Here is a 576,716-nt window from a genome sequence, read left to right as displayed (position 1 = left end):
ACAGTCAGTATAAATCGTAAGGATACCAGCAACGAGGTTACAGTCGTACAGTCATAAGTGGGAGGAGATGGGTGATAGGAACGATGAGAAGATTGATAGTAATGCAGACTTAATAACTAGTTTGACAGTGTTGAGGGAATTATTTGTTTAGCAGAGTGATGGCATTCAGGAAAAAACTGTTCTTGTGTCTAGTTGTTCTGGTGTGCAGTGCTCTGTAGCGTCATTTTGAGGGTAGGAGTTGAAACAGTTTATGTCCAGGATGCGAGGGGTCTGTAAATATTTTCACAGCCCTCTTTTTGATTCGTGCAATATACAGGTCCTCAATGGAAGGCAGATTGGTAGCAGTTATTTTTTCTGCAATTCTAATTATCCTCTGAAGTCTTGTTCGGTTGCAGAACCAAACCAGACAGTTATAGAGGTGTAGATGACAGACTCAATAATTCCTCTGTAGAACTGGATCAGCAGCTTTTTGGGCAGTTTGAGCTTTCTGAGTTGGTGCAGAAAGAACATTCTTTGTTGTACTTTTTTGATGTTAGGTATCCATTTTAGGTCTTGAGGTATGGTAGAACCTAAAAATGTGAAGGTCTCTACTGTTGATACTGTGTTGTCTAGTATTGTAAGAGGTGGTAGTATGGGTGGGTTTCTCCTAAAGTCCACCACTATTTCTACAGTTTTGAGTGTGTTCAATTCCAGATTGTTCCGGTCGCACCACGAGGCTAGTTGTTCAACCTCCCGTCTGTATGCAGATTCATCAGTGTCTTGAATGAGACCTATCACTGTTGTGTCATCTGCAAACTTCAGTAGTTTAACAGATGGATCGTTAGAGATGCAGTCATTGGTATACAGAGAGAAGAGAAGTGGAGAGAGCACACAGCCTTGAGGGGCCCTTGTGCTAATTCTGTTTAGCTTCACCTGCTGCTTCCTGTCTGTTAGGAAGCTGATGATCCATTTACAAGTGTGTTCAAGTACCGCTAGCTGGTTTAGCTTAGTTAGAATGATGTCTGGAATGATGGTGTTGAATAAAGACTGTTTGCCGGAACTTTGCTGGATATGAATGAGAGGAATTCACATTAGCTTAATAAAAAGAGGTTTTGTTGGGAGAAGGAGTCTGCTCCGTGCTTTTGTGAAGCCTAGGTCAGAACACTGCCCATGGCAGGAGATCCTATACCATTCCGGACAAATGGCTGTCCCAGTGTCTTCTTGAAACCCTCCAGTGATGGAGCAACCACAACTTTCAAAGGCTAGCCATTTCACTGATTAATTGTTCTCAGTCATAGAAATCTTAGAATCATAGGGCTGGAAGGGACCTCTGGGGTCTTCTAGTCCAGCCCCTTACTCAAGGCAGGAGTTTTATATCATCCCAGCCAAATGCTTGTCAGGAAATTTCTAGGTTGGATCTCTTTCTCCATCCATTACTCCTTGTCCTGCCCTCAGCTGTTTTGGAGAATAAGTTGACTCCCTCTTCTCTGCGACAGCCTCCCAAGTATTGGAAGACTACTATCATATCACGTCTAATCCTTCTCTTTGTTACACGTATTTATCCGAAAGATAGTATTTCAAGAGGCAACTGGACTTTCTTGTTTTTCTTTGAAGACATTTTATTTCTCATCCAAGAAGCTTCTTCAGCTTCTTCAAAGCTTTGGGAATCTTGTATTTTGATATAAAGGTAAAGGTTCCCCTCGCACATATGTGCTAGTCATTCCCGTCTCTAGAGGGCAGTGCTCATCTCCATTTCAAAGCTGAAGAGCCAGCACTGTCTGAAGATGTCTCCGTGGTCATGTGGCTGGCATGACTAAATGTCAAAGGCGCATGGAACGCTGTTACCTTCCCACCAAAGATGGTCCCTATTTTTCTACTTGCATTTTTTACATGCTTTCGAACTGCTAGGTTGGCAGAAGCTGGGACAAGTAACGGGAGCTTCCACCATTATGCAGCACTCTGGATTCGAACCACTGAACTGCCGACCTTTTAATCAACAAGGTAGCTTAGTCACTGAGCTACCGTATCCCTGTATTTTGATATAGAGGCATTCTTTTCAGATTCCATCTGGATATACTTATCCAACTGTGCGAGGACCCAATAGCTTTCTGGTCATAGAAGTTGGTTCAATTTCTCTCTCTCTCTCTCTCTCTCCATGACCCACATCACAGGATTATTGTTATCATTGTTATGGGGAAAATAAGAGGAGGAAGGAGGATTAGGTATGTTCACCACCCTTGAATTATTTAAAAATAATAATAAACCTATAATAAATAATAAGACTGCACTGAAATGGACAGGTTAGAGATGAGAATTAAGGACAAAGAGGAATCCAAGTATTATTTTACATGGGACTTATTTTATAAATAATATAAATAATTTATTTTATAAATTATATTTTATAGGGGACACGGTGGCTCAGGGGCTAGGACATTGAGCTTGTCGATCGAAAGGTCGGCAGCTCAGCCGTTCAAATCCCTAGTGCTGCCATGTAACAGGGTGAGCTCCCGTTACTTGTCCCAGCTTCTGCTAACCTAGCAGTTTCGAAAGCACGTAAAAATGTAAGTAGAAAAAATAGGGACCACCTTGGTGGGAAAGTAACAGCGTTCTGTGCGCCTTTGGCATTGAGTCATGCCGGCCACATGACCACGGAGACGTTTTCGGACAGCGCTGGCTCTTCGGCTTTGAAACGGAGATGAGCACCGCCCCCTAGAGTCGGTAACGACTAGCACGTATGTGTGAGGGGAACCTTTACCTTTACTTTATTTTATAAATGGATAGAAAACAGAAGCAGAAGTTAGTAAATTTATAATTAAGAATGATTAATAAAATAGTTAAATGTTTATATAGATATATATATATAAGCATAACATAAACATCATCGTTGTTGTTGTTGTTATTATTATTATTATTATTATTATTATTATTTTATTATTATTAGATTGTTTTGATTACAGATTAAATTGTATAGAACAACTAGGAGTGAAGAGCACGTTGTATATACAATGAAAATAATGGCTATAAGTAAGTTGTTTAATATTATGTGTATCCAAAAGAGATTTGATACAGATGGTACAGTCACTGCAGAAATAGAAATAAAAAAAGAAAATCTATAATAAAAAATAATATAATAAAAAAAATCTGTTTAAAAAAAAAAATAGGGGGAGGGAGGGGGGGAAAAAGGGGGGAAAATGTTTTTGTTTTTTAAAACTCTTTCAATAAAAAAAAAAATAGAAAAACCTTTGTAAGTTTTTTTTTCAACATGGCAGCTGAGATGACTGAGATTTTAAATATACCCAGAGAAAGGGAATTGAGAACTTAATACTATTAAAAAGATCATCCAACGATTTAATAATTTAACCTCAATGTGAAACGGAGACTCAGAAAGATTTTAAGCTTCCCTTATGAAAGGGAGAATATGGGGGACCCTGGGGGCAAGACGCTCCACAGCCCCCCAACCTACAACTTCTTCCGTTGCAGCAGAGAAGACACATGGAAGCCCGGAGCCAAGAAACAAGGACCTCTACAGCCTCTCCGCCATGGTAATTAAGAGGGAGGCAGGAGGCAATTAAAGCAGGATGGAGATACAGGAGCAGTAGAGGGACGGGAGTGCTGTTCACTAAGATGGTCACTCATGTCTCTTCTCTCCTTTGATCTCACAGCAAGCTTCCGCTTGCCATAGACCCACATGTTGAGTCTCGCCTTCTGGAGATCTTTCGGTTCATTTGGTCATCCTCTAAAGAAATAGGAGATAAGAATGTTTCAAAGGTACCAACAACCCAGCAACCTTTCTGGGACTTACTTTTTGGATTTTGCACGGCTGGGAAAACGTTCCAAATGTCATCATCTCTGTCTTTTGTTTCAGGGACAGAAGAAATCGCTGGAGGAAACTTTGGCTTCATGCTCCGAGGCCTTCTTCAGCCGTCTGCAACAATGCAAGCATATGATTTTTATTTTGAAGGTAAGGGTTTCAAAATCCCAGGGGAACTTGAAGGAAAATGGGGCCTGTAGAAACATTCACTGAATCAGGTATTAGAACTCCAGTGAAATGTTCCAATATATGGGAACAATCTAAGTGAGGGATTGTTCTTGAGGACAGGCATCAAGTATCATGGGAATTTGGCAGGTCACAAGAGTTGTCTCCCTTCTTCACAAAGAGGCCTCTTTAACTGTAATGGCCAGAATTGCAGAGAAGAAACCAAAAATGTTGATAGGGCCCTTTCCTTGAAATGCCATCCCAAAGCATCCTCCTTCCAAAGAGTCTGGGATTCAAGAAGCTGGGAGTAGGCATAGAGGGAGAGGGTGGCTCCAGAGGCCTAAAGAACGTACCCTAAATTGCAAATGCGTATTTTGACCATGAGATTCCTGAGAATAGGAAGTTTACAGCAAGCTTGGATCCTTTTTGTTCCGATTCCATAGCGGTTTGAGGAACAGGGCTGGCCATGTTTCCCATCCACCTGGAGCAGGGTGGCATTCACTTACTTTCGCTACTGGTTCGCAGATGGGAGCACACTGGGAATGATCTTGGGGAAGAAGAGGAAGAGATGCTACCTAGGGAATGATCAGAAAAGAGAGGCAGGCGCAGGGAAGAAATCCAGCAGGTGCTGACAGGTTCTGGAGAACCGGTAGTGGAAATTATGAGTGGTTCAGAGAACCGGCAAATACCACCTCTGGCTGGCCCCAGAGTGGGGTGGGAATGGGGATTTTGCAATATCCTTCCCCCAGGAGTGGGGTGGGAATGGAGATTTTGCAATATCCTTCACTCAGAAGTGGGGAGGGAATAGGGATTTTGCAGTATCCTTCCCCTGCCACTCCCAGCAAGCCACTCCCAGCAAAGCTGGCTGAGGAACTCTGGGAGTTGAAGTCCACAAGTCTTAAAGCGACCAAGGTTGGAGACCCCTGGTCTAGTTTACCTGGGCGGCCTGTCACAGTGTCATAGAACCTTACTTCTAGAACATTCTCCCTCCCGAGATCAGGGTGGCCCTTGTTGGATTTTCCGAAGGCCTTGAAGAGCTGGTGATGTGCCTGGGCCTGTGTTCGGTTTTTAATTGGTTTTAGGGTTGTTTGCCACCAAGTCCCCCTTGTTTCACTTTATGACCATGAATTGGCTGCTGATAGTTATCATTGCATTTGAACTATTTTAATTCCTCAAGGTGCTCTGGCACCCGGCCTGATTTGTAACTCCAGTTTGCAAGTATTTCTCATCTAATGAGGGTAATATAAGGGTATAATTAGGAAAGCTTTTTGCAAGCAAAGAAGCTTTTTGTAGATTTGTACAGGTAATCCTTGACTTACAACAGTTACAATGGCACTGAAAAAAGTGACTTATGACCGTTTTTCACACTTACGACCGTTGCAGCAAACTGTCATTAGGGCAAAGAAACGATGTCACATGACCACCTGGCCACGCCCACCCGATCACATGAAGCACCGCAGTTCTGAAATGAGTAACACGGTTGTTAACAATGCTGCAACGGGCATAAATGATGATCAATCATAAGCGCGAGGACCGATCAAAAGTGAGAGGACCTGTCACAAATCCCATTTTTCAGCCCTCTGGGTAGTCCCTATGGGCTTAGGGACTACTCAGAGGGCTGGAAAAGTTATTTTTGACCAGTCCTCACACTTTTGACCAGTCCTCGCACTTACGACTGTCTTCACATTTTACGTTTTGCTCCCTATCTTGTAGCCGTGGTGAAGAGAAGCAATTGTGAAATGAGTGACACGGTTGTTAACAATGCTGCAACGGGCATAAATGTGAGGATGGTCAAAAGTGCGAGGACCAGTCAGAAATGACTTTTTTCAGCCCTCTGAGTAGTCCCTATGCACGTAGCCACGCCCACCCGGTCACATAACCACCAAGCCATGCCCCAAAATAAGCTACGCCCACAAAACCGGTTGTTAAAAAAATTTGAATCCCACCACTGGTACAATCTGTCCCACAATTTTTTTTCTTTCTTGCCTGCATTGCTGTATGAGAAATGATGTCAGAATTGAAAAACCAAGAGAAACAATTTCTTTCTCCCTCTCTCCTTCTTTCCCTGTCATTAAACACAGCTTTGTCTCACAATACTTTGGCATGAAGAAATCGATGTCTGCACATAAGCAGAAATAACGCAGGGAGCTGGCCCTAGGCAGAGGGACGTTGCAACCAAATAAAAAAAGACCAACAACCAGGATGGCAACCAAAGTCTACAAGCAAAGTCTACAATCAAAGACTACAACCAAAGGGCCAAGCCTTCTGTGCCAAAAGATGAGACATAGGCAGCTTTCGTGAGGAGTTAGTAGGTTCCCTTGGGCTGCCATTGGTGTGTCTAGAAAAGGTGGAGAAGGTGAGCTTTGACAGGATCCCAAAGGAGGGATCCTGTCCCAAAGGAGGGATCCTGTCATCTCCTTGGGGATTCTGATGGCTTTGTGATGTCATCCCTACCAGTCAACTGTCAGTTTCTGCCAGTTGTTGGTGACCAGATTGAAGATGGCTCCTAAGATGTAAGTAGGCCTTTTTAAGGGCTGCTGGGGCTCTGGGTAACCTTCCCCATTTTGTAGCCAGAGAATTAGGAGATTCCTGGGAGGAGAGATTTGTTCTCCTTTTAGAAAAGGGGAATGAGGGAGGGGCAAATCTGCTCCAGAGGAATTTTATCTTTAATTTCTTATTGGGGCTAAAAGACTTGGATGATTACTTTCCAATTGGTTGAGATAACTTAGCGACCTGAACCTGGGAATTAGGAAAACCTGTTTAAAATTTAGTGAAGTCAGGTGGTTGAGGAACACATCCAGTCAGGTAAAACCAAGTCCAGGTTAAAAGTGATGGGCTCAAGCCAGGAGTATCATGTTCCCATTCTAATTTCCTGCATCCAAGTCATTATGGAAACCAGGCGTTAGTTGGTCTCTTTCCTTTTTCCATTCCTTTCTCTCTCTTCTAGGGCATTCTTCAGAATTTTCGCCTGTTTCGGAGGAAAAAACAAGAAGACAAAGGACCAACCTCCTGTCAGCAAATCAGAGGGGACAACCAAGGCTCCTGGCCAAATCACATATATTGTGGATGTGGTCCTCCACAAAGTGGAGAGATGTGGTGAGTGGACACTTTGGATTGCGACACTGAGAGGGAAAGGGAAGAATTTCCTTGAGGAGCAGATGACATCTAGATGCAGGGATAGAGCTGAGGTGGCCCAGTGGCTGATTCTGTAAACCGCTTAGAGAGGGACATAAAACCCTATGAAGTGGTATATAAGTCTAAGTGCTACTGCTACACATTTATGCACACACACACAGACACACACACACACACATACAAATATTGACACACATCTGCATCTTTGAAGATGCACAGAGGGAGAGGTCAGAGGCCAAGCTGTTCCTGACCCACCAAGCACCCCTCCTCCTGCGGCTCCAGCATCTATATTGACTCCCGATAAGTTCTCCTGCTTCCATTTGGCTCTTCAGGGAACCTTTAAGTGGGTTCACCTGCACGTATTCATATACACTGGCAAGTGGGGAGGGAGAATCTATAGGACAGGATTTGCCTGAGGCCTCAGTGAGAAGATCTCTCGTGGCCAGGAGAATCCACCAGCTCTCTGAAGCAGGAAAGGATTTTAATAGATGGAATTGGGTCTCGAGGGAAAGAAGGACCTGATTTTGGAGGGTTTTCTTCATCTGGGGGAGACCTAAACCTCTACTGAGCACCTGCCTCTCCTTTTCCAGACTTCTCCACAAGAAACCAAAAGAAGAGACTCTTCATAAAAAGGAACGAGGTATGTAGAAAACTGAGGATAGTGAGCCCCAACCTCCCTCTTGGGAGAAAAGGGCAGGGAGGCAGGGTTTCTTTTTCCTTTTGATCCACTTGATGGTGGACTAGAAAATCCCTGGATAGGATGTCTTCCTGCTAATAGTTGGGTCGATGGGCCAAGGGACGATGGGGAGTCACCCTGCAAGGCAGTGTGCTCACAACAGTACAATGGAATTCTTTTCTGTCTCTTCCAGATTGTCCATCAATCTCCAGTCAAATTTGGGCTGCCTGAAAATCAAGATTTTATTAATGAAGGTAACTTTATCACTGATAAAGTAATAAATGAAAGTATTTATCACTGATCATCACAAGTTAAATTAAAACTGCCGCAGCACTCTGAAGGCCTATGTCATTCACTTAATTAGAGTTAAAAAATCATCTTAAAACTGACCAAAATTCTGAACTCAATTAGTGTTATAATTTGGAGGCGACCATTTTGTGGTTTCCACCAATGTAGCCAAGAGATGAAACTACAACATCTCTGTAGCCTTCAGGTCTTCTCATTGTGTTCATAAGCCTAGGCTTCCTCTCTGCCACCTTCTGTCCTTCATTTGTTTCACCTTTTTTTCCCCATACAGGGGACCTGGTTTTGGAAGAACTTTAATTCCTGTGACGTAATCAACTTTTGCTTTGAAGTTCTTTGTTCTGTTAATATAAAAGTTAATGTAAATTAGTTTAGCCAAGTTCTCCCTTTCCCCTTTATTAATGTACTCTAATGAAATGTTTTTAAATCATTTTCTGACTTGTTTGCTTATTGGAAAAGGTTGTAGAACAAGGAAAAATCTACAGTCAGATATGGCCAAAAGCTTGAGATGGGAAAAAATGGGGAAAAAATGATGCACCATCCAGCCCTCCACCCTCAGGAGTCCTCCACATACAGCGGTTTGTTTAGTGACTGCTTGAAGTTACAACAGCACCAAGAAGAGTGGCTTATGACCGCTTTTCACACTTACGACCATTGCAGCATCTCCATGGTCACGGGATCAAAATTCAGACACTTGACAACTGGCTCAGATTTTTGAGAGTTGCCTTGTCCCAGAGTCATGTGATCACCTTTTGCAACCTTCCCAGCTGGCTTCTTACCAGCAAAATCAGTGGAGGAAGCCAGGTTTGCTTAACAACCACACTATTCACTTAACAACTTCTGACTCACTAAAGAACCACAGCAAACGGGTCATGAAATGGGGCATGACTCATTTAACAACTGTCTTGTTTAGCAGCATTGTGCTCTATTGTTGTAAATCAATGACTATGTTTAAAGCAATTTTTTAATATAGAACAGTGTGTACCTAGGTATCTGGAAGAAGCCAGCCTTGTGTCATAAACACAACATGAATTCTTTGCAGAGGGTTCTCAACTTACGACTGATCCCTTAGCGACCATTCAAAGGTATGATGGATCCCAGAGCTACCTATGACCCAGATTTAAATTCTGATGGTTCCCCTCCCCCCATGGTCACATGACTCCACTTTGGGCCCTGCACAACAGCCCACATTTATGGCCGTTTGCAGCTTCCCATGGTCACATTATAGAGATTAACAACATTTTTTGCTAGAAACAAGAGTTCACTTCCAGTTTCCTGCAAAAAACACCACAAAGCAAAGAATGGATTTTGCTTAATGACTATGAAATTTGCTTTATGACCACCACATTCATTTAATGACCATCACAACAAAAGTTGTAAAATTAATCAAGGTCCATGACAACCCACTTAATGACCGTCAGTATATACTACTGTAATTGCAAGCTCAATAACAGTTGAAAGTGGAGAGCTACCTGCATTGATTCCTTTATTCCACTTCTATCCAGAATTTCTGTCCAGAATTTCAGGCTGGGGTTTGTGACATTCCCTCCCTCATTTTCCCCCCATAGAGCAATTCTGAAAAGTAGACTGGAGTCGACAATTGAATTGGCCCAAAGTCACTTTGGATCATGCCAGACAAATTGCATTCTTGGACACAGTGACTAAGTTAGCCAACCAACGAAATGCTGCAGGCATCATATACTTGGACTTCAGTAAGGCATTTGACAAGGTAGACCACAACCTGCTTCTTGGCAGAACAGACAGTACCACTGCCAGATGGATTCGCAGTCGGCTGACCTACCATACCCAGCATGAAGTCCTCAATGGGAATAGTTACTGGGTCAGAGGTGGCGTTCAACAGGTTCTGAGCAGTTCTGGAGAACCAGTAGTGGAAATTTTTAGTAGTTCGGAGAACCAGTAAATACCACCTCTGACTGGCCCCGCCCCCATATACTCTCTGCCTCCCAAAGCCCAGCTGATTGGGAGGAAATGGGGATTTTGCAGTATCCTTCCCCTGGAGTGGAGATTTTACAGTATGCTTCCCCTGCCCTGCCCACCAAGCCACGCCCACCAAGCCATGCTATGCCCACCAAGCCACACCCACAGAACCGGTAGTAAAAAAATTTGAATCCCACCACTGTACTGGGTTTCTTCAGGGGTATACACATACCAGAGTAGCTATCTACATGTGTCTGAAGGGCTGTGATGTAGAACAGGGGTCTCCAACCTTGGTCCCTTTAAGACTTGTGGACTTCAACTCCCAGAATTCCTCAGCCAGCAAAGCTGGCTGAGGAACTCTGGGAGTTGAAGTCCACAAGTCTTAAAGGGACCAAGGTTGGAGACCCCTGATGTAGAAGATGAGGCAGAATTATTCAAAATTATTCCAGAAGATGGGTCAGACAAGAGGGGATTTAAATCACAAGAAGGTGGGTTATAATTAGACATCAAACAGAATGTCTAATGATGAAATATGTTCAATGGTAGAAAAGAACATATGACAATGGTGGTATCATTCTCACTGGAAGTAGGCTGGAAAACTGTCCATCAGTTATGCTGTGGTGGTAGATTCCTGACTATGAAACAAGATTGGACTAGATGATCTCCAATGTCTCTATCAACCCTTATATTCTATGATTCCCTGAAACTTATATTGGTTTTTATTTTTTTTATTCTCAAATAATCTTAGGAATTGAAGCTTGGGGGTGATGCTAAAACCTATCTTTGGAGACATGTCAATGAAAATTCTCAGTCATCCAGACAGTTGAGTCATGGCAATGGGATGTCTCTTCTGTTTGGTTTGAAACATTTTGAGGTCTACTGAAGAAGCTATGAAATGTTTCAAGCCAAAAAGAAAAGAAATCTCGACTCAACTTTCAGACTATCTTTGAAGACATTGCTTCCAGATTTCCAGGTCTCTTAATTCATTGCTATAAGAGAATCATTATTAAAATGAATTTAAGTCCATGTGGGGTGTGTGTGTGTGTGTGTGTGTGTGTGTGTGTGTGTGGATAGATAGATAGATAGATAGATAGATAGATAGATAGATAGATAGATAGATAGATAGATATAGATATAGATATAGATATAGATATAGATATAGATATAGATATAGATATAGATATAGATATAGATATAGATATAGATATAGTATTAAATGATGTCAACCTGTGGCATGTGGGGGATTTGCCAGAAATGGTGTAGGGTCTCCTGCTTGGGCGGGGGTTGGACTAGATGACCTACAACAGTGGCCTGCAACCTTAAACAGTCAAAGAGGGACCTGTTTCCCACAGAAAAACAACAACACCGGGAGCCACAAAACCTGGGTGGGCGTGGCCAACTGCATGTCACTCACTCCAACCTAGTCACATGACACCCTCCCTCCAGCCACACCTATCCCATTAGGGCAGAGAACCGGTTGTTAAAAAACACCGGAAACCACAAAACCCTTCTCTCTCTCTCTCTCTCTCTCTCTCCCACTCTCTATCTCTCTCTCTCCCCATCTCTGTTTCTCTCCCTCCCCCCTCTATCTTCACCACTTGCCCCCTCTCTCTGTATCTCTTTCTCCCCTCTCCCTCTCTATCTCCCTCTCTGTATCTATGTCTCTCTCTCCCCCTCTCCCTCTTTCCTCCCTTTCTCTGTATCTCTTTCTCCCTCTCCCTATCTCCTCTCTGTATCTATGTCTCTCTCCCCTCTTTCCCCCTCTCTCTGTATCTTTCTCCCGCTCCTTTCTATCTCCCTCTGTATCTATGTCTCTCTCCCCCTCCCTCTTTCCCCCCTCTCTGTATCTCTTTCTCCCTCTCCTCTCTATCTCCCTCTCTGTATCTATGTCTCTCTCTCCCCTCTCCTCTTTCCCCCCTCTCTGTATCTCTTTCTCCCTCTCCTCTCTATCTCCTCTCTGTATCTATGTCTCTCTCTCCCCTCTCCCCTTTCCCCTCTCTCTGTATCTCTTTCTCCTCTTCCTCTCTATCTCCCTCTCTGTATCTATGTCTCTCTCCCCTTCTCCTCTTTCCCCTTTCTCTGTATCTCTTCTCCCTCTCCTCTCTATCTCCCTCTCTGTATCTATGTCTCTCTCCCCTCTTTCCCCTCTCTGTATCTCTTTCTCCCTCTCTATCTCCCTCTCTGTATCTATGTCTCTCTCTCTCCTCCCCTCTTTCCCCTTTCTCTGTATCTCTTTCTCCCTCTCCTCTATTATCTCCCTCTCTGTATCTATGTCTCTCCCCTCTTTCCCCCCCTCTCTCTGTATCTCTTTCTCCCCTCTCCCTCTCTATCTCCCTCTCTGTATCTATGTCTCTCTCTCCCCCTCTCCCTCTTTCCCCCCTTTCTCTGTATCTCTTGGATTTCCAAGGAAAGGCGAGAAGTGACTGGTAGGGGAGGGTGAGGGGTGGGGCCAGCCAGTGTTGGGACTGGGAGCCACAGTAGAGTGCCCAAAGAGCCACATGCACCTCCGGAGTCGCGGGTTGCTGACATCTGACCTACAAGGTCCCTTCCAACTCTGTTAATTAAAAAAAAAAAGAGGCTCAGAGAACAATTCTTACTCCACGTCCCAGATAATCATCCAAGATTTAAGATTCCTACTCAATTTAAGCAGTGACAGCCAATAGGTTTTAGACAACAGAGTCTGTACTTTCCTTTATCTTAAACCGTAGCTGCCTACTCTGAGTTGGGAATTGCAGTTGATTCATGTTTTTGCTTACACTGGGGAGTAATATGCCCTCCCCACCGCCAGACTTCTTATCAGAGTATTAAGAGAGAAAAAGAATCTCTGGAAAAGTAATCTAACTATCTCCTGAGTTCTGACTGAGTTGCTGCAAATGGTAGTAAGTTCTCAACCTCAGAAGTTGAGCGACTGTAAATATCCTGCCTCTCTCATAGCGTTGAAGGAAGAATAAATCCAATCAGTGTGATGACTCACAAGTCATGAATGTCTAAACTCTAATTTGTTGCATCTTATTCTCCCATGGGGTATATTTCAAAGAAGCCGTTCCATCATGTTACTATCGGAATACTTGCTTAAAGGAACATATTTAATAGAGTTGTGAAGGATGGTTTAGAGATCCTGGGTCTTATCAGCTATTTGCAGAAACGTCCCTGAAAGAAAAGCAAGACCCAGAAATTCAAGAATCCCGAGAATTTAGAAGAAAGCTACTAAAAAGCTGAACGTGCTATGTGTATAATCACTACAGTCGCCACCACTAAATCTGATAATTTATCAAACTGCATAATTTGTACCATATACATGATTGTATATGGCTTAGATCAGATGTTTATGAGGAGCAATATTTTTAGTCAGGAATGTCTTTGCATTTTTTGCTTGCTCAAATTCTCCAAGCAGAGGAGATTTCTCCCTTGGCTAGATATTAAGATACACAAGGTCAGACAGCCCTGTTGCTGGAATAGACCATCATTTTTCTGTGCCACTAATTCAGAACCAGAGTATTTTAGCAATTCCTTCTCAGGAATTGAACAGCGGCCTTTGGGAAGCCAAAGTATTTATTGTTATCAAATCTTTTGTGGCTTTAAAAAAAATTATTTTAGTACAAATAATCCATCTTCCATTAAACAGTGTGTCGTCTGGGTACAAATGTTTGTGCAATAACAGTTTAAAATTTACAATCATATTTATTATTTAATCTATTCTTAGCTTAATACCAATACATTAAATATCTGAGACTTTACATTCCCTTCTTACTTTGGTTAACTCTGTTAACTATTTTGTATATTTTACTCATCTACTTTTATTTCTAATTTTTATATTTATTCTCTAACCATCGATAAAATGTTTCCCATATTACTCATCTACTTTTATTTCTAATGTTTATATTTATTCTCTAGCCATCGATAAAATGTTTCCCATATCGCATAATAACCAGTTCTTTCTTTCTCTTTCATTGCCAGTGTTAATCTATTCATTTCTGCGCATTCTAATATTTTCCTTATCGTATTCTCCTCCCTAGGAATCTCTTCACTTTTCCAGTTCTGTGCAAATACAATTCTAGCTGCCGTTATTACATGGCTAATCAAATATACATTTTCTTTACAGTATCTTTTGTGACTTTGAAGATGTTGCCTTTTTTTTCTGCAAGACCTTAGTAGACCATCTTCGAGGAAAATGCATATTGCACATTCACCTACACTTTGCATAATGTAGGTGTTGTCATCACTTAGCCAAATAGGATTGCCTACCTATTGATCCATGACATTATTTCATTCACAGTGTCAACTCTAATTGTGTAATTTCATTATCTCTGATGAAGGTGGGTCATTTGTGACTAATTCTGAATAGTAAAAATGTTGAACCTGGGTGTTGTGGTCCGTCAGCAGCCTATGGAGTTGGCAACAGAGTCAGACAGCGATGAGGCTGAGGTGAGGCCAGGGCCATCAGGAAGTGAGGTGCGGACTCCAGAGCTTCCAGAGACTGATAGTAGTGAGGCAGAGGAACAGGAGGAGCCTGTTCCTAATGCACGCATGAGAAGAGCTGAAGAGAAGGAGAAAGGACAACTCAGGAGTAGGGCCAAGAAATGATTGGCCCCTCCCATAAGGTTTAAAACAGACCAGCATTGGTGTTTCAGCTTGCCAGAAAACAATGTTGTAGCTGCGTCCTCTGCTTTGTTTTTGTGACTTCTGGACATTTATCAGGAAGGGCCTTTGGCAGTTTGCCTAATTGGACTAAGGTTTGTGATAACTGAAGAATTTGTGTTTGGGAGGCATTTGTTTTACTTTAAGTTGAACAATGCTGGGAATGAAGTAATTCCCAGCTGTTCGAATAAAGTTTATTTTATCATGGACTGAGTTTGTTGCTATCTACTTGGGTCTGGGTCACAACACTGAGCTGGAGAGATCCAGGTCAAGAATCTCCCCCCCCCCCGAGCAGTGGTGGGATCTTCCCAGTTTAACAACTGGTTCAGTGATCATGCACGAGTCAGAGCAAACCGGTTCACTCCCAGCTGATCATCAGAGCTACCTGTTTGCCTGTAGAATCCCACCTCTGCCCCAGAGTCAAGAAAACCTGGGAGTAGTCCTACTCTCTCTTTCTCAAGGGGGCTGTTGTGAGGATAAACATGAAATTCTCTACTTAAGTAACTTTAAGTGTCTGAGAAATGGCAGAATGTAAATCTAACAAATATGTTAGAAGAAGGAAACAGCAGCAACCAAAAAAGAAACAGCACCGAAGAAATATTAATAGAAACTCAGAATGATTCAGCTGATAGGCAGGACACATTCTAGAAAGAAAGACTTTCATTTACAAGAAAGTCAACCTAAGAAGATTCGGTTCAGATCTAATGCCTGTTTCCCGTTTCCTAACTAGCAGTCATTAAGAATGGAGCCAATAAAGTCAATCTAGCTTGCAATATATTTGCTTTAAACTGAATTTTAAATCTTTCTGCTTCAAGATTAGAAAGTAGGAGCAAGTAGAAAGGAGAAAGTAGGAAAGTAGGAGCAACCTAAACCAAAAGAGCAAACATATAATTAGCATTATGCATTATCAGCAATAACATTATCTTGCACAGCTGTTATGCTCCAACATCTTCATGGTACTAGTAGAAATTCAGGGCTCACCCCTTACAAGTGTCAGACTTCGTAATGCTGATTTTACTAATTCACCAACATTAACTGGCTCTGCTTTGAGACTGAGTTTCCTTTGTTGATATATCTGTTGTTGTTGTCTTTGATAGATTAGAAAACCAGTGTTTTTCAACCTTGGCAACTTAAAGTTGGGTGGACTTCAACTCCCAGAATTCCCCAGTCATGAGTCTGGTCTTCTGCCCAGCCCTTCTCATAAGACCAGGATTTGACAACAGGAATTGCCTCCAGGGGTGGGTTCCACTTACCTTTACTCCTGTTCTGTCCCCTCCCGGCCTCAGCCACGCGAACTGGCTAAACGAGCCAGTAATTGAGTTCACGGCTCCTATCAGTCCTGGCAGGGAATCTGCAGCTGCCTGCCAAAGTCTCCCTTATCTTGGGGTTGCCAGGAAACCAGGAAGTCAGCAATCCAGGCCGAATGTTCAGCTCAATTCTCCACGAGTCAAAGAGTTCAGCTCAATTTTTGCTCGTCACGGAGCAGAAGAGCAGCCAGGGCTGCTTTTAAACTCTGTGGGGTGTGGCTCCCTGACTCAGCACTCTCTAGGCCTGCCCCACCCTTCCTTTGTTGTAGTCGCCTCTTGTATCTCTGAAACCTGGGATATAGCCAGGCCTGGTTGCCATCAGCCAGGTCTGGAGGTGTGGCCTGGGGGGGGAGGAGAGTCAAGGGACGGAGGCCTCGTTATCTCCTCCACCTGGCCTGCCTCTGGCTCCTGGAGCTGAGCCAGAGGAGCCGGTGCTCCAGAGGTAAGTCCTGATGGCCCTTCCCCCTCACTTTCTGAGTCACTTTCTGGCAGGGGGCCCAGCTCGGGGGGTGCAGACACAACAAATAAATGGGTAAATGGGAGCATGAGCGTGCGCACTTCTACGCAGGCGCAGAAGCTTCTGCGCATGTGCAGATCATCCATTATGACATACAGATGGGTGGGCGGAGCCTCCCACCACCATTACTACCAGTTCGCAAGAACCGGACCGAACCAGGAGCAACCCAGCATTGGTTGCCTCCCTCCTATCCATCTTGGGCCTTGGGTGAAGACATTGCATCTCTGGGACTTCACTATCCATGGACTGTTCTTCTCCTCTTTTACCAGAAGCTAACCACTGCTCTGCACACTCATGTAACTTCACACTTCAGCTTTTCTCTCCAATTCACACAGGTTTTTCTTTCTTCTCCTGCTCCCTGTCTCCAATCAGAAAGCAGCAGGTCCCCCAACAACTAAAAAGGTGGATGTTTCCCCAGGGTTCTAGTCCCCAGCATCTATGATCAGTTTGGACCAATGGGAGTGTTGTTGCTACATCTCCTCACAACAGCCAGGGGTGGGGTTCAGAAATTTTAGCAGCCGGTTCTCTGCCCAGTTACTGGGTGGGCATAGCCTACTTGGCTTCCTGCACCATGGGAGGGGCGTTTTTGCCCTCCCCAGACTCTGGAGGCTTTTCTCGAGCCTCTGGGAGGGCGAAAACTGCCTCCCCCAGGCTCTGGAGGCCCTCCACAGGCTGGAAATGGGCCCATTTTTGGACTTCCAGTACTTCCAGTAGGCCCACTTTTCGGCCTCCCAGAGGCTTGGCGGGGGCCCTGCATTTACTTGGCATCCAGAAGGGGCTGCGTGGAGACTCCTGGGAGGGGAGGGGAGGGATGGGGGGGGTCAGCCAGTCCTTGCAACAGCTGGTTCGGAGAACCAGATTAAAATTAACATCCGGTTTTCCTGAACTGGTCCAAAACAGCTGAATCCCACCCCTGACAACAGCTCTCTTAGTTGGCAGGTCAACTCATCGGTGCTGGCAACAGCCAGAAGGCCAGAATTGAAATTCTTCCTGTTTTTTTTCCTCCATTTGCTAACTCATGCCAACAGAACAGCAGTTAAGCCAGGCCACTAAAAACCATATATGCCGTGGACGTGCCCAGCAGCCAAAAAAAATTGGGCAAATATAAACAAATGGGTAGAAAATATAATAGACCAACCAATTGAAAGAAAGCCAGAAACATTTTTGTTAGGAATATTCACGGAATATACAAATAAAATATCTGATTTTACATATCATAACAGCTGCACGAATAACATATGCAGAAAATTGGAAACAGGAAAGGACACCAACAGATGAAGAAGTGATAGAAAAATTTTTAGAATATGCCGAGATGGACAAATTAATAAAAGAAATTAAAGAAAAAGAAGAGACAGATTATTACATAATTTGGAACAAATGGTATGACTGGCTTGAGAATTGAAAATAAAAAACAATATATACAGGGGAGAATCTAAAATCGTTTTGTTTCAACGAGCAGGGTTGGCCTAAGAGTAATTTTTAATTGAGTGGTTTTATTTCTTGTTATTTTAATATTTGGCCTTATGGTTTCAGATTTTTAAATTTCAAATATTGTGTTTTAATTTTTGTATATGTCTTTTTAACTTGGCTGTAAACCGCCCTAAGTCTTCGGAGAAGGGCGGTATAGAAATGTAAATAATAAATAAATAAATAAATAAAAATGTAAAATATATATATAACAAATATATAGAAATGTATAAAAGTAAGGCTATTAGTGTTAGAAAATACAAAAGGGACAATAAAGAAAATAAAACAGTAAGAGAGATATGGGGGGAAAGGTATAAAATGGAAAGAAGACCACTAAGAAACATTGGTTAAAAAGAGGATATATTTATATGTTGTACATTATGTGTTAGTCATATTGTGTCATAATAAAAAGAATTTTAAAAAAAAAACAAAAACCATATATCCCATACCGCATATGGATGTTTCTCCTGGGAAGTTTTTTCCCCCAACTCCCACACCTCTGACATTAATACAATTGAACGTGTCCAGAAATATTTTACAAGAAGAGTTCTCCGCTCCTCTGAAAACAACAAAATACCTTATACCACCAGACTTGAAATCCTGGGATTAGAAAATTTAGAACTCCGCCGACTCCAACAAGACCTGTGTTTAACACACAGAATCATCTATTGCAATGTCCTTCCTGTTAAAGACTACTTCAGCTTCAATTGCAATAATACAAGAGCAAACAATAGATTCAAACTTAATGTTAACCGCTTCAATCTTGATTGCAGAAAATATGACTTCTGTAACAGAGTTGTTAATGCTTGGAACGCACTTATTTATTTTATTTTATTTTATTTTATTTATTTATTTTATTTTGTCACAACAATATATGTAGGAATCATACAAAAGATTATATTGTATATAAACATATATGAGTAAATATAAGGAGGTATAAACATATATATATAGAAAGAAGAAAAGAAAAACAATAGGACAGGAACGGTAGGCACGTTTGTGCACTTATGCACGCCTCTTATGGTCCTCTTAGGAATGGGGTGAGGTCAATAGTAGAAAGTTTTTGGATAAAACTTTTAGGATTGTGGGAAGAGATTACAGAGTCAGGTAAAGTATTCCAAGCACTGATGATTCTGTTACAGAAGTCATATTTTCTGCAATCTATCTGACTCTGTGGTCTCTTCTCAAAATCCCAAAAACTTCAACCAAAAACTATCTACTATTGACCTCACCCTCTTCCTAAGAGGACTATAAGGGGTGTGCATAAGAGCACAAAAGTGCCTACTATTCCTGTCCTATTGTTTCCTTTCATTATATCAAATTAATATAGTTGTTGCATACTTTTGCTTATATATTATGTTTGTGTATACTGTTGTGACAAAATAAAATAATAATAAAAAAACTCTCCAATCTAGCCCGACACTTTGAGATTTCTCTTGCTGATTTCCCATTCAGGTCACAACCAGCATAAACCATTTTGAGATTAGCCAAGGTCAATTGGATGCCACTATGTAAGGTTACACCAAAAACCTTTTAGTTTATGCTTGGCCAGACCCTGTGAGAAGAACGCTTTCTAAATGAAATCTTTGTCAATAATCTTGTTATGAAATCAGCTGGCTTCAGTAAATCTCTTGCTTCAGTAAATATTTTGACTATCCCCAGGTTGTAATTTTCTGCTTTTAACGTTAGATTCTAGCTGGGTTATCTATCAGAATTCAGGCTGCATTGATTCGGGAACAAGGCAGATGGTTTATTAACTTCTGGCACACTTATTCTCAGATGATGATAAAGCTCAGAAAACAAGAACACAATCCAGCATAATTAAACTCTCTTTGTCATGCACAATATGTCGACTCAGTCTGAGAGGATATTTTTACTTATTTATTTTATTTATTTATTTTATTTGTCACAACAGTATATATAAGCATAAGCATGAAATAATTATACGATATATAAGCATAAATATAATCATAAATATGCAATAACTATATGAAATTGGATACAATCAAAGGGAACATTAGGTAGGCACGTTGGTGCTCTTATGCACGTCCCTTACAGATCTCTTAGGAATGGGGTGAGGTCAATAGTGGATAGTTTTTGGTTAAAGCTTTGGGGATTTTGGGAAGAGACCACAGAGTCTGGTAGTGCATTCTAGGCATTAACAACTCTGTTTCTGAAGTCATATTTTCTGCAATCAAGATTGGAGCGGTTAACATTAAGCTTAAATCTGTTGTGTGCTTGTGTATTATTGTGATTGAAGCTGAAATAGTCTTCAACAGGAAGGAGGTTGTAACAGATGATTACTTGGCATTCAAGAGGATTGCTCACTGACATACCTCTGAAGCACACATCCAGAGCCTATATGGTTACTGTATTAAAAGTATATGACAACATCGATACAAACAAGGAAGATCAGAAGTGTAAATTTTACTGATTGTGGCATTGCTAAAAAAACTTCAGTTTGAAACTCCAAAGATTCTAGCTTAATTGACTGTTATTTATCTCTTGCCTTTCATCTGGGAAATCAAAGACGCATACATAAGCATAATCTCTGGTATTTTTCTCCATAACCACACAGTGGTGGGATTCAAATTTTTTACTATCGGTTCACCAAGCCATGCCCACAGAAGCGGTAGTAAGAAAATTTGGATTTCACCACTGATTTAAACTAAATAGATTTCTTAAGGCACTTCCATGGTCTTGTGGTCTCAGCATTCAAAGCCTTAACAGAGCTTGAGGAACATGCAGTCACAACCACCTGTTTGTTTGTTTGTTTGTTTGTTTGTTTGTTTGTTTGCCCTTCCCTGACATCCATGGTGAAAATCATTTCAATGGGAATATTTGCCCCACAACAATCTAATAGGAAAAAGCAACACTGATATCCAGGGAACTATATTATTATTATTATTATTATTATTATTATTATTATTATTATTATTATTATTGTTGTTGTTGTTGTTGTTGTTGTTGTTATTGTTGTTGTTGTTGTTGTTGTTGTTTACACAAAATGACAGTATACACAGCAAACGAGATAATTATGCTGGATTTCGTATCACAGATCACTAGTCGAACACTTCCCAAGCGTTTAGGACTGCATGATGTATCGGCAAATTATGCAAGCAGATCCCAGTAAGGTGGCCTTCTGCAGCTGACCAATGGTGATCTTGTCAGCGCCAATTGCTTTTAAGTGCTTGCCTAGGTCTTTAGGCACAGCTCCCAGTGTGCCGAGTACCACTGGAACCACCTGCACTGGTTTATGCCAGAGTCTCTGCAATTCGATTCTCAAATCTTGATATCTGGTGACTTTTTCAAGTTGTTTCTCATCAATTCTGCTGTCACCAGGTATAGCAATGTCGACTATCCACACTTTTTTCTTTTCCACAATCGTGATATGCGGGGTATTGTGTTCCAAAACTTTATCAGTCTGTATTCGGAAATCCCACAGTAGTTTTGCATGCTCATTTTCAATCACTTTTTCAGGCTTATGATCCCACCAGTTCTTTGCTACAGGCAATTATTATTATTATTATTATTATTATTATTATTATTATTATTATTATTATTATTATTATTATTATTATTATTGATACTTGGAATATCATACATCTTAAGAAGGTACTTGGTTGATACCTAGGATGCTGGCAGCAACCCGTATCAACCATCAGCACCAGTCAATGGTATTTGTGATGCATTTTTGAATGTTCAGTTGACTGAGTTTCATGTTTAATAATATAATAAAAATTGCACAAACATGACCGAATTGCTAAATTAATCCACTGGTCATTATGTAAAAAATACGGCTGTATCCAAAAAAGTCATGGGAACGTAAAGGGTATGGAAAACATGGAAAAAGTTATCGAAAATGAGAAGGTGAAGATCTTGTGGGACTTTCAAATACAGATGGATCATCACTTGGAACACAACACAACACATATCACAGTTATTGAAAACCGAAACGTACAATTTATTGATATTGCTGTACCAGGAGATGCCAGAGTTGAAGAAAAGGACTGGAAAAAATCACGAAATACTGCGACCTGGCCATTGAAACTACACGATTGAATGAAACATGTAACAGTGATACCCATTGTCATCGGGGCCCTTGGTTCCATGTCCAAGAATGTTACAAAGCACATCAAGAAATTGCGGCTTCCTGCAATAACACCAGTCGAAGTGCAAAAAACTGTGCTACTCAGAACATTGTATATTCTAAGAAGATACTCGGTTGGTACCTAGGCCACTGGCAGCAACCTGTATCAACTATTAGCACCAGACAATGGTATTTATGATGCATTTTTAAATATTCATTTGACTGAGTTTCATGTTTAAAGAATAAAAGAATAATAATAATAATACGTTCTTAATTAGTATTTCACATTCACATTATTATATCAGAAGCCATTGACGTAAATTCATTTATTAGCTCTGGGCAAATTTTTCATTCACACTCAACGATACTTTTGAAAAATGGTACAAGCTATTGGCCTATTTAAAATGCTAGTTAGGAGAACAAATGAGATCTTTTGCTGTTTCATGCAGTACGTAATAAATATGACCGGAGAGAAACAGTAGAATAACATTTCCTCTTGCATAAACAATTTTACTGCTATTTAACTAATGAAGTAGAGTTCCAAGCCTCACAGTTGTTCTAGCTTGATAAAATTGTGTCTAATTATTTGAAGCATAAGGCAATAAATACTTAGTAACTAATTAGTAGTCTGCTGGAATTTATTTTGGAAACTTTCAAGGCTGACTGATACAATATTTTCACTTTTGATTAAAAGCATCTCATTTGGATGCTTTTTTGCCTTCTCTGAAATCTGGCAACAAATCCTTGAGTCAGATTAACTTGTTTAATTCTTTGGTGCAAAAGATGCTTGTATAGTCCTGCCATTTTTTTTTAATCATCTGCAATATCCCCGTGCTGGGAATTTCATGATCAAGTAGCAATAGTTTTCAAGACTAATTTATATGGGCATGGCTTATTATGTGTAAGTAGAAACTAAGAACTATTGGTCTGGGTGTTGTTGTTTTTTGTCTAAATGTTTATAGCACCATTAGTAGTGTTTGCAATCAAAATTAATTATAAGAAGTCAGCCCTGAGTGCTAGCAAGAGCTAATCCTTTTAATGAAGTCGTATCTGTCAGGGTTCCAAATAATACACCCAGCTGTGATCATCAGAACCTTTTTTTTTTTTTACTTTTTAAACCATTTTTTTTACTACCGGTTCACCCAAACCGATAGTTTTTAATTACTACCGGTTTGCCAGAACTGGAGTGAACCAGTAGCATTTCATCCTTGGTTTTTAGCTCCTTTGGCCTACTCAAATAAAATGCTAATCTAATTAAACGTAAGTTATACTATGCAGAATCTGCGGCTGCTGCTGCTGTTGTTTTTACCATCGATGTTCATTTCTGGTTTTTCTATCGAGTTGCACTAGGTTTCCAAGACTGAAACCTGAAAGAAATGTAACCTTAAGAATAGGAAGTATAAGTAAATCACAGGCATTTCGCCTGTAAAATTGGTTTAAGAAGGATAATCAATTCACATGACATCTAGCAAAAAAACTCCAGACGTCGTTGTGCTGTGGTTTGGGGGTAAAATGGAGAAATTGGTATGCATAGAGCAGCTATCTGCATCGCATGATTTTTGATTCCTATTTTGGAGTGTGCATGTTTTGATTTGCAATTTTGTTTGAGCTCCCTTGAATTTATTTTTCTGTACAAACATACGGTACATAAATATAACATGAGCTACATTCTTTTTTTTTTTACAGTAAGGTGGTTTCTATGGTATAGTTCCAACTAGGTGGGGATGGGAAACCCACCTAGAATATATTACTTGATGCAGAGTTGGGGTGTGAGAAGTTTGTTCACTTAGTTGCTTGCTTTTTTTTTAAGATTGTCTTTTTAATATGTTTGAAAAAGCCAGAGCAGCCACTACTGAAATTTCCCAAACCATGCTATGCTGAACAAAATCAAGCCCTTCATGGCTCCAAGCCAGGCCCCAGTACCATAAATTATACAAACTTCTAAAAAAAAAAATGTGTGTCCAAATTAGACCCAAGTGATTCCTGCCTAAGAAGTAGAATATAATCTGGTTATAGCAGCTGTAAAATTTAAAAAAAAAGGAAGTGAATGGGGAATTGATCCATATTTAAAACATTACTCTTAGTTATTTTGTTATTTGTTTTAAAAATAAGTCCAACTAACGTTCTTCAGATAGTTGCAAATTTGTATTGAATATATTGGCGGTGTTTGCATTTGCTTTTTTTCTTTTTCTTTGAGCGATAGGAATAACATCTCATGAAACATCAAGATAGGACGGTTACACCTCAGATGGGAGCAGGTGAAAAACTGCAGGGAATGGTCAAGATCGAAGCCTTGTGTTGTCCGTAAAAAAGAAGGGCGTTTACAGATATTACGGATTAACATTCTAGGTGTGGTCTTGCTAAGGCTTTATAGAGCGGATTTAGTACCTCACTTGATCTTGATTGTATCCCTCAGTTAATGCAATTTAGGATTGCATTGGCTTTTTTGGCTGCCGCCACACACTGTTGGCTCCTATTTAATGTCATATTTAATGTCATAAAGTCATATTTAATGACTTCATGAACAAGGCCACCATGTAGATGTTTTCCCTGAACACAGGTAGTCCTCAACTTACAGCAGTTCGTTTAGTGACCGTCGGAAGTTACAAGGACACTGAAAAAAAAATTGACTTAGGATCATTTTTCACGCTTATGACCCTGCGGAACTGGGCCGCAGAAGTAACAGACATATGCACGCACATCTCCACTTGCACGAATGGTGGGTGAGCATGCGTGCAGCTCCGTTCCTGCAAATGGCGGGCACACGTGCCCACCGCTTGCACAAATGGATCTGCATGAGCACACACACTCTCCTGGAACCATCCCCACTCTTCCCCCACCCTTTGTTGTGTCTCACTCGCCATCTGACCACCAGGTCTAGGAAGTCCGTATCAAGCGTGGCAACGAAGCCTCTGCAACTTGTCAAATTCCTTTGAGGCTTCTCAGGACAGGCAGGAGTCCAAGTTGTGACTTCAGCAAACTAGATGAGACTTTGCTTGATTCAAGGTTGGAATGCCACAAGCAGGTCCTTTATATAGGCTGTGGGGTGTGGCTCCATGACTCAGCATTTATCCAGGCCTGCCCCTCCCTTCCTTCTGCTGGCGTCGCCTCTCAGATCTCCGGAAGTGAGGATCCTCCCACTGTGAATTCTCTTCAGCTGAATCTTCTGTCGGTAATTCCAGCACGTGGCTGGCTCCCTGCTCACACGCTGTAGGAGTGAGGTTTGTTTGTTCATTCCTGACATCCTGTCTGGGCATGGGGCCAGGGCCGGGGGCTGGAGGCATGACAGGCCGTTCATCTTCATTATCAGACTCGGAGTCTGATAACAGGCCCGGGTGTAGATGGGAGGGGCCCAGCTGAGGAGAGAAGGGAGGACGAGGCACAACACCCTTCAATCCGCAAAGCCGGAAAGATTGGGGAATGCTGAACTAGAGTAAATAAAACAAACGTCGCAGGGTTTACAGTTTCTCTTCTTCTCCATCTCTCTTTTAGGATTCTGTTGGCTCAGTGTTTTTCTTCCTTGGCAACTTTAAGATACGTGGATTTCAGCTCTCAGAATTCCCCAGCCAGCTTGGGATAGCCACAGCCAAACTCTGTGTTAGAGCTAAAGGAGTTACGATCAAGCTGTCATTCCTGGCTGCTTTGTACTCCTGTCAACTTTTCTGACAAATCATTCTTGCGCTGAGATGCCTGGCATACAAATGCCGTATTTCAGGGACATCTGTTATCTCTGACTGGATGTGTGACAATTTGCTTTGGGGTAGCCAATTGTCCGTGGCTATTATCAAACACAACAGCTCCTTCTCTGCCTTTTCTGCCGCACATCGGGGAGAGCAATGGGGAGGGAAAAGACCTGTCATACCCTTTTCCTATGGCAGGAAATTATACACTCTCTTGTCTGGAGAAATAAAACCAGTCCCAACTATTCAGATCAGAGCTGGATTCGGTTCTGCAAAAAGAGTCCCGGTATATAATTGCAAGAAAGAAGGCAGGGGATCCGATCACAATAACAGACTCAAGTATCCAATTAAAATTTCCTTCAAACTGAGCTTTGCCTCTCACTGTTCATAATATAGAATAATACAGAATATAGAATAATAGAGCTGGAAGGGACTTGGCAGGTCTTCTAATCCAACCTCCTGCTCAAACAGTCCTGTTTCATTCTGGGCAAATGGCTGTCCATTCCAGAGGTCACCAACCTTTCGGACCTCAGGGACCACTAAATTCATAATTTTAAATCCCGTGGACCACTAATATGATCTGTCTAATGATTGGCTGGGTAGGCGTGGCTAGGTGGTCATGTGACTGGGTGGGCGTGGCCCACTCAATGTCACTCACGTCGAGGGGTGCCTTGCCAGCCTCTACTTGCCCCTCCCCTCCCAGCCACTCCTTGCCTGCCCACCCGGGCTCCTTAGGGCCCCAACAGGAAGCAGTTGTTGGAGCTAAGCAGCCACCATGAGAAAGAGTTCGCAAAACAGCTGGCTCAGTTCAGACTGGATCTGACCGAGAAGGAGGCTCAGCAGAAGCACCTCATTGAGGACTAGGAGCATAGGCTTTCCAAGCAGAGGGAATACCTGTAGGAGTGCAAGGTCAGGTATTGGTGTCTGGAAGCTCAGTGGGCTGAGATGGTCAGCCAGTTCAAGGCCATGATGCAGTCCCACTGGAACAAGGTCCTCTGGCTCTTCGCCACCAGCGGCACTTCCCTCCAGCCTTCGCCCAAAGCCCCACACCAGGAGGCCAAAGTAGACCACAAGTCGGAATTTCTGCCCCGCTCCGACCCACATAAAAAGACCCGGAAAGGGGAGACTCTCTGCAGCAACACAAACATTCATTGCACGTATCTGTCCCAGAGGCCATAGTTTGAGGACTCCTGATTTAGTGCAATATAAAAAATGCAAATTATTTTTCTGCGGACACAAAATCACACAAGGGCTATTAATAGATTTAAACTCAATGTAATTCGCTCTAATCTTAATTGTTGGAAATATGACTTCTGCAATAGAATAGTAAATTTCTGGAACAATCTACCTGATCCTGTTGTTAGTCTCTCTAATCCCCATACCTTTTACCTTAAACTGTCTACCGTGGACCTTTCATGTTTTTTAAGAGGTCCCTAAGGGGGCGTGCATAAGCGCACCAGCGTACCTACCGTCCCTATCCTACTGTTCCCAATTATACGTAATCATTCTATGTGTTTATGGCTATGTTTTGCCAATTTATATACTTTTTTTTGGTGCCAATTTTTTTCCTTGTTCTTTTTAATAAATAAATAAACACCGTAAATAAATAAATAACTCAACTGCAGCAAGTCAGCCACTGTGAATTGGATGCAACAAGTTGTCCCACTCTAAGCCAACTGTTCTGCCGCATAAATGAAGAGACAGTGGGGGGAAATCGGCAGAGGAGAGGCTCCATCAAACACTAGAGCAGTGCCATCTCATCCCTTAGCCACTTTAAGATGTGTGGACTTCAATCCTCATAATTCCCCAAGCAGCAGAATCCTGGGAATTAAAAACCACATATCTTAAAAATTTTCCCAAAGTGGGAAATTCTACTCCTGCAAGAATAATTTATTGAAGAACTGAAGTTGGCTGGCTGCTTGTTTATATATTATTGCTGGTGGCTGTTGTGGTGGAGTAGGGGAAGGAAAAGGGAAGGGTCAGATAAATTTATTTTTTATTTTTATTTTATTTTATTTTATTTGCATTTATACCCCGCCCTTCTCCGAAGATTCAGGGAGGCTTACACTATGTTAAGCAATAGTCTTCATCCTATTTGTATATTATATACAAAGTCAACTTATTGCCCCCAACAATCTGGGTCCTCATTTTACCTACCTTATAAAGGATGGAAGGCTGAGTCAACCTTGGGCCTGGTGGGACTTGAACCTGCAATAATTGCAGGCAGCTGTTGTTAATAACAGACTGTTTAGCAGTCTGCGCCACTCAAGGACCCCTTGACAAAATGACAAAATGGTTTCCATTTCTTCCAAAATTTACTGGAACTAATCGGAAATTGTATTCCACCATAAATTCCTGGCTGAGGCTTTTCTTTAGAACAGAAAATCCGTACCCGAGCAGTTATATTAGGATTTGTAGCAAATCTGAGAGTCAGTCATATGTGGGGGTTTTTTTCAGTAATATTCTTCTTTTGTAAGTTCTCCTTGGCATCAAATAATAGCTAGTGAGAATGAAAACAGTAATTATTATCATCACAAATATTGATGCTGGCGATAATGTGAACCAGGACTGCTCCCAAGATTTAATGTTTTGGTAAATATGTGTAGTAGATGTTTCCTTTTGTGAGAATAAAACAAAAAGAGGGAGGGAGCTGATGGAGGGAAGGGAGGAAAGAAAAGTCCAGAGTGAGGTATAATATAATTTCAAACATTATAGAAAATATATTTTAGAAAAGGTGATTCGGAATATTATGAGGTTTGGGCAAAATGGTATAGGTGGATAGACAAACAAAACAAAAATAGGTAATTTTCATAAGGAAATTGAGGATGTATATATATGTACATAATGTAGATTTTACTTAAACTGTTAATCCAAAGTAAATAAAAATGACACTGTCTGTTTGACTATGTATTAGAGTTATGGAAAAGAAAAACTACAATAAAAATTATTTATGAAAAAAAAAGAAAATATAATTTGAGAATGAAAGAGAAAACATCCATGGCCCATGGGATAGCATGCTTCAGGTATCTTTTGCAAACTTATGATTAGCTGTGTTGCCTTTTGAAAAATCAGATTAGTGATGAACATATTATTGCTAAAGTTGATAAAACGTTACTGAAACTGAATTTGGAAAGTGAACATGTAAAACATTGTATGTAGGCAAGAAACTTTGGATATAATGCGATGCTTGAACAATGGGAAAATATATGGACGAAAGGTTTAAAATTCACACTAAACTATAATTTAAAAGCAAATATTTATAAGATGATGTACCGCTGGTATTTAACACCAGATAAGTTATCTAGAAGGTACAAAGGTATTTCAACTGAATATTGGAAATGTAAATGAGACTTTTTTATCATTTATGGTAGACGGGTGATAAAGCAAAGAAATATTGGAGTAGGATTCATATTTTAATACCAAAAATTCTTAAAGCGAAGATAAAGATGAAACCAGAAACTTTTCTTTTGGGCTTAATGGAAAAAGACTTGGGGGTAGGAAAATTGGAACTTTGATCTTATATATGTTGATGGCAGCAAGACTACTGTACGCACAAAAATGGAAGGACATTTCGATTCCCACCATGGATGAATGGCTACAGAAGCTGATGGAGTTGGCAGAGATGACTAAATTGACAATTTTGATCAAAGAAAAGAATGTAAGTACTTTTGTTTCTACATGGAAACCACTTTTGGACTTTGCCCAGGCAAACGGAGCAGCTAGACCCCTCCCCCTCCTCCACAGCATGTGAGCCTGAGGAAAGTTTACTTCCAACAGCTGATTGGAGTGACCCTCGCATCAGAAGATTGGATAGGCGGAGGCAACAGAAGGAAGGGAGGGGCAGGCCTTAATGAGTGCTGAGTCATGGAGCCACACCCCATGGCCTATATAAAGGATCTGCTTTCTGGCAGTCTCTGAGTCAGGCAAAGTCGAACTTATCTTGCTGAAGTCACTTACTGGTCTCCTGCCTGCTCTGAGGACTTTGCTAGGACTTTGGGCAGAGCTGCAGAGGCAAGCCTGATTCGGATTTCCCTGACCCGGCCGTCAGCGGAGGAGTGGGACACGACAGACTTTGTGCTTGAGGTGAAGTAAAAAATGAAACTTTGATTTTGGGGTTTCCTGATTAGATTGATTTGTGGTTATAGAAACGGTTAATTTATACTATTATGGAAAAGTAAGAAGTTGCGGTTCGATGTTAATGATTTATTCTGCCACAACAAAGGGAGTCGGAAGTCAACGCCTTTTTCTTTTTTCCCTCCCCTCCTCACTTTTTCTTTCCTCTTCCCCTCCCCACTGTGTCCTACTATTTGCTTTTGTATTTTTGTATTTTGTTCTATAATCTAATAAAATGTTATAAAATGTAGAAAAAGGGACACAGTGGTTCTATAGCTAAGAGGCTGAGCTTGTCAATCGAAAGAAATCGTTCAGCAGTTCAAATCCCCAGTGCCGCATAACGGGGTGAGCTCCCGTTACTTGTCCCAGCTTCTGCCAACCTAGCAGTTCGAAAGCACGTAAAAAATGCAAGTAGAAAAATAGGGACCATCTTTGGTGGGAAGGTAACAGCGTTCTGTGCACCTTTGGCGTTGAGACATGCCAGCCACATGACCACGGAGACGTCTTCAGACAGCGCTGGCTCTTTGGCTTGGAAATGGAGATGAGCACCGCCCCCTAGAGTCGGGAACGACTAGCACATATGTGCGAGGGGAACCTTTACCTTTACCTAGAAATCTCCTTTTGGATTTTTTTTTTTTTTTAAAAGTGGACACTCTGATTTGAGATGGCATTATTATTATTATTATTATTCCACTTATGACTGTACGACTGTAACTTTGTTGCTGGTAACCCTTATGATTTATATCGATATATTGACCATCATTTGTGTTGTAAATGTTGTACCTTGATGAACGTATCTTTTCTTTTATGTACACTGAGAGCATATGCACCAAGACAAATTCCTTGTGTGTCCAATCACACTTGGCCAATAAAAAATTCTATTCTATTCCATTATGGCAAAATAGCTAGTAATTGGACCCTGGTTGATTTCCTGAAGATCGGACAAGCAGATGGCATTTTGCTAATAATAATTTAAAAAAACCTTATGCAATTGGTTTTTGGCTACTGGTTCATATTCACCACGGGCTTCCACTCTCCATAGCAAATGACACTGCAGAATGTTACATGTGGATTATGAGAAATGTGGACTCTGTTACACAGTTAAAAAATGCTGTTGGGCATGCTATTATTATTTTATTTCTCAAGGCTAGAATGCGTAGGTAATCCTTTTTCCCCTTGCTCTAAGTAAGCTTTGCCTGTGGATTCATCTGATCTGTCTGTGTGTGGCTAAGTTGTTTCCATGGCAATTCTAATGTTGGATTAGGGAAAGTTGCATTATTCTGGTTATCGGTTCCTTTCTAGAGTTGCCTGAAAAAGCCATGCATGATTTTGTAGGTAGAAATTGGGAAATGGGAAAGAATCGGGAGACAGACAAGGGTGAGCAGAAATGTGAAGCTAAATCACAGTCGCAAATGCTACCTTAGGATGGAATTGTTTAATGGGTTAGTGGTGGTGGTAGTTTTTATCCCATGTGAAAAATATTAGAAAAGTATTGTATAGGGCAGGGGTCAGCAACCTGCAGCTCTGGAGCCGCATGTGTATCTTTCATCCCTCTGCTGTGGCTCCCTGTTGTTGTTTGGCTCCACAACAACTCCTCCCTGTTGTTGTTTGGCTCCCTGTGGCTCCATAGGGCTTTCATTTAGGACAGCTAGAGGAAAAAGGATGCCGTACTAGGAGGAGACTCTATGGTGGCGGAACCGGACTTCCAGTCAGCAGAGGAAAAAGGATGCTGTGCTAGAAGGAGACTCTATGGTGGTGGAACCGGATTTCCAGTCAGCAGAGGAAAATGGATGCTGTGCTAGGAGGAAATTCTATGGTGGCGGAACCAGACTTCCAGTCAGCAGAGGAAAAAGGATGCCATGCTAGGAGGAGACTCTATGGTGGGAAACCGGACTTCTGGTCAGCTCCAGAATTGAATGGGGGCTTCCGGTTAGGACCTTTGTGGCTCTTTGAGTGTTTAAGGTTGCCGACCCCTGGTATAGGGGTCTTAAAACCAAGTACAACAGCACTTACAACAGTTCATTTAGTGATCGTTCAAAGTTACAACAGCACAGAAAAGAGTGACGTATGACCATTTTTCACACATTGCAGCATCCCCATGGTCACATGATCAAAATTCAGATTTTTGGCTACTGGTTCATATTTATGGCGGTTGCCGTGATCCCACTTTTGCGACTTACTGACAAGCAAAGTCAATGAGGAAGCCAGGTTCACTTAATAACCTTGTTACTCGCTTAACAAATGCAATGATTCACTCAACAACGATGGCAAGGAAAGTCATAAAATGGGGCAAAGTCACTTAACAAATGTTAAACTTAGCAACACAAATTTTGGGCTCAATTGTGGTCGTAACAGGAGGACTACCTGTATGACAATGGCTTGTTTTATGGCATATTTAGGAAATATTTAGGAGTGGTGCGGTGGCCTAGAGGTGGAGCTCTCGTCTCACAACCAGAAGGCTGTGAGTTCGATCCTAGGTAGAGGTAGATATTTCTCTCTCTGGGCACATTGGGACTATATCTGCTGAATATTACTCTGCATTGGCAACAGGAAGGGCATCCGGCCAGTAAACACTCAGCTCCATTCAGTTACCCAGACTCCACCCTGCAAGGGATTATGGGGTGATTAAAAGGAGATGGTGATATTTAGGAAATATTTAAAGGTAAAGGTTCCCCTCGCACATATGTGCTAGTCGTTCCCAACTCTAGGGGGCGGTGCTCATCTCCGTTTCACAGCCGAAGAGCCAGCACTGTCCGAAGACATCTCTGTGGTCATGTGGCCGGCATGACTCAACGCCAAAGGCGCATGGAGCACCGTTACCTTCCCACCAAAGGTGGTCCCTATTTTTCTACTTGCATTTTTTACGTGCTTTCGAACTGCTAGGTTGGCAGAAGCTGGGACAAGTAACGGGAGCTCACCCCATTACGCAGCACTAGGGATTTGAACCGCTTAACTGTGGACCTTTCAATCGACAAGCTCAGCGTCTTACCCACTAAGCCACCACGTTCCTATAGGAAATACTTAGGAAATAAGAAAAGTGCAAACAATATCATCATATTTTTTCTATTCATCATAGATTTACCATGTTCAGATGGTGCTCATCCATGGAGCTTTGGCAGCTGACTTAGAATAATGATGAGGTTAAGGAAAAGGAACGGTTCTGAGCTAGGGACGCATTGCAGGTTTGAGAATATGCAGTGGCCGCACTCACAAAATGGTTGCCATTGGGGAGTCTCCCAGAACAGCTGCCATGAAGAATATCTCTTATTACCCAACACCTGAAGATGAACTGTGTCCCCTTTCTGGATGGTCTGTGGTAATATTGCAAATAAGACATGCGAACAGGCAAGAGCAGTGATTAAAGCTCACACATTTAAAAAAAAAAGGAAGGATCGTGTCAGCCATCTTGACATTTTTCACCCCTATTGTAGATAACCCTCTGTTGTGGCCTCTCGGCCACCAGCCCCTCCAGCAGCAGAATCAGAGAAAGAGGAGGCGTGGGAGTCAGGACCAGCATCAAGGCAACCTGAAAGCTCCGAGGGGGAAGAGGGAATGGAGCTGTCAGAGAGAGAGAGAAAGAGGCGGAGCCTGGGCTGTCCATCAGCCCTCAGATGGCGAGTCAACAGCCTCCAGGACTGGAAGTGGCTGATGAGGAAGAGGTGGAAAAGCTGGGTCCAGTGCCTGCCATGCAGATGTGCAGAAGGCAGAGGAGAGGAGAGCAGTGAAAATCTATGGGCTGATCCTTGCAACGGAAGAGCCACCGCTGCTAGCGAAGCCCCACCCTAGCTCTGGGGATAAAAGGCAGGGGCAGAGATGAATAGATGGCAGAGATGAATAGAGAGATGTTACCTCTCGCTTGGTTATTGTAATGCTCTCTACATGGGGCTCCCCTTGAAGTGCACTCGGAGGCTCCAGTTAGTCCAGAATGCAGCTGCGCAGGTGATAGAGGGAGCTACGCGTAGCTCCCACGTAACACCGCTCCTGCGCAGACTGCACTGGCTACCTGTGGCCTTTCGAGTGCACTTTAAGGTGTTGGTTACGACCTTTAAAGTGCTCCATGGCTTAGGGCCTGGGTACTTACGGGACCGCCTGCTGTTACCACATGCCTCCCACCGACCCGTACGCTCTCACAGAGAGGGACTTCTCAGGGTGCCGTCCGCCAAACAATGCCGGCTAGCGGCCCCCAGGGGAAGGGCCTTCTCTGTGGGGGCTCCCACACTCTGGAACGAGCTTCCCCCGAGCTTACGCCAAATACCTGACCTTCGGACATTCCATCGCGAACTGAAGACACACCTTTTTATTCGCGCGGGGCTGGCTTGAATTTGAATTTGAATTTTTAAATTTTGTAAATTTTATTAATTTTAAATGGGGTTTTTAGTTCATGGCATATTTTAATTTTTTCAGGCTAATTTTAAAATAAGTTTTTTAAATTGCATTTTAATTTGTACATTGTATGTTTTATCTTGCCTGTACACCGCCCTGAGTCCTTCGGGAGAAGGGCGGTATAAAAATCAAATAAATAAATAAATAAATAAACTATTCATCTTCCGGCCGGCCGGCCTTGTTAGCCTGCATTGAGAGAGAATTTTTTTGCCAGGGCTCCCAGCCCTCCTAATAAAGGAATCTTTGAGCTAACTTCAGAGGGTTGGTCGTGTTTGGGGAGCTGGGTCAGAACACACTGTTTCTGGTCTTTAAATGAGCGGGAAATATTTCAGGGGATTATAAAATCTCAGTTGTCAGAGGGTGATCTGTATTCAGTGCAAGAGTCAGATATGTTAATGCCTGGAATGCACTACCAGACTCTGTGGTCTCTTCCCAAAATCCCCAAAGCTTTAACCAAAGACTATTTATACTATTGACCTCACCCCATTTCTAAGAGGTCTGTAAGGGCACCAGCGTGCGTACCGTTCCTGTCCTAATGTTCCCTTTGATTGTATTCATTTTGTGTGTTTATTTCATGCTTATACTTATATATACTGTTGTGTTTGACAAATAAATAAATAAAATAAAATAAAATAAAATAAAATATGGAGGGGGACGTCCAATCATACAGTTGAGCCATTTCTTCACTTGAAAATTGTTCGCTTGAAAATTTCTTGCACGGATGTTACGGCTTTGTTTCCGCCTCCAGTTTGGTTCGTGTGCCACTAATTCATTCTTCAGCTTCCAGGAATCTCTCTGCTCTTCACTATTTTAACTGACAAACGGCAATGTCAGGTTTTATAATAAACGTAACAAAACATTAGGTGGATTCTTTTTCAGCCGGCCATGAATATTCAGCAGTGGAACTCATGCAGAAATGTATTTTGAAAGAATCCCAGCAAGCAAAATTTAATAACCACAACCTTATGCGCCCTTTGGTGGCATCGGGAATAACTCAGCTTCACCCACGCACTCGTGACGTCTCGCCTGGATTACTGCAATGCTCTCTACATGGGGCTCCCCTTGAAGGGCATCCGGAGGCTGCAGTTAGTCCAGAATGCGGCTGCGCGGGTGATAGATGGAGCCCCTCGTGGCTCCCGCATGACACCCATCCTGCACAGACTGCACTGGCTACCTGTGGCCTTCCGGGTGCGCTTCAAGGTTTTGGTGACCACCTTTAAAGCGCTTCATGGCATTGGGCCGGGTTATTTACGGGACCGCCTACTGCTACCGAATGCCTCTCACCGACCCGTGCGCTCTCATAGAGAGGGTCTCCTCAGGGTGCCGTCAGCGAGGCAATGTCGCCTGGCGACGCCCAGGGGAAGGGCCTTCTCTGTGGGGGCTCCCATCCTCTGGAACGAACTACCCCCCGGCCTTCGTCAGCTTTCGGACCTTCGGACCTTCCGCCGCGGGCTCAAAACATACCTATTTAATTGTGCAGGACTGAGCTAGATTTTAAATTTATGGGTTTTAACTGGGTTTTATTTTTTATATTTTAAAATACGGGCTTATAGAATAAGTTTTTTAATTGTTTTTATAGTGTATTTATGTATCTATGTGTTTTTTAAGTGCCTGTAAACCGCCCTGAGTCCTTCGGGAGATAGGGCGGTATATAAATATGATTAATAAATAAATAAATAAATAAATATTGCGCTGGGACACCAAGCCAAGACCTGAACATCTGCGTGGTAGCCATTATTATAAACCCCAGCGATTATTGCCTATAAAAGCAAAACTGTTCATCACTCTGTCTTTTTGTGGGGACTAAGATGACCCCAGTAAAAATGTCATGATGCTACTAAAGAGAATTTTAAAAGAAAACAATACTTTTATTATTAAATGAATTTTATTATTGGATGACTTTCTGTCCCGACTCTGGGTGGTCTCCAGTGTAAAACAACACAGAGCCAAAACAAATCCAGAGGAAATATCACTATCAGACATCTCACAAGGGGTCTACCCTGGAGGACGTACAAATCTTTGAGGGCACATTATAATGCTGCAAGAAGAGGAGAGCCACTTCCTGGGTTGCATCAAAGGACATTGTGTAGCCAAAGCTTGCCAAATCTGCCAGATCTTTTGGGACAGGCAGAAATTATAGAAGGCAGGTGGTCCCACATTTGACAAGAGCTGATACTCTGGTTAATTGAATTGTACCCAGACTTTTTAACCAGTGTAACTCAAAAAGAAGTATTTCATGGGCATACAGTGACAAGCCCATAACTGCCATTTTACTACATCCTGGGAAGTACCAAGTGGTCTTAGCAGGGGTGGGCTTCAAAAGTTTTAGCAAGGTGTTCTCTGCACCGATTGCTGGGTGGGCGTGGCCATGGTGGGTGTGGCCTAGTTGGCCTCCTGCACCATGGCGGGGAGCATGTTTTTGCCCTCCCCAGGCTCTGGAGGCTTTTCTTGAGCCTCTGGGAGGGCGAAAACGGCCACCCCAGGTTCTGGAGGCTCTCTAGAGGCTGGAAACCCAAACTTCTGGAAGGCCCATTTTTCGCCCTCCCCAAGCCTCCACGCACACCCCGCGCTTACCTGCATCCAAAACAGGCCATGTGGGGACTTCTGAGAGGGGTGGGGTAAGGTGGGCAGGGCCAGCCAGAAGTGGGATTTGGGGGTTCTCTGAACTGCACAGAATCTTAGCTAGAGGTTCCCCCAAAATTCCCAAGCCAGCACAGCTGGAAGTTGAAGTTCACGCCTCTTCAAGTTTCCAAGGTTGAGAAACACTTCTGTAGTTCATCTAAAGATACCATGGAAGATACAGTACCAAGGTCAATTAATGAACAATTAATGAGTGGAAGAACAATTAATCAATGGAACCACTTGACTCCAGAAGTTGTGAATGCCCCAACACTGGAAGTTTTAAAGAAGAGATTGGATAACCATTTGTCTGAAATGGTATAGGGTTTCCTGCCTAAGCAAGGGGTTAGGGGGTTGGACTAGAAAACCTCCAAAGTCCCTTTTAACTCTGTTATTCTCTTGTATTTTATCAAATAGATCCAAGATTATTCTGGACATTATCCCATCCCAATTTTATCTAAGGTCATTAGGAAGTGCAATCAATGCCATCATGCCATCCACTCCCAGTGAGACCAGGAATGCCATCTTTGGGTGTGTGGGAAAATATTACTAGCCCCTTATCCTGCACACCTTTGAAAAGTTTTCTGTTTACTACTTTATCTGTAGACATTTCTATACAATAAAACATACTTGGTTAATGCCTCTACTCTTTCTAATCTGAGCAATTTAAGGTGCATGAATAAAGCACACATTTAATTCCTGCCAATGAAATGACCTATAGAGTTTCATTGATTTCAAAGCCTCAGTTACTCTGATATTTGGGAAATTAGCTCAGGTAGCTTTCTATAACAATTGCTTGATCTACATAATGGCTTATCTGAAGAAACAGGTTCTAAATTAGATAGCAAGGTTCAGGTAATTGTTATACAAACCAACTGTGTCTGCAGGGCATGGTCAAAAAGGTTATTATGATGGCAAGAACAATGGGATCTAAGTTTTGTTTGACTGGATAAGTGCAGTTTAGCCCATATGTTGTGTTTTAAAAATGTTGTCAAATGTATGGAATGGAATGGAATGGAATGGAATAGAATAGAATAGAATAGAATAGAATAGAATAGAATAGAATAGAATAGAATAGAATAGAATAGAATAGAATAGAATAGAATAAGGGTAGGCTAGGGTAGGGTAGGGTAGGGTAGGGTAGGGTAGGGTAGGGTAGGGTAGAACAGGACTATATATTCTATAGAACAGAATACACTATGTACATTCTATAATGTATACTAATCAGCATACATTAAAATGAAATTTCATTGCATTCAGCTTTCAAAAGATAACCATTATGCATATACCCACATACACACACATCTATGACACAGAGAAACATCACACTTGTTCAAATGTATACATATATATGGCGAGAAAAAAGAATCCTGCAAATTTACAAGACAGATGGCATAAGGAACAAAGCTGTTACAGAATCTGGTAGTCCTACTACAGATATTTCGAAACCTCCTCCCAGAAGGGAGCAACAGAAACAGACCGTAAAGTGGGTGTGTTGGGTCTCTGACAATCTTTCAAGCTCTAGGCACATAGCACTTATAAGCAGTATCCTGAATAATGGGAAGTGAGCTTCCTATAACCTTCTCAGCTGTCCTCACTACTCTCTGTATGGACTTTCTATCTGAGGCACTGCTACTACCAAACCAAACTGTGATGCAGTCTATTAAAACACTCAAATGTGCCTCTGTAAAAAGTGACCAGGACAGAAGGAGAAAGAAATGCTCTCCTCACTCGAGTCAAGAAATGCAGATGCTCGTTTGCACGCTTCACTAAGGATAACGTATGAAGAGACCAAGCCAGATTATTAGTTATCTGCACCCTCAGACACTTAATACTGTTGACCACCTCTAAAGCTGCAGCCTTGATACAAAGTGGAGTAATGACTATGCTGGCTCTTTCTAAAATCAGCAATGATCTCCTTTGTTTTGTTAACCCGACCTTCGGACCTTTCGCCGTGAATTGAAAACGTATCTGTTTATCCAAGCGGGACTGGCTTGATTTTTAAATTTTAAATTTTTGAATTTTTAATAATTTTAATTGGGGTATTTTAGTATGGGTCAATTCAACAGTTTTAATTCTCGGCCACTTATAGAATATGTATTTTAATTGTTGTTTTAATTTGTATATTGAATTGTTTTAATCTGGCTGTACACCGCCCTGAGTCCTTTGGGAGAAGGGCGGTATAAAAATCTAAATAATAAATAAATAAATAAATAATAAAAACATTGAAAACCAGGTTATTTTTATTCCACTAGTCCATCAGAGTCCCTCACCTCCTCCCTATAACAATCTTCATTGTCATCTCGGATGAGACCCATCACTGTCGTGTCATCCACATACTTCATAATATGATTCGTAAAGACTTGGCACAGCAGTCGTGGGTCATCAAGGTGAACAGTAATGGACTCAAGACACAGCCCTGTGGGGAACCCATACTCGAGATAGAATTGGAAACTTTCCTTCCAATTCACAGAAACTGGAGCCTATCAATAAGGAAATTGAGTATCCAGTTACATAAAGAAGTATTCAAACTTAATAGGCCCAGTTTGTTCAGCAAACGCTGAGGAATAGTTATGCTGAACGCCAAACTAAAATCAACAAACAGCACTCACACATGAATATTCTTCTCCTCCAGGTGCGCCAAACTAAGATGAAGCACACAAGAAAGTGCATTGTCTATAGAGCGATTCTTCCGATAAGCAAACTGTAATGAGTCAAATGTAGGGGGAAGATATGAAATAATATAGTCCAGTTAAATTCTGCTAACAGGGCTGAATTACCAACAGCTTATCAAATACTTAGGAGCTGAGTGTTTGGCAGCACAAGGAAACAACAGCCAATCGCCAGCCATCGACATACAAATCAGCCAATAGGAAGGCACCACATAAACACAACTCACATCCCAAAGCCTGTATTCCAGTAGAGATATTCCCTGAAGATGGGCTCCAGCATGAATCTTAAAGCTCGGAAGAGTAAATCTCTGGTCCCAGTGACCCACTCAAATTCTATTTTGCATCAGGGGCTTTAAGATGTGTAGACATCAATTCCTAGAATTCTCCAACCACTATGGCTGGGTGGGAATTTTGGCAGCTGAAATCCACATATCTTAAATTTGCTGAGGTTTGAAACACTGCTCTAACACCATATCTACTTTCAAGACCAGCTTTGCTGCAAACAAGGTCCCTTAGAATGCTACAAACAGTTTAGTTTCCAATAAATGGAGCCTTACTACAATTGTGGCCTTGATTTTGTCTCTTGGCAAGGCCGACATTTTGTAAATGGGCCCACCACTTATTCTCAGACAATTCTATCCCCAAAGGGTTTATTCTCCTGAACATTGTGTGCAATGGAAGCCATCTTTTACAGTTGGGCCTTCAGGCCTGTCACATTTTTCTACAGTGGGAAAATGGGAATGGGTATTGCATGGAATATGGGTGATATGTAGTCAAAATAACATTCCTTTCTCAGAAAGTCAAGGATGCATTGCCCTGGCACTTGGGGTTCGATGACTGGGAGATGTCTCCAGTTTGGATGGTGGATGATTGGGCCATGTGATGAACTTGTGGGTGCTGGGCAGGGACTTGAACTTTCACTTGAGTGGGGAAAACCTGGAAACGTTCAGATTTGGGGTTTCCCAGATGTGCCAATATGACATCTCTAATAAAATGTAACTTTGAGGAAATTTAAGCCTTGGAGTTTTCTTTTGTTGGGGGTGTTACTTGGAACCGTGACACAACGTGTATAAAGAAGAGTGGGTTTCTATAGCTGCCATTTTGACATTTTTGACCACCTTCCCAAATCTAACACACTACCACAGAATGACATTTGCAGTTATTTGGGCTAGGAATGGGCGGTTTCCTTTCTGTGCCTCTGCATCCTGTCTCAGCTTTGCAATTGGAGCAACAGTAGGCCTTTCCTTGTAGCTGAGCCAGAGGGACGGGTGAGGAAAACCCAAGAGTTTCTCATTTTGCTTCTTTGTGAACTGTGCTTTGGTTGCCATAGTGATCAATGAGCAAAAGACAGAGTTACCTGGATACAAAACTGTTTCTAGCCAGAGAAGAAGTTTTCATTTATTTGTTGATTGATTATAGATCAAAGGCAAGGCCTCCCTTCCACTAAACTTAACACAGCTGCTCCTAATGGAGGGCACAAAAAAGGCAATTTCTAGGCTTTGAGAAACGGCAACCCACCTGTATGGCCACCAATGCCAACATTTTTAGCATGGTCAGAGTATTTTAGTGTTGGAGAAGCCAACATCTGGGGACAGGAGCTGGTAGGGAATTCCGATAGCATATAGTCAGCACATGTACAAGACGGCTGCTCTGCCAGATACCCGTTGACCCCCATGGTTGCACTGTTGTGGCACAAAATTCTCCATGATCAGAAGTTAAGCCATCCCCTTGGATGGTTTCTCATGGATTCCTCATTTGCAGCAAAGGTGTTCTTACAAGTAAGTGTGATGGTAGAGGTTAGAACAGTACCTGTCAGATCTGCCATCTTCAGCTTGACACCTCCTACCATCAAAAGCTTGACAACTCCTACCATCAAAATGACGCTATAGAGCACTGCATACCAGAACAACTAGACACAAGAACAGTTTTTCCTCGAAGGCCATCACTCTGCTAAACAAATAATTCCCTCAACACTGTCAAACTATTTACTAAATCTACACTACTATTAATCTTCTCATCGTTTCCATCACCCATCTCTTTCCACTTATGACTGTATGACTGTAACTTTTTGTTGCTATCATTGTTAAATTATAGTCTATGACCATCATTTGTGTTGTAAATGTTGTACCTTGATGAAGGTTTTTTTCTTCTTCTTCTTCTTTTTAATGTACACTGAGAGCATATGCACCAAAACAAATTCCTTGTGTGTTCAATCACACTTGGCCAATAAATTCTATTCTATTCTGGCATTCTCCATCAGTTATAGAGGGGAGGGGGAGAGAAAATAGGTAATTGGCCCCAAAAGGGAGACAGGCTTGATGAAAACCAGAGGTGTGAGAACCAACTTGTTCCAGTCTTCAAGGACGCAGAGCCCGAGAAAAGAATGTGAACTGCACCAAACATCAGAGCTGTTCCTCAAAACACTTATGCAATGTGCCATTCGTTAAAGATAAGCCGGTCAAAAGGGAAGGGCCAGGAGGAAAGGGGAACGTTTATAGCACAGGAACTTTAGTTCTATCCTGATTTTGTCACAACCACTGGTTTTTGTTTTTTTTTAATTTGTCACAACATTATATACAGGAACATATATTGAAAAGAAACAATAGGGCAGGAACGGTAGGCACTTTTTTACACTTATGCACGCCCCTTATAGTCCTCTTAGGAATGGGGTGAGGTCAATGGTAGACAGTTTTTGGTTAAAGCTTTTAGAAGTTGGAGAGGAGACCACTGAGTCAGGTAGTGTATTCCAAGCATTAACAACTCTGTTACTGAAGTCATATTTTCTGCAATCAAGATTGAAGCGGTTGACATTAAGTTTGAATCTGTTGTTTGCTCTTGTATTATTGCTATTGAAGCTGAAGAAGTCTTTAACAGGAAGGACATTGCAATAGATGATTCTGTGTGTTAAACACAGGTCTTGTCGGAGTCGGCGGAGTCCTAAGTTCTCTAATCCTAGGATTTCAAGTCTGGTGGAATAAGGTATTTTGTTGTTTACAGAGGAGCGGAGAACTCTTCTTATAAAATATTTTTGGACTCGTTCAATTGTATTAATGTCAGAGATGTGGTATGGGTTCCAGACAGATGAGCTGTATTCAAGAATGGGTCTGGCAAATGTTTTGAATGCTCTGGTTAGTAGTGTAGAGTTTTTGGAAAAGAAGCTACGCAGAATTAGGTTTACAACTCTTAGAGCCTTTTTTGCTATATAGTTGCAGTGGGCTTTGGCACTTAGATCATTTGATATGAAAACTCCAAGGTCCTTGACAGGGTGCGGGTCATCTGTAAGATAATGTTCATTAAGCTTGTACTTAGTGTTTGGGTTCTTTTTTCCAATATGTAAGACTGAGCATTTGCTGGTTGAGATTTGGAGTTGCCAAGTTTTAGACCAATTGGATACAAAATCAAGGTCTTTTTGAAGGGTATTATTATTGTTGGTGGTGTTAAATAGTTTGACATCATCAGCAAAGAGGACACAATAACTTGAGATATGGTCACAGAGATCATTTATGTATAGAACCTATCACTTCAACCAAATGGAGTCGAGGGTACTCTTTCCTTGGAATCTAGCTGGGGCAAGCCTGACGTTATGTCTCAAATTTGACAACTTTAAGATATGTGAGCGTCAATTCCCACTTCCGTGCTGGCTGAGGAATTCTGGGAGTTGAAGTCCACATGTCTTAAAGTTGCCAAGTTTGAGAAATGCTGGGTTAGACTCTTAACTGGCTAAACAGCTGTGAGTAGCTTCTAAACTAAGCAAAAATCAAATGAAGGTATGCTGGAAGACAACGTTCACCATCTGCAGCCAGGAATAACATAACATAACATAACATAACATAACATAACATAACATAACATAACATAACATAACATAACATAACATAACATAACATAACATAACATAACACAACACAACACAACACAACACAACACAACACAACACAACACAACACAACACAACACAACATAACATAACATAACATAACAACATAATATAACATAACATAACATAACATAACATAACATAACATAACATAACATAACATAACATAACATAACATAACATAACATAACATAACATAACATAACATAACATAACATAAACAGAGTTGGAAGGGACCTTGGAGGTCTTCTAGTCCAACCCCCTGCTCAGGCAGGAAACCCTACACCATTTCAGACAAATGGCTATCCAACATTTTCTTAAAAACCTCCAGTGTTGGAGCATCACAACTTCTGCAGGCAAGTTGTTCCACTTATTGGTTGTTCTAACTGTCAGGAAATTTCTCCTTAGTTCTAAATTGCTTCTCTCCTTGATTAGTTTCCACCCATTGCTTCTTGTTCGACCCTCAGGTGCTTTGGAGAATAGTTGGACTGACTCTTTTTGTGGCAGCCCCTGAGATATTGGAACACTGCTATCATGTCACCCCCTACTCCTTCTTTTCATCAAACTAGACATACCCAGTTCCTGCAACCGTTCTTCATATGTTTTAGCCTCCAGTCCCCTAATCATCTTTGTTGCTCTTCTCTGCACTCTTTCTAGAGTCTCAACATTTTTTTTTACATCATGGTGACCAAAATTAAATGCAATATTCCAAATGTGACCTTACCAAGGCCTTATAAAGTGGTATTAACACTTTGAATATAAATGGTGTTGGGGGGTGGGAAGAGAGGAGGAGATGGTAGCCCCAATGGTGCAGTCAAAGCCATGCCTTCTTGGTTGCACCCTTAAAAAAAGAGGCTGGGCCCCAAGTCTGTGAGCACAGAGAATCTCTTAACTCTTTCAAACCCCCGCTCCCCCCCCAAAAAAAGCTTTTGGCTGCAACTATGATGTTGGAGTTTGCTGGGCCCATCTAGGCAAGTATCAGCTACAAGACAAGCAAACCATGAATGCTGTTGTTGTTGTTTTAGTTGCGAAGTCGTGTCCGACCCATTGTGACCTCATGGACAACATTCCTCTAGGCCTTCCTGTCCTCTACCATCCTCTGGAGTCCATTTAAGCTCATGCCAACTGCTTCAGTGACTCCATCCAGCCACCTCATTCTCTGTCATCCCTTTCTTCTTTTGCCCTCAATCTTTCCCAGCATTCAGCTCTTCTCCAGTGAGTCCTTCCTTCTCATTAGGTAGCCAAAGTATTTGAGTTTCCCCTTTAGGATCTGGCCGTCTAAAGAGCAGTCAGGGTTGATCTCCTTTGGACTGACCGGTTTGATCGCCTTGCAGTCCAAGGGACTTGCAGGAGTCTTCTCCAGCACCAGAGGTGGTATTCAGCAGGTTCTGACCAATTCTGGAGAACCTATAATAGAAATTTTGAGTAATTTAAATTAGAAAATTTAGAACTATGGACTTCCGGGTGGCTCCACCTCTTCGCTGAGCCCTAATTAAAGGGGCTCCGCACTGAACATCGTAAAGCCAGGAAAAGCCGGCTTTAATCTTTTTCCCTGGATGAAAGGGGAAGATAAGAGCAGCAGGAAATGTTGGTAGACCTCCCCAGAGGCTTTGTTTTAATTAAGCAGAGCTTCGAAGGGTCGACGGGTCCCATAAATATTCCTGCCATAAGCTCCGACTTCAGTGTGTTCCTGCAAAAGCAGGAAAAGAAGAAAGTGTCCATCTCTGCTAATTGTCTTATCTTTATGGATCTCTTTAAGCAGACGGAATGAGTGCCAGCGGACAATTATTGGATTGCAAGTATTTTTGATTTCCTGACTTCTACCTTCTAAAAAAGAGAAATTTTTTTTCCTTTGTTTTAATTGACTCTTAAAGATGGCGCCTGAACGGGAGTGAAAGTGACGAATGGAATTTCAAACAGTCTGTGCAACTAAGAAGATAAGAAATGTTATGTGGATTTTAATGAAGTGAACTGAGCTCTCCTATACTTAAAGGGAAAAGAGAAGTTTCTAGACTTATATTTTGTGAATTTTAAAACTGAAATGGCTACTAAACCACCTAAGACTGGGGGCAGAAGGGGTTCTGAACCAGCTTTAGAAGATCTGATTAAAGAGCAAGGGAAAGTGTCTGAAGAAAGGTTTAAGGAGATTATGGATAATAATGAGAAAATAAGAGAAGAAATAAGAGAATAATAAAAAATAAGAGAAGATATCTTGATGGCTTTTCAAGGTTTGGCAAAAGACTGGAGGAGGTGGAGGAGGAGGTGCAAGAAATTGTTCAGTCAAATCAACAAATAGAAAATAGAATGGGGGAATGCAAATCAAATTGGATAAAATGAAGATCAAGTGGTGGTGATGCAGTATAGAATGATGGAAGGAGCTCTGAGAATTAGAGGTTTGAATGAGGAGAAAGGGAAGATTTAAAAAATTTATCAGAAGCTCTGGCTGAATTTATTGAACTTGATCCACAAGAGGTTGCTTATCAAATTGACAAAATTTATAGAGTTAATTCTTGGATTGCTAGGCAAAAGAAACTTCCTAGAGACATTGTGGTTTATTTTTGAAAAGAACAGTGAGGAATCAAATTTTGCAAGTTGCTTTTCAGAAAACTTGAAAATAGGGAACAGGAGTTGAAGGTTTTGAAAGAGATTCCTCCCAAGATGTTAAGGGATAGAAAGGACTTTACATTTTTACACAAGAACTTAAGAAATACCAGATTCAATTTAGATGGGAGGTTCCAGTTGGCTTGACAGTGTATTATCAAGGAAGGAGATATCGATTGACACAGTGCTTAAGGCCAAAGATTTTCTTTCTACAGTGCTGAAATTTGAAATAGAAATAATAGAAAAAGAATTCAAGAGACTCAAATGGGTGTGGAAGCTGAGGTGATTCCAGTGATGTTACCATCAGAGGAACAACCACAAGAACAAAGACTGACGAGGGAGCCCTTAAGCGTAAAGAAAAGGAGCAACAAACTCAAAGTAAAGTTCAGGATTCTGCTACAGAAGCGTGGAGGAGCACGTCAAGATATGGGAGGACGATCTTCAGTTGATTGCCCAAAGGCTCCAGCAGCCCAGTAATGGCAAATAAAATCTTGACTTGGAATGTCAATGGTTTGAACTCAGCTCAGAAGAGAAGAAAATATTTCATTATTTGAAACAATTTAAAATGATGTTATTTGCTTACAAGAAACGATATTAAATTATCAGATCAAAAGTACCTAATAAACTCAAAGTTAGGTAAACATTTTGTTGCTTCAGCTTTGGAGAAAAACATGGCATAGTGGTTTATTTGAGAAAAGATATACCAGCCAAGTTAATAGAGGCAGATATTCACGGAAGATATATTGCTATTGAACTTACAATAGAAACAAAAGGACTCTCTTGCTTGGTATATACGCACCCAATCAGCAACAAGAAAAATTTTATAGAATGTTATATGATAAGTTGATCTATGGGATTATAAATCGTATTATATTGGGAGATTGGAATGGAGTAATAGATACACGAAAGGACAAGAGAATTTCTTCCAAGAAGATACCTGCACATGCAAAGCTGCCTAAATCCTTTTTGATATGATAGAAGATTTTGAGTTAAGAGATGTATGGAGACTGGAATTTGGAGGAAAGAGACTATACTTTTTTCTGATAGGCATCAATCCTTCTCACGTATTGATTTTATTTTAATTTCTAATGATTTGCTTTTTAGGGTGAAGAAAACTAAGATATTTCCAAGATGTTTGTCTGATCATAGTCCTGTTTGGATGGAATTGCAATATGGAAAAGAGGGTAGAAGAACTTGGAGATTAAATGAAAATTTGTTTAGATATCAGGATAATGTAAATCAATGTAAAAAGCAGATGAAAGAATTTTTTGATTATAATTTGAATAATGAAACATCGATAGAAATGGTTTGGGACTGCAGTAAAGCTTTTATGAGAGGTGTATTAATATATCTTAATAATAGACAGGGAAATAAGCAACAAAGACAGCGAGGTATTTAGAAGAGGAAATTTATAAGAAACAACAATTATTAATACATAACCCACATGATCAAAAACTTAAAGATGCAATAAAGTTACTACAGAATCAATTTAATATGATAATGGCTGATCAGGTGGCAACAAATATACAATATGCCAAACATAATACTTTTTGTAACGCAAATAGACCTGGTAGGTGGTTAGCATATACTTTAAGGAAAAGACAAAAACAACGTACTATAGAAAAAATAGAATATAAAGGTAAAGAGAGATATCAACAGGATAAAATTAAAAAAGCTTTTTTAGAATATTATACAAATTTATATCTTAAAGATAATATATTGAATAGGGATATTGATAATTATTTGAAGGAATATAAGGTTAAAAATTTAACTTTAGAACAAACGGATGAACTGAATCGGCCTATAACTTCGGAAGAAATTATTTTGGTAATTAAACAATTAAAAATGGGGAAAACTCCTGGTACGGATGGGCTCACAGTTAGTTATTATAGGAATTTACAGGATGAGATGTTAGGTCCACTTAAGGAATTATTTAATCAGATACAACTAGGAGGGGAATTCTCATGGAGAACCTCTTTATTTCATTGATACCAAAAGAGGAACAGGATTGTTCTAAACCTGGGAATTATAGGCCAATCTCACTTTTAAATAATGATTATAAGATTTTGTTAAAATAATAGCTAATAGATTAATGTTGATTCTGCAGCTAAGAATTCATAATGATCAATCTGGATTTATAAAAGGGAGACAGATGAGGAATAATGTTAGGCAGATTGTTAATTTACTGGAGTACTTAGAAAAGAAAAATTTTATTCCAGCAGCATTTATTTTTCTCGATGCAGAGAAAGCTTTTGATCGATTGCATTGGGATTTTTTATTTAAATTAATAGAAAAGATGCAATTTGGAGATGGTTTTTAAGAATAATTAGGCAATTTATGGAGAGCAAACAGCTCAGATTATAATCAATGGTAGCTTAACAGAACCTTTTAAGATTGCGAAAGGAACAAGACAGGGATGTCCTTTATCACCATTATTGTTTATTTTAACTCTAGAACCATTATTGGATAAAATACGAGAAGTAAAGGAGATAGAGGGAATTAGAGTTAGACAGTATGAATATAAGTTAAGAGCTTTTGCAGATGATTTGGTGATTACTTTAACAAACCCTATAAATTCTAGTAAATCTTTGTTGGAAATAATTGATCAATATGGGAATGTCTCAGGGTTTAAGGTAAATCAGAAAAGACAAAAGTGATAATAAAAATATGGCCAGACAACAGAAAGAAAAACTAGAGGAAGTAACAGGATTTGAAATTGTAAAGAAGGTTAAGTACTTAGGGTTTATATTACGTCATCAAATGTGAAATTGTATAAGAATAACTATGAGGTTTTATGGCAAAAGTTCAGAAGGAGTTGATTGTTTGGAAAAATTGCAATTATCTTTGCTGGGGAGAATGGCTGCTATTAAAATGAATGTTTTACCTAGATTTATATTCCTCTTTCAGATGTTACCAATAATTAAGAAAGATAAGAATCTTGAGGAATGGCAGAAGGGAATTAACAAATTTATATGGGAAGGTAAAAAGCTAGGGTTAAAATGAAAATAATTCAAGATTCTCGGAAAGGGAGGTTTAAAATGCCTAATTTTAAATTATATTATGAAGCAGCTGCTCTCTGCAATAAGTGATTGGTTTAATTTAACAGAGGACAGAATTTTGAATATAGAAGGTTATGATTTGTTATATGGATGGCATGCATATTTAATTTATGACAAAAAAGTGGATAAGGCCTTTAAAAATCATGTGCTAAGAAATGCCCTTCATGTGTTTGGAAAAAATACTCTTATAAACTAAATTATAAGGTTCCTATATGGGCAAGTCCTAGACATACAGTAGAAAATATAAACATAGAACAGAATCAGGAAATGATTACATATAAAGATCTTTTGTATACTGAAAGAGGTAATTTGCAGTTAAAATCTCTGCAAGTATTAAGAGAGGAAGGGAAAAATTATACTTGGTTTCAATATGAGCAACTACGTGCTAGATGGAAGGGAGATCAGAAAATTGGTATAGAGCAGAACGAGGGAAATTTGGTAAAGCAAATTAGAAATCAGTCTCAGGAGCATATAAAGAGATTGTATAATGTGTTACTTGAAATAGATTCTGAAAGGGACTTGGTAAAGGACTGTATGATAAAGTGGGCACAAAATTTTCAGGAGCCAATATTATTGGAAACGTGGGAAAAAATTGGGTTAGAAATGTTAAATTCATGCAGGCACAGAATCTGAGGGAAAAATTTTTATAAAATGTTTTATAGATGGCATCTAGATCCTAAAAAATTATCTATGTATCCAGAAATGCAAGCAAAATGTTGGAGATGTAATTGTGATGACGCTACATATTTTCACATTTGGTGGACTTGTAAGGACATAAAGGCCTTTTGGATAAAAATTTGGTGGATTTTACAAAATGTTCTGAAAAAGAAGATAAAGTTCCTGCCGCAATTTTTCTTGTTGGGAATTATTACGGATTGTACAGTAATTGAGACTAAATTGATTTTAAATCTAATAACTGCAGCAAGATTACTAATAGGACAATATTGGAAGAAAAAGAAGTACCAACAATACAAGAATGGATATTGAAAGTTGCCAATTTGGCTGAGATGGCGAAGATATCAGCCTTTTGAAAGACAATACGCAAGAAAGATACTTAAAGGAATGGAAAAATGGATTGACTATATTCAACGAGATATCAGACTAAGAGTTATCAGACTGTTATGAATGATTATGATGTATTATTTTTGATTGCTTTTGGGGGAAGTTAGGAATTGATGATTGTAGGGGTACAATTAAGTTGGGATGAAAATTTTTTAGCATATGTTTGTTTTATTTTTAACTATACCTTGTGCTCGTTCCGGGAAGTTGGGGGGGGGAGGGGGGTTGCGAAGGGAGGGGGGGGGAGGGGGGGAAAGGGGGGAAAAAATTTTTTGTAAAACTTTTTGAATAAAAAAAAAAAAAGAAAAGAAAATTTAGAACTATGCCGCCTTCGACATGACCTGAGTTTAACTCATAAAATCATCTATTACAATGTCCTTCCTGTCGAAATCTACTTCAGCTTCAATTGCAACAATACATGAGCACACAATAGATTTAAGTTTAATGTTAACTGCTCCAATCTTAATTGCAGAAAATATGACTTCAGTAACAGAGTTGTTAATGCTTGGAATAAACTACCTGACTCTGTGGTCTCTTCCCCAAATCCCCAAAGCTTCAACCAAAAACTGTCTACTATTGACCTCACCCCATTTCTAAGAGGTCTGTAAGGGGCGTGCATAAGAGCACAAGCGTGCCTAACGTTCCTGTCCTATTGTTTCCTTTCATTATAACCAATTAATATAGTTATTACATACGTGCTAGTCATTGCCAACTCTAGGGGGCGGTGCTCATTTCCGTTTCAAAGCCGAAGAGCCAGCGTTGTCTGAAGACATCTCCATGGTCATAGGGCGGCATGACTAAACGCCAAAGGCACACGGAATGCTGTTACCTTCCCACCAAAGGTGGTCCCTATTTTTTCTACTTGCATTTTTACGTGCTTTCGAAATTGCTAGGTTGGCAGAAGCTGGGACAAGTAACAGGAGCTCACCCCGTTACACGGCAGCACTAGGGATTCGAACTGCTGAGCTGCCAACCTTTCAATCGATAAGCTCAACATCATACTTATATATGTGCTTATATATTGTATAGTTATTACATGCTTATGCTTATATTTACTGTGTGACAAAAATAAATAAATAAAAATAAAAATACAGAGAACTTGTAGTAAAAATTCTGACTGGCCCCACCCCCATCTATTCTCTGCCTTCCAAGTCCCAGCTGATTGGGAGGAAATGGGATTTTGCAGTATCCTTACCCTGGATTGGGGAGGGAATGGAGATTTTACAGTATCCTTCCCCTGCCACGCCCACCAAGCGACGCCCACCAAGCCATGCCATGCCATGCCCACCAAGCCACACCCACAGAACCTATAGTAAAAAAATTTGAAACCCACCACTGGCCAGCACCATAGTTCAAGGGCCTCAATTCTTTGGCGCTCAGCCTATTTTATGGTCCAACTTTCACAACCATATATTGCAACTGGGAACCATGAATGCAATCACTATATTTCAGCTACCTCTCTCCCAAATTTGAGGTGCACAAATTTTTAAAAATTTGCATTATAATCTTCTGCAGGATTTCCCAAAGAAATCCTCGGGGAAACTAATCCCCTTTATCCAAGCTGTTTAACATAAGTTTCCCAAAAATAATTACACGTACTCAGAAGATGCCATGCATCAATTATCTTGAGTAGCAGCTGATCCTGACACAATCCAGATACAGGCCAGATGAATGAATTCAGATGCACAATTGCAAACAAAGATAAGGAGAGGGGAAAAAATCCAGGATTGGAAGAGGAATCCTGCATTGTGAAAACTGAGCTCCAATTTCCATTTCTGTTTTGTTTTGGTTTTTTTCTTTTAATACCGTGAAGCTGCTAAGAGTCATGGGAATTGGATGGGCATAAGAAAATAACACAAAATAAAAATAAATTCAGGCTGTGTCCTACTGTCACCAAGCCACAGGAACTGCGCAATGGATTTATTCAATGCTTCAATGGATTTATTTCTAACAAAAAAAGAGAGGAGAGAGAACAAACGGTCAGAAAATGCCTCCAATGGAAGATGTGAGATGTTCTTTGTCCAGATTCTGCTGGAATAGATGCTTGGATGGCCCCCAGGCCTGCTGGTATGTCCAAGCAGAGTGGGAGGAAAATCTGACCATGATCCAGAATGAATTCCAGGCATTTGTTCCTTCTCTGCCTGCAAAGCTAGCTACCAGTTTGTCTAATCCAGGGGTATCCAAACTTGGCAACTTTAAGACTTGTGGACTTCAATTCCCAGAATTCCTCAGCCAGCAAAGCTGGGAGTTGAAGTCCACAAGTCTTAAAGTTGCCAAGTTTGGACACCCCCTGGTCTAATCAAAACAAGGAAAACATTCTCAATGTGGCTAAACAGGGTTCCAAATTTGTATATCCAAGCCAGATGCAGATTCTGAACATTTTTTATTTTTTATTTTTTATTTTGTCAAGCATGTATAAGATAACAGATATAAGTATAAACATGATTATGAATACATGAAACGGATAGGAATAAATGGGGACATTAGGACAGGGACGGTAGACACATTGGTGTGCTTATGCATGCCCCCTTACAGACCTCTTAGGAAAGGGGTGAGGTCAACAGTAGACAGTCTAAGGTTAAAGTTGTGGGGGTTCAGGGAAGAAACCACAGGGTCAGGTAGTGCATTCCAGGCATCGACCACTCTGTTGCTGAAGTCGTATTTTCTGCAATCGAGTTTGGAGCAGTTTACCTTAGGTTTGTATCTATTGTGTGCTCGTGTATTATTGCGGTTGAAGCTGAAGTAGTCATTGACAGGTAGGACGTTGTAGCAGATAATTTTATGTACTACACTTAGGTCAGACCAAAGTCGGCATAGTTCTAAGTTGTTTAAGCCCAAAATTTCAATCCTGGTGGCATAAGGTAATTCTGTTGCGAGCAGAGAAGTAGAGGACTCTTCTCATGAAATATTTCTGGACTCTCTCAATTGTATTAATATCCGATATGCAGTGCGTGTTCCAGACAGGTCAGCCGTATTCGAGAATTGGTCTAGCAAAGGTTTTGTACGCCCTAGTTTGCAATACAATATTACCAGAGAGGAAGCTACACAAGATTAGGTTAACAACTCTTAATGCCTTTTTGGCAATGTTGTTAGGGTGGGCTCTGGTACTTAGATCTGTTCTAAGATCGTGTTCTGTTGTCTGTCTGCAGTTTCTCAAACTTCAACAAAGCCATTTTAACCAGCAATTTTTAAGACCTAAAGAGGCCCTTGGATGGAATGGTAAAAGGCACCTTGAGTTCTAGCCTGCCTTGAGCATAAGACCAACTGGGTGACCTCTCAGACACAAGGAGGCAAGGAGACACCTCTTCCAAAAACCTGTTCCGTTCCTGATTTATAGGCAAAACAGTGGCTGGATAAAGTTAGGCCATGTTGGAATGAAATCGGCCTTATTAGTCACCCGAAAAGCTCAGATCAAGCCATTAAAAATGTCATATTTAATTGGAAAAAGGCTGAGATAAAGTAATGCACAAAAATGAGCATTTCATGAAGTTCAATGAAACTTCCAAACTCAGCTCTTTTTGAGAGACATCTGACCTTGACTTCTTTGATGTCTTCTTAAAAGCTCAGTGAGTGAGACCATTCCTCCACCCTCTCAACCTCCCTCCTTGTAGTACTTCTCCTCAACCTAGATTCCCTGTAACAAAGCAATAGGTTACAAACCTTGGCCAAATGCACATTTCTGGGACAGTGTCCTTCAGATGGCAGGCAAAGAGACTCAGACACAACAGCTGGTCCCAATCTTAACATCCTAGTATCTTGAAAAATTGCATTTTTTTGGTAGGGAAGGCTCTCAGCTTCTGAAACAACAGGAGCACAACACATAAATAATATCTGTAAGCTTAGCTTCGAGAAGCAGAAAGGATTCATGCCAACTGCTGGGAAGTGATAAGGCTGAAGAGCACTTCAATGTCTTCTCCCAAACATGCTTCAGAACATGTGAAGGCGGGCCTCAATAAAGCAGCTGGCCTGGAATACCAGAATAACAGAGTTGGAAGGGACCTCGGAGATCTTCTATTCCAACCCTCTCCTCAGGCAGGAAGCCCTATATCATTTCAGACAAATGGTTGTCCAATCTCTTCTTAAAAATTTCCAGTGTTGGAGCATTCACAACTTCTGCAGGCAAGTTGTTCCAATGATTAATTGTTCTGTCAGGAAATTTCTCCTTAGTTCCAGGTTGCTTCTCTCCTTGATTGGTTTCCACCTGTTGCTTCTTGTCCTGCCTTCAGGTGCTTTGGAGAATAGCTTGACTCCCTCTTCTTTGTGGCAGCCCCTGAGATATTGGAACACTGCTATCATGTCTCCCCTAGTCCTTTTTTTCATTAAACTGGACATACCCAATTCCAGCAATCGTTCTTTATATGTTTTGACCTCCAGATCGGGGGTGCTATTCAGCAGGTTCTGACAGGTTCTGGAGAACCGGGAGTGGAAATTTTGAGTAGTTTGGAGAAGCGGCAAATGCCACCTCTGGCTGGTCCCAGAGTGGGGTGGGAATGGAGATTTTGCAGTATCCTTCCCATGCCACGCCCACCAAGCCACGCCCACAGAACCCATAGTAAATACATTTGAATTCCACCACTGCTCCAGATGTGTGACTGTAACCCTGCAAAGTCCATCCTGGAGGCTGAATCTAAGATGTATCCAGCCCACGAAAGAAAGAAAAGAATGCAGTCACTGGGTCAGAAAGGGCTGTCTCCCAGGACATCAAATGGGTATAGGTAGCTAAAATTAGTCCCCTCTTTAGGGTATTGGAGGGAGCATCAAAAAAAAAGCCAAGATGGCGTCTGTATCCCAGAGAGCAAAGCCCCATCCCTTTTTATGTAAATTGACCAGGTTGGGTTTTGATTGGAGGGGAGTCCTCATAACTCCTCCCCTGCTCTGAATCAATTTACTTGCTTCTTATCTGCCTAAAGGTAAAGGTAAAGGTTTCCCTCGCACATATGTGCTAGTCGTTGCCGACTCTAGGGGGCGGTGCTCATCTCCGTTTCAAAGCTGAAGAGCCAGCGCTGTCCGAAGACGTCTCCGTGGTCATGTGGCCGGCATGACTCAACGCCAAAGGCGCACGGAACGCTGTTACCTTCCCACCAAAGGTGGTCCCTATTTTTTTCTACTTGCATTTTTACGTGCTTTCGAAACTGCTAGGTTGGCAGAAGCTGGGACAAGTAACAGGAGCTCACCCCGTTACACGGCAGCACTAGGGATTCGAACTGCTGAGCTGCTGACCTTTCGATCGACAAGCTCAATGTCCTAGCCCCTGAGCCACCGTGTCCCTTTTTCTGATCTGCCTAAGCACATCCTAACCAAGATTTGTTGAGCTGCGTTCTGTTCAGATGGGGAAAAGGACAAAAACATTTGTGAAGTGCGGGATTTAAAGTCAAACTGCTGTGTTTAAATGACACTTTTATTACCCCACTCTGGACTTAATGGATTTTAGCTAAGCTTCAGCAACTTGCATTAAATCTGATCTCGCCTACCTGTTGTTTTTTTAGATTAAATGGAACAGTTCCGCAATAGCAATCAGTTATCGGCATTTAATTTCCCCAGCCCATTCTTGCAAAGAGTTGTTAATCAGAAATAGTAGGAGTAGCTGTTACCAGGAACATGTACCTTCCCTGTGGCTTAAAATAAAAATTTCAGACGGAAATTAAAGCTTTTAAATGGCATTTTTATGGAGTATGATTGGGGTTGACAAATATTATTTGTCAAAAGGAACAAAACGATTCACGTGGCAATCAAATTAACAAAGTGAAGAAATTAGAAAATCAGTATATGGTGGAGTTTTCTTCTGTTGCATCTCACTGCATCTCACTTTTAACGATGCTAATTTAGTGCTGCAACTAACAATTTCTTCAGATTGGCAGGTCATGACTGCTCCGCGTTGCAAGATGTTCTTAATGGAATGCTCCAAGCAAGCAAGTAGCATCTCTCCTCTTTGCCACAAGAATTCAGAAAGCATTTGGAGGGAAAGATAACGCTAGGAATATTTGGGACTCATAGTTCACCAATTTCCCTTCACCCACGCTATCTGATTTGAGATAAAAGCACGGTTTTAGAAGGGAATTTTGTTTTATTTTAGTTCCAGAAAGAAGAAGAGAACTTATGTCCGTTTCAGTGCCAAGAACATAACAACTGACAACTTGATTACCATATTTTTCAGAGTATAAGGTGCACTGGACTATAAGGCACACCTACCTTTTTTGGTGCGGAAAACAAGAAAAAGAAATCTGCCTCTGCCTCCCAGCAATTTTGCCTTGTTGCAGCAAACAGCAAACAGCCTGCTTTACTTTCATTTTCGTTTTCAGCATAGCTTGATTAGCACAAGAAAAAAAAAATCTGCTCCCAGCAATTTACCTCCTTGCAGCAAGCAGCAGAGGCCCACGCAGCAATAGGCCATGGCAATCCCTGCAGCCTGAAACAGCTGAGAGTCGGAGACAATCAACTTATGTTAATTAGGCTGTGCTGAAGCTGAAATGGGCTGTTTCTTCTTGCTGCTTGCTGCAAGGAGGTAAATTTCTGGAAGATAGAGGCCAAAGGGTGGGGGCCAGTGGGTGGCCGGGGCTACATTAAGTGTATAAGACGCACCCAAATTTTCACCCGCTTTTAGGGGGGTAAAAGGTGCATCTTATGCTCCGAAAAATACGGTAGTTCTATGACTGGTTCTTTCTCTCATGGAGCTTTCTGCTACCATGTTGACCCAGTGCCAGCAAGCCCAAAGGTTAGAAACATGGTTCTCCATCCCAAATCCTTCCAAGAAACAGTACCAGGTCAGAGAACAAGTGCTATTCTGTTTGCAAGCCTCCTGTTTGGATTGGGCCTTCTCACAAAACACCGTTCCATAGCTATTATCAGGGATGGGATTCAGCCGGTTCGGACTGGTTCGGACGAATCAGATGTTAATTTTAATCTGGTTCGCTGAACTGGTTGTTGCAAGGACTGGCTCACCCTGCCCACCCCGCCCCTCCCAGGAGTCTCCACACAGCCTGTTTTGGATGCTAGGTAAGGAGGCTTTGGGAGGGCGAAAAATGGGCCTACCGGAAGTTCCAGAAGTCCGAAAACAGGCCTGTTTTCAGCCTCCAGAGGGCCTCCAGAGCCTCCCAGAGGCTCAAGGAAAACCTCCAGAATCTGGGGAGGACAAACAATGGGCCTACCGGAAGTACCAGAAGTCCAAAAATGGGTGTGATTCCAGCCTCTGGAGGGCCTCTGGAGGCCAGGGGAGGCCATTTTTGCCCTCCTGGAGGCTCAAGGAAAGCTCCCAGAGTCTGGGGAGGGTGAAAACGCCCCCTCCCCATGGTGCAGGAGGCAAATAGGCCATGCCCACCATGGCCATGCCCACCCAGCAACCAGGCAGAGAACCGGTTGCTAAAATTTCTGAATCCCACCCCTGGCTATTACTCATAACAGAACATGAGTGTCATGTTAGCACTAAGAGTCATCAAAACTCAGATCTAGTTTCGATTGACTGAGATGCTATAGAAAAAGAGAACCCTGTCTCTCTCTTTTTTCCCCACTCTCTCCCTCCCTCTCTCCCTCTCCCTCTCCCCCTCTCTTTTGCTCTCCCTCCCTCCCCCCTCTCTCTCATATACACACCTTGCAGAAATCATGAGGCTTTTAGTATTTTACAGTCTTTAACTCCTTTTTTTTTTTACGATCCTGTAATCCCTTAATTGGGGGTAGAGTGGTGACTGGATGGAGTTGAGCATTTAGTGGCCGGATGCTGTTCCTGTTGCCTTTGCAGAGTTATCAGCAGATTATTTTTTTTCTTTGCACCCTAGGAGAAAAAGACCTGCCCTTAGTATCAAATTCTCAACCCATCGAGTGGGAGGTGAGCATCTTTACCAATAGGCCACCATGCTGTTCCTACTAGTCTTTCTATAACAAATCTAAGAAAATGTCCTATGAGTATGGTATAGTACTTGTAGAAGAAACCCAAGTCTCCCATGTCTACCTTTAAGCATGGAAGGTCTCTGGATGCCAGCTTCTACCAGTTGCCAAACCCACAAGTTTCTCAAAAATGGAAGAGGAAAAGCAGTGTCATATGAGCTCTTAAAAAAATATGGTTTTTGTATCTTATCAATAATCAGTAAATCAATCGCAACTTTGAGAAGATTTAATAGAAAGGGTTTGAATGAATGAATATTTTAATTTAATTTTAATTTTAATTTAATTTAGTTTGTTTATTGGAAGGAAGGAGCAGACCTAGAGAGCTCCTTTTTAAGGTCAAACTTATCATAAACAACATGAGTTTTTAAGTGAGTAATGAGATTGAAGAGAGACATAAGATCAGCAGCAGTTCTTTGCTCTCCTGAACATCTAGTCTATCTCATCAGGAATGTTTTCAGGTTGATGCCTATTGTGACCCAGGCCCAGGTAGGTAGTAGGAAACTCAAGTCAGTGAAAAACCAAACAAACTTTATTCGAATAGCTGAGAATTATTTCATTCCCAGCGTAGTTCAACTAAATTAAAGCAAATTCCTCCCAACACAAATTCCTCTGTCCTATCGCAAACCTTGGTCCAGTTAGGAAAACTGACAAAGGCCTTTCTTGGCAAACGTTCAGAAGTCACAGATACAAAAATAAATGCAAGAAGATGAAGCAACCAACCTTGTTTTCTGGCAAAGCCCAGATGACATTGCTGGTCTGTTTTAAGCCTTATGGGATGGGCCAATCATCTCTTGGCCCTACTCCTGAGTCATCCTCTTTGCTTGAGCTGCTCTTATCTTCTGGCAGCTCTTCTCATGCATGCATTAGGAACAGGCTCCTCCTGTTCCTCTGCCTCATTACTATCAGTCTCTGGAGGCTCTGGAGTCCGCACCTGACTTCCCGATGGCCTTGGCCCCATCTCAGCCTTAGCGCTGTCCGACTCTATTGCCAGCTCCGCAGGCTGTTGGCAGACCACAACAATGCCAATGGGAGGAGATTTATCTTCTGGTGTGTATAGAAAACAACTGGAGACCTTTTCAAGAGTTCTGCCAGGAAATATTCCTTCCCCCTTCCTTCACTCCTTATGTCAGAGATATATTATCAGGGAGATAAGGCTGATTTTCAGGTTTTCAGCATGAGTAGGAAAAAATAACAGAATAACAGAGTTGGAAGGGACCTTGGAGATCTTCTAATCCAATCCCCTGCTCAAGAAGGAGACCCTTTACCATTCTAGACAAGTGTCCAGTCTCTTCTTAAAAGCCTCCAGTGATGGAGCACCCATCAAATTCGGAAAGCCAGTTGTTCCATTGATTAATCGTTCTAACTGGCAGGAAATGTCTCCATAGTTTGAGGTTGCTTCCCTCCTTGATTAGTTTCCACCCGTTGCTTCTAGTCTTGCTTTCTGGTGCTTTCGAACACAGGTTGAAAACCCTCTTCTTTGTGGCAGCCCCTCAAAATGATGATGAACTTATCAAATGATTATAGGACCTTCTCTTCCTTCCATACTTAAAGGGAAAATTATCTCAAAAATGGGATGCGATGGCTCAGTTGCTAGGACGCTGAGCTTGTCGATCGAAAGGTCGGCAGTTCAGTGGTTCGAATCCCTAGTGCCACGTAATGGGGTGAGCTCCCGTTACTTGTCTCAGCTTCTGCCAACCTAGCAGTTCGAAAGCATGTAAAAAATGCAAGTAGAAAAATAGGGACCACCTTTGGTGGGAAGGTAACAGCGTTCCGTGCGCCTTTGGAGTTTAGTTATGCCGGCCACATGACCATGGAGACATCTTCGGACAGCGCTGACTCTTTGGCTTTGAAACGGAGATGAGCACCTCCTCCTAGAGTCGGGAACGACTAGCACATATGTGCGAGGGGAACCTTTACCTTTACCTTTATCTCAAAAATATGTTGTAACCTTGGGATTTACACACACACCCTCCTTCCATATTAGGACTGCAGCCTTCAAACTCAATTCTAAAACTCTTTTGGACTAAGAAATGCAATAAATAGCTTTTTCTACTTCCAGAGCAAACATCTTTTTTCTTATCAAAGCTATTTTGTTTTCTTTCTTTTCTTTTCCCTCTTCTCCTCTCTCATTCTCCTGGTTTTTTCATCTGGTTCATTTGGTCTGTCTGATTAGATTTATCCCTGGAGTGTGTTGTGCTTCCTTGGCATTATCTTGATACATTTGAAGTCAAACTTGCACGATGAAGAAAGGGATGCGTTATAGCATCAGGACTCAGGTGGAGGCTCCTGATTGCAAAAACATTGAAGTGCTAACCAAACCTCTACTTGAAAGGGTATTGAAATGATAACAATCTTAACATGAATGGAACTATTGGTGCTTTGTTCCTTTATAGTCAAAACACAGAGTGGGCAATTTATTCCTATCCATTTAAGTCTATTAACACTATTAATACACACAACAGGTAATTTCATAGGAGTTATACAGGTTAATGAATAAAATGCAAAACTTAGCTTGTCAACAGTGCGAATTTGCTTTGACTCCTAACCTCCACGTTTATGCCAGTTACAAAGAGAAGAGAAAATTTGCTGGATTGTTTATATTTTTCTATCAAATCCTTGGTGCTTTGAAAAACTATATGACAAGCAGGAATTCAACAGATGAAGCTTTTTACAGTATGAAATCAGAAATCCTTGCGCCAATGTGCTGGAATCTGGCTGGGGAGGAGAAGGAATTTTATAATAACATGCAAATAATTATAATACAATACGTAATTTTTGTGTCTTGTGAAAATAGGCCACTAGGCACGTGATGGAAGCAAACAAAATCAACACTTTGCCTTCATGTCACGAATAAGATTGCCATTGTGGATATATTAATGGCGGCAAAGTTTGCTGTCGCATATGGATGGAAACAAAACAATGTACCAGGAGAGGAAATAATAATTCAAAAAACTCTACAATGTGCAGAAATGGATAAGATGACGCTGGAAATTAAGGAAAGGGAAGAGTCGGAATACTATAAAGTGTGGAACAAACTATATGACTGGTTAGTAAAAAATCAAAATAATAAATCGGAATGTTAATCTAATTAGGTTAAAACTAGAAAGTGAATATTACTGTATAGTGTTAACCGGATAAGGACGGTTCTGTAAATAAAAACCAATGTAACTATTAGCATGATTGAATAAGAACAGCGAATATATCTCTATGTCAATACAGCAAGCTGTAAAATAATATATGATTAATGTTATGTTTGTTACGTGTTTTTAATGTGTTTTTGTTTTATGTTGCATTTTTCTTTACTTTGTTTTTAAAAGTCAAAAGTTTAATAAAAATTACTCTAAAAAAAAGAGATTGCCATTGTGGAATGAAGCTTCTGATTAAGGCAGGTAAGAGCTGTTTGATACAGTTTAGAATATAAAGAAGATAAGAATAGCCATCCTGAGTTAGGCCATATGATTGGCAAGCAGACCAATACAGGTGACAAGGTTAAATAGAAGCAGGACCATCCAGCCCAGTGGTACTCAACCTGGTCCCTACTGCCCACTAGTGGGCGTTCCAACTTTCATGGTGGGCGGTAGGGGTTTTGTCCGATATTGAAGCACTTTCCTTTTTTTTAACTTAATTGACTTGTTAAAAAAATTTCATAGCATTATTTAAAAACATTTTCATTAGGTTTTCATAAAATTCCCCGTGACAATTTAAATTTCTGAAAATATACTATTTGTATCGCCCGGGCATAAGTTTAGTTCATGTTACGTAAGTGAAACTAAATGGCGCTATAGTGCGACCGCAAGCAAAAGAACCTTGTCCCAGAATAGCTCGTGCATCTCCCCCCACACCACCCAGCTGTAACAGACAAGCAGAGCTGGTAGCCGGCACCCCCCACCCCCACAACCCAATCCACAATCTACTTTACCTGACTCTGTTGTCTCTTCCCACAATCCTAAAAGTTTTATCCAAAAACTTTCTACTATTGACCTCACCCCATTCCTAAGAGGACCATAAGGGGCATGCATAAGCGCACAAATGTGCCTACCGTTCCTGTCCTATTGTTTTTCTTTTCTTCTTTCTATATATTTGCTTATACCTCCTTATATTTACTCATATATGTTTATATACAATATAATCTTTGTATGATTCCTACATATATTGTTGTGACAAAATAAATAAATAAATAAACAATGCCCGAGAGGCATGCACAGATGACGATACACGGCACATTACTGTGGAACCGGTGGGCGGTTAGAAAATTTTACTACTAACAGAGATACAAAAGTGGGCGGTAGGTATAAAAAGGTTAACTACCCCTGATCCAGCCATATCATTAAGGCCCACCCCATATCATTAAGGTCTGTCAGAAGAAACATTTTATTTTATTAAGCTTTCATCTAAACATGCTAACATCTAATTTACACATTTAATTTCATTGAAATTTGAGGCCAAAGGCTTTAACTAAACTATGTTTACCGAAGGTAGAACTTCTGATATTTCATTTTTGCCCTATTTCACAGGGTTGGTATTCTGTGCCACTACCACCCCTCCAAAGGTACCTGTCGTGTCCCCCTCCCCCTCCGACGACCGGAAACAATGAAGGACCAGCCCATGGTGCCTCTGCCAGAGAAAATGAGTTCAGGAGAGCCACGTACAGCCCTCCCGAGCTCCGTTTTCACTGGCAGAGGGTTGCAGGAGGCTGTTGTGGCTGAAAACGGAGCTCATGAGCCTGTTTTTGCTGGCAGAGTGCTCTGGTCACCATAGGTGCCCCAACCAGAGTGATGTCAAGCTAGCCACATACCCCAAGTCCCCCTCAAGGTCAAACGCAACCCTGATGCGGCACTCAGTGAAATTGAGTTTGACACCCCTGCTATAGATCATCTGAAAATATATGTAAATATGTTGACATCTTCAAGTTGACACCTGCAGTCAGGCTTTCAAGCCTTATTTATAGTACCAGAATTTCCTTGAGATCACTTGTCCAATATATATACCATGTGCAACCCTCACTGACTTTGTAAAATCAGCCATGGTTGGCTAGTTGCTACAACCAACTATATAACATAAGCAGAAATGAAGTTTTTCTGGGCAACAATTAAGAAAGGAATTTACCAATGTCGTCTTCCTACTGTACAGCATATAGCAGTGGAATTTTCCTGCCAGGGAAACAAACAGCCAAATCAACTAATTTCTGCCACTTATTTTACCATCTCTCCTAACTAAAATGTTTAAAAATAATGTTACTGGAAAAACAACCTTTTGGTGCCTTGGAGACTCCTGAGACTTTTCAACATTTTCCTTCATGATTTTGGTTCGCAGTTTAATTCATTGGACACTTGTACTATTTGAGGACATCTTCCAGGTCAATGGCTGAAATAACGTTTGATCCTAAAAAATAATCACGACAGCATTTAAGAGAAGAATCGGGACTTGCTAACATCAAAAGTCTGCAAAGAAATGCAGAATTTTCACAAGAACAAAATAAATCACAGAGGTCGTAATGCGCTAAGAGCAAATGTTGTTTATTATTTATTTCAGGAGAATTAAAATAAGTAGGAGGCAGTTTAAAGGCTGGTGAAGGATTGCAAGGCATACAATTCTTTAGCAGGAAAACACTCATGGGACATCCCTAAAGAGTTTACCCTTATCTTTCCCTTACCTCGGTTTACCTTTATCTCAATCGTGAGAAATACATGTCTCACACTAAAATGTACTTCATTTTCGCTGCACTTATGAGATTAAAGGACAGGTGCTAGAGAGAAGTTCCCTGAAGATGGCCTCCAGGACGAGTCCAAAAACTCAGAAGACAATAGCACTGTTTCTTGCAAAAATCAAATCCAGAAGCACACAGAAATAAACGGATTCAGCAGGATTCATTAACTTCTTTATATACATAACACAGATGAAGTAAATTTCACAAAACCAATATAGATTCTTCTTACAAGCAAAACACAAGGCAGGAGAGAACAGTTCGTTTCATTTCAGCAGAGCAGACAAGTTCCCATTGGTTTCAGTCTCGTTTCTCAGCACAGACTCAGAAGCTGCAGACTAAGACACGCCATGGCTCCAGTCTGTCTCAGCTCCCATTGGTTGACTTAGTTGCTATGCCTATTCATTGGCTGATCTTGTTACCACGTCTCTGCCAGTTCATGAATAATCTGACAAGCACTGGTCCCGGTGACCAACCCAGATTGGATCCTTCAATTTTATCCTGAGACACATATATTCACCTTCTTTCATGATTAAAAGACAGCCTGCAGCAGTTTTGTATTACTCATCTCTTTTCTTTTTTGACCTTTTTTAAGCTGTGCAATGAAGCAGCATGGGCCTCTTGAACGGAGGTCAAAAACCTTTAATGCAACAACAATCTTCTCTCAAAATCTTATCACTCAGAACTATACAATATGTCAAGCGAGAGTTCATGTGGGATAATACAATAGATACAAGAAACATAAGGAAATACATCAAACTAAACAGATGAAAATGAAAGAAATAGGATATGTTTTTACTTTGTGCCAAATCAGGTCCCAACACAATATAATTTCGAACATGGAATATCTACACCATACTTCTTCCTTTACCGCAAGATACTATAATGGCATTTGCCATCACAATGCCTTAAGCTATCAGAAAAGCTTCTAGTCCTATAAGAAAAAAGGAGAGACTTAAATGATGGACATACTTCTATTTTTATTGAATTGTAAGCCACCCAGAGTCACTCTGGATAGCAAGATGGCTGCCATATAAATCAAATGAATAAATAAAATCAAAAAAGTATAAAGGAAGTGTAGGACGTTAGCACCCACCCCTCTCCTAGAAGAATGAAATATTCTAGGAAATATTAAAAAGGCAGAATATTATATTTCCCTGGATAAAAAATGGAGAAACATGTTTTTTAGGCAGGAAGCAGATTCACTCTTAATAGCCCCCACCCTCCTCAATAGCCCACAGCAGATGTCAGCACTAGATAGCTAGGTCTATTCATAAGCAAATGCCCTCACCCAACAAAGATAGGATTAGCCTCTACCCATCTAGCAACAGAACTCACCACATGGTACCTGGGGAGACTGCATCACCCAGCAAGGCTCAACCAAGCTCAAATTCAAAGCCCAACAGAGGGTAGAAATCTCTCTCTCTCTTTCTCTCTCTCACCCATGTGCCTTTTTTTGCCGAGGATCTCGAAACCATATGGTCCTCCTGTCCCCCATTAAACCAACTTTTCAAGCAGTCTCCATGTTTCCAGTGTCTTTCTCCCCACTTGGAATTGAACCCAGATGGACGTTTCTTCCCACAGAAGTTATGTCCTTTTCTTTTAATCTCTGTCACATGTTGATTTTTTTTTAATTATACCCTGAGGTATAATTAAAAAGAAAAAGGGGAGGGAATATGTCTCAGGTAATGTTTATCTAGACGCTCCTATTTTTTTTTTTTATTATTATTATTTTATTTACATTTATATCCCGCCCTTCTCTGAAGACTCAGGGCGGCTTACAGTGTATAAGGCAATAGTCTCATTCTATTTGTATATTTACAAAGTCAACTTATTGCCCCCCCAAAAATCTGGGTCCTCATTTTACTTACCTTATAAAGGATGGAAGGCTGAGTCAACCTTGGGCCGGGCTTGAACCTGCAATAATTGCAGGCTGCTGTGTTTTAATAACAGGCTTCTTACAGCCTGAGCTACCACGGCCCTTCATTATAATGCTCCATAGAGCAGACTCGTCTTTGGAGAGATTAAAAAAAGTCCAGAGGGTGACCGTAACAGTGCAGTCAAAGCCCCAACCCTTTTGAATGGACATCCCGTGGGCAACACACACGTAAAAAAAGGAAAGGGGTTTTTATTGCACTGCCCTTTACTTTAATAGATTAACAGATTTAACAGATTTACAGAGTTGGAAGGGACCTAATAGGTCATCTAGTCCAACCCCCTGCTCAAGCAGGAGACCCTACACCATTTCTGACAAATGGCAGTCCAATCTTTTCTTGAAAGTCTCAAGTGATGAAGCTCCCACAACTTCCAAAGGCAACTTCTGTTCCACTGTCAGAAAGTTCCTCCTCATTTCTAGGCTGAATCTCTCCTTGGTCAGTTTCCATCCATTATTCCTTGTCTGGCCTTAGGGTGCTTTGGAAAATAGCTTGACCTCTTCCTCTCAGTGGAAGCCCCTCAAGTATTGGAAGACAGCTATCATGTGTCCCCTGGTCCTTCTCTTCACTAGACTAGCCATGCCCAGTTCATGTAACCGTTCTTCATATGTTTTATTCTCCAGTCCCCTAATCATCCTGGTTGCTCTCCTCTGCACTTTTTCTAGAGTCTCAACATCTTTTTTTATATTCTTTTATATCTTTTTTTTGATTCTGCCTAGAAAAAGCAACTGCTAGAGCACTAAAATCTGTCGAATTGGAGAGTTAGCCACCACATTTCTTGTGATCACGGGTGGCCTTCAAAAATTTTAGCAAGGGCTTCTCTGCCCGGTTGCTGGCTGGGCGTGGCCATGGTGGGCGTGGCCTAGTTGGCCTCCTGCACCATGGTGGGGGTGTGGCGTTTTTGCCCTCCCTGGGCTCCAGAGGCTTTCCTTGAGCCTCCAAGAGGACAAAAATGGCCTCCCCAGGCTCCAGAGATCCTCTGGAGACTGGAAATGGGCCTACTTCCAGCCTTCCTGAGGCCTGTTTTTTGCCCTTCCTGAGCCTCCACTCGTGCCCTGCACTTACTTGCATCCAAAACGGGCCACGTGGGGACTCTTGGGAGTGGAGGGGTGGGCGGGACCAGCCAGAAGAGGGATTTGGGGGTTCTCCAAACTGTTCAGAATCTTAGCTAGAGGTTCTCCCGAACCCCTGCGAACCCCCAGCAGCCCACCCCTGCTTGTGATGTACCTTTAAGGTGATACACATTTTAATTTTTTTACAGAAGAAAAATCCAGCTGGTTTTTCTGAACACAGAGACCACACACTAAGACACAACGTTTACTGCATCTATTGTCTTAAATTCTCTTCTCTTTCCATTTGAACTGAAATAGCACTGGGCATTTATACTCCTTCCTACTGTGATTGAATATTTTAGCATTGTGTACATTTGTTAACACACAAGAAAGAAGTCAAAGATCATGTACAGAGTTTTCCCCCAACCTCCCACTCCCAAGTGGGCAATCTCTTAGTGTCTCAAAATAATCAGATTTTGCTGGCCAAACTGTTCCAAGTGTTCAGAACTATCTTGTACCAAGAGTTTGCAGTTCACGTCTTTACTGTTAGGTCTTCTGCTGCCATCTTGTGGTAAATGCTAGCATATTTTGTAGAGAGAGACACAGAGAGAGAGAGAGAGAGAGAGAGAGAGGCAGGCAGACAGAGACAGACAGACAGACAGAGACAGACAGACACACAGAGAGAGACAGAGAAACAGACAGACAGACAGACACAGACAGACAGACAGAGAGAGAGACAGAGAGAGAGACAGAGAGACACACACAGAGAGAGACAGAGAGAGACAGACAGACAGGCAGACAGAGAGAGAGAGAGAGACAGAGACAGAGAGAGAAACAGACACACAGAGACATAGAGACACAGAGAGAAAGAGAGAGAGAGAGAGAGAGACAGAGAGAGAGACACAGAGAGAGAGACAGACAGACAGACAGACAGAAAGAAAGACAGATAGAGAAAGACAGAGAGAGGGGGGACAGAGAGACACAGAGAGAGAGACAGACAGACAGACAGAGAGACAGAGACAGAGAGAGACAGACAGACAGGCAGACAGAGAGAGAGACAGAGAGAGAGAGAGAGACAGACAGACAGAGAGAGAGAGAGAGAGACAGGGAGAGAGAGAGAGAGAGAGAGACAGAGACACAAACTAGTTACTGGTTTTTCTGTTAATCATCTCAGAAGTGATGGATCTTTGGTGCTCTCTGAGCTTGTTTGTAGGTTTCTAGGTAACATCATCACATTGATTTAAAGTGGTCCACAAGCAGCAAAGGGCCAGAGATACAGGGAAGAAAATAAGTTTTTTAAAAAAATAGTAAAAAGCTATAGAATCTTTTGTATGGTCAATATTGGTTCATCATTCATCACCATTCTCTTAGAACAGAATATCAGATCTGGGCTGTTAAAACCCCAGATGTGGTAAATTAGTTCTGGAAGGCACCACTTCTCCTACAGGCCAGATACGGTGGTCTGGGATAAGGGAAACTCAGTGATAAAGCTCACCTACAACTTGCGGTGAAGTTACAGAATAAAACACGACAACATACATTGGAACTCTTTGGGGGAAAAGGATTGGATAAATGGCATACAAAAATTCAAGAAGGCCATGGAGTGGGCGAGGGCTTCAATCACTTGGTCACATTCAACTTGACCCTTATGAGCCTCCTGTAGATGTCCAGACGGTTGGACTTCAACAACCATTTGCTATCTCAAAACAGTAGGAAAAACAGAAATACAATACCTCCTGTCTTTGGGATTCTTCAGAGCTGATCTGTGTAACCCCAAAAAGAGTATTGTACAGTAGGGGCAGGGAGCCTGGGTCACCATTATTCAAAGAGAACATAAACATTGGTAGGCTTCAAGTTTTGCAGGATGGGCAAAACTTTTTTGCTTTGTCTTGCAAATGGTTGCAGAGAGATGCACATGACCTTTCAAATACAGCAGACGTTTAAATACTTCAAAGACTTCTTTCCCTGGAGGTCCAAGCTCATGAAATATGAAAGGTGCTGTAGGTTAGAGCTACTGGCAGCTGTCAAGTAAATGTCAAGACTGATGAATGAACTACCTTTTCACAGATAAGCAGGGAATGGGAAAGAAAAGGGAAAGGGGAAAATAGAATAGTAACACCCATTAGGAGAGAAATGGATGGTTGTGATATCAACGTACTTGCACTGATTAGTGGGTTCACCTTCATAGCACCTCTATAACTGTCTGGTTTGGTTCTGCAACCCAACAAGACAGACACAGACTTCAGAGGATAATTAGAACTGCAGAAAAAACAATGGCTACCAACCTGCCTTCCATTGAGGACCTGTATACTGCACAAAAAAGGACATGGTGGCTCAGGGGATAGGACGTTGAGCTTGTCGATCGAAAGGTCGGCAGCTCAGCGGTTCGAATCCCTAGTGCTGCCATGTAACAGGGTGAGCTCCCATTACTCGTCCCAGCTTCTGCCAACCTAGCAGTTTCGAAAGCACGTAAAAATGCAAGTAGAAAAAATAGGGGCCACCTTTGGTGGGAAGGTAACAGCGTTCCGTGCGCCACATGACCACGGAGACGTCTTCGGACAGCGCTGCCTCTTCGGCTTTGAAATGGAGATGAGCACCGCCCCCTAGAGTCGGCAACAACTAGCACGTATGTGCGAGGGGAACCTTTACCTTTACCTTTAATCCTTTATGCCCCCTGGCATCTGAATAAATAATACCAAATCATCACAGATATAGGTTGTTAGCAAAAAAAAACAAAAAAAAGATTTCCCATTTTCTTAATCCGCCTAAAGGGCAGCTTAGGGAGGGTCTGTTCAGCAAAGTGACAACAGCAGTTGGACAGAAAAAGGATTTTCTTCTTCTCTCCTAAGGAAGTGAGATTAGAACCATTAGATTTCTCACCCAAAAAATGTCATATTATATATTTTTTGCAGATTACTAGTTGTTCTTTAATTATAACGCTCTGTGAAATAATACCAATTATCTGTGCGGAACTGGAAGTATAATTTTAGCCTTATAATTTTGAACTTGTAAGGGCACCTATAAGACTGCATATTTTAGGCTAAGCTTGCAATTCATCTACAAAAACATGACCCTCTTTTATTTATTTATTTATTTTATTTATTTATTTGTCGAGTACGTATTAGATTTTATATATATATATATATATATATATATATATATATATATATATATATATATATATATATATATATATATATATATATATATATATATATATATATATATATATTAGTATAATAAGTATAAGCATGAATTGAATACATAAAATGAATACAATTAAAGGGAACATTAGGACAGGGACGGTAGGCATGCTGATGCTCTTATGCACGCCCCTTACAGAGCTCTTAGGAATGGGGTGATGTCAACAGTAGACAGTCTAAGGTAAAAATTTTGGAGGTTTGGGGGGGAACCACAGAGTCAGGTAGTGCATTCCAGGCATTGACCACTCTTTTGCTGAAGTCGTATTTTCTGCAATCAAGTTTGGTGTGGTTTACCTTAAGTTTGTATCTATTGCGTGCTCGTGTATTGTTGTGGTTGAAGCTGAAGTAGTCATCGACAGGTAGGGCATTGTAGCAGATGATTTTATGAGCTATACTTAGGTCATACCGAAGGTGGCATAGTTCTAAATTTTCTAAGCCCAAAATTTTAAGCCTGATGGCTTTGTTGCAAGCGGAGGAGTAGAGGACTTCTTGTGAAATATTTCTGGACACGTTCAATTGTATTAATGTCCGATGTGCAATGCGGGTTCCAGACAGACCAGCTGTATTCCAGAATTGATCTAGCAAATGTTTTGTATGCTCTGGTTAGTAGTGTAATATTACCAGAGAAGAAGCTATGTGTCAGCCTCCACTCCAATCCTCACAACCTTTTGTACACTTTATATTCAGTAGTTAGATTGCAATGGGGTTTTATGTGTAATGTAAAATAGCTCATGGACTTAAGATGTATTACTATCCTATTCAGGTTAAGTGGAGAGGGCCCTTTAAGAGTGTCGTCTGACATGAGATCAAGGGGAGGGGAGATTGACGGTTTGTAATCAGCAAGAATGTTAGAGCGCGGGCTTTCCAACGGACACTGTATTGCTGAGATGATTAACAGCCAGAGACCTGCGGAAGAAGATTACCAAAGGGGGCCAAGAAGGAGCTGGCATTGGACCAGACCTGCCTGATCTCTTGGGGGGGGGTGGAGGGACTAACGAGAGGATATGGAATGTTAGCCATATTTTGTCTCAGATCCAACTTTACCCAGCTGTAATCAAGATGTATTTAGTAAAAGTACTTTTCTTCATTTCCAAATGAGGTCAAGGTGTTTTCTTTCCTAAATATAATCAGAGACAGCTTGACATTATGCAAGATTAGGTTTACAACCCTTAATGCCTTTTTGGCAATGTTGTTACAGTGGGCTTTGCCGTTTAGATCATTTAATATGAGTACTCCAAGGTCCTTGACAGAGAAGTAATTGATTAATTATATATATTATTTACACAAAATGACAGTATACACAGCAAACAAGATAACAGATCATTAGTCGAACACTTCCCAAGTGTTTAGGACTGTGTGATGTATCTGCGAATTATGCGAGCAGATCCCAGTAAGGTGGCCTTCTGCAGCTGACCAATGGTGATCTTGTCAGCACCAATTGCTTCTAAGTGCTTGCCTAGGTCTTTAGGCACAGCTCCCAGTGTGCCGAGTACCACTGGAACCATCTGCATTGGTTTATGCCAGAGTCTCTGCAATTTGATTCTCAAATCTTGATATCTGGTGACTTTTTCAAGTTGTTTCTCATCAATTCTGCTGTCACCAGGTATAGCAATGTCGACTATCCACACTTTTTTCTTTTCCACAATCGTGATATCTGGGGTATTGTGTTGTTGTTGTTGTTGTTATTATTATTTAATTAATTATGAATTAAACCTGAGAATTTATGTAGTCCTTAACTTATATCCAGCCTTTATTATGCACAACCCAGGGCAGCATACATAATGCTCCACCCTTCCATTTTACCATTACAACAAAAACAACTTCACAACAACAACCCAACATGATGGCTACGATCAACATTGTTTTTACCATGCTCAGCAAACATCCAGTCCTTGTGCTCCGTACATTTAGAGCTAATCAGGGATATCTTTGGGTGTACTAGTTAGGCATTCTGGGAATTAAAGTCCCAACACATCTGGCCAGCATCAAGGGGTCAGAAGTAAGCTTGATTAGAAGAAGTTTTTTATATGAGGAAAAGAAAAGTGTGGAATGGTGTCCTCAAGTATCTGGTGGAAATAAAACACATTTGAAATCTCAGATCGGAGGAAATTTGCCCTCATGTTGGCATTCAGCCATGCAGCCAATGATGTCACTGAACTTAAAGGCATTCAAAAGGATGGATAAAATGTTACTTGCCTCCAGTTCTCTTTTCCCTGATATTGTTTGACTGTTTGTTTTATTCTGTATTAAGTCCCGTCTTTGGTTGAATGTGACAGGTAAATGCACTCGCCTATCCCTGTAAAGATCACAATGACTTCAAGTTATCAATGTGCACTACCATTTAGGAAAAGTGTTCGATTCCACCCACTCAGCGCAGAGTTTGTCTCCTAGTTGATGTCAGGGTAATTAAAGTCCCCATTTACTGCAGTGGTGTGTTTCCTGCGCACTCCGCTAACTGATTGGTAATATTCATCTATTTCCTCTGGTTGGTTGAGTGCAGTGATAAAATCTGCCGGATCTATCCAGCTGGTGCGAACCGGTATCACCAGCATCAGGAAGCTCCACCCACCCACCAGGACATCATTAGGTCCCATTTTTTACCCTCTGCGCATGCGCAAAAGAGGCTGCGCATAGCACGCATGTGCTCCTATGCACTCCCGCGTGCTCCCGTTCCCAAACCAGTAGCAAAAATAAGTGGATTTCACTGCTGGTTGGGTGGTCTGTATTAACTGTATTAGTTCCCAAATATTTTTCAGAGGCAAGGAAGCTAAGGTAACTTGGAACTAAGGAGAAAATTCCTGACAGTGAGAACCATTAACCAGTGAATGGCTTCCCTCCAGAAGTTGGTGCTCCATCACTGGAGATTTTTAAGATTAGATTGGACAGCCATTTGTCCAGAACGGTATATGGTTTCCCACTTATGTAGGCTGGGGTTGGACTAGAGTTCTCTTCCAACTTGGTTATTCTGTTATTCTGATGTTATAACTTATAACCGAGTGTTTCTACCTTTCCAGCTTGGTGGATTGGCAGCAGGGAGGGAGACAGCTCCATTTGTTCATGCAAGTGTGGATACGCATGTGCTCACCCGCCACTTTCACGGTCTGGTTCCGAACGCCTCAAGGTATGATCATGGGCCACAGCCCAGGTATGGGGACCCCTGGTTTATAGCAAAATCACTTCTTTTCCCTCTAATTACCCAAATACTTCCAAGAAGGCTTTCATCCAATCCAAACAGAATAAATTACTACACTAGAAAGTGATCTTGATGAAATCACAAATCCTGTGAAGTTTTGTGGGTTGTTTTTTTTAACCTCAGATTTAACTGACTTTAATAGGTATTATGGCATGAATATAAGGGGAAAAGCCACATGAAAATTGTAGGCAGACTAGAGATTAACAAGATCTTTACAATAGCCAGACGTTCAAAGTAAAAGAATGACTGATTGCTTAATATGTTATGTGTCTCAGGAAACATGGTCAGACAACTGGAATACCAAAATAAAGAAACTAAATAATAATGATTGAAATAATTGCCTTCATATCAACAGGGAAGAATGGACATTGTATATACCAGTGTTGGCGAACCTTTTCAGCACCAAGTGCCGAAACGGGAGGGCGCGTGCATGTGGGGGAGCACCAGAAACTGGAAGAGCAGTTCCTGAGCTGAGCTTCTGGTTCCCGGCATGTGCATGCGTGCTGGTCACCTGGTCTTCCGGTTTCTGGCACACATGGATGCACAAAGACCAGCTGGCCGACATGCATGAGTGCGCTGGAAACCACAAGCTCAGCCTCCTGGTGCACACATGCATGCCAGGGAGCTGCTTATCCGGTTTCTGGAACTTCTGAGCACGCAAAGACCAGATGGGCGCTGTTCTGTCTCCTTCCCCACTTCAGACCCACGAGCTGGCCTTCAGCCAGTGGATTCATGGCTCTTATCAGTCCTGGCAGAGAAATTGCAGCTGCCTGCCAAAGTTCAAACAAATGACTCACGTAGCAAGACTTTCAGCTCTTTTTGAAACAGATCAGCTAAACTTTGCTTCCTGTGGAGAGAGAGCAGTCCCAAAGCTCCTTATATATCCTGTGGGGTGGGGCTCCTGCCCCACCCTTCCTTTTGATGATGCCACCTCTCTAATCTTCTGAAGCACGGGTCAAGCCAACCTTGATTATTATTATCAGCTGGGTCTGAAGGCATAGCCTGGGGAAGGGAGGAATCAGGGGATGACGGCCTCATTACGTCCTCCGACTGGTCTGGTTCTGGCTCCTGGAGCCGAGCCAAAGGAATCGGTGCTCCCGAGGTAAGCCTTACCGGCCCTTCCCCCTCACTTTCTGAGTCACTGTCGGGCATGGGGCCAGGTTTGGGGGCTGAAGTCACAACAGGCGCCAGAACCCAAAAGAGCAGCAGGTAACAATTGGTGTGCCCAGAGAGATGGCTCTGTGTGCCACTTCTGTCACGCGTGCCATAGATTCGCCATCACGGGTATATACTTGAGAAGACATTTGAGGCAAAAGCAATTTATTCTATTTTGGAATAAATCTCGCATTTCCTCCAGATACCATCATTTACATGGAAGACTGAAAGCACAGAGTTTGTTTTGCATCTCTTGTCAATGGCCAAGTGTTTATCGTATAAACTGTAACATATGCATTACAGACATGTTAGCTCCAGTCTTGAACTAACCGTTGTTGGGATAATGTCTGGCTTTGGGAATGAGGGAAGAAATGAAGAAGTCATTAAGGAGAAACTTTTCATAAAAGATTCTTCTGTTCAAAGAAAGGCAAAATCACGAGAAAAATATTCTAAATAATTCCACCTTAATTCTGGGAGTTGGAGTCTACATGTCTTAAAAGTTGCTAAGGGCCCGAAACCGTGCTCTAAATGGATTTTCACTTTGGCTTTTTGTTAAAAAAAACAACACCTGGTTCAGGCTTCATTCTGGTGTGAATGTGTTTCTTTTTCTCTTTAAATTGTGCATTGCTTTAATAGATACTCATCACCTGTGGCACACAGAGCTGTTTTTAAAACTACAAGCAATGTCCTAGTAATTTTATTCCTTTTTTTCAATCAGACCAGTTCCATCATGTCAAAGCCACCCAGGCCAGTGGTGGGATTCAGCCAGTTCGCACCTATTCAGGAAAAACGGTTGTTGGAAGAAATCTTATTTTCTTTTTTTCCGCTTTACAGGGCTAATCCTGTAAGGAAGGCAGGAAGGAAACATTCTGGTGGTGTTTCTAGCCTCACCTTTATTGCCCTGCTTACAGAAACTGCCTCTCTGGTTAACCCTTATTACATTGTAACAGCTAAGGCGAAGCGCCCATTGACGTGAGTGATGTTGAGTTGAGCACACCCACATAGTCACATGACCACCGAGCCATGCCTACCCAGCTGGTCATTAGGGCAGAGAACTAGTTGTTAAAATATTTGAATCCCACCACTGACCCAGGCCCAGTAAAATTGAAGTTTACAATTGCCCACTTCTGGGCAAATGGTGTAAAAGGACCTAGGCCTCTGCTATGGAAAAGGAAAACCCAAATATTAAACATGAACAGCTGCTCTATTGTTCTCAGATTTGAGGAAACTCTATTAACCTGTTGAACTGCCAGATATTAGCAGGCACCTGTAATAAATCTTTGTTAAAACAGATGGTGGAAACTGAGTCAGTTCTGCTTAGTATTCTGTTATCCAGTGACTAATGCTTTTGTGTCTTAGGCCTAGACACCAAAAAGGAAATGGGTAATGGAGAGGAAAATGAGAGCTTAGGTACACATTTATAAATCCAATTAATTTACATTAAGTCTGTGCCAGACAGATGCAATTTTTCTGACAAGGCCTTCATGTTATTCCCTTCTCAAGGCATTTAAAAACAAAACAAAACTGGGGAATACCTTGCTTCCATCCAATTCCAGCCCTGGAAATTATCCAAAATGCTTTTGAACATAGAGTGAGGTGGAAAATAAAAATGTCAGAATGAAACAAACCTTTAAGGGCATGGGCAGGAAGAAAGTTCAGATGGCAAGCCTGTGTGTACAAAAGTAAGACTAGGGGAGACATGATAGCAGTCTTCCAATATCTCAGGGGCTGCCACAAAGAGTCAAGCTATTCTCCAAAGCACCTGAGGGTAGAACAAGAAGCAACGGGTGGAAACTAATCAAGGAGAGAAGCAACCTAGAACTAAGGAGAAATTTCCTGACAGTAAGAACAATTAATCAGTGGAACAACTTGCCTCTAGAAGTTGTGAATGCTCCAACACTGGAAGTTTTTAAGAAGAGGTTGGATAACCATTTGTCTGAAATGGGAGAGGATTTCCTGCCTGAGAAGAGGGTTGGACTAGAAGACCTCCAAGGTCCCTTGCAACTCTGTTATTCTATTCCAGTGTTGGCGAACCTACGGCACGTGTGCCATAAGTGGCACGCGAAACCGTCCTGTGCCGAATACATGGCCTCCCTGGGTCCTCGTCGCATTCCTGCATGATGATAAATCTTCCATACTTCTTCATAGTACCACATGTGCCGGTCAGCTGGCTGTCGTGTGCGCAGTGCCGATGGACCCTGGAAGTGCGGTGGTCCATCGTGCATGCACGAGCTGGCACCCGGCCTTCCAAGTTGGCGTTGCGCACATGCATGATGGATCGCCGCACTTCCGGGGTTGCTGGTACCACGTGCGCGACAGCCAGTTGACTGATACGCGTTTGAGCACAAGAACACAATGGGAGCCGGCGAGGCCACGCATTCGGCACGGGACGGTTTTGCGTACCACTTCCGGCAGTCAGGCCAGCACGCGAGAACGTCAAAGGTTCACCAACACCTATTCTATTCTATTCTATTCTATTCTATTCTATTCTATTCTATTCTATTCTATTCTATTCTATCTCTACTCTACTCTATTCTACTCTACACTAATCCATGCTCCATCCTCATTTACATCACATATAAAAAAGAAGTGTGGCTTTGACTAAACAATTGTAGCCAATCATCTTGACTTTTTTTTTTTTGTATCCCCCAGTTCCCCTCCAATGGACTCTTTTTCTCAAAGCACGGTTAAAGCAAATCACCCCTAAACTTCTGTAAGTCCAGATTTTTTACCAGTCATGATGATAAATCTTCCATACTTCTTCATAGTACCACATTGGAATTCAAAAGACTCTCCCCACCCAATGTTATTTGAAAAAAAAAAAAAAACCATCATCAGTTGCACACTGTAACCCAAATTCGACCTAGACGGACCTATCTCAATTAAATTGATTTTTAAGAATGTAAATGTAAATATTTGGCCAGGATTTATAGGATAAATTCAGGGGTGAAATGCTACCTAATTGGACCAGATCGGGCGAGTAGATAGTGAAGACTGGGGCTGGTTCGCCGAACCAGGAGAAATTGCTGGCTGGCCACGCCCCCAAACCGATCCACGGCCCGCAGTACTGCCATGCTTGCCTGCCTTCCACGCTGCCTTCTGAGCGTCCCGGTGGCCAGCTTGCGAAGGCAGGCAAGTGGAAGCCCCCATGGAAGGCAGTCAAGCATGGCAGGGCTTCGGGGAAGGGAGTAAGCTGCCCCCCCTCACTTTACCACTCCATCTCTTCCTCCTTGCCAACAGCATCTACTCGGCCAATTTCCCTGCAAACTCGGCCGACGTTTCCACACCTTCGCACGTTTCCTTTCCTTTCCCCCCCCTCCCATGACCTCCCCACACCTGCGCAGCATCTGTTTTTGCAGTAAGGCAGCTTTTTTTTTTATTTACATTTATATCCCGCCCTTCTCCGAAGACTCAGGGCGGCTTACAATGTATAAGGCAATAGTCTCATTCTATTTGTATATTTACAAAGTCAACTTATTGCCCCCCCAACAATCTGGGTCCTCATTTTATCTACCTTATAAAGGATGGAAGGCTGAGTCAACCTCGGGCCGGGCTTGAACCTGCAGTAATTGCAGGCTGCTGTGTTCTAATAACAGGCTTCTTACCAGCCTGAGCTATTAGCTGTGGGAATCACCAACCTATCAGCTGGCACCGGGAACCCAGGAGGGAAAAGTTGCACTTACGAGAAGGGGGACGGTCTTCTCTTCTTTAGGGAACTCGACTTTGCTGGAGTCTTCTCTTCTCAGCCCACTCTTAATGCCGCCAATGCCGATACTGTTGGGAATCCAAATGAGGCTTGCTGTCCTGCCACACTTAATAGAAAGTGCCTAGGATCCAGGCTACGGTCAGGATCGCAATGGCATTAGCCCGGATCCGCCTCATTGCAGGACCTCTGGACTGCCTGAGAGCTCCGAGTCAGCTGAAAAAAGGTTCAATTCTTGGGTAGACACTTTCTTTTCTCATCTCCCCAAGAACTGAACTGAAGAAGGAAGGAAGGAAGGAAGGAAGGAAGGAAGGAAGGAAGGAAGGAAGGAAGGAAGGAAGGAAGAAAGATATGAGTGACATCATGTTGGCCATGCCCACCCAGTCACACACACACACACACACACACACACACACACCAAGCCACGCCCACAGAACAGGTAGCGAAAAATTTTAAATTTCACCCCTGGATAAATTGATTCTAGTCTCACATCACCAAGATCTGTTTTTTAATAGATCTCAGTAAACCAATCCCTGTGGCTGGCTGGGGAATTCTGGGAGTTGCAGTCCACACATCTTCAAGTTGCCAAGATGGAGAGAAACACCGGGTTAGACAATCAGAAGTGGTTGTGTTCACTGCTGTAAAGTTGAAGGCTAACTTGAGAGAACTATCTTAAGAGGAGAAGCAGGAATGCAGAGAATGTAAACATGCAACCATCTGCGACAGATGATATGAGAGGAAAAAAGCCAATCCAGGATTTCTTTTCACAGATGTGAAAGGATATGGAGGAGAACTGGTAGCCGTTTTGTGTTCTCTCTCTTGCCCACCTGTCCGTTATCTGATATGGATGTACTTTCCAGTATATTATTATTATTATTATTTATTATATTTGTATACCGCCCATCTCCCGAAGGACTCAGGGCCATCTCCCGAAGGACTCAAGGCGGTTCACAGCCAATAAAACAACAGAAAACATATAATACATATAAATAGCAAAAAGAATAGACAATTAAATTCAGTTGATGCCTTAAAACTTTTAAATACAAAAAAAAACCCATTTAAACCCCTGATTTAAAAACCCCAATTTAAAACTACGTTCAAGCTAGTCCTGCTCTTCGAAACAGCAACGTCTTCAGCTCGCGGCGAAAGGACCTGAGATCGGGGAGTTGACGAAGCCCCAGAGGGAGCTCGTTCCAGAGGGTAGGGGCCCATATATATATATCATATATATTTATATGATAAAGAAATCTTTTTTGAGCAGTCTTGCCTGCTGGGGAAGGCTGGCAAATGAGGCTTTGTTTGGAAAACAAGATGTTAGGGAGGAAACTCGATTCAGAATGGTCTTCCTGCCGGAATAATGTTTGTACACAATTCAAAATACAGATGTCTGCAAAACATCTGTAGTTTAAACTGTGGCAATGGCAGGTGACCTCAGCTAAAATTTTCCTTGCTATTCAGGTAAGTCCTCAACTTACAACAGTTCATTTACTGGCCGTTCAAACTTACGGCACTGGAAAAAAAAAGACTTATCACCGCGGTAGCGTTCCGGAGGCCGTGTGATCAAAATTCAGCCACTTGGCAATTAGTTCACATTTATTTATTTATTTATTTATTTTTATTTATTATTTAAATTTTTATACCGCCCTTCTCCCGAAGGACTCAGGGCGGTTTACAGCCAGATAAAATAAACATTCCTATTACAAAATAAATACTATTAAAATACCACTAAAAAACTTATTCAATTTGGCCGCAATTAAAATTTAGCAAATAATAAAACCCATTAAAAACCCATCGATAAAACCCAATTAAAAACCCATAAAAAGCTAACCCAGTCCAGCGCAAATAAATAAGTGAGTTTTGAGCTCGCGGCGAAAGGTTCGGAGGTCCGGAAGTTGACGAAGTCCTGGGGGGAGTTCGTTCCAGAGGGCGGGAGCCCCCACAGAGAAGGCCCTTCCCCTGGGTGTCGCCAGACGACACTGTCGCGCCGACGGCACCCGAGAGTCCCTCTCTGTGAGGCGCAGGTCGGTGAGAGGTATTCGGTAGCAGCAGGCGGTCCCGTAAGTAACCCGGCCCTATGCCATGGGCGCTTTAAAGGCGTTCACCAATACCTTGAAGCGCACCGGAAGGCCACAGGTAGCCAGTGCAGCCTGCGCAGGATAGGTGTCACTCGGGAGCCACGAGGGCTCCCTCTATCACCAGCAGCTGCATTCTGGACCAACTGCAGCCTCCGGATGCCCTTCAAGGGAGCCCCATGTAGAGAGCATTGCAGTAGTCCAGACAAGGCGTCACAAGGCGTGGTGACTGTGCACAAGGCATCCCGGTCTAGAAAGGCGCAACTGGCGCACCAAGCGAACCTGGTGGAAAGCTCTCCTGGAGGCGGCCGTCAAATGATCTCCAAAGGCAGCGGTGCACCCAGGAGAACGCCCAAATTGCGCCCCCTCTCCATCGGGGCCAATGACTCGCTCCCGACAGTCAGCCGCGGACTCAGCTGACTGTACCGGGATGCCGGCATCCACAGCCACTCCGTCTTGGAGGGATTGAGCTTGAGCCTGTTTCTCCCCATCCAGACCCGTCGGCTTCTAAACACCGGGACAGCACTTGATAGCTTCATTGGGGTGGCCGGTGTGGAAAAGTACAGCTGGGTGTCATCAGCGTACAGCTGGTACCTCACACGAAGCCACTGATGATCTCACCCAGCGGCTTCATATAGATGTTGAACAGAAGGCGAGAGAATCGGCCCTGCGGCACCCACAAGTGAGGCGCCGGGGTCACCTCTGCCCGTCAACACCGTCTGCGACCGGTCGGAGAGATAGGAGGAGAACCACCGATAAACGGTGCCTCCACTCCCAATCCCTCCAACGGCGCAGCAGGATACCATGGTCGATGGTATCGAAAGCCGCTGAGAGGTCTAATAGGACCAGGGCAGAGGAATAACCCCTATCCTGGCCTCCAGAGATCATCCTGCGACCAAAGCCGTCTCAGTGCTGTAACGGGTCGGAAGCCGGACTGGAGCAGGTCCAGATAGACAGTTTCCTCCAGGTGCAGGGGAAACTGATATGCCACCATACTCTCTACAACCTTCGCATGAGCGGGTTGGAGACGGACGATAGTTACCCAAAACAGCCGGGTCCAGGAAGGCTTCTTGAGGAGGGCCTCACCACCGCCTCTTTCAAGGCGGCGGAAGACTCCCTCCAACAAGGAAGCACTCGTAAGCCCTGGAGCCAGCCTCGTGTCACCTCCTGAGTGGCCAGCACCAGCCAGGAGGGCACGGGTCCAATAAACACGTGGTGGCATTCAATCTAAAACCCATTAAAAACCCATCGATAAAACCCAATTAAAAACCCATAAAAAGCTAACCCAGTCCAGCGCAAATAAATAAGTGAGTTTTAAGCTCGCGAAAGGTTCGGAGGTCCGGAAGTTGGCGAAGTCCTGGGGAGTTCGTTCCAGAGGGTAGGGGCCCATATATATATCATATATATTTATATGATAAAGAAATCTTTTGAGCAGTCTTGCCTGCTGGGGAAGGCTGGCAAACGAGGCTTTGTTTGGAAAACAAGATGTTAGGAGGAAACTCGATTCAGAATGGTCTTCCTGCCGGAATAATGTTTGTACACAATTCAAAATACAGATGTCTGCAAAACATCTGTAGTTTAAACTGTGGCAATGGCAGGTGACCTTAGCTAAAATTTTCCTTGCTATTCAGGTAAGTCCTCAACTTACAACAGTTCATTTACTGGCCGTTCAAACTTACGGCACTGGAAAAAAGACTTATCACCGCGGTAGCGTTCCGGAGGCCGTGTGATCAAAATTCAGCCACTTGGTTAGTTAGTTCACATTTATTTATTTATTTATTTATTTATTTATTATTTAAATTTTATACCGCCCTTCTCCCGAAGGACTCAGGGCGGTTTACAGCCAGATAAAATAAACATTCCTATTACAAAATAAATACTATTAAAATACCACTAAAAACTTATTCAATTTGGCATAATTAAAATTTAGCAAATAATAAAACCCATTAAAACCCATCGATAAAACCCAATTAAAACCCATGCAAATAAATAAGTGAGTTTTAAGCTCGCGAAAGGTTCGGAGGTCCGGAAGTTGGCGAAGTCCTGGGGAGTTCGTTCCAGAGGCGGGAGCCCCACAGAAGGCCCTTCCCTGGGTGTCGCCAGGCGACACTGTCGCGCCCGGCGGCACCTGAGTCCCTCTCTGTGAGGCGCCGCAGGTCGGTGAGAGGTATTCGGTAGCAGCAGGCGGTCCCGTAAGTAACCCGGCCCTATGCCATGGGCGCTTTAAAGGCGTTCACCAATACCTTGAAGCGCACCGGAAGGCCACAGGTAGCCAGTGCAGCCTGCGCAGGATAGGTGTCACTCGGGAGCCACGAGGGCTCCCTCTATCACCAGCAGCTGCATTCTGGACCAACTGCAGCCTCCGGATGCCCTTCAAGGGAGCCCCATGTAGAGCATTGCAGTAGTCAGGCGAGGCGTCACAAGGCGTGGTGACTGTGCACAAGGCATCCCGGTCTAGAAAGGCGCAACTGGCGCACCAAGCGAACCTGGTGGAAAGCTCTCCTGGAGGCGGCCGTCAAATGATCTTCAAAGACAGCCGTGCATCCAGGAGAACGCCCAAATTGCGCACCCTCTCCATCGGGGCCAATGACTCGCTCCCGACAGTCAGCCGCGGACTCAGCTGACTGTGCGGGATGCCGGCATCCACAGCCACTCCGTCTTGGAGGATTGAGCTTGAGCCTGTTTCTCCCCATCCAGACCCGTCGGCTTCTAAACACCGGGACAGCACTTGATAGCTTCATTGGGGTGGCCGGTGTGGAAAAGTACAGCTGGGTGTCATCAGCGTACAGCTGGTACCTCACACGAAGCCACTGATGATCTCACCCAGCGGCTTCATATAGATGTTGAACAGAAGGCGAGAGAATCGGCCCTGCGGCACCCACAAGTGAGGCGCGCGGGTGTGACCTCTGCCCGTCAACACCGTCTGCGACCGGTCGGAGAGATAGGAGGAGAACCACCGATAAGCGGTGCCTCCACTCCCAATCCCTCCAACCGGCGCAGCAGGATACCATGGTCGATGGTATCGAAAGCCGCTGAGAGGTCTAATAGGACCAGGGCAGAGGAATAACCCCTATCCTGGCCTCAGAGATCATCCTGCGACCAAAGCCGTCTCAGTGCTGTAACGGGTCGGAAGCCGGACTGGAGCAGGTCCAGATAGACAGTTTCCTCCAGGTGCAGGGGAAACTGATATGCCACCATACTCTCTACAACCTTCGCATGAGCGGGTTGGAGACGGACGATAGTTACCCAAAACAGCGGGTCAGGAAGGCTTCTTGAGGAGGGCCTCACCACCGCCTCTTTCAAGGCGGCGGAAGACTCCCTCCAACAAGGAAGCACTCGTAAGCCCTGGAGCCAGCCTCGTGTCACCTCCTGAGTGGCCAGCACCAGCCAGGAGGGCACGGGTCCAATAAACACGTGGTGGCATTCAATTTAAAACCCATTTAAAACCCTGATTTAAAAACCCCAATTTAAAACTACGTTCAAGCTAGTCCTGCTCTTCGAAACAGCAACATCTTCAGCTCGCGGCGAAAGGACCTGAGATCGGGGAGTTGACGAAGCCCCAGAGGGAGCTCGTTCCAGAGGGTAGGGGCCCATATATATATATATCATATATATTTATATGATAAAGAAATCTTTTTTGAGCAGTCTTGCCTGCTGGGGAAGGCTGGCAAACGAGGCTTTGTTTGGAAAACAAGATGTTAGGGAGGAAACTCGATTCAGAATGGTCTTCCTGCCGGAATAATGCTTGTACACAATTCAAAATACAGATGTCTGCAAAACATCTGTAGTTTAAACTGTGGCAATGGCAGGTGACCTTAGCTAAAATTTTCCTTGCTATTCAGGTAAGTCCTCAACTTACAACAGTTCATTTACTGGCCGTTCAAAGTTATGGCACTGAAAAAAAAAAGACTTATCACCGCGGTAGCGTTCCGGAGGCCGTGCGATCAAAATTCAGCCACTTGGTTAGTTAGTTCACATTTATGACAGTTGCAGTGTGTCACGTGATCCCCTTTTGCGACCTTCCGACAAACAAAGTGAACGAGGAAGCCAGATTCACTTAACAACTGTGCCACTAGCTTAACAACGGCAGTGATCCACTTAACAACCGATGCAAGAAAAGTCGTAAAATGGGGCAAAATTCACTTAACAAATGTCTCACTTAACAACGGAAATGTTGGGCTCAATTGTGGTCCTAAATCGAAGACTGTCTGTACAGCAGGAATTTTTTTTTAAAAAAAAGAGGGTATGGTTTCAATTATGTAATCACAGCAACAAGTACGCTCTTATAGAGAGGGTCTCCTCAGGGTGCCGTCCCCCTGGCCTACGTCAAGCGCCTGATCTTCGGACCTTCCGTCGTGAGCTAAAAACATACTTATTTATTCAAGCGGGACTGGCATAATAGTTTGAATTTAAACTGGGGTTTTATTAATATTTTAAATATTTTTAAATTTAAATTTTAATTATCAGCCGTTTTTGTAATTTTGCTATGTTTTAATTCGTTTTTAACTGTACATATCTTGTATTTTATTTCTGGCTGTACACCGCCCTGAGTCCTTCGGGAGAAGGGCGGTATAAAAATTTAATAAATAAATAAATAAACAAACAAGTAGTCTAGTGCAAAAAAAGTGACAAAATGGATGCACCCTTCAATTGATGAGTGCGCACACCTCAGTTGTGGTCCGCCAGCAGCCTGCGGAGCTGGCAATGGAGTCAGACAGTAATGAGGCTGAGGAAGGACATGGGCCAGTCCTGGAGGCTGGGGAAGGCCCGGATGAGGGCTCTGCGTCGGAGGCAGAGATGGGGCCAGGGCCATCTGGGAGTGAGGTGCGGACTCCGGAGCTTCCAGAGGCTGACAGTAATGAGCAGAGGAACAGGAGGAGCCTGTTCCTAATGCACGCATGAGAAGAGCTGCCAGAAGGCAAGAGCAGCTAAAGCAAAGAGGACAACTCGAGAGCAGGGCCAAGAGATGATTGGCCTCTCCCATAAGGCTTAAAAGACCAGCAATGGTGTTTGCGCTCTTTGCCGGAAAACAACGTTGATAGCCTTGCTACTTGTCTTGCTGCATTTATTTCTTGTCGGCGTCTTCTGCTTTTGAACTTTTGCCAAGAAAAGCCTCTGGCAGTTTGCCTATTTAGACCAAGGTTGGTGATAAGACTGAAGAGTTGTGTTATGAAGGATTTGGTTTGATTTAGTTTGGATGACGCTGAGAATGAGTTAATTCTCAGCTCTTCTAATAAAATCTGTTTGTTTCTGAACTGTTTGCATTTACTACTACCTATTTGGGCCTGGGTCACAACAGCCTCCTCCAAATTAGGAAATCTCTATCCTAAATCTGTTTATTTATTTATATATTTATTTCTATTTCACACTTAGAAACTGCCCATCTACCTCTTAAAGCTCTCTATGTTCTTAATCTACTCTGTCTTTGGTGCTATTAAAAAAAAACCCAGAGGTATTGGGAGTTTAGCAATACAGTATAGGGAATGGCAAAGACATCAAAACACCATCCTGTATTCAATATAAAACAAGGAAAAGGGGAAATTGAACATCAGGTGGGATGAATTAGGAAAATAGTCCATCTGTACATTTCCCCACAAATTCCAGAGTTTCCTTGGAAACTGGCTACAGGACAGAACTGAGTGTATCAGTTCAAGTAGACCCCTACTGTAATGGGTCACATGGGGCCGAATTGATCATTGACATTGATTTGACTTAGATGAGAAAATAGAAAGGGAGCTCATCAAATTTGCAGATGACACTAATAGAATAGAATAGAATAGAATAGAATTTTATTGGCCAAGTGTGATTGGACACACAAGGAATTTGTCTTGGTGCATATGCTCTCAGTGTACATAAAAGAAAAGATACGTTCATCAAGGTACAACATTTACAACACAATTGATGATCAATAGGCAGGCAGGAATAGCCAATAAGCAGGCAGGAATAGCCAACACCTCAGAAGACAAGCTCAGGATCCAGTAAGATCTTGATAGACTTGAATAATGGGCTCTATCCAGGGGTGGGCTTCAAAAATTTTAGCAAGGTGTTCTCTGCCTGGTTGCTGGGTGGGCATGGCCATGGTGGGCGTGGCCTAGTTGGCCTCCTGCACCATGGCCGGGGGGGTGTTTTTCCCCTCCCCGGGCTCCCACATGCGCGATGGCCAGCTGACCAGTGCACGTGTATGCACAGGAACACGTAAGAGGAGCCAGCGAGGCCGTGCGTTCCATAGGTTCGCCAATACGCATATAGGGTCTCCTGCTTAAACAGGGAGGTTGGACTAGAATACATCCAAAGTCCCTTCCAGCTTTATTCTGATTGGTTGATTGATTGATTGATTGATTGATTGAATGAATCTTTGTCATACAGAGGTTCAGTTTGCACAGCCATTGGGGAAAAACCTCCCTTATAGGCAGTGGTGGGATTCAAATAATTTAACAACCGGTTCTCTACCCTAATGATTTCTTCCAACCACCAGTTCACCAAACTGCTCAGAAAGTTAACAACTGGTTCTCCCAAAGTGGTGCGAACTGGCTGAATCCCACCACTGCTTATAGGTGATCAGATGGTACAATGGCAAGCATGTTGTTTCCTTGATGCCTTTCTTGTTGGTCACAAGAAGCATGGAATGGCCTCTTTTTCAGTTCCCATTGATGTTCAGCTGGCTGCCAAAGCTCTCCATTTCCCACAGTTTGAAAATAGCATGAATGGTTTCTTCCAACACTTGTTTATCTCTTTATAAGCTCCCTGGACAGCTGTTTTCTAGCAACTGTTGGGTCTGTTCTCCTCCCCTCAGGAGGATGAAGGCCTAGGGGAAGGGGGGTAGTGGCTGCCAAGCCTTATTTGTTCATCAGCTTAGCATTCTCTCAGCCAACAATGTTTTTTTTTCTCTCTTGAAGGTGACTTTGAAAGAAGAAATATCTAGGTTCTTAAGACACATATCGCCACTGGGGTATTGAATGCTTAAATATTCCCAGACTCAAACTAAAGCATTTCATGGAGATATGAAAGGCTTCGGTAGGGATTGCTATTGGAAAAGAGATGGCAAGGGATTACATCAGAAAGCGGCAATGGTGTAACAGCAGATTTCAAAAGGCAGGCATTTAAAAGATAGCTACCTCAGGTACAGCTGTCCATACAAAGCCCTTGCAGTAACATTATCTAGACGGAGGAATGTTTTTTTTTCAATCGTATCACAGTCTGCTTTTTTTCCCTTCATGCCTGAACAGACCTTTGGCCCTCTGTGAATGCACGGAAATTGCAAATAGAGCCACGAAAATACATTTTATATCCGTGCTTGTTTGTTTGTTTCCCAAAGGTGGCTACTTTGAGATATGTGGATTTCAACCCCACAGTTCCCCAGTCAGCATCTTAAAGTTGCCACATCTGAAAAACACAGTTTTATGTAATCCTGCTGGGTCCCAATTTAGAAATGAAAAAAAAAGCAAATTTAAGAATGTGCGCAAAAGTTTTTTTTTTTTGATCTGGATACACCAGTGATTCTAAGGTAAGTGGGTAAGACATCTTCCAAAATAAGACCTGATGCTTATTTTGGAGCAGAAAAAATAAATAAAACCTGGTCTTATTTTTGGTGAAACACGGTATTGGTGTCAGACTGATTGATCTGTACGTTCCTGGATCTGTTTCCCCCCACCTTTTTTTTTTTTTTTTTTTGAAGATGGGGACCACATCAGCTCTTTTCCAGTTCTCTGGTAGTTCTCCGGTGCTTCAGGACTTTTGAAAGATGTGGTTTGACATTCCAAGGACTCGTCTGCCAGCTCCTTTAGAACTCTGGGTTAGTGTCCCGGTTATTTGAACTTGTCTAAGGAGGACAGGTGTTCCCTTAGCATTTTCTTGCTTATTTTAATTTGTATTCCTAGTCTGTCTTTTTCAGGTGTATTTTTGGTAGGTTGGGCTGAATTATCTTTTGGCGTGAAGACAGATACAAAGAATGAATTAAGCAGCTCTACTTTCTCTCTACTGCCCATTACTTCCTTGCCATCCTCTCTCATTAGTTGACTGATTGTCTCCTTGACATTTTTCTTGTATTTTATATGCTGAAAGAAACTTTTTTTTAATTATTTTTGACATTTGTTACAAGTCTTGCTTCATTCTGAGCCTTAGCTTTCCTGAATTTATCTTTGCAAGTTCAGACTATTTGTTGGTATTCTGTCTTAGTTATGTGTCCCACTTTCTGTTTTTTATACTTATCGTTTTTGTCTTTCAGTTTATCAAAGACTTCTTTGTGTAACCATGTTGGTTTCTTCTCGGATTTCTTTTTTTATTATTATTGGTATTGAAGTGGACTGGGCTTTTATAATCATATTTTTCAGAATTTTCCAAGCTTCTTGAGTTGATTTTCCGTTTAAGATTTTAATCATAGAATCTTTCCCTTCTCTGAGTTAATAATAATAATAATAATAATAATAATAATAATAATAATAATGATGATGATGATGATGATGATGATGATGATGATGATGATAATGATAATGATAATAATATCTGGTGACATACTGAGCTGTTGTAAGACAATAGCTCAGACCGACTACAAACAACGTCACAACACACTCGCTCAGATGGTCCACTGGAACTTGTGTCACAAATACCATCTGCCTGTAGCAAAGAACTGGTGGGATCATAAGCCTGAAAAAGTGATCGAAAATGAGCATGGAAAACTACTGTGGGATTTCTGAATACAGACTGATAAAGTTTTGGAACACAATACCCCGGATATCACGATTGTGGAAAAGAAAAAAGTGTGGATAGTCGACATTGCTATACCTTGTGACAGCAGAATTGATGAGAAACAACTTGAAAAAGTCACCAGATATCAAGATTTGAGAATCGAATTGCAGGGACTCTGGCATAAACCAGTGCAGGTGGTTCCAGTCGTACTCGGCACACAGGGAGCTGTGCCTAAAGACTTAGGCAAGCACTTAAAAGCAATTGGCGCTGACAATATCACCGTTGGTCAGCTGCAGAAGGCCACCTTCCTGGGATCTGCTCGCATAATTTGCCAATACATCACGCAGTCCTAAACGCTTGGGAAGAGTTTGACTAGTGATCTGTGATATGAAATCCAGCATAATTATCTCGTTTGCTGTGTATACTGTCATTTTGTGGAAATAAAATAATAATAATAATGTTTGTTAATATCAATCACCATTACAATTGAATCCATCCACTTTGCTGCTAGTCCACCATCTTCATTTTCCTTTCACCTTTTCCAGCATTACAACCTTCTTCAGAGAGCTGGTTCTTCATATAATATAGAATAATTGAGAGACTGGTCATTTGTGCCTCAAATGAAAATTATGGATTGATTGTTCAGTGATGCATTAGTTTGCTTTCCTATTCTCCATGGTATTCCCAGGAGTCTTCTCCAACACCAAATATCAAAAGCATCAAATCGCCCACCAAAAATAAATCCTTGGAACTTCAGCCGTTCACCAACACATTGAAAAGGCTAATTCTCTTGAGTCAAACACAACATCTGGTACTTCCTTAGACAGACCCATGCTGTTGTCTTAGCAACAATGTGGAAGGAATTTGCCATGGTTTTCTTCCAGGATTTTGCTGTATTTCCCAGCCTAGATATCTCTAGACTTTCCCAGCAGCTTATGTAGGAAAAACGGGGCTTACTTTGTGCGTTTATCCCAGACTTTCGACAAATTACTTATTATGATCTGTCATACATAGTTTGATTCTATCAATCCAGAGATAATTATGGGGACCATCTGGAAGTTCTGCTCCATCTGCAGAGGCCATAAGGAGATACAAACCACTCTGTAATCCACATTAAGCTATCGGCATGGAAATACAATTTATAGTTTGGAACTGCCAGTCTTTCAAATCCTATAAACTCTTGAATTTAATCCTGGCTCTTTACTGGACTGTATGTTGATAAATCTGAAGCTGCAAAGATAAGAATTACGGTAAAACCATGGGTGGTAAGATGCATGAACACAGGAAAGTTCGACATGGGTAAAGATTAAATGAAATGACTACAAATTGACATTTTAGGCATCTGCAATTTGAGATAGACTGGGATCTGATACTCTCAGTCAGACGATCATAGGACATGAAAATTCAAGAAGAAATGATGTTGCTTTTATAGTTAGAAAAGATGTAGCAAAAACAATACTCGGCTACAATAAGCATATAATATTTATTAGGTTTTGTGTAATCCCTTTAATATGGCTGTTATTCACATTTTTCCTCTAACCACCAACACAAAAGAAGGTGTTGGTGGCTTCTATAGAATAGAATAGAATAGAATAGAATAGAATAGAATAGAATAGAATAGAATAGAATAGAATAGAATTTATTGGCCAAGTGTGATTGGACACACAAGGAATTTGTTTTGGTGCATATGCTCTCAGTGTACATAAAAGAAAAAGAAAAAAAATACCTTCATCAAAGGTACAACATTTAAACACAAATGATGGTCATAGGTTGCAATTTAACCCTTAATGATAGCAACAAAAAGTTACATATAAAACATAAAAGAAAAGATTGTAATTGCAGATTGATAGCTAGATAGATAGAATTCTTTATTGGCCAAGTGTAATTGGACACATAAGGAATTTGTCTTTGGTGCATATGCTTTCAGTGTACATAAAAGAAAAGATACATTCATCAAGAACCATAAGGTACAACACTTAATGACAGTTATAGGGTACAAATAAGCAATCAAATCATACTAGGAAACAATCAATATAAATCATAAAGATACAACAAGTTATAGTCATTCAGTCATAAGTGGGAGGAGATGGGTGATAGGAAAGATGAGAAGATTAATAGTAATAGTAATGCAGACTTAGTGCATAGTTTGACAGTGTTGAGGGAATTATTTGTTTAGCAGAGTGATGGTATTGGGGAAAAAACTGTTCTTGTGTCTAGTTGTTCTGGTATGCAGTGCTCTATAGCGTCTTTTGAGGGTAGGAGTTGAAAAAATTTATGTCCAGGATGTGAGGGGTCTGTAAATACTTTCACAGCCTTCTTTTTGACTCGTGCAGTATACAGGTCCTCAATGGAAGGCAGGTTGGTAGTAATAGTTTTTTCTGCAGTTCTAATTATCCTCTGAAGTCTGTGTCTGTCTTGTTAGGTTGCAGAACCAAACCAGACAGTTATAGAGGTGCAAATGATAGACTCAATAATTCTTCTGTAGAACTGTATCAGCAGCTCCTTGGGCAGTTTGAGCTTCCTGAGTTGAACATTCTTTGTTGTGCTTTTTTGTTGATATTTTATGGAATTCCCAAGTTGGAAACATGAAAGAAAAAAATGTAGTTGGATGGTGTGACTTAGGAAACCAAAATGGATCAGGAGACCAACTTATCAATTTCTTCCACTTCATAACTAATGCTGTCTTCAAGCAGCCAAAACAATGCCTGTATATGGACATGGGCATCACTAGATAGACTATATAGAAATCAGATTGACCATATTATTGTTAAAAGGAGGTGGAAGAGCAAAGATGTAGCATCAAAGACATGGCTAGATGCAGAAAAATGGGGAACGATATGACCCGTTTGAAAGCTTTCTAGAAGCCAACGAACTGCAGGGAGTTCCAGATAACCGCAAAAGGGCTTATTTCTTAAGCCACTGTGGTCCGGAGGTCATCGATATTGTGGAAGCCCTGGCAGAGCCAACGCCGATACAATCGGTATCGTGGCCAACTCTGCAAACCCTACTAAAAAACCACTCGCCCCACACCATCCAAATACGTGCGGCGGTTTGAATTCGGAGAGCGAAGACAGATGGAGGCGAATCCATCGGTGACTACATGGCCGCCCTAAGAAGCGTCCAAGGACTGCGGATACCGAGACCTAGACGAGGTGCTGCTCGAGCAACTCATCCGAGGGGTCAAAGACATCCGTTTGCGGCGCGGCTGCTAGCAAAGAGCAACCTAAGGTGGCCAACGCCTGGACGGCCAGAGCACATGAAATGTCCACCCAAGCGGCGGAGACACTGCAAAGCCTCTCCCACCAAAGGCGAGCACAAAGCCGGCTCCAGTGCACCAGGAGGAGGTTCAGACCGAATCCGGCGGTGAAGATGAGGAAGGGTCTGCCGAACCGAGAAACGCGACAAAGAGGACCGAGGCGAATGCGGAAGCTGCGGAGGTCAACACCAGCGCCAACGCTGCAAGTTTAAGGACGCAACATGTCGGCGGTGTGGAAAGAAGGGCACCTAGCTCAAGTCTGTCGAGCTCCCCAACCTTCCCGCCGAAAATTCAAATCGCCAATCAGAGCGCGGATCGGCAAGGCGACCCGCGATTGGCTCAAACAAAAAGGCGCGGATTCAAACCAAACGACTGTGGTCATAGGCGCGCCTCAACCCGAGTGGAGAAGAAGATCTTCACCAAACCTAAAATAGAGGAGTAAGGTGCCGCTTGAAGTGGACACGGGTCAGCCATCACCATCATGTCCTGGGACACTTTGGTGAAGTCACTGCCATCAGTCGCAAGCGCCACCTGCAATCCCAACGGTTACGGGTCCACGATTACCAGGGAAATCGAATCCCTGTTCGAGGGACCACCTCCGTCCGCGTCGAGTACGGACCTCACAAGAAGACCCTGCCCATCACGATCGTCGAAGGGACCCTGCCCAGTCTGTTGGGACTAGACTGGTTTCGTGCCCTGGGCATGGGAGTGACTGGCATCTACAGAAGTGACTGTAACCTGAAAGACATTCTCTTTAACGAGTTCAAGATGTCTTCAAGGACTGCCTGGGCAAGTACAAGGGGACCCCTATTTCCTTCAACTTAGACCCCAGGTAGCCCCATTAGGCTTAAGGCGAGGAGAGTCCCTTTTGCCCTAAAACCAAAATTGACAAGGAGCTAGATAAGCTCATAAATCAGGGATTTTGGTGCCAGTCGATCACGCAAAGTGGGAGACGCCAATCGTCACCCCATAAAACCAGATGGGTCAATTAGAATTTGCGCTGACTACAAGGCGACGCTAAACAAAGCCTTACAGAAAAGCGCTTACCGGTTCCGTGGTGCAACACTTACTGCACTCTTTGGGGCAAGGGCAAGTCTTTGCAAAGTTAGACTTGGCCCAAGCCTACCAACAACTGCCCGTAGACGCCAACACAGCCAAGCCCAAACGATTGTAACTCACAGGGGGCCTTCAAGTGCACCCGATTGCAATTTGGGGTGAGTGTGGCACCAGGGCTGTTCCAAAACCTAATGGAACGACTTCTGCAAGGGCTCCCAGGGTAGTTCCTACTTGATGATGTCTTGATATCAGCGGAAAACGAGAGGAATTGGGGAGCGTTAAGAAAGGTTCTGGGCATTTTCCGGACAGCGGATTAAAGTCAAGCAAACAAATGCCAGATAGGGGTCGAATCCGTCGATTCTTGGGCTACCGGATAGACAAGAAAGGAATTCACCCACTGAGAGCAAGGTCAAGGCAATTAGAAGGCTCCAGCGCCCAAAAACAAAGCAGAGCTGCAGGCATTCCTGGGGCTAGTGAATTTTACGGTCTTTTAAAAACAAAGCGACCGTTGCTGAACCGCTGCATAGGCTCTTAGGAAAAATACTGTTTGGTCTTGGGGAAAGTCGGAAAATAGGGCTTTGAAGCAGTAAAAACCTGCTCTCAAGTGATAGCCTGCTCATCCAATATCATAACACTTTGCCCCTAGTGCTGGTTTGCGATGCCTCCCCTTATGGGGTGGGGGCTGTGCTCAGCCACAGACTTCCAAATGGCACAGAAGCCCCTATAGCTTTCTACTCTAGAACGATGTCCTCCCCAGAGAGGAACTATAGCCAGTTAGATAAAGAAGCACTAGCCATTGTGTCAGGGTGAAAAATTCCACGAATATGTATTTGGGCGGATTTTGAAATTGTGACTGACCACAGACCGCTGTTAGGAATACTGGCTGGCGACCGCCCAACGCCTGTGGCACTTTCGCCACGATTGACCCGATGGACTATTTTCTTAGCCGCTTATTCGTACAAGCTGCAGCATCGACCAGGAAAAGAAGTGGGGCATGCGGACGCTAAGCAGATGCCCACTACCAGGCGATCAAGACCCCACCCGGGACGCCCATCCTGCTGATTGACTCTTTGGACTCTGGCCCAGTCACATCTAAGGAAGTGGCTCGGGCATCATACCGGGACATTGTGTTAAGGACTGTACTCGGTTGGGTACAAGAGGGTGGCCCGCTGCGCGGCGAAAGGTTTAAGGAATTTGTTAAAAGCGTGATGAGCTCTCGGCTCAAGGGGTGCCTGTTATGGGGTGATCGTGTGGTAATCCCGGATAAATTAAGGGAAAGGTATTGGACCTCCTCCACGAGGGTCACCCAGGGATCAAGGATGAAGGGGCTAGCAAGAAGCTATGTGTGGTGGCCACTCATGGATTCAGAAATTGCTGAGAGGGTAGGGAAATGCCAGGCTTGCCAAGAGTCCAGACCCCTACCACCAACGGCCCCAGTCAGGGAATGGGGAAAACCCCAAGGGCCCTGGTCAAGAATCCACATTGATTTTGCTGGCCTTTCCACGGCCAAACCTTCCTAGTGGTTGTCGACGCATTCTCCAAATGGTTAGAAATCATACTTATGAAATCCACTACGGCCGAGGCAGTAATCGCAGCCCTGCGCCACCTATTCGCAACCCACGGGTTGCCTGACACTCTGGTGTCCGACAACGCCCGCAATTCACGGCAGCCCAGTTTGAAGAATACCTGGCAGAGGAGGGCATCCGACATGCCCTCTCTGCGCCTTTCCACCCTGCGTCGAATGGCCTTGCAGAGCGTTCCGTCCGGAGCGCTAAGGAGGCATTGTCCAGGCACAAGCCAGGTGACTGGCAACAAAAGATAGATTTCTTTCTGGCCGTTCAGCATAGAACCCCAAGCACTGCTACCGGCAGAAGCCCAGCCGAACTATTGATGGGACGGAAACTCCGGTGCCCACTTGACCGTTTGAATCCCCATTACACACCAGAGGGTTACAAGGGGAAATAGAAAACGAGAGGAATGGGTATAGGCGACAGAGTGTGGGCCCGCAACTATGGGGACGGCCCAAGTTGGCTCGCAGGGCAAATCATAAAAGCAACCGTCCAAAGTCATACTTGGTCGAATTACAAGACAACCGAGTATGGAGGCGCCACATAGATCAGATAAGGAAACGAATAACAGAACAACCCGAACCAAATGAGACAGATATGACCAATCCTTATTTGAACCCACAGCTGACCATAACCCGGAGGCGCAAGACTTAGCTGAGGTCCCGGAGGTCCAGCGACGCCATCAGGTTCCCGAGGGAATCGGCAGGGAAAATTACAAAAGTAATCCAAGGCCGGATGGCCAAGAAAAAGAGTCTACAAGTAATCCAGGGCCCGTTGGCCTAGAGAAAGAGCTGGGAGGAGAAAACAGCCCCTCCGACCAGCTCAAAACACCACCCAGAACTGAACCGCGCAGGTCTGAAAGAACTAGGAGACGCCCAGGTTATTTGCGTGACTACGTCGAATAATAACATGTAAATAAAATGTAAATAGAGGCAAAGTGTTTTCTGGGAGGGGAGGAGTGTTATGTATTCATGTTTGTACCTTTAAATATTTGAGCGGGAAATCAGCACGTTGCTGATTGGACGAAGCCTCCAGCAGAACTGTATAAAAGGAGAGGTTTTTCCCCCAGCCTGTTGCTGGGTTCACCATATATTAAAGAGCTGTTGTCACTACCCTGGTCTCCAGCCTCGTTACTTCCAGAACTTAACAATGGTATTGGGGAAAAAACTGTTCTTGTGTCTAGTTGTTCTGGTATGCAGTGCTCTATAGCGTCTTTTGAGGGTAGGAGTTGAAAAAATTTATGTCCAGGATGTGAGGGGTCTGTAAATACTTTCACAGCCTTCTTTTTGACTCGTGCAGTATACAGGTCCTCAATGGAAGGCAGGTTGGTAGTAATAGTTTTTTCTGCAGTTCTAATTATCCTCTGAAGTCTGTGTCTGTCTTGTTAGGTTGCAGAACCAAACCAGACAGTTATAGAGGTGCAAATGATAGACTCAATAATTCTTCTGTAGAACTGTATCAGCAGCTCCTTGGGCAGTTTGAGCTTCCTGAGTTGAACATTCTTTGTTGTGCTTTTTTGTTGATATTTTATGGAATTCCCAAGTTGGAAACATGAAAGAAAAAAATGTAGTTGGATGGTGTGACTTAGGAAACCAAAATGGATCAGGAGACCAACTTATCAATTTCTTCCACTTCATAACTAATGCTGTCTTCAAGCAGCCAAAACAATGCCTGTATATGGACATGGGCATCACTAGATAGACTATATAGAAATCAGATTGACCATATTATTGTTAAAAGGAGGTGGAAGAGCAAAGATGTAGCATCAAAGACATGGCTAGATGCAGAAAAAAGTGAACTGCTCATGTACAAGCTCCATGTTAAGCTAAAGAAGAAAAAAGCCAGTCAGTTTCCACAGTGTAATCTTGAACATGTGTCCACCATTTTCAAGCAGAACATTAGAAAGTCTTGAAACTCATTGATCAAATACCACTCGCTAATAAAGGACTGAGAAACATCTGTGAAGATGCTGGAGATGGAAACAAAATGGAAAAACAAGGAAAATCTTTCAAAAGATCTCAGAACTCAAAAAGAGTTTCCAGCAGAGGTGGTATTCAGCAGGTTCTGACCAGTTCTGGAGAACCAGTAGCGGAAATTTTGAGTGGTTCAGAGAACCAGTAAATACCACCTCTGACTGGCCCTGCCCCCATCTATTCTCTGCCTCCCGAGTCCCAGCTGATTGGGAGGAAATGGGGATTTTGAAGTAACCTTCCCCTGGAGTGGGGAGGGAATGGAGATTTTACAGTATCCTTCCCCTGCGATGCCCACTAAGCCATACCACACCCACCAAGCCATGCCCACAGAACTGATAGTAAAAAATTTTAAATGCCACCACTGGTCTCCAACCTCAAATTGGTAAGCTAAAGGATGCCAATGGATAGTTAATAACCAATTCAAAGGAGAGCAAACTTACTTACAAGAGCCTGGTGGGAAACTTCCAACCAGGCAAGAAGGAGGAGTCAATCAAGAAAATATTTGCAGATCCCTCGCATCCTGGACATAAACTGTTTCAACTCCTACCCTCAAAACGACGCTATAGAGCACTGCACACCAGAACAACTAGACACAAGAACAGTTTTTTCCCAAAGGCCATCACTCTGCTAAACAAATAATTCCCTCAACACTGTCAGACTATTTACTGAATCTGCACTACTATTAATCATTTCATAGTTCCCATCACCAATCTCTTTCCACTTATGACTGTATGACTATAACTTGTTGCTGGCAATCCTTATGATTTATATTGATATATTGATCATCAATTGTGTTGTAAATGTTGTACCTTGATGAACGTATCTTTTCTTTTATGTACACTGAGAGCATATGCACCAAGACAAATTCCTTGTGTGTCCAATCACACTTGGCCAATAAAATTCTATTCTATTCTATTCTATTCTATTCTATTCTATTCTATTCTATTCTATTCTATTCTATTCTATTCTATTCAAGTGGGGATCTAGCTTTGAGTTCTTGCTGAAGCTGCAAGAGGCTTAAGCTTGAGCACATGAAGTTCCATGAATATCTTTTTTCCCCCAAATTTTTTATTTTATAAACAAACATACAATACATAATCAGTTGTTCGGTGTATTATCTAGGTGTTTCTTCAGTGACTTATTATTGTTGTTGTTGTTGTTGTTGTTGTTGTTAGTCCTCCTATCATCATCCTTTCTTGATATTTTCCATTCCTTTATTACCACATTCTCCCCACAATTCATTTATTATAACATTCTCTTATTTATTATTAATTCATTTGTCTATATCTCTTGTCTAACCAATGGTAAAATTGTCCCCATATCTTGAAATATTCCATGTCCTCTTTTTCTTTAATTATCAAAATCAATCTATTCATTTCTGCACAGTCTAATATTTTCTTGACTACTTCCCCTTCTGAAGGGATTTTCTCTGCTTTCCATCTTTGCACAAATACTATCCTCACTGCAGTTATTACATGTATAATCAAATATATATAGTCTTTACTGATTTTCTCTGGAAGGATATCCAATAGGAACAGTTCAGGTTTTAAATCAATATGTTGTTGAACCATTTCTTCTAACCATGTTTTAATTCTACTCCAATAATTTCTGGCTTCTGGACGTGTCCACAACATATGGTAATATGATCCTAGTATCTGATGGCTCCAACATTTAGCTGATGTTTTTGCCAATTTTTCAGGTGGCATATGCCACCTATAAAACATTTTGTATTGATTCCTTTATATGCAGGGGACATTGTTAGTTCCATGAATAACTGCAGAAAAAATAATTGCTACCAACCTGCCTTCCATTGAGGACCTGTATACTGCACGAATCAAGAAGAGGGCCGTGAAAATATTTACAGACCCCTCGCATCCTGGATATAAACTGTTTCAACTCCTACCCTCAAAACGACGCTATAGAGCACTGCACACCAGAACAACTAGACACAAGAACAGTTTTTTCCCGAAGGCCATCACTCTGCTAAACAAATAATTCCATCAACACTGTCAAACTATTTACTGAATCTGCACTACTATTAATCTTCTCATAGTTCCCATCACCAATCTCTTTCCACTTATGACTGTATGACTGTAACTTGTTGCTGGCAATCCTTATGATTTATCTTGATATACTGACCATCAATTGTGTTGTAAATGTTGTACCTTGATGAACGTATCTTTTCTTTTATGTACACTGAGAGCATATGCACCAAGACAAATTCCTTGTGTGTCCAATCACACTTGGCCAATAACATTCTATTCTATTCTATTCTATTCTATTCTATTCTATTCTATTCTATTCTATTCTATCTTGACCTCTTAATATGGTGCATAGTTGTGAAAAAAGACCATTTTAGCTTCTTATTCTTTATAAACATTCTATGAAGAAAAAAAAATCATGAGCCACAATCCCTCTTTTTCAAAACTGCAAGAAATGTAAGGAGAAAACATTCTAAGACGCCAAAGGCTTTTTCTTCCTCAAGAAAAATAACTACTTTTTGTTTATTTTTATTTATCTTCTTGATAGATTCAAAATCCATTTAATGTTGATATATATACATACACATACATACATACCGTAAAGTGTATCCATTTGGTTTAAAAGTCATTTTCTTTACAAATATTGCTGTGAAAAATCTATAATCTACATTCACTAAACAAATAGATCTGTATGACAGGAGAAGTTGAATTTTTTTCCTTCTTTATAAATCAAAATGATAAAGGTTTCTTCACATGACACGTGAAGTACTTCATATTCCTGAGTCTCATTTGTTACTTGAGTTAAATGTTTAACAAGAATTTCTTGAAAGCTCTCATAATTAATAAGTGGAACGACTTGCCTGCAGAAGTTGTGAATGCTCCAACACTGGAAATTTTTAAGAAAATGTTGGATAACCATCTGTCTGAGATGGTGTAGGGTTTCCTGCCTGGGCAGGGGGTTGGACTAGAAGGCCTCCAAGGTCCCTTCCAACTCTGTTGTTGTTGTTGTTGTTGTTGTTGTTGTTGTTGTTGTTATTATTATTATTATTATTATTATTATTATATCCTGGAATTGTATTCATAAGTGTTTTGGAATTTTAGAAGAAGCTCTTTAGTTCCTGACTTGTTCATTTAGTTTCCAGCTTTTTAATCTAGAAGTTCTGCTACAGGACTAGGAAAATCTCCCTCTCAAGAAGTACAGGTAATCTTTGATTTATGACCAGTTGCTTAATGACAGTTCGAAGTTATAGCACTAGCACTTAGATTTATATACCGCTTTACAGTACTTTTACAGGCCTCTCTAAGCGGTTTACAGAGTTAGCCTATTGGCCCCAACAATCTGGGTCCTCATTTTACCCACCTCGGAAGGATGGAAGGTTGAGTCAACCATTAGCTGGTGGGGTTTGAATTGCCAAATTGCAGTCAGCCGGTAGTCAGCAGAAGTAGCTGCAGTACTGCACTCTAACCACTGCGCCACCAATCCTCTTATGATAGACTTCCTTCTCTTAACATTATTGGTAAGAGTACACAAAGGTTTTTTTCTCAGCCAAAAGTATCTCCACACAAAACAGAGAGGGCGGTTTGTATCTAGCTGTCCTAAAATACAGTTGTCGAAAATGTCACATTTTTCTTCTTCTCGAGTATATTTGGAAATGCATCTGATAAAATCTCAGTTAGTCTACCTCACAGCTTTAAAAGAGTTTTACTTCCTTTTACTTCCGATTCAATATTGCTTCTTTTTAAAAAAAAAGTGCATATTGCAAATAAATTGTGTCACAATTTTCTCCATCATGCTATCCAAGAATTTCATTAGTAAACTTCCTAAATTTCCAAGGTTTCATCACTATTCAGGTCAAGGCAGAGGCGGAATTTAGCCGGTTCGGGAAAACCGGTAGTGGCAATGTGAGGGTGGGCCCCTACCCGCCACCCACTCTCCTAGGCGCAATCCCATCCTATATTGCTGTGTTTTTTTATGCCACACACATGTGCGGACGGAGCACCACAAGCCAATTGACATGTTGTTTGGAGTCACACGCATGTGCGGATGGCACACACGAGCAAATTGCCCTGTTATTTGACATTGCACGCATTTGTGGATGGTGCACGTTGAGCGAAGCGAGCATGCGCATGCACACACTCACATTTCCGGTGCTGGGTGAACCAGTTGTAATAGAATGTGAATCCCACCTCTGGGTTGAGGTAAATCTTAAATAAAATTTCCATTTCTCTTTCTAAGTCCTCTTTACCTAAATCCTACTTCTGAACTCTAGGTTGTTTTTACAAAAACTAGAATCGTTCATTTGTCCCGTGGCAGCCTTGAGAGAATCCTATTTTGCTTCTGGATCTTGTTGCATTTGCAGATGTAATTTAGAAAGATTAATAAGGAAAGATAACATTCCTTATGTTGGAGCTCCCTCTTGGGGTTAAAACAAAACCTAAGGGATTTAAAAGGAAGGTAAAAAGAGGGGAAATGGAACCAGTTCAAACCGGTTTGGAACAAGTTGTGTAGCATGCATCTGTCTGAAACCAAAAAGTAATGAAAATATTATCCAGAGACAATTATGTCAAATAAAATAAAATGTCCAAATGAGTAAAGGTTCTTGACGGGACAATTGTATTGGAAAAGAGTTTCATATCAAAACAAATTAATATTTTGCTCAGAAAAGGAAAGAAACATGAAAAAAGACCCCTCGCTTTATCAACCAAATTCATTGTTCTTGTCAATAGTTGAAATGTGCAGTTCTACATTTTATTAAAACGAAGACAATGAGCTGACAAGATGACAATAGTCAGCGTAGAAAATTGATGTGTTAAATAAGAGAAGGAAAAGGAATCTCAACCAGAAAAGTTTCAACAGCGGTTCAGAAACAAACAATTCAAAGGTTGAGAAAGTTGGAGAAATATGATGAAAAGGAGGAGGAGGAGGAAGAAGAGGAGCAGGAGAAGGAGTGGGGAAGAGGAAAGGAGGAGGAGGAGGAGGAAGAGAAATTGTGGGTGCACAGTATAGAAAAATTATCCCTGATGAGTCACCATCTTGTACTCTTTAATAAATACCATTTCATCAGTCCTACATTAAGGTCTTTCTAATGGTTTTTCATTATTTTAGATACTTCAAGGGGCAAAGGAAATGTCACTACTATTTTAACCTAAGCTGATCGTGAAAGACCAGGCAAGGTCGAATTTGCTTAGTGTTTGGATTACTGATTACTGTTATAAAACTCTGAGACTACTAGGTTGTCAAAAAAATTAAAATAAAACAAAAACCATTCTGGAGGAAAAAGCAAAAAACTTCCATTTTTGGACAAAAAACTGCACAGACATGTTTTTGGTGTAACAAGAGTCAAGGTCAGCCAAGGGAGAGTTTAACTTTCTTACCCTTTTTTGTAAAGTCTTTGTTTTTATTTTAGAAACATTTCCAAAGGTCACATACAATTTTGCTGCCAATTCTGTTGCGCTTGGATGAATTGTATTTTTTATTATCACTGATTTTATTATATGTGCTGGCTTTTTAGAATCTCTACTACATGACTGTTTTAATCATTTTTATGCTATTTTATTTTATATCAGCTTTACTGATTTATACATTCTAGGTAACAATAAATGTTGAAAAGTCCAGAAATGAAAAAAAAATTCATCCAGAACTTTTATTTTTAGGGATAAGTACATTATTTGGATCTTTATCGTGGATACACAGATTTCTCTCCATCATGGAATAAGATAAGATTGCGTTATCATTATCTTTTAAACATTAACTCAGACAACATAGCTTGTGGTAAAATAAACCATCAAAAATAAAAATGGGAAGTAAAACTGTGTTTGTCTAATTTATCAAACCCAGCAAGCTGCGAGCAAAACATGAATTTCTGATAAGAATTTGACGGATGCATTAATTATTCTTGTATTACTCTTCTATTAATAGTATTTTTCCCCCACTTTCTACCCTCTTTCCTGTCTCCCTTTGGTCCACAAGCAACAAACTAAACAGCTCAGTCGAGCAGAAACAATATATAATCACCCAACATTTGATCTCTGGGACAGATTTTTAGAAACAGCCATGAGCCACAGAAAAACCTGCTCCTACATGGAAAAGATAATTCTTCTAGAATAAATTAACAGAGTTGGAAGGGACCTTGAAGATCTTCTAGTCCAACCTCCTGCTTTGGCAGGAAACCCTAAACCACTTCAGACAAGTGGCATCCAACTTCTTAAAAACTTCCAGTGTTGGAGCATTCGCAACCTCTGGAGGCAAGTTGTTCCACTGATTAATTGTTCTGTCAGGAAGTTTCTCCTTAGTTCTAAGTTGCTTCTCTCCTTCATTAGTTTCCACCCATTAACCAAGAACACTCCTTTCTATTCTGTTCCTGGAGATTATATAGTGTTTTATTATTATTATTATTATGTTAAAAAATACTGCAATAAACCCCCTCTCTTGGTCATCCTGCCCTTGTTCTTTCTTGCTCACAAGCCGTCCCATGCCCGAGGGACCCCAGACTGCCTCATCCTGGTCCTCCCCACATTCCTCCAGAGCCAACAAGGCCACCCCCTTGACCTCCATTGGCCCCAGCTCTGGCTCATTCTCTTGGACTCAGGCTCTGACGGGGCCATGACAGTAGCCCTCTGACTGGGGTGCTCAAATAAATCAAAATGGCCACTGAGATCACGTTATAGCAGGGGTGAAATGCTCCCGGTACGGACCGGATCGGCTGATCCGGTAGCAATGACGGCGGGTGGTTCGGAGAACCGGTAGCAAAAATCCCTCCCCCCACCCCACATGCCCAGCTGAGCCACGCGATCATCAGAGCCTTTTTTTTTTACTTTTAAAAGCACTTTTTAAACAACCTCTTCAGACAAAGAGGTTGTAAAAAAATGCTTTTAAAGGGTTAAAACAAGGCTCTGACGATCCCAGCTGAGGTGCCTGATCGTCAGAGGCATTTTTTTTTTACTTTTAAAAGCATTTTTAAAAGGTAAAAAAGCTGAAGCCTGCTAGGCAAAAAATGGGGTGAGGGGTTTGTTTGAGAGAGAGACAGAGAGGGAGAGAGAGAGAGAAAGCGAGAGAAAAAGAAAGAAAGAAAGAAAAAGAAAGAAAGAAAGAAAGAAAGAAGAGAGGAGGGAGGAGGAAGAAAGAAAGAAAGAAAGAAAGAAGAGAGAGAGAGGGGGAGGGAGGGAGGAAAGAAAGAAAGAAAGAAAGAAGAGAGAGGAGGGAGGGAGGGAGGAGGAAGAAAGAAAGAAAGAAGAGAGAGAGAGAGAGGGAGGGAGGAGGGAGGAAAGAAAAGAAAGAAAGAAAGAAAGAAAGAAAGAAAGAAAGAAAGAAAGAAAGAAAGAAAGAAAGAGGGAGGGAGGGAGGGAGGGAGGGAGGAAAAAGGAGAGGAAGGACGGACTACAAACCTGGCACTAGACGCAGCTTCAGAGGATAATCCAGAGCTGGAAGGGTGGCTTGGTGGTCATGTGACTGAGTGGGCATGGCCAACTTGAAGTCACTCAGGGCAAGGTGGGGCGGCACCTTGCTGTGAGTGACATGAAGTTGGCCACGCCCACTCAGTCACATGACCAATGCTGCAGAGACAGGGCGATTTCCCCTGAGGGATAGCCAGAGCTTCGCCGCCTCCTCTTTTCCTCAAAGGAGCTGCCTCCAAGTCCTTGCAAAGGGACACACACACAACACAACACAACACAACAGACTCACACACAATGTAAAAGCAGTTGCACTTCACCCAAAATGGCCCCTGCAACAGCAGGAACCTCACACAGCCAGAAAAAGCTCAAAAGCCAACTTTCACATTTTGCACACACACAACAAAACACAACACAACACAACTGATTCACACACAATGTAAAAGCAGCTGCATTTCACCCAAAATGGCCCCTGAACCAGCAGGAACCTCACACAGCTACAAAAAGCTCAAAAACCAACTTTCACACTTTACACACATACAACACAACACAACACAACTGACTCACACACACACACACACACACACACAAAATGCCACATACAGCTTTGTGAGATTCTGTGTGTTTGTGTAGTTAGAGTGAAACACTATAGAAACACACCAAATCTCAGAAAGCTGCATAAATATTTTATTATTTTATTTATATTTTTTAGATCAGGGGTCTTCAACCTCAGTAACTTTAAGGTTTGTGGGCTTCAACTCTCAGAATTCCTCAGCCAGCAAAGGCACTGAGGAGATGGATTGCAGGCAGGCAGGCAGGCAGATTCAGTTGCTAGCTGATGCAACTGATTGCAGAAGCCGAAGGAAAGCAAGCCGAAAGGAGCAGTAATTATGTAATTGAGGAGGGGGGATTGGGTGGGTGAGAGGAAAAAAAGATTTTAAAAAGCTCCTCTGACGATCCCAGCTGAAGTTGCTTAATCGCAACCCAAAACCTCTTAACTCAGCTGGGATCGCCAGAGGAGCCTTTTAAAACTTTTTGTTTTTACAACCTCTTCGGCCTGAAGAGGTTGTTAAAAAAAAAACCACTTTTGAAGGGTTCTGATGATCCCTGCTCAGCCGTGGGATCATCAGAGGGGGTTTTTTTTACTTTTAAAAGGCTTTTTTTGGCTGAAAAAAAGATGCTTTTAAAAGTAAAAAAAAAAAACCTCTGATGATCGGGGAACTGGTTCGGGAGCTTGGCTAGCCAGCCATTACTACTGGTTCTCTGAACGCCAGCAGATTTTTTCTACTGGCTCTCCAGAACCGGAGCAAACCGGGGGCAACCCACCACTGATTTGAAGTTACAATGGTTTCATTCCCCACTTTTTGGGTGCTTGGAAAAGTTAGTTTTTATTCCCATTTTGAGTGTCCTAATCACGTGACCACAATTTGCTATGTTTTTTGCTGGTTTCTGACATTCACTTCCAGTTTCTGGCCAAAAAACACCCATTGGGGAAAATTAATTTCCTTAACAGCCATGGCAATCGCTAAATAACTGCTGTAAAAAACCAGATCTGGTCACGTGATGTCTTAGACTGCAATGACTTATAACTGTAATTCCAGACTCATTTTGGTCATAAGTTGAGGACTACCTGTATAAGTTGATCCCATCGTCTAGGCCAGGGGTCTGCAAACTTGGCTCTTTTAAGACTTGTGGACTTCAATTCCCAGAGTTGGCTGAGGAACTCTGGGAGTTGAAGTCCACAAGTCTTAAAAGAGCCAAGTTTGCAGACCCCTGGCCTAGGCAATATAGGAATCCCTAATTCTTTATTCCACCCATGTTTTAACCTCTGCATATCAGATTGACCTACAAGAGTTCATTTAGTCACTGTTCAAAGTTACAACAGCAGGGAAAAAAGTGACTTATGACCATTTTTCACACTTACAACCATTGCAACATCCCCTTGGTCACGTGATCAAAATTCAGATGCTTGGCAACTGGTTCATATAATGGTTGCTATGTCCCAAGGTCACGTGACCACCTGTTCTGTTTCCCTCCCCCCAATACTCCCAGCAAAGAGTCAGTCAGAGGCCTCCTTTTCTCCTTTTATTTACATAGATAGATGTCCTGGCCACGTCTACCCACGGGCCTGCCAAGTTTCTGGAGATAACGAGGAAATTATAGATAAGGCCAGAATTACTCACGAATATATTCTTCCCTCCATTGATACAGTTTGCCCGCGCAAATTCATTGCTTTGTCCAAGACAAAAAACCAGGAAGTCCCGCCTCCTATTTATAGTCTCTGCAGATGTCACTGCATGACAATTATTACTTGGCTTTATCCCAACGCCGCTTCTGCTGCGCGCGCCGGTCACATCTGCGCAGTCTTGCATCACTCCAAAACTGTTCTTGGGGCGTTGCCAAATCAGAAGAAGGCTCCAGAGAATCAGGCCTTGCCGGCCCCTCCTCCTCCCTTTGAGTGGGTGCCAGGGAGGGAGAGGGCTCAAGAGAAGCAGGGCTTGCCAGGTCTTCTCCCTCACTTTCTGAATCATCCGAGTCCAGGAGTCCGGGTCCAGGAACCTGGGTCACAACATCACCTTTTGCGGCCTTCTCACAAGCAAAGTCAATGGGGAAGCCAGATTCACGTCACAACTGTGTTGCTAACGACTACAGTGACTGATTCACTTAACAACCGTAGCAAGAAAAGTCATAAAATGGGCAAAACTCACTTAACAGATGCTTCACTTAGCAACATCAATTCTGGGCTTAAATTTTGATTGTAAGTTGAGGACTACCTGTACTGACAACAAATACCTTTAAAGATTGTAGTTTTTTTTCCAATAGAACAGAATAGAATTCTTTATTGGCCAAGTGTGATTGGACACACAAGGAATTTGTCTTTGGTGTATATGCTCTCGGTGTACATTCGGAGAATAAAATACATTCGTTGAAAATAAAAAGATGTAACAGTGATAGTCTTTGGATACTAATAAGCAATCAAATCATACTAGGAAACAATAAAACAATATAAATTGTAAAAGGTACAAGCAACAAGGTTATAGTCATAAGTGAGAGGAGAAAGGTAGTAGTAAGGATGAGGAGAAGAAGAATAGTAATAGTTAATAGATAATAGTAGTGCAGACTTAGTGAATAGTTTGACAGTGTTGTGGGAATTACTTGTTTAGCAGAGTGATGGCATTCAGGAAAAAAACTGTCCTTGTGTCTAGTTGTTCTGGTGTGCGGTGCTCTGTAGCATCGTTTTGAGGGTCGGAGTTGAAACAATTTATGTCCAGAATATGAAGGGTCTGTAGGTATTTTCACAGCCCTCTTTTTGACTCGTGCAGTATACAGGTCCTCAATCGAAGGCAGGTTGGTAGCAATTGTTCTTTTCTGCAGTTCTAATGATCCTCTGAAGTCTGTGTCTTTCTTGTTGGGTTGCAAAACCAAACCAGACAGTTATAGAGGTGCAGATGACAGACTCAATAATTCCTCTGTAGAACTGGATCAGCAGCTCCTGAGTTCCTGATTATTTCTAATTATCTGTTGAAGTCTGTGTTGTTTCAGTATCTCAGGTATTTCAAAAGCGGAAAATACTCTTGCTTCAAACAATGCCATTTACAGATGTTGTAGTTGTAAATATTGCCTTTGAGTTACATCTGATAGATATTTATCTCTCGGCACAGCACATGTTAAAAAGCTATGTACATTTTTCTTTCTAATCTGAGGTGATATCAAAAAAGGGTTTAATCTATTTGTCTCTTGCTTTTAAATGTTAATAGCTACTTCAGAACAGGTGAGCCAATTATTGCAGAAGAAACATCCATGTCTATTTGTTTTCATTTATGGAAATGAGAGCTCCGCATGTTAAAAGAGAGTTGTACTCAGTGGGAATAAGGTACATTAGAAATTGCCCCCCTCAAAAAAAAACGAAAAACCCTAAGATGAAGAACACATGGCTAATTTGAATGCAAAAGCGAGTGGCTCAAACAAGAGAGGAGGTTCAGATGGTCTGTCCATATTGGAAGAATAAAAGAAGATCAAACTGCAACATAAGGATACGGAGGAAGAGGAAACGGGCTGAGAGGAAGGGAGGAAAGGAGAAAGAATGTGGCTGGAAATGGTTAGAGTGCCTCAAAGAGACAAAAATGTTGTTGTTTTTTTAAATTGACACATGAAAAGGCCCTGCCTGAAGCAGGGTAGTGGATGAATGGGAGGAAGCAGGGACGATTTGTAAAAATAGTAGTGTATATGTTGTGGGGGTAAGTGAGATGTAGTTTCCTTTCCTTTCCACTTTTCTTCTTCTAATTTCTTTTGCTCAAAACCTCTTTGTTGTTTTGTCCATATTTTGCACAACCCTGGGTACCCCGAAAGGAAAAAGCATGAAACCTCTGTTGAGAATAGGTAGATAACCACTCGCAGAGCCAAAAAAATTTACATTGAATGGCATGATTCTTTAATTAGTAACAGTATATATAGCCTTTTGTTTTATAAACTGGTTTAACTCCTACCCTCAAAACGATGCTATAGAGCACTGCACACCAGAACAACTAGGCACAAGAACAGTTTCTTCCTGAATGCCATCACCCTGCTAAACAAATAATTCCCTCAACACTGTCAAACTATTTACTAAATCTGCACTACTATTAATCTTCTCATTGTTCTCATCACTCATCTCCTCCCACTTATGACTGTATGACTGTAACTTTGTTGCTAGTATCCTTAAGATTTATATAGACTGTTTCCTAATGGATTGCTTATTTGTACCCTATGACCAGTGGTGGGATTCAGCCAGTTCGCACCACTTCGGGAGAACCGGTTGTTAACTTTCTGAGCAGTTTGGTGAACTGGTTGTTGGAAGAAATCATTAGGGCAGAGAACCGGTTGTTAAATTACTTGAATCCCACCACTGCCTATGACTATCATTAAGTGTTGTACCTTATGATTCTTGATGAACGTATCTTTTCTTTTTATGTACACTGAGAGCATATGCACCAAGACAAATTCCTTATGTGTCCAGTCACACTTTGCTAATAAAAAATTCTATTCTGTTCTGTTCTGTTCTGTTCTATTCTGATTGCTTTCGTGATTTTTCTTCCTCATTTGCCTTTTTATCCTCGGCACAATCCTGTACGGGTTTTATTTCCCACTGCAAAGAAATTTTGCCCTTCTCAAATCTCATGTTAGAAGTAGAAATTCATATATTCTTCCCATTTTAATGTGCCTGCAAACATACTTTTTTCTTTCTGTCCTGTAACTACAACTTTCTATCAACTCTACATTAGGGTCATAAAACATCTTGAAAACGGATCACTATTTTGGGATGGGAGGAAAAGAGAAAGGTGCCCCCTAGATGTTGCTGAATTAGCAAACCCAATGTCCCTTCCTACTGTCCAGATCAGAACCAGAAATCTGCAACCAAAACGATCACAAATAGGTGGTCATCCCTCCAAGCCCTAACCAGATCCAACCCTGCTTATCTTTTTGAGGTTAGCCAAGGTTATGCTAAAAGACAATATAAATCAGGAAAGAGCCAAACAGGTGAGAAATGTGATTTTTACAAGATAAAGATGGATCTTGACAGATTTAAAACACTGAGCCCTATCTAACAAAATGAAATTCAACATAGAGAAAAGACAAGACCTAAGTTTAACTCATAGAATCATCTACTGTAACGTCCTTCCTGTTAAAGACTACTGTATTAATTGCAATAATACAAGAGCAACCAATAGATTTAAACTTAATGTCAACCGCTTTAATCTAGATTGCAGAAAATATGACTTCTGTAACAGAATCATCAGTGCTTGGAATACTTTGCCTGACTCTGTTGTCTCTTCCCATAATCCCAAAAGCTTTAACCAAAAACTTTGTATTATTGACCTCATCCCATTCCTAAGAGGACCATAAGGGGCGTGCATGTGTGATGCTTATATATATTGTTATGACAAATAAATAAATAAAAATAAATAAATAAATAAAAGTAAAGTTTTACACGTAGGCAACAAAAACCAAAAGTACATGTACAGATTAGGCCACAACCCTGAAGATGAGCTGCTCAGGGCGCATGCATGCAGCCAAAAATGAACTTCCGGTTTCAGCTACTGAACTTCCGGTTTCAGCCAGCTACTCTTCCGTGTTTCTGGCGAGCGTGCACAAGCGACGATCAGCTGGCCGGTGCGCATGCTCACACAGGAAAATGGAAGACCAACTCTCCTAGTTTCCGGCACTGCTGCATGTGAAAAGGCCAGCCGATCATCACACGCACCTGTGCGCCAGAAACCTGGAAGAGGAACAGGTGATGCTGCACATGCCACTTCAGGCACATATGCCATAGGTTCACCAACACGGCTACAAGTTATATATGAAGAACGGTTGCCAGATTTGAGTTTGGCTAGTCTAGAGAAAAGAAGGACCAGGGGAGACATGATAGCCGTCTTCCAATATTTGAGGGGCTGCCACAGAGAGGAAGGGGGTCAAGCTATTCTCCAAAGCACCTGAAGTCCAGACGAGGAATAATGGATAGAAATTGATCAAGGAAAGATTCAACCTAGAAATAAGGAGACATTTATTTTACTTATTTATTTTTATTTATTTATTTGTCAATCATATATAAGATAACAGGTAAAAGTATAAACATAATTTGGATACATGAAAAGAGTAAGTAAAAAAGGAATATTAGGACAGGGACGGTAGGCATGCAGGTGCACTTATGCACGCCCCCTTACAGATCTCTTAGGAATGGGGAGAGGTTAACAGTAGACAGTTTAAGCTTAAAGTTTTGGGGGTTTGGGGAAGAAACTAGAGTCAGGTAGTGCATTCCAGGCACTGACCACTCTGTTGCTGAAGTTGTATTTTCTGCAATCGAGTTTGGAGCCGTTTACCTTGAGTTTATATCTATTATTTGCTCGTGTATTGTTGTGGTTGAAGCTGAAGTAGTCACTGACAGGTAGGACATTGTGGTAGATAATTTTATGTAACAATCAACGAATGGAACAGCTTTGCCTTCAGAAGCTGTGGGTACCCCAACACCTGAGACTTTCCAGAAGAGACTGGACAGCCATTTGTCGGAAATCTGTCCTGCTTGAACAGGGGGTTGGATTAATCAGGGGTCTCCAACCCTGGCAACTTTAAGCCTGGCAGACTTCAACTCGCAGAATTCTCCAGCAAAGCAAAGCTGGCTGGGGAATTCTGGGAGTTGAAGTCCTCCCAGCTTAAAGTTGCCAAGATTGGAGACCCCTGGACTAGATCAGGGGTCTCCAACCTTGGCAACTTTAAGACTTGTGGACTTCAACTCCCAGAGTTCCTCAGCCAGCAAAGCTGGCTGAGGAATCTGGGAGTTGAAGTCCACAAGTCTTAAAGTTGCCAAGATTGAGACCCTGACTAGATCAGGGTCTCAACCTTGGCACTTTAAGACTTGTGGACTTCAACTCCCAGAGTTCCTCAGCCAGCAAAGCTGGCTGAGGAATTCTGGGAGTTGAAGTCCACAAGTCTTAAAGTTGCCAGGGTTGGAGACCCCTGGACTAGATGACCTCTATGGTCCCTTCCAACTCTGTCAATTCCGTCCGCCTGTCTAGATGGGCTGCTGCAGCAGAAGGCCCCTTCAAACCAAAAGCAGCACTTTTTTCAAAGTCTAACAAACAACCTCTCGGGGGCTCCCAAAGCCCCGTCAGAGTTACAGGACACCCCCTCCCCCAACAGTCTCTTCTCCGGTCAGCCTCAGGCCGGGCGAGAGGGGAGGCGAGAGACAACCCCCCCACACACACACACATACACACCAGCCCCTTCCTACGCTTTTCCCCCAGCCCCTCCCTCGGCCGGCTTTCTGCACCTGCCCAGCCACCCAGAGCAAGGAGTGGCGGAAACCGCCGAGGGCCGATTGGTGACCTTGGGTGAGGGGGGGAGCCCGAAGCGGGGGGGTCCGAGCGCCGCCAGTCGCCTCCTCCCCTTAGCGCGCGTGGATCCCTCCCCGCCCGCGTCCTCCGGACCGGCGCATCTCGGCCGGCAGGAAGGAAGGAAGGAAAGAAGGGAGAAGAGAGCGCGGCCCCGCTGCCCTTTGGCGCTCCGCGGCCGCCCCACCCCCTGGGCAAGCCCCCCCCCCGCGGCCGGAGAGAGAAGGGCGAAGGGGGTGCAAAATGGCAGCGGAAGATAGCCGGGAGGGCAGCGGCGGCGGAGCCCGCTTGCGCAGCGCCTGAGTCCGGTCTCCATCTCCTTCTCCCCCCGCTGCGGCTGCCGTCGCCTCGCCGGGGGAATCCCGCCGGGCTGCAAATGCGGCTGCTCGCCTCGGCGGCCCCCCACCCCACCCCACGGGAAGGAGTCTGTGGGTGCCTCGCCTCGCGCAGGGAGGCCGGCCGGCCGGCCGGCGCGGAGGAGAGCGGGCGACAAGGAGGAGCCCGGAGAAGTCGCCCGCGCACTCGCTGCTGCTGCTGCCGCCGCCGCCGCCCGCGGGAAGCAAGGGGTGGTCGCGGCCGCCCCTCGCCCAAGGTGAGCGGGAGGAGGCTGGAGGTGGTGGTGGGTGAGCGGGGGGGACGGACGGAGGACCCGACGGCCGGGTTTCGAGGAAGGGGGGCGGGTGTCGGCTTCCTTCGGCTGCTTCTCTGCGGGTCTAAGCCGGCTGGTTCCAGCGGTTGCCGGCGATGGAGCGGCGCCTGTTCCCCCGGAGGGCTGCAGCTCGGCTTTAGCTCAACGCGCGGGAGGGGATGCGCTGGGATGGGCCGGCTGGGATTTGGAGGGGAGACCCCGAGGAAATCCCAGGACGGTGGCGCTAGTGCCGGACCAGTGCCGGACGAGGCCCGGACAGTTTCTCCCCCACCCACCCTTTGCTGGTTCAGCTTTTCGAGTCTCGTAGGGTGTGGAGCTGGGCGGCAGCCCCCTTCCCCCCCGCCGGCCTCCTTTGGAGGATCCCGCAGAGATGAGGGTGAGGTTGGGGGGAGAAGGTGGGAGGGGAGCTTTGGCCAGGCTCTGGATGCCTTTCCAGAAAGAGCTTGCCTTCAGAAGTAATAGTAACAGAGCTGGAAGGGACCTTAGAGGTCATCTAGTCCAACCCCCCCTCCTTTGGGGGATCCCCCTGAGGGGAGGGTGAGGGGAAGGTATGAGGGGAGCTTTGGCCAGGCTCTGGATGGCTTTCCAGAAAGAGCTTGCCCTGGAAGAGCTTGCCTTCAGAAGTAATAGTAGCAGAGCTGGAAGGGACCTTAGAGGTCATCTAGTCCACCCCCACCCCCACGCCTTCTTTTGGGGATCCCGCAGAGGGGAGGGTGAGGTAGGGGGAGAAGGTGGGAGGGGAGCTTTGGCCAGGCTCTGGATCCAGAAAGAGCTTGCCTTGGAACAGCTTGCCTTCGGAAGTAACAGTAACAGAGCTGGAAGGGACGTTGGAGATCATCTAGTCCAACCCCCGGCTCACGCAGGACACCTGTGCTAGGGATTCGAACTGCCTGAACTGCAGGTAGTAGGTTGTAGCTACTCCGTCGCTGAAGATTTTAGAGAAGAGAGTGGACAGCCATTTGTCTGAAATGGGAGAGATAGATAGAGTCTCCTGCCTGAGCAATGTTGTGGTCCACCAGCAGCGTGCGGAGCTGGCAACGGAGTCGGACAGCGATGAGGCTGAGGAAGAATATGGGCCAGTCCTGGAGGCTGCGGAAGGCCCGGATGAGGGCTCTGCGTCGGAGGCTGAGGTGGGGGCAGGGCCATCGGGGAGTGAGGTGTGGACTCCAGAGCTTCCAAAGGCTGACAGTAGTGAGGCAGAGGAACAGGAGGAGCCTGTTCCTAATGCACGCATGAGAAAAGCTGCCAGAAGGCAAGAGCAGCTTAAGCAAAGAGGACGACTCGAGAGTAGGGCCAAGAGATGATTGGCTCCTCCCATAAAGCTTAAAACAGACCAGCAACGGTGTTTGGGCTTTGCTGGAAAACGTTGATAATTTCGTCTTCTTGCATTTATTTTTGTATCGGTGTCTTCTGAACGTTTGCCAAGAAAGGCCTTTGGCAGTTTGCCTAATTGAACCAAGGTTGGTGATAGGACTGAGGAATTTGTTTTGGGAGAAATTTGCTTTAATTTAGTTGAACTATGCTGAGAATGAAGTAATTCTCAGCTGCTCTAATAAAGTTTGTTTGTTTTTACACTGACTGAGTTTCCTACTACCTACTTGGGCCTGGGTCACAACAAGCAGCGGCTTGGACTAGGAGACCTCCAAAGGTCCCTTCCAGCTCTCTTCCAGGCGCAGTAGTAAGCGACTGACCTAGGGGTGAAATCTATTCTTTTTTACTACCGGTTCTGTGGGCGTGGCTTGGTGGGCGTGGCAGAGGATGGATACTGCAAAATCTCCATTCCCTCCCCACTCCAGGGGAAGGATATTGCAAAATCCCCATTCCCTCCCCACTCCTGGGGGAAGGATACTGCAAAATCCCCATTCCCTCCCCACTCCTGGGGGAAAGATATTGCAAAATTTCCATTCCCACCCCACTCTGGGGCCAGCCAGAGGTGGTATTTGCTGGTTCTCTGAACTACTCAAAATTTCCGCTACCGGTTCTCCAGAACCTGTCAGAATCTGCTGGATTTTACCCCTGGACTGATCCGTCTGCAACAGGGCAATCCTAAGGAAAGGATGTGGTTGCTTTGAAAAGTCCTGGTGAAGGCTGCTTGGAGTCTTGGCTGCTTGGAGGCTCCTTTGTGAATTGGAACTAGAGCCTTGCAGGGCCAGATTGCTTTGGATTTGGATGGTTTTTGGAGTGGATAAACCTCCTGGAACTAAGCACGTCTAGTTGGAAAGATTATATGGGCATTATTGAGCCCGATGGTAGAGAAGACTTTCTGAACTGACCCCTTTCTCTGCTTTATGTTCTACACTGAATCCTGAATTAACAAGGGAGATGGAAGTGAAGGGTCAGTAAAACTATTCTGACCTAGGCTTCCTTAGAAAGTATACAGCACAATCTTAGTCCTGACAAACCTCTTTTATTCATATGGCTGTGAATTATTGTCATTCCCAGTCCAAAAGGCTTCTCAAGCAGTCTTTCAGGGGAGTGTTTACAAACATACACCTTATCTCCTTTGGAATGCTGCCAGAGAACCAATTGCCACACATAGGGCAAGGCCAAACTTAGCACAGAGTCAAACAGAACTTTTCCAGAGCTTTTACCAACCAGATGAACTAATTGCTTCCTGCGAAAGCTCACGTCCCGTTCGCTCTTATATGTCTTATGGGAGGGGCCAATCATCTCCAAGCCTTACTCCCAAGTCGACCCTGTTTTCTTCATTGTTCCTGTCTTCTAGCAGCTCTGCGCATGTGCATACTGGGAACAGGCTCCCGCTGTTCTGCCTTGCTGATGTCAGACTCCAGAGACTCCGGAGGCAGCAAAGAACTACCAGATGGCCTTGACCCCCTCTCTGCCTCCAACTCAGAACCCTTGTCCGAGCCTTCCCCAGACTCCAGGACTGGCCCACGTTCCTCCCCAACCTCCTCACTGTCCAAATCTGCTGCCAGCTCTGCTGGCAGGCCACAAACAAAACCTTTAGGTTTCAAGTCTACTAAAATCTCTTTCAGCCCAGCCTACCTCACAGGGTTGTTGAGTTGATGACCGAAAGGGAAATCTTCATCTAAGCTTCACTCTTGTTCTGGAGAAAAGAGGTGCTATATATTTAATGTACATATTAAATAGATAATGCAGTGCACTGGGTTTGTAGACTATGGTAAGACATAGAAAGTTCATGCAGGCAGTTTTCAAGCAGGACATGGGGCCTTACGCTGAAGGCCACTGTGAGTTCCTTCAGTTGTGTCTCTCCATTGATCAGGTTGCCAACTCTTGCCTATCCCAGAGCATATACTCTCCTGCAAGGTAGGACAGATGGGGCTAGCTGCATGACCCAAAGGTGCTTTCTCAAGAGGCAACTGGACTCTCTGGGGTGTTTTTTTTCCTTTTTCTTTCACTTCTCATCCAAGAAGCTTCTTCACCTCTGATTCTTTCATTGAAGAGTTGGAGCTAGGCCAGCAGTTTTCAACCTATGGGTCGCGACCCCGTTGGGGGTCGAATGACAATTTGCCAGGGGTCGCCTAAGACCATTGGAAATATGGGAAGTATACTTGCGAGTCGAAGAATCGCGCTCCAATGGTTGACTCCACAAGCCAGCTGCAGGCTCTTCAAATCGCTAGCCGAATTCAGCTTCAGGCGCGATGAATTAAAAAAGAGAGAAATCTTTACTCTGATGTCTCCCTCTCAAGCCAGCTGCAATCACTCCCAATCGCTAGCCTAATCTGGCTTCAGGCGCAATAAACTTAATAGGGGAGGAGTCTCCGCTTTAATGCCTCCGTCCTCAAGGCAATCGCAAGCAGTTCAGATCGCTAGCCAATACGGCTTCAGGCGCGATAAATTCAAAACGAAAATAATTTTATGGTTGGGGGTCGCCACACCGAGGGGAATTGTATTAAAGGGGTCGCAGCACAATAAAGGTTGAGAACCACTGAGCTAGGCTTCATTGCAGGACGTTTTTTGCTCTGTGTCCCTTCATCGTTGAACAAAAGCGCAGGCTGTTGGGGATGAGTCTGTCCTGTCTTCATCTCAAATCGAAGAGCAAATGGTTCCTGTGGTCTGCAATATTTCTGGAAAACCATTCATATTCCCTCACCCATTCAAAGGGTGTTCATCCCAAAGTGTATTGCTAAATGTCTATGGAGATTCTCGGTTATCCTGGGCATGGTTGTCCCAAAGGTGCTTTTTCAAGAGGCAACTGGACTTTCTGGTTTGTTTGGTTTTTTCCCCCCTTTCTTTCAAGGCGTTTCGCTTCTTATTCAAGAAGCTTAGACATCTAGCTGGAAAAGAAACATTTTCATTGTATCTTGCAGGCAAAGGTAAAAAAAGATGAGATTCGAATCAATCTCTGGAGTTAGGGCTAATCTTACAGAGGAAACTTTGGCTGTGATTGTTCCTGTCTATATGGAACTTTTTCAGATCAGGGTGTCTGTTGGCTGATCAAAGAGGTGCAGGGTGCAGGGTAAAATGCTCCCGGTTTGGACCGGATCGCCCGATCCGGTAGCGATGGCAGTGGGTGGTTCAGAGAACTGCTAGCAAAAATCCCTGTCCCCCTCCACCTACATGTGCAGCCGAGCCGTGCGAACATCAGAGATTTTTTATAGGTTTTTTTCTTCGGCTGAAAAAATGCTTTTAAAAGTTAAAAAAAAAAAGCCTCTGATGATCGTGCGGTTCAGCTGGGATTGTCAGAACCCTTTCAAAGCATTTTTTCTACAAGCTCTTCGACCGAAGAGGCTGTTTAAAAAAAAGCTTTTAAAGGGTTCTGGTGATCAGGCAACTCACCTGGGATCGTCAGAATTTCTTTCAAAGCATTTTTTCTACAAGTTCTTCGGCCGAAGAGGCTGTAGAAAAAATGCTTTTAAAAGTTAAAAAAAAAAAAAGTTGGCCATGCCCATCCAGTCACATTAACCCCCCAAGCCATGGCCACAGAACCAGTAGTAAAAATTTTTACATTTCACCCCTGAAGAGGTGGCCACGATTGTGGAAGGCTAGCCCACTCAGCTACCATCCTGATACTTGTTTGCTACCACTTGTTTGCTTGACACTTTCCCTCCCCGCTAATTAAATTGACAATGATTGGCACCAGCCCTCTTATTAAGCCATAATCAATATTTCTTGAGCATGGAATGTATTCTTACTTGCGTAAGGAACCAGTGATAAGACCTCTAAAGAAAACTCAGAAGTTTATTCTAGAATTCTAGAATACAGCTCGCCTGTTTGGAACCCTCACCACATCTCACCCTCACCACATCTCTGACATCAATACAATTGAACGTGTCCAGAAATACTTCACAAGAAGAGTTCTCCATTCCTCTGAAAACAATAAAATACCTTATCCCACCAGACTTGAAATCCTAGGCTTAGAAAACTTGGAACTCCGTCGCCTTCAACAAGACCTAAGTTTAACTCACAGAATCATCTATTGTAATGTCCTTCCTGTCAAAGACTACTTCAGCTTTAATTGCAATAATACTAGAGCAACTAATAGATTTAAACTTAATGTCAACCACTTTAATCTAGATTGCAGAAAATATGACTTCTGTAACAGAATCATCAGTGCTTGGAATACTTTACCTGACTCTGTGGTCTCTTCCCATAATCCTAAAAGCTTTAACCAAAAACTGTCTACTATTGACCTCACCCCATTCCTAAGAGGACCATAAGGGGCGTGCATAAGTGCACAAACGTGCCTACCGTTCCTGTCCTATTGTTTTTCTTTTCTTCTTCCTATATATATATATATGCTTATACCTCCTTATATTTACTCATATATGTGTTTATATATTATATAATATTTTTGTATGATACCTACATATATTGTTGTGACAAAATAAATAAAATAAAATAAAATAAAAAGTTCTTTGTAATTCTAGGTCAAGAAAATTCTATTTTGGGATTTGGGTAATTGAGCAAATGCTGCGCCTTGCAGTTCTAGATTATCTGATTATCTGAGCTCATTCTAATCAGGGTTTCCTCTGAGATATGGTAATTTGGTGACTTGGAGGGATGATCTGTGTTAAAACTGGGTGAGGGAAGCGAAGCCCTACATGTTCTCCAGGATATCTCATCAGCTTTTGCTACCATCAAATATGGTGCAGTTCTGTGAAGACACTGAACAGAACAGAATAACAGAGATGGAAGGAACCTTGGAGGTCTTCTAGTCCAACTTCTTGCTTGAAAAGTTGATACGATGCAACCAATGACAGAGGAATGTGTGTGAGAGAGCAAGAAGGAGAGGGAGAAAGGGAGGGAGGGAGAGAGAGACTGACTGACTGACTGTGTCCAGGGTAAATAACAAAATAAGACACTTGGAAGGGACCTTGAAAGTTTTCTAGTCCAACCCCCTGCTCAGATAGGAAACCCTATACCCAGCGGTAGGATTCAAGTAATTTAACAACCGGTTCTCTCCCCTAATAATTTCTTCCAACAACCACTTTGCCAAACTGCTCAGTAAGTTAACAACCGCTTCTCCCAAAGTGGTGTGAACTGGCTGAATCTCACCACTGCCTATACCATTTCACAAATATTAGGTTGTCTAATCTTTTCTTTAAAACTTCCAGTGTTGAAGCAGTCACAACTTCTGCAGGCAAGTTGTTCCACTGATTAATTGTTCTAACCAGCATGAAATTTCTTCTTAGTTCTAAGTTGCTTCTCTCCTTGAATAATTTCCATTCATTGCTTCTTGTCCTGCCTTCAGGTGTTTCGAAGATGGCAATCTCTGAGATATTGGAATACTGCTATCATGTGACCCCTAGTGGGTTCCCCCCCCATTAAACCAGACAAACGGGCTATAAACATGTATGGGGATAGGAAATAGGAAGGGGGGAATGACTGCTTGACAAAGTTCAGTTTGTGCCCATACTCAAGGCCACGCACCCTGAGAATGGCATGTGGATTGCCCCAAACATCTCAGTGATTCTCAAAACACTTATGCAGCTCTTCATTGGCTGAAGATGAACTGATCATGGGGAGAGGGCTGAGATGAGGAGAAAAATGTGTAATCTTTCCCATGGGAAACTTAGTTCTAGCCTGACTTTACTGCAACCAACAACCTTTAGTAATATAACCTATCACTTCAGTCAAATGGAGTCGAGGGTCTTTCTTTCCTAAGGGATCTGATTGAGGCAAGCCTGACAAAGGGTGCATTTCCCCTTTCTCCTGTTTAGAAAAATGGCAAAAAATACCTCTACCAATGCTTTAACTGTTCATTGATTTCATGAGATTGATTTTAATTTTCTTTATATTTTATCTTGATTGATCAACTTTACTGGTAGATTTGAAGCAGAAGGGCAGGATATATACCCCAATATAAAATAAATAATAAAATAAAAATAAAAGCAGTGGTCTTCTGAGATGTTCTTTTCATGTCCCAAATTTGCTTTTGGCCCCGAGATTTCACAGATTTCTCTTATTCAGGTTCTACCCTGCTGGGTTCTTTTCAAGATCTATAAACATCAACCAGGTAGTCAAGGACTTTAATCAAATTCATGTGCTGTGTACTTTCTCTCACTCTTTTACTCAAGATAAAACATGCCTTACATTTCTGAATTTCTAGAATGAATGTAGGAGAGTGGCAGAAATGCCTCTTCTACTTGAAGTTAACATCTTTATTTTAGGGAAGTGATGGCCCCTTGTACATGGAATTAAGTGCCCCTTGTGCATGGAATCACATAGCATGATTTGAAAGGAGCCTTGGCTTTGACATCTGTTCAGAAAGCCCCAGATGTCAAGGACTCTGTAGCTCCTGAATTTCCGACTAGTGTTCGCATCACGCAGCATTGATTTGCAGTCAACAAGGATCTATGATTAAGCCTTGTGTGGCCTCCTGAGGCTATTCTGTTCCAGTATTTTAGGAAAATACAAAGACCTGAAAAAGTGTTTACTAGAAACATGAGTACACAAAGAGAGAGAGAGAAAAAAAGCAGTCAACCATCGCGGTCTTTTATTATTTGCAAGGCATGAATGGTTCCAAAGAAATTGGAATTCTGTAAGCTACCTGGCTCAGTGGCTTGGGGAAACAGTTTATTTGCCACAGATGGATGAGCAGCAACTCATTTTCAGTGTGCAACTGAAACTACACAGAATTGGCAAATCATGTCTGTGAAGAGAGACTGACCCTTTTGGGTGTTTCCTTGCTCCAGAGAAGCAAAGTAGTTTTCCTCTAGTCAAAATGGACTCCTTGTATTGGTGTTCATGAAGTGTTCTTAGCAGAATACAGAATAACAGAGTTGGAAGGGACCTTGGAGGTCTTCTAGTCCAACCTCCTGCCTAGGAGGAAACCCTACACCACTGCAGACAAATGGTTATCCAATATCTTCTTTAAAATGTCCAGTGTTGGAGCATTCACAACTTCTGCAGGCAAGTTGTTCCACTGATTAATTGTTCTAACTGTCAGGAAATTTCTCCTTAGTTCTAGGTTGCTTCTCTCCTTGATTAGTTTCCACCCATTGCTTCTTGTTCTACCCTCAGGTGCTTTGGAGAATAACTTGACTCCTTCTTCTTTGTGGCAGCCCCTGAGATATTGGATCACTGCTATCATGGTTCCCCTAGACCTTCTTTTCATTAAACTAGACATCCCCAGTTTCTGCAACTGTTCTTTATATGTTTTAGCCTCCAGTCCCCATATCATCTTTGTTGCTCTTCTCTGCACTCTTTCTGGAGTCTCCACATCTTTTTTACATCGTGGAGACCAAAACTGGATGCAGTATTCCAAGTGTGGCCTTACCAAAGCATTATAAAGTGGTATTAACATCTTCGTGATCTTGATTCTATCCCTCTGTTTATGCAGCCTAATTAAGGCAGTTCCTCCCTAGCAATTCTCAAAATACATCTTTAATGATGTAAGTACCGGTAGTCTGCTTTAGTTTGGCAAGATTTCTATCTATAGGTGGGAAACTGTAAAGGAAATTGTTGAAGTAAGCCAGTGTGACTTACTTGGTTGTTGAGGTTTGACATCAACCTATGTGCAAAGCCTTTACAAACCAAATCACTCGTCTCTAAGGATGTAGTTGGTACTACCACACTCTGGCTGGTGTTGTATGCCATGTGAACTACAGCTAATCCAAATCCTTCTTACCTTTATGGTAGTAAACAAGCCCTAATGGTAGAGGAACCTGCAAACCAGGATATAATGAAATACCCTTGGGGACATGCAAATCAGCTAAGGTTTTGTTTTTATTTGAGACCTGTCTCAATCAGACAGATTGTCCAACTTGGCTTTCCAGATGCTCGTTTTGACTTTCCAGCCTACCACACAACTTCCCATTTAAGTACTGCCTTGTTCTGATGTTTGGTGTTAGCTAAATGTTTGCTTCCTGCTGAGAAGCAGGATTCTGGAGCAAGTGGAATGGATAAAAGTAGCTTTTGATTCCTTTGGCATCTTTTTAACTGCTTGTTTTAGCCAAACATTGAAATGCCATGATTGTAGCGTCCTCCCAGAGCAGGGGTCAGCAACCTGCGGGCTCTGGAGCCGCATGTGGCTCTTTTACCCCTCTGCTGCGGCTTCCTGTCACCGGTCAGCTCCACAATTGATAGGGCTTTTGGTTAGGACAGGTAGAGGAAAAAGGACACCTCACTAGGAGAAGACTCTATGGTGGAAGAACTGGACTTCCGGTTGGCAAAAGAAAAAGGATGCCACGCTAGGAGGAGACTCTATGGTGGGGGAACTGGACTTCCAGTCGGCTCCAGAATTGAATGGGAGGCTTCTGGTTAGGACCTTTGTGGCTCTTTGAGTGTTTAAGGTTGCCAACCTCAGTCCCAGAGCAAGGTAGGACTGGGATGGCCAGGTGGATAGTGAAGAGCAAGGGGGTAGATCTTGCAGAAGAACCCCAGGCATTCTTCAGCTGCCGCTTGACCAGCCGCCTTCCTTAATCTCTGGGCCTCTGGTGGCTCAGCAGGCTAAGTCTGTCTGTTATTAACACAGCTGCTTGCAATTACTGCAAGTTCAAGTCCCACCAGGCTCAAGGTTGACTCAGCCTTCCATCCTTTATAAAGTAGGTAAAACGAGGACCCAGATTGTTGGGGGCAATAAAGTTGACTTTGTATATAATATACAAATGGATGAAGACTATTGCTTGACACAGTGTAAGCCGTCCTGAGTCTTCGGAGAAGGGCGGGATATAAATTCAAATTTAAAAAAAAATCTTCTGTTCGGGGCCTCAAGGCCTGAGAAAAGCTGGAGTCAAGCCCTGTGGAAGAAATCCCAGGGCAGATGTGTTGTGTTGCTCCTGTGGTTCCTTGAATGAAAGGAGAAAAAAACCCCAAAACCTTGGATTAGCAAAGGCTGTTTTGGGGACAATTTGGCTGGGTGAGCTTGCTTGCTGTTCTTGAGTGAGAGATAAAGGTGTGGGGGAGATTCTGCCTGATAGGTCCGCTAGGGCTGAGGGTTTCCTGGAAAATAGTGGAAGGCCAGTGTTAGAGTGGAGGTTTGGTGATGTGGAGCAGGGGTCTCCAACCTTGGTCCCTTTAAGACTTGTGGACTTAAACTCCCAGAGTTCCTCAGCCAGCTTTGCTGGTTGAGGGACTCTGGGAGTTGAAGTCCACAAGTCTTAAAGGGACCAAGGTTGGAAACCCCTGATGTGGAGGGCAGAGGTTGCCAGATTGAAGCCCGAAAATAGTCAGACACAGGAAGGGTTTTGTGGCTCCCGATGTTTGCTTTTCTGTGGGAAACGGGTCCAAATGGCTCTTTGAGTGTTTAAGGTTGCCGACCCCTGCTCTAGGGAGACTGGTTCCTGACCCACGTAGAGATGTAGCTGGCTACCATCCAGAGTCTGATGTTGCAAGAGGTTTGTAAAAGGGTTGGGGCTTTAGTCTTGAGGTTGCTGTTGCAACCGTCTTGATTTGGTTTTATTCCTTCTTCCTCTTTTTAGCTCCCACTCCAGCCTGTTGTCAGCCCCCTTGGAAGTTACCCGGTTAAAGTCTTCCTTTAAAACCAATGTCTTCCAACCTCAGCAACTTTTAAGATGGTGGACTTCAACCTCCAGAATTTCTCAACCTGCTTTAAGAAAAAAAAAATGGCTTTCAAAAATGAGGCGTGGAAAAGAAAAATAGCATTAAGGAGAGATGGGAAAGTTTAGCGAAGGAGCCAGGAGAGGACCTCAGCAAAAATGGACCATTGGGGCAGGGGTGAAATCTAAAAATTTTCCCTACCAGTTCTGTGGGCGTGGCTTAATTGGTGGGTGTGGCTTGGTGGTCAGGTGACTGAATGGGCATGGTCAATAATAATAAATAATAAAAATAATAAAGTATACAAAACTTGGCAGGCACCGGTCTACCTTCTTTAAAAATAGAGGGACCGGTCTACTAGCTGCCTACAGCGCTGATCAGCTGTAGTGTGGCCCTTTGAAGCACCGGCATTTGCAGCTATATAACCACTGAGCGCTTCAGGGACAGAGAAGAGGAACAGCGAGGCGTGGGCAGTGGGGGGGGCAGGGATTTTTGCTACTGATTCTCCAAACTACCTGCCCCCATTGCTACCAGATCACGCGATCCGGTCCGAACTGGGAGCATTTCACCCCTGCATTGGGGTGCTGATATTCAATGCAAAATCAATGAGGACCCTAGGGAAAGGTTGAGGTTTCTGTTGTGTGGTTACCATCTTGACTTTTTTTGATGTGTAGGCCTGCAGGTATCCTTGTGTGTTAAAAATATTTGGGGTGATTGGGTGATTAAGGCAGAGATTTCTTTTAAGTTTTGCAGATGTTCAGTGGGTGTTTGTGTTAGAAATTGTTTTGATTCCATTTGAGTCATTGTGTACGTGAAAAATGGTGTGTCATCCAGACTGGAAACGGACACCCACACGTACTTAGAATAAGCACTCTATTTTACTTATCTTGTATATTCAAGCAGAAGTTAATCTGGATATCTTTTGTTTCCTGTTTTAATTTGTCAAAAGTGAGTGGTTTGAAGGGGGGTGGTGTTAATTTATCAAATATGATTTTCTGTGAAAGAAATATGAATGGTGCCCTCTAACTGCTAAGTTAATGAAAAGTATTATTATTCAGTTCTACAAGACTCGGGCCACAATGCAACTGGAGTCAAGTTGTGTACGCTATTGGGAAATCAGATACACAAAAAAGCCTGATCGGTTGGAAAATTTCAGATAGTGCTGTAAACTACATCTGTGACCTTCAGAAGTTAATTCTGCACAGCTGAATAATTTTACTTTTATAAAACATGCACTCTTGTATAAAGGCAGTCAATTTCCATTGTTCCCTCTGGGTTGGTTAAGAATGAAGCAATTGTATTCTGCAGGATCATAAACTCTGATCACAACTGCGGGAAAACTGCCCAGTCTAGTTTTTGCTTCGCAAGATTTGGTCAGACAGAAAAGCTAGAAATAAAACCTCCCCATTTGGAAGCAGAACCTGGCTCCTAATCTTATATTTCTGTGGCAGTGCTATATGACTCAGTAGTACATGATAAACTTCTCCTAAAACTAAAATCCTACGGCATCTCAGGATCCCTCCACAATTGGATAACAGCTTTTCTGTCAAACAGACAACAAGTGGTCAAAATTGGCAATGCTCTATCAAATCCTGTTCCTGTCAAAAGTGGCGTTCCCCAAGGCAGCGTTCTTGGAACACTCTTTATATTATACATTAATGATCTCTGTGACCATATTACAAGTAATTGTGTTCTCTTTGCTGACGATGTCAAACTATTTAACAACACCAACAATACAGCTACCTTTCAAAAAGACCTTGACTTTGTATCCGAATGGTCTAAAACTTGGCAACTCCAAATCTCAACCAGCAAATGCTCAGTCTTACATATTGGAAAAAAGAACCTAAACACTAAGTACAAGCTTGATGGACATTACCTTACAGATGACCCCCACTCTGTTAAAGACCTTGGAGTTTTCATATCAAATGATCTAAGTGCCAAAGCCCACTGCAACTACATCATAAAAAAGGCTTTACGAGTTGTAAACCTAATCTTGCGTAGCTTCTTCTCCAAAAACACTACACTAATAACCAAAGCATATAAAACATTTGCTAGACCAATTCTTGAATATAGCTCGACTGTCTGGAACCCATACCACATTTCTGACATCAATACAATTGAACATGTCCAGAAATATTTTACAAGAAGAGTTCTCCACTCCTCTAAATACAACAAAATACCTTATGCCACCAGACTTGAAATCCTGGGTTTAGAAAATTTAGAACTACGCCGCCTATGACATGACCTGAGTTTAACTCATAGAATCATCTATTACAATGTCCTTCCTGTCAAAAGACTACTTCAGCTAGGACTTCCGGTGGCTCCACCTCTTCGCTGAGCTCCTAATTAAAGGGGCTCCGCACTGAACATCGTAAAGCCAGGAAAAGCCGGCTTTAATCTTTTTCCCTGGATGAAAGGGAAAAGATAAGAGCAGCAGGGAAGTGTTGGTAGACCTCCCCAGAGGCTTTGTTTTAATTAAGCAGAGCCCCGAAGGGTCGACGGGTCCCATAAATATTCCTGCCATGCTCCGACTTCAGTGTGTGCCTGCAAAAGCAGGAAAAGAAGAAAGTGTCCATCTCTGCTAATTGTCTTATCTTCATGGATTTCTTTAAGCAGACGGAATGAGTGCCAGCGGACAATTACTGGATTGCAAGTATTTTTGATCTCCTGACTTCTACCTTTTAAAAAAGAGAAACTTTTTTTCCTTTGTTTTAATTGACTCTTAAAGATGGCGCCTGAACGGGAGTGAAAGTGACGAATGGAATTTCAAACAGTCTGTGCAACTAAGAAGATAAGAAATGTTATGTGTGGATTTTAATGAAGTGAACTGAGCTCTCCTATACTTAAAGGGAAAAGAAGTTTCTAGACTTATATTTTGTGAATTTTAAAACTGAAATGGCTACTAAACCACCTAAGACTGGGGGAAGAAGGGGTTCTGAACCAGTTTTAGAAGACCTGATTAAAGAGCAAGGGAAAGTGTCTGAAGAAAGGTTTAAGGAGATTATGGATAATAATGAGAAAATAAGAGAAGAAAAATTTTGAATATAGAAGGTTATGATTTGCTATATGGATGGCATGCATATTTAATTTATGACAAAAAAGTGGATAAGGCCTTTAAAAATCATGTGCTAAGAAATGCCCTTCATGTGTTTGGAAAAATATTATAAACTAAATTATAAGGTTCCTATATGGGCAAGTCCTAGACATACAATAGAAAATATAAACATAGAACAGAATCAGGAAATGATTACATATAAAGATCTTTTGTATACTGAAAGAGGTAATTTGCAGTTAAAATCTCTGCAAGTATTAAGAGGAAGGAAAAATTATACTTGGTTTCAATATGAGCAACTCGTGCTAGATGGAAGGAGATCAGAAAATTGGTATAGAGCAGAACGAGGGAAATTTGGTAAAGCAAATTAGAAATCAGTCTCAGGAGCATATAAAGAGATTGTATAATGTGTTACTTGAAATAGATTCTGAACCAGCAAATGCTCAGTCTTACATATTGAAAAAAAAACCTAAACACTAAGTACAAGCTTGATGGACATTACCTTACAGATGACCCCCACTCTGTTAAAGACCTTGGAGTTTTCATATCAAATGATCTAAGTGCCAAAGCCCACTGCAACTACATCATAAAAAAGGCTTTACGAGTTGTAAACCTAATGTAGCGTAGCTTCTTCTCCAAAAACACTACACTAATAACCAAAGCATATAAAACATTTGCTAGACCAATTCTTGAATATAGCTCGACTGTCTGGAACCCATACCACATTTCTGACATCAATACAATTGAACGTGTCCAGAAATATTTTACAAGAAGAGTTCTCCACTCCTCTAAATACAACAAAATACCTTATGCCACCAGACTTGAAATCCTGGGTTTAGAAAATTTAGAACTACGCCGCCTATGACATGACCTGAGTTTAACTCATAGAATCATCTATTACAATGTCCTTCCTGTCAAAAGACTACTTCAGCTTCAATTGCAACAATACACGAGCACACAATAGATTTAACCTTAATGTTAACCGCTCCAATCTTGATTGCAGAAAATATGACTTCGGGAACAGAGTTGTTAATGCCTGGAATGCACTACCTGACTCTGTGGTCTCTTTCCAAAATCCCCAAAGCTTCAACCAAAAACTGTCTACTATTGACCTCACCCCATTCCATATATATACCATATATATATGCTCATATATTGTATAGTTATTTCATGCTTATTCTTATATATACTGTGTGACAAAATAAATAAATAAATAAAATAAATAAATGAACATACGTCCTTAAAGCTGCAGTAGAAATGCACTGAAATAGAACAGTCTGAGCTTTGTGCATTTTCAGACAACAGCTCATTAACTGGTATTAGATTGCATTGCATTGTAATTCTGTTGTGATCTTGATAAGCAATCTAAAAATTAAATTCATTGTAGTGCTGTCATTCAAGTCAACAGTTTAGTGGAAACTTCTACCACGGGCTCCCGCGGTGGTTCAAAATAGTCAAGATGGAACTGCATCCATGTAATAAAAGCTCTAGCCTTGGATCACATGGTCAAACATGATTTTTTGACTTTTTCTTGCAAATACCCCGATTCCACGACATTTAAAGAAAAATTTAAGCCTATATGATAGCTTTCTAGTGAGAGATATACAAATGAATCTGGAGGTATTCCTAAATCCCTTAAAATTCAGCACAGGAGCCAATTTTTTTAGCATTTAATTTTGGTTTTTCTTTCACCCTAAGAGAAAGAGCCAAAGAACAATCAAGAAATCTCTACCTGCTAATTTAGCTATTGCAGCCATTTATCTTGAAACGTGACATTCCAACACATTAGAATGTCATTACAGCATATATTATTATAATAAAATTTAATGGTGTTTTTTGAGGGTTCCTCTAATTATCTTTAAAACAGTACGGCATTTAGTATGGTGTGTGTGTGCGTGAGCACAATTCCAGGTGGACCATTCTGAGTTTCAGTGGAATTAAACATTGGCCATTTCAAGTTTGAGATAGATAGATAGATAGATAGATAGATAGATAGATAGATAGATAGATAGATAAGGTAGGTAGGTAGGTAGATGATAGATAGATAAATGGATAGATGATAGATAGATAGACAGACGATAGATAGATAGATAGATAGATAGATAGATAGATAGATAGATAGATAGATAGATAGATAGATAGATAGATAGATAGATAGATGGATGGACGGATAAACTAATCAGCAGTTGTTGCCAATATTAAAACAAACTTCATCATGTACTTTTTGTTGATTAGTTTTTTATGTATTAATTTATATCCCACCTTTATTATTTTTTATAAATAATTCAAGGCAGTGACCAGATCTTCTCCTTCCTTCTCCTATTTTCCCCACAACAACAACCCTATGAGGTGAATTGGGCTGAGAGAGAGTGGCTGGCCCAAAGTCACCCATTCAGCTTTCAAGGCAGTACTAGAATTCACCATTTCCTGGTTTCAAGGCCACCACGTTTACCACTAGACCAGGGGTCTGCAACCTTAAACACTCAAAGAACCCTTTGGACCCATTTCTCACAGAAAAGAAAACACCGGAAGCCACAAAACCCTTCCTGTGCCTGACTGTTTCTTGAGCAGCCACAAAACTAGCATATGTAGTTGAATTAAACGTTCTGAAACTTTTCTTGTCTTGGATTTATCCATGGTTGGCCCACCGGGGGTTGAAAAGTTCAGTAAATCGTGTGCCGGCGGGCGTCACACATTGGCAGTTGTGATGCATATTTTGAGTGTCAGGGAGCCGCAGCAGAAGAGTGAAAGAGCCACATGCGGCTCCAGAGCTGCAAGTTGCTGACCCCTGCGCTAGACCAAACTATGGTATTGAAATGTGTTTGAACATTACTAGCTCGGGTTGGTAGTCAGGCTGTTATTTTGAGCTCCGACCTTGGCAATTTAGTTGCAAACGTTTCGTCACCCTTCGAGGAGACATTGTCAGGGCATTTAGATGAGCACACTTTAAAACGCACTGACAATGTCTCTTCGAATGGTGATGAAATGTTTGCAACCAAATTGCCAAGCTCGTAGCTCAAGCCAACAGCCTGACTATGATATGATGTTCATACTTCTGTTGTAAAATGCATAGATCTTATCACACAGGAGCTCGGCCAGTGAAAGGTTAAAACTTCTGCCTTACAAATCTAGGTACAGGCCTCAGTTTCAAGTCATCATTAAACCTTTGGTTTTTTCTTTCTATCCAGTCATTTTTCATTCTAAGAAAGTGCCTAGACAAGTCCCTGTAATTTTCTTGGCAGGGTATTTCAAAAATGGTTGACCCTTGCCTCCTTCCTAGGGCTGAGAAAAGGTGACTGGCCCAAGATCACCCCACTGGCTTTGTGCCTAAGGTGGGACTAGAACTCATGGTATACAAGTTTCTAGTGTGATGCTTCAATCACTACACCAAACTCTGTCTCTAAACCATAGTTAATAGGATCTTATGAAAAGGGAAATTTTCCTCTGTCAGTCGTCAAGTTTCTGCTTCCTTCTGTTTTTGCTTCTGCATTATAGGGTGGATGGAAACTTTCCAATGATTGGTTATGGTTATTTTCATGGTTATTTTTTTTTCATTATGGAAATGAAGTTTTTCCTACTGTGTCTACTGCTTGTTGACATTCAAATTATTTGTGAATTAAAACCTTCCGTTATGTTTCTTTTGGGAAAAGAGGGGAAAAAACAGGATGATTTGGGGGTTAGAAGAATGGTTTTAGATGTGTAAAGCACAGATCAAACATGTGTAATGAAATCAGGACTTATTTTTTTCCCAGGGGCGTCTTTGGAATTAACCAGATTAGCCCACAAACTCTTGCAAAAATCACTTGTCAAATGCTTGGGTTTAAATCATTGCCCTTTTGTTTTATAGTGCTGTGTTTCATTTTCTCCCTAAAACATGACTGGCTGGGGAATTCTGAGAGTTGAAGTTCACATGTCTTAAAGTTGCCATGGTTGGGAAACCTTGGCGTAGTAGAAGGTCTCTGTTGTTGATCAGTTGGGTGAACTGGTAAAAAGGGAGGATGTGAGAGTTAGATTAGACCCAAGCAAGGAGTGTCAAGAATTGGAGAGGTGATTATCTGTTTTTCTGCTAGAGAAAGCTTGTTTGCTAGGATCATCAACATAAATGTGCTCTCATCCAGATCAGATTAAGCAATAGCAATATCACTTAGATTTATATACCGCTTTACAGTGCTTTACAGCCCTCTCTAAGCAGTTTACAGAATTGGCATACTGCCCCCAACAGTCTGGATCCTCCTTTTTCCAACCTCAGAAGGATGGAAGGCCGAGTCAACCTTGATCCTGTCAGGCTTGAAAGAATCGAACTCCTGGCAGTGAGAGAAGAATTAGCCTGCAATGCTGCATTCTAACCACTGCGCCACCATGGCTCTTCCAATTGAAAGAATTTCATAAAAGATCAAATGAAGTCCAAACTCAACCAAGCCAGCCCAATTACACTTTGGTTCAGCATGACTTGGTTTGACTTACTCCAACACTGAAACTTACTCAGCAAACCATGTTTAAACCTAGGCTAGGGGAAAGTATGAACCTAGCCACTATCGAAATTGATTGGGTCATGGGACCACTATTAGGTAGTTTACTTTGGGATGAGCCTGATAGAAAAGATCAAATGTTTGAGCAGGCAAGAATAGGATTGATTAAAAGTCAGTGGCGAGCTCTCATTGTAGCTAACAAAATATAAAAACCACGTGCAAAAAGTTAAAAATGCAGAGTAAAACTATCTAAAAACCCTATTTTATATGGCTACAAACAGCATCTTAATCTGGATTTGTCCCATTCAGATTAAGGCTTTATGAGTTCTAGAGCATGTAAAATAAAATTTTAAGAAGTTATTTTGAACAAATAAAATAAATAATAATAAATTCTTCTCCCAGTTAGGCTTGTTAAAACCATAGGCTCTTGACAATGACAGTAGGATATTCTTTAATATTTTATTAAATATCGTTACTGCATTGCTGTTACTTGGATTTATATTGTAAATCTCTGTAGACATGTTTGCAATGAGACTGATAGATAGATGTAAACATATACAATGACTCATAGAAAACATGAGAATTTCTCTATAGTGAATCCCTATTTTCCTCCTGGTTTTTAATAGATGCAAATTCCCATTGTGTTCAACTGTTGTGGTGTTTTTTTCCTGACTGTGATTTTGATGACGCAAACAGGGATTCAGTTTTCCAATTCCACTCTAGAGAAGAAAGATTGAAAAGATGTTTAGATTTCCTAAACCTCAAAAAGGTTACCAAATCTTTAAAGTTATCCTAGGAAGACTGTGCCATGATATCACTAAGCAAATCACACCAGCGATGTAGCATCATGACTTCTACCAGATGCTATGGAGATGTAGACTCTTGTGTAGCTTTAGAAAATGGTCCCCAAGAAACATTTTTCTAAGCCAGTAAAACCAAATATCAGAATGCATAATTCTGTTACAGTGGATATAAATATAATATAATATATATAATATAATTTATATCTATAAATATATAGATATAAATATGCTTCATTTTGTTATGAAGTTTTTAATATTTTATATTTATAACAATTCATATATTTTGGATAAATAGAATAGAATAGAATTTTTTATTGGTCAAGTGTGATTGGACACACAAGGAATTTGTTGGAGCATACAATCTTGGAGTACATAAAAGAAAAGATACATTCATCAAGAATCATAAGGTACAACACTTAATGATAGTCATAGGGAAACAGTCAATATAAAACTTAAGGATACCGGCAACAAGGCTACAGTCAAGGGTGGGAGGAGGTGGGTGATAGGAACCGTGAGAAGATTAATAGTAATGCAGATTTAGTGAATAGTTTGACAGTCTTGAGGGAATTATTTGTTTAGCAGAGCGATGACATTCAGGAAAAAAATTTCCTTGTGTCTAGTTGTTCTGGTGTGCAGTGCTCTGTAGCCTTGTTTTGAGGGTAGGAGTTGAAACAGTTTATGTCCAGGATGTGAGGGGTCTGTAAATATTTTCACAGCTCTCTTTGAATCGTGCAGTATACAGGTCCTCAATCGAAGGCAGGTTGGTAGTAATTGGGTTTGTTTTTTTGGTTTTTTTGCAGTTCTAATTATCTTCTGAAGTCTGTGTCTGTCTTGTTGGGTTGCAGAACCAAATCAGACAGTTATAGAAGTTTAAGTGGGAAAAGATTGTAGGCTGGAAGAAAGCACTAGGGCAGTGGATCTCATGAAATAGAAACAAACTTCGTAGTTATATTTTATCTGAATGCAGTCTTTACACTTGAAGCATTTATAATATTTATGAATTCATTCATCCCATTTCTACATGGCCCATCTCACTTAAGTAACTGGGTGTTTTACAATAAAAAATAATATATATAATAATATAACAAGCATACTGGCAAGATCCAAGCTTTGTATTAAGTTATAATGTTGTTTGGTTGTTGTAGTTTTAAAAAAAAATTATGAACTTGGTCCATTAGGGTTTACTCAAACTATTTTTTAGCATGTAGTACAAAGCAGCCGAGTTGGGTTTTACTTCAAAAAAGATAAAATTAACTTGGAAATATTCACAGGAAGATATGTGCATGTCAGAAAATGCAGGTTTAAAAGGGGCAGTTATGGCATTTTGATGCACACATCCCAAACAAACTATGATATAGTTTAATACATGAAATGACAACCTCCATTTTGATATTCAAGGATACTCAAAGGGACAAAGGAAATAAAGGAAAAGGTGCCTCATATTTTTATGGAGATCTTACTATATACCAGTAATTCGTATCCGTGCCAGCAAAACATGAATTCTGATGCATGGAATCTAGCCAGTCTCAAATTTATTTAGAGGGCTGTCCAACTTTCTTATTATGAATTTCCACTACAAAACAGCGTGCTATTTTGGAGCAGATGGTTTACTGTGAAAACTCAATAAGGGAATATGTTGTTTTAAAGGACAGATACTGAGCTACTTCAGCTAGAGATTTGTGAGCTGCAAAGGACGGGCTTGTTTTTAAACCATCTGGCCTTTGTTCCTTTTTGGGAATTTTGGTTTGTAGGTGGAAAGGTGGGTGTAGCTTGGTTTGAAAGGCAGAATTGTGGCTAGAAGGATCTCAGACTGCAACTTATAAACAGGGAATATAAATTAATTTGCCCTCTTGTTTTCAGGCCTGCCAAACAGCTAGGAGCAGCAATGAATGCTAACTGCATGCTGACAGCTAAATTGAACAGTATATTGCATGGCAAACCAGACTAGAAGAATTAGATAAATTCCAGTTCCTCGCCGCCTCTGAGATTTTACCCGATATAAATATACCTCTGACTAAAAGGGATTTTTCTTCCTGATAATTAATGTTTTAAAATTCCATGCAGACTGCTTCAGCTGCATACCGTTTTATTTTAAACATTATATCTTACTTCAGAACAGTGTTTCTCAACCTTGGCAACTCGAAGATGCCCGTACTTCAACTCCCAGAATTCCCCATCCAGCATGATGGCCATCTTATGCTGGGGTTGTCTACCAGTGTGGGGGAGCGAAACAATCAAGAAAACAAAATAGAATGCATGTAAAAGGGGGCAGGGGATTGCAGCCCAAGTTTAAATTTTATTGACCCTCTGCAGACCTTTCTGCTTTCTAGTCACGGTAATCCTAAGAAAACCAATGTAATTTTGCAATAGATTTAAAGCATGGGTGTCAAACTCACAGTGTCATGTTGTCATCACATGATGTATCATGACTATTCCCCCTGTTGTGGTCCGCCAGCAGACTGCGGAGCTGGCAACACAATCGGACAGCGATGAGGCTGAGGAAGAGCGTCAGCCAGTCCTGGAGGCTGGGGAAGGCCCGGATGAGGGCTCTGCGTTGGAGGCTGAGGTGGGGCCAGAGCCATCGGGGAGTGAGGTGCAGACTCTAGAGCCTCCAGAGACTGACAATAGTGAGGCAGAGGAACAGGAGGAGGCTATTTCTAATGCATGCATGAGAAGAACTGCCAGAAGGCAAGAGCAGCTCAAGCAAAGAGGACGACTTGGGAGTAGGGCCAAGAGATGATTGGCTCCTCCCATAAGGCTTAAAACAGACCAGCAATAGTGTTTGGGCTTTGCTGGAAAACAACATTGATAATTTTGTCTTCTTGCATTTATTTTTGTATCGGTGTCTTTTGAATGTTTGCCAAAAAAGGCTTTTGGCAGTTTGCCTAATTGGACCAAGGTTGGTGATAGGACTGAGGAATTGTTTTGGGAGGAATTTGCTTTAATTATTATTATTATTATTATTATTATTATTATTATTATTATTATTATTATTATTATTATTATTATTATTATTATTATTTTATGCCCTTTCTCCGAAGGACTCAGGGCGGTGTACAGCCAGAGTAAAACAAACGGTACAATATACAATTAAAATACAGATTAAAAAACTTATTATATAATTGGCCTAAAAACTTTAAAATGTATAAAACTAAAAAACCCCTTAAAATTAATAATAGAAATTTAAAACCAATAAAATTTAAGCCAGCCCTGCGCGAATAAATAGATGTGTTTTCAATTCGCGGCGGAAGGTCCGAAGGTCAGGTATTTGGCGTAAACTCGGGGGAAGTTTGTTCCAGAGGATGGGAGCCCCCACAGAGAAGGATCTTCCCCTGGGGGCTGCCAGCCGACATTGCTTGGCGGACGGTACCCTGAGAAGTCCCTCTCTGTGAGAGCGTACGGGTCGGTGGGAGGCATGAGGTAACAGCAGGCGGTCCCGTAAGTACCCAGGCCCTAAGCCATGGAGCACTTTAAAGGTAGTGACCAAAACCTTAAAGTGGACCCGAAAGGCCACAGGTAGCCAGTACAGTCTGCGCAGGAGTGGTGTTAAACGGGAGCTAGGTGAAGCTCCCTTTATCACCCGTGCAGCTGCATTCTGGACTAACTGCAGCCTCTGGGTGCACCTCAAGGGGAGCCCCATGTAGAGAGCATTACAATAATCCAAGCGAGAAGTAACGAGTGCATGAGTGACTGTGCACAAGGCATCCCGATCAAGGAAGGGGCACAACTGCCGAACCAGGCGAACCTGGTGGAAGGCCCTCCTGGAGACGGCCGTCAAATGATCTTCAAACGATAGCTGTTCATCCAGGAGAACACCTAAGTTGCGCACCCTATCCTTTGGGGCCAATAACTCGCCTCCAACAGTCAGCTGCGGCTGCAGCTGACTGAATCGGGGTGCCAGCATCCACAGCCACTCCGTCTTGGAGGGATTGAGCTTGAGCCTGTTTCTCCCCATCCAGACCTGTACGGCTTCCAAACACCGGGACAGCACTTCAACAGCTTCATTGGGGTGGCCCGGGGTGGAAAAGTACAGCTGAGTATCATCAGCGTACAGCTGGTATCTCACCCCAAAGCCACTGATGATCTCACCCAACGGCTTCATATAGATGTTGAACAGAAGGGGCGAGAGGATCGACCCCTGCGGCACCCCACAAGTGAGGCACCTCGCGGCCGACCTCTGCCCCCCTGTCAACACCATCTGCGACCGGTCGGAGAGATAGGAGGAGAACCACCGATATACGGTGCCTCCCACTCCCAATCCCCCCAACCAGCACAGCAAGATACCATGGTCGATGGTATCAAAAGCCGCTGAGAGGTCTAATAGGACCAGGGCAGAGGAATAACCCCTGTCCCTGTCCCTCCAGAGATCATCCACCAACGCGACCAAAGCTGTCTCCGTGCTGTATCCGGGTCGGAAGCCGGACTGGAACGGGTCTAGATAGACAGCTTCATCCAGGTATTGGGGTAGCTGCCGTGCCACAGCACTCTCTACAACCTTCGCAACAAAGCGAAGGTTGGAGACTGGACGATAATTACCCAAAATAGCTGGGTCCAGGGAGGGCTTCTTGAGGAGGGGTCTCACCACCGCCTCTTTCAAGGCGGCAGGGAAAACCCCTTCCAACAAAGAAGCGTTGATAATCCCCTGGAGCCAGCCTCAACCAGTTTAGTTGGAGCCAGCCTTCAACCAGTTTAGTTGAACTATGCTGAGAATGAAGTAATTCTCAGCTGCTCAAATAAAGTTTGTTTGTTTTTTCACTGACTTGAGTTTCATACTACCTACTTGGGTCACAACACCCCCCTTTGCTAAACCAGGGATGGGTGTGACCAGCCCGTGATGCATCTAGCCCACAGGCCGCAAGTTTGACACTCATGATTTAAAGTGTGCTGTCCTGCTTCCCCCACACACACATACAGTAAGAGTTCTACTCTTGTTCAAATTCCCCAAACAGGTACTCAGAAAGCACCCCTGTTTCTCTGGTCCAGATTCCAAGCTCAGAATCACTGGGTAACCAAGTCCAATGGGCACACGCAAAGTCCAGGAAAGCAGTCCACAATTCAAACAGGCCAGGATATACGGCATAAGCACACAAGGCACAGAATTGGACACGTTGCTCCAGCAACATTCAAGTCCTCCGGGTGGGATAGCCAATGCCATACAACCCCCATGAGAGGCGAGGTTGCCTCCTCATGAGTAGTCTAGCTGACTGACGTTGTGTCTCTCTCAGAGGTGAAATGCTACCGGTTCAGACTGGTTCTGCTGTCCGGGTAGGGAAAATTTTGACTGGTTCAGAGCAATTGCTGCCTCAGCTGAGCTAAGAAACAGCAAATGAGTCTTAGTCTCATTTGCCCTCAGCTAGAATAATAAAGGGAAACATTCTGCTGCTTTTTTTCCTCCTGCCCCACCCTACCCCCAAGCAGGGAAAGGAATACTAGCTTTAATGAGATGTCTGGGTGTTCAGAGCAATTATCACCTCCTTACAATGTTGTGAAGCTGTAAAATACCTTGTTTGAATTGAGAAACTGCCTCAAAAGAAACTGTCTTTTGCTTCCTCTGGAGCAAAAGCAGAGAGCCTCTTCCAGGGAAGATTTCTCTGTCTTCTATTTTTCTTCCACAGCAGAACAAAAAAGCCTCTTCCTGTGAAGGCTTTTCCAGTTCTTTATTCTGATTTTCTTCTGGAGCAAAAGAAAGCTCTTTCTGGTTAATTGTTCTCACTGTCAGGAAGTTTCTTCTTAGTTTTAGGTTGCTTCTCTGTTTCTTCAGTTTCCATCCATTGCTTCTTGTTTTGTGACTTCTTCCAGTCGCAAAACAGGAAGTAACGACCAGGCGGGTGGGCGGAGCTTCGAGCCATCATCGCTACCAGTTCTCCGAACCACCGGCCGTCATTGCTTCCGACTCGGCCGAACCGGTCCGAACCAGAAGCATTTCACCCCTGTCCCCTCCCATTTTCCCACAGTAGAATTTGTGGCAGGCCTGAAGCCTGAAGGCTCAAAGGTAGAAAGATGGCTTCCAGGTGTGACAACCTTTCCTTCTCAGGATGATGAGAAAAAGATGACACTGTATTTGAGGGTCGCGTCGAAGCAAGGATAAGTCTGACTGGAGACGACTTCCGGTGTCCAGGGGCAACGGGTCGTCTGGAGGCTTCTCTTGCCCCCAGCGCCCGAATCCGGCCGCCGCCGAGGCCCCCAGGGGCCAGGTGTTCGAAAGGACACCTGCCGCACGGACGGCTCGCCAGGGTCTCCCAGCCGACATACAGGACTGGGGGACCGATGCTGGCGCGCCCTAGGCTCGGCGGGTTCGAGGCCACGGGCCACGCCATTACTTTGGTCGCCGCCTGCTGCCAGCCCGTGACACCGGGCTTTGATTTATAACTGCAGCAGCCTGGTGGTGAACAGGAGCGGAGAAGAATTGAGGAATGGAGAAGGGAAGGGGATATCGGTAAACGCGAGTGGAGTGCTCCGGAGTGCGGGGGGGTTTTTCTCCCCTGCGGCTGGAAGGAGCACGAGTCATTCTGGAGAGAGGATAACTTAAAATAAGAAGATTACCGGTTTTGTGGAGCTCTGGAGAGAAGAGGTGATGGAGAAATTTAGGAGGGAGGGTTTGAGGCCCCCCCTCCCTCTGGGGAACAGTGGTGGCGTCCAGCTTCCGCCTTCACTATGAGAATCTTGATGACATCACTTCCCTTCGGCTTCCTGGTTGACTAACTGTACTCTGGACTCGTTGCTCCTGTGAGTGCCCCCTGGTGGATCCGGAGGAAATTACAAGGATACTGTGCTTGCCTGAGGATTTTGAATTTTTTTTTCAAATGGCAAAAGGTCAGAGACCAACTGCTGGAGAGATGGAGAGAATTCTGGAAAAGTTATCCAATATGGACAAGAAACTGGATGATTTGCAAAGAGGCCAAACGGAAATAAGAGCAGAAATTGTGACTATCCAAAAGGATTTAAAGGATACTCAACAAGTCTCAGCAGAAAACAAGCAGAAAGTGGAAGGTCTGGAGGGTGAGATCACGGGCAGTGCAGAAAAGAGAGGAGGCGACAGGCAATGCTGTGCTTGGACTACAGATGGATAAAATGTCTTATTTCCTTAGGTTTCAAAATTTGGAAGAAGTGGACCAAGAAGATTTGAGAGATGTTGTGACTAAATTGTTGGGAGAATTTCTTGGGAGAGGTGTTGATTTCATGAATTGGGATGTGGATCGAGTTTATAGAGTTAATTCACAATATGCACGCACGCATGCAGTTCCCAGAGAGGTTCATGTCAAATTTGTGAGAAGAGGCGAGATGAAATTCTTAGAAAACATAGGAGTGGGGCACTGACTTACAGGGGCAGGAGATAGCCATTCTGAGGCAGATTCCCAGACAGGTGCGTGAAATGAGAAAGAAATATTACTTTTGTCAAGCAAATTGTACCAGAAGGAGTGGGCTTCAGATGGCTGATGCCAGAGGATTGATGATTTTCCGGGAGGGCATTACGAAAAAAATTAGTACAATTGCGGAGGCTACGGCCTACGTGGAGGAACACAAAGCCCTCCTGGAATCAGATGACCCAGGAATTGAAGAAGGGGAGGTTATAGACCATGGGGCGGTGGCGGCTGGCGCTGTTGGGGCCCTGGGGTTGGGTTAGGCTGAACCCAGAGTTCTGAGATCCAAAACTAGGAAGTGATAAAGATATTTGGTATTGTGTTGGTTTTCCTTATTCTCTTTTGTATGATATTCTGTTTATTCTTGACCCTTCTTTATTGCGTATGTAAGATTTGTAAACTTAGCTACTTCGTGTCACCTGCTTGCCATATGGCTGTTGTATGTGTTAAAAAATTTGAGTAAAATTCTTATCTAGGATAAGAAAAATGAAAATTTGCCATACCTGATATGTATTTGTATATACCTTTTTTGACCAATAAAAACTTTTTGAACAAGGATAAGTCTGACTGTTGCTTGCACTTTATTACCAATTCTGGTCTAACATCTGCAGTTGTTTGGTCTGACATCAATTGATGTAACCAAGAGTTAGTTTTCCATTGCTGGCCCGCATTGGACTCTATAACCATAACCGATCTGGGAATGTCTCCCCCCCTACAAGCACCTGCGTTCAGGTGTTATAAGAGGCACTTTGCATTGATGGTATCTGATTTCACTGAGTGACTGTTTAACTGAGTAGCTTTTCCAAAAGCTATTTAAAAAACCACTTTCTTAAAACAGTCAGCATGCTAAATCATCCTCGTTTTTTTCCAGTGACTTTGACCAAAGGCAGTATTGTATTTCGGGAGACCAGTGGGAGGGCTTCACAGCTTTTGTAGCTGTACAGCCTTGGTAATTATTGCCTGTCTCCAGTTCAGAATTTCAGTTCTGAGTCACTCAGACAAGAAGAAGCCTTCAAGTTGAGTTGAACTCCTGAAGTGCTTTCATGGATTTGGTGACAATCCAGAAGTGATTTGTATTTTCTTGTGCTTTTTTTCCAATGTGCATTTTGACTTCCCATGATAACCGTGGCATTTTCTGGTGGGTTTCCATTCTGAAAGCTATCTTCTTGTTCTTTCTCAAGGGCAACCAAAGTCATCCAGTTTTTGCCGCCTGCTGTGACTTCTTGTGATTACATATGTGTGTATCTATGTGTGTGTGTGTGTCTATGTAAAAGTAATGTAGGCGTTGTTGTTAGTTGCAAAGTTGTGTTCGACCCATGGCGACCCCATGGACAATGTTCCTCCAGGCCTTCCTGTCCTCTACCATCCTCTGGAGTCCATTTAAGCTCATGCCGACTGCTTCAGTGACTCCATCCAGCCACCTTGTTCTCTGTCGTCCCATTCTTCTCTTGCCCTCAAACTTTCCCAGCATTAGGCTCTTCTCCAGTGAGTCCTTCCTTCTCATTAGGTGGCCCAGATATTATAATTAGCAAATCTCAACGCCCTTCTCTTGCTAGTACCCTCAAGAATGAAATACTGTCTTAATGGAAAGAAAGGCATCAGTTACATTGCCATTGAAATGCTGATAAGATTTACCAAGAACTAGTCGTCCTTTTTATGTGCCAGTTAGCCCTCATTCCTTCCATGTTTCTATTTTGCTAACACACTCCCACTCATCCAAGAATTTATTTTGCTCGTAGGAGCTCTGCCTGTCAGGTGCAACACATACACCGGTTTAGCTCACGCTGGTAAAAGCCTGTTATTAAGAACACAGTAGCCTGCAATTACTGCAGGTTCGAGCCCGGCCCAAGGTTGACTCAGCCTTCCATCCTTTATAAGGTAGGTAAAATGAGGACCCAGATTGTTGGGGGGGCAATAAGTTGACTTTGTAAAAATATACAAATAGAATGAGACTATTGCCTTATACACTGTAAGCCGCCCTGAGTCTTCGGAGAAGGGCGGGGTATAAATGTAAACAAAAAAAAAAATACACATAAAAAAATTAGCAAGCTTTGATGACAGCAGTGGCAGTGGTGGGTTTCAAATATTTTTACTACTGGTTCTGTGGGCGTGGCTTGGTGGGTGTGGCATGGCTTGGTGAAATAGAAACAAACATGTGAATTAAATAATTAAGAGGAGATGAAATAACAGTGGATAGAATGCTGTACTCTTTGCATATTAAATAAATGAAACTTTAATCCCGAAGATTGCAAGTCCCTTCATGAGATGAAGTCTTGGATTGAAATTCCAGGTTGTTCCAGAGGTGGGCTTCACGTATCTTAACAACTGGTTCACCTAGAATCAAAAATGTGTATGGGCACACCTTGCACACATCAGCGCTGCATCAAAACCACGGCGATTGTATAGGATGGGATAGCTTCGTTTGTGCACGCCCCTTGCACACATGCGCACTGCATCAAAAACATGGCGATTGTATAAGATGGGATAGCACGTGGGTGGGTGGGCGGGCTCAGCCATTGGCCGTAACTACCAGTTTACCAGAACTGGCTGAATCCCACCCCTGATTTGTTCCCAATCAACTTTTTTTCTCTTGCTTTGAAGCAATGCTGAACACCCAGAGATACTTTTTTCAATCATCTTTTTGGGAACATCTTGAAAGCTTTTTATTTTGCAGGCAGCTGCTCTGGTTTATCTTTAGTTTCCACTCCATCTTCCCATTGTTCTCTTTGCCTTGCTCCCTTCTTCAGTTCAGACTCCCTTTGTGGCACACAGTTGTGTGACTCACACCCAGTCTTCCCGCAGAGAAGCCCAAATAGAATTGCTGTCAAGATGACCAGCAAAGCAGCTGAAAGTTTTCGTTGTGTGTGGAAGGAGCTCCCTCTTCAGACGCCCCAGGAAAATCCACTAATATTGAAAAATGGAAGTGCCCCCGCTCCCCAAAGCCCCAAATAAACAGTTTGTGTTCTCTAGAAGGAAAGACTCAGCATTAAGAAAACTAAGATCATGGCATCCGGCTCTCTCAATTCCTGGCAAATAGAAGAAATGAAGGCAGTGACAGATTTTATTTTCTTGGGTTCCAAGACCTCCGCAGATGGGGACTTTAGCCAAGAAATTAAAAGGCGCTTGCTCCTGTGGAGGAAAGCTATGGCAAATCTAGACAGCATACTAAAAAGCAGAGAGATCACCCTGCCAACAAAAGTGTGTATAGTCAAGGCTATGGTTTTCTATGGTTTTCCCAGTTGCAATGTATGGGTGTGAAAGTTGGACCATAAGGAAGTCTGAGCGCCAAAGAATGGAGGCCTTTGAACTCGCTTTGCTCGCATGCAGCGCTTCTGCGCATGCGCAGAACCTTCTGCACATGCACAGAGCATCCATAATGATGTCCAGGTAGGTGGGCGGAGCTTCCCGCCACTGCCACTATCAGTTCGCCTGAACCGGGGTGAACCGGTAGAAACCCACCATTGTAACCCGTGTTTTAAAATGATGCTGTTTGATATATTAAATTTCTTTAATATATACATTTGTTTGATTTTCGTTTACCTTAGTAAAATATAGCTTTGGGGTGGGGGGAGACTGTAACAAAGAAGATTGTAAGAACTGTAAATAGTACCAGAACAGCCAATGTTTACTGTAGACCCAGAATATCCACATAGTGATTCAAAAGCTATATTTAAAGTGTATGTCTGTTTCGTTTTATGTTATTGGGTAATGATAGCTGTTCCATCCCAATCCACATTTTCTCTTTCCAAGTATTCTCAACTCTGTGCCTCCAGTCTTCTAGAAGCGTGTTTTGCATGAGTGTCTATACAAAAATGTGGGTACAGGGACCATTGCAAATGATCTTACAGAGAAAGCTACAAGATTCATTAAGAATATAAAGTAAATATTATAGGAGTTTATGCTCCGAATCAACAACAAGAAAATTTTTTCAAGTTTTTACATAAAAGAATAGTATTTTGGGATTATAAATCATATATATTAATGGGTGATTGGAATGGTGTGTTGGATACTCAAAAAGACAAAAAAAGTTTAAGGAAGATTTCAAGCCGGGCGAAATTACCAAAGGCTTTTTTTGAAATGATGGAGGACTTGGAATTAAGAATATTTGGAGAGAACATAATACAGAAGAGAGGGATTTTACCTTCTTTTCTGACAGGCATCAATCATTTTCGAGGATTGATTTTATTTTGATTTCTAATGATTTGTATTCTAGAGTGAAGAAGACTAAGATTTGTTCAAGAACTCTATCTGATCATAGTCCGGTTTGGATTGAATTTGATTGGGAAAAGGAGGCTAGGAGATCATGGAGGTTGAATGAGAATTTGTTTAAATATGAACAAAATGTAAATGAATGTAAAAAGCAAATGAAAGAATTTTTTATTATGAATATGAAAAAAGAGATATCTAGAGAGATGATTTGGGACGCTAGCAAGGCTTATATGAGAGGAAATGTTATACAAATGAATATTAAATACAAAAATAAATTGCAGAAAAAGAAAAAGGAATTGGGGGAAAAAAAAGAATATAAAGTAAATATTTTAGAATTTTGCACCTTCCTTACCTGGGTGAAACCAGGCTTAATAGCAGTAACTGTGAGAGAGATCTTGGAGTCTTAATGGACAACCAGCTAAATAGGAGCCAGCAGTGTAAGGCGGCAATTCTAAACTGCATTAACAGAGGGATACAATCAAGATCAAGGTAGGTAGTAATACCACTCTATAAAGCCATAGTAAGACCACACCTAGAGTACTGCATACAGTTTTGGTCACCACGCTATAAAAAAGATGTTGAGACTCTAGAAAGAGTGCAGAGAAGAGCAACCAGTATGATTAGGGGACCGGAGACTAAAACATATGAAAAACGGTTGCAGGAACTGGGCCTGGCTAGTTTAGTGAAGAGAAGGACCAGGGGTGACATGATAGCAGTCTTCCAATATTTGAGGGGCTGCCTCTCAAATATTGGAACAGAAGAGGAAGGGATCACACTATTTTCCAAAGCACCAGAAGGCCAGACAAGGAATAATGGATGGAAACTGATCAAGGAGAGAGTCAACCTAGAAATAAGGATAATTTTTCTGATAATGAGAACAATCAACCAATGGAACAGCTTGTCTTTGGAAATTCTGGGAGTTTCATCACTGAAAGCTTTCAAGAAGTGATTGGACTGCCATCTGTCAGAAATGGTGTAGGGTCTCCTGCTTGGATGGGGGATTGGACTAGATGACTTAAAAGGTCCCTTCCAACTCTGTTAATCTAATCTTAACCTTTCCCAAGGAGAAAATAATATAATAAAAAAAAGTTTTAAGAAGCTTTGGGATAAAATACAGGATAGGCTCCTTCCCCACCTCCCATCCCTCTTCAGCACACTCCAGAATTCTTAGAAGCTGAGGCATCCCTGGAGAGAATTTAATTCTGTTTCGTTCATTATGCTTTGGTTAATGCTGGGCTCTAAAAATTGTGTGTCAGTGCAAATGCAAAGTGTTACTTTGTGTGAACTGCATTTAAGTCTCTGAAAGTCTTGATTTCTCTCGTTTCGGAAGCTAAGTAGAATTGGATTGGGCTAGCATTTGAATTAAACTCAGCTGAAAGGAGATTTCATAATTTTATGTAATTTTTTTTTAATCTGCAGAGCTCTTTCTGTAACATCACTTGTGCAGTTTTAATCAACTGCCAGGATCCTCCATTTCTGACTCACAGAAAAGGAAAGAGAGCAGGCATATGAGAGAAAACCCACATTATTTTGCTTACTTCTACTCTACTTCTACTGCACCTCTCAGCAGGTATGTTCCTTGTCAGTGTTCAGAGTGTTGGTGGATGCTTTTCTTTTCTTTGTGTTTTTTTTTAAGTTTTATTGGATTTTTTAAAAACATACATCAATATGAATATATGAACAGGGTATCCTCTGGGTATAATTCATTTTGATACAAACAACAATAATAGTAATAGTTGTTGCATTAATCAAGCTTATGTAATCCTACTATTGATATACATGATTGTTTTCTAGAATAGTTATTCAATATTTCAGTGTTCCCTTTTAATGCCAATGATATTATTAAGCATACAGTAGTGGCCAAAATTGTGGAAACCCTATGACTATCATTAAGTGTTGCAAGTGTTGTACCTTGATGAAGGTATCTTTTCTTTTATGTACACTGAGAGCATATGCACCAAGACAAATTCCTTGGGTGTCCAATCACACTTGGCCAATAAAATTCAATTCTATTCTATTCTATTCTATTCTATTCTATTCTATTCTATTCTATTCTATTCTATTCTATTCTGTTCTATTCTTTTGGGAAAGGGATATTTTTGAGGTTTGATGGCTAATAACACCACTTTTTTTTTTTTTGAGTTTCAAGATAATCATATTCCACTGCTGGAATAGCCTGGGAATAGCCTAGACCTTAACCCAATTGAAAATATATGGAGCCGACTAAAGAAACTTGTTAGTCAGAAGTGACCCAGCAATAAAACCCAGTTAACAGAAGCCATCATTCAATCTTGTTTTCACATTATAACAGCTGCAGAACTAAAAGACTTGGTTCACTCCATGAGAAGATGTTGTAAGGCCGTAATTCATGCTGAAGGTTACCCAACTAAGTATTAACTGACATGGTGATCATTTTTGCATATCTCGTTTTTTCTATGGTGATAATTTTTCTATATCTCATTTTTTTCTACATGTTTCACTTTTCTTCTTTCTGCTGTAACTGCTATTCTAATAGCAAATGCTTCATAAAAGTTATTGCATTATTTTATTTATTTATTTATTTATTTATTTCGATTTTTATACCGCCCTTCTCCCGAGGGATTCAGGGCGGTGTACAGCCAAGTAAAAATACTATATAAACATTAAAAGAAATAAAAAAAACATATTATAATGTGGCCGAAATAATTAAAACAATTTAAAATCTTAAAATATAAATAACCCCAATAAAATTTCAATCCAGTCCCGCTTGAATAAATAGGTGCGTTTTCAGCTCACGGCGAAAAGTCCGAAGATCAGGCACTTGACGTAAACCAGGGGGAAGCATTATATTCTTGATTAAATTATCTTTCTATTGATATATAATTTTTTGATACTACTCCCCCAAAAAAGTGGTGTTACTAGCTAGTTTTAAAAAATACACTTTCCCCAAAAGGTTTCCACAATTTTGGCCACTACTGTACATAGTGATACATTTGGTGGATGCTTTTCCAAGGCCCATCCCTGCCCTCACCCCCCAGAGAAACTAGGACGGTTTGTGCAGCCATTGGAGAAGAAACACAATTCCGTGTCTCTTCCACATCCTTCAGAAAATGAATTTTGATGTGCTACAGATAATCTTCAATTTACGATCACAATTGAGCCCAAAATTTCTGTTGTTAAATTGAGAAATTTGTTGCGTGAATTTTGCCCCATTTTACGAATTTTCTTGCTGCATTTGTTAAGTGAACCACAGCAGCTGTTAATTTAGTACCGCGGTTGTTAAGTGAATCTGGCTTCCCCATTGACTTTGCTTGTCAGAGCACTACAGTTGTCATTTTTTTTATTTTATTTTATTTACATTTATATCCCGCCCTTCTCCGAAGACTCAGGGCGGCTTACAGTGTATAAGGCAATAGTCTCATTCTATTTGTATATTTTACAAAGTCAACTTATTGCCCCCCCCCAACAATCTGGGTCCTCATTTTACCTACCTTATAAAGGATGGAAGGCTGAGTCAACCTTGGGCCGGGCTCGAACCTGCAGTAATTGCAGTAATTGCAGGCTGCTGTGTTCTAATAACAGGCTTCTTACCAATACTTTCATAAATATGAACCAGCTGTCAAGCATCCAAATCGGGTGAAATTCAGCAGACTCTGACAGGTTCTGGAGAACCGGTAGTGGAAATTTTGAGTAGTTCAGAGAACCGGCAAATATCACCTCTGGCTGGTCCCAGAGTGGGATGGGAATGGAGATTTTGCAATAACCTTCCCCCAGGAGTGGGGAGGGAATGGGGATTTCGCAGTATCCTTTCCCTGCCACACGCACCAAGCCACACCATGCCCACCAAGCCACGGCCACAGAACCAGTAGTAAAAAAATTTAGATTTTACTACTGATCCGAATGTAAATCACGTGAACACGTGATGCTGCAAAGGTTTTAAGTGTGGAAAATGGTCGTAAGTCACTTTTTTTTCAGTACCGCTGTATCTTCGAACAGTCACTAAATGAATTGTTGTAAGTTGAGGACTACCTCTACTAGCTGTAACCCTCCCCCCCCCTTTTTTTTTTTCTTTTCCAAATCTTCAGTTTGACTGAAAACAGCTCCTAGCAGAAGGTAGTTCTTCAGGATAAGAAATATATTATAATCTCAGAGACAGACTCTTTGCTTGAAGCAATTGCGTGATTCCTTGTTGATTTGACAAATACAGGATTTTTTTAAAAAATGTCCTATTTTGGTTTCCATATTTATATGGCATTGGTGTGGCCAGAATCTGACTTTGATTAAGGTCCCATTCTTTGCAGGAGGCTTGTTTGGGCGGAGAAATTGGCCTTTTTCGCTTCTGCCATGAAATTATGATTATTTGGATAACAATATCTATTTGCATCATCTATGCTCTTTTCTCCTGTAGGAGACAAGGATGTGAGGGAAATAATCCTCTATTTTTCCTTCCATGTTTTTAAGGAAGACATATGAGCATATCCTTACATATCTTTACATATGAGCATATGTAATCTTTACATATAGAATAGAATAGAATTTTTATTGGCCAAGTGTGATTGGACACACAAGGAATTTGTCTTGGTGCATACGCTCTCAGTGTACATAAAAAGAAAAGATACCTTCATCAAGGTACAACACTTACAACACTTAATGATAGTCATAGGGTACAAATTTAACACTTAATGATACAACACTTAGTGATAGTCATAGGCTACAAATAAGTAATGTTCACTGATGGGATAGTCCGCTGTCCTGTCATGCAGTCAGGTTCTTATCAGTGATAATCCCAAAGTATCCATATTTCTATTATGGATGTCACCAACATCATCTTCTATTTTCTTTAGAATCCTAAAATGGTTTATGTGGAGATCTTTCTGCATGTTATCCCTACCATGACCTTGTGGGGCACGTTGGCTTAATAGTGATGGCCAAAGTCCCCATTTGAGCTTCTGTGGTTGAGGTTAAATGATCTCTTCATAATTGTTGAGCATTCCACTTTAGAAGCTTTGGATACTTAGCGCTCAAGTTGCACTTGAAGTTATATTTTTCACGGAGGAATCATCTGCTCCTCAGACATGTGAATTGATATGACCTCAGAAGACATTTGAGTGCAACTGAAGTTGGGATTTTGCAGGCTTCATAGCCACAGGAAGGATTAATGGCTGCCTGCTTCATCATTTGACTTTTATGTTCAACTAGGCTTTAAGATTTCAGAAATGAATTTTGTAATTCAGAATTTTTATTTCAATAGCAGGTTGTCCACAGAAGGTCAAAAAAGGCAAGAAAGTGGGCAATGACATTGCCATCAAAATTCTACCTTTTTTGTATTAAGGTCCTACGTAACATATTGTTTATTTTATGGTGAAATTTTAACTGCTATTGTCTAGAAATATGCAACTTTGGATACGTGTGACATATTTTTCAGATAAACCTTTTTCTCAGTGGCCTGTGATGATATCATTGGCTACCAGCCAGTAGAGGGAGCCATTTTCAAGGAGTTAAGATGGATATCTGATTACTATTGGTCTTACTAATAACCTAGGGTCAGTGGTGGGATTCAGCCAGTTCGCATCACTTCGGGAGAACCGGTTGTTAACTTTCTGAGCAGTTTGGTGAACTGGTTGTTGGAGGAAATCATTAAGGCGAGAGAACCAGTTGTTAAATTATTTGAATCCCACCACTGCCTAGGTTAATACTCAATGGACTGAGTTTAGGTAACAAATTACATGGGTTTTGGGAGGAAAAGGAATATGATGATTCAGGAAGGGAATGTCCTTTTCAAACTGATTTGCAAGCCTTTGTTTCGCTTTGTATTTCAATGAAGCTGTTGACAGGCATCTGATCTGAGCCATAAAACCACAGGTGAACACCAGAGGGCAGTAACAATTTACTCATCTCAGGTTAAGATGCCCTTTGCTGCCCTCTAATGGTGATGTAGATCTTCCTGCATTTCAGTTAAGACTAGGGGCATAACCAGGCATTGCATTGCATTACATTACATTACATTACATTACATTACACTGAGCCGCGATGGCACAGTGGTTAGAGTGCATTATTGCAGGCTGCTTCTGCTGACTGCCTGAAATTTGGCAGTCCAGATCTCAACAGGCTCAAGGTTGACTCAGCCTTCCATTCTTCCGAGGTGGGTAAAATGAGGACCCATATTGTTGGGGGCAGTAGGATACTGCAAAATCCCCATTTCCTTCCAATCAGCTGGGGGAAGTATATTGCAAAATCTCCATTCCCACCCAACTCTGGGGCCAGCCAGAGGTGGCATTTGCCGGTTCTCCGAACTACTCAAATTTTTCGCTATAGGTTTTCCAGAACCCATCAGAATTTGCTGGATTTTACCCCTGTCCCTTCTGATCTAGGATTCTATGATTTTGGTAGCAAAAATACTCAGTGTGGATTTTAGGCAGAAATGTGAAGTGATCCAGGGCATTAATGCCTCTATTTCTTTTTTAAAAGTGAGGAAGGACATTCTTAAAATATCAATCCTGTCTCTTCCCACCGATCTCATTGTAGAAGCTAAAAACAATGGCCATGCCTCTTCCCCAAAATGTTTGCTATCTCCAATTGGATGAGTAATTTGTCTTCATGCTTTCTTGTTCATACAGATTTGATTTTTAAAAAATAGAGTAAATCTTGTTTCAATCTGATTGCGTAAATTTATTGTTGATGCTTTTAATAACTACAGCAAATATCAGTCAGGTTCCCTCCCCCTCAACTGAATAGTTCTGCTCGCTTTTTCTCAAGAACTTAGTTGTGTCTTTGGTTAAGCACAAGATGTCAGGTTCTAGAATAAGAATAAGAATAAAGCACGCCAGAGCTGACATAAGAATCCTGGTTAGTAGGCTCTTTAAAATTATATAGACAACAACAAATAGATTCAAATCTTTGGTAAGATAAGAAATGTAAAGGGTGGGGTTTAAATTTATTAATTACCAATTAATCCATTGAGCAACAGTTACAGACTATTATTAAAGGTAAAGGTTCCCCTCGCACATATGTGCTAGTTGTTCCCGACTCTTAAGGGGCAGTGCTCATCTCCGTTTCAAAGCCGAAGAGCCAGCGCTGTCCGAAGACGTCTCCGTGGTCATGTGGCCGGCATGACTAAACGCCAAAGGCGCATGGAATGCTGTTACCTTCCCACCAAAGGTGGTCCCTATTTTGCATTTTTTACGTGCTTTCGAAACTGCTAGGTTGGCAGAAACTGGAACAAGTAACAGGAGCTTACTTTGTTACGCGGCACTAGGGATTTGAACCGCTGAACTGCCAACCTTTTGATCAACAAGCTCAGTGTCATAGCCACTGAGCCACTGCGTCCCGTTTTTAGACTATTATTATGTCATTCTTATTTTTTTTTATTTTTTTGTTTTCTTCCATTTACATTTCCTTAATAGTAATTTTTTTTAGGGCTCAAGGTCCTTATTCTATAAAGGAAGTTAGCTTTATTATCAGGCATCTCTTTATTGCTGCAATTATATGTCACCTTTGGTCTTAAGATACAGAACCTTTTGTTATCCTTTTGCCAAGAACCCAGCAAAAGACAGAAAACCAAGAAAAAGAGCATGGTCTCTATTCCTTCGTCCAAATTCAACATTGCCACCACAATGGTCTCTGCCTTTTTTTAAAGATGCATAAATGAACTTGAAAAAAAAATAAAACACTGAGTCATTCCTGGAGGAAAATCTGACTTGCTGGACTTGAAATGAGAAAGTATTTGTTGTGAGATAGATGAACGCTGAATCTCAGTACTGAATGTAGAGCAGAACATTTTCTGAATGAATTTTTCAGTGGCTGGGATGCGTCTTCAGCAAACTCTTTGAGCAGATAAGGGACACAGAATAAAAGGAGAGAGAAAATCCTTGGAAATGCCAGAAAGGAAGTAACCCAGGGATGGGTAGCTGGGGTTTCGCACTGGTTCCGACGATCCTCTAGCTAGGATTCTGCCCAGTTTGGCGAACCCTCAAATCCCACGCCTGGCTGGCCCTGCCCCACCCACCCCTCCCTGCCCCTCCTAGGGGTCTCCATGCAGCCCGTTTTGGATGCCAGGTAAGTATAGGGCTCATGCGGAGATTCTGGGAGGGCAAAAAATGGGCCTCCTGAAAGTTCCAGAAGGCCAGAAATGGGCCGTTTCTGGAGAGCCAAGGGTGGCCATTTTCACCCTCCTGGAGACTCAAAGAAAGCCTCGGGAGCCTGTGGTGGGCAAAATATGGGCCTCCGGAGGGCCGGGTTGGCTGTTTTCGCCCTCCCAGAGGCTCCAGTAAAGCCTCCAGAGTCTGGGGAGGGTGAAAAACGTCCCCCCCTCACCATGGTGCAGGAGGCCAAGTAGGCCGCACCCACCATGCCCATGCCCACCATGGCCACGCCCACCATGGCCACACCCACCCAGCAACAGGGCAGCAAACCCATTGCTGAGATTTTTTTAAGTAGTAAGTAACCAATGCAAATGTGAAACAATTCCCTTTAATGGTGCTCTAGAACAGAGGTCTCCAATCTTGGCCGCTTTAAGACTTGTGGACTTCAACTCCCAGAGTTCCTCAGCCAGTAAAGCTGAGAGTTGAAGTCCACAAGTCTTAAAGTGACCAAGGTTGGAGACCCCTGCTCTAGAACAACCCATAACTGGGTCTTCTCCGTCTGGTTCCCCACCTCTTCTCCTTGTGGTAGATGGTTTTGAAAAGCTGAGCAGGAGATAAGAGCCCAGGAAATCTCCAGATTGTAGGCTAGGAGAAGTGTTTGTCCACCCAATCACCAAACTTCATGCTCAGTTCGGCTTCCTGTACTCTCACTGCTTTCTTTCCAGTGGGAAAATTATATTATCCGATCATTTACTGTATCAATGGGTCAAAGTGAAGGATAGCATCAAAGAGAATTTCCCCGTTTGGGTAGGAGGAGAGTCAAGTTACAACTGTTTTAATATAAGGCATTTGAAGTGGCCCTTCACTTTAAGGAAAGTTTTGATAGTGAAGGAGTTGCCTTAGGACATTTTGGTTGACCAAGAAGATGGTGCTTCTGTGCCATTTCTCCAAAACAAGCACCTCACTTCTCATAAATTCATGGAATGTAACAGTTAGAAGGAACCTCTGAGATTTATTGTTCGTTGTTTGTTTGTTTGATACGCCACCTGATTCCCAATGATTCTGGCTGGCTCGCAGCAATTAAAACAAGGCAAAATATAACTACATTATATTACAGACTTGTAATACAATTACAATATTTAATATATTAAATGAAAGTAACAAATGATGGTAAAAAACAACAAACTGGATAGAAACAAAGCAAAGGGGCTTCACTTACCCTGGCCAAAGGCCTGCCTGAGATCATCTAGTCCAGGGGTCTCCAACCTTGGTCCCTTTAAGACTTGTGGACTTCTACTCCCAGAGTCCCTCAGCCAGCAAAGCTGGCTGAGGAACTCTGGGAGTTGAAGTCCACAAGTCTTAAAGGGACCAAGGTTGGAGACCCCAGATCTAGTCCCGTGATGGTGAACCTATGGGATGTGTGCCAGAGGTGGCACACAGAGCCCTCTCTGTGGGCACGTGCATCGTCACCAGCTTCTGTCTATCGGGTTCTGGCGCGTTCATGCATGCCAGCTAGTTGGTCTTTGCTCAAAGACCAGCTGTCCGGCACGCATGAGTGTGACAGAACCCAGAAGAGAGCAGCTGGCCAGTGCACATGCGCACCGCACCAGCTGTCCAGCATGCATATACGGGATGGAACCCAGAAGAGCAGCTGGCCGCCGTGCACATGCGCACTGGCCAGCTGTTCTCTTCCAGGTTCTGGTGCTCCGGCGCGTGCGTGCTCCAGTTTTACCACTCGGTGCCAAAAACGTTAGCCGTCACTGATCTAGTCTATGATAGCCTATAACAGGGGTGTCAAACTCGCATCGTTACGGCATCGTCACATGATGTATTGTGACTTTTTTTTCCCCTTCGCTAAACCGAGCATGGGTGTGGCCAGCGCGTGATGCATCCAGGCTGCGAGTTTGACGGTCCTGGTCTATAAGCCACAGCAGTTTTGACAAATGGCCAACTGGCCTCTCCAATATTCTGCTTCCGGAAGGAAGACTCTTCTGTTATTGGACAGCTCTTCCAACCAAAAAGTCACAGCTCAGGTTGTGTAAAAAAACAAACAGAGGCCAAGGGCAATTCCCAGCCATTTAACAAACACCATTAGGCTAGTAATGGTATTTGACTAGAGTCAAATAGTGACTAGAGTCCCCAACAACCGGCTCTCCTCTCTTACTAACATGCGGACCCACAAAAGATGTTTGTGTGCTGATCTTCCCACTGGACAAAACAGTAATTTCTGAAGGAATGCAGTCCTTCTGCACTGAAGTAATAGTAGCACCTGGAGCTAGAAAAAGACATGGAATATCCTTCGGATTGTGTGGAAGGTGGGCAGTCTCTGTTATGACCTGCAGAGAACCAGGTCTGCCTCTGAAATTGTGCCAGGGTTTAGGGCAGTGGTTCTCAACCTTTATAGTCTTGCGACCCCTTTAATACAATTCCCCACGATGTGGCGACCGCTTTAATACAATTCCCCATGATGTGGCGACCCCAACCGTAAAATTATCTTTGTTTTGAATTTATCGTGCCTGAAGCCGTATTGGCTAGCGATCTGAACTGCTTGCGATTGCCTTGAGGACGGAGGCATTAAAGCGGAGACTCATCCCCTATTAAGTTTATCGGGCCTGAAGCCAGATTAGGCTACCGATTGGGAGTGATTGCAGCTGGCTTAAGAGGGAGACATCAGAGCAAAGATTTCTCTCTTTTTTAATTCATTGCGCCTGAAGCTGAATTCGGCTAGCGATTTGAAGAGCCTGCAGCTGGCTCGTGGAGTCAACCATTGGAGTGCGATTCTTCGACTCGCAAGTATACTTCCCATATTTCCGATGGTCTTAGGCGACCCCTGGCAAATCGTCATTCGACCCCCAACGGGGTCGCGACCCACAGGTTGAGAACCGCTGGTTTAGGGCTACATCAATATGCACATAGAGATGTGCATATTGGAAGTGTTGGCTGTGTTTTTTTTTCCAGTGTCCACATTTTGTTTGATTCTAAAACTCCTATTGCTTCCTTGTGGTGCCTTATCAAATGACTGCTCGTGTTTGATCATGCTGTCGGTTAAGAACTTTATGTCCATTCTATAGAAACATTATAGAGTAGGCCCTGCATGTTTCTTGGTCCTCTCTGCCTTCCTGTTTACATGAACACGGAAAGTTTCCAGAAACTGGAATTCCTGCTGCATCCTTTATTTCCAGCTTTGCATAACAAAGAAAGTGAATTGCCTAGAAAATTCCTGGACTTCCAAGTCAGATGATAATCATGCGCAGCGCATCCTTTGTGATTTAAATGCTTCCAGCTTGCAAGTGTGACATACTTAGATGTGACCCTTACTATAAATCTGCATCTCAGTTTAGGAAGCCTGGAGGAATGTGAACCATTGTGCCCGTAGGACATCTTTTGAATAGCTTTGCAAAAAATTGAGATCTCTGTCTCTTTAAACAGGTGAGTTAAAATGAGGCTTGTTCACCCTTTCAGCTCAGGCATCTAGCAGCTGAGTTGTTCTTTGCCCCCAATGGAAAAGAGGGGTGTGTTGTAATGTGGCAAAGTTTCAGCGGTTGCGAAACTTTGCTGTGAAATTTCCATACGTCATATTTTGTGGGTAGCTCCCCCCCCTGCGTCCCCCCTCCTCCCCGCAGAGCAGCTCCGTCTCCTGTTACAAAAGGAGGAGGAGGAGCCCATCTGCGCATTCAGTGAAAGAAATGTTTACTATGGCAGGTGGAACATTTGGGCTGAATGAATCTCCATCTGTTGAGGGCCAGGAGAGAGAGAGAGAGAGAGAGAAACGTGGTGAGAGGTTCCTTGGCTGGGACAAGAAAGGCCTGAAAGAAGAAGAAGGAGGAGGAGGAGAAGGAGAAAGCAGCACCAACCAATTGCTTGCTGTGATTAACCGGGCTGTGGAATGTCAGAATTGCTCTGATTAAAAGATTTGCCTTCTTGCTGGCCAAGGACTGTTCCGTAGAGACTGGTTCTCTTTTCTTTGTTTTGTTTTTCTTTCCTGTTGGTTTTCCTTTTTTTTTTTTTTTTAAGTTTCGCTTTTTAAACAGCAGACGGAGAACTTGCCCCCATTGGCTCGGCTGCGTGTGTCTCTGTGTGTGGTAAAGAGGATGGGGTTTCTCTAACCCGCCGGGCACAATTGACCATGAGGACTCTTCGCAGGTTGAAGTTCATGAGTTCGCCCAGCCTCAGCGATCTGGGCAAGAGAGACACAGCTGCCTTGGACGAGCGGGGGACTCAGCAGCAGCGGGCCTGCTCCAATGCCACCTGGAACAGGTAAGGCTTGGCTTCTCCCTTAGTCTTCACCCTTGTCCCTCCCTTCTCCAGGGATTTTCCCAACAGAGCCCTCTCAAGAAACATTTTGCTTTTTTTATTTATTTGTCAATCATATAGAAGATAACAGGTAAAAGTATAAACATAATTTGGATGCATGAAAAGAGTAAGTAAAAAAGGAACATTAGGACAGGGACAGTAGGCACACGGGAGCACTTATGCACGCCCCTTACAGACCTCTTAGGAATGGGGTGAGGTCAACAGTAGGCAGTTTAAGCTTAAAGTTTTGGGGGTTTGGGGAAGAAACTACAGAGTTTTTGCCACCCAATTTGGTGTCTTTTTGCTTCTGGTTGATTGATTCCCCTTCTTTCCCCAAAGCTTGAGTCGAATTTGCCCTTTTGGGGGAGGTTGGGATGGGTTTTTTTTTTTTTTTAAATGCCTGCTAAGATATCTACTCCTTTCTGCATTCCATTGGTCTTGGTGGATATGGGTAAGAAAAAGCTTGCATTTTGGAATGAAGAAGATTGAAAGATTGTTGGGGATTATCGGTGATAGATATTGCCAGGGTGGAACAAATTCAACGTTTTGTGATCTCTCCAAAGTGTTTTGAAGCGCAGAAGTAGCATCTGCCTGCGACAGTTTTTTCCAGAATTGCTTTGTTGTTGTGAGATACCGAGAAGAGGCAGGTTGGCTTTAAGGAATTACAAGCAGGTGCTTTTGTTTGCTGACCTTGGCACTTTGAAGCTCTTTTTGGAGACCGGATCAAAGCGTTGCACAGCACTATTAAATACACGGGTAACTAGAAAGCAAAAGTAGTAGCTGGAAAGAAATTGTATGGAAGGAGTTGTGCTTCCCTTCCCCCCCCCCTTTTCTTTCCTCATGCTGTAATTAAGTCTTGCTTATTGCCAGGGACATCTATGGGGTGGGAGGTCAAAACACTGAAGAAAATAGCATGGCTGTGCAGCTAAAACCTTGGCTCTTTTTATATGCATTGCACGTGGCGCATATTGAAAATGGGCAGAACCTGACTATTATCTTATTTTGATACACAAACACCAGATACCCTTGGTTATTTCTGAGACATCGATGCCTGCTTTGTCTCTTTCTTATCTTACTATCCGTTCTCGTTTTGTTTAGTTAACACATAGTTTTTGACTTTTTAAATTATTATTTCTGAATCGGAGACAGAATCTGTCTTGCATGGACTCTTAGAATGTCAATTGTACACCCAATGGGGATCAAGTTTAATACTTCCAATTTTTAATGATTCTAATGATTATTGATCACTCTTCAGAAGCCAAGCAAGGCTGCAGACTTCTTATCAATAGCTATTAGGAATTGTCTGGTTCCTCCCTTCATGCTGTGTGAATTGTTAGCTGCTCATGGCTTTAGGATTTTCTCACAAGTTTAAAATTTCTTTGTATAGTTAAGTGTATTGCATGCTGGCCTTTTTTGCTGGGTTTGGTCTTGTATCGTAAATCAGTTTTGAAACAGTTGACATTTTAATGTTTTGTTGTTCTCGTTCTTTTTAATATTACCTAATTTTTATGTTTCACCAAGCCTTGTTTTGATTTGATTAATCTGGGTGTAGCATGTTTTGTGAACCAGAACCTGTGGTTTGAATATTGGGACAGACTCTACTGCAATGTTGACGTTTTCTATGAAATGTGGCTAAATGAAGTAAGGCTAAAGGTAGTAGTTCTTTGAGGCATTTATTTTTATGTCTACGGGGCACCCTACCATATCCATGTCTTTGGTTGGTCATAAGGGCAAGTGGCCACAGGGGCACTGCAACATTGTAATTTTGAAACAGGCTTATATATAATTATGGGTTGTCTGTCATAACTTTGAACATTCATTAAGGGACCTGTCATATCTTGTTGACTACCTGTAGTGTTTGTTTTAAAAACCTAGTCAAGTTTCTTTGCTCCATTAAGCATCTACAGAGAACTTAAAATTCTCCTATAGCCAGATTGAAAACATCTCTGAAAATCAGGCCAATCCAGGATCTAATCAAAGATCATAAGTTTCCTCCGGAAAATGAGATTTGCAAATTGTTGGCTGCAAGCTAAGTTATAAGGGATCAGGGAATGATTCTGAAGGAGGCTCTCTTAAAGGAAGGCGCATTAGATTTTATGATTTACCAAGATTAAGGGTAAATCACTTTCTTTTCATCTTCTGAAGACTGAAAGAACTGAAATTCCTTTTAAGGAATCCACAGTGCTCTTGGCCATGCTGCCTGGGAATTCTGGGAGTTGAAGTCCACACATCTTGAGGCTGTTGAGATTCAGAGACACTGCTTTGGAATGTTACTTTTGAACTAAGTTTTTGAAACTAAGCGTTTTGTGGTTTAGGATCACAGTGGGCTTTCAAGAGCTAAGTAAAATCCATTGAAAAGCTCCACTGAATTGTATAGAAAAGATGATGGCTGAGGAATTTTATTCAACCCTCAAGTTGACTTTCTCACAGTCTGTTGCCAGTGTTCTGCAGGATTTTTTTTCAGATGCTGTCCTTCCGAACTATTTTGTGAAAAAATGGAGAGCCAATTTGGCCTAGTGGTTAAAGCACCATAGGCTAGAAAGCGGGAGATTGTGAATTCAAGTTCCATGTTAGTCTTGAAAGCCAGCTGGTGACTTTGAGCCAGTCACTCCCTCTCAGCCCAACTCATCATACAGGGTTGTTGTTGTGATGGTAGTGGTGAAAATAGGAGGAAGAAGATGTGCTGGATATGTTCATCATCTTGAGTTATTTATAAAAGGAAGGAAGGAAGGAAGGAAGGAAGGAAGGAAGGAAGGAAGGAAGGAAGGAAGGAAGGAAGGAAGAACGGACCATGTTAGCCTAGAAATTCCACTTTCCCAGGATCATCAAAGAAAAAAATTCAAGTTACATCATTTTTTCAATAAACATCACCAATATTTGAACGCAACAAAACTATGTGCATTTAGAACTGTTAGTCTTTTTATGAGGTTGAATCACGTAAGTTAAGTCTCTCTTTCATTGTAAATATTGTGCATTTCTTCCAGCAAACATATGTTTGTTTCAGTCAACCTCTTACTTCCATGGACTTGCTTCCATGATGCAAGATCTTAATCTGTATCTAGGTGAACATACATGTTTAGGAAATCTTAACCTTTATCCTGTGCCATTTATCCTTTGTTTTTGACCACTTTCATAAGTAGGTGATAATTCCCTCCATGTTATGACAGTTGTTGTGTAATGGCCACACCCAAAGGTGTAGCTTCAAATCTTCCCCATCATTTTGAGAGAGTAAACTACTCAACCTATGAGTTCATCATACATTGGAAGGCTATAAAAGAAACAATAAACTTTATTGGCTTTTAATGTTAGATTTATAAATGTGAAAGTCCTTCACCACTTAGTACTTAAAGCAAACATATTTCAATCTTGTCATCACAAAACGCATAGATAGCTTTTCTTTTCTTTTCTTTTTTTTTACAATTCTATGAATTGTTGCCAAATTCTTTTTTTGAATATTTGTCCTCTGCAGTTTCATTTGTGCAGTAAAGTGATGTTTCATTTCATCATGTTCAGGTTCACCATAGCATAAGTCATAACATAATAAATCTGTTCATATTCACCGCTCAGTGAAGTAATATATCATTGCTAGTTAGCTCTTCCAAACATTGAATAGAATAGAATAGAATAGAATAGAATAGAATAGAATAGAATAGAATAGAATAGAATAGAATAGAATTTTTTATTGGCCAAGTGTGATTGGACACACAAGGAATTTGTCTTGGTGCATATGCTCTCAGTGTACATAAAAAAGAAAAGATACCTTCGTCAAGGTACAACATTTACAACACAAATGATGGTCAATATATCAATATAAATCATAAGGATTACCAGCAACAAAGTTACAGTTATACAGTCATTAGTGAAAGGAGATGGCTGATGGGAACGATGAGAAGATTAATAGTAGTGCAGATTTAGTAAATAGGTTGACAGTGTTGAAGGAATTATTTGTTTAGCAGAGTGATGGCCTTCGGGGAAAAACTGTTTCTTGTGTCTAGTTGTTCTGGTGTGCAGTGCTCTAAGCATCATTTTGAGGATAGGAGTTGAAACAGTTTATGTCCAGGATGTGAGGGATCTGTAAATATTTTCACGGCCCTCTTCTTGATTGTCCTTCTGTAGTAATATTGGTTATTTTGTAATGAGGTTATGATGGCCTCACATAGGTTGTACGTGATGCTGAATAATAGAAAGCTTATTATTAAATATTAATGTGATTGGGAAACTTACAATCCTCCATAAATCATTATTCTCATTAACATTAAACCAATAAAGGTTATAGTTTCTTTTATATGCCCTCCTTAATATGGTGAATTGTCCATTTATGGGAGACGCAGCCCTGCTTCCTATAAAGAGTTAGGCTACAGTAATTGCTGGGAAAATGATGAAATTATGATTAAGCCAACCAAGAATGAGAACTTGCATTTGCATATATTACACAATTTAAGGCTTTTTTCTTCTTCCTTCCATTGGAGCTTTACCTCAGAAGCAGTTTTGTAAACACCCTTTCCGACTATGACTTTTAATCAAATGTGTTAGATCAGGGGTGTCAAACTCAAGGACCGCGGGCAGGATTTGGCCCAGTGGTGAAATCTAAATTTATTTCCTACCGGTTTTGTGGGTGTGGCTTGGTGGGTGTGGCTTGGTGGTGGTGGTCATGTGACTGGGTGGGCGTGGCTATGTAACCATGTGACTGGGGGATCAAAAGACAGAAACTCACTCACAATGTCCTGCTGGAGCAGGGTTGGACTAGATGACCTCCAGGTCCCTTCCAGCCCTGGATTATCCTCTGAAGCTGCATCTAGTGCCAGGTTTGTAGTCCGTCCTTCCTCTCCTTTTCCCTCCCTCTTCTTTCTTTCTCTCTCTCTCTATCTCTCTCTCCTTTCTCTCTCTCTCTCTCTCTCTCAAACAAACCTCTCCCCATTTTTTTGCCTACATCCCCCATTTTTTTGCCTAGCAGGCTTCAGCTTTTTTACCTTTTAAAAAATGCTTTTAAAAGTAAAAAAAAGAAGATGCCTCTGACAGTCAGGCACCTCAGCTGGGATCATCAGAACCTTGTTTTAACCCTTTAAAAGCATTTTTGTTACAACCTCTTTGGCTGAAGAGGTTGTTCAAGAAAATGCTTTTAAAAGTCAAAAAAAGGCTCTGACAATCGCGTGGCTCAGCTGGGCATGGGGGGAGGCAGGGATTTTTGCTACCGGTTCTCCAAACCACCCGCCGCCATTGCTACCGGATTGACCGAACCGGTAGCATTTCACCCCTGATTTGGTCCATGGGGTGCTTAAATTCGGCTCATGGGGCCAGCCTGAAAATAGCAAAGGACCAGCCTCTGGTAGCCAAAATGGGGTGGGGGGGCACGTCCATCCCATCTCCCCCCCACCCGGTCCGGTTCGTGGAGGAGAAGTACAATGCTGATCCGGCCCTCGAAGAAATCCAGTTTGACAACCCCGTGTTAGTTGAACAAGGTCCCGACAAACATCTGATCCTTTGTCACCTCCTGTGACATGAAGGCAAACAAGGAATCCTTGGCTAATTGAACTTTTAAATCGCACGTGACCGTTTTGAGATTTGAGTTCTGTACAAATGCTTTCCTGGCTAATTTTAGTGCTTATACATGGGTGTGGTGGGCATGCCTCTGCCAGTTGTGTGGGAGAGAGTGAGTTAACATGCCGTTGGAAGCATTGGAAAGTGAATTGAAAGTCATTCTGGGTGAGGCTGATCACAGAAGGCCCCTTGTGGAAAACAGGTAGCCAGAATTACACATTTCCACAAACATGAGCCTTGTTCTTGTTGATGGCCTAAAATTGCGTCTGGAGCAGAGGTGGGTTTCAGCAGGTTCTGACCAGTTCTGGAGAACCGGTAGCGGAAATTTTGAGTAGTTCGGAGAACCAGTAGTAAAAATTCTGACTGGCCCCGTCCCATCTATTCTCCGCCTTCCGAGTCCCAGCTGATTGGGAAGAAATGGGGATTTTGCAGTAACCTTCTGCTGGAATGGGGTGGGAATGGAGATTTTACAGTATCCTTCCCCTGCCATGCCCACCAAGCCATACCCACCAAGCCATGCCACGTCCACCAAGCCACACCCACAGAACCGGTAGTAAAAATTTTTGAAACCCACCACTGGTCTGGAGGTTGTATCATTTAAGAACCACAAGTCTGGATGTTTGTCTTTATCTCCCTCCACATCAGTCAAAACTGCTCTTCATGGAAGGATTAGACTTCAGCATGGTTTCTTTAATATCTCTGTCCTTATTCGACTTGGGATTGGACCTGGCTAATGGTTGAATAGGAGACCGCCAGGGAATTCCCAAAAGCAGATGGTAGCAAACCATCTCTATCATGTTGCCAAGGAAAGATGTCCATGCAGCGGAGCTCAGTTCAAGGGTGTCTTTAGCTTTTTCTAATTTCAGGGACACCCTTCAATTTTCTGCCGTTTTCAAGAAGAATATATTGCATTCGGTATTCAGTTTCACTTAAAATTTCCTTTACGTTTGTGAGACGTAACTGCAGTGTGACCCATAAGATTATATGTAAACACAAATTAATGTGTAACAAATCTTCTTTAAAGATATTGGTCCCACCGAATCATCTGAAAGGTACCCAGATGCGGGTTGAACATCTCTGAAAGAAAAAAAGTTTGCGCCCCAGATTAGATTTCTTTGAATTCCTTTCACAACCATTGTGCACTGAAAAAGGCGCCTGCAGTCTAAATGGTTCGGCCATGGTTTCCGGTTACCAGGAAGACATTAAAACCATTGTTCTCAGGTGGCCAGAAAAAGGATAGCACTTACCTGAATTTTCATTACTTCACCAAATTGCAATCTTTGAGATTGGGAGTAAGAGACCATAGAAGCTATTATATTGAAGCAAGGCTAAACCGATATACTGCGCATCTATAATATGTTTTACACTTATGATTATTCTAAAGCCCTGCCTTTTCCATGGTTGTAAGGGGGTTGTCATAATTGGCTTTTTATTTTGACCTAACTAATCTTTATAAGGGACGCAGTGGCTCAGTGGCTAAGACGCTGAGCTTGTCGATCAAAAGGTCAGCAGTTCAGTGGTTCGAATCCTTAGTGCCGCATAACGGGGTGAGCTCCTGTTACTTGCCCCAGCTTCTGCCAACCTAGCGGTTCAAAAGCACGTAAAAAATGCAAGTAGAAAAATAGGAACCATCTTTGGTGGGAAGGTAACAGAGTTCCGTGTGCCTTTGATGTTAAGTCATGCTGGCCACATGACCACGGAGACATCTTCGGACAGCGCTGCCTCTTTGGCTTTGAAACGGAGATGAGCACCGTCCCCTAGAGTCAGGAACGACTAGTACATATGTGTGAGGAGAATCTTTACCTTAATCTTCAATTGTGACAATATGGAACTCCTATCCAAGTCTTATCAAGTTCCCCTTAGTCCACTTTTCTCCAGAATAAATATGCACAGATTACCCTCCTCTGCTCATAGGTCCATGAATACCTAAAGGATCTTGGTCACTTCAAGAGACTTTTTTATTATTATTATTTGCATTTATATCCCGCCCTTGTCCGAAGACTCAGGGTGGCTTACACTATGTTAGCAATAGTCTTCATCCATTTGTATATTATATACAAAGTCAATTTATTGCCCCCAACAATCTGGGTCCTCATTTTACCTACCTAGACTTGAAGGCTACATAGTTGAAGGGAAAGGTGATGACATCCAAGAAACCAGATGGGGAGATCACTTGGCACCCCAAAGAGCTTTTTCAACCCAGACCCCAGCCTGGTGTCTTCCTGATGCGTTGGAACTCCCCAATTTATGGGAAGAGTTGGGGATTGACATGTAAAGGCGCTCGGATCTGTGGTTCCATTTTTATCATTTGGATCTGCTTTTCTCCATCTCTCCATTTCTCTGATTCTTTCTTTGCTGCTCAGTTTTGCAAAAGTAATCCTACCCAACAGCCAGCAGAATTCCAAACCGGGGTGGATGGGAATAAAGCCAGAAGTAAGCCCCCCATCCCTGTCTTACCACAAATTCTCATTTCAGTGCTTTGAAACTGAAGCAACAAAGCTCCATTAGCCACCAAAGACAATGCCAAGGAAGAGAAGGGGGATAATTTATTCTAATGAAACCGGAAAGGTAAAATCTTGAGTTTTGCTCAGTCACGCAGTTAGTTTGGTTTTCCTGCATTGGCTCAGAGCGTGACCCCCCGTAAGCCATTAAGGGGGAGAAATTTGGTGACAGACTACTGAGACCTGACAATTTTCTCTTAGTTTTTGAAGATAAGGGGAACCTCCTAGTAAGAGAGAGCAAGAACTGCGTGCTAGGGATTCAACATCTAAATATTAGGAAAGGAACAGAGAATTCATTTCCTCATCAGAGACCCAGAGATTACAAACTTGCTTTGCCTGTTTCCCTCCATTATTAAGCCTTTTGTTGAGTAGCCAAGTTGTTAGGAAGACTTGCAAGTATTGAACCTCTGGCTCTGCTTGCTAATTTATCACTGTTTTCCAGGTCTTTCACTGCTCACCTAAAAAAACAAAACTTGTCTTTGCTCCCACTCACTGGCTGGGTTATTGATAAAATTTCAGGCCTGCAGACTAAAAAGCAGAGACATCACTCTGCCAACAAAAGTGTATATAGTCAAGGCTATGGTTTTCCCAGTTGCAATGTATGGCTGTGAAAGTTGGACCATAAGAAAGGCTGAGCGCCAAAGAATCGAGGCCTTTGAACTCTGGTGCAGGAGAAGACTCCTGAGAGTCCCTTGGACTGCAAGGCGATCAAACCAGTCAGTCCTAGAAAAGATCAACCTTGACTGCTCTTTAGAAGGCCAGATCCTGAAGATGAAACTGAAATACTTTGGCCACCAAATGAGAAGGAAGGACTCACTGGAGAAGAGCCTAATGCCAGGAAAGATTGAGGGCAAAAGAAGAATGGGATGGCAGAGAACGAGGTGGCTGGATGGAGTCATTGAAGCAGTAGGCGTGAGCTTAAAAGGTCTCCAGAGGATGGTAGAGGACAGGAAGGCCTGGAGGAATGCTGTCCATGGGGTTGCGATGGGTTGGACACGCCTTCGCAACTAACAAATTTCTAAGTGCAATCCCAACTTTTCTTATAATAGCAATAGCACTTAGACTTATATACTGCTTCACAGTGCTTTATAGACATCTCTAAGCAGTTTACGGAGTCAGCATATTGCCCCCAACAATCTGAGTCCTCATTTTACCTCAGAAGGATAGAGACAACCTTGAGCCAGTGATAATCAGTGTTAGATTTGGGCAATAACGAGGCAGGAGACCAGGATAGTGACAACAGCTCTTTACTATATGGTGAACCCAGCAGCCAGTGCTGGGAAAAACCTCTCTTTATATACAGTTTAGCCGGAGGCTTCAACCAATCAGCAACGTGCTATTTTCCCGCCAAAACTTTTAAAGATACATTACACTCCTTCCCTCCCAGAAAACACTTTACCACTATTTACATAAAATTAACATCTTATTTTTCAACGTAATCACGCAAGTAGACTGGGCGTCTCCTGACTCTTTCGGACCTGCGCAATTCATTCCCTGGGAGTGAGTCGAGCTGACCAGAGGGACTGTTTGTTCCTCTCAGCTCCTCCTCTAGGCCATCCGGCCCTGGATTATTGCAGAGTCGTCCCTGCTGTTTTCAGGAGGAACCGGTTGGCGTCGCTGGACCTCCTGGAACTCAGATAAGTCCGCGTTTGCCCGGGTTTGAGTCAGCTGTGGATTCAAACATTGGGTAGTCAGGGCCTGTTTCGTCTGATTCTGATTTACGGTTGTCGTTTCCTTATTTGGTCTATGTGGCGCTTCCATACCCGGCCATCCTCTATCTCTACTAGATATGATTTTGGTCCTGTTATCTCTAGGACTCTTCCTGTTACCCAGGTCGGACCCTCGCCGTAGTTGTGTGCCCACACTAGGTCGCCTACTGCCATCCCTCTTGTTTTACCCTGTACCCCTTTGTAACCGTCTGATGTGTAGTTTGGGTTTAAACGGTCTTGTGGGCACCTGAGCTTCCGACCCATTAATAGCTCTGCCGGGCTTCTGCCAGTTGTGACACAGGGGTTCTGTGTTGGACTGCTAGGAAGGTATCGATTTTTGTTTGCCAATCGCCTGGCCTGATTCTGGACAATGCTTCCTTTGCGCTCGAGCGAAGCGTTCTGCAAGGCCGTTAAATCGCAGGGTGGAAAGGCGCCGAGAGGACATGCGGATGCCCTCCTCTGCCAAGTACCCCTCAAACTGGGTTGCCGTGGTGCGGGCCGTTGTCGGAGACTAACGTGTCGGGCAACCCGTGGGTTACAAATAGGTGCCGTAGGACTGAAATCACGGCATCGGCTGTCATGGATCTCATGAGAATGATTTCCAGCCATTTGGAGTAGGCATCGACTACTACCAGAAAGGTTTGGCCGTGGAAGGGGCCGGCAAAATCGATATGGATCCTAGACCAGGGGCCCTGGGGTCTCTCCCATTCCCGAATAGGGGCCGTTGGGGGTAGCAGTCTGGACTCCTGGCAGGCCTGGCATTTCCCTACCCTTTCAGCAATTTCCGAGTCCATTAAGGGCCACCAGACATAGCTTCTCGCTAGACCCTTCATTCTCACGATCCCTGGGTGGCCTTCGTGAAGGAGATCCAATACCTTTTCCCTCAATTTCTCCGGGATCACCACTCGATCCCCCCATAGCAGGCACCCCCCTTGAGCTGAGAGTTCCCCACGTTTTTTTACAAACTCTTTAAAATGCTCGCCCGGCGCAGTGGGCCAACCTCTTTGTACCCAACCAATTACAGTTCTTATTGTAATGTCCTTGTACGACGCCCGAGCCACCTCTTTGGATGTGACTGGGCCAGAGTCCCAAGAGTCAATTAGTAGAACTGGTATCCCTGGAGTGGGGTCTTCGATAGTCTCTGGTAACGGGCATCTGCTCAGGGCGTCTGCATGCCCTAATTCCTTCCTGGCGGTGTAGTAATTTGTAAGAATACGCTGCCAGGAAGATAGTCCATCGGGTCAGTCTGGCGAAAGTGCCACGGGCGTTGGGCGATCGCCTGCCAACAGACCTAGCAAGGTCTATGGTCCGTGATGATTTCAAAATCACGACCAAATACATATTCATGGAATTTCTTTACTCCGGAGACTATAGCCAAGGCTTCCTTATCAAGCTGGCTATAATTCCTTTCAGTTGATGACATGGTTCGGGAGTAATATGCAATAGGGGCTTCTGTGCCATTTGGTAACCTGTGGCTGAGTACAGCCCCCCCCCCATAGGAGATGCATCGCAGCTTAACACTAATGGCAGCGTGCCATTGTATTGGATAAGGAGGCTATCACTCGATAGGAGATTCTTTACCCCTTCGAATGCCCTAGCTTCCGCCTTTCCCCAAGACCATGCAGCCGTCTTTGCTAGTAATTTATGCAGCGGCTCGGCTACTGTTGCCTTATTCCTTAAGAATACCGCGTAGAAGTTGACCAGACCTAAGAATGCCTGTAACTCCGTTTTGTTCTTTGGAACCGGGGCCTTCCTGATGGCCCGTACCTTGCTCTCAGTGGGGTGAATCCCTTCCCTGTCTATCCGGTAGCCCAGGAATTCCACAGACTCAACCCCGATCTGGCATTTGTTCAGTTTAACTGTGAGACCGGCAGACCGGAAAATGCCCAAAACTTTTCGCAGCCTTACCCCTAATTCCTCTAGGTTCTCAGCGGATACCAGTACATCGTCAAAGTATGGTACCACCCCTGGTAGTCCCTGCAGTAGCCGCTCCATTAGGTTCTGAAATAACCCTGGAGCCACACTAACCCCAAACTGTAACCGGGTACACTTAAAAGCCCCTCTGTGAGTCACAATTGTCTGCGCTTCGGCTGTGCTGCTATCTACGGGCAGCTGTTGATAGGCTTGGGCCAAGTCTAGCTTGGCAAAAACTTGCCCTTGCCCCATTGAGTGCAGTAAGTGCTGTACCACCGGGACGGGGTAAGCACTCTTTTGCAACGCTTTGTTAAGCGTTGCCTTATAGTCAGCGCAAATCCGGACCGACCCGTCCGGTTTGACTGGGGTGACTATAGGGGTCTCCCATTTAGCATGGTCAACTGGCACTAGAATTCCCTGGTTTACTAGCTTGTCCAGTTCCCGGTCAATCCTGGGCTTTAGGGCGAACGGGACCCTCCTAGCCTTTAGACGGATAGGGGCAACTTGGGGGTCTAAGTTAAAAGAGATAGGGGTCCCCGTGTACTTGCCCAGGCAGTCTCTGAAAACGTCCCCAAATTCTTTCACGAGTGTGTCTTTGAGGTCGATCTCGTTTCTGAAGATTCCAGTCACACCCATGCCCAATGCTCGGAACCAGTCCAGTCCCAACAAGCTTGGCAGGGTCCCATCGACTATGGTGATGGGCAGAGTTTTCTTTTTTTTTTTTTTTTTTTGTGTTCAAAAAGTTTTTATTAGTCAAAAAAGGTTTATACAAATACATATCAGGTATGGTAAATTTTCATTTTTCTTATCTAAAATAAGAATTTTACTCAAATTTTTTAACACATACAACAGCCATAAGGCAAGCAGGTGACACGAAGTAGCAAAGTTTGCAAATTTTAAATACGTAATAAAGAAGAGTCAAGAATAAACAGAATATCGTACAAAAGAGAATAAGGAAAACCAACACAATCCCAAATATCTTTATCACTTCCTAGTTTTGGATCTCAGAACTCTGGGTTCAGCCTGACCCAACTCCAGGGCCGCAACAGCGGCAGCCGCTCAGCCCCATGATCTATAACCTCCCTTCTTCAATTCCTGGGTCATCTGATTCCAGGAAGGCTTTGTGTTCCTCCACATAGGCCGTAGCCTCCATAATTGTACTGATTTTTTCGTAATGCCCTCCCGGAAAATCATCAATCCTCTGGCATCAGCCATCTGAAGCCCACTCCTTCTGGTACAATTTGCTTGACAAAAAATAATATTTCTTTCTTTTTTCACGTACCTGTCTGGGAATCTGCCTCAGAATGGCTATCTCCCTGCCCCTGTAAATCAGTGCCCCACTCCTATGTTTTCTAAGAATTTCATCTCTCGTCTCTCTTCTCACAAATTTGACATGAACCTCTCTGGGAACTGCATGCGTGCGTGCATATTGTTAATTAACTCTATAAACTCGATCCACATCCCAATTCATGAAATCAACACCTCTCCCAAGAAATTCTCCCAACAATTTAGTCACAACATCTCTCAAGTCTTCTTGGTCCACTTCTTCCAAATTTTGAAACCTAAGGAAATAAGACATTTTATCCATCTGTAGTCCAAGCACAGCATTGCCTGTCGTCTCCTCTCTTTCTGCACTGCCCGCATCTCACCCTCCAGACCTTCCACTTTCTGCTTGTTTTCTGCTGAGACTTGTTGAGTATCCTTTAAATCCTTTTGGATAGTCACAATTTCTGCTCTTATTTCCGTTTGGCCTCTTTGCAAATCATCCAGTTTCTTGTCCATGTTGGATAACTTTTCCAGAATTCTCTCCATCTCTCCAGCAGTTGGTCTCTGACCTTTTGCCATTTGAAAAAAAAAATCAAAATCCTCAGGCAAGCACAGTATCCTTGTAATTTCCTCCGGATCCACCAGGGGGCACTCACAGGAGCAACGAGTCCAGAGTACAGTTAGTCAACCAGGAAGCCGAAGGGAAGTGATGTCATCAAAATTCTCATAGTGAAGGCGGAAGCTGGACGCCACCACTGTTCCCCAGAAGGAGGGGCCTCAAACCTTCCCTCCTAAATTTCTCCATCACCTCTTCTCTCCAGAGCTCCACAAAACCGGTAATCTTCTTATTTTAAGTTCTCCTCTCTCCAGAATAACTCGTGCTCCTTCCAACCGCAGGGGAGAAAACCCCCGCACTCCGGAGCAGTCCACTCACGTTTACGATATTCCCTTCCTTCTCCTCCTCAATTCTTCTCCGTTCCTGTTCACCACCAGGCTGCTGCAGTTATAAATCCAATGCCCCGGTGTCACCGGGCACAGCGGCCCAGGCGACGACCAAAATAATGGCCGCGGCCTGTGGCCTCCGAACCCCGCCGAGCCTAGGACGCGCCAGCATCGGTCCCCACAGTCCTGTATGTCGGCTGGGGGACCCCTGGCGAGCCGTCCGTGCGGCAGGTGTCCTTTTCGGAACACCTGGCCCCTGGGGGCCTCGGCGGCGGCCGGATTCGGGCGCTGGAGGCAGGAGAAGCCTTCCAGACGTCCGTTGCCGCTGGATACCGGAAGTCGTCTCCTGGGCAGAGTTTTCTTGTATGATCCATTCTTGATGTGGACGGACGTTACCCCTCGAACAGGGATGCGATTTCCTTGGTAGTCTTGTACCTTTAATTTCTGTGGTTGCAGTTTGCGCTTTGCGATGGCGGGTAAGGCTTTCACGAGAGTGTCCCAGGACATGATCGTGATCGATGAGCCGGTGTCCACCTCCAATCGGCACGGCACCCCCTCAATCTTTGGCTTCGTAAAGATTTTTTTTTCTAGGCGTGTTGCTGCGTGACCCACTCTCACGACAGTCTGATTCAACTTCGCGCCTTTTTAAACTGACCACTCGCGGGCGCTTCGCGTTCCAGCGCTCTGATTGGCCGGTTTGAATTTTGGCGGGAAGGTTGGGGTGCTCGACAGACCTGTGCTAGATGCCCCTTCCTTTCGCACCGCCGACAAGTGGCATCCTTAAACCTGCATTGTTGTCGTTGGTGTTGCCCTCCGCAACTCGCGCAGTCGCCCCGGTTTTCTTTCTCCGGCCTTCCAGTGTGGAAGACTCCTTCCTCCTCCTCACCGTCCGATTCGGCCTGGACTTCTTCATTGTGGACCGGGGTTGATTTCGCACCAGCCGTTGGTGCGAGCGGCTTTTGTAGGGTTTCCGCCGCTTGGGTAGACATCTCGTGAGCCCTGGCTTCGTCCAAGGCGTTTGCCAGCGTTAGGTTGCTTTTGGACAGCAGCCACCTCCGCAAACGGATGTCCCTGACCCCACGGATGAGTTGCTCCAGCAATGCCTCATCCAAGTCTCGGTACTCGCAATGTTTTGAGGCTTTCCTCAGGGCGGCCATGTATGCGCTGATGGACTCGCCCTCTTGCTGTCTGCGCTCCCCGAATTCGAACCGTTGCACGTACTTGGGCAGCGTTGGTGCATAATGGGCTTTCAATAAAGTCTGCAGAGTTTGCCACGGTACCGACTGTACGGCGTTGGCTCCGCCAGGATTCTGCGGTGTCGAAGACTTCTGGACCGCAGTGGCTCAGGAAATACGCTCGTTTCCTGTTGTCTGAAACTCCTTGAAGTTCATTCGCCTCGAGGAAACACTCGAAACGAGCCATGTATGACCCCCATTTTTCCTTAGCTGGGTCGAATGGCGTTGGCGGTGTGTAGCCGGACATCGCTGCTTTCCGCCCCTTGTTTGCTGGGTTCGCGTCTTCCTGGTGAGTTCAGCTCTTTTCCTGGCGCTCTTAGCCTCGAGATCCCACCTTCGTCGCCAGTGTTAGATTTGGGCAATAACGAGGCAGGAGACCAGGATAGTGACAACAGCTCTTTACTATATGGTGAACCCAGCAGCCAGTGCTGGGAAAAACCTCTCTTTATATACAGTTTAGCCGGAGGCTTCAACCAATCAGCAACGTGCTATTTTCCCGCCAAAACTTTTAAAGATACATTACAATCAAACTGCTGGCAGTCGGCAGAATTAGCCTGCAATACTGCATTCTAAACACTGCGCCACCTCAGCAATCCTAGAAGGATTTCTCCTCTTCCAGCTTTTTTCATCTTCTGGCTATAAAACCTCACACAGATAATCCTTGACTTACGTCCCAGTCACTTAACAATTGTTTTGAAAAATACAATGGGTCTGAAAAAAATGATTTATGATCAGTCCAATGTACTTAAGATTGTTGTGGCATCCCCATGGTCACATGATCAGAATCTTGGTACTTGGCATTATATATTTGTGACAGTTGAAGTATTTTAAGGTCACGTGATCACCATTTGCGATCTTCTGGGACTTCTGACAAGCAAAGTCAATGGGGAAAGCTGGATTTTCTTAATGACCGTGTGATTCACTTAACGACCGCAGCGAAAAAGGTAGCAAAATCGGTGCGACTCACTTAATGACTGCATCGCCTAGTGATGGACGTTCCAGTCCCAATTATGGTCGTAAATCAAGGACTAAATCTAATAGGAAATGGAGGAATTGCTAGAAAATTGTATTGTGAAGGGAAGATGGTCACCAGTACTGTTTCAAGTAAAAACCTTAGCAGGCCCATAGGAAAATTAGAAGCTGTTGAAAACTAGTTTTAAAGGCAGGAAAAGGGATTTTTTGAGAATTGGGAGCCACAGCTTGTTCAGTTAAATTATCATACGGGAGATTACAAGAAAGAGAAAGCATGAAGCTGGTTGTTTTGCCCTGTTTGGGGAAAAAGTGGTTTTATCTTGGGAATTAAAGCACCTTGGATACAACCGTTCCTATCTGTAATAAACCCAACGCTCCCCAGACAGTCCTTTTCCCCAACCGCCAAATTTCAGTTTACCGTGCCAAGACCATAGGATAGAAAGCAATAGTTTGCTTCCCAGATGCCTCCTGCTCTCAATTTCTCCTTATTTTGCAGGAAAACAAAATAAAAATGTGCCCCTGAAAAGTAGCTATTTTGTCACTGAGCAGCAACCTAAAAACCTGGAAAACTGCGCTGAACCTACAAGTCCCCCCCCCCATTTAAGGCCTAAGATTATCAAACTGGCTGGATTAAATCTAAAGGTCTCTATCCTGGTTAGTCTTCAGTCAGAATACAGCTGGAAGGAACCTTGGAGGTCTTCTAGACCAACCCCCTGCTCAAGCAGGAGACCCCTATACCATTTCAGACAGATGGCTGTCCAGTATTCTCCTAAAAACCTCCAATGATGGAGCAGCCACAACTTCTGCAGGTAAGCTGTTCCACTGGTTGATTGTCCTCATTGTTAGGAAGTTTCTCTTTAATTCCAGGTTGCTTCTCACCTTGATTGATTTCCATCCATTGTTCCTTGTCTTGCCTTCAGGTGCTTCGGAAAATAAGTTGACCCCCACCCCCTCTTCTTTGTGATAGCCCCTCAAATACTGAAATACTGCTATCATGTCACACCTAGTCTTTCTTTTCTCTAGACTAGCCATGCTTTATCACTGAGAGCAGCATATTTCAGGGTAGGGGCAGCCACAACACTACAGGCTACTCATCTCCCACACAGCGGGACCTTCTGCAAGATTTCTTTTGATGTTCCTGCAGAGCAGGCTGAATAATTTTCAGTAAGCTATTTCCTTGAGTATAATCTGGTACTGTGCCATATATGGCTTCATAGGTACAGTCAGTGGTGGGATTCAGCCGGTTCGGGCGAACCGATCGTTAAATTGCTGGCTGGCCCCTCCCCTCCCCACCTCTTCCAGGAGTCCCCACGCGCCCCATTATGGTTTCCAGGTAAGTGCAGGGAGGCCTACTAGGCCCAAAATGGCCGTGGGAAGTGGTGTGTCCTGCCCCTGCGGCCCATTTTCACTCCCAGGAGGCTGCAGGGAGGCCTACTAGGCCCCTAATGGGCTATGGGGGATAGTGCATCATGCCCCCATTTTTGCTCCTGCAGGAGATCGAGTGTTGCCTATCACATATCCTGGCCACGCCCACCATGGCCACTCCCACCGAGCCGGTCATTAAGGGAGAGAACCGATTGTTAAATTTTTTGAATCCCACCACCGGGTACAGTATATAGTATATAGGTACTAGCACTTTCAATTGAGCCCAGAACCTGTTGGTAACCAGTGTAGCAGATGCAAATAGATATTCTCACACAATGGCAGGTATGACATGCTAGAGTCTGTACCAGCTGAAGCTTCTAACGTAGATCCTGTTGCAGCCGTCAACAATATATTCAAGGTGACAAATGGTGTGAGTTTATAATCCCAACGCTTCATGGACAAGGAGGTCCATAACTGATCAAAGTCTATACTGGCCAGAGCTACTACCAGGTAATTTGCAAGGACACTTGTGTCCATAGGAATCATTGTAACACAGACCCACTCTAGATAGTGACTGTCTAGAGCCAACATTGGTTCCAATGGTTCAGGAATTCCTACATATTTGTTACCTCCACCTTGTTAGGGTTTACTCTAAGCTTAGTTTTCCCTACAAGACCCACACAGCCCCAAATATCGTCAACTGTCCCACTCAGTCATCTAGCGAAGAAAGACTCCTGGCCGTTTGTTTTTGCCGAGAGAGTAAATTTTACTGTAGCTTAGGTGTTTACCAAAGTAGCATAACCTGAATTTGAGGTTTTCCCATGCAAACAATACAAAGTAAATTCTCCTCTTTCCCTCCCTTTTCCTCCCCCACTCTCCAGCCATCCCTCATTATTTGTAAGTGTCTGATTAGGTGCTTGTATATTGTTTAGGAAACAGTTTCTCCGTACCCAGCTCTGCACAGATAGTTGACGTTGGCTGGCTGAAGCTTCTCATAAGCCCCTTTTCTTCCTTACAGTCCAATCCTTCCCTTCCCCCTCCCTGCCCCCTTGCTGTCAGGCTGTCTGCTTATGAAGCTTGGATAGGAGAGATGCAGCCATGACAGATGTAACTACTGGATTTTCACATCACATTTGTCTCCACTTGGGATGACAGTTGACACAAAGTCAAGTCTCGTTGTGTGTTCAGGAGGGCTCATTCCAAACTTAAAGCCATAGGAGAAAGCACCACTCCCACTCCTCCCATTCAGGCAGGAGCGGAATCGTCACAAACGGGTGCTTCCAACCTGTACAGCAGCGGTTCTCAACCTGTGGGTCGGGACCCCGTTGGGGGTCGAATGCCGATTTGCCAGGGGTCGCCTAAGACCATCGGAAATATGGGAAGTATACTTGCGAGTCGAAGAATCGCGCTCCAATGGTTGACTCCACAAGCCAGCTGCAGGCTCTTCAAATCACTAGCCGAATCCGGCTTCAGGCGCGAGGAATTAAAAAAGAGAGAAATCTTTGCTCTGATGTCTCCCTCTCAAGCCAGCTGCAATCACTCCCAATCGCTAGCCTAATCTGGCTTCAGGCGCGATAAACTTAATAGGGGAGGAGTCTCCGCTTTAATGCCTCCGTCCTCAAGGCAATCGCGAGCAGTTCAGATCGCTAGCCAATACGGCTTCAGGCGCAATAAATTCAAAATGAAAATAATTTTATGGTTGGGGTCGCCACATCGTGGGGAATTGTATTAAAGGGGTCGCAGCACTATAAAGGTTGAGAACCACTGCTGTACAGTATCTTGTGCAGATGGTCCAGCAGGCTACCATGCTCGATGGTTTGAAAAACTGGAAAAGATTTCTTGGTTATAAACAAAATGTACTCTATGGCCAAGATTGATCTATCAGGAAATAGAAGGTTAGTGATTCCAGGAAAAATACTGCTTTGGCGGTGACATTTCTGGGAAACCACTAAAATGCACAGTGGAAATCATTCCCAACTGGATAGAAAGCTTTATCAGCTTTTGAACATAAGAATGGTCCAGAGATGCATCTCTTTGCCAAAGTATTGCCTACTCATTGTTTCCTAAATTACATTTGCTTCGTGCAAGCACATCAGATGTTTTAAAATATGCACTGGCTTTCCTTGGGCATAACCCTTCAAATGAATTCAGCCATAGCTTTCTGTCTGGCCTCTATCTCCAAAAGCTTTTTTTTTTTTTTTTTGGGACAGATTTTCAGTAGGCAAGTAAGAAGGGTTTTATTTATTGGAGTTATTTATTGCACATTTTTAACCTTGATACCGCCTTTATCTTTCCAAGAATGTCCTGTTATGCAGACATGAAATACAGCAGGTTTTTTTTTTCCTCCTGGCTGTACAATCCTTGGCTGACTTCAGATGATGTCTGGCTGAATGATTTAGTTGTCCAGAATAAACTGCAACAGCACTTGGACTCTGACATACTGTACCTCCTCTTTTTTTTCTTCTTCTTCAGCCCAGCTGCCAAATAGATCCGGGGATATGCTTTTGCTTTAGTGCTGGCATTGTAATAGTTGAAGCTGGACAAACAGACATTAATGTGAAGATGGTTTGGGAAGGTAGCCTTTTCCAAATTTAACAGTAAATCCGTTATAGACCTGGTAGCCACTGGTTCACACTTTGCCGGACCAGAAGCTGCAAAATATTAGAAACTGCATTGTGGCAATTCATTTACCTATAATTTATTCAAATCATATTTAACAGATAGCAGATAACAGGAGTTGGAAGGAACTTTGGAGGCCCTTGTCGTGTCCCACTCCTCCGCTGACGGCCGGGTCAGGGAAATCCGAATCAGGTGTGCCTCTGCAGCTCTGCCAAAGTCCTAGCAAAGTCCTCAGGGCAGGCAGGAGACCAGAAAGTGACTTCAGCAAGATATGTTTAGACTTTGCCTGACTCAGAGAATGCCAGAAAGCAGGTCCTTTATATAGGCCATGGGGTGTGGCTCCATGACTCAGCACTAATCCAGGCCTGCCCTCCTTCCTTCTGTTGCCTCCGCTATCAAGTCTTCTGACGCGAGGTCACTCCAGTCTGCAGCTGTTGGCAATTGACCTCCCTCAGGCTCACATGCTGTGGAGGAGGGAGGTCTAGTTGCTCCGTTTGCCTGGGCATGGAGCCAGAGCTGGGGGCTGGAGATACTTCCTCCTCTTCAGCCTGTCTGGGCATGGAGCCAGGGCTGGGGCCGGGAGGCATACTAGGACATTCCTCCGCGTTCAGAAGCAGATAAGAAGGCCCCGGCTGTGGTGAGATCGGACGAGACACAACAGCCCTCTAGTCCAACCCCTGCTCAAGCAGAAGACTGTATACTCCTGATGGCGAACCTACGGCCCAGGGGTGCAATGCTCCCGGTTCGGACCGGATCGCACGATCCAGTAGTGATGGGGATGGGTAGTTCGGAGAACCAGTAGCAAAAATCCCTGCCCCCCCCCACGCCTCGCTGTTCCTCTTCTCTGTCCCTGAAGCTCTCGGTAGCGAAATAGCGGCAAATGGCCTTAAATGACTGTCGCGGCACTTCAAAGGGCCGCACTACAGCTGATCAGCGCTGTAGGCGGCTAGTAGACCAGTGCCTCTATTTTTAAAGAAGATAGACTGGTGCCTTCCAAAAAAAGGCAATTGGTAGACTGGTGCCTCTATTTTTAAAGAAGGTAGACCGGTGCACTCCCAAGTTTTGTGCACTTTATTATTTTTATTATTTATTATTATTGGCCATGCCCATTCAGTCACCTGACCACCAAGCCACGCCCACCAATTAAGCCACGCTCACAGAACCGGTAGGGAAAATTTTTAGATTTCACCCCTGCTTAGGGACCACGTGTCACAGATGGCACGCAGCGCCCTCTCTATGGGCACGCGAGCCATCACCCCAGTTCAGTAGCTCATGTGGACAATGCCAATCTAACTTCCAGAACAGGAAAGAGTTAATGGTGTTTCTCACATGTTTTGTGTCAGGCCTGGAAACCATACTAGACTTTCGGGTTCCAGACGCTGCCACATTTTTCCCCTGAGGGGTATGGTAACATTCTTCAAGCGGTCAAGGTCGGATGGTGTTCACATCTGCAGGAGGAGTGGCGAGAAGATATTCGAATGAACTGGGAGAACGTGGGACCATGTGATCAGCAAAGGGGTTAGGGGGGTGGGACTCTTGGGGTTTGTATAACTGGGAAAAGAATCCGGAAGTTCAGTTTTGGAATTTCACTCATCGTGTGCCAGTTTCCTCATGCTAGTAAAGAACTCTGAAAGACAATGGCTTCTGAGGTTTTTTTATGCAGAAGAGGTTTTTCTGGAACCTTTTGACTCAAACCAGCCATTTTGGGTTTTTCCAGTTTGTGCTATGATTGTGCAGACATTGTACACTGTCAATCTTTTTCTGTCAACAAAAAGCCATTCTGGAATGGCCTGATTGAGAAGAAAAATGAAACATTCTGGAATTCTGGAATGGAATGAATTTTTTTTTGTTTTGTTTTGCATACGCAGATCACCTAAATCAGTGTTTTTCAATCTTGGCAATTTTAAGACATGTGGACTTTGTCTCCCGAAATTCCCCAGCCAGCCATGTGTCTTCAAGTTGCCAGAATTGGGAAGCCTTAACTAAAGCTAGGCAGAAGCCCACAAACCTCAATGACACATTTTCTGGTTGTCAAAATTCACCGCTGCAGGGTAGCTGTTGAATGGAAAGAACAGGTACATAAATTACCCACTCCCTGCGCATTGAATCTGTGCTGGAGTATTCAAAGTTAATTCCAGAAGGCTGGGTCAGTGAGGTTATGGTTGATTGAATCAGTCTTCATCAGAGAAAGAAAGTTGGCCTGGTGACTATGTACAACTCCAGGGTTTATGAAATCATTTAATGCCCTGCTTAATCATGAAGAATAAAGGGAAACTGAATGCTGGATGGGGAAGTTTGGGAATTGAAGTCCACACTTCTTAGAGCGGTTAAAGTTGAGAAATGCTATTTTATTGCTTCATTTGCTGCAGTACAGTAATTGCACATCTTCTTTGAAGCAGATGCTTGGTTGCTTCAGGGTAACTTGGTTGTTGTTGGTATTCAGTAGTGACTTAAATCGCAGACTTTTAATTTTATTTATTTACTAGCTGATGACCTGGCATTAAGGGGACACAGTGGCTCAGCGGGTAAGACGATGAGCTTGTCGATTGAAAGGTTGGCAGTTCAGCGGTTCGAATCCCTAGTGCCGTGTAACGGGGTGAGCTTCTGTTACTTGTCCCAGCTTCTGCCAACCTAGCAGTTTGAAAGCATGTAAAAAATGCAAGTAGAAAAATAGGGACCACCTTGGTAGGAAGGTAACAGCGTTCCGTGCACCTTTGGCATTGAGTCATGCCGGCCACATGACCATGGAGACGTCTTTGGACAGCGCTAGCTCTTCGGCCTTGAAATGGAGATGAGCACCGCCCCCTAGAGTTGGGAACAACTAGCATGTATGTGCGAGGGAAACCTTTACCTTTACCTAACCTGGCATTGCCCGGTATTTATTTATCCCAATCCTGTATTAGACAGGAAGAGCGAATTCACCCTGAGCCCTGATTTTGGCGAGAATTAAATTAGTTAAAAATGTTTTCCCTGTGCCCACAGAAGCGTCAAGTAAAATGATACCACCTTGTTGGCTAGCTGATTCATGATCCTTTGGTATGCTTTTTTCTGATCTTGATTTAGAAGTGGCTTCTTGTCCGCGATATATGCACTAAGCTGTTCAGTGTTGTAGTTCTTCTCTCATATGTAATCTGCGTGAAGTACATCGTGTCGGTGGTGCAGGCAGGCAGAGTTGCTTTATTGTTTTATTGATCATGGCCATACATTTGTCCTCAAAAATAATCAAAGCCTTATTAAAAAAGTCCGGATCAAACATAATTTCTAATATTGATATTCCCCCTTACCAGAGGGAGCCCCCTTGTGGAGTACTTTGACGCCATTGCCATGGCAACTCCACTGTGCTGTACAGTGAAAGCCATTTTAAGGCACAACAGGCTGTATCTTAACAGACCACACATACCCTGAGGGGTGTTAGGTGTGTGTTATCCCCACAATATTTTTTTCCAGAGAGAAAGTCATCTGTTTACCAAGTTTGGTTGAAATTATATCAAAAACTCATAGGGTTGAATGTAGTCAGCAAAATTAGCACAAACCTGGAATAAATAAAAGTCCATCAGCAAGTAAAAAATCTAATCTTACCTGATACATGTAAAAAAGATGCACAATCACAAAATTGTGGTTGCCATATTGACTTTTTTGCCTCCTCCAACATCCTGGTATTTATTACCCAAATAGTTGTCCTGAAGGTGTTTTTTCAAGAGGCAACTGGACTGTCTGGTTTTTCTTTGAAGAAGTTTTTGCTTCTTATCCAGCTATTCAGAGCTGCAGAAGCTTCTTAGATAAGAAGTGAAATGTCTTCAACAAAAACAAGACAGCCTGGCTAGGTGGCTAGTGGGTAAGACGCTGGTCTTGTCGATCAGAAAGGTCGGCGGTTCGAATCCCTAGTACAGGTCTCCTGAGGGTTTTGTTTTTTTTTACATTTATATCCCGCCCTTCTCCGAAGACTCAGGGCGGCTTACATTGTGTAAGGCAATAGTCTCATTCTATTTGTATATTTATATACAAAGTCAACTTATTGCCCCCCCCAACAATCTGGGTCCTCATTTTACCTACCTTATAAAGGATGGAAGGCTGAGTCAACCTTGGGCCTGGTGGGACTAGAACCTGCAGTAATTGCAGGCAGCTGTGTTTAATAACAGGCTTCTTACAGCCTGAGCCACACCGCGGCCCCCTGAGTGAGCAGGAGGTTGGATTAGATGACCTTCAAGGTCCCTTCCAACTCTGTTACTGTTACAGTCCAGTTGCCTCTTGAAAAAGCATCTTTGGGACAACTGTGACAATTACTGAGAATCTCCAAAAAGTACCTGTGTTGGTTTTTTGTTGTTCTTAGTTGCGAAGTTGTATCCAACCCATCGCAATCCCATGGATAACATTCCTCCAGGTCTTCCTGTCCTCTACCATCCTCTGGACTCCAACAAAAATTGCAATATTGAGACAGAACAATTGGAAAGACTTCGTTGCTGTTAGTTGTGAAGTCGTGTCCGACCCATCATGACCCCATGGACAATGTTCTTCCAGATCTTCCTGTCCTCTACCATCCTCTGGAGTCCATTTAAGCTCACGCCGACTGCTTCGGTGACTCCATCCAGCCACCTTGTTCTCTGTCGTCCCCTCCTTCTTTTGCCCTCAATCTTTCCCAGTATTAGGCTCTTCTCCAGTGAGTCCTTCCTTCTCATTAGGTGGATAAAGTATTTGAGTTTCCTCTTCAGGATCTGGCCTTCTAAAGAGCAGTCAGGGTTGATCTCCTCTAAGTTTGATCACCTTGCAGTCCAAGGGACTCGCAGGAGTCTTCTCCAGCACCATAGTTCAAAGGCCTCAGTTCTTTGACGCTCAGCCTTTCTTATGGTCCAGCTTTCACAGCCATACATTGCAGTTGGGAAAACCATAGGCTTGACTATATGCACTTTTGTTGGCAGAGTGATGTCTCTGGTACATTCATTCAAAAATATCTTGAACAGCAGGTCGCCATCTTGTTGCATTTGATAAATCTCCCCCTGTCAGGCTTGTCAATGTTTCTAATATGTTGGGACATAATTGTATGTTCTAAAAAAATGAGAATGAGATGCAAATCAGTGAAATCAGAAATTAGAGTCTTTCTTGAATTTTTAGTAACTGGATTGCTCCGTGTTTTAACTTCCTCCATGTGTGACAAACTCCAGAAGGCCACCATTTATATAGCAGTTTGTAAGGAACAATCTAGAAGGGTTGAAAAAAGGTCCATCGAATGTCTATGAAAATTCTTGTTACCTCAGCTTGATGCATGAAGATTGTGACCATATGCCTCTACACAGGTGATAGCTATGTGACAACACATTGTTGCATAAATGATGCAACTACAGTCCATAACTTGCCTGAGTTCAGGTGTGGTTGGCACAAATTATGCAACAGTAGTATTTATGCACTGACATGTTGTACACAATATCATTGTGGTATCATCTTTTTGACACCTACGGAAGCTGCAGTCCAGCTCATTTAAAGCGCAGAACCATGATTCCGTAGCGAATCAATTGGGAAGCCAGATTCACTTAACAAATGGTGTTATTAATTAAACAGCTATAGTGATTCACTTAACAACTGTGCCAACAAAGGTTGTAAAATGGGACAGAATTCACTTAACAAATGTCTCACTTAACAACAGAAAGGTTGGTGTTGGGCTCCATCATGGTCGTAAGTCAAGGACTACCTGTGTTAAGCTTGCTCCTAAAGTATCTTAAGGAAGACTAGAGTTAACACCAGTGACAAAGTTGTTCCAAACTAGAGCAGGTGTTATGAGGTTGATACTACTTCTTCATGCCCTTTGAAAATGGGCAGAATGGAAGACAAATTTGATTTCCCCATGCTATTATTTAATAGAATAACAAATAGGAAGGGACCTTGGAGATCTTCTAGTCCAGTCCAACCCCTTGCTCAGGCAGGAAAGCCTGTAGCATTTCAGACAAATAGTTGTCCAATTTCTTCTTTAAAACTTCCAGTGTTGGAGCACCCACAACTTCTGGTGGCAAGTTGTTCCACTGATTAACTGTTCTAACTGTCAGGAAATTTCTCCTTAGTTCTAGACCAGGGGTCTCCAACCTTGGCAACTTTTAAGACTTGTGGACTTCAACTCCCAGAGTTCCTCAGCCAGCTTTGTCCACAAGTCTTAAAGTTGCCAAGGTTGGTGACCCCTGTTCTAAATTGCTTCTCTCCTTGATTAGTGTCCACCCATTGCTTCTTGTTCTACCCTCAGGTGCTTTGGAGAGTAGCTTGACTCCCTCTTCTTTGTGGCAGCTCCTGAGAAATTGGAACACTGTTATCATGTCACCCCATTTGAGTCAGACTACTTAACGGATGATTGAAAGATGGTAGTTAATGTACTGTAGTTACCAGGATCTTAAAAGAAACTGAGTTTGGTTTTAGCTTAGTGGGAAATTTGAAGCTGGCCTTAAGATTCTACTCCAGAGTATTTTATCATTTCCTTTGACAGTCAAATTTAACATCTGCAGCAGCTGGGGGTTCTTGCCTCCCAAAATAAATGGTGCTTACTGGAGTATTATTAGGTATTCAGACTATATTTCTTCGCATTTCTCTTGCAGTATCCAGAATGGAGTCATAGCTGTGTTTCAGAAAAAGGGCCTCGGGGACCATGATCTTTATAATCTCAATGAAGGAGTCAGGTGAGTAAGTCAACATTTTCTATCTCTGCTGCTAGATAAATTTCTTACTGCTTTCTAAGCACTCTCAACAACTAATTGGACCGAATGGGTTAATACCCAGCAGTAGTTTTAAATACCGTATTTTTCAAAGTATAAGACGCACCTTAGTTTTAGGGGAGGAAAATAAGAAAAAATAAATCCTGCCTCTGCCTACCAGTATTCAACTGGCTAGCATCCTGTCAGTTTGTGAGACTATTTGGAAACCGAAACAGTATTTGCTGTGTGAGCAACAAGGAAGGAGACAGCAAGGAGCCTGGGCGTGGCTTAGCTCAACTGTTCTAAAGCTACATGCTGTGCTGATATCTGAAACTAAAACTGAAACTGAAACTCCTCTCCTCTGCTTGTGTTTTGCTTGTATTTACTACCACATTGGAAAACCTGCTTTCGGTATTGTATATTTACTTCATGTGTTATATTATATTTAAAGAGAAGCTATTGAATCCTGCTGAATCAGTTACTAACTCTGACAGTCTTTGCAGCAAATAGCAAACAGCCAGGTCAGCTTCAGCGCATTATTGCAGCCTGATTCAGCACGAGCAGCTGATTGGCGTGTGGATCGCCTCCAGGAATACCCCCCAATCAGCTGTTCCTAGCTGCAGGGATTGCCATAGACGATCGCCCCCTCCATGCCTTGCGTTTTTGGCTACATTTGGTATATAAGACGCACCCAAATTTTCACTGTTTTTTTAGGGGTGAAAAAGTGTATCTTATACTCCGAAAAATATGATAATTTATCCGAGACGATGCACATATCACAGTCCAATGTACTTGAAAGTACATTTCACTGGGATGAAAAAGAATAGGTCAGAAAAGAAAAGATCTATATCCAATAATTCAAACAACAAAGCTCTCAGGGTTCCGACTGATGCCCTAATTAAATCATTGCAAATGAAGATGAATATAACATGTCCCAGGATAATGCTGCAGGCTCCAATCTGGGTCAGTCAGCGGAACTAGAGGTTTTGTCTTCTGAGCTTTGGGACCCGCACTGGAGCCCATCTTCAGGGAATGTCTCTCTAGCAGAGTGTGTGTGCACTGTTCTCTATGTGGTATTTACAGTGCCTGTTGTATGTGGCTTTTTAGATGCTGATTGGGGTGTGATGATGTCTGGCTTTTAAGTCAATGGCTACAGTTTGCTTGTGCTGCCAGACTTCACTTCTAAGTATTTATTTATTTATTTATTTATTTATTAGATTTCTAGACCGCCCTTCTCCCGAAGGACTCAGGGCAGTGTACAGCCTTATTAAAACACATATGTACACAATAAATTTAAAATACATTTAAAATGAAATATTTAACCGGCCAATTTAAAACTAAAAACGGTCAAACGACCGATATAAAACCCTAAACTATAAAATTATAAATAAATTAATACAGTTTAAAATTCAATTAAAACTAAGTTAAACTAAAATATCAAATTAAAATAATATTTAGGCTAATCCCGCCCGATTGAATAGCAGAGTCTTCAGTTCCCGCTTGAAGGTACGGAGGTCGGGAAGTTGGCCTAACCCAGGAGGTAACTCATTCCATACGGTCGGTGCTGCCACAGAGAAGGCTCTCCCCCTGGGGGTCACCAGCCGGCACTGTTTGGCTGATGGCACCCGGAGCAGGCCCGCTCTGTGGGAGCGCACAGGTCGTTGGCTGTGATTTGATCGGCTCGTGATAAATCAACACAAGTGATTTGCCTTTGATGGGTTGTGTTTGTTAGCAATAGCACTTAGACTTATATACCGCTTCACAGTGCTTTACAGCCCTCTCTAAGTGGTTTACAGAGTCAACCTCTTGCCCCCAAGAATCTAGATCCTCATTTTACCCACCTCGGAATGATGGAAGGCTGAGTCAACCTTGAGCCTGGTGAGATTCGAACTGCCAAATTACAGGGAGCCGGCAGGCAGCAGAAGTAGCCTGCAGTACTGCACTCTTAACCACTGCGCCACCGTGGCTCATAGTTGCAGGCTTGCCATCTGCAGATCAGGTCAAAAAGTCAAGATGGCAGCTTCAATAACAGGGTGGTGAGCGCCATCTTGGCTTTTTGGCCCTCGCTTGTAAGGTGTTGTTCCCATAGGGGTCTATAGGATCCATATGAGCTGATGTCTATATGGCAGCTTTGCACAAATTACAGAATTCATGCCATTTGTGCAATGAGATGGGGATAAATTTTTTTTTTGCCTGCTTTAATATCAGTAAAATCCATGCACGGACCCAGTGATGGGTTGTTGTTGTTATTAGTTGTGAAGTCATGTCTGGCCCATTGTGACCCCATGGACAACATTCCTCCAGGCCTTCCTGTCCTCTACCATCCTCTGGAGTCCATTTAAGCTCACGCCAACTGCTTCAGTGACTCCATCCAGCCCCCTCATTCTCTGTCGTCCCATTCTTCTTTTGCCCTCAATCTTTCCCAGCATTCAGCTCTTCTCCAGTGAGTCCTTCCTTCTCATTAGGTGACCAAAGTATTTCAGTTTCATCTTCAGGATCTGGCCTTCTAAAGTAAAATCCATGCACAGACCCAGTGATGGGTAGAGTCAGTTATTGAAAATGTGTAAGGCCAAGTAGGGAGGCATAAATGCAGAATATTCTATGCTGCACCCAGCTAGGTCTTGCTGCCAGTACGGATTTCATTTCCCATGGAGAGAATCCTCATAGCAAATCGTCAAACATTTGGGCTTTAAATTTGCTTGGAGAACCGATCCATCCATCATTTTGTTTCAGTCATTGACCAACAAAAGAAAAGAGTTTACATTGATTAGTGTAAAACAATCTATAAAATCATATAGCAATGGAAGTGAAATTGTAATTTAAAGTTTAAGAATAAAATTAATAGGGTATAAAGTATGGTGATGTTTATATAAGGTAACTAAAGGATGGTTGAGAATAAGGGTAATAAAATTACCAAGTAAAATTACCAATCTATATAGATATAGATCTGGAATGAGCTGCCTCCGAGGATACGTCAAGTTCCTGACCTCCGGACCTTCCGCCGCGAGCTAAAGACCTTTCTATTTCATCGTGCAGGGCTCGCTTAATGAAGTTTTTATTGGGGTTTTATTATAGTCTTATATTCTTTCAGCCTTTAATTTAAGTAGTTTTTAAATGTTTTTAACTTTTCTAAGTTGTGCTTTTACCCTGGCTGTAAATTGCCCTGAGTCCTTCAGGAGAAGGGCGGTATATAAATTAATTAATTAATTAAATAAATGAATGAATGAATGAATGAATGAATGAATGAATGAATGAATAAATAAATAAATAAATAAATAAATAAATAAATAATATATAAATGGCTCAGTGTGTATGTGTGTGTTCCAGCATAACTCTGGAACGCCTCAAGGAATTTCAACCAAACTTGGTACGCAGATGCCTTACTTTCTGGAAACAAATACTGTGGGGTTAAGACACCCCTAACACTCCTCAGCGGGCGTGGGGGGGCGGTTCTGTTAAGATACAGCGTGTTGTGCCTTAAAATGGCTTCTACTGTGCAGCACAGTGGAATTGCCATGATAATGGCTTCACAGTACTCCACAAGAGAGCTCCATCTGGTAAGGGGGAAAATCCAACATTAGAAATTACATTTGGTCCAGACATTTTCAACAAGGCTTTGATTATTCTTGAGGATCAGCTAGCAAAACAGCAAGGTGGTACCATTTTACTTGACGCTTCTGGGGGCACAAGGAAAACATTTTTAACTAATTTAATTCTGCCAAAATCAGGGCTCAGGGTGAAGTTGCTCTTCCTGTCTAATACAGGATTGGGATAAATAAATAACTGGGCAACGCTGGGTTATCCACTAGGTCTGAAATATATAGAACTATTACAATATTAAAAGCTATGGAAACGCTATAATTAATATTATTATCTCTAGAGAAAAAGTAGTGATGCAACGTATAAGGAAGAATACCGGTGGTAGTTGATTTATAATCATTCATTTAGCAAATGTTTGACAGCACTGATTTGTGTGATGTTTGTAAAATTTCATTAGATATAGAAGTGTAAAAAGGGCGCCTACATTGGAAAGGCTGAACTGCCTTGTAGCAGAGAATGAGGACATCTGGCATTTTTGGCAAGGAAAAAAGGGAAGTCCGTATTAACTCATAGACATGACAGAATAGGTTCATATTTGTTGAAGTGGCAGAAAAACATATGTTCCATGGCACATTGCCTAGGAAAAAATGCAGGGGTGAAATGCTCCCAGTTCAGATCGGATCGCGTGATCCGGTAACGAAGGTGGCGGGTGGTTCAGAGAACTGCTAGCAAAAATCCCTGCCACCACCCGCCCATGCCCATTTGAGCCACATGATCATCAGAGGTTTTTGGTTTTTTTTACTTTTAAAAGCATTTTTTCTTCAGCTGAAAAATGCTTTAAAAAGTAAAAAAAAAAGCCTCTGATGAATCGCGCGGTTCAGCTGGGATTGTCAGAACCTTTTAAAAACATTTTTTCTACAAGCTCTTCAGCCAACTCAGCTGGGATCGTCAGAACCTTTTAAAAGCAGTTTTTAAAGCAGTTTCGGCTGAAGAGGTTGTAGAAAAAATGCTTTTAAAAGTTAAAAAAAAAAGTTGGCCACACTCACCCAGTCACATTATCCCCCACATACCAAGCCACAGCCACAGAACCGGTAGTAACAAATTTTACATTTCACCACTGAAAAAATGTATGTGAGGGGTGTTTCCATAAAAAAAAAAAGGCTACCAAATTGCATAGTAAAACAAAAAGTTACACACTCTGGAAAGACATAACCAAGGTTCATGCAATAGCAATTTCAGAGTTACAGTTTAAAAAATTGGATAAGTTTTCTTTTGTGGAAAATTACAAAATTGGATAAGGTTGAACAGCAACATGCTGAATGGGAGAGCATGGGTTAGAATAGAATCAGGTTGAACTGAGTTGGGAGTCCAGCCTCTAACCCAGGGAATTCTGGGAGTTGAAGTCCACCAGTCTTAAAGCTGCCAAGACTGGAGACCCCTGCTCTAACCTAAGAGTGAACTCCGTGCCTCCAGGAAAATGAACAGGAAACTGAAGCAGCAGCTGCTATCCACTCTTAAACCTGTGCAAGTGGCTTAGGAAGTCCCACCAACAAGTCTGAACCAGATTTTGGAGCTTTTTTCTCCTTTGAAACGCAAGCTCCCTTTTGCTTAAAAGAACTTAGTTGATCAGGATGGAATTTGGTGGTGGGCTTCCAAGAAACTTCAAGATGCTTTTTCACATAATAATAATAATAATAATAATAATAATAATAATAATAATAATAATAATAATAATAATAATAATAATAACAACAACAACAACAACAACAACAACAACAACAACAACAACAACAACAATAATAATAATAATAATAATAATAATAATAATAATAATAATAATATTTTAATTTTTATACCGCCCTTCTCCCGAAGGACTCAGGGCGGTGCACAGCCAGATAAAATCAACAATCAAAAAATACAATATAAATAAAAACAGTACTAAAAAACTTATTAAATTTAGCCCCTGAATTAAAATACATAAACCATAAAACCCATTTAAAATTACAAATATTAGAACTAATTCTATGCCAGTCCTGCGCGGAAGAATAAATACGTCTTCAGCTCGCGGTGGAAGGTCTGGAGATCAGGAAGTTGACGAAGTCATGGGGGAAGTTTGTTCCAGAGGGTAGGGGCCCCCACAGAGAAGGCCCTCCCCCTGGGGGTCGCCAGCCGACATTGTTTGGCCGACGGCACCCTGAGGAGGCCCTCTCTATGGGAGCGCACTGACTCATAGTCCTGTTCTTTGGCACTGACTCATAGTCCTCTTCTTTGAAGGAGTCACAGTGTAGTAAAAAGTTACAGTGAATAGTAGAAAAAGCAGCCTGGGCAGAATTGCTAACTGCAAGTAGTCCTTGACTTATGACCATAGCTTGAGCCCAGAGTTTATGTTGCTGAGTGAGGAATTTGTTAAGTGAGTTTTGTCCATTTTATGATTTTTCTTGCCATGTTCTTTAAATGAATCACTGCAGTTGCTAAATTAATAACACAGTTGTTATTGCTCCCCCATTGACTTCGCTTGTCCGAAGATCGCAAAAGGTGATCACATGACCCCGGGACAATGCAACCGTCATAAATATGAGTCATTGTCAAGCATCTGAATGTAAATCACATGACCATGGGGATGCTGCAGAGGTCGTAAGTGTGAAAAACGGTCATAAGTCACTTTTTTCAGGGCTGTTGTAACTTTGAACAGTCACTTAACAGACTGTTGTAAGCCAAGGACTACCTGTAGTGTTGCACTTTCAGGATACAAAGTATTGACACCAGCAGTTAAGAACTAGAGACTAAATTACGGACTGTACAGTAATTGAGACTAAATTGATTTTAAATCTAATAACAGCAGCAGGATTACTGATAGGACAATACTGGAAGAAAAAAGAAGTACCTACAATAGAAGAATGGATATTGAAAGTTGCCAATTTGGCTGAGATGGCGAAAATCTCAGCCTTTTTGAAAGACAATACGCAAGAAAGATATTTAAGTGAATGGAAAAAATGGATTGACTATATTCAAAGTAGATATCAGACTAAGAGTTATCAGACTGCCTTTGAATGATTAGGATGTATTATTTCTGATTGTTTTGGGGTAAGTTAGGAACTGATGAGAATTGTAGGAGTATAATTGAGTTGGGAGGGAAATTTTTTTAGCATATGTTTGTTTTATTTTTAACTATACCTTGTGTTTGTTCCAGGAAGTCGTGAGGGGGTTGTGAAGGGAGGGAGGGGTGGGGGAAAGGGGAAATTTTGTAAAACTTTTTCAATAAAAAAAAAAGAACTAGAGACTAAGGTCAACAAGAAAGCAGAGTCCCTATTCAGACAAGATTTGAAACTAAGAGGTGCTTCCTCGGTCATTGTCACAAGTATTTGCAGACTATCAAGCAGAAGCGCAATTCTTGGAAAGTCCTGGCTTACACTCAGGGGTAGTGAGTATTGATCATAACTAGTTAAGACCGCAAGACGGGTAGTCCTTAACTTATGACCGTAATTGAGCCCCAAAGTTCTGTTGCTAAGTGAGACATTTGTTAAATGAGTTTTGCCCAGTGGTGAAATGTAAAATTTGTTACTACCGGTTCTGTGGGCATGGCTTGGTGGTGGTGGGGGTAATGTGACTGGGTGGGTGTGGCCAACTTTTTTTTTTTTTACTTTTAAAAGCATTTTTTTACAACCTCTTCGGCCAGTGAAAACAGAGGCCCTCCCGAACTCTGTTTTATTATTATTATTTTATTATTTATTTTATTAGATTTCTAGACCGCCCTTCTCCCGAAGGACTCAGGGCGGTGTACAGCCAAGATAAAAATAAACAATGTACAATTAAAAATAAATTAAAAAACTTATTATACAGTTAGGCCGATAAATTAAAATATATAATCTAAAAAAAACCCCAATTTAAAACTAAATAACAATTAAATTTAAAATCTACCCAATTTAAGAAAGCCCCGCGCGAACAAACAAATATGTTTTCAGTTCGCGGCGAAAGGTCCGAAGGTCAGATATTTGGCGTAAACCGGGGGAAAGTTCATTCCAGAGAGTAGGAGCCCCCACAGAGAAGGATCTTCCCCTGGGGGCCGCCAGCCGACATTGTTTGGTGGACTGCACCCTGAGAAGTCCCTCTCTGTGTGAGCGTACGGGTCGGTGGGAGGCATGAGGTAACAGCAGGCGGTCCCGTAAGTACCCAGGCCCCAAGCCATGGAGCGCTTTAAAGGTGGTAACCAGAACCTTGAAATGCACCCGAAAGGCAACAGGTAGCCAGTGCAGTCTGCGCAGGAGAGGTGTTACATGGGAGCTACGTGGAGCTCCCTCTATCACCTGCGAAGCTGCATTCTGGACCAACTGAAGCCTCCTCACTGGCAGAGGTGCTGCAGTCCGATCCTTCGCTGTTTCCAGGGCAGCCCTACCGGCCAGATCTAAGCACCCCACAGGCCAGATCTGGCCCCCAGGCCTTGAGTCTGACACCCCTGCACTAAGCAGTATCTGACTTGGTGGCCAGATATTTCTCAGACTATCTGGAGTACAAATGGAGTTGTCCTGTTTGTTTGTTTTTTTTGTTTTGGCCCTGTTCTTCTTCCTCAGATGAAGGTCATCGGTCCAGAGAAAAGCTTACGATGAATGTTTTTTGCTTATTTCTAATAAAAAAATATTTCCTTATATCTTTTGTTTTTTAAAAAAAACACATTCTAATTAGCAGCTTTGATTTTTGAGTGTATTCATTGATCTTTGACTATACCCTTAAAAAATACATTGAGCTATGAAGACAAAATCATGATTACGCTTAGTTAGAACCCCCATATACAAATTTGCGAGAAAGTAGAATCTTCAACTTTGTGAACTGGGTAGAATTTCTGCCACTAGAAAGATGCATTTCCTGTTCAAAAACCAAGGAAGTCGGTGACACCACCCATTTCCTGAGGCTGATTTGAGACTACATTTGTTACTACCTCATCCCGGCTCAAATTTTAAAAGGCCAAGAAATGATAACACCAAGTTCTAAGACCAAAATCTTAAGCCCTGATTCTTCTTTCCCCATTTGGATGTACGAAATAAGGAAATGTACGGCTTTTTTTTTTATTTATTTACATTTATATCCCGCCCTTCTCTGAAGACTCAGGGCGGCTTACAGTGTATAAGACAATAAGGCTTGCCTGCAGGACAAGTAGCAAAGGAGCACAACTGATGAAATTGCATTAGATCATGATAGCTCAGTGATGGCTAACCTCTTCCAGACCGAGTGGCCAAAGTGTGCGTGCATGAATGTGCACGCACACCCGAACTCCCAAAATACAATGTGAACACAGCTCCTACACATGTGCCCACCCCCTGCGCATGTGTGTGTGGCCCCTCCGCATGCACCCAGCCCCACGCACCCCGTGCATGCACACTTGCCCCCCACATGTGCCCAGCCTCCCTGGATATGTGTGCACACCCCCCTGTGTATGCATGCGGCCCCCCCATGCACCCCGTGCATGCACCCCACCCCTGAGTACGCATGTGTGGCCCTCCTGCATGAGCCCAGCCCCATGCACCCCATACATAGGCACTTGCCCCCCATATGCGCCACACCTCCCTGTGTATGTGTGCACGCCCCCTCTGCATGCGCGTGTAGCCCCTGCATGCACTACTGTGGCGGATAGATTCCTCAAAGAATAGGTTTATTGGACATGTCATATTGGCATGACCTAGTGAAAACTGACTCGCTGAAGTCCAGGGGTCCCATCGACCTCCACTCGAGGATCGTGGTCCTCTTGTCCCTTGTTGAGATGACTGGGCATTCTCTCGCCGGCTCTTGGAGCACAGATCGATAGTCGAAGTCTTCCTCCACCTGGTCGAGCTCCTGGGTAGCCAGTCACTTGGCATGAGTTTTGCATCAGACACCCAAGTGGCACTCGATATCCGTTGCTGCCTCCTGTTGGAGTAAAGGGGGAAACTGTAGACTTTTGGCAGCTCCTCCATGGGCTCCGCCGGCGCCTGCCGTCTCCTCGGTTTTCTTCTCCATCTTCCCTGAGTCTTCCAACTGCTCGGTAGACTGGGTAAGCGGCCGGGGCTCAGGAGCCCAGATAGCGACTCTGGATAGAGCAAAAAGTTCAGAGTCGGTTTTCACCCAATTAAAAGTAAATCCTTCTCTAAAGAAAGATCAATTGTCGGGGTGTAATGAAGGGTCTAAAACCACACAGCCAAAATTAATCAGCCGTGGATAACAAAAGACAAACTAGTTAAAGCAGTTAAAACAGGCTCGTCAGAAGTAGGGGCTTTTTCTAGCTTTGTTTCTATTTGGAAACCACTCGTGGATTTGGAGAACCGGTAGCGGAAATTTTGAGCAGTTCGGAGAACCGGTAGCAGAAATTTTGAGTAGTTTGGAGAACTGACAAATGCCACCATTGGCTGGCCCTGGAGTGGGTGGGAATGGAGATTTCGCAATATCCTTCTCCCAGGAGTGGGGTGGGAATGGAGATTTCGCAATATCCTTCTCCCAGGAGTGGGGAGGGAATGGGGATTTTGCACTATCCTTCCCCTGCCACGGCCACCAAGCCACGCCCACAGAACCAGTAGTAAAAAAAAATTGGATCTGACCGCTGGAGAGGATGGGGGCCATAGAAAAAAGGGACCCCACCAGCTGAATTTCCTTGAAAGATGGGGTCTGCAGGATGCCTCTTCTGCCGGCGTGAGTGGGGTGGGCCAATCCCATTGAGGTGAGATGATTCTTCAGATAACCTGGACCCATGCCATGCAGAGCATTAAAGGTGTAAGGACCAACACCTTGAATTGGATCCAGAAGCAAACTGGCAACTCGTGAAACAGAGGTGTTACATGGGCCACACTAGGGGTACCAAGAACTGTTCTTGTAGCTGCATTCTGTGTCAGCTTCTGAATACTTATTTATTTATTTATTTATTTTAAGTTTTATTAGATTTTTATTTTTAAATATACATCGATATCAATACAGTGTGGCCTGTGGGTATAATTCATTTTGATACAAATAGCAATAAAAATAATAACAATATTCGTTTCATTACTCAAACGTAGACAATCCTAGTATTAATATACATGTTTGTTTTAGGGTATCTGTTCAATATTTCAATATTCCATTTTAATGTCAATGATATTATTAAGCATACATAGTAATGCCATCTTTCAGCCTCTAATCTTTCCATCTAGTTATTACTTATATTCAACTATATAAAAATTATATCTGCTAATATTCCCCCTTATTTCTTATTTCCACCTATATTCTAGTTTCTAGTCAGGCTACCATTACTAATCCTAGTGTTAATACACATGTGTATATCAAGACATAGTTTTGATATCAAGACATAGTCCTTCATTATTTGGTTCTTCAAAGTCCCAGTATGCCACGCTAGTACGAATCATCCTAATGTTTAATCATAAGCTTCCAAATACCCTTTAAGGTATCCAAGTAGGCTGTATTAGGTTAAGAGCTGGTTTTGATTCTTCAGTATCAAAATAGCGTATCCAATAAAGTTGTACTTTTGGAATTTTAAAACTCCTGAGAGTATTTCCTTATTTTGGGTTCACTAGTTGGGCGGTTGACAGTAGCCCCATGTGGAGTGTGCGTTATTTATTTCTAGAGTTCCTTTTTCTTTTTTTGTCTGCACTCTCAAATTTTGTTTTCCCCTACCACTTCCTCTTTTATTTAAATTCTTTTATTCTTTGTTTTTAACAGAATAACAAGAGTTGGAAAGGACCTTGGAGGTCTTCTAGTTCAACCGCCTGCTCAGGCAGGAAACCCTTATACTATTTCAAAGAAATGGTTGTCCATTTGTATTTTTTAATGTGTATTTTAACTTCTTTCAAATTTAATAAAGCTGGCAAAGTACGTCCAGATTGTTGTCTTATTGATATCTTTATGAAACCATCTGAATTGGAGCTTGTTGACTCTGTAAACCGCTTAGAGAAGACTGTAAAGCACTGTGAAGTGGTATATAAGTCTAAATGCTAGTAGCTTAAAAGAGATTTTATTAAAGAAACAATATTGTTAAGGTAAGGGTTCCCTTTGCATCTATGTGCTAGTTGTTCCCGACTCTAGGGGGCGGTGCTCATCTCCGTTTCAAAGCAAAGAGCCAGCGCTGTCCAAAGACGTCTCTGTGGTCATGTGGCCGGCATGACTAAACTCCAAAGGCGCACGGAACGCTGTTACCTTCCCACCAAAGGTGGTCCCTATTTTTCTACTTGCATTTTTTTTAACGTGCTTTCGAACTGCTAGGTTGGCCGAAGCTGGGACAAGTAACGGGAGCTCACCCCGTTACGTGGCACTAGGGATTCGAACCGCTGAACTGCCTACCTTTCGGTCGACAAGCTCAGCGTCTTAGCCACTGAGCCACCACATCCCAGTACAATATTTTTACTCAGCACCTATTAGTAGAATTAGGTTTGATTGCTATTTAGGTGGGAAACAAAAGTACATACCAAGAATGTGGCTTATTTGTGGCTTCAAGGTATTGGTTACCACCTTTAAAGCGCTCCATGGCTTAGGACCGGGTTACTTACGGGACCGCCTACTGCCACCTTGTGCCTCCCACCGACCCGTGCGCTCTCACAGAGAGGGACTCCTTAGGGTGCCGTCAGCCAAGCAATGTCGGCTGGTGGCCCCCAGAGGAAGGGCCTTCTCTGTGAGGGCTCCCACCCTATGGAACGAACTTTCCCCTGGACTTCGACAGCTCTCTGACCTTCGGACCTTTCGCTGCGAACTTAAAACGTATCTATTTTTTCGCGCAGGACTGGCATAGAATTTTTAGATAATCTTATGGTTTTTTAATTTTTTAACTAGTTTTTTAGGGTTTTAAATGTATTTTAATAGTTGGGCCAAATTTAAATAAGTTTTTTAGCTATGGTTTTTATTTGTATTGTATGTGTTTTGATTGTTGTTTTTATTTGGCTGTTAACCGCCCTGAGTCCTTCGGGAAAAGGGCGGTATACAAATTAAAATATTATTATTGTTGTTGTTGTTGTTGTTGTTGTTGTGTAGTTCTCAGGACTCAAGTTAGAGAATTCCAGTAAAGCAGCATCATCTCTCATCATGCTTTCTGACAATCTGTGCATTTGTAATACAATAACCATAAATAACATAAAATTCAATATATGTATACTAAAATATGATGACCTTTTTCATTCATTATGATTTATTTTTTTGAAACAGGCAGCTTCTGAAAACTGAGTTGGGATCTTTTTTACTGAATATTTACAGGTTCGTATAATCTTCTGATTTGTCGCGATTTCCCTTTCACTGTTTTAGTGAAAGTTTTATCACTAGCTGAAGCAAGTTACCAAATAAATTACTGATAGCTGCTGTTGCCCTTCTAAGAAATTTAAACTCCAAAGGCGCACGGAACGCTGTTACCTTCCCACCAAAGGTGGTCCCTATTTTTCTACTTGCATTTTTTTTAACGTGCTTTCGAACTGCTAGGTTGGCCGAAGCTGGGACAAGTAACGGGAGCTCACCCCGTTACGTGGCACTAGGGATTCGAACCGCTGAACTGCCTACCTTTCGGTCGACAAGCTCAGCGTCTTAGCCACTGAGCCACCACATCCCAGTACAATATTTTTACTCAGCACCTATTAGTAGAATTAGGTTTGATTGCTATTTAGGTGGGAAACAAAAGTACATACCAAGAATGTGGCTTATTTGTGGCTTCAAGGTATTGGTTACCACCTTTAAAGCGCTCCATGGCTTAGGACCGGGTTACTTACGGGACCGCCTACTGCCACCTTGTGCCTCCCACCGACCCGTGCGCTCTCACAGAGAGGGACTCCTTAGGGTGCCGTCAGCCAAGCAATGTCGGCTGGTGGCCCCCAGGGGAAGGGCCTTCTCTGTGGGGGCTCCCACCCTATGGAACGAACTTTCCCCTGGACTTCGACAGCTCTCTGACCTTCGGACCTTTCGCTGCGAACTTAAAACGTATCTATTTTTTCGCGCAGGACTGGCATAGAATTTTTAGATAATCTTATGGTTTTTTAATTTTTTAACTAGTTTTTTAGGGTTTTAAATGTATTTTAATAGTTGGGCCAAATTTAAATAAGTTTTTTAGCTATGGTTTTTATTTGTATTGTATGTGTTTTGATTGTTGTTTTTATTTGGCTGTTAACCGCCCTGAGTCCTTCGGGAAAAGGGCGGTATACAAATTAAAATATTATTATTGTTGTTGTTGTTGTTGTTGTTGTTGTTGTTGTGTAGTTCTCAGGACTCAAGTTAGAGAATTCCAGTAAAGCAGCATCATCTCTCATCATGCTTTCTGACAATCTGTGCATTTGTAATACAATAACCATAAATAACATAAAATTCAATATATGTATACTAAAATATGATGACCTTTTTCATTCATTATGATTTATTTTTTTTTTGAAACAGGCAGCTTCTGAAAACTGAGTTGGGATCTTTTTTTACTGAATATTTACAGGTTCGTATAATCTTCTGATTTGTCGCGATTTCCCTTTCACTGTTTTAGTGAAAGTTTTATCACTAGCTGAAGCAAGTTACCAAATAAATTACTGATAGCTGCTGTTGCCCTTCTAAGAAATTTAAACTCCAAAATTTCACATCTGTTTGGTTATTTGCACTGTGCTTCATCTTAAAAGGCTTCAGGTTCAAAGAACCATATCCAGACAGAGTATTGTAAACTTGGGCCAAAAACGCAGGGCTTGCTTCGTGTTTGGATCCCACTAGAGGTGGATATAAGTGTTCTCAGCCAGGAAAGATTCCTTCCGTTGTAAGCCAGTTTTAGTCCAGTAAAAATGTGATTTTTGTGCCATGGTAATTTGCAAAATAATTGCAAAACGATCCTATGTGGGTACAAATGATTGGCATGTATGGATTAGCATGTAAAACTTGTATATCATATTTGAAAAGACTATATATACTTTCAATAAGGATCTTTTAAAGATGCTAGCTTTCCAAAATACTGTAACATATTCAGTGCAAGTGGTTAACATAAGACAGAGGTGTCAAACTCGCTGCGTCATGTTGCCGTCATGTGACGTATCACAACATTTTTCCCCTCAAGGACCTGGGGTGGGCATGGCCTGCGCATGACACATCCAGCCTGCGGGCTGCCAGTTTGACACCTCTGAGGTAAGATATCAGCTGCAGGAGAGTCAAAATGGCAGCTGTGGGATCAAAACCCCACCACTTTTCTTGTGCATTGAAACACATATAAGAGACGGTATAGCTTTGATTGCATGGTTTTAATCACAATCTTGACTATGGTGCCCCGGATATAAATTTGTTCTCCTTGAATAAGTACTATGTTTGGTATGAAGTACGTCTGGCCAATTAGAACCTTTGAACTGAAGCAGCCCCCAAATTATTTGCTTGTTTAATAGATATCTACTCCATCCCCCAGCTCAGATGAGAATTAAAAGGAGTTAACAAAATCTACAAATACTTAAATCCTAAAATGAATGCAACTGTTGGCAGAAATGCATCCTTACTGATTTTCTAAAAGCTGAGAGATGGGGTCAAACACAACCCCCCAAGGAAGTGCATACAGGGCATAAGGTTAATGTAGGAGCTAAAACTCCCAAAACATCAGATGATAAAAAATAAAATACTTCTGATAATAGGGCATCTTCAGAATGGGTTCTTTAGCATACCTTGATAGCTGGATTAAAGAAAGTAGTCCATATCTTCAGCAAGAATTACAAGCTGATAGGTCTTCCTTGAATGCAAAAAACAAGTACCAAGTTTTAAATGCCAAGACAATACAGTTTGAAAGACAAATGCCAAGTTTTAAATGCCAGGATTTAAAGGACATTCTGAATGCCTGCCTTTTCTTGGCCTCATCTGAAAGCTACATGCAACCCCTAAGAGTTATGCTGTAAAATTCTACCCTCTGTCACTTTTCAAAGGGATAAAGACCTTTTGAATGTTTTATCATATTTATGCCACGATATGGTAAGATGGGAAATCCCACACAGTGTAATATTATGTATGGGGCCAAATAATTAAAGGCTGTGAACAATTCTTTTTCTAGTGAGCTGTCATTTAAAAAAAACCTCTGTAGTTAAAATAGAATAGAATAGAATTTTTTATTGGCCAAGTGTGATTAGACACACAAGGAATTTGTCTTGGTGCATATGCTCTCAGTGTACATAAAAGAAAGATACTTTCATCAAGAATTCTAAGGTACAACACATAATGATAGTCATAGGGTACAAATAAGCAATCAGGAAACAATCAATATAAATCGTAAGGATACAAGCAACAAAGTTACAGTCATACAGTCATAAGTGGAAGGAGATGGGTGATGGGAACGATGAGAAGATTAATAGTAGTGCAGATTTAGTGAATAGTTTGACAGTGTTGATGGAATTATTTGTTTAGCAGAGTGATGGCGTTTGGGAAAAAACTATCCTTGTGTCTAGTTGTTCTGGTGTGCAGTGCTCTGTAGCGTCGTTTTGAGGGTAGGAGTTGAAACAGTTTATGTCCTGGATGTGAGGGGTCTGTAAATATTTTCACAGCCCTCTTTTTGATTCGTGCAGTATACAGGTCCTCAATGGAAGGCAGGTTGATAGCCATTGTTTTTTCTGCAGTTCTAATTATTCTCTGAAGTCTGTGTCTGTCTTGTTGGGTTGCAGAACCCAACCAGACAGTTATAGAGATGCAGATAACAACCTCAATAATTCCTCTGTAGAATGGATGAGATCAGTCAATTTTGTTGACCCCGACCTAATTATTGAAAAAAAAACATTTTATGTGGGCTACTTGGTGCTCTCTGAGCTTGGTTGTTTTCTTGCAGATGTTTGATCACCCAAACTAGGTAACATCATCAATGCTAGCAAGAAAACTATCAACTCATAGAGCACAAAGGTCCCCACATTTCAACCCTGAGCTACAAATATTCTCCTTTATTGGAACATTTTATGTGTGCATACAGTGTGTAATGAAAATTGACACTATTTTGTATTCTTTTTCCAGAACCAGCTGCTTACAAAAGGCATGGTGATCCTGAGGGATAAGATCCGATTTTATGAAGGTGATTAAGGGCTGTGTATGTTTCAAAATGATTCCATAGAGGTGCTAAGAGGACGTAGGAATGCAAGCACTATATTTCTTTAAAGCAGCAGTATCCTTTTTTCAAACTCCTGTATACACACAGCCTGAGAGCGGATACAACTATTTTAAGAAGTCACATGGAAACAGCCACACGGTTGCTTTAAGGAGATGATTCTTTAAAGCTTTAAAGCAGCTGGGTCTTTTTTTTTTCTGGTTCACATACAAACCTGAAAAATGATGTGGCTGCTTTAAAGTGGCACTGCATCTGGAAGTATGAACTACCCTGAAACAATAATATTATGTGCAAGAGTCGGGGTCAGTTTTCTCTTGTGGTTTGACTATCAAGCAAATGGTTTAGGCACAAAAGAATTGAGAGAAAGAAAAAGAAAAGGGGAAAAAAGGTTTCAACTTCTTAAAATCCGCTGCAAGCTGCCAGGTAGGTTTTTGAAAGAAAGAAGTATACAGATAGTCCTCAACTTACGACCAGAACTGAGCCCAAAATGAATGGGGTTAAGTGAGAAATTTGTTAAGTGAATTTTGCCCCATTTTACGACTTTCCTCGCCACATTTGTTAAGTGAACCACTGCAGTTCTTTAATTCGTAACACGGTTTACTAATTAAACTAGATCCCAAATTGACTTTGCTTGTCAGAAGGTCACCAAAGGGGTTCACACATGACTCCGGGACACCGCAACCGTCATAAATATGAGTTAGTTGTCAAGCAAAATCACATGACCATGAGGTAAATCACATGACCATGAGGTAAATCACATGACCATGAGGTAAATCACATGACCATGAGGTAAATCACATGACCATGGGGGTGCTGCAACAGTTATAAGTGTGAAAAACGATCATCAGTCACTGTTTTCAGTGCCATTGTAATTTTTTTTGAACGGTCATTAAATGAACTGTTGTAAGTCGAGGACTACTTGTAAAAGGTGCCAGGGCTGGAAGACAGAAGGTGGGGATCCTCTAGTTCAGGCAGAAGATGCCGCTGGAGCAAAAGGTGAAGATGAAATGTACAGCAGAGAGGGCCGAAGGAAATTCGGCCTTGGACAGTGCAGAATGACAAAGCAGACATACCAGATGATGCAGGCGCTGGAGAACAGGACAAGGGGGAGTTCAGAAGAAGTGAGAAAAATAAACTTTGTCTTAGTTATGGAGAGTCAGGCAGCTGAGGATATTAGCATTCCTAAACCTGTGGATAAGCTGGTGCAGGAGGAGGGAACACCAGCAGCTCAGGGTTTTGCTTTCTAACTTAAAAGAGTAGAATTCAAATTGTTTAGTTAAAAACTCTTCTAAGTACCGTATTTTTTCGATTATAAAATGCACCCGACTACAAAATGCACCTTCCTTTTTTGGTGAGGAAAACAAGAAAAAGAAATCTGCCTTTGCCTCCCAGCAATTTTGCCTCATTGCAGCAAACAGTCTGCTTTACTTTCATTTTCGTTTTCAGCATAGCTTGATTAACGCAAGAAAAAAAAAATCTGCTCCCAGCAATTTACCTCCTTGCAGCAAGCAGCAGAGACCCACGCTGCAGTAGGCCATGGCAATCCCTGCAGCCTGAAACAGCTGAGAGTCGGGAGGCTGATCTAATGGACAATCAACTTGTGCTAATTAGGCTGTGCTGAAGCTGAAATGGGCTGTTTCTTCTTGCTGCTTTCATTTTTGATGAAAGCTATGCTGGCTGGAGAATTCTGGGAGTTGAAGTCCACAAGTCTTAAAGCTGCCAAGGTTGAAGACCTCTTTCCTAGAGCACCGTTCCTCAACCATGGCAACTTTAAGATGGGTGGACATCAACTCCCAGAATTCCTCAACTGGCATGGCGGTACCCCCCATCTTAAAGTTGCCATGGTTGAGAAACACTGTTCTCGAGAGGTAGGCAAAATGTTTTGAAGCTGTAATTCCAGGGGTGGCATTCATTTACCGTTGCTACCAGTTCGCAAACGGTAGCACACACACCACCTCCGCGCATGCGCAGGACCTTCTGCACATGCGCAGAGCATCAAAAACGGGACGTGATGATGTCCGGGGGAGGCAGAGCCTCCCGCAGCCGCCGCTACCTGTTCGCCCGAACCGGATACAACCGGCTGAATAGCACCACTGTGTAACTCCCCAGCGCTTCTAAAACAGTTTGTTCTGCCTGTTGTTTCTAAGCAAGGTTATTCCCAAGAAGTTGGGAATGGGAAGTTTGATCCGAAAATGTTTTTCATGCTTCAGTTTGCAGCTCTGTTAAAGCGTGCAATAGGTTATTATCTGAAAATACACATTTCTATACATTAAGTAGTTGTTTCATGCATTAAGCTGTGCTGGCTTAGAAAGTAATTGCTTTGGACCTTGCCCAAATGTGAATCTGGCATTTTTCTGTTATTCATTAAAGTTATTCATTTCTCGGTTATTCATTAAACTTGTTTTCCGAGCTCCTGTAAAAGCCTGAGGAATCCTTGGAGCTTGTTTAAGGAAGCTACTCATTAAAGACAAGATAACAGATGCCTGGGGGGGGGGGAAGAACACCGGCTGCTTTAACAGATAGGAAGAAAGTGTCAGGCTCACACCTGGACAAGACACTGTGTGGTTTATTATCTACCCCCTTGATGGCGAACCTATGGGACGTATGCCACAGATGGCATGTTGAACCATATCGGTGGGCACATGAGCTCAGCTCCGCTGCACGCCAGCTGATTTTCAGGCCTTCTGAGCCACCTGGAAGTAGGGAAATAAGCTGTTTCCTGCATCCGGACGGCCTTGGGGAGGTGGAGAAGGCCAGTTTGTTGCTCTCCCCAGGCTCCAGAGCCCCTCTAGAAGCCTGAGGAGAGCAAAAAATGGGCCTTCCAGTCCCACCAGAAGTCGGCAAATGGCCTGTTCCGGCCTCTGGGGAGTGGAGAAGGCCGTTTTCGCCCTCCCCAGGCTCCTAGAGAGGCTCTGGAGAACAAAAAACAAGGCCTACCGGGCCCACCATGCCATCATGTGCCAAAAGTGGGGGGAGCATGCGTGGAGGGGTGTCACATGTGCATGAGTGGGGGACAGGAGTGCATAGAATTATGAGTTTGGGCACACGCGCATGCGTCCCCCCCCCCATGTTCCCCACGCTTTTGGCACACAATGGCAAAAAGGTTAGCCATCACTGATCTACCCTATAATTGTTCAGGAACCATTTATGGGTCTCAAGTGGAAAATATAGTATATAGATCTGTGAAAGAGAACTTTTACCTTCCATCTATCTTTTGAAAGGGAACAAAATAATTTCCTTTCATTCCTGGATTTTATAAAATACAGGTAGTCCTCAACTTACAACAGTTCACTTAAGTGACCATTCAAAGTTACAACAGCACTGGAAAAATGTGACTTGTAATCGTTTTTCACACTTATGACCACTGCAACGTTCCCATGTTCACGTGGTCAAAATTCAGACACTCGGCAACGGACTCATAGTTATGACAGCTGCATCTTGTGATCCCCTTTTGCGACCTTCTGACAAGCCAAGTCAATGGAGAAGCCACATTCTCTTAATGACCGTGTTGCTAATTTAACAACTGCAGTGATTCACTTAACAACTGTGGCAATAAAGGTCATAAAACAGAGCAAAATTCAACTTGGCAAATGTCTCGTTTAGCAACAGGAATTTGACGCTCAATTGTGGTCTTAAATCAAGGAATATCTGTAGCTGGTTTTCAGGGCCCCCGACCCCTGACCCCAAAGATACTTATGATCCAACAGCCGGTGCTCTCCCCCAGCATGGTCACGTGACTTTCAAGTGCTCAGCAACCATATATAGCCATTTGCAGCAACCCACAGTCATGTGACCATGATGGACATCGTTTTTGCCGAAAACCGGTGTTTATTTCTAGTTTTCAGCAAAAACAGGCCATAGCGCACAATGGATTCGACTTTATTAACAACCACAGTGGCCACTTAATGACCACCACAAAATGTTCCTAAAAACGGGTCTGGTTACATGGGGTTCTTTTTTTTAATAATTTTTTTTTATTTTCTTTTAATACAAAACATTTGTTAAAAAGTGTGTCGTCTGGGTACAATTTTTTTTGTGTCGTAACGGTTAAAGCTTACCACCATATTCATTATTTATATCTACTCTTAGTTCACTATTAATACTTAACATATCTATTATCATAACATTTCTCGTCTTAACTTACTTAACTTTACTATACATTACTTTCATATTTATTCTCTAACCATTGATAAAATAAATCCCATATATTATAATAATCAGATTCTTCCTTCCCTCTAATTGCAAGTGCTAATCTATTCGCTTCTGCACATGCCAATATTTTAATCATGTTTTCACCTACAGGAATCTCTTCACCTTTCCAATTCTGTGCAAATACAATTCTAGTCACATGGTGACTGCTTTACGGCCATAATGGGCAGCCTCCATTTATTTATATTTATATTTATTTATTTATTTTGTCACAACAGTATATATAAGCATAAGCATGAAAGTAACTAACTAACTATATATATATATATATATATAAGCATATATATATATAAGCATAAGAATGCAATAACTATACTAACAATACTAACAATAGGACAGAAACGGTAGGCACGTTTGTGCTCTTATGCATGCCCCTTACGGACCTCTTAGGAATGGGATGAGGTCAATAGTAGACAGTTTTTGGTTAAAGCTTTGGGGATTTTGAGAAGAGACCACAGAGTCAGGTAGTGTGTTCCAAGCATTAACAACCCTATTACAGAAGTCATATTTTCTGCAATCAAGATTGCAACATTAAGTTTAAATCTATTGTTTGCTCTTGTATTGTTGTGATTGAAGCTGAAGTAGTCTTTAACAGGAAGGACATTGCAATAGATGATTCTATGAGTTAAACACAGGTCATGTCATAGGCGGCGTAGTTCTAAATTTTCTAAACCCAGGATTTCAGGTCTGGTGGCATAAGGTATTTTGTTGTATTCAGAGGAGTGGAGAACTCTTCTTGTAAAATATTTCTGGACACGTTCAATTGTATTGATGTCTGAAATGTGGTATGGGTTCCAGACAGGCGAGCTGTATTCAAGAATTGGTCTAGCAAATGTTTTATAAGCTCTGGTAAGTAGTGTAGTGTTTCTGGAGAAGAAGCTACGTAAGATTAGGTTTACAACTCTTAAAGCCATTACGGTCCCAGATCGAGAACTTCCTGTACTTCCATGCAATTACTTACGTTGTCGACGTTCATCCGTTTAACTTCACTTGTTGTTTTTAATTTACAGGACAGAAGCTTTTGGATACGTTGGCTGAAACCTGGGATTTCTTTTTCAGCGATGTCCTGCCCATGCTCCAGGCCATATTCTATCCTGTGCAGGTAAAAATGCAATTGCAGTGCTTTAGAATCCGGATAAACCAGTAAATGGAATTCCATGATTGATGAAGAGAGCTGCAGGTCATTCGCTTGGCAGTCTAGGAAAACACCATGCAGGAAAATCATTTAAAATAAAACTGTTCTTCTCTGCTGTACTATTCGGGTTATTTCCCTCGGCTGCCCCTTAAGTTGAACAGCATTTCAGATAAGAAGGCAAAGAAGCCTTTGGTGCAAACATACTCTCTGTCTGAATTTTTTTTTTAAAGAGCCCAATCTTTTTTCAGGATCCCACAGTTGCCTTTTGCAGCTCCAGTATAATTCAAGAAAGGCCTGTTTGCTGTTTCGCCCATTTGGAACCTCTGTGCTCCTTGTGAAAATAGATCCATCTCACAGGAGAGAAATAGAATCAAACTTTGATTTTAAAAAGTGGGGGGGAAAGAAAAGCTAAACGCTCTTTTAAAATGTTAAATAGTTACAGGGATGGGCTGCTGGGGGTTTGAAGGGGTTCGGGAGAACCTCTAGCTAAGATTCTGTGGCAGTTCAGGGAATCCCCAAATCCCACTCTTGGCTGGCCCTGCTCACTCTACCCCACCCCTCCCAAGAGTCCCGTTTTGGATGCAAATAAGTGCAAGGCACACGGGAGGCTCGGGGAGGATGAAAAATGGGCCTACCGGAAGTTCAAGAAGGCCAGAAAAGGGCCCGTTTTCAGCCTCCAGTGGGCCGCTGGAGCCTGGGGAGGCGGTTTTCACCCTCCCTGTTGTGTCTTGCCCGCTCTCACCGCAGCCGGGGTCTGCTTATCTGCTTCCGAACGCTGAAGAATGTCCTCCCGGCCCCAGCCCTGGCTCCATGCCCAAGCAGGCTGCAGAGGAGGGAGCACCCCCCGGCCCCAGCCCTGGCTCCATGCCCAGGCAAACGGAGCAGCTAGACCCCTCCCCCTCCTCCACAGCATGTGAGCCTGAGGAAAGTTTATTTCCAACAGCTGCTGATTGGAGTGACCCTCGCATCAGAAGACTGGATAGGCGGAGGCAACAGAAGGAAGGGAGGGGCAGGCCTTAATGAGTGCTGAGTCATGGAGCCACACCCCATGGCCTATATAAAGGAGCTACTTTCTGGCAGTCTCTGAGTCAAGCAAAGTCGAACTTATCTTGCTGAAGTCACTTTCTGGTCTCCTGCCTGCTCTGAGGACTTTGCTAGGACTTTGGGCAGAGCTGCAGAGGCAAGCCTGATTCGGATTTCCCTGACCCGGCCGTCAGCGGAGGAGTGGGACACGACACTCCCAGAGGCTCAAGAAAAGCCTCCGGAGCCCGAGGAGGGCAAAAATGCCTCCCCACAGTGATGTTCGACTAGGCCACACCCACCCAGCAACCGGACAGAAAACCCCTTGCTAAAATTTTTGAAGCCCACCGCTGAATAGGTATGTTCACCGCAATCTGTGGTGAAACAATTCAAATGCAGCATAGGCCTGCTGAAATCACAGCATTGTAGAAGAACCACACCTAGAATTCTGCATCCAGTTTTGGTCACCACACTATAAAAAGGATGTTGAGACTCTAGAAAGAGTGCAGAGAAAAGCAACAAAGATTATTAGGCAACTGGAGACTAAAATATATGAAGAACAGTTGCAGGAACTGGGCATGGTTAGTCTAGTGAAGGGAAGGACTAGGGGAGACATGATAGCAGTGTTCTAAAATTTGAGGGGCTGTCACCGAGAGCAAGGGGGTCAAGCTATTTTCCAAGGCGCCTGAAGACCTGACAAGGAATAATGGATGGAAACTGATCAAGGAGACATTCAACCTGGAAATAAGGAGAACTTCTCTGGCAATGAGAACAATCAACCAATGGAACAACTTGCCTTTGAAAGCTATGGGAGCTTCACCACTAGAAGCTTTCAAGAAGAGACTGAACTGCTATCTGTCAGAAATGGTGTAGGGTCTCCTGCTTGGGCAAAGGGCTGGACTAGATGACCTACAAAGTCCCTTCCAACTCTGTTACACTCTCTGTAAACTTCCAATTGAAAATGGTCCAGGGAAAGGAAATGCTCCAAAGAGATACCAAGTTAATGCTAAACTCAGGGGTGAAATGCTCCCAGTTTGGACCGGCTCGTACGATCGATCGGATAGCGATGGCGGCTGCTGGTTCGGAGGACCGGTAGCAAAAATCCGTCCCCCCCCCCGCCTCTGCTGAGCCGCACCATCAGCAGAGGTTTGTTTTCTTTTTTACTTTTAAAAGCCGGTTTTTCTTCAGCCGAAACATGCCTTTAAAAGTAAAAAAAAAGCCTTTGAGGATCCCGCCCGTCAGCTGAGATCGGCAGAGCCTTTAAACTTTTTAAAAAAAATTTAAAGTCTCCTCTGGCAATCTCACCTGAATTCCTCATCAGCAGAATCTTACTTGTACTCTTACTTGTAGAAAACATGTTTTCTACAAGTAAGAGTAGAGATTCTAAGGCACTTACCTGATTACTGATGAACGCATGGCTTTTTTCCCAGCCCGAAAGTAGTTTCACTTTCAACCCAGACAGAATCAATTGCTTAGCTAATCTATTTCCTCAGTGATCAACTAATGCTGGCTGGCTTTGCTGGCTGAGGAACTCTGGGAATTGAAGTCCACAATAAAATAAAAAAATAAAATAAAATAAAATAATAAAATAAAATAAAATAATATTTGTGCAGCTTTCTGAGATTTGGTGTGTTTCTGTCGTGTTTCACTCTAACTACCCAAACACACAAAATCTCAGAAAGCTGTATGTGGCATTTTGTGTGTGTGTGTGTGTGTGTGTGTGTGTGTCAGTTGTGTTGTGTGTGTGTAAAGTGTGAAAGTTGGTTTTTGAGCTTTTTGTGGCTGTGTGAAGTGCAGCTGCTTTTACATTGTGTGTGAGTCAGTTGTGTTGTATGTGTGTAAAGTGTGAAAATTGGTTTTTGGTACCTCTTACTGTTTTTTATACTTTGTTTATTCTTTTTATTATTTATTGTTATTGGCCATGCCTATCCAGTCATCTGACCACCAAGCCACGCCCACCAATTAAGCCACGCCCACAGAACCGGTAGGGAAAATTTTTAGATTTCACCCCTGGCTAAACTCCTCTGATTTAGAAGCAACTTAGTAACTGAGACACACAAATGTAAAGACAATGATCATTAGAGACAGAAGAGTTAAAAACATACTTGGAAAAAGAAATTACAATTAGTAGAGTTCTTAACCATCTTTTTCTATTTCTCTACAGAATAAGCTATTCTGTAATGCATATTCTCAAATTCTGATTCCCTCTCCCACCCCCAACCCGAAGCTCTGAATTTGACTTAAATTTCATAGAACTTTGTACTTCCATAACATTAACCTCCAATTTCACCCTGGCCTTGCCATGGAATTCATAATTAGAACTGCTATTACAAGGTGCAAAGGACAATCTTGAATTGAGTCTGACTTATTAACTTTGTGGATACATTTGTGTATTTTTATTTTTATTTTTGGCAATAGTACGTGTTTCTTATTGTGGTTTTTTTTTTCAACTTCCCATTCCATCATTCTCCAGTGCTGGGATTTCTCAGTGGTTTCCCATCCAATCCTAACTCAGAAACATATTCCGAAAAACGCTGGTTTCGCTTTAATGTGCTATGTATGATGAAGGACATTGTTTTTCAACCTCGGCAATTTTAAGCTGGGAGGACTTCAACTCCCAGAATTCCTCAGCCAGCATGCTGAGAGTCGAAGTCCACACACTTAAAATTGCAGAGGTTTAGAAACACTGACATGGGTCACCCATCAGATTAAACGCTGTTACATTTGTTTAAGAATTTGTTGTTCAGGCTCTTACATTATATTCAGGTTTTTTTGGGCTGTCCATTTTGTAAGAATCCAATGTATTGGTAACAAGGACAGCAGATAGAACACTAAGAAATTCCCTTAAGAGGGGATAATAAACCAATACAATTTATTACATTATCCGTATGGTTCAAATCTATAAAAAATTTTCAGCAAAAAAATTAGGCCATAGAGAGTTTACCAGTCCTGAATCCGAATACAGGTAGTCCGCGACTTATGACCACAACTGAGCCCAAAATTTCTTTTTTTATATATAATAATTTTTATTAAACATTTTTCAAAAAAAAAAAAAAAACTTTAAACAATAGTTTCTTTTCAACAATTTCGCAATAGTTAAACATTTCTTGTCCATTTTTTCTCCCTTATTTCCATATATCCTTTATACATTATACTCAGTAAGCTCAAACTGCCCAAGGAGCTGCTGATCCAGTTCTACAGAGGAATTATTGAGTCTGTCATTTGCACCTCTATAACTGTCTGGTTCAGTTCTGCAACCCAACAAGAAAGACACAGACTTCAGAGGATAATTAGAACTGCAAAAAAAATAATTGCTACCAACCTGCCTTCCATTGAGGACCTGTATACTGCACGAATCAAGAAGAGGGCCGTGAAAATATTTACAGATCCCTCGCATCCTGGACATAAACTGTTTCAACTCCTACCCTCAAAACGATGCTATAGAGCACTGGACACAAGAACAGTTTTTTCCCGAAGGCCATCACTCTGCTAAACAAATAATTCCATCAACACTGTCAAACTATTTACTAAATCTGCACTATTATTAATCTTCTCATCGTTCTCATCACCAATCTCTTTCCACTTATGACTGTATGACTGTAACTTTGTTGCTGGTAATCCTTATGATTTATATTGATATATTGACCATCAATTGTGTTGTAAATGTTGTACCTTGATGAAGGTATCTTTTCTTTTATGTACACTGAGAGCATATGCACCAAGACAAATTCCTTGTGTGTCCAATCACACTTGGCCAATAAAAAATTCTATTCTATTCTTCATACAAGTCTAATATTAATTTATTTACATATATACATATAAATAACAGTGCACCCAATTTCATTTTTACAGACTACATTTTTTCTGCTTCCTCTTATTTGTTGTTACATTTCTAATGCTATATCTTCCTTATTTGATCTTTCCTTGCCTTTTATCTCTCTCCTCTAGCCATTCGTACGATTTCTCCCACACTATATAATATTCTGAGCCCAACATTTTTATTGCTAAGTGGGGACATAAGTTAAGTGAGTTTTGCCCCATTTTACAACCTTTCTTGCCCCAGTTGTTAAGTGAACCATGCAGCTGATAAATTAGAGCATGGTTGTTAAGTGAATATGGCTTCCCTCATCGATTTTGTTTGTCGGAAGGTCGCAAAAGGTGATGGTATGACCTTGGGACACAAGCAACGGTCATAACTATGAACCAATTGCCAAGCATCTGAGTTTTGATCACGTGACCATGGGGTTGCTACAAAGGTCGTAAGTGAAAAACAATCATCAGTCGCTTATTTTAAACTTTCCGCTGCAATTCTTTGTAACAGGAGAAATGCTTCTCCAGAAGATCAGTTAATATTAATACAGGTTTTTCTAATGTTTTCAGTGCTGTTGTAACTTTGAACGGTCACTAAATGAACTGTTGCAAGGTGAGGACTGACCTGTATTTTTATTCGGACGCAATGTTCATGGAACAGCCTCTAGTTCAGGGGTCTCCAACCTTGGCAACTTTAAGCCTGGAGGACTTCTGGGAGTTGAAGTCCTCCAGGCTTAAAGTTGCCAAGGTTGGAGAACCCTGCTCTAGTTCACTCCGTGGCAATTGAGGAATAGGCTTCTTGAATTTCAAGTCTACAAAAGTCTAGAATTAATTAAAAACATTTATTTTGTTTCCTGCAGGGGAAGGAGCCCCCTGTCCGTCAACTGGCCCTGTTGCACTTCAGAAATATAATCACTCTCAATATAAAACTGGAAGACTCCTTGTCCCGTTCCCGCGCGAGGATTCCGCCTTCAATTGTCCAAATGTTACTCATCCTACAGGTATGGATTTTACTGGCGCACCCTTGGTGTGGACTTACTGAATTGTAGGCTTTCGAGTGGTAGATGGAGCAGGCGGGTTGGGAAGCCAAGATGGCCCCCACAGATGCAAATGCTGGCCTCTATTTTACATGCAATGCAGGGTACAGGAAATCCTTGACTTACGATGGTTCACTTAGTGACCATTTGAAGCTACAACAGATCCCAAAAAAAAACATACTTGCGATCCAGATTTGAAGTTCCGATGAGAATTCACACACACACACACACACACACACACACACACGCCCGCCACAAGCACATGACAGTATTTTGGGTGCTCTGCAAGCAGACTGCCTTTATTTGGAGAGTCGCAGTCATGTGATGGCCATTTACAACTTTTTTTTTTTTGCTACTGTTGGAAGAAATATCCATCTGGGTTCAGTTCCAAGTGGGGACAAAGACACTGGAAACATGGAGACTGCTTGGAAAGATGGTTTAATGGTGGTCAGGATCACATGGCTTGAGTTCCTGAACAGAAAAGGGCTGAGATCCTGTGTAATCCCTGGTTTTATGCTTTTTCTGAGCTTTGAATTTCCTGGGGCACAAGAAGAGTACCCTGATTGGCTGTCAGACTCCCAGGGGGTGGGGGGTCTTAGCTAACATTGTAGGTTGTCCCTCAAGCTTGCCTGAGCCTTGCCATGTGGTGAGTTTCTGTTCTAGATGGGTTCTATTATGATGCAGATGATGATGGCCCATTAACAAAGGTGGGGAGAATGAGTTTCTACCTCTGACCTATTGACAAAGGTGGGGGGGAATGAGTGAGCTTGGCTGAGGCTTTAATGGCCCATTGACAAAGGTGGGGGGTGGCAGGAAGTTGCTTTGACTTTAAAATATGTTTCTCCATTTCTCATCCAGGGAAATATATTCTGCCTTTTAAATATTTTCTAAAATATTTCATTCTTCTAGGAGGGAGGGGGTGTGCTAAATTCCTACACTACAAACTGGTATTTGCTTCCGATTTCTAGCAAACAAAAAACAAAAAACACAAAGCAAACCCACCCCCTGGCGAACAATGGATTTGCTTAACGGCCGTGGTGTTTGATAAACCCTCCCATCCTCCACCGTTCAGTCAGAACTGAAGAAGCTTTTTGGATCAGAAGCGAAACGTCGTAAGAAAAAACAAAGTCCACCTGCATTTTGAAAAAGCACCTTTGGAACAACCATGACCTCCACAGACACCTCAAAAGGGCCTTGCTTTCCAAACCACTTTTTTTTTTTTGCACGAATGACACAAAAGATACATGAACCTGGGCATCCATTCCACTTGGCCTCTGTCCTCTTAAATAGCAGATCTGATCAGGTTCATTGTTTTCGGTCCTTCCGCCATCTCCCTATTAATGCCTACCCCAAGGAATGGCATTCCTGGGTGGAGAACTTTTGAGTTGTTTATAAATTCAAATTTCTAGGCACCCGCCTGGCTGGGGAAGCTTTTCAATTACCTTCTAGGAAGTGGGTGAGGCATCCAAAGTAGATTACACAGCATTTGAGACAACATGATGTAAGATGCTTCTTCTCTACAAGTCATTGCTGTTAAACATTGCTGGGAGGCCCAAACAAATGTGTGTGTATACCAGTGGTAGTCAACCTGGTCCCTACCGCCCACTAGTGGGTGTTCCAGCTTTCATGGTGGGCGGTAGGGGTTTTGTCCGATACTGAAGCACTTTCCTTTTTTTAAATTTAATTGACTTTAAAAAAAAATTCCATAGCATTATTTAAAAATATTTTCATTAAGTTTTCATAAAATTTCCCGTGACAATTTAAATTTCTGAAAATATACTATTTGTATCACCCGCGCATAAGTTTAGTTCACGTTACGTAAGTGAAACTAAATGGCACTATAGTGCGACCACAAACAAAAGAGCCTCGTCCCAGAATAGCTCGGACATCTCCCCCCCACACCACCCAGCTGTAACAGACAAGCAGAGCTGGTAGCCGGCGCCCCCCCACAAACCAATCCATGATGTGCGAGAGGCATGCGCAGATGACGATACAAGGCGCATTATTGTGGAATTGGTGGGCGGTTAGAAAATTTTACTACTAACAGAGATACAAAAGTGAGCGGTAGGTATAAAAAGGTTGAGTACCCCTGGTGTATACAAAGAAATACATATAAAGTATTTATTATCTTTATTGCAACTTAAAATTTGTATCACATTTTATAGCAGTCAAAAGCTTCCAGAATATTTGATAGAACTTTTCCCAATGAAACAAAACTATTACAAATTCCGGTATATAGTAATGAATGAAAGCTGGCGGAGGGGGAAGCAGTTTGCTTATTATTTGAAAAAATTCACCTAAAATATCTGCCTTAGAAGAGTGAAGTAAGTGGAGAGGTTTTATTTTTTGATAGTGTGTCTTTCAACTCAAAAGGGACGCGGTGGCTCAGTGGCTAAGACACTGAGCTTGTCAATCGAAAGGTCGGCAGTTCAGCAGTTCGAATCCCTAGCGCTGCATAATGGGATGAGCTCTCGTTACTTTTCCCAGCTTCTGCCAACCTAGCAGTTCGAAAGCACGAAAAAAATGCAAGTAGAAAAATTTGGTGGGAAGGTAACAGTGTTCCGTGTGCCTTTGGCGTTTAGTCATGCCGGCCACATGACCACGGAGACGTCTTCAGACAGCGCTGGCTCTTCGGCTTTGAAACGGAGATGAGCACCGCCACCTAGAGTCGGGAATGACTAGCACATATGTGCGAGGGGAACCTTTACCTTACCTTTCAACTCGCTTCCAGATTGTTTCTTTAAAGTGTCATTTAAATTTGGCCTCTTCAGCCTGAGAGTTTTCCACAATCCTATAAAAATTGCCAATAGGGATCAATATAGAGTAGAAGAAGGGACGCGGGGGCTCAGGGGCTAGGACGTTGAGCTTGTCGATCGAAAGGTCGGCAGCTCAGCAGTTCGAATCCCAAGTGCTGCCGTGTAATGGGGTGAGCTCCCATTACTTGTCCCAGCTTCTGCCAACCTAGCATTTCGAAAGCACGTAAAAAATGCAAATAGAAAAATAGGGACTGCCTTTGGTGGGAAGGTAACAACGTTCTGTGCGCCTTTGGCGTTGAGTCATGCCGGCCACATGACCACAGAGACATCTTTGGACAGCGCTGGCTCTTCGGCTTTGAAACAGAGATGAGCACCGCCCCCTAGAGTCGGCAATGACTAACACATATGTGTGAGGGGAATCTTTACCTTTCTTTACCTATAGAGTAGAAGAAAGCAAATCATAGCACCAAAAATATTTTCTTTAAAATCCACAGAGCATCATGGGACAATCAGAAAAAGGTTTTTAAAACCCCCCTCTTTTGTGATCCCTAAAGACAAAGAGGGCCAAAGTAGGTGAGGGAAGTTCAGAGGGTCATAAAATGTCAAAATGCATGTAAAAAAGGGGGAAGGGAGCTTCCATCACATGATCACAGCCGCCCTTAGGCCTTTTTTAATCCCTCCAAGGACCCCACCACCACCCCTGGGCGGGTTGATTTGAGGGCCTCTCCATCTGGGGAGGGGGGAGGGATGCAGGGCGTGTCCTGGGCACGCAGCAGAACAAGAGCCCCCATGCTGGTTCCTGCTTGAAATGCAAGAAGGAAAAAGCTCTTGCTGCAGAACGTGGGAGTCACTCTGAGCAGACCCCCCCCCTCTGCTTTGTGCTGCTCATAAAAAGTAATGAACTCTGAAAGCTTGGTGCAGCATCCTGCAGGGAATATTTCTGGCCCCGTAACTTGTTGTGCTTACACTTAAATTGCTTTCTCCAGCAGCAGTTCCTCTGGATATAAATGGGGCAAAGAATTCACCTCTCACTGGATTGTTTTTTTAACTGGGCTGGTGCCATTTCCTTCTCATCTTTCTGCTTTTCAGGGTTTTGCCTCTTTCCATCTCGGTCCTCTTCCAATTGGCTCCGTTTGGGCTGCTTTAATCCAGCCCTTCTGCCCGCCCCCCCCACCTCATAATAATAATAATAATAATAATAAGCTGTGTTAATAACAGACTTTAATCTGTTGAGCCACCAGAGGCCCAGGGACATACTAACAGGGATATCCTAGTAAGGGGAAGGGGAATCAAGATGCCAGCTGCATGACACCCCTCTCTCTTTTAAACAGTGAAGTTTGCTGCTCAAAGGGCCTCTGGTGGCTCAACAGACTAAGCAGTCTGTTATTAACACAGCTGCTTGCAATTACTGCAAGTTCAAGTCCCACCAGGCCCAAGGTTGACTCAGCTTTCCATCCTTTATAAGGTAGGTAAAATGAGGAGCCAGATTGTTGGGGGCAATAAAAGTTGACTTTATATATAATATACAAATGGATGAAGACTATTGCTTAACACAGTGTAAGCTGCCCTGAGTCTTCGGAGACGGGCGGGATATAAATTCAAATAAAAATAAAAATCAGTTCCCATTGCAGCTTGTTAATCACAAATCTGTGGTTCTGCCACTCCTTGCAAGTTTAGAATCAAAAACTCCTTGCAAGTTTAGAACCAAAAATGAACGTTCAGGACAAGAAGACTATCTGCCTCTTTTTTATCCCACAAGATACTCAAGGTGGACACAATTTTTGCCTTTGCTATCCGAGTATACCATCTGTATTTGTATTGTCAAGGTACCGGGTCTTTATGGCTACATTTGCACAACATGGATCATCTAACAAACTGTCTGGTTCCAGCAAGACAGACACAGACTTCAGAGGATAATTAGAACTGCAGAAAAAACAATTACTACAACCTGCCTTCCATTGAGGACCTGTATACTGCATGAGTCAAGAAGAGGGCTGCGAAAATATTTACAGACCCCTCACATCCTGGACATAAACTGTTTCAACTCCTACCCTCAAAACGATACTACAGAGCACTGCACACCAGAGCAACTAGACACAAGGACAGTTTTTTCCTGAATGCCATCACTCTGCTAAACAAATAATTCCCTCAACACTGTCAAACTATTCACTAAATCTGCACTACTATGAACCTTCTCATCATTCCCATCACCCATCTCCTTCGATTTACAACTGTATGACACTAACTTGTTGCTGTATCCTTACCATTTATATTGTTTCCTAGTATGATTCGACTGTTTATTTGTACCCTACAACTATCATTACGTGTTGTACCTTATGATTCTTGACAAATGTTATCTTGTTTTTTTATGTACACTGAGAGCATATGCACCAAAGACAAATTCCTTGTATGTCCAATCACACTTGGCCAATAAAGAATTCTATCTATCTATCTATCTATCTATCTATCTATCTATCTATCTATCTATCTATCTATCTATCTATCTATCTATCTATCTCCAACCCTGCACTTCTCATTCATGTCAATCCAACAGGTTATACTGATTGCGGTTAAAAAAAATTGAAGCCGTGTTCTCCTTTTGGTTTTTCAGGGTGTTCATGAATCAAAAGGAGTTACTGAAGATTACTTGAAGTTGGAAACTCTCTTACAGAAGGTTGTTTCCCCTTACTTGGGGACATACGGTTTGTACTCCAGTGATGGCGCTCTCACTCACTCTTCCTGCATTTTAGGTAATACTTCCAGAGCTTGGCCAATGATAGCATGTCCTCTTTATCTGTGTGACTCCCCGCCACCAGTGGTAGATTCCTCTACAGCTGAAAATAAGGACCATAAAAATTAAACGGCACAGTGATAAACGTACAGAAAATAATTTATTAATTCTGTGTAACCTGACAGCCTGTATATATGACACCCAATTCTTAACCAGGGTCGTCTCCCAAGGCTTGTTACGGAATGAATAGGTCAACCGGCTTCAGAGTTAGTAGCTTTCTTATCAGGTACTTAACATAGATCAGAAAACGTCCTGAAAACTACTTCCTGATTCGGTACACTTGCTTCTTCTTTATGTTTCAAAGTTGTGAAGCATGTGAGAATCGCTTTGCAGTGCCTGGAGTGTAGAAGTTCTGCCCAGGGAGGATGGTGGACTGTAGAATTGACCGAGTAGGCTTTCCAAGTGGAAGAGGGAGAATTCAGAGTGGTGAAAGAGTTGGATTAGCAGCCAGGAGATCAAAGTTTTATACACTGTAAGCCGCCCTGAGTCTTCGGAGAAGGGCGGGATATAAATGTAAATAAAATAAAAAAAGTCACACAGAAATTTTAGAGGGCCAAAAGAGGATTGGACCCAGATCTCGTTGCTCCAATCCTCTTTCGGCCCTGTAAAATTTCTCTGTGGTTTTGATCCAGGATCTCTCTCTCTCTCTCCCAGCCCAAGATCCAGTGGTAAAGATACTGAATTAGGAGCAGGAAGACCCAGATTCTCATCCCTACTTAGGGACAGAGGTTCCCTGGCAGGGGTGGGCTTCAAAAATTTTAGCAAGGGGTTCTCTGCCTGGTTGCTGGGTGGGCATGGCCATGGTGGGCGTGGCCTAGTCAGCCTCCTGCACCATGGTGAGGGGAGCCTTTTTGCTTTCCTTGAGCCTCCGGGAGGGTGAAAACGGCGTCCCCAGGCTCCGGAGGCCCGGAGGGCAAAAACCAAACTTCCAGTAGCCTCCGTGTGTGCCCTGCACTTACCTGCATCCAAAACAGGCCTCATGGGGCCTCCTGGGAGGGGCAAGGTGGGCGGGGCCAGCCAGGAGTGGGATTTGGAGGTTCTCTGAACTGCATAGAATCTTAGCTAGAGGTTCTCTCGAACCCCTGCGAACCCCCAGCAGTCCACGCCTGCACCCTGGTGATTTTGGGTTAATCTTTCCCTCTCAGTCCAAGAATCAGAGTGGGGCAGAGAAAGGATGGACTAGGAGTAGGGAAACTCAGATTCTAATCATCATCATCAGCCACAAAAATTCCCTGTCTGATTTTGGGTTAGTCGCTCTCTTTTAGATCAACCCGTCTCACAAGGCTATTGTTTGAGGAAAAGACAGGAGGAGGGAGTATGGAATAAAAGAGGCGTCAAAAAAATAAATGAATGAATACCCATCTCTTTCCTGGGGTAATTTTATCTTTTTGCTCAGGGATTCTCAAAGGAGATAGACAAATACAAATCTACACATTCTTAATGTAGTTTGCATGAGGTAGGGAGAAAAAGGTGGCTACATGGGAGAACATAAAAGAGAAGCAAGCCAAAATGTCTCTCCATTAACTCTTTAGCTGCATGGTCTGTTGTTACATCCTTTTGCAAACATTTCAACCACCAAAAATTCAACTTTGTTCCAGGAAAAGTACAGTATTAAGCTAGTGCCATCTCGTGGCCAACCTGAAAGAATTCTTGACACGTTCCTGGATTGGAAATTACCCCAAATGATGTGTTCCTTCATGGAAGAATAGGGTAAAACTCCCAAAATAGGGAATTTTGGGAGTTGAAGTCCTCCAGGCTTAAAATTGCCAAGGTTGGAGACCCCTGGGGTAAAGTATACAAGTGAACTAATAAGAAAGTCAAGTCAATGATCCCTGCTCTAATAGACAGCAACACCAAGCTTCTATTTGAAGAAGACAAAACTTAATAAAGGGCTTGGAATGTAGACAGTACTGTTCTACAGAGGTTCTGGGACGCAAAGATAACAGGACACATCCTTTCAATTAGGCTCTTTTGATTCATGTCCAAGGGAGACAGTCGTACAAACAGACACGGGGGAGTTGAACAATCAAGAAAAAAAAAATAGAGACAAATGTAAGAAAAGGAAATTCACATACTGATTTGAAGTCACCGTCCAAATACGTGGGCACAGACCTCCTGCGATGGGTTAGTTATCATGGTAGGGACAAGTGTGAAGATTTTAATTGTCCTCTGTGTTTGTTAACAGAAAAACGCTTCTTCCGGCGCTCTAAATCGGGGGATATTCTTGCTAAGAATCCGGTGGTGAGATCCAGAAGTTACAACAATCCTTTGTTGACTCCCGTAGCCGAGTATGAGACCGAAGGCGCCACTGCCAACAGCTCGAGCATCCGACGACACTCGGTATCAGAAATGACCTGCGGCGAGATGCCGGGCTACTCCAATCTCACGACCATCACAGACAATGGATCCAAGAGCTCCATGCTCACCATGAAGATCCCGCCGGCAGGAGAACAGGAGAGGATTTCGGCCGGTTCGATGCAATGCATGTCTGATCAATCCAAAGGACTCTTCTATCCCACAGAGGACCAGACCAGGGCATTTGACTTAGGTCGGGATTCGGACTTGCTCGCCATTGCTCCCACAGCCAGCCCTGAGAACATAGTGGACCAGATTTTAGAATCGATCGATTCCGATTCCGATGGAATCTTCATTGATTTTGGCCAAAACTGCTCTGGCTCCCCGGGATACAATATGGATGTGAGCAGGCAAAGCGTGGTCTGAAGGAGTTGTGCTTTGCAAGTCCACCAGCTTTGTGTGGGTTGGAGTTAAGAGCTCTGCCTACTCTTCCAAGTCAGATTAAAGAGGATGACCTCACCTCAGAGAAATGTGGATAATCCTGGCTTGGGAAAATGGTGGTTGGCCACTGAATCCTTGTGGTCAGATTGCATCTGTTTAGGCTAGGTTCATAAAGTCACACCGAGGTCCAGCCATGACCAGGCTGAGGTAGGGGTAGCGATGGAGCTTAGGTTAGGCATCCATGTTGAACTGAACCACAAAGGATAACAAGCCTGAGATACTGTCTGACATTCAGCCTCCCTTAATGTCCTTCATAGGTGCCACCACCTCCTCCTTCTAGGGATGTGATTTGCCTCCCATCGTTGTCTTTTTTCCCCAGTGTTTTTCCAGTTTGTTACGTTCAGCTCACTGCCTGGTATCTCCTTCCTCAGATTTCTCCTTTCCTGCAGGAGTCAGCCAACCAGAGCTAAGTAGAAGAAGCAGGAGATCGGTTGCCAGTTACGCTCTCTTGGTGTAGAGTAGAACGTGGACAACTTCCCCAAAATCCCAGTGGATTTTAGGGGGACAGAAATAGGCAGCTTTTGGCACTCAAGTGAGGCACAGGTGTTGGTGAGTGAAGAATTTGGATTAGGTGAGGTGTGTACAGACTTATATGTACGCACATGCATGTTTTTAGTCACTCACGTGCAAGTAATCAACTTCGCTGGAGAAGGAAGTTGAAGTCCTCTCGTTTGCCTGTGTTGTCCCAGCCATGGCCGGTTTTCAGAAGGGCCCTCTTGCCCCTTGCCATGTTACGCTTCTCTCAAAGGAGAAGGCAAATTGTGTTCCTGGGACATGTAGAAGAGTCACAGTAATCATGGAGTCCCCACTGTCAGGTCTCGGTGGGTGGAAGATTCTAGTTTACCCTTATCGAAATGGTTGAGTAGGAATGCAAAGAATGTCAAACATCTTTGAGGACCAGGTGGACTAGAAATAAGTGGAAACCCAATTCTCCTCTTGATTGGATGGTATTGGAAGAGAGCATGAGGGGTTTCACAGCTTCTTGGGTTAACTTCCGAACTTCTCCTTTCATTTACTCAAGAACTGAGAGTTGTCTTATATGGTTCCCCTTTCCAGGAATTAAGTAAGGACAGGGTTTTGGGGTGTTTTTACTCTTACCTCATGGTGTCCTAGCCAGAGATTGAATGTACAAGAAGATCTGAACCTTGGCAAGTTGGATCTAACCTATTTCAGAAAGAGCAGGATTTGGGAGCACAGGATACCGCCACTAATAAGGTAGTTAATTTATTTTGGGCTCCAACCACTACAAAGGAGGAGGGAATCTCAGCTTGGACACTTGGAAAAGCAAGTTCTGGGATATTGCTAGACCTCAAACAGTTAACCATATGAACTGACTTCACGGCAAGCTACCATGATGGATTACAGATAAAATGAGTTACCTCATGACACAATGAAAGCAATGAGATAAATTAAGCACGATGAACTTGAGTCTTGCTTATTTACAGAACTCCATTGTACTTAAAGTGTACAACTTTAAGCTTAAAAGTGAGTATTTGGGGGCTTGAAAATAGTTTTATGTGGTGCTTAATCAGCGATCATTGATATTTGAAAAATCGGTGTTTCAGCCAGCATACATGCATGTGTGAAAAGGTCCCTAGCGTTCACGTTGAGGGGAAAGTGTCATTTAAACACATTCTTTCTGCCTTGTTACTGCCTTGATAAATTTCTGAATTAGGAAACTGTCTTAATGGCAATCAATATTAGAAAATCCACCTTTCTCATCAAGCTAAAAACCATTTTCACGGCTTCCAAACAATTCCTTAAAACGAAACCCTGCTCTTCAAAAGTTAAAATGTGTCTATAGGCTAAAAAAGAAAAAAAGACAGAGGAAAGAAAAAGAAAGAAAGAAAGAAAGAAAGAAAGAAAGAAAGAAAGAAAGAAAGAAAGAAAGAGAAAGATAGGTTTTAATTTTTAAAAAGTTGTTCCAAATGTAATAGAATTTGATTGATTTATAGCAGCTACTATTTTTAAATGATTCTCAGTACATCCACACGTCTTTCACCAATCAAGTGAAATTTGTAAAACTAATTTAAATAAATAATGTGCTTGCTACTGATTGGTTGAGAGCCTGTGTTCAGAGTGGTTTGTTTTTTAAATAAAAGAAACCAGAGAAGATTGTTATCAATGTCATCTTAATTTATTTGTGTTACATATGATAGGGCATCCAATGGATAAAAGAGTTTAAAGGTAAAGGTTCCCCTCGCACATACATGTTAGTCATTCCCGACTTTAGGGGGCGGTGCTCATCTCTGTTTCAAAGCCGAAGAGCCAGCGCTGTCCGGAGTCGTCTCCATGGTCATGTGGCCGGCATGACTAAACTCCAAAGGCGCACGGAACGCTGTTACCTTCCCACCAAAGGCGGTCCCTATTTTTCTACTTGCATTTTTTGCGTGCTTTCAAACTGCTAGGTTGGCAGAAGCTGGGACAAGTAACGGGAGCTTATCCCATTACGCAGCACTACGGATTCGAACTGTTGAACTGCCGAACTTTCGATCGACAAGCTCAGCGTCTTAGCCACTAAGCCACTGCATCCCTCTTAACGACGCAAGCTGAAAACATGGCTGTTTCATCGCGCAGGACTGGCCTGATAGTTTTAATTGGGAATTTTAAATGGGTTTTAAATGGAGTTAGCTTAAATTTAAATATTTCATTTTAAATTATTTTAATGTTTGTAATATTGTTTTTTATATGGCTGTAAACCGCCCTGAGTCTTTCGGGAGAAGGGCGGTCTAGAAATATAAATAAATAAATAAATAAAATAAAATAGTTTACAGCCCTGTAAATAAAATGCACAGGCACATTAACAAAAGAAAATGCCAAGACACCCACAACACAATATTTAATTCATTACATTGAAACTACTGCCTAAATGAAATAGTCCAAACCAAAAAAAAAAAAAAAGTTTAAAAGCTGTCCAAACATGATAATTTGAACTGCCTTTACAAAAGATCAGAAAACTTGGGTCAAGTGTTCCTCACTCCATAGGTCCGTGATGGCAAAGCTATGGCACGTGCCACAGCTGGCTCACACAGCCCTCTCTGCGGGTACATGAGCTGTCCCCAGATGAGCTCCACCGCACATGCATGCACAAACCTCCTGCTGGCCAGCTGATTTTCGGGATGCGTGGGGGGGGGCGGTGCGCATGCGGGAGACGCGCACACAGGCACAGAGGGGAGCGTGGGGGTGCAGTGCTCCCCCATGGCCCGTTTTTGGGCATAGGAGGCCTGCTAGGCCCAAAATGGGGGTCGGGGTGTCGTGTGCGCATGTGTGGGGGAGCGGAGGAGCACGGGGGGGGCACGTTCACATGCGCAGGGGAGTGTGGGGGGGGTCGTGTGCGCATGTGCAGGAGGGCACATTGCATTATGGGTGCCGGCATACATTTGCGCTGTTGCACACGCACAAATGCTTTCAGCACACGAGAAAAAGGTTATTTATTTATTTATTTATTTATTTATTTTATTTTTTCGCATTTATATACCGCCCTATCTCCCTAGGGACTCAAGGCGGTTAGCCGTCACTGACATAGGTTGTTCACATCATTAGGTCCCTACTGAAAAAACTGTCTCAGTCACATTACCCCCACGCTGTTGTGGGTGAGGGACTCGAAGGACTGGTTCTAGTTGAAAGGGGTGGCCTGGGTTGGAAGTTGATGGCTTAACACCAGCACTTTAAATCTGGCCTGGAAATTATGGCTATCGATGCAATGACTGCCACCCTGGTGTTACACAGCTTATCCTTGTCATCGCTATTTGTCTAACTGCAGCTTTAAAGGCAGTACCATAGAGCAGGGGTCTCCAACCTTGGCAACTTTTAAGACTTGTGGACTTCAACTCCCAGCAAAGCTGGCTGAGGAATTCTGGGAGTTGAAGCCCACAAGTCTTAAAGTTGCCAAGGTTGGAGACCCCTGCCATAGAGTGTGTGTTGCGGTAGTCTTAACTGTACATTTATAGTGGCATGAGTCAATACCATCAATGGCCTTCACAGGTGTCGTGTCCCACTCCTCCTCTGACGGCCGGGTCGGGGAAGTCTGTATCAAGCGTGGCCACAAAGCCTCTGCAGCTTTGCCAAAGTTCTGTCAGAGTTCTCAGGGCAGGCAGGAGTCCAAGATGTGACTTCAGCAATCCAAATTAGACTTTGTCTGACTCAAAGAATGCCAGAAAGTAGATTTTTTATATAGGCCATGGGGTGTGGCTCCATGACTCAGCACTTATCCAGGCCTGCCCCTCCCTTCCTTTTGCTGATGTCGCCTCTCCATTCTCCGGAAGCGTGGATCCATCCACCCTCCAGCTGCCGGCAATTCCAGCTCGTGACTGGCTTCAGGCTCCTCATGTTCACATGCTGTGGGGGAGGGGTTTATTGGCTCGGTCTGTCTGGGCATGGTGCCAGGACTGGGGGCTGGAGGCATGCCAGGCCATTCGTCTTGCTCGGTCTGTCCGGGCATGGTGCCAGGACTGGGGGCTGGAGGCATGCCAGGCTGTTCTGCACTATCAGTCCCTGGCTGAGATAACAGGAGATGAGAGGGGCCCGGCTGCGGAGAGGGGGGCGGGCGAGGCACAACACCAGGCATCTTCTGTCTGGCCCAGAATAGCAACGTATGATTGTGTAATAATTTACCCCAAACTGGTAGATTTGTGGACAAATGTGTGTCACTCACTTGGTGCAGTTTCTCATGCCAACTTAAGATCCCAGTTGGATTGCAGAGGATTGGCAAGGGGCTGGGTTGGTGCTTGGCCTGGACTCTGGCCAGAAGAGGACCTTACGAGCAATGCCGTTTCTTGCTCTTCCATCTGGGCAAAGGCAATTTTGCTGTCTGACACATCTCCCAGAGTTTAGGGACTCCTTTCTCTTGCCTTTGGTTTCCCAAGTGTTCAAACAACTACCGATAGATATCTTCATGGCCCCTTCTGACATTCTTTCCTTCGACATTAACATAGACTCTTTGACTTTGGTCCCCTGATGGTACCATCACTGCCCTTGATACTACAATAATAAAGCATGCAGCACAGGTGGCTGATTTGTTCTTATAGTCCTTAAGAGGTACTTGAGTCATGAATATTTGTTTCAGTTCTATACAATCATGAATCACCAACTATCATGGCTGTTCTTGAAGACCACAGTTGCATTTGAGGACTCCCCTCCTTCAAGGTCTCTTCTCAGGGGTGGGCTTCAAACATTTTAGCAAGGGGTTCTCTGCCCAGTTGCTGGGTGGGCGTGGTCATGGTAGGCGTGGCCTAGTTGGCCTCCTGCACCATGGCAGGGGGGTTATTTTTGCCATCCCCAGGCTCCTGAGGCCTTTTTCAAGCCTCCGGGCGGGTGAAAACAGCCTCCCAAGCTTCCGGAGGCCCTCTGGAGGCCCATTTCTGGCCTTCCCGAATTCTGGTAGGCCCGTTTTTTGCCCTCCCTGAGCCTCCGTGCACGCCCTGCACTTACCTGCATCCAAAATGGGCCGCATGGGGACTCCTGGGAGGGCAGGAGAAGGGTGGGCAGGGCCAGCCAGGAATGGGATTTGGGGGTTCTCCAAACTGCACAGAATCTTAGAGGTTCTCCCGAACTCCCAACAGGCCACCCCTGTCTCTCCCCACCCTCCCCAGTATTAAGAACCTGTTTCATTTGCAAGGAACTGAAAACTACTTCTGAGTTCCAATTGTGTAGAACACCCTCTGTTTCTTTTGAATACTTTCACTTCTATTGTGGATGGCCAGCAGTGCAAGACAGCTGCTGAAAGAGCCCGTGCTATCTACTTTAGCTCTGCTCAGGTTCCAGTTGGAATACTGTGCCCTATTCTGATGCCGCTGTTGAAAAATGACAGTGACACACTGGAGTAAGTTCAAAGAATGACCACCAAGATGAGAGGGATCTAGAAACCAATCCCTGCATGGAATGGTGGAAGGATCTGAGTATTTTTAAATAGAAGGAGAGATGTGGTAGCAGTCTTTTTAATGTCTAGACCAGGGGTCTCCAACCTTGGCAACTTTAAAACTTGTGGACGTCAATTCCCAGAATTCCTCAATTACAGATGATGTTATCCAAGATTGTCCTACTTCTTGCTTACTTACTGCTTATCTCCACCTCAAATTTGTTAGCTCCATGCTGAAAACCTGAAAGCATGGGATGTATTCTCGTTCTCGAAACAGGACTGTTGCTTGTGTGTAAGAGAGAGAGAGAAGGCACCAGTTGCAATGTACTTTGCAAACATTGCAGAAACAGACAAGAATGTAATCAATTATATTTTCCCCACCCATCCATTTGCCTGCCAGGAAATCTGCATCTAAATACATGCGCGCCAAACAGGCAGAACTCATGCCGAAAGCGAAAGGCGGCAGTTTAGATAGACATTGTTAGCTTTAATTATTCCATTATTCTTCCATTATTCTTGGTCTATTACGGATTTGCATTTGGGCATGAGGATAGAAATTCAATGAGCTGCATTGCAGCAGACTCATCTGCTGAGGTTAGCAGATGAGTCTTGGCTGGCTGCAAAGCTTCAATTGCAAATACAACAGCTTGCAATCTCTTGATCGTGCATCAATCAATCATTTGCTTCTATTCACATCAAGGTGGGCTGGTTGTCAGCTTTTAATCGGCAGGTTGGTTCATCTGCTTTAGCACCAAACACAGCTGGAGAACTTCCATTGATGTCCACAGGCCAAACTCTAGGAGGCCTTCTTCTATGATCCTGATTCAACCTCAGTTTTGGTTGGATGTAGGAAATGGTTAAGGAAAAAGTCATGACAGTGCTCAAAGTCAAAAGAGGTCATGATAGAGTGATCAAAGTTGTGTCCATTTTTATGTATGCTGTGTGTTTACAGAAAAATAGGTGGAATGGTAGCCTATTTATACAATAGGTGGAATGGTAAGGTAAAGGTAAAGGTTCCCCTCGCACATATGTGCTAGTCGTTCCTGACTCTAGGGGGCGGTGCTCATCTCTGTTTCAAAGCCAAAGAGCCAGCGCTGTCCGAAGGCGTCTCCATGTTCATGTGGCCAGCATGACTAAACACCAAAGGCACAGGGAACGCTGTTACCTTCTCATCAAAGGTGGTCCCTATTTTTCTACTTGCATTTTTTACGTGCTTTCGAACTGCTAGGTTGGCAGAAGCTGGGACAAGTAACGGGAGCTCACCCCGTTACGCCGCACTAGGGGTTCGAACCGCTGAACTGCCGACCTTTCGAACCTTTTTTTTCATTTCTTCAACCCTACCCTGCAGACGCCTCTGTTGAATGGTTCTCATATCTTCCTAAACCATTCTTTCTCAACCTTAGCCATTTTAATATATGAGGGCTTCAATTCCCAGAATACCAATGCTGACTGAGGAATTCTGGGAGTTGAAGTCCACACATCTTAGAATGGCTAAGATTTGGGAACACTATTTTAAACCAAATCTCATTTTGGGGTTTAAGTTCCTGGGCCCAACAAATCCAGAAAGGAAAAGCAAACGTATCTGTTATGCTGTGATTAGAAATATTTGCCCTTCTGTACAAAATAGAGTTATTTTCCATTTAATAAATGTTTAAAATAACAATTAATCTGTGTGCTTATGATTCATATTGGAATTGTAATATATAAGCTTCCTTATTAATCTATTAAATCAATAACATGCCTTTTAAAAGGTATATTAATGAGATTTCTTGAAATTAAAAATATTTTTGGAATCAAATAGCCATAAATTACCACATTCTTTTTTGAATGATATGCTACATTCAATTAGAGGATAGTTAAAATAAAGGTGAATTTTTTCCCCCATCTAAGTTCACAAACCTCCTGAAAATTATCCTTTTGGGGTACTTGGCCCCTAGGTTAAGATACCCCAGTTTCAAATTAAGTTATAAGAATTGATTCTCAGTCCATTGGGAGGGAATTGAAAATCTGTAAATTCTGTTGTGCTGTTAATATGCAAAAATAGATAAAAGGAAAATAGAAATAATGGATGGAGAAATGGGGAACCACAAGATTCCTTGTGGATAAAAGAATCTAACACAAAAAGCTAGCATGGCCATTATTGAGTTTAAAATAATGAGTCATTGGAGCAAACTGTATGGACTCCAACTCCCAGGATTCCCAAGCTAGCATCTCCTGGCTGGCTGGAGAATTCTGGGAACTGAAGTCCACAAATCTTAAAAGTTACCACGCCTGGTCTAGAATGTATACCTATTATTTCCACCTGCTGCAGAAGAGAACAACTTGGTGAAATGGAAGCCTCCAGATTTGGTCCAGATTTACCTCTACCGCTCCAGAAAACCTGAGGGTTTCCTTGTGGTCTCCCATTCCCCTCCCAGCCTAAGGATTTCTTTGTGGTCTCCTATTCCCCTCCCAGCCTGAGGATTTCCTTGTGGTCTCCCATTCCCCTCCTAGCCTGAGGGTTTCCTTGTGGTCTCCCATTCCCTTCCCAGCCTGATTGTTTCCTTGTGGTTTCCCATTCCCCTCCCAGCCTGAGGGTTTCCTTATGGTCTCCCATTCCCCTCCTAGCTTGAGGGTTTCCTTGTGGTCTCCCATTCCAGCACGGATTGGCTTTTGAGCCTGCTAAGCTTGCTTGAACCAGGTGCTGTTACCTGAGCCGGCGAAGGGAAGCTCAACCTCACCTTTGGACCTCGAGGAAGCTTTCCTTGGAAACCAAGCCCGGCTCGTGCCAGGCAAGGCTGGGAATCCAGAGCAGCGGCTACCGGGCAAGGTGAGCTCTCCAGGTGAATCAGGTGACCCTCACCTGGCCTGGCCCGCCCTCAGCCACCACCGTCCCAGGTAGCCTCTCCCTCCACGCGAGCGGGGACTTCCCGCGACGCCCACCTAGGTAGCCTCCCTGCTTCCTCCTCCCACCTGGATGGGCAGGTAAGAGAAAGCGACAGGACGGCGGGACCGGCGCGGCGCCTCACCTGGCCGGGGCGGCTTTACCTGATCATGGGCGACGGGCAGATAACGAGGCTCGGCTTCGGGAAGGCGGCGGGGATCGGGGTGGGTGGGGGAGATGGGCGAGCGCGGACAATGCTGGGGAGGGGCTTTCACGGCTTCTCTTGGCCCCGCGTGGGCTTGTAGGAAACGGGGAGAGGGGTTCCGTGCAAGAAGGCAGGGGGAGACCCCCAGGAAGAGGGTATTTCCCGGGGGTACGTTGAAGCCCCCCTTCCCTGCCTAGGAAGGTGCCCAGAAGAAACTCGGCGGCGCAACCAAAAGTGAAACCTAAGCGGAGTCCGCAGGGCCCGGAGGGAAGAAAGAAAACTCGGGAGTGGGTGAGCTTTGAGTCTCTCGGGAGATCTGTTATAGTAGCCTAGGAGTTCCTATGCCGGTAGTCCTCGACTTATAACTTTTCGCTTAGTGACCAAAGTTACAAGGGCCCTGGGGGAAAAAAAGTGATTTCTGGCCGTGATTTCACAGCAGGTAATTCCACCTTTGCAGCCTCCCCAAGGTCAGGTGATCAGGATTTCAGAGGCTGGGCAACTTGACTCAGACTTATGTCTGAGTTTGAGTTGTCCCGAGGGCAGGGGATCCCATACTGACAAGCCAAGTCCGTGGGAAAGCCTGATTTCACTTAACCACCCGGTGGCTAACTTATCACCGATTCAACTCAACCTCCTGTGGCAAGAAAGGTCGTGAGGCGACATGGGGCGAAACTCACTTAGCAAATGTCTCACTTAACGACAGACATTTTGGGGCTCGATTGTAGCCGTAAGTTGAGGTAGCGCATCTTCCCTGACCTAGCCTACTTTGCAAAGGGTTATTATTGGCCTCCAGATCAGTGGTGGGTTTCACATTTTTTTACTACAGGTTATGTGGGCGTGGCTTGGTGGGCATGGCAGGGGAAGGATACTGTAAATATTCCCACCTCACTCCAGGGGAAGGATACTGTAAAATCTCCATTCCCACTTCACTACAGGAGAAGGATACGGTAAAATCTCCATTCCCACTTCACTACAGGAGAAGGATACGGTAAAATCTCCATTTCCTTCCAATCAGCTGGGACTCAGGAGGCAGAGAATAGATGGGGGCAGGGCCAGCCAAGCTGGTATTTACTGGTTCTCCAAACTACTCAAAATTTCCGCTACTGGTTCTCCAGAACTGGACAGAACCTGCAGAATACCACCTCTGCTCCAGATGTCCACATAAGCTCTACACACACACACACACACACACACACACACACACACACACACACACACACACACACACACACGATCGGCTGGCGATTTGCCAAGTCCTTTTTTCCTCTATAGCCACTGTATTACAGAGCCTCTGTAGTTGGTTCTTCTCTGGTTTTGCATTAACATTATTTCTTCCTCCTTTAGAGGAATTGTGGATCACATGTTGGTTTTTTTATCCTTCTCCCCATCCCCACCCGGGGGTCAGAAAAGTCAAGATAATAGTCCATAAAGAGTCCATAAAGCAGGGGTCTCCAACCTTGGCGACTTTAAGCCTGGAGGACTTCAACTCCCAGAATCCCCCAGCAGCTGGCTGGGGAATTCTGGGAGTTGAAGTCCTCCAGGCTTAAAGTCGCCAAGGTTGGAGACCCCTGCCCAAGGTTGGAGACCCCTGCCGTAAAGGTTTCCAATCCGCAATCAAGTTAGATGTCTGATTGTAGTTGAACTACTGGCATGCTCACAAATCATGACACCGCATAAAAGTTGCTGCATTCAGGTCATGTGAAACCTAAAGATGCATTAAAAGAACATCCAAATGCAAACTCAGAGTCAGAACTCAACATCAAGAAGCTGAATTGCAAAGCCAGTATTTATTATAAGAGCAAGCATGAGTTTATTCCATGTGCACAAGGATTCTTATCTGCTCTGAATGTGCTTGCAAAAAGAGATTTTATCAGAATTATTACTAAGAGGAATGAATGTACTGTTCTTTCAGGGTTTTTTTTCTTATCTGGACTTAGTAACCCCGGAATGAAGAACACAGGTTTTTTTTTTTTAAAAATGTTTTTCCTGCTTTCACTTTGAAGGACATCTTGATTGTGTTTGTTTTATAATTTAAAATTAAATCTTGCAAAGGAATTCCTTTCATATAACGTTTTGTTGTTGTTAGTTGCGAAATCGTGTCCGACCTATCGCGACCCCATGGACAATGTTCCTCCAGGCCTTCCTGTTCTCTACCATCTTCTGGAGTCCATTTAAGCTCATGCCTACTGCTTCAGTGACTCCATCCAGCCACCTCGTTCTCTGTCGTCCCCTTCTTCTTTTGCCCTCAATCTTTCCCAGCATTAGGCTCTTCTCCAGTGAGTCCTTCCTTCTCATTAGGTGGCCAAAGCATTTAAGTTTCATCTTCAGGATCTGGCCTTCTAAAGAGCAGTCAGGGTTGATCTCCTCTAGGACTGACCGGTTGGATCGCCTTGCAGTCCAAGGGACTCTCAGAAGTCCTCTCCAGCACCAGAGTTCAAAGGCCTCAATTCTTTGGCGCTCAGCCTTTCTTATGGTTCAACTTTCATAGCCATCCATTGCAACTGGGAAAACCAGAGCCTTGACTATGCGCACTTTTGTTGGCAGGGTGATGTCTCTGCTTTTTAGTAAAGTGTCTAGATTTGCCATAGCTTTCCTCCCCAGAAGCAAGCGTCTTTTAATTTCTTGGCTGCAGTCCCCATCTGCAGTGAACTTGGAACCCAAGAAAATAAAATCTGTCACTACCTCCATTTCTTCCCCACCTATTTGCCACATAACATACTGTGCAAAGATGAAGTTTGTGATGGAATCTAAGATTAAAAACAGACGTTTGTAAAGAAAAAAATAAGGCAGGGCAAGGAGTTAAGTCTTAAAGTTGCCAATGTTGGGAAACCCTGAAATAAACAATAAAAATACCCCTCCTCTGATCAAGACAGTTATCAAGAGAATCCTACTAAGGTTGAACAGGTAGTCCTCAACTTACAACAGTTCGTTCAGTGACCGTTCAAAGTTACAACAGTACTGAAAAAAGTGACTTATGACCATTTTCCACATGATTATTGAAACATCCCCATGGTCACTTGATCAAAATTCAGATGCTTGGCAATTTTATTTATTTTTTTATTTATTTTTTTGCATTTATATCCCGCCCTTCTCCGAAGACTCAGGGCGGCTTACACTATGTCAAGCAATAGTCTTCATCCATTTGTATACTATATACAAAGTCAACTTATTGCCCCCCAACAATCTGGGTCCTCATTTTACCTACCTTATAAAGGATGGAAGGCTGAGTCAACCTTGGACCTGGTGGGGCTTGAACCTGCAGTAATTGCAGGCAGCTGGTTTTAATAACAGGCTTCTTACAGCCTTGAGCCACCACGGCCCTTAACAATCATGACTCACTGAACAACTGACGCAATGGTTCACTTAAAAGCTGTGGCAATGGAGCAAAAGTCACTTAAGAAATGTCTCACTTAGCAACAGAAGTGGGTTTCACATAATTTTACCACCAGTTTACCGTGCACCGAAAATGTGCATGCGCCCGGCCTTCCATGCATGCGCTTTGCTAGCACGCGTGGCTTGCATGCATGCATGTGGCTTAGAAAACATGGCTAAATAGGACAGCATAGTGCTGGAGCTGGGAGGAGGGCCGTCACTTCCGGTTCGCCCGAATCGGTCCGAACCAGCTGAATACCACCAATTGCAAAAAAAAATTGGGGCTCAATTTTGGTCATAACTCAAGGACTACCTGTATTGTAAGTACAATTAGCCGCCTCCTTGGATCCCACTGTAGGGGTAAAATTTGATTTGTGAGTTCTCCAGTCTTGGTTGATTGTTCCAATGTGAACAGCAGGTTAAGATCTGACTGCACTAAACAATTTGCCTGTTTAGATTGGTGTTTTTCAAGTTTGGCAACTTTAAAGTAAGTGGACTTCAACTCCCAGCATTTCCTAGATCAGCGGTCACCAACTGAATTTAGTGGTCCCTAAGCAGGGGTGAAATCTAAAAATTTTCCCTACTGGTTCTGTGGGCATGGCTTAATTGGTGGGCATGGCTTGGTGGTCAAGTGACTGAATGGGCATGTCCAATAATAATAAATAAGAAAAATAAGAAAGTATACAAAATTTGGGAGTGCACTAGTCTACCTTCTTTAAAAATAGAGGCACCGGTCTGCTAATTGCCTTTTTTGGGAAGGCACCGGTCTACCTTCTTTAAAAATAGAAGCCCCGGTCTACTAGCTGCCTACAGCGCTGATCAGCTGTAGCCCTTTGAAGCGCCACGGCAGTCATTTAAGGCCGTTTGCAGCTATATCACCACCAAGAGCTTCAGGGACAGAGAAGAGGAACAGCGAGGCATGGGCGGTGGGGAGGGGGCAGGGATTTTTGCTACCGGTTCTCTGAACTACCCGCCCTCATCGCTACCGGAACGCGCGATCCGGTCCGAACCGGGAGCATTTTACCCCTGTCCCTGAGGTCCAAAAGGTTGGTAACCCCTGCCCAAGATGAACATACTCAGGGAACTGAAGTCAATACATCTTAAAGTTGCCAAGTTTGAAAAGCACTGGTTTAGACAGTTCCTTTATGGTGGTTAGATGTGATCTTATTTGTCATCTTTCTCAAAAATAAACTCCATCAGGATAGTTTACAATTAGCTACATGGCACATATTAACCTAATTTCTTTCCACAAGGAACTGTTTAAGCTATGATTTGTAACATTGAGTTTGGTTGACAACCAGAATTAATTTTGTCAAGTAAATCTGCTGTCAGATCTTTTGCAATGAATGAAAGTTAAGTATATCTAATTGTGGGAATAATTAAATCCACAGTTGTGCTGTCAGGTCTGTCTGCCTTGTTATATCTTCCTGATGTATTGCATATATTCAGACACATAGCTCTAAATATTTGGTGCACTGTTCGCGAGAGCAATATTTCTCAACCTCGACAACTTTAAGATGTGTGGTAGACTTCTCCAGCATGCTGGCTGGGGAATTCTGAGAACTGAAGTTTATTCATCTGAAAGTTACTGAAGGTGAGAAGGCTACACTAGAACACCTGAAAGGTGGAGTTTTAGTTGGGGTGGTGTTGTAGCTAATAATAATAATAACAACAACAACAACTTTATTGTCATTGTACGTGTATATACAGTATACCCATACAACGAAATTCACTTAACACCCAAAGACCTGGTTCAACACATATAACAATCCCCAAACGCACCCCCACCCACCACAAATTCCCCACCCCTAAATCACCCAAATATCCACACAACAGACCAAGTAGTACTGTCCAACAGCTCACTGATTATGGCCCTTTATTTCATTGTTGAGTGCAATTATAACTCTGGATTAAAAACCTCCATCTCTCTGGAGCTCTGGAGCTATACCTCCATCTCTCTCTCTCTCTCTCTCTCTCTCTCTCTCTCTCTCTTTCCATAGTTAATGTGAAATGTATCAAGTTTCCTTCTCCACGTATATCTACAGTAGTGGCCAAAATTGTGGACACCTTTTGGGAAAAGTATATTTTTTTAAAACTAGCTAATAACACACGCACCCTTTTTTTATGGGGGAGTAGTACATAAAATTATATATCAATGGAAAGATAATTTAATCAAGAATGTAATGCAATAACTTTTCTGAAGGATTTGCTATTAGAATAGCAGTTACAATATAAAGAAGAAAAGTGAAACACGTAGAAAAAATGAAATATACAAAAATTATCACCATAGGAAAAAATGAGATATACAAAAATTATCACCATGTCAGTTAATAGTTGGGTAAACTTTAGCACGAATTGCGGCCCTACAATGTCTTCCCACGGAGTGAACCAAGTCTTTTAGTTCTGCAGCTGCTATAATGTGAAAGCAACATTGAATGATTGCTTCTATTAACTGGGTTTTATTGCTGGGTTGCTTCTGACTAACAAGTTTCTTTAGTTGGCTCCATAGATTTTAGGTTGGGTTAAGGTCTGGGCTATTCCCAAGCTATTTCAGCATTGGAATATGATTATCTTGAAACTCCCCCCCCCAAAAAAAAGTGGTGTTATTAGCCATCAAACCTCAAAAATACAGTTTTTCCAAAAGGTTTTCACAATTTTGACCATTACTGTACACGCATCTGCTGGATTCTTGTTGTTTCCAAAATCTCAAAACATAAAATTTAAAGGCTTGTTACACTACAACTTCTTTCTGCCCTACAGATAAAATATTCCCATCATAATAAAATTGTGAAAAGTATTGACCAGTTCACTATGAAATATTGAGATGCATAATGTTAGTCTTTTATCTCCATGATACCTGTATTTTAGTAATCGTCTGGAGGTCTACCACTCATCTTCAGTTGTTTCTGCTGTTTTCTTTAGCTGTTCTTCCAAACCAGCTGTCAGTTGGCAATATAACCTAAAAGTTTTGAGGACAGTGTTGAGGTAGATACTGCTTGCTCTAAATTGGTTTTTCTTTTCCTTCTGGATAAACATACCATAATTTTTCCATCCCCTGTGTTTATCTTGAGGATAGCCAACAATACACTTAGTAGCAGTGGTGGGTTGCCCCCGATTTGGACCGGTTCTATAGAACCGGTAGTAAAGATAAGTAGAACCCACCCCTGCTCAGTAGAAACCTGCTGCCCTTGGTGTCACTCCTCTTATTTATTTATTTATTTATTTATTTGATTTCTATACCGCCCTTCTCCCGAACGACTCAGGGCGGTGTACAGGCAAGAATAAAACAGACGGTACAATATACAAATTTAAAATGCAGTTAAAAAACTTATTTTAAAATTGGCCTGAGAAGTAAAATATATAATAAGCTAAAAAACCTCATTTAAAATTAATTTCTAAGAATTTAAAAATTTGTTAAAATCAATTTAAGCCAGCCCCGCGCGAATAAAAAGATGTGTCTTCAGTTCGCGACGGAATGTCCGAAGGTCAGGTATTTGGCCTAAACCCGGGGCAAGTTCGTTCCAGAGGTGGGAGCCCCACAGAAGGACCTTCCCTGGGGCCGCCAGCCGACATTGCTTGGCGGACGGCACCCTGAGAAGTCCCTCTCTGTGAGAGCGTACGGGTCGGTGGGAGGCATGTGGTAACAGCAGGCGGTCCCGTAAGTACCCAGGCCCTAAGCCATGGAGTGCTTTAAAGGTCGTAACCAAAACCTTAAAGTGCACTCGAAAGGCCACAGGTAGCCAGTGCAGTCTGCGCAGGAGCGGTGTTATATGGGAGCTACGTGGAGCTCCTTCTATCACCCGCGCAGCTGCATTCTGGACTAACTGAAGCCTCCGAGTGCACTTCAAGGGAAGCCCCATGTAGAGAGCATTATAATAATCCAAGCGAGAGGTAACGAGCGCATGAGTGACCGTGCACAAGGCATCCCGATCAAGGAAGGGGCGCAACTGCGAACCAGGCGAACCTGGTGGAAGGCCCCTGGAGACGGCCATCAAATGATCTCCAAACGACAGCCGTTCATCCAGGAGGACACCTAAGTTGCGCACCCTATCCTTTGGGGCCAATAACTTGCCTCCAACAGTCAGCCGCGGCTGCAGCTGACTGAATCGGGGTGCCGGCATCCACAGCCACTCCGTCTTGGAGGGATTAAGCTTGAGCCTGTTTCTCCCCATCCAGACCCGTACGGCTTCCACACACCAGGACAGCACTTCAACAGCTTCATTGGGGTGGCCTGGGGTGGAGAAGTACAGCTGGGTGTCATCAGCGTACAGCTGGTATCTCACCCCAAAGCCACTGATGATCTCACCCAACGGCTTCATATAGATGTTGAACAGAAGGGGTGAGAGAATCGACCCCTGCGGCACCCCACAAGTGAGGTCCCTCGCGGTCGACCTCTGCCCCCCTGTCAACACCGTCTGCGACCGGTCAGAGAGATAGGAGGAGAACCACCGATACACGGTGCCTCCCACTCCCAATCCCCCCAACCGGCGCAGCAGAATACCATGGTCGATGGTATCAAAAGCCGCTGAGAGATCTAATAGGACCAGGGCAGAGGAATAGCCCCTGTCCCTGGCCCTCCAGAGATCATCCACCAATGCGACCAAAGCTGTCTCCGTGCTGTACCCGGGTCGGAAGCCGGACTGGAACGGGTCTAGATAGACGGCTTCATCTAGGTATTGAATTATCTTCAAATAATTGCCCCTTGAACTAAGCATCATACCATCTTTATCAGCTGCTCTGCGGCCTCTGACTTTACGGATGCAAAAGTGAAGGTTTTATGGTTCCAGACAGACCACTTCTGGATAGTGGACATACCTGCACAAGTAATGTTCTGAATCAACTTGCTCGTCAGGCTCGGAAGCTATCTTTTACGTTGGGCCTTCAGGCCTGCCACATTTTTCTACAGTGGGAAAATGGGAGGGGGGATTGTATATGGAGTATGGGAGATATATAGTCATAATAACATTCCTTTCTCAGAGAGTCAAGGACATCTTGCCCTGGCACCTGTCGGAGTCGGATGACTAGGAGATGTTTTTAGTTTGGACGGTGGATGATTGGGCCATGTTATGGACTTGTGGGTGTTTGGCAGGGACTTGAACTTTCACTTCGGTGGGGCAAACCTGGAAACTTTCAAATTCAGGTTTTCCCAGATGTGCCAATATTATATCTCTAATAAAATGGAACTTTGAGGAAATGCAAGCCTCGGAATTTTTTTTCGTTAGGGGTGTAACCTGGAACCCTGACATTGCTGGTGAAACTGGAAAGGTGCTTTATTAACAGATCATCGAATATTAGCAGCCAGCAAGGTGTCACTTCTTTCTGTTCCTTTAAGCTGGATTTCTGAAAATCCTCACATTATGGTAAATTCCACACGGAATCTCTTAGCACAGCTGGAAAAGAAAAAGCAGGGCATGATTCAAATAATGGCAAGAGACTTTCTTGAAATTTATGTACTCACTTTTGTCTGTATTTAGGTCTGATCGAGCATTATAGGAGCATCAGCCAAATACTAACTTGGCAAACGGATTTTGTTCACCAGAAGAATGTCTGCAAGTGATTTTGAAAAGTTAGCAGAAATAGGTAAATATAGCGATTATATCTATATATTTTGGGGGCACTGAGTGGTATCTTCTAGGTGATTTGGAACATTAAAAAAAATAGTTTGATGGGATTGTGTATTATATTTGAGTTAAGAAACTCTGCGATGGCCATATTATCAAAAGCTATTTGGGCTGAAATTTAGTTTGATGTGCAGAGTGTATATGAATTATTGATATGCGCGTCCTGTGAATTTCTAGGAAATAATATTGCTCTCACCCTAAATTGTGGTATAAATGGAATAATTACTTTAAACAGGAACTCCAGAAAGCTGGAGATGCCACCTTCTCAATTACTTTGGATGGCATTAGGGTGAATTTAGCATGCTGGATGGCCCATCAGTTTGAAAAATTGCAGTTAGCGTGTAATGATGCAGACTTTTGACTTCTAGAAAAAGTGTTAGTGAAAATTTATTTATTTATTTATTTATTTATTTATTTATTTATTTATTTATTTATTTATTTATTTAAATTTTTATACCGCCCTTCTCCCGAAGGACTCAGGGCGGTGTACAGCCAAGGTTAAAACAATTAAATATAAAAATTTAATATAAATATTAAAAATTAAAATATCAATTAAAATACATATTCAATAATGGCCAAATTAAAACCGTCAAATTGACCCAGCCTAAAATACCCCATATAAAATTACTAAAAATTAAAAATTTGAAAATTTAAAAATCAAGCCAGTCCCGCTTGGATAAATAAATAAGTTTTAAGAATACATGCGTGAAAAAACGAGTGAGGGTGAATTCCCATGGTTTAATAAGAAAAAGAATTGCTTCTGGTACCCCAAAACTAATGGTATCTTTGACCCAGATTTTATCTAACAATATCCTGTTCATGTTCTTAACGTATGAATAATTCAACCAATCAATTATGAAGGGATTTTAAATTCTCCTTCATAAATGATGGTCACACCAGTCTTAAAACAAACTGAAGTAAATTTTCTTCAACCTTAGCTTTTCCATTAAAACTTGACTCAGCGGTTATAAAACGTATTCCGACTTCGATAAGAATTGAGTCTTTCTCATTATTGAAAATACACCATTCTGAATCTTTAAGCAGGGTATTATATTTTTAAGCTTTCCATACATTATATTTCTTATTTCTATTCAGGGACATCTGGGAAGAGAATGTAAAAAAAAAAAAAAAAAGGCAAGATGGCTGCTCTGACTGTACGATTGAAGCCACCATCTTGACTTTTTTGACCCTCCTGCAGAATCTCCTGTAGCTGCAATGTGACGGGTAACAAATGAAATGGTTAAATACCCCTGGAGCTGGAAAAGAGGTTTTTTTTAATGTTTTCAGTACCCAAAGTACTGTGCTGGGGACCAAACCACATGAGATAGCTTACAGTGGTGGGATTCAGCCATTTTACACCAGTTCGGCTGAATCACTTGTTAAATTGCTGACTGGCCCCGCCCTGCACTGCCCCTTCCCGAAGTTCCCACGTGCCCCGTTTTTGCTCCCAGGTGGCTGCAGGGAGGCCTACTAGACCCAAAATGCGGGGGGGGGAGCGCACACACATACCCCGGTGGCCTGTTTTTGCTCCCAGGAGGAGGCAGGAGGCCAAGTGCTGCCCACCTAGCTGGTCATTAGGGCAGAGAACCGGATGTTAAATTATTTGAATCCCACCACTGGATAGCTACCATATTTTACTTCTCTGATTGACTTATCTGAGGGGGAAGGCCTGCTTTGGAGAACAAAAAAAGAGCAGGGCAGGGGCTAAGAAAAACTAACAGTTTGGTCTGGAGCAGGGGTAGTCAACCTTTTTATTCCTACCGCCCACTTTTGTATCTCTGTTAGTAGTAAAATTTTCTAACCTTAGCTTTTCCATTAAAACTTGACTCAGCGGTTATAAAACGTATTCCGACTTCGATAAGAATTGAGTCTTTCTCATTATTGAAAATACACCATTCTGAATCTTTAAGCAGGGTATTATATTTTTAAGCTTTCCATACATTATATTTCTTATTTCTATTCAGGGACATCTGGGAAGAGAATGTAAAAAAAAAAAAAAGGCAAGATGGCTGCTCTGACTGTACGATTGAAGCCACCATCTTGACTTTTTTGACCCTCCTGCAGAATCTCCTAGAGCTGCAATGTGATGGGTAACAAATGAGATGGTTAAATACCCCTGGAGCTGGAAAAGAGGTTTTTTTTTAATGTTTTCAGTACCCAAAGTACTGTACTGGGGACCAAACCACATGAGATAGCTTACAGTGGTGGGATTCAGCCATTTTACACCACTTCGGCTGAATCACTTGTTAAATTGCTGACTGGCCCCGCCCTGCACTGCCCCTTCCCGAAGTCCCCACGTGCCCCGTTTTTGCTCCCAGGCGGCAGGGAGGCCTACTAGACCCAAAATGGGGGGGGCCCGCACGCACACACCCCGGTTGCCTGTTTTTGCTCCCAGGAGGAGTCCGAGTGCTGCCCACCTAGCTGGTCATTAGGGCAGAGAACCGGATGTTAAATTATTTGAATCCCACCACTGGATAGCTACCATATTTTACTTCTCTGATTGACTTCTCTGAGGGGGAAGGCCTGCTTTGGAGAACAAAAAAAGAGCAGGGCAGGGGCTAAGAAAAACTAACAGTTTGGTCTGGAACAGGGGTAGTCAACCTTTTTATTCCTACCGCCCACTTTTGTATCTCTGTTAGTAGTAAAATTTTCTAACCACCCACTGGTTCCACAGTAATGCGCTGGGTATCGTCGTCTGCACATGCCTCTTGGGCATTGTGGATTGGTTTGGGGGGGGGGGGGTGCCGACTACCAGCTCTGCTTGTCTGTTACAGCTGGGTGGTGTGGGGGGGAAATGTGTGAGCTATTCTGGGACGAGGTTCTTTTGTTTGCAGTCGCACTATAGCGCCATTTAGTTTCACTTACGTAATGTGAACTAAACTTATGCGCGGGCGATACAAATAACCGCCCTGAGTCCCTCGGGAGATAGGGCGGTATAAAAATGCGAATAAATAAATAAATAAATAAATAATAAGTAGTATATTTTCAGAAATCTAAATTATCACGGGGAATTTTATGAAAACCTAATGAAAGTGTTTTTAAATAATGCTATGAATTTTTTTTAAAAAAAGTCAATTAAATTTTAAAAAAGGAAAGTGCTTCAGTATTGGACAAAACCCCTACCGCCCACCATGAAAGCTGGAATGCCCACTAGTGGGCGGTAGGGACCAGGTTGACTACCACTGGTCTGGAAGATGAGAAGATGAGAAGCAAAAGTAAAGAAAGCAACAGTTAAGAAAACTACAAGAACCTACTGTGGTACTATCACGAGTCAGGGGAATACAGGTAGTCCCTCGACTTATGACCACAATTGAGCCCAATATTTATGTTGCGAAGCAAAACATTTGTTAACTGAGTTTTGCCCTGTTTTACGTCCTTTCTTTGCCACAGTTGTTAAGTAAATCAATGCAGTTGTTAAGCTAGTAATATGGTTGTTAAATGAATCTGGTTTCCCCCTTGGCTTTGCTTGTCGGAAAGTCGCAAAAAGGGGAACACTGCCACCGTCATAAATATGAACTAGGTGCCAAGCATTTTAATTCTGATCAACCGACCATGGGGAGGCTGCAACATTCATCAGTGTGAAAAATGGTCATGAGTCACTTTTTCAGTGCCGCTGTAACTTTGAACGGTCACTAAATGAACGGTTGTAAATCGGGGACTACCTGTATTAAGGGACTCTTCGGTGTTTGATGTGCATCCAGTTCCTCTCTGAAAACGAGTCTTGTGTGGAGAGAAGAAAGAAGTTGAAAGGAAGTGTCGTGTCCCACTCCTCCTCTGACGGCCGGGTCTGGGAAGTCTGTATCAAGCGTGGCCACGAAGCCTCTGCAGCTTTGCCAAATTCCTGTCAGAGTTCTCAGGGCAGGCAGGAATCCAAGGTGTGACTTCAGCAACCAGATGAGACTTTGCCTTACTCAAGGAATGCCAAAAAGCAGCTCCTTTATATAGGCCATGGGGTATGGCTTCATGACTCAGCACTTATCCAGGCCTGCCCCTCCCTTCCTTTTGCTGACGTCGCCTCTCCATTCTCCGGAAGTGGAGATCTGTCCACTGTGTCTTTTCATCCTCCTGCTCAGCTGCCGGCAATTCTAGCTCGTGGCTGGCTTCGTGCTCACACGCTGTAGGGAGGTTTGTTTGCTCAGTCTGTCCGGGCATGGTGCCAAGGGGGCTGGAGGCATGCTAGGCCATTCTTCTTCACTATCAGTCTCTGGCTCAGATAGCAGGAGATGGGAGGGGCCCGGCTGAGGAGAGGAGGGCAGGCAGGCGAGGCATAATAGGAAGCCTGGAAACCATTGTGGATTGCTGACTTTTAATTTTGGGGAAACCGATGGCCTGTCAGCCCTTTTAGGAACCGGGAGCAGAGGTGGTATTCAGCTGGTTCAGTCCGGTTCGCACAAACCGGTAGCTCCACCGATCAGTTGGCCCCGCCATCCGCTCCCCGCTCTATCCTGTCCTTTATTTCCTGCTTTGTAGCTCATCTCAATCACTCGGCACAACTGATTTTCCCCCCTCCCTCGCTGTTCTACTTACCATTGCTGACTTGAAAGATAAGCAGCTGAGCTTCTAAATGCTCCATTTTCAGCACTGCGCACAAGTGCTTTAGGTGCGCTCAACGAACCGGTTGTTAAACCGACAACATTCCACTACTCAACTGGAGGCTGTAATAATCCAGCCCAGCCATTTCCTGTTTGACCTCAAGGTGGTGCTGTAACAGTAAATCAGATATTATATATTTTATATAAAGGTGTTTTTTTTCCAAATTTTAACAGGAGGGGGAGTTGAAATTGTGATTATTTTCTCACTGGAAAAAACAGCTGAGTAAACTCATCATCTAAGCTAGTCAACAGCTATAAGGAAGTAGAAAAGTATGCTAAAATATTTTACTTAATGGACAGCTGCAGATTATTGGATTAACAGTCATTTTTGTCTTGTTTCCCGCCCCCAAAAAAATGAGTTTCAATTTCGGTTTGCTTCAGAACTGCAGAAAGATGAAGCTGAAAATACAGCAATGGGAGAAATCAGGAAATTTTCTGCAGCGCAGACAAGCCGAGAACTTGGAATAAGCCTCACTCACCCATACTACGATGTGGCTCGACACGGCATTGTTCACGCTGCAGGTACATTTGTTGCAAACATCGCTGGCATTCTTGTAGGTTTTTTTATCCTTTCTTACACCTCATTTTTCCAGCTCAGTGAGGAGTGGGAGGCAGGAATCAAATCTGCAACATGGCAGGTGTGATACCACGATTGAAGCTGGTATAGGTGGACCACGCCGACTATTTATTGTTGATTCGATTTAATCTATTTTCATAATTTATTTATTTATTTATTCACATTTTTATACCGCCCTTTTTCCAATGCTGAAGCATCGTGATATGCTTTGTCATCAAAGCATCTGTAAAATAAAACCCACTCCTTAAAAGGATGAAAGGATATTAGGGGGAAGGGGAGAAAACTATTTTTCTAATATTCATACCAGGAAAGTTCAGGATGAATATGTGAGTTTTTTCTTACCTAAGTGTAGGATTTTTTTATTATTATTATTATTATTATTATTTATTTAATTTATATACCGCCCTTCTCCCGAAGGACTCAGGGCGGTTTACAGCCAGGGTAAGAACACAACTCAGAAAAGTTAAAAGACATTTAAAAACTACTTAAAATTAAAGACTGAAGGAAATATAAGACTATAATAAAACCCCAACAACAAACTTCATTAAGCCAGCCCTGCACGATGAAATAGAAAGGTCTTTAGCTCGCGGCGAAAGGTCCGGAGATCAGAAAGTTGACGTATCCTCGGATTTTACTTTTCTCTATTTATTTTTTATTATTATTATTATTTTGTTTACATTTATACCCCGCCCTTCTCCGAAGACTCAGGGCGGCTTACAATGTATAAGGCAATAGTCTCATTCTATTTGTATATTTTTTACAAAGTCAACTTATTGCCCCCCCAACAATCTGGGTCCTCATTTTACCTACCTTATAAAGGGTGGAAGGCTGAGTCAACCTTGGGCCGGGCTCGAACCTGCAGTAATTGCAGGCTTTGTGTTCTAATAACAGGCTTCTCTACTGCCTGAGCTATCCCGGCCCCTACATTGAATTTCATTTTGTTAGATAGGGCCCAGTGTTCAAGTCTATCAAGATCCATCTGGATCTTGAGCTTATCTTCTAGATCTTTGTAGAATGTGTGAAAGTTGACAGTGACGCTTCCAGCCCCCTGTGAAAACAATCAATGAAATGTTCAGGTTTAGCAAAACCGATCGATACAGAACAATCAATATCCCCAATGTTTTGTGTTGTGTTCAGTTGTCTGAATTGTGAACAGTTCGGGCTGCTTAGAGAAGTTGACTAAAGCCCATACATTCTCAAATTGCTTTGCTCCCAAAATGTGGAATCAAATAGTTGGTCACACCAACTATTTTAGAGTCCAAAATATCAAGACTAGTGGCTGCAACAGCATAATCAAATCCCACCCTTTTTAATATTTTATCAAATAAAGGGAGTCTTTGACTTATGACTCATCACTTAGCCGCAATTGAAGCTCCACCCATTTATTATCTACATTTAGGTGGAGCTGGCCTGCTCGCAATCATCATCTTGACTTTTTTGGACCACATACGCAAACATCCCTGCTAATAACAAGCACAACTTTAATAAGGTGTAAAGCTGACTTTTGCGTGCTCTCTGTTTTGAACTCTGCAAAACTGAGGCTTTAAATCAACTCTTTAAACTTTGGCAACTGGAAGGTGGCTGGCTAGGGAATTCTGGGAGTTGAAGTCCACCCATCTTCAAGTTGCTAAGGTTGAAAAACACTGCTGTAGACTTAAGACCAGTGGTGAAATCTGAACCGTTTTACTACCGGTTTGGTGGCTGCGCATATGCTCTGCGCGCCAAATGCATACTGCATGGGTGCATGAGCAGTTCGCACCATGCGTGAATTGCGAAGAGCATGCGTGCACATGCGCAGTGCACGCCAGAAGGAGGCCTGGGAAGGAAGGTAAGTAGAACAGCATGCGGGAAAGGGGGGGTGATGAGCTGTGGCGCGCGATCGTCGGAGCCTTTTTTAAAACTTTTTTTAAAGCATTTTTTAGCAAATAGGTAGTAAAAAAATGCTTTAAAAAGTAAAAAAAAGGTGCTTTTTTTAAAAAAAAAGATCGAACCGGGAGCATTTCACCCCTGCTTAAGACTCACCTTTCATTCAGCCCTCCTGAGCAGAAAACCTTAACTTCTGACCACAATTTCACCTGATTTCACCTAACCCTTGTTGACTCTGCAGGTGACGACTCTTTGGGGAGAAAAGTGATCACCTTCAGTTCATGCCGCCTGCCTCCTTCTCACCAGATCAACCACCGCCAGTTATTGGAGTAGGTCCATTTATTCTTTGCTTTCTGGTCCTCTCTGAGCTTGTCGATTAAAAAGGTCGGCAGTTCAATGGTTCGAATCCCTAGCAATCATCATCTTGACTTTTTTGGACCACATACGCAAACATCCCTGCTAATAACAAGCACAACTTTAATAAGGTGTAAAGCTGACTTTTGCGTGCTCTCTGTTTTGAACTCTGCAAAACTGAGGCTTTAAATCAACTCTTTAAACTTTGGCAACTGGAAGGTGGCTGGCTAGGGAATTCTGGGAGTTGAGCTCCGGTTACTTGTCCCAGCTTCTGCCAACCTAGCAGTTCGAAAGCACGTAAAAAATGCAAGTAGAAAAATAGGGACCACCTTTGGTGGGAAGGTAACAGCGTTCCGTGAGCCTTTGGCATTGAGTCATGCCGGCCATATGACCACGGAGACATCTTCTGACAGCGCTGGCTCTTTGGCTTTGAAACGGAGATGAGCACCGCCCCTAGAGTCGGGAACGACTAGCACGTACGTGCGAGGGGAACCTTTACCTTTACCTTTATATTCTCAAGAATACCCTGAGCTCTCCTCTGCTAAGAAGGTGTCCATGGCATTTGGCATTTACTGAAATTTACCTGCACAAGTGTGTGAAAATGGTAAATATTCCGAATATTGATCAAGTATATTCCTTTCCTTTCTTAGATAAATTGTTTTTCTCCCGTTATAAACCCAAAGTGCATCTGTTAATGCTATATGTTGTTTTCTACTCTTTCAAAATCCTCTTTCTAGATATTTGAAGTACACGCTGGAACAGTATGTGGAAAACGATTACACACTTGTCTACTTTCACTATGGATTAAACAGTCAAAACAAGCCATCGCTGAACTGGTTGCAAAGTGCCTACAAAGAATTTGAGCGGAAGTATGTTTTTTGGGGGGTTTTTTTGCAAATGGGTGTTGTGACCAGGCCTAAGTAGGTAGTAGGAAACTCAGTCAGTGTAAAAACAAGCGAACTTTATTAGAACAGCTGAGAATTACTTCATTCTCAGCATAGTCCAACTAAATTAAAGCAAATTCCTCCCAACACAATTCCTCAGTCCTATCACCAACGTTGGTCCAATTAGGCAAACTGCCAAAGGCCTTTCTTGGCAAAAGTTCAGAAGACACCAATATGAAACAAATGCAACAAGACAAAGCTATCAACGTTGTTTTCCGGTAAAGATTCCGAACGCCATTGCTGGTCTTTTAAACCTTATGGGAGGGGCCAATCATCTCTTGGCCCTACTTCCGAGTCGTCCTCTTTGCTTTAGCTCCTCTTGCCTTCTGGCCCATGCTCTTCCTCAGCCTCATCTTTGTCTGACTCCATTGCCAGCTCTGCAGGCAGCTGGCGGATCACAACACTAGGGTGCCTTACTTGTAAATGCACAGTTCAGCCAAACTCAAATATTTTAATTTTTACTGAATATTTAACTTTAGCCTTGCTGCCTTCCAAGTTGCTTAGGTTTGCCGCTTGAGATCCTCTCAACATCCTTGTGAATGGAGGAGATGCCGAGAGATAATGGTTAAAAACCAGATTCCAAGTCCAATATTCTTGTGGTTACAGCTAAAGTGGCTGATCCAAGCCACAATGACATCACATGTAGTTTAAAGAACACAGGACCTATATCCCTTGTACGTCACCCTAATGCTGGGTTGCTTTACCTCAGCAACTTTTAAAATGTGTGCATTTCAACTGCCAGAATTCCCTAGGACTCAAAACACAAAATTTGTGGAAGAAATGCTATATCATTGCTTTAGGCTCCTGAAGGAAGACAGGATGTAAATCTCATGAACAAGAGAATAAGTACATAATCCTGCCATTGGGCCTTGTCATACGTGCTTTTTCAGTTCCCTTTTTGATATTATCAGAAGACTGTTTAATTTATAGGACTGTTGTTCGCTATAGAACTTGAAGGAAGAATCTTCCTGCGGTTCCTGGCCCTTGGCATATGAATTGCTGAGCCTCCACCCGCCCCCAATGCCTACTTCAAGAAACCCATTTCCTCGCCCTTCTCTGTGGGTCAGTGGTGGGTTTCACATTATGTTGCTACCGGTTCACGTGCGCGCGCCTGCCTTCCATACATGTGCCCGGCCTTCAGCGCATGTGCTTTGCTCACACGCATGCCTTCCGCGCATGCACCCGGCCTCAAATACGTGCCTAAATAGGATGGCATAGAGCCAAGGTGGGTGGGCGGGTCCACCCTCAATTTCCGCTACCAGTTCGGCTGAACTGGTCTGAATCAATCCGAACCGGCTAAATACCACTTCTGGTGTAGGTGTAGAAAAGTGGCAAACAGTGACTGCCAAAACTGACTAATTTTAAACAAGGAGATCTTATATTTATGAGTTGGACTCCCAAGTACCTTGAACTTGGAAAAGACATGACAATTTTCGCATTTTTAGATGTCAGATGCTACCAAAAAAAAAAGGAGCTTTTTTCTACTTTTTCCCCTGCCAGCATGGCATAAAACCCTAAAGACGTTTAACTGTCTCTTATCTATTAGCGTGAACAAGAAGGCCCTGAAAATGCCCGGCTTATGCAAAATGCAATTAACGCCAATCTTTTTAAATGGATAAAAAGAAAAACAAAATTGATATAATTTTCTGCATTATTATTGCCTTGGTATGTGTGGCTGTCACTAAAAATTTGACACGGACTAGATGTTACTTAACGATCCATCGATGCACCATTTTAATTGGCAGGTCTTTCTTCAAGAGAGAGCAATTGGCCAACCTTGTCTGGGATTGGAAGGGCCAGGCTTAGTTAATAATTGGATGGGAGACCACTAGGAAATTTCAGGATTATAAATTGCATTGGGAATTTAAAATACAACAACTTGGGAAGAAATTGTTGGAATTTTTTTTAAAAAAATCTCATGGATTTGTGCATTCAGTTATTTGCTTCTCTGGCACAGTTCTTTTTTAAATATTTGTAAATATTTAAATATTTAAATATATTTAATATATATTTAAATATATTTTAATATATATTTTAATATATTTAAATAGTGCTGCCATGTAACGGGGTGAGCCCCTATTACTTGTCCCAGCTTCTGCCAACCTAGCAGTTTCGAAAGCACGTAAAAATGCAAGTAGAAAAAATAGAGACCACCTTTGGTGGGAAGGTAACAGCGTTCCGTGTGCCTTTGGCATTGAGTCATGCTGGCCACATGACCACAGAGACGTCTTTGGACAGCGCTGGCTGTTCGGCTTTGAAATGGAGATGAGCACTGCCCCCTAGAGTCAGCAACGACCAGCACGTATATGCGAGGGGAACCTTTACCTTTACCTATAATTACTACAATACAACACAAATCATAGTATTTCTATAAAAATAATAATTTCTAATATAAATAATGATTGTCACACTATCTAGAAGAGGAATTGTAGTTTTCTTTTCAGAAGAAATGCCACAAACAATGTGCAGAGTCTTTCATACAGATAATTCACATCGCTTCTTAACCTTTTGGATAAGGTCATGTGTAGTCCCATATATTTTTAAATAATTCTATAAGGTGAAGCATTAAGGCATTCAATGTAGTCGTGTAAAATAAAACATTAATGTTTTACCAATCCATATTACAAGTTGAAGGATGTGTTACAACACGGTATATATAAAGTGCCTGGATAATGTTAAGACACTGTTTTTCAACCTTGGCAACTTAAAGATACGTGGACTTCAGTTCCCAGAATTCCCCAGCTAGCATGCCAACTGGGGAATTCTGGGAATTGAACTCCACATATCTTCAAGTTGCTAAAGATTGAGAACAATTGATGTAAGGATATAATTTAATAATTGCAGTAATATAAGTCATTATTTTAAACAAAGAGGCAAATTTATTAAATAGAATAGAATAGAATAGAATAGAATAGAATAGAATAGAATAGAATAGAATAGAATAGAATAGAATAGAATAGAATTTTTTATTGGCCAAGTGTGATTGGACACACAAGGAATTTGTCTTGGTGCATATGCTCTCAGTGTACATAAAAGAAAAGATATGTTCATCAAGGTACAACATTTACAACACAATTGATGGTCAGTATATCAATATAAATCATAAATCATAAGGATTGCCAGCAACAAAGTTACAGTCATACAGTCATAAGTGGAAAGAGATTGGTAATGGGGCTTTAGGCCCCCGCCAATTGCCATCGAGCCGCAGAGCAGGATGTGTCTAGACTCTAGAACTGTGATGGGGAACTTATGGCACACATGCCGGAAGTGGCATACAGAGCCATCTCTCTGGGTATGCCAGCCGTCGCCTGTTGCTCTTCTGCATTTGTCTTCGTGCGCCAAAAATGGGAAGAGCAGCTCCCTGGCATGCATGCATGTGCCAGGAAGCTGAGGTTCCAGTTTCCAGCATGCGCACGAGTGCCATCCAGCTGGTCTTCATGCACACATGTGTGCCAGAAACCAGAAGACCAGGTGATCGGCGTGCATGCGCATATAAAAACAGGAAGCTCAGCTTTCCGGCGTGCGCATGCACGTTGGGGAACTGCTTTTTCTGTTTCCGTTGCTCCCCCTCATGCACACGTTCCCGTTTCAGCACTCGGCACTTCGCCAACAATGCTCTAAAACAATCTCCTTCCCCAAGCCAAAATGGACGTGCACTTCGCAAAGCTCAGGGAAGACGGAGTTATAGGGTGGGGACCCACTGTGGGCTGCGCAATTCAGCAACCACGCTAAACTTTTTTAAAAAATGGATGAGGATTCTATGCCAAGTCATTGTTGACTCTTAGTCTTAGACTCTTCTTCAAAATATCTATCCTTAACTAGCCCTTCAGCTCTTTCAAAGTCACCATTGTAACTGAGTCGATCCACCTTGTTCCTCTTCTTTTCTTTCCTTCCATCTTCTGCCCACAAGGGCCTTCTCCAGATAAAAAGAGGAAGCAGCATTCACAGCAGGCTAGAAAAAAGCAAAGTAGCAGATGTGCTTATCTCTGTAGCGCAGTGAGTAAAAGTTGAACCACATTCTGTTTCATTCCTCTCGGCTTCCAGCACGGCAGCAGAGTTCAAATTCACCTTGAAGGCAGTAGATTAGAGTGATCGTGTTCATTCAGCACAGCTTGATTATTGAGTTCTCCCATTTTGTGGATTGACACAAGATACTGAAAGCTGTAAAAATGTATTGGAAAGCTGTAAAAATGTAACAATGATTTTAACGATGTAAATAGTGAATAAGAAGAAGAAGGAGAAGGAGAAGAACAAGAAGAAGGAGAAGGAGAAGAACAAGAAGAAGGAGAAGGAGAAGGAGAAGGAGAAGAAGAAGTTATTGCTAGATACGACCGAGTTGCTAAATTAATCCACTGGTCATTATGTAAAAAATACAACTTGCCTGTATCCAAAAAGTCATGGGAACATAAAGTGGAAAGTTACGGAAAATGAGAAGGTGAAGATCTTGTGGGACTTTCGAATACAGACGGATCGTTACTTGGAACACAACACACCAGATATCACAGTTGTAGAAAACCGAAACCTACAATTTATTGACATTGCGGTACCAGGAGATGCCAGAGTCGAAGAAAAAGAACTGGAAAAAAATCATGAAATATCTGGCCATTGAAACTACACGGCTATGGATGAAACATGTAACAGTGATACCCATTGTCATCGGGGCACTTGGTACCATGTCCAAGAATTTTATAAGATACATCAACAAATTGCAGCTTCCTGCAATAACACCAGCAGAACTTCAAAAAACTGCGCTACTTGGAACAGCGTACATCTTAAGAAGGTACTTGGTTGATACTTAGGATGCTGGCAGCAACCCATATCAACCATCAGCACCAGTCAATGCTATTTGTGATATATTTTTGAATGTTCAGTTGACTGAGTTTCATGTTTAATGAATAAAGTAAAGAAGAAGAAGAAGAAGAAGAAGAAGAGGAAGAGGAAGAGGAAGAGGAAGAGGAAGAGGAAGAGGAAGAGGAAGAGGAAGAAGAAGAGGAGGAGGAGAAGGAGGAAGAGGAAGAAGAAAAAGAGGAGGAGGAGGAGGAGGAGGAGGAGGAGGAGGAGGAGGAGGAGGAGGAGGAGGAGGAGGAGGAGGAACAGCAAACCAAGTATCAATATAGGAAAACAGCAATGCAAGCTCGAGCTGACAGCTGGTATAACAAAGCACTGCATGGACAGTTCCTGGAAAAGATCCAAGGAAAAGTAGATAAGGAAAAGACCTGGTTATGGCTGACCAACGGAACATTGAAGAAAGAAACAGAAGGCCGAATTCTTGCGGCCCAAGAACAAGCCATTAGAACAAATGTAATCAAAGCCAAAATAGAAAAATCTGCTGATGATGCCAAATGCAGACTCTGCAAAGAAGCAGATGAAACCATTGATCACATACTGAGCTATTGTAAGACAATAGCTCAGACCGACTACAAACAACGTCACAACACACTCGCTCAGATGGTCCACTGGAACTTGTGTCACAACTACCATCTGCCTGTAGCAAAGAACTGGTGGGATCATAAGCCTGAAAAAGTGATTGAAAATGAGCATGCAAAACTACTGTGGGACTTCCGAATACAGACTGATAAAGTTTTGGAACACAATACCCCGGATATCACGATTGTGGAAAAGAAAAAACTGTGGATAGTCGACATTGCTATACCTGGTGACAGCAGAATCGATGAGGAACAACTTGAAAAAGTCACCAGATATCAAGATTTGAGAATCAAATTGCAGAGACTCTGGCATAAACTGGTGCAGATGGTGCCAGTGGTACTCGGCACACTGGGAGCTGTGCCTAAAGACCTAGGCAAGCGCTTAAAAGCAATTGGCGCTGACAAGATCACCATTGGTCAGCTGCAGAAGGCCACCTTCCTGGGATCTGCTTGCATAATTCGCCGATACATCACGCAGTCCTAAACGCTTGGGAAGTGTTTGACTAGTGATCTGTGATACAAAATCCAGCATAGTTATCTCGTTTGCTGTGTATACTGTCATAATAATAGTAATAGTAATAATAGTAATAATAATAATAATAATAAGATACTGAATCCTTGGACCTGCGAAATGGGATAGGTTGACACACCTAAAGCAAGTAAAGTTTTTGAAGTTGCAGGTTGGGCCTTTGAGACATCCCAAAGCATCTTGCTTTCTGCAAAATAAGTGCAGGCCCCCAAAATCACATGGGGTTTTGGAGGGCCTGCACCCCAAAGATGTGGGTGTGATACTTCCAAGCAGATTTCTTTATTGTTCTACACCTGTGGACAAAATGTCGCTGAACTGATGCATCCGATTATCTACAAGAAGCATATACTCTGAGGACTATTAGGGAGGACAGTCTTCACCCTCTTTCTTCCACATAAACCAGAAGTGGAGAACGATGGCTGACTCAGGAATTCTGGGAGTTGAAGTCCACAAGTCATAAAGGGGCCATCGTTCCCCACTCCAGACATACACTGTTAAACTGAGATGTTTCATGGTCTTCAGGAATTCCCTCCCTCCCTCCCTCCCTCCCCGGTCCCTCCTGGGAATCCAGATTACCTTCCGTCACAATAAGAGGGGACAAAACAGCAACTGGAAGTCAAAATTCTAACTTCAATGCTATTACAGCTACGCTGGGAAGTAATTCCCAGTTACTCATCAGACTTTGGTGGTGCCAGCCACCAGCAAGGACACAGCACATCATTTACCTGCAAGGATCCTGACTGGAGTTGTCTACAAACACAGATACTGGAAAAAATAGAAATGTCCGGAAAAAACTTTTATACTTTGTTACTGCTGAACTGGCAATACAAACTTCTCATTGGTTTGTTGTTGTTGTTAGTTGCAAAGTCGTGTCCGACCCATCGGGACCCCGTGGACAACGTTCCTCCAGGCCTTCCTGTCCTCTACCATCCTCTGGAGTCCATTTAAGCTGTACTGCTTCAGTGACTCCATTCAGCCACCTCATTCTCTGTCGTCCCCTTCTTCTGCAGAAAAACTGCAGAAGAACTGCAGAAAAAATAATTGCTACCAACCTGCCTTCCATTGAGGACCTGTATACTGCACGAATCAAGAAGAGGGCCGTGAAAATATTTACAGATCCCTCACATCCAGGACATAAACTGTTTCAACTCCTACCCTCAAAACGATGCTATAGAGCACTGCACACCAGAATAACTAGACACAAGAACAGTTTTTTCCCGAAGGCCATCACTCTGCTAAACAAATAATTCCATCAACACTGTCAAACTATTTACTGAATCTGCACTACTATTAATCTTCTCATAGTTCCCATCACCAATCTCTTTCCACTTATGACTGTATGACTGTAACTTTGTTGCTGGCAATCCTTATGATTTATTTTGATATACTGACCATTAATTGTGTTGTGAATGTTGTACCTTGATGAACGTATCTTTTCTTTTATGTATACTGAGAGCGTATGCACCAAGACAAATTCCTTGTGTGTCCAATCACACTTGGCCAAGAAAAAATTCTATTCTATTCTATTCTATTCTATGCTATGCTATGCTATGCTATGCTATGCTATGCTATTCTATTCTATTCTATTCTATTCTATTCTATTCTATTCTATTCTATTCTATTCTTTTGCCCTCAATCTTTCCCAGCATTAGGCTCTTCTTTAGTGAGCCCTTCCTTCTCATTAGGTGGCCAAAGTATTTCAGTTCAGGATCTGGCCTTCTAAAGAGCAGTCAGGGTTGATCTCCTCTAGGACTGACTTGTTTGATCGCCTTGCAGTCCAAGGGACTCGCAGGAGTCTTCTCCAGCACCAGAGTTCAAAGGCCTCAATTCTTTGGTGCTCAGCCTTCTTTATGGTCCAACTTTCACAGCCATACATTGGTTTACAAGGACATATTTTAGGGACATGGGGGAGGGAGCTAATATCTGCAAGATGGCAAGCATAACACATTGCCGGCTGTCTTGCAGATTTTGAGTCACCTTTCAGAAGCAAGAATGCTTGGAGATCAATTTATTTGTGCCAAGATGGTTAGTTTTCATCAGCCTGGTTCGTTTTCTTTTCCAGGTGTCTTCAGGACTTCAAAACACAAATACATCTGAAACATACAGTAAACATTAAGTCAAATGGTGTGTGTGTGATTTTGTGTGTGTGTTTTATCTGCATTTATAAAGACGTTTTCTGTTCTTCCTTTTTCTTTCTTTCTCCATTTCAGACACTTTGCTCGTATTATTTAGAGAGATTTATTTTTCCCTCTGTCTTCATTATTCGCGCCAAATAATTTAGGTAGTGGTTTGTAATGTAATAGCTGTATAATTTTCACCTACTTGAATTCCATCTAAAACTGACCATTTCCTCTTTTTATTTCGCATTCAATTCCCTTTAAATTAGACGTACTAGGAAAGCAAATGCATAATATCCCAATAATGAAAACTTTTGCTTTCATTCGCTTGCAGCTGCTTCGTGCCATAGCATTTGGAAGCCCTCTAACCATTTTAATTTTCTTTTCTGCAGATACAAGAAAAATCTGAAAGCGCTCTACATTGTACATCCCACCAACTTCATCAGGATAATTTGGAACGTTTTCAAACCTCTGATGAGGTACAGTCTGGATTCTTTTTAGCAGAAGGAAAGCTAAGTTCTTTCTCTTCCAACAATCTTTGGGAGATGTCTAGAAACATCTGCATGATTGAAAATGAAGATTGAAATCGTTGGGGGAGTCAGTAATCTTTAAATGATAGAGATGTGGTTTTCCTTCCAAGTTTCCAATTAAACCTGTTTAGACTAGATTTTTTTCCCCTGTTTGGATGGCCATAAAGGTAAAGGTAAAGGTAAAAGTTCCCCTCACATATATGTGCTAGTCGTTCCTGACTCTAGGGGGTGGTGCTCATCTCTGTTTCAAAGCCAAAGAGCCAACACTCCATGGTCATGTCGCCGGCATGATTAAATGCCAAAGGTGCACAGAAGGCTGCTACCTTCCCACCAAAGGTGTCCCTATTTTTCTACTTGCATTTTTTATGTGCTTTCGAACTGCTAGGTTGGCAGAAGCTGGGACAAGTAACAGAAGCTCACCCCGTTATGCGGCACTAGGGATTCGAACCGCTGAACGGCCAACCTTTCGATCGACAAGCTCAGTGTCTTAGCCCTTGAGCCACCACGTCCCTCTTGAGCCTTGATAGATCATACCAATTTCATTTGGCCTTTGCTTCCTGGCAATCACTAATGGGATTATCCCTAGAAACTATTTGAACAACCAAAACAGCCAGTTCTGGGGTGTTTTTTCCAGTATAGTGGCTTTGAGTTTCTGTAATGACTACTGAGATTCAGCTGAAAAAAGTGTTGTAATTATGGAGGAAAAGAATATGAGGTCTTTGGTGTAACAAATTGAGTGAGCAAATGGGTTTATGGCATCATGTTGCCACTATGAGGGCCACAAAGGGCATTGTTACTGCTGTTCTTCTGTAGCTTTTACATCAAGGGTTAAAATAAAGTATCAGCCCTCAAGAATTCCCTTGGCTGGTTGTTCCATCAGGCATCTTTTGCCTCCAATTCAGAAGAGTAGGAATGGCAGAAGAACCTCAAACATCTCAGATTCCTCCCATAATTGAAGTCACAATTTATGGTTGATGTGCGCAGAGCGATAGGACTGGAGGTGAAAACCAATCTTTGGTTGCCATGATTTTAAAAAGATGTTTCTTCTAGAAAGAGTGCAGAGAAGAGCAACCAAGATGATTAAGGGACTGGAGGCTAAAACATATGAAAAACGGTTGCAGGAACTGGGTATGTCTAGTGTAATGAAAAGAAGGACTGGGGGAGACATGATAGCAGTGTTCCAATATCTCAGGGGCTGCCACAAAGAAGAGGGAGTCAAATTATTCTCCAAAGCAGGGGTCTCCAACCTTGGCAACTTTTAAGACTTGTGGACTTCAACTCCCAGAATTCCTCAGCCAGCTTTGCTGAGGAATTTTGGGAGTTCTTGGCTGAGGAATTCTGGGAGTTGAAGTCCACAAGTCTTAAAGTTGCCAAGGTTGAAGACCCCTGCTCCAAAGCACCTGAGGGTAGGACAAGAAGCAATGGGTAGAAACAGATCAAAGAGAGAAACAACTTAGAACTATGGAGAAATTTCCTGACAGTTAGAACAATTAATCAATGGAACAACTTGCTTCCAGAAGTTGTGAATGCTCCAACACTAGAAGTTTTTAAGAAGATGTTGGATAACCATTTGTCTGAAGTGGTGTAGGGTTTCCTGCCTCAGCAAGGGGGTTGGACTAGAAGACCTCCAAGGTCCCTTCCAACTCTGTTATTCTATTCTAATCTTCTTTCTCCTTGCCTTTGAGTAAATCTATGGGCATGAACTACTCACATTCAGGGACGCTGAAAAAGTCAATATTAACCATGTTCAAGTCTCTATATCACTTTTTAATTACCCTGTGTGGACCTTGTCTAGCTTGTCCATCCTTAACTGGATATACGTGTGAGCTTTCCTAGTTTGGCAGAACCTAAAAGCACTTCCAAGATGAATAACAAATTATCTGCATCGTATTTGGTTGATTGGACAACCATTTGTCTGGAATGGTTTAGGGCAGTGATGGCTAACCATTTTGCCATCGCGTGCTGGGGGGGCGGAGGGATTCACATGCATGTGTGCCCATACCCATAATTATATGTGCCCTGCGCATGCGTGCACGACACCCCCACCCCGACTCCTGGCACGTGATGGCTTCTGGTGGGACCAGAAGTTTTTTTTTAATTTGCATTTATATCCCGCCCTTCTCCGAAGACTCAGGGCGGCTTACACTATGTCAAACAATAGTCTTCATCCATTTGTATATTATATACAAAGTCAACTTATTGCCCCCAACAATCTGGGTCCTCATTTTACCTACCTTATAAAGGATGGAAGGCTGAGTCAACCTTGGGCCTGGTGGGACTTGAACCTGGAGTAATTGCAAGCAGCTGCTGTTAATAACAGACTGTCTTAGCAGTCTGAGCCATGGGCCTTTTTTGTCAAACGGGCCCTTTTGTCAAATGGGCCGTTTTTGGCCTCCGAAAGGGCTCCGGGGGGGTGGGGAAGGCCATTTTCACCCTCCCCAAACTCCTAGAGAGGCCCTGGAGTCAGCTGAGAGAGAAAAACGGGCCTTACACACACACACACCCCGGACCCTCTGGAGCCAGGATACAACCTGTTTTCCTACTTCTGGTGGGCCGAGAAGACCCAAAAATCAGCTGGCCAGCGCGCATATGCACGCCAGAGCTGAGCTCGCATGCCCACTGATATGGCTACGTGTGCCACCTGTGGCACGTGTACCATAAGTTCGCCATCACAGATTTAAGGTCTCTTGGTTGTGCAAGGGGTTGGACTAGAAGACCTTCAAATTCCCTTCCAACTCTGTTATTCTGATTAATGACACTTAGTAAGATCTCTAAGAATCAATTTGGTGGTAGAGAGAACTAATTGGTTAGAAATATGTATTGGACGGGCTACATACAATTAAAAAAATTGAAAATCAAGAATATGAATTCTGCAAAAGTGCTTCTTTCTAGCATAAACCTTTTCTTCGGGACAATTAATTCCCGCTCATGAAAGAACGAATTTTATTTATTTCATGCTACCTTCCAGTAGAGGGAGCTTGAATATACCAATTTTCTGCTCTACTCTTAAGTAGTTATGAAAGGCTTTTCTTCTTGATAAGCTTTCTGCAGAATAATTTCCAGAAAAGTCAACAATGCTTAAAATCCATTTTAATTCCAGTTTATGGCTTTTCTGATATGCCTGATATTGTAGGGCAAAATGGCTGTGGTTTGTTTTAAATCAATTTTTAAAAGGTTTGCTTTGACTGGTAAAATTAATGAGATTGTTCTGAAAATGGGCATGATAAGTTGAAACAAGTAGAAGCTTTGTTTGCACGTGCCTGACCAAATATTTGGCCATAGCTACTTATTATCTCGATTTTATTTTTGGAACTCATAATAGTACTTTTAAAGAGGAAAGAAGACAGTTTTCAAAGGACTTTAGTCTGAACACTATATATGGGCTTTCTGAGCAAAGTGTTCTGTGCTTCCAATATTGCTTTCTTCTCGGTCCTATTTTTCGTTTCCTTTTTCCCCTCATAGATTTATGAGGGGAAAATTAATCCATCCAAGTACTTTGATCTTCAGCGTGGTTTGATGATGAGTTGTATTGCAGTACAAGTTGTCCTTGACTTACAACAGTTCATTTAGTGACCGTTCAAAGTTACAACGGCACTGAAAATAGTGACCTACTGTTCTGTCCTCCTTCGCCTCCGTCCGAGTGATGGCTTAATTAGCCGGCACTATCAGCTCTGGCAGCAAAATAGCATCTGCCAAGTGTCTCTGTTATCTCCCTCGACGCCGATGAGTCACCCAGGAACAAACTTCAGCTCTTAGTTACTCAATTGATTTGCCTGCTATGAAGAGGCACAGCAGCTCTTGCTGCCTTTATATCCTGTGGGGGTATAGCTCCATGACTCAGCACTTCCTAGGCCTGCCCCACCCCTGCTTCTGTTGTTCCCTCCTCTCCTGCCTATGAAACCTAGGGTCCAACCAAGCCTGATTGCCATCAGCTGGGTCTGAAGGCGTGGCCTGGGGGGGAAGAGTCAGGGGATGGAGGCCTCGTTATCTCTTCCACCTGGCCTGCCTCTGGCTCCTGGAGCTGAGCCAGGGAAACCGGTGCTCCTGAGGTAAATCCTGACGGCCCTTCCCCCTCACTTTCCAAGTCACTTTCTGGCAGAAGGCCCGGCTCAGGGGACACAGACACAACACCTATGACCGTTTTTCACAACTACAACCTTTGAATCATCCCCATGATCATGTGATCAAAACTCAGATGCTTGCAACTGGTTCATACTTATGACCGCTGCTGTGTCCCAAGGTCATGTAATCCCCTTTTACAACCTTCTGACAGGCAAAGTCAATGAGAAAGCCAAATTCACTTAACAGCCAGGCTACTAATTTATCAACTGAGGTGATTCATTTAACAACTGTGGCAAAAAATGAGGCAAAACTCACTAAAGAGATGTCTCACTTAACAACAAAAATTTGGGGCTCAATTGTGATTGTAAGTTGAGGACCACCTGTATTAATAAGGAAAGGGAGAGAAAACTTAACATTTTCTCAAAGAAAGGAAAGTTTCTTTGTCACCATCAACTTACTTTGAGTCTTTGGCTCTAATATGAATCCATTGTTTTAACATATCTTTTGGGGGAAAATGATGGAGTTATGCAGTTATGTGACAAATTATGCAACAAATTATGCTGTTTTATTACATTGCTCCTGGTCCTGCTAGAGATAAGGTGTTGAAGGGCACTGTGAAATTGCACCTTCCCCATCAGCCATGGTGGCGCAGTGGTTAGAATACAGTATTGCAAGCTAATTCTGTCCACTGCCAGCAGTTCAATTGTTTATTTTTTATTTATTTATTTTATTTTGTCACAACAATATATGTAGGAATCATACAAAAGATTATATAGTATATAAACATGTATGGGTAAATATAAGGAGGTATAAGCATATATATAGAAAGAAGAAAAGAAAAACAATAGGACAGGAACGGTAGGCACGTTTGTGCGCTTATGCACGCCCCTTATGGTCCTCTTAGGAATGGGGTGAGGTCAATAGTGGAAAGTTTTTGGATAAAGCTTTTAGGATTATGGGAAGAGACCACAGAGTCAGGTAAAGTATTCCAAGCACTGATGATTCTGTTACAGAAGTCATATTTTCTGCAATCTAGATTAAAGCGGTTGACATTAAGTTTAAATCTATTAGTTGCTCTAGTATTATTGCAATTAAAGCTGAAGTAGTCTTTAACTGGAAGGACATTACAATAGATGATTCTGTAAGTTAAGCTTAGGTCTTGTCGAAGGCGACGGAGTTCCAAGTTTTCTAAGCCTAGGATTTCAAGTCTGGTGGGATAGGGTATTCTATTGTTTTCAGAGGAATGGAGAACTCTTCTTGTAAAATATTTCTGGACACGTTCAATTGTATTGATGTCAGAGATGTGGTGAGGGTTCCAAACAGGCGAGCTGTATTCTAGAATTGGTCTAGCAAATGTTATACCAGCTCAAGATTGACTCAGACTTCCATCCTTCCGAGGCTGGTAAAAAGAGGAGCCAGATTGTTGGGGCCAAGATGCTGAGTCAGTAAACCGCTTAGAGAGGGCTGCAAAGCTCTGTGAAGTAGTATAGAAGTCTAAGTGCTACTGCTGTTGTTATGTTCACTTTGCATGGGAAAATAGGGGAGGGTTTAATTGAGCAGACCTGGGCACCGTTTTGATTTTTTAAATATAATTTTATTGAACTTTATCATAATGTAAAATACAAATGAAAATAAAGATAGTAGGGAAATGGGGGAGGAAAAGAAGGGGGAAGACAGCTGTGGGATATAGGAGAAACAAAAAAACCCAGTGACTTCCAACTTTTTTCAGTGTAGTAAAGTACCCCATAAGATTGAAACTTCAGCTTTTTACTTTTCCATATTCACTAGCCATTTCTTTAACAGCAAACTAATCTAATCCACAAAACCCAAAATTAAAATTTCACTTTTTTCTGTTTCAAACATAAATTCTAGTAGCAGTTTCCAAGTAGAAATAAAACTAGATGCATTTTTAATTTTAATTAAAACAGTTAATTTTGCCATCTTTGCTCTCTTCATCACTTTTCCCATCCATTCTTCCATTCTAGGAATTGTTCTATCTTTCCATTTGTGTGCATATAAAAGTGTTACTGCAGTTGACACATATAATAACAGGCACAGTTTTGAATTTTTGGCACAGCTGTGTCTTCCCCATGGAAGTCCCTGGGCCCAGCTGGGCTATCTAGTATTGGCATCACTGTCAACCAAAAATCTTCTAACAGGACACGCATTTCCCTACGTTATTAAGATGAAGTTTTTGTCGAGCTCTTGAAAGAATAGTTTCCAATCTATGCACTAGAAGGTCTTCTCTGAAAGATAATTATTCTTTTTTTATTATTATTATTTTTATTTATAACACAACACAACACAACAAACACAAAACACATAACATATATTCCCTTATTACAACTGTTTTGTAGCGGTAGTCTTCTAATATTTACATTTTCTCCCATTTCCCCTTATAATATTTATATCCTTTTTGTCCCATTATCCCTTATTACTCTATAATTTCTTTCACTCATAATATTGATTTTATACCTTTTATACATTATCTTACAAACACTTTACGCTTATGATTTCTCCCCTTTCATTATTTATTTATTTATTTATTTATTTTGTCACAACATCATACAAAAAGATTATATAGTATATACACATACAAATATATATAGGAAGAAGAAAAGAAAAACAATAGGACAGGAACGGTAGGCACATTTGTGCGCTTATGTACGCCCCTTATGGTCCTCTTAGGAATGGGGTGAGGTCGATAGTAGAAAGTTTTTGGTTAAAGCTTTTAGGATTATGGGAAGAGACCACAGAGTCAGGTAAAGTATTCCAAGCACTGATGATTCTGTTGCAGAAGTCATATTTTCTGCAATCTAGATTAAAGCGGTTTACATTAAGTTTAAATCTATTGGTTGCCCTTGTATTATTGCAATTAAAGCTGAAGTAGTCTTTGACAGGAAGGACATTACAATAGATGATTCTGTGAGTTAAACTTAGGTCTTGTCGAAGGCGACGGAGTTCCAAGTTTTCTAAGCCTAGGATTTCAAGTCTGGTGGGATAAGGTATTTTGTTGTTTTCAGAGGACTGGAGAACTCTTCTTGTAAAATTATTGTTCACTATTTCTAATCTCCAGCCAGTTGTACCATTATTTATTTGTTTGTTTGTTTATTTATTTATTTATTTTGTCACAACAATATACATAAGCATCACACAAAAAGATTATATAGTATATAAACATATATATGAAGAAATATAAGGAGGTATAAGCACATATATATATATATATATATATGTTTTCTGAGGTTTTCACGGGTGTTTGTATATAGGTCTTTGGTTGTTCGGGTTTTCTCCCGTGTAAAATTGGAAGTGTCTTGGCGATGTTTCGACGAAGTCTCATTCGTCATCTTCAGGCTTCAGCTTCGTGCTTCTGGGATATATATATATATATATATATATATATGAAGAAAAATATATATATATGAAGAAAAAAGAAAAACAATAGGACAGGAACGGTAGGCACGTTTGTGACAGCATGGTGTGCATATGTTTGATCATATGAAAATGGCTGCTTCTGCTATTTTGTGCCACGCTGGATCTGTCTAATGAGCAATTCAGATGTACCTCCTGATCCAGATTTTGATATTGATAGAACTTCTTCTGTGTTTTCAGTCACAAGTTTGGAAAAAAAGTGCTCTATATGAATTACTTAAGTGACTTGAGAGACCACCTGAAATACGAACACTTGAATATCCCTGAAGAAGTGATTCGGTATGTGATTTTTCTTCTTACTTTAATATTTACAGGTATTTTTATTTTTCTCAGACACCTGCTCAGGTTTTGATACAACTGATTTTAGATTAGCCGGCACTTTTATAGAGCTAAGCACTTTGTATCATAACCAACATGAGCCTATGAAGCTGCTTCCCAGAGTGTTGTGATGTCCTTGTCAGAGGTGGGTTTCATCAGGTTCTGACCAGTTCTGGAGAACTGGTAGCGGGAATTTTGAGTAGTTCGGAGAACCGGTAGTAAAAATTCTGACTGATCCAGCCCCCATCTATTCTCTGCCTCCCAATTCTCAGCTGATCAGGAGGGAATGGGGATTTTGCAATAACCTTTCCCTGGATTGGGGAGGGAATGGAGATTTTACAGTATCTTTCCCCTGCCACGCCCACCAAGCCACACCCACCAAGCCATGCCACGCCCACCAAGCCACACCCACAGAACCGGTAGTAAAAAAAATTGAAACCCACCACTGGTCCTTGTCCATAGTGCCACAGAACACTTAGTGTGCATGAAAATGTTTACATGTTCCCTCCAGTGAGATTGTACGTCTGAGGCACTTATCTCTTGAATACTGAGATTGTGTTTCCCCACCAGACATGATGAAAACCTTCGGATGAAACAGAAGAGCAGATCCCTTCCTCCAGCAAAACTTCCTCCACCGCGGCCTCCTCTTCCAACGCAGCAGTTTGGAGTCAGCCTTCAGTAGTAAGCACCCTGCTTTATTTGACCATGTCGCTGAATGGAACCTGACCCCAGGGGTGAAATGCTCCTGGCTCGGACCGGTAGCGATGGCAGCGGGTGGTTCAGAGAACCGGTAACAAAAATCCCACTCCCATGTTTCTTTGGCCAAAAAAATGCTTTTAAAAGTAAAAAAAAATCCTCTGATGATTGCACGGCTCAGCTGGGATTGTCCGAAGAGGTTGTAGAAAAAATGCTTTTAAAAGGCTCCTCTGATGATTCCAGCTGAGTTGCCTGATCATCAGAGGCTTTTTTTTTCTTTTAAAGGCAAAAAAATGCTTTTAAAAGAAAAGAAAAGCCTCTGATGATCAGGCAACTCAGCTGGGATCGTCAGAGGCTTTTAAAAGCATTTTTTACAACCTCTTTGACCGAAGAGGTTATAGAAAAAATGCTTTTAAAAATTAATTTTTTTAAAAAAAGTTCTCCACACCCACCCAGTCACGTTATCCTCCCACCAAGCCATGCCCACAGAACCAGTAGTAACAAATTTTACATTTCACCACAGCCTGACCCCCCTTCCAAAGATTAACTAGTTCTCCTTGATGGTATCTCAGGCATGCTACGTGTCTTGCTGCCAGGACCAAAAGCTCCCCATCTGTACTTGTAAAGGAATGCACATTGGGGATAAGGTCGGCGTGAACAAACTATTGGTAGGGGCTTACAAATAATATAAATGGGACGTGGTGGCTCAGCGGCTAAGATGCTGAGTTTGTCGATTGAAAGGTCTGCAGTTGAGCGGTTCGAATCCCTAGTGCTGCCGTGTAACGGGGTGAGCTCCCTTTACTTATCCCAGCTTCTGCCAACCTAGCAGTTCGAAAGCCTGTAAAAAATGCAAGTAGAAAAATAGGGACCACCTTTGGTGGGAAAGTAACAGTGTTCTGTGCACCTTTGGCGTTGAGTCATGCCGGCCACATGATCACGGAGACGTCGTCGGACAGCGCTGGCTCTTCGGCTTTGAAATGGAGATGAGCACCGCCCCCTAGAGTCGGGAAGGACTAGCACATATGTGCAAGGGGAACCTTTATCTTTACCTCTATAAATACTATTAGATAATCCTGAGGAAAAGGGAATTCTGCAAAAGAACTCACAATAACCCCATCTTGATTATGCTTGGGATAAGATGGAGTACTATAGAGAGAAACTCTACCAAGTTTTCTCTTCTTCTACCCAGCAATGATAGAAAAATTCCAGCCATCCCTGTTGCATCATTTCTTGACCTGCCCTACTTCACAGTACAGGACACTGAAAAATTATAAGCTTGGCCTTTTTTTTTTTTTTTTGGGCTACTCCTACTGAAAGAAAGAGAATGCAAAGAATGCATGAAGGGTTTCCTTGTAACACTTAAAGAGCGGTCTAGAGATGTTTCATTCTTGCACACCAATGCCTACTAATACAAGCTGACACTTTCTGCCTGTCCAAGTTATTAATAGCTACCGATAGTGTCATTACTCCTTTGCTTAAGACAAATGCAGTGAGCCATAATGGTGAAAGAACGATCAGAGAAGGAATAAACATCCCGGGTTTTCTATCTGAGGCAAATTTAAAAGCTTTCCTTATATTGGAGCTTCTAAATACGATGTGGGGGCTCAACCACAGGGGTTATGGAACTAATTCACAGTGGCTGGATTCATATTTCAGCCAAACTCAATTATGTCTCCCCAATATCGCTTCATATCTGGTTAGATAGATTTTTAACTCGTTTTAACAAATAGAGGGACTCCCTCATTTTAACCCGATAATAACCTTGAGGACTTGATTTGGCTGGGAGAAAGGGAACGGCCCAAAGTCCGCCAGAGGCCACCTATCCTTCAAGATCAACAAAAACCCTGATGAGTTGATATTCAATATGTTTTCTTAGCAGGAGCATCATCATCATTTTTCTTGGGTTTATTTTAGGCCCCGGCTTAAGTCAGGAAATTAAAAAGTTAGGAAAAGAAAGGCGTGCATAAGAGCACCAGCATGCCTACCATCCCTGTCCTAATGTTCCCTTTAGTTGTATTCAATTTATGTATTCCATTCATGCTTATATATATTATTTAATATGTATTTGACAAAATAAAATAAATAAATAAATAAATAAAAATAAATTGGGATTTGGGGATGGTGTCCCACGTACCATAGAGATTGCACGCTGCCAGAAATTCTTTGGGCTAAGCACTGTAGAAATCTTGTTAATAAATTAATCCAAGAAGTCTAATCTGCTTGAATCTGCTTAGCCCAAGTTGGCCAAGTGCTGAGATAACCTTAAAGGAGATGAGTCATCAAGTGTGACATGTTCTGGATAAAAGCTGGATGGTCCCTTGGTCAGAAAGCCTTGAAAAGTGGTCACTATCCTTCTGAAAGTCTGTTGATGTTCATGCTGACCACACCACTCCTGCTACTGTTAGTGGGACTTTCTGTAGACTTCTGAAGTATCAAAACCAAAGCCTTCTCAAATGGTAGAATTTTCCGGTTATGGACATGGAATTTTTTGAGACTGGTTTATCCTTGTCACCTCACAGAATTCTCCTGGGTGAACTTAAACTGGGCATTTAATTTCCAGAAAGTGAGGGAGACCTATGGCTGTAACACACAACTTTCCACCTTTGAGTCTTCAGATAATCGATACCAGGAATGAAGTTGGCTAGATGTGCATTCATGGTGACCTTTCCCAGAACCTTGGTCTATGATCAGAGGCGGGTTTCAGCAAGTTCTGACCAGTTCTGGAGAACCGGTAGCGGAAATTTTGAGTAGTTCGGAGAACCGGTAGTAAAAATTCTGACTGGCCCCGCCCCCATCTATTCTCTGCCTCCTAAATCCCAGCTGATTGGGAGGAAATGGGGATTTTGCAGTAACCTTCCCCTGGATTGGGGACGGAATGGAGATTTTACAGTATCCTTCCCCTGCCACATCCACCAAGCCACTCCCACCAAGCCACACCCACAGAACCCGTAGTAAAAAAATTTGAAACCCACCACTGCTTATGATAGTAGGAATCTGGGCATGCCAGGATATTCCACAGCTGCACAAGGGAGGGAGGGAGGGAGGGAGGGAGGGAGGAAGGAAGGAAGGAAGGAAGGAAGGAAGGAAGGAAGGAAGGAAGACAAAATTACCTAACAGATCACCTTTTTCCAAGAATCTCTATCCATCCAATTTGATCCATCAGATTGGCCATGCTGCAGATCCCATGATCCAAAGAGTATCAGATGGCGAGGAAACCCAGTTGGCCTTTCGTAAGGCTTAAAAAACTTGGCTGCATCCCTGGGCCTGGGGCTCTGAATATGTTAAGGACCCTGATTCTTGGCTTTTCTGTTAATTGATTAATTATCTCAGCTGCTGTATATATCATATTTTGGATACTTTTATTGTTTTAATTGTTTTAATGTTTAATTGCTTTCATATTTTTAGAACTATAAGCTGCTCAGAGACACTGGTTGAGACGGGTGGCTATAGAGATTGGATGGATGGATGGATAGAACAAACAAACAAACAAGCAAACCATATTTCCTTGAACAAAGTTCAAAAGCTCTTTTTGTGAAGATACACATTTCATTTTTACCCCTCTTAAGGAATTCTTCTGAAGTTACGCTGAATGAGCTCCACAACTGATTTTCTTTTCACACTGGATGTTCCAAGTAACAACTTGCCATGAAATATATTTTTTTTCTCTGTATAGGGGTATGTGTCAAAATCTATGAGATGGTAGGCACGGCATCAAAATCAATGCATTGCCTCCTTTTTTTTTTTATGAGACTCTTCTATTTTCTCTTCTTTTTTTAAAAAAAAAATGAAAGGCAGGTGAACAGATTGGAAGCAAGGTAGCTTTGCCAACGCTGGGATTTTTGTTCAGGTCATGTTTCAACCTGTTTTCTTTTCTCCCAACAGCCTCAGTGCTAAAAACAAAGGGGAATTAATACCACCTGTAATGACTCACACAGTGGCTTACTTGAAAACAAGAGGTAAGGATTCACTTCACAGCTCCCTATGGTTCCATCGCCTTAATGGAAGAGACAGATTTCTACAGACATACCGTATTTTTTGGAGTATAAGACACACTTTCCCCCCCCCCCAAAAGAGGGTGAAAATGTGGGTCCCTCTTATACACTGAATGTAGCCCTGCCCACCCACCGCCCACCCGTTAAATGGGGCACGCGGAGGCGGCAATAGGCTATGGCAATCCCTGCAGCCTGATATAGTTGAACTTCGGGAGCTGCATGTGCTAATCAGGCTGTGCTGAAGCTGAAACGGGCTGTTTGCTGCAAGGAGGCAAATTGCTGGGAGGCAGAGGCAGATAATTTTTTTCTTGTTTTCCTCCTCAAAAAAGGTAGGTGTGTCTTATAGTCCAGAGTGTTTTATATTCCAAAAAATACAGTATTTGAGCTGATTCACAGAAATGAATAATAATTTCAGACTATCCAAAATTAAGCAACACACTGAATGTTTGTGATAAATATAGGAAAATAATAAATCTAAACCTTCCCCCTCTTGCTTTCTCCCCAAATGTATACTTTTACGATGAAGAAAGCAGTAGGAAATTTCATCAGTGGAGAAAATTATTTTTAGATTACAAGACTTTATTATGAAAGGGATAGAATTAAGGTCTCTTGAGGCCTTTTTTTACACCATGCTCTTCCACACTCAGTTGGTTCCAATTTTCTCAGATAAGTAACACGTCAACAAAAGAATTTAAGAAACAAGGGAGGACAGTGAAAAATTAGACTGAATTTGAAAACTCTTGTAACTCAGAATTTGCTGAGTATAACATGTACTCTATTCGTGAAATACAATTCAAAACCTGAATAGATTTTTTAAAAAATTGAATGATTTAATGGATGCAAAATTTGAAGACAGTTATAGAAGTGAAATGTGGCAATTTGAACGGAAAAAGAATAAATAAGAGCCATGGTGGCTTAGTGGTTAGAATGCAGTACTGCAGGCTACTTCGGCTGACTGCCTGTAGTTTGGCAGTTGTATTACAATTTTACAAATAAATTGAAGGTGTGTGGACTTCCATCTCCCTGAATTCCACACATTTTCAAGCTGCCACGGTTGAGAAATTTTACACTAATCCATAAAGTGGTGACCGATATTTTTCTCACTCTTTGAAACCAACTACCAAATGTCTTTCTGAGCCCTCTGCTTCTTCCGTGCATCCCATACAAACAAGCCAGTGGTGAAATCCAATTTTTTTTTACTACCGGTTCTGTGGGTGTGGCTTGGTAGGCGTGGTGTGGCTTTGTGGGCATGGCAGGGGAAGGACATTGCAAAATCCCCATTCCCTCCCCACTCCTGGGGGAAGGATACTGCAAAATCCTCATTCCCTCCCCACTCCTGGGGGAAGGATACTGCAAAATCCCCATTCCCTCCCCGCTCCTGGGGGAAGGATATTGCAAAATCCCTATTCCCAGCCCACTCTGGGGCCAGCCAGAGGTGGTATTTGCCGGTTCTCCGAACTACTCAAAATTTCCACTACCATTTCTCCAGAACCTGTCAGAACCTGCTGGATTTCACCCCAGAACCAAGCAAAGCAATAGACTCATTTTTCAGTTCTTTCCAGCTCATTAAACAGGAGATGCAAATTGGGGCTTAGATTTCTACTCATGCCTAGTTTGCTTGAGTAAACGTCTCTGCATAAAATGTTTTTGTTATGGAAGAAAACTGGCCTGGGATGATCACTTTGCCGTTATAAAACACTAAACAATCACAGCAATGCAGCAGAAGTGGAGAAAAAAATACTTTCAGCTGATTTCTGGCGAAGAAAAAAAAATGAAACAATTTGTTAATATGAACCAGTATTGGAAAAATGACGCTTATATTCACAAGAATGCTGAGTATTTAATCTGGAAGGTCAAATGAATGACAGTGGCAAAAAGTAACTTCAATCCTTCCCTCTTCAAGGGCTGAAAACGGAAGGGCTGTTTCGAAGATCAGCGGGCCTCAAAAGTATTCAAGAGATTCAAAAACTTTACAATCAAGGTAAGTAGCCCTTTTATTAGCAAGAAATAAAACAAAAAACAAGCACCTGGCATGCAAACATAGACTCATTTTCATTAGTTGTTTGATTAGTCACAAAACTCTTTAAAAAATGAAATGCCATATTAGATAGGTGAGGAGTAGGGGCATCTGTAAGTGGATGGGAAGGTGGTCAAACATTCAAAGTGAAAAATTGGTGCACACCTGAGCAGGTGGAGCTATGAGAGGCTGCTGATATCCTGAATGATTCCCCCCAGTTAGTTAATTTATGAATAATGCAGTTCCCAAAAATATATACTAGCAAGATACTTTTCTTTTTAATTTAACCCGTTCAAATTGGTCGCCACTCCACGCTAGGCCTTTAATGGATTGGAGAGATGCTATCTTAACCTTAAATCGAGAAGGAAGGAGCTAGGACCAGCATTTAAAACAGTTTGAACAAATGAGTCGTGACCAGCTTATGTTGATGGTTTCATAACAGCTATGAAATGACAAATTGTGAATCCTGCATAGCTTGATTTTCTCTAAACAGCAATATCACCTCCTCTGCTTTTTCCTTTATTTTTTTACTGCTTTTTTCCTGTAGATACAATGTCAAAAGAAATCATTTCTGAAAAGCACTGGAGTCATTTTATGAAATGTTTTTATAGTGCAAATATCTTGCTGCTAGATAATAACATACCATTGTCACCACAATAAGGAAAAAAAGAATATGCAGTATAAGATTACTCTATCTCTTATCGGATATAAAATTGAATTACTTTGGAAAAAAAAGAATAAATTACCTTTTGATAAACTTCACAAACTCTCTTAAGTGGAAAAGATCTGCATTTTAGCCAGCTTAGAGCCAATGAAAATATGGAAATGATGTTCAAATTATAGCTGTAGCAAGAAGGGTCTTGAGGTTATGAAGTAGGTGGGTAGTTGGATAGGTAAGGAAAATGGAGCGCTGCCCATCTCATTGCAGGGTGACTGTGGGAGAACATCAAAATAAGTAAGATAGGTAGACAGACCGACCGACAGACAGACACACAGAGAGAGAGACGATGATGGATGGATGTATGCATGAATAGATAATGTTGGATGGATAGGATAGATGGATGGATGGATGGATGGATAGATAGAGAGATAGATAATGGATAGATAGATGATGGATGGATGGATGGATAGATAGCTGTGGATAGATAGAATAGATAGATAGATAGATGATGGATAGATAGATGATGGATGGATAGATAGATGATGGATGGATGGATGGATGGATGGATAGATAGATAGATAGATAGATAGATAGATAGATAGATAGATAGATAGATAGATAGATGATAGATAGATAGATGATGGATGGATGGATGGATGGATGGATAGATAGATAGATAGATAGATAGATAGATAGATAGATAGATGATGGATAGATAGATGATGGATGGATGGATTGATAGATAGATAGATAGATGATGGATAGATAGATGATGGATGGATGGATGATGGATAGATAGATAGATAGATAGATAGATAGATAGATAGATAGATAGATAGATAGATAGATAGATAGATAATGGATGGATGGATGGGTGGATGGGTGGGTGGATAGAGACAGACAGACAGACAATATAAGATGGTGGATGGATGGATGGATAGAAATAGATAGATAGATAGATAGATAGATAGATAGATAGATAGATAGATAGATAGATAGATAGAGGATGGATGGATGGATGGAAAGATATGGATGGATGGATGGATGGATGGATGGATGGATGGATGGATGGATAGAGACAGACAGACAATATAAGATGATGAATGGATGGATGGAGAGAGAGAGAGATAATTTTGATGTTGACAGCCATATGTATATGTATGTATATATGTATGTATGTTTGTGTGTATATATATATACATGCTCACACAAATGTGTAAAATCACAATAAAATCATAATAAAATACAAATTATAACTAAGACTAAAAGATGGAGAGGAAAAAACAGGGTGGGAGCTGCTATTAGCTGACCTCCAGTGTAATACTCCCCCGTTGGAACCCCAAACTAACTGGCAGAACCAGATTTTCAAGCTTTTGCAGACAGTTCAGGAAAGCGGGAGCCAATCTCACGTCAGGAAGCAAGATGTTCCAAAGGCCATGCTGAAATTCCTTGATTGACAGAATCTGCAGCATGCTTTCTCTGTCGGTATTAGTGGGGCGGGCCTGTCCCATAGGGGTAAGAACAGCTTCTCAAATAACCTGGATCGATGCCATGCAGGGCTTCATAAGTAATAAACAACACCTGGAATTGCATTCAGGAGCAAACCAGCAACGAATGCAACACATGGAAGAGTGATGTAACATGGGCCACTCTAGAGGCCCCAAAGATTGTCTGTGCTGCCGCACTCCGCACCAGTTGAAGCTTCCAAAGGCTCTTCAAGGGTAGCCCCATGTTGAGTGCATTGCACTAGTCCAGTGATGGCTAACCTTTTCCGGACCAAGTGCCCAAAGCGCATGCAGGCATGCACTCAAACCCACCCAAAATGCAATGCACATATGGGCCCTGCGCATGCGCCCCATGCATGCACACATGCCCCGTACACACCCCACGCATACCCCTCCCACCTGTGCCCCTCTCCCCGTGCATGCATCCACGCCCCCCCTCCCGCATGCGCCTCCCTCCCTGCGCATGCACGCCAGAGACCCGAAGACCATCTGGCCAGCGAGAGACGCGCTTGCATGCGCGGTAGAGCTGAACTGGGGCAACAGCTCGTGTGCCCATAAAGAGGGTGCCAACGGTTCGCTATCACGGCACTAGTCCAAGGGTGAGATAACCAGGGCTTGAATGACCAAGTGCAGGGACTCCTGACCCAGGAAAGGTTATGAAGGGTGTTTGAATTAAATCCTCTTATTTGCATTTTCTTATACGTATTCTTTGGCATTTTCTGCTGTGCAGGTAAAACTGTTGATTTTGATGACTATGGAGATATTCACATCCCTGGAGTCATCCTGAAGGCTTTCCTCCGAGAACTTCCTGAACCTTTACTGACCTTCCCAATGTATGATCAGGTCATTCAAATCACTAGTGAGTCACTTCCCACAAATGTATGGCTTTGACTCATCTGTACTTTCTAGTGGCAACCACGTATTTTCTGAATAGCAAAACGTGGTGAAGCTAGACAGTTCTGAGATGTAGATCCCCTGCGAAGGGGATGAATGTGTCATGATGCACCTTCTCTAACTATGTGGGCTGGAAACTTGTTTTCACCTTAATATCAGATGTTTCAGGGTATTTATTGCAAGCTTACATGTATTCCTCTGAGCCCCACTGGACCTGTGCAAAGCCTACAAGATTAATGTGATGACCCGGGGCGTGACACAAAGGCAACACAGCCAGAGAACCGATATGAGTCCCTTTATTATCACCAACTGTGCCCCCAGTGTCCCTTTCAACTCTCCGGCCTGGAGAGAGCTCTTCCACCAACCTGTAATAGTCTTTGGCTGGCAATACTTCAGTCCCAAACGTTGTAAGCAGAAAACTTCTAACAAAAACTCCAAAGGCAAGACAAGGTAATTAATCCAGCAGGACAAGCAAAATAAGGAATTCCACAAGTAAAGTAGCACGGCAATAAATCAAACCCGTTGGGAGGATGCCAGGATTCAAAGAAACACCAGATAAACTCAGTGTTTGTTCCCAACAATCGTCCCTCCCATTTGCCTCTCCTTTTAAACTCCATCAGCAGCTATGCCTTGCAAAGAGGATCAGGTCCCTTTCCTCCCTCGTAAGCCACGCAACCCACGTTGCTCTTTTCTCCTGTTCTGTCCCCTCCCGGCCTCAGCCACGCAAGCTGGCTAAACGAGCCAGTAATTGAGTTCACGGCTGCTATCAGTCCTGGCAGGGAATCTGCAGCTGCCTGCTAAAGTCTCCCTTATCTTGGGGTTGCTGGGCAACCAGGAAGTCAGCAATCCAGGCCAAATGTTCAGCTTAATTCTCCACGAGTCAAAAAGTTCAGCTCACTTCTCCACGAGTCAAATAGTTCCGCTCAATTTTTGCTCGTCACGGAGCAGAAGAGCAGCCAGGGCTGCTTTTATACTCTGTGGGGTGTGGCTCCATGACTCAGCACTCTCTAGGCCTGCCCCATCCCTTCCTTTGTTGTAGCTGCCTCTCGTATCTCCGAAACCTGGGATCTAGCCAGGCCTGGTTGCCATCAGCCGGGTCTGGAGGCATGGCCTGGTGTCGTGTCCCACTCCTCCTCTGACGGCCGGGTCAGGACGGCGGGGGAAGCAAGCGAGGCACAACACCTGGGGGGGGAGAGTCAGGAGACGGAGACCTCATTATCTCCTCCACCTGGCCTGCCTCTGGCTCCTGGAGCTGAGCCAGAGGAGCCGGTGCTCCAGAGGTAAGTCCTGATGGCCCTTCCCCCTCACTTTCCCAGTCACTTTCTGGCAGGGGGCCCGGCTCGGGGGGGCGCAGACACAACATCTCCATTCCTCCCTGTGCTACCTAGGATGAGGAGGGGGTGGGCCTTGGTCTTCATCTGAACCCCGTCTCCCTTGTTCTACCTCTCCCCTGCTCTGCCCAGCCTGCTTTTCCCCAGTTTTTTCCACAGCCAATGGATCCACTCTCTCACTCTCTGTCAGCTGTTCCTTTTCCCCTTCAGATTCAGACTCCAACAGGGGAATGACACTTTGATTGGCCAAGACACAGAGACATATTTGATCCTGCTTCTCTCTCACATCTTCTGGAATTTAAAAAAGGGAAGACTGAAATGGGGTTGGTTCAAGGGTGGGTTGCTAGGGGTTTGCCCGAGTCCGGAAGAACCCGTAGCTAATGTTATGGTTTGTTCAGAGAACTTCCAAATCCCACCCCGGCTGACCCTGCCCACCACCCAGACAGACAGCACTGTCTGAAGATGCCTCCATGGTCATGTGGCCGGCATGACTAAACACCAAAGGCACATGGAACGCTGTTCCCTTCCCACCAAAGGTGGTCCCTGTTTTTCTACTTACATTTTTTACGTGCTTTCAAACTGCTAGGTTGGCAGAAGCTGGGACAAGTAACAGGAGCTCATCCCGTTTGCGGCACTAGGGATTGGAACCGCTGAACTGTCCATCTTTCAATCTACAAGCTCAGTGTCTTAGCCACTGAGCCACTGCGTCTCTTATCCTCATCTTCCCTACTGTTGCACAAAATATTACATGGATATATTGTGGAGGAATCAAACTCAACACAAGAGAGCATTTATTTTTACCTAATTGAATTAGGAAGCAGGTTTTATCCAAGCAGGTCACTTCAGGAGGAAGATTCAGCTAGAATCGGTGAATGAAATGGTTAATCCCTTGTCTTTTCTCACAGGTGTGGAAAGTAGTTTGCGAGTGACCAGATGCAAAGAAATTGTACACAGACTTCCGGAGCACAATTATGTGGTGCTGAAGTTTCTGATGTGCTTTCTCCATATGGTTGGTACAAATTACTAAATCCCCAACTTTGTTGCTGTTTTTGAAGCTCTCTCTTAACTGACTCTTCTGGTACCAGACCCAAAGTGTGTCAGCAGGGTATGGTCGAAAAAGTCAAGAGGGCGGATGCAATAGGGTGATTAACACTGCCTGGTTTTTTATGTTTATGATGAGGATCCCATCCTAGCAGCCATCAGGACTTTTTTATTTTTTTAACCATAACCTGCAGAAAACCTGGTACCCATAATGGTATGTAGGAATGACCTTTGGAAATAGGAAGAATAGCCACCGCCTACATCAGGGCTGTCAAATTCGCAGCCCATGGGCCGGATGCGTCATGTGCTGGCCACGCCCTCGCCCGGTTTAGCGAAGGGGGAAAAACAGAGGTGCTATTCAGCAGGTTCTGACCGGTTCTAGAGAACCGGTAGCAGAAATTTTGAGTAGTTTGGAGAACCAGCGAATGCCACCTCTGGCTGGCCCTGCCCCCATCTATTCATCGCTTCCCGAGTCCCAGCTGATCTGCTGGGTCTTCTTTTGTTGCCCTGCACAGGAGAAAGGAGCTGGAAAGCAGGTTGGTGGGGTGGGGAGGTAATGGGGATTTTGCAGTATCCTTCCCCTAGGAGTGGGAGGGAAGGGGGATTTTGCAGTATCCTTCCCCTGGAGTGGGGTGGGAATGGAGATTTTGCAGTATCCTTCCCCCAGGAGTTGGGAGGGAATGCGGATTTTGCAGTAACCTTCCCCTGGAGTGGGCTGGGAATGGGGATTTTGCAGTATCCTTCCCCTGGAATGGGGTGGGAATGAGGATTTTGCAGTATCATTCCCCTGGAGTGCAGTGGGAATGGAGATTTTACAGTATCCTTCCCCTGCCATGCCCACCAAGCCACGCTCACAGAACCGGTAGTAAAAAATTTTGAATCCCACCACTGGGGGAAAAGTCTCGATACGTCATGTGACGCCACCATGACGACATAAGTTTGATACCCCTGACCTAGACAATAATCCAATAAACAAAATCGGAGTCTAAAGAAGGCGTAGAAAGGAAGGTCTCAGAAGGGTCTCTCTAGTTTTGGGGAGAGTAAAAATAAGGAAGGGCCAAATTAAGATTCAGTTACTGTAAATTTGCAATTTTGGATTACCTCAAAGAGCTGACAGTTCCAGATGAAACTTTTATTCTAAGTTTATCGATACTTTTGCCAATACTCATCCATTACTACAGACCGTTTCAGTCATAGCTTGTTTTGCTACAAAGAATAATTTATACAGGTTAAACTCAAAAATTCAGAATAGCGTGCAAAAGTTCATTTATTTCAGTAATGCAACTTAAAAGGTGAAACTAATATATGAGGTAGACTTGTTACATGCAAAGCGAGATAGTTCATGCCTTGATTTGTCATAATTTGGATGATTATGGCTGACAGCTCATGAAAACTGTCCATGGATTCATGGAAGTTGCTTGGAAAGAAGGTTTATTGGTGAACAGGATTACATGGCTTGAGATCCTGGACAAAAAGGGCAGAGATGCTGAGGGTGCCTGGGTTTTATGCCCTCTGTTGGGCTTTGAATTTGAGCTTGTGTTCTGATTGGTTGTCAGACTCCCATGGGGCCATGCAGGGGTAACTTTGTAGGTTGTCTTTTGAGTGCCAGGCTTGGTTGACTCTTGCTGGGTGATATGATGTAATGAAAGGACTTTGGGCAATTCCTCCTATGGCTCTGCCTGAAGGAGGTAGATCTTTGTTATGTAGCATAGACTGGCTCAGGCCTTAATGGCCCATTGACAAAGGTGTGGGGGGTGGGGCTGAGTTTCTGCCTCCCTTTTAGGGGAAATATTCTGCCTTTTTAATATTACCTACAATATCTCATTTTCCTAGGAGAGGGATGGGTGCTAACTTCCTATAATACTATTTTATCTTACTATTTTTATACTATAATGCAATATTGAAAGAACTCAGTTTTTAATATATATATTTTTCGGATGGAATTATTCCTCTCTACTCCATTAGAAATGTTCTATTCCCAAGCCATTCTATAGATGTCATGTTCTTCCTGTATATTTAACAGTTACATTTTCTCTTATTTATTTGGAGCCGCAAGAGAAAAGCATGAGCTTTATTGGTTGGGGAAATGTGTAAATTATATAAGTGCTGGGCAGAAAGTATTAGAAAAAATCAAAATAATGCCCATAATTGCATGAGTGAAGTTGATCTCTTCTTTTAAATTGAAGACCTTTTTGAATGTTTACATATACATATACATATACATATACATACATACCAGTGGTGGGTTTCAAATTTTTTTACTACCGGTTCTGTGGGTGTAGCTTGGTGGGCGTGGCTTGATGGGCATGACAGGGGAAAGATACTGTAAAATCCCCATTTCCTCCCAATTAGCTGGGACTCGGGAGGCAGAGTAGATGTTTAGTGTTTCCAAAAACACTACACTACTAACCAAAGCATATAAAACATTTGCTAGACCAATTCTAGAATACAGCTCGCCTGTTTGGAACCCTCACCACATCTCTGACATCAATACAATTGAACGAGTCCAGAAATATTTTACAAGAAGAGTTCTCCATTCCTCTGAAAACAACAAAATACCTTATCCCACCAGACTTGAAATCCTAGGCTTAGAAAACTTGGAACTCCGTCGCCTTCGACAAGACCTAAGTTTAACTCACAGAATCATCTATTGTAATGTCCTTCCTGTTAAAGACTACTTCAGCTTTAATTGCAATAATACAAGAGCAACCAACAGATTTAAACTTAATGTTAACCGCTTTAATCTAGATTGCAGAAAATATGACTTCTGTAACAGAATCATCAGTGCTTGGAATACTTTACCTGACTCTGTGGTCTCTTCCCATAATCCTAAAAGCTTTAACCAAAAACTTTCTACTATTGACCTCACCCCATTCCTAAGAGGACCATAAGGGGCGTGCATAAGCGCACAAACGTGCCTACCGTTCCTGTCCTATTGTTTTTCTTTTCTTCTTCCTATATATATATTGATGCTTATACCTCCTAATATTTACTCATACATATGTTCATATACTATATAATCCTTTTTATATAATGTTGTGACAAAAATAAATAAATAAAATAAATAAATAAAAATAAAATAAATAGATGGGGATAGGGCCAGTCAGAATTTTTGCTATTGGTTCTCCGAACTACTCAAAATTTCCAGAACTGGTCAGAATCTGCTGAAACCCACCTCTGATACATACATACATACATACATACATACATACATACATACATATTCAAAAAGGGCTTCGATTTAAAAGCAGAGATCAACTTCACTCGTGCAATTATGGGCGTTATTTTGATTTTTAAAAAATACTTTCTGCCCAGCGCTTATACCTTGCTAGATGTGTTGTATATGTTCTGAGTTCTACGCCTTTCTTTCTTTCTCCAGGTGTCACAGGAAACCATTTTCAACAAAATGACCAGTTCTAATCTTGCTTGCGTCTTTGGCTTGAATTTAATCTGGCCACCCAACAGTGCGCCATCCTTCAGCGCACTGGTGCCTATCAATCTTTTTGTTGAGTTGTTGATCGATTTCTATCCCATCATCTTCAGTTCGCGAAAGGTGCCTGGCGAACGCTTGCCTTGAAAAATCAAAAAGACTGAGGACTGTAAGGAAAGAAAACACAGGAACCTTCCCGTACTTTTCTGTGCAAGGCAACAGGAGAAGAATTCCCATGTTACAAGGCAAGTTTCGGACGAGGAAGAGAGTCGTGTGTTTATGAGAAAAAAAAATAAAAATCAGAAGTCTAGCAGCCCCTTTTCCAATTCATGCATTTTTATTAAACTGTAACAGCTTTCATGAATTCTGGGATTTTATTTTATTTTTTGCACTATCCACCAGCCTGTCGTTTGCTTAGCTCAGCATCAGTGCTCAAACAATTCTCTTCCTTGGGGCCATCTTCCTTTGTAAGCCCTTTAAAAAATGCATGAAATCACCAAGCCGTCTGTTTTTGAGGGACATTAATGCCTGAGCTGTGAGTACTGATTGAATGATAAACCCAGACTTCCTTTGCATCATTGGGAATAAGACGGGGATTCACAATGTGCATCTGTTATGTGCCCCCCCCCACAGAGTGTTAGTGGCGGGTTGGACTGATTCTAGGCCGACGAACAGACAGAATTATAAAAGTTTTCGAATGGCATTCAAAGAACATTTAGAAATGTAGTTTCTGTGTTGTCCCCTTTGCTTCCAGACGGCTACACCTTAAGAGAATTCTGTTTTCTATGCGGCGCATGCCAGGAATTAAATGTGCTGTTAAATCAAGCCTCATGAATTATTCAGGGGAGTTTATAAGAAAATTTCTGGTGTGAGAAATATGTGTTTCAAATTTCCCCAACTCTTTAACAGAAGTCCTGGAGATGTCTCCCGCAGTGACTTTGATAACGGTTTCTCTTTACAAATGATAATTGCACAATTCCAGCTTTTGTGAGGCAGGGGCCCTGGTGAACTCATCCCTGATTATCGAAGAGCAATTTTCAGGCCATTTCCATTGCAGAAAAGAAGGTGATTACTAAGGGTAATCTGCAGAAACACACAGACTGCAGTTGGACGCAGGACAATTAAAAAAAGAAGAAGGGAATTGTAGCATGCAAAATCAAAACTTTGCCTTTGAAAGCTGGTGACTGACAGCGCATAAATGGAGGTAAATATTGCAGTTAAGTTAAACCACAGGGGCTTTAAAAGGGTTGCAAGATTTGTCCAGTTTATTTTTTTTAGAAGCTTCCAGAAAGAATTGGCGGAATTGAATACTTTTACTGTGCCAGACTTGAAAAGGAAAACGACAAGAGTGGCTTTTTAAAACATGGCCCTGCTGTTAGGGGTAAAAAATAAAAAAATAGAAACGAAGAATGGTCTCTCCTAAGACATTTATGTCCTATGAGCAATTTGGGTAGATAGTGGTCCATATTTTCATAAATTACTTAGTCCCTTTGTAAACAAAGTTATGTTGTTTACTGTTTTTTTTCCCCTGATACAAGAAAGAGTATTGTTGATTTTGTTGTGTGAGTTTTGAAGAGAAAACTAGAATCTGGGCTTATTGTGGTCAGGCTGGTGATTATCCACATTGTAAGAAAGGAGAAGGGGCCAAGTAAAAGCCCAAATCAAGGTCTGGATTTACTCGAGATTTGTAGATACTCCTTTTTTTTTTTTTTGTTTACATTTATACCCCGCCCTTCTCCGAAGACTCAGGGCGGCTTACAGTGTATAAGGCAATAGTCTCATTCTATTTGTATATTTTTACAAAGTCAACTTATTGCCCCCCCAACAATTTGGGTCCTCATTTTACCTACCTTATAAAGGATGGAAGGCCAGAAGGCCTTGGCCAGAAATGTGTCTGTAGTCCAGTGGTGAAATCCTACCAGTTCGCACCGGTTCGAGTGAACCGGCAGTGATAAAATCTACCGGTTCAGTGAACCAGTAGTAAAAAAAAGTAACCAGTTGGTTCAAACCAGTATTTACAACGATCAGCTGTGCCGCGCAATCTAAAATCAGGAAATCCTGCTTTCTAGTGAATCTAAATTGCGCAGCACAGCTGTTCCCCTCCTTCACTGTTCTTCTTACCTTCCCAAGCCTCCTTTTTCCACATGCAGCATGCATTTGGTGCGCACTGTGCATGTGTGCACAGCGTGCGATTGGCGTGCACTGCACATGCGCACGTGCAATGTGTATTTGGCATGCTCCGTGCATGCTGTAGACTAAGAAGATACACCAAATATATATTATAACTAAGAATATACACCAAGCAGTGGTGGAATTCAATTTTTTTTTACTACTGGTTCTGTAGGCATGGCTTGGTGGGCATGGCAGGGGAAGGATACTGCAAAATCCCCATTCCCTCCCTACTCTAGGGGAAAGGATATTGCAAAATCTCCATTCCCACCCCACTCGGGGGCCAGCCAGAGGTGGTATTTGCCGGTTCCCCGAACTACTCAAAATTTCTGCTACCGGCTCTCCAGAACCTGTCAGAACCTGCTGAATAGCACCCCTGCACCAAAGACAAATTCCTTGTGTGTCCTGTCACACTTGACCAATAAAGAATTCTAGTCTATTCTAAGATGGGGTCTCCCAACAACAAATGATTCCCAAACATGGAAACAAGTCTAATGAAAAGGGATGAAGAAGAGCAAACCATAGTTTTGGAAAGCTGTGTTACAGTCAAGACCTAAACCTGGTTGAAATGTTGAAGCAAGATCAGAAAGGAGCAATTCAGGCTTCAAAACAGTTATTTGTCAGGGATGGGCAAGGAGTTGGACTAGAAGACCTCCAAGGTCACTTCAAGCCCTAGGATCCTAAGAAATATTGCTGAGTCAAAGTAATTCTTCATTCCTCTGATGTGATTTATGTGTTACAGGAAGTAGCTGGTAGCTATAATTGCACCTAAAGTTGTTGCAACCAATAATCTAATAATAATTCTTTGTGGCAGCGGTTTCCCTTTCTGGCACATTGCATGTTTGATGACTTTGAAAGGCATGTTGGATGTTGACAGGTGTTTATGACAGCTTTAATAACATTTAGTCACAAAGATACACACACACACAAAATCCAAGAATCTGAAAAGGAGTAAAGTACTTTTCACAAAACATCTTCATGACATAGAATGAATCCAGAGGTTCAAGCAAAACATGTGGTATCCATACACCCCTGGGAAGATGTGAAGTAGAACAGTGCCAGCCAGAAGTATAAGAAATGGTTGTCCTAGTTCAAATGAATATGTATGTATGTATGTATGTATGTATGTATGTATGTATCTTTGGTTGTTCGGGTTTTCTCCCATGTAAAATTGGAAGTGTCTTGGCGACGTTTCAACGAAGTCTCATTCGTCATCTTCAGGCTGGTGTTTGCTGCTTTGTGCTCCTAGCACAAAGCAGCAAACACCAGCCTGAAGATGACGAATGAGACTTCGTCGAAATGTCGCCTATACACACACACACACACACACACACACACACACACATATATATATATATATATATTTGTTTTCTGAGGTTTTCACGGGTGTTTGTATATAGGTCTTTGGTTGTTCGGGTTTTCTCCCGTGTAAAATTGGAAGTGTCTTGGCGACGTTTCGACGAAGTCTCATTCGTCATCTTCAGGCTTCAGCTTCGTGCTTCTGGGAGCAATTCATATATATATATGAAAAAACAAGGTGGCTTTGTCTGAACCGAAACCAGGAAGCAGGTTTACTTTCCTGGCACAGTCTGTGATGAATAGGAGCAAGGAGGTAAGATTCTTATTTTAGAATAAATATATTGACAAGAGATGCAGATGCTAAATGAGGGGATTGTAAACAAAACGGTTGAATCAATGGCATCTATTAAGCAGGATAATTTTAGCTTGGAGAGTTCAATGAATGTCAACATTCAACAAATGCCATTGGAAAGATAGGGCTGATAATAATTAGACTACGGAAAACAGCCACTGCATTTCAGCTAAATCATTGTGGTGTAAGAATGTGAACAAACGAAGGCGTGTATAAGGAATGGTTTTCGATAATCTGATACGTTTAGTTGTAATGACTAGGTCAACTATTTTTAAGTCAACACAAAATCGGTAGTTAATGTATTAAATGCTTAAGCAAAGAATAAAAGAGCATCTCTTTTGTAAACAAGTTTAGCAATACTGAAATTTTAACAGATAAAAGGAGATTCAGGCTTTACCAAATCCATAGCTAGCTTTAGTGGTGGGATTCAACTGGTGTAACAACCAGTTTGCTGAGCACGCGCTCTGTGCGCACGAAGAGTCCATTAGAAAAGACCCATTACAAGCAGTGTTAAAAGCAGCTGAAACGCGGCAATCCGCTCTGCCGCGCCAGTCAGCTGGGCTTCAAACAAAAGAAATAAAGGTAGGTATAGCGCAGGGGTGGGCGGGCCCTGCTGACGGGTCGGAGTGAAACGGTTTGCTCTCAGCTGCTTTTTGGAGCAATTGGCTTGCCCGAACCAGACTGAATAGGCTGAATCCCATCCCTGGCTAGCTCTGGTGGTTTGGGTCCAGAAAAAAAGAGGAAAATTGCCTCAACTGGCTGGTTTTCATGGGGGACTCTCTACTTGGCAACTAGCTCATCTTTATGGCCAGTTGCAGCATTCTGCACTCATGTGACTGCAATTTACAATGTTTTAAGCTGGTTACCAGCCTTTTCAGATAGTTTCTGGCAAAAAGCACCCATGCAAATGCATGGCAATGACCGCAGGGTTAATTTAACAACCATGATGTTTGTTGTTGTCCCACTCCTGGCTTTTTTAAGGTTCTGCTGATGAGGAACTCAGGTGAGATCGCCAGAGGAGCCTTAAAAAATTTTTTTTTTTAAGTTTAAAGGCTCTGCCGATCTCAGCTGAGGGGCATCAAGATGCCTTGATGCCCGCATTGATGTAATCTTTAAACATCTTTATTTGGTTAAAAGTGGATTGCCGGAACAGTGAAATGGTGTCTCTTTGAGTCTCTCTACAGAGACTTCATTTTATAATCAGGATAATAAAGGAAGCAGATGAAAAGAAATAACCTTCTTTCTGATGGGTTGCAGCTTCATTCAGAATAATGCCTTTCTTTGTCGCAGAGTTTGTTGCTTTTTCATTTGTTTGTGTTTCCCTGTAAAATTACTCACCTTTTCTGGCTGCAGCTCCTCACATAATGCTGTTCCTATTGGGGTTTTGGGGGGCAGGTTGTCCTGTTGGGTGGGGTAGAAGAGAACATCTAAAGTCAAATCTCAGCCCCAGGGTTGCAATTCAAATAAATGTGATTTTATACAAGATCCTTGGATGCTTCAATTTGTACAAATGGACTTGGGTAAATCATGCTAGGAATAAGCCACAATATTTTCATGCGGGATTCAGTTATTTTCTTTTGCGAATCCTTTGTATGCATCAACTATATGTTAATAAATAGGAAGCATTTTAAGGTACACCACTCTCAGTGCAACATATAAACATAATCGAAGTATAATTTGACTCCTACCTCAAGGTCCTGATACTTTAAGAAAAAAGAAAGGAAAATTATGTGAACGAGAATTCTTCTGTGATTTTTTTTTAAATAGAAAAAAATGACTTGTTTTACATACAGGTAAGCAAAAAGCAAACAAAATGGATAGCAATGATCTTGAATGAAATAAAATAAGAAAAAACATGAACACCAGGAATGCTTTTCTCTTAGCATAATGTCCAAATTTTCCATAAATTTCAGAATGTTAGAATTCTCAATCCCTTGTTTTTTGTGATTTCACTTGACTTGTAAACAAGTTATTGGCCAACAAAGTGCAGAACAGATTGTAATCATCTACTTAATCTCATCTGATCCTTTTTATGCACCTCCAGCTTCTCACTTGGATGATTAGAGAAAATGCTGAAATGGGTGTCAACAACTGAAATTATTTCCAGTTGGGGTCTTTTCTTGAAAGGGCATCAAACGTTGACTAAAAATTTCTTTAGGAGGGTTTTGGGGTTGGGTAAAAAGAAAGAGGGACGTGGTGGCTCATGGCTAAGAGTCTGAGCTTGTCGATCAAAAGATGGACAGTTTAGCGGTTCGAATCCCTAGTGCCGCGTAATGGGGTGAGCTCCCATTACTTGTCCCAGCTTCTGCTAACCTAGCAGTTCAAAAGCACGTAAAAAATGCAAGTAGAAAAATAGGGACCATCTTTGGTGGGAAGATAACAACATTCTGTGCGCCTTTGGTGTTTAGTCATGCCGGCCATATGACCACGGAGACGTCTTCGGACAGCACTAGCTCTTCGGCTTTGAAACGGAGATGAGCACCTAGAGTTGGGAACAACTAGCACATATGTGCGAGGGGAACCTTTACCTTTACCTTTTAAAAGAAACCCCAGTAAATAGGTAAACTCAGCCATGCTCACAATCCTGTGCAATCTAAATAGGGCAGAAAATTCAGTATTTCACCCACTGAGAACCTGGTATTGAAGCATTCTAAAAAGTTTCAGTTCATCTGAGATTGGAACATTTCAGAAAAATCAGTTTCTAATCTTCCTAATGTACAGCCCACTATATTTTTTAAACAAATTTTCCACATCATAGCATAATGTTTACGATATTTTTAATCATTTATTTAAAGAACCATTTTAACCATTCTGGAAATGTCCCAGGCTTGAGTTAAGTTTTTTTAAAAGCCTGGAACGTTTCTAAAAGTGTTGGAATAATGTCCAAATATATCCAATAAAGTTGGAACAGTGTTTGACCTAAAAATAGAGCATTTTGAATCTAAAAGTTTTGATTTATGATAGAAAAAAAACACATATATATATTTAATGTGCCAAAATCCTAACAAAATCTAATTTTACTTTGCAATATTGCAGATTAAAGACATGTTGTTTTGAAGATTATTGACATATAGAGAGAACAGCAAAAATCAAATATTAAAGACAACTAAAAGGCATGATAGGTTTTGTTTATTACATTTTAAGTGCCTGGTTTATAAAGTTCATTTCTGAATGAGTGGTAGTTCATCTGTTGTCACTTCCATTATCTGAAAATGTAGGACAGTGCAAAGCAAAGTTCATTTCAGGCAGTGGTTCTCAACCTTTATAGTGCTGCGACCCCTTTAATACCCATGATGTGGCGACCCCTTTAATACTTTAATACAATTTAATACAATTCCCCATGATGTGGCGACCCCAACCGTAAAATTATTTTCGTTTTGAATTTATCGCGCCTGAAGCCGTATTGGCTAGCGATTTGAACTGCTTGCGATTGCCTTGAGGATGGAGGCATTAAAGCAGAGACTCCTCCCCTATTAAGTTTATCTCGCCTGAAGCCAGATTAGGCTAGCGATTGGGAGTGATTGCAGCTGGCCTGAGAGGGAGACATCAGAGCAAAGATTTCTCTCTTTTTTAATTCATCGCGCCTGAAGCCAAATTCGGCTAGCGATTTGAAGAGCCTGCAGCTGGCTTATGGCTCCACTGGAGCGCGATTCTTCGACTCGCAAGTATACTTCCCATATTTCCGATGGTCTTAGGTGACCCCTGGCAAATCGTCATTCGACTCCCAACGGGGTCGCGACCCACAGGTTGAGAACCGCTGATTTAAGGTCTGTTGGAGAAAAGATCTTTTTGTCTTAAAGGCCTAAGAAGAAAAAGGTAAAGAACAGTGGTAACAGAAACGATGACAAAATAATTCTTATTTAAATTACAAGAGAACACATGCAAGGTTGGAATAATACAAGTACACCTCAGTGACCACACCAGTTTTAAATCTGTCAGTCAAGTTTAATTCATCTTAAAGTAAACTACATTGGTATATTTAAGACAAACAATTTGTTTTCTATGCACACTATCCACGGGACAGTCCCTTTTCCAAAATAACTACTTTTTAAGAGTCCCAGAAAAGCACTTTTTCAGAAAGTTTTCCCAATTAAAAAAACAACAACTTTCTATGCTTCCCCCCCACCCTTTATTTTTTCTTAAATTCATCTGAGAAGAAAAAAAAAACGTAAAATCCCCAAAACATTTACATTGCAAGCTATGTTCAAATGCATAAATTGATATACCTAACCAATGTATCGCAACTTGTGTTTTTACTTAGTTCACTTTTTTGTTCATCAATAAAAGAATATAAAAATCTTGTTCGACAGAGTGTTAAGTGTATTAAAATAGATTTGTATAGTACTGCACAGTTTCTCCCGGAGTTGTGAAAATGGATAAAAGGGCTTTGTGTGCTGCCTCCTGGGGATGGGGGGCAGCTTCCGATCCATCAAAAAACAAAATAACTTTTTTCGGCACCGTATGAGAGGCGAAGGTGAGACGCCTCACCTGTGGCACGTAAAGACAGAGCCTGGCTTTTGACAGAGCTGAATTCAGGGCGCCATTGAAGAAGGGCAAGAGCCATCTTTCTCAATGTCCTCAGGAGCACTTATATTTTTGGCCATGTCTACGAGTCCATAGGCTGCCTTTAAAAAAAAAAATAAACAGCCCCAATTCCTCTTGCTAAAAAAAGTAACCTTAACCAATGCTATTAAAATACTCTGCTACTTTCAATTTAATCTTTATTATATCCCTCAGAAAAAACTTTACATTTCCCCTTCAACCCTTGAATTCTGAAATGGTGATCCTTTGGAAGCAAAGGAGAAACAGAGCTATAAAATGGAAAAGCCACACTGACAAGAAACTCATTTGCCCATCAACAACTTGAGAGGTTAAGCCTCAAGGCGCTAGCATAGGCTATCTGACCTATATTGGGCCAAGTCTCAGCATGGTTGCTTCAGGAAGACTAGCTAGTGAAAAGTCAACTGAAATATAGGCAATTTTCTAGCATCTTCTCAAGCTAAAGCTAATGTTTTACACGTGCTCAAATTTAACGAAATTATAAAAAGAACATTTTTTAAAAAAAGTTATCACAATCAGATACCCCACCCCACCCCAAACTCCTGATATATCCAATAAAAGAAATGACCACTTGAGGCAGTTTATTTCCTGTCTTGTAAATTTTAGCAGATAATTCTGCAAGTAAAGGTGAGGGGGAGGAAACCCAACATTTTTCCACATTTCCTATTTTACAATTAAAATGCAGTACAAAAGAGTTAAGTTTTTTGGCATATCATTTGTACTGTTTTGATAAAATAAAAAGCAGCCATAATGTATATTATTTGCTTTCTTCCTTCAAAAAAAAAAAAGAAAGAAAAAAGAAAAGAAAAGATAAAAAAAGAAAGAAAAGAAAAAAAAGAAAAAAAAAAGGAAGGGTTCAAAATCAGCCATGTCTGCTGTAGGATGAGGTAAAAAAATAAAATAAAAATGGCAGCCACGAAGTGCAATCAATACGAAACAGATGAGCTCTGATTACATCGTCCCAGCTGCCATCTTGACTTTTTTGACCTTATCTGTGGACAGCCCAGAAAGGAACCCCCCCCACCAACTAAAAATATCCAACCAATTAAAATATTTCTCACTACTATCATTGTTAAACCTTGAACGACAGCAGAATCCACCCCCCAAAAAACATCCCCAATGAGAAAAATACATCAATAGCAAAATAAGTTAAGAGGACCCGCTAAAATGAAGGGTTTTACAGGCATTAACTCTTTCAATACTTCAGAACGCATATACAGAAGCCTCAGCATGAAAATACTTCAATATTTCACTAGAAATGGTAAATTTCATACATTTTTATTTAAATATCTGCAATTATAATACTGGAAAAAAGAAAAGATTTGATTTTGAAGGCTCTGAAAGTGTCCACAAATGTAACTCTTCTCTATAGCCCTGAATGAAAACGACACTTGATCCTTTTTTTAAAAAAATCAGGAATCTATGCTAGGTTTTTTTTTAATATATATATATATTAAAAAGTCACCATTTTCCATTCTCGGTGCCTGTATCTATCTATCTATCTGCACTAGCGCACTAATGGTTTGCCTGTCAATCTATTTTTTCTTCCCAAAGGGCAGCTTCTTTGCGCCTCTGCAAAGGAGGTGCCACCCCCCCAAAAAAAGAGGCAGGCCCCTTCCGCCTCTCCAGGCCGCCCCGTCTTCCATCGACCAGAGAAGCAGCATCCTTTTCTGCATTAATTACATTAAGGCCAAATCAACCAAACGAAGGGAAAGGGGGATTAGCACTGAGATTCCCAGCAATGGGGGAAAGGAAATAATGACATCGAGCTGCCAAGGGGACTCAATGGTGGGATGATTATTACTATTTTTTTTCCCCCGCACAACTTTTAGGACAATGTCATTTTCTTGTTATCTCAGGTTTTTTTTTTAATTTTTCTTCCCCACTTTAACATGATCTTTCTTGACTTGAGTCAAACCCATTTCACACGGCTGCCATCTTCTCAATGTCCTCAGGAGCACTTATATTTTTGGCCATGTCTACGAGTCCATAGGCTGCCTTTAAAAAAAAAAATAAACAGCCCCAATTCCTCTTGCTAAAAAAAGTAACCTTAACCAATGCTATTAAAATACTCTGCTACTTTCAATTTAATCTTTATTATATCCCTCAGAAAAAACTTTACATTTCCCCTTCAACCCTTGAATTCTGAAATGGTGATCCTTTGGAAGCAAAGGAGAAACAGAGCTATAAAATGGAAAAGCCACACTGACAAGAAACTCATTTGCCCATCAACAACTTGAGAGGTTAAGCCTCAAGGCGCTAGCATAGGCTATCTGACCTATATTGGGCCAAGTCTCAGCATGGTTGCTTCAGGAAGACTAGCTAGTGAAAAGTCAACTGAAATATAGGCAATTTTCTAGCATCTTCTCAAGCTAAAGCTAATGTTTTACACGTGCTCAAATTTAACGAAATTATAAAAAGAACATTTTTTAAAAAAAGTTATCACAATCAGATACCCCACCCCACCCCAAACTCCTGATATATCCAATAAAAGAAATGACCACTTGAGGCAGTTTATTTCCTGTCTTGTAAATTTTAGCAGATAATTCTGCAAGTAAAGGTGAGGGGGAGGAAACCCAACATTTTTCCACATTTCCTATTTTACAATTAAAATGCAGTACAAAAGAGTTAAGTTTTTTGGCATATCATTTGTACTGTTTTGATAAAATAAAAAGCAGCCATAATGTATATTATTTGCTTTCTTCCTTCAAAAAAAAAAAAAGAAAGAAAAAAGAAAAGAAAAGATAAAAAAAGAAAGAAAAGAAAAAAAAAGAAAAAAAAAGGAAGGGTTCAAAATCAGCCATGTCTGCTGTAGGATGAGGTAAAAAAATAAAATAAAAATGGCAGCCACGAAGTGCAATCAATACGAAACAGATGAGCTCTAATTACATCGTCCCAGCTGCCATCTTGACTTTTTTGACCTTATCTGTGGACAGCCCAGAAAGGAACCCCCCCACCAACTAAAAATATCCAACCAATTAAAATATTTCTCACTACTATCATTGTTAAACCTTGAACGACAGCAGAATCCACCCCCCAAAAAACATCCCCAATGAGAAAAATACATCAATAGCAAAATAAGTTAAGAGGACCCGCTAAAATGAAGGGTTTTACAGGCATTAACTCTTTCAATACTTCAGAACGCATATACAGAAGCCTCAGCATGAAAATACTTCAATATTTCACTAGAAATGGTAAATTTCATACATTTTTATTTAAATATCTGCAATTATAATACTGGAAAAAAGAAAAGATTTGATTTTGAAGGCTCTGAAAGTGTCCACAAATGTAACTCTTCTCTATAGCCCTGAATGAAAACGACACTTGATCCTTTTTTTAAAAAAATCAGGAATCTATGCTAGGTTTTTTTTTAATATATATATATATTAAAAAGTCACCATTTTCCATTCTCGGTGCCTGTATCTATCTATCTATCTGCACTAGCGCACTAATGGTTTGCCTGTCAATCTATTTTTTCTTCCCAAAGGGCAGCTTCTTTGCACCTCTGCAAAGGAGGTGCCACCCCCCCAAAAAAAGAGGCAGGCCCCTTCCGCCTCTCCAGGCCGCCCCGTCTTCCATCGACCAGAGAAGCAGCATCCTTTTCTGCATTAATTACATTAAGGCCAAATCAACCAAACGAAGGGAAAGGGGGGGATTGTAAGCACTGAGATTCCCAGCAATGGGGGGGGGGGAAAGGAAATAATGACATCGAGCTGCCAAGGGGGACTCAATGGTGGGATGATTATTACTATTTTTTTTCCCCCGCACAACTTTTAGGACAATGTCATTTTCTTGTTATCTCAGGTTTTTTTTTTAATTTTTCTTCCCCACTTTAACATGATCTTTCTTGACTTGAGTCAAACCCATTTCACACGGCTGCCATCTTTTCTCTCCTTATGCCCGCATGCACTTAAAGCAGGGGTGTCCAAACTACGGCCCGCGGGCCAACTGCGGCCCGCGGGTCAGTTTTTATTGGCCCGCAGCAAATTCTCGGTGGACAGTGGGGTGCGGCCCCCGTCCTGGCCCCCAAGGAAGCCGCCGCTCACCCGGTTGCAGATGCGGGGAGGCTCCGCTGAGGCTACCCCTGCCCACCCGGGGCTGCGGGCCGGCCATTCAGCCACTGGGCTGTAGGGGGCGCCCGGGACGCCCACGGCTCCAGCCCGGCCCACCAGACAGAGGAGGAGGCGGGCGGGCGGCAGAGCTTCCGGCGCTGCTCCAGGCGCCCTCGGCTCGCGGCGCCGCACAGGTAGGCTCTCCAGGCGGGTCGGCAGAGCAGGGCTGGATGGGCGGGGAGGCGGAGGCGGAGGCGGAGGAGGATGGGAGGTTGAGCTGCTGAGTGGGCCCCGCTGCGGGGCTGCCGAGGTCAGCGGGCAGGGGCTTCTGCTCCCGGAGAACCTCTGGGTGGGGCATACCAGGCATTCCCACCAACTGAGCTGCATCGCTGGGGAGGGGAGGCGGTGGCTGGAGAGGACAACCCGCCGCCGCCCCACCCAGAGGTTCTCCGGGAGCAAGCGTCCCGTTCCGCTGGGACCCTCGGCAGCCCGGCAGCGGGCCCACTCAGCAGCTCAACCTCCCATCCTCCTCCGCTCCGCTCCCCGCCCGTCCAGCCCTGCTCTGCCGACCCGCCGGAGAGCCTACCTGCGCGCGCGCCGCGAGCCGAGGGCGCCCGGAGCAGCGCCGAAGCTCTGCCGCCCGCCCGCCTCCTCTGTCTGGTACCGCCTCCCCTCCCCAGCGATGCAGCTCAGTTGGTGGGAATGCCTGGTAAGGGGCGCAGCTCAGTTGGGGCCTTGTCCGGGAAGCTGAGTGACCAAGGAGGCTCTGGGAGAGGCGAAGAGACCTACCCACCCCACCCCGCCCCAGCTGGGAAGATGGCAACGCCGCCGCTCGCCGGTTGCAGATGCGGGAGGCTCCGCTGGCGACCCCGCCCACCGGGGCTGCGGGCGGCCATTCCGCCACTGGGCTGTAGGGGCGCCGGGGCGCCCACGGCTCCAGCCCGGCCCACCAGACAGAGGAGGCGGGCGGGCGGCAGAGCTTCGGCGCTGCTCCGGGCGCCCTCGGCTCGCGGCGCCCCGCAGGTAGGCTCTCCAGGCGGGTCGGCAGAGCAGGGCTGGACGGGCGGGGGGGCGGGGCGGAGGAGGATGGGAGGGGTGAGCTGCTGAGTGGGCCCCGCTGCGGGGCTGCCGAGGGTCCCGGCGGGAACGGGACGCTTCTGCTCCCCGGAGAACCTCTGGGTGGGGGGCGGCGAAGGCGGGTTGTCCCTCTCCAGCCACCGCCTCCCCTCCCCAGCGATGCAGCTCAGTTGGTGGGAATCCTCGGCGCCTGGTGAGGCGCAGCTCAGTTGGGGCCTTGTCCGGGAAGCTGAGTGACCAAGGAGGCTCTGGGAGAGGCGAAGAGACCCACCACCCACCCCCGGTGTTGCCACAGCTGGGAAGATGGCAACATCCTGGGATGCCGGGATGCCCAAGGGGATGAAGCCCTTCCTCGCAAAGAGTCTTTTGGGCCCAAGGCAGCTTGGCGGCTGGTGGCCCTGTGCCCCATGGGGCATTGCCAGGATCGTTCCTCCAATGGGCCAAAGCCTCCTGGCTGACCCACAAGGCCCTCGGAGGGGGAGAACAGCCGGCCTTCCTAGCACAGCGCTGCCTCTTCCCAAAAGGGAAGTTTGTTTGTTTGTTTGCCTTTGAAGGTGTCTCTCACCCGCTTGGCTTGTTTCTGTTTCATTTTGTCTGCCTCTGAGAAGGACTGGCTGGCTGCAAAACTCTTGTGGCTTGAGGCTATTGTGCGCACTCTGTACATGGGCCCCAGCTGCCCCTCGGAGCAGCTTCAAAGCCCTTTGGGGGCTCTGCTCCCAAACCTGTGCCCAAACCGAGGGACCCTTGGGGGCTTCTTTGCATGCTGCAGGATCTCCCAGTGTGACAGTTTTGCACCCTGCAGACTGATAGAAAGCAGCTGGGACTCCCCTGGTGGAAAAGAAGAAGACCGGCATCGAGAAACAGGTGAGGGCGGCGAGGGGCCGAACAGCGTTGGTGGGGGGAAGTGTGCAGAATGTCTCCAGACAAAAACTATATCGCACTTTTGACCAGTCCTCACACTTATGACCGGTCATCATTTATGCCTGTTGCAGCATTTTGTGCATAGGGACTACTCAGAGGGCTGCAAAACTTATTTTTGACCTGTCCTCACACTTTTGACTGGTCCTCACACCTACAACTATCTTTACATTTTGCACCCTATCTTGTAACCGTGGTGAAGAGAAGCAGTTGTGAAATGGGTGATATGGTTGTTAAAAATGCTGCAATGGGCATAAATGTGAGGATGGTCATAAGTGTGAGGACTGGTCAAAAATTACTTTTTTTAGCCCTCTGAGTAGTTTCTATGCCCATAGCCACATCCACTCAGTCACATGAGCAGTTAGCCACACCCACCAGTCACATGACCACCAAGCCACACCCCAAAATAAGCCACGCCCATCCCCGTGGCCCGGGCCTTTGCTTATTTTTCTGTATTTGGCCCTCACTCAAAAAAGTTTGGACACCCCTGACTTAAAGTGTTCTTGTTGGCTGGATTGGTTCTCTTCTGAAGAAAAAAAAGTGTGTCTGTGTGGGGGGAAACCCACCAATGGGGGGAGGGGGGAAGGGGGAGGGGATCCCCTGTCAGTTGTTGCCCTGTGTCGGCTGCAAGGGTTGGGGAGCAGCGGCAGCCGAGGCAGATGATGGTTTGGTCCAGGGGACAGTCAGCAGGGAGGAGGAGGAGGTTGTTGTTGTCATGGTAACCTGAAGCATCTGCTCATTCTGTATCAGTCTAATGAGAGTTTTGAGGTGTTCCAGCGATGATTGAACCCCTTTCTGCTGGGCCAATAGGCTGTTTTTGAGCTCTAGGCATTTCTGTCAAATTAGAAATGGAAAGAGAAAGAAATCATCCACAAGAAACGATCGAAAGATCCCTCAGCAAATGGACATCATGGAGGACCTGCAACCAAGATAGTTGCCCTGCGACATCCTTAAAGGCCAGAATATCAGTCAGGACACTTAAAAAGAGATTTCCCCCTCCCTTTCCTGTTTCTTATTGGTGGCATACCTACCAGTGGTGGCTTTCAAAATTTTTTACTACCGGTTCTGTGGATGTGGATTGGTGGGCATGGCTTGGCTTGTTGGGCGTGGCTTGTTGGATGTGGCAGGGGAAGGATATTGTAAAATCTCCATTCCCTCCCCACTCCAGGGGAAGGTTACTTCAAAATCCCCATTTCCTCCCAATCAGCTCGGACTTGGGAGGCAGAGAATAGGTGAGGGTGGGGCCAGTCAGAATTTTTACTACTGGTTCTCCGAACTACTCAAAATTTCCGCTACCGGTTCTCCAGAACTGGTCAGAACCTGCTAAAACCCACCTCTGATACCTACATAACTTAATACAGAGATTGTTTTCCAAACCAGTTTCAGTCTGAAGTAACGTACAGTTTATATTAAGTTCACCTTTATCTAACCTTGACCGATTTCCTCATGAAAGAAAAAACAGAATAGAAATTCCACAAATAAATAAATGAGCACAGCCCAGCCTGGTTATTATTTGAATGAGAGAACTGCCAGGATTCTAAAAATGGAAAGTCAAAAAAATAATGTATATTATTTTTATTAAAGACATTCCTATTGCACTTGGCTGGAGAAGATTAGGAACGACTGAGGGCAAAAGAAGAATGGGACAACAGAGAATGAGGTGGCTGGATGGAGTCACTGAAGCAGTCAGCGTGAGCTTAAATGGACTCCGGGGGATGGGAGAGGACAGGAAGGCCTGGAGGAAAGTTGTCCATGGAGTTGCGATGGGTCAGACACGACTTCGCAACTAACAACAACAACAATTGCACTTGGAGGCTCACATCAAAATGTCCATGATGCCATATTAAAAAACAAACCCAAACTAACACGTAACAAAGAAACCTGCATAAAAATAAAGCAATAAAATGGAAAAAGAAAAGTTTGTGCTACAGGTAAACTCAGAGGACACCTCCCGGGAAATTTCAACCATTTCAGGTCAGCAGGGAAACGGCCGACTTGTCTCTACCAGAAATAGTTCCACAGTGCTGGCACCGTCAAAGAAAAGCAGAACCTTTGCACTTCAGCCACCACCAGCCTCAACGTCTCCAAAATGTGGGATTTGCAGCAGTTTTCTCCTGGTTATTCTAGTACTGGTTCGAGTAGATGGTTCTGCAAGTATCTGGGTGCCAGTCAGTGGCGGAATTCAAATAATTTAACAACTGGTTCTCTGCCATAATGACCAGCTGGGTAGGCATGGCTCAGTGGCCATGTGACCCTGTGGGTGTGGCCAACTCAATGTCACTCATGTTGATGGGCGCTTCGCCTTAGCTGTTACAATGTAATAAGGGTTAACCAGAGAGGCAGTTTCTGTAAGCAGGGCAATAAAGATTAGGCTAGAAACACCACCAGAATGTTTCCTTCCTGCCTTCCTTACAGGATTAGCCCTGTAAAGTGGGAAAAAAAAATAAGATTTCTTCCAACAACCGGTTCTCTGAACTGCTTAGAAAGTTAACATCCGGTTCTCCCGAATAGGTGCGAACTGGCTGGATCCCACCATTGGTGCCAGTCTATAAAATGTGTTATAGGTCAAAAAAAGTACTTTAAATTATACCTGGAAACTGGTCTGCAGCCAGTGTGGAGTCTACAAACCCAGTATTATATGTTTCCAGTGCCAGAAACTGAAAAGCACATGGGTTGCATTTTGGACAACTGAAGTTTTTGAGTGGTCTTTAAAGGCAGCCTGAAGCAGTGCATGGTACCATTATCTAACCAGGTGATAATGAGCGCATGAACGATTGTAGCCAGAGCCTACCCTGCACGCTCACATTTTCGGTTCCGGCTGAACCAATTGTTCAAGGGCAGCAGCCCACTCCTGCCCCTAGTCCTTCTTTTCATTAAACTAGACATACCCAATTCCAGCAACCTTTCTTTGTATGTTTTAGCCTCCAGTTCCCTAATCATCTTTCTTGCGCTTCTCTGCAACTCTTTCTAGAGTTTCAACATCTTTTTTACATCGCGGTGATCAAAATGCAGAAGGGCAGCTGCAACAGGACTCAACAGAGAACGCCATAAACTGCTCTTCCATGATTTAAAGGAACAGATACTTTTCCTTCAAGTACTTTTGTCTTGCAAAGTCTTGTTTTCTTAAAATTGCTCCTGAAGGAGCAACGTCTTTGGCTACCATCTTCTAGCTTGCTTGAAATTCGGAGGAACCTTCCCATTTGTCTCTTTGTCCCCTGCGGGCCTTGAGATAAGAAACAAGCTAAGGAATTATACCTTCATTGCATTATTAAGAAAGCATTCTTTTTCCTCCAGCTGTCTGTGTTCTCCTCTTAATTCACTGCTCCTCTTTAATAGCCTCCTCTTCTCTTCTTCTTTGACTGAAAAAGACACAAACAGAAGCAATGAAAATAATGACACTTTCTACTAAACAGAGCAGTTAAGCAAATGCATCTGGAAAGAACTGGACAGCTCCCTGGGGCAGCAACTATATGGGTGATGCAGAAGAGGCAATGACCTTCCCCACTTCAACATGATCTTTCTTGACTTGAGTCAAGCCTATTTCACATGGCTGCCAGCTTTTCCTACCTGACATAGTTTTTTTGTGCATTAGCCAAAGATTACATGACTTTGCAACTAACAACAAAAATCTCCAATGGGCCAGCCAGCCAAGATAGGAGTTGCCCCATCTTCCAAAATTGTCCCAGAGATGGATGAGTGTTGTTCTGGAGAAGGTAAAGAAGAAGCTTAGCTAATTACTACATGGTGTCAATCAGCTCAGCTTTTCAATATGGCTGGAAGCTAATTACTATTTAGGGCATGTCAAATTTTTCAACTTTCAATTTCCAAACTTGAGGGGTGCTCAAAATGTTGTGACTGCCTTGGGGATTATAAAGATATTTTGGTTACTTTAATATAATCTAGATGTGCTTGGTAAGTTACTGCATAAATATCATAACTTTTTAGCATTTCATTTATGTCAATTTGCTCAGCTTTTCAATATGGCTGGAAGCCCAACAATAGGACAGAAACAAGAAAAATATCAGCTCTCAATGCAGTGCCCCCTTTGCATGCACACATGATCCAGACAATATACTCCTGATATATAAGAGTCTATATAAACAAGACTCTTAGATCCTTCAATTAACCCACATTTTTTCTCATACAATTCAGTGGCTGCAATGAGATCAACAAGAGAATACAAGTTAGTCCTCACTTACCAGCTGCAGTTGGGATTGCCGGTAAGTGGCATGGTAATTAAATGAATCACCATAACACCAAGCCCAAATCACATCTTTATTATTTTATTTATTTATTTATTTATTTGATTTTTATACCGCCCTTCTCCCGAAGGACTCAGGGCGGTGTACAGGCAAGATAAAACAATACAATATACAAATTAAAATACCATTTAAAAAACTTATTTAAATTAGCCTAAAATTAAAAAATTTCCATACTAAAAACCCCGTTTAAAAATTAATAAAAGATAAAATTCAATTTAAGACAGCCCCGCGCAAATAAAAAGATGCGTCTTCAGTTCGCGACGGAATGTCCGAAGGTCAGGTATTTGGCGTAAACCCGGGGGAAGTTCGTTCCAGAGTGTGGGAGCCCCCACAGAGAAGGACCTTCCTGGGGCCAGCCAGCCAAGATAGGAGTTGCCCATCTTCCAAAATTGTCCCAGAGATGGATGAGTGTTGTTCTGAGAAGGTAAAGAAGAAGCTTAGCTAATTACTACATGGTGTCAATCAGCTCAGCTTTTCAATATGGCTGGAAGCTAATTACTACATGGTGTCAATCAGCTCAGCTTTTCAATATGGCTGGAAGCTAATTACTACATGGTGTCAATCAGCTCAGCTTTTCAATATGGCTGGAAGCTAATTACTACATGGTGTCAATCAGCTCAGCTTTTCAATATGGCTGGAAGCTAATTACTACATGGTGTCAATTTGCTCAGCTTTTCAATATGGCTGGAAGCCCAACAATAGGACAGAAACAAGAAAAATGTCAGCTCTCAATGCAGTGCCCCCTTTGCATGCACACATGATCCAGACAATATACTCCTGATATATAAGAGTCTATATAAACAAGACTCTTAGATCCTTCAATTAACCCACATTTTTTCTCATACAATTCAGTGGCTGCAATGAGATCAACAAGAGAATACAAGTTAGTCCTCACTTACCAGCAGCAGTTGGGATTGCCGGTAAGTGGCATGGTCATTAAGTGAATCACCATAACACCAAGCCCAAATCACAACTTTAGTTCTGCTAAAGAGATTGTTAATCACAAATCACCCACAGGCATTAAGTGCAGCATCACTTTTCTTATCAGAAGCCAGTTGTGAAGCTTGCAAAGGGTGATCACGCGATTGTGGGATGCTGCAACCATCAGAAATGCGTGGCAGTTGCCAAGAGTCACAATCATGTGACTGCAGGGATGCTGCAACCATCAGAAATGCGTGGCAGTTGCCAAGAGTCACAATCATGTGACTGCAGGGATGCTGCATCAGTCCCATGTTCAAAGGCCGATCGTCAATCAACTTTTCAGTGCCATCCTAATTTTGAATGGTCAATAAGTGGAGCAGTTGTGAAGCTTGCAAAGGGTGATCACGCGATTGTGGGATGCTGCAACCATCAGAAATGCGTGGCAGTTGCCAAGAGTCACAATCATGTGACTGCAGGGATGCTGCAACCATCAGAAATGCGTGGCAGTTGCCAAGAGTCACAATCATGTGACTGCAGGATGCTGCATCAGTCCCATGTTCAAAGGCCGATCGTCAATCAACTTTTCAGTGCCATCCTAATTTTGAATGGTCAATAAGTGGAGCAGTTGTGAAGCTTGCAAAGGGTGATCACGCGATTGTGGGATGCTGCAACCATCAGAAATGCGTGGCAGTTGCCAAGAGTCACAATCATGTGACTGCAGGGATGCTGCATCAGTCCCATGTTCAAAGGCCGATCGTCAATCAACTTTTCAGTGCCATCCTAATTTTGAATGGTCAATAAGTGGAGCAGTTGTGAAGCGAAAACTACATGTTTAATGATCCATTCCATAGTTGGCAAAGAGATTTCCCAATTTCAAGCCACTGACTGATTGATCTATATACATGTATATGCCATCACCTTTTGGGATTCTAAAGCAGGGGTCTTCAACCTTGGTAACTTTAAGCCTGGAGGACTTCAACTCCCAGAATGCCCCAGCTAGCTTTGCTGGCTGGGGCATTCTGGGAGTTGATGTCCACCAGGCTTAAAGTTGCCAAGGTTGCAGACCCCTGTTCTAAAGGACAACATTTAAAAAAGTCTAGAAAGTGCAAAAGACGTGAGAATTAAGGTAAAAATGAGCAAAAAAATGTTTTCAAATAAATAAGTTAGGAAGACATCTGAATTCACCCACTGTCTTGTCTGTCTCTCTCCAAATAGTTTTGTCTCCAGTGTAAATTGTGTTAAGAACAGCTGTTGGATGAAAGTTCTAGTCTGACAATTCCTGTTACATTTAGATGGGCACAAGCCTTAGGAGAAGCTTGCAATCCACCCCTGGGGTGACTTCAATTTTCAAGCTGCTGACATTTGAGAAACTCTATCTAATAATCAATCACTTCAGCACATACCTGTTTTATGAGTAATGTACGATTGCACCACAGCCAGAGTTCCAGACCAGGAGACACTGTCATCTTTCTTTAACACCTACAGGTTTCAGATAATAACAGCTTTCAGCAATTCAAGGACACAGCTAGGACACAATATTTGCAAGTACCTCATCATCTCCTCCCCCCCTCCCGTTTTCTTAATCAAAAGTTGATCATATCAGAAATACCCAACAGTTACACAAAACCGGCTCCAGTGGTTTGCAAAATAAGAATTCATGGGAAATCATATAGGAAAAAAAATGTAAAAACTCCCTTTTCCTCTTTTACGATGGAGAATAGGAAAATATCCTCCGTTTTTATCCATCTAGCAAATATCTTCCTCGAGCCGCTCAAACTGGTTGCCAGCCACTATATATGCTGTGCCTTTATGCAGTACTGCATAAAGACATTGAGCGTGCCTGTGTTGACAATGAAATATTTTGTTATTGTCATAATTTTGCCTTGTCTCAAGAGAAAATTTGCTTCAACAAATCTAGAAATGATAACCTCTCTTCAGATATCCCTGTGAGAAGCAAGAGAGCATAAAAAAATAGTTGGAATTTCTCATGCAAATTTTATTTCCTACACAGGTAGGCCCTGAGCTATGTCATGTGACTGACGCAATTTTACAACCTTTTGTGGCAGGTGTTAAGCGAACAGCACGGTTGTTAGGAGAACCAATGGTTCACTATGGGTGTGATTTTGCCCCAAAATGGAAGCAATGCTGGTTTTTAGCAAAACTGTAATAAAACAAAGTTGTGTGATATTGCAGGATGTTGCAAATGGTGATAAATGCAGTTCAGCTGCTGAATGCCCAGGCTATGCAAATTGATATAATACAGATGTTTTCTTACAGAAGAGCAATCTAGAATTTTTTGGAGGAAGAGATATTATCAGCCTTTCTATCGCACACTACTTTTTTTTAACATGACAATAATTCTAGAGTAAATAAATCCCAAAAATAGGATTTTTAAAAGATTTATTTTGTTAAAGAAAATGTAGGCATCCTTTAGAAACAAATGTTTACACCCATCCGTAGAAAGTGGAATGGTGATTATTTATTTTGCACAATAGTTGACAGAATGAACAAGATATGGAAAATAATTTTGCAAATTATAGCATGCAAAACGTTTTAAATTTTTGTTGGTTCCAAGTGAAAACATCCAGTTTTTGAGACTGACTTTGTTGTTTCAACCTAAGTAGCAGCTGCTTTTTGCATTTTGGAATGGGATTTTCTGATCATATTGGCAGTCTGGTGGCTAAACAGCTCTGTTTTCCACTCCAAATACTCTGTTTCAACTGGAGATATGAAACATTGGTTACTTCTTCCCCAGCTGATTAAAGGTAAATTTTCCCCTCGCACATATGTGCTAGTCATTCCCGACTCTAGGGGGCAGTGCTCATCTCCGTTTCAAAGCCGAAGAGCCAGCGCTGTCCAAAGACGTCTCAGTGGTCATGCGGCTGGCATGACTAAACGCCAAAGGCGCGCGGAACGCTGTTACCTGCCCACCAAAGGTGGTCCCTATTTTTCTACTTGCATTTTTTATGTTCTTTCAAACTGCTAGGTTGGCAGAAGCTGGGACAAGTAACATAACATAACATAACATCAGAGTTGGAAGGGACCTTGGAGGCCTTCTAGTCCAACCCCCTGCCCAGGCAGGAAACCCTACACCATCTCAGTCAGATAGTTATCCAACATTTTCTTAAAAATTTCCAGTGTTGGAGCATTCACAACTTCTGAAGGCAAGTCGTTCCACTTATTAATTGTTCTAACTGTCAGGAAATTTCTCCTTAGTTCTAAGTTGCTTCTTTCTTTGACCAGTTTCCACCCATTGCTTCTTGTTCTACCCTCAGGTGCTTTGGTGAACAGCCTGACTCCCTCTTCTTTGTGGCAGCCCCTAAGATATTGGAACACAGCTATCATGTCTCCCCTAGTCCTTCTTTTTGTTAAACTAGACATACCCAGTTCCTGCAACCGTTCTTCATATGTTTTATCCTCCAGTCCCCTAATCATCTTTGTTGCTCTTCTCTGCACTCTTTCTAGAGTCTCGACATCTTTTTTACATCGTGGCGACCAAAACTGGATGCAATATTCCAAGTGTGGCCTTACCAAGGCATTATAAAGTGGCACTAACACTTCACGTGATCTTGAAGTAATGGGAGCTCACCCCATTACGCGGCACTAAGGATTCGAACCGCTGAACTGCCGAACTTTCGATCAACAAGCTCAGTGGCTAAGACGTCCCCAGCTGATTAGGAATCTTATAAAGGGAACATGGATATTGAGGTCATAATTTACCCTCAAATGAGAAAGAAAGTTTTTGTGGAAAAGATGGCTCTATCATACAAGTCTATTTTATCAAAATTAAATAGAGTTCACCTCTCGGAGATCCTTTGTTTAGTACCTGCATTACCAAGTAGCTCACCTTTTCTTGGCACTTGGGACAGACCCATGCTCCTTTAGGAACGGTCTTCAAGGGAGGATCCAAGCAGCTGAGGTGATAGGCCCTGGAGCATGTTCCACAAGGTTGTAAGTTGGCACCATGCTTGCATGCTGAACAGTATTCCTCATGGCTGACCTCATTCTGAAAGATTGCAAAGGTAAAGTTGAAGCAGTTCCTCAGAAGCAGAAATAGTTGTTGTTTTTTTGGGGGGGGGCGCCTGCATTTTACTAAAGTAGCATCAGCAGACCATCATATTCCCTCAACATTTCACTAGCACGCTTGTTCATTCATGAGGGGTCCTTAGTGCTCTCTGAGCTGGGTTGTTTTCTTGCAGACGTTTCATTACCCAAACTAGGTAACATCATCAGTGCTAATGGTAGCAATAAAGGAAAATATCTGTAACTCGCGGTTGAAATGAAAGGTCTTGGTGCTCCCTTGAGCTTGGTTGTTTGTTTGTTTTTATTTGCATTTATATCCCGCCCTTCTCCGAAGACTCAGGGCGGCTTACACTATGTCAAGCAATAGTCTTCATCCTATTTGTATATTTATATACAAAGTCAACTTATTGCCCCCAACAATCTGGGTCCTCATTTTACCTACCTTATAAAGGATGGAAGGCTACACTTGATCTTAGCCAAAAGGCCGAGAAGCTAAAATCTCAGCGTTTTTAAAAGACAATACGCAGGAAAGATATTTAATTGAATGGAAAAAATGGATTGATTATCTACAAAATAGATATCAGATTAAGAAATATCAGATTGCCTTTGAATAATTAGAAAGTTATTTTATGTAATGGGGAGGGGGTCGGGAGATGAAAAGCTTTGGATGTGGTTACTTGGATTGGAAGGGAAAATTTTATTCTATGTTTGGTTTATGTATAACAATACCTTGTGATTGACCCGGGAAGCCGGGGGGGGGGGGGAGGGGGGAAGGGGGTTTTTTGGGAGGGAGGGGGGGAAAAAGGGGGAAAAATGTTTTTGTTTTTTAAAACTCTTTCAATAAAAAAAAAAAAAGGATGGAAGGCTGAGTCAACCTTGGGCCTGGTGGGGCTTGAACCTGCAGTAATTGCAGGCAGCTGCTGTTAATAACAGACTGTCTTACCAGTCTGAGCCACAGAGGTTGTTTTCTTGCACATGTTTATACTAACACTGATTTAACCTAGTTTGGGTAATGAAAGAAAACAACCCAGCTCAGAGAGCACCAAGGACCCCTCATGTCAATCCTGAGCTACAAATATTCTCTTTTATTAGTACGTATTTATTCGCAAGCTTTCCTCCTAGGATCACATCAAAGGTCACTACTTAATTATCACTATGCCTTGCCACTAAATATGAATGTCCTGAGACAGGTGTTCATCATTCTGAGGTACAGGGAGCGAAAGCCACTACAGGTAGTCCTCAACATACAACATTTAGCAACCGTTCGAAGTTACAACGGCACTGAAAAAAATAACTTATGACCATTTTTCACAGTTACGACCATTGCGGCATCCCCCTGGTCATGTGATCAAAATTCAAACGCTTGGCAACTGGTTTGCATTGATGACCATTGCTGTGTCCCAAGGTCACGTGATGCCCTTTTGCAACCTTTTGACCAGCAAAGTCAATGGAGAAGTTGGATTCGTTTAACAACTGTAGCAGGAAAGTTAGTAAAATGGGGCAAAACTCACTTAACAACAGAAATTTTGGGGGTCAATTGTGGTTGTAAGTCGAGGACTACCTGTACACTGAAGGTTCCCAGTAACATAGCTGCTTTAATGGTTCAAAGAAGTGTGCTTTGTCCATGTCAACATATTCTGCAAATGCCTGTTATCCCTCAGATGCTTTAATTAAGGAAGAAATCTGGTGGTCCTGATTGACAATGCAATGAAAATTGCCAATTTAGTGCACGCACAACAGCTGTGAAAGATGGAAATTACACACTTGGAATTGTGATGAAATTAATCAAAACGTGAATTGCTTCTGTTGCATTGTCCTAATACATGTAGAATACAATATTAATTATCTATCTCAAAACGAGGACTTTAAAGGATTTTTTTTTTCTTTTCTTTTTTAAAGATAATCATCTATCTTTGCTTCTCAGAATGATAAAGGAACTGAAAAACCATTTCAGAATGGAATGTCTGCAGTGTTACAATTTGATTAATTAATTAATTAATTAACTGGATTTTCAAGGCTGCCTGATTCTGAAAAGACACCGGGCAATTGCAGTATTTTAAATACGTAATTTAAAAATACAGTTAAAAACCTGTGTGCCCAAATTAAGCAGGACAAGATGCAAAAGTCTGCAAGCAACATCAAATTATTCAGAGTCTTGTATGTGCATTAAGATAATGGACAGTGTTGATATTTCTTTTTCCTCTAATAGTCATCCAGGGAAAAGTACTGAAGCTTCAAGGCCAACCAAACTGAATTAAACTCCTATTTCATAGATACACTTACAACAAAATATCAGAAGAAAAGTGTAATTGTAAAGCCGGGAATAGCAAATGTCTTCTTATTTATCTTTGCAAGCCACTAAGGGAGCTTTTTGGAGATTGAAGCCTGAAATATAAATGCTGAAAAAATAACCCCAGTATCTCAAAATAATGTGTCAAATTAAATTGCTTTGCTAATCTACTGGCAATGTTAATTACTACTAGGAGAATTAAAAGTCTATTAACTTTTGAATTCATATATTTTGCAGTTCAGGACAAATGTGACTTACTAATTTGGCTTTTGGCTTTTATAGAAAGATAAACATAATGTTTTTATTATAGAAATGATTTCTGAATTTACTGTTTTGTTTTAGATTTAGGCAAATTGTGATTCATACTAAACCATCAGTTACATGGAACATCCAAGTGAGACTGAATAAGCCACCTCTAAACTGAAACGGTAACACAACCCCTCGCAATCCAGCTTAAGACGTTGCCCTTAACCATCTATGCCTGAGTAGTGACTAGATTCCGGCAAATCCAAGAGCTATAACAATGTTTCTCCATTTTGGCAACTTTAAGATACATGAACTTCAACTCCCAGAATTCCCCAGAGGAAGAAGAGGAGAAGTCCCATTGAATGTAGCCCCAGGTCCTGTCCGTTTTATGAAGCTTTTCCCAGCTCATGATGCTCCGAAAAGCCCAGATGGCTCTTGAGTCAATGGAAGGTGTGGATCATGGCAGTAAGGAAAGTATTTTGCAGGACTCACATATAAATTACTCTTTGCAGTGAAACATGCTATGATTGAAACAGTCTGCAGTAATGGAGAAAAACGTACCTTCCAACATGGATCCTCATTGGCTGGCATTGTGAGGAAGGGCAAACACAGGTTAGTAGAGGTGAGGTTAGATTTGCAGTTTAGTGGATGTCAGCTAGTCAACTCAACCTGCATTTTCTTCGATTTACTTTTTTCCATACAGAACAGTGTTTTTATCCAAGTTAGCAGCTTTAAGATGTGTGGACTTCAACTTCCAGAATTCCTCAGTCAGTGTGAAAAAAAGCTGATATACAATCTCAATACATTCCCCATTTTTGTATGATTCTTGTTTTGGAACCATGGCAATTATATTCAGTGACCATCCATAAAAGTAACAGGTATAGGTTGATCAGCTAGGATTATGAAAGACAGCAATAGCACTTAGGACTTATATACCGCTTCACAGTGCTTTTACAGCCCACTCTAAGCAGTTTACAGAGTCAGCCTCTTGCCCCCAGCAATCTGGGTCCTCATTTTATCCACCTCGGAAGGATGGAAGGCTGAGTCAACCTTGAGCCTGTTGGAATTGAACTGCTGGCAGTGGGCAGAATTAGCCTGCAATACTGCATTCTAACCACTATGCCACCAAGCTCAGAGATCAATGTCTTTTCTCAAAAAAAAATAGTAGAAGAAATGAGAAATGTGGCAATATATAAAATAAGATATATAAAATCTCCTGAAATACTACAGGAAAAAGCACCCCATCCTGGAAGCATTTGTCCATGTTAGGCACAAGATTAGTTCCACTTGAATAACACCAAAGTTAAAGTTACACCTTCCAAAAACTGAAGGTAACAAAAAATTGAAGATTTGATGGTAATAAAAACAACAACTGTGCGTTTTATCTGTGATACAGTCTTGAGTACAGAGTTTTGCAACTGCCTCATTTAGCAACAGTTCAAAGTTAGGATAGTGATGGAAAAAAACAAACTTTGTGACCAATTCTCACATTTATGACTTTCACAGGTAAGCAAAGTTAAAGGGAAATTTTAAGTACAGTTGTGGGTTCACTTAGTGGCCACTTTGCTTAATAACCAAGTTGATCATCCCAATTGTGGTCACTAAGCAAGGATTACCTGTGCTAGGGTTCTGTTTTCTTTCTAAATTTCAGGGTTTGCCTTTTTTTCCTCTTACTAAAAAATTTCATAACTTTCTACTAGAAGCAAAAATTACAGTTTCTAGTACAATTGCAATACAGCTAGGTATTACTAATGGTATGATGTCTACAATACAAACATCCTAACAAGAAATTAGTTATTTCTTATTAGTTACCATACTTATTCAAGCAATGTCATTAGAATAAAACAAGAACTACCAGTTTTTCCAAAAACATTTTTAAGATTACTAACGTTTGCTATAATATAATTTTACACATTTAGGGATCAAGTGTCAGACAGCAACGCAGCTTTAGTCCTAAGTAAAATTTCAGCAACAAGCACTTCAAATCTATTTTCTCTCGTTCCAAATCTGTAGTCTCTGCCAGATTTCAATCTCTCTGAAATCTAACGGCACGTGGGTTACAAGCAGAAGAGACTAGAATTGACAAGAACTATTTCATTCATGTGTTTGGAGTGCTGATCTTCCATTCAATAACTTGAAGAGCTTACCTCTTGTGGAGAGGAAAAAAGGGTTGTTCAAATAATTTGATGCGAGGCGTTTCCGCTGAAAAAGAAGAAAAAGTCCACATATTTATATGAACAGCAGCTCTTTCTGAAAAATCCAAGTAGTTTTTTTTTTCCTGAAGAATTTAATCCAAAACTTAATTGGTATAGTACGTTAGTATCAGTGGTGGGTTTCAATTTTTTTTACTACCGGTTCTGTGGGTGAGGCTTGGTGGGCGTGGCTTGGTGGGCATGGCAGGGGAAGGATACTGTAAAATCTCCATCCCCACCCCATTCCAGGGGAAGGTTACTGCAAAATCCCCATTTCCTCCCGATCAGCTGGGACTTGGGAGGTAGAAAAAGGATGGGGGAGGGGCCAATCAGAATTTTTACTACCGGTTCTCCGAACTACTCAAAATTTCCACCACCACTTCTCCAGAACTGGTCAGAACCTGCTGAAACCCACCTCTGTTTAGTATGTGTATGTTTGTGAAAAAAACACGAATGTTTGCAGTGTATTGTATTCTTTTTAGCTTTAGTCAATTAGTTTGAATCAATGTGTGAGCAATATTCCCTTGTTGTAGTTGTGCAGTGACAGTAACTGGGTCAAATTTCTGTTGGGAACGACTCATGGTCCCTCAGGGGATGTGTTCTCCTTGAGATAAGGAGATGCTGTAGGACGGGGTGTCCAACTGGCGGCCTTTGGACCGGATGGGTCGTGTGCAGGCCACACCCACCCTGTGCCACAAAGGGGAAAACATTGCGATACATCATGTGACGGCAACATGAGGTGGCGTGTTTGACACCTGTGCTGTTGGACCTTTAGTTTTGTTTTTTTTTTGTTTACATTTATACCCCGCCCTTCTCCGAAGACTCAGGGCGGCTTACAATGTATAAGGCAATAGTTCAGTTGAGAATATCAATATCCACAGGATGGAAATTGGTGAAGAGACAAAATGGTCCATACATAAAAAGGGGTGGGACCGGTACCATGACATCATGTTTGCCATCTTGCCCATTCTGACACCTTCCCAGAGATACTTTGACAGAAAACGTCTCCAAATTTCATTCCCTCAAGAGTCAGGGTCCCAGATAGCCCATTTGAGGCACTTTGGTTCAAAAACTGTTGCCCTATAGTGGATCGTTTCGCCCAGTTAAAGATCATGACAATGAGAGTTTTAGTAGTATATAGATTCGTGTGTGTGTGTGTGTGTGCATGTGTGTACATGCAGTGGCTGAGTGGCTAAGATGCTGAGCTGGTTTAGGAGGGGTTTGGGGTTGGGTAAAAAGAAAAAGGGACGTGGTGGCTCAGTGGCTAAGAGTCTGAGCTTGTGATCGAAAGGTTGGCCGTTCAGCGGTTCAAATCCCCAATGCCACCTAATGGGGTGAGCTCCCGTTACTTGTCCCAGCTTCTACCAACCTAGCAGTTCGAAAGCACGTTAAAAAGGCAAGTAGAAAAATAGGGACCACCTTTGGTGGGAAGGTAACAGTGTTCTGTGAGCCTTTGGCATTTAATCATGCCAGCCACATGACCATGGAGACATCTTCGGACAGCGCTGGCTCTTCAGCTTTGAAACAGAGATGAGCACCACCCCCTAGAGTCAGGAACGACTAGCACATATGTGCAAGGGGAACCTTTACCTTTTAGATTCCTGTATTATTTTTATCCTAATCAAAAACATTGCTTCCCTTCCAATAAAATGTTGTATTTTTTTTTTTTAAAATATCTTTTTTGTTCTATTAGTTGACAAATTTAGCCTGACTTCAAATTTATTCATGGACTAATTGCTTGTGTTCTAATTGCAGGAACTGAAATGAAATCTGATGAATCTAAAACCACAAATTTACTTTAATTGGTTTCCTGTTTTAGGAATGACCCCGTTGTATAAATCTTTTAAATAATGTGGTCCTTTCATTTCCTTAAAGTGGGTACCATCTAATTTTACCTTCATCATAAAAGGGATGATGAAATAAAAGGGCTAAAAGACAATGGGGATGGAGTTGATAGCTTTTTTAAATGTTGAAATTTTGAAGAAACAGACTTTGAATAGGTTACAGATCTTTATGAATGTTTTTGGAAAAATAAAGTGCCCTCATTTTTGCTACTGGCATACTAAATTCTTTGCTTAACCAAAGTGTTAATTCTTTTAACTTTATCAAGCCAAAATATTGTTAATCGTAGCAAGAGTTAATGTTTTGAATTTCAAGGTCTCCTTCAATAGTGTTTTTATAGAGAACCTTTTAATTTATTCTTGCTTTTTTCTATTTATTTTTTATTTATTTTTTCAAATTTTTGATGCCCATCTTATGGTTCAGAAACTCTTACTAATCATTTCTTGACATTATTTTTCAGATGTATTTACTCAGTGTTTGTTTGGCAGAAATATATAGAACAGAAGAAGTAGAGACACTTCTTTTATCCACTTAATTGAGTAATTAATTAGTGCTTTATGTTCAGTTGAAATAATTTGCCATTTTGCGCAGGTCTCTCTGAATGGGTGTTGGATCACTGACATTAACAGTCTGGTCCAGTAACTTTTTCCAATTATGGAGCAAGAACAGGAAAAAAAGCAATTTCAAATTAAGCAATTGGCTATTAAGAATTGCCTACGAGATCAAATTGTAACTTAAATGGCCACAAAATGCCTGGAATGTCAGTATTTCTTTATCAGTATTGCTCATAAAGAAATAAATCAAAGATACTAACTGAGTAAGTGCTAAACAGCTGACTCTAGTTTTATTTAAAGCCACTTCAGGCAGCCAAAAGCATTTCCTCGTGAGGAGTTTTGTAGGTCTCTTTCCTGGGGGTTAGTGAGGGGGACATTTATATCCCGTTTCTTTCCTTCTTTGCCTTAAATTAGTCAAAAAGATAACAGATAGTGCCAGCTTTATTCTTCTGTTTATTCGTCTGTTTATTAAACACACATAAATTGATGATTCAGTTTGAAAAGAACTGAAGAAGCTTCTTGAATGAAAAGGGAAATGTCTTCAAGGAAAAACAAAGACCAGTTGATTTTTGAAAAAACACTTTTGGGAAACCCAAGGTCATTTGTTTTCTGATGGGTATCTATCTATATGTATGTATGTATGTATGTATGTATGTATGTATGTATGTATGTATGTATGTATCTATCTCTCTCTCTCTCTCTCTCTCTATCTATCTATCTATCCGTATCTGTCTGTCTGTCTGTCTGTCTATCTGGCGCTCTCTCTCTCTCTCTCTCTCTCTCTCTCTCTCTCTCTCAATTGGTATCTATCTATCTATCTATCTATCTATCCTATCCTATCCTATCCTATCCTATCCTATCCTATCCTATCCTAGTTGCAATCTAAATTCTTTTTTCTCAGATAAAGTCATCCTTAATTTAGAAACTAATGATACGATTCAGAAGCCAGTGATAGAATGACACACAAAGCAAAACTTCTTAGCAAAGAAAGTTTAATAAAAAAATCTAACCCTGAAAATTGTCCACAATTTTAGACATAATACATTCAGGGAAAAAGAACAATTCAAAACAACTTTCTTCCCACTTCTTATCACTTTTCCTTTGTGTCAAATTTGCTACTCCTGTACTGAGATAAGTTTCCTGAACTGGAAGTGTTTTCAGTTAAAGAATGCAATAAGGAAATAAGTTTGTTTCCATATTTAAATATCAATATCGATTCTTTCTCCAACGTTGTACCAGACCTGTGAGCAGAGAATATGCAAATGATGCATTTCCAAATCTCTTATTTATTTATTTTTTAAAAATCTCCGTTTCCACCTACCTAAGCAAGCAGGTAAGTATCACCTATCATAAAGGTGATACCTTCACCTCTCATGAAGACCAGCTGATGTTAAACTCAGATCTCGACCAACAGTATAAAACCAAAACATAAACTTGGTGATGTTTGCCAAGCTTTGGGTTCAAAAAACAAATTCGGACCAGTCAGAAATATTGACTGGTCTAGTCCATAAACCAGATTTAAGATTCATTGATTTTTTTTTTGGTCTGGAAAATGCCCAGTCTTGCAGGGAGCTGGATCAGGGAAGGAAAGAGATTCTTCAAAGTTACATTCCTGACTAGGGTCAACATTTTGAGTCAGAAATTACCAGGGAAAATAAAACCTTCTTGAGCATGTCTCTAGTGGGATTAGAGCTCTGGGAGAGGAGGGAATAGTCATCTTGCTCAAACTGTGGTTGGCACCTTTGAAAGGAGACTAAGCTCACATAATTCTTTTACTAATTACTTTCGGAAATTGCTTGTTAACTGCTTTTTAGCAATTAGGAATCTTTGGATTGACAAGTGTGAAAACACAAGGAGGGTTTCCTTCCATCCTTCACGAAAAGAAGCTTTTAAATACAGGTTTAAAGACTTTTTCTTATGGAATAAACATCAAAAGGATGATTAAAACTTAGTGTTTATAAAATTATAACTCGACTAAGGGGTCCAGGTAAATTTGAAATAAGATTTTGGAATTAATCATAAGAATTCTTCCAGTGGTGAAATACAAGGGTTTTTTTTTACTACCAGTTCTGTGGGCGTGGCTTGGTGGGTGTGGTGGGCGTGGCTTGGTGGGCGTGGCAGGGGAAGGATACTCCATTCCCACCCCACTCGAGGGAAAGGATACTGCAAAATCTCCATTTCCATCCCACTCTGGGGCCAGCCAGAGGTGGTATTTGCTGGTTCTCCGAACTACTCAAAATTTCCACTACCGGTTCTCCAAAACCTGTCAGAACCTGCTGAATTTCACCCTGAATTCTTTCCGTGGAAAAATGCTTTCGTTTTGATTTTTAAAAAATGATAGGAACGAACTTTGAAGGTTGGACACTAGAGGGAACTGGCAGAAACTAAAGATTATAGGAGAAGATCACAAACATTGGATTTACTAACATAGAATAGAGCAAAAATGTTTTAACATTCAACAAACTGAAAAATATTTTTTTAACAATGCATCCTGAAATTAATTTTAAGAATGTCTGCCTCTATAGACAGACTGTGCTTAAAAGTTGTTGTGGAAGAGGAACAAGTTTTACAGGACAAAATTGATACTGATCTGAAAGTGGATTTAAAAATGACAAGCTACACGGATGATATAGAAAAAGATGCTAGGCTGGACTTAGAAAAGAAACCAGCTAATATTTTAATAAATAAAAGGGATATATTATATCAAACCAAGAGAATGAACTGAATAATCTTCCTTTGTTGGATTTATAAAAGAGAGTTTTTTAAAAAAAGCTTTGAAGAATTTTGTCAGTAGGAAAAACAGAAAAAAAAGAAAAGAAATCAAGTTTTAGAATATTATTCTATAATATTCTAAACTATTCTATTCTAATAATATTATTTTAAGGCACTAAATATCAATATTGTTATTAACACACAGCTGCCTGCAGTTACAATTACTGCAGGCTCGAGTCCCACCAGGCCCAAGGTTGACTCAGCCTTCCATACTTTATAAGGTAGGTAAAATGAGGACCCAAATTGTTGGGGGGGCAATAAGTTGACTTTGTATATAAATATACAAATAGGATGAGACTATTGCCTTACACAATGTAAGCCGCCCTGAGTCTTCGGAGAAGGGCGGGATATAAATTCAAATTTTAAAAAAATTGTTAAAAGTAAAAGGATTAGGGTTAAAGCTGGTTTATTTGAACAGGTCTAAAATAAATAATGTTGTTCTCTCTAATAACCCTTAATGGACTTTTGCTAATGAGGACTGAAAAGACAAGGCTCTTAAGAATTTATAAATATCAGGTGAAGCTACTAAAATTGTTTATACTTGCTGTGATGAAATAGGAAGTACACACACACACATTCATTATATATATATAATACATTATATATATATAAAACACATTCATTATATATATATATACTATAGAATTAATCACATATAATCTTTAATATATCCTTATTTTTCTTTTCTTTTTCTTTTCTGTGCCTTCTAGATTTTCTTTTTAATTTTTTTTGTATTAGTTTTTTTATTGTAGTGATAAACCTTGTGTCTGATTGGCCATAATACTACTGCTTCAGATTAGTTAGTATTTTTTAAAAATTCTTACTACATTCATTGATTTTATTAATAGTATTTATCATATTTTTGTCATTTTTTTCAATTGATGTTAGTATTAGGTCTTGAAGGATTAACCCATTACATGATTTTCTTTCCATTTGTCCCATTCTTGAAAGAATAATGTATTCTTTATCCTTTTTTCAAAGATTATGTACTTTTATATTTTGTAAAAGTCATAAAATTGGGTGCAAGTCATTTAACAACTGCCTTGCTTAGCAATTGATATTTTGCTCCCAACTGTGGACATGTTGTGACTCGTCCTCCCTCCTCTCCTCAGCTGGGCCCCTCCCGTCTCCAACCGGGCCTTTTATCAGACTCCGAGTCTGATAATGAAGATGAATGGCCTGTCATGACTCCAGCCCCCAGCCCTGGTCCCATGCCCGGAGAGGATTCAAGGAGTGAAAGGAGAAGCCCAATAAACCTCACTCATACATCGTATGTCCTTTGGCTCAGCCTTCAGAGCAAGAAGCCAGCCAGGTTACCCGGGCCTACTCCCTCTGACCCCTCCCTTTCCCAGACGCTGAGAGCAGATCCAGCTGAAGACAATTCAGAGTAGGAGGACCCTCACTTCAGGAGATCTGAGAGGCGACGCCAGCAGAAGGAAGGGTGGGGCAGGCCTGGATAAATGCTGAGTCATGGAGCCACACCCCACAGCCTATATAAAGGACCTGCTTTTGGCATTCCAACCTTGAGTCAAGCAAAGTCTTATCTAGTTTGCTGATATTGGACCCCATCGCTGAAGTCACAACTTGGACTCCTGCCTGCCCTGATAAACCTCAAAGGCACTTGGCAAGCTGCAGAGGCTTCGTTGCCAAGTTTGTTACGGACTTCCTTGACTCGTTCGTCGGAGTGGGGGTGGGACACGACAGGACATAAGTCAAGGATATCGAAAAAATAACACTCATGTGGTCCCAGGTACAATCTTGACTTTCTCATCTTCCTTTGACTTATAATAACTTTAAACTCGCCTAGGCCAGAAATGAAAGCAATAGTAAAAATGTGTAAATATTGGACTACCTCAGTTTCCAAGAGTCCACTGTAAGCTGGATTGGCGGTACTTCTCCTTTTTCTTTCCTGACGTTTGCTCTGGATTTCTATAATCAATTTCAAAAAGGGTTATTTTTCTGTACATAAACTAAAATATTTAGAGGAAACTTATTTGATCAGATGATTTTTGCTACTTAGCTGACCTTCTGATTAGACCTTATCTTCTATTACTCATTATCGGGTTGACTGAATCATCCTGATTATCTTATAGCCTTTGGGTTTCTGAAGTTCTTTTTTTGGGACTGATCCAGCAATGTGAAATTTATTTTCCTAGCAACAGAAAAGCTTCAAAGCCCACAATATTTGGGTCATGCTAATTTGATATTGCAAGCCTTGCAATGTATTTTGTTCACAATCTAGGACCAATTTGTCCAATGGTATGGCCAGGGTTGAATTCTGATTTATTTTGAGGGAGCTGTCCATTTCAAAGGAAAGGCCATGAATAGAAAAAATTAAAACTCAATACGTTTAGTTCATTTCTAACCTTGTTTAGAAAAAGAGGGAAAATCCAGATAGCGATCTTGAATTTTTAATCCTAATAAGCTTTTTAATTATGCATACCAGAGTCGTTACCTTTAACATGTTTGCATAGCCTACTTCTCAAGATGCAAAAAGAAATCTGATTTCATTATAAAATGTTGGTTATTTGTGGTAATGACTTCCGTAATCAGTTTACTCATCTTATAATGACTCAATAGGTTTCATGTTTAAGAGCTGCTAACGGGAGCTGTGCTGCATTTTTCAAGTTCTTTCCCTTGAGATCTAACTCCAATAATACAATAAAACACTTCAGATTAACGTTTCCAACCTCCTTCTATAAAATAATCTTTTTATTATACTGAAATACATTGCTTTTAAAAATAGAAGAATTTTTTTTCTAGTACAATAAGCCTTCTTACCTTCCAAGTATTCAGTCGTAACCAGGCCTAACGCTACCATAAAGGCAATTTTCTAGAGAAGAAACAAAGCGAATAAAAAAATTATTTCTGTATCTTTTTATTATTCCCATAAAGAACATAAACCATAATTATTACATAGCAGTCATTAATGGCTTATTTTCGTCCACCAAAGAGTTACCACAAATATTTATATTCTATAGAATAGAATAGAATAGAATAGAATAGAATAGAATAGAATAGAATAGAATAGAATAGAATAGAATAGAATTCTTTATTGGCCAAGTGTGATTAGACACACAAGGAATTTGTCTTAGGTGTATATGCTCTCAGTGTACATAAGGAGAATAAAATACATTCATCGAGAATAAAAAGATACAACACTTAGTGATAGTCAAGGTTACTAATAAGCTATCAAATCATACTAGGAAACAAATAAAAACAATATAACTGAAAGATACAAGCAACATGGTTATAATAATAAGTAGGAAGAGATAGATACTAGTAAGGAAGAGAAGAATAGCAGTAATACAGTCTTAGTAGTTAATTTGACAGTATTGTGGGAATTATTTGTTTAGCAGAGTGATGCCATTCGGGGGAAAAACTGTTCTTGTGTCTAGTTGTTCTGGTGTGCAGTGCTCTATAGTGTCATTTTGAGGGTAGGAGTTGAAACAGTTTATGTCAAGGATGTGAGAGGTCTGTAAATATTTTCACAGCCCTCTTTTTGACTCGTGCAATATACAGATCCTAAATGGAAGGCAGGTTGTAGTTAATTGGTTTTTCTGCAGTTCTAATTACCCGTTGAAGTCTGTGTTTGTCTTGTTTGGTTGCAGAGCCAAACCAGACAGTTATGGAGGTGCAGATGACAGTTTATTGTAACTATTTGAGGATTATTATGATTCTTATGATTTGGAGAAGGAAAGACTCACTGGAGAAGAGTCTAATGCTGGGAAAGACTGAGGGCAAAAGAAGAAGGGGACGGCAGAGAATGAGGTGGCTGGATGGAGTCATTGAAGCAATAGGTGTGAGCTTACATGGACTCCAGAGGATGGTAGAGGATAGGAAGGCCTGGAGGAACGTTGTCCATGGGGTCGCGATGGGTCGGACACGACTTTGCAACTAACAACAAAATGATTTGGTCCAAGATCAAACTAATTACTGTAAAATATATACACCATTAAAACAATGTACATGCATAAAAGTGACACAAAACCAAGAAAATCAAAACTGCAAAGAAGGCTCTATTTCTATAAGAAAGCTACGTATACAAATTTCACCACCACGCATCTAGAAACTGGTTGCTTAAAAGGGAATCAGTGATCTCCTCATAATAGTGGAAGAGTAAAATTTCTAATAACCGAAACTAAGAGTTGAAATTGTCGTTGCGTATAAAGTGGATACTAATGGAACATGAGCTACAGATTCAATTTCGTTGCCTGACCATATATAATTTTCATAGGTGATTGAAATATTATAATATCTTCCCTTGTTGTGACCCTGATGAATAGCGCACAAACTCAGGCCTGAGGAAAAAGCCTTGAATGAGGAGTATGCATCATCATCATCACTATCCCCTTTTAGCGACCCCATAATCCCTTGCAAGGTGGAATCTGGGCAACTGAATGGGAGCTGAGTGTTTACTGGCCAGATGCCCTTCCTGTCGCCAATGCGGAGCTTTGTTCAGCAGATACATTCTCATTGTGCCCAGAGAGAGAGAAATATCCGGCTCTACCTAGGATCGAACTCACAGCCTCCTGATTGTGAGGCGAGAGCTCCACCTCTAGGCCACCGCACCACTCAATGAGGAGCATGCCATGGCCTTGGAAAAATAGTCAGGAAGCATCCAAGGACAGGCGATTCTTCTCTCATAAAGGTACACTCTATATTGCTACGGTAATCATGCCTTTGCAGATGGCATGGCAATGTGAGCAACTAGATGTGCCAAAGGCTTTGGTCTAGGGCCTCTGGTGGCTCAGACTGCTAAGACAGTCTGTTATTAACAGAGCTGCCTGCAATTACTGCAGGTTCAAATCCCACCAGGCCCAAGGTTGACTCAGCCTTCCATCCTTTATAAGGTAGGTAAAATGAGGACCCAGATTGTTGGGGGCAATAAGTTGACTTTGTATATAATATACAAATAGGATGAAGACTATTGCTTAACATAGCGTAAGCCGCCCTGAGTCTTCAGAGAAGGGCGGGATATAAATGCAAATTAAAAAAAATTAAAAAAAATTTAAAAAAAGGAATTGCAAGAGAGGAATTGCAACAATATCCTCATTTGGTAGGATTTCTCATCCTTCACAGATACCTTTCTCCTCCAGGTTTTCAAGCCATTGAATCTTCATTTCTTTAGTGTGGATTAATCATCCACCAGCGCAACCTGGATTCTGAGAGATCTTTGACTCATGGAAACGCAAGTGACTTCCCTAGTGTTTCGTGGCAAGCTTCAGCTGCACCATCCAGGAACCTCTCTTCTTTCCATGGGGCCTCGCAGTGTTGACGCTTGTTTCCCAAACCTTTTCAAATTTCCCTTTCAATAAGAAACCAAGCTTGTACTTGCATCAGATGTAGTTAGGAAAAAAAATACTTTGAACAGACACTGCAGGTCTCAGATATTCTTCTCTCACTGTGTCCATATTGTTTGGCATCTTCTGGCAACTCAAATGTGCTCAATCCCTTGTATGCCCCCTTGAGCTGCTCCAACTTGGTCGAGAAGGGCAATGCTCCAGTCAGACACCATGGAAAGCCATCAGCACTTAGAAAATTGTCATCAGCATTACTTAGGAAGTCGTTGTATTTCATAATCATGGTATTGTGCATTAGTCAGCTGCAACCTTGAACTCTCTCTCTAGTTCTAAGTATCACTCTCAAAGAGCAACAAGTATTTCAAAGAAGGAATTAGAAACCTTTACTCATAATGGGGAAATAACTAAAGACTATATGTCTTCTAAAATAGCCCTGTGATTTAGCTTGTCCATACCATAAAAAGGCTGCCATCCCAACAACAAATCATGGCCTTCCAGAATTAATATTCTATTATTTTTTAGGGTTATCCATTCTTTAATCCACATCATATTCGCTGCTTGAGAATATAGTCCCCTCTGGTGGCTCAGACTGCTAAAACAGTCTGTTATTAACACAGCTGCTTGCAATTACTGCAGGTTAAAGTCCCACCAGGCCCAAGGTTGACTCAGCCTTCCATCTTTTATAAGGTAGGTAAAATGAGGACCCAGATTGTTGGGGGCAATAAATTGACTTTGTATATAATATACAAATGGATGAAAACTATTGCTTAACATAGTGTAAGCCGCCCTGAGTCTTCGGAGAAGGACTGGATATAAATGCAAATAAAATAAATAAATAAAAAATAAATAAATATCACACAGAGATTTTCGATTGCCCCAGAGCAGAGGTTGGCAACCTGCAGCTCTGGAGCCGCATGTGACTCTTCCATCCCTCTGCTGCAGCTCCCTGTTGCTGGTCAGCACCACAATTTTGAGAGGAACTTCCAGCTGGAGGGGGAAGCATGGTGTACCAGGAGGAGACTCTATGGTAAGGGGCGGGTTTTCCAGTTGGCTCCACAACTGATAGGGCTTTCAGTTAGGGCAGGTAAAGGAAAAAGGAAGCCGCGCTCGGAGGAGACTCTATGGTGGGGGAACTGGACTTCTGGTCGGTTCCAGAATTGAAACGGGGCTTCCGATTAGGACCTTTGTGGCTCTTTGAGTGTTTAAGGTTGCCGACCCCTGCCCCAGAGAGTTTAATAATATAAAAGTAAAATCCAATGGAATGTTAAAAAGACATTCCTAATGATGAATACATTTCACTAGCAGAACTAATTAAAGAGAGGTGGTTTCACCGAAGGTCTGAGAAACTTTAGTTTTAGTTCACACAAAGAGCAGGGAGCTGGAATCCATGGTCCAAAATGCCCCTTCCAGCTCTAAGGTTCTGTGACTACTTTTAGAATTTCTCTAATTCCCTCAAATTTGGAATTAGTGAGGAAAATCAAAGGTTGAAAAGATTAAAACTCCATGACATCCATGTTAGCGAGTCAAAAATAGGATTCAGAAAATATCAACGTACTCCACTATTGTAAATGTCAAATGCAGCTCTAAGGGGACAATGCAAATTAAATAAGTAAACTATTATTTGTTTCTTTTTTCAGCCATTGTATCGTGTTGCAAAGTATGGTGGATTATTTGCTCTTCTACGGTATTATCCAGTTATGCAGAACCTACAGTATTTTATCTACTTTTTAACTTTTCTTTTAAAAGACCAGCGTAAATATGGAAGGGTTTTTTGTTTCATGATGTAGCAAAAATATCAATAAATGCCTTAAGAAATCAGCAGCAAATTATCTTTGAATAATTTGGTAAGGGTTTTTATATATATATATATATAAATCATGTTGTAATTATATGTTCTAGTTGTCTTTAACATGCGTTTATACTAATTATACAGTTAGGTCTAATTACACTAATTGCATAAATGCATGTTAATCAACTAAAGCTTTTTCAAGGAACAAAATAAATTAACCCAAAGCTTAGTTATCAATGCCAAGACAGTAATATATATATATATCTGTTTCATTAGCATACCCATAAAAATTGAGAAGCAAGAAGCAGAGCTCAACTTAATATCCCAGGTATCAGCACGTGATAACCAAAACAAAGGCTCCTGCTAAATCAACACATCCATAAACAGGAAGCAGGTAAAACTGGGATATGTATGGCGTCTTATTTTTTAACATAAGGATTATGTTACAGCACCCCACATTAGTGTGAGGTCAGAGACTCCTTACCATTTAAGATAAGCATAGCGTAATGAAATTTGACAAAGAATACAATGTTGGAGGTCAGATAGTTCAATGTGAGTGAAAAAATGAAAGAGAGAGAGATTGGAAATAAAAGGAAATTGCTTAGTTATGCTACAACCCAAAGAAAGTTTTAACCTGAGCCCTGTGTCATTAATTTAGCCTGGCTCTATTTTTTTTAATTGATTCTTTTGATTAAATACTTTTCTTAGTGCTCATTAAATATCGGGTTGTCTATTTAATTTGCTTAACAATACAAATTTTTATTCTTAATCTCCACTCCTTTTTTCCAACCATTGGTAAAATAGATTCTATTTTTGAGAGTATTCTACATCTTCTTTCTGTTTAATTTTCAATGTCAATCTACCCATTTCTGCACAATCTAGTATCTTCCTGACGATCTCTTCCATCTCACAGTATAGCTTCATTTTTCCAGTATTGTGTGAATATAATCCTTGCTGCTGTTAAGACACGGCTATATTTGTTTAAAGTCTTATATAGTATGACTCAACGCTGGGCAATCAACAAAGATAGTCCGTAATTTATGACTGGTTACGGACAAAGTTACGATGGGACCACACAAAAACTACTTACGACCCATTTTTGAAATTATGACACCCACATGCCCTGCAGTCATATGATCCTATTTTGGGCACTTGGCTCACCTTGTCAGACGTTTGCAGTATCCCACAGTCATGTAACCATGATTTATGACTTTTTGGCCCATTTCCAGCATTTACTGCATTTATAGCTGTTTGCAACATTCCATATTCACAAGTCCACTATTTATAACTTTTGTGCCAGAAACTGGGGCTTACATCCAGTTTCCACAAAAAATGTCCATTGCAGGCAATGGGTTTACTTAAAGACCATGGCATTCACTTAACAACCACTGCAAAAAAATGTCATAAAATCAGGCACAATCGTACGACGCTCCACATAATGAATGGCACAATTTGCTACCATAATTCTGGGTTCAATTATGTTTGTAAGTTAAGGACTATCTGTATATGGATTTGAACAGAGTACGGGCAGGAGACCTCCAGGAGGGTATTAAATGAAGTCAATTAACATGGCTCTTGGCCATGGGGGTAGGATTTTCCTGTCTGTTGTAAATAAGCTCTTCCCAAGTCAGTGTTTCTAGCTCAGAGCTAGCTCCTGGCCTGCGGACCGAATGCATCACATGCTAGCTATGCCTATGCCCGGTTTAGCAAAGGGGGGGGGAAAGTCCCGATACGTCACATGACAATGCCGTGACGCCATGAGTTTGACACCCCTGTTCTAGCTGGTTTGCCTAGCAACACTTTATTTGAGATCCCACACTTGCTTAGAGTCTTTTTTTTCTTTTCTTTTCTTTTCTTTTCTTTTCTTTTCTTTTCTTTTCTTTTCTTTTCTTTTCTTCCTTCCTTCTTTCCTTCTTTCTTTTCTTCCTTCCTTCCTTCTTTCTTTTCTTTCCTTCCTTCCTGCTTTCCTTCCTTCTTTCTTTCTTTCTGTTGTTTCTTTCTTTCTCTTTCTTTTTTTCTTACTTTCTTTCTTTCCTTCTTTCTCTCTCTCTCCCCCTCTCTTCCTCCTCCCCTCTCTCCCTGTTACCCATAGCAATTATGAAAACATGGCTTTTCTCTGTGTTCTTTTGAGGCTTCTTCAGTTTTGTGAGGCAGTATATTTTCCTGGGGTTCGCTCCGATATTTAAGGGAAAAAAAGCAGGAACAGAAGATGTCAGAATTAATTGTGGAAACCTGATTTAGCTAGGGCAGACTCCTTGAATAATTGGTGGAATTCCTTATACCTTACAGGGGCTTGTTTTTATGGCTATGAAAACATCTGGAAAATTATTAAAATTGCAAAATCAGCAAACTCATCATATAACAAAGGCTTGCAAAGTATTGAAAATCAGTTTAGGTATTACAATAGAAATCATTTCAAATCTGTCTATTTCCACAATATGTACACATGTATTTATGGCACAAGCGTACGTATTGTATTGTTTCAAATTATGCATTTGAAGTGACCCCAATAACAAAATAATTAATAGCAATAATAGTAATGGGTGCATAGGTTAGTAATAGTAATAGGTTGGTATCAGTGTGTTGGCTCGAAGAGTATAATTTGTAAGAGAGGAGATCCTTCATTAAAATCTGACTTCTGCTATAAACCTACCAGGGAACCTGATAAATTACAGTTTCTGAAACTTCTGTTCTGTAATACACAGATAACACAACCTTTCTCTCAATACCACTCTAAGAAATCCGGGGTAAAAATAAATGAATTGCCACAAAGTTCAGTGTGAATGTTAAGTGATATTATTAATAAAATAATGCTATTTACAAGCTAAGAACAGGGTAATGCTTCATGCGCTGCACATCTTTTTTTAATTTTCAAATAGGAAATAAAGTGAAACTGTTGATTTGATAGATGGATAGATGAATAGATGGACAGACAGACATAGATTATTGATTGATCAGTCTTACGATCATATCAAAAATTAAAAGCAAAGGTTAAAATACAAAGTCTGTTTCCAAGATAAAATAGGTAAAGGAAAATGCAATAATAAAATACGCATGTGCTTAACACAAACAGTCAATATTCAGATAAATATATCACCTTTATATGATAGCCTATTCAATATAATGGATTCTTAGCCAAACTGCCTTGTCTTTAAACTCAGCAGTTCTGCTAAGTTTGTATACATTAGAGTCCTGTAGAAAATAGGACAGTTGCAGTTCAGTTTTCCAGTGGACTGTTCTTTCAAGTAGAGACTTTAGATATCTAAACCAGGAGTCTCCAACCTTGGCAACTTTAAGACTGGTGGACTTCAACTCCGAGAAAGTTGGCTGAGGAATTCTGGGAGTTGAAGTCCACCAGTCTTAAAGATGCCGAGGTTGGAGACCCCTGATCTAAACAACCAGTCATGATATTTTAACAAAAGGGCCCAATTTGGCCATCAAATCCAATAAATCAAATCTTATTCTACAACAGGCCTTTCTTAAGAATGCTATCAAACTCACCAAGGTATTTCTCCATTTGGACAGTGGTCGTGTTCTTAGATAACCAGTTTAAAGATCTGTTTTTGCCAATAATTTCATATCTACTTGGCCAATAGTATCTAGGACTTTCTGTTTAAACATTTCCTTGGCCTAGATTTATTTATTTAGCACATGGCAAATACATGGACTTACAGTAGTTTAAATGTTAATATCCAATATGCCTGCTTTTGCTCTGATTATGGGACCAACATGTTCTTGTCAGCTCCCAGGATTCTTAAAAACCGGGTTTGATCTTAGTCATGGGAATTAGAACAGATTTAATAGAATAGAAGCAATGCTAAAATATTCTATGTGGAAAGTCTTAGGTTGGAAAAAAAAATGCCTAAGGCAAATACTTTTTCAAAAGCAGCGATTAAGCTCAGAGCAGTTACGTTGTGCCAAAGAGGAGGACTGCAGGAAAGAATAACGGATTTTGTATAATCGAGACCGGAATGTATTAATAAGGGAGATCAGGGTAGCAGAGAGAAGCTACTTCAAAAAGCTGAAAAAATCAGTTCTCAGCTAATGACAGAGTGAATTTGATTTAAATCAAGTTGATTTAAATCATGATTAAATCACTAGTAAAAAGGTTTGATTTCAATCAACTCGATTTAAATGATAATTTTTGATGAGCAGCTGTCATCTCTGTCCCGCAGCAACTTCTCCTCTGACCCCCTGTTGGCTCACCGACAGACCCAATATATTGTAGAATATTCAGCCTCATGCTACATAACTAAGCTCCATTTTACACTCAATAAACTAAATTATTCATGTATCTTAAATAGAAAACTATCTTTAGATAGATTTTTTTTAACTCCAAAAGCATTTTATTAAAATAAATCTGATAAAAATAAAAAAAAATCCCGATTTAAATTTTTAAAATCTGTTTTTTAAAAAAATTTTTAAAAAATCATCAGTTTTTATCCACCTTGGCTAATGAACTAGCAAATGTATGTGTTGTGTCTCGCCCGCTCCCCCTGCCACAGCCAGGCCCCTCTTATCTCCTGCCGGACGCTGATAATTCGGAAGAATGTCTTGGCATGCCTCCAGGCCCCAGCCCTGGCACCATGCCCAGGCAAACGGAGCAACTAAACCCCTCCCCCACAGCATGTGAGCCTGAAGAATGTGAGGCCAGTCATGAGCTAGGTTTGCCAACAGCTGGAGGCTGGAGAGATCCTCGCTTCCGGAGAGTTGAGAGGCGACGTCAGCAAAAGGAAAGGAGGGGCAGGCCTGGATAGGTGCTGAGTCATGAAGCCACACCCCATGGCCTATATAAAGGATCTGCTTTCTGGCATTCTCTGAGTCAGGCAAAGTCTAACTTGGATTGCTGAAGTCACTTCCTGGTCTCCTTCCTGCCTTGAGAACTCTGATAGGACTTTGGCAGAGCTGCAGAGGCACGTTTGATACGGACTTCTCCGACCCGGCCGTCAGCGGAGGAGTGGGACATGAAGAGAATGGAGAAGCCTGAAGAATATCATTGGCTGCGACAGACAGAAGAGAATCGGCAGCTGGAAAATGACCTGACTGTGTTCAGCTGTAGGTTTGAGATGAGAACCTTGTTATTCATCGCTATCTTCCCCACCTCAGATGGATCAGAGTAGCCAAATCTCCAACTTTCCGGGCCCCCACCTCTGGTGATCTCAGAATATGATCTGTGAGGTCTATTTCATAAGACAAAAGATCAGAGAAGCGCTAGGCCCAGACAGAGTAACTCCCTCCTGCTTGAAAGCCTGGTCGCCATCTTCACCTGTATTTTGAATAAATCATTAGAGACGTATTATGTCACTTCTTGCCCCTCATGCTCTACTATCATCCCGGTTCCCAAGAAACGCTCCATCAAGGGACTGAATGACTATAGACCAGTTGCTCTGACATCTGTAGTTATAAAAACTGTCAAAAGGATAGTGCTGGCCCACCAGAAAACCATCATGGATCTGCTATTAGAACCCCTAGAAGTTTGCCTACCGAGCAAAATAGATTGGCAGATGACGCTGCCAATATGGCATTGCACTATATCCAGGGGTGGGATTCAAGTAATTTAACAACCGGTTCTCTTGCCCTAATAATTTATCCCAACAACCAGTTTGCCAAACTGCTCAGAAAGTTAACAACCGGTTCTCCCCGAAGTGGTGCGAACTGGCTGAATCCCACCACTGACTCTATCAATGGCAACCACCCTGCCTTCCATAGAAGACCTGTATATTGTGCAGGTCAGAAGGAGGGTTGAGAAAATATCTACAGACCCCTTACATCCTGGACATAAACTGTTTCAACTCCTCCCCTGCTTAACTCCTGCTAAAGGGCACTGCACGCCAAAACAACTAGACACAGGGACAGGTTTTTCCTCGTTCCATTACGCTGTTGACCACCTAATTCTCACAATACTGTCTTATGACCGCATATATCTGCCCATGTTGTATGGTGGTAGTAGTATTATTATGGTTCCCATCTTCTTTTATACCCCATCCTTATACCCCATCGTTAGGATTATTATTCTGTTGCTTTGTATGTACCCTGAGAGCTTTTGCTCTCACACAAATTCCTTGTGTGTCAAATCAAACTTGACCAAATAAACTATTCTATTCTGTTCTGTTGTTCTGTTCTGTTCTGTTCTGTTCCGTTCCGTTCCGTTCCGTTCCATCCCATCCCATCCCATCCCATCCCATCCCAAAGTAATGATGGGAGGGGGGGGATTTGTGCTATTTCCTACACTTTTTTAGAACTTTTAGAATTAGTATCATTTTACAATTCACATGTAACCCATCTTTATCAAAAAAATAAATATTTCTAAGAACTGTGGGTATAATTTTAATATTATCTCTCAAATATTGTTACTCTAGGAATTTTGCCTATTGACACTTTTGTTTATTTTGACACTTGGCTGGTGCATAGCCTTTGAAAGTGAATTAATGAACAACTGTGTCTCTTAGTTAGATGAATTTTAGATAACGCTCTGGTTAAAATGCAACTCTGTAGAACATCTTGCAAAATCACCCCACGTAGCTCAACCCAGCATGCTATAATCTAATTTTAAAACCAAATATAAGTTCCATTCAGCTATATTAGGAATGTAAACAATAGCTTTGCACACGGAATAAAAAAGGCCATTTATTCAAAATTAAGTTCTGCCGTCCCCAGACCTCTGATCAAAATTATTCTAGCAGATGTGAGAAAAGTAGTTTAGATACAAGTTTAATTCTTAAGACAACCTTCCTTTATATTATCCATTTCAGCTTTGCGCAAAATACAAGCGAACATCCATTTTCAACAGATTCTACCTGAAAAAAATGGGAAAGGAGCTGTGTAATTTATCACAGCACCAGGTTTTTACAATAACCATTCTGTGTAGAACCGAAGCAAGCGGATATTGGCCTATTTAACTTGATATGGTGTGAATGCTTCCTGATGAATTCTTCCTGGCACAATTATTTATTGGACTTTGGAGAAGCAAGAGCAAATCGACACCCTAAGAGACTAGCATAGTACAGGTACAACGTAAACTGAATGAAGGTTGAAAGGAGAAATGTTCTTCTCAGAAGATGAAAAAAAAAGTGGGGAAAATAGTGGAGAACATTTAAAAAAAAGTAATACCCAACTTTATGGCTAGATAAGAGGCATGTTACATTTGCCTCAGTTATTTTTTGTGGTTATATTCTCCAGCAAGCTGTCACTAGCAAAAGTTGTAAATAAAACAAAAATTTCTGAGAAATACACAATTGTATCGATTTCAATCTATTTTAACTTTTGATTATTAGAGTCTTTATGGGAGAATAAAATAATTGAAATGGAAATGGGCTGGTCACACAGCAAGGGACCAAGGCAGTCATAGAATGGATCCCACTTGATCAAAAGCGTCCACGAAAGAGACCTAGAACAAGATGGATCATCGACATCAGCAAGTATTGCCGGCCCAATTGGCAAAAGAAAGCTTAGGACCACATAGGTTGGAAACATGCAGAAGAGGCCTTCCTCCTGCGGTGGCGGAGGAGGAAGAAGAGGAGGAGGGGGAGGGGGAGGGGGAGGGGAAGAAGAAGAAGAAGAAGAAGAAGAAGAAGAAGAAGAAGAAGAAGAAGAAGAAGAAGAAGAAGAAGAAGAAGAAGTAGTAGTAGTAGTAGTAGTAGTAGTAATAGTAGTAGTGGAGGAGGAGGAGGAGCAAAACAAGCATGTATTATATTTTTCAAGATAATACAGCGATCTTTTTACCTCTGGATTTTCATCTTTTTTCTTTTTGGTAGCAGGTCCCTGAGTTGACTCTTCAGCAGGTTTCTTTATCTCCACTTTATTTTCTGTCTGAGTTTGAACTTTAGGTTGAATGATGATGACCTGAAAAATCAAGAGACAGGTGAAAATAAGACGTGAACATAAACATTATGTGCACAGCTAAAGGAAAGGAAGGATTTCCCAATGTTGACAATTTCCAGATGTGAAACCTTCAACTCACAGAATTCCCTAGCCATTAATTATTAATTCTGGCTAGGGAAACTGCAAAGCCTTTAAGCCGAGGCCTACTCTGTCAATACAACATGTCAAAATTCATAAGTTGTAATAAGATTTGAATGTCAGGGTCAGCATCCTATAAAAGTATCCCATGAGTTGAGCTGACAATTTCATCTTTGTTTGCTTTTTGACAACAACAGGAAAGTGGCTTCCCACTGACTTCTCTGAAGATATTTTTGGGCTTTCCAATCTAGCCTACAATTCTGGGGTTGCCAAGTTATCTCCTAAGTATTGCCAAGGCTTGAACTATTGAGCTTTTCAAGGTCAGAGATGGGCTACAGCAGGGGTCCTCAAATTTTTTAAACAGGGCGCCAATTCACGGTACCTCAGATTGTTGGGGCCCCCGGACCTGCTGGGTGGGTGTGGCTGGGTGGTCATGTGACTGGGTGGGTGTGACTTGGTGGTCATGTGACTGGGTGGGTGTGGCTGTGTGGTCATGTGACTGGGTGGGTGTGGCCAATTTAGTAGTCCGTTAAACAATACACACAAATTAAACTTCAATTTGTTATGCTCCTGGGGATGGAAAGGAGATTAGTGAAGGGATGTAGCTGCTTTCAGGTATGTGTGTGTGAGGGACTTCTGTTTGTGTGTGTGTCCCTCCCTCCCTCCCTCTTCTCTCTCTCGACGCTAAAAACAGGCCTGTTTTGGGCCTCCCGGGGCCTCCGCGCATCCCGTTTTTGGCCTCCTCAGCCTCCAGAAGGCAGATGGGGGCCAGCGGATAGGTGGGGCGATGTGGGCAGGGGAGCTTCATGGTCCTGTGCGGGCCGGATTAATGGCTTCCCCGAGCCATATCCGGCCCGCGGGCCATAGTGTGAGGACCCCTGGGCTACAGCCTTCTTCAAGTCATGTAGCCTGCTTCTCAATAATTTAGAAGTTGTCTGCATTGTGTTTTGTGTGGTATGTTACTGCGTGAGTTAGTTTGGCATGCTGGCAGCTGTTATTCAGTTTCAATACAGAATTGTGTATTGCATGGAGTTGTATGTGTGGAGATCCATGTTCTTTGAGAAATATGTAACAGTTTCTGTAAGCATTTGCCTTGCACAGGGCTTTGTAAAGCAATCAGAAATCTTGACATCCGAGGTTCAGATTCTCTGCTATTGCATTTCCTGGTCAAGTTTCTGAATCTTGTTAAGTTTGCCTTTTTTTGATATGGATGTTGGAGGAGAAAATGATGGACTCTAAATTACAGTTGTGCTTTGAAATGAAGGTCCCAATTTGCATTTTGTTATTTTATTGCTTGCCCCCAGAATCTTGCTTTGCAAGAAATTGGCATAATGCGAATACTACATGCACAAATAGAGGCGAAAAATGCCCTCAAATCAAGACCAACAGTGGTTTTATTGGCAACAGTATAGAAGTATCTCAGAAGGAGCCGAGATGTTCGTTCAACTTCCCATTCTATTCTGTAGCAAACCCTCAGAGATACCACGCGGATTTGTACCTTAAATCAAAGAAAATAGCAAAATAAGTTTGTTTGTTTTTTAAATCATTTTTCTAACTTTTCCTCATATGTTTAATTTGTCTATGAAGTATTTTTCATTTTTTAAAAAAAAAAAATTTTATTAAACTTTTAAAAACAAAATAAAGAAAAATACAACAAAAGACTAAAAAACATTAAAAACACGTAACAGACATAACATTACATCATATATTATTTTACAGCTTGCCCTTTCGACATAAATATATATTCTCTGTTCTTATTCAGTCGATTCCTCTACATGCTTATGTTTACGTTGGTATCTATTTACCAATCCGTCCTTATCCGGTTAACACAATTCAGTGGTTTACACTTCATAATTTTAACTTAATTAGGTTAACATTCCAATTTATTATTTTGATTTCTTTTTTCTAACCAATCATATAATTTATTCCACACTTTGTAGTATTCCGAGTCTTCCCTCTCCTTAATTTCTAGCGTAAGTATTATTCATTTGTATGCCATCTTTTATTATTTTTACAAATAACTCAAGGCAGCAAACATATCCAACACACCTTCCTCTTCCTATTTTCCCTAGAACAGTAACCCTGTGAGGTAGATTGGGCTGAGAGAGAGGGACTAGCTGAAAGTCACCCAGCCTGGTACGGCAAAGGCAGGACTTGAACTCTCGGTCTCCTGCTTTCTAGCTTGGTGCCTTAAACACTAGACCAAACTGGTATAGTAAATCTTATTGGTTCATGGTCAGAAACAGCCTCTTTTTCAATGTTACCATTTGGCGATTTACACAGGTCCCCTTCAGTTCAATAGAACTGATTCTCAAATAAGAGTAAAAACTGTACCCCAAAACGACCAAAATTATCATTACCCTGCAATTAAAACTCTGGACATTAGTCTGAGCAAACTATGATTTTTATCGCCACCATTGGTCAGCTTGAAGTCTGCACCACTGGCTTTGCGTGACACATTGTGGTCCGCATTTCAGGAGTCTTTGTGGTATCCACAGCCACATTGGGAGGGGGGTTCAGGAGTGGTGAAGGGGTAAAATGACTGCCATAAGCATCTTCAAGTCTTAAACCACCATCACTACTATCCAACAGCGAAAAAGAGTCACAATTACACTACCACATCTCCTGGGCTGTACAGTCTGTATCCTTGACCTATATAAGTAGTCCTCACCCCATTCCTAAGAGGACTATAAGGGGCGTGCATAAGAGCATAAACGTGCCTACCGTTCCTGTCCTATTGTTTTTTTCTTATATATATATATATGCTTATACTTCCTTATACTTCCTCATATATATGTTTATATACTATATAATCTTTTTATGTGATGCTTATGTATATTGTTATGACTAAATAAATAAATAAATAAATAAATAAATAAATAAATAACGTTGCTGAAAGAACATTTAGACTTATGCAACAGTAGGTCATCAATCTGCAGCTAACAGTTTAATCTCTAATACATCAGTTTATATCCTTTAGTATCTCTCAGGAATCAATAAAGGACTAGATGAGAGTGAACTACAAATGAAATGGAGGAAAGAGGCCTGCATTCCATCTAACAGGACACCCAAGGAGCCCTGGATATGATGGAAATATATCTGTTGGGAATCACATTCTCCACTGAAAATAAAGCTATGGACATTCTAGTTGGATTCTTTTTTAAAAAAAAAAAATGTTTATTAAATTTTCAAACATTAAAATACACAGTACAAAAAATAGAAAAGAGCAAAAAAATAGAAAACCACATCACACAACAAAAACAAACGAACAAAAACAAAAACATTGAAACTTAAACACTACTAACAGCTATTCTACATTGGTATCACTATCCTAATTAACTTCCATACACAAATTCTACTTCTATCTATCACTATCTTAACTTACATCCTCATCTAAGCTATTATGTGATTCTTAACGGTCGCATCAGCTCTGTTCTTTGCGTCTGTTTCCTGTTAATTTTAAGGGCCAATTTTGCTCTGACAGCATCTCGATCCGATTGCCATGATGGCCTCTGAGTTGGTTTGCAATGAAAGAAGCTTCTGGAAGCTCAGCCCCTTATGAATACCACACCTGACAGCCAATAATGAATATGCCAATTCTGCAAAAGCTCTCTTGCTTAGCTTGCAAGCAAACCAGCTAACCCTTAACCTCTTACGTGGCCCAGTTCTGGGATATATGAATGAATCCCTTCACAACTGCCAAGTGGGGTCAAGTGATAAGATTGGATTATGAATCCCATTTACTGAGGCATGCAAGATTCTCACTTTATTCATCAGGGCAGTCGCTGAACTAAGGAGAAACTCAGATCGGCCGTCCTGATATTGTCTTAACTTTAGCCATTTGTAAGGTCTGCCGTTCCCTAATGAAACCTACCTTGCTGTCAGCGCTGATGAGAAGTGGTTGCACTTTAATGCTGTCATTAACCACCGAGACAGCAGCGCTGGTGTTGATGGGCATTGCATTATTGGGAGATGTTGAGATAATGGCATATGCTACCCCAGCACTATTCAGGGATGAGGAGATAGCTGCCGTCTCTGTAACACTTTGTGATTGGTTGCTGGACGTCTGTACATGGCTAACAGTATTATTGGCAGTGGGGAGGGCAGGAGTTGGGTTCTTGATGCTGACCACTGTTGCCTTCTGAAACGTCGGAGGTTGCTTGGAAGGTTGATCTCTGCATGGAGAAATTGGGAGGCTGTCTGGGATCAGCGTCTTTGGCCTAACCTGCAGGAAAGAAGGGGGAAAAAAAACTCTTCTATGTAACTCCGGAGGAAGCCATTTTCAATCATCCTCTTTTAACAACCCCATAATCCCTTGCAGGGTGGAATCCAGGCAAATGAACGGAGCTGAAGTGTTTACTGGCTGGATGCCCTTCCTGTCGCCAATGTAGTTTTTTTTTTCCAGCAGATATATTCTCAATGTGTCCAGAGAAAAGAGAAATATCAGCCTCTACCTAGGATCAAACTCACAGCCTCCTGATTGTGAGGCGAGAGCTACATCTCTAGTCCACCGCACCGCAGGAGGAAGCCATTTCAATGCCATTTAACAAAAAAACGTACACCTGGGGCTTTTTTCAAACCATTTTTTTTTCCAACAGTTTGCTGAAATGCAGATTTCCAGCCTTATTCTCTGTTCTGCTGACGCGAAAGCAGCATCTCACAAGGGCAAAGCAGGATAGAGTTTAGGAAGCCTTTTCTCTTAGACCAGGTGTCCCCAAACCCCAGTCCATCGACCAGCATTGGTCCACGGTCTGCCATGAACCGGTCCGCGCAAGCAAGCAAGCGAAGTGCCACCTGTGCACATGCGGACCCACAAAACCATGCTGTTGTGGCTCCAGCCCCCAAACCTGGCCCCATGCCCGAAAGTGACTCCGAGAGTGAGGGGGAAGGGCGGGTAAGGCTTACCTCAGAAGCACCGATTCCTTTGGCCCGGCTCCAGGAGCCAGAACCAGGCCAGTTGGAGGACCTAATGAGGCTGACATCCCCTGATTCCTCCCTTCCTCAGGCTACGCCTTCAGATGCAGCTGATAATCACACTAATCAAGCCTGGATTGACCCGCGCTTCAGAAGATTAGAGAGGCGGCATCATCAAAGGAAAGGGTGGGGCAGGAGCCCCACCCCACAGGATATATAAGGAGTTCCCGTGGAACTGACTGCTCTCAGTTCCACGGGAAGCAAATTAGCTGAATCGTGTTGAAGTAAACTGAAGTCTTAATCTGTTTGAACTTTTTGGCAGGCAGCTGCGTTTTCTCGGCTAGGAGCTGTGAACCCACTGGCTGTAGGCCAGCTCGTTACTCCAAAGTGAAGACGAGAACACATGCCCTCACCCAGTTTCCGGAAAAACTGCCACAGGTCCTTGGCACCCAAAGGGTTTGGGTCCGTTATCTTAAGACTCTCCACTGTAAGTTCCACATCAAACCCTGAAACGATAAGCTCTACAGAAAAGTGGAGGTTGCTATAGATAGTATCATGGTTGACAGGTTCTACATCGGCTCATTCAACTCAAAAAGTTCAAGATGCAAGTGAAATTCCTCCGTGTGTATGTGTGCATGTATGTTTCTGTCTGTGTGTATATACATCACATATAACACATGGGCAGAATTTTGATCGCAACCTCATGGCAGTCATCTTGACTTTTTTTTTTTAACCTGTAGATATCTCTGCCCACAGCTATACAATCATGAATCTACAACAGCGGAGAAGCACTATCTGGAGTACATAAATGAACTAACGCATCACTTCCACCTTCCACCTTCCACCTGCCATATTCCACCTCAACTAAGATTAAGACAAATGAGCAAAAACGCAAGACCTCTTCCAAATTGCCCATACGAAAAGCTAGTCAACATCTGACTCACTCACAAAGTGCTAAAGCCGCACCCACTTTTAGGAGTTCTGACCCATACGCATTTTCTTTTCATTTCAAAACGTGTGAAGTTATTTGATCGATTAAATAACTTTGATGTAAATGTTAACAGTAAAAACCTGACTTCTGCTGATTTCATGAATAAAGATGCGTAGTTTCTTGGCAGTGTCATGGGTTGTGAGAATAGCACTAGCACTAAGACTTATATACCGTTTCATAGTACTTTTACAGCCCTCTCTAAGCCGTTTACAGAGTCAGCCTATGGCCCCCAACAATCTGGGTCCTCATTTTACCCACCTCGGAAGGATGGAAGGTTGAGTCTACCTTGAGCCAGTGAGATTCGATCTGCTGAACTGCAGCTAGCAGTCAGCTGAAGTAGCCTGCAGTACTGTACTCTAACCACTGGGCCACCTCGGCTTCTATAAACTGAAGAATAACTTCAGGAACAGGAGGAAGAGCTGCATCCAACACAATCTCAGATTTAAAAAAAAATCTAGGTCTGGGGCAGAACTGTAATTTGAGAAAGTATCTCAGATATGATGCTCTTTGAGACATGAAGGAGACAAAGGGAGGGAGGCACATTGCAAGATTTGGTTAATATAACCTTGTAATAAAAGTAGCAATAACTTGCAAGGCTTTGGCTCAGTGGTGAAATGTAAAATTTGTTACTACCGGTTCTGTGGGCATGGCTTGGTGGGGAGGGGAGGTAATGTGACTAGGTGGGTGTAGCCAACTTTTTTTTTTTACTTTTAAAAGCATTTTTTCTACAACCTCTTCAGCCAAAGAGGTTGTAGAAAAAATGCTTTTAAAAGCCTCTGACGATCCCAGCTGAGCCGCGCGATCTTCAGAGGCTTTTTTTTTACTTTTAAAAGCATTTTTTTGGGCTGAAGAAAAAATACTTTTAAAAGTAACAAAAAACAAAAAACCTCTGATGATCGTGCGGCTCAGCTGGGCATGGGGTGGGATGTCAGGGATTTTTGCTACCAGTTCTCCGAACCACCCGCTGCCATCACTACCGGGAGCATTTCACCCCTGCTTTGGCATGAGCTTTTTTGGGATAGGCCAAAGTTATCTGTGTGATGCCATAATTGCATTAATACCTCTTAATTTAGTTTTTAGTTATTAATGGTTACATAAGCAACACAGTTTGTGCCTTCACCAAAATCAAGCAGTATATATTCTGAAACTACCAAATCAGAATACATTTCCATAAGTAGTCCCAAAAGTGCTTTTGCAAGAGGCAACTGGGCTTTCTTGTTTGTCTTGGAAAATATTTCGCTTCTCATCCAAGAAGCTTCTTCAGCTCTGAAGAAGCTTCTTGGATGGGAAGCAAAACGTCTTCAAAGAAAAACCTGGAAAGTCCAGTTGCCTCTAGAAAAAGCCCCTTTGGGGCAACCATAACCTGGATGACTGAGAACCTCCATACACATTTACATAAGTAGAAGGAGGTGGGTGGGGAGGTTGTCAAAAATTATTCCACACGCAGCCCATGTGGGTAACACACAAGTCTTCACTGGCTGCTATCCTCCTCCTCTTTTGGCGTTTGGTCAACTAGGACCAAAAATGGTAGGCTGGCTCCGTGAAAGAATAAATCACATTTATGGTGCTTTGATGTCTTACGTGATCAAAATCTTCATGCGTAACATCACAAGTATGGTACTTGCAGTGGCTGCTGGCTTTACCTCTCAATGAAGAAGAGAAGCATCCGTTCCATACTTGTGACAGAAAGAGATCTACTTGATTTTGTTAGTTCATTTGAAACGTGGGCAGAAGAACAGCATGAAACAAGATCACTCTGGACCCAGTAAGTTTGATTATCTTGATCCAATATAGAAAAGCATCTTTGGGAGGGGAAAAAATGGTCCACAAAGATTTGTCTACGCAGCAGAACACCATCGTTTCTGAGAGACAAAGAAAGTTCCTGCCAGCTAAAAACATGACGTAGTGAATACTCAAAATATTGTATTGTGTACTGTATACCTAATGGGTACTTTCTATCATTAGGACAAGCATAACGTAGGGCAGTGGTGTGGCTCAGGCTGTAAGAAGCCTGTTATTAAAAACAGCTGCTTGCAATTACTGCAGGTTCAAGCCCCACCAGGCCCAAGGTTGACTCAGCCTTCCATCCTTTATAAGGTAGGTAAAATGAGGACCCAGATTGTTGGGGGGGCAATAAGTTGACTTTGTATATAAATATACAAATAGAATGAGACTATTGCCTTACACAATGTAAGCCGCCCTGAGTCTTCGGAGAAGGGCGGGATATAAATGTAAATTAAAAAAAAAAACAACAACGTGGGACACAGACTGAGCACAACTTCAAAATAAGCCTCTTCCAGAATAATTTTATAAATCCATTTTCTTGACCAAACGCAATAAAATGCTCGCTGTGAGGAAACGTCTGAACAGATAAAAAGGCAGATACCTTTTTCAGGGTAGAAAAGCCCTTGGCATAAGAATGAATGAATGAATGAATGAATGAATGAATGAATGAATGAATGAATGAATGAATGAATGATTTAGTAGCCATCATAGGCTACAGAAACAGAATATCCATACAATAATGCAATAATGATAGCAATAGCACTTCGACTTATATACCGCTTCACAGTGCTTTACAGCCATTCTCTAAGCGGTTTACACAGTCTGCGTATTGCCCCCCCAACAATCTGGGTCCTCATTTTACCCACCTCGGAAGGATGGAAGGTTGAGTCAACCTTGAGCCTGGTGAGAGTCAAACTGCCAAATTGCAGGCAGCCGGCAGGCAATAGAAGTAGCCTGCAATACTGCATTGTAACCACTGCGCCACCACCTTAACGTCATAGATTATATATTACAAACATGCAAGAAAAAAAAATGGGATCGATTACTTGATTAGCTGATGCCACTCATTATCTGCTGCTGTACTCCACACACCGGCACATTTGGATGTCTTTTAGCTGGGAACAAGTTACTATCCCTATGAAAATATTGGGAAGAAATGATTCTGGATAGCCTGGAAAGTTTACTTAAAAGACAAGATGGTTATCGCCCTGATCCTTATAAAAACTCGTATATAGCAGAGCGTGCCCAACTCTTTCACCTATCTCTGAGTTAGAAGGGCAGCTGCATTCCTCAAAGGAGCCTATTAAATTTGCCTTTCAGCAAAGCAGATGGAAGGAATCTAAACAGTGAGCCTGAATGCAATGATTAGGCAGCTGAGGGCTCACAGTATTGTGACCCAGGCCCTAGTAGGTAGTAGGAAACTCAGGGGCCTCTGTGGCTCAGACTGGTAAGACAGTCTGTTATTAACACAGCTGCTTGCAATTACTGCAGGTTCTAGTCCCACCAGGCCCAAGGTTGACTCAGCCTTCCATCCTTATAAGGTAGGTAAAATGAGGACCCAGATTGTTGGGGGCAATAAAAGTTGACTTTGTATATAAATATACAAATAGGATGAAGACTATTGCTAACATAGTGTAAGCCGCCTGAGTCTTCGGAGAAGGGCGGGATATAAATGCAAAAAGAAAGAAAAAGTCCGTGAAAAAAACCAAACAAACTTTATTTGAACAGCTGAGAATTACTTCATTCCCAACGTAGTTCAACTAAATTAAAACAAATTCCCCCCAACACAAATTTCCTCAGTCCTATCGCAAACCTTGGTCCAATTAGGCAAACTGCCAAAGGTCTTTCTTGGCAAACGTTCAGAAGTCACAAAAATAAATGCAAGACATAGACAAAGCAGAAGACGAAGCTACCAACATTGTTTTCCGGCAAAGCCCAAATGCCGTTGCTGATCTGTTTTAAGTCTTATGGGAGGGGCCAATCATCTCTTGGCCCTACTCCCGAGTTGTCCTTTTTGCTTGAGCTGCTCTTGCCTTCTGGTAACTCTTCTCATGCGTGCATTAGGAACAGGCTCCTCCTGTTCCTCCGCCTCACTACTATCAGTCTCTGGAGGCTCTGGAGTCTGCACCTCACTCCCCGATGGCCCTGGCCCCACCTTAGCCTCATCGTAATCCAACTACGTTGCCAGCTCTGCAGGCTGCTGGTGGACCACAACACACAGTTCAAAAAGCACTCAAGGTTGTAGGCCATGAATATCAAAAACTATTGTGAAAAGCATGCATCGGTAGGAGCATCTAGATGCAATGAAATTTGTTGAAGAAGCCAGTCCCACTGGACAGAAGTCAGTTTAATCTATGAAGCATCTGGGGTGCAGTTCGTGTTCTAACTGCAGATGAATGAGATGTGCTAGAGCAGCAGTCACCAACTGGGGGTCCGCAAGAAAATTTTGGTGGTCTGCAGAAAAACTATTTGCATTTTTTATATTGCACTAAATCAGAGGTCCTCAAACTACAGCCCCTGGGCCGGATATGTGCAATGAACGTTTGTGTTGCTGCAGAGAGTCTCCCCCTTCGGGGTCTTTTTGTGTGGGTCGGAGTGGGGCAAATTCTGACTTGGGGTCTGCTTCCGCCTCCTGGTGCGGAGCTTTGGGCGAAGGCTGGAGAGAAGCGCTGCTGGTGGCAAAGAGCCGGAGGGCCTTGTTCCAGTGGGACTGCCTCATGGCCTGGAACTGGCTGACCATCTCAGCCCACTGAGCCTCCAGGCACCAGTACCTGGCCTTGCACTCCCACCTGTCTTCCCTCTGCTTGGAAAGCCTATGCTTGTAGTCCTCAGTGAGGTCCTTCTCAGCCAGATCCAATTTGAACTGAGCCAGCTGTTTTGCCAACTCTTTCTCGTGGTGGCTTCTTAGCTCCAACAACTCCTTCCTGTTGGGCCCCTAAGGAGCCTGGGCGAACAGGCGAGGAGTGGCTGGAAGGGGAGGGGTGAGGAGAGGGCGGCGAGGCACCCCTTGACACGAATGACATGGAGTTGGTCATGCCCTCCCAGTCATATGACCACCTAGCCATGCCCACCCAGCCGGTCATTAGGCAGATCATATCAGTGGTCTGCGGGATTTAAAATTATATATAACTATATATAACAAGGTGAAGATTTTATGAATGGTGATGAGATTCATGAACCAAAGTTAAGTTTTCCACTTTATTTCTTTGAAGCAGCTAACAGGTAAGAAGACGATCCAAAATAGAGAGAGAAAAAATGGTTTTGTAAAAAAAAATAATAATCTAAGAATGCTCCAAAGAGCCTTCTGTAAAATTCAAGAAGAGATTTTCCAACAAAGACAGTCTGCAGGTAACTACAATGCTTACTGTGGATGTAATTAAGTAAACAATATGCTGTACACTCAAGATCCTACACGAATGATTTATTGTGCCACACAGTTAAATTCAGTTTCTTCCAATCCACTTCGTCTCAGCACTGTTTGTTTCCCAATAATTGGATACTGAAAATAACCGTCTATGCTGTTGCCTTCCAGCATGCAAAAGTAGATTTTAGCTACTGCAGCTTGAAGAAAAGAGGCAAAGTCAAGCAGGAGGGCTGCCCTGTTCGCACACACATCAGTACAGATTCTGGTAGTTCTAGCTGCATGGCATGACAATGTGACAGCGCTTGTGTCTTGATTTCTTAATAAGAGAGAAATAATACTACAGAAAGGATATCTCTGTCCAGCAGTTGAAACAACTGGAATTGCCTCCAGTCAGCTCAGCCGATGGTGAATCATCTAGTGCCCTGTTTTTCTGAAAATAAGACTTATCCCCAAAATAAGCCCTAGAATGTTTTACATGTGGCCTGATATAAGCCCTACCCCAGTGTTGGCGAACCTTTGCGTTCTCACGTGCTGGCCCGTGTGCCGGAAGTGGCCCACAAAACCGTCCCGTGCCAAATGTGCGGCCTCGCCGGCTTCTCTTGCGTTCCTGCACTCAAACGCGCACCACGCAGTGCCGGCAACCCCGGAAGTGTGGCAGTCCATTGCGCATGTGCGTAACACCAACCCAGAAAGCCGGGTGCTGGTTCGCGCATGCGTGATGGACCACCGCACTTCCAGGGTCCATCAACACCACACGCACAACGGCCAGCTGACTGGTGCGCATTTGAGTGCAGGAACGCACCAAGGAGCCAGCAAGACCACGCATTCGGCACGGGACAGTTTTGCGTGACACTTCCGGCAGACGTGCCACAGGTTCGCCAACACTGTCCTACCCCCCTAAAATAAGCCCTACTTAAGAGTCTGCACAACCGTCTGCCTGTTCCATCTGGTTGCTGACGGTGCCGCGGCCATGAGGTGAGGTGGGGTGGTGGTGGAACTGCCCCACGCGCCCTGCACTGGCTTACTTCAGGGCCCCTGCAGCCAGGCCATCCTCACCCCAACACCTATCGCGCAGCAACAGCACCAACAGCCATGTGCACCAGGAACCCACATGACCACCAGCCCAATTCTTCTGCTTGCTCACAGCTGCAACAGAGCAAGAAGCCAAGTGGTGTGTTGGTGCCGCAGCCACGGGGCAAGGCAGGTGTCGGGGGGTGGGTGGCCTGTCTGCGGGGACCCTGAAGTAAGCCGATGAGGGGCAGATAGGGCAGCTTCCTGCCCTGCCCCCCACGAGCAAGCAAAAGAAGTGGGCCTCCTGTACATGGAAAAAAATAACACACACACACACACACACACCGAAAATAAGCCCTAGTGTTTATTTTGGAGCCGAAAAGAAAATAAGCCCGGTCTTATTTTCAGGGAAACACAGGTAGTCATTCTTCAGTATTATTTGGAGGAATTCATATCCTTATGACCAAATCTGTACCTGCCTCCCCTGCAAATCAGTTTTCCTAATGGAGCTCATTTCTCTTGCAATTTCTTTAGGCCTCCTTAGGCCTCAACACCACCCCATGCCTTGTCGCTTCCCCCAGATCTCATTTTAATGCCTGTGAAGCTTTGGGGTTCACGCCTCACAGCTGTCAGTGTTTCTCAACCTTGCTGGCTGGGGAATTCTGGGAGTTGAAGCCCACACATCTGAAAATTGCCAGGGTTCAAAAACACTTCATCAGTGTTACATACAGAGCAAAGGTGGTATAGCATAATAGTGCAGATGTTGGACAAGGAATGGGGAGACCCAGGATCTAGGCCAGTGGTTCTCAACCTTTATAGTGCTGCGACCCCTTTAATACAATTCCCTACGATGTGGCGACCCCAACCATAAAATTATTTTCGTTTTGAATTTATCGCACCTGAAGCTGCATTGGCTAGCGATCTGAACTGCTGGCGATTGCCTTGAGGACGGAGGCATTAAAGCGGAGACTCCTCCCCTATTAAGTTTATTGGGCCTGAAGCCAGATTAGGCTAGCGATTGGGAGTGATTGCAGCTGGCTTGAGAGGGAGACATCAGAGCAAAGATTTCTCTCTTTTTTAATTCCTTGCGCCTGAAGCCGAATTCGGCTAGCAATTTGAAGAGCCAGCAGCTGGCTTGTGGAGTCAATCATTGGAGTGCGATTCTTCGACTCGCAAGTATACTTCCCATATTTCCAATGGTCTTAGGCGACCCCTGGCAAATTGTCATTCGACCCCCAACGGGGTCTCGACCTACAGGTTGAGAACCGCTGATCTAGGCCCTTTTAGCATCTGGCCAGCTGCTTTCTCTCACCTGACCTATCTCATAAGACTGCAAAGCAAGAAGATGGGGGAGCATTATCTATGCTACCTTCAGTTCAGATACAAATATACACGAACGTAAATGAACAAAGCCCTCCTCCCTTAATTATCTTCCCTACTGTCCAAAAATGGACTGAAACTTCTCTGGAAGCCAAGCCTGCTTTATTTCCTCTTTGTTTGTAAAACTTGTTCTCTAAAGCATCATTTATACATCGCAGTTCTCTGAGATCGAAATACTGAGGGCTGAACTAAAGCCCAGTGCTTTTAAAATCTAGCACTCCAAGAATGCAAAAAACATTCAAAGGTAAGTCATTCATCCATTGCTTTCTTTCCTCTGAATTCAAAATCCCATTATGGGTAGCCCTTGACAAAAGAGCCCAAAATTTCTGTTGTTAAATGAGAGGTTTGTTAAGTGAAATTGGTCCCATTTTATGACCTTTCTTGCCAGAGTTGTTAAGTGAATCCCTGCAGTTGTGAAATTAGTGGTACAGTTGTTAAGGGAATGTGGCTTTTGACCACTTCACCATGGGGATGCCCTAATGGTCATAAGCGTGAAAAATGGTTATAAGTCTTTTTTTTTTCAGTGCCGTTTTAACTTTGGTCACTAAATGAACTGTTGTATTTCAAGGATTACCTGTACTAATGATAAAATAATTCAATCTACATCAATGTATGTTATTAGCAAAACAGAATGAATGCTATAACTAGGCTAATTTAAATACATTTGACATTGTTGCATTAATGTATATATGCAGATAAAATTTTAAAATTTCACACTGCGTTGAACAAAAATCTTATAATAGTAATTCTATTGCATATGTAAACTGGTAGCTCAGGTTAACCTTGGGTCTTTGCTGCCCCCTTGTGAAAATTCAGCTCAGCTGCACATAATAATAATAATAATAATAATAATAATAATAATAATAATAATAATAATAATAATAATAATAATAATAATAATAATAATAATAATAATATTTTAATTTATAGACCGCCCTTCTCCCGAAGGACTCAGGGCGGTGAACAGCCAGTTAAAATACAAAGCAAACCCGTACAATAATTAAAAACTACCCTTAAAAAACTTATTCAATTGGCAAAGCTAAAATACAATTACACCCTATAAAATCACTAAAATTTAAAAAACCCCAATAAAACCATTTAAAAGTTTTTAAAAGTTAAGCCAGTCCAGCAAGATGAAACAAATAGGTTTTAAGTTTGCGGCATTCTACCTACATCTTAAGTTTCCACCTGTTTTCAAACCATTTCAAAATAATTTATTTTTACATGTAGTAAATAAAGCGTCCCTGTATGCACAATGTAAGTTTTTTTTTAAAAAAAAAATCAAATAGTTGTCCTGCCCCAGAGGCCAAGAAAAATTAGCATTAAGAGCTGTTTTCATACTGAACTGTTTTAATCCTCACATTCCACATTGTGTCAAGCGAACTTTAACTAACAGTGTTAAAATATACAATTAAAGGATTAGAGATTTTATTTAAAAGGACCCCAACAATATATTCTGCAAACATATGTTAAATGATGATAAAAGTATAAAGAGGAGGTTATGCACTCAATTCTAAAGTAGGACCAAGTAGGACCAATAAAGGAGAATATTTGTAGCTTTTTTCTTTTAATTTAAGGTCCAAATATGCTGATTGAAGAGTCAAAGCAATGGAGCTAAAGGAGGTAGTCTCTCTATGGCCGACTGAGTTAATAAACTGGAGCTAAGCAGGAAGAGGAGGCGTGTTTAAACAAATTCAACTCAGTCTCTGGCCAATCAGCTGAAGTTAACAACCCATTGCTTTGGACTCTCTAAGCAGCGTACAGGAGAATAGGGTGTTCCTTGATGCTCTCTGAGCTTGGTTGTCTTCTTGCAGGCGCTTCATTACCCTAACTAGGTAACATCATCAGTGCTACTGATGATTGCTACCTAGAGTCAAGTAGACAGGATGAAATTTATGCCCTCTGCTTCTGGAATGATTATGCACAGGAAATTTAATCAGGTGGCCGTCTGAAATGCATAACATTATGAGAAAAGAAAGCTGATACTCTTATCAACATTTCATTTCCAGAAATGATTTTGTCATAAGTCCCCAATGGAAATCTTTTTTGAGGTTCCGCTGTGTGAAAATTTGGAAGTGTTCGTTTAAAAAGTGCATAAGGAAAAGAGTACATTTCATCCACTCTCTTTTAATAAAGTGTTTGTTCAGTCAGTGGTGATGCAAAATTACTGTCGTGTCCCACTCCTCCGCTGACGGCCGGGTCAGGGAAATCCGAATCAGGCTTGCCTCTGCAGCTCTGCCCAAAGTCCTAGCAAAGTCTTCAGAGCAGGCAGGAGACCAGAAAGTGACTTCAGCAAGATAAGTTCGACTTTGCCTGACTCAGAGACTGCCAGAAAGCAGATCCTTTATATAGGCCATGGGGTGTGGCTCCATGACTCAGCACTCATTAAGGCCTGCCCCTCCCTTCCTTCTGTTGCCTCCGCCTATCCAATCTTCTGATGCGAGGGTCACTCCAGTCTGCAGCTGTTGGAAGTAAACTTTCCTCAGGCTCACATGCTGTGGAGGAGGGAGGGTCTACTGCTCCTTTGCTTGGGCAGGGAGCCAGGGCTGGGGCCGGGGGGTGCTCCCTCCTCTGCAGCCTGCTTGGGCATGGAGCCAGGACTGGGGCCGGGAGGCATACATTCCTCCGTGTTCGGGAGCAGATAAGCAGACCCCGGCTGCGGTGAGAGCGGACAAGACACAACAATTACAGTCTCGCTCCTTCATTCTTGTCCTTTGAAAACATTCTTCTTCATTAAAAAAAAAAGAAGCATAAAATCCACAACTGGATTGTGATTTCCACTTATTATCTGAACAAACGGCTGCTCAATAAGTTTGAATGAAACAGTCTTCTGCAAAATTATGGTTGGCTGCACAGAGGATAGACAGACCCAAGAGACTGTGGGAAGAGACAGTCAAAGTTCACAAGCCAGCTTGTTCACATAACTACAGTTTAGTATTCCATGCAGTAAAAACCATTTAGAGTTCTAACTTCTTCGGCACTCATTCCTCCTACTCACTCGAACCTTACATTGTCATTTTTAATAAAATTACTGTTTCAAAAGCGCATTCACCCTGCAGGTCTGCCATATTTTCCGTGCTCATTCTTAACATACTTCTTCCTATCACTCTTCATTGCCCATCATTGCACACTTATCTTAACTGTCTGGTTGAATAACACAGAATTTTGATTTGTAAAATCTATCACTTAAAGATGAAGGAATGTCCTCTTTTACACAGCTACAAAAAGTGCATAAACATTTCTTTCAAAACCCCAAGGTCCAGAGGTGGTATTCAGCAGGTTCTGATCAGTTCTGGAAAACCGGTAGCGGAAATTTTGAGTAGTAGAGAACTGGTAAATACCACCTCTGACTGGCCCTGCCCCCATCTATTCTCTGCCTCCCGAGTCCCAGCTGATCAGGAGGAAATGGGGATTTTGCAGTATCCTTCCCCTGGAGTGGGGAGGGAATGGAGATTTTACAGTATCCTTCCCCTGCCATGCCCACCAAACCATGCCGCGCCCACCAAGCCACGCCCACAGAACCGGTAGTAAAAAAATTTGAATCCCACCACTGCCACAGTCACATGATTAAAATTTGGATGCTTGGCAACCAGCATGTATTTACAACAATTGCAGTATTGCTGGGTCGAGACTTTCCTGGCGACTTCCGATAAGCCAAGTCAATAGGGGAAGATGGGTTTGCTTAATAACTGCAGGATTCACTTAACAAGTATGGCAAAAATGTCATAAAATCGGACACAACTCCGATTGTGTCGGAGCTTAACAGCCATCCCGCTTAGAAACAGAAATTCTGGTTCCAACTGTGGTTCTAACTTGAGGACTCCTGCATTTCTAAATGTGAAACAAATCCCCTCCCCGATTCTCTTTGTTCATGGACACCCTGAATAATTGACAAAAACCTCTACTGCAAAAATAGATCAACTGAAATGGAAAGTCATTTACTTATACAACTTCATTCATATGGCAATTTTAGCACACCGTAATTTAGCAAAAGACATTATCCATTTACTGTATATTAGTCTAAGGGGGAACAAAATCTCAACCTGCTTGAAGGAATTGTTGTATTTGATCACCCAAAGATGGGGAATCAGGGTAAATGCAATGCAATAATGATCACATAAGCCAAATTATATGAATTGCAATTAACTCCTTTCCAAACTCCATGCTCTAATTGAAAGGATTTCTTTCTGCCCGTCAAATTCCAGACAGGGAATAATGGGTGGAAACTGAACAAGAAGAAATTCAACCTGGATATAAGGAGAAATCTTCTGACAGTGAGAGCAATCAACCGATGGAACAGAAGTTTGCCTTCAGAAGTTGTGGGAGCTTCATCGCTGGAAGCTTTTAAGAAGAGACTGGACTGCCATCTGTCAGAAATGGTGTAGGGTCTCCTGCTTGGGCGACTAGATGACCTACAAGGTCCCTTCCAACTCTATTAATCTGTTAAATGCAATAACCTTTGTCCTGTAGCTCTTTTCACATCAAGGAAGAAGACTGATCTCAAAAATATTCAGTCCCAGACAGTGCTTCAACAGATAGCTTGGCTAGTCCAATAACAGAGAGGGGAAAGTGTTTTCTAGAGTGTTAATGCATTACTATATGTTTTTATATGGACTATAAGACGCACAGGATTATAAGACGCACCAAGATTTCAAAGAGGAAAACAAGAAAAAAAAGTTTTTGCCCTCCCTGGCCCCCAGGAGCACTCTGCAGGCATCCCACAGCCTCTGCAAATCTCATTTTTGTGAAAAACAGCCAAAAACATGACACATTGGGGTGGGGTGGGCAAAAAACGGGTCTGTTTTTGGTGAAGATGGGACGCACAGGGTAGGGTTTCAGGAGACCCAAAATGGCTGTATTCGGTGTATAAGACGCACCAACATTTCCACTCTTTTTTAGGGGTGGAAAAGTGCGTCTTATACTCCGAAAAATACGGTACATCATAACAACATTTACAAGGAAGGAAGGGAAGAGAAACAAAAACTTCCTTGAAAGAGATTTAATATTAGAGGTAATCAGAGCTGCTTTTTTTTTTTAATGTAGTATTTATAACTAGCAATTCAGATAGTCCTTGATTACAGCTTATCTTTTTTGTATCTTTTTTTTGAAAGCCAATAATATCAAAGTAATTAATTTTCCTACCTGAGGTAGCACTGCTGGTCTTTGTCCTGCCAACCTCAGCAAGGAACTGACCTGAGGAACTTTTATCGGCACTGAAGTAATGGCTCCCAAAGCCTGTCAGGAAAATTAAAAGGAAAAACAAAAGTATTTATTATGCAATTTATCGATGTCATTGATTCAGGGCTCAAGACTTTGCCTAACCCAGAGAGAAACATAAAAACCGGGCCATGATAAGACAAGTTGTCACCTGTAAAACCCCTATCAAACACACAGATTCTTTCACGGTCCAATCTCTGGCCGAAATCCAGAAGTTTCTGACAGGTTCTGGAGAACCGGTAGCGGAAATTTTGAGTATTTTGGAGAACCGGCAAATGCCACCTCTGGCTGACCCCAGAGTGGGGTGGGAATGGAAATTTTGCAGCACCCTTCCCCCAGGAGTGGGGAGGGAATGGGGATTTTGCAGTATCCTTCCCCCAGGAGTAGGGTGGGAATGGGGATTTTGCAGTATCTTTCCCCTAGGAGTGGGGAAGAAATGGTGATTTTGCAGTATCCTTCCCCCAGGAGTGGGGAGGGAATGGAGATTTTGCAGTATCCTTCCCCTGCCATGCCCACAGAACTGGTAGTAAAAAAAATTGAATTTCACCACTGGTCCAATCAGATAAGCAACCAATATTTAGAAGCTAAAATCAAGAGTGAAGAAATGTCTCCAAAAAAAACCACCATTTCCTTCTCAATAGCCTTTCCTTCTTAGTCCCACTTTTCTTTCCCCTGATAAACCCCGTTTATTTCATCAGCTAATGAGTTCTGGAGAACAGAAAAATACTGGGGGGGAAAAGTGGGGGGGGCTGAGAATTTTAAAAAATTAAAAAAAAGACAGGAAAAGAACAACTCAGTCAAACAGTTTCTTTGTGTAGCTAAATTCATTTCTCTTGGTACCTCAGGACCAGGAAAGCTGGTTATATGATGTTTTTCCAATGAAGTTATCATTAGTTCTGTCATCTACATGCTCAGGAAATGCCAACAATTTATTTCCCTGAAGAAGTCTACTGTTACCATTCTCTGAGGAGAATGGAGACAAATTATGGTATTTTGAGCGCTAAACCATATGTACTTAATGTTTACCACAGCCTCTTAATATTAAAACTTAGCTGTTTAATATTTAGCAAGGGAAGGTATTAAAAAAAACATAGGGCAGATTATCTCTAATGTTTATTTCTCTTATTTTCTGTATGCCTATCTAATACGTGACTTCTATCTGGATTTTGCTGATGGGCTGTCCAGCAGATTCTGCATACAGCTATCTTGGAATTGTATGTGTTGATTTTTTTTTTAAAAAAAATGTTTATTTTATTGATCAGTCCGCTGAGGCAGGGAGAAAAAAAGCAGATGTGTAATAATCAGGAGGTAATATAATATGAAAAAACCCAATGTATATTTATTTATGGTACCATCTAGCCAAACAATTTTAAATACTATTGATTTCGGCTGGGATGAGTTAAGCATACGCAGATGATATCAACGCAACCCATACGGGCAAAAACTGGCTATTTATGATGTAACTCTGAGCATGACTAAAATGAGAATAAAAACATTCTTCAGACCCTACTCACCATGGGAACTGCTACCATTTCAGGTGGAGGTGAGAAAGATAGTGCTCCATTTAATGTAGATAAATTTAAATTAATGCAATGTAGAGAAATTTAATGTAGCGAAAAGTAAGATTTTACGGTTAGGCAAGAAAAACCAAATGTACAGCTACAGATTAGGTGGTACCTGGTTCAAAAGCAGTAACTGTGAGAGGGATCTTGGAGTTCTAATGGTAAATCACTTACTTACTTACTTACTTATTTAATTTTATTTACAAAATTTATTGGCTGCCCATCTTACCATAAGGTAACTCTGGGCAATACAGTCAAAATATAGGTATACATTAAAACATGCATAAATGATAAGCAAGAATTAAAAACCAAGGACATGTAAGGATGATAGGGGTAGAATGGGAGAGGTGGGATCTGATATTACTCGGTCAACCCCATCCATTGTGCCATTCCTCCCATTGGGAGGAATATGAGCCAGAAGTGTGTAGCAGCTGCCAAAAAAGCCAATCCAATCCTTGGTTCCATAAACAGAAGGATAGAATCAAGAAGACGTGAGGTATTAGTTGTTAAGTTCGGGAAGTAACGAGGCTGGAGACCAGGGTAGTGACAACAGCTCTTTAATATAGGGTGAACCCAGCAACAGGCTGGGGAAAACCTCCTTTTATACAGTTCTGTTGGAGGTTTCTCCAATCAGCAACGTGCTGATTTCCGCTCAAATATTTAAAGGCACAACTGTTAATACATAACACTCCTCCCTCCCAGAAAACACTTGGTCTTATTTACATATTTATTTTATTTTATTTTATTTTATTTTATTTTATTTTATTTTATTTTATTTATGGTACCATCTAGCCAAACAATTTTAAATACTATTGATTTCGGCTGGGATGAGTTAAGCATACGCAGATGATATCAACGCAACCCATACGGGCAAAAACTGGCTATTTATGATGTAACTCTGAGCATGACTAAAATGAGAATAAAAACATTCTTCAGACCCTACTCACCATGGGAACTGCTACCATTTCAGGTGGAGGTGAGAAAGATAGTGCTCCATTTAATGTAGATAAATTTAAATTAATGCAATGTAGAGAAATTTAATGTAGATAAATTTAAATTAATGCAATGTAGAGAAATTTAATGTAGCGAAAAGTAAGATTTTACGGTTAGGCAAGAAAAACCAAATGTACAGCTACAGATTAGGTGGTACCTGGTTCAAAAGCAGTAACTGTGAGAGGGATCTTGGAGTTCTAATGGTAAATCACTTACTTACTTACTTACTTACTTACTTATTTAATTTTATTTTATTTTATTTTATTTTATTTTATTTTATTTTATTTTATTTATGGTACCATCTAGCCAAACAATTTTAAATACTATTGATTTCGGCTGGGATGAGTTAAGCATACGCAGATGATATCAACGCAACCCATACGGGCAAAAACTGGCTATTTATGATGTAACTCTGAGCATGACTAAAATGAGAATAAAAACATTCTTCAGACCCTACTCACCATGGGAACTGCTACCATTTCAGGTGGAGGTGAGAAAGATAGTGCTCCATTTAATGTAGATAAATTTAAATTAATGCAATGTAGAGAAATTTAATGTAGATAAATTTAAATTAATGCAATGTAGAGAAATTTAATGTAGATAAATTTAAATTAATGCAATGTAGAGAAATTTAATGTAGATAAATTTAAATTAATGCAATGTAGAGAAATTTAATGTAGCGAAAAGTAAGATTTTACGGTTAGGCAAGAAAAACCAAATGTACAGCTACAGATTAGGTGGTACCTGGTTCAAAAGCAGTAACTGTGAGAGGGATCTTGGAGTTCTAATGGTAAATCACTTACTTATTTACTTACTTATTTAATTTTATTTACAAAATTTATTGGTAACTCTGGGCAATACAGTCAAAATATAGGTATACATTAAAACATGCATAAATGATAAGCAAGAATTAAAAACCAAGGACATGTAAGGACGGTAGGGGTAGAATGGGAGAGGTGGGATCTGATATTACTCGGTCAACCCCATCCATTGTGCCATTCCTCCCATTGGGAGGAATATGAGCCAGAAGTGTGTAGCAGCTGCCAAAAAAGCCAATCCAATCCTTGGTTCCATAAACAGAAGGATAGAATCAAGAAGACGTGAGGTATTAGTTGTTAAGTTCGGGAAGTAACGAGGCTGGAGACCAGGGTAGTGACAACAGCTCTTTAATATAGGGTGAACCCAGCAACAGGCTGGGGCTAAAACCTCTCCTTTTATACAGTTCTGTTGAGTTTTGAGCTGGTCGGAGGGGCTGTTTTCCTCCCAGCTCTTTCTCTAGGCCATCGGGCTCTGGATTATTGGCCGACTTTTTCTTGGCCATCCGCCTTGGATTAATTTTGGAATTTTCCTTGCTGTTTTCCTCGGGACCTGATGGCGCCGCTGGAACTCTGGGACCTCAGCTAAGTCTTGCGCCCCCGGTCATTGTCAGCTGTGGATTCAAAGTGGTATTGGTCATTACCTGTCTCTGTTGGTTTGGTTTGGTCAGTTATTCGCTTCCTTAACTGATCTATGTGGCGCCGCCACACTCGGTTGTCTGGTAGCTCTACCACGCACGATTTTGGCCCTGTTACTTTTGTTACTTGTCCCGACCCAACTCGGGCCGCCCCATAGTTTCGGCCCACACCGTCGCCTATGCTCATTTCTCTTGTTTTTCTAGCTCCCCTTGTAACCCTCGGTGTGTAATGGGGTTCAAACGGTCAAGTGGGCACCGGAGTTTTCGTCCCATTAGCAATTCGCTGGGCTTTTTCCCGTGGCTGTGCTTGGGGTTCTGTGCTGGACGGCTAGGAAAGTCTATTTTGTTTGCCAGTCACCTGGCTTGAGCCTGACACGCCTCCTTAGCGCCCGGACGGAACGCCTGCAAGGCCATTCGACGCAGGGTGGAAAGGTGCAGAGAGGGCATGTCGGATGCCTTCCTCTGCCAGGTACTCTTCAAACTGGGCTGCCGTGAATTGGGGCTCATTGTCGGACACCAGAGTGTCCGCAACCCGTGAGTTGCGAATAGGTGGCGAGGGTTGCGATTACTGCTTCGCTGTGGTGGACTTCATAAGTATGATCTCTAACCATTTGGAAAATGCGCCCACCACCACTAGGAACGTTTGGCCGTGAAAGGGCCAGCAAAGTCAATGTGGATTCTTGACCAAGGCCCTTGGGGCTTTTCCCATTCTCTGACTGGGGCTGTTGGGGTAGCGGTCTGGACTCTTGGCAAGCTTGGCATTTCCCTACCCTCTCAGCAATCTCTGCCCATGAGTGGCCACCATACATAGCTTCTAGCTAACCCTTCATCCTTACGATGCCTGGGTGACCCTCGTGGAGGAGGTCCAATACCTTGCCCCTTAACTTGACAGGAATTACTACACGATCACCCCATAACAGGCACCCCCCTTGAGCCGAGAGCTCATCACGTTTCTTAACAAATTCTTTGAACCGCTCGCCCGGCGCAGCGGGCCACCCTCTCTGTACCCAACCGAGTACAGTCCTTAACACAATGTCCCGGTATGATGCCCGAGCCACTTCCTTTGATGTGACTGGGCCAGAGTCCAACGAGTCAATAAGGAGGATGGGTGTCCCCGGAGTGGGGTCTTCGGTTGCCCCTGGCAGTGGGCATCGGCTCACGCGCCTGCATGCCCCACTTCTTTCCCGGTCGATGCTGCAGCTTGTATGAGTAAGCGGCTAAAATATAGTCCATCGAGTCAAACGTGGCGAAAGTGCCACAGGCGTTGGCAGGTCGCCAGCCAGTAATCCCAGTAACGGTCTGTGCTAAGTCACGATTTCAAAATTCCGCCCAAAGACATACTCATGGAATTTTTGACCCTGATACAATGGCTAATGCTTCTTTGTCTAATTGGCTGTAGTTCCTCTCTGGGGAGGACATCGCTCTAGAGTAGAACGCTATAGGGCTTCTGTGCCGCTTTGGAAGTCTATGGCTGAGTACAGCCCCACCCCATAAGGGGACGATCGCAAACCAGCACTAGGGGTAGTGAGTCGTGATATTGGATGAGCAGGCTATCACTTGAGAGCAGGTTCTTTACTGCTTCAAAAGCCCTATTTTCTGACTTTCCCAAGACCAAACAGTATTTTTCCTAAGAGCCTATGCAGCGGTTCCAAGAACGGTTGCTTTGTTCTTTAAAAGACCGCGTAAAATTAACCAATCCCAGGAATGCCTGCAGCTCTGCTTTGTTTTTGGGCGCTGGAGCCTTCCTAATTGCCTTAACTTTGCTCTCAGTAGGGTGAATTCCTTTCTTGTCTATCCGTAGCCCAAGAAATCGACCGATTCGACCCCTATCTGACATTTATTTGTCTTGACTTTTAATCCGCTGTCCGGAAAATGCTCAAGACCTTTCTTAACCGCTCCCCAATTCCTCCATGTTTTCCCTGAAATTAGGACATCATCAAGTAGGAACTACCCTGGGAGCCCTTGCAGTAGTCGTTCCATCAGGTTTTGGAACAGCCCTGGTGCCACACTAACCCCAAATTGCAATCGGTGCACTTGAATGCCCCCTGTGCGTACAATCGCTTGGGCTTCGCTGTGCGGGCGTCTACTGGCAGTTGTTGGTAGGCTTGGGCCAAGTCTAACTTTGCAAAGACTTGCCCTTGCCCCAAGGAGTGCAATAAATGTTGCACCACGGAACCGGGTGGCGCTTTTCTGTAAGGCTTTGTTAAGCCGCCGCCTTGTAGTCAGCGCAAATTCTAATTGACCCGTCCGATTTGATGGGGTGACGATTGGCGTCTCCCACTTTGCGTGATCGACTGGCACCAAAACCCCTGATTTATGAGCTTGTCCAGCTCCTTATCAATTTTTGGTTTTAGGGCAAAGGGACTCTCCTCGCCTTAAGCCTAATGGGGCTACCTGGGGTCTAAGTTGAAGGAAATAGGGGTCCCTTGTACTTGCCCAGGCAGTCCTTGAAGACATCTTCGAACTCGTTAAAGAGAATGTCTTTCAAATTGCAGTCACTTCTGTAGATGCCAGTCACTCCCATGCCCAGGGCACGAAACCAGTCTAGTCCCAACAGACTGGGCAGAGTTCCTTCGACGATCGTGATGGGCAGGGTCTTTTGTGAGGGCCGACTCGACTCGGACGGAGGTGGTCCTCGAACAGGGATGCGATTCCCTGGTAGTCGTGCACTCGTAGCCGCTGTGCTTGCAGATGGCGCCGCGACGGACGGCAGCGACTTCGCCAGGGTGTCCCAGGACATGATGGTGATCGCTGATCCCGTGTCCACTTCAAGCCTGCACCGTACTCCCTCGATCTTGGGCTTTGTGAAAATCTTCTTTCCACTTTGGTTGAGGCGCGCCTATAATGACAGTCGCTTGGTTAGACTTCGCCTTTCTTGTTTGAACCAATCGCGGGCCGCCTTTCCGGTTCCGCTTTGATTGGCCGATTTGAATTTTCGGCGGAAGGTTGGGCCGCCTGCAAACCTGAGCTAAGTGTCCTTTCTTCCCACACCGCCGCATGTTGCGCCTTTAAACCTGCAGCGTTGGCGCTGATGCTGCCCTCCGCAGCTTCCGCACTCGCCACGGTCCTCCGTGTCGCTTTCGTCCGCAGACCCTTCCTCATCCTCGCCTCACCTTCGGATTCGGACTGAATCTCCTCCTGGTGTACTGGCGCTGGCCTTGCGCCGCCTTGGATTGAAGAGGCTTTGCAGAGTCTCTGCTGCTTTAGTAGACATTTCGTGTGCTCTGGCCTCGCCCAGAGCGGTGGCTAGTGTCAGGTTGCTCCTGGCTAGCAGTCGCCGCCAGAGGCGGATGTCCTTGACCCCTCGGATGAGTTGCTCGAGTAGCACTTCGCCTAAGTCTCGGTATCCGCAGTCCTTGGACGCCTTCTTAAACGGCCATGTAGTCACCGATGGACTCGCCTCCATCTGTCTACGCTTCTCCGAATTCAAACCGCTGCACGTATTTGGACGGCGCCGGTGCGAAATGGTTCTTCAGCAAAGTCTGCAGAGTCGGCCACGATACCGATTGTATCGGCGTTGGCTCTGCCAGGGCTTCCGCAATCTCGACCTCCGCCCGCAATGGCTTAGGAAGTAAGCCCGCTTGCGGTTATCAGGATCCCTGTAGTTCGTTGGCTTTAGAAAGCTTTCAAACGGGTCATATATGTTCCCCATTTCTCCTTGCCCGGGTTGTACGGTGCGGGTGGCGTGTTTGCCATTTCCGCGTTTCTGCCCTGAGTTTGCTGGGTTCGGAACTAGCGTGCTTCAGCTCGGTTCTGGTTCTCCTTTAGCCTCGATATCCCACCTTCGTCGCCAATGTTAAGTTCGGGAAGTAACGAGGCTGGAGACCAGGGTAGTGACAACAGCTCTTTAATATAGGGTGAACCCAGCAACAGGCTGGGGCTAAAACCTCTCCTTTTATACAGTTCTGCTGGAGGCTTCGTCCAATCAGCAACGTGCTGATTTCCCGCTCAAATATTTAAAGGCACAACTGTTAATACATAACATTAGTGTCACCTTATAAAACCTTAGAAAGACCATACCTGGAATACTGCATGCAGTTTTGGTCACCACCACATAATAAAAAAGAGGTTGGGACTTTGGAAAGAGCGCAGAGAAGAGCAACACAGATGTTTAAGAGCCTGAAGACTAAACCTATGAAGAATAGTTGCAGGAATTGAGAATGGTTTGTCTGGTGAAAAGAAGGACTAGGGGTGACACAATAGTGGTGTTCCAATATTTGAGGGGGAGAGGGGGAGTGATTGGCCCAAAGTCACCTAGCCGGCCTTCATAGATACAGAGGTGGGACTTGAACTTTAAGACTCATGTGACATAAAACAAAACTTTCTTCCACTACTTTCTGGTGGCATATATGGAGTTGTGCATAGCTGGAACACCCATCCTATGTATCTCAATGGGAAGGCTACTTCTATTTTTCATCATCAGACTCAGGCGAAGTTTTGGTGGCTGGGAAATTCTGGGAGTTAAAGGTTTGCACATCTTAGAGTTACCAAGTTTGAAAAACACTGATCTAAATCATAAGTAATATAAACTGTAGATGAACCTGCAGAATGAAACTGTTAAAAGAGTTAAAAACTGCTATATACAACAGATAAAGAAGTACGCAGGTTTAGCTTGGAAATGCTTTGGGAACTTGTATCTTGAAACCCTGATTACTGCTTCCAGCTCTGTCTTAGTTGGGAACACTGGTGGCTCAACAGACTAAGCAGTCTGTTATTAACACAGCTGCTTGCAATTACTGCAAGTTCAAGTCCCACCAGGCCCAAGGTTGACTCAGCCTTCCATCCTTTATAAGGTAGGTAAAATGAGGACCCAGATTGTTGGGGGCAATAAGTTGACTTTGTATATAATATACAAATGGATGAAGACTATTGCTTAACACAATGTAAGCCGCCCTGAGTCTTCGGAGAAGGGCGAGATATAAATTCAAATAAAAAAAACACAAAAAACTAACTTCTATATTTTGTTACTGTAATGCAGGGGTGTCAAACTCAAGGCCCGCGGGCCGGATCTGGCCCACAGGGTGCTTAAATCTGGCCCGTGGGACTAGCCTGGAAATATCAAAGGACTGACCCACAGTCCATTTTTGGGTTCCATGGCAGTGGTGGGTTTCAAAAAATTTTACTACCAGTTCTGTGAGCGTGGCTTGGTGGGTGTGGCATGGCTTGGTGGGCGTGGCAGGGGAAGGATGCTGTAAAATCTCCATTCCCTCCCCAATCCAGGGGAAGGTTACTGCAAAATCCCCATTTCCTCCCGATCAGCTGGGACTCAGGAGGCAGAGAATAGATGGGGTGGGGCCAGTCAGAAGTGGTATTTACCAGTTCTCCGAACTACTCAAAATTTCCGCTACCTGTTCTCCAGAACTATTCAGCACCTGCTGAATAGCACCTCTGCTCCACGGCCTCCTGAAGCACTCTGTTGACCAAAAACAGGCCGGTCCTTTGATATTTCCAGGCCTGTTTCCTGGAGGCCATGGAGGCTGAAAATGGGTAGTGCGGGGCGCCTCGGTGTGGCCCATTTTCAGCTGGCAGAGTGCTGCAGGAGGACTGGATTGGACTAGATTACAATTAAGTGGCCTCAAGTAAGTGCCGGATCTGGATAGAAAACAAGCAACATCCTATGTTAATACTACAGTTTAACGCCAGATTTTACATACTGTAGGCCCATTTAATCTACAATCAATCAACAATCTGTAATTGGCAGCCATTTCTATTTACTATCCTGGAAATTTACCTCTGCTGTTAGATCTTGTATTATCATGTTATTTATGCTATTGCAGGGATGAAATGTAAAACATACTTATCAACATTTTACCAAAGTATTTTTTACCAATAAATGATCTGTATTACAAAGCACTGAATTTGGTGTTCTACTATCCAAAACAATTTTACTTCCTTCAACTGAAAAAATAATTACAAGAGTGTAATCATAACCACTTAAAATATTAATACAAGCAACATCATCTGCTTGGTCGAGTAGTTACATGGAATTGGAACTTTACTATGTCCAAGGCAACTTTACATTTTTTATTTCTCCAGAAACCATTTGGCCTTCTGTCTGCTTTGGCTTTAATTGTGGATGGGGAGAATTCTTCTTCCAGTTTCAAGTCTGTGATCTGGGCATCTTTTATGGACTCACAGCCACTGCTAAATTCGCAGACAGATGTTATGGCCATCTCATTTTGGCTGAAATGCCAGCTGTTGCCTACCTGGGTGGAAGGTCTAGTAACATTAATTCAATACCTTATTTGCATGAGGCCGCTTAACTATATCATGCAAAATACAGCAACCCATCTGCTGGTAAATAAAAGCTGCAACAGATGTATTACCGATATATTGCAGGTATTGCATTGGCTTCCAGATTCAAAGGCCAATATGGTTGGGCTCCCAAATATCTTCATTACTGCCTGCTCGCAGTGAAGCTGGATATGGATGGTCAATGTTTGCCACAGATGTGAGAACCTAATGGAGACTGGGTACATGGTTGCCTCCTGTGGACAACTGTCTACCCAAATTTCCAGTTGGCATTGCATTTTGGGTTTATTTGTATTGTAAATGGCAGTGAATTTGCTCGATGTGATAGTATATATATATAAAATTAATAAATAAATATTTACTCATAGCACTTTGTTTAGTTGATTTAGGCCAAAACTGCCCATGTATTTTTCTAGGACTAAGCCATGTCAAATGCCCATCATGGCCACGCCCACCATGGCCACACACATCCCAGCCACTACCACCACCCGGCCCTCCAAGGTCAAACACAACCCTGATGCAGCCCTCGATGAAATCGAGTTTGACACCCCTACTGTAATGCATTATACACAGGACTAATCTTGAATGTATTCAAGTGTCTCAAGTAGTACAGATTTTGGATACAGGAATTCCATCTGCCTTACCCAGGTGAAGCCACCTCTTACAATACTAGACAACACAGTATCAACAGTGGAGACCTTCAAATTTCTAGGTTCTACCATATCGCAAGATCTAAAATGGACAGCTAACATCAAAAACATCATCAAAAAAGGACAACAAAGAATGTTCTTTCTGCCCAAGGAGCTGCTGATCCAGTTCTACAGAGGAATTATTGAATCTGTCATCTGCACCCCTATAACTGTCTGGTTTGGTTCTGCAACCCAACAAGACAGACACAGACTTCAGAGGATAATTAGAACTGCAGAAAAAATAATTGCTACCAACCTGCATTCCATTGAGGACCTGTATACTGCACCAGTCAAAAAGAGGGCTGTGAAAATATTTACAGACCCCTCACATCCTGGACATAAACTGTTTCAACTCCTACCCTCAAAACGACGCTATAGAGCACTGCACACCAGAACAACTAGACACAAGAACAGTTTTTCCCCGAAGGCCATCATTCTGCTAAACAAATAATTCCCTCAACACTGTCAGACTATTTACTAAATCTGCACTACTATTAATTTTCTCATCGTTCCCACCACCCATCTCCTTCGACTTATGATTGTATGACTGTAACTTTGTTGCTTGTATCCTTATGATTTATATTGATATTGATTGTTTCCTGATTGCTTATTTGTACCCTATGACTATCATTAAGTGTTGTACCTTATGATTCTTGATGAACATATCTTTTTTTTATGTACGCTGAGAGCATATGCACCAAGACAAATGCCTTGTGTGTCCAATCACACTTGGCCAATAAAGAATTCTATTCTATTCTATTCTATTCTATTCTATTCTATTCTATTCTATTCTATTCTATTCTACTTTTCTATGCAATGGACAATGAGAACTAGCTCTGCTATTAAAATTTACCTATCGGGCATGGTTTCTGCCTTATCAAACTAAGTTCAAACCAACATCTTGCTAGAATCAAGATAACCCCCTCCAGTTTTCCCATTCCTTGCAGCGTTGTGATTATTTTAGGAAAGCATCACACAGAAATCTGGCTACAGCTAATTCTCCCAATAAAAACTCTCAATGTATTTGGCTTAACATCTAAATGAAGAGCAAACAGCAAGTTTCTAGCTTACATATTAGCAAGAATTTAAGGAGCTTTATGTCATATCTGCTCAGTTGGAAGTTGACAAGGACAGAAGAAAGAGCATCGAAGGACACAGGGGCTTATACCATCAAAAGCTGTGGTAAAACTGAATTTCTTTGTGAATTCCCAGCTCATAGTCTAAGCAGAATGGCCTAGTATCCGTTGTTGTTGGTTTTTTTGTAGTTTTATGAGAAGAGGCTCATAAATTGGGAGTAAAGCTCATTCACTATACAGGTAGTCCTTCAGGGGTGGGCTGCTGGGGATTCGCAGGGGTTCAGGAGAAGCTCTAGCTAAGATTCTATGCGGTTCGGAGAACCCCAAAACCCCACTCCTGGCTGGTCCCGCCCACCTTGCCCCTCCCCTCACAGGAATCCCCACGCGGCCTGGATTTTGGATGCAGGTAAGTGCAGGGCCCACGCGGAGGCTTGGGGAGGGCAAAAAACGAGCCTACCGGAGGTTTGGGAGGGCCTCTGGAGCCTGGGGAGGGCAAAAACGCCCCCACACACACTGTGGTGCAGGAGGGTAACTAAGCCATGCCCACCATGGCCACGCCCACCCAGCAAACAGGGAGGAAACCCTTGCTAAAATTTTTGAAGCACACCCCTGTAGTCCTTGACTTACAACAATAATTGTATCCAGGCGACACATTGCTTAAGGAAAGATAGAATATATGTATTTTAAAAATTGAAAAATAAAAACCTTTATACAAAAAAATAAAAATAATTGAGCCTAGAATTAAGGTCATGAGTCATGCCGGTCATTAAGCAGATCATCACATGACCGTGACCGATTTACAACCTATTTCGTGGTTGTTGTGAATGTGGCAATCATAAATGCCATGGTTGTTAAGCAATCGCTGTGGCTCTTAAGCGAACCCATCATCTGCACATGAGTGGTTTTTGCCGGACACAGGAAGTTAACCCCAGTTTCTGACCAAAAAAGTCATAAATCATCTTTCATGTGACCGCAAGACGCTGCAAATGGTCATAAATGCTGGCCAATTGTTGAGCACGCAAGAGGCAAGCACATGATCACGGTGTGTGTGTGTGTGTGTGTGTGTGTAGATCAGACCTTCAAATCCAGGTCTGAAGTATCTTTTGGGGGCGTAAACTAAGTAACTCTGAACTGTTGCTAAGTGGCCGGTCATAAGTTGAAGATTACCTGCATTTCTGCAAGCACCTATCCCAAGCTTTCACCCAGCCAGACTTCAATGATGCAGGTTATTTCTCCATCCAACTGCATTGGCATTCATTCTTTTCCTGATTTCCTGTTCCGATTTTGCCTTCTATTTCTGGGAATAAGTCGTCTTTTTTCCCTGCTCTTTTCCTTTTGTTAAGAGAATGAACCCAGTGCTTGTTCTTACGAACCTTTAATTAAACAACCGAAAAAGACATTTTTCCGGCGATGCCTGACCTTTAACTGCTTTGCATGAATTTATGGATACCAGCAGAAACAATAATTTTAAAAGGTTATTTTATAACTGCAGAATAGTTTATCGTAGCACTTTTGTCGAGATAAATTAGTTTCTTATTACTACATTTATGATGTTAAGCTTTTTAATAAAAAAAGGACTGTAAGAGTCAAATGCTAAACTCAAATCTCTTGTATGGCTGCAGACTCCATGCAGTGTTCCCCCACCCCCCCGCAAGCCCCTACAATGCCGTTCTGCACTTCAGAGGAAAACGCCGCATATGATTATGTTACTCTTCCATTCGTATGCTCACGACAGCCAGAAATGAGAGTTTGTATAAAGCAATATTCAAGAAAAAAAATTACCCATTCCATCTCTAAATAAAGACAATTGGATACATTTCCATCCTTCTCAAAGTTAAGCGAAAGCTAGCTAAAGAATCTTCAGGCCTCTGAATAAAGTTACATAAGACAGGACTTGCCTCACTTAACGTGACTCCTAAAATGTTACTTGGCCCATTAATTCCTAATTTAGTAAAGTTACATGAAATATATTTGCAACACTTTCCTCTGAGTTGGTTTATTAAACTTTTTTTTTTTTTTGGTCTGTAGTATTTTTAAACAACCTTTTTTTTTTTTGCAGTAAAAGTTTGCTGTTACATTACTGTGCCCACCTCTCCTAGCATAAAAGCCAGCTCTGTTTTCTGTTGCATATAAGATGCTAAAGCTATTTTAAAGGATTTTTTCCCTCTCTGTTCCACGCTCAATATTGGCAACTGAATGGATCTTTAATGTAGTAGAAAGGGGAGAACAGATTGCTATAGCAACTGCGAAGATGAAAATTCTTAACTTGAATGGACATTCAGAAAAGTAATTGCAGGGTGCCGAGTGTGAGAGTGCATTTATTTACAAAGGATGTTGCAAGGCAACCTTGAATATGCTCTTAAAAACTTAAGGAACATGAACTCAAAAGCTTTCTTCTCGATAAACATTGTACCCGCTATTTTTGTATACACGGTGGAAAAGCTGAGAAAAGAAAGAAAAACCATCTTTTATGTAGAAACCCATATTTCCAGTACATGTTTTTGCAAAGCATTCCATGAATATTAAGTTCTACTCTGGAACACCTTTGAAGTAAGCTTAGTCAATTGTGGATTTTATTTCGTTTGCTTGTCTTAAAGAAGGTGTTACTTGACCCTATTCCAAACACAAATCCAACAGACATGTTTTTTTTTTTATTTCATTTTGTCACAACAATATACACAAACATCAACATAAAACAACAACACATCATAAAATAAATATATATATATAAGCAAAAGTATGCAACAACTATGTTAATTTGATATAATGAAGGGAACAATAGGACAGGAACGGTAGGCACTTTTGCGCTCTTATGCATGCCCCTTAAAAACAAGTTAAGGGGTTTTAAAATAATTTGCCAAATCTGCAAGTGATGATGGCACTTCTATTTAAAAAGAAACAAACAAACAAATACAATGTGCTACTTAAATCTCTTCAGGCATAATATAAATTTTCTGTGCTGTTCATGAAGCAAACTCAACCACCAGGTATTGGCGTTTGCCAGATTAAAACCTTGATCCAAAGCTTTCCACGAAAGACGACTGAAATATTGCTTGCAGTGCTAGAATCAAACACAGCCATTAGATTTTTTATATATATATATATATATATATATATATATATATATATATATATATATATATATATATATATATATATATATATATATATATATATATATATATATATATATGTATTTGGTTATATATATATATAAATAGCAGCTATTGCTTAATTTTGGCAGAGTTCCCGGGAAACTGTAATTGCTTATTTATTTATTTATTTATTTATTTGGCTCAGTCTGAATATTTGTCAAGCAAAACTATTAACTATCTTTCTAGTGTTCCCCCAACCCTTCTGTCCTTCTGCAAGGCTCTAAAAAATATGCTCTTTCCTTGGTCATGTGCGTTCATTCCTTCAATTGTGGCCATTGTTATTGTTCCTCTGTTGATCTCATGTTCCAAAGTTGTGTTACATAAATTGCCCAGGGTGATCTTATGTACCGAACAGTTAGCAAACAAATGAACGAATGAACGAATGAACGAACGAACGAACGAACGAACGAATGAATGAATTGGTCCTCACAGACGACAGAATTTTCTCCCATTCATGAATGTTTTGTATACATTAAAAGTAACAGTAAGAGTTGGAAGGGACCTTGGAGGTCATCAAGTCCAACCCCCTGCTCACTCAGGAGACCTGTACTACGGATTCGAACTGCCAAACTGCCGACCTTTCTTCTGACCGACAAGCTCAGTGTCTTAGCCACTGAGCCATCTCCCTTCATCAGCAGAATTATGACTTCTATAAGCATCCTGATAATGTGTAATTAAACACCAAGTTTTTTGATCTAGAAACCCTAGAACCAAAAACAAAACAAAAAAAGCATGGCACGGTGCCCAGATAGAAAAAGCGGACAGAAAAAGCAAACCTGAACATTTTAATGAAATATATTTAATTTATTCAATGTATGCACTGCCCAGTTCTAAAATAACTGTGCATATGCATTGCATGCAGTGGAAAATAAGCAGGAATAAAATGCTTATGCTGTATATACCAAATATATTTTATTTCAGACATTTCTAGCACAATGTACTACCTGGAGATGAGGATCAGGAGATATTTGCTAGGAGATATTTTTGAGGATAACAATATATAGACATTGGGAGAAAAACAGGAAGCCTTCATAAAGTAAACCATATAAAGATCCTCTATGCTCTCAGTGAAAAATGATTTTTTCCAAGAATGTAGTTTGAAACGAAGGGAGGGGAGGGACAGAAAGAGGGAGAGGAAAGGGGAGAGAGGAGAGGAGAGAAGGAGAGGAGAGGGGAAAAGAGAAGAGTAAGAGAGGAGAGAGGGAGAGGGAGATGGGAAGGGGGGAGAGGAGAGGAGAAATGGAATGGAGGGGAGGAGAGAGAGGAAGGGGAGGAGGGAGAGCAGGAAGAGAGGAAGAGAGGAGAGGAGAGGAAGAGGCAAGAGGAAGAGAGGAAATGGGAAGAGAGAGGAGAGGGAAGGGAGGAGGAGGAGAAAGGAGGAGAGGGAGGAGAGAGGGAGGAGGAGGAGAGCAGGAAGAGGAGAGGAGAGAGGAGAGGAGGAGAGAGGAGGGGAAGGGAGGGAGGAGGAGGAGGAGAGAGAGGAGAGGAGGAGGAGAGGAGAGGAGGAGGAAGAGAGGAGAGGAGAGGGGAGGAGGGAGGGAGGAGAGGAGAGGAGGAGGAGAAAGGAGGAGGAGAGGAGGAAAGGAAGAGAGGAGGAGGAGAGAGGAGGAAGAGAGAGAGGAGAGGAAGAGGAGAGGAGAGGAAGGGAGGAGAGAAAGAGAGGAGAGAAGAGGAAGGGAGGAGGAGAGGAGGAAAGGAAGAGAGGAGAGGGAGGAGAGAGGAGGGGAAGGGAGGGAGGGAGGAGAGAGGAGAGAGGAGGAGGGGAGAGGAGAGGAGGAGGGACAGCAAGGAGAGGAGAGGAGGAGGAAGAGAGAAAGAGAGGAGAGAGGAGAGAGGAAGGGAGGAGAGAGGAAGGGATGAGAGGGAAGAGGGAGAGGAGAGGAGGAGAGGAGAGAGGAGAGGAGGAGAGGAAGAGAGAGAGGAAGAAAGGAGAGAGGGAGAGGAGAGGAAGGGAGGAGGAGAGAGGAGGAGGAGGAGGAGAGCAGGAAGAGGAGAGGAGAGGAAGGGAGGAGAGAAGAGGAAGGGATGAGAGGGGAAGAGGGGAGAGGGGAGAGGGGAGGAGAGGGGAAGAGAGGAGAGGAGGAGAGGAAGAGAGGAGAGGAAGAAAGGAGAGGAGGAGGAGGAGAGGAGAGAAGGAATGGAGGGGAGGAGAGAGGGGAAGGGGAGGGGAGGAGGGAGAGCAGGAAGAGGAGAGGAGAGGAAGGGAGGAGAGGAGGAAAGGAAAGGAGGAGAGGAAGGGAGAAGAGGAGAGAAAGAGAGGAGAGGAAGGGAGGAGAGGCGAAGAGAGGGAAGGGGAGGAGGAGAGGAGAGGAGAGGAACACTCCAAATATAATGAACAAACCTGTTTTTAATCCACCTTTTCTCAACCAGGGTTTTGCTGAACCTAGAGTTACATGAGAAGTCACCTGGATTTCTGCGAGAGATTGTGACTGGAAAAATAAACTAATTAACATTATTTTCTAATTTATCATGCTGTGTGCAGTGCTAACTGTAGATTTAATAATTTTTAACCTGAAAATTATTTCAAGGGTCTCTCTAGGATAGGAAGGTTGAGAAATGCTGCAAACAACCAAATTATCTTTACCAGATAAGGAGTCTATTTATTCTGTCAGGCCGGAACAACCAGGAGTGCGTGCAAAGTATTTAGAACAAGAATGAATTCAAAATAGGTTGTTTCAATCTGCCCAGAGTGTTGTCAAGGTTGCTGTGACCTTTTAGAGAGGCTTCAAGGCCAAACACCCCTGTTTCAATTCAGCTGCCATGTTACCAAAGCAAATTTCCCCCACCCCACCCTGGTATAGGTTTTTCTTAGCAACAGTGGAGTCTGGACTCTGCCTCCTTCTTAGCAACTCTATTAAGTGAAATGCTGGCTTGATGTAGCAGGGTTGAGATTGGCAAATGCTTCACTTTTACTTGAATACAAGGATTTATGATACAGGATCGACAACGGTGTATGGCTACCTATTAAGCAGATTAAATTCCTTAACTGTGCCAACTACTTTCGTTCGTTTGTTCTTACGGAATGAATTGTGTGATCTTCTATTTCAATTGGCATTATCATTTCCATTCCATTATTTTAAATCTCTCCCTTCTACAACCCTCTACCAGCAAAAATGGAGCGTGCAACCCTCCCGAGCTACGTTTTCGCTGGCAGAGGCATCACGGTTGTGGTGAAATGTAAAATTTGTTACTACCGGTTCTGTGGCTTGGTGTGTATGTGGGGGGGGTAATGTGACTAGGTGGGCGTGGTCAACCTTTTTTTTACTTTTAAAAGCATTTTTTCTACAACCTCTTCTGAAGAGGTTGTAGAAAAAATGCTTTTAAAAGGCTCTGATGATCCCAGCTGAACCACACGATCATCAGAGGCTTTTTTTTTACTTTTAAAAGCATTTTTTCAGCAGAAGAAAAAATGCTTTTAAAAGTAAAAAAAAAAACCGCTGATGATCGTGCGGCTCAGCTGGGCATGGGGGGGGGCAGGGATTTTTGCTACCGGTTCTCTGAACCAGCTGCCACCATCGCTACCAAATCGGGCGATCCGGTCCAAACCAGGAGCATTGTATCCCTGCACTGTGGGCCAGTCCTTCACTGTTTCCAGGGTGGACACGCAGGCCAGATCTAAGCACCCCGCAGGCTGCATCCAGCCCCAGGTCCTTGAGTTTGACACCCCTGCGGTAAGCCGAGGTACATAGAACGCTGTTACCTTCCTACCAAAGTGATACCTAGACCCCATCTACTATGGTCTACAACAGTGGTTCTCAACCTTTATAGTGCTGCGACCCCTTTAATACAATTCCCCACGATGTGGAGACCCCAACCGTAAAATTATTTTCGTTTTGAATTTATTGTGCCTGAAGCCGTATTGGCTAGCGATCTGAACTGCTTGCGATTGCCTTGAGGACGGAGGCATTAAAGCAGAGACTCCTCCCCATTAAGATTATCGCGTCTGAAGCCAGATTAGGCTAGCAATTGGAAGTGATTGCAGCTGGCTTGAGAGGGAGACATCAGAGCAAAGATTTCTCTCTTTTTTAATTCATCGCGCCTGAAGCCGAATTTGGCTAGCGATTTGAAGAGCCTGCAGCTGGCTTGTGGAGCCAACCATTGGAGCGCAATTCTTCGACTCGCAAGTATACTTCCCATATTCCCGATGGTCTTAGGCGACTCCTGGAAAATCGTCATTCGACCCCCAACGGGGTCGCGACCCACAGGTTGAGAACCGCTGGTCTACAACAATGTTAAAAGAAAGAAAGAAAGAAAGAAAGAAAGAAAGAAAGAAAGAAAGAAAGAAAGAAAGAAAGAAAGAAAGAAAGAAAGAAAGAAAGAAAGAAAGAAATTAATTGATCGCTCAGATTCTTTCAACTTTGGGGATCTTATAAATTTATTTCGCAGAAAACTTCCAAGTTATCTCTACTCCCTACTGGCATAAATATAAACAAAACTTAAGACGATAAGCAGGCACGTTGGATTTGCACTGTAAATAGTAATTTAGGCAGACAAAATGCTTCTTTTTTTAAAAAAAAAAACCTAGTATATGATAAAATTGGAACAAAAAGAACATATTTCAAAAAACAAGCAAAATATGGGGGCGGGAATACAAATTTCATTACCAGAATGAAACATATTGTTATGGTTTGCCACTATCGAACCTGCAGTGAAGACCTTGCCAAGACACATTCACAATTAGTGCCAGACAAACCTTCATGGATACCTGAAGTGTAACACTTGGAGATGCCAGTGGACCTGTTCTGAGGGCACAAGACTTCTTGTCTTACCAGTTTTAAATCAATAACAACATTTTAAAAAGAAAACAGAACGGTTACATTGCAAAACGAAATCCCAGACCTGACAAATAATGTTTCTTTCCAAGAATATCCCTTGTGGCGAGTTGCTTTAAACGTTGCGGTTTTTAAAACAGTGTTTCTCAATCTTGGTAACATTAAGATGAGTGGACTTCAACTCCCAGAATTACCCAGACAACATTTCTAGCTTTAAAATCTTTGAAGGTACACTGGAGTTAATAAGGGACAACTGCAGGTATAGAGGTATCCTTAGGGGTGAAATGCTACTGGTTCGGGCAAACCGGTAGCGGTGGTTCAGGCTCTGCCCACCTGCCCGGACATTGTTACTTCCTGGTTTTAACCACAGAGTAAGGTGTTTTTGACCCTCTGCGCATGCACAGAAGGCTTTGCGCATGCACAAAGGGTCCAAAATCGATGTGACGCGCTCGCATCAAACGCACACTTCCAAACCGGTAGGAAAGGTAACTAGATTTCACCCCTGGGTATCGTCATATTATGGTCACAGCAGTTAAGATGGTGGCTGCAATGCTGCAACTGAATAAGTCAATATACTGAATTTCAACATAAATCTATATAAACATAAATCAATGTGAATCAAACCTCGCTCTTTTTTGCATGTGAGTACTACTCTCGACAATGCACTTGTTCTAATATCCTCTGATCTGAAAATCTGCTCTTATTCCCAAGCTTTTGAATTTAATTATGGAGTTAGCTGATATAGTTAATTCTCACCACTATAAATTTAATGAATTGATAATAGATAACATAACTTGCATTGTATAATCAGAACGTGCAGGTGGAGGAATGAAAACATCCCAAAAGTATTCATCGCTTGTTATACAGATTTAAAAGTGTACTGAATTTCTCATCATTGAGGCCTCAATATAAATTAGGGCATATCAAGTACACTGAAATTACTAAATCACTTCTTCCCAAAGGGTTGATAATATGTTCTACAGAAAGAGGACATCTTGGTACATCTGCTTTTTCAACTTTCCCAGAAGGGGTGGCCACAAAATTTGAGGGCCCAGATCATTAAGATGCCCTTCAAAGATCTCAACATTCCTTCAATTAAGTAGCGTCATTCATTGGGAGCCAATTTCCAGAAGAACTGGTAGTATGTTTTGATGAGTATAACTTTATTTCTCAATCTTGATTCATAATTTGAGAGTTCCTCTTGATTCTCAATTCCTGTTGTGACCCAGGCCCAAGTAGATAGTAGGAAACTCAGTCAGTGAAAAAACAAACAAACTTTATTCGAACAGCTGAGAATTACTTCATTCTCAGTGTAGTTCAACTAAATTAAAGCAAATTCCTCCCAACACAAATTCCTCAGTCCTATCACCAACCTTGGTTCAATTAGGCAAACTGCCAAAGGCCTTTCTTGGCAAACGTTCAGAAGACACCGATACAAAACAAATGCAACAAGACAAAGCTATCAATGTTGTTTTCTGGCAAAGCCCAAACGCTGTTGCTGGTCTTTTAAGCTTCATGGGAGGGGCCAATCATCTCTTGGCCCTACTCCCGAGTCGTCCTCTTTGCTTTAGGTGCTCTTGCCTTCTGGCAGCTCTTCTCATGCGTGCTCCTCCTGTTCCTCTGCCTCACTACTGTCAGTCTCTGGAGGCTCTGGAGTGTGCACCTAACTCCCCGATGGCCCTGGCCCCACTTCAGCCTCCTACGCAGAGCCCTCATCCGGGCCTTCCCCAGGACTGGTCCACGCTCTTCCTCAGCCTCATCGCTGTCTGACTCCGTTGCCAGCTTGACACAACAATTCCTGCTGAAACTTTTTGCTGTGGCAAGAAAGATTTTTGCCCAAGTCCATGCGATACAACAGTTAGGAGTTTTCTTGGAGCTTAAGGCTGTAGTCTCTGAGTTATCTTCAAGGTCAGTCCCACACAGAGCACACTGCAGTAGTCCAAATCAGAGACTGGCTCACTCATTTGGACTGCTGCATTATGTTCTACGTGAGGTTGATCTTGAAGGTGATTCAGTAGTCACAACTGATCCAGAATGCAGCAGCTTGAATAGTGACGGACATTTTATGATAGGCCTATGGAACACGGCTGCTTCAAGAGCTGTACTGGTTACCAGTTTGAAGCAGGTATAATATATGCGTTGGGTCCGTCCCAGGCGCCTGATGGACCCGGAGAGGTTCCTGATGGAGCTTGGGCCGTTTCCCGAGCACCTGGCCCACGACTCGACTGAAGAGCTAGTTGCGGCCTGGGAACGGGTCGCGGCTGGAGCTTTGGACCGTGTCGTGCTTTTGCGGCCTCTGACCCGGCGTCGGTCTCAACCAGCTCCTTGGTTCTCCAAGGAGCTGAGGGAGATGAAGCGCCGGAGAAGACGCCTAGAGAGTGCCTGGAGATCCAGCCACTCTGAGGCTGACCGGACACTAGTTAGGTCCTATAGTAGGACCTACCTAGTGGCAATGAGGGTTGCGAAGCGTTCCTACGTTTCCTCCCTCATTGCGTCGGCAGATAACTGCCCGGCCGCCCTGTTTCGGGTGACCCGCTCACTCCTTCAACAGGAGGGGCGGGAGGACCCCCTACAAGGGCGTGCCGAGGAGTTTAACGGTTATCTATACGACAAAATCGTTCAGCTTCGGGACGGATTGGATCAAAATTGGGTAGATCCAGGCGAGGGTTCTGAGGCCCGTCTTGTTGAGGTGGTTTGGGATGACTTTGATCCTGTGACTCCCGAGGACATGGACAGGTTGCTGGGTAGGCTGAACGCCACCACATGTTTACTGGATCCGTGCCCCTCCTGGTTAGTACTGGCTACTCAGGAGGTGACATGAGGCTGGCTCCAGGGGATTACAAATGCTTCTTTGCGGGAGGGGGTCTTTCCCACGGCCTTGAAAGAGGCGGTGGTGAGACCCCTCCTCAAGAAGCCTTCCCTGGACCCAGCTGTTTTAGGGAACTACCGGCCAGTCTCCAATCTTCGCTTTACGGCGAAGGTTGTAGAGAGTGTGGTGGCATGTCAGCTACCCCAGTACCTGGATGAAGCTGTCTATCTAGACCCGTTCCAGTCCGGCTTCCGGCCCGGATACAGTATGGAGACAGCTTTGGTCGCACTGGTGGATGATCTCTGGAGGGCCAGGGATAGGGGTTACTCCTCTGCCCTGGTCCTATTAGACCTCTCAGCGGCTTTTGATACCATCGACCATGGTATCCTGCTGCGCCGGTTGGAGGGGTTGGGAGTGGGAGGCACCGTTTATCGGTGGTTCTCCTCCTACCTCTCTGATCGGACGCAGATGGTGTTGACAGGGGGGCAGAGATCGACTCCAAGGTGCCTCATGTGTGGGGTGCCGCAGGGGTCGATTCTCTCACCCCTCCTGTTCAACATCTATATGAAGCCGCTGGGTGAGATCATCAGTGGCTTTGGGGTGAGATACCAACTGTACGCTGATGACACCCAGCTGTACTTTTCCACCCCGGGCCACCCCAGTGAAGCTGTCGAAGTGCTGTCCCGGTGTCTGGAAGCCGTACGGGTCTGGATGGGGAGGAACAGGCTCAAACTTAATCCCTCCAAGACGGAATGGCTGTGGATGCCGGCACCTCGGTACAGTCAGCTGCAGATGCGGCTGTCTGTCGGGGGTGAATCATTGGCCCCGATGGAGAAGGTACGCAACTTGGGCGTGCTTCTGGATGGTCGGTTGTCCTTTGAAGACCATTTGGCGACCGTCTCCAGGAGAGCATTTTATCAGGTTCGCCTGATCCGCCAGTTGCGTCCCTTCCTGGACCGGGATGCCTTATGCACAGTCACTCAAGGCCCGTGCAGGCTGGATCTGGCCCACAGGGTGCTTAAATCTGGCCCATGGGACTAGCCTGGAAATATCAAAGGACTGACCCACAGTCCATTTTTGGGTTCCATGGCAGTGGTGGGTTTCAAAAAATTTTACTACCAGTTCTGTGGGCGTGGCTTGGTGGGTGTGGCATGGCTTGGTGGGCGTGGCAGGGGAAGGATGCTGTAAAATCTCCATTCAGCACCCGGAGACTTCAGCTAGTCGGCTGCGCGGGTTATTGAGGGAGCGTCTCGGAGCTCCCACATAACACCTATCCTGCGCAGACTGCACTGGCTACCTGTTGTTTTCCGGGTGCGCTTCAAGGTATTGGTTACCACCTTTAAAGCGCTCCATGGCTTAGGACCGGGCTATCTACGGGACCGCCTACTGCCGGCTTCTATCTCCCATCGTCCGGTACGCTCCCACAGAGAGGGACTCCTCAGGGTGCCGTCAGCCAAACAGTGTCGACTGGCGGCCCCCAGGGGGAGGGCCTTCTCTGTGGGAGCTCCGACCCTGTGGAACGAACTTCCCCTCGGACTTCGACAATTACCTGACCTTAGGACCTTTCGCCGCGAACTTAAAACTTATTTATTTCGTATGGCTGGACTAGCCTGATTTTTATTTTTATTGGATGGGTTTTTAAAATTTTGTGATTTTACGGGGGAGTACGTTTTTTAACATTTTGGGCATTTAAATTAGTTTTTTAAGGGATGTTTTTAATTATTGTGTGTATTTATATTTTATCTGCCTGTTCACCGCCCTGAGTCCTTCGGGAGAAGGGCGGTATACAAATTAAAATATTATTATTATTATTATTATTATTATTATTATTATTATTATTATTATTATTATTATTATTATTATTATTATTATTATTATATAAGATGCTATCTTGCACTTTGAGAGTGTTTCATGGTTCAGAAATGGGATGTTTTCAAACCAACTTCTCCCAATTGCCCATCTGATGAGATCGGGTGGAAGCGGCTTACTCTGAATCGCCTCACTCAATGAATGCTATCACCTTGGCCTTGGAAGCACGGTTTCCAATCATTTCTATCCTTCTTGGGAACAGCTTCTTCTCTTCATTGTGGTGCCAAAACTGTTGTCGTGTCTTCGGCTCCCGAGCTGGGCCTCCTGGCAGAGAGTGACTCAGAGAGTGAGGGGGAAGAGCTGACAGGGCTTTTCTCTGCAGGATCTTCCTCTCTGGCTCCACTCCAGGTCCCAGAGGCAGGCCAGGTGGAGGAGATGACGAGGCCTCTTTCTCCCGCACCTTCCCCCTCCTAGGCAACACCTCAAGATGCAGCTGCTGACAATCAGTCCTGGTTAAATCCCAGGCATCACAGAAAGGAGAGGCGGGTAGAAAGAAGGGGTAGGGCAGGCCTAGAGAGTGCTGAGTCACAGAGCCACACCCCACAGGGTATAAAAGCAGGAGGAGCTGCTCTATAGCTTCTTGTGACGGACAAAAACTGACTCTTGGAAACTTTGGCTGCAATATTTCGAGACTAAGAATTTGGCTTCTGGATTTCTGTTTTATTAACTGCAGTTATGCTGGCTTCTGAGGAGATAAGAGAACTTGGCAGGCAATCGCAGGTTCGTTGCCAGAACTGATATCTGTTGTAGGAATAAATTGCTGGCAAATATAGTCAGCTCTATAGAGTCTAGAGTCTTCTTGGTTGTGGTTGGGGGGACAGAACAATTGTGGAGCCATTAAAACTTGGCTTTTTCAGTAGTTTGTGGTGGCAGAAATATTATTCAAACCCTTCCCTCTTGTAATCTGGGGCTTGTTTAATACAGTGTGTTAACATAGGATTAAAAAGTAGGTTGAATATGATTTTTTTTATTTTTTTTATTTTGCGTTTTTAAATCTTATTTACAAAAATAAGGGTATGTAAAGCACGATACAGTAGTATAAATTGGAGTGAGTCAGTTTGGTGCAGTAGTTAAGACACCAGGCTAGAAACCACAAGACTATGAGTTCTAGTCTACTTTAGACACAAAGCCAGTCATTCTCTCTTAAACCTAGAAAATGATAAACTACTTCCAAACTTTTGCAAAGAAAACTGCAGCAGCTGATCCAGGCAGTCTCCAGGAATCAAAACGTAGTTGAAAGCACACCCCAAAAAAAGAAAAGAAACTAGAACGGCACATAAGGGCAACAACTAACTCAATTAATTTCATACACTTACACTTATTTATCTCTGGGCCTGACAATAAAAGGGTTAAGTCAGTCTTCATGAAAGAAACTGGATTTGAGAAGGAACAGATAACAAGTTTAGGAAAGAAATTCAATCACATGAATTTCTGTTAACAGGTACACAAGTTCAGTTTCTTTCAACACACAACAGGAAGGGCTGGGATCTTTGATAAACTTCTTTCTTCACAGAAAAATCGTGGAGACACATTCTCTCACACACACAATTCTCAAACTCTAGGACCGTGATGGCAAACCTCTGGCACGCATGACAGAGGCGGCACACCGCACCCTCTCTGTGAGCACGCGAGCCGTCGCCCCAGCTCAGCTCCCCCATGCATGCACCAGCGCCTCCCACCGGCCAGCTGGTCTTTGGGTCTCTGCTGCACATGTGCGGGGGGCATGCATGGGGGCTGAGCATGCATGCATGCACAGGGTGCACACAGGGGCACATGCAGGGGTGGGGCGCATGCATGGGTGGCGGGTGCATCCATGGGGGCCACATGCATACTGCATTTTGGGGGCTCGTCTGCGTTTTGGGCACTCGAACTCACGAGAAGGTCTTCTTTTACAGAGTGTTTCCCTGGACACAACAGCGAGGAAAGTGGTGGAGCTTGAAAGGCAAGACCTTGCATCCCACTCCTCGCCCGTCCAACCTGCCACCCCCAAATTGCATCCCTAAAGGGAGCGGATGACTAAGTGAGGGACAGGAGCCCTGTCATGCCCAGCGAGGGTGGGGGGAGAGAAGAGATGGCAAGGGGAGCCACGTCTCGCTCCACGCGTCTTGTTTCTCCACCGCCCCACCACCCCTCTCAATAAAGAGACGGCAAGGAAGGGAAGCAGCCAGGCTGCTGTTGCCTTTGGGGTGGGGTGGGATGTGTTGGGCCGCTTGGCCGGCGTGAAGAACAAGGAGGGAAGGCGATGACAGCGACGGGACATCCAGTCCCAGGCTTGCCGCCTCCTGCACCCCCAAAATAATAAGACCCACACACACACCAATAGTAAGGCCAAGCCCTTATTTGGGGGGTCAAAAGAAAATAACTCTGTCTTATTTTTGGGGAAACACAGTACTCAGACATTCCCTGCAGCCAACAGAAGTGAATTTATTGCAGAATGCCAGGACACAACCCTAATCTTTTATTCCATTTAACAAAACTACTACAAAATCATGGTAAAATAGTGCAAATAACTACATATTGACTTCAGTATATCATCGTCAATGCAGTTGCTTCAAGAATCACCCTGACATTCAAATTAAAGGCCAATAAAACAAATAAAGCAATTCTATTCCACTGTAACCTTGCTCTCTGTGAATATTTTGACATCTGTGGTCCCTTAAATATTTTAGCATTTATACAGAGCAGAATTCACGTTCTCTATACTCTAAACTTATTTCTCAGATAGAGCAAGGAGGATGCACACTTTGTATAATTGACAGATGAGCATGTTCTAGAATAGAATAGAATAGAATAGAATAGAATAGAATAGAATAGAATAGAATAGAATAGAATAGAATAGAATAGAATAGAATAGAATATCAGAGTTGGAAGGGACCTTGGAGGTATTCTAGTCCAACCCCTTGGTTAGGCAGGAAACCATATACCATTTCAGACAAATGGTTATCCAACATCTTCTTAAAAACTTCCAGTGTTGGAGCATCCACAACTTCTGGAGGCAAGTTGTTCCACTGATTAATTGTTCTCACTGTCAGGAAATTTCTCTTTAGTTCTAAGTAGCTTCTCTCCTTGATTCGTTTCCACCCATTGCTTCTTGTCCTGCCCTCAGGTGCTTTGGAGAATAGTTTGACTCCCTCTTCTTTGTGGCAACCCCTGAGATATTGGAACACTGCTATCATGTCTCCCCTAGTCCTTCTTTTCATTAAACTAGACATACCCAGTTCCTGCAACCGTTCTTCATATGTTTTAGCTTCCATTCCCCTAATCATCCTCGTTGCTCTTCTCTGCACTCTTTCTAGAGTCTCAGCATCTTTTTTACATCGTGGCAACCAAAACTGGATGCAATATTCCAAGTGTGGCCTTAACAAGGCATTATAAAGTGGTATTAACACTTCACGTGAGCTTGATTCTATCCCTCTGTTTATGCAGCCTAGAACAGTGTTGGCTTTTTTGGCAGCTGCAGCACACTGCTGGCTCATATTTAAATGGTTGTCCACTAGGATGTTTTAGTTCAGCGGGGTGTAAATCCAACATTTTATTCTTTTGCAACATGAATTAAATCAAAAAGAAAAAATCTAGATAACAGGCTTTGGACATTTGATCAGGCAAAACGAGTGCCCGGCTTCATGGAAGGATGACATGAACAGAGATTGTCACAAAACTTTAGAGTTAGACTAATTTAGTCAAATTTCCCAAATAATTTTTAACAGCCAATTTCCAATTCTGGAAATCTTAAGAGAATATAACCACATAAGAACTTGTTTGAAATAATAGAAAATACTTGTAGTTCGGGTTTTAGATATTGGCAGTGGTTAGTACCTTCAAAACGTTCACAAACTGAACTAAAACAAGCTTGGAGAGCAAACCACTCCCAAAAACTTTTATGTATTGCTGTAATTGCCTGCCATGGGTTCGGATCTATTTCATTTTGTATAATATTGACATGTTGCGTACAGTACTTTGGGGAAGAAGGGGAAGAACCTACAAGAAACCCTAATCACCAGAAACCTTAATCACAAGAAACATCTCATCCAATGGGGAAACTTTATCAAAGTTTATATTTGTCCCTTGAAACTTGGCTTAAACATTTCAACGACTAAAGACAGTTTTGGCCTGTCTGTCAAGCCTCCATCTGTCTTTGGGCCCCAAATCACACTGCAGATTCCTCAGTGATTCTGGATCACCCCCAGTTCCAACTGGAATCCAAAGTTGCCCCTAAGTAAAAATGGATCAATGCTTTCAATGGGTCCTTGCATTAAATCAAACACTAACAACACACCGATATTAAAACCAGTTGAAGTTCACAAGTCTTAAAGGGACCAAGGTTGGAGACCCCTGTTCTAATGGACAAGCTCGGTGTCTTAGCCACTGAGCCACCTAGTGAGTTGTAAGTCAAAGCCACACCAAACGGGCAAACGGGACCCCAAACCGCCTCTCATTTTGATTTCCCAGCAGGATTCTCCCTCCGTCCCCCGGTCCCGTCCTTACCGGACCGGGCTCAAGCTCCGGAAGAGGTTTCCCGAGACTCCACGGCGAGCTCGGGGCTGACGGTCAACCGGCCACGGCGACTTCGGCCATCCGGGGAGACGGGGGTGGTGGTGGTGGTGGTGCGGGGGTCCCAGTTGCTTTGCGCGGCCGGAGGCTGCTCACCTGGGCGGCCGCTCCAGTGCCGCTCCGCAGGTGGCGGGCGCGCTCGGCGGGGGGGCCGACGCTGCCGCAGCTCAGGCAGCCCGGGGGGCTGCGTGGTCACCATGGCGACCGGGGCCGGGGGTGGGGGGCGTCGAGGGGCCGCGAGGATGCGGGCTCGCCTAAGCCAGAAAGGTGGTGAGGAGAACGGCGGGGCGGCGAGCCCCGCTTTGGCGCTTGGCGACTTTCCTTCCTTAGCCGCCGCGTCTCCGCTCAGCTGCAGCCCCGCACGGCGCCCGACCCGCGCCGACGGGTCCTTCCAACCCGGGGGGCGCCTTCCAGCTCGGAGATGCCCGGCGTGGCGCTATGAGGATGAAGGGGGGACTCCGAGCGCCTGCGCACATCGCTGGCCGGTCTCCGGCTGACCGGAGGGTGGGTGGGAAGGAGGGGAGGAAAGATTTGGGATGCGGGGAGGAAGGGGCCGTTTCGCCAAGCAGGTTGGGATGCGGGACGCTGGACTGGCGGGGATGAAGGGCTCCCCTACCCACTCAGCTCGGAAAGCGGGCTGCGCCTCGGCTGCTCCCCTTTCCCTTGCGCGCTTTGGCCGCAGAGCCTCGGGAGTGCTGCGGAGGAAGCGACCTCCTCCCCTCCCTCCCTGCCTCTGGGGGTGGGGGTGGGGGTGGGGAGGGCGGTGAAGAGGACCCAAATGTGCTTTTTTTTCAAGAGGCAGCTTGGACTTTTCTGGTTTTTCTTTGAAGACGTTTCGCTTCTCATCCAAGAAGCTTCTTCAGTTCTGACTGGATGGTGGGGAATGGAAGGATCCCCCACCATCCAGCCCCCACCAGATAGATGGATGGAAGTGGTGGGTGAGTGGATGGATGGATGGATGGATGCATGTGGTGGGAGGGTAGGTAGGTAGGTAGGTAGGTAGGTAGGTAGGTAGGTAGGTAGATAGATAGATAGATAGATAGATAGATAGATAGATAGATAGATAGATAGATAGATAGATAGATAGATAGATAGATAGATAGATAGATAGATAGATAGATAGATAGATAGATAGATAGATAGATAGATAGATAGATGTGGTGGGTGGGTAGATAGGTAGGAAGGTAGGTAGACAGATATATGTGGTGGGTGGGTAGATAGATAGATAGATAGATAGATAGATAGATAGATAGATAGATAGATAGATAGATAGATAGATAGATAGATAGATAGATAGATAGATAGATAGATAGATAGATAGATAGATAGATAGATAGATAGATGTGGTGGGTGGGTAGATAGGTAGGTAGGTAGGTAGGTAGGTAGACAGATATATGTGGTGGGTGGGTAGGTAGGTAGGTAGGTAGGTAGGTAGGTAGGTAGATAGATAGATAGATAGATAGATAGATAGATAGATAGATAGATAGATAGATAGATAGATAGATAGATAGATAGATAGATAGATAGATGTGGTAGTAGGTGGATGGATGGATGGATGGATGGATGGATGGATGGATGGATGGATGGATGGATGGATGGATGTGGTAGGTAGGTAGGTAGGTAGGTAGATAGATCATCTATCTATCTCCAGTTTTCTCTGTCTCTCTCTCTCTCTCTCTCTCTGTGGTCAAATATACTCCCTTAAATTTCTTTAGCAGCACCTAGTGTGTAAAAGATTCCCGGGACAGGGAAGCCTAAAGCCCATCTTGGCAAGTGATACTGGAAGAGAATGGTGCTGGACCTAGTCTGGTCTGAAACATCTGGAGGAAACTTAATTACAACTCGAACAGAATCTAAAAAAGGTATTCTGCTTGTGCTGTCAACTCACTTTTAACTCACCTCAGCATTTTAGCTAAGCTTTGCAGTTCAATGTGCTGCTGAACTTGACCAGAAATGGCAGTGTTGATGCCAGTGTGTTTTAGCCATCAACAGATGTAAGATAGAGATAAGCCACATTTACACACCATTCAGAAGGTACAATTAAAAAAAAAACGCTAAGAATTAAACAAAAAGACCAGGACACATTATCTCCAGCAACACTCAGATAAACAAAGATTAGCCCCAGCCAAACAATCAAACAGAAAATTATAATCATGGAAATATCAAGGAAAAGATTCCGCCCTCCTCAACCCTGGCAGGACAAGCTACTGTGTATAAAACAGGGAGCACACCCAAGACTCACTACCACTGATGATGTCATCTACTTGGGTAATAAAATGTCTTCAAGCAAACCACCAAGCTCAGAACGCACCAAGAATAAAACGTTCAACCTTGAGTTACAGATATTCTCTTCTATGAGGTTCTAGAACTGCAACCACAATTTATAAAAACAGAAGGACAGCTAGCCCTGCAAGCTAGAGGTCCTACTTCTAACATGATATTCACAAGAGAAAAGCTTTAATCTGTGTATCAACATTTTTATTTAGCACAGGAACAGAGAGCAAGTAGATGGCCTTGATTAATCTCAAAAAAGCTAAGTGGAGTCAGTCTGGTGAACACCTGGATGGGAGATCACCAGCCAATTTCAGGGCTGTAGGCTAAATTGGAAAGTCTACCCCGTTGGAAGTCAATGGCCACTTTTTATATAGTTGCCAAGAAAACTACATGGATGTTTATACCTAGTCACTAGTAAACCAACTGAATTCAAGACCATCTTTACATCTGATCCAGTAAATGGCAGAACCTGGTTGACCTTGAAAAATAAACAGATTTAATCTGGTTAGTATTTGAATGGGGAAACCTTGAGGACTGTAAGAAATCCTGGAAGAAGGTAAGTAAGATTCCAGACTACAGGAACCAGGAGCACTACTCAGGTGACCCTAAGGACACAGATAAACCTCCAAGTGCTTCAACAACCCACTAAAAGGATGCAAATGATTAGCTGTCTGCAAGGAATATAAATCCTTCCATTCCCCACTATCCTGTCATTGCTGAAGGAGCTTCTTGGATGAGAAGCGAAATGTCTTTAAAAAAAACCCACAAAGTTCAGTTGCCTCCTGAAAAGCACCTTTGGGACAACCGTGACCTAGAAGATGACTGAGAATCTCTACAGTCTTAAAGGTAAGTAAGGTTATCAGAAGTCAACTCAAGGTATTGTTTAGGGATGTTTGTAGAGTGGTTAAAAAAACGTCAAGATGCACTATACATTTAAAATCAAACAGCTTCATTAGTCCTGTTGTGGCCACCATTTTGGCTTTTTTGATTATATCCTGGGCAGTGGTGAAATCCAAATTTTTTTTCTACCGGTTCTGTGGGCATGGCTTGATGGGCATGCTGTGACTTGGTGGGCGTGGCTTGGTGGCATGGCAGAGGAAGGCTACTGCAAAATCTCCATTCCCACCCCACTCCAGGGGAAGGCTACTGCAAAATCTCCATTCCCACCCCACTCCAGGGGAAGGATACTGCAAAATCCCCATTCCCACCCCACTCTGCAAAATCTCCATTCCCACCCCACTCCAGGGGAAGGATACTGCAAAATCTCCATCCCCACCCCACTCTGGGGCCAGCCAGAGGTGTCATTTGCCGGTTCTCTGAACTATTCAAAATTTCAGCTACCGGTTCTCCAGAACCTGTCAGAACCTTCTGGATTTCACCCCTGCTCTGTGGGTAAATTACCCCAGGCAGTTTTATTATCATAGAATGATCTAGTTGACTATTCAAATATTGTTCATCAGAATCAAGTTTGCACAATAGATAAATTTTAATTAATTAAATATATTTATTTATTTAATTTAGATTTAATAATTAAGTTTGGTTCTCATCTACCCATATAAGGAGGGTAATCGGGAAAAATAGCAGGATTAGGATTTCCTTCTTTGAAAGATGGAATAATAATTTAGCTATTTATTTTTTTTAAAAAAGATATTGTTGGAGAACAAAATTTAGTATGAATTCCAAGTTTTACACTTAAATGGAAGTGAATCAGTTGAACCTTATGGCTGAATGACAAATGCATTTAATTGTATATCAAATTATTGTAGTTGTGACTCTGGAGGCTCTGTATTTACCAATTCATTTAGCCATCTCTATACAAAATACATTGCCAGGAATAACCCATCATTAAGTATAATTCAGTCAAATTCAAAGTATTTTAAAATCATGTTCCTTCATAATGATTTTGCTTTGGCTAAATTCAGTAGGTCACTAAGATAATTCATTTTAAAAAGACTTGGAGTGTGATATGCTAGAAGATAAAAAGGTAAAGGTTCCCCTCACACATACGTGCTAGTCGTTCCTGACTCTAGGGGGCGGTGCTCATCTCCGTTTCAAAGCCAAAGAGCCAGCGCTGTCCGAAGATGTCTCCGTGGTCATGTGGCCGGCATGACTCAACACCAAAGGTACACAGAACGCTGTTACCTTCCCGCCAAAGGTGGTCCCTATTTTTCTACTTGCATTTTTTACGTGCTTTCAAACTGCTAGGTTGGCAGAAGCTGGGACAAGTAACGGGAGCTCACCCCGTTACGTGGCACTAAGGATTTGAACCACTGAACTGCCAATCTTTCGATCAACAAGCTCAGCGTCTTATCCACTAAGCCACCACGTCCCTTATACTCTCCTCCTAGTATTGCACTTTATATATGCTCACTCAGTTACAGCCAAAACAATTTGATTCCTGCATCTTTTTCTCATATACATTTAAAACAACTTTCCTTTTTATGGTGTGTATTTTTAATGTGATTCTGAACTTTATATTTTACAAGTTACTCTAGGCATGTTATCTTTCATAGAAAAAAAATAATACCATCATAATTTAGTATATGATCTTAATCTTAGGACATGTTCAAATCTTTGGGAAAAACACGATAGGGAAAAACTTAGGTTTTTAATATAAGAATTAATTTAATATAAGAATAAATTTAATATAAGAATAAAGAATGGCAGTATTAAACAATTTCTTTTTATGGTATTAATGTATAGGTAGAATTCAGCCTTAAGACTTGTAGCTTTTAAGATTTGGGTTTTTTAGCTCTTTTTATCTTATCTTATATTACTTGAACGTTTATATATGTTATGATAGGTCGTTAGATAACTTTTGTTAATAAAATAATTTGTTCTGGTTTGGTTTAATGAGACGAAATTATGGGCATAAAATCACTTTTTATTTATCAAAAATGATACTTTGAAGGTGCCTTACTACTTTGAAGTAATTAATGAGCAATTTTCAAAGGAGGTTAGTGAGGGAAGATGGCAGATTGAAGACAGCTCTGCAAAAAAGAATATGCCCACATTTGTGGACATTTATAAATTGCTGATTAGATGTACCATTCATGTACCCTTAATGACTTATGTTTGGCCAACGACAAAGCCAAGAAAGTTGCTTTGTTCTGGTAATTTAAAGTTAGGAGGAGGAGGAGGAGGAGGAGGAGGAGGAGGAGGAGGAGGAGGAGGAGGAGGAGGAGGAGGAGGAGGAGGAGGAGGAGGAGGAGAAGAAAAAGAAAAAGAAGAAAAGGAGAAGGAGAAGGAGAAGGAGAAGAAGAAGAAGAAGAAGAAGAAGAAAAAGAAGAAGAAGAAGAAGAAGAAGAAGAAGAAGAAGAAGAAGAAGAAGAAGAAGAAGAAGAAGAAGAAGAAGAAGAAGAAGAAGAAGAAGAAGACATTTATAAATTGCTGATTAGATGTACCATCCATGTACCCTTAATGACTTATGTTTGGCCAACGACAAAGCCAAGAAAGTTGCTTTGTTCTGGTAATTTAAAGTTAGTAGTAGTAGTAGTAGTAGTAGTAGTAGTAGTAGGAGGAGGAGGAGGAGGAGGAGGAGGAGGAGGAGGAGGAGGAGGAGGAGGAGGAGAAGGAGAAGGAGAAGAAGAAAAAGAAGAAAAGGAGAAGGAGAAGAAGAAGAAGAAGAAGAGAAGGAGGAGGAGAAGGAGAAGAAGAAGGAGAGGAAGAAGAAGAAGGAGAAGAAGAGGAAGAAGAAGAAGAAGAAGAAGAAGAAGAAGAAGAAGAAGAAGAAGAAGAAGAAGAAGACATTTATAAATTGCTGATTAGATGTACCATTCATGTACCCTTAATGACTTATGTTTGGCCAACGACAAAGCCAAGAAAGTTGCTTTGTTCTGGTAATTTAAAGTTAGTAGTAGTAGTAGTAGTAGTAGTAGTAGGAGGAGGAGGAGGAGGAGGAGGAGGAGGAGGAGGAGGAGAAGAAAAAGAAAAAGAAGAAAAGGAGAAGGAGAAAAAGAAGAAGAAGAAGAAGAAGAAGAAGAAGAAGAAGAAGAAGAAGAAGAAGAAGAAGAAGAAGAAGAAGAAGAAGAAGAAGAAGAAGAAGAAAGACTTCCTATGATCCTCTCTGGATAAAAAAGAGAGAAGTGAGATTGCCCAGCCTGTTTCTTCATTATGGTTGCTCCTCACAAAGAGAATGAAAGGCAACAGTTTCTGGAGGGGGAGGGGCAGAATCATGAGACAGGAGAATTCACCAGAATAGGTTTAGCTACAAACAGAGCTTTTTCCAACAGCTCTAAGTTCTAAGTGCCAATACTCTTGCTATCATTCCTGTTCACAATTCGACTTCCCCTTCCAGAAAATTTTACAGACAATATCCATGGCTTGCATGATTTTTATTTTTGTAGGTAGGGACACATCAGGGGTGAAATACTCCCGGTTCGGACCGGATCAGGCGATCTGGTAGCGATCGTGATGGGTGGTTCGGAGAACCGGTAGCGATGGCGGTGCGAGGCTCCGCCCACCCACCCGCCCAGGTGTTGTTACTTCCTGGTTTTAACCAGGTAATAATGTGTTTTTTACCCTCTGCGTATGCGCAGAAGGTTTTGTGCATGCACAGAGGGTCTGTGCGTGCATGTGATGGGCCCACACATGCACTTCCTAACCAGTAAGGAAGGTAAGTAGATTTCACCCCTGGGGCACATCATGGCAAATGTTAGAAATATGGTCAACGTGCTTCATCAAAAGGAATTCTGGTAAATTTCCTCGAAAGATCTTGGACTATATCCTGCAGAGAAAGAGTATACTTACTATTCCTCAGCGTACAAAGCCTATTCAAGAAAAGGTATGTGATGGATTTCCAACTCATTATCAACTAATTTTATATACATGGAGGTTGCAGCTCCTTCATATATAAATTATAACCTATTTATTATAAAATTAAATAAAAGAAGTTTTAGACTGAAGAGGTGGGGACGTTATGGATTTTTACATTACAAGAGGATATTGAATTGCCAGCAGAAATTAAAAGACCCCTTTCAAATGAACTTAATCTCTGATGACTTTTTATTTACAAAATAAAAATGAGATTCCAACAAAGCTTTTATGAAAAGATTTGTTTATCTCTCTGGCATTCAAGAAAGAAAACTCTGAAGAAACAGGAGATATTTGGGACTTAGAAAAAAAAATAAAGCTTTTTCTAATCTAGGAGATTTAATCGAAGTAAGTAACCTTCTAAAATGGTTAAACGTTAAATTTTGGCAAACAGAAATATTTTGAAAAAATAGTTAGACAATTGCTGGTTTACCAATTGTAAAAGGAACACGATAAAAGCACTACTACTATTACTATTTTGGTGGAACTACCCTGTTTCCCCCCAAATAAGACATCCCCTGATAATAACCCCAATCGGGCTTTTGAGTGCATGGCAATAAGGCCAAGCGCTTATTTTAGGATTCAAAAAAAATATAAGACAGGGTCTTATTTTTGGGGAAACAGGGCAGATGTATTCTACAGTTAGGGGCCTGATGGAGCAATTCAAGATTCCTTAGTAAATAGACTTCTGATCCAGAAGAGACTGAATACCATTTACAAAATGTATGGACCAAAATAGGAAATACTTAAAAGACCATAACAGAAGATGAAACCAAAGAAATAATTTAAAAAGCAAAAACCCAAACTGAGCAAAGTTCAGGATTTGATAGCATCTTGCAATATACAGGTAGCCCTTAATTTGCAATCATTCATTTAATGACCATTAAAAGTTACAACGGCAATAAAAAAAGTGACTTGCAACCATTTTTCATACGTCTGTTGCAGCATCCCCGTGGTCACATGGTCAGAATTCAGACACTTGGCAACTGGTCCATATTTATGATGGTTGCAATATCCCGGAGTTATGTGATCACCTTTTGTGACCTTCTGATAAGCAAAGTCAATGGCGAAGCCAGATTTCGTAAACGATCACATTACTAACATAATCAGTGTAGTGATTCACTCTACAAGCGTGGCAAGAAAAAGTCATAAATGTGGGCAAAACTCACTTAAAAAGTGTCTGTCTTAACAACGGAAATTTTGGGCTCAATTGTGGTTGTAAGTTGAGGAATGCACGGCAAGACTTTTAAAGAAATGTTGGTTAAATCAACCCGGACAACAATATCAAAACTCTTTTTGTCATGGAAAGCAGCTTTTATCTCCTTGAACTATGCAGAAGAAAGCCTATTTATCTAGAGTTGTTCAAATCTATTTCCTTATTGATTGTAGACTACAAGATTTTTATAGCCTTTACTTACGAAAAGAATCGATGGGTTTTCTAACCAAATTGGTGCATACTGATCAGATGGATTTGTCCCAAAGAGATACATAATAGACAATAACAGATTTGTTTTGAAAATTATTAAACAAATCAGGAGAAGGCAATTATATTTGTTTTGATGCAAAGATCTTGATAATTTGGAATGGTCTTTCATGCTTACACTCTAACATAGTGGCTCTAACTTTTTAACACAGATACAAAATATTTATAAAGAACTAGAAAGAAAGATCATAATGCATGGTAATTTAGCATCAAAATGTACCATAAGGAATGTGACAAGACCATCTTGTAATCTCATCCTTTATTCTTAATTGGCCTTAAGATAAGAAAATAAGCTGCATCAGTAAAAGAAATTTTAAAAAATTAAATTAGCCACACAAGGTACTGACTTGAAATTATATGCCAATGATATCATACTTATAATTATGCAGCCTAAGGATTTGCTTGAATTGACAATGCCATATGTATAAAAGTATCGTTTGCTATCGAAATGTCAAATCAATAAGGATAAAACTGAAATGTTGACAGAGAATTTAACTGAGGAAGAAAAATAATAATTGTATCAAATGATGGGGTTCAACATCACTGCTGAAAAGGTTAAATACCTGTTTATTTGACAAAAAATAGTAAAGACGTATTTAAAAATAACAATTCACCCATCTGGAAAAATACAACGGCAAAACACATTAACTTGAAGAGAATGAAAACTGACTTGGTAAGGAAGAATTGCAGAAAGGAACTCTCTTCCACAGCTTATCTTTTATGCCAATGATTCCAATAAAAATTGAAAACAAGGCACTCTATGATTGGCAGAGAGAAGTAGCCAATTCTCTAATGTCTAATTAAAAAAATGTGGATTAAATTTAAGATGCTACAGAATTTGAAAGAATGAGTTGGTCTGATAGTCCCAAACTTTAAACTTTATTATCAAGCTATCTAATGTGATTATATCACATTATGACTGATTTATCTCTACTTAGGAACTAGGATGTTTTTTAAAAATGCTCAATAAAAACAAAAAAGGGAAAAAGCATGATACAGGTAGTCTTCAAATTACAACCGTTCATTTAGTAACTGGTCAAAATTACAAAGGCACTGAAAAAAAGGGACTTATGACCGTTTTTCACACTTAAGACCTTTGTAGCAGCCCCGTGATCATGTGATCAAAATTCAGATGCTTGGCGACTGACTCATACTTACGACTGTTGCTGTGTCCCAAGGTCACATGATCACCTTTTGCAACCTTTTGACAAGCAAAGTCAATGGGGATACCAGATTCATTTAACAATCTTGTTACCAACTTATCAACTGCGGCGATTCACTTACCAACTGTGACAAGAAAGATTGGAAAATAGGACAAAACTCAGTTAAAATGTTTCACTTAACCACAGAAATGTTGGCAGTACCTGTACTTAATTATTGTACCTGTACTTAATTATTGTACCTGTACTTAATTATAAAAATTTCGTAAGAAAACAGATTAAGTAGTGATTTTCCTGACATTTCTTTATAAACTACTTAGACTTTAAGCTTTCACTGTTTCCAAGTCTTATTTGCCAATAACTATATTTGGCTCCCTGATATTTTGTGTGTGTGTGTTTTTCCTTCAGACTCAGCTGAAATTTTAAACTACCTAGTTGTATCACTTGTTTATTAAAGAATTTTTCTGGCTATGTCTTAAGCACATAAGGAAGAGAAATAATAAAACAGGTGAATCACATATGGGATGCAATTGTCAGTACACAAAAAGTCATTTATTTTCCAAGTTGCTTCAAAAGAAATTGGTTCTTTGGGACTATGGCCATTCAAGACAGACAACAACAGATGGATCGAAGTTGGCCTATCTCGACCCAATTCTCAGTTAATTCAGCAAAGATTTCATGTAGTATCCAAACTACTATACTACTAAACTCCAAACTACTATACTAGCAATTGTGTCAATACTACCAATTGTGGTCACAAGTCAAGAACTACTAGTATAGTAGTTTTTGACTTGTGACCACAATTGGGACCATAATTTTTGTTGCTAAGCAAGGTCGTTATTAAGCAAATTTCCCAATGAGTTTGCTTGTTGAATTGTTTGCTTGTCACAAATAGTGATCAGAGGACTCCAGGATGCTACATCCATTGAAAACAAATGCAGGTCTTGCCAAGTGATGGTGTTGACCATGGAGATGCTACAATCACCGTAAGTGCAAGGGCCCGTCATTTAAGTCACTTTTTTTCAGTGCCGTTGTAACTCCAAATCATTGCTAAACCAAAGACTGTAAGTCAAGGACTACCTGTATATACTTAGATCAGCAGTGGAATTACACTAGATTAGTGTATGCACAGCGGATGCGGTGGCTCAGGGGCTAGGACATTGAGCTTGTTGATCGAAAGGTCGGCAGCTCGGTGGTCCGAACGAATCCCTAGTGCTGCCGTGTAACAGGGTGAGCTCCCATCACTTGTCCCAGCTTCTGCCAACCTAGCAGTTTTGAAAGCACGTAAAAATGCAAGTAGAAAAAATAGGGACCACCTTTGGTGGGAAGGTAACAGCATTCCGTGCACCTTTGGCGTTGTGTCATGCTGGCCACATGACCACGGAGACGTCTTCAGACAGCGCTGGCTCTTCGGCTTTGAAATGGAGATGAGCACCGCCCCCTAGAGTCAGCAATGACTAGCACGTCTGTGCGAGGGGAACCTTTACGTTTTGTGTATGTACACGTGTCTGTAGCCACAATATCAAATGCTTTTCATCCAAACTTTTAAAAAGGCTTCTTTACATCCATTCCATATTCCAAGTCCTGATTACTTTGGTTAATTTCCTCCAAACTCTCATCCAAAACGCCTCCATTTTTTCCCAATTCGTATTGTTGAATAATTAAATACATTCTTTCTGTATAATCCTGTATAAAGTCACGAATCCATTCTTCTGAAAAAACCTTCATGGCAAAGTTCTTGCTGAAAATCCCCTTATAAAATACTTAAACAAACTAAAATAATCCAACAATCCACAGTCCAGTACAATAAGATAAAATCTCCATTCAGTTTCACTTTCTCAACAAGTAAACGCCATTTTATTTCATTGTGTTGATTGTAGATGAGAGGAAAAAAAATTATTATTTTTTTAAAAGAAAAAATAGAAGTCAGATTTAATACTTGCAATTTAAATGACTGATCTCCTGTGTTTTATTCCGTCTGCTTATAAATATCCATAACAATCAATTGAAGCAGAAGTGGTCGCTCTCTTCTCTGTCTGCTTAAAGCAGAAACGCACTGGGGCTGGAGCTTTGCAGAAGGAATTATTTGCTCCTATCCTTATCCCAAGTGTTACGTGCACTTTGGAAGAAAAATACAGGTAGTCCTTGATTTACAACAGTTTGTTTAGTGACCGTTTGAAATTAAAAGGCACTGCAAAAAAAGTGACTTACACTGATGACCGTTGAAGCATCCCCATGTTCACGTGATTTACATTCTGATTGCTTGACAACTGACTCACATTTACAACAGTTGCAGTGTCCTAGGGTCACGTGACTCCCCTTTGGTGACCGCTTGACAAGCAAAGTCAATGGGGAAGCCAGATTCGCTTCACAATTGTGTTATTCATTTAACAACCTCAGTGATCCACTTAACAAATGTGGCAAGAAAAGTCATAAAATGGAGCAAAACTCACTTAATAAATTTCTCACTTAATAACGTAAATTTTGAGCTCAGTTGTGGTTTTAAGGTGAGGGCTACCTGTAGTTAGGAGGGCCATGAATACTAGCGGTGGGAGCTCAAAGATTTTTAGTACTGGTGAAAAACCAGGGGTGAAACGCCACTGGTTCACTCCTGTTTGGGTGAACCGGTCGTGATAAAAACTTCCTGTCTGGGTGAACCAATAGTAAAAAAAAAGCTACTGGTTTGCGTGAACCGGTATTTAGCTACCGGTCTGCTGGAACTGGTAGTTTAAAAAACTACCGGTTCGGTCGAACTGGTAGTTATCGGTTCCTCTGAATTGGTATTTCCAAAGATCAGCTGTGCCGTCCCATTTAGTTAAATCACACGGCATGGTGACACACACACACACACACTGTTCTACTTACCTTCCCAAGCCTCCTTTTGGCGTGTGCTGTGCAGGCACATGCAGCGCGTGTTTGGTGTGCATGCACGCACGCAGCGCGCGCTTGGCACACAGTGTGCATGTGCGACCAGCGAACAGGTAGCAAACCGGTTCAGATTTCACCACTGTGAAAAATCCTGAAGCCTAAACAACTGTATTTGGCTTGACTTCAACATTTTCATCTTAAAACAAAACAAAGAAGGCAAGCATTGATCAAACATAGCAGAACATCTTTCCTAATTAGATTCTCTTGCCAGGAAAAAAAAACACTTTGGTCTTCTTCTTTAATGAACTTCTTTCTTCTTCACTTTATAGCCGATGGAAAGGCTGATAAAAGGGTGTTGGCAGAAACAATGCAGACTATGAAATGACAGGTGGGATTAAAAAAAAAACCCTCCTCAAACGAGAGAGCTACATCTGCCCTGTTTTATTTCCGCCAAATTTAATTAGAAGGAAAATTCTCAATTTTAAGAGAAGGGAAATCTCCCATTTCAGGAAACAAGTCAGCAGAACCCATTCCCCTGTTTATTGCATTATGTTTAAATAATAAGTAAAGTGGCTTGACGAAGCTTGCTTTGGTTCCAGAATTTGAAAACCTAAAGTCATAAAAGGAGACTTCTCTCTATATATATATATGTATATAAAAAAACTCCCAAGTACCTGAAAGCAGCTTTTCCTCTGAAACCCACAATCTGCATAAAACCACAGTTTTTGAATCAGCATCTTTCAGTAACAGCACAACTATCATTTTTATGGCGGGATGCCACAGACAAGCTGGAGTTGTGGGGATAAGTATGCTAGTCACACACTAATCTTCATCAATGTGCTGGAAAAGAAACTGCTCGTTTGTGATTTCCAGCTTTTTCCACGGTGGAGTTCTGTCCATAAATATAAAACTATGAAAAGAAAAGCCAGTGTTTTTTTCTCCCCTTTCATCAAAATAGCTTTACTGTTACTTGCATAATTAAAATGCAAATCGCATGCCATCTCAAAGGTCGCTATTACTAAAAATAATTTAACAAGGATGGGGGGGGCAGTAAGACAACTTTCCTTAAAAAGAAAGCAAATCTCAACCATGAATGGTGAATTAAATAAAGAACCATGCCATGATATTTATTAAACATCATCACCTTTCATTTAAAAATATCTGGGAATGCGTTTTATTTTAAAATGAAATTTCGAGAATGCTGCTTTACAATTACGGATTAAGTATTTGTAATATTTAATTACAGACCAAGAAAAGGTTCTCTTCTGCTTATATGTGGATGTGAGGGGGAGGGTTAGATTGGCAAAAAGACATCACAATTTGGCCCGATTTCCAAACCACGCATACTGGGTTAATGCAGATAAATTGGGAAGACACTAGAAAGAAATTAGCTGATCCACACAATTAGAATAGAATAGAATAGAATAGAATAGAATAGAATAGAATAGAATAGAATAGAATAGAATAGAATAGAATAGAATTTTTTATTGGCCAAGTGTGATTGGACACACAAAGAATTTGTCTTGGTGCATATGCTCTCAGTGTACATAAAAGAAAAGATATGTTCATCAAGGTACAACATTTACAACACTATTGATGGTCAGTATATCAATATAAATCATAAGGATTGCCAGCAACAAAGTTATAGTCATACAGTCATAAGTGGAAGGAGATTGGTGATGGGAACGATTAGAAGATTAATAGTAGTGTAGATTTAGTAAATAGTTTGACAGTGTTGAGGGAATTATTTCTTTAGCAGAGCGATGGCCTTCGGGGAAAAACTGTTCTTGTGTCTAGTTATTCTGGTGTGCAGTGCTCTATAGCGTCGTTTTGAGGGTAGGAGTTGAAACAGTTTATGTCCTGGATGTGAGGGATCTGTAAATATTTTCACGGCCTTCTTCTTCATTCGTGCAGTATACATGTATTAATGCCATTAATACATGTATACTGCATGTATACATGCAGTATACAGTATTAATGCCAAGAGAATTAAATTTACCCCAAAACAGACATCGGGCACAAAGTTAACCCATCCATCAATGCGACTATGGCTACACCTAAACCTAAATTTAACTTCTTCCCCTACTTAGTCCTCCACAAAGCAGAACTGAAGAAAAAGAAGAGATGAAAATGTTGATCTCTCCATTACAAAATTCACTATTGAGACTTGGCAGCCCAAATTCCACTTTCCAAATATAGAAGAGCTGCAGGGGCCAAGGCAGGCTTACCCCTGCTACCTTAGCTATATATAGTGTACAAAGTTAGCACTCACCCCTCTCCTAGAACAGGGGTCAGCAACCTGCAGCTCTGGAGCTGCATGTGGCTCTTTCACCCCTCTGCTGTGGCTCCCTGTCACTCAAAATATGCGTCACAACCGTCAATGTGCAACACCCACCAGCACGCAATTTATTGAGCTTTTCAGCCCCCGGTAGGCCAACCATAGATAAATCCAAGAAAAAAAAAGTCTCAGAAGAAAACAGAACGTTTAATTCAACTAAATATGCTAGTTTTGTGGCCGCTCAAGAAATAGTCAGGCACGGGAAGGGTTTTGTGGCTCCTGGTGTTTTCTTTTCTGTGGGAAATGGGTCCAAATGGCTCTTTGAGTGCTTAAGGTTGCAGACCTCTGTCCTAGAAGAATGAAATATTTTGGGAAATATTAAAAAAGGCAGAATATTATATTTCCCTAAAGGAGAAACATGTTCTTGGAAAGCAGCCCCCACCTTTCTTAATAGCCCTAGCAGAGTGGGCCAGCCTATTTACAAGACAAAAGACCTTCAGCTTCAGGGTGATGGGATTAAGACATGGCCCTTCAGGACATAATAGGACCATTTAGCAGAAGACACAGAGCCCACTGCATTGCAATCTCCTAAGGACATTGCATCACCCAGCAAACTTCAACCAAACCTGGGAGCTCAGACAAACATGTCCCCATAGGAATCTGACAACAGCCAATAGAATACATGTTCTTGCACAGGAACAGGAAGCTCAAGTTCAAAACCCAAGAGAAGGTATAAAAGCCTTTCACTCTCAACTCCCTGTGTTCAGCTGCACCAGAGAACCAGGTTCTCTGCTTCATCAATAAACCATCTTTCCAACTAGCATCCATGTTTCCAATGTCTTTCTCCCAGCTTGGAACTGAACCAGAGGGATATTTCTCCCAACAATAGGGAAGGGGCACATGCTATTAGGCAGCCTCGCCAGCACTCTCCAGAGACAAGGGTTCCAGGGACATTAGAGGCTTCCACCCCAAAAATAAGTGGCAGCTTCCTTGCCAGAATCAACAGGAAAATGATTTAATAGGATCAAACTACCAGTAATTGCGGTGGGGACACCATGGGGACACGGTGCTTCAGGGGCTAGGATGTTGAGGCTTGTCGATCGAAAGGTCGGCAGCTCGGCAGTTCGAATCCCTAGTGCTTCTGTGTAATGGGATGAGCTCCTGTTACTTGTCCCAGCTTCTGCCAACCTAGCAGTTTCAAAACCACGTAAAAATGCAAGTAGAAAAAATAGGGACCACCTTTGGTGGGAAGGTAACAGCGTTCCGTGCCCCTTTGGCGTTGAGTCATGCCAGCCACATGACCACGGAGACGTCTTCGGATAGCGCTGGCTCTTCGGCTTTGAAACGGAGATGAGCACCGCCCCCTAGAGTCGGCAACGACTAGCACGTATGTGTGAGGGGAACCTTTACCTTTACTTTACCGGTAATTGCAGGAGTGGGCCTCTCCATCTCTTTGCAACTATGGAAGCCTATGTTCAAACTCTCATCAGCCACTGATGTTGACTATCAGCTGCTTCTCTTTGGTCCAAAGTTGGCAGAAGTTACCCAGATGCCAGGCATGTCACAGCTGGATTATATTTTAATAAAGGAGAAGATCTAGGTCAGGGTCGGACTGTGGAATCCTTGGTACTCTCCGAGCTGGCAGACCTTTTTTTACCTAACTAGGCAAGAAATGTCACAATCAACTGATGGTGTTACCTTGTTGCAGTGATGGGCTGCTGCTGCTTCAAACCGGTTCGGGTGAACCAGTAGTTGCAACCCGCGGATGGGATTGCACACCCGCCCCGGTGCTATATCGCCATGTTTTTGAGCTAATTTAAAGCACCCATTTCCCCCTCAGTCAAATGTCGACCGCTGGTTGTTTTATTCCCACAGCAATTTCAATCTTGTATTTCTTTCTTCTGATTTAACATCTCTCCTGCTTTGCCCTTCTCTGGTTGTGACTGAATAGGAATGGCTTGCTTCAGCCTTACAGGCATTCCTGCCCTGGGGAAACACAGCTCCTCACTTATCTTCCATCAGAAATGGTGGTAGACTTTAGGAGAAACCCTTCCATACTTCCACCTCTCACAATACTTGACAACACAGTATCAACAGTAGAAACCTTCAAATTTCTGGGTTCTATCATATCGCAAGATCTCAAATGGACAGCTAACATCAAAAACATCATTAAAAAAGGACAACAAAGAATGTTCTTTCTGCGCCAACTCAGTAAGCTCAAACTGCCCAAGGAGCTGCTGATCCAATTCTACAGAGGAATTATTGAGTCTGTCATTTGCACCTCTATAACTGTCTGGTTCGGTTCTGCAACCCAACAAGAAAAACACAGACTTCAGAGGATAATTAGAACTGCAGAAAAAATAATTGCTACCAACCTGCCTTCCATTGAGGACCTGTATACTGCACGAATCAAGAAGAGGGCCGTGAAAATATTTGCAGATCACTCGCATCCTGGACATAAACTGTTTCAACTCCTACCCTCAAAACGACGCTATAGAGCACTGCACACCAGAACAACTAGACACAAGAACAGTTTTTCCCCGAAGGCCATCACTCTGCTAAACAAATAATTCCATCAACACTGTCAGACTATTTACTGAATCTGCACTACTATTAATCGTTTCATAGTTCCCATCACCAATCTCTTTCCACTTATGACTGTATGACTATAACTTGTTGCTGGCAATCCTTATGATTTATATTGATATATTGACCATCAATTGTGTTGTAAATGTTGTACCTTGATGAAGGTATCTTTTCTTTTATGTACACTGAGAGCATATGCACCAAGACAAATTCCTTGTGTGTCCAATCACACTTGGCCAATAAAATTCTATTCTATTCTATTCTATTCTATTCTATCATACTGGTTTGAAGCACTGGAAGTGTAGGGTGAAGGGTGCTGGTCTTCTGAGGAAATAATGTATAGCAGGGGTGTCAAACTCATGTCATCAGAGTCTCGTCACATGACGTATCATGACTTTCCCCCCTTCGCTAAACTGGGCGTAGGCATGGCCAGCATGTGACACATCCAGCCCGCGGGCTAGGAGTTTGACACCCCTGATGGATAGTTTCAGTATAGCCCTTGTGTATCCTGGCTTATCAGACCCATAGTATCTATAACACAACTCCAAAAGGCTTTATTTACGGATAAATTAAATATATTTTTAAAAATATTTTTAAAGTGTGCATTTAAATATAAATGTACTTCATATCTTCTGTTAATTCAGAGTGATATTCCTCTGATCTGATGTGAAAACAAATATTCTAAAATTCTGCTGATCTTTTGCTGAGTATAAACTGTCCCTGGTTTGTTTCTTCCTATGTTAGCCAGTTCTAAAAATATTGTGCACAACTCAAGACCGAATGGAAGGATTAATTAATAATTCAATATTTTTAGATCTCTGAATAGCTGTTTCTTCAGCATCAGTGACTTGACCTCTGTTAATTTACCTCCCACTCATTCTCAGTAAACATATTTTAACTAATTCGGAGCTTTAATGGCAAAATCTACATGTACAGCTTCAGTTCAAGTGTTTGAACCTTTCATAGTTAAATCTCATTTCTCATACAATCCAGAATTCTTTCAACAAATTAAGATTTACACATAAACCAATTGTTATCACAGTCATAGACAAGTTTGGAGATTTTATACATAAGAAAAAAAGAATAGAATAACAGAATAATGGATAGGACCTTGAAGATCTTCTAGTCCAACCCTTTTTAGAGCAGGAGACCCTAGACAAATGCTGTCTCTTCTTAAATCTTATAGGCATTTATAGCATATTCTAAAACCTGCTTATTCACTTTTTGAGAAACAATATCATTGTATTTTGAAAAAAGAAAGCTTAGCTTTTCCAGTAAATATGATCACAGGAATAATGCAACTTCTTTCTTTCTTTTTTGTCTTCTCTTTATTCTTTACAAAGATCTTAGTTTGGAACCCAAAGAATAAGACCTAAAGAAAACCTATTGGATACAAACTAAAAAGTCATGCATTTAGTGTTTAGGAATTGGGCAAATAAAACAATTTTAAAAACCCTACATATATGTCTGAATGAGCCATCAATTATCAGCACTACTGTATACAATACGCAAGTGTTTTTCAACCTCAGTAACTTGTATGCATTTTGTCTCCCAGAATTCTCCAGTCATGATGGCTGGGGAATTCTGGGAGTTGAAATCCGCTCATCTGAAAGTTACTCAGGTTTAAACACTGCCATACAGAGACCAAAGAAGCTGGGTTCAACACTGCCATGTTGATGGTTTTGACTATATCCAGGGATGGGCTGCTGGGGGTTCGGGAGAACCTCTAGCTAAGATTTGATGCAGTTCAGAGAACCCCCAAATCCCACTCCTGGCTGGCCCCACCCACCCCACACCTCCACTCCCAGGAGTCCCTACATGGCCTGTTTTGGAGGAAGGTAAGTGCAGGGTGCGCACGGAAGCTCAGGGAGGGTGAAAAACAGGCCTACGGCCCCGTTTCCAGCTGTTTCCGGCCCCCAGAGGACCTCCAGAGCCTGGGAAGGCCATTTCTGCCCTTTAATTTTTTTAAAAAAAGTTCCACCTTCAGACGCAGACTCCATTCACTCCCATTCTGAAAATGGGAGGCGGCAACACAAGAGGAGGAGGAGGAGGGGGAGGAGGGGGAGCGGCAGAGAAGAGGGCGCGAGATTGCCCGCTCTCGTGAGAGCGGGCGAAAGAGAAACGCCGCTTGACTTCGCCTGCTGGAGGCTGCCTGGAAGAGCCGAGAGGAGAGCCGAGGAGAGCCGAGCCTGCCTGGAAGAGCCGAGAAGCAGCAGCCGCTCCTACTCCTTCAGCCAGGTGACGAGACTCAGCGCACATGCGCAACCCCCCCCCCCTTCTGTCAATGGTGTCCTGCTTTGCCATCGCTGAAATCTGGTCATTTTAGTTTTATATCTCTGAGCGTGCAACCTTTTAAACCAAGGCCCGCAAAAAGCAGCGTTCTCTGTTCCCTGGAATTAATGCACACACAGCCATTTATGAAATCTAATTTCAGGCGCCCCCTCTTCTGAACAACAACCCTTGTAACACCCTGAGACCTGTTTGAAAATAAACAGGCCCTGAGACTATTCTTCCACATTTTTTCTACCCTTCCAGGCTGAATTTGCAAATGCATTCCCCGCTTAGCTGCAAATGGAAGAAGGGTTGTCAGCATAAAAGGCCAAGCAGAAAGGAAGCTACGAAGATTTTAAACCCGTGATCTTTTACTCTGTATTTAGTCTTTTGTAATTTTAGTCTTTATAACAGTTTTTATATCTCTGTTTTTTTATTATTCTATTGTAAGCTGCCCAGAGTCCCTGAGACAGACAGCAAGAAGGGCGCTATACAAATTTAATAAATAAAAATATAATACTGTATTTTTTGGCATATAAGATGCATCAGAGTATATAAGACGTACCTTAGTTTTTGGGGAGGAAAATAAGAAAAAAGCTGACTGGCAGGTGGATCGGCCTCCCGAAATATCCCCCAATCAGCTATTCCCAGAGGTGAATTTTAGCAACAGGTTCCTTGGTTGTGAGCTCTGTGCCTTGCTTTTTTTTTTTTCCCTGTCTCTGAAACTTCTGAAACTCAGTTTCAGAAAAAACTTTTTCTGCCTCTGAAAGCCTCCAAAACAGGAGCTTCAGAAAAAAAGCATTTGAAGCTCTATTTAGGAGCTTCTTTTCTGAAACTCTATTTGGGGGCTTTTTTTCTGAAGCTCCGTTTGGGGCTTTTTTTCTAAGCTCTATTTGGGGGCTTTTTTTCTGAAGCTCCGTTTGGGGCTTTTTTTCTAAGCTCTATTTGGGGGCTTTTTTTCTGAAGCTCCGTTTGGGCCTTTTTTTTCTAAGCTCTATTTGGGGGCTTTTTTTCTGAAGCTCCGTTTCTGATGCTTTTTTCAGCCTCTGAAACCTCTGTTTGAGAAGCTGGGCGGGGCTACATTCGGAGTATAAGACGCACCCAGATTTTCACCCTCTTTTTTGGAGGAAAAAGGATGCGTCTTATACTCCGAAAAATACGGTACATTTTGAAATGGAATATAGGTAGTCCTCAGTTAACAACCAGATTCTTAGTAAATATTCAAATTTATGATGGATCCCCGGTACTCGTACTTATGACCTAGCTTCCAGAATTCTGATGGTAGCACACACACCCTGTTGCCGCACATGACCTCATGATGGCCACTTGATAGTTGCCTTGCCTTTATAGCTAGACATAATTTCTGGCGCTTTTTTTGGGGGGGAGCTAATAACGGATTTTGTTTGTCCCGTTTCTGGCAAAAAAAAGCCCATAGGAATGCATTGACTCACTTAATAACTGCAAAAAAAGGTCATAAAACCAGGTCGGTCACGTGGGTGATTCAGCTTTCAACCCTCACGACTTATGAGGAAAATTCCAGACTCTATTACAATCATAAGTTGAGGACTACCTGTATTGAATAGATGTTGGGTTTCCAAAAAGAAAACTTTTAAGCTTCCTTTTCCTTAAAAAGAAACGGGAAGTTTAATGGGATAGAATGGAATGAAAAATTTTGGGAGTAGCTACCGAATTAAACTGATTCTTTTTTTTTTTTTTCATTCTAGCAAATTTACAAGACCCTTGAAATCAAGAGCTGCAACCTTCAGTTCTTTTCAATCAATGGACTCACAAACATGAAATTTATATTCTGTGACTTAAATTTGAAATTAATCCATCAAAATATTGTTTTTCATATCTGCTGGACACCACGTAGGGTTACCGTGTTCCTCAAATTTGGCAACATTAAGATGGGTAGACTTCTGGGAGTTGAAATCAAGTTTGAGAAACATTGATCTAGAAAATTTAAAGAAAGATTATTATACGTAATTTTTCTAGTGGAACGCCGCTAGAAAAAAGTCGAAAGGATCACGTACCTGGATTTTAATGGACCTGAAAGCTGGGACATGATCAGTGAAGTAAAGACAAGGATAGAGAAAGCTGGAACAGCATTCTTCAATATGAAAAAGGCCTTCTGCAGTCATGACATAAGCCTAAGACTGAAAATCAGGCTTGTCAGATGTTACATGTTTTCTATCCTGTTCTACGGAGTAGAGAGTTGGTCTCTGACACTTGAAGAAACTAGAAGCGTTTGAAATGTGAATTTACAGACGGCTGTTACGTATAAACTGGGTTAACAAAATCACAAATGAGGAGGTGATAAGCCGTCTGGGAAAGCAAGGGGAAATCATCAAAGCCATTAAAAAGCAAAAGTTAGAATATTTTGGGCATGTGATGCAACACTCAGAAAAATACGGCATCCTTCACTTAATCCTCCAGGGAAAGATTGAAGGCAAATGAGGTCCAGGCAGAAGAAGACATCTTCATCAATGACTTGGACAAGAGGATAGATGGGGAACTCATCAAATTTGCAGATGACACCAAGCTGGCAGGAATAGCCAACACTCCAGAAGATAGGCTCAAGTTACAGAAGGATCTTGACAGACTTGAACATCGGGCGCTATCTAACAAAATGAAATTCAACAGTGAAAAAAGCAAGGTTCTACATTTAGGCCAAAAAACCAAAATGCACAGGTACCGTATATCTGGTACCTTGCTCAATAGTAGTACCTGTGAGAGGGATCTTGGAGTAGTGGACAACCATTTAGATATGAGCCAGCAGTGTGCAGCAGCTGCTAAAAAAGCCAACACAGTTCTGGGTTGCAGAAACAGAGGGATAGAATCAAGATCACGTGAAGTGTTAATACCACTTTATAATGCCTTGGTAAGGCCACACTTGGAATACTGCATTCAGTTTTGGTCGCCACGATGTAAAAAAGATGCTGAGACTCTAGAAAGAGTGCAGAGAAGAGCAACAAAGATGATTAGGGGACTGGAGGCTAGAACATATGAAGAACGGTTGCAGGAACTGGGTATGTCTAATTTAATAAAAAAAAGGACTAGGGGAGACATGATAGCAGTGTTCCAATATCTCAGTGGTTGCCACAAAGAAGAGGGAGTCGGGCTGTTCTCCAAAACACCTGAGGGTAGAACAAGAAGCAATGGGTGGAAACTGATCAAAGAAAGAAGCAGCTTAGAACTAAGGAGAAATTTCCTGACAGTTAGAACAATTAATAAGTGGAACGATTTGCCTGCAGAAGTTGTGAATGCTCCAACACTGGAAATTTTTAAGAAAATGTTGGGTAACCATCTGTCTGAGATGGTGTAGGGTTTTCTGCCAGGGCAGAGGGTTGGACTAGAAGGCCTCCAAGGTCCCTTCCAACTGTTATTGTTATTGTTAAGAACATCGTGGCTTCAAAACCTAAGTGACTGGTTTGGACAAAACTCAGCAGCACTTTTTCATGCGGCTGTTGAAAAAAAAATAGGATCGCCAACGTCCGATGACGGATATGGCACAAAAAGAAAAAGAAGAATATGTAATTATTTATGTTGCAACTTTGAGGGCCCTTTAACTATGTTATCATCATATTCTTCTTTGCGCCTCTTTTAGAATAATGTATAATACATTGATGGTATTGTGGAGAAATCTCTGGTTTTTAAGACATGTATCTTGAACTGAATATTAGTGACTATTTGGAATTTAACATGTTCAGAACAAAGATTGGTTTTTCACGCTCTAATAAGTAGAAAAAAGAATAATTCTCAAAAAATAGAAAAATACTATAATCTCAGATATAGAAGGATCGGATTTTAGAGATGGGTTACTTAAGAATTTTTGAAGAGATTATATGTTTGCTTAATCAGAAAATGTCACGTCATATTTCCCTTTGAAAAAAAATCTTGGACAGCCTTGTTCAATCTTAAAAGCTTAGTTATTGTTTAAGATTTACAAGAGAAGGTGAACTGGAGATAATAGTATTTTTGTTGCTTTTTAATGTATTTTTCTATATTATAATTTTCTTTTCTTTGGTTTTTGTGTATGGTAAATTGTTCATTTTTATTTTACTTCGTGTTATTTTTTGTTCATTTGTTTGAACATGGATTAATAAAAACTTCTGGGGGGGGAAAGGCATATAACCTTTTGTGCAGCTCTCCCCCTATAATTTCACAAGCTTTCTTTTCAATAATTCACTGGGGCAGAAAGAAAAATTGAGTATACTCTACCATGCCAAATAATATACACAATCCAGTTTTGCGATGCATGCTACTTGGCTTGTATTGGCAAATGACACAATCACACCATTTTTTCCCCTCTATTAGCATACATCTGCATAAAGTCAGCCTCATTTTGAATGTTCCATTCCCATTTTCAAATTTTTCGTTCATGTGTAGCTGCATAACAACCATGCACCATTATGTTTTCCGGGACAGACCATAATTGAGTGGCTTAGTAAATTCTGGAGTTATAGAATAGAATAGAATTTTTTATTGGCCAAGTGTGATTGGACACACAAGGAATTTGTCTTGGTGCATAGGCTCTCAGTGTACATAAAAGAAAAGATACGTTCATCAAGGTACAACATTTACAACAAATCATGGTCAATATATCAATATAAATCATAAGGATTGCCAGCAACAAAGTTACAGTCATACAGTCATAAATGGAAAGAGATTGGTGATGGGAACGATGAGATTAATAGTAGTGCAGATTTAGTAAATAGTTTGACAGTGTTGAGGGAATTATTATTATTATTATTATTTAGCAGAGTGATGGCCTTCGGGAAAAAACTGTTCTTGTGTCTAGTTGTTCTGGTGTGCAGTGCTCTATAGCGTCATTTTGAGGGTAGGAGTTGAAACAGTTTATGTGAGGATTATTGATCTTTTAGTTTAGGGGAAATCTCTTATGGACTTTCTTGCTGAAAATAAGGGGGGGAAATGAATTGATGATTTATGGATTTGATGATTAGAAAGGGTAGATAATGGACCGACACTTTGATGTAACCTTAAAGAGAGAGGGTAAAATATACATGTACTTATAATTGCGGTTAAAAAGATCAGAAGCCACCTTTCATTATTTCTTCACTCTTTTTTATTCCTTTTTCTTTATTTCTTTTCCCTTTCCCTTTCTTTTCTCTCTTTCACTTAAAATTAGTAGTATTTTGGGAAAAGTAATGAAGTTAGATAATACACACACACACACACACAAAATGGCCCTTGAGAGAGAGAACATTGACTGAACCGAAATAGGCTTTCTATCACTATTAGATTTACTGGAATATAATTTATAATGCAGCTGAATGGCTCACGAGTTTAAAAAAAAAAGCCGATTTAATGAATTAGTCACAATATGATCTACATAGTACTTAAGCTTTTGGGTTACTTGTCACCCTGTTGACTGGAGATTGTATTCTGCACAGCGCTACATTTTTCTTTTGCTTCTGAAATTGCATCGTATGTCTGAAATATTTCTCAATTTTATCAAATTGTAAAAGGCCCCAGAGGAAATAGGTTATTAGAGATGAATTATGAATTAAGAACACATGATGGATATCAAATTTACATAACTCAAACAAAGCAATGAGGAAGCCGCTATTAAAATTCGGCGTTTCTGCTCTAGAGGTTTGAAATATAGAAAACATTTATGAAAACATACGACAAATTTCTGTTTAGTTTGACCCTGAACATCCATCGAGGCTTTTCTTAATCTCCTTAACAAGGTATATGACTTTCTCAAGATAGAGTTTAGCACAGCTCTCTTGTTTTCCTGGGAATTAATCCTTCCTAAAAGAGAAAAATAGAGCCAGTTTGGTGCAGTAGTTAAAGTACCAGTCTAGAGACTGGGAGAATGTGGGCCATTTATTGTAGACTATAAACCGGTTGGGGGACTTTGGGCTAGTCCTGTGATGGCAAACCTATGGCACGTGTGCCCAAAGTGACACGCAAAGCCATTGTTGTGTCTCGTCCGATCTCACCACAGCCGGGGCCTTCTTATCTGCTTCCGAACATGGAGGAATTTCCTAGTATACCTCCCGGCCCCAGCCCTGGCTCCATGCCCAGACAGGCTGAAGAGGAGGAAATACCTTCAGCCCCCAGCTCTGGCTCCATGCCCAGGCAAACGGAGCAACTAGACCCCTCCCCCTCCTCCACAGCATGTGAGCCTGAGGGAGATCAATTGACAACAGCTGCCGACTGGAGTGACCCTCGCTTCAGGAGAATTGATAGGCGGAGGCAACAGAAGGAAGGGAGGGGCAGGCCTGGATAAGTGCTGAGTCATGGAGCCACACCCCCATGGCCTATATAAAGGATCTGCTTTCTGGCATTCTCTGAGTCAGGCAAAGTCTAAACATATCTTGCTGAAGTTACTTTCTGGTCTCCTGCCTGCCCTGTGGACTTTGCTAGGACTTTGGCAGAGCTGCAGAGGCATGCCTGATTCGGATTTCCCTGACCCGGCCGTCAGTGGAGGAGTGGGACATGACAGCCATGTCGCCCAGCACACGCAGCCTTGCCTGTTTGTCTTCTGGGCTTCTGCTGGGCATGCGCGCATAATGATCAGCTATCCTTCGCGCACACGGCAGTACCAAAAATCTGCCTGGCATGCGCACCGGCCAGCTGATTGTCAGGTGCGCATGTGCGCCAGAACCCGGAAGTTTGGCTTTTCCAGAGTGTGAACTCGAGCGCGGGCGCATGCGCGCACAATGCTTCCACACAACCTTTTCGGCACTGAGTGCTGAAAAGGTTTGCCATTACTGGGCTAATCCCTCTCTCTTGGCCCTATAAGAAGAAGACAAGGGCAAAGTACTTTTGAAAAAGAGTGCATGGAACAAAAAACTGTACGGAGTGGCCCAGGCTGTCACCAGGGGTCAATTCTGATTTCAATAAATGTTAAAAGCTCTGCTGCTCTATCAAATTTAAGACTTCTGGCATCTGTTTTAAAGTTTAAAAGAGAGGGGTTTCTAATCAACATTCCCAACAGATAAAGGAGATTAAACACTAGCATCCAATTGGCTTTTTTAACATTCTGATCTTATCTTCCATTTCTTTTTTCTTTCTTCCATTTCCTTCTGCCCCATTTTCATATCTCCTGAAAAAAACCTGGGAAATTTGTGTCTTCTTGTGCAATGTAGCAAAATTCATTTGAGATTCATTTGAGGAAAATATAACCCTCCGCATGGCACAGTTCGCATTCCAAATGCAGGTAGTCCTCAATTTACCTCAGTTCGTTTAGTGACCGTTCGAAGTAACAACGGCACTGAAAAAAGTGGCTTATGACCATTTTTCTTATGACATTCTGCAGCATACTCGTGGTCACGTGATTTACATTTGGATGCGTGACATCTGGTTCCTATTTACGACCCTTACAGTGTCCCAGGGTCATGTGATCCCCTTTTGCAACCACTTAACAGCCATGTTACTGATTTAACAACTGCAGTGATTCACTTAACAAATGTGTCAAGGAAAGTCGTAAAATGGGACAAATTACTCACTTAAGAAATTTCTCTCACTTAGCAACAAATTCTGGGCTCAATTGCGGTCGTAAGTTGAGAAGTACCTTTATTTACAAGTCTGCCTTATTCTTTCTTTCTTTCTTTCTCTTATTGCGCTTAATCATTTCTGGAAAAAAACATGAATATCTTTACTATTAATTCAAGGAAGAAGACATTTTAGACAGGGTTGTTGATGGATGCAATTATATCATGGGAATTGGTCTTCAGCACCAGATCTTTTGCTGAGGTTCAGCATTTTCTCCCCTGCCAGTGTTAGAGAAAGAGGGTGGAAAATAGAACAACAGCAAAAATTCCAGCTATTTCTTCCTGGCGGGGGAAGTATATCTTCTATTTTTTCCCCCCTTTCCTCTTAAGGTCTGGCAGAAAGTGAAACTTGTATCACAAGCTGATTCCAATAAGACTATACAGGTAGTCCTCAACTTACAACCATTTATTACCAACCATTTGAAAGTTACAACAGGACTAAACAGGGACTTACAACCACTCCTCTCACTTACAGCCATAGCAGCAGCCCCACGTCAAACGCTCAAAATTTTGTCCTTTGGCAACCAGTGTGTATGTATGAAGATTGGAGCATTCCAAAGCCGTGTGACAATCTTTTATGACTTTCCCAGTTGGCCTTCAACAAACAAGGTCACTGGGAAAATCCATATTTGCTTAATGATCACATGATTCATTTTAACGGTAGTGAAACACTTAGCAACTGTGGCAAAACAGATCGTAAAAACCAGGTGGTAGTTCACTTAACAGCCATCTTGCTTAGCAATATAATTGTGGTTGCAAGTCGAAGAGGGCCAGGGTATTTACAGGATCGCCTTCTGCTACCGAACACCTCCCACCGACCCGTACGCTCACACAGAGAGGGGCTTCTCAGGGTGCCGTCCGCCAAGCAATGTCGGCTGGCGGCCCCCAAGGGAAGGTCCTTCTCTGTGGGGGATCCTAACCTCTGGAACGAACTTCCCCCTGGATTGCGTCAACTGCCTGACCTTTGGACCTTTTGCCACGAGCTGAATACGTATTTGTTTATTCGTGCAGGACTGGCTTAGTAATTTTAAATTTTATAATTTTAAAGAGTTTTAATTTTAATATTCATATTTGATATAAATTTTAGGGGTTTTTTAACGGTATACTGTTTTAAATTTTTGCCAAACATATAGTAAGTTTTTTAATCTTTGTTTTTATCTGTATATTGTCATTGTTTTTTATTGTGGCTGTGAACCGCCCTGAGTCCTTCGGGAGAAGGGCGGTATAAAAATCCAATAAATACTAAATACTAAATACTACCTGTATTCAATCATAGTCCCTAGGACAGTGATGGCTAACCTTTGCCACGAGCTGAATACGTATTTGTTTATTCGTGCAGGACTGGCTTAGTAATTTTAAATTTTATAATTTTAAAGAGTTTTAATTTTAATATTCATATTTGATATAAATTTTAGGGGTTTTTTAACGGTATACTGTTTTAAATTTTTGCCAAACATATAATAAGTTTTTTAATCTTTGTTTTTATCTGTATATTGTCATTGTTTTTTATTGTGGCTGTGAACCGCCCTGAGTCCTTCGGGAGAAAGGCGGTATAAAAATCCAATAAATACTAAATACTACCTGTATTCAATCATAGTCCCTAGGACAGTGATGGCTAACCTTTTTGCCATCGCGTGCCAGGATGGGGGTGGTGGTGGAGGGAAGATTCACGCATGTGTGTGACCACACCCATAATTCTATGCACATGCACACACAATCCCCCCTCCCCCCCCCCGCTCCTGGCACGCGTTTTTCTTTCTCACCTGGCTCTAGATCCTCTCTATGCATCTGGGGAGGGCGAAAAAAGCTTTCCCCACCCACTCGGAGGCTCTCCGTAGGCCTGAAACGGCCCATTTCCCAACTTCCGGTTGGACAGGAAGTGACATTTTTTGCTATCCCCAGTCTCCAGAGCCTCTCTAGGAGTCTCTGGAGGCTGAGGAACAGCAAAAAAGTCACTTCCTGTCCAACCGAAAGTTGGGAAATGGGCCGTTTTGGGCCTCCAGAGGGCCTGGGGAAGGCTGTTTTTGCCCTCCCTAGATGCATAGAGAGGATCTGGAGCTAGGTGAGAAAGAAAAACAGGCCTTTACACACACACACACCCCGCAGGCCCTCTGGAGGCAGGAAACAGCCTGTTTCCCTACTTCTGATCGGCCCAGAAGATACAAAAATCAGCTGGCTAGCGTGCGCATGCACGCTGGAGCTGAGCCGGCATGCCCACTGATATGGCTACGTGTGCCACCTGTGGCATATGTGCCATAGGTTCACTATTACAGCCCTAGGAAGTGTCATCTAAATCAAGAGTCCCCAACCCCTGGTACCAGAGGTGATATTCAGGCGATTCCTACTGGTTGGCGCGAACCGGTAGTGGAGATTATTGGTGGGCCTGCCCACCAGCCCCTGCTCTATGCCATCCTATTTAGGGACGTTTTTGAGGCTGGGCGCATGTGCGGAAGGCGCATGAGCCAGCAAAGTGCATGTTTAGATGGTCGGGTGCATGCGCAGAAGACATGCACATGCGCAGCAAATTAGTGGTAAGAACATTGGCAACCCACCACAACCCGGTAGATGGCCCTCTACCAGGCCTTGATCCATTCGGAACTGGGCCATGGTGATGGGCCAGCCACTCACGCAGAACCATTACCCTCCCCCACAATGCTGACCCACAATGCTGGAAAGTTTGGGGAACTCTGAACCAAATGATGGTTTGAACAATGCCAATTCTGCAATCAAGTGAGAGAAAGTCTTTTCGGGGATGAGACCTTTAAACCAATTCAGTCTTCCTTTCTGATGATGCATTTTTGCAAAAGCGCTTTGTAGCTCCCAAGGTTGCATTCTCAGAACATAAAGTATAAATTTAAAGTGAACTCAGCAGAACAATGAGATCGGAGGTGCCAAAGGGAAACGATCAGTATTAGGTGTGGGGAGGGGGGGAATGCACTTCTTTTAGGAATGAACAAAGGAGGTGACTAATGAAACTGAAGTGCCAGAAAACCTTGCTATTGAGCTATACCACGAAGGAGGTGGAGTATTTAATGTTGTCCATGTCAATGGCACTAAATGTGCGTAGAATGCCAAAGCAGTAAAAAAAAAGAAGAAGAAAAAAAGGGATGGCTCCAATTTACAGCAACAATGCGAATGTGAAAACAAAGCTAAGCGGTATGCAAGGACATAAGCGACTCTCTTTCCAAAGCTGTAATGGAGAGGCGCATTCTGAAGACAGATAAAAGATCTTAAAAAAAAACAAAAAAAACACCACCTCGCGAATTTATTCTGAGATTTTGATGTGGAGCTGAATGAACCATTAATCAAGGCCCTCATGATGGAAGGGATGGATAGCGGGGAGAAGGGCCTTCTGGTATTTCTGCCTTTTTTATCTATTATCTTAGGAAGCTCTCGGACGGAACAATGGGTGAAACCATGCAAGGACGTAGTAGCCCTATCTTGAAAATGATGGGTTTATTTTATTTTATTTTTCAGGCCAAGCAAAACAAAAGGTGGAACAGGTTGTTTCAAAGCGTTGGCGTCCATATTTTATTTTCCAATACACTTTCACCCTGTTTTGGTTATTCCGCTTGTTTCCAATCTCTCATCTTAAGTCACCTTGGCCAACATGGCGACTAGCCATCCTGAGCATAGAAGGGTAAGGAACTGTCAGCATTAGCACTATATATTTTTATAGGGGTACTTTGGTTCCCAATTCTGAAAGCTATTTTCTTTTCAAATTAGCATTGCCTTTTTCATCGCAAATATTTTGCTTTTAGACCTGATTTTCAGGGGAACCGCTTCAGCTTAACTCTACTTCCTCGAAGCATGTAGAATTGACTTGGTTGACTATGTGCCATCAAATCCCTGTCAACCTTTACTGACCACAGAGATCCGGGTGGATCTTTTTCCTAACCTGGTTGTTTCCTGTATGCCACTCTAGGATTCATCTCTATTGTTTTACTTTATATGAAACCCTGGTCCTTCAAGCTCTCTCAATGGTGCACCCGTATCCACTGCAACCTAATTCATCCCCCTTGTTGTTGATCCTCCTCTTTCTTCTTCCCTTTCCACCCACATAGCATGCAAAAACTAGGTGAAAATGTGAATAAAGAATGGTCTCTTCCACCAGCAATTAATTTTGCTAGGGGCAGCATGAAGAATCAGGGCAAACTACTAATGTCCTATTGAGGTTCGGGCCACCACAGGTGTCCTCGGCATGAGTGACATTAAGATGGCCATGCCCACCCTGGCTCTGATGTGGACCTCAGTGAAATCGAGTTTGACACTCCTGAGCCAGTGGTGAAATGTAAAATTTGTTACCACCAGTTCTGTGGGCGTGGCTTGGTGGTGAGGTAATGTGACTGGGTGGGTGTGGCCAACTTTTTTTTTAACTTTTAAAAGCATTTTTTAATAACCTCTTCGGCCGAAGAAGTTATAGAAAAAAATGCTTTTAAAAGCCTCTGACGATCCCAGCCGAGCCACGGGATCATCAGAGGCTTTTTTTTAACTTTTAAAAGCATTTTTTTTCGGCCGAAGAAAAAATGTTTTTAAAAGTAAAAAAACAACAACTCTGAATTGGGTGGATTTTTGCTACTGGTTCTCCGAACCACCCGAACCACCCACCGCCATCACTACTGGATTGGGGGATCCAGTCTGAATCGGGAGCATTTCACCCCTTCCCTACGCTTAACTAAGCTAACTCCCACATTATTTAATTTAAGGAACAGCTGGCCTTTGGTTTCTATTTTCTGTCATTTCTATCGATATTAGAATGTAGAGTCCTTAGTGGTCTCTGTGCTTGGCTCTGTGTTTTCTTGCAGACACATCATTACCTGGCTAGGTACAGTGGTGGGTTGCCCCCAGTTCGGACCAGTTCTATAGAACCGGTAGTAAAACCAGCGGGAGGCTCCACCCACTGACCCAAATGTCATAAAAAGTGATTTGCGCATGCAAATTTGCTCGTGGCATGATGCAAACCTGTAGTAAAGGTAAGTAGAACCCACCTCTGGCTAGGTAACTTCTTCTATGCTAGAAGAAAAACAAACAAACAAACAAAGTAATAACCAAAAGCCAACATGGGTTTGTCAAAAACAGATCATGCCAGACTAATCTTATCGCATTCTTTGACAAAATGACAAAATTAGTAGACCAGAGGAATGCTGTCGATATAATTTACTTGGACTTCAGTAAAGCATTTGATAAAGTAGACCATAACCTACTACTAGATAAAGTAGAAAAATGTGGGTTAGACAGCACCACCACCAGATGGATTCGTAACTGGCTGACCAACCGCACTCAACGTGTAGTCCTCAACGGAACTACATCCACATGGAGGGAAGTATGCAGTGGAGTACCCCAAGGCTCTGTTTTAGGCCCAGTACTCTTCAACATCTTCATCAATGACTTGGACGAGGGGATAGATGGGGAACTCATCAAATTTGCAGATGACACCAAGCTGGCAGGAATAGCCAACACTCCAGAAGATAGGCTCAAGTTACAGAAAGATCTTGACAGACTTGAACATTGGGCGCTATCTAACAAAATGAAATTCAACAGTGAAAAAAGTAAGGTTCTACATTTAGGCAAAAAAACCAAAATGCACCAGTACCGTATATGTGGTACCTTGCTCAATAGTAGTACCTGTGAGAGGGATCTTGGAGTCCTAGTGGATAACCATTTAGATATGAGCCAGCAGTGTGCAGCAGCTGCTAAAAAAGCCAACACAGTTCTGGGCTGCATAAACAGGGATAGAATCAAGATCACGTGAAGTGTTAGTGCCACTTTATAATGCCTTGGTAAGGCCACACTTGGAATATTGCATCCAGTTTTGGTCTCCACGATGTAAAAAAGATGTTGAGACTCTAGAAAGAGTGCAGAGAAGAGCAACAAAGATGATTAGGGGACTGGAGGCTAAAACATATGAAGAACGGTTGCAGGAACTGGCTATGTCTAGTTTAATAAAAGAAGGACTAGGGAGACATGATAGCTGTGTTCCAATATCTCAGGGGTTGCCACAAAGAAGAGGGAGTCGGGCTGTTCTCCAAAGCACCTGAGGGTAGAACAAGAAGCAATGGGTGGAAACTGATCAAAGAAAGAAGCAACTTAGAACTAAGGAGAAATTTCCTGACAGTTAGAACAATTAATAAGTGGAACAACTTGCCTGCAGAAATTGTGAATGCTCCAACACTGGAAATTTTTAAGAAAATGTTGGATAACCATCTGACTGAGATGGTGTAGGGTTCCTGCCTAGGCAGGGGGTTGGACTAGAAGGCCTCCAAGGTCCCTTCCAACTCTGTTGTTATGTTATGTTATGTTAAGGCTTCCTGCACTGATGATTTTACCTACCCAGATAATGAAGTGTCCAAGCTCTAAGCTCAGAGAGCATTAAAGTCTCCACCTTCCATCCTGATCTACCGATATTCTCTTCTATTAATATTAAAGTATCAGAAATGAGTGGACCGTTTCCTGGCCAACTTCATGTGGACGTGGAAGGATTGGATCTAACTAGTAGTAGAAGACACCATGGAATTCCAGGTTGGTAGGTTAGATTAGGAGGTAAAGGTAAAGGTAAAGGTTCCCCTCGCACATATGTGCTAGTCGTTGCCGACTCTAGGGGGTGGTGCTCATCTCCGTTTCAAAGCCGAAGAGCTTTGTCCAAAGACATCTCCGTGGTCATGTGGCCGGCATGACTCAACGCCAAAGGCGCACAGAACACTATTACCTTCCCACCAAAGGTGGTCCCTATTTTTTTCTACTTGCATTTTTACGTGCTTTTGAAACTGCTAGGTTGGCAGAAGCTGGGACAAGTAACGGGAGCTCACCCCGTTACACGGCAGCACTAGGGATTCGAACCGCTGAGCTGCCGACCTTTCGATCAACAAGCTCAATGTCCTAGCCCCTGAGCCATCGCGTCCCATAGATTAGGTGGTAAGGGGGGGAAAAAACATCACCAAAGAAAATGGCAAATTCTCTTAAATGTATTAAACATTAATAAAGTTTATTAATATGTCCACGAAGTCACCAAATGACAAGACTGACTTTTTTTACTGATACTACGGGTAGAAATAAATCCTCTTAAGAGAAAAAATGTGTTATGTTGGTTCCGTGGGTATAAACCGAGGTGAATATGGTTCAATTCAACTAACTTTATTAACACGGCAGAACGGTTGAATTAATAGAACAAAAAACAGCAACGACGACAACAACCCAGATCAGCTCTCTTACAGCTCTTTTATAGAGAGCTGTCAGATGGCTGAACCAATAACAACCCTCGGTTTTCCCGCCTCCCGTTCGGCCCGCACCTTAGCCAATCAGCAGTCTCCTGCTGTTGGCAAGGCGTTCGCCTCCGGACTTAACCAAATGTTTGGGAAAACGAGGTGTAGACTCAATCCCTTTTCCTGAATCTGGATTAAAATTCAGAAAGTAGACCATTCGTGTGTGTGTGTGTGTGTGTGTGTGTGTGTGTGTGTGTGTGTGTTTCAAAAATGTGAATGTGAAATGTGAAAAATGCTTTTCTTCACACGATTCAAAATGAACTGCATTTTTAAAGCAGCTTCTAAAGCAGTTTCCCATTCCTTGATGATTTACACATGAAGAATTCTATCATTATTCTCATTTGCTATATTGGGGGGAAAAGGGGTAGAAAGGCACCGATTTTAGTTTTAAAAAAAAAGAACAAAAAAAGATTATTTATTTATTTATTTATTTTATTTGATTTTTATACCGCCCTTCTCCCGAAGGACTCAGGGCGGTGTACAGGCATAATAAAACCGACAATACAATATACAAGTTTAAAATACGATTTAAAAAACTTATTTTAAATTAGCCCAATAATTAAAATTTACCATACTAAGAAAACCCCGTTTAAAATTAATAAATTTAAACATTAAAATCCCAATTTAAGCCAGCCCTGCGCGGATAAAAAGATGAGTCTTGAGTTCGCGACGAAATGTCCGAAGGTCGGGTATTTGGCGTAAACCCGGGGGAAGTTCGTTCCAGAGATGAACTCCTCTGGTGCTACATTATAAACCGCCTCTTTTATTGCTTCCACGGCTTTTGGCACGCGACGGCAAAAAGGTTAGCCATCACTGGTATAGAGTTTCCTGCTTGAGCAGCGGGTTGGACTAGAAGACCTCCAAGGTCCCTTCCAGCTTCTGTTCTGTTCTATCCTATTCTATCCTGGGTCTATCCTAATCTAGTCCAGTCCAGTCTATTCTCGTCCGTCCCATCCCATCCCACATTGTAATATCTGTTTCTGTTAATAAATTTTCTCCTGGCGTTGATTCCACAATTTAAATAGATTGGGACTTAAATATGCTACTTTAAATAAGTATGCATAGTTTTGCTACTTTGATGCTTTTCGTATTTTAAAGTAGGGATTGTCTCTAATTCTATTTACCTCTAATGTCAAACCAGGAGGATTAGATGCGTGTATTTCAAATATACCAGCTACACGCTCAGCTTGATGCTCTGGGGGCTTCCTCTGTTGCTTGGTATAAGATTAACTCATTACATTAACTAATGGTGTGTACATAAAAACCTCTTCACAGTTACACAAAATCTATATCCAATGAACATGTAACCCTAGCAAAGAGTCAAGCGCGAGAACCATCCCTCCCTCCAGCACTAAAGGAAGGAGTCAGAGAAAAATGCATCCATTCTCCCAGCAGATTGGTTTGGCAAAATCTCTCCGGTTTCTCTCAAATGTTGGTCACTTGGACCATTGGACAGGAGAGAAACGCCTGACCAGAACCACAGAAGAGAAGAATTGGCAGCAGGAAAGGTCAAAAGAGTCACAAGGGAGACTGCTCTGTCTCCGTCCTCACTTTGGAGTAACGAGCTGGCCTACAGCCAGTGGTTACACGGCTCCTATCAGTCCTGGCCGAGAAAACGCAGCTGCCTGCCAAAAAGTTCAAACAGCTTAAGACTTCAGCTCACTTCGACACGGTTCAGCTAATTTGCTTCCCGTAGAAATGAGAGCAGTCCCAAAGTTCCTTATATATCCTATGGCCCCACCCTTCCCTTTGATGACGCTGCCTCTCTAATCTTCTGAAGCGCGGGTCGGTCCAGGCTTGATTAGTATGGTTATCTGCTGCGTCTGTAGGTGTATTATTTTATTATTATTATTATTTATTGGATTTATAAACCGCCCTTCTCCCGAAGGACTCAGGGCGGTGTACAGCCAGGATAAAAAAGAACAATATACAGTTAAAATACAATTAAAAAACTTATTATACAGTATGGCCGAAATAATTAAGAATTATGAATCTAAAAACCCCAATTAAAACTAGAGAGAAAATTTAAGATTTAAAATTCAACAATTTAAGAAAGCCCATACGAACAAACAAATATGTTTTCAGTTCGCGAAAAGTCCAAGGTCAGAAATTTGACGAAACCAGGGGAGTTCGTTCCAAAGAGTAGGCCCCACAGAGAAGGATCTTCTCTGGGGCCGCCAGCCGACATTGTCTGGCGGACGGCACCCTGAGAAGGCCCTCTGTGGGAGCGTACGGGTCGGTGGGAGGCATGAGGTAACAGAAGGCGGTCCCGTAAGTACCCAGGTCCCAAGCCATGGAGCGCTTTAAAGGTGGTTACCAAGACCTTGAAATGCACCCGAAAGGCAACAGGAAGCCAGTGCAGTCTGCGCAGGAGAGGTGTCACATGTGAGCTACGTGACTCTCTATCACCCGCGCAGCTGCATTCTGACCAACTGAAGCCTCCGAGTGCATCTCAAGGGAGCCCCATGTAGTGAGCATTGCAATAATCCAGGCGGGAGGTAACCAGAGCGTGAGTGACTGTGCATAGGGCATCCCGATCAAGGAAGGGGCGCAACTGGCGCACCAGGCGAACCTGGTGGAAGGCTCTCCTGGAGACGGCCGCCAAATGATCTTCAAACGACAGCCGTGCATCCAGGAGAACACCCAAGCTGCGCACTCCTCCTTTGGGGCCAATAACTCGCCTCAACAGTCAGCTGCGGCTGCAGCTGACTGTATCGGGGTGCCGGCATCCACAGCCACTCCGTCTTGGAGGGATTGAGCTTGAGCCTGTTCCTCCCCATCCAGACCCGTACGGCCTCCAAACACCGGGACAGCACTTCGACAGCTTCGTTGGGGTGGCCCGGGGTGGAAAAGTACAGCTGAGTATCATCAGCGTACAGTTGATATCTCACCCCAAAGCCACTGATGATCTCACCCAACGGCTTCATATAGATGTTGAACAGGAGGGGTGAGAGAATCGACCCCTGCGGCACCCCACAAGTGAGGTGTCTCGCGGTCGACCTCTGCCCCCCTGTCAACACCGTCTGCGACCGGTCGGAGAGATAGGAGGAGAACCACCGATAAACGGTGCCTCCCACTCCCAATCCCTCCAACCGGTGCAGCAGGATACCATGGTCGATGGTATCGAAAGCCGCTGAGAGGTCTAATAGGACCAGAGCAGAGGAATAACCCCTGTCTCTGGCCCTCCAGAGATCATCCACCAACGCGACCAAAGCTGTCTCCGTGCTGTATCCGGGTCGGAAACCGGACTGGAACGGGTCTAGATAGACGGCTTCATCCAGGTACTGGGGTAGCTGCCGTGCCACAGCACTCTCTACAACCTTCGCAGTGAAGCGAAGGTTGGAGACCGGACGGTAATTACCTAAAATAGCTGGGTCCAGGGAAGGCTTCTTGAGGAGGGGTCTCACCACTGCCTCCTTCAAGGCGGCAGGGAAAACTCCCTCCAACAAAGAAGCGTTGGTAATCCCCTGGAGCCAGCCTCGTGTCACTTCCCGGGAGGCCAGCACCAGCCAGGAAGGGCACGGGTCCAGTAAACATGTCGTAGTATGCAGCCTCCCCAGCAACCTGTCCACGCCCTCGAGAGTCACAGGGTCAAACTCATCCCAAATAACCTCCACAAGACGCGACTCCGCCCTCCCACCTGGATCATCCCAATTTCGGTCCAAGCCGTCCCGGAGCTGAACGATTTTGTCGTATAGATAACCACTAAACTCCTCGGCACGGCCCTGCAACGGGTCATCCCGCACCTCCTGATGAAGGAGGGAGCGGGTCACCCGAAACAGGGCGGCCGGGCGGTTATCTGCCGACGCAATGAGGGTGGAAGCATAGGAACGCCCGCCTCCTCATTGCCACTAGGTAGGTCCTAGAATAGGATCTAACTAGTGTCCGGCCAGCTTCGGAGCGGCTGGACCTCCAGACACTCCCTAGGCGCCTTCTCCGGCGTTTCATCTCTCTCAGCCCCTCGGAGAACCAAGGGGCCGGGCGAGGCCTACACCGGGTCAGAGGCCGCAAGGGCACGACACGGTCCAAAGCCCAGCCGCGCCCGCTCCCAGGCCGCAACTAGCTCTTCAGCCGTGCCGTGGGCCAGGTCCTCAGGAAACGCCCAAGCTCCGCCAGGAACCTCTCCGGTCCATCAGGCGCCTGGGACGGAACCAACGATTGGCTCCGCCTCCTGCAGTGGTGGATAGCGGTCCGAAAGTCTAGGCGAAGGAGAAAATGATCTGACCATGACACCGGTTCTGTTTCTAAGTTGTCTAATACCAGATCATTTCGCCACTGACCAGAGATATAAATCAGGTCCAGTGTGCCACCCCCTGTGTGCGTGGGGCCATCAATTACCTGGATCAGGTCCAAGGCCGTCATGGAAGCCTGGAACTCCCGAGCCGCTGTCGATGACAAGCCCGTCGATGGCAGGTTAAAGTCCCCCATGACTATCAGTCTGGGGGTCTCCACCGCCACCCCGGCGAGTACCTCCAACAGCTCGGGTAGGGCTGTGGTCACGCAGCAAGGAGCCAGGTACGTGATCAACAAGCCCATCTGATCACGATGGCCCCACCTCACAAAGAGGGATTCACAACCGGCAATCTGAGGAACAGTGGCCTCCCTCGGCTCTAGACTTTCTCTAATGACAACCGCTACCCCCCCACCCCTACCTTGGGCTCTCGGCTGATGAAATGCTCGGAAACCTGGTGGGCAGAGCGCCACAAGGGGGACCCTCCGGCCCAACCAGGTCTCCGTAATGCCCATAAGGCCCGCGGCTTCCCCCTGAATAAGATCACCAATCAGGGGGGCCTTATTGACCACGGACCGGGCATTACATAACATCAACCGGAGACCAAGGCTCTGAGGACCATGGCCCCCCGGGGAACGGGTGAAGACTGAGGGACCGGAGCACGTGATCGTTTTGAGACACCGAGCACGTGCTCCCAACACTTGATATGGCCCCCGCCCGCCATATCTGCCTCTCCCACTTACCGTACAGATGGAACGATTCTCCACTCCTGAACGAACCCATCCCCTCTGCCTTCGGACCAGATGGTAAAATGTCATGAACAAGCACAGGGGCTAAATCCCTCCCCGACGGGTTATTCCCCCCACCCGTCATATCCCTCCCTCCCCTTAAAAGACCCCTTTTAAAAAACCTATTTAAAAATCCCCAGAAACTCTTCTTAGCTGCATGCCACCTCTCTGGGTCCCAAGACCCTTCGTTGAGGTAAGCTCTTGATAACCTAGAGGGCCATTCCTGCGAGGCGGGGGAACCTCGCAGCCGTAATAGTTCGGTGGATGAGTATCTCATGAAAGAATAATAGTTTACGACAGCGAAAATATAAAACCCAAGCCGGCATAGATGTTAACCAGCTTCTAGTCCAACCGAGTTGACTGTTCCGCTCAAGTCCAAATGAACCCAAAACCGGCCAAGTCCAGATGATCCAGGAAACAACCAAGGGGTCCAGGGGTCTGACCAAATCTAGTGGTCTCCCCCCCGGTAGCTGGTACCCTAATATCTTCCTCAGTTGCCGGCCACTAAGGTGGAATAGTGGCCCTCGGAAACTCGGCATTTCTCCATCCTGGGGGAGGGACTCCTGCCGCTCCGTAGTCTGATGGAATGCCGCACGTTCTAGTGCCACCAGTACCGCAATTGCCGCCAGAATCACCGCCGTTCCAGAGGCCGCCATTAATAGTGCCGGATCCATGTTAAAGACATGTCCCAGCACGCCGCAGATAGAAGTCGAGGACGCCCCGCCGATGTGCCGCTGATGAAAAATGCGGCACAAAATCATGCCGCTGAGGAGCATTTCAGCGAAGGCCAGGCCTGATAGAAAAAAAACCACTGGGGGGGGGGAGAACAGCCGATCTTCGGGCCCTCCAAAAGTCCAGCCCGAGCGGCCCACCACCCTGCCGCCAACTTTGTAAGCGGCCAGGGGATCGAACTAAGGCCCGCCCGGGATGACTGCCCCACCCCGAGATAATCGCCGCCATTCGCTGTCCCTCAGTTGGTAAGAGTGCGGTTCCAAAGTCCTGCCGCTGATGGAAGTCGCGGCCGAGGCTAAGCATACCCCGAAAAGTCAGCTGGGAGGGGGGAGGACAGCCGATATTCAAGCCCTCCAAAACTCCGGCCCGAACGGTCCACCACACTGCCGCCAGCATTAGCTCACGGCCGGGGATCTTAAAGGCCAGTCCGGGACGGTAACCCCAGCCCTAAAATGGCCGCCGCTATCCGCTGCTTTCCCAAGGCTCCGGCCCCAAATTCAGCAGCCGAGAGACCGCTGAGGCCCAAGGACCTCGCTCTCGGCTGCCAATACGATGACCCACCTGGGGCCGAAGTCCACGCAGCCCGGCGAGCGGCCACCGATCTCCAAGCCAGTCCGTGGCCATGCAGTCTGTGCTACCCGTGCGGCCCGGCTCACGGCCAAAGATCTCAAAAGCCGGCCCTGCAAAGTCCACGCAGCCCGGCTCGCAGCCGAAGATCCCAAAGCCGGACCGGGGCGGTAGGCCCTACCCCAAAATGGCCGCCGCCATCCGCTGCTCTCTCGAGACTCCGGCCCAGAACTCAGCAGCCGGGAGACCACTGAGGTCCAAAGACCTCACTCCCGGCTGCCGGCATGCTGACCCCTCTGGGACCGAAGTCCGTGCAGCCCGGCGAGCGGCCGAACAGCATCTCGGCCGGGAAGCACCGGCCGCCGTCTTCATGAGCTCAAAATACCACCGCCATTACGCGCATGCGCAGAAGAGAAGACTTATGATCGTTTTTCACACTTATGTAGCCTGAGAAAGGGAGGAATCAGGGGATGTTGGCCTCATTACGTCCTCCGACTGGCCTGGTTCTGGCTTCTGGAGCCGGGCCAAAGGAATTGGTGCTCCTGAGGTAAGCCTTACCGGCCCATCCCCCTCACTCTTGGAGTCACTTTCAGGCATGGGGCCAGGTTCGGGGGCTGGAGCCACAACAGGAGACTGTGTCTGCATGATCAAAGCTTCGTCCGTTTAGTCTGGCCACCATCTTGAGTTTTTTTTATTATTATTATTTCCTGCCTCTGAGTAGAAGGGACTTTGGGAACACTGAATGCTAGCTCAGTGCAGGAAACCTGAAGGAATAGGAATAGGACTTAGACTTATATACCGCTTTACAGCCCTCCCTAAGCGGTTTACAGAGTCAGCATGTGCCCCCAACAATCTGCTCATTTTACTGACCTCAAAAGGATGGAAGGCTGAGCTAACCTTAAGCTGGTGAGACTCGAACTGAAGGCAGCCGACAGTCAGCAGAAGTCGCCTGCAGTACGGCACTCTAACCACTGCGCCACCGTGGCTCATAGGAATAAATGGTGATTGCAGGAAAAGCATCATAACAAAGAATATTTTAGTGAACCATTATGTGTCAGAGCCCTTCTGAAGAACTGTTTCGTGATTCCTGACTGCATTGCGTCAACATAATGATTTCCACTCACGTGAGCACTTCCCATAGAAAGTCAGCTCCAAACAATTGCAAATTCAATATTCTGTCCAAAGAACTAGAATTTTTTTCCCCAATTTGGTACTATACACATAGTACTGTTATACACATAGTCATCAACTTATAATAGTTCATTTAGCAACCATTCAAAGTTACAACAGTACTGAAAAAAAAAGTGACTTATGATCGTTTTTCACACTTATGACCATTGCAGCGTCCCCATGGCCACGTGATCAAAATTCAGATGCTTGGCAATTAGTTCCTATTATTATTAGTTCATATTTATGACAGTTGCAGTATCCCAGGGTCATGCGATCACTTTTGGGGACCTCGTCCCAAAGGTGCTTTTTCAAGAGGCAACTGGACTTTCTGGTTTGTCTTTGAAGACATTTCGTTTCCATAAACTTAAGCAAAGTCTGTTTATCTATCTATCTATCTATCTATCTATCTATCTATCTATCTATCTTTCTTTCTTTCTTTCTTTCTTTCTTTCTATATTTATATCTATCTATCTATCTATCTATCTATCTATCTATCTTTCTTTCTTTCTTTCTATATTTCTATCTATCTATCTATCTATCTATCTATCTATCTATCTATCTATCTATCTATCTATCAACTATCTATCTACCTATCTACCTATCTATTTATTTTATTTATTTTTATTTATTTAATTTTGTCATAACAATATACAGAAGCATAACACAAAAGATTATATAATATATAAACATATATATGAGGAGAAACAAGGTAGTATAAGCATATATATATATATATATATATATATATATATATATATATATATATATATATATATATATATATATATATATATATATATATATATATATATATATATATATATATATATATATATATATATATATATATATATATATATATATATATATAGGGAAGAAACAATAGGACAGGAATGGTAGGCACGTTTGTGCTCTTATGCACGCCCCTTAGAGTCCTCTTAGAAATGTGGTGAGGTCAACAGTGGATAGATTTTGAATAAAGCTTTTGGGGTTATGAGAAGAGACCACAGAGTCAGGTAATGCATTCCAAGCATAGATAATACATAATAAAATAATAAAGGGCCGTGGTAGCTCAGGCTGTAAGAAGCCTGTTATTAAAACACAGCAGCCTGCAATTATTGCAGGTTCAAGCCCGGCCCAAGGTTGACTCAGCCTTCCATCCTTTATAAGGTAGGTAAAATGAGGACCCAGATTGTTGGGGGGGCAATAAGTTGACTTTGTAAATATACAAATAGAATGAGACTATTGCCTTATACACTGTAAGCCGCCCTGAGTCTTCGGAGAAGAGCGGGATATAAATGTAAATAAAATAATAATAATAATAATTCTGTTACAGAAATCGTGTTTTCTGCAATCTAAACTGGTACGGTTGACATTAAGTTTAAATCTGTTGGTAGCTCTTGTGTTATTGTAGTTGAAACTGAAGTAGTCATTGGCAGGAAGGACATTACAATGGATGATTCTATGAGCTAAACCAGGTCCTGTCGAAGGCGACGAAGTTCCAAGTTTTCTAGACCCAGGATATCAAATCTGGTGGAACAAGTTATTTTACTGGTTACGGAGGAGTGGAGAACTCTTCTCGTAAAATACCTTTGGACACGCTCAACTGTATTGATATCAGATATATGATATGGGTTCCAGACAGGCGAGCAGTAATCCAGAATTGGCCTAGCAAATGTTTTATATGCTCTAGTCAGTAGCGTGGTGTTTTTGGAAAAGAAGCTACGTAGAATTAAGTTAACAACTTTTAGAGCCTTTTTTGCTATATAGTTGCAGTGGGCTTTGGAACTTAGATCGTTAGATATAAAAACTCCAAGGTCTTTGACAGGATGGGGGTCAACTGTGAGGTAATGTCCATCAAGCATGTACTTAGTGATTGGGTTCTTTCTTCCAATATGTAGGACTGAGCATTTGCTGGTTGAGATTCGTAGTTGCCAAATTTTAGACCAAGCGGTTAGATGATCAAGGTCTTTTTGAATTGTAGATGTATTGTCAGTGGTGTTAAAAAGTTTGACATCTATCTACCATCTATCTATCATCCATCTACCATCTACCATTCTATCATCTATCTATCTATCATCTATCTATCATCTATCATCTATCTATCTATCATCTATCTATCTTTCTTTCTATCTATCTACCTATCTATCTATCTATCTATCTATCTATCTATCTATCTATCTATCTATCATTATTTCTTTCTATCTACCTATCTATCTGTCTGTCTATCTGTCTATATTTCTTTCTTTCTATCTATCTATCTATCTATCTATCTATCTATCTATCTACCATCTATCTATCATCCATTTACCATCTACCGTCTATCAATCTATCTATCTATCAACTATCTATTTATCTATCTATCTATCTATCTTTCTTTCTTTCTTTCTATCTATCTATCTATCTATCTTTCTTTCTATCTATCTGTCTTTCTGTCTATATTTCTATCTATCTATCTATCTATCAACTATCTATCTATCTGCCATCTATCATCCATCTACCATCTACTATCTATCAATCTATCTGTCAGCTATCTATCATCTATCTATCTATCTATCTATCTATCTTTCTTTCTTTCTTTTTTCTATCTATCTATCTTTCTTTCTTTCTATCTATCTATCTGTCTTTCTGTCTATATTTCTATCTATCTATCTATCTATCAACTATCTATCTATCTGCCATCTATCTATCATCCATCTACCATCTACTATCTATCAATCTATCTGTCAGCTATCTATCATCTATCTATCTATCTATCTATCCATCCATCCATCCATCCATCCATCCATCCATCCATCCATCCACTATCTGTCTATCTATCTATCTATCCTTCCCATTCCAACTTCCATTCTTGGCTACTGCGGTCAAATAAATTTCCAAAGGCATTTGGTGAAAAGAGTTATCGCTGTGTCGCAGCTATAAAAGTAGAACCTAGTAATCAATGTGTTAATTAAAAGGCCTCACATTGAGTGGCTTCAAAAAGAAGGAAACAATTCAAGGCTATTTTTTTTGTTGTTGTTGAGCCTAAATGTCCTTTCCCTTAGATGTTGCAGAGAATGAAAGTGAATGAAAGAATCCATGTAGCACGTCAATAATGTATTCTTCCTAACACAATGTATGCATAATTATTGGCAATAACTATTAAATATCTGCATATTTCAGATAAATCTCCACATCCATTTGCTTTGGTTTCTTGCTAAAGGTTACCGTGCCCTAATGTTCGCTTACAGCATGCCACAAAAGTATTTGAACATCAAACATTGAATGAAATGTGCAGACCATAAATTCTAACCCTTGTTTACATATTTTGCATGCAACTTAGAAAGGAGCAGAACTAACAAATGCAGATGCTATGTTGATTTTCTTTGTATCTCCAGATGCCTCTGGAAGAATATTATTCAGAACTTTTAAGATAAGGATGTTTTGTTTTTGTTTTAATTCAAATTATCCAAATGGCAAGCTAAACATGTGAATAAAACCATGCATCGCTGCACTGTGTAAAATATGTAAGACAAAATAAATAAAATAAAAGCAATAATAAAGAGTGAAAATGGTAGTATAAAATTTTACAAAATATCACAGTGGAATTAACAGATCGTTAAAAGATCTGGGGAAAATTTAGTGCCTTTATCTGGAATAAAAAAAAATCATTAAAATAGCACCAATTTGGTTGGTGTCACTAAATCAGCAAATTAAGGTAAAGGTAAAGGTTCCCCTCGCACATACATGCTAGTCGTTGCCGACTCTAGGGGGCGGTGCTCATCTCTGTTTGCAAGCCAAAGAGCCAGCGCTGTCCGAAGACATCTCCGTGATCATGTGGCTGGCATGACTCAATGCCAAAGGCGCAAGGAACGCTGTTACCTGCTCACCAAAGGTGGTCCCTACTTTTTCTACTTGCATTTTTACGTGCTTTCGAAACTGTTAGATTGGCAGAAGCTGGGACAAGTAACGGGAGCTTACCCCGTTACACAGCAGCACTAGGGATTCAAACCGCTGAGCTGCCGACCTTTCGATCGACAAGCTCAACGTCCTAGCCCCTGAGCCACCGCGTCCCATAAATCAGCAAATTACACTCAGGTAATTTAAATCTACACTCCAAAAAGTCATTTTGCTCAGAGATACTTCATCAACGTTGTATGAAATAAATGTCGATTGAGTTCAGAATCATAGTCTGATGCAATGTTAATCTGATGCAATGTTTACCAGATAGGGTTGGTTATTTATTTATTTGTTTGTTTTTTTATTATTTTCCACTTTTAACTTTTATTTTTTATATAAACAACTTAAGGTGGCTCCCTCCTCCTATTTTCCCAACAACAACAATTCTGTCACTTAGTCAGCTTTCATAGTCAAGGGCATTCAGGATTAGAATTATTTATTTATTACTAGCTGGACACCCATGCTTCACTGCAAAACTATGTGATCAGGTGTGATAAATTGACACTTAAAGCCTGAAATGTAATGTAGAATATGTAACGCCGTAGCATCAGAGCGTGTTAATATAAGGCAACTGGCAGTTGGAGCAGACGGGGAGTGGGGAGTGGAATGACCCAGCCCACAGGCTGGATGAGTCACGTGCTGGCCACGCCCACACCCAGTTTAGCAAAGGGGTAGCAGCAGACCATGTTAATACAAGGCAACTGGCAGTTGGGACAGAGTTCCTTTCGGGTGGGGAGGGAGAGTAGAACGTCTAACTCCTTAGCATCAGAGCATGTGGATATAATACTGTATATAAAATACTAATGATCTTTTTTTTTTTTTTTGTTTTAAAAAGTTTTATTTTGACATTCTTATCCAATAACATATCCAATAACATATTTAATGTACCCTCATATACAATTAATCGGATCTGCCTGGTCACCACCCCCTTCCTTTTCCTTTTACTCTCCTTCTTTACCTTCTTCTACTTTCCATAACCATCCTCCTCCTCTCTTATCTACATCCTCTCCTCTTCCTCCCTATTCCTTTCTTCTCCTCTTCCCTCTTCCTTCCTTCCTTCCTTTCCTCCTCCTCTTCTCTTTCCTCCTTCTCTCTTCTACTCCTTCTTTCCTTCATTCTAAAGTAGTAACCAGGCAGGTCCGATCTTACATTAATTATACATCTTCAATCATCTTTGTACATTAACTATCAATCCATTTTCTACCCCTCCCTCCCTTCCTTCCTCCCCCACCCCCAGGACTTCCGAGAACCGAGTACAGGGTATAAAACTAACAACAAAATTAAAATCTAGCACAAATCATAATCCATACTCGTTCCTTAAAACCTCCACTCCCCTTCCGAAGACAAAGAAGATACTTTTCTTCCACTCCATTATATATCAGACCATTCCACTCCTAGAATTCTCCAAAGTTTCCAATTGAGTTAGTGATTATTCTTGAATAAAGTACGTAGTTTTAATATCCAACCTTCATCAATCAATATCAAAACAACATTCCATCTTCCAATATTCACCAAGGTTTCTTCTAAAATGTCTTTCTTCCTTAGCAATCTCTCAAAAATAGTTCATATTTCCGACTTAGTTTCTTTAATTTTTCTGTCCAACCTTCAGGGTAAGCAGTAGTCCATCTTCTCACATCTTTAACATTTATATATACAACAAATAATATTACAAATATCCAAAGTGTCAATTGTAATAATTAAAATCTTCACTTTACCTTACTTATGTCAAATAACATTGTTAAAATTACACCTATATCATCCACAATATATCTATTATAACAATTACATTCTAATTAACATTACATCCATCTCTTAAATATAATATTTAATCCAAGTTCCTAAATTTTACTATCTATCCTCCAAAATTAAACAATATTCCATCTTCCTATTCCTTTATACCTTTAATATATCATATAGTACCCCTAAAATTACACATTTATATCCACAATAAGTCATTTACAAAAATTAACCATAATCATATTTAATAAAGTTAAACATTCTCCTCCCTTCTTCTATCTTACACATTTTCAACCATCTATTCACCATTCAACTTAACATCTGTTAACAAAGAATTCCCAATCTTTAATACATTAGTATAAAAATCTCGTGCTTTACAAATTGTATTGAGAAAATACTTTTTCCTTTATAATTCAGTGTTAAACCTGCTGGAACCTCCCATCTAAAATATATCTGATGTTTCTTAAGCTCATCCACCAGAAAGGCAAATTCTTTTCTCTTTCTTAACATTTTAGGAGGAATTTCCTTCATCATTATTATATCTTGTCCTAATATTTGAAATTTATTTTTATAAAATGCTTGCAAAATTCCATACCTAATCCTTTTATTTGTAAAATAAATAACCACATCTCTCGGTAAACACTTCTGCCTTGCCCACCAGGAATTAACACGATAAATTTTTCAATATTAACTTCAAAATCTTCTGGTTCCATTCCTCTATCTGGGCAAAGGCCTGAATAAAAATCTCTTTCAAATTTTCCTCTTTAAATTCTCTTAAACCCCTTACCCTTATAGCATATTCCATTAATTTATATTGTAATTAACATTACATCCATCTCTTAAATATAATATTTAATCCAAGTTCCTAAATTTTACTATCTATCCTCCAAAATTAAACAATATTCCATCTTCCTATTCCTTTATACCTTTAATATATCATATAGTACCCTAAAATTACACATTTATATCCACAATAAGTCATTTACAAAATTAACCATAATCATATTTAATAAAGTTAAACATTCTCCTCCCTTCTTCTATCTTACACATTTTCAACCATCTATTCACCATTCAACTTAACATCTGTTAACAAAGAATTCCCAATCTTTAATACATTAGTATAAAAATCTCGTGCTTTACAAATTGTATTGAGAAAATACTTTTTACCTTTATAATTCAGTGTTAAACCTGCTGGAACCTCCCATCTAAAATATATCTGATGTTTCTTAAGCTCATCCACCAGAAAGGCAAATTCTTTTCTCTTTCTTAACATTTTAGGAGGAATTTCCTTCATCATTATTATATCTTGTCCTAATATTTGAAATTTATTTTTATAAAATGCTTGCAAAATTCCATACCTAATCCTCTTATTTGTAAAATAAATAACCACATCTCTCGGTAAACACTTCTGCCTTGCCCACCAGGAATTAACACGATAAATTTTTTCAATATTAACTTCAAAATCTTCTGGTTCCATTCCTCTATCTGGGCAAAGGCCTGAATAAAAATCTCTTTCAAATTTTCCTCTTTAAATTCTCTTAAACCCCTTACCCTTATAGCATATTCCATTAATTTATATTGTAATATAACCCTTTCTTCCTCTGCCTTATCAGCCTTAACCTGAATATCATCTATTTTATTTTCTAAATTCAAATTAATTTGAACTTCATCTATTTTCCTTTGCAAATCTAAATTAATTTGGTTAAATTCATTCAGTCTTTCTTCTGTCTGTGTACTAGATAACAATAATGGAGTAATTGATTCCTTTAATTTTTTCATCTCCTTACTCTGCTCTTCCACCAAATCTTTAAAATCCAGTATTTCTCTCCATTTCATTAAATTTTGATCTATTTCTGAAAGATGAGCCCATAAGCTCCTGTAAAAAATTCCTTAGACTGTCTTTAATATCTTCTTTCAATTTCCGTACCTGAAGTGAAGATATTTCCAATAATTTAGAAGTGGTTAAATCTCTTTGCTTAAAAGCCATTTTTAAACTAAGTAATATCAAGAAGAAGAAGAAGAAAAAAAAAAAAAAGGGGGAGGGAATAAAAAGAAAAAAAAAACCCAATAAATTTTTCTTCTTAAACACTGTAAAAAAAAAGATAATAAAAAAAGAAATAGATTTTTTTTTTAAAAAAAAGAATTCCATTTAGAAAAAAAAAAAATCTTGTTATTTTCTTCTTAGAGGTTCCACACCAGCAATTGTAATCAGCATTTCCTTAGCTTTCACTTTCAAAAAACAAAACGCCATCTTTCTTCATCTCCACTCTTCAAATAACTTCTCTGTCAGGGAGTTAAAATCATCTTACAAGCAAATGCCAGCCTTCCTGCTTTCGATTCTTCCGTGTTGAAAATTTATCATAAATCCTCTTCAGTCACGGAGATGGACGCTGCGTTTTGCTCTGCTTTTTGCAGAGGCGTTCTGGACTCTGGAGCTTTTTTGAACTATCGAAGGAGCGTTTCCCATCAAACCACCAGAAATCATTCTGGGGCTTTTCTTGGGGGCTCAAACTTCAGTTCAAATGCTCATCTCCCCTTCTTTGCCCGAGGCAGAGATTTACGAGCTGTTGACAGAAGATTAGCACTGTCTAAACAGCTCTCACAGAATCACAAAGAACGGGCGGACTGAAATTGCCGCCATTAACACAGCGGAGCCAAACCGGAAGTCAAAATACTAATGATCTGATGGTCATTTCAGAAAATCCTTTCTTAGTGAGCACCTAGAAGCCAAGAGGAATATATGTGCCAAATTTCAAGATTATGTATTTATTTATGTATTTATTATGTGCCTGGGAAATTCATGCCTGTGTGGACTGTTCTGTGCCCCTTCTTATCAGGAGGGATTGTATCCATGCTTTGATCACCTCCTGAATAGATTACTGTAGTGTGCTCTATATGGTGCTGCCCTAGAAGAATATCTGGGAACTTGTATTGGTACAGAAGGCAGTGGCATTCTGCCTATTATTGTGCCCATGTTACTTCTTTGCCCCCAAACCTTCACTGACTCCCAAATTTCTTCAAGGTGTTGGTAGCTATCTATAGCAGGGGTCTCCAACCTTGGCCACTTTAAACTGCATTTTATGACAATTTTGCAGAAAAATGGTATTTCCTTTTAGTTTTTGGCCAAACTGTATCATGGTGAACAATGGGTTTTCTCAATGACCTTCACTTTTATTTAATAACTGTGGCATTTACACTTATGACCGCTGTAAAAAAAAAGTCATAAAACCAAGTCAGTCTTGTGATTGTGCTGCCCCGCTTCCACTACACACACACACACACACACACACACACACACACACACACAAAAACACACACACACACAGAGCAAGTGTTCTACAGGTATTATTCAAACTCCCAACCCAACAGGTCCTTGGAAAGCACCCCCATTACACAGGTCTGGATTCCAAGCTCAGCGCAGCAAAAGTCACTGGGTAACCGAGTCAATGGGCACACACAAAATCCAGGAAAGCAGTCCATGATTCAAACGGGACAGGATCCATGGCATAAGCCCACCAGGCACGGAACTGGGCACGTTGCTCCAGCAACACTCAAGTCCTCAGGGCGGGATTAAGTAGGCAATGTAGTGCAGCCCTTCATGAGAGGCAAGGTTGCCTCCTCATGAGGAGTCTAGCTGTGCTTGTCTCCTCTCTGCTCTATGTGTCCTCAGATCAGGAGGAGGTATGGACTCCTCATCCTCATTGCTAAGGGGAAGCAGCTGCTCCCGGTCCTGTCTGGAGCCCCCTAGCCAACTGGCCACAGCTTTGGTCTTGCCTCCCTCAGCCTCAGCCTCAGCCTCAGCCTCAGCCTCAGCCTCAGCCTCAGCCTCAGCCTCAGCCTCAGCCTCAGCCTCAGCCTCAGCTTGTCACTTGTCCGATTGACACAGCTGAAGCTGCTCTATCAGGCTAGCACTCTCTGACCCCAGATCCTGACCAATACTTAGTTCCTCTGCAGATTTGAACTCACCCTCCTCCTCTGAACTCACACCTGGAGATGGGTCCGGAGGCAGATCCATGACAGTGATTGACCCATTTGATGACCTTTACAGCTGTAATGGGCAAGCCCCATTATGGTTTTAACTTGGGGACTACAATATCACCATTTCTACCTGCCCCAGATCAGGCAGGAGAGACATGTCAATCAGCCTTTTCTATAGCTGCGCCTGTCCTGTGGAACACGCCCCCCCTTCCCCCGAGAGTTCTTCTGGCCCAAACTCTGCTCCCCTTTCATAGAATCTTGTGTTGTGGCCTGCCAGCAGCCAGCAGAGCTGGCAGCAGATTTGGACAGTGAGGAGGTTGGGGAGTAACGTGGGCCAGTCCTGGAGACTGGGGAAGGCTCGGACGAAGGCTCTGAGTCGGAGGCAGAGAGACAAGGCCATCTGGTAGTTCTTTGCTGCCTTCGGAGTCTCAGGAGCCTGACATCAGCAAGGCAGAAGAACAGCGTGAGCCTGTTCCCAGTGTGTGCATGCACAGAGCTGCCAGAAGACAGGAACAATTAAAAAAACAGGGTCGACTTGGGAGTAAGGCTTGGAGATTATTGTTCCATCCCATAAGACATAAAAGAAGAGCGAACGGGATGTGAGCTTTTGCAGGAAGCAATTAGTTCATCTGATCGGTAAAAGCTCTGAAAAAGCTCTGTTTGACTCTGTGCTAAGTTTGGTCTTGCCCTGCGTGTGGCAATTAGTTCTCTGGCAGCATTCCAAGGGAGATAAGGTGAGTGTTTGTTAACACTCCCCTGAAAGACTGCTTGAGAAACCCTTCCAATGGGGAATGACAATAATTCACAGCCGTATGAATTAAAGAGGTTTGCCGGGACTAAGATCGGGCTGTACACTTTCTAAGGAAGCCTAGGTCAGAACACCTTGAAGACCTGTCTGTTTTCCCAGGCATGGCAGTCAGGAGAACAACTGAGCCTCTACTGCTGGTAAATAGTGTTTTGGGAAACCACTTTGTGTTAATTGGTTAGATATAATAGTTTTATATTTATGTTCTATTTAGTGCATATTGAATTTTTAACTGTCTAGAATCACACGCGTGAGGTGGGTGGCCAAATCAATCAATTTAAATGTATCAATAAATAAATCTAACTATAGATTGATCACTCTTTCGACCTGTCCCATTTGAAATCACAAATCAATATTTCTAATTATGTCAGCAGTTACAATGGTTGAAAGAAAAGTAATTGCAGAGTAGTATACAGAAAAAGCGCTTATTCATATATAAAAATCCACAAATATTTATCATGAAAATGCCTTTTAAAAGGGTCACTGTAATTACTGTTAAATTACTGTGCACATTTTAACTGTCATTCAATGGGAGCTCTCTCATATTCTTCTAAAGGGAAAGAGGCAAGGGTCCCTGCAGGAAAGAGATAAACATTTATTTATTTGTCATATTTATATGGCCACCTATCTCATGATCATATAACTCTGGGCGGCATATCACTAGGTTAATATACAAATTCATATTAATATTAAATTCATATTAAGGTTCTGCGCATGCGCAAGATGCGGAGGTTCTGCGCATGCGCAAGATGGCTGCTTAACTGGGAGATCGGAGGACGATGATTATGTGAGAAGGGGGATGGCGACGCCCAGGCGGCCTGCCGAGCAGTCTGCGCCCCCCGGTTAGGTGTACCATCATCTGAGCAGCCGTGAGAGAGGTCTTGGGACCTCCTTGGACTCACGGCTGCCGAGACCGAGACTGGGGAAGGGCGAGCTGCGAACGGCGGCCATTTTACTACTCGGCCGGGCGGGAGCCGAAGACGGAAACAACTGGGCGATGGAGGAAAGGACGCCGGCACCCAGGTGGCCTGCCGAGCAGTCTGCGCCCGGTTAGGTGTACCATCATCTGAGCAGCCGTGAGAGAGGTCTTGGGACCTCCTTGGACTCACGGCTGCGGGGAACGAGATCGGGGGATGGGCGAGCTGCGGATGGCTGCCACTGGGCTACGGACGAGGCCGCGGCTTGGATTTGGCTGTTGGGGAAGCCGTGGCTGGGTTTCCCCCCGTTTCTTTGACATCTGGCGTTTTCGGATTATTTCGGGGCTTTCCAGCTCTTCTTGATTTCCCCTGATCCCCCTTTGGATTTGGTGGATGGGCCTAGGGCCTAGGGCCTAGGGTGAAGGGCTGTGAAGGATCCCCCTTGTGGCCCCTACTGGAGGTGTCCTGGCCTCGTTTGGCCTGGTCAGGCCTAACTGGGCCTGCTTCTTCTTGGACTAGGAAGTTACATTGTCATCTGTAACACGGGTCATCTGCATTTGTCATCTTGCACTTTATATGACCGGCTGGAGTTTTTGGGTTATGGCCATTTTTGGAACTTTCCGGGAAGATGATTGGAGACCGACTGGTGCATCGGGGCCCTATTCTGAAACATCTACTGTGGAAACATCTATTTTGGAAATATCTGTGACGCCATGGACGGGGGAGATGAGTACCACCTCTATTAGGTTATGGATTTCAGGACTGAGCTTTGCGCAGAGTAGCAATAACTTTTACCATCAGACTACATCTGCTATTATACCATCCTGTATCAGCTTTAAGCCAGCCACCATCTGAAGATATTCTGGAAGATGGGTATCCACCTGGACTTGGCATTACATCTTGCCACCCCAGACATTACATTGCTACCTCTTATCGTCTGTTTTCTCCTGTTTATGCTCTTAATTTATCTATGCGATATTCTGCTTTAGAACTCTTGCACCTGCGAGGTGCCCCCGCCTCGCAGGAATGGCCCGCCGCATTATCAAGGGCCGGCCTCAATGACGGGTCTTGGGACCCACAGAGGTGGCATGCGAAAAAAAAGAGCCTTTGGGGTTTTTTAGATAGGGCTTTTTTAAGGGGTGGGAGGGTTAGGGCGGGCGTTGGGGGTAGCCCGTTGGGTGGGGAGCCAGTCCTCGCGCGTGCTCGTGACGGTTCTTTAATGGGTTCGGAGGTTAGGGGGGGAGATTGCGTTCCTGTTGGTGAGGGTGGCCTGATTTGCACGGTAAGTGGGAGGGGCAGATATGGCGGAAGGGGGGGATCATATCGTTCTGGGGGGGCGCGCGCTCGATGTCTGCAGGCGATCGCGCGCCCCGATCCCTCGTCCTTTTCCCGTTCCCCGGATGGTCAAGACCCTCAGAGCCTGGGCCTTCGGCTGATGTTATGCAACGCACGGTCCGTAGTTAATAAGGCCCCCCTAATATACGATCTTATTCAGGGGGGCGCCGCGGACCTCATAGGCGTTACGGAAACCTGGCTGGGCACGGAAGGGGGTGTGCCCCTTGTTGAGATGTGCCCGCCGGGTTTCCGTGCATTCCATCAGCCGAGGGCTCAGGGTAGGGGTGGGGGGGTGGCGGTTGTGATTAGAGAGAGTCTAGAGCCGAGGGAGACCACTGTACCTCAGATTGCCGGGTGCGAATCCCTCTTTGTGAGATGGGGTCATAGGTGTCAGATGGGTTTGCTGATCACGTACCTGGCTCCTTGCTGCGTGACAGCTGCCCTGCCCGAGCTCCTGGAGGTGCTGGCTGGGGTGGCAGTTGAGACCCCCAGACTTTTAGTCATGGGGGACTTTAACTTGCCATCTTCCGGCTCGTCATCGACGGCAGCTCGGGAGTTCACGGCCTCCATGACGGCCTTGGACCTGACCCAAGTAGTTGATGGCCCTACTCACATTGGGGGTGGCACTCTGGACCTGATTTTTGTCTCTGGTCAGTGGTTGAGAGATCTGGACTTGAAGGAAATAGTCATTGAACCTTTGTCATGGTCAGATCACTCTCTTCTTCGCCTGGACTTTCTGACTGCCATTCACCACCGCAGGGAGACGGAGCCGACACGTTGGTTCCGTCCCAGGCGCCTGATGGACCCGGAGGGGTTCCGGACGGAGCTTGGGCCATTCCCTGAGGGTCTGGCTCACGGCTCGGCTGAGGAACTTGTTGCGGCCTGGGAGCGGGCGCGGCGGGGCCTTAGACCGTGTCGTGCCTTTGCGGCCTCTGACCCGCGCAGGTCCCAACCGGCTCCTTGGTTCTCCGAGGAGCTGAGAGGATGAAGCGCCGGAGAAGACGCCTAGAGAGTTCCTGGAGGTCTAGCTGCTCGAAGCTGATCGGACACTAGTGAAGTCCTATACTAGGGCTTACCTAGTGGCATTGAGGGAAGCGAGGCGTAGCTACGCCTCCTCATTGCATCGGCAGATAACCGCCCAGCCGCCCTGTTTGGTGACTCGCTCCCTCCTACACCAGGGGCGGGATGACCCGTTGCAGGGACGTGCTGAGGAGTTTAACGGTTATCTATACGATAAAATCGTTCAGCTTCGGGATGGTCTGGACCAAAATTGCGGTGACGCGGGTGAGACGGCTGAGGGTGGTCTTGGTGACATTTTATGGGATGAGTTTGACCCTGTGGCTCCGAGGACATGGACAGGTTGTTGGGTAGGTTGAATGCCACCACGTGTTTACTGGACCCGTGCCCCTCCTGGTTGGTGCTGGCCACTCAGGAGGTGACACGAGGCTGGCTCCAGGCAATTACGAGCGCTTCCTTGGTGGAGGGAGTCTTCCCGGCCGCCTTGAAAGAGGCGGTGGTGAGACCCCTCCTCAAGAAGCCTTCCCTGGACCCGGCTGTTTTAGGTAATTATCGTCCGGTCTCCAACCTTTGCTTTGCGGCGAAGGTTGTAGAGAGTATGGTGGCATATCAGCTTCCCTTACACCTGGATGAAACTGTCTATCTAACCGGCTTCCGGCCCGGTTACAGCACTGAGACGGCTTTGGTCGCGTTGGTGGATGATCTCTGGAGGGCCAGGGATAGGGGATGTTCCTCTGCCCTGGTCCTATTAGACCTCTCAGCGGCTTTCGATACCATCGACCATGGTATCCTGCTGCGCCAGTTGGGAGGATTGGGAGTGGGAGGCACCGTTTATCGGTGGTTCTCCTCCTATCTCTCCGATCGGTCGCAGACGGTGTTGACAGGGGGGCAGAGGTCGGCTCCGAGGCGCCTCACTTGTGGGGTGCTGCAGGGGTCGATCCTCTCGCCCCTTCTGTTCAACATCTATATGAAGCCGCTGGGTGAGATCATCAGTGGCTTCGGTGTGAGGTACCAGCTGTACGCTGATGACACCCAGCTGTACTTTTCCACACCGGGCCACCCCAACGAAGCTATCGAAGTGTTGTCCCGGTGCTTGGAGGCCGTACGGGTCTGGATGGGGAGAAACAGGCTCAAGCTCAATCCCTCCAAGACAGAGTGGCTGTGGATGCCGGCATCCCGGTACAGTCAGCTGAGTCCTCGGCTGACTGTTGGGGCGAGTCATTGCCCCGATGGAAGGGTGCGCAACTTGGGCGTCCTCCTGGATGAACGGCTGTCTTTGGAAGACCATTTGACGGCCGCCTCCAGGAGAGCTTTTTACCAGGTTCGCCTGGTGCGCCAGTTGCGCCCCTTTCTAGACCGGGATGCCCTATGCACGGTCACTCACGCCCTCGTGACGTCTCGCCTGGATTACTGCAATGCTCTCTACATGGGACTCCCTTGAAGGGCATCCGGAGGCTGCAGTTAGTTCAGAATGCAGCTGCGGGTTATAGAGGGAGCCCTCGTGGCTCCGTGATGACACCAATCCTGCGCAGACTGCACTGGCTACCTGTGGCCTTCGGGTGCGCTTCAAGGTTTTGGTAACCACCTTCAAAGCGCCCATGGCATAGGGCCGGGTTATCTACGGGACCGCCTACTGCTACCTAATACCTCTCACCGACCAGTGCGCTCTCACAGAGAGGGACTCTCAGGGTGCCGTCAGCTAGGCAGTGTCGTCTGGCGGCGCCCAGGAAGGGCCTTCTCTGTGGGGGCTCCCACCCTCTGGAACGAACTCCCCCCAGGACTCCGTCAACTTCCGGACCTCCGAACCTTCCGTCGCGAGCTCAAGACACATTTATTCATCTGTGCAGGACTGGCCTAGATTTTAAATTTATTGGGGTTTTAAATTGGTTTTAATATTTATATTTATATTTTAAAATTTGGCATTAGAATAAGTTTTTTAATGGTTATTTTAATGTGTATATGAATGTTTTATTTGCCTGTAAACCGCCCTGAGTCCCTGAATAATAAATAAATAAATAAATAATAAATAAAATAAATTAATGTAACATATTAAATTCATATTAATGTAACACCCCTCCTGCGTAATCTGCACTGGCTCCCGGTGGTCTTCCGGGTTCACTTCAAGGTACTTGTTATCACCTTTAAAGCGCTCCATGGCTTAGGGCCGGGATATTTACGGGACCGCCTACTGCCACCATTAGCCTCTCACCGACCAGTGCGCTCTCACAGAGAGGGCCTCCTTCGGATACCGTCAGCTAAACAATGTCGGCTGGCGACCTCCAGGGGGAGGGCCTTCTCTGTGGGGGCTCCTACCCTCTGGAACGAGCTCCCTCTGGGGCTTCGTAAACTCCCCGACCTCAGGTCCTTCCGCCGCGAGCTGAAGACGTTGCTGTTTCGAAGAGCAGGACTAGCATGAACGTAGTTTTAAATTGGGGTTTTAAATCAGGGGTTTCAAACGGGTTTTTAAATTTATATTTAAAAGTTTTAGGCCATCAATTGAATTAATTTTCTATTCTTTTTTGCTGTTTTATATGTATTATATGTTTTCTGTTGTTTTATTGGCTGTGAACCGCCCTGAGTCCTTCGGGAGATGGGCGGTATACAAATATAATAAATAAATAAATAAAATAAATATTAACATTAAACCAGTGGTGGTATCCAGCTGGTTCTATCCGGTTCGGGAAAACTGGTAGCAGCGGCTGCGGGAAGCTCCGCCCACCCACCCAGATGTCATCACGTCCCGTTTTTGATGCTTTTGACGGAGGTGACACACACTCAGATTTGTGAACTGGTAGCAAAGGTAAGTGAGTACCACCTCTCCATTAAACACTTTGAATTATAAAAGGCAGAAAACAAAAACAAATTTAAAAAAAGATCGGGCGAAGAGCCGATGTTGATGTCAAGATGGTGGCCACAATCGCAATAGTAACAACACTTAGACTTTCATACCGCTTCACGCTGCTTTACAGACCTCTCTAAGCAGTTTACAGAGTCAGCCTCTTGCCCCCAACAATCTGGGTCCTCATTTTACCGACCTCGGAAGGATGGAAGGCTGAGTCAACCTTGAGCCTGGTGAGATTCGAACTGCCAAATTGCAGGTAGCCAGCAGTCAGTAGAAGTAGCCTGCAATACTGCATTCTAACCAATTCGAGTGTCAGCTTTGGAAGCCATACTAGGCCGGACGCTTCCGTGCTGCCACTTTCTCATGTGTGGGAAAGTAGAGGGGGGATTTGGTAGAAGGGGCCATTAGACGTAATAACATTCTTCCTGCCAGTCAAGGTCAGGCCAAGCCTGTATCTGGAGAAGGTGTGGTTGGAGTGATGTCTCGAAGATGGGACGGTTGGCAATTGCAGAATGTGATCGGCAGAGGGGTCGTGGGGGGGTTGGAAAGAAAGAAAGAAAGAGAGAGAGAGAGAGAGAGAGAGAGAGAGAAGGAAGGAAGGAAGGAAGGAAGGAAGGAAGGAAGGAAGGAAGGAAGGAAGGAAGGAAGGAAGGAAGGAAGAAAGAAAGAAAGAAAGAAAGAAAGAAAGAAAGAAAGAAAGAAAGAAAGAAAGAAAGAAAGAAAGAAAGAAAGAAGCATGAGTCCTCCAGTAATATTGGCCTCTACAATATTTCCATCGAGTTATACTTATCTTGGGCAACATTCAGCTGATGGTTACCTGAGCTTTCTAAATTTTGGTTCCCTCATTCTGGAACTCAATGGCCTGCCCATTTTTAGATGCAAGGTATAGTCAGATCAATCAAGGGTTAGGGGCTTGGAAGGCTCAATGGTGCGGGGAAGCACGTCTCCAAATTCCAGCTGTGGCAGAAGAGAATAGAGGTCTCCACCTTCTACTTATGAGTGCCCAGAGACATGTTTACCATTGTGGACCAAGATGGGCAAATTTCCCAAGTCACTCTTCCTCAATAGATAACAGAAAAAAACTTTCTTCCAAGATGGCTGAAATAAGAAGTCCATGCTGCAGCCTTGGTTCAGGCAACCCCCCCAAATATCCCAATACAATTACAATATTTGGTACTTTTACACCCTAATTACTGTCCCAAATTCACGAACAGAGGCATCGCTTAAGCTATAAAACCATTTCCTCTGATAACTACTTTGCATCAGTCCATGAGGCTGATTAATTTTTCTATTGCCACTCAGGGGTAGACTTCAAAAATTTTAGCAAGGGGTTCTCTGCCCTGTTGCTGGGTGGGTGTGGCCTAGTCAGCCTCCTCCACCATGGGGAGGGGCATTTTTGCCCTCCCTGGGCTCCGGAGGCTTTCATTGAGCCTCCGGAAGGGCAAAAATGGCCTCCCCAGGCTCTGGAGACCCTCTGAAGGGTGGAAATGGGCCTGTTTCCAGCTTTCCCAAACTTCCAGTAAACCCTTTTTTCGACGTCTCCAAGCCTCCTTGCGCACCCTGCATTTACCTGCATCCAAAATGGGCCGCGTGGGGACTCCTTGGAGGGGGGGAGGGGGGGTGGGGCCAGCCGGGAGTGGGAGTTGGGGGTTCTCCGAACTGCACAGAATCTTAGCTAGAGGTTCTCCCGAACCCCTGCGAACCCCCAGCAGCCCACCCCTGTTGCCACTAACGCCAAGTCCTTAGAAGGCTCTCATTTTGAATATTTTATATGGCTGGTGGTATCAAAGGGGAATGTGAGGTTACAGCTTTTCTGGAAGGGCCTCTGTGGCTCAGACTGCTAAGACAGTCTGTTATTAACACAGCTGCTTGCAATTACTGCAGGTTCTAGTCCCACCAGGCCCAAGGTTGACTCAGCCTTCCATCCTTTATAAGGTAGGTAAAATGAGGGCCCAGATTGTTGGGGGCAATAAGTTGACTTTGTATATAAATATACAAATAGGATGAAGACTATTGCTAACATAGTGTAAGCCGCCCTGAGTCTTCGGAGAAGGGCGGGATATAAATGCAAATAAAAAAAATATATTCAGGGCTGGGTGGGAGAGAAAGCCTGTTATCGATTGGTTTTCCTCTACCCTCTCTACTCGTTCTCTGTTTGTCTTATGCCTCTCTAGTGGTAAACCGGAAACCCGGTTTTTTATTGTTAACATTTTGTGCAGCAAAATATTATTGATAATAAAACACCTCTTGCATTAGGAGAGCAGGTTATTCATACCATGTCTTCGCAGACATTCATCAAAGGGTCTGTCCACGACAGATGGTATGGGTTCTTAGACAGATATAGGGTTTTTGATACTAACCTTTAATATACGACGTCTCTTGCTGTTTCTATCCTGGTGCTTAACTAAACTTACAAGGAGGACATTTATCAAAGAGTGCGTGTAGTAGAGCAACAAAGAGACTAAGCTATGAACCATGAAGTTCCAGTTCAACTCCAGCTTCTGCTCTTAACTCACTTGGTGGCATGGGGCAACCGGTAGTGTCAAAACTCATCCCTATCCCCATCTGTAATCCAGAAATAATAATGCTCTTCCTACAGGACTGTTGAAAGGGTCACTAGAAAGCAAGATCTCTGGGAAGTGTTTGAAGTGTTTCAAAATGCATCCGATTATTAGTTTTTTCTTTTTATTGATTTTTTTTCTATTAAACACATTTCTTAGTGCTTAATAAATATCGGGTTGCCTGGGTATTTAATTTGCTTAACAATACAAATTACATTCTTAATTTCTACCCCTTTTCCCCAACCGTTGGTAAAATAAATTCCATTTGATAATATTCTACATCCTCTTTCTGTTTAACTTGCAATGTTAATCTATCCATTTCTGCATAATCTAAGTATCTTCTTGACTTATTTCTTCATCTCGCGGTATATCTTCATTTTTCCAACATTTTGCGAAAATAATCCTCGCTGCTGTTAAGACATGTAATATTAAATATGTACTTTTCTAATCGAGTTTGTCTGATATTATACCTAATGAAAACAATTCAAGTTTAAAATCTACACGTGTCCCTATCATTCTTTCTAAACCATATGTGTATCTTTGACCAATTTTTTTTATTTGTTTTGATACAAGTCCACCACAAATGATAAAATGTGCCCGTTTTTTGGTTACATTGCCAACATTAGCTAGACATATTTTTAAACATTTTAGCTAATCTAGCAGGTGGTGGAAAAATGCATCATATTATTAGGGAGTTTTATGTTTCTCCAGTTCTCCTTCCAGAATTCAGATTGAAGATTGATCAATATTAACAAAATATTAACAAAACCAAAATTAACAAAAACGTTACAAAGAAAGGCCTGCCTTTACTTAATTGTTTTCTCACAATTGACCTCTGAGTTTCAACTTCATGTATAAGATCCCACAAAACAAAAGTTTCAGAAATTTTTATAGCCAGGCACAAAGATACAACATAAATACTCATGAAGGAGGAAAGGATGAAGATGGATGACTTGGCTAAACTGACTTGCTTGCTTAAGGAAGGAAGTATAATTGTTGTTGTTGTTTTACAAAAAACTTGAGACCCTTTCCTTTATGGACTTTTTGCTGAAAATGGATAAAAATTAATCACTGATTTGGGGAGTTTCTGATTCAAAGGGTTTGTTTCTGGGAAGACGAGAATTATGACACATAGTATAATTCCCTCAATACCATCAAACTTTACTAAATCTGGACTACTATTAATCTTCTCATCGTTCCCGTCACCCATCTCCTTCCACTTATGACTGTATGACTGTAACTTTGTTGCTTGTATCTTACAATTTATATTGATATTGATTGGTTCTTGATTGCTTATTTGTACCCGATGACTATAATTAAGTGTTGTATCTTATGATTCTTGATGAACGTATCTTTTCTTTTATGTAGAGCATATGCATCAAGACAAATTCCTTGTGTGTCCAATCACACTTGGCCAATAAAGAATTCTATTCTATTCTATTCTATTCTATTCTATTCTATTTGAAAATTGTATGAAGAAAATGATTTTTAGTTTTTCTGAAATTATGCCATCCAAGTTATCATGTCACCAATATTTGCTCTTAAGATAACCATTGCTAGTAAACTAATATATAGAAGACGACATACAGTATCTGAACTGTCACATTACAATAGCTCTCAACTTATGCGAGTAGGACTCCTCAGGGTGCCGTCGGCCAGGCAGTGCCGACTGGCGACACCCAGGGGAAGGGCCTTTTCTGTGGGGACTCCCACCCTCTGGAACGAACTTCCCCCAGGACTTCGCCAACTTCCTGGCCTTCGAACCTTTCGCCGCGAGCTTAAGACACATCTGTTTATTTGCACAGGACTGGATTAGAATTTTAAATTTTGAATTTGGTTTTAATTGGGGTTTTATTACTTTTATTGCTATTTTAAATATTCGGCCTTATTTAATAAGTTTTTTAATTGATGTTTTACTCTGTATTTATATGTATGTTTTTTATCAGGCTGTAAACCGCCCTGAGTCCCTTGGGAGATAGGGCGGTATAAAAATGTGAATAAATAAATAAATAAATAATAAGTAAATAAATTTGAGCCTAGAATTAGAGCCAAAAATTGTGATAAATGACTTAAGACCTAATGGTTAACCAGGCCACCAACGGACTATGCCTGATTTTACTATCTTTTTTGAGTCAGTTGTTAAGCTAACGCTGCAGTTGTTAAATGAACCCATTTTCACAAATGGGCATTTTTTTGCCATAAACTATAAAAAACCACTGACAAGATTGAAAATTGTGGTTATACAACTACAGGATGCTGTAAATGAGATTGCTAAGTGCCCAAAATGCAATCACAGGGTTACACTACGATAGCGTGCACGGCCATCGTATCTTCAAAAATAGGTCGTAAGTAACTCAGGGGACGTCTGTTGTAATTTCAAACAGTTGCCAAGTGGCCAGTCATTAAACAAGCCTGAAATTAGAAATGCTTCTTGGTGGGCACCTTTTTCTTTAAGTCTCCTTTAATTCAAGTCTGACTCTTAGGAATTTCATGAATCCATTCCAGAGGTAGGTTTCAGCAGGTTCTGATCAGTTCTGGAGAACCGGTAGCGGAAATTTTGAGTAGTTTGGAGAACCGGTAAATACCACCTCTGACTGGCCCTGCCACCATCTATTCTCTGCCTCCCAAGTCCCCGCTGACTGGGAGGAAATGGGGATTTTGCAGTATCCTCCCCCTACCACACCCACCAAGCCACACCCACCAAGCCACAACTACAGAATTGGTAGTAAAAAAATTTTTTGAATCCCACCACTGATCCATTCACATATATTTTGGGGCAACAGTTTGTCACTGATTGCCCATGGTCCTAGATCAGGGGTCTCCAACCTTGGTCCCTTTAAGACTTGTGGACTTCAGCTCTCAGAGTTCCTTTGCTGGCTGAGGAACTCTGGGAGTTGAAGTCCACAAGTCTTAAAAGGGACCAAGGTTGGAGACCCCTGTCCTAGATTTCCCATTCTACTCTACAGTTATAGTTTCTCAGCCTGCTTCACATGTAAAGTCAACCCAGGTTTGATCCTGCTTTCAGGATCAACCAGAGCTAGCTAGTTGTTTTCCACCTAGCTGAGCAGGCAATAATTAGATCTTTGTACTGGGTCTGTTAGAGATGCACATTTATACGTCAGTCTTTAGCCTTCTAGGTCAGGGGTCTCCAACCTTGACAACTTTAAGATTTGTGGACTTCAACTCCCAGAATTCCCCAACCAGCTTTGCTGGCTGAGGTATTCTGGGAGTTGAAGTCCACAAGTCTTAAAGCTGCCAAGGTTGGAGACCCCTGTTCTGGTGTTAGTTAATTTTAGAAGCATACTATTTTCCCCCCATTTCAAAGTGATGTTAACAAGGGTTTAAGACTAGCTGGATGATGCCACTGCTGCTTTGACCTGTACAACGTGGGCAACGTCTAATGTGGTCTCTATATCTATAAGGGCTCTATCGTTATAGAGATTTACTTGATACAAATTGTAGCTAATATTTCTATCTTAGGGTTGACACTGTGGAGACCCCACCGTTTTATTTGAGTCTGCCTTTAAATGTAGCCCAGAAACAGACATTTCTGATTGACACACAGACTACAGTTGCAACAGCCTGCCACACGTGGATTTGGGGTCATGTCTTGTCTGTACCTTCTAGTAATTCTTTGGTATCTACTCCCTACTGAGTTTAAGCTCTCTGATGGGGCATTGCTCTCCTACGCTATTTTTTAATATCATGTTTTTATTGTAAGCCACTGACAGACTTCAGTAATCTGTGACACAATAGCAACAAATTAATGGAATGATAAAATCATCAGAGTAGAAATAAATGTCAATGCACTCATCTCAATGAATATTTGTCATCGTATTATGCAAATATACATAGAGAGAGCATAAACTGAATATTAGTATCAGACTACAGTAATTCCAGAGGCACAAAAATTCTGAATTTTATTATACTTGGTATCCAAGACATCCTGATTACCTGCAAAAAATTGAAAATGTATATCTCACTTGTAGATTAAGAAATAAGAGAATACCTCAAAGCAAACAGTCCCAACTCAGATGCCCACAGAATTCACTGCAATGACCATACTGGCTGGGGAATTCTGAAAATTCACATAGAGTAGGGGTGTCAAACTCAAGACCTGTGGGCTGCATCCGGCCCACAATGTGGTCGGATTTGGCCCATGAGGAAAATGTAAGAGGCTGCCCTGCATTGCTTCGGCCTGATCTACCCAATGCGGCTTCAGTCCAGTCTACCCAGTGAGGCTTTGGCCCGGTCTACCCAGTGCGACGAGGAAACATGCCAGCAGTTTGGGAAGTGACGTCAAGCTGGCCATGCCTACCCAGTTGGCCACACCCACCCAGTTGACCATGCCCGGTGAGTGGTGTCAAGCCGGCCACACCCACCCAGTCGGCTATGCCCGTCTGGCCCCCCCAGGTCAACCACAGCCCTGATGTGGCCCTCAATGAAATTGAGTTTGACACCCCTGACATAGAAGGAGTCAAACAGGATAGGACCGGGTTATTTACGGGACCACCTACTGCCGCCAGTAGCCTCCCATTGACCTGTGCGCTCCCACAGGGAGGACCTCCTCAGGGTGCCGTCGGCCAAACAATGTCAGCTGGCGACCCCCAGGGGGAGGGCCTTCTCTGTGGGGGCTCCGGCCCTCTGGAATGAGCTGCCTCCGGGGCTTTGTCAACTCCCCGACCTCCGGACCTTTCGCCGCGAGCTGAAGACGCTTTTGTTTCATTGCACAGGGCTAGCTTAAATGTAGTTTTAAATGGGGTTTTTATTCTTATTTTAGTTTTTATGCCATATATTGAATAAGTTTTTTATACTGTTCTTAATCTGTATTATATGTAATTTTATTGGCTGTGAACAGCCCTGAGTCCTTCGGGAGAAGGGCGGTATACAAATCGAATGAATGAATGAATGAATGAATGAATGAATGAATGAATGAATGAATGAATGAATAAATAAATAAATAAATAAGAGATGCCATGCTTATCATGACATCATGCAGACTACTTGCACTATAATATCCTAATGTCTGTGATGTCACTCTGGCTTGTAATAGAGACCTGTGCCTGCAGTGAATGCTGTGGCTGGCTGAAACAATGGAACTGAAGCAGTCCCTCTATTGCATGAACTTAACCAAGCATCCATCCTAATCTAAAGGGGAACTACAACCAGGTAGATTCAGAGGCTGTCAATCTCATCAATCTTGTCATCTAACACCGGAAGGATGATAAGCATGACTATGAAAGAAAACCATCTGATTTCCTGGGAAGGTTCTCCCACTTGTGTTTACTCACACAGGAAGTCCACTTGAAACGAAATGTACATTGAAACTCTGGCATGATTTTTAGCCAATGCACCCAAACAACATAAATAATAAAAGGTTCCCCTCGCACATATGTGCTAGTCGTTCCTGACTCTAGGGGGCGGTGCTCCTCTCCGTTTCAAAGCCAAAGAGCCAGCACTGTACGAAGACGTCTCCGTGGCCATGTGGCCGGCATGACTAAACACCAAAGGCGCACAGAACGCTGTTATCTTCTCACCAAAGGTGGTCCCTATTTTTCTACTTGCATTTTTTTACGTGCTTTCGAACTGCTAGGTTGGCAGAAGCTGGGACAAGTAACGGGAGCTCACCCCGTTATGCGGCACTAGGGATTCGAACCGCTGAACTGCCGACCTTTCGATCGACAAGCTCAGCATCTTAGCCACTGAGCCACTGTGTCCCTTTCATAATAAAGTTATTATGCCTCAATAACTGTCTGGTTTGGCACAGCAACCAAACAGGTAAAAGATTTCAACAGATAGTTAGGACTGCAGAAAAAACAACCACAACCAGCCTGCCTTCCATTGAGGACCTGTATACTGCACGAAGCAGAAAGAGGGCTGGGCAAGTATCTACAGACCCCTCACATCCTGGACATAAACTGGTTCAACTTCTCCCCTCAGGATGAAGCCATGCCCAAACAATCAGATATAAAAATAGGTTTTTCCCCCATGCCATGACTCTCTTGAACACTTAATTCCCATAGGACTGTCTCCTTTCTCATTTTTTCTCATCTTTCCTACTATATTCTCCTATTGGTTTCTTATGACTTATCAATTGTTTTGTAATTTATGGTTAATGATTGTAACTATGATTATGATCTATTATGTACACCGTGAGCTTGTGCACCTGAGACAAATTACTTGTGTGTCGGATCACATTTGGCCAATGAAGAATTCTATTCTATTCTATTCTATTCTATTCTATTCTATTCTATTCTATTCTATTCTATTCTATTCTATATTCTAATCTAAATTCTTATTCTATTCTGTTGTGTTCTGTTGTGTTGTGTTCTATTCTATTCAATTCAATTCTAAATTCTTATTATGTTCTGTTCTATTCTGTTTTATGCTATGCTATGCTATTCTATGCTATTCTATTCTATATTCTAATCTAAATTCTTATTCTATTCTGTTGTGTTCTGTTCTATTCTATTCTAAATTCTTATTCTATTCTGTTGTGTTCTGTTCTATTCTATTCTAAATTCTTATTCTATTCTGTTGTGTTCTGTTCTGTTCTATTCTAAATTCTTATTCTATTCTGTTGTGTTCTATTCTCTAAATTCTTATTCTGTTCTGTTCTATTCTGTTCTATCCTATGCTATGCCATGCCATGCCATGCCATACCATTCTGTTCTACTCTATTCTACTATTCTCCTCTCCTCTCCTCTCCTCTCCTCTCCTCTCCTCTCCTCATAAATGATAGGACTTTGAGGGCGAGATTCATTTTCCAGTAGCTGCTGATGTTCGAAGCCTATTTTAAAATAACTGCATGACTGGTATGCGAAAGAGGAACGACGTCCGATGGCCTTGTCATTCTTCTTCCGAACACAGCCAGTATTGTACAATCAGATTAGCAAAATATAGCACCCTTGAATGTACAGAGGACTTTGCTAAGTTATATGTTCAACCTTGTATAATAGTCTCCTGGATGAATTATTAAGCTGGAATGCATTGTTAAGAAGCTGCCCCTTACTTAAATAAATTTTGCCAGCGGTGCATTGTGGCACATAAAAATGGTAATAAACTTTTTGAGGGTGCATTAATAGAAAGGATGACAACTGGAGTGGCGGCCCCAAGTCACAGCTGATTAGCTACCATGCAGACTTGCTTCCAGAAGGAGTTGGAACAAAGGGATATTGTCAGTGTATATTAAGTTTCTGAGGCAGACACAAGGATGTTCAACAAAAGTCCAGATGGTGTCCATGAAGGCCTGACTCAAGTGCCCTCTATTTCTTATGTCTGTCATAATGCTGTAAGAAACAGGTGGACTTTTGATCATTCTATCATGGCCGCCATCTTTTTTTTTTTTTTTTTGCATTTATATTCTGCCCTTCTCCGAAGACTCAGGGCGGCTTACAATGTGTTAAGCAATAGTCTTCATCCATTTGTATTTTATATACAAAGTCAACTTATTGCCCCCAACAATCTGGGTCCTCATTTTACCTACCTTATAAAGGATGGAAGGCTGAGTCAACCTTGGGCCTGGTGGGGCTTGAACCTGCAGTAATTGCAAGCAGCTGCTGTTAATAACAGACTGTCTTACCAGTCTGAGCCACAGAGGCCCAAACTGTCTTGATAGTTTGACCAAACCCTGTGGACAGACCAACAGTTTATCGAGTCAAACAGCATCAGCTCAGTTCTATAACACTTCAGATATTTCTTCTGACTGAAATCAGCAGTACAAGTAGTCCTCAACTTATGACCACAATTGAGCCTGACATTTCTTTTTTTTAAAAAAGAACATTACTGATTTTTTATTAATTACATTTCTTAGTGTTTAATAAACATTGTGTTGTCTGGGTATTTAATCTGCTTAACAATACTGATTACCGTATTTTTCAGAGTATAAGACGCACCTTAGTTTTGGGAAGGAAAATAAGAAAACTGATTGGCAGGTGGATTGGCCTCCCAGAATGCCCCCAATCAGCTGTTCCCAGAGGTGAATTTTAGCAACAGGTTCCTTGATTGTGAGCTCTGTGCCTTGCTTTTTTTTTGGCTTTTTTTTTTTTTTTGGCTTTTTTTTCTGCCTCTGAAACTCTGTTTCAGAAAAAGCATTTTTCTGCCTCTGAAAGCCTCCGAAATAGAGCTTTAGAAAAAAAACTTCTGAAGCTCTGTTTGGGGGCTTCTTTTCTGAAACTTCTTTCAGCCTCTGAAACTTCCGTTTGAGAAGCTGGGTGGGGCTACATTGGGAGTATAAGAGACATCCAGATGTTCACCCTCTTTTTTGGGGGGAAAAGGTGCATCTTATAATCCGAAAGATACGGTATATTCTTAATCTCCACCCCTTTTTTCCAACCACTGGTAAAATAGATTCCATGTTTGATAGCATTCTGTGTCTTCTTTCTGCTTAATTTTCAATGTCAATCTATCCATTTCTGCACAGTCTTATTATCTCTTCATCTCGCGGTGTTTCTTCATTTTTCCAATGTTATGTGTCTATAATCCTCGCTGCTGTTACGACATGTAATATTAAATACATACTTTTCTTATCTAATTTTTTTGATATTATACCTAATAAAAAGAGTTCAAGTTTAAAATCTACATATTTCCCTATCATCTTTTCTAGCCACCTGTGTATCTTTGCCCAATTTTTTTTTGTTTTAGCAGAAGTCTATGATAAAATGTGCCCATGTCTAACATTTGCTAGACATATTTTTAAACATTTAATTGAGCCTGAAATTTCTGTTGTTAACTGAAACATTTGTTACGTGAGTTTTGCCCTTTCTTGTCACAATTGTTACTTTGTTTTCCCGAAAATAAGACTCAACCAGAAAATAAGCCCTAGCATTTTTCAGGTTGCTTGTAATATAAACCCTGCCCCAAAAATAAGCCCCAGTTAAGATCATCAGACAGATGGACGCACATTGTACCGAATTTCCCTGAACATAAGACCTAATGCATCTTTTGAAGCAAAAAATAATATAAGACCCGGTTTTATTTTTGGGGAAACACGGTAATTGAATCACGGCAGTTGATAAGTTAGTAACCAGTTTGTTAAGTGAATCTGGCTCCCCACTGACTTTGCTTATCAGAAGGTTGCAAAAGGAGATCACATAACCTGGGGCAGGGGTCTGCAGACCTGGCTCTTTTAAGACAGCAAAGAGGAACTCTGGGAGTTGAAGTCCACAAGTCTTAAAAGAGCCAAGTTTGCAGACCCCTGTCCTGGGGAAACAGCAATGGTCCTAAACCAGCTGCCAAGCATCTGAATTTTGATCACGTGATCCTGGGGATGCCGCAAAGGTCGTAACTGTGAAAAACGGTCGTAAGTCACTTTTCGTGGTGGTGTTGTAACTTTGAACAGTCACTAAACAAACAGTTGTAAGCTGTGAACTCCCTGTGTTTTTCATAGAAAGAATGATCTCCGCTATTGAGGCTATTTTCTTCTTTTCGATATTTTTAAATATCTGGGAATGCAAGAAAAGGGACTTTAAAAGAAAACATTCTAATTACAAATTCATTGTCTGCTAACAGCACCCTTGGATTTTTTTTTTCAAACACTCCACTAGTTCCTTTGGATAGATAATAGTTTATTTATGTATGATTGATGCCAGTCAATGTACATGGCAATTTAAATTCCATACAACTTCCCTTTCATTCTCCATGGAAATACTTTCTTTGTTGTTATGAAACAGAAACACATCAAATTTCTGAGTTTTATTTGTATTCACCCGTTTCATAAAAGAGAGAGCAAGCATTTAAAAAAAAAAAGATTTCTTTTTCTTTGTTCCCAGAAGTAAATACTGCATCTGGCCAGTTTTTTTTAAAGGAGCATGAAATGGCTAATTTTGTAATCTTTTCTGCAACAGGGTTCATCAATCATCGAGGTATGAACTGTACAGTCTTGGAAAAGATAAAGCTCGATGTTAGTTAATACAGAATTGGGGCAGTGGTGAAATCCAATTTTTTTAACTGCTGGTTCTGTGGACGTGGCTTGGTGGGCGTGGTGTGGCTTGATGGGCAAGGCAGAGGAAGGATACTGCAAAATCTCCATTCCTACCAATGATGGGTTGCCCCTGGTTCGGTCCGGTTCTATAGAACCAGTAGTAAAACCAGCGGGAGGCTCTGCCCATCCGCCAGGACATCATCACGGGTGATCTGTGCATGCGCAGAAGCATCTGCGCATGCATAGAAGTGTGCATGCTCCCATTGCGAACCAGTAGTAAAGATAAGTAGAACCCACCCCTGATTCCCATCTCACTCCAGAGGAAGGATACTGCAAAATCCCCATTCCTGGGGGAAGGATATTGCAAAATCCCTATTCCCATCCCACTCTGGCTGGCCAGAGGTTGCATTTGCCGGTTTTCCGAACTACTTAAAATTTCCGCTACCAGTTCTCCAAACTACTCAAAATTTCCGCTACCGGTTCTCCAGAACCTGTCAGAACCTGCTGGATTTCACCCCTGAAATGTGGGACTAAAGCTGAAGAAATTGATAGCATATACGCACACAGAAGAAGTCCAACCAACTCCCTTATATATAACATATCACACAGCATGGCTAGCTAAGACACTTAGAAAATGTTTTTTTGAAGAAAAAGAGAAACTTAAAAAATTATTTTAAAAATCCAAATAGATATGAGCAATAAATCATAGATGTTCCAATGCATACTATTTATATATAATGTAATGCAACAGCAATGCAATGCAATGTCATGCAATGCAACAGCAATGCAGCTCACCAGCTCAAATCCCCCTGCAACTCAGACTAATCTGAGCACAACCAAGCCCCCACCCAAACAGGACACACGCCCAGCCAATCAGAGCACAAAAAAACCCCCATCCACAGCCAAGCTCCCACCCAATCAGTTCAAACCCCCACTAGCAGTTAAAAGGAAGAAACAGCTGCGATCACACATTGCTCCTAGAAGCACGAAGCTGAAGCCGGAAGATGACGAATGAGACTTCATCGAAACGTCACCAAGACACTTCTAATTTTATACGGGAGAAAACCCAAATAACCAAAAATATATATATAAATGTAATGTTAATTAAAAGTGTTTATGCCAATATATATTATATTAATTATATTTTAATAGCTCCTTAATTAGCACCTGGGGAAATGAGGGGGAGAAGGGACAGACTATTAATGCTTCTTCCTATGTCTTTTCCTCTTTTTGTTGTTGTTTCATCTTTTTTAAAAAAAATTACCCTAGGGCAGTGGTGGCGAACCTATGGCATGCGTGCGAGAGGTGGCACTCAGAGTCCTCTCTATGGGCATCTGTGCCGTTGCCCCAGCCCAGCTCCGTAGCATTTCTCCCGCAGGGGGGAAAGAGAGAGGGAGGGAGGGAAAGGGAGAGAGGGAGAGGGGGGGAGGGAGGGAAAGAGAGAAATGATGTTGTTAAACATAATATTTCAAAAGAAGGAGAAAAAAACGAAGGGGCATGAAAGTGCATTTGTCATGTTTTTCTTAGAACAATTAGCTGAACTCTGCCTCACTTATCATTATTTTAGGTAATAAAAACCTCATTATTCAGGTTAAATCGCCATGTTGGCACTTTGCAATAAATAAATGGGTTTTGGGTTGCAGTTTGGGCACTCGGTCTCTAAAAGGTTCACCATCACTGCTCTAGGGTAAAGCTTATTTTATGTATACGTGTAATCCTTTCCTTTTCTTCCTTTTCGCCTTTGTTGTTGTTGTTGTTGTTATATATTTAATTAATCAAACTAAAACATTCGAAAAAGATTCTAGGGGGGGGAAAAAAGCTTCCCAAAGGCAAAACAGTAAAATGAAAGTTCGGAAATTACTCTTCAGATGGACCAGCCTTGGCTAATCTCAAAAAATAAACCCAGAAAAAGGAAAACAGGAATGAATGAACACAGTTAATATTTGGATAGGATAGGATGCTACCAGGAAATCTGAGGCTGTCCTGGGAAACTGAAACATATATTTGGAAAAAGCCCATGGGGCGTCACATACACCCTACTACTGCCATGAAAACTTCAGGGCTGTATCAAGAATAATCTCTGGGAGACCTTATCTCCCAGAGATAAGGATAAGTCAGATCCTATGGTGATGTTGCCATCCTTCAGGGGAAGCGGGGACCCTGGATATATTGTATAGTTTATTACTTTCTTCCTTATATCCCTCACAGCCTGTAACCTATTGATTTATAACCTTTATCCTGGCGCCTAGGCGCCCTGAGATTTTCTCACCTTTTGGGGGAATGTAAGGGGAGGGAGGGCCATGTGAGTTGAATCACTCTGAAAGCAGACAGAGGATGACCCTGAAAAAGTTCCCTTATCAAGTTCTCAGGACGGCCATTACAATAACATCTCCACACCTGCAGACTGGCTGAATCCACGTTGGACTGAAGGGTGGGGTTTCCAATTCCTTTATCCTATCTGTATTGCCTGAGGGAATTCAGAGTCTGCTTTTCTTTCATCTTGCTATCACTCCAGTTCAATAAAAGGTTCCTTTTGAAATGCCAAAATTTCAAAAGTCTTTACTTTCTTGAATGAGGAGGAGACTTCGGACCATACACTCTGCCTTTTCTTATTTCACAAATCAAGCAAAGGTAAGATTTCAGCAGCTGCCACAAAGAAGAGGGAGTCAAGCTATTCTCCAAAGAACCTGAGGGCAGGACAAGAAGCAATGGGTGGAAACTAATCAAGGAGAGAAGCAACTTAGAACTAAGGAGAAATTTCCTGACAGTTAGAACAATTAATCAGTGGAATGTGTTGACTTCAGAAGTTGTGGATGCTCCAACTGGAATTTTTAAGAAGAGATTGGACAGCCACTAGTCTGGAATGGTATAGGGCAGTGCTGTCTAACCTTTTCCAAACCGAGTGGCCAAAGCGCATGTGCGCCTGACCCCCCAAAATGAAATGTGTGCCACCCACATGCATATGTGTCCCTCCATGCATGCGCATGTCCCCCCTGCATGTGCCCCGCCTCCCCACGCATGTGAATGTTCCTCCCACATATGCCCCGCTCCTGCACATGTGCAGCCTCCCCATGTGCATGCAGCCCCCCGCATGTGCCCCCCCCAGCAATGCACGTTGCCCCCCCTGCATGTGCCCTGCTCCCCACACATGTGCACGCCCTCCTGCCAACATGCACATACCCCACCTCCCACACATGCGCACATGGACCCCTGCATGTATCCCCCCACAAATGCACACACAGCCTCTCTGCATGTGCCCCGCCCCCCATGCATGCACGGCAGAGCAAAACTAAACCGCATGGACCAGCTGATCATTGGAAATACTGGTTCAGAGGAACCGGTAGCATTTTTAAACTACTGATTCAACTGAACCAGTAGCTCTTTAAACTACTGGTTTGCCCGAACTGGTAGCTTTTTTTTTACTACCGGCTCCCCTGAACCGGAGTGAACCAGTAGCATTTTACCCCTGGTTGAGACTCTAGAAAGAGTGCAGAGAACAGCAACCAAGATGATTAAGGGACTGGAGGCTAAAACCTACAGTGAACGGTTGCTAGAATTGGGTATGTCTAGTCTAGTGAAGAGAAGGACCAGGGGAGACATGATAGCAGTGTTCCAATATTTGAGGGGCTGCTGCATAGAGGAGGGGCTCAAGCTATTTTCCAAAGGACCTGAAGTCCAGACAAGGAATAATGGATGGAAAATGGAGAAGGAGAGATTCAACCTGGAAATGAGGAGAAATTTTCTGACAATGAGAGCAATCAACCAATGGAACAGAAGTCGCCTTCAGAAGTTGTGGGAGCTTCATCACTGGAAGCTTTCAAGAAGAGACTGGACTGACATCTGTCAGAAATGGTGTAAGGTCTGCTTGGGTGAAGGAAGGGTGGGTTGGACTAGATGACTTACAAGGTCCCTTCCAACTCTGTTAATCTGTATCTGCATAACTATGAAAACCTCAGTCCCAGGAATAATAAACAGCAAGGAAGGGTACAGGTGTGTAGAGAGAGGGGAAGCAATGCTGATTGAAGATAATGGAAATTGTAGCCCAGCACATCAGACTGGGTAGAAGTACCAAGCTTACTTTCCAGCTTAGTTATTAGAACTATTGCAAGGGGAAAAAAAGATGCATAATATTTCAGAGGCGTTTATGATGTCCCTTTCCTTTGCAAAAGTGAGCATTCAGCACTATGAAGTCTCTTTAACCAGCCCTTTAGGCAGTAGTGAAATTCATTTTTTTTAACTACCGGTTCTGTGGGCGTGGCTTGGTGGGCATGGCAGTGGCAGTGGAAGGATACTGCAAAATCTCCATTCCCACCCCACTCTGGGGCCAGCCAGAGGTGGTATTTGCCGGTTCTCCAAACTACTCAAAATTTCCGCTACCGACGGAATTTCCCCTGCCTTTAGGGAAGGGGTCTCCAACCTTGGTAATTTTAAACCTGGAACACTTCAACTCCCAGAATGGCTGGGGAATTCTGGGAGTTGAAGTCCTCAAGGCTTAAATTTGCCAAGGTTGGAGACCCCTGTTTTGTTTTGTTTTTTAATTGAATTTATATCCCGCCCTTCTCCGAAGACTCAGGGCGGCTTACACTGTGTTAAGCAATAGTCTTCATCCATTTGTATATTATATACAAAGTCAACTTTTATTGACCCCAACAATCTGGGTCCTCATTTTATCTACCTTATAAAGGATGGAAGGCTGAGTCAACCTTGGGCCTGGTGGGACTTGAACTTGCAGTAATTGCAAGCAGCTGTCTTAATAACAGACAGACTTAGTCTGCTGAGCCACCAGAGGCTCAGGGAATGGGATCCGGCTACTTGCAAGGGCTGTTGCTGGATCAGACATGGCAGGTTCCTTAGAGCCACATCCCGTAAAGAACAAACCCCTGTAAATCTATTACTTTTAGAACTGCATCTGCCTGTGGCAACTGGGAGAAGGACGTCCATCTGCGCTTTGCAAACCCCTTTGCAAACTTCCACGCTGGGGAGGGGTGATCCCCTGACCACCATTTTAATGCAGCTTGCCAGCTGTTCCTTTCATCGCTTTCTCCCAGGTTATTATCCTCCAGGAGGGGAGTCCGAACAGGGAAACAGAGAGAGGATAAAAGCTTGGGGAAAATTGGGGAGGTTGTGGCGGGGCCGGGGTTGCGGGGGGGGAGATTTTCTTTCCTAGTTTATTTGGGTAATTTGATTCTTCAAGAAATGGAATCAGGTCTTGGGAGAAAAGATACAACAGCAGAACGAAATTTGAGAAGAATGGATGTGCCAAGCAGATTTTTGTACTTTGCATAACTCTAGAAAAGTGTGTGCATATTCAACAGCCTTTACAACACCCTGTTTCTGATCTGGAGTTAAAAGGAGAAAAGCTAAAAGGAAACTTAGATCCACACAGTCAGCCAGCAGGATTTCCATAACGAACATAGGCAAAGTAATGCCCTTAATTACATTAAAATTAAAGTATGTCGCTCAAAGGAGAAGGCTGGTAGGAAATAAAAGAACCCCCTTTGCATAGAAAGTGGAGGCATAATTTCTCTTTGAAGCAGAAATCCTTCACTTACCATGAACCTTCATCAAGGCTTCCGCTGTGGAAATGTCCATATATGGAATTGGAATGCTTGTACTTTCTTTTTTTTTAAAAAAAAAAGTTTTTTTTTATTTTGAACACATTAAAACACAAGACAAACATACAACATTTATATACATATCACTGTTTCTTATCAGCTATTCAGAGCGGTCCTTTCTTACTATTTATACATATCTTAATTCCATCTTCTACTTTTATATTATCTATCTTCCTTTATTTCCCCTACATTTTACCCTGTTATTCAATTTTCTTATCTTTCCTATTTTCCAACCATTCATACCATCTACACCAGACCTTATAATATTCTGTATCCTCTTGGATGCGTGTACTTTCAGCTTCAGCCAAAACAAACAAACAAACCAAAAAAGGGAAACTTGAATTGGTTTTTCTTTTCCCTAATAATAGTTTCAGAAGAAATAACTGACCAACACATAGACTGGAAACCAGAGACCTTTTTGCTGGGAATACTCAATAGGAAATATAGTAAAGAAATAAGCTATCTAATTTTACACGTTAAGAACAGCCGCAAGAATATCTTATGCACAGAACTGGAAAAAAGAGAATACACCATCGGAATAAGGAAAATTCTGGACTGTGCTAAGATGGATAAATTAACAAAGGAGATAAAAGAAAAAGAAGATACGGAATATTATATAGTACGGAATAAATTGTATAATTGGATAGAAATTAGAAATGGCAAATTGCGAAAAAGGGGAAAAGGTTAAAAAAAAGGGTAGTGCATCATACTAGCCCAGGGGTCAGCAACCTGCGGCTCTGGAGCCGCATGTGGCTCTTTCATCCCTCTGCTGTGGCACCCTGTCGCCGGTCGGCTCCACAATTGATAAGGCTTTCAGTTAAGGCAGATAGAGGATGCTGTGCTAGGAGGAGACTCTATAGTGGGAGAACTGGATTTCCGGTCAGCAGAGGAAAAAGGACGCCGTACTAGGAGGAGACTCTATGTTCTGTTTCCCTCCCCCAATACTCCCAACAAAGAGTCAAAGGCCTCCTCTTCTACTTTATTTACATAGATAAATGTCCTGGCCACGTCTACCCACGGGCCTGCCAAGTTTCTGGAGATAACGAGGAAATTATAGATAAGGCCAGAATTACTCACGAATATATTCTTCCCTCCATTGATACAGTTTGCCCGCACAAATTCATTGCTTTGTCCAAGACAAAAAACCAGGAAGTCCCGCCTCCTATTTATAGTCTCTGCAGATGTCACTGCATGACCATCATTCCTTGGCTTTATCCCAACACTTCTTCTGCTGCGCGCTCCGGTCACGTCTGCGCAGTCTTGCATCACTCCAAAACTGTTCTTGGGGCGTTGCCAAATCAGAAGAAGGCTCGAGAGAATCAGGCCTTGCTGGCCCCTCCTCCTCCCTTTGAGTGGGTGCCAGGGAGGGAGAGGGCCCAAGAGAAGCAGGGCTTGCCAAGTCTTCTCCCTCACTTTCTGAATCATCCGAGTCCAGGAGTCCGGGTCCAGGAACCTGGGTCACAACACTCTATGGTGTGGGCATTGGACTTCTGGTCGGCTCCAGAATTGAATGGGGGGCTTCCGGTTAGGATCTTTGCAGCTCTTTGAGTGTTTAAGGTTGCCGACACCTGTACTAGCCCAACTTCATAAAACCGCAAGGACATGACCCAACTCCAGATGCCAACGTAAGGAGAATAATCTTTCCCAAGAAATCAAGATAGCTCCAAGAAACCGGTCCACTATGCAGGGCGGGGCACTACTTTCGGTTTACAAAGGCATGAATTTCTCTTCCCTTCGTTCAATCTATACTCCTTCATCTCCAGGACTAACACAAGGCCCACAACAATAAAATGGTGCTGCTAAGCAGTAGAGAACAGCAAAATCTAATATCCTGTACAGCCAGCCATCCCACTTCATAGCCCAGACCCAAGAATAACCGAACCAGAGAAAGGTAACAGGCTTCATTCATTCCTGGTTTCAGGGCATAAATTTGGAGGGAAAAAAACAGAACTCCATTCTCCTTGACTTGTTTAAAGAAATCCTTCCCCACCCTCGGGGCTGAGTTTCTTCTTTCAGCTCTTTTCTTTAGATAATAATTGGGGGCTTAGATGCTCTTCTTGAGCCAAAAAGGAAGACTAATTTAGTATAGTTTTTCTCAACTTTGGCGATTTTAAGATGAGTGGACTTCAACTCCCAGAATTCCCCTGGCAGCAAATCCAGGTTGGTCCATTTCTCTCTCTCTCTCTCTCTCTCTCTCCCTCTCCCTCTCTCCCTCTCTCTCTCTTTTTCTCTCTCACACATGTGATAATTATGCTGGTACCAGGACTCAGGCAGGCCTCTAAACATATAGACATCTGCAAGAAGACAGCTGATATCATGGCTTGTTTTGGATATCTATAAAACTGTAATTTTATTAACTTAACCAACTGTGGCAAGAAAGTTAATAAAATGGGGCAAAACTCACTTAACAAGTGATTCACTTAACAACATAACTTTTGGGCTCAATTGTGGTCGTTGGTCGAGGGCTACCTGTACTTCCTTTTGGCTATTGGACAAAATAAACTGAAAATGTCAAGACAGCGATCCAGGCAGGGGTGGGCTGCTGGGGGTTCAGGAGAACCTCTAGCTAAGATTCTGTGCAGTTTGGAGAACCCCGAAATCCCACTCCTGGTTAGGCCCGCCCACACCACCCTGCCCCTCCCAGGAGTCCCCAAGTGGTTCATTTTGGATGCAGGTAAGTGCAGGGCACATGCGGAGGCTCAGGGAAGGCAAAAAACAGGCCTACTGGAATTTTAGGAAGGTCTCCAGAGCCTGGGGAGGCCATTTTTGCCCTCCCGGAGGCCAAAGGAAACATCCGAAGCCCAGGGAGAGTAAAAAGCCCCCCTCCCAGCCATGGTGCAGGAGGCCGATTAGACCACGCCCACCATAGCCACGCCCACTCAGCAACCAGGCAGAGAACCCCTTGCTAAAAAATTTTAAAGCTCACACCTGAATCCAGGTCTAAACAATCTCATAACAGGCTGTAGTGGCAATTGCACACAATTTTGTGACATTCTCCAGAAGTCATTGTTGACTTGTCTCCTAAGGAAAAGGATAAAGTGGTTATCGTTTTGAAGTTCACAATGATTGCGTAGAAATGGCATGATTAAATCCTTAGGCTCAGGTTAGTAAAAAGGAAAGTGGACAAGGATGCGGCCAGCAGTTTGAATGTGCCATCCAGCAAGGGCAAAATATTCTGTCAACATGATAATATTGAGTTTGGTTTCTATCATAAAAGCTGTTCTGGATTTGAAGTGGAGATGGTTGGAATGCTGTCAAAAAGATAAGCTACTGCAGTAAAATACTCTATGGTGGCCGCTAAACGTATTTTTTTCAATAAAATGCTACATGCGTTAGACACCCTTCCTCTGAAAACTGTAGATGTTTTATTTTTCAAAAAGAGCAATATGAATATTGATTCTACTGTCTGCTCCTTTTTACCCGTTCAGTATGCAATTCTTAATTTGCAAAATTGAAAAGCATTTGTGTTGAACGCAGTAAAAAAAATCTCAGCTAGCGTTAAGCAGCGGGGATTTTCCAGCACTATGTCAGCAACACAGATTTTTAACTGCATAAGCTTATATACTTTTTTAAATGTCTTTTTTTTTTTTTACTGTGTAAGCTAACTATGCCATTATTAGCACAGGTGCAATGAGGACTGCCGATAATGGATTTTAGTAAGAAATAATTATAACCCTTCCCCATAGAGGGCCTGGCTTTTGCTTTCAGGAACCCAGATATATTAATAGCTGTTTGTTTTTAATTTAGGAATGACCTCTTAGTAAGCCATAGTTCTCTTAGTCCAGGGGTCGGCAACCTTAAACACTCAAAGAGCCACAAAGATCCTAATTGGAAGCCCCCGTTTAATTCTGGAGCCAACCAGAAGTCCGGTTCCCCCATCATAGTCTCCTAGCCTGGCGTCCTTTTTCCTCTACCTATCCTAACCGAAAGCCCTATCAATTGTGGAGCCGACCGGCGACAGGGAGCCGCAGCAGAGGGATGAAAGAGCCACATGCGGCTCCAGAGCCGCAGGTTGCTGACCCCTGTCCTAGTCTGAAGGTAAAATTTATTTATTTATTATTTATTTATTTATTTATTATTTAAATTTTTATACCGCCCTTCTCCCGAAGGACTCAGGGCGGTTCACAGCCTGATAAAAAATACAAAATAATACAATATAAATACGATTAAAATATAATTAAAAAACTTATTAAATTGGCCACGGTTAAAATTTAGAATAAAAACCCATTAAAAACCCATAAGTTTAAAAACTAACCCAGTCCAGCGCAGATGAATAGGTGAGTTTTAAGCTCGCGACGAAAGGTTCGGAGGTCCGGAAGTTGACGGAGTCCTGGGGGGAGTTCGTTCCAGAGGGCGGGGGCCCCCACAGAGAAGGCCCTTCCCCTGGGCGCCGCCAGACGACACTGTCGCGCCGACGGCACCCTGAGGAGTCCCTCTCTGTGAGAGCGCACGGGTCGGTGAGAGGTATTCGGTAGCAGCAGGCGGTCCCGTAGATAGCCCGGCCCTATGCCATGGAGCGCTTTGAAGACGTTCACCAACACCTTGAAGCGCACCCGGAAGGCCACAGGTAGCCAGTGCAGCCTGCGCAGGATAGGTGTCACGCGGGTGCCACGAGGCTCCTCTATCACCCGCAGCTGCATTCTGACTAACTGAAGCCTCCGGATGCCCCTCAAGGGAGCCCCATGTAGAGCATTGCAGTAATCCAGACGAGACGTCACAAGGGCGTGAGTGACTGTGCATAAGGCATCCCGGTCTAGAAAGGGGCGCAGCTGGCGCACCAGGCGAACCTGGTGGAAAGCTCTCCTGGAGACGGCTGTCAGGTGGTCTTCAAAAGACAGCCGTTCATCCAGGAGAACGCCCAAGTTGCGCACCCTCTCCATCGGGGCCAATGACTCGCTCCCAACAGTCAGCCGTGGACTCAGCTGACTGTACCGGGATGCCGGCATCCACAGCCACTCCGTCTTGGAGGGATTGAGCTTGAGCCTGTTTCTCCCCATCCAGACCCGTAGGTAAAATCTTGACTCCTGCTGATTTCATGGACATGGCCAGATATTTTTTTCTTGGCAGCAACAAAGAAATATTTACCCATTCTCTTCTTCCAGGGTGCTTTTTTAACTTCCTAGTCTGTAAAATCTCCATTCCCACCCCACTCCAGGGGAAGGTTACTGCAAAATCCCCATTTCCTCCTGATCAGCTGAGATTCGGGAGGCAGAAAATAGATGGGGGCGGGGCCAGTCAAAAACTTTTACTACCGGTTCTCCGAATTACTCAAAACTTCCACTACTGGTTCTCCAGAACTGATCAGAACCTGCTGAGATCCACCTCTTGTAGAAGGAGACAACACAAAATAAAGAATGAATGTAGGTGTACTTTGTACTCCAAGAATATAAACTTCGATTCTTTAAATCTCAACTCTTTCAGTAGAAGTATAACCTTGGTAATGTTCCTCCCTTGATAATTCTTTGAAAATACTGACTTTCTTGCAGGTACCATAGTTATAATCTATATATTTGCAGCCTCTTGAGGGTTCATACTCTCAAAGCTGCAAATTAACAATTAAATATGTTGCTGCATTTCAGACCTAGCAACTCTGCATTCCAGGATGGGCTATCGAGAAATTCCACATTTCAAAATACAGGTAGTATCTATCTGGACATGAAGATCCTCTAAGGAGGCCCTCTTCCAAGTCCCCTCACCAAGGAGGAGATGTGCATCTCTTGATGAGGAAAAAAAATATTTTCAGTGGTAACACACACACCCTTTTATCAGGGGTGGGACCCTACTGGTTGAAAAACAGGTTCGCTGAGCACAAACATGCGCAGTTTCCATGAAATTGAACTGCTGGCATTGCAAACGAGGAAAGGAGCAAGGAAAACAGCTGAGGAGGGCCAATTCAATCTGCCACCCCTAATCAGCTGGGCTTCAGAAGCAAAAATAAAGGTCACCATAATGCAGAGGCAGGCGGGCGGGCCCACTTTCACAGCAACAGAGAACCGGTTCGCTCTCGGCAGGAAGTGGAAACTACCGGTTCGGCCAAACCAGTCTGAACCGGTAGAATCCCACCACTGCCTTTTATAGAACTCCTGGCCCAAGAGGCTTCAGTGGTGCCCATTTGGGCACCATTTCTATTTTTCTACGCTTTTTAATTGGATTTTAATTGTCTTTTAATTCATAATGTTTTTGATTATGACTTGTCTTGCTGTTTGCCTAGTTTACATAGAATAGAATAGAATAGAATAGAATAGAATAGAATAGAATAGAATAGAATAGAATAGAATAGAATAGAATTTTTTATTGGCCAAGTGTGATTGGACATACAAGGAATTTGTCTTGGTGCATATGCTCTCAGTGTACATAAAAAGACAAGATACATTCATCAAGAATACTAAGGTACAACACTTAATGACAGTCATAGGGTACAAATAAGCAATCAGGAAACAGTCAATATCAATATAAATCATAAGAACATACGTTCTCATTTTGCGTTTAGCTGGTTTTTATTGTATACGTTGTTATTCAAGTTGTATTTTTAGAGCATGCCATTGTAAACCACCAGAAAGCTTCAGCTATTGGGCGGCTTAAAAATGGCAAAGTATGAATAAATTAAAGAGTTGATGATTTGATGTCTGCCCAGAATGGGATAAGACCAAGGCATTCTTTATTTTATCTATTTACTATTATGTATTGCAAAACTATTATTCTGTCAGTTGTAAATATCTGTTGCCTTGTTGCATCCATATCTTGAAGTTCTGCTTTTAGCATGTAGTCCTTACTCCAATTGAAAAAGACCAGTGACTCACTGTAAGTTTACCAGTTTTTCACTAAGAAAATAATTGTATGGATTCGCTCTAGTTGCTGGTTTTCTTTCTTCCTTCCTTTTTTTTTTTTTTTTGAGCAAGTTTTTTCCCCACCACAAAACATACAACAATAAAAGAGGCAGCCAAGGCCTGGTCTAGGCAGGAAAATCCAGGTGGAAAACAATATAGTACCCTGGGCCATCCAGCATTTGGAAGGTGGGAACAATAAAATCAAGATAGTGTCTTGATTCATTGCAACTGTTTTTAGGTGCAGCATAAAACAAAAAAACAATTACAAAAACCAGACAGTTTGTGTCTGGGTGTTTTATCCTTGGGGTGGACAAGCTTCTGCCTTAATGCATTTTTTAGTTTAAAGTGTGTATGGTTGAAAATCTTCCTGAGATTTTCAGATATTCTTGCAACGTATGGAATGACAGTGTTGCTTCGTTTGTTGTTCTCTTTTTGTCTTTTATGGAGGAGCTCCTGCTGGGTCCTTTTTTGGGATTTGATGAAGACCCAGTTGTGATAGCCACAAGTTCTGAGGGCTTCCTTGACTTCCTTGACATGTTTTAGTTCTTTTTCTTTTCTATCTTTGCTGGTAGGCAAATTTTCACCCCAATAGTGTAGGATTCTGAACACTTCCATTTTGTGTTCCAGTACGTGGTGAGAATCAAAATGTAGACATTGATTTGTGTGTGGAGATTTTCTGTAAACTTCAGTGTTACGGCTTCTGTCTTCTTTAATGTGTACTGCACAGTTCAGGAAGGCCAGACTATTTTCAATCAATCAATCAATCAATCAATCAATCAGAATAGAGCTGGAAGGGACTTGGAGGTCTTCTAGTCCAAGTCCCAGCTCAAGCAGGACACCCTATACTATTTCAGAAAAATGACTGTCCAGTCTCTTCTTTAAAACCTCCAGTGATGAAGCACCCACTATGTCAGACCTGGAAGCCATCTTTTACATTTGGGCCTTCAGGCCTGCCACATTTTCTACTAAGGGAAAATGGGAGGGGGGATTGCATAGAGTATGGGTGATATGTAGTCAAAATAACATTCCTTTCTCAGAGAGTCAAGGACGCCTTGCTCTGGATGATTGGGAGGTGTCTCCAGTTTGGACGGTGGATGATTGGACCATGTGATGGAAAAGTAAGTGCTGGGCAGGGACTTGAACTTTCACATGGGTGGGGAAAACCTGGAAACTTTAAGATTCAGGTTTTCCCAGATGTGCCAATATGACATCTTCAATAAAAAGGAACTTTGAGGAACCTCAGGCCTTGGAGTCTTCTTTCGTTGGGAGTGTTACTTGGAACCCCAACACAAAACTTCTGATGGCAAGCTTAATCATTTACCTTAATCGTTTTACTCAACTGTTGAGACTGAGCACCAAGGTTTTGAGTTTTCTTAACATCTTCCCTTAACATTTCCCGTAACATCTTCCCAAGTGAACTTAATGTATCTGTCCACAGACTTGATATGTTTGGTGAAGGCTTCCAATTCCTGTGTTTTGATCTTGACCCAAGTATCGTCCACATATCTACTACCAGCGAGTGGGTGAATTCCTGTGAAGATGTTTAGGGCTTTGGTTTCTACCTCTTCCACGTAGAGATTGGCTACCATAGGAGACACAGGTGAACCCATGGAATAGCTGTGTTTCTGTCTGTAGAAACCTTCATTGTATTTAAAATAGGTAGTGGTCAGGCAGAGGTCCAGCCAAGTACATATGTGGTCTGGGCTGAGATTGGTTCTGACACCTAATATGCAGTGTTGTAGCAGTCATTTCTTCACTACTGTGACAACTTCAGTTGCTGGAATGCAGGTGAAGAAGAGTGAAGTCACATCATAAGAAATCATAGTCCATCCAGATGCAGTTTCAGTTTCGAAACCTTGCTGGCAAAGTCCCGCAAATTGTTGATGTGATGGGTGATGTTGTCAACCAGAGGTTCTAATAAGGTGGTTAGATGTTTTGCAATGTTGTCGGTCAGGGGCGTCAAACTCGATTTCATTGAGGGCCGCTTCAGGGTTGTGTTTGACCTCAGGGTGGGTGTGGCCAGGGTGGGCATGGCCAGCTCGACATCACTCATGTCGGGAGGCGGCTGTGGTGAAACCCGAGGACTCTGCCAGCGAAAACGGGCTTCCCGAGCTCCATTTTCAGCTGCGACGGCTTCCTGCAACCCTCTGCCAGTGAAAATGGAGCTCAGGAGGGCTGTGGGCCTGTCATTCACTATTTCCAGGTTGGCCCCACAGGCCAAAATCTAAGCACCCGACGGGATGGATCTGGCCCACGGGCCTTCAGTTTGACACTCCTAGTTGTAGGTGATGGAGTTGATGTTGCTGACAATTGCTGAGTCAAGGTCCTGCTTTGTGGATTTGGGGACATGGAGTAGCTTCCCCAGGGTAAAGGCGGTAGTATTGTGGCTTGTCAGTGGCATTGTCCTTCAGTGGTTGTTGCAGGAAATCAATGACGTTTTTCTTAAAACTGCTGGTAGGATCTCTCTTCAGAATCTCCTATGTAGCCGTGCCCTTCAGCAGAGTGTCCATCTTGGCTTTGTAGTCATCTGTGTTCAGGATAAATATTTGGGTCTCTTCTTATTTACAACACAGTCCTTTCAGCAGTTCCAAGAAGCTTCCACACCCATTTGAACCAGGGGTGAAATGCTCCCAATTCGGACCGGATCACGCGATCCAGTAGCAATGGGGACGGGGAGTTCAGAGAACCGATAGCAAAAATCCCTGCTCCCCCACCACCACCACCCATGCCTCACTGTTTCTCTTCTCTGTCCCTGAAGCTCTCGGTGGTGATATAGCTGCAAACGGCCTTAAATGACTGCCGCGGTGCTTCAAAGGGCCACAGCTGATCAGCACTATAGGTAGTAGACTGGTGCTTCTATTTTTAAAGAAGATAGACCGATGCGCTCCCAAAAAAAGGCAATTAGTAGACCGGTGCCTCTATTTTTAAAAATGCCCCTTTGGGATTGCAATCTGAGATGAGTGAAAGGAAAAGCTGTGTACAAATATTACGAATTCTCTTGAAAGCTTACTATGAATATAGCTCATTTGGAAATAAAAGTACCTACATGTGATTTTACCCCCTAAGCAGAACTTCAAGGATGCTCCTAGTAACATCAGAATTGCGTGTAACGTGAACTTTAGTTTTGCAATGGTTGCAACACCTGCTCCTAGTTAAGAATTGTTGGGGGGAGAGCTTTTAAGATTAGGGATATTTTAAAAAGTCAGCTACAGTTCATCTTTGTAACTATAACATTACAAGATGTTAAAAACAGAATGTCTAGAAATGATATAATAATAATGAGCTATGGTGGCACAGTGATTAGATTGCAGTATTGCAGGCTAACTCTATCCACTGCCACCAGTTCAATTTTCATTGACTCAAGGTTGACTCAGCCTTCCATCCTTCTGAGGTCAGTAAAATGAGGATCCAGATTGTTGGTGGCAATAGGCTGACTCTGTAAACTGCTTAGAGAGGACTGTAAAGCGGTATATAAATCTAAGTGCTATTGCTATTGTTATGAGCTAAATAAAGGGGTGTATTTAGGGTGGGCTATTGGGGGTTCACAGGGGTTTGGGAGAACCTCTAGCTAAGATTCTGTGCAGTTCAGAGAACCCCCAAATCCCATTCCTGGGTGCCCCACCCCACCACGCCCCTCCCAGGAGTCCCCACATGGGCTGTTTTGGATGCAGGTAAGTGCAGGGCATGCGTGGAGGCTTGGGGAGGGCGAAAAATGAGCCTCCGGAACCTGGGGAGGCCATTTTTGCCCTCCCGGAGGCTCAAACAAAGCCGACAGAGCCCGGGGAAAGCAAAAATGCCCTACCTGTTGTGCTGCAGGAGGCCAACTAGGCCACGCCCACCATGGCCACGCCCATCCAGCAACCAGGCAGAGAACCCCTTGCTAAAATTTTTGAAACCCACCCCTGGCTATATGTGCTTATTGCTGACATTGTAAGACCCAAGTTTTAGCAGAGATCTGTTATATACTTGATCAATAGATAAATGAAGTATATCCTTAACAATTACCAGCTATAAATCACAATGAGGTGAAGAAATGTACATTTTTTTAAAAAAAAGAAAAACTGACTCCTATTTGTCATGGTTTCTATCGACCACAGCGATTATACATTCTCTTTATTCCCAAAGCTGACTCTTAAATCTGATCACTAGATTTATGTCAGAAAAGTCGCAAAATTAGGAAGCCATAGATATAAAGGAGTTTTCTGTTTAATAGCACACTTGAATCCTTCTCTTTCTAGATGTCCGTTATGATATCTAGATATTACTTATTGCTTTTTTTTTTTCAAATTTTCTTCATCTATTTTTATTTCCTTTTATCTATATGCACAAACATACACACATTAAGGTGTGTGTAGGTGGGATGCAGTGGCTCAGTGGCTAAGATGCTGAGCTTGTCAATTGCAGTTCAGAGGTTAGAATCCCTAGTGCCGCGTAATGGGGGGAGCTCCCGTTACTTGTCCCAGCTTCTGCCAACCTAGCAGTTCGAAAGCACGTAAAAAATGCAAGTAGAAAAATAGGGACCATCTGTGGTGGGAAGGTCACAGCGTTCCGTGAGCCTTTGGCGTTTAGTCGTGCCAGCCACATGACCACGGAGACGTCTTCAGACAGTGCTGGCTCTTTGGCTTTGTAACGGAGATGAGCACTGCCCCCTAGAGTCGGAACGACTAGCACATATGTGCAAGGGGAACCTTTACGTTTACTTCATGTGTGTATACACACACACATTACTTTATGTGTGTGTATATGTACATAGAGAGAGAAAGTGAGATATTCATACAGTATTAAGTAACAATAAAGTGACAATCTCACTATTAAGTAATTGGTTCAAAAGTGAAATGATTATCATATAACTAATACTTTGATGTGAATTTCAGTGATTCTTTTTTATCTTATATTCAATTTATACTCTGGATGAAAAGTTCAATAATCATGCTTGTAACACAGACATCCTAAACAGCAACTAATATTACTCTACTATATTTTTTTTATTTTCTCTTTTTGTAGAATGTTCATAATTTTAATCATATTATATGAAGCCCACTGCATTGAAACCTGTATTAAAATAATACAATGTATCATGATTTAAAACATTACAATAATAAAAAGAAGTAGACTTCTGAGGATAGTACAATTTAGGTGTTTAAATTTATATTCAAATTTTTAAATGCAGTCACTGCAATATACAGTACATTTTTATATCATACACAGCAAATTGGCAATTTCTCTATTAAGCAGGATTAGTTTCCAGCCAACAAGAGACAGAATTTATTTTGCCAAGAGAAGAGAACATGAAAGTGTATAATTTGATTGTCATGCAACTAAATGCTTTAGCTTGTTTTCCCATTCTGAGACTAAATTATGCAAAAGTGTGGGAAAGGATATTTTTTAAAAGAACAGAAAAACTGAATTCCCTTTGTGTCAGACAAAACTGCACCGAAGAAGCCACAGCAGGGGGGTTTTTTCCCCCTTGTTATGAACTGTTTCCTAGTTTCTCATTTTTAATTATGCAACTAAAACCTTCCAAATTATACAATATTGATAAGAGTGAGAAAAGACATTTTGAAAAAAGCCAAATTCCCAAATCCCCCTTTTACGGGGCAAAATCTGGGCAAAATAGCTTTGCCACAACAGTTTTATAGACAGGGAGCCTTCTATGTCAATGTATCAGATCAGGTTGGATAATTTTTTGCCTGGAAACCAGAAATTTCAAAGGTGCCAAACAGAGAGACAAATACAAGCAGGGCTGGGCTGCTGGGGGCTCGCAGGGGTTCAGGAAAACCTCTAGTTAAGATTCTGTGCAGTTTGGAGAACCCCCAAATCCCACTCCTGGCTGGCCCCACCCACCCCGCCCCACCCCTGCCAGGAGTCCCCACGCAACCTGTTTTCGATGCAGGTAAGTGCAGGGCATGCGCGGAGGCTCAGGGAGGCTCAGGGAGGGTGAAAAACGGGCCTACCGAAGTTTGGGAAGGCTGGAAATGGGCCTGTTTCTGGCCTCCAGAGGGCCTCCAGAGCCTGGGGAGGCCATTTTCGCTCTTCCAGAGGCTTGAGAAATGCCTCCAGAGCCCAGGGAGGGCAAAAAAAACACATACCCGCTGTGGTGCAAAAGGCTGACTAGGCAATGCCCACCATGGCCACACCCACCCAACAACTGGGCAGAGAGCCCCTTGCTAAAATTTTTGAAACCCACCCCTGAATATAAGGCAATGAAATAACAATGAACAAAAATGAGTCAATGTGGGGGTGTCACAGACAATGTTGCAAAAGTCAAGATGGAACTATAAGGATATGGTCGAAGCTCTACCTGTGGCCCACATAAAAAGAGTTTTGATCAAGGCTTATTGTCATTGCCTCGAAGTTCTTTGGATAACTCTAAAGCAAGGAGTAACTTCTTCCATGTTGCAACCAAGAAGAATAGAATAGAATAGAATAGAATAGAATAGAATAGAATAGAATAGAATAGAATAGAATAGAATAGAATAGAATTCTTTATTGGCCAAGTGTGATTGGACATACAAGGAATTTGTCTTAAGTGTATATGCTCTCAGTGTACATAAGGAGAATAAAATATACGTTCTTCAAGATTAAAAAGATATAACACTTAATGATAGTCAAGGTTACTAATAAGCTATCAAATCGTACTAGGAAACTAGACTAAACTAACAGAGTTGGAAGGGACCTTGGAGGTCTTCTAGTCCAGCCCCCTGCTCAAGCAGGAGAACCTATACTATTTCAGATAAGTAGCTGTCTAGTTTCTTCTTAAGAACATCCAGTGATGGAGCACCCACGATTTCTGAAGGCAAGCTATTCCATTACATAGATTGGTCTATGAAGTGTACATGCAGCCAATCTTGGCTGTTCTCAAACAAGAGGGCTAGAACTGGCTAATACTTGGATAAGAGACAACTATGATATCTCAGGCTGATCTAGGGAGTTTAAAATCTTTCTGGTATGGAAAACCACTTTTTTTTAATCATTGAGAAGAAAACATATGGAGTAGTCCAGAAGTTCAACCTTATCTTGAAGTGGGGCTTTTTCTTCTTCCAAAATTATTTTACTCAACTTAATATTAACACAACGGATGGAGCTAAGGCAAAGAATGCAGAGTTTCTCAGTGTTAGCAACTAAGGTGTAGCTTTCAGCTGCCAGAATCCCCCAGCCAGCAAAACTGCACATCTATTGTCAGATCGCAACTTGCAAGTTATTGGAACAGAATAGAAAAACAGAGTTGGAAGGGACCTTGGAGGTCTTCTAGTCCAACCCCCTGCCTAGGCAGGAAGCCCTACACCACTTCAGACAAATGGTTATCCAACATCTTCAGACAAATGATTATCCAACTTCTTAAAAACTTCCAGTGTTGGAGCATTCACAACTTCTGAAGGCAAGTTGTTCCACTGATTAATTGTTCTAACTATCAGAAAATTTCTCCTTAGTTCTAAGCTGCTTCTCTCCTTGATTAGTTTCCGCCCATTGCTTCTTGTCCTGCCCTCAGGTGCTTTGGAGAATAGCTTGACCCCCTCTTCTTTGTGGCAGCCCCTGAGATATTGGAACACCGCTATCATGTCTCCCCTAGTCCTCCTTTTCATTAAACTACAGTACTTTTGTTTTAATTATTTGTTTCCCGCTATTGAGTTACTATTAACTCAATAGGAGTTGAGGAAGGAAGGAGGTGAACAATGCCGTCCTCCTCCTATTTTCTTCACAGCAACCCTGTGAGGTGGGCTGAGCTGAGAGAGGGAGGACTGGCTCAAAGTCAACTAGATGGCTTTCATGTCTACGGAGGGACCTGAATTTTTTAGCCTGGTGCCTTAACCGTTAGACCGAACTTGTTGTGCCTCGTCCTCCCTCCTCTCCTCAGCCGGGCCCCTTCCGTCTCCTCCCGGGCCTGCTATCAGACTCAGAGTCTGATAATGAAGATGAACAGCCTGTCATGCCTCCAACCCTGCCCCCCCCCCGCCCGGGCCCTGGCCCCATGGCCAGACAGGATGTCAGGAATGAACAAACAAACCTCACTCATACTGCATGTGTTCCTTTGGCTCAGCCATCAGAGGAAGTCAGCCACGGATTGGAATTACTTGGGCCTTCTCCTTCTGACCCCTCCCTTTCTCAAAAAGCAGAAAACAATTCAAAGTGGGAGGATCCTCGCTTGTGGAGATCTGAGAGGCGATGCCAGCAGAAGGAAGGGAGGGGCAGGCCTGGATAAATGCTGAGTCATGGAGCCACACCCCACAGCCTATATAAGAGACCTGCTTTTGACATTCCTTGAGTCAAGCAAAGTCTCATCTAGTTTGCTGAAGTCACAACTTGGATTCCTGCCTGCCCTGAGAAATCTGAAAGGAATTTGGCAAAGCTGCAGAGGCTTCGTGGCCATGCTTCGTCAACTTCCGGACCTCCGAACCTTCCGTCACGAGCTTAAAACACACTTATTCATCTGCGCAGGACTGGATTAGTTTTTAAATTTGTGGGTTTTTAATGGGTTTTTATCATTTATTCTAAATTTTTAATCTCGGCCAATTGAATAAGTCTTTTAATTGTATTTTAATAGTATTTATATTGTAATATTATTGTTTATTTTATCTGGCTGTGAACCGCCCTGAGTCCTTCGGGAGAAGGGCGGTATAAAAATTTAAATAATAAATAAATAAAATAAATAAATGCTTGATATGGACTTCCTAGACCCGGTCGTTGGAGGGGGAGGGGGATACGACAGAACTGCTCTCTATTGCAACCCTATAAACATTGTCTTTTAGGAAGAAAAGGGATAGCTCAGGCAATAGAGAAGCCTGTTATTAAAAACACAGAGCCTGCAATTACTGCAGGTTCGAGCCCGGCCCAAGGTTGACTCAGCCTTCCACCCTTTATAAGGTAGGTAAAATGAGGACCCAGATTGTTGGGGGGGCAATAAGTTGACTTTGTAAAAAAAATATACAAATAGAATGAGACTATTGCCTTATACATTGTAAGCCGCCCTGAGTCTTCGGAGAAGGGCGGGGTATAAATGTAAACAAAAAAAAATGGGGTGTACATAAAACAAACAAGGGTTTCATTAAGCAGTTGTGGCTGCTAATGTGTACTTTTTCTGGCACGCGCACACACACGCACACACACACACACACACCATCATACTCCCATAGTCTTTGCTGCTTTGTTTTACAATGTTTTTCGCTTCTTTAAGAGAAAAAGAAATACACAAGGAAAAAAAATACTTGTTTGCCTACTGCACTTAAACCAAAAGGAGGCATGATTTTCACTCTGGCTTAGTGAAGTTTATTTTTATTTTGTATTTATTTTATTTTGTCACAACAGTATATATAAGCATAAGCATGAAATAACTATACGATATATAAGCATATATATATAATCATAATAATGTAATGACTATATAAAATTGAATACAATCAAAAGGAACATTAGGACAGGAACTGTTGTGTCTTGTCCGCTCTCACCGCAGCCGGGCCCTTCTTATCTGCTCCCGAACACGGAGGAATGTATGCCTCCTGGCCCCAGTCCTGGCTCCATGCCCAGACAAGCTGCAGAGGAGGGGGCACCTCCCGGCCCCAGCCCTGGCTCCATGCCCAGGCAAACGGAGCAGCTAGACCCCTCCCCCTCCTCCACAGCATGTGAGCCTGAGGAAAGTTTACTTCCAACAACTGCTGATTGGAGTGACCCTCGCATCAGAAGACTGGATAGGCGGAGGCAACAGAAGGAAGGGAGGGGCAGGCCTTAATGAGTGCTGAGTCATGGAGCCACACCCCATGGCCTATATAAAGGATCTGCTTTCTGGCAGTCTCTGAGTCAGGCAAAGTCGAACTTATCTTGCTGAAGTCACTTACTGGTCTCCTGCCTGCTCTGAGGACTTTGCTAGGACTTTGGGCAGAGCTGCAGAGGCAAGCCTGATTCGGATTTCCCTGACCCGGCCGTCAGCGGAGGAGTGGGACACGACAGGAACGGTAGGCACGCTGGTGCTCTTATGCACGCCCCTTACAGACCTCTTAGGAATGGGATGAGGTCAACAGTAGACAATTTTTTGGTTGAAGCTATGGGGATTTTGGGAAGAGACCACAGAGTCAGGTAGTGTATTCCAGGCATTTACAACTCTGTTACTGAAGTCGTATTTTCTGCAATCAAGATTGAAGCGGTTAACATTAATTGATTAATGTTTTCTAAATCACGGCGAATGCTTCAACATTATATGTCAGCTGAACCACTGCGATTTGTTCAACAAACCATGATGAAAACAAATAATGGCCTGTGGTCCGTCCCCCCCATCATACTAACTCTCTGTTAACAGCTTATTCCAATTTACTTGGCTCTGGCACGGCACAAGCCATAAACCAGCCTTGCCAGATGGGCTTGCGCAGCCCGCCAATGTCAGCCGGTGAGTAATTTACTTTAATTTACCAATGTTGTAAGCCATTGCTACTCCTTTGGACAGATCTGGAGCCACTCTTATTTATGCTGAAACCAAGGGGAGAAATTGGGATGGTCTAACCCACAGCTCTCCAAAAGAATTAAGGAAAACCATAGAGATAAATCTATCAACGGCCGTCAGCCCGGTAGAGATAAATTGCAGCTCCATCAGACCATACTAAGCAAGAATGGGGAGGTCATCATTTTCATGTCCTGTTTATGAGGAACCAGAGGGGGCCCCGGTAGAAAACCTGCGGTGCTCAACATATTGTTAGACATAAATTTCCTGTGACATCCACCAGATGGGCCAAAGATGTTGGAGAGTCCTGGTTTCCCACTTCTATCCGCGATCCTAGTTATGAAAAATTGAAGCTGGGCTACCTGGACTCTGGTTTGCTCTATTAAGCTGTTGTAAGCAGCAGAGCTGTTTTATTGCTGCCCCGGACAGAAGAGGTGTGCAAACAGAAAAAGGAAAGTGCAGCTGTTGACTAGTGGAGACCAATGGAAACAATTACCTTGAAATTGAATCAAGTGGAAGGAGAGCATTAATGTCACCCACCCTTGGCTGCACAATGCAAGGCTGAATGTTACTTCAACAGCTGCTGCCAACGGCTTTATGAAGTTGTGGTCCATCCGACACAGAAGCTGGAGATGAAGTGAATTCCCTTATTCTGTCAAGTGCGTATTTTTCTCATTATTCAACACTTAACGGGGACGACAGCCAAAATTAAATAGCCAGTCGTCTTCTGCACCATTATGGCTCCTGCATGATTGCTTCAAATTAAATCTAGCGGTCAATGAAATAGTCAATATTTAATTTACTCATTGCAGGTGGCCATGTATCGTTGGTTATGATATGGTTTAATGGCGGAGATACTAGTATTTATCACTTTTTTTAAGGCACTGGATGAAAAAAAAAAAAGGCCGTGTACTTTGAAGGGCGTGTGCGAAACTTTTTTTTTAAAAAAAATCACTTTTGCATTACTTGTTGGAAAATGCAGATGGTTGCAGAACTCACTACGTCGCTCGGTGTGTGCTGGCTGATCTATGCAGTGGTGGGATCCTGACGGTTTAACAACCAGTTTGGTGATCACGCACTCCGCGTGTGCCTGACGCGCAATGCACACACGTGCACAGTTTTACAAATACTTACCTTCCGCGCAGTGGTGAAATGTAAAATGTGTTACTACCAGTTCTGTGGGCATGGCTTGGTGAGGGGGGTAATGTGACTGGGTGGGTGTGGCGAATTTTTTTTATATACTTTTAAAAGCATTTTTTCTACAACCTCTTTGGCCAAACAGGTTGCAAAAAAATGCTTTTAAAAGATTCTACGATCCCAGCTGAGCCGGGCGATCATCAGAGACTTTTTTTTTAATTTATAAAAGCATTTTTTCTACAACCTCTTTGGCCAAACAGGTTGCAAAAAAATGCTTTTAAAAGATTCTACGATCCCAGCTGAGCCGGGCGATCATCAGAGACTTTTTTTTTAATTTATAAAAGCATTTTTTCAGCCGAAGAAAAAATGCTTTTAAAAGTTAAAAAAAAAACTTCTGATGATCGCATGGCTCAGCTGAGCATAGGGGTGGGCAGGGATTTTTGCTACCGGTTCTCTGAACCACCTGCTGCCATTGCTACCAGATTGGGCGATCCAGTCCGAACCGGGAGCATTTCACCCCTGCTTTCGCGTTATTGCTGGGAAGTAACACAGCTGAGGCGCAGCAATCCTCTCTGCCACGCAAATCAGCTGAGAAGATATAGTTCAGTAAAGCGCAGGGGTGAGCGGGCAGGCCCACCTGATCATCGAAGCTCAACGAGTAGAATTCCACCCCTGGATCTATGCAGCAGGAAGGAGGAAGGCAAGACAAATTCTGCTATTAGAATTCTTCATTCTTTATTGCCCAAGTGTGATTGGATCAAAAAGAAATTTGCCTCCGGTGCATAGGCTCTCAGTGTACATACAAGCAACAAGTGATAAATCATGATCGTAATCATAAAGTCATCACCAATCATAAGATACAACATTTAGTGATAGTCATAGGATATTGATAAAAGCAATCAACATAAATCATAAGATACAAATAACAAAGTTATAAGAAGCTAAGGAAATAGGTAATAGGAACGATGAGAAGGATAGTAGTAATAGTAATACAGCCCTATTAGGTGGTTTGACAACCTAGGGCATAAGATAGGGTTGTGGGAATTAGTTGTTTAGCAGAGTGACAGCATTGGGGCGGGATTCTACCAGTTCGGACCGGTTTGGGCAAACCGGTAGCTCCGACGATCAGTTGGGAGCAAACCGGTTCGCTTCGACGATCAGATCGGCCTGCCCACCCGCCCCTGCTCTTTACTTACCTTTACCTTCTCAGCTGTTTGGCGTGGCAGAGCAGATTGCCGCACCTCAGCTGTGTTACTCCCAAGTGGTAACACACAAGGTTAGTATTTGTAAAATTGTGCACGCATGCATAGCACGCATTAGGCGCGTGAAGCACGCAATCACCAAACCGGATGTTAAACTGGCAGCATCCCACCACTGGACAACCATGTTACTAACTTGAGAACCGCAGTGATTCACTTAACAACCATGTTACTAACTTGAGAACCGCAGTGATTCACTTAACAACCATGTTACTAACTTGAGAACCGCAGTGATTCACTTAACAACCATGTTACTAACTTGAGAACCGCAGTGATTCACTTAACAACCATGTTACTAACTTGAGAACCGCAGTGATTCACTTAACAACCATGTTACTAACTTGAGAACCGCAGTGATTCACTTAACAACGGTGGCAAGACAGGTCTTAAAATGGGGCAAAACTCACTTAATAAATGCTTTGCTTAGCAATATAAATTTTGGGCTCAGTTGTGGTCGTAAGTCGAGGACTACCTGTAGACAGTTCTGAGAAGGTTGTTTGTTCTGATCCAAGTTTCTTCACGAAACTTGATCCAAGTTTCTCCACAAAACTTGATCCAAGTTTCTCCACAAAACTTGATCCAAGTTTCTCCACAAAACTTGATCCAAGTTTCTCCACAAAACTTGATCCAAGTTTCTCCACAAAACTTGATCCAAGTTTCTCCACAAAACTTGATCCAAGTTTCTCCACAAAACTTGATCCAAGTTTCTTCACGAAACTTGATCCAAGTTTCTCCACAAAACTTGATCCAAGTTTCTCCACAAAACTTGATCCAAGTTTCTCCACAAAACTTGAATGTGCAATGGCAGCTTAAAAAAGAAAGTCTGTCAAATAGTTGAATCTCAATTCTTGCCTTTCACATAGAAGCTGAGATCCAGTGGTGGGATTCAGCTGGACCAGTGGTGGGATTCAGCTGGACCAGTGGTGGGATTCAGCTGGTTCTCTCCAGAATGTGCGAACGGTGGCGGGATTCTACCAGTTCGGACCGGTTTGGGCAAACCGGTAGCTCCGACGATCAGTTGGGAGCAAACCAGTTCGCTTCGACGATCAGATCGGCCTGCCCACCCGCCCCTGCTCTTTACTTACCTTTACCTTCTCAGCTGTTTGGCGTGGCAGAGCAGATTGCCGCACCTCAGCTGTGTTACTCCCAAGTGGTAACACACAAGGTTAGTATTTGTAAAATTGTGCACGCATGCATAGCACGCATTAGGCGCGTGAAGCACGCAATCACCAAACCGGATGTTAAACTGGCAGCATCCCACCACTGGACAACCGGGGGGGGGGGTGACCCCTCCTTGTGTCTAGTTGTTTTGGAATGCAATGCAAAATCTTCTGCTGTTCTGGTATAAGACAAGTATTTAGAAAGCCTCAACATCTCACAAAGAAGCTCAATTTTTTCCAGGACGAATATCTCTCTGCTCCTTTGACCTCTTGAATGTAATTAAAGGGGGGAAAAACCTATTACTCACAGTGGGGAAAAAGTTCCATTGGAAAGTATATCAGTAATGTTCGTTATTAACCTTCTGACTACTTAAGAGCTGATCAAGAAGAGGTAGACATTTTAACACCACTTGAATTTTAAAAGCTTCTTTCTTTCTTTCCAAAGACTGTGTTGAGAATTTTGATTGGCCTAGTTGTTAAAGTACTAACACAGACATGAGCAAAAGGCTGGGCAAGGATTCTAGGGGAGGAATGACAAAACACAGAGAATGTCAATAGAGATTTGGCTTTGCATGTTGGAAAGTTAATAGAAAAAACTTGGTACGTTCAGCTGGACCAGTGGTGGGATTCAGCTGGTTCTCTCCAGAATGTGCGAACCGGTAGCGGCGACTGCGTGAGGCTCCGCCCACCTGCCCAGATGTAATGCGCCACTACTGTACATGTCTGTGCGCTCGGTTTAGCAAACCAGTAGGGATGGTAAGTGAATCCCACCTCTGAGCTGGACCTCAGTAATACACCTTGTGATTATAATTCTCATTGGTTACCGCTTAGTATTTCAAAGTTACAATTTCAGATATATAGGAACGGGGAAAGGTCGTCTCTTCTCAGTTTTATAACTTTGAACCGTTCATTTAGTGACCGTTCAAAGTGATAACAGCACTGAAAAAAGGAAACTTATGACCATTTTTCACACTTGTTGCAGCCTCCCTTCGGTCCCATGATCAAAATTCATATGCTGAAAGACAATATGTGAGGAAGATCTGGAAGAAATGGGTTGATTATATGTTTTATATCTATTATAAAAGCCTAGGTATTTGGATTTATACTGGATTTTGACGAGGATGGACTAAATTTGAATAGCTACTGTAATTCTTGATATTGAAATTTTATAATGTGTTGTATTGTATTTTGAATAGGTGGCTGGATGGAGTCACTGAAGCAGTCGGCGTGAGCTTAAATGGTCTCCGAGGGATGGTGGAGGACAGGAAGGCCTGGAGGAATGTTGTCCTTGGAGTCACAATGGGTCAGACATGACTTCGCAACTAACAACAATTTATATCCCATCTTTATTATTTTTTATAAATATAGGAGAGGTTCAAGCATTTCCACTTTCTTCTTAACACCTGCTGAGGTCACCATAACTAATCTTTTCTTTTATGTTCTCTGAGAACGTATGCACCGAAGACAAATTCCTTGTGTGTCTAATCACACTTGGCCAATAAAGAATTCTATTCTATTCTATTCTATTCTATTCTAAAAGGAAAGACCAAGCATTGCTTTGCATAGGTACATCATCTTCTAGTTCTCTATTTCTCAAACATAGGTACTTTAAGAAGTGTGAATTTCATTTCCCAAATTCCACAGCCCACATGAGTGGGATTCAAATTCCCAAATTCCACAGCCCACATGAGTGGGATTCAAATTCCCAGAATTCCCCAGTCAGCATGGCTTGCTGGGGAATTCTGGAAGTTGAAGTCCATACATCTTCAAGTTGGCAAGGTTGAAAAATATCCAGCTAGCTACTTTGCCTTACAGTATTGTAATGATAACTTGCCTCTCCTGGTATACAGGAGGAATGGGGCTTTGTTCATACTCTGGGCCTGTATGTCCTTCAACATAAGCCTCCTTCAATAAGCAATCAGGATTGATTATGTAAGATTAGCAGCCAAGGGTGGTGTGGAAAAAAAGAGGAGAAAAAGTCATGCAAATAAATAACTTTTCAGTCAGAAAGGAACTTGGCACAGTTGGAACACTTCATAATCTCCTGCTATTTCTTTATTCGAAGATAGAAAGATCACTCGTGCGTATGTTAAAATAATGTAAAGATTATTACATTATAATATTATTATATTATATTATATTATAGATTATTATAGATTATTATAGATTATTATAGAATAGAATAGAATAGAATAGAATAGAATAGAATAGAATAGAATAGAATAGAATAGAATTTTTTATTGGCCAAGTATATTGGACACACAAGGAATTTGTCTTTCGTGCATAAGCTCTCAGTGTACATAAAAGAAAAGATATGTTCATTAAGAATCATAAGGTACAATACTTAATGATAGTCATATCATTATAAGGTCTTATAATGTTTTTAATATGTGTTAGTTGTGTTAGTATAAAAAGGGGAAGATGTTACAGTTGTTTTCATCAGAACTTTTACAATGTTTTAGAATGTTTATAATGCTTTACAATGTTTTATAGTGTTTATGAAATTTTATAATGTTTTTAATATGTGTTAGTTGTGTTAATATGAAAAGGGAAGATGTTACAGAGGTTATGTCTGCTGTGTTGGCAGGATTAATCTGAGATGCATTTCCTGCCTCTTCAGGAGTTGCCTTAAACTGCTCCTGTGAGGTATTTCTGGTTCCTGTCATATGTAGATATATAATGATGGCTTATCAGGGCTTTTCAATTAAACTACTTGAAACATGCTATTATAGTCATTATAAGTTATATTATATTACATTACATTACATTACATTACATTACTATATTATATTATATTATATTATATTATATTATATTATATTATAATATTATTATATTATATTAATTATATTATATTATATTAATTATATTATATTATATTATATTATATTATATTATATTATATTATATTATATTATATTATATTATATTATATTATATTATATTATATTATATTATATTATATTATATTATATTATATTATATTATATTATATTATATTATATTATATTATATTAATAATCCAATCACTTGGATTCCAGTTCCAGTGGAAGTAAATGCGGTGTGATCAGTGACGGACATAATGAAAGCACTCATTTAATTCACAACTACTTTAATTTGATGGAGTCTATAAAATGTGACGGTAAGAAAAATGACAACCATAGAAATCTTTTTATCAATGAATGATATAATTCATTTCATGATTGAGGAGGAAGATTTTTTTCAAATAAGTTTGAAAAAAAAAATACTCTGTGAGGTACAGCAAAAAAAAGCCTTCTTAGAAGATGAGAAAAAACCCTTCCCCCCACCTTCTCTGACCCACTGGAGAAAATGCTTCTATGCCTCATGAATCCTATCCCTCATAAAACAAATACTATTTTGCATCAAAGCTTTGCTCTTGACCAGGAGTGTCAAACTCAAATTTCATTGAGGGCCACATCAGGGTTGTGTTTGACCTGGGGGGGCTGGGGGTGTGTGGGTAGGGGTGTGTGGCCATCTCGACATACTCATGTCGGGGCGCCTGTGGTGGCCTGAGCGTTCTGCCAGCAAAAACGGGCTCCTGAGCTCTGTTTTCAGCTGCCACGGCCTCCTGCAACCCTCTACCAGTGAAAATGGCAGAGCTCCATTTTTGCTTGCAGAAGCACTGTGGGCCGGTCCTTTGCTATTTCCAGGATGGCCCCCCTGGCCAGATCTAAGCACCCCAGGGACCAGACCCAGCCCCCGGGCCTTGAGTTTGACACCCCTGCTCTAGACCAGTGTTGTGACCAAGGCCCAAGTAATGATTACTAAACACAATTCAGTCCTCAACAAACTTATTTTATTAAAACAGCTGAGAATTAATTCATTCTCAGCTTAGTTCAAAACAAAATTCTTCATAACCAGTCCCTCGGCCTTATCACCAACCTTTGATGTCTTTGGCAACCTGCCAAAGGCTTTTCTTGGCCAACCCCCCACAAAGTTCAAGAGACGCTGACAAGAAGCACAGAAATCAATGTTGCTTTCCTACAAAGAACCCAATGGCTTGTTACTGCTCTTTAAAGCCTTACGGGAGGGGCCAATCATCTTCTGGCCTTACTCCCGAGTTGTCCTTTTTTCTTCAGCTGCTCTTGCCTTCTGGCAGCTCTTTGCATGCGTGCACTAGGAACAAGCTCCTCCTGTTCCTCTGCCTCTCTGCTATCCACCTCTGGAGGCTCCGGAGTCTGCGCATTGCTTCCAGATGGCCCTGGCCCAATCTCTGCCTCGATGCAGAGCCCTCATCCGAGCCTTCATCGGACTCCAGGACTGACTCATTGTCCTCCCCAGCCACCTCACTGTCTGACTCCATTGGCAGGTCGGTGGGCTGCTAGCAGACCACAACAAGCAGGGGGCTGCAAACTTTAACACTAATGGATTTCAATATTGCTGGTTGGCAAATTCTAGGAGTTGACGTCCACAAGTCTTAAAGTGGCCAAATTTGGGAACCCCTGCTCTAGACCAAAAACACACAACAGGAAAGCTTGGCCAGAGTTTCAGAGGTCTGCCAAAAATTCTTACCAAATCAGATACTGGAAATGGTTAGAGGTGTAACAAATGATTTCATATTATTTTAAAATCCTATACCCATATTTGCTGTTCAGGTTGACGCACCAATACATTAATCAATTAAGATTTAAAGTAAGAGTGTACAGTAACAACTCTTATTCAATCAAAAGACTTAGTACTACTCAGTGTTTTCTTTCTACAGTTCTCCTAAGCAGATTTGCACACACACCCCAAACTTGGTTTGAGCCAACCAATTGTCACACACATTTTCCGAGATGGTTCCCAACACAGTTTAATAATTCCACCTTCCAATTTCATAACCCTGTTATCCTGACGTGTATCCCACTGAGGGTCAGGGATCTCCTTTCTGAATAAACAAATATAGGATTGCATTTGAAAATATCAAGAGCTGTGGTGGCGCAGTGGTTAGAATTCAATACTGCAGCCTAATTCTGCCCACTGCCAGGAGTTCGATCTTGACCAGCTCAAGATTGACTCAACCTTCCATCCTTCCGAGGTTGGTAAAATGAGGACCCAGCTTGTTGGGGACAATATACTGACTCCGTAAACCGCTTAGAGAGGGTTGTAAAACACTGTGAAGCGGTATATAAGTTTAAATGCTATTGCTATTGCTATTAGGATGACAATCCATATTCTAAGATAGATGTCCTCTTTTTTACAAACAAAAATTCTTAATATTTCACTTACAATAGCATTAGCAATAGATCCCAGTTATTATTCCGCTGAAATTTATTGGCTACGGAAACTGATTAACACGTGATTTCTTTTTTGAGCCAAAGGAAACATTTTACAAACAAGGTATTTAAATTACCCTGCCGAGAAGGATGTCCTGGGGAGGGAAGAAGAAGTGGGGGGGATTTTCCTCATAACTGAGTGAATAAGCTAATATTAAAGATGAGCAACTGATTTTTCATTCAAATTTAGCCAGATTGAGAGTGAGAAATGGAGTTCTTTTTAAAAGAAAAATGTTCCCAGTATTCTAGCGCTGATGACTTATTAGGGTTGGAGTGGGGACATTTTCACGGGTATGGAGATATTCCATAATCCCTGGATTGCAAGTGAATTAAACGTGGCTTATTTTTTTTAATAATGCCTGTGTAGGGATTGCATTGTTAATCTTCATATTATATTGCTTTGTATTGGATTAAGCACATATTCCTAAACAGCTTTTTGGTTTCTCCCTCTTCCCGGATTTTTCCTGGCTATCACCAGGATATCTGGTGGTATTTTTCCCTGCTATTTTTGAGGCAGGAATCACATTAAGCTCGTAGTAAGTCCTAAAATTGGCATAATATCATCTTTAGATGAGAATGGTTGTCCCCAGAATCCAGGGGAAATAACACCAGCGGTATCCATTTACACAAGCAGCTTCTTCACTCCAAAATATTAAGATCATTTGCACCCACCCAAAAGTTGCCTACAGCCTAAAGCACAGTGTTGAGACCTGTGGGGGAAAAAACCCAAAGGGATTGGTGAGAACTAATTGTTTGAGATCCAAATTGAATGTCATCATATTCGAAGTACAGGATCTGTAGGCTAGCTCAAACACTTACGTTGAGAAGATTAATAATACACTATTTAAATTGCGAACAGCACAAGTGAAGTTTTGTAGAATCTGGAAGAGACCTTGCAGGTTTTCTAGTCCAACTCTCCGCCTAAGGCAGAAGTCCTCAATTACCCCAAATTTGCAAAGTACTTGGTGCAGCAATTTTCACAACAGAGTGACCGGGAAAACAAATTATACAAAGCCCTAGATTCATAGGTTGATGTTCAACGTTGCCAATGTCCTGAATAACAAATCTGTTTTCACTTGCCAGGTTTCAAGAACTATTGATTGAATGCTATTTTCCATTCTTTATTTTTTTAAAAAAAGAGGAAACTAGGCTGTTACAAAGCAAAGCACCGATCTTCAGGACTATATACATTTCCATACACTCTCTGGATGCCTCATAGATAGTAAATGAATGTAGCCCTGTGCTTTCTTTAGAACGATGCTCATTGCCAAAAGTCAGCCAAGGTAATAGAGAAACAGAAAAGTTGGCTCATGTCACATCAAGGAGAGAAAACTTTTAATAGGTTTTTTTTTAATTGCCCCATTCCTAAGTGCTAGAAATCTGCTTTAATCACATTTATTTTGAAAATAAATAAATAAATATAAATACGTACGGTCTGTTTTTATATCGAAACAATTGTTTCACGATATAATATAACAAGTTGGACTAAGCACAACCACAATTGTGATATAATACAAAGGGACACCAAGGGCAGGAAGTGTCAGAATATTCATGACTGGGAAGACGTGGTAACACCAATGAATAGGCATTGCAACTGGATTAGCCAATGAGGGCTGTTTAGAAACAGAAATTTAAGTAGAAAGTCTGGGCATGGTTAAGCTCTGTGCTCAGCTCTAAAACAAAACTAGTCTGCAACTCTGAAGTCTAGTCTACTCTGCTTGTGTTTTGCTTCTAACTGCTATGTTGAAAGAATCTGCTATTGGTATTGTATATTTATCTTCATGTGTTATTAGGTATATAAAGAAGTTAATGAATCCTGATGCAGCAGTCTGCCTACATGTGCTTACTGGATTTGATTTTTGCAACAAACCCCGATAGGAAATAAATTAAACAGTCAACCAAAGAGTGTATTTCTTCTGGCTTCTAATCCAAAGTGGAGTCTAAGAAATACCTAGGAAAAACTGTATATTTGTCGCAGATATTCCTGTTGACCGAGTGTATATAAAATGCATGTCCAATAAGTTTATTTATTTTATTTATTTATTTTTATTTATTTATTTTGTCACAACAATATATATGTGTCATACAAAAAATGTATATAGTATATAAACATATATATGAGTAAATATTAGGAGGTATAAGCATATTTATATATAGGAAGAAGAAAAGAAAAACAATAGGACAGGAACGGTAGGCACGTTTGTGCACTTATGCACGCCCCTTATGGTCCTCTTAAGAATGTTATGGTCCTCTTAGGAAGTTAACGGTATCCATGCAGAAGTTTTGCTTTGTGATAGTACTTCGGGGTAAATCATCTGCATCCCTCATTGGAAAATGTTTCATAACGGGTTTTAGAAGATGACAGGAAGTTGAAAATCCATCTAGTGCCACCTTCTGTCTCTCTTCCACATGTAACGTTCGGTGTTAAATGATGAGGATTATGTTGTCCCGAAGCAAAAAACGCTGTAAAAAGGATGGATCAGCAGGGCAGTTAAAACGCCAGATCAAGACATTTTAAAAGGCACCCCATGTGCACGCCTTTTCAAACTCATTCAAATGAACTAATTTTGCATTCCCAGTTGGCCAGCTGCAACCTTGATCCATCAAATTACCGAATTCTATAAAAAAAAAAAAAAGAGGTCATCATCAAATTGCTGTCAATGTTATGGCTTGCTGTCGGCGCCTGTAAGTGTCATGCTCTGTAATAAAAGAAGTGGGGGGGGGAGAAAAATACACCCTGGAATCTGCTTTGTAGATAAGATTGATGCAGGATCATGCTAGAGGTCTTTGATGAAAGTCACTCCCATGATGTTTATTCATCAGTTCAGAAAGACTTGCTCGGGATCCCATCAAGGAGGAGAAACGCGTCCCAGGCCTTTCTCCGGCCAATTTTATGCGATTCTGCAGTTGCTCCTCTGGGACCCTGCCGAGTGACCTGAGCGAGATGGGGCGAGCTGTATTTCAGAGCTGGCAGCATCTGGAAAAGGGGGATGGGGGGGGGCGACAGACGGTTGAGATGGCTCCCTTTGTTTTTCGAGTGGCGTGGCTGCCGTTTTCAGAATTTAAATAAGAGCTGAAGGACAAAAGCACACCCGATGTCTTCACGGCCAGGAAGCCAGGCCGGGCCCCCGCCCAGCCCCCCTCACACAGGATGGGTAGAACTGCAACCAAGGCATTAAAAAACATTCACGAGAAGTTTTTGAATGTTCCGTGGCTTTTGTACAAAAAAACAAACAAACCCCAATGAAGATCGGAAGATGGTGAGTCTCAAAAAAAGGTCAAGAAGGTAGTTGTGACCAGGCAACCTTGCCCTCTTTTTATGTGTGACCTTCCTGACCCCATTCACAGATCCCAGGCTAACAACTAGTTTCCACAGTGAAGAGAATGCCCATTTCTCAGTTGACTGCATTCAACAACTATAACACTAGTTTCCTTATATGTTTCAAGTCGAAGTGATGTCCTGGTTAGATCCGGTAACTTTCATTCTCATCTGGCTGCTGGAAAACCAGCCTTTTGAAAACTTTAAAAAAAACAAACCAAACCATGAAAGTTCTACCTGGGAATCCTGAATTATTGTGGCCTGTGATGTTTCTGACCTTCCCCTGTAGATGTTCCCAAGTCCCTGTAGTATTTGTCAGGCAAGGAAGCAAGAATTTGCTGTTGGAGATGGATCCTGTAGAACAGTGGCCCCGGTGGTGAAATCCAATTTTTTTTAAATACAGGTTCTGTGGGTGTGGCTTGGTGGGCGTGGTATGGCTTGGTGGGCGTGATTTGGTGGACATGGCAGGGGAAGGATACTGCAAAATCTCCATTCCCACCCCACTCTGGGGCCAGCCAGAGGTGGTATTTGCCGGTTCTCCGAACTGCTCAACATTTCCGCTACCGGTTCTCCAGAACCTGTCAGAACCCACTGGATTTCAGCCCTGAGTGGCTCCAACCGGACTGGGACTGGTTCGGTAGAGAGACATTTTTCCGTGGACCAGAAGGGGCGTGGTTTTGCGTGCTGCCTGCATCTCGCAGATGGGGCTTCATTTGTTTGTGTGGACTGGTTGCTCACATGCTGCGGACCGGTGCCGGTCCATGAACCGGGGGTTGGAGACCCCTGCTGTAGATCCTGGGTTTAAAAAGAGACTGAAACAACCTGGCATGGCCAGTTCTCTCCATTTTCCCTGCTCGCTCATTCAGCTGAGTAGCTGGTCCATCTGGATCATCATTTAGCTCCAATGCTGGAATAAGACACCAGCAAGTAATCCACAGTGACAGAGTTACGAGACAATGGGAAGCCATTGCGTTGGGAGTGCAGACTTTCTTCCCAGTGCTGGGAGTGGCAGTACTTTGTCTGGCTTGGGCTAAGAGCAGAACTTTCAAGGACTAAGCACAGTTAGATATAATCTTTATTGAAACTGGATCTGTGCAGATGATCAGCTACCAATCAGAATAGAGCTGGAAGCAGGAGTGAAACCCAGCAGGTTCTGACAGGTTCTGGAGAACTGGTAGTGGAAATTTTGAGCAGTTTGGAGAACCAGAAAATACCACCTCTGGCTGGTCCCAGAGTGGGGTAGGAATGGAGATTTTGCAGTATCCTTCCCCTGCCATGTCGACCAAGCCATGCCCACCAAGCCATGCCCACAGAACCGGTAGTAAAAAAATTCGATTTCACCACTGGCTGGAAGGGACCTTGGAGGTCTTCTAATCCAACACTCACCCACTACCGAAGAATATCATCATATGGTTGGCTGGGTGAAGAGAGTTTAAATCCTAGTTCTCTTTCAGGGAGACTTCATTGGATTTTTCTCAGAATGGAAGGTGAAGGACATCAGTACCATGTTAACACAATGATCTGGCTTGGTTAGCAGCTCTTTGCTTCCTACCTTCTTCTCTTCAGCTCTCTCCATCTGTAATGGCTGGCTGGGCAGCCTTCATCTGACATGGTGGCCCTTGTTGCCAATGCAATCCAGATGTTCACATTAAATAATAACTGTTATGCACATTTCCGACAAATCCAGAAAGATTGGAACTTCTGAAAATAATGGCACCTGGGCATTAATTTTTTGAGGACAATGGAAAGTTTTTTTTAAAAAAAGGAGTATGAGATGGACACCTATGTAATTTGTTTAAACAAACAAACAGACAAACATGGTGCAGAATGTTTCCCATGCTGGAACTCAGTCTATTCCACCAAGTCCTGGTAGATACTCTAAGGCCTCCTTCATCCTCTATTTTTTCTCCTCCTCTAGGTAACAGATTAACAAAGTTGGAAGGGACCTTCTAGGTCATCTAGTCCAACCTCCCTGCTCAAGTAGGAGACCCTACACCATTTATGACAAATGGCAGTCCAATTTTTTCTTGAAAGTCTCAAGTGAGGAAGCTCCCACAACTTCCGAAGGCAACTTCTGTTCCATGGGTTGATTGTTCTCACTGTCAGAAAATTTCTCCTTCCAGGTTGAATCTCTCCTTGATCAGTTTCCATCCATTATTCCTTGTCTGGCTTTCAGGTGCTTTGGAAAATAGCTTGATCCCTTCATCTCTGTGGCAGCCCCTCAAATATTGGAACATTGGCATCATGTCTCCCCTGGTCCTTCTCTTCACTTTATAGGTGAACTTGGCTTTGTTCTCGATGCCAGCATGCCACCCAAGTAGTCTGCTTGAAATACCCACCAGTCACTGCAGGTTTGTTCCCAAGGTGCCAAAATTTCTGCAGTCACCATCCCACCTCTGTTTGTAATCGTATGAGGGAAGTTTTCCTTGGGACATGCTTTCTCTACTCTGACTGCTGCTGTTGGGTTTTCATTATGTGCCTTGAATACTCCAATTGTTGCTTCCTTGATTGCTTCTTGTTCAAACCAAGCTTGAAAACAGTGATTCTCCATTTTCCCACAAAACAACCCTACTCACTTGCTTCTAAGCTGGCACCTGGCATTGTCATCGCACTTTACTTTTTGGTTGGGACTCAAATCTACTAATCAATTATTGGGCCTACCACTGTGTTAGACTACCAGTCATACTGTGACCACCTGGTTCCAGTCGCCATCTTGACTTCTTTTTATTCCCATGAGGAGATGAATGTAAATTGTATGGGGTTTTTTCCCCTTCAAGCAAGAAAGAACTCTTCTCTCCAATCTGAACCCAGTTTGGCTATCTAGAGCAAGTCTTTTTTTTCTTTGCCTGCTGGCTGGGGAATTCTGGGAGTTGAAGTCCACACATCGCCAAGATTGAGAAACATTAATAGAGGGATTTCACATCACTGTCAGCCAGAATAACCATGGCTGAAAGATTGGCTGTATATATTTTTTTAATATCTCTCTCCCATTTCCTTTTGTTTTCTTTCCTAAAGAAAAGTGATCGAAAAGCTCAGATTTTTTTTTTGCTACGGTTGCTAAATAAAAATACTGCTCTTATGGATTTTAGATGTTGTTGGTTTTTTTTTTTTTTGCCCTTGGCCAACACAGCTTCTGACTTCTTTTATTCCCATGAGGAGATGAATGTAAATTGTATGGGTTTTTTTCCCCTTCAAGCAAGCTTTGAAAGAACTCTTATCTCCAATCTGAACCCAGTTTGGCTATCTAGAGCAAGTCTTTTTTTTCTTTGCCTGCTGGCTGGGGAATTCTGGGAGTTGAAGTCCACACATCGCCAAGATTGAGAAACATTAATAGAGGGATTTCACATCACTGTCAGCCAGAATAACCATGGCTGAAAGATTGGCTGTATATATATTTTTAATATCTCTCTCCCATTTCCTTTTGTTTTCTTTCCTAAAGAAAAGTGATCGAAAAGCTCAGATTTTTTTTTTGCTACGGTTGCTAAATAAAAATACTGCTCTTATGGATTTTAGATGTTGTTGGTTTTTTTTTTTTTTGCCCTTGGCCAACACAGCTTCTGACTTCTTTTTGCTCCCCTGTATTTCCTACACCATCAACTAAACTGAATTTAATTAGCTGTATCGCCTGACAAAGCACTCGGTGCAGACATCGGTGCCCTAATGTTCATGATTGGGCATTGAAGAGCACACTTGACATGTATGCATTTGCTCCTGGTGGGATTTATCGTTGATTGAATCATGCTGAAGGTGAAAATAACAAGCAATTCCGGGACATGTGCTCACATATTAGAATTAAGTTCAAAGGCACCTCCTCAATCTGTCCCAAGGTCAAAAAAGAAGCTAAAGAAAAAAAAATCAAGAGCAATCCAGGCATATCCACAAATGCAGGGGGAGGCATTGGTCACACAAATACTGCGTTTCCAAAATTTCCAACCGTAAAATAAGCCCTAGCATGATTTTTCCAGAATGCTCGGAATATAAATCCTACCCCAAAAATAAGCCCCAGTTCAGATTATCAGCCAGACACATGCAGTTAGTACCATATTTCCCCCAAAATAAGCCCTAATGCATCTTTTGGAGCAAAAATTATTTATTTTGGGGGAAATACAGAAAAATGTATTTTTAGCCTTCTCAGCTAAGATCAACCATCCACCCTAAGCATGCTGTGTTTATTTGAAGTTTGATGCCATTACTTCTGAATGTTGAGGATCCCAGCTTCACTGCTGTTAGTCGGCTTTATTACTTTTGTTAATAATTGCAACCCACCTGCCTACCCCATACCTGACAAAACCAGGATCCTTATCTGACACACATAAAAAGAAATGGAGGTTCAAAATCTGCACACACCCTGGCTTGTTTTATTTTTAAATGGGCCGATAACACCTAATAATAACAGTTACTATTGTTATTTTATTACATCTCCCAAAGCGAAACCTTAATACCACTTTATCATGCCTTGGTAAGGCCACACTTAGAATACTGCATTCAGTTTTGGTTGCCACAAAACAACCCTACTCACTTGCTTCTAAGCTGGCACCTGGCATTGTCATCGCACTTTACTTTTGGTTGGGACTCAAATCTACTAATCAATTATTGGGCCTACCACTGTGTTAGACTACCAGTCATACTGTGACCACCTGGTTCCAGTCGCCATCTTGACTTCTTTTTATTCCCATGAGGAGATGAATGTAAATTGTATGGGGTTTTTTCCCCTTCAAGCAAGAAAGAACTCTTCTCTCCAATCTGAACCCAGTTTGGCTATCTAGAGCAAGTCTTTTTTTTCTTTGCCTGCTGGCTGGGGAATTCTGGGAGTTGAAGTCCACACATCGCCAAGATTGAGAAACATTAATAGAGGGATTTCACATCACTGTCAGCCAGAATAACCATGGCTGAAAGATTGGCTGTATATATTTTTTTAATATCTCTCTCCCATTTCCTTTTGTTTTCTTTCCTAAAGAAAAGTGATCGAAAAGCTCAGATTTTTTTTTTGCTACGGTTGCTAAATAAAAATACTGCTCTTATGGATTTTAGATGTTGTTGGTTTTTTTTTTTTTGCCCTTGGCCAACACAGCTTCTGACTTCTTTTTGCTCCCCTGTATTTCCTACACCATCAACTAAACTGAATTTAATTAGCTGTATCGCCTGACAAAGCACTCGGTGCAGACATCGGTGCCCTAATGTTCATGATTGGGCATTGAAGAGCACACTTGACATGTATGCATTTGCTCCTGGTGGGATTTATCGTTGATTGAATCATGCTGAAGGTGAAAATAACAAGCAATTCCGGGACATGTGCTCACATATTAGAATTAAGTTCAAAGGCACCTCCTCAATCTGTCCCAAGGTCAAAAAAGAAGCTAAAGAAAAAAAAATCAAGAGCAATCCAGGCATATCCACAAATGCAGGGGGAGGCATTGGTCACACAAATACTGCATTTCCCCCAAAATTTCCCCCCCAACCGTAAAATAAGCCCTAGCATGATTTTTCCAGAATGCTCGGAATATAAATCCTACCCCAAAAATAAGCCCCAGTTCAGATTATCAGCCAGACACATGCAGTTAGTACCATATTTCCCCCAAAATAAGCCCTAATGCATCTTTTGGAGCAAAAATTATTTATTTTGGGGGAAATACAGAAAAATGTATTTTTAGCCTTCTCAGCTAAGATCAACCATCCATCCTAAGCATGCTGTGTTTATTTGAAGTTTGATGCCATTACTTCTGAATGTTGAGGATCCCAGCTTCACTGCTGTAAGTCGGCTTTATTACTTTTGTTAATAATTGCAACCCACCTGCCTACCCCATACCTGACAAAACCAGGATCCTTATCTGACACACATAAAAAGAAATGGAGGTTCAAAATCTGCACACACCCTGGCTTGTTTTATTTTTAAATGGGCCGATAACACCTAATAATAACAGTTACTATTGTTATTTTATTACATCTCCCAAAGCGAAACCTTAATACCACTTTATCATGCCTTGGTAAGGCCACACTTAGAATACTGCATTCAGTTTTGGTTGCCACGATGTAAAAAAGATGTTGAGGCTCTAGAAAGAATGCAGAAAAGAACAACACAGATGATTAGAGGATTGGAGACTAAAACATATGAAGAACAGTTGCAGGAACTGGGCATGGCTAGTTTAATGAAAAGAAGGACTAGGGGAGACATGATAGCAGTGTTCCAAAATCTCAGGGGCTGCCACAAAGAAGAGGGAGTCAAACTATTCTCCAAAGCACATGAGAGTAGGACAAGAAGCAATGGGTGGAAATTAATCAACGAGAGAAGCAACTTAGAACTAAGGAGAAATTTCCTGATAGTTAGAAAAACTAATCAGTGGAACAACTTGCCTCCAGAAGTTGTCAATGCTCCAATACTGGAAGTTTTTAAGGAGAGGTTGGATAACCATTTGTCTTAAGTGGTGTAGGGTTTCCTGCCTAAGCAGAGAGTTGGACTAGAAGACCTCCAAGGTCCCTTCCAACTCTGTTATTCTATTCTATTCTATTCTATTCTATTCTATTCTATTCTGAAAAACTGAAAAACAAAGTGTGAAACACAGAACACTTTTCCCCTGAAAGAAAAAATTGATCCATTCGTGTGACATCGTATCATTTTCATACTTGCAACTAATCAAATGACTATTTAAAAAAAAAACAGAAGGCAGTGATGATTCTAGTCACAAAGAGCATTACTTTCCATCCTCCTTTAATGCACGGTGGGCTTCTTCGAAACACATCATTTGATTTCTGAAATCATGCAATTTGCACTCTACTGCTGAAGGCGATGAGATATCTGCAGGGTACCAATTTATGCAAAGCTGTTCTAAATTAAGTGCTTTGATACAACACCTTAGAGCAGGAGTTTCCAAATTTGTGGACCATCTGACATATTATTTTAGAGCACGTACAAGAGCTGGAGAGGGCATAGTGGAAAACAAGGAGTTTTGAGAACAGAGAAAACAGGTCCAGCCCCCACTCGAGTGTCAGAATGGGCTACATGCAGTCCAGGATAATAAAAAGTGGGTTATAGAAACACAGCAGAATTTACAGAGTTGGTTAGGAGCACCCAACTTCCATTGTTCCCTCATATCTGCGATGATCTCCGCAGATCTCCATCCAAGCCTTGTTCTAGCAACTACTACAAAGCCCATGTGCTCTTGCACCCCCAAATCAAACAGGGTTGATTACTCTAATTACAAGAGCCGTGGTGGCGCAGTGGTTAGAATGCAGTACTGCAGGCTAACGTATTATTGCTCACTCCAGGAGTTCGATTCTGACTAGCTCAAGGTTGACTCATCCTTCCATCCTTCCAAGGTCAGTAAAATGAGGACCCAGATTGTTGGGGGACAATATGTTGACTCTGTAAACTGCTTAGGCTATAAAGCACTGTGAAGGGGTATACAAGTCTAAGTGCTATTGTTACGGTATAAGTCCTACTAAATTGCTGGAGATGCACTAAAAATGGCTTCCGCGGAGATCTTGCGTCTTCACAAAAGAAGTGCTCCAAGGCAGTGGTGGGATTCAGCCAGTTCGCACCACTTCGGGAGAACCGGTTGTTAACTTTCTGAGCAGTTTGGCAAACTGGTTGTTGGAGGAAATCATTAGGGTAGAGAACCGGTTGTTAAATGACTTGAATCCCACCACTGCTCCAAGGTGTAGCTACTCCTACAATACCTATCGGCTAAGGCAGGGGTCTCCAACCCAAAGCTGGCTGAGGAACTCTGGGAGTTGAAGACCACAAGTCTTAAAGGGACCAAGATTGGAGACCCCTGGCCTAAGGGAACTAGGTATGTCTAGCCTAGTGAAAAGGCGGCCTAGGGGAGACATGACAACTGTCTTCCAATATGTGACAGGCAGCCTCAGGTAAGAGGGGATCAATTTATTCTCCAAAGCACCTGAGGGCAGGACAAGAAATGGATGGAAGTTCATCAGAGGAAGATCCAACCTGGAACTGAGGAGAAACTTCCTGAACAATTAATTAAGGGAAGAGCTAGCCTCCTGGAGTTATGAATGCTCTATCACTGGAGGTTTTCAAGAAAAGATTGGATATTCATTTGTCTGGGATGGAACAAGGACTCCTGCCATGGGTGGGAGGTTAGACTAGAAGGCCTCCAAAGTCCCTTCTAGCCCTATTGTCTGATTAGTCTAGGTTACTTCCCACCATCTTTTCTACCCTCCCAGGATATGAAGCCCAGCTTCATTTCGTCTTCTTCCTCTCTTTTTTTTTAATTTACATTTATATCCTGCCCTTCTCCGAAGACTCAGGGCGGCTTACAGTGTGTAAGGCAATAGTCTCATTCTATTTGTATATTTACAAAGTCAACTTATTGCCCCCCCCCAACAATCTGGGTCCTCATTTTACCTACCTTATAAAGGATGGAAGGCTGAGTCAACCTCGGGCCGGGCTTGAACCTGCAGTAATTGCAGGCTGCTGTGTTCTAATAACAGGCTTCTAACAGCCTGAGCTATTACGGCCCTTTTAGAAGATGGGGGCTCATGCGCAAACCCAGCTCTAAATCACATCCTGGCTTTGCAGACGATGCCTTTGGAGCCAAAACTGGAATTCAAGTGCATTTTGGAAATCAGTGTGATTTTGGATGCTGGCGCTGAAGGAGCTTCTACAGGCAAGTCAGAAACGTCCAAGTGACCATCACAACCACACAATTGCAACGGCCATAGTAATTTTTTATCACCTTCATCCCTTGTCAGAAGTCCTGGGTGGTGTTCACTTTGGAGGAGCTTCCTTTTTCATTTAGATTAAAATTAATGATTTACATTTTGATTAAAACTAAAACTCACGCTTTTAAAATTTGAAAGGTAGAGCGGAGCATCAGGCACAAAGAACAGAGGCAGGGAAAGTCTATGTGGGTGATTCCAACTTTAGAAGACTATAGAATCATGATGGCGAACCTATAGCATGCATCTCTGTGGCATATCTGTGGGCACGCGAGCTGTCGCCCCAGTTCAGCTCCGTTGCGCATGAGTGACACGCCTCCCGCTAGCCAGCTGATTGTTGGATCTCTGCCATGCATGTACAGGGGGGGCTTGCAGAGGCCACGAAATGGATGGAAGTTCATCAGAGGAAGATCCAACCTGGAACTGAGGAGAAACTTCCTGAACAATTAATTAAGGGAAGAGCTAGCCTCCTGGAGTTATGAATGCTCTATCACTGGAGGTTTTCAAGAAAAGATTGGATATTCATTTGTCTGGGATGGAACAAGGACTCCTGCCATGGGTGGGAGGTTAGACTAGAAGGCCTCCAAAGTCCCTTCTAGCCCTATTGTCTGATTAGTCTAGGTTACTTCCCACCATCTTTTCTACCCTCCCAGGATATGAAGCCCAGCTTCATTTCGTCTTCTTCCTCTCTTTTTTTTTTATTTACATTTATATCCCGCCCTTCTCCGAAGACTCAGGGCGGCTTACAGTGTGTAAGGCAATAGTCTCATTCTATTTGTATATTTACAAAGTCAACTTATTGCCCCCCCCCAACAATCTGGGTCCTCATTTTACCTACCTTATAAAGGATGGAAGGCTGAGTCAACCTCGGGCCGGGCTTGAACCTGCAGTAATTGCAGGCTGCTGTGTTCTAATAACAGGCTTCTAACAGCCTGAGCTATTACGGCCCTTTTAGAAGATGGGGGCTCATGCGCAAACCCAGCTCTAAATCACATCCTGGCTTTGCAGACGATGCCTTTGGAGCCAAAACTGGAATTCAAGTGCATTTTGGAAATCAGTGTGATTTTGGATGCTGGCGCTGAAGGAGCTTCTACAGGCAAGTCAGAAACGTCCAAGTGACCATCACAACCACACAATTGCAACGGCCATAGTAATTTTTTATCACCTTCATCCCTTGTCAGAAGTCCTGGGTGGTGTTCACTTTGGAGGAGCTTCCTTTTTCATTTAGATTAAAATTAATGATTTACATTTTGATTAAAACTAAAACTCACGCTTTTAAAATTTGAAAGGTAGAGCGGAGCATCAGGCACAAAGAACAGAGGCAGGGAAAGTCTATGTGGGTGATTCCAACTTTAGAAGACTATAGAATCATGATGGCGAACCTATAGCATGCATCTCTGTGGCATATCTGTGGGCACGCGAGCTGTCGCCCCAGTTCAGCTCCGTTGCGCATGAGTGACACGCCTCCCGCTAGCCAGCTGATTGTTGGATCTCTGCCATGCATGTACAGGGGGGGCTTGCAGAGGGCCACGCACACATGCGGGGGGGCAGAGGGCACTCGCGCATGTGTGGGGGTGGGGCATGTGCGGGGCCACATGCAGATGTACAAAGTGGCAGGGTGTGTGCGGGCCCACAAGTGCAGGGGGCGCATGTGCTGGGACCGCATGCACATTGCATTTGGGGGGTCCAGGGACATGTGCGTGAATTCACGCATGTGTGCGCGCACTTTGGGCACTCGGTCCGGAAAAGGTTAGCCAGCACTGCTATAGAAGAAATGAAACAAAACATTAAAAAGTTGTGATATTTATGTATTTACTCACCAAGCCCATCTAAATTATCTTAAAGTAACCAAAATATCAGGATGTGGTGGCTCAGTGGCTAAGACGCTGACCTTGTCAATCAAAAGGTCAGCTGTTTAGCGGTTCGAATCCCTAGTGCCGCATAGAATAGAATAGAATAGAATAGAATAGAATTTTATTGGCCAAGTGTGATTGGACACACAAGGAATTTGTCTTGGTGCATATGCTCTCAGTGTACATAAAAGAAAAGATACGTTCATCAAGGTACAACATTTACAACACAATTGATGATCAATATATCAATATAAATCATAAGGATTGCCAGCAACAAGTTATAGTCATACAGTCATAAGTGGAAAGAGATTGGTGATGGGAACTATGAAACGATTAATAGTAGTGCAGATTCAGTAAATAGTCTGACAGTGTTGAGGGAATTATTTGTTTAGCAGAGTGATGGCCTTCGGAAAAAACTGTTCTTGTGTCTAGTTGTTCTGGTGTGCAGTGCTCTATAGCGTCGTTTGAGGGTAGGAGTTGAAACAGTTTACGTCCAGGATACGAGGGATCTGTAAATATTTTCACGGCCCTCCTCTTGATTCTGCAGTATACAGGTCCTCAATGGAAGGCAGGTTGGTAGCAATTATTTTTCTGCAGTTCTAATTATCCTCTGAAGTCTGTGTTTTCTTGTTGGGTTGCAGAACCTAACCAGACAGTTATAGAGGTGCAAATGACAGACTCAATAATTCCTCTGTAGAATTGGATCAGCAGCTCCTTGGGCAGTTTGAGCTTACTGAGTTGGCGCAGAAAGAACATTCTTTGTTGTCCTTTTTAATGATGTTTTGATGTTAGCTGTCCATTTGAGATCTTGCGATATGATAGAACCCAGAAATTTGAAGGTTTCTACTGTTGATACTGTGTTGTCAAGTATTGTGAGAGGTGGAAGTATGGAAGGGTTTTTCCTAAAGTCTACCACCATTTCTACGGTTTTGAGTGTGTTCAGTTCCAGATTGTTTTGGTTGCACCACAAGGCTAGTCGCTCAACCTCTCGTCTATATGCGGATTCGTCATTGTCTCGAATGAGACCAATCACTGTTGTGTCATCTGCGAACTTCAGTAGCTTAACAAATGGATCATTGGAGATGCAGTCATTGGTATACAGAGAGAAGAGAAGTGGGGAGAGCACACAGCCTTGGGGCCCCTGTGCTAATTGTACAGGTATTTGATGTGATCTTGCTTAGCTTCACCTGCTGCTTCCTGTTTGTTAGGAAGCTTGTGATCCACTTACAAGTCTGTTCCGGTACCTGTAGCTGGTTTAGCTTAGTTAGAAGAATGTCTGGAATGATGGTATTGAATGCTGAACTAAAGTCTACAAAAAGGACCCTTGCATAGGTCTTTGGAGACTCAAGATGTTGTAGGATGTAGTGCAGAGCCATATTAACAGCATCATCTGTTGATCTATTTGCTCGGTATGCAAATTGCAAGGGGTCTAAGAGCGGATTCGTGATGGTTTTCAGGTAGGAAAGCACAAGCCTTTCAAAGGTTTTCATGACTACAGATGTTAGAGCAACTGGTCTGTAGTCATTCAGTTCCTTGATGGTGGGCTTCTTCGGCACTGGGATGATGGTAGAGCTAACGGGGTGAGCTCCCGTTACTTGTCCCAGCTTCTGTCAACCTAGCAGTTCGAAAGCACATAAAAAATGCAAGTAGAAAAAATAGGGACCACCTTTGGTGGGAAGATAACAGCGTTCCATGCGCCTTTGGCATTGAGTCATGCCGGCCACATGACCACGGAGACGTCTTTGGACAGCGCTGGCTCTTCTGCTTTGAAACGGAGATGAGCACCGCCCCCTAGAGTCAGGAACGACTAGCATATATGTGCGAGGGGAACCTTTTCCTTTACCTTAACCAAAATATCTTTGCAATCCCCAAGGCATGTCACAATCTTTGAGCACTCCTCAGGTTTGGAAATGGAAAGTTTGGAAAAAAATTTGACACGCCCTAACTAGAAAAATGCTTTTTTATAACTACCAAATTGCAAATGTTGAAATTCGGGGATCTTCATAATTCTGGTAGTTCCTCTGTTGCCCAAACTATCTAAATAAAGGTGGAGGCAGACTTTCGATATCTGTCTCCCAAATTCATCCGTGTCCGTTTCTGTCAAACTCCTACATTTGTCACACAAAGAGCCACATACAGCAAAAAAAATAAATAAATCAAATGTTTTATTTGTATTGTATTTGTATTTGTATTGTATTTTATTTGTATTTATTTGCTTACTTTGTATTGGCCAGAAATTCTTTTCTTTTTTTTTAATGAGTGTTCATTTCCCCACCCCCACCCGCAAATACGTTGAAGTTGGACAGTTGTTTATCTTCTCTTCCCCATCAGGTCTCATTCTCTGTCCCAGAGCTGTCAGACAGTGGAAAGTTAGACTGTATGTGAATTTTCTCACCAGATGCCTGTCAAGCAAAAAATCTAACACCTTAAAATATAATGCAGAATTGTCTTGCAGTGCAAGCCTCAGCAGCGTTGTCATTTAATGTGTTGATCGATTTTTCTGCCCAGTCCATACATACATGAAGAGTTTTTATTTGTGGGAATGAGACAACGGGCTAAATTCTTCCTGATTTTGTCACAATCTATACGGCGATTGAAATTTCAGATGCTGTTGATGGCAATGGGATGGCAGGGGGGGGGAGAGGGTTAGAGAAACATGAAGTGTGAAAGAACACAACCGGATGGAAACACCTTGTGTAAAACATTAACAGCTCCAGTGCAAAGCATCATGACACATTATCCTTCCTGGATGTCACAAGAAAAGTCAGACTGTGTGTGTTGTGTTTTTTTTTTCTAGCAGGAACAATGTAGAGGCTGGCAGCACTGCTTCTCACTTTAATGAGGGCCCTGGCACAAAACTTCTGAACTGCCTCCAATTGTGCAACATTTTCTTTGTCGATTTATTTACCGAGTGGCCCATGTTTGCAATTGCTAACCCAGTGTATGCTGAAAACAATGCATGGCATTTGGTAAAACAAATCTAATATCAGCAACGAAACGCACAAAAAAATTGCAAATCCGTCGAACGTACCAAACCCGTCCCCCCCCCCAAAAAAAAAAAACCAAGTGAGAAGTCAATTTGAAAACAGTGCCACCAGGGGAACCCGAAGGGAAGGGAGGTAAAACAAAATTCAAAATGGAGGCCTTTGCCTCTTTTTAATAGGCAACACTTTAAAACAGGGGTGGGCTTCAGATCCTTTTGCAACAGGTTCTCTGCCCCGTTGCCGGGTGGGTGTGGCCATGGTGGGCGTGGCCTAGTCAGCCACCAGCACTATGGTGGCGGGGGGAGGGGTTAGAAGGCTTTCCTCAAGCCTTCGGGAGGACGAAAACAGCCTCCCCCAGAGTCCGGAAGCCTTCCGGAGGCCAGAAACAGGCCCGTTTCTGGACTTCCGGGAGGCCCGTTTTCGCCTTCCCCAGGTTCTGGAGGCTTTCCTCAAGCCTCTGGGAGGTTGAAAACAGCTTCCCCTAGGGTATGGAGGCCTCCGGTAGGCCCCGGAACCTCCTGTAGGCCTGTTTTTTGCCCTCCCAGACCCTCCATGCCAGGGGTCTCCAACCTTGGTCCTTTTAAGGATTGTGGACTTCAACTCCCAGAGTCCCTCAGCCAGCAAAGCTTCGACTCTGGGAGTTGAAGTCCACAAGTCTTAAAGGGACCAAGGTTGGAGACCCCTGCTCCACGCGGCCTCTGCACTTACCTGGAATGATGAATGGGCCACGTGGAGACTCCTGGGAGGAGCAAGGCGGTGTGGGAGGGGCAGGGTACTTTGATTGCCTGGTTGTGGTCATTCATCTCGATTTTGTTAACATACACACATCCCCTGGAAACTCCTGCGAGCCACCATGGAGAAGAATTTCACATCCTATCTATTTCACTCTGCATAGTATAAACAAGAATGTATTTCTTTAAAAAAAAAAAAGAATTAGATATGCAGGTTGTCCTCATCTTATACAATTGAGCCTAACATTTCTTCTATTGCGAGCTGAAGATGTTACTGTTTCGAAAAGCAGGACTAGCTTGAACGTAGTTTTAAATGGGTTTTAAATTTGTATTTAAAAGTTTTAAGGCATCAACTGAATTTAATTGTCTATTCTTTTTGCTATTTTATATGTATTATATGTTTTCTGTTGTTTTATTGGCTGTGAACCGCCCTGAGTCCTTCGGGAGATGGGCGGTATACAAATATAATAAATAATAATAATAATATTAAGCAAGGCAGTTGTTAAGTGGGGTTTTGCCCCATTTTACGACTTTTCTTGTCAAGTTGGGAAGTGAATCATTTATGGTCATAAGTATGAGGGGGCCAGTCATGTTTTCAGTACCGTTAGAACGTTGAACAGTTGCTAAATCAATGTTGTAAATCGAGGACTAGCTGTACTTCCCAGATTATTGCATGAAAGACATAGGACAGGTAGTCCTCGATTTACGACCACAATTGAGCCCCAAAATTTCTGTTGCTCAGTGAAACATTTGTTAAGTGAGTTTTGCCCCATTTTACGACTTTTCTTGCCACATTTGTTAAGTGAATCACAGCAATGGCTACACAGTTTTTAGGTGAATCTGTCTTTCCCGTGGACTTTGCTTGTCAGAAGGTTGCAAAAAGTGACCATATGATTCCGGGACACTATGACCGTCATAAATATGAGTCAATTGCCAAGCATCTGAATTTTGATCATACGACCACGGAGACGCTGCAACAGTCGTAAGTGTGAAAAATGGTCACTAAATGAACTGTTGTAAGTCGAGGACTACCTGTAAACTTGTTTATGCCCGGGGACCTTGCTAAAACAAAGATCAACTATTTTATGCATAGTCTTGATCAGATTTCAGATCACGGGTGTCAAAAACACGGCATCAAATTGCCATCCCGTGATGTTTTTTCCCTTCGCGGAGCTGGGGTGGGCGTGGCCTGCATGTGACGCATCTGGCCCGCGGGCCGCCACTTAGACATCTCTGCTACAGATGCATAGCATCCATCCTGGAAGGACAAATGGGGAAGCAGCATTGCCTGAATCATAATATCATTACGCAAATGATTTGAATCAGGGATGAAATCCAGCAGGTTCTGGCAGGTTCTGGAGAAGTGATAGTGGAAATTTTGAGCAGTTCGGAGAACCGGCAAATACCACCTCTGGCTGGCCCCAGAGTGGGGTGGGAATGGAGATTTCGCAATAACCTTCCCCCAGGAGTGGGGCGGGAATGGGGATTTTGCAGTATCCTTTCCCTGCCACGCCCACCAAGCCACGCCCACCAAGCCACACCACGCCCACCAAGCCACATCCACAGAACCGGTAGCAAAAAAAAAAATGGATTTCACCACTGATTTGAATTATTTATTTTATTTATTTTATTATTTTGATTTATATACCGCCCTTCTCCCGAAGGACTCAGGGCGGTTTACAGCCGAATAAAAAACAAAAATACAAAAATTAAAACATTATTAAAAAACTGATTCAATTTGGCTAGAAATGATTAAAACTCTAATAAAACTCTAATAAAAGCCCCCATTAAAACTATTAGGCCAGCCCTGCGCGATGAAACAGAAATGTCTTGAGCTCGCGATGAAAGGTCCGGAGGTCAGGGAGTCGACGTATCCCTGAAGGTAGCTCATTCCAGAGGGCAGGAGCCCCCACAGAGAAGGCCCTCCCCCTGGGGGTCGCCAGTCAATATTGTCTGACCGACGGCACCCTATGGGAGCGCACTGGTCGATGGGAGGCAATCGGTGGCAGCAGGCGGTCCCGTAAATAACCCGGTCCTATGCCATGGAGCGCTTTAAAGGTAGTAACCAGCACCTTGAATTGCACCCGGAAGACCACCGGCAACCAGTGCAGCTTGCGCAGGAGAGGTGTTACATGGGAGCTTTGAGTTGCTCCCTCTACTACCCGCACAGCCGCATTCTGGACCAGTTGGAGCCTCCGGGTGCTCTTCAAGGGGAGCCCCATGTAGAGAGTATTGCAGTAGTCCAGGCGGGAAGTGAAGAATTATGTAATTATCATCAGTACTAGTCATCATGGGATGGTAATTATGTGATGATTTGTATCTCTTGATTGGTGACATCATAATACAAATGACACCATTAGGGTTTCTGCCAGGTGGCTGGGTTTGGTTACCTTGAAAGACGAGCAGCCTTGATAAGTTGCAACTGAAACACCAATTAGGAACTGTGAGCTGCTCAAAAATAATAAGCCTATTATTTTGAGCCATTGTTGTTATAACAGCTATTCATAAATGATCGCTCAACTACATTAATTAGAAGTTCAAGACTACAGGGAGGTGTGCAATAAAGACTTAAAATGTCTGGTTACAGGAACCTTAATGCCAAACCAGTTAGGCAATTAGATGGCGTATTCATATAGATTCAAAACTTTTATTAACTCTCCCCAGCATTTTTAATTTTGCATCTCTTGGAAAACTAATCGTCTTTTGCAGGAGATGTGGGGCTTAGCACCTGGTTAGTAATGTGGTGTTTGAAAGACAACGTGTGATGTGGTTATATGTTACAGCAGCTTTTGGATACAATTAAATATCTCATATTTAGTTTTGTTTTGGAAGAGTCACTGGAATTTGTCATTGCTCATGTTTTTTATAATTACTCTTATGTTTTTCTTTATGTTTATCTTATATTATCTTATACTCTTATATATAAGAGTTTTTTTTTCCTCCCCTTTTGTTCAATTGAGTCCGATTCCTAGAGATTCCCTTGATGTCCCTGAGATTTTCTTGCAGGGTTTTTCAGAAAAGGTTTGCCGTTGTCTTCTTCCTAGGGCTGAGAGAAAGTGACTGGCCCAAGGTCACCCAGCTGGCTTTGTGCCTTAGGCAGGATTAGAATTCACAGCCTCCTGGTTTATCGTCTAGTGCCTCCACCACTAGACCAAACTAGCTCTGGAGATAAATTTATAGGAGGGCAATAAAATTGTATAGCGTGTGTTTTTATGGTAGAATAAAGTTATACTAGGCTGAAGGGCTTTGATGTGTTTTTTTTCTATTTTTGACCAAGGAAAACTGGAGAAGTAATTTAGAAATTTGGACAGCAAGTTTCAATTTATATTCACTTCTTGCTTTTTAATTGCTATAAATGACAACTTGATGCGAGTACAAAGATATGGCTTATTGTAATTGTAAGGAAAGTGATTTATCCTTTAGTGAAACTTTTCTTTTTCTTACATATAATTAATTAATTGATTGATTGATTGATTGATTGAATTAATTAATAGCTGCATATTGCTTATGGATGGGAACATGCCTTCTTTCTTCTCTTCCTCCAGTATATCTGTATAAACACTCTCGGAAGAGATAGGTGGATGATTTTTTTCTGAAACCAGGCCCATGACATTAGGCTAAATAGATTGACATTAAAATTTGTGAGGGGAAAATGAAATATTCAGGGAGGGGAACGATGGGGATGCTGCAACGGTCATAAGTGTGAAAAACAGTCATACGTCGCTTTTTTCAGCGTCGTCGTAACTTTGAACGGTCACTAAACGAACTGTTGTAAGTCGTGGACTACCTGTACCCAAAACAAGCAATCCTCTAGGGATTTAGAACTTTGCAACTTCTATTATGAAAATATCTGCAGAGCAAAAGACAATCAATCTGAACATTTAATGTTAAGACAGAAGCTCCCTCACATTTTCTGTCCATGTTGCTTCTCCATGGGCAGAGACTTGATTTTTCTCTCTTTCTCTCTCTCTCTCTCTCTCTCTTTTTTTATTTTTTTATTTTTTGGTGTGTGCTTGGGGCAGTCAATATGTGCTGCCCACTGTTTGGAATTAAAAAGGCATCTGTCATGCTTCTAAAATTTAAAGCCACCCTTGCCTTCAAGGATCCCTGCAAAGTTCAAGTTTTGGGTTTCTCTAGTCAATTTGAGCTTGGCAGCGTATCAGCATTTTTAATGAAATAAATCAGGTGTTCGCAAAAGTTTGTGGTACCATCCATGACCCATTAAAATGATAAAGATCCCTGAACTCCCAGGAATGACTAATAGATTAATAATACTAATATAAAATAAATAAAATGTATAATACATAACATATAAAATATGACAATACGAATAGAAATTATTCACTAGGGTTGAATTTGAATCAGTTTTTAAGGATTGTTTTAATTATTGTGTATGTTTCTGTTTGTATTTTATTTGCCTGTTCACCGCCCTGAGTCCTTCGGGAGAAGGGCGGTATACAAATTAAAACATTATTATTATTATTATTATTATTATTATTATTATTATTATTATTATTATTATTATTATTATTATTATTATTATTATTATTATTATTAATAATAATAATAAACAAAAAGACAATTTTAGTATACAGGTAGTGCTCGACTCACGACCATAATTTGGGACCAGAGTTTCTGTTGCTAAAGCAAACCTGTTGGCAAGTAAGTTGTGTCCAATTTAAAGATCATTTTTGCCACGGTTGTTAAGCAAATTGTTGGAGTTGTTAAATGAATCATGCGGTCATTAAATGAATCCAGCTTCCCTATGGACTTTGCTTGTCAGAAGCTGATTGGGAAGGTTGCAAAGGATGAAATCGCATGCCGATCACCAAGCGCCCAAATTGATCCCATGTCCATGGGACGGCTGTGAGTCGTAAGTGTGAGGACCGGTCATAACTTACTATTTAAAATGCTGCTGTAACTTTGAAAGTTCACTAAATGGATCATTGCAAGTCAAAGACGACCCATAGAAATGATTTTTAGCTGATGTATCAAATAAAAGAACACCGGAGCCTAGCAATTTTATAAAAGGTTTTATTCCAAATAAAACAAATAAAACCATCGCGCTTAATTTAAGGAAAATGACACAAAACACGGGAAGGATAAACTGGCTTAGTTTTGCATATTTTTGAAATCTGAAATTTTATTCTAAGGCAGCCACTGTCACATCTCATTTTATATTTATCCTGGCTCAAGCATTTCTCTTTTTTTGTGGCAGCCACTGCAGAAAATGTTCTTGGCTTGTTTAGGTCAAGCAGGAACATTTGGTGGCAATGATCCCCGGGGGCAGGACAAAAATGGCAGAATGGGCAGGTCAAATTTCTGCCTGGATTTTTGGATGTGTTGCATGAGTGGCAGCTGCCATCTTGGCTTTTTGACCATACCAGGTGGACAACCTTGGACATCCCTGCTCCTTTATGCATCTTTTATATTTCCCCAAGTTTCACACATTCCCATTCTCTCAGATTTGCTCATAGCCTCCAAAATGCTATAAGTTGAGAACTGCATGTATTCTATATATTTTTCTATGGATCCACCATATTCGCTTTAAAAATCATTAAATTGACTTCTCCACTCAGGGGTGGGTTGCTGGGGGTTCACAGGGGTTCTCTAGTACGATTCTGTGCAGTTTGGAGAACCCCCAAATCCCACTCCTGGCTGGCCCCACCCACCCACCCTGCCCCTCCCAGGAGTCCCCACATGGCCCGTTTTGGATGCAGGTAAGTGTAGGCACACACAGAGGCTCAGGGAGGGAAAAAACTGCGCCTACTGGAAGTTCAGGAAGGTTGGAAATGGGCGGTTCTGGCCTCCAGAGGGTCTCCAGAGCCTGGGGAGGCCATTTTTGCCCTGCCGGAGGCTCAAGAAAAGCCTCGGGAGCACAGGGAGGGCAAAAATGCCCCCCCATGTGGTGCAGGAGGCCGACTAGGCCACGCCCACCATGATCATAACGGAGAAATAATCCTTCGACCAGGGAACCAACTGGAGAAAAATGATGAATGGGTAATATCTATTTATAAGTAGTTCTCCATAGTATTTTTTTTAAAAAAAGCCAAATCTCCTTCAAATTAAGATGACCTCTTAGTGACTTTATGGATGCCTCCATGCAGTTTTTCTTGGCAACAATACTAAAGTGGGTTGTTAGGGTCATTTTCTGGATTTTTTTTCTTCTTCTCTGTTTAGCTTCAGCCCTGGTGATGCTTGTATTCCCATCCAAGTCCTAACTAGACTAGAAGACCTCCAAGTTCCCTTCCAGTTCATTCATTCTAGTCTAATCTAGTCTAGATCAGCCAGACTTTAAAGCAAGATGGTTAGAATAGAATAGAATAGAATTTATTGGCCAAGTGTGATTGGACACATAAGGAATTTGTTTTGGTGCATATGTTCTCAGTGTACATAAGAGAAAAGAGGGAAAAAAAACCTTCATCATAGGTACAACATTTACAACACAAATGATGGTCATAGGTTGCAATTTAACCATTAGTGATAGCAACAAAAAGTTACAGTCATAGTCATAAGTGGAAAGAGATTGGTGATGAAAACGATGAGAAGATTAATAGTAGTGTAGATTTAGTAAATAGTCTGACAGTGTTGATGGAATTATTTGTTTAGCAGAGTGATGGCCTTTGGGAAAATACTTTTCTTGTGTCTAGTAGTTCTGGTATGCAGTGCTCTATAGCCTTGTTTTGAGGGTAGGAGTTGAAACAGTTTATGTCCAGGATGTGAGGGGTCTGTAAATATTTTCACGGCCCTCTTCTTGATTTGTGCAGTATACAGGTCCTCAATGGAAGGCAGGTTGGTAGCAATTATTTTTTCTGCAGTTCTAATTATCCTCTGTGTTTTTCTTGTTGGGTTGCAGAACCAGATTAATGACAGGTTAACTATAGTTACAGATTATAGTTACAGATTAATACATAAAGTTACAGATTATACATACAGTTACAGATTAATAGAAAAGAAGCGAAAAATGGGCCTACTAGGCCCACCGTGCCATTGCGTGCCAAAAGCAAGGGAGCGCAGAGGGGGGGGTCACACGCACATACGCGGGGGGCAGGGCGCATTGAATTATGGGTGTGGGCATGAGCACATGCGACCCCCTGCCATGCTCTCCCTGCTTTTGGCACGCGATGGCAAAAAGGGTTGCCATCATTATCCTAGTCCCATCCACTGCTTAAGTGTTGTGTTTCCTATTTCACCAACATGGACTTGGGCTGGTCTGTGGTTTTGTCTCTATTTATGCGCCCTGAATAGCATATACCTGCATAACAACCATTCTATTTTCATATCCAAGTCAGGACTTGCTGTTTTAAATGGGCTGGTGTTGTGCATAACTCAAATTGGTGATTTGAAGCGTAAGTTTGTATGTCCTTGCAAGGAAGGAAGGTTTAAGAATGTTTCCTTTTTTAAAAAAAGAAAATAGCATCTGTACATTCAATTTGGCATTCTAAAAAAGTTGGCATTTCATCACTATGTTCCCATAGTTGCAGCTCGGTCCTCCCATCTTTAGAAAGGCATAAAAGCAATGATTGTTAACATTGGCAACTTTAAGATGTGTGGACTTCAACTCCCAGAATTCTCAGAGGAGCATGCTGGCTGAGGAATTCTGGGAGTTGAAGTCCATCCATCTTAAAACTGCCCAAGGTTTGACAAACTCTGGCTTAAAGCAAGACTGAAAAGTGTCTTTCGATTTGTATTTCATTCATTATGAACTTTCAAAATGAGGCGGAAATTTGGTTCCAGAAATGATTCTATCCCTTTCCAGGGATATACAGATTTTATTTGCAAAAATAAAAAAATCAGAAAACAGGAATCACATGGAATCCGAATTGCTTTAAACTTCGAAAGAAATCCTGTTATTTTGTTGTGATCCAGGCCCAAGTAGGAAGTAATAAACTTAGTCCATGAAAAAACAAACTTTATTCGAACAACTCAAAGTAAAACAAATGTCTCCCAACACAAATTCCTCAGTTATCTCACAAACCTTGGTCCAATTAGGCAAAGTGCCAAAGGCCCTTTCTGGCAAACGTCCAGAAGCCACAAAAACAAAGGCGTAGACGAAACAGAAGACGGAGCAGAAGATGCAGCTACAACGTTGTTTTCCGGCAAAGCTCAAACGCCAGTGCTGGTCTGTTTTAAGCCTTATGGGAGAGGCCAATCATCTCTTGGCCCTACTCCTGCCTCATCCTCTTTGTTTTAGCTGCTCTTTCCTTCTGGCAGCTCTTCTCATGCGTGCATTAGGAACAGACTCCTCCTGTTCCTCTGCCTCACTACTATCAGTCTTTGGAGGCTCTGGAGTCCGCACCTCACTTCCCAATGGCCCTGGCCTCACCTCAGCCTCATCACTGTCCGACTCCATTGCCAGCTCCATAGGCTGCTGACAGACCACAACATATTTTGGTTCAAATACTAAAACAATCTGGAGTAGAAGCAAGAGCCCCATGATGGCAAACCTATGGCATGTGTGCCAGAGGTGCCATGCAGCGCCCTCTCTGATGGCATGCGAGCCATTGCCCCAGTTCAGCTTCACCGCGCATGCGCGCGCACCTCCCACCAGCCAGCTGGTCTTCGGGTCTCTGCCACAAATGCACTGGGGGGCAGGGGGGGCAGGGGGGCACGTGCACAGGGGTCAGGGAGCGTGTGTGGGGGGGTACGTGTATGCATGGGGGCAGTGCACATGCGTGAGGATGGGGCGTACATATAAGGCCAAACACACATTACATTTTGGGGGCTTGGGGATGCACATGCGCAAGCGCTTCAGGCACTCGGTCTGGAAAAGGTTAGCCACAACTGCTCTGTCACATGTATTGGAGCTCTTCTATTACGTAGACATTTTTTAATCCTCTGGATTCTCTATCAGTCATACAAACCATCTAAGAGGAACAGCAGGAATCAAAAGACTTGTATCATTGGGCACAGAAACATTAGCATGGAATTTAAAATCATCATCATCATCATCATTTTAGCCATTGTCTTTCCACTGCAGGGTGAAGGCCTCTTCTGCATGTTTCCAACCAATACGGTCCTGAGCTTTCTTTTGCCAAGTGGGCCCACATTACTTGCTGATCTCGTTGATCCATCGTGTCTCTTTCGTGGATGCTTTTGATCAAATGGGATCCATTCTATGACTGCCTTGGTCTACCTGCCCTCAGTTCTTCTTGCTATGTGACCAGCCCACTTCCACTTCAATTCTTTTGTTAAAAAAAATTATTTAAAATTTTATGTAGAATTTAAAATATATTTGCCAATCTCCATTTTTGCTAAAGAGAAGATTCTTCAACTTGTATTAGGTAGTTTTCCACCAAGGTGATCTTCAGGTAGCCATCTTCTCCTTGCAAGTCACATCTATACATATAATGTCCCATCTTTCTTTTTTTCATTCTATTCTTCTTTTCCATCTGAGATTACTGACGAGCGCACTTAGAATTCTGTTCCTTTGGAACACAATGAGAGACACGGACGCAGTACAACTTTGCTGATGTGGCACTCCCCATTTGTGTGATTCCGTCATATAAATATCTTCTCTTTTCATTTTGGAACAAAAGCTCTCCAAAAAAGCTTAATCACGCTAACTAATCCTCAGCTACTTCATTAGTCCCACCAAAATCAGGCTTGACTGCTTGATTAGCAACTGGAGGAAGGTGCCAGAAGTATAAATAGATCCAAATCGACAAATTTTTCAAAACTGATGATTACCAACAGACAGGAATCTACAGTTGGAAAAGAGTTGGATATGGTCAATGGCAGAAAGCCACTGAAGAAGAAAGAAACCAGAAAGATTGCAGCAGGGGTGAAATCCAGCAGGTTCTGACAGGTTCTGGAGAACCAGTAGCAGAAATTTTGAGTAGTTTGAAGAACCGGTAGCAGAAATTTTGAGTAGTTCGGAAAACCGGCAAATACCACCTCTGGCTGGTCCCAGAGTAAGGTGGGAATGGAGATTTTGCAATATCCTTCCCCTGGAGTGGGGTGGAAATGGAGACTTTGCAGTATCCTTCCCCTGCCATGCCCACCAAGCCACACCACTCCCACCAAGCCACGCCCACAGAACCGGTAATAAAAAAAATTGGATTTCACCACTGGACTGCATGTAAGGCAGGGATACCAAATGCAAACAAACACATTGGCTTTGATAATGAATAAATCACACAAGGCAGGAAATGCCTGTGCCTTGTGATTGTAATAGGACTGCAGGCAGTTCTCAACTTACAACAGTTCATTTAGTGACCGTTCAAAGTTACAACGGCACGGGAAAAAGTGACTTATGACCGTTTTTCACATAACCGTTGCCGCAAAATCGAAATTCAGATGCTTGGCAGCTGGCTCACATTTATGATGGTGGCAGTGTCCCCAAGGTCACGTGACCCCCTTTTTTCAACCTTCCGACTGGCAAAGTCAAGGGGGAAGCCAAGATTCACTTAACAACCAGGTGACTAACTTAATAATGGCAGTGATTCGCTTTGACAACGTTGGCAGGCAATGTTGTGATCCAGGCCCAAGTAGGTAGTAATAACTTTAGTCCGTGGAGAAACAAACTTTATTCGAACAGCTGGGAATTACTTCATTCCCAGCATCATTCAACTCAAAGTAAAACAAATGCCTCCCAACACAAATTCCTCAGTTATCTCACAAACCTTAGTCCAATTAGGCAAACTGCCAAATGCCCTTCCTGGCAAACGTCCAGAAGCCACAAAAACAAAGACGTATACAAATCAGAAGCAGAAGACGAAGCTACAATGTTGTTTTCCGGCAAAGGTGAAACGCCATTGCTGGTCTGTTTTAAGCCTTATGGGAGGGGCCAATCACCTTTTTGCCCTACTCCGGAGTCGTCCTCTCTGCTTGAGCTGCTCTTTCCTTCTGGCAGCTCTTCTCATGCGTGCATTAGGAACAGGCTCCTCCTGTTCCTCTGCCTCACTGCTATCAGTCTCTGGAAGCTCTGGAGTCCGCACCTCACTTCCCTACGGCCCTGGCCTCACCTCAGCCTCATCGCTGTCCGACTCCATTGCCAGCTCCACAGGCTACTGATGGACCACAACAGGCAAGGTCGTAAAAATGGGCCAAGATTCACGTAACAAACGCTTCACATAGCCAACTGAAATTTGGGGGAAACCGTTGTGGTCGTACGTTGAGGACTACCCGAACAGTATTCAGAAGACGAGGAAGGAGAGTGAGCAACTGCAAGTGCCTTAAACCCTCTTCCCGTTCATAAGCGCAGCCAACCCTCTGCTGATTTTTAATCCAGCGAGGAAGCCGAGCTTGTCTTTGAGATCGCAAATGCTGTTGTCATCAACTAAACCAGACAGAGCAGATACAAATGAACCAATCAAGGATTTCAAGTGAGCTATCCGAGTTAGGAAGCCGTTCTGCATATTTTAGTGGACTCACTAACAGAGCCGAGAATGGAGGAGGGGGGGGTGTCGTGCTGATGGTGATGGGGGGTCTAGTAGAAACGGAGAGAATAAATTATTGTGTGCGATCCATCTGCAAACTGCTTCTCCTGCACTGCTATGTAATAAAATGGGTTGCTAAGATACAAGCTGCTAAAGAAGTTCATTAAAGGACACTTTAAACAAAGCTTCCAGACCCCTTTTTTTTTCTTTTTCTAGATAATCTAATTGTCATCAGAAGGGAGATTACAATTCTCCTCTCCTTTCTGATGATGACAATTAGATTATCTAAATGGACCCGGCACTTCATTCAAGCCTCCTCCTCAAACAATGTTAATAAACCCAACACTGGTAAATAAGTCATTGTACACATCGTCTGCGCGTGTGTGTATACCATGTTTTCCTGAAAATAAGCCCTCCCTTGAAAATATTTAACCTCGTGCGCAGCTGGTCCCTGCCATTTCGTCTGGTTAGGGTTAGGGAGACAAAACTGGAAATCAAGTAAGACGGCAAGAGGATCCCCATCTTGCTCCACGCGCCCCAAAATAATGAGACCTCCCCGAAAATAAGCCCAAGCACTTATTTTGGGGTTCAAAAAATATAAGACAGGGTCTTATTTTCGGGGAAACACAGTATTTGCGTGCTGCACATAACCATACTTGCATAGAAATCAGTGGTGATGTCTATGTCCATTTTTTTTTACTACCAGTTCTGTGGGCATGGCTTGATGGGTGTAGCAGGGGAAGGATACTGCAAAATCTCCATTCCCACCCCACTCCAGGAGAAGGATACTGCAAAATCCCCATTCCCTCCCCACTCTGAAGCCAGCCAGAGGTGGCATTTGTTGGTTTTCCAAACTACTGAAAATTTCCGCTACCAGTTCTTCGAACTGCTCAAAATTTCCGCTACCAGTTCTCCTGAATCTGTCAGAACCTGCTGGATTTCACCCCTGATAGAAATCCAAAATGAAGAGGCACAAAGGTAGAGGAGAAAGCGGGGAAATGAGCCATGAAGAAAACTCAAACTTCATGGATAAGATTTTGCCTGAAAAAAAGTCTTTTCTTCAAAAGTCTTTTGCCTGAAAAGCAGCAGTAGATTTCATACTGGCATTCTAAGCTTGGAAATGAAGGTCAACCTTATTTATTTTTCATAATGGGCCAGTTTTCCCTTGGACAAATTTGGATGAAATCCTGAACATCTATTGCCTATCTGCAAAACTGTCACTCTTAATGTATTAATGCTACAGCCTATTTGAATACATTATCTATTAGCCAAAGGTATGCTAGCGGAAGGAGTTTTCAGTAACCAATGCAATTCTGAAGGAAAGTTCCACTGGTTAACTGTTCTCACTGTCAGGAAGTTTATCCGTAACTCCAGGTTGCTTCTCTCCTTGATTAGTTTCCATCCATTGTTTCTTGTCTTGCCCGCTGGTGCTTTGGAGAACAGGATCCCTCTTCCTTGTGGCAATCCCTCAAACACTGAAACACTGCTAGTCCTTCTTTTCTCTAGACTGGCCATTCCCTAATCCTGCAACCGTTCTTCGTATGTTTTAGTCTTCAGGCCTTTAATCATCTTAGTTGCTCTTTCTTTGCAGTTTTTCCCAAAGATCAACATCTTTTTGGTGATGTGGTGGTCAAAACTGGATGCAGTATTCCAGGTGTGGCCTTACTAAGGCTTTATAAAGCGGTACTAATACTTCAAGTGATTTTGATTCTACGCTTTTCTTTATACAACCAAGGTCTGCATTAGCTTTTTTGGCTGCTGCCGCACATTACTACCTCTTGTTTATGTGATTGTCAATAAACATATAAATTATTTTTTTTATTATTATTTATTAAATTTTTATACCGCCCTTCTCCCGAAGGACTCAGGGCGGTTTACAGCCATAATAAGAAACAACAGCAATATACACATAAAACCATAATTTAAAAAACTTATTATACAAATGGCCGAATTAAAACATTTAGAATAAAACCCCAAATTTTAAAATGTTAAAACATTAAAACTAATTAAAATCCTATTAAAATCCTATGCCAGTCCTGCGCGAACAAACAAATAGGTCTTCAGCTCTCGTGAAAAGTCCAAGGTCGGCAGTGCGAAGTCCAGGGGGAAGTTCGTTCCAAAGGGTGGGAGCCCCCATAGAGAAGGCCCTCCCCCTGGGGGCCGCAGCCGACATTGCTTGGTGGACGGCACCCTAAGGAGTCCCTCTCTGTGCGAGTGTACAGGTCGGTGGGAGGCATTCGGTAACAGCAGGCGGTCCCGTAAGTACCCTGGCCCTAAGCTATGGAGCGCTTTAAAGATAGTCACCAACACCTTGAAGTGCACCCGAAAGACCACAGGTAACCAGTGCAGACTGCGCAGGAGAGGTGTTAGACAAGAGTGTTAAAAGACAAGAAGCCATGGATGGACGCTGTGATTTATCTGGACTAAAGTGGAGTTTGACAGTAGGGTAATCACCAAAAGGGACTTTCAGAGGGATCCTGTTTAGTTTTCTTTATATATTTCTAAATCATATCCTTCTGTCCAGAAAGTCTTGGAAGGCAAATAGGATAGGAGGATAAGAAATGACACAGCAAATGCAAGTTTTCAGAGGCGCTAAATCAGAATAAAGTAGGCGTAACAGTAGAAACTAGGAAACAAATTATGCAAACTAACAAAAATCATGCAAATGGATCATTTTGCATATTCCACTGGTAACAGAATTCAATTTAGAAAGGAATTAAATTTAAAGAGGAATTGGGATTACCTGAGTACAGAATTTTACCCAGTGCAATTCTGAAGGAAAGTTCCACTGGTTAACTGTTCTCACTGTCAGGAAGTTTATCCGTAACTCCAGGTTGCTTCTCTCCTTGATTAGTTTCCATCCATTGTTTCTTGTCTTGCCCGCTGGTGCTTTGGAGAACAGGATCCCTCTTCCTTGTGGCAATCCCTCAAACACTGAAACACTGCTAGTCCTTCTTTTCTCTAGACTGGCCATTCCCTAATCCTGCAACCGTTCTTCGTATGTTTTAGTCTTCAGGCCTTTAATCATCTTAGTTGCTCTTTCTTTGCAGTTTTTCCCAAAGATCAACATCTTTTTGGTGATGTGGTGAGCAAAACTGGATGCAGTATTCCAGGTGTGGCCTTACTAAGGCTTTATAAAGCGGTACTAATACTTCAAGTGATTTTGATTCTACGCTTCTCTTTATACAACCAAGGTCTGCATTAGCTTTTTTGGCTGCTGCCGCACATTACTACCTCTTGTTTATGTGATTGTCAATAAACATATAAATTATTTTTATTATTATTATTTATTAAATTTTTATACCGTTTTTATAACGCCTGCCCTGAGACGCCCCTCTCATGGGTTTGGCCCTCCATACTATCGAGGCCCACCTTGAGGCAGGCTTTGGAGCCCGAGAGGTGGCATGCTAAAAATAGGAGGCTTAGGGCTTTTTAATTAGTTGTTTTAAGAAATTTTTAAGGGAGTTTTAATGGGGATTTTAAGGGTTGGGAGGGGAGGATTCGACGGGTGGGAGAGAACCCGTCGGGAGGGTGGGAGGTTAGGGCGGGTATTGGGAGTAGCCCGCGGGTGGGAGCCAGTCCTTGCGCTCGTGGCGGTTTAGTAATGGGTTCGGAGGTTATAGGGGATTCGTTCCTTTTGGTGAGGTGGTTCCATTTGCACGGTAAGTGGGAGGGGCAGATATGGCGGAAGGGGGACCGCATCGTTTTGGGGGCGCTCGATGTCTGCAGGCGATCGCGCCCGATCCCCTCCTTCTCCCGTCCCGGATGGTCAAGACCCTCAGAGCCTGGGCCTTCGTCTGATGTTATGCAACGCACGGTCCGTGGCCAATAAGGCCGCCCTAATACATGATCAGATTCAGGGGGGGGTCGCGGGTATTATAGGGGTTACGGAGAGCTGGTTGGGCACTGAAGGCGTGCCCTGGTCGAGATGTGCCCACGGGTTTCCGTGCATTCCATCAGCCGAGGCCCAGGGTAGGGGTGGTGGGGTGGCGGTTGTTATTAAGAGAGTCTAGAGCCGAGGAGACCACTGTACCTCAGATTGCGGTGTGAATCCCTCTTTGTGAGGTGGGGTCATAGGTGTCAGATGGGCTTGCTGGTCACGTACCTGGCTCCTTGCTGCGTGACAGCCGCCCTGCCCGAGCTCCTGGAGGTGCTGGCTGGGGTGGCAGTTGAGACCCCCAGACTTTTAGTCATGGGGACTTTAACTGCCATCTTCCGGCTCGTCATCGACGGCAGCTCGGGAGTTCATGGCTTCCATGACGGCCTTGGACCTGACCCAAGTAGTTGATGGCCCTACTCACATTGGGGTGGCACTCTGGACCTGATTTTGTCTCTGGTCAGTGGTTGAGAGATCTGGACTTAAAGGAAATAGTCATTGAACCTTTGTCATGGTCAGATCACTCTCTTCTTCGCCTGGACTTTCTGACCGCCATTCACCACCGCAGGGAGGCGGAGCCGATCGTTGGTTCCGTCCCAGGCGCCTGATGGACCCGGATGGGTTCGGACGGAGCTTGGGCCATTTCCTGAGGTCTGGCTCACGGCTCGGTTGAGGAACTTGTTGCGGCCTGGGAGCGGGCAGCGGCGGGGCCTTAGACCGTGTCGTGCCTTTGCGGCCTCTGACCCGGCGCAGGTCCCAACCGGCTCCTTGGTTCTCCGAGGAGCTGAGAGGATGAAGCGCGGAGAAGGCGCCTAGAGAGTTCCTGGAGGTCTAGCCGTTCAGAAGCTGATCGGACACTAGTGAAGTCCTATACTAGGACTTACCTAGTGGCATTGAGGAAGCGAGGCGAGCTACGCCTCCTCCCTCATTGCATCGGCAGATAACCGCCCAGCCGCCCTGTTTGGTGACCGCTCCCTCCTACACCAGGGGAGGCGGGATGACCCGTGCAGGGGCGTGCTGAGAGTTTAACGGTTATCTATACGATAAAATCGTTCAGCTTCGGGATGGTTTGGACCAAGATTGCGGTGATACGGGTGAGACGGCTGAGGATGGTCTTGGTGACATTTTATGGGATGAGTTTGACCCTGTTTCTCCCGAGGACATGGACAGGTTGTTGGGGAGGCTGAATGCCACCACATGTTTACTGGACCCGTGCCCCTCCTGGTTGGTGCTGGCCACGCAGGAGGTGACCGAGGCTGGCTCAGGCGATTCTGGCGCTTCTTTGGTGGAGGTGTCTTTCCGGCCGCCTTGAAAGAGGCGGTGGTGAGGCCCTCCTCAAGAAGCCTTCCTGGACCCGGCTGTTTTAGGTAATTATCGTCCGGTCTCCAACCCGCCGCGCGAAGGTTGTTGAGAGTATGGTGGCATATCAGTTTCCCTTACACCTGGATGAAACTGTCTATCTAGACCCGTTCAGTCCGGTTTCCGGCCCGGTTACAGCACGGAGACGGCTTTGGTCGCGTTGGTGGATGATCTCTGGAGGGCCAGGGATAGGGTTGTTCCTCTGCCCTGGTCCTATTAGACCTCTCAGCGGCTTTCGATACCATCGACCATGGTATCCTGCTGCGCGGTTGGAGGGATTGGGAGTGGGAGGCACCGTTTATCGGTGGTTCTCCTCCTATCTCTCCGACCGGTCGCAGTCGGTGTTGACAGGGGCAGAGGTCGGCCCGAGGCCCCTCACTTGTGGGGTGCCGCGGGGATCGATCCTCTCGCCCCTTCTGTTCAACATCTACATGAAGCCGCTGGGTGAGATCATCAGTGGGTTCGGTGTGAGGTACCAGCTGTACGCGGATGACACCCAGCTGTACTTTTCACACGGACCACCCCAGCGAAGCTATCAAGTGCTGTCCCGGTGCCTGGAGGCCGTGCGGGTCTGGATGGGAGAAACAGGCTCAAGCTCAATCCCTCCAAGACAGAGTGGCTGTGGATGCGGCATCCCGGTACAGTCAGCTAAATCCGGCTGACCATCGGTGGCGAGTCATTGGCCCCGATGGAGAGGGTGCGCAACTTAGCGTCCTCCTGGATGAGCGGCTGTCTCTAGAAGATCATTTGACGGCCGTCTCCAGGAGAGCGTTCTACCAGGTTCGCCTGGTGCGCCAGTTGCGCCTTTCTGGACCGGGAGGCCCTTTGCACGGTCACTCACGCCCTTGTGACGTCTCGCCTGGATTACTGCAACGCTCTCTACATGGGGCTTCCTTGAAGGGCATCCGGAGGCTGCAGTTAGTTCAGAATGCGGCTGCGGGTGATAGAGGAGCCCTCGTGGCTCCGCATAACACCATCCTGCGCAGGCTGCACTGGCTACCTGTGGCCTTCGGGTGCGCTTCAAGGTTTTGGTGACCACCTTTAAAGCGCTCCATGGCATAGGGCCGGGTTATCTCTGGGACCGCCTACTGCGACCAGATACCTCTCACCGACCGTGCGCTCTCACAGAGAGGGACTCCTCAGGGTGCCGTCAGCTAGGCAGTGTCGGTTGGCGGCCAGGAAGGGCCTTCTCTGTGGGGCTCCCACCCTCTGGAACGAACTCCCCAGGACTCCGTCAACTTCCTGACCTTCGAACCTTCCGTCGCGAGCTCAAGACACATTTATTCATCTGTGCAGGACTGGCTTAGATTTTTAAATTTAGAGGGGTTTTAAATTGATTTTAATATTTATATTTGATATTTATATTTCTATTTTTAATAATTCGGGCGCTAGAATAAGTTTTTTAAGGTTTATTTTAATTTGTATATTGATATTGATGTTTTATATGCCTGTAAACCGCCCTGAGTCCTTTGGGAGATAGGGCGGTATATAAATTCGAATAATAAATAAATAAATAAATAAATAAAATTTATACCGCCCTTCTCCCGAAGGACTCAGGGCGGTTTACAGCCATAATAAGAAACAACAGCAATATACACATAAAACCATAATTTAAAAAACTTATTATACAAATGGCCGAATTAAAACATTTAGAATAAAACCCCAAATTTTAAAATGTTAAAACATTAAAACTAATTAAAATCCTATTAAAATCCTATGCCAGTCCTGCGCGAACAAACAAATAGGTCTTCAGCTCTCGGCGAAAAGTCCGAAGGTCCGGCAGTTGCCGAAGTCCAGGGGGAAGTTCGTTCCAAAGGGTGGGAGCCCCCATAGAGAAGGCCCTCCCCCTGGGGGCCGCAGCCGACATTGCTTGGTGGATGGCACCCTAAGGAGTCCCTCTCTGTGCGAGTGTACAGGTCGGTGGGAGGCATTCGGTAACAGCAGGCGGTCCCGTAAGTACCCTGGCCCTAAGCCATGGAGCGCTTTAAAGGTAGTCACCAACACCTTGAAGTGCCCCCGAAAGACCACAGGTAACCAGTGCAGACTGCGCAGGAGAGGTGTTAGACAAGAGTGTTAAAAGACAAGAAGCCATGGATGGACGCTGTGATTTATCTGGACTAAAGTGGAGTTTGACAGTAGGGTAATCACCAAAAGGGACTTTCAGAGGGCTCCTGTTTAGTTTTCTTTATATATTTCTAAATCATATCCTTCTGTCCAGAAAGTCTTGGAAGGCAAATAGGATAGGAGGATAAGAAATGACACAGCAAATGCAAGTTTTCAGAGGCGCTAAATCAGAATAAAGTAGGCGTAACAGTAGAAACTAGGAAACAAATTATGCAAACTAACAAAAATCATGCAAATGGATCATTTTGCATATTCCACTGGTAACAGAATTCAATTTAGAAAGGAATTAAATTTAAAGAGGAATTGGGATTACCTGAGTACAGAATTTTACCCAGTGCCTGGCAGGAGATAAGAGGTGGCTTATCTGAGGAACGGGGTCCGTTAACTGTCATGTTGCAATTAATTCTCCGTATTGCAGTCAGCAATAAACACTATACATTTTTCATTAGACTTACAGACTCATTTACATAAGTATATTAACTTTTGAGAAATAATTTGTGTATTTATACCACAGATACTTGTGCATACAGGCGCACATTTGCATAAGCACACGTGCAGAAAGTGAGCGCCCGGAAAAAGTCGCCATTCCAAAGCTGCCACCCTTCCTCATCCATTTTTGCAAAAAAAATGTCAGTCTATCAAGTCCTCTTTAAGCAATCACAGTTGCTGAATGAATCAGCAATTCATTCAAAGACCTCGGGAAATTTTTAAAAATGACATCAAACGCGGCTTTTCAGCACAGCAAAATATTACGCTATTTTCCCCCCACCCCAGCTCCGGCAACACAGAACGCAAGTGGACACCTTTTTTAAAAAAAAAAAAAAATTTGGACAATACATATTTCTCCAGAGCTGCACTGCCTACATAAGTAAATCCTCTTTGACACTGCACTGATATGTAAGCTACTCCCCCCCAAAAATTAAAAGTATTCCGTCTCATACAAAGAATATAAACCACTGTTCAATTTAAATCGCTTTGGAGAGAAAAGCTTTTGTAGCCCAATTACATGGACAGACACTGATGAATATGACGTCCAATTGCTCCTGTTACAGCTGCTACATTTAACCTCCTTGGAGTAAATTTACTCCTCAATGAAAAAGACCTTAACTTTCGCACAGTCACGGATCTTCCAAAGCAGTCTTATTGAGTTTACTGAGAGTTTCTACTGTTTTACTTTTTGACGGAGAAGTCTTCCTTAATCTTCCATCCTAACCTTGAAGTTGCATATTTAATTTTTCCAGGGCTTAAAATTGCATTTTTTTTCCTACAGAGGGTTCCTTTGTTAGATGAAGCGTAAGAACAGCAGAGTCTATGCAAAAGCATAACAGCTATTAGGTTTCAAAATCTGCTTCTTTATTGGGTAGCGGAATGTAGCTAGAATTTTGCTGTCTCAGCATTTTCATATGGAAATTCTAGGATTTTCCGTTCTGGCAATTGCTAGTACATAACAATATTGGCTGAGAAGAAAGAAAAGGGAAGGGAAGGGAAGGGAAGGGAAGGGAAGGGAAGGGAAGGGAAGGGAAGGGAAGGAGAAAGGATGGGAGAGGAGAGGAGAGGAGAGGAGAGGAGAGGAGAGGAGAGGAGAGGAGAAAGGATGGGAGAGGAGAGGAGAAGAAAGGAAGAAGGAGAGAGAGAAGGAGAAGAAGAAGACTTTCCAAACTGAGCCATAAAAAAAGAGAGAGAGCAAACAATGGGTCATGACAGCAATGACACATTCCATTTTTCTCCCCCTCTTCAGCTTCAGGATCCTGAAATGAAAAGCTTCTATTCAACAGAAAGTTAAGTATCGGGTCTTAATCTCCTTCCGAAGCTACATTTGGACATCTAGTTAGGTGTTAAAATCCTGCAGAGGAGAAGCCCCTTATCTTACTGATGCTCAGCTTTATAAATCAAAGTCATCATATGCAAGGAAAATTTTAGGCGCTTACATCTTTGTCTACTTATGGGAGGGTAAAAAACAAACAAACCACAATGACAATTACCAAGTCACTGTCAAAGCCTGGCCTCTCTCTGGATTATGCCACGAGGCCATCTTGACTTTTTAAAACCCCTGCTTGTTATTTCAGCACAAAAGCAACAGCTTGACTTTTGCTTCACAAAATTTTTTTTAAAAAATAAAAAATGTCTGGGTGGGGCACTTAAATTAAGACAGACTAGGGTCATATTGGAGAAAGGGCTGAAGCTCATGTAAATGATTTGGGGGGGGGGTTTGGTAAACATAAAATAAATCCCATAAGCCCAAATTTTACCCACTTTTAAGACAAACCCTTATGGTCACAGATGTTTGCCATGTATGATGGTGATGGTGATGGTGATGGTGATGGTGATGGTGATGGTGATGGTGATGGTGATGGTGATGATAACAACAACAACAACAACAACAAATTAACAACAACAACAACAAATTACTTTGTGAACCAAAGTACAGAACAATTGCTGCAGACTCTGAAAACAGAGAACATTATAAAAACAAAAGGAAGAAAGCAGAATATAAGGAAAAACAACTGGATAACAGATTAAATAGATGGAAAACTGAAGCCTTGCATGGACAGCACTTGAAAAACATTGAAGGAAAATGTGATGACAACTTGACATGGGCATGGCTTAAGATGGGAACCACCAAGAAAGAAACGGAAGGTTTAATACTCGCTGCTCAAGAATAAGCACTACAAACTAATGCCATGAAAGCAAAGATACAAAAATCCACTGACAATCCAAACTCCCGACTTTGCAACAACAAAGTTGAAACTGTTGCACATTTAATATGTGAATGCAGCAAAATCGCACAAACTGATTACAAAGCTAGACACTACCGAGTTGCTAAATTAATGCACTGGTCATTATGTAAAAAATACGACTTGCCTGTATCCAAAAAGTCATGGGAACATAAAGTGGAAAAAGTTATAGAAAATGAGAAGGTGAAGATCTTGTGGGACTTTCGAATACAGACGGATTGTCACTTGGAACACAACACACCAGATATCACAGTTGTTGAAAACCAAAACGTACAATTTATTGACATCGCGGTACCGGGAGATGTCAGAGTCGAAGAAAAAGAACTGGAAAAAATCATTAAATATCACGACTATCAAAACTACATGGCTATGGATGAAACATGTAACAGTGATACCCATTGTCATCGGGGCACTTGGTACCATGTCCAAGAATTTTATAAAATACATCAACAAATTGCAGCTTCCTGCAATAACACACCAGCAGAACTGCAAAAAACTGTGATACTTAGAACATCGTACATCTTAAGAAGGTACTTGGTTGATACCTAGGATGCTGGCAGCAACCCGTTATCAACCATTAGCACCAGTCAATGGTATTTGTGATGCCTTTTTGAATGTTCAGTTGACTGAGTTTCATGTTTAATGAATAAAGTATATAATAATAAAGTCAAGATAGCAGCAGCTACGATGGTGCAGTAGAAACCCTGCATGTTTTTTGGAGTTGGCTGAAACGGCAAAATTGACTATTTTGATTAAAGAAAAGAATATAAGTACTTTGGTTTCCACATGGAGACCGCTGCTGAACTTTGTGCTTGAAGTGGAAAAGAATGAAAGTTTGATTTTGAGTTTTACCGATTAGACTGATATAGAAACGGCTTGTTCATATTATTATGAAAAAACAAAAAGTTGTGATTTGATGTTAATGCCTTATTTTACTGCAACAGAGAGAGTCAGAAGTCAATGTTTCTTTTTCTTTTTTTCTTAGCCTTCCTCGCTTCTCTTCCCCCCCTTCCTCCCCACCCTTTTCCTATTTACTTGTGCATTTACTTATTCTATCTTATAAGTCAATAAAAATATTAAACTGAAAAAAAGAAACTCTGCATGTTTTTATTTATTTATTTATTTATTTATTAAATTTTTATACCGCCCTTCTCCCGAAGGACTCAGGGCGGTGTACAGCCAGGATAAAACTCAATATATATACAATTAAAACCAGAATTTAAAACAAAGCAAATTGCAAAAAAGGCCGACATTAAAATTTAAAAATTTAAAACCTTAAGACAATAAAACCCAATTTAAAATAGTAAAAACTATTATGCCAATCCCGCTTGAATAAATAAATATGTTTTTAGTTCACGGCGAAAGGTCCGAAGATCAGGCACTTGGCGTAAGCCAGGGGGAAGTTCATTCCAGAGCGTCGGAGCTCCAACAGAGAAGGCCCTACTCCTGGGGGCCGCCCGCCGACACTGTTTGGCGGACGGCACCCTGAGAAGACCCTCTCTGTGGGAGCGTACGGGTCGGTGGGAGGCATAGGGTAACAGCAGGCGGTCTCGTAAGTATTATTGCATTGCAATAATCCAACCGAGACGTGACCAGAGCGTGAGTGACCGTGCATAAGGCATCCCGGTCAAGGAAGGGATGCAACTGGCGAACCAGGTGGATCTGGTAAAAGGCCCTCCTGGAGACGGCCGCCAGATGTTCTTCAAAGGACAGCCGTCCATCCAGGAGGAAACCCAAGTTGCGTACCTCCTCCTTCGGGGCCAATAACTCGCCCCCAACAGTCAGCTGAGGGTGCAGCCGACTGTACCGGGGTGCCGGCATCCACAGCCACTCCGTCTTGGAGGGATTGAGCTTGAGTCTGTTTCTCCCCATCCAGACCCGTACGGCTTCCAGGCACCGGGACAGTACTTCGATAGCTTCGTTGGGGTGGTTCGGGGTGGAAAAATACAGCTGAGTATCATCAGCGTACAGATGATAACTCACCCCGAAACCACTGATGACCTCCCCTAGTGGCTTCATATAGATGTTGAACAGGAGAGGCGAGAGAATCGACCCCTGAGGCACCCCACAAGTGAGGCGCCTCACAGACGACCTCTGCCCCCCTGTCAACACTGTCTGCGACCGGTCGGAGAGATAGGAGGAGAACCACCGATAAACGGTGCCTCCCACTCCCAATCCCTCCAACCGGCGCAGCAGGATACCATGGTCGATGGTATCAAAAGCCGCTGAGAGATCTAATAGGACCAAGGCAGAGGAACAACCTCTATCCCTGGCCCTCCAGAGGTCATCCACCAACGCGACCAAAGCCGTCTCCATACTATAACCGGGTCGGAAGCCGGACTGGAACGGGTCTAGATAGACAGCTTCATCCAGGTACCGGGGAATGCATGGGTGATGCATAAAATCACCATCTTGATTTTGCTGATAGTGGATCTGGAAGTAATCTAAGCAAGATATTGCCTTCCAGGAACATTCAAGCAATAAACATCCATACAAAGTAACATACAAGGTACTGAAAATGCCACCAGTTGCTAGAGAAGTACAATTGCAATCCAGTGGTTTTAAGCAAAGTTCTGGACAAAAAAAATCCAACTGATTTTAGTAATTTAACAGTTAGATAATTACATAGCAAGCCTAGACAAGTGGGGAAAATTATTTTAAAGTTACCCATGTTTCCCCAAAAATAAGACTGGGTCAGAGGTGGGTTTCAGCAGGTTCTGACCAGTTCTGGAGAACCGGCAGCGGAAATTTTGAGTAGTTCGGAGAACCAGTAGTAAAAATTATAACTGGCCCCGCCCCATTCCCGCCCCATTCCCACCCCATTCCAGGGGAAGGATACTGTAAAATCTCCATTCCATTCCCACTCCAGGAGAAGGATACTGTAAAATCTCCATTCCCTCCCCAATCCAGGGGAGGAAAAACCCCATTTCCTCCTGATCAACTGGGACTTGGGAGGCAGAGAATAGATAGGGGTGGGGCCAGTCAGAATTTTTACTACCGGATTTCCAAACTACTCAAACTTTCCACTACCGGTTCTTCAGAACTGGGCAGAACCTGCTGAAACCCACCTCTGGTGTGCTTTCCATTTTAGTGTAAATATAACCTTATGATTCACAACAAGCTGCTGAGGATGAAAACTGAAACGAATATCCCACTGAAAATATAAAAAGGTGATGGAAGAACTTCATTCCGTGAAATGTGTGGGTGAGTGGGTGTTATTTAACTGAAGCTTAAAAGTTTCTTGAGCTTTGTAACCATTTAAAACGCAGAATTCCCAAGGGTAGCTATGTACAAATTGCAAAGTTACCTCAAAAAAGAAGCCAGGCTTACACTGCCTTTGACTCTTAAAAAGATTTACTTGAGGGGGAAAATCTGCTTCTGGACGAAATTTAAACATTAACTTGCTTATTATGCGAATAGCATGTAATTTAAGGAATATGAATAGCTTTTAGGAGGACGAGTCAAAGCTCTGTTTTTCCACCGCTCTTTGAAATGTTGGAATTTATTTCACATACATTATTTGAGCAATACGTCAATCTTGCTATAAAATAGCTCCTTGCCATGACCCGCATATTCCAGGAAGTTGAATTATTTCTCCCTTGCACCTGACCAGTTTTTATTTTTTAACTTGGCAACCTTAAGACGTGTGGACTTCAACTCCCAGAATTCCCCAGGCATCCATGCAAATATTTGCCAGCACCAGTCCAGATATACCACCCTCAGTGTCAATACCAGCCATTACAGTTGATTTCTGTACAGATAGTAAATAATAGCTAAGAAATGAAGAGAACACACTTGAGTGACATATAGATTATGCCGTTTAGTACTTTTAATGTTGTGTTCTGGGATAGGCTTGTCTGAATCTGCAGTTCACCAGCAAAGCAAACACAGCAAGACTTTCACCGGCTTCCCCAAAACAGGCAATACTACTATATTTTTTGGAATATAAGACACACCTTTTTCCCCCCAAAAAAGAGGGTGAAAATCTGGGTGCGTCTTATACTCCAAATGTAGCCCCGCCCAGCTTCTCAAAAGGAGGTTTCAGAGGCTGAAAAAAGCATCAGAAACAAAGCTTCAGAAAAGAAGCCCCCAAACATAGCTTCAGAGGCTTTTTTTCCGAAGCTCTGTTTCGGAGGCTTTCAGAGGCAGAAAAAGAAGTTTTTTCTGAAACAGAGTTTCAGAAGTTTCAGAGGCAGAAAAAAAACAAAAAAAAAAAAAAGCAAGGCACAGAGCAAGGCGCAAGGAACCTGTTCGGTGGTGGGTTTCAAATTTTTTTACTACCTATTCTGTGGGTGTGGCTTGGTAGCCGTGGCATGGCATGGCATGGCATGGCTTGGTGGGCATGGCTAGGTAGGTGTGGCAGGGGAAGGATACTGTAAAATCTCCATTCCCATCCCACTCTAGGGGAAGAATACTGCAAAATCCCCATTTCCTCCCGATCAGCTGGGACTTGGAAGGCAGAGAATAGATGGCCAGTCAGAATTTTTACTACCATTTCTCCGAACTACTCAAAATTTCCGCTACCGGTTCTCCAGAACTGGTCAGAACCTGCTGAAACCCACCTCTGAACCTGTTGCTAAAATTCACCTCTGGGTACAGCTGATTGGGGGTATTCCTGGAGGCCGATCCACCTGCCAATCAGCTTTTTTCCTCATTTTCCTCCCCAAAAACTAAGGTGCATCTTATACTCTGAAAAATACGGTAATTGTCAGGCTAGAATTTAATTGTACAATCACCTATTTGACAAAGGAGCAAGGATAGCTGAGGGAGGCTTGGAAAACATACAGAAAACTGAGCAAGTTCAGATGTGCTGTAAAAGAATAATTCTGCATTTTAGGGAAGGGTTTTTATTTACAAACACAAGCTTGTTGGGCAACAGTATAGATAAAAACGCTACGGCTAGTAGCTGGCAGTGTGGTTTCAAGATATCAAGCAATTGGAACGACAAAAGAGCCGGCACAACATTCTGTTTGGTTAAAGAGGCAATGCCTATATTAATATTATCAACGGATACAGCATTTCGTCGAAGTTTTAAAGAGGCATGCTCCGGAAAGGTCAAAAAAGTCAAGATGGAGGCTCCTAGTAGCATGACAATCCACCTCAGCTCTCCAAAAAGATTTCAAGCTCTGGAGAACAGGGAAAGATCTAGAGCAGTGTTCCTCAATCTTGGCTACCTGAAGACATGCGGGACTTCAACTTCCAAAATTTTGCAAGTTAAAGTCCACATGTCTTCAGGTGGCCAAGGTTGAGAAACACTGCTCTAGAGAGAGATCAAGAGCAGGGGGGATGGATAATCCTCCAATTCTGCCCTTTGGCTATTATATTATTTCATTTTGTCGTATTTCACTGTTTCAAAATCTATCAGGCAGAAAGCTCATCATAGGCCATTCTCGAACAGTAATATCGAAACTATCCAAGGCTTTTAAAAAGTCTATAAAAGTAAAACATTTAAAACCCTCTTAACTACAGAACCTAATAATGGTCCGGTTTCTGCAATAGATGCACATTTTCAATAGAGGCCCTCCTTCAAAATAATTCATAACTGTCCCTGGAGACCATTCACTCTCTTTGTTTTTGTTTTCATAATAAAGTCCATTTAACAAATCAGATTGAAATCCCAGGGATGACAAAAAAAAAAAAAAAGAATGCCTAGTTTCTAATAACAACTGCACAGTGTAGGATTAAGTGAGCTTGCACTAGTATAGACGGTTAAGAAAGTCAAAATGGCAGCCAGGTTTTTAATGACCGCACAGCAAAAAAACCAGGCAGGACTTCAATGGCTCTTTCGATTATTCCTTCTATCAAACTGTGGCATAGTCAGGGGTCGTATTCTCTTACTTTCCCTACCGGTTCGCAAATGTGCATGTGTTCCCATCCACGCATGCGCCCGGCCTTCCGTGCATGCGCTTTGCTGGCACATGCGCCTTCTGCACATGCATCCAGCCTCAAAAATGTGCCTAAATAGGATGGCATAGAGCCGGGGCGGGTGGGCAGGCCCACCGGCAATTACCACTACCGGTTCGGGCGAACTTGTCTGAACCGGCTGTATACCACCTCTGGTTATCTTTCTGAAAAGTAGTTTTACATCAACCCTACAGAAATAGCCATAGCACTTATATACCGCTTCACAATGCTTTACAGCCCTCTCTAAGTGGTTTACAGAGTCAGCCTATTGCCCCCCAACAATCTGGGTCCTCATTTTACCCACCTCGGGAGGATGGAAGGCTGAGTCAACCTTGAGCCAATGGGAGAATTCATTCATGCCTTAACTTATATACCGTTATCTTCCAAAGTAACAAGGTGCAAAGACTATCCTCAGTGTCCACATGCAAGGACACAATCTGCAGGAAGGTAGGCCCAACATTGCAATTCAACTCCACCTCTTTTGTGTACATTGGGTGTGCATTGTAGGGCAGGGCTTCCATCGGAATGCTCCACCATCATTTTACAGATTTTGGAGCTTATGTCCCAGAAAGGAAGCAAACAAGGACTCTATCATTACGAGCACATAGTAATAATTGATCGAAGATAACAAAATGCAACACAAAAAAATACAAATACAAAGACCTGCAAATAAAAATAGAATGACCGTGCAAAGATAAGAAAGGCAAAAAAACAAAAAGTCTGGATAGTGGAGGCGGCAATACTTGGAAAGAGCAGAAGGGAAGAGAAAGGATTGGAGAAGACAACAAAAACAAAAAAGGGGCCTCTGGGGCTCAGACTGCTAATGCAGTCTGTTATTAACAATAGCTGCCTGCAATTACTGCAGGTTCAAGTCCCACCAGGCCCAAGGTTGACTCAGCCTTCCATACTTTATAAGGTAGGTAAAATGAGGACCCAGATTGTTGGGGGCAATAAAAGTTGACTTTGTATATAATATACAAATGGATGAAGACTATTGCTTAACATAGTGTAAGCCGCCCTGAGTCTTCGGAGAAGGGCGGGATATAAATTCCACGGGCCGTGGTAGCTCAGGCTGTAAGAAGCCTGTTATTAAAACACAGCAGCCTGCAATTACTGTAGGTTCAAGCCCAGCCTAAGGTTGACTCAGCCTTCCATCCTTTATAAGATAGGTAAAATGAGGACCCAGATTGTTGGGGGGGCAATAAGTTGACTTTGTATATAAATATACAAATAGAATGAAGACTATTGCTAACATAGTGTAAGCCGCCCTGAGTCTTCAGAGAAAGAAAAAAAAAAAGGGCCTGCAAATAGAAATAGACCGACGGAGGTAAAAGAAAGGCAATACCAATACAGCTAGTCCTCGACTTACGACCACAATTGAGCCTAAAATTTCTATTACTAAACGAGACATTGGCTAAGTGAGTTTTGCCCCATTTTACAGCTTGTCTTGCCATGGCTGTTAAGTGAATCACTGCAATTCTTAATTTAGTACCGTGGCTGTTAAGTGAATCCGGCTTCCCCATTGACTTTGCTTGTCAGAAGGTCCCAAAAGGTGATTGCATGACCCCAGGACACCGCAACTGTCATAAATAGGAGTCAGTTGCCAAGCAACATGTGACCATGGGGATGCTGCAATGGTTATAAGTGTGAAAAATAGTCATAAATCACTTTTTTGTAACTTTAAACGGTCACTAAATTAACTGTTGTAAGTCGAGGACTACCTGTAGTAATAGGTGCCTTGGGTGCAACCCCAAAACCCCATTTGAACACCATTGGCATTGGCAAAATCACCATCAGTCAATTGCAAAGGCAGCTTTTCTCATCCTACTGTACATTCTACAATGACATCTTTAACATCATTAAACATGCACATCTGCCTATTCCATGTCCCTGGGGAAGGACTTGATAGGTGGATAAAAATGCCGAATCCAGCCTGAGCTCTGACTGACTGTGCAGCAAACCATAATAATAGGTAACATACAAAATACAAAAACCTGCAAGTAGAAATAGAATGACATGGCAAAAGTAAACAAAGATAGTACCGATAATAATAAGCATTTTGGGTACAATCCCAAAACAACTGGAGCAGTGCTTGAATACCATTGCAATAACAAAATCACCATCAGTCAATTGCAAAAGGCAGCTTTACTTGGAGCAGCTCACATCCTGTGACAAAGCCATAAAACCACATCTGCCTATCCCAGGTCGTTGGGAAGGACTGGATAAGTGAATAAAAATGCCAAATCCAGTTTTTAAACATCTGGCTGACTATACAACCAACCATAATAATAATTGGTTAAACAACCAAAAAGTTATTCTGGTCAGCTGAATTTGCCAAGAGTTTAAAGGGGTAGAGGTGGAACTAACTGGAAGGAAAGCATGGCCTGAATGAAAACATTAATAAAATCCAAGAACCTTTGCTGAAGGCAGTCAATCCAGGAAACCTCTTGAAAGCAACAAAGGTGAAGAATCCAGAAAATAAATAACTGAGAATTGATTTGCTAACTAGAAGAACAAGACAGTGCATGGTCAAAACTTTGAAGGAATATAGAAAGAAAAGTTTATTAAAAACCACCCAGAGTTTGTTAAGATCAGGCATATTAAAGAAAGAAACTGAAGGCTTATTTTAGCAGTTCAAGAATAAGCTTTGCCAACTAATTGCATGGAGGTAAAAATTCAACCTTTGACAAACAATAGCAAATCACACCTTTCTAGTAAAAAAGATGAAACAATACATTTCATCAGTGATTGCAGCAAAATTTCACAAACTGACTAGGAGCAGCATCATGAGTGAGTTGTCAGAATTATTCATCAGAAACTTGGCCAGAGGTTTGGATCTGAATGTAGTAAAAGGCTACTGGGACCATCAAATTGAGAAGGCTTGGGAAACTGAGTGAGTTAAGATCTTATGGGAACTAAAGATTCAAACAGACAGGCCTCTTGTTCATAACATGCCAGATATAACAATTATTGAAAAGAAGAACGTCTGGTTCATTGATTTTGCTATCTTAGGAGACGCTAGGCTTGAGGAAAAACAATTGGGAAAAATTATGAAATACTGAAACTTGCAGATTGAAATTGAGCACTTATGAAAAAAGAAATCCATTATTTTACCAATCATAATTGATATCTAATGGACCTTAATATTTGGAAATATTGGATTTATTAGATCTGAACACCCCAATTTTATGAAAAAACCACCTTGCTAGAACTGCCTATATTCTTTGATACTACCTTAATAATTCTTAGGTCCTTGGTTAGGACTTGACTTATTAAATTATCATCAGACTGTGAATCTAAATGTAGATTACCCACATATCATCATCCCCTCCATGGGTAGCTAGAACACACTCTTGTTGTAAGGGAGGAGATAATGAAAAATTAGTCATTCATAATTCGGAACAATATAATTGAGAAAGTAGTCAAAAATGAGCAGGTTAAAATATTTCTTTTGGATTTCCAAAAGAAACTGTTAAAATCTTGACTTCTAACACACAAGATTTAATTGCTCAGAGTCTCCTTGAACTGCAAGATGGGCAGTGGCATATCAATTTAATAAATAATAACTGTGGTTGAAAAGAAGAAAGTGAAGATATCTGAGGCTGACATACCAGGAGATAGTAGAATAGAAGACAACAAATGGAGAAGATCACAAAATACCATGTTTCCCTGAAAATAAGACCAGGTCTTATATTAATTTTTGCTCCAAAAGACACATTAGGACTTATTTTATGGTTAGGTCTTATTTTGGGGAAAATACGGTACTAAGTGCACTCATCTGGCTGACAATCTTAACTGGGGCTTATTTTGGGGGTAGGTCTTATATTATCAGCATCCTGAAAAATCATGCTAGGACTTATTTTCCATTGGGTCTTATTTTGGGGGAAAACAGGGTATCAAGATCTGAAAATTGAAGCCAAACTCTTAAGACATAAACTGGCCAAGATGGTACCAAGGATCATTCGCACACTGGGTGCTGTACTGAAAAATCGTGGACGGCACTTAAAAAATCAGTGCATTGACAAAATTTCCATCTGTCAAATGTAAAAAGGCCACACTGCTTGGGTTTCCACATATACCACACTTAAAGAATATCACATCCTACATTGTTGGTAAGAATGTGATGCATATTAAGGCCTTCACTAGCTAAAGAACTGGCAGCTGTGACTTCACATTGTTGTGAACAGATAATAATAAAAATATGCTTTTGATGTATCAGAAGCAAGTATGGCAGTTGCACATTTAAGCAAAAATTATTATAAATAGATGCTTAGCTGGCCAAAATATATTCAGCTCCATGCCATAAGATACACTTGAGCCTTTGAAGGGCCATCCCAAATTACTGGTAGGTAATTTTTTACCTTTTAATTTTTAATTTGGGGGAAAGTGAGAATTAGAGGAAATTGCCCATAATTTATAAAAAAAATAGTGTGGAGAAATCTTAAGCACCTAGGATTAGCCAAGGAAATCAGACGGTGGGTCATTCAGAAGACAGAGGGAGAAAAAATATTGAAATCTCTTGATCCATTTTAAGGCTTTTTTAAAAAAAAATGATATAAATTCTTGGCGAAGGAATTACTACGGTCATGATGTTTTTTGAAGCACTGAGCATTCAGCCATTAGGTCAGAGATTCTCAACCCCAGTAACTTAAAGATGTGTGGACTTCAACTCCCAGAATTCCCCAGCCGGCATGAGTGGGGGGGGATTCTGGGAGTTGCAGTCCTCATATCTTTAAGTTGTTGAGATTGAGAAATATTACACTAGATATGCATGGACAGTCTAGTGGAATAAGGTAAAGGCACCTAATTTCCTGCAGAACTTTGCAAGTGTTGGACATTTTATTTTTGCTTATTTTATTTTATTTTTTTAATTTCTATGCCACTCCCCCAGATTATCCCCTTTCTTGACCGGGATGCCTTATGCACGGTCACTCATGCCCTTGTCACTTCCCGCTTGGACTATTGCAATGGTCTCTACATGGGGCTGCCCTTGAAGTGCACCCGGAGGCTGCAGCTAGTCCAGAATGCAGCTGCGCGGGTAATAGTGGGGGCAACTCGTTGCTCCCATGTAACACCAATCCTGCGCAGCTTGCACTGGCTTCCTGTGGTCTTTCGGGTGCGCTTCAAGATTTTGGTTACCACCTTTAAAGCGCTCCATGGCTTAGGACCCGGGTACTTACGGGACCGCCTGCTGTTACCTTGTGCCTCCCACCGACCCGTACGCTCACACAGAGAGGGCCTTCTCAGGGTGCCGTCCGCCAAGCAATGTCGGCTGGCGGCCCCCAGGGGAAGGGCCTTCTCTGTTGGAGCCTGAATGAACTTCCCCCGGGTTTACGTCAATTGCCTGATCTTCGGACCTTTCGGCGTGAGCTGAAAACGCACCTATTTATTCAAGCGGGACTGGATTGAAATTTTATTGGGGTATTTATGTTTTAAGATTTTAAATGGTTTTAAAATTTTGGCCACATTATAATATTTCTTTTTAACTTCTTTTTAATGTTTATATATTGAATTTTTACTTGGCTGTACACCGCCCTGAGTCCTCCGGGAGAAGGGCGGTATAAAAATTGAAATAAATAAATAAATAAATAAATTATCAAGAGTCCACTTCTAATGTGTGATTTTAAAAAAAAAATATTTGGAAAAACAATGTCAGGGAGATTGGAGCAAATACAAGCAATTTCAACCTCCTTGGGTTTCAGAATGTCTCCAGAACATTTCCATATTCACAATCTCCACTCATTCAACACATTCATTCAACACCAGCGCAGAGCTCATATGAAGCATCCTCTTTCAGAAAGACCCATGGGGGGAAAAGATGCTTTTTATCTTTCCTCAAAGAAAAATAACAATCACTTCAACAACTTCAGCCTTAAAACTGATAGCCCCTGTCCCTGGGATTGCCTTGCTGCCTGACTTGGAAATGTGAAAATACTCAAGACTTATCTAGCCTTTCACCGCTGGCAATAAAACAGGCAGAGGGTAACAACCCACACTTTTTAACCCGAGTAGTGGTTGTTTGTTCTATAATTGTTCACTGAGTATCTGCCTGTAATGTGAGTGGCCGAGACCCATAATTTACTGTTTAATCCAGGAAGTGTTTCACGATGCTAAACATGTCCAAAGCTTGCATCAAGTTCTCTTTTCCAGCTATGAGTTCTTTGCTTTATCTAAATTCCAGCGCAGCGTGTACAAAATTGCTTCTTTTTGAATATCGACATAAAAAAAATGTAAATTGCCTTGAAACCATTGCAATCATACAGAGAAGCGCAATCCAATATATGTGTCCATTTTTAGAGGCAGCCAAACTCATTCCTTATCAAACGGGGGGGGGGGGACATTAACATGCATTGTTTGCAGTATAAGGCTGTTGCCTTGTTTTAAATAAATCCTTGGCTCAGTGCAGAATCAATACAACACGTTGTTTCATCCTGCTAGAAAGAGAACTAATAGCTCTAAGCTACCGGCTTGTTTTCTACATTCCTCCCCCCACTCATAAAAGAAACTATCCGGTTTGATTAAATATCTTTGTTTATCTTTGTGCTCTGCTGACAGGGGTCTCCTCTCCCCGCCCCCACCCCCTCCAAAATGGCATCAAAGCAATCAAAATGGTAATGCTTAGCATGAATGGGCCACACCAGCCCCTCCTCCTTCTCCCCCCACCCCGCGTTAAAACTCTGCAGACTTTTTCTCCATGTTAGGAAGAAACCAACACCCCCTTTGTCACAAAATGGAAGCTTCCACTACAAACTGTGAGCGGTGGCAAATTCTGGGCGAGGATCAATCAGGGTTGCGGGGACGGGAGGAGGAGGAGGAGGAGGAGAATAGTGGAAATGCTGAGATTTCTAATCCCGGGAACTGAAAGCGTTCCTCCTGCGGGCAAGGCTTCCAAACACTTCCGCGTGCTTTCCAGCTAAGAGGGAGGAAATACAGACACATACCCTCGCCATCGCATCAAAACCAATATACATCTTTTCTAACACAGATCTTTTATCATACGAAACATACGACCTAGATCGATTTCTCTTCCCACCCCCGCTTTTCCTTTCCTTTCCCTTTCCCCGATCTCTCCCTTACACCCCCCACCCCCCACCCCTTGGGAAGGCGAGAATAGCACCAAAGTCGATCTCGGAATTTTTTGTTTTATTTTTTAATATATATTTCTTTCATTCCCTCCCTTCTTCCCCGCTTCCCTCCCCCCCTCCCCAATTTTTTCCCTCCGCGGAAAGGAAGAAAAAGAAAAGACGAGGCGCTGTTCCAAGTTTTGGTGCTGAAACCGTCTGCAGCATTCCGAAGGAATCGCGGCATCGATTCCGCCAGAGGACGAGGAAGGAGGAAGGGGGAGGGAGTAGGAGGGGGGCGATCTGGGCAAGAGGGGCAGCCCCGGGGAAAGTTGGCTTGTCGGGGCGGGGAGGGGTGGGATGGGATGGGTGGGGGATGCATAATCCGGCAGATCGCAGGCTCGTCGGCTTAAGTCGCCGCTGTCGGTTTCTGCACGGGCAGGCTCGAGAGTGTTGGAAGGCGGAAGGGGGAAGGGAAAGGAAGGAAAGGGGGCTGAGGAGGGCGGCGCGGGGGGGGGGAGCGCGGGTTGCGGGGAGAGCGGGCTGCTGTCGGGGCCGCGGAGCGTTCCTGGGCATCTGTTCGTGGTGCTGAAAAGCCGAAGCCATCCGAGGCTCCGGGGGGGGGGGCCCTCCGTAAAATGCGAGCAACTCATCCCCGCCGACCAACTTTCTTTTCAGCTGGGAAAGCCGCGGGGGAAGGTATCGGGGGGGGGGGGTGCGTGGGGGGGGGGAGAGGTAGCAGCCTCCGAGCCAGTCATTGCACATCAGGGTCATTCACCGCAATAGCAGGAGACGTGCTGACAAAGATCACACGCGCGCGCGCGCGCATAAAACACACACACACACACAGGCATGCACACAAAGAAAGTTTGTTTGAAGACGGGTGGGGAAGAGCAGACCGGGTTTGCTTTCGGCATCGCTTCACTTTCCTGCTCAGATTTGCCTAACTAGGTGCAGGGAGGGGAGGAAGGGGGAGGGATGGAGGAGCTTCAAGCAAATGCACCCTCAGAAAGCCAGTACATCAGATCATCAAGGGAAAGAAAGAAAGAAAGAAAGAAAAAGAAAGAAAGAAAGAAAGAAAGAAAGAAAGAAAGAAAGAAAGAAAGAAAGAAAGAAAGAAAGAAAGAAAGAACAGCTAGTGTATGGACGGACGGTTGGGGCGGGAGAGAGAAATATACACAGCACGTACCAACAAAATAAACATTTCCGACCTAATCCGGATCTGCAGAGGTTCCAAGGGGGCTGGTCTCAGCCTCCTGATTCCCAACTCTGAGTTATTCCACGTTGGAAGAAAGTGAACACAAACTAATCCAAGACCCAAGAATTTTCCATATTCCTAAAACATGTCGACCAACTCAAAATGGACGCCTCTGTGTGTGTGAGAGAGAGAGTGAGTGAGTGTGTGAGAGAGTATGTGTGTGTGTATGAGAGCGAGAGTGAGTGTTAAAATAAAACGGTTCCAACCACAGCTTCGTTCTTTTTCTCTATCATGAATAATCCATATAAAGGCATTTCAAGGCAAAGCAAAGCAAAATAAATCCCGACCTTTAAATCGTTTCTCACTTTAGCCAACCTAAAGTTAAAACACACAAACACTCCGAGAAACAAATCAAGAAACAAAAACAAAACAAAACAACAACAAAATAATAATAAACACCCGAGTGTTTTATTCACATGGAGGTATTTCTCAGCCAACGCGGACTTTTCAGATGTTCAGAAAGTGTACTATTAATAGCAGGAGAAAAAGAAGAAAAGAAGGGAAGCCAGGAAGAGAGAGAGGAAAAAAAACAGAAGAAGCTCAGTGCAGAGAAACAGAACCGAATTGATTCGTTCTTACTTGTTTTTCATTAAGAGCTGCTATTCTCGATTGCCTCTCTTGGATTTGTTTCTTAAGATCCCCGTTCTGTAAAAATGCCAATAAAATGCAGATTAAAAACCAAGTGCAAACTAAAGCTAGTTAAAAGTAAACTTGTGTCTAGGAATGGCTCCCAGCGAAAGCGCAAGGAAAAAAAACAGGCACAATGAAGAGAGAGAGAGATGGAGATAAAGTAACAAAGATCAGCCCCGACTTCAAAGGGATCTCGCCTATTGATAAAGTTTCTCCTCCTGAGGTCACAGCACTTATTGCAACACCGCTAAAATCCGGTGGAACCGGGAACTCTTCTTTTATCATTTAAAAAAAAAGAAGAAGAAGAAAAAACAGAAGAAGCTCAGTGCAGAGAAACAGAACCGAATTGATTCGTTCTTACTTGTTTTTCATTAAGAGCTGCTATTCTCGATTGCCTCTCTTGGATTTGTTTCTTAAGATCCCCGTTCTGTAAAAATGCCAATAAAATGCAGATTAAAAACCAAGTGCAAACTAAAGCTAGTTAAAAGTAAACTTGTGTCTAGGAATGGCTCCCAGCGAAAGCGCAAGGAAAAAAAACAGGCACAATGAAGAGAGAGAGAGATGGAGATAAAGTAACAAAGATCAGCCCCGACTTCAAAGGGATCTCGCCTATTGATAAAGTTTCTCCTCCTGAGGTCACAGCACTTATTGCAACACCGCTAAAATCCGGTGGAACCGGGAACTCTTCTTTTATCATTTAAAAAAAAAGAAGAAGAAGAAAAAATACAGCCATCTGCATTTACCTGTGGATTTTGCTTCATCTGTGCAACTAGTTTCTGTTTAAAGAGGGGGGAAAGTACCCCGAAAAAGAATGAATTAAAAGTCTTAGGGGTGTAATGGATTTTTTTTTTTAAAAAAATGTGCGTGTGTGTATGTTCTTGTGTGTGTGTGTGTGTGTGTGTGTGTGTGTAGGACGGGAAGGGAGGGGTGTGGAACAAAGAGGCAAGTAAACACAGCGAGTCAGTTTCAAGCAAAGCTCATAAATATTCAAGTCTCGTCCTAATCTCTCCAACACACACACACACACACACGGACGGACGGACGTCTACACATACACATTCGCACGCGCGCGAACACACACACACGTACAAGGATCAACCGCAAGGCTGACTGCGAATCGAAGCCACGCAGATTCCCACGCCGAAAGTCAGCCAAACAATCCGTAAAAGTACTTCGCCGAAGTGCTCCGGGCGGCGAGTCGAGGAGAGGAGAGAAGCGGGAGGGTCTCCTCCCGGCCCCGCCATGCCTTTCCCATCGCTTCGGGAGCCGGACTCTGCCTGCCTTCCTTCCTCCTCCTCCTCCTCCTCCTCCTCCAACCCCCTACCCCGATCGATTCAACCTGCGGCGGGGGATCCAGAGCTCCCCGGGGAAAAAAACGGCAGGGCCAGAATATCCTGCCCGTGGCTGCCTTCTGATTCAGGGATGCTCCCGGCCCCGGTTGGTTCGCCCTTGTTTTTTTGTTTTTTTTTACCTGGATTTCCACTTTTAACGCCTCTTGCCAACCGGGCATCTCCATCCTTTTGCAAGTTGAGAGGCACTTTTATTTATTTATTTAATTTTATTTATTTCATTTATTTATTTTTTTGGAGGGTCCTCCCCCTCTCGAAGCCTGAGGAAGTTTGGGGAAGGAGCTCGGTCTCTCTCTCTCTCTCTCTCTCTTTTCTAACTCCCCCCAAAAACACGTCCCCCTTCCCCGGGGTTGGCTCAGACCCGCGCGTGGACACTTTCTCTTCCCCCCCCAAAAAAAACCCCACTAAACACCACCCCCAAAAATCCCAAGCACGGATTTTTTTTTCTCCCCCCCCCACCAGGAAAGGAGGAATGTTTGTCAAAACAAGAAAAAAGGGGGGGGAGGGGAAAAAAAGCCACCCCAACAACAACCCAAAGAGCTGAGTTGCAGCTCAGCAACTCGAGCAGCCAAGAAGAGCAAGTTCTTTGGCCTCTTGGCGAGGGGGGGGGGCGCAGACAAATCACTCACTTTCCGCCAAAGTGGGGAGGGGGGCGCGTAAATCCCGGGCCGCCCCCCCCCCGCCGCTTCGTGAGAACCCCCCCTCCTTTTCCGCCCCCCCCCCCGGTAGCCCGCCCTGCGCAGACCCCGAAGACTTTTTTTTTTTTAATAATAATAAAAAAAAAAAAAACGGCAGGGACTATATTTTTCTCCCGAGTGCGCGCCTTGATTTCACTTTGCCTCAGGAAAAAAAAAAGTTGTGCCGCGGCTGTCGATGCTAATTCGGAAGTGCCCGGATGGAGCCGGGCGGGGGGGAGTGAGGAGGAGGAGGAGGAGGAAAAAAGAGCGAGAGCGAGAGCGAGAGAGAGAATGTGTGTGGAGGGAAAGGCTGCTCTACGGATGGAGCATGCGCGGTGGGCGGTCTTCGGGGAAGGCAGCGCGAGAGAACAACGGAGCTAGGAGAAGAGCGGCAGCGGCGGCGGCTTGGAGCTTGCAAGGGGCGAAGGCTCGGGAAAGCGGGGGAGGTCCTTTCGGGCGCTGTAGCCGCCGCTTCGTTCGATGGTTCGGGTCCTGTTGGGAGCAGAGCGCTTGAAATCGCCCTCTTGCAAAGCATCTAGAAGCCGAGATCCCGCTCCTTGCTTTTCTTCCCCTTTACCCCGTTCTGCACATTCGGGCTCTTCAAAGCAAAACAAATAGGGGGGGGGTATCGGTGGGCGGGAGGGCTCGCCGGGGATAAGAAAGATTCAAGGGGGCAACCCCCACACCAAAAAGAAAAAAAAGAGGCAGGGTTTTCATTCTAAGGTTGAGGTTGCCATCTTGACTCTTTTGACATACACACAAACACACACATACACATACACACACACGCGCGCGCGCGGGGGGGGGGCCCTCTGTGCAATCTTGCTGGCAACTCTTGAGCCAGTGGATTGAGTTTTCAGCAGGACTCCGACCTCCCATCTCCCATCTCTCTCTTTCTCATTCACTCTCTTAAGATTTATATTGACTGTTTCCCTATGACTATCGTTCAGTGTTGTACCTTATGAATCTTGACAAATGTATCTTTTCTTTTTATGTACACTGAGAGCATATGCACCAAAGACAAATTCCTTGTGTGTCCAATCACACTTGGCCAATAAAAAATCCTATCCTATTCCTATTCCTATTCCTAATTCTATTCTATTTTATTGTATTCTATTCTTCCCCTGTCTCACTCATTCACTCTCTCACTACTCTTCCTGGCTCTCGTTCACTTTCTCCCCCTCTCTGTCTTTCTCTCTGTGTCATTCACTCTCTTCCCCCCCCCCTCACACACACTCATTCACTCACTCTGTCCCCCTCCCTCTTTCTCTCTCCCACTTTCTCTTTCACTCTCTTCCCCCTCTCACACTCATTCACTCACTCTCTTTCGCTCACTCTCCCCTCCCTCTCTTTCTCCCTCTTTCTCATTCACTCTCTTCCCCCCTCTCTCTCACACACTCCCTCTTTCGCTCACTCATTCCTTCTCCCTCTCTTCCTCTCTCTCTTTTTTTTTTTATTTACATTTATATCCCGCCCTTCTCCGAAGACTCAGGGCGGCTTACAGTGTGTAAGGCAATAGTCTCATTCTATTTGTATATTTACAAAGTCAACTTATTGCCCCCCCAACAATCTGGGTCCTCATTTTACCTACCTTATAAAGGATGGAAGGCTGATTCACTCACTCTTTCCCTTTTTCGCTCACTCTGTCCCCCTCCCTCTTTCTCTCTCCCTCTCTCTCATTCACTCTCTTCCCCCCCTCCCCTCTCTCTCCCTCTTACAATCTGAATTTGAACGATTCATTCCATACTGCAAAAGTCAACCATTTGCAACCCTAGTTGTGATTGTTCCTGTTCTGTAAAAGCATGCCATTTGGATAGGGCCCCTCTGCTCCAAAGAATTGGGGCAGCTGGAAAAGAAGCTTGACCTAAAGATTTCAAGTGCTGGAGAACAATGGGTGAATTGGGGGCTGTTTGAGATTTTAGGTTGCTGGAAGGTTGCCTTGAATCACAGATGAGGTGTTTTCCCAGAGGTGGGAGTTTGGTGTGTGTTAGTAACCCGGAGATCAAAGGTTTCCCTCCCTCCTTGGTTCTTTGCCCGCCTCTTTCCCCTTACAAACAATTCAACTTGTGCAATTCATCACCCAGGTTACCAGCAAGTGAGAAACATACTGCTTTAGAGTTTTGCAAGCTTGGCAACTTTTAAGTTGTGTGGACTTCAACTCCCAGAATTCCCCAGCCGATAGAAACAGTGCTTTGGAGTTTAGGATATGGATGATGCAGAGAACCATCTCTGGTTTATTGGGTCTTTATCAGGGATGAAATCCAGCAAGTTCTGGAGAACCGGTAGCAGAAATTTTGAGCTTTTCGGAGAACCAGCAAATACCACCTCTGGCTGGTCCCAGGAGTGGGGTGGGAATGGGAATTTTGCAGCATGCTTCCTCTGGAGTGGGGTGAGAGTGGAGTTTTTGCAGTATTCTTCCCCTGCCACGCCCACCAAGCCACACCATGCCCACTAAGCCACACCCACAGAACCAGTAGTAAAAAAATTTGGATTTCACCACTGGTTTTTATCTGTCAAATATGCGCAGCAGAGCAAATTCTTGGGTTAGGCCAAGACTCAGTAGCACTGAGCAGAGAGAATGTAGTGTATCCTGCGTCTCCAATCTTGCATTTCTTTCTGCGTTCAAAAACTCTGTTCACTCAACATCTTCCACCCATCTCCTTCCACTTATAACTGTAACTTTGTTGCTTGTATCCTTACGATTTATACTGATACTGTTTCCTGATTGCTTATTTGTAGCCTATGACTATCATTAAGTATTGTAAGTGTTGTACCTTGATGAAGGTATCTTTTCTTTTATGTGCACTGAGAACATATGCACATATGCACCAAGACAGATTCCTTGTGTGGCCATCACACCTGGCCAATAAAAATTCTATTCTGTTCTGTTCTGTTCTGTTCTGTTCTATTCTATTCTATTCTATTCTGTTCTGTTCTGCTCTGCTCTGCTCTGCTCTGCTCTGCTCTGCTCTGCTCTGCTCTGCTCTGCTCTGCTCTGCTCTGCTCTACTCTATACCCTATTAACTGGCTGACCTTTGCAGTGGTTCATTTTTCAGAATTTTTTCCAGTTGTGTAAATCGGAATTGTTGAGTTCCTTTGTAGTTGAAAGTATTGTGCAAATGAAAAAAAAAATGGGCAAACTCGGTTCCTAATGTTAAAGTAGGTTGAGTGAATACTTAACACTGTGTCACTTTAGCTTTAGGATGCATCCTCTCCATGTTCATGTTTAATGTCAATTATAAGTGAGAGGTTTCCACAAAGAGGAAAGGGTCAACTTATTTACCAAAGCACCTGAAGGCAAGACCAGAATCAATGGATGGAAACTAATCAAGGAGAGAAGGAACCTGGAATTAAGGAGAAACTTCCTGACAGTGAGAACAATTCATCAGTGGAACAACTTGCCTCCAGAAGTTGTGAATGCTCCAACACTGGAAGTTTTTAAGAAGAGACTGGACAGTCACTTGTCTGAAATGGTATAAGCAGTGATGGTATTCAGCTGGTTCGGATCGGGGAAACCGGTAGCGGTGACCTGCAAGTTGGATGGCCGGCACTAAGCCATCCTATTTAGCCACGTTTTTAAGCTGTGTGCATGCATGCAACCTACACACACAAGCAAAGTGCATGCACGGAAGGATGTTCACATACGTGGAAACAAACGCACAATTGAACATGCTCATGTTTTTGGTGCACGGCAAACTAGTGGTAAAATTATGTGAAACCCACCTCTGTGTACAAGGTCTCCTGCTTGAGCAAGGGGCTGGACTAAAAGACCTTCAAGGTCTCTTCCAGCTCTGTTCTGATTGATATGTTAATATATTTAGTGTCATTTGTCCTTTATTCCTAGACATCTCTCTGTTGTTGTTGTTGTTTTCTATGAATATGATGATGACAACAGTGATGGTGATTAGAGACAGAAGGATCAATGAGAAAGGCATTTTTTTTAAAAAAAAAAATAGGGATACATGAAGATTGTGCCAATGTGAAAAAAGAAAGTCATAGTGGATCCAGGGGCAGTTGGTGGCCTTGATGCCATCCCAAAGGATCTGGAAAAGCACTTGGAGATGATAAAACTGGATCAGATTTCAACTCATGTTACAAAAAGTCACCCTGGTACTTTTATCTATCCTAGATTCTTGGAAATAATCTGACAATCAAAAGTACGAAATCTGGTGTAAACAACAGCAATCATCCAACAGAAGAGAATAACAAATTTTTTTTTTAAAAAAAATTAAGCATGGAATAGAAATATTAAAAAGTCATTTTTTATAAATATAAAAATGTCAATACTTCTTACACTGAAAGACCCAACCGAATTCTTAGTCAAATAATTGTAAGAAATAGAATATCAGCACAATTGTATACAGGCAATCGTTGACTTGCAACCAGTTGTTTGCCGACTGTTCGAAGTTACAGTAGCACTGAAAAAAGTCACGACTGGTCCTCACAGTTATGACTGTTGCAGCACCCCCACCAGCATGTATTTACAAAGGTTGCAGGGTCCCCGGGGTCATGCAATCACTATTTGTGACCTTCCCAGCCGGCTTCTGACAAACAAAGCCAGTGAGGGAAACCTGGTTCACTTAAAGATCACACGATTCACTTAACAACTGCAGTATTTACTTTACCACCACGAGAAAAAAAAACACCTGGTAAAATGAGGTGTGATTCATTTAACAACCAACTTGCTTGGCAACAGAAATTCTCGTTCCAATTGTGGTCAAGGACTACCTGTGTACATATTTTGTGGTACAAACGAGGCCCCATGTAACGTAGTTATTGGCTCATACTTTCTTCTGAAAAGGCTATGTTTTGGAGAGAGAAAAATTGAATTATCTCATCCATCTGTCTCTCCCTCTCCCTCTCTCTCTCCCTCTCCCCCCCCTCTCTTTATATCTAATCTACCTACCTACCTATCATCCATCCATCCATCCATCTAGCTAGCTCTCTATCTATCTATCTAATCTACCTTCCTACCTACCATCTATCCATCTATCTCTCTCCCTCTCTCTCTCTCTCTCTATCTATCTATCAACCATCCATCTATCCATATCTCTATATCTATCTATCTAGATAGATAGATGGAGAAGAGAGGGGCTTCTCAGGGTGCCATCCGCCAAGCAATGTCGGCTGGCGGCCCCCAGGGGAAGGTCCTTCTCTGTGGGGGCTCCTACCCTCTGGAACGAACTTCCCCTGGATTATGCCAACTGCCTGACCTTCGGACCTTCCGCCGTGAGCTCAAGACCTATTTATTCATCCGTGCAGGACTGGCTTCGTGATTTTTAAATTTTATAATTTTATATTTTTAGAGAGTTTAATTTTTAATAGGATATTGTTTTATATTTCAGCCCATATATAATAAGTTTTTTAATTGTTGTTTTAATTGTATATTGTTCTATTTTATTATGGCTGTGAACCGCCCTGAGTCCTTCGGGAGAAGGGCGGTATAAAAATCTAATAAATAATAATAATTATTATTATTATCTATCTATCTATCTATCTATCTATCTATCTATCTATCTATCTATCTATCTATCTCTTTATCTAATCTACCTACCTACCTACCTATCATCCATCTATCCATCTATCCATCTAGCTCTCTAGATCTATCTATCTATCTATCTATCTATCTATCTATCTATCTATCTATCTATCTATCTATCTATCTTTATATCTATCTATCCATCCATCCATCCATCTATCTATCTATCTAATAAATAACTAAAACTTCCAAGATGAACAGCAAAAGAAATATAACAAATAAATGAGAAAAAAAGAGCATGTGAAAAAATTTGGCAATCTGAGAAATTTTATATTAATTTCCTCCAATCTGATAAGAAAAGCTTTATTATGCGTGCAAGTAATGTAATTCTGCCCAGCATCTGTGAATGTATGCAAAGACCTGGCTTTTGTTGTACAATGAGCAATATCTTTATATCTGTTCCATTAATCCTCGGTCATACATGAATGGACTATTACTTGTAACTTGTCAATATTTTAGATTATTAGATTTTACAGTACACTTTATTTCTATATTCTTTATTCATTGCATGACACTCAGCCTCTAGTTTTAGATTTCACTCATAATTAATTTTAGAGTTTCTCCCCTACTTCCCCTGTCTTAGCTAGATTTAACCTTTAATTTTAATCTTCATCTTAAATAGAATGTCATGCTGCACACAGTATTTTACTTACAGAGCACTTCAGTATAATATTTTTCTATGACTGGATCTTGTTATATTTTGTTTCAAGCTAATCATCGAGCGCAATAAAGTTTCCCTCCCTCCTTGTCATTTTAAATTGGGTGAAGGCTCAGATCAAAAGTAGAGACAAAGAATATTGAACATTTACATTCTGAACGATAGCATTTTCAAGATTGAATGACAGCTAGCTGAACAGGCCATTGACAGTTTTTGTTTGATAGAGTACCCTGAAATCCGAATAGGCTTCAGCTGTCTCACATGCAAGGACACCCATAGCGTGTGCCTGTGTATCTCTGCATTTGACAAAAGTCAAGTGGGTGGCCACCGTTATATGATTGCAAGATGCCCTTAATCGTATGAGTGCAAAAGATTGTTCAACCAAAGGAAGGGAAGCGGGTGCCATCTCTGAAGCACAGAGATTTCCTAGATCAGTGTTTCTCAACCTTGACTACTTCATGACGTACGGACTTCAGCTCCCAGAATGCCGTGTCCCACCCACCCACTCCGACGAACGAGTCAAGGAAGTCCGTGACAAACTTGGCAACGAAGCCTCTGCAGCTTGCCAAGTCCCTTCAAGGGTTATTAGGGCAGGCAGGAGTCCCAGTTGTGACTTCAGCGATAGGGTCCAATATCAGCAAACTAGATAAGACTTTGCTTGACTCAAGTTGGAATGCCAAAAGCAGGTCCTTTATATAGGCTGTGGGGTGTGGCTCCATGACTCAGCATCTATCCAGGCCTCCCCCACCTCTCCTTCTGCTGGCATCGCCTCTCAGATCTCCAGAAGCAAGGGTCCACCCACTCTGAATTGTCTTCAGTTGGATCTGCTGGCAGCTTCTGGGAAAGGGAGGGGTCAGAGGGAGTAGGGCCGAGTAATTTCAGCACCTGGCTGATGTCCTGCTCTGACGGCTGAGCCAAAGGAACACACGCTGTATGAGTGAGGTTTATCGGGCTTGTCCTCCCACTCCTGGAATCCTCTCCAGGCATGGGGCCAGGGCCAGGGCCTGGAGGCATGACAGGCCATTCATCTTCATTATCAGACTCGGAGTCTAATAAAAGGCCCGGTTGGAGACGGGAGGGGCCCGGCTGAGGAGAGGAGGGAGGACGAGTCACAACACAGAATTTCCCAGCCACCATGCTCATCTGGGTGTCAGGGTTCCAAGTAACACCCCCAATGAAAGAAAACTCCTGACGCTTAATTTTCCTCAAAGTTCCATTTTATTAGAGATGTCATATTGGCACATCTGGGAAAACCCGAATCTGAAAGCTTCCAGGTTTTCTCCACCCAAAGGAAAGTTCATGTCCCTGCCCAACACCCACAGTGTCCATCACATGATCCAATCCAAGCACCATCCCAACTGGAGATGCCTCCCAGTTCCAGCCTTTGAGGTGCAGGGCAAGATGTCCTTGACTCTCTGAGAAAGAATGCTATTACGACTGTATATCACCCTGGCTCCATACAATCCCCCCTCCCAATTTCTCACAGTAGTAAATATGGCAGGCCTGAAGATCCAACGAAAAAGATGGCTTCCAGGCCTGACATTGGGAATTGAAGTCCACACATCTTCAAGTAATCAAGGTTGAGAAGCACTGGCCTAGATCACCAAATTAATTTGATGCGATCTAGGAGCAATTGTAAGGAGTGGTAAGCAGTGGTAAGGTAAAGATAAGTCTCCTTTGTATGAAGCATGACTCCTAGGGACTACGTTGGCGTTTTCTCAGCCATACTAGAGAAGAAGTTTGCAACTATTTCTTCTGGGGTGGCTTGTTGACTTCTTAATTTAATCTATAGCTCTGGGATTTCCTAAGCAGGTCCAACCTGCTTAAGCTTTTGAAGATCAGTGATGTGATTTGAACGATTTTTGAACGATTTGGAACAATTTTTGACGTGATGACATAGCTTGTTTTGGCAACGTCAAGTCTCAATTCCTGATAATTCTGTGGAAAGCTCTATCGTGTCTTCTTTCCCAAAGAAAATAATTTGTTGTTGTTTTTCTTCTCGTGGATGGTGTTGAGTTCCAAATTATCCGCCAGTCTTGGGATTTAGAATCAGAGTGTCGCGTCCCATTCCTCCTCTGATGGCCGGGTCTGGGAAGTCTGTATCAAGCGTGGCCACGAAGCCTCTGCAGCTTTGCCAAATTCCTGTCAGAGTTCTCAGGGCAGGCAGGAATCCAAGGTGTGACTTCAGCAACCAGATGAGACTTTGCCTGACTCAAGGAATGCCAAAAAGCAGATCCTTTATATAGGCCATGGGGTGTGGCTCCATGACTCAGCACTTATCCAGGCCTGCCCCTCCCTTCCTTTTGCTGACGTCACCTCTCCATTCTCCGGAAGCGGGGATCTGTCCACTGTGAACTCCCTTCCTCCTGATCTGCTGCTGGCAATTCTAGCACGTGGCTGCCTTCGTGCTCACACGCTGTAGGAGGGAAGTTTGTTTGCTCAGTCTGTCCGGGCATGGTGCCAGGGCTGGGGGCTGGGGGCTGGAGGCTTGCCAGGCCATTCTTCTTCACTATAAGTCTCCGGCTCAAATAGCAGGAGATGAGAGGGGCCCGGCTGAGGAGAGGAGGGCGGGCGAGGCACAACACAGAGAATGGCAGGGTTGGAAAAAAAGCACGAAGAGCATGAAGATAATCCAAGTACAACTACATAACTGGCGGAGGAATTCTGGGAGTTGAAGTCATTGCCAAGATCGAGAAACACTGATCTACAGAGTGCAGCAAATCCAGTTAAACCATTCTTGAAAGGTGACTATTCCCCCCTCCCCACCCTGATTCTAAAAATCTCCAAAGGTAAAAAATTCACAGTCTGCAAAGGGTAGATTAAAGGTCTGTAGAGATTCTCAGTCATCCAGGTCATGTTGTCCCAAAGGTGCCTTTTTTCAGGAGGCAAGTGAACTTTCTTGTTTTTCTTTTCTTTTGAAGACATTTCGCTTCTCATCCAAGAAGCTTCTTCAGCTCTGACAGGATGATGGGGGAATGGAAGGATTTAGATTCCTTGCAGACAGCTGGCCATTTGCATCCTTTTAGAACAGGGGTCTCCAACCTGGTCCCTTTAAGACTTGTGGACTTCAACTCCCAGAGTCCCTCAGCCAGCAAAGCTGGCTGAGGAACTCTGGGAGTTGAAGTCCACAAGTGTCAAGGCTGGAGACCCCTGTTTTAGAAGGTCCTTGAAGCACTTGGAGGTTTATCTGTGTCCTCAGGGTCACATGACTAGTGCTCCCGATTCCTGCAATCTGCAATTTTTTCCTCTGGAAATCCATTCCTATTCCCACACCATTCCAAGGGTGCTCATCCCAAAATTGTATAGCTAAAAGTCTGCAGAGATTCTCAGTCATCCAGCTCATGGTTTTCCCAAAGGTGCTTTTTTTCAGGAGGCAAATGGACTCTCTTGTTTTGTTTTGTTTTGTTTTTCTTTTGAAGACGTTTAGCTTCTCATCCATTCTTTTCTCAAAAGTAAAAAACAAGAAAGTCCAGTTTGCCAAAAAAAAAAAAAATCAAGCACCTTTGGAACATAGGTGTTCTGACCTAGGCTTCTTTAGCAAGTATACCTGGAGCACCCGAAGAGCACCCGGAGGCTCCAACTGGTACAGAATGTGGCCACGCGGAGGATTGAAGGAGCACCTCGTAGCTCCCATGTAACACCTCTCCTGCGCAGACTGCACTGGTTGCCGGTGGTCTTCCCAGTGCGCTTCAAGGTGCTGGTTATCACCTTTAAAGTGCTCCATGGCATGGGACCGGGATACTTACGGGACCGCCTGCTGCCTCCAGTTACCTCCCATCATCCAGTCCGTCCAGTCCGCTCTCACAGGGAGGGCCTCCTTAGGGTGCCGTCAGCCAACCAATGTTGGCTGGCGGCCCCCAGGGGAAGAGCGTTCTCTGTGGGGGCTCCGGCCTTGTGGAACGATTTGCCGGCAGGACTCCGTCTTTTCCCTGATCTTCGGACCTTTAAGCATGAGCTCAAGACCTTTTTTCACCAAGCGGGGCTGGCCTGATTGATTTTAATATGGTGGGTTTTTAGTGGGCTTTTAAATAGGGGTTTTATTCTATTTTTGTAGTTTTCTTAATTAATATTTTTAATCTACAGCGATTGAATTAGATTTTTAAACTGGATATTGTATTTTAAATTTTTGGATTATTGGTGTTTTATCTGCTGTACACCCCCCTGAGTCTTCGGAGAAGGGTGGTATAAAAATTTGAAAAATAAATCAATAAATCAATAAATACAACACAAACTAAGTCCCGGCAAACCTCTTTAATTCATATGGCTGTGAATTATTGTCATTCCCATCTGGAGGGTTTCTCAAGCAGTCTTTCAGGGGAATGTTTACACCTTATCTCCTTTGGAATGCTGCCAGAGAACCAATTGCCACACGCAGGGCAAGGCCAAACTTAGCACAGAGTCAAAAAGAACTTTTCCAGAGCTTTTACTGACCAGCTGAACTAATTGCTTCCTGCAAAAGTTCACATCCTGTTCGCTTCTCTTTTATGTCTTATGGGAGGGGCCAATCATCTCCAAGCCTTACTCCCAAGTTGACCCTGTTTTCTTAATTGTTCCTGTCTCCTGGCAGCTCTGCGCATGCACACACTGGGAACAGGTTCATGCTATTCTTCTGCCTCACTGATGTCCAGAGACTCCGGAGGCAGCAAAGAACTACCAGATGATCTTGGTCTCCTCTCTGCCTCCGATCCAGAGCCCTCGTCCGAGCCTTCCCCAGATTCCAGGACTGACCCACGTTCCTCCCCAACCTCCTCACTGTCCGAATCTGCTGCCAGCCCTGCTGGCCGCTGGCAGGCCACAACAATAGGGTAGATTGTTCCGCTACTGTACAAATTTCAGGGTTCTGTGCAAATGCTCACCAGATCCAACCTTGCATGGATTTTTGAGAATAATATTATACCTGCTTCAATTCAAGACTCTCTATGATTTCTTTACTTTCCTACCCTGGATTCTACAGTTATCAAAATGAAAATTCAAAGTTCCTTTCACAGCCTATTTGATAGTGTGTCATGGTTTTTTTTGCAGATTTCTTGTTGGGCCCACTTTTATGTCTGACAGATTGGCTAAGACTCAAGTATGTGGGCATATGTTAATGTGCTTATTATAGGAAAGAACTTGTTTGTGCTGCATTAATTAGAAAAAATATATTTATTTGCCTATTTATAACGTTGTTTCTTTTAAGGGATTTTTGTTTCTGTTTCTTTTTTCTTTTCTTTTTTGCTAGAAAGAACTGAACCCCGAGGCAAAAAGCGAACTAAAAACTGAAACTAATCAAACAGCAAAAAATAATTTTAAAAAGTATTTTTAAAAAAAAAATAGAAGGAAGCTAATATATTTGAAAGCATGATAACCAGCCGCAGAAAAATGAGTCAAAGAAGCCTTTCTAAAATTTATTTAGGAAATAAAACTAATTTATTTACTAATTTAGGAACTGAAAAATGTACATGTCTGAATTCAACTCAACTCCTGATACCTTCCTAGGACATGCCGTTTTTCTAGAAATAAACAGAAAAAGATCACTATGGCCCTATTTCAGATTTTTTTTAAAATCAGTCTAGACCAGGACTGTCAAACTCTATTTCATTGAGGGCAGCATCAGGGTTGTGTTTGACGTCGGAGGGGCGGGGATGGGATGGGTATGGCCATGGTGGGCATGGCCAGCTCAACATCACTCGTGTTGGTGGGGGCACCTGTAGTGGCCAAGTGCTAAGGCAGGAGTTCCCTGAGAACTTCCCTCACTCTTATTATAATCTTCCTTTCTTTCTTCCTTCCTTCCTTCCTTCCCTCCTTTTTCCTTCCCTCTTCCTTCTCCTTTCTTCTTTCTCCCCCTTTTTCCTTATTTTTCCTTCCTTGCTCTCTTCCTGTCTTTTCTTTGTCTTTTTCCCCTCTCTTTTTTCATTTTTTCGGTCGCGTTTTTGCTGGCAAAGGCACTGGGGTGCGGGGAAGCATTGCCTGTTTCCAGATGATCCCTGCGGGCCAGGTCTAAGCCTTGAGTTTGACAACCCTTGTCTAGACTACAAAAGTCTAGACCTGTGATGGCGAACCTATGGCATGCGTGCCCAAAGTGGCACGTGGAGCCATGTCGCCTGGCACGCTTGGCGTTGCCCATTCCTCTTCCGGGTTTCTGGCGCGCGTGCGCACATGACGATCAGCTGATCTTTGTGTATGCAGCAGTACCGGAAACCAGAGGAGCTGGTCTTCCATTTTCCAGCGTGAGCATGCAATGCCAGTCAGCTAATATGCACGTGCGCATGTGTGGCAGTAACCGGAAGACTTGCTGGCCAGCATGCATGTACGCACCGGAAACTGGAAGTACCATATCCGTCACATGCGTGCCCCCTGGGCAGTTCCTCTCCCTGGTCGTGGCCCTGGTGAGCATGCACGAAGTGATCCCTTTTCTGCAAATGGTGACGAGCACACGTGCACACTACCTTTTTGGCACTCAATGCCAAAAAACGTTCTCCATCACTGGTCTAGACCAGGAGTGAAATGCTCCCGGTTCGGACTGGATCGGCCGATCTGGTAGCGATGGCGGCGGGTGGTTCGGAGAATCGGTAGCAAAAATCCCTGCCTACCCCCCACCATGCCCAGCTGAGGTGCCTGATCGTCAGAGCCTTTTTATTTTTTTTACTTTTAAAAGCATTTTTTAAACAACCTCTTTGGCTGAAAAGGTTGTAAAAAAATGCTTTTAAAGGGTTAAAACAAGGATCTGATGATCCCAGCTGAGGTGCCTGATTTTTTTTTTCTTTTAAAAGCATTTTTTTAAAGGTAAAAAAGCTGAAGCCTGCTAGGCAAAAAATGGGGGATGTAGGCAAAAAATGGGGGGGGGTTGTTTGAGAGAGAGAGAGAGAAGAAAGAAAGAAAGAAAGAAAGAAAGAAAGAAAGAAAGAAAGAAAGAGAAAGAAAGAAAGAAAGAAAGAAAGAAAGAAAGAAAGAAAGAAAGAAAGAAAGACAGAAAGAAAAGAAAAGAAAAGAAAAGAAAAGAAAAGAAAAGAAAAGAAAAGAAAAGAAAAGAAAAGAAAAGAAAAGGAGGGAGGGAGGGAGGAAAAAGGAGAGGAAGGAAGGACTAAAAACCTGCATTAGACGCAGCTTCAGAGGACAATCCAGGGCTGGAAGGGACCTGGAAATCATCTAGTCCAACCCTGCTCCAACAGGACATTGTTAGTGAGTTTCTGTCTTTTGATGCCCCAATCACATAGCCACGCCCAACCAGTCACATGACCCCCCACACCAAGCCACACCCACCAAGCCACACCCACAGAACTGGTAGGAAAGAAATTTCGATTTCACCACTGGTCTAGACCACAGGTCTCCAACCTGGGCAACATTAAGACTCACGGACTTCAACTCCCAGAATTCCTCAGCCAGCCAGCATGGTATCCAATCTGCAGTATGACTGGCTAAGGAATTCTGGGATTTGAAGTCCATAAGTCTTAAAGATGCCAAGGTTGGGGACCCCTGGTCTAGACCCTATATGGAGGGTTGGGGTCCCTATCTTCCAAATAGGTACAAATAAATCCAAGCCTAACTTAGCTGTTAAGCCTTGCCAAGGTGAGATAAGTGAGGCAAACCGGTATATTTCATGCATTTATTTTCAAGTGTGCATCCCGCCACATATATCATCACATCACTGAGCTAATGCTGCCTATTAAGCAGGAGAAAATGTGTGATAGCAATAATAGTAATGCCTTTCAATCTCTTATAACATCAGACTAATTTATAATCAATCCATGTCATTTCACCGTGTTATAATGACATGCGCATTTGTGGGACTGGTGGTGATGTGTAATGACGTTTGATTAACAAGCAAAATATCCCCCTCTCTGACATATAAACACAGTAATGCATGCTGCTAATATCATATGAACAGTCATTCCACGTGAGTGTTTGATTTTGTTTGATTTATTTTTATGTGATCTGCACGCCGAAGGTACCATCAGCTTTTTTTTCTCCTTGATTTAAGCAGGGGGAATGACCTCTCATCCTGACATTATACGATCCCATAGGATTTTCTGCAGGAGATTCCTGGTTTTTCAGAATGAGGAGGGAGAGTTGGTGAACATCCCTTGGATTTGTACTGAAAAGGAACTTTAGGATGTCTGAATTATGTGGCTTGATTATGGAATTCTGGAAGTTGAAGTCCACCCATCTTCAAGTGGCCAAGGTTGAGAAACACCACACTACATGAATTTGGTTCATTAGATGTGTATCCTCTTTCCTCTAGGACTTTTCATCGAAACCATCTTCGTTTGATCCCAACAGCAACCCATGTTGGTCTAAATCAGGGGTGAAATGCTCCCGGTTCAGACCAGATCTCATGATCCGGTAGCAATGGCGGCAGGTGGTTCAGAGAACTGGTAGCAAAAATCCCTGGACTCCTCCATGCATCGCTGAGCCACGCGATCAGCAATTGTTGTTTTTTAACTTTTAAAAGCATTTTTTCTTCGGCTGAAAAAATGCTTTTAAAAGTTAAAAAAAAGCTCTTATGATCTTGCGCGTCAGCTGGGATCGTCAGAGGCTTTTAAAACCTCTTTGGCCCCAAGAGGTTGTAGGAAAAAAATCTTTTAAAAGGCTCCTCTGACGATCCCAGCTGAGTTGCCTGATCGTCAGAGGGTTTTTTTTAATTTTAAAGGCAAAAAAAAAAATCTCTTCAGCCGAAGAGGTTGTAGAAAAAATGCTTTTAAAAGTAAAAAAAAAAAAAGTTGGCCATGCCCACCCAGTCACATTACCTCCCTACCAAGCCATGCCCACAGAATCGGTAGTAACAAATTTTATATTTCACTCCTGGTCTAAATGGGTTGGTCTGTAAATAAATAAGTAAATAAAGGTAAAGGTTCCCCTTGCACATACGTGCTAGTCATTCCCGACTCTAGGGGGCGGTGCTCATCTCCGTTTCAAAGCCGAAGAGCCAGCGCTGTCCGAAGACGTCTCCGTGGTCATGTGGCCAGCATGACTAAACGCCAAAGGCGCACGGAACGCTGTTACCTTCCCACCAAAGGTGGTCCCTATTTTTCTACTTGCATTTTTTACATGCTTTCGAACTGCTAGGTTGGCAGAAGCTGGGACAAATAACGGGAGCTCACCCCGTTATGCGGCACTAGGGATTCAAACCGCTGAACTGTTGACTTTTTGATCGACAAGCTCAACGTCCTAGCCCCTGAGTCACCATGTCCCTCATAAATAAGTATATAAGTTGGTCTAAATGAGAGTTAATTGGCTACAAATCATCCAGTATGTGGCCTAAATTTAGATTTCAACCTAGAACTTCCTAGTTGAAGTCCATCACCGCCAGTAGTGTTCTTGTCCCTTTCTAAAAAAAAATTTTTTTTTTAAAGCAACTTGTTTGTCTACAGCACTCAAACAGTGGGTTTTTGGGTTTTTTTAGTGTGAATATGTGTACTTTTTCATTGATTTGATCTCAGGCTCATTCCTTTCTTGCCTAGCTGCTGGAACTCTTGATTGGATCTCAATTTCAGACTTACTTGATGCCATCAAAGCTCTTAGCTTACAGGTAGGACAATAAAGGTGACCATGGCTGATGAGGACAGAAATGTCACTTGAAATATCAAGAGTATTGCACAAATGAGGCATGCAGTCTGTGCCAGTTGCATCACATATCAGTTATTCAAGGGTGATATTTGAGACATCGTTGTGGTTTGTACCGGACATCCATGCCAGGAAAATCAAAGAAGCCAATTCATACATAACGGAATAACAGAGTTGGAAGGGACCTTGGAGGTCTTCTAGTCCAACCCCCTGCCCAGGCAGGAAACCCTACACCATTTCAGTCAAATGGCTATCCAACATTTTCTTAAAAATTTCCAGTGTTGGACCATTCACAACTTCTGCAGGCAAAGTTGTTCCACTAATTGATTGTTCTAACTGTCAGGAAATTTCTCCTTAGTTCTAAGTTGCTTCTCTCCTTGATTAGTTTCCACCCGTTGCTTCTTGTCTTGCCCTCAGGTGCTTCAGAGAATAGCTTGACTCCCTCTTCTTTGTGGCAGCCCCTGAGATATTGGAACACTGCTATCATGTCTCCCCTAGTCCTTCTTTCCATTAAACTAGACATACCCAGTTCCTGCAACCGTTCTTCATATGTTTTAGCCTCTAGAGGCTAATTCTTCCTCTAGAGCCGTGATCGCGACCCTATGGCACCCCTGTGAGAGGTGGTGGGTTTTAATTTTTTTACTACTGGTTCTGTGGGTGTGGCTTTGTGGGTGTGGCTTGGCTTTGTGGGTGTGGCTTTGTGGGCGTGGCAGGGGAAGGATACTGTATAATCTCCATTCCCACACCACTCCAGGGGAAGGATACTGTATAATCTCCATTCCCACCCCACTCCAGGGGAAGGATACTGTAAAATCTCCATTCCCACCCCACTCCAGGGAAAGGATACTATAAAATCCCCATTTCCTCTCCATCAGCTGGGACTCAGGAGGCAGAGCATAGATGGGGCCAGTCAGAATTTTTACTACCGGTTCTCCGAACTACTCAGAATTTCTGCTACTGGTTCTCCAGAACTAATCAGAACCTGCTGAAACCCACCTCTGGGACACACAGAGCCCTCTCTGCTGGCACGCGCACCGTCGCCCCAGGTCAGATCTCCGTGGCGTTTCTTTCGTGAGCTTCTGTTTCCCTGCAAACGACGAAACAGAAACTCAGGAAAGAAAAAGATCCTACCTCTTGCCACACTGCCGTTGTTGGGATGTTCCGCCTCCTGCCAATCAGCTGGTCTCTGCTGCGCATGCCTGCATGTCCCTGCGTGTTTGCGCATTTGCATGTTCACACATGCCCACGTATGTGCACATCTGTGCGTGTGCGTGCACCTTTCAGTTTGGGCAGGCGCACACATACAGTTTGGGCACTCAATGTCTAAAAGGTCCGCCATCTTTGCTGGCTGAGGAATTCTGGGAGTTAAAGTCCACAAGTCTTAAAGTTGCCATGGTTGAAGACCCCTGCTCTAGGGCAACGTTTCTCCATCTTAGCAGCTTTAAGATGTGTAAACTTCAACTCCCAGAATTCCCTGCTCTGTACATCTTAGAGGTTGAGATAGTTGAGAAACATTGATTTAGAGCAGCGGTCACCAACTGGTGGTCTGTGGACCGCTGGTGGTCCGTGAGAAAATTTTTGTGGTTCGCAGAAAAATTATTTGCATTTTTTATATTGCACTAAGTCAGGGGTCCTGAAACTACGGCCCCTGGGAAAGATATGTGCCATGAATGTTTGTGTTGCGGCAGAGAGTCTCTCCCTTCGGGGTCTTTTTGTGTGGGTCGGAGGGGGGCAGAAACTATGACTTGGAGTCTGCTTCAGCCTCCTGGTGTGGGGCTTTGGGCGAAGGCTGGAGAGAAGTGCCGCTGGTGGCAAAGAGCCAGAGGGCCTTGTTCCAGTGGGACAGCATCATGGCCTGGAACTGGCTGACCATCTCAGCCCGCTGAGCCTCCAGGTGCCGGTACCTGGCCTTGCACTCCCGCAGATCTTCCCTCTGCTTGGAAAGCCTATGCTCCTCAATGAGGTGCTTCTGCTGAGCCTCCTTCTCAGTCAGATCCAATTTGAACTGAGTTGTTTTGCCAACTCTTTCTCCTGGTGGCTGCTTAGCTCCAACAACTGCTTCCTGTTGGGGCCCTAAGGAGCCCGGGTGGGCAAGCGAGGAGTGGCTGGGAAGGGAGGGGTGAGTAGAGGCCGGCGAGGCACCCCTCGACGTGAATGACATCAAGTTGGCCACGCCCACCAAGTCATATGACCACCTAGCCACGCCCACCCAGCAGTCATTAGGCAGATCATATTGGTGGTCCGCGGGATTTAAAATTATGAATTTAGTGGTCCCTGAGGTCCGAAAGGTTGGTGATTCCTGATTTAGAGAATCTGAGTGCTTAAAAATGTATACCCGTTCTGCTGCCTGGGAAATTCGAGAAGTTGAAATCCACACATCTTAAAAGTTACCAAGTTTAAAAAACCCTGAGTTAAATTAAGGTAAGCGTGACCGAACATCATAAACCCATGGCATTCAGTTTTGCTTTTCCAAAAAGCAAAACGCTCAACTCCTTTATTGCATTTTATTTCAGCCCTTTGGAAAGTTGTTCAGGATTTCCGCCAAGTCACCCTGCCTGTAGGGAGAAAGGCTTTGGGAAGTCAGAGGGCGTGAAAGAAAAGAAAGGGAAATGGCATACTCAATGCCAACACTGGTGCCATTCAATTAAGAGCAATGTAGCCAAAGCATAGCACAGGTCATAAGTCCAAATGGGCACTATATTTTTCTCCTGTCAACAGTGACCCTGAGTAACTGATTGATATTCCATTGTGTCTGTTCCTGAAAAATAAACGACGGACAGTGTCTTTTCCTGCAGGCACATGTGTGCAAACACACACACACACCTACACAAAACCTCTGCACACATCCTAAGCAGCAAATATAGAATTTGTTAGGCTCCTAATGCATTATTCATTCACTGAATGACAACATGGCAACAGCTCGTTGAGTTGGATCAGTTTTGAAAAAGCAAGATTAATTACTTAAGAATAGATCTGATTATTATTTGGAAGATAGTCCATAAGAAAAACTAGAAATGTAGGCTAGACTGGGGGAGCGAGGTCTAGGAAGGATGTCGTTTCTGAATTGTTGCCAAGAAACCCATGTAGCTGTTCCCACAACCTCGCAAGAAGTCAGATCCAGGGGTGAAATCCAGCAGGTTCTGACAGGTTCTGGAGAACCGGTAGTGGAAATTTTGAACAGTTCAGAGAACCGGTAGCGGAAATTTTGAGTAGTTTGGAGAACCGGCAAAAACTACCTCTGTCTGGCTCCAGAGTGGGATGGGAATGGAGATTTTGCAATATCCTTCCCCTCTAGTAGGGTGGGAATGGAGATTTTTCAGGATCCTTCCCCTCTAGTAGGGTGGGAATGGAGATTTTGCGGGATCCTTCCCCTGCCACACTCACCAAGCCACGCCATGCCCACTAAGCCACGCCCACAGAACCGATAGTAAAAGAGTTTGGATTTTACCACTGGTCAGATCCGATATGTGGAAAATTCTCCTGGCTACATTTTTTGTTTTTTTTTTGTTTTTTGTTTTTTTTTTTTTATTCAAAAAGTTTTACAAAAAAAATTTTCCCCCTTTCCCCCCCTCCTCCCCCCTCCCTTCGCAACCCCCCTCCCCCCCCCCGACTTCCCGGAACGAGCACAAGGTATAGTTAAAAATAAAACAAACATATGCTAAAAAATTTTCATCCCAACTTAATTGTACCCCTACAATCATCAATTCCTAACTTCCCCAAAAGCAATCAAAATAATACATCATAATCATTCAAAACAGTCTGATAACTCTTAGTCTGATATCTACGTTGAATATAGTCAATCCATTTTTCCATTCCTTTAAGTATCTTTCTTGCGTATTGTCTTTCAAAAGGCTGATATCTTCGCCATCTCAGCCAAATTGGCAACTTTCAATATCCATTCTTCTATTGTTGGTACTTCTTTTTCTTCCAATATTGTCCTATTAGTAATCTTGCTGCAGTTATTAGATTTAAAATCAATTTAGTCTCAATTACTGTACAATCCGTAATAATTCCCAACAAGAAAAATTGCGGCAGGAACTTTATCTTCTTTTCAGAACATTTTGTAAAATCCACCAAATTTTTATCCAAAAGGCCTTTATGTCCTTACAAGTCCACCAAATGTGAAAATATGTAGCGTCATCACAATTACATCTCCAACATTTTGCTTGCATTTCTGGATACATACACGATAATTTTTTAGGATCTAGGTGCCATCTATAAAACATTTTATAAAAATTATTCCTCAGATTCTGTGCCTGCGTGAATTTAACATTTCTAACCCAAATTTTTTCCCCACGTTTCCAATAATATTGGCTCCTGAAAATTTTGTGCCCACTTTATCATACAGTCCTTTACCAAGTCCCTTTCAGAATCTATTTCAAGTAACACATTATACAATCTCTTTATATGCTCCTGAGACTGATTTCTAATTTGCTTTACCAAATTTCCCTCGTTCTGCTCTATACCAATTTTCTGATCTCCCTTCCATCTAGCACGTAGTTGCTCATATTGAAACCAAGTATAATTTTTCCCTTCCTCTCTTAATACTTGCAGAGATTTTAACTGCAAATTACCTCTTTCAGTATACAAAAGATCTTTATATGTAATCATTTCCTGATTCTGTTCTATGTTTATATTTTCTACTGTATGTCTAGGACTTGCCCATATAGGAACCTTATAATTTAATTTATAAGAGTATTTTTCCAAACACATGAAGGGCATTTCTTAGCACATGATTTTTAAAGGCCTTATCCACTTTTTTGTCATAAATTAAATATGCATGCCATCCATATAGCAAATCATAACCTTCTATATTCAAAATTCTGTCCTCTGTTAAATTAAACCAATCACTTATTGCAGAGAGAGCAGCTGCTTCATAATATAATTTAAAATTAGGCATTTTTAAACCTCCCCTTTCTCGAGAATCTTGAATTATTTTCATTTTAACCCTAGCTTTTTTACCTTCCCATATAAATTTGTTAATTCCCTTCTGCCATTCCTCAAGATTCTTATCTTTCTTAATTATTGGTATCATCTGAAAGAGGAATAAAAATCTAGGTAAAACATTCATTTTAATAGCAGCAATTCTCCCCAACAAAGATAATTGCAATTTTTTCCAATCGTCCTCCCGTATCTTCGGCCGTGCTCCTCCCACCGCTTCTGTAGCAGAATCCTGAACTTTACTTTGAGTTTGTTGCTCCTTTTCTTTACGCTTAAGGGCTCCCCTCGTCAGTCTTTGTTCTTGTGGTTGTTCCTCTGATGGTAACATCACTGGAATCACCTCAGCTTCCACACCCATTTGAGTCTCTTGAATTCTTTTTTCTATTATTTCTATTTCAAATTTCAACACTGTAGAAAGAAAATCTTTGGCCTTAAGCACTGTGTCAATACGATGTCTCCTTCCTTGATAATACACTGTCAAGCCAACTGGAACCTCCCATCTAAATTGAATCTGGTATTTCTTAAGTTCTTGAGTGAAAATGTAAAGTCCTTTCTATCCCTTAACATCTTGGGAGGAATCTCTTTCAAAACCTTCAACTCCTGTTCCCTATTTTCAAGTTTTTCTGAAAAGCAACTTGCAAAATTTGATTCCTCACTGTTCTTTTCAAAAATAAACCACAATGTCTCTAGGAAGTTTCTTTTGCCTAGCAATCCAAGAATTAACTCTATAAATTTTGTCAATTTGATAAGCAACCTCTTGTGGATCAAGTTCAATAAATTCAGCCAGAGCTTCTGATAAAAATTTTTAAATCTTCCCTTTCTCCTCATTCAAACCTCTAATTCTCAGAGCTCCTTCCATCATTCTATACTGCATCACCACCACTTGATCTTCATTTTATCCAATTTGATTTGCATTCCCCATTCTATTTTCTATTTGTTGATTTGACTGAACAATTTCTTGCACCTCCTCCTCCACTTCCTCCAGTCTTTTGCCAAACCTTGAAAAGCCATCAAGATATCTTCTTATTTTTTATTATTCTCTTTATTTCTTCTCTTATTTTCTCATTATTATCCATAATCTCCTTAAACCTTTCTTCAGACACTTTCCTTGCTCTTTAATCAGATCTTCTAAAGCTGGTTCAGAACCCTTCTGCCCCCAGTCTTAGGTGGTTTAGTAGCCATTTCAGTTTTAAAATTCACAAAATATAAGTCTAGAAACTTCTCTTTTCCCCTTTAAGTATAGGAGAGCTCAGTTCACTTCATTAAAATCCACACATAACATTTCTTATCTTCTTAGTTGCACAGACTGTTTGAAATTCCATTCGTCACTTTCACTCCCGTTCAGGCACCATCTTTAAGAGTCAATTAAAACAAAGGAAAAATTTTTTTCTCTTTTTTAGAAGGTAGAAGTCAGGAAATCAAAAATACTTGCAATCCAATAATCGTCCGCTGGCACTCATTCCGTCTGCTTAAAGAGATCCATAAAGATAAGACAATTAGCAGAGATGGACACTTTCTTCTTTTCCTGCTTTTGCAGGAGCGCACTGAAGTCGGAGCTTATGGCAGGAATATTTATGGGACCCGTCGACCCTTCGAAGCTCTGCTTAATTAAAACAAAGCCTCTGGGGAGGTCTACCAACATTTCCTGCAGCTCTTATCTTCCCCTTTCATCCAGGGAAAAAGATTAAAGCCGGCTTTTCCTGGCTTTACGATGTTCAGTGCGGAGCCCCTTTAATTAGGGCTCAGCGAAGAGGTGGAGCCACCCGGAAGTCTCCTGGCTACATTTTTTGGTCTTTCACAATGTATAATAACTCCTCATAGTATGATAATATTACTTGTATTTTATTTTTATATCCAAAACAATTTAGTTTTAGAATAGGGGTGGAGCACCTCCAAAGAGGTGGGACAAAGGTGGAGTTGATGGCTATTGAAATCTCAGGCAAATGAGTGTAAGGAAATATTGATGGAAATGGCTACTGATGCAGGAGTGCTATTCAGCAGGTTCTGACAGGTTCTGGAGGACCAGTAGCGGAAATTCTAAGCACTTCGGAGAACCGGTATTGGAAATTTTGAGTAGTTCGGAGAACCGGCAAATACCACCTCTGGCTGGCCCCAGAGTGAGGTGGGGATGGAGATTTTGCAGTATCCTTCCCCTGCCATGCCTACCAAGCCAAGCCCATCAAGCCACACCCACAGAACCGGTGGTAAAAAAAAAATTAATTCCACCACTGTACTGATGGAAATGTGTTTTTGGCATTGAAGTGTAATTTCACAAATTCCTGACACAGTTCCTTGCTTTGAGCTCTAGTTTTGACTACAATGACCTCACCAGGGGAAAAATTCTCCACTTCTGTACTGTCTCTTGGTGTGAAATAGTAAGAAGCATTGGTTTTTTTCCATGTGGATCATGATTTTGAATGTGTCTCCAGATAATAGGCCTTGATAGCAAGGCAAGGAAGGGCAACTGATGTGACATGAATCATGTTGTCATCCAACCACTATGAAACTTGCTGTCAGGCCTGGAAACCCTACTAGACTTTAGGGTTCCAGACGCTGCCACATTTTTCCCCTGAGGGGAAGAAGGGGGGCTGAGGGGTATGGTAACATTCTTCAAGCGGTCAAGGTCGGATGGTGTTCACATCTGCAGGAAGAGTGGCAAGAAGATATTCGAATGAACTGCGAGAACGTGGGACCATGTGACCAGCAAAGGGGTCAGTGGGGTGGGACTCTTGGGGTTTGTATAACTGGGAAAAGAATCCGGAAGTTCAGTTTTGGAATTTCACTCATCGTGTGCCAGTTTCCTCATGCTAGTAAAGAACTCTGAAAAACAATGGCTTCTGAGTTTTTTTTATGCAGAAGAGGTTTTTCTGGAACCTTGACACTTGCATTACGCATGGACATATGATCATCCTGGCTACGTTCCTGATTGGAGGAAACAAACCCAGATTAGTAAATCTAGTAACTGTGGAAAGGACAGCCTCTTCTGCACTGCAACTAGGAAATTAAAAATAATGTCATGATTCAATGATGCCCAATAGAAGGTTGGTTTTTTTCTGCAATAGGTAGCTGGAGGTCCAAGAAGTGGGGAATAACTCATATTCCTTGCTTCCTATGACTCTTTTCAAATATTTCATATCTCAGGTTTACCTGGAATGCTCTATCACATACAAACTGTTGCTCCAATTCTCAGCTAGACAAATAATTGTTTTAATCAGTGTTGAAATCTGAATCTTACTACCAGTTCGTTGGCTGCGCAAAACCCCCATTTCCTCCCGATCAGCTGGGACTTGGGAGGCAGAGAATAGATGGGGGCGGGACCAGTCAGAATTTTTAATACTGGTTCTCTGAACGACTCAAAATTTCCGCTACCGGTTCTCCAGAACTGGTCAGAACCTGCTGAAACCCACCTCTGTTACATGCTCATCAACTGCAATTTGTGAATCAATTAAATATGGGGTTTATGGTTAGTTCAGGAAGCGTATCTGGCCAGGAAATGTCACTATCCAGTGCAAAGTCAGTTCAGAGCAGGCATTAAAACTGTTAAAATATTTGTTAGTGCATGAAAAATACTTTTTAATTTTATAACTCCCTAGGGTAGGCTGGACAGATTCTTCCAGAACGTGGTAATTAAAGGTCACATTGTTGCTTGCAAGCTAAAAATATACACGCATAAAGTACATTGGTCTAAAGTAAAACTTATTTAGCTAGGCTTTCCTGGGTATAGAATTTGAATTAGCTTAACATATATATTTTTTTCTTGATTACATTTTTTAAAGGACGCTGCAGAACATTCTGTTACTCCAATCCAAGAAATGCCGTCAGTGCAGGGTTGGGTTCTACTTACCTTTACTGCTGGTTCACATCATGTCTGTGCTTGTTGTGTCTTGCCCGCTCTCACAGCAGCCGGGGCCTTCTTATCTGCTCCCGAACACGGAGGAATGTATGCCTCCCGGCCCCAGTCCTGGCTTCATGCCCAGACAAGCTGAAGAGGAGGGGGCACCTCCCGGTCCCAGCCCTGGCTCCATGCCCAAGCAGGCTGCAGAGGAGGGAGCATCCCCCGGCCCCAGCCCTGGCTCCATGCCCAGGCAAATGGAGCAGCTAGACCCCTCCCCCTCCTCCACAGCATGTGAGCCTGAGGAAAGTTTACTTCCAACAGCTGCTGATTGGAGTGACCCTTGCATCAGAAGACTGGATAGGCGGAGGCAACAGAAGGAAGGGAGGGGCAGGCCTGGATAAGTGCTGAGTCATGGAGCCACACCCCATGGCCTATATAAAGGATCTGCTTTCTGGCATTCTCTGAGTCAGGCAAAGTCTAAACATATCTTGCTGAAGTCACTTACTGGTCTCCTGCCTGGTCTGAGGACTTTGCTAGGACTTTGGGCAGAGCTGCAGAGGCAAGCCTGATTCGGATTTCCCTGACCCGGCCGTCAGCGGAGGAGTGGGACACGACAGTGCTCTTCTGCTCATGCGCAGAAGCTTCTTCTATAGAACCGGTCCAAACTGGGGGCAACCTACCACTGCACCAGTGGCTAAGACACTGAGCTTGTCGATCAAGAAATGTCAGCATTTCGGCAGTTCGATTCCCTAGTACACAGGGGCGGGTTCCAAATCTTGTCACTACCAGTTTGCTCATGCCCGCGTGGTGTTTCTGCACATGTGCAGAAGCGGAGCCTCCCACTGCCGCCGCGACTGGTTCGCCTGATCCAGTGCAAACCGGTTACAACCCACCACTGCTAGTACAGGTCTCCTGCGTGAGCACTGGGTTGGACTAGATGACCTCCAAGGTCCCTTCCAACTCTGTTACTGTTAAATAAAAAGCATATAAGAAAAAAAAAACATAAGAAAAAAAAACATATAAGAAAAACATATAAGAAAAAAACCATGGATCTGAATATGACTGTTATGCTGTATTGCTGTTATTGGCACAAGCATTAATCTCTCTTTGGGTGTCTATAGTCATTCCCATTCTTTTGCAGTTAATCCCATCTAAATCCACAATTAGACAAAGTGCGAGACAGAAATGCGGGTTTTATCGTTAAAATTATAAATCGCCCTCACCATCCCATCAGACTCTGAATAATTTCAGTGCTACTATTCAGAGTCTATAACGTAGCGATATACAAAGTCTTGAGTTCTGCTTGTTCCTAAAAAAGATTTGAACATTCTTAAAAGAATCAGGAGGTGTTTTATTTTATTATTTAGATTTTTATTATTTAGATTTTTATACCGCCCTTCTCCCGAAGGACTCAGGGCGGTGTACAGCCAAATTAAAACAATACAATATACAATTTTAAAACCACAAATTAAAAGAACATATTTTATAATGGCCGAAAAATTTAAAAACCGTCAAATTTGACCCAATAAAACAGAATACCCAATTTAAAATTATTAAAATTCAAAAAGGTGTCTGGCAGGATCTTTTCCAAGCGACAATTTTATTAAAAGGCAGAAGCTGCAGCTCATGAAAGTTTATGCTGTTTAATAGAGTGTATCAATTAACAATGATGCAACCAGATCCGTCTGATTTTTTTTTGCTCCCTATAGACTAACATGGCTGTTCTCCCATCATCCCATCATCAAATATTTTGCTCCCTCAGGTCCCGTGGACCGCAGTCTCTATAAAAAAGAGGCAGGAAGAAAAGAGAAATGACTCGTAAGCAGGGGTGGGCTTCAAAAATTTTAGCAAGGGGTTCTCTACCCGGTTGCTGGGTAGGTGTGGCCATGGTGGGTGTGCCCTAGTCGGCCTCCTGCACCATGGTGGGGGATTGTTTTTGCCCTCCCCGGGCTCCGGAGGCTTTCCTTGAGCTTCCGGGAAGGCAAAAACAGCCTCCCCAGGCTCTGGAGGCCCTCTGGAGGCCGGCCTTCCCAAACTTTTGGTAGGCCCATTTTTTACTCTTCTCGAGCCTCCGCGCACACCCTGCACTTACGGGCCACATGGGGACTCTTGGGAGGGGTGGGTGGGGCCAGCCAGGAGTGGAATTTGGGGGTTCTCCAAACTGCACAGAATCTTACCTAGAGGTTCTCCCGAACCCCTGCGAACCCGCAGCAGCCCACCCCTGCTCGTAAGTTGTTGCTAATATATAAAAATCTATTTTTGCCAGACCTGTGAATTTATCCTTCTCTGACACCACCTCATAAATGGCTGTTTTTTTCTACCATTCATATTAGAAGCCACTTTTTGGCCAGAGAAGATGGACTTTGTCGTGCACAAAGATACGAGGAATTCATTAATTCTAAAGAGGGTCACTTTTATTTTGGTGGAAGGAACAAAGCGCCTGCTGCAAATTCTGCAGCAGAAAAGGAGGCTTGTGTCTGACGCATCATTCATGTTCTAATGAAGTCCCCTGACAAAAAGGAATATTTTGAACCAAAATAGATTTGCCGGACAAGAAAAGCAACCTTGCATTCCATAAAATGCTCCCATTCTCTTCAGGGCTGTCAGCAAAGAGGGTTTAAAGAAGAAGAAGAAGAAGAAGAAGAAGAAGAAGAAGAAGAAGAAGAAGAAGAAGAAGAAGAAGAAGAAGAAGAAGAAGAAGAAGAAGAAGAAGAAGAAGAAGAAGAAGAAGAAGAAGAAGAAATAATCAAGATGGCAGCTATGAACACACAATCAAGGCCACGCCCCTTTTTATGTGACCATGACAAATGAAAAAACAGGTATAGGTAGATCTTGATGCACAAACATTCATTCAGTGACCTTTCAAACTGGCACTAAAAAAAGGGACATATGATTGATGCTTCTACTTATGAGTGTTGCAGCATCCCCTCAGTCAGGTGATCAGAATTTGGGTTCTTGTCAGTCGGCATATATTTATGACCTAGCATCATCCTGGGGTCATGTGATCACCACTTGTGATCTTCTTAAACAGATATCAACAAGCAAAAGCCACGAGGGAGGCTGGATTCATTTAATGACTGTGTGATTCACTTAGTAACTGCACCGATTTGCTTAACCACCGTGATGAAAATGGTCATAAACTTGGGTGCGACTCACTTAACCGCCTGGCTTATCAATGGAAATTCTGGTTCCCATTGTCATCGTAAGTCAAGAACTAAATATAGGACTTTGAACAGATAGCTGCCATCTTGTTTCTTTTCGACCTCACTGTAAGATGTTTGGATATATTATTAATTAGCATAAGAATAACTTGTGCATATTTGACTGAACAAAATCACAGGGCAATTTTGGCTTGAGACAAGTTATCAGTTATATTATTGTTGGATAGGTCAATTTTTTAAACCTATTAATCAAATTTGAATAGCTGCCTGTTTCTCAAAAATATTAATACCGGATCACAAAACGAGGCATTTTCCACCTTGGTGGTCTCTGAAAAGGATCCATCAGCTAAACAAAGCATTTTACAAGAAGCTCTTAGTGGATTTTGAAAAAAGAGGCATCTACCATGTAATTTCCAGCCAGGTTCAGCACACCGGAGAAAAATCTGTATTTGTCCTGAATGTAGTCATTAGTTTGAAAGTCCATTAAATAGGTAAAGGTAAAGGTTCCCCTCGCACAAATGTGTAGTTGTTCCTGACTCTAGGGGCCAGTGCTCATTTCTGTTTCAAAGCCAAAGAGCCAGCGCTGTCCAAAGACGTCTCCGTGGTCATGTGGCTGGCATGACTAAACCAGTAGTGGGTTTCAAATCCTGGTGCTAGCGGTTCACAATTGGGAGCGTGTAGTTCTGCGCATGTGCAGAGAGTTTTTTTTTTAATAAAAAAAATTTTATTTCCATTTTCCAACATCATATTTATGTACAAACTATTATCCATCATTAATCATTAATTTTTATATATTGCTGATTCAGGCCTGCCCGACTGCCACTTCCTTTCTTCACAACCTCCCTCTACCCTCTACTACTTTCCCCTCCTTCATCTCCTTCACTTTACTACTTCCTCTGCTCCTTCTCCACTCCTCCCTTCTTCCACCCTCTCTAACCTTCTTATTCCCCTCCTCCTTCTCAACTCTTTCCTACCTACTTTCTTCCCTCCTTCTACTCCTCTCTCCCTTTCTTTCTGAAATTTATTTATTATTTATTTATTAATTAGATTTCTAGACCGCCCTTCTCCCGAAGGACTCAGGGCGGTGTACAGCCTTATTAAAACACATAGGTACACAATAAATTTAAAATACATTTAAAATGAAATATTTAACCGGCCAATTTAAAACTAAAAACGGTCAAACGACCGATATAAAACCCTAAACTATAAAATCACCATTAAAAACCCATAACTTAAAAAACTAACCCAGTCCAGCGCAGATAAATAAGTAAGTTTTGAGCTCATGAAGGTTCGGAGGTCCGAAGTTGACGAAGTCCTGGGGAGCTCGTTCCAGAGGCGGGAGCCCCACAGAGAAGGCCCTTCCCTGGGTGTCGCCAGACGACACTGTCGCGCCGACGGCACCCTGAGGAGTCCCTCTGTGAGAGCGCACGGGTCGGTGAGAGGTATTCGTAGCAGCAGGCGGTCCCGTAAGTAACCCGGCCCTATGCCATGGAGCGCTTTAAAGACGCTCACCAACACCTTGAAGCGCACCCGAAGGCCACAGGTAGCCAGTGCAGCCTGCGCAGGATAGGTGTCACTGGGAGCCACGAGGGCTCCTCTATCACCAGCGCAGCTGCATTCTGACCAACTGCAGCCTCCGGATGCCCTTCAAGGGAGCCCCATGTAGAGAGCATTGCAGTAGTCCAGACGAGACGTCACAAGGGCGTGAGTGACTGTGCACAAGGCATCCCGGTCTAGAAAGGGGCGCAACTGGCGCACCAGGCGAACCTGGTGGAAAGCTCTCCTGGAGACGGCCGTCAAATGATCTTCAAAAGACAGCCGTGCATCCAGGAGAACGCCCAAATTACGCACCCTTTCCATCGGGGCCAATGACTCGCTCCCGACAGTCAGCCGCGGACTCAGCTGACTGTACCGGGATGCCGCATCCACAGCCACTCCGTCTTGGAGGATTGAGCTTGAGCCTGTTTCTCCCCATCCAGACCCGTCGGCTTCCAGACACCGGGACAGCACTTGATAGCTTCATTGGGGTGGCCGGTGTGGAAAAGTACAGCTGGGTGTCATCAGCGTACAGCTGGTACCTCACACGAAGCCACTGATGATCTCACCCAGCGGCTTCATATAGATGTTGAACAGAAGGCGAGAGAATCGACCCCGCGGCACCCCACAAGTGAGGCGCCGCGGGTCGACCTCTGCCCGTCAACACCGTCTGCGACGGTCGGAGAGATAGGAGGAGAACCACCGATAAACGGTGCCTCCCACTCCCAACCCTCCAACCGGCGCAGCAGGATACCATGGTCGATGGTATCAAAAGCCGCTGAGAGGTCTAATAGGACCAGGGCAGAGGAATAACCCCTATCCTGGCCCTCCAGAGATCATCCACCAACGCGACCAAAGCCGTCTCAGTGCTGTAACCGGTCGGAAGCCGGACTGGAGCAGGTCCAGATAGACAGTTTCCTCCAGGTGCAGGGGAAACTGATATGCCACCATACTCTCTACAACCTTCGCCGGCAAGGTTGAGACCGGACGATAATTACCTAAAACAGCGGGTCCAGGAAGGCTTCTTGAGGAGGGCCTCACCACCGCCTCTTTCAAGGCGGCCGGAAAGACTCCTCCAACAAGGAAGCACTCGTAATCCCTGGAGCCAGCCTCGTGTCACCTCCTGAGTGGCCAGCACCAGCCAGGAGGGGCACGGGTCCAGTAAACACGTGGTGGCATTCAATCTACCCAGCAACCTGTCCATGTCCTCGGGAGTCACAGGGTCAAACTCATCCCACACAACATCACCAAGACCGCCCTCAGATACCCCGTCTGAATCGCCACAATTTTGGTCCAGACCGTCCCTAAGCTGAACGATTTTATCGTATAGATAACCGTTAAACTCCTCAGCACGTCCCCGCAACGGGTCATCCCGCTCCCCCTGGTGAAGGAGGGAGCGGGTCACCCGAAACAGGGCAGCTGGGCGGTTATCTGCCGACGCAATGAGGGAGGAGGCGTAGGAACGCCTCGCTTCCCTCAGTGCCACTAGGTAGGTCCTGGTATAGGATCTAACTAGTGTCCGATCAGCCTCTGAACGGCTGGACCTCCAGGAACTCTCTAGGCGTCTTCTCCGGCGTTTCATCCCCCTCAGCTCCTCGGAGAACCAAGGAGCCGGTTGGGATCTGCGCCGGGTCAGAGGCCGCAAAGGCACGACACGGTCTAAAGCCCCAGCCGCAGCCCGTTCCCAGGCTGCAGCTAGTTCCTCTGCCGTGCCGTGAGCCAGACCCTCAGGAAGTGGCCCAAGCTCCGTCCGAAACCTCTCTGGGTCCATCAGGCGCCTGGGACGGTACCACCGTAATGGTTCCGTCTCCCTGCGGTGTTGGGTAGCGGTCAGAAAGTCCAGGCGAAGAAGAGAGTGATCTGACCATGACAAAGGTTCAGTGACTATTTCCTTTAAGTCCAGATCTCTCAACCACTGACCAGGGACAAAATCAGGTCCAGTGTGCCTCCCCCGATGTGAGTGGGGCCACCCACTACTTGAGTCAGGTCCAAGGCCGTCATGGAGGCCAGGAACTCCCGAGCTACTGTCGACGACGAGCCGGCAGATGACAAGTTAAAGTCCCCCATGACTAAAAGTCTGGGGTCTCCACTGCCACCCGGCAAACACCTCCAGGAGCTCGGGCAGGGCAGCTGTCACGCAGCAAGGAGCCAGGTACGCGACCAGCAAGCCCATCTGACATCTATGACCCCACCTCACAAAGAGGGATTCACACCCGGCAATCTGAGGTACAGTGGTCTCCCTCGGCTCTAGACTCTCTTTAATAGCAACCGCCACCCTCCACCCCTACCCTGGGCCTCGGCTGATGGAATGCACGGAAACCGGTGGGCACATCTCGACCAGGGCACACCCCTTCAGTGCCCAACCAGGTCTCCGCCTATAATATCCGTGGCACCCCTGTATCAGATCATGTATTAGGGGGCCTTGTAACACGGACCGTGCGTTGCATAACATCAGGCGAAGGCCCAGGCTCTGAGGGTCTTGACCATCCGGGAACGGGAGAAGTCAGGGGATCGGGCACGCGATCGCCTGCAGACATCGAGCGTGACCCCTATGTCGATCTGATCCCCCTTCCGCCATATCTGCCCCTCCCACTTACCGTGCAAATAGACTCACCCTCACACAAAGGAACACACTCCCCCATAACCTCCGAACCCATTTGATAGTCGCCACGAGCATGCGCTGGAACTGGTTTCCCTCCCGACGGGCTACCCCTCATCCGCCCTAACCTCCCACCCCACCCACCCTCCCTCCCCCACCAACCCAAGCCCGTCGATTTCCACCCTCCCCGTAAGAGTCCCATTAAAACTCCCCTTAAAAAATCGGTTAAAACAATTAATTAAATGGCAGTCGGGCAGCCCCAATATCATTTCAAATTTTAATTTCATATCTTCAATCATTACTGTACATTAATAACCAATCCATGTATCATTTTCCCCCACTTTCCCCCCTCCTCCCCCTTCCCCACCCCAGACTTCCCAGAGCAAATACCGGGTATTATGACCAACAATCACAAGCTAAAATATACAAAATATACATAAACTCCCACCCCTCAAAACTTTAAATCCCCTCACAATGAAAATAAAGAGATAAGAAAGAATAATAAAAAAGAAAAAGAAAAGGAACAATACCAATACTATGCGCAGAGAGTTTTTGATGACATCTGGGTGGGTGGGTGGGCGGAGCCTCCCACCGCTGCTACCAGTTCGCTCAAATTGGGGCGAATCGGTAGCAACCCACCCCTGGACTATACGACAAAGGCGAATGGAATGCTGTTACCTTCCACCAAAGGTGGTCCCTATTTTTCTACTTGCATTTTCTACCTGCTTTCCAACTGTTAGGTTGGCAGAAGCTGGGACAAGTCATGGGAGCTCACACCGTGAGGCGGCACTAGGGATTCGAACTGCTGAATTGCTGATCTTTCGATCGACAAGCTCAGAGTCTTACTTAGCCCCTGAGCCACCACGTCCCACCATTAAACAGAGAAGTTAGGAAATAGATACTAAAAATAAAATACCTTTCTACCTGTGGCCTTTCGGGTGCGTTTCAAGGTTTTGGTAAGTATCTTCAAAGCACTCCATGGCATAGGGCCGGGCTATCTACGGGACCGTCTGCTGCCACTGATTGCCTCCCACCGACCCGTGCGCTCTCACAGGGAGGGACTCCTTAGGGTGCCGTCAGCCAGGCAGTGCCGACTGGCGACGCCCAGAGGGAGAGCCTTTTATGTGGGGGCTCCCACCCTCTGGAACGAACTTCCCCCAGGTCTTCGTCAACTTTCCGACCTTCGAACCTTTCGCCGTGAGCTTAAGACACATCTATTTATTTGCGCAGGACTGGACTAGAATTTTAAATTTTAATTTGGTTTTAATGGGGTTTTATTATTTTTATTGCAATTTTTAACATTTGGCCTTATTTAATAAGTTTTTTAAATTGGTGTTTTATTCTGTATTTATATGCATGTTTTTATTAGGCTGTAAACCGCCCTGAGTCCCCTGGGAGATAGGGCGGTATATAAATATGATTAAATAAATAAATAAATAAATAAACAACCTGAGCTCCAAATAGTTTTTCTTTACAAAGATTTCCAGCATGATTTTTGAAGATGCTATCTATTGACTTGTAGGTAGGGTGTTGTTGTTTTTTTAATTGTTTTCTGGCTTTTGATTTATTTTCAAATTATATTACTTATACATTTGCTTATATAATCAAAAGCATGTCAAAAATATTAAAGGCAGAATTTCTGCAGTGGGTAGCACCAGTCTGATGTTTCCTGTAAAACAGACATCTTTGTATTCTACATGAATTATTCTGTTCTCCCCATGAATGTCTTGCATGGTTTTAGTTGCTTTAATGTTTTGTACTCTTTGTATGGTTGTTTTATTTCTGAGTTTTATGGTATTGTAAAATAAATAAACAGAAATATTTCCTGAAAAAAAAATCTTACAGTGTAAATATTCACTTTTTTAATTTTTTTTAAAATTTATTTTAAACATAAAAAAAGAAAACTCATCAAATCAATTTCATTACAACGTGCTGCATGGGGGTAGCATATCTTCCTGTGCATTCACAGAATAAACATCTCTTTCATACATATATCTTATATTTATCGTTACTGACATGTCTTTCCATCTAACCAATTATAAAATAAATCCCATATTTTATAGTATTGCTTATCTTCTTGCGCTCTGATCAAGGGTGAAATGCTACCGGATCGGACCGGATCAGGCGAGTAGGTAGCGGAGTTTGGTTCTGGTTCGCCGATCCGGTAGCAATCACTGGTGGCCATGCCCCTGAACCACTCCACAGCCCGCAGTCCAGCCTTCGCAAGCTGGACACCAGAACACCGGGAAGGCGGCTCGCCACCTGCTCGCCCTTGGGTCAGGGGCCAGGGCCCATTCCCCGAGGCCCCAGAGCCGCCGCCTTCCCCAACTGGGTCAGGGAATGCACCATTCCCTGACTCTGGCCTTTCCCCGGAGCTGCCGCCCGCTCTTCCTTCGCCCACTTGCTGCCCGCTCGCTGCCTGTTCCCCCTTCGCCTTTGTTCAGGGCCCAGGGATACCTCATTCCCCTGAGACGCCGGAACCACCCCCTGCTTGCCGCCTGCCTCAACTGGGTCGGGGAATGCACCATTCCCTGACACCAGCGTTTTCCCGGAGCCGCCGCCCACTCTTCCTTCGCCACGCAGCATATACTTACTTTCTTCCAGCGGCTGGCTGCCAGGAAAGGCAAGAGTCCAAAAGTTAGAGTCCCTCTCCTTGAATCTGCCACCGCCATTGCTGCATTTTCCATGCACCGACTGCGCAAGCGCACACCCGTTTATTTCATTTATTTATCAGCGGCAGGTTGGGTGCGCGCTTGCGCAGCCAGCGCATAGAACAAGGCAGCATATTCAAGGAGAGAAACTCCAGTAACTTTTGGATGCTTGCCTTTCCCGGCAGCCAGCCGCTGGAAGAAAGTAAGTATATGCCGTGTGACAAAGGAAGAGCGGGCGGCGGCTCCAGAACAAGGCTGGTGTCGGGGAATGGTGCATTTCCCGACCCGGTTGAGGAAGCGGCAAGCAGGGGGCAACTCTGGGGCCTCAGGGAATGGGGCATCCCTGGGCCCCGGCCCCTGACCAAAGACGAAGGGTGAGCAGGCGGCGAGCGGGCGGTGAGTGGGCGGTAGCTCCGGAGAAAGGCCGGAGTTGGGGAATGGTACATTCTCCGACCCCATTGAGGCAGGTGGCGGCTCCGGGGCCTAGGTGAAGGGAGAACAGGTGGCAAGGGAAAGGGAAAAGGCAGAATAGAAATTTTGTTTTCCCTACTGGGTTCTGTGGGCGTGGCTTGGTGGGGGTGTTGTGACTGAGTGGGCATGGCTGTGAGTGACATTGAGTTGGCCATGCCCACTCAGTCACAGGACACACCCACCCACCAAGCCACACCCACAGAGTAGGTAGCAAAATATTTTAGATTTCACCCCTGGCTCTGATTTCAAATGTTAACTTACTCATCTCTGCACATTCCATCATTTTTCTAATTATTTCCTCTTGTGAAGGTAATGTCTCAGTTTTCCAATATTTAGTAAACACAATCCTAACTGCTGTAGTAATGTTCACAATCAAATATTTTATATCTCTAGTATATATCTCAGGTATAATTCCCAATAGAAAGACTTCTGGCTTAAAGTCAATATGTTTTTTGATCATTTTTTCCAACCATGTGTGCATTTTAGTCCAGTATCTTTTCGCTTTGACACATGTCCACCACATGTGGTAGTATGATCCAGGTGTCTGATGACATTTCCAGCATTTTTCAGATTTGTCTTTGAACATGTAAATATTCACTTTTAAAAGAGACAATTTCTTTGCAATCATGAGGACAAGAACATCCTGGGAGGACGGAGGGGAAGCAAAGTTTCTTGGGTCCTTCATGAATAACCAATCTAGATACAGATGAAGTTTGATTTATTTCAATGTTCCACACCAGTCTCCAGTTCTGGATCTCCTAGTGGTCTTCCATTCCAATATTAGCCAGATATAGGTAGTCCCCGACTTACAACAGTTCGTTTAGTGACCGTTCAAAATTACAACAGCACTGAAAAAAGTGACTTGTGGCCGATTTACGACCTTTGCAGCATCCCCATGGTCACGTGATCAAAATCCAGATGATCGTCAACTGGTTCATACTTATGACCATTGCAGCATCCCAAGGTCATGGGATTGCCTTTTGCGACCTTCTGACAAGCAAAGTCAATGGGGAAGCCAGATTCACTTAACAGCCAAGTTACTAACTTATTAACTGCAGTGATTCACTTAACAACTGAGGCAAGAAAGGTCGTAAAATTGGGCAAAACTCACTTAACAAATCTCTCCCCCAAGAACAGAAATTTTGGGCTCAATTGTGGTTATAAGTCAAGGACTTCCTGTATGATATACTTGGCTTCCACACCCCTGAGAGAGAAAGTAATGGTTCCTGGTTCACTTATATGGCTGATTTCAAACCAATCACCAATAGATTGGCAAACTATTTAGCCTATTGGATGAATCAAAGAAAGGCAAAGTCTACTAACAGCCTTTCTAACCTCAGCATCTACCCTTTCTGTCAGGGGTGAAATTCAGCTGGTTATATCCAGCTCGGGTAAACCGGTAGCGGCAGCTGCTGGAGAATCCGCCCACTCACTCAGACCTGATGACACGCGCAGAAGGCTTTGCGCATATGTGGACACCACCGTGCATGAACAAAGCGAGCGAAATCAGTATAAATGTGTGTGCGCTCATTTGCGAACCGGTAAGAAAGGTAAGTGAATTTCACCCCTGCTATCAGTGTGCATTAAAAAGGCACGTGGCTATTGATTGCATGGATGTGTTTAAGTTGAAGCTCTTATTTTGGAGCAAAGTGATCAATTTGACAGAATACATGAAGATGTAGCCAACTATGCTGGTGGATAGCAAAGTCTTTAGAGAGATTTCAAAATTTCACTTCAACAGTGAGATTGGGGCGGGGGGGCACATATAAATTTAATAAATAAATAACTAAATAAAACCTGTCAGGTGGTGGGAACTGCCTTGCAATCGAAGGGACACATATCTGATCATTTCAAGCACAACACTTTGCAGATTCTGATTACCCTGCCCTCACCCTGAATGTTCCTATTGAATGTATGTGTCAGGCTTGCCCCAGCTAGGTCCTTAGGAAAGAAAGACCCTCGACTCCATTTGATTGAAGTGATGAGTTCTTTTAGCAGAGATTAGTGGATGCAGCAAAAGCAGGCCATAAAAAGTAACTTTTCCCCTTCGTCCCGCCCCCTTGGCTGGTTCATCTTTGACCAATGGTGTGCTGTTTTGGTGTTTTTTGAACTGTTCGGATGTTTGGTACAATTCACATTCCTTTCTCAGTTTCTGTGGCATTGAAGACTGGAACAAGCTGGTTCTCACATCTCTGGTTCTCATCAAACCTTTCATCCCTCCCTTCAGCCAGTTGAAGCCCCTGGGATTCAGCCAGTTCGCACCACTTCGGGAGAACCAGTTGTTAACTTTCTGAACAGATTGGCAAACTGGTTGTTGGAAGAAATCATTAGGGCAGAGAACCGGTTGTTAAATTACTTGAATCCCACCACTGCTTCTAGGTCATCTCTACCCTCCATATATGTCAACTGCCTATTTTCTCTCCCCCTTAGCAGTTGATGCCAGCAAGGCTCCAAGCCTAAGATGGCAGATCTGACAGTATATTTGTTATTCTTTGTATACGAAGTCAATATAGAACAAAAGCTGGCGGAAAAGATAGCAGAAACAGAAACCCCACCCCTCCCAAACAAAACATTGGGGGAGTTCAGTCAGAAATATTCTTCTATTTTTGGATCCCAAAGCATTCAGCACCCTCCTTTATCAAGAACACTGGGAAACACCACTATTTTAACAACTTATCCCATTTTATCTGGGTGAAAACATCCATCGCTTAAAATAATATCAGCATTCCACAGATAGACTGTTTAGATCTGCAGAGAAAGGAACACATTTTAAAATAAATGATATTTTATGATTCCACTTGTTCTATCTCTTAAGATACTGTAACAAATAAACATGTCAAATAAATTGGAGCAGATATGAAAGATGTCCATTTTTAGGGAGAAGAAAACTAAACTAATTAAATTTGTGCTTTTAAAGTATCTTCTTGACTCATCTTCGCCTTCATTTCTTTCCTATGTTTTACCTTGTCACATGCAACAAGATGAATTTACAACATCAGTTAACAGACCCCACCAAAAGTTTTTAACTCCCCCCCCACCCCCTCGTTACTAAATATAAAACCAAAGAGGAGAGGTTTGGTTCCAAAAATACATTTATCTTACCTGTGCTTATCAGCTAAAACATTTCAATTACAAGTCTCTACAAATGTGCTTAGAAAAAAAAAACAATACAAAAGGCCACAAGTGTTTTAAACTCTCATGTTAATAGAGAGTCTGTGGGAAATGTTCTTATTCTTAAAAGGAAAACAGCCTACAAGATTTCTTAGAACTCTAAAAGGACTAAATAATTTTGGGGAAAGGGAAAAATCTGAACTCCAACTTAGGTTCCTGGGTCCAACGTCAGGATACAAGTAATGGTAAGCTTGGAAGGATGGTGATACCATGTGCAGGACATCTGTTTGACCTCCATGACATCTTTATTATGAAAATATAGTATTTTTGTATTGTCACTAGCTAACTCAGGGGTCAGCAACTTGCGGCTCTGGAGCCGCATGTGAGCTCTTTCAGCCCTCTGCTGCAGCTCCCTGTCGCCAGTCGGTAAAAGGAAAAAGGATGCCGTGCTAGGAGGAGAGTCTATGGTGGGGGAACCGGACTTCCGGTCAGCAGAGGAAAAAGGACACCGCGTTATGGTGGGGGAACTGGACTGCCACTTGGCAGAGGAAAAAGGACGCCACGCTAGGAGGAGACTCTATTGTTAGATTCGGGCAATAACGAGGCAGGAGACCAGATGAGTGACAACAGCTCTTTAGTTTATAGTGAACCCAGCAGCGAACAACAGAAAAACCCCTCTTTATATACAGTTCAGTCGGAGGCAGCGGCCAATCAGCAACGTGCTATTTCCCGCTCTAATTTCCCTCCAAAACTCTTAAAGATACATTACACTCCTTCCCTCCCAGAAAACATTTTACCCCTATTTGCATCAAATTAACATCTTATTTCTCTACGTAGTCACGCAAGTAGACTGGGCGTCTCCTAACTCTTTCGGACCTGCGCAATTCATTCTCTGGGAGTGAGTCGAGCTGGCCGGAGGGACTGTTTGTTCCTCTCAGCTCCTCCTCTAGGCCATCCGGCCCTGGATTATTTGCAGAATCGTCCCTGCTTTCTTCAGGAGGGACCGGTTGGTGTCGCTGGACCTCATCGAACTCAGATAAGTCCCGCGTTTGCCCCGGGTTTGAGTTAGCTGTGGATTCAAACATTGGATAGTCAGGGCCTGTTTCTGGACTTTTGGTTGTTCTTTTTCTTAATTGGTCTATGTGGCGCTTCCAAACCCGGCCATCCTCTATCTCTACCCGATACGATTTGGGTCCGGTTGTTTCAAGGATTGTCCCCTTTACCCAATTTGGGCCTTCTCCGTAATTGTGTGCCCATACTGGACTTCCCACTGTCATTTCTCTTGTTTTACCGTTTGTCCCTTTGTACCCGTCTGGGGTGTAGTTTGGGTTTAACCGGTCTAATGGGCACCTAAGCTTCCTCCCCATCAGTAGCTCTGCTGGGCTGCGGCCAGTTGCTACACAGGGGGTTCTGTGTTGTACTGCTAGGAAGGTGTCAATTTTTAATTGCCAATCGCCTGGCCTGATTCTGGACAATGCTTCCTTTGCACTCCGTGCAAGCGTGCTGCGAGGCCGTTCGCCGCAGGGTGGAAAGGCGCCGAGAGGACATGCCGGATGCCCTCTTCCGCCAAGTACCCCTCAAACAGGGTCGCTGTGAATTGAGGGCCGTTGTCGGAAACTAGGGTGTCGGGTAACCCGTGGGTTACAAATAGGCGCCGAAGGACTGAGATTACGGCCTCGGCTGTCATGGATCTCATAAGAATGATTTCCAGCCATTTGGAATAGGCATCGACTACCACTAGGAATGTTTGCCCATGGAAGGGGCCGGCAAAATCGATGTGGATCCTAGACCATGGGCCCTGGGGTCTCTCCCACTCCCGAGTTGGGGCCGTTGGTGGTAGTGGTCTGGACTCCTGGCAGGCTTGGCATTTTCCTACCCTGTCACTAATCTCCGTGTCCATCAAGGGCCACCACACATAGCTCCTTGCTAAACCCTTCATTCTCACGATCCCAGGGTGGCCCTCGTGCAGGAGTTCCAAAACTTTTTTCCCCAATTTCTCCGGGATCACCACTCTATCCCCCCAGAGCAGACACCCTCCTTGAGCCGACAACTCCCCGCGTTTCTTTACATATTCCTTAAACCGCTCGCCCGGCGCAGCGGGCCATCCTCTTTGCACCCAACCAATTACAGTTCTTATTGTAATGTCCTTGTAAAGCCGAGCCACCTCCTTGGAAGTGACTGGACCCGAGTCAAAGAGTCAATTAGCAGGACGGTGTGCCCGGAGTGGGGTCTTCGATAGTCTCTGGTAGTGGGCATCTGCTCAAAGCGTCTGCATGCCTAACTCTTTCCTGGCCGATGCAACAATTTGTAGAATCGCAGCCAGAAAGATAGTCCATCGGGTCAGTCTGGGCGAAAGTGCCACGGGCGTTGGGCGATCGCCTGCCAACAGGCCTAGTAGGGTCTATGGTCTGTGACGATTTCAAATCACGCCAAATACATATTCATGGAACTTCTTTACCCCGGAAACTATGGCCAAGGCTTCTCTATCTAGCTGACTATAGTTTCTTTCAGCCGATGACATTTTCGGGAGTAAAATGCTATAGGGGCTTCTGTGCCATTTGGCAACCTGTGGCTGAGCACAGCCCCCACCCCGTAGGGAGATGCATCACAAACTAACACCAATGGCAGCGTGCCATTGTATTGAATCAGTAGGCTATCGCTAGACAGAAGGTTTTTTACTGCTTCGAATGCCCTAGCTTCCGCCTTTCCCCAAGACCACACAGCTGTCTTCGTTAGTAATTTGTGTAGCGGTTCGGCTATGGTCGCCTTATTTTTTTAAAAATACCGTAAAGTTGACCAGACCTAAGAATGCCTGTAACTCCGTTTTGTTTTGGGGAGCTGGGGCCTTCCTGATTGCCCTAACCTTGCTCTCAGTGGGGTGGATTCCTTCCTTGTCTATCCGATAGCCCAGGAATTCCACGGATCCTACCCCGATCTGGCATTTATTCAGTTTGACTTTGAGACCGGCGGACCGGAAAATGCCCAAAACTTTTCTCAGCCGTACCCCTAAGTCTTCTAGATTGTCGGCGGATACCAGTACGTCATCAAAGTACGGTACCACCCCGGGAAGTCCCTGCAATAGCCGCTCCATTAGGTTCTGAAATAACCCTGGAGCCACACTAACCCCAAACTGTAACCGGGTGCATTTAAAAGCACCCCTGTGCGTTACGATCGTTTGTGCTTTGGCTGTGTTGCTATCTACGGGTAACTGCTGATAGGCTTGGGCCAAATCTAGCTTGGCGAAGACCTGGCCTTGCCCCAAAGAGTGCAGTAAGTGTTGTACTACTGGGACGGGGTAGGCACTCTTCTGCAACGCTTTATTAAGCGTTGCCTTGTAGTCAGCACAAATCCGGACCGACCCGTCCGGTTTGATTGGGGTGACTATGGGTGTCTCCCACTTTGCATGGTCAACTGGCACTAGTATTCCCTGGCTTACTAGTTTGTCCAGCTCCCGGTCAATTTTGGGCTTTAGGGCGAACGGAACCCTCCTAGCCTTTAACCGGATAGGGGCAACCTGTGGGTCAAGGTTAAAGGAGATCGGGGTCCCTTCGTACTTGCCCCAAACAGTCTTTGAAGACGCCCCCGAACTCCTTCATGAGTTCGTCTTTTAGGTCGACGTCGTTTCGGAAGACTCTGGTCACTCCCATGCCCAATGCCCGGAACCAGTCCAGTCCCAACAAGCTCGGCAAGGTTCCGTCGACCACGGTGATGGGCAGGGTCTTGTTGTGCTGTCCATACTTGACTTGGGCGGACGATAACCCTCGGACGGGAATGCGCTTTGCTTGGTAAGCTTGTACCCTTAGTTTCTGTGGTTGCAGCTTGCGCTTCGCGATGGCTGGCAAGCGTTTCACGAGTGTCCCAGGACATGATCGTGATCGATGAACCGGTGTCCACTTCCATTCGCACGGCACCCCTTCAATGTGTGTTTTAGTAAAATCTTTTTTCAAGGCGTGGCTGCTTGGCCTACTCTCACGGCAGTCTGATTAAGTTTCGCCTTTTTGAATCGACCAATCACGGGCCTCTTCGTCGTTCCCGCGCTCTGATTGGTCGGTTTGAATTTTTGGCGGGAAAGTTGGGGCGCTCGACAGGCCTGCGCTATGTGCCCCTTCCTTTCGCACCGCCGACAAGTCGCATCCTTAAACTTGCAGTCTTGTCGTTTGTGTTGTCCCCGCAACTCGCGATTCGCCCGGTCTTCTTTCTCTGGCCTCCCGGTGTGGAAGACTTCTTCCTCTTCCTCGCCTTCCTCCTCGGCCTGGACTTCCTCATTGTGGACCGGGGTTGTTTTCACCCCCGTCCCCGGCGCGATCGGCATTTGCAGGGTTTCTGCCGCTTGGGTGGACATCTCATGAGCCCTGGCCTCGTCCAAGGCGACTGCCAGTGTTAGGTTGCTTCTGGACAGCAGCCGCCGTCGCAATCGGATGTCTCTGACCCCGCAAATGAGTTGGTCGAGTAATGCGTCTTCCAAGTCTCGATATTCGCAATGGTTGGCGGCTTTTCTCAGCGCTGCCATGTACACACGAATCGATTCGCCCTCTCGTTGCATCCGTTGCCGCAATTCGAACCTTTGAACGAATTTTGAGGGCGTCGGTGCGTAGTGAGCCCGAAGGGCGGTCTGCAGGGTTTGCCACGGTACCGACTGTACCGGCGTTGGCTCCGAAAGCGACTCTGCGGTGTCGAAAACTTCCGAACCGCAGTGGCTTAGGAAGTACGCTCTCTTCCTGTTGTCGGAGACCCCCTGGAGTTCGTTTGCTTCGAGGAAACACTCGAAACGAGCCATGTATGACCCCCATTTTTCTTTGGCTGGGTCGAATGGCGCTGGCGGTGTGGACATCGCTGCTATCCGCCCTTACTTTGCTGGGTTCGCGTATTCCTGGTTAGCTCAGCTCTTTCCTGGCGCTCTTTTGCCTCGAGATCCCACCTTCGTCGCCAGTGTTAGATTCGGGCAATAACGAGGCAGGAGACCAGATGAGTGACAACAGCTCTTTAGTTTATAGTGAACCCAGCAGCGAACAACAGAAAAACCCCTCTTTATATACAGTTCAGTCGGAGGCAGCGGCCAATCAGCAATGTGCTATTTCCCGTTCTAATTTCCCTCCAAAACTCTTAAAGATACATTACATCTATGGTGGGCAGAGGAAAAAGGACACCATGCTAGGAGGAGACTCTATGGTGGGGGAACCAGACTGCCAGTTGGCAGACGAAAAAGGACGTCACGCTAGGAGGAGACTCTATGGTGGGGGAACTGGACTTCTGGTTGGCTCCAGAATTGAACAGCGGACTTCCGGTTAGGCTCTTTGTGCTCTTTGAGTATTTAAGGTTGCCAACCCCTGAATCCACAAGAATTAAATGGAGTCACATCAATATTTACCCTTGATTTCATCTTTGAAGACTGAAGGGTTCTTTCTCTTTATGTTTGTTGGAAGAAATATCCATCTGGCTCAGTTCCAAGCCAGGAAAAAGACACCGGAGACAAAATGGAGGCTGGAGGCTGATTGGAAAGAGGGTTTAATGATGAAGCAGAACCACGTAGATTCTGGGCAGCTGACTACATGGAGTTGAGAGTGATGGGTTTTTTCATACCTTCTCTTGGGCTTTGAATTTGAGCTTCCTGTTCCTGTGCAAGAACATATATTCTATTGGCCGTTATCAGACTCCCACAGGGCTATGTAGAGGTCATAGCCGGCTATGTAGCTTATCTGAGAAGTTTTGTTGAAGTTTGGACTGCTGGTGCAATGAAGAGGCATTGGGCAATTCCTATTATGTCTTAATGGCTTTGTCCTGGTTTGGATCTTGAATGAGGGCTAATGCTATCACACTGCCTTTGTTCAGACTTTGGGAGTAATGGACCTGCCTCAGTTTAGTATCTGTTTGGGGCAGGGAGCTGGACAGTGGTGGGATTCAAGTAATTTAGCAGCCGGTTCTCTGCCCTAATGATTTCTTCAAACAACCAGTTTGCCAAGCTGCTCAGAAAGTTAACAACCGGTTCTCCCAAAGGGGTGCGAACTGGCTGAATCCCACCACTGGAGCGGGAGCTCTGAGTTTCTGTCTCCCTTAGGATTTTTATTTCTCTTCTAGGGGAAATATTTTATCCTGCCTTTTTAATACTTACGGGACCGCCTGCTGTTACCCCATGCCTCCCACCGACCCGTACGCTCACACTGAGAGGGACTTCTCAGGGTGCCATCCGCCAAACAATGTCGACTGGCGGCCCCCAGGGGAAGATCCTTCTCTGTGGGGGCTCCTGCCCTCTGGAACGAACTTCCCCCTGGTTTACGCCAAATACCTGACCTTCGGACCTTCCGCCGCGAATTGAAAACACATCTGTTCATTCGCGCGGGGCTGGCTTAAGGCTTTTCTTTTTAAATTGTCTAGATTTTTAAATTTTAAATTCTATTTATGTTTTCAATTGGGTTTTTAGATTTTTAAATATTTTAATTTCTCGGCCAACTGTATAATAAGTTTCTTAATTCATTTTTAATTGTATATGGTTTATGTTTTATCTTGGCTGTACACTGCCCTGAGTCCTTCAGGAGAAGGGCGGTCTAGAAATCTAATTAATAATAATAATAATAATAATAATAATAATAATAATAATAATAATAATAATAATAATAATAATAATAATAATAATAATAATAATATTTCTCAAAATATTTCATTCTTCTAGGAGAGGGGTGGGTGCTAACTTTCTACGTGTTATTTTATTTTGGATTCCCCACTTCCTGCTTTTTCCTGAGGGGAAAAAATTCATTCTTTCCTGCAAAAGAAAATGGATTTTTCCTAATATGCGTGTTCTTCTGACTATTTCAAGCTGACTTCTCTTTAAGGATCAATTCAATGAGAACCCATTTCTACACGGTTGCCAAGAGAGCTCCATGGTGGGCTGGGAAATTTCTAAGAGTTGGAATTCAGGGAAACGGGATGTTT

At 42.8% G+C, this 576,716-nt stretch overlaps 3 protein-coding genes across 6 annotated transcripts; 2 read left to right on the top strand and 1 right to left on the bottom strand.

The window, feature by feature from the left end:
* The first annotated feature begins 112,033 nt into the window (after positions 1 to 112,033).
* Positions 112,034 to 220,479, top strand: PRR5 (proline rich 5). Of its 4 annotated transcripts, none has more exons than XM_058190538.1 (10): positions 112,217 to 112,351; positions 144,645 to 144,795; positions 155,429 to 155,542; positions 182,212 to 182,292; positions 196,204 to 196,252; positions 198,769 to 198,826; positions 204,079 to 204,170; positions 209,894 to 210,034; positions 215,438 to 215,528; positions 217,803 to 220,479. In XM_058190538.1, exons 2-10 carry the CDS (start codon positions 144,734 to 144,736, stop codon positions 218,336 to 218,338), a joined length of 1,224 nt encoding a protein of 407 aa, XP_058046521.1. In that variant the 5' UTR covers positions 112,217 to 112,351; positions 144,645 to 144,733; the 3' UTR covers positions 218,339 to 220,479. The 4 variants fall into 4 exon arrangements, with proteins under 4 accessions (XP_058046522.1, XP_058046521.1, XP_058046519.1 ...); XM_058190536.1 differs by having other exon boundaries at positions 215,438 to 215,576; XM_058190539.1 differs by lacking the exon at positions 144,645 to 144,795 and having other exon boundaries at positions 112,034 to 112,351; positions 215,438 to 215,576.
* Positions 220,480 to 227,490: 7,011 nt separating this feature from the next.
* ARHGAP8 (Rho GTPase activating protein 8) lies at positions 227,491 to 277,202 on the top strand. The gene is made up of 13 exons (XM_058190535.1): positions 227,491 to 227,629; positions 236,185 to 236,290; positions 241,305 to 241,445; positions 243,608 to 243,695; positions 244,458 to 244,589; positions 253,129 to 253,215; positions 260,941 to 261,039; positions 261,649 to 261,759; positions 265,657 to 265,730; positions 267,670 to 267,747; positions 270,680 to 270,808; positions 273,080 to 273,183; positions 276,595 to 277,202. Exons 2-13 carry the CDS (start codon positions 236,254 to 236,256, stop codon positions 276,790 to 276,792), a joined length of 1,278 nt encoding a protein of 425 aa, XP_058046518.1. The 5' UTR covers positions 227,491 to 227,629; positions 236,185 to 236,253; the 3' UTR covers positions 276,793 to 277,202.
* A 14,466-nt stretch (positions 277,203 to 291,668) lies between these two features.
* PHF21B (PHD finger protein 21B) lies at positions 291,669 to 530,479 on the bottom strand. Its single transcript, XM_058189775.1, has 13 exons — positions 530,462 to 530,479; positions 530,080 to 530,145; positions 343,813 to 343,905; positions 329,100 to 329,450; positions 324,989 to 325,108; positions 312,956 to 313,007; positions 312,027 to 312,103; positions 304,962 to 305,016; positions 303,376 to 303,398; positions 300,103 to 300,261; positions 297,659 to 297,734; positions 294,328 to 294,431; positions 291,669 to 291,906 (listed from the first exon to the last, which is right to left on the bottom strand). The coding sequence occupies exons 1-13, from the start codon at positions 530,477 to 530,479 to the stop codon at positions 291,676 to 291,678; spliced, it is 1,425 nt and encodes a 474-aa protein (XP_058045758.1). The 3' UTR covers positions 291,669 to 291,675.
* Between the last annotated feature and the right edge of the window lie 46,237 nt (positions 530,480 to 576,716).

The sequence above is a fragment of the Ahaetulla prasina genome, chromosome 7 (assembly GCF_028640845.1).
Source record: "Ahaetulla prasina isolate Xishuangbanna chromosome 7, ASM2864084v1, whole genome shotgun sequence".
NCBI lineage: Eukaryota > Metazoa > Chordata > Lepidosauria > Squamata > Colubridae > Ahaetulla > Ahaetulla prasina.
Note: the sequence above shows the minus strand (reverse complement) of the source record. Positions and strands in the feature narration are given on the sequence as shown.

Coding starts and splice junctions, on each gene's coding strand:
- ARHGAP8 (XM_058190535.1), top strand. CDS start 236,254: ATGTCTGCAAGTGATTTTGAAAAGTTAGCAGAAATAG. Junction 261,760..265,656: donor TTTGGAGTCAGCCTTCAGTA/GTAAGCACCCTG, acceptor TTCTCCCAACAG/CCTCAGTGCTAAAAACAAAG. Junction 267,748..270,679: donor TCAAAAACTTTACAATCAAG/GTAAGTAGCCCT, acceptor TCTGCTGTGCAG/GTAAAACTGTTGATTTTGAT.
- PRR5 (XM_058190536.1), top strand. CDS start 144,734: ATGAGAGAAAACCCACATTATTTTGCTTACTTCTACTCTACTTCTACT. Junction 196,253..198,768: donor TTTTTACTGAATATTTACAG/GTTCGTATAATC, acceptor TTCTTTTTCCAG/AACCAGCTGCTTACAAAAGG. Junction 198,827..204,078: donor TAAGATCCGATTTTATGAAG/GTGATTAAGGGC, acceptor TTTAATTTACAG/GACAGAAGCTTTTGGATACG.
- PHF21B (XM_058189775.1), bottom strand. Junction 343,906..530,079: donor CAGCTCTTAATGAAAAACAA/GTAAGAACGAAT, acceptor TTTTCCTGACAG/GCTTTGGGAGCCATTACTTC. Junction 300,262..303,375: donor ATGAGGATCCATGTTGGAAG/GTACGTTTTTCT, acceptor GCAATCTTTCAG/AATGAGGTCAGCCATGAGGA.